The 576,716-nt window shown below is 41.2% G+C and overlaps 29 protein-coding genes and 1 long non-coding RNA gene across 84 annotated transcripts in view; 16 read left to right on the forward strand and 14 right to left on the reverse strand.

Annotated features, from left to right (window-relative positions):
* The window catches only part of LOC117477803 (homeobox protein NOBOX), a 3,600-nt gene extending 1,486 nt beyond the window's left edge, over nucleotides 1–2,114 (reverse strand). For both annotated transcript variants that reach the window (XM_034124552.1, XM_034124551.1), the window contains exons 1-3: nucleotides 2,021–2,114; nucleotides 1,070–1,314; nucleotides 1–179 (exon numbers count right to left, since the gene is read on the reverse strand). The exon at nucleotides 1–179 is cut by the window's left edge and continues 138 nt beyond it. In XM_034124552.1, the coding sequence (XP_033980443.1) occupies nucleotides 1–179; nucleotides 1,070–1,296 (406 nt within the window). In that variant the 5' untranslated portion in view covers nucleotides 1,297–1,314; nucleotides 2,021–2,114. The remainder of the gene's footprint in view (nucleotides 180–1,069; nucleotides 1,315–2,020) is intronic.
* A 12,947-nt stretch (nucleotides 2,115–15,061) lies between these two features.
* Nucleotides 15,062–49,726, reverse strand: sdc3 (syndecan 3). Its single transcript, XM_034124553.1, has 5 exons — nucleotides 49,163–49,726; nucleotides 24,131–24,224; nucleotides 20,815–21,656; nucleotides 19,638–19,827; nucleotides 15,062–17,354 (listed from the first exon to the last, which is right to left on the reverse strand). The coding sequence occupies exons 1-5, from the start codon at nucleotides 49,214–49,216 to the stop codon at nucleotides 17,188–17,190; spliced, it is 1,347 nt and encodes a 448-aa protein (XP_033980444.1). The 5' UTR covers nucleotides 49,217–49,726; the 3' UTR covers nucleotides 15,062–17,187.
* Nucleotides 49,727–52,460: 2,734 nt separating this feature from the next.
* On the reverse strand, nucleotides 52,461–79,411 carry pum1 (pumilio RNA-binding family member 1). 8 transcript variants are annotated; one of them, XM_034125183.1, is made up of 24 exons: nucleotides 79,263–79,411; nucleotides 71,528–71,700; nucleotides 71,197–71,250; nucleotides 69,904–70,026; nucleotides 69,178–69,246; nucleotides 68,169–68,271; nucleotides 66,589–66,740; nucleotides 66,104–66,276; nucleotides 65,736–66,000; nucleotides 65,312–65,408; nucleotides 64,537–64,635; nucleotides 64,248–64,390; nucleotides 63,673–63,811; nucleotides 63,325–63,459; nucleotides 62,490–62,786; nucleotides 62,053–62,295; nucleotides 60,377–60,647; nucleotides 58,417–58,546; nucleotides 58,034–58,168; nucleotides 57,184–57,321; nucleotides 56,234–56,359; nucleotides 55,947–56,068; nucleotides 55,314–55,506; nucleotides 52,461–54,322 (listed from the first exon to the last, which is right to left on the reverse strand). In XM_034125183.1, the coding sequence occupies exons 2-24, from the start codon at nucleotides 71,687–71,689 to the stop codon at nucleotides 54,191–54,193; spliced, it is 3,501 nt and encodes a 1,166-aa protein (XP_033981074.1). In that variant the 5' UTR covers nucleotides 71,690–71,700; nucleotides 79,263–79,411; the 3' UTR covers nucleotides 52,461–54,190. The 8 variants fall into 8 exon arrangements, with proteins under 8 accessions (XP_033981074.1, XP_033981077.1, XP_033981072.1 ...); XM_034125186.1 differs by having other exon boundaries at nucleotides 65,312–65,405; nucleotides 66,589–66,782; XM_034125181.1 differs by having other exon boundaries at nucleotides 66,589–66,782.
* Nucleotides 79,412–80,827: 1,416 nt separating this feature from the next.
* On the reverse strand, nucleotides 80,828–88,454 carry nkain1 (sodium/potassium transporting ATPase interacting 1). Its single transcript, XM_034125187.1, has 8 exons — nucleotides 88,117–88,454; nucleotides 87,553–87,922; nucleotides 86,620–86,757; nucleotides 86,437–86,517; nucleotides 85,849–86,046; nucleotides 84,976–85,036; nucleotides 83,740–83,821; nucleotides 80,828–82,869 (listed from the first exon to the last, which is right to left on the reverse strand). Exons 2-8 carry the CDS (start codon nucleotides 87,628–87,630, stop codon nucleotides 82,860–82,862), a joined length of 648 nt encoding a protein of 215 aa, XP_033981078.1. The 5' UTR covers nucleotides 87,631–87,922; nucleotides 88,117–88,454; the 3' UTR covers nucleotides 80,828–82,859.
* Nucleotides 88,455–89,575: 1,121 nt separating this feature from the next.
* snrnp40 (small nuclear ribonucleoprotein 40 (U5)) lies at nucleotides 89,576–95,017 on the reverse strand. Its single transcript, XM_034125189.1, has 10 exons — nucleotides 94,789–95,017; nucleotides 93,685–93,814; nucleotides 93,487–93,580; nucleotides 92,959–93,124; nucleotides 92,666–92,788; nucleotides 92,344–92,464; nucleotides 92,158–92,240; nucleotides 91,258–91,319; nucleotides 90,723–90,826; nucleotides 89,576–89,884 (listed from the first exon to the last, which is right to left on the reverse strand). Exons 1-10 carry the CDS (start codon nucleotides 94,897–94,899, stop codon nucleotides 89,835–89,837), a joined length of 1,044 nt encoding a protein of 347 aa, XP_033981080.1. The 5' UTR covers nucleotides 94,900–95,017; the 3' UTR covers nucleotides 89,576–89,834.
* A 67-nt stretch (nucleotides 95,018–95,084) lies between these two features.
* zcchc17 (zinc finger, CCHC domain containing 17) lies at nucleotides 95,085–99,281 on the forward strand. Of its 2 annotated transcripts, none has more exons than XM_034125190.1 (7): nucleotides 95,085–95,140; nucleotides 95,925–96,103; nucleotides 97,016–97,116; nucleotides 97,201–97,292; nucleotides 97,380–97,480; nucleotides 97,570–97,721; nucleotides 98,443–99,281. In XM_034125190.1, exons 2-7 carry the CDS (start codon nucleotides 95,965–95,967, stop codon nucleotides 98,608–98,610), a joined length of 753 nt encoding a protein of 250 aa, XP_033981081.1. In that variant the 5' UTR covers nucleotides 95,085–95,140; nucleotides 95,925–95,964; the 3' UTR covers nucleotides 98,611–99,281. The 2 variants fall into 2 exon arrangements, with proteins under 2 accessions (XP_033981081.1, XP_033981082.1); XM_034125191.1 differs by having other exon boundaries at nucleotides 95,114–95,145.
* Nucleotides 99,282–101,056: 1,775 nt separating this feature from the next.
* fabp3 (fatty acid binding protein 3, muscle and heart) lies at nucleotides 101,057–104,636 on the reverse strand. The gene is made up of 4 exons (XM_034125299.1): nucleotides 104,424–104,636; nucleotides 102,505–102,677; nucleotides 101,604–101,705; nucleotides 101,057–101,513 (listed from the first exon to the last, which is right to left on the reverse strand). Exons 1-4 carry the CDS (start codon nucleotides 104,494–104,496, stop codon nucleotides 101,460–101,462), a joined length of 402 nt encoding a protein of 133 aa, XP_033981190.1. The 5' UTR covers nucleotides 104,497–104,636; the 3' UTR covers nucleotides 101,057–101,459.
* Nucleotides 104,637–114,903: 10,267 nt separating this feature from the next.
* dclk3 (doublecortin-like kinase 3) lies at nucleotides 114,904–121,806 on the forward strand. The gene is made up of 7 exons (XM_034124805.1): nucleotides 114,904–115,026; nucleotides 116,444–116,649; nucleotides 118,028–118,159; nucleotides 118,705–119,925; nucleotides 120,258–120,390; nucleotides 120,553–120,720; nucleotides 120,825–121,806. Exons 1-7 carry the CDS (start codon nucleotides 114,960–114,962, stop codon nucleotides 121,664–121,666), a joined length of 2,769 nt encoding a protein of 922 aa, XP_033980696.1. The 5' UTR covers nucleotides 114,904–114,959; the 3' UTR covers nucleotides 121,667–121,806.
* A 1,254-nt stretch (nucleotides 121,807–123,060) lies between these two features.
* On the forward strand, nucleotides 123,061–135,570 carry cyhr1 (cysteine/histidine-rich 1). 2 transcript variants are annotated; one of them, XM_034124806.1, is made up of 7 exons: nucleotides 123,061–123,565; nucleotides 123,803–124,129; nucleotides 125,220–125,314; nucleotides 126,695–126,838; nucleotides 129,771–129,982; nucleotides 131,867–132,072; nucleotides 133,113–135,570. In XM_034124806.1, exons 2-7 carry the CDS (start codon nucleotides 123,848–123,850, stop codon nucleotides 133,323–133,325), a joined length of 1,152 nt encoding a protein of 383 aa, XP_033980697.1. In that variant the 5' UTR covers nucleotides 123,061–123,565; nucleotides 123,803–123,847; the 3' UTR covers nucleotides 133,326–135,570. The 2 variants fall into 2 exon arrangements, with proteins under 2 accessions (XP_033980697.1, XP_033980698.1); XM_034124807.1 differs by having other exon boundaries at nucleotides 123,061–124,129; nucleotides 131,894–132,072.
* A 1,949-nt stretch (nucleotides 135,571–137,519) lies between these two features.
* On the reverse strand, nucleotides 137,520–154,292 carry arpp21 (cAMP-regulated phosphoprotein, 21). Its single transcript, XM_034125255.1, has 20 exons — nucleotides 154,165–154,292; nucleotides 148,933–149,093; nucleotides 148,612–148,777; nucleotides 148,464–148,502; nucleotides 148,305–148,370; nucleotides 147,381–147,492; nucleotides 146,938–147,076; nucleotides 145,274–145,411; nucleotides 145,087–145,186; nucleotides 144,876–144,971; nucleotides 144,745–144,782; nucleotides 144,588–144,647; nucleotides 142,960–143,156; nucleotides 140,685–140,825; nucleotides 140,414–140,523; nucleotides 140,057–140,131; nucleotides 139,779–139,934; nucleotides 139,195–139,297; nucleotides 138,212–138,318; nucleotides 137,520–138,092 (listed from the first exon to the last, which is right to left on the reverse strand). Exons 3-20 carry the CDS (start codon nucleotides 148,771–148,773, stop codon nucleotides 137,946–137,948), a joined length of 1,986 nt encoding a protein of 661 aa, XP_033981146.1. The 5' UTR covers nucleotides 148,774–148,777; nucleotides 148,933–149,093; nucleotides 154,165–154,292; the 3' UTR covers nucleotides 137,520–137,945.
* Nucleotides 154,293–167,117: 12,825 nt separating this feature from the next.
* pdcd6ip (programmed cell death 6 interacting protein) lies at nucleotides 167,118–183,796 on the reverse strand. 2 transcript variants are annotated; one of them, XM_034125275.1, is made up of 18 exons: nucleotides 183,488–183,796; nucleotides 180,241–180,295; nucleotides 180,084–180,153; nucleotides 178,802–178,929; nucleotides 177,838–177,991; nucleotides 176,909–177,009; nucleotides 175,608–175,724; nucleotides 175,254–175,476; nucleotides 174,459–174,582; nucleotides 173,239–173,416; nucleotides 172,117–172,228; nucleotides 170,934–171,103; nucleotides 170,242–170,490; nucleotides 169,713–169,847; nucleotides 169,427–169,521; nucleotides 169,123–169,240; nucleotides 168,822–169,021; nucleotides 167,118–168,242 (listed from the first exon to the last, which is right to left on the reverse strand). In XM_034125275.1, the coding sequence occupies exons 1-18, from the start codon at nucleotides 183,691–183,693 to the stop codon at nucleotides 168,017–168,019; spliced, it is 2,661 nt and encodes an 886-aa protein (XP_033981166.1). In that variant the 5' UTR covers nucleotides 183,694–183,796; the 3' UTR covers nucleotides 167,118–168,016. The 2 variants fall into 2 exon arrangements, with proteins under 2 accessions (XP_033981166.1, XP_033981165.1); XM_034125274.1 differs by having other exon boundaries at nucleotides 175,608–175,739.
* A 1,531-nt stretch (nucleotides 183,797–185,327) lies between these two features.
* Nucleotides 185,328–199,811, reverse strand: ubp1 (upstream binding protein 1). Of its 6 annotated transcripts, none has more exons than XM_034125277.1 (17): nucleotides 199,532–199,810; nucleotides 197,792–198,837; nucleotides 194,463–194,614; nucleotides 193,256–193,332; nucleotides 193,057–193,162; nucleotides 192,853–192,959; nucleotides 192,583–192,735; nucleotides 192,365–192,475; nucleotides 190,701–190,808; nucleotides 190,297–190,403; nucleotides 189,543–189,654; nucleotides 189,282–189,372; nucleotides 189,101–189,191; nucleotides 188,871–188,989; nucleotides 188,400–188,542; nucleotides 187,656–187,707; nucleotides 185,328–187,537 (listed from the first exon to the last, which is right to left on the reverse strand). In XM_034125277.1, the coding sequence occupies exons 2-17, from the start codon at nucleotides 197,905–197,907 to the stop codon at nucleotides 187,500–187,502; spliced, it is 1,683 nt and encodes a 560-aa protein (XP_033981168.1). In that variant the 5' UTR covers nucleotides 197,908–198,837; nucleotides 199,532–199,810; the 3' UTR covers nucleotides 185,328–187,499. The 6 variants fall into 6 exon arrangements, with proteins under 6 accessions (XP_033981168.1, XP_033981167.1, XP_033981170.1 ...); XM_034125276.1 differs by having other exon boundaries at nucleotides 189,282–189,375; nucleotides 199,532–199,809; XM_034125279.1 differs by having other exon boundaries at nucleotides 189,282–189,375; nucleotides 189,543–189,639; nucleotides 199,532–199,807.
* Nucleotides 199,812–201,254: 1,443 nt separating this feature from the next.
* Nucleotides 201,255–269,376, reverse strand: clasp2 (cytoplasmic linker associated protein 2). 10 transcript variants are annotated; one of them, XM_034125074.1, is made up of 47 exons: nucleotides 268,936–269,376; nucleotides 268,485–268,833; nucleotides 263,214–263,292; nucleotides 260,015–260,118; nucleotides 259,132–259,223; nucleotides 256,693–256,768; nucleotides 253,543–253,640; nucleotides 249,188–249,258; nucleotides 239,582–239,716; nucleotides 235,164–235,240; nucleotides 233,957–234,049; nucleotides 233,698–233,843; nucleotides 231,552–231,687; nucleotides 231,360–231,430; nucleotides 231,143–231,202; nucleotides 230,918–230,995; nucleotides 230,251–230,418; nucleotides 229,025–229,065; nucleotides 228,350–228,502; nucleotides 227,140–227,163; nucleotides 226,186–226,203; nucleotides 225,182–225,283; nucleotides 224,921–224,947; nucleotides 222,895–222,921; nucleotides 221,464–221,637; nucleotides 221,250–221,294; nucleotides 219,547–219,654; nucleotides 219,161–219,223; nucleotides 218,496–218,602; nucleotides 218,315–218,338; nucleotides 218,001–218,153; nucleotides 216,848–216,939; nucleotides 215,327–215,390; nucleotides 214,622–214,681; nucleotides 214,303–214,305; nucleotides 212,665–212,828; nucleotides 211,979–212,057; nucleotides 209,907–210,050; nucleotides 209,438–209,581; nucleotides 209,221–209,327; nucleotides 208,384–208,522; nucleotides 205,562–205,739; nucleotides 204,901–205,094; nucleotides 204,664–204,792; nucleotides 203,901–204,107; nucleotides 203,445–203,561; nucleotides 201,255–202,717 (listed from the first exon to the last, which is right to left on the reverse strand). In XM_034125074.1, exons 2-47 carry the CDS (start codon nucleotides 268,680–268,682, stop codon nucleotides 202,640–202,642), a joined length of 4,647 nt encoding a protein of 1,548 aa, XP_033980965.1. In that variant the 5' UTR covers nucleotides 268,683–268,833; nucleotides 268,936–269,376; the 3' UTR covers nucleotides 201,255–202,639. The 10 variants fall into 10 exon arrangements, with proteins under 10 accessions (XP_033980965.1, XP_033980967.1, XP_033980966.1 ...); XM_034125076.1 differs by lacking the exon at nucleotides 214,622–214,681 and having other exon boundaries at nucleotides 268,485–269,376; XM_034125075.1 differs by lacking the exons at nucleotides 218,315–218,338; nucleotides 227,140–227,163 and having other exon boundaries at nucleotides 218,001–218,156; nucleotides 268,485–269,376.
* A 2,541-nt stretch (nucleotides 269,377–271,917) lies between these two features.
* fbxl2 (F-box and leucine-rich repeat protein 2) lies at nucleotides 271,918–290,307 on the reverse strand. Its single transcript, XM_034125085.1, has 14 exons — nucleotides 289,792–290,307; nucleotides 282,740–282,801; nucleotides 279,314–279,368; nucleotides 278,328–278,402; nucleotides 277,988–278,082; nucleotides 277,300–277,464; nucleotides 277,014–277,140; nucleotides 276,067–276,141; nucleotides 275,824–275,951; nucleotides 275,324–275,384; nucleotides 275,174–275,218; nucleotides 274,854–274,910; nucleotides 274,555–274,767; nucleotides 271,918–274,048 (listed from the first exon to the last, which is right to left on the reverse strand). The coding sequence occupies exons 1-14, from the start codon at nucleotides 289,819–289,821 to the stop codon at nucleotides 273,941–273,943; spliced, it is 1,296 nt and encodes a 431-aa protein (XP_033980976.1). The 5' UTR covers nucleotides 289,822–290,307; the 3' UTR covers nucleotides 271,918–273,940.
* Nucleotides 290,308–297,892: 7,585 nt separating this feature from the next.
* susd5 (sushi domain containing 5) lies at nucleotides 297,893–308,059 on the forward strand. The gene is made up of 6 exons (XM_034125444.1): nucleotides 297,893–297,980; nucleotides 299,153–299,330; nucleotides 304,019–304,128; nucleotides 305,144–305,332; nucleotides 306,119–306,923; nucleotides 307,074–308,059. Exons 1-6 carry the CDS (start codon nucleotides 297,893–297,895, stop codon nucleotides 308,002–308,004), a joined length of 2,301 nt encoding a protein of 766 aa, XP_033981335.1. The 3' UTR covers nucleotides 308,005–308,059.
* A 4,861-nt stretch (nucleotides 308,060–312,920) lies between these two features.
* crtap (cartilage associated protein) lies at nucleotides 312,921–317,566 on the reverse strand. Its single transcript, XM_034124205.1, has 7 exons — nucleotides 316,971–317,566; nucleotides 315,990–316,139; nucleotides 315,425–315,596; nucleotides 315,088–315,216; nucleotides 314,850–314,995; nucleotides 313,833–313,916; nucleotides 312,921–313,309 (listed from the first exon to the last, which is right to left on the reverse strand). Exons 1-7 carry the CDS (start codon nucleotides 317,430–317,432, stop codon nucleotides 313,232–313,234), a joined length of 1,221 nt encoding a protein of 406 aa, XP_033980096.1. The 5' UTR covers nucleotides 317,433–317,566; the 3' UTR covers nucleotides 312,921–313,231.
* Nucleotides 317,567–318,387: 821 nt separating this feature from the next.
* fkbp9 (FKBP prolyl isomerase 9) lies at nucleotides 318,388–328,861 on the forward strand. The gene is made up of 10 exons (XM_034124528.1): nucleotides 318,388–318,715; nucleotides 319,766–319,911; nucleotides 322,002–322,191; nucleotides 322,279–322,424; nucleotides 323,467–323,656; nucleotides 324,623–324,768; nucleotides 324,883–325,072; nucleotides 326,540–326,685; nucleotides 327,420–327,583; nucleotides 327,698–328,861. Exons 1-10 carry the CDS (start codon nucleotides 318,513–318,515, stop codon nucleotides 327,872–327,874), a joined length of 1,698 nt encoding a protein of 565 aa, XP_033980419.1. The 5' UTR covers nucleotides 318,388–318,512; the 3' UTR covers nucleotides 327,875–328,861.
* An 8,961-nt stretch (nucleotides 328,862–337,822) lies between these two features.
* Nucleotides 337,823–379,558, forward strand: LOC117477789. 6 transcript variants are annotated; one of them, XM_034124529.1, is made up of 51 exons: nucleotides 337,823–338,099; nucleotides 340,249–340,317; nucleotides 340,990–341,014; nucleotides 343,073–343,090; nucleotides 343,340–343,405; nucleotides 344,999–345,126; nucleotides 345,210–345,326; nucleotides 345,474–345,531; nucleotides 345,624–345,671; nucleotides 345,952–346,020; nucleotides 346,190–346,329; nucleotides 346,468–346,599; nucleotides 346,685–346,742; nucleotides 346,814–346,894; nucleotides 350,088–350,168; nucleotides 350,721–350,801; nucleotides 350,907–350,941; nucleotides 351,061–351,129; nucleotides 351,221–351,245; nucleotides 351,328–351,351; nucleotides 351,658–351,726; nucleotides 351,806–351,945; nucleotides 352,171–352,290; nucleotides 354,806–354,863; nucleotides 354,980–355,024; nucleotides 355,115–355,171; nucleotides 355,257–355,405; nucleotides 357,057–357,158; nucleotides 357,258–357,306; nucleotides 357,393–357,473; nucleotides 357,805–358,386; nucleotides 358,468–358,542; nucleotides 358,722–358,858; nucleotides 360,792–360,893; nucleotides 361,040–361,097; nucleotides 361,247–361,389; nucleotides 361,541–362,021; nucleotides 362,103–362,177; nucleotides 362,357–362,493; nucleotides 363,813–363,914; nucleotides 364,061–364,118; nucleotides 364,268–364,410; nucleotides 364,557–365,328; nucleotides 366,591–366,713; nucleotides 373,833–374,066; nucleotides 374,966–375,031; nucleotides 375,131–375,264; nucleotides 375,346–375,477; nucleotides 375,637–375,694; nucleotides 375,789–375,863; nucleotides 377,494–379,558. In XM_034124529.1, exons 1-51 carry the CDS (start codon nucleotides 338,073–338,075, stop codon nucleotides 379,197–379,199), a joined length of 7,614 nt encoding a protein of 2,537 aa, XP_033980420.1. In that variant the 5' UTR covers nucleotides 337,823–338,072; the 3' UTR covers nucleotides 379,200–379,558. The 6 variants fall into 6 exon arrangements, with proteins under 6 accessions (XP_033980420.1, XP_033980421.1, XP_033980424.1 ...); XM_034124530.1 differs by having other exon boundaries at nucleotides 373,836–374,066; XM_034124533.1 differs by having other exon boundaries at nucleotides 361,541–361,997.
* A 3,312-nt stretch (nucleotides 379,559–382,870) lies between these two features.
* On the forward strand, nucleotides 382,871–384,011 carry LOC117478315. The gene is made up of 2 exons (XR_004555408.1): nucleotides 382,871–383,048; nucleotides 383,414–384,011. It is a non-coding gene; the product is annotated as an uncharacterized LOC117478315 (long non-coding RNA).
* Nucleotides 384,012–388,855: 4,844 nt separating this feature from the next.
* On the forward strand, nucleotides 388,856–398,956 carry LOC117477821. 2 transcript variants are annotated; one of them, XM_034124585.1, is made up of 12 exons: nucleotides 388,857–388,995; nucleotides 390,707–390,753; nucleotides 390,835–390,912; nucleotides 391,351–391,493; nucleotides 391,576–391,698; nucleotides 391,789–391,846; nucleotides 392,020–392,301; nucleotides 393,239–393,375; nucleotides 393,476–393,592; nucleotides 395,315–395,372; nucleotides 396,288–396,353; nucleotides 396,452–398,956. In XM_034124585.1, the coding sequence occupies exons 2-12, from the start codon at nucleotides 390,729–390,731 to the stop codon at nucleotides 397,678–397,680; spliced, it is 2,316 nt and encodes a 771-aa protein (XP_033980476.1). In that variant the 5' UTR covers nucleotides 388,857–388,995; nucleotides 390,707–390,728; the 3' UTR covers nucleotides 397,681–398,956. The 2 variants fall into 2 exon arrangements, with proteins under 2 accessions (XP_033980474.1, XP_033980476.1); XM_034124583.1 differs by having other exon boundaries at nucleotides 388,856–388,995; nucleotides 391,576–391,846.
* A 252-nt stretch (nucleotides 398,957–399,208) lies between these two features.
* LOC117477822 (regulation of nuclear pre-mRNA domain-containing protein 1A-like) lies at nucleotides 399,209–407,136 on the forward strand. Of its 2 annotated transcripts, none has more exons than XM_034124586.1 (7): nucleotides 399,209–399,592; nucleotides 402,164–402,293; nucleotides 402,510–402,616; nucleotides 402,783–402,877; nucleotides 403,125–403,251; nucleotides 403,855–404,030; nucleotides 406,094–407,136. In XM_034124586.1, the coding sequence occupies exons 1-7, from the start codon at nucleotides 399,442–399,444 to the stop codon at nucleotides 406,166–406,168; spliced, it is 861 nt and encodes a 286-aa protein (XP_033980477.1). In that variant the 5' UTR covers nucleotides 399,209–399,441; the 3' UTR covers nucleotides 406,169–407,136. The 2 variants fall into 2 exon arrangements, with proteins under 2 accessions (XP_033980477.1, XP_033980478.1); XM_034124587.1 differs by lacking the exon at nucleotides 406,094–407,136 and adding an exon at nucleotides 404,850–404,943.
* A 546-nt stretch (nucleotides 407,137–407,682) lies between these two features.
* si:ch211-13c6.2 (uncharacterized protein LOC100000125 homolog) lies at nucleotides 407,683–417,598 on the forward strand. 2 transcript variants are annotated; one of them, XM_034125419.1, is made up of 13 exons: nucleotides 407,683–407,977; nucleotides 408,908–408,976; nucleotides 410,833–410,857; nucleotides 413,172–413,258; nucleotides 413,353–413,495; nucleotides 413,593–413,712; nucleotides 413,806–413,851; nucleotides 414,980–415,925; nucleotides 416,066–416,168; nucleotides 416,428–416,493; nucleotides 416,598–416,699; nucleotides 416,816–417,074; nucleotides 417,259–417,598. In XM_034125419.1, the coding sequence occupies exons 1-13, from the start codon at nucleotides 407,924–407,926 to the stop codon at nucleotides 417,513–417,515; spliced, it is 2,277 nt and encodes a 758-aa protein (XP_033981310.1). In that variant the 5' UTR covers nucleotides 407,683–407,923; the 3' UTR covers nucleotides 417,516–417,598. The 2 variants fall into 2 exon arrangements, with proteins under 2 accessions (XP_033981310.1, XP_033981312.1); XM_034125421.1 differs by lacking the exons at nucleotides 407,683–407,977; nucleotides 410,833–410,857 and having other exon boundaries at nucleotides 408,916–408,976.
* A 390-nt stretch (nucleotides 417,599–417,988) lies between these two features.
* On the forward strand, nucleotides 417,989–438,984 carry nfyc (nuclear transcription factor Y, gamma). Of its 21 annotated transcripts, none has more exons than XM_034125422.1 (12): nucleotides 417,989–418,105; nucleotides 428,997–429,106; nucleotides 429,481–429,552; nucleotides 430,836–430,949; nucleotides 432,786–432,881; nucleotides 433,848–434,018; nucleotides 434,666–434,707; nucleotides 435,680–435,748; nucleotides 436,551–436,700; nucleotides 437,014–437,118; nucleotides 437,227–437,283; nucleotides 437,873–438,984. In XM_034125422.1, the coding sequence occupies exons 2-12, from the start codon at nucleotides 429,008–429,010 to the stop codon at nucleotides 437,990–437,992; spliced, it is 1,095 nt and encodes a 364-aa protein (XP_033981313.1). In that variant the 5' UTR covers nucleotides 417,989–418,105; nucleotides 428,997–429,007; the 3' UTR covers nucleotides 437,993–438,984. The 21 variants fall into 21 exon arrangements, with proteins under 21 accessions (XP_033981313.1, XP_033981328.1, XP_033981321.1 ...); XM_034125437.1 differs by having other exon boundaries at nucleotides 435,680–435,721; XM_034125430.1 differs by having other exon boundaries at nucleotides 429,484–429,552.
* A 7,605-nt stretch (nucleotides 438,985–446,589) lies between these two features.
* Nucleotides 446,590–495,643, forward strand: LOC117477559 (potassium voltage-gated channel subfamily KQT member 4). The gene is made up of 14 exons (XM_034124245.1): nucleotides 446,590–446,891; nucleotides 475,876–475,966; nucleotides 477,188–477,314; nucleotides 477,499–477,674; nucleotides 478,747–478,872; nucleotides 479,655–479,765; nucleotides 479,871–479,966; nucleotides 480,079–480,167; nucleotides 481,507–481,632; nucleotides 484,446–484,675; nucleotides 484,760–484,859; nucleotides 491,013–491,144; nucleotides 491,391–491,529; nucleotides 492,374–495,643. The coding sequence occupies exons 1-14, from the start codon at nucleotides 446,590–446,592 to the stop codon at nucleotides 492,560–492,562; spliced, it is 2,034 nt and encodes a 677-aa protein (XP_033980136.1). The 3' UTR covers nucleotides 492,563–495,643.
* Nucleotides 495,644–496,464: 821 nt separating this feature from the next.
* Nucleotides 496,465–498,812, reverse strand: cfap300 (cilia and flagella associated protein 300). The gene is made up of 7 exons (XM_034125254.1): nucleotides 498,684–498,812; nucleotides 498,493–498,574; nucleotides 497,801–497,870; nucleotides 497,499–497,656; nucleotides 497,241–497,413; nucleotides 497,051–497,117; nucleotides 496,465–496,778 (listed from the first exon to the last, which is right to left on the reverse strand). Exons 1-7 carry the CDS (start codon nucleotides 498,791–498,793, stop codon nucleotides 496,647–496,649), a joined length of 792 nt encoding a protein of 263 aa, XP_033981145.1. The 5' UTR covers nucleotides 498,794–498,812; the 3' UTR covers nucleotides 496,465–496,646.
* Nucleotides 498,813–517,649: 18,837 nt separating this feature from the next.
* On the forward strand, nucleotides 517,650–540,634 carry tinagl1 (tubulointerstitial nephritis antigen-like 1). The gene is made up of 12 exons (XM_034124888.1): nucleotides 517,650–517,795; nucleotides 521,044–521,354; nucleotides 523,453–523,519; nucleotides 529,515–529,607; nucleotides 529,728–529,842; nucleotides 531,684–531,810; nucleotides 532,071–532,221; nucleotides 532,334–532,520; nucleotides 533,994–534,039; nucleotides 534,877–535,000; nucleotides 537,728–537,773; nucleotides 537,980–540,634. Exons 2-12 carry the CDS (start codon nucleotides 521,051–521,053, stop codon nucleotides 538,145–538,147), a joined length of 1,428 nt encoding a protein of 475 aa, XP_033980779.1. The 5' UTR covers nucleotides 517,650–517,795; nucleotides 521,044–521,050; the 3' UTR covers nucleotides 538,148–540,634.
* Nucleotides 540,635–543,514: 2,880 nt separating this feature from the next.
* Nucleotides 543,515–545,906, reverse strand: LOC117478031 (lens fiber membrane intrinsic protein-like). Its single transcript, XM_034124891.1, has 4 exons — nucleotides 545,732–545,906; nucleotides 544,271–544,420; nucleotides 544,052–544,186; nucleotides 543,515–543,749 (listed from the first exon to the last, which is right to left on the reverse strand). Exons 1-4 carry the CDS (start codon nucleotides 545,904–545,906, stop codon nucleotides 543,688–543,690), a joined length of 522 nt encoding a protein of 173 aa, XP_033980782.1. The 3' UTR covers nucleotides 543,515–543,687.
* A 5,835-nt stretch (nucleotides 545,907–551,741) lies between these two features.
* LOC117478029 (ubiquilin-4-like) lies at nucleotides 551,742–558,499 on the forward strand. The gene is made up of 11 exons (XM_034124889.1): nucleotides 551,742–551,936; nucleotides 553,495–553,646; nucleotides 553,803–553,951; nucleotides 554,038–554,300; nucleotides 554,465–554,623; nucleotides 554,794–555,016; nucleotides 555,112–555,251; nucleotides 555,799–555,882; nucleotides 556,156–556,271; nucleotides 556,348–556,792; nucleotides 556,912–558,499. Exons 1-11 carry the CDS (start codon nucleotides 551,742–551,744, stop codon nucleotides 557,062–557,064), a joined length of 2,079 nt encoding a protein of 692 aa, XP_033980780.1. The 3' UTR covers nucleotides 557,065–558,499.
* A 697-nt stretch (nucleotides 558,500–559,196) lies between these two features.
* LOC117478030 (ras-related protein Rab-25-like) lies at nucleotides 559,197–562,445 on the forward strand. The gene is made up of 5 exons (XM_034124890.1): nucleotides 559,197–559,538; nucleotides 560,060–560,255; nucleotides 560,486–560,679; nucleotides 560,825–560,905; nucleotides 560,991–562,445. The coding sequence occupies exons 1-5, from the start codon at nucleotides 559,502–559,504 to the stop codon at nucleotides 561,116–561,118; spliced, it is 636 nt and encodes a 211-aa protein (XP_033980781.1). The 5' UTR covers nucleotides 559,197–559,501; the 3' UTR covers nucleotides 561,119–562,445.
* A 4,414-nt stretch (nucleotides 562,446–566,859) lies between these two features.
* The window catches only part of LOC117478032 (zinc finger protein 385D-like), a 13,124-nt gene continuing 3,267 nt past the window's right edge, over nucleotides 566,860–576,716 (forward strand). For both annotated transcript variants that reach the window (XM_034124892.1, XM_034124894.1), the window contains exons 1-4: nucleotides 566,860–566,989; nucleotides 569,337–569,455; nucleotides 574,852–574,956; nucleotides 575,295–575,463. In XM_034124892.1, coding sequence (XP_033980783.1) covers nucleotides 566,980–566,989; nucleotides 569,337–569,455; nucleotides 574,852–574,956; nucleotides 575,295–575,463 — 403 coding nt within the window. In that variant the 5' untranslated portion in view covers nucleotides 566,860–566,979. The remainder of the gene's footprint in view (nucleotides 566,990–569,336; nucleotides 569,456–574,851; nucleotides 574,957–575,294; nucleotides 575,464–576,716) is intronic.

Raw genomic sequence — 576,716 nt, forward strand, 5'->3', positions numbered from 1 at the left:
CTGGAGGGTTGGGGGTAAGGTAGGGGGAGGGGGTGAGGTAGGCCATGCGGGACAGAGATGCCTGAGGTTGGTGCTGGAGCTGAGTGGAGGGGTAGGAGGTCTGGAGCTGGTAGGAGAGTGGGTTGTTCTGCTGGCCTGAGGTCAGGTAGTCCAGTTTATCCCCAAAGTCAAATAGAGAACTGCGGACAAAACAAAGAACGATTTAGTCAAAACAACATCTTCAAATATATACGATGTGTAACTGCAGGGACGTTATATATATATTATGCTCAGATACTTCCATATGTCTTTATATCGATCTCACCCAAAGTGTAGAAAGGGCCCAATAAAATACTTTGGGAACCTTTGCAAATGTCATGATTATTTTGTCACTCAAATCAGCTAGCTGTCATGACAGCACCCTTTTAAACACAACAGGAGAATATGTCTTATGGTTCACACATAAGGACTCAAAAGCAGAGACAGCGATAATCTGCAATTCAGTGTGAATGGAACCTGCCGCCACAGCCCGCCACAGCCCACCACCGCCCGCTGAGCTACAGAGAATGAAAAGGCATCCAGCGACACTACAGGGGGGAAATAAGGGTACCACTGTTTTAAAAACACAGGTATCATAAAAAAACAAAAACACTTAATCTGTACTCCCAAAACAAATAAGAGTATATGGCAAATAAGGCAGAAAACAACCAGCCATTTGGAGAAGAGTAAGTAAATCTGGTGCTCAGGGAGCTAAACATGTATTAAAATTCATTGCTATTATTCCGTTTTATATTGCCTAGAATTAGGGGATTTATTTACGAGCTGTGATAAATAGTAGTTGTCAAAGACATATAATTTTCTACAGAGCAATTCCTAACTGTTATTTCTCCCAGCAGGATTTCTCAAGTATTTCAGAGAGCAAGCTGAAATCGACTCCCCTCTACAGGCGCTGTCTGCAGCATCATTATATCAGTAATTCACAGGATCCCTGCTCCTGTCTGCAGCCTGTCCTCCTGTCATCTGTACTACTCATCCCTGTTCAAATCATCGTCTAGTATTCATGTCACAGTCTGCTGCGAACCGAGCTGACCTGGTGTCAGTCTGCAGAGCCTGGGAGGAGCCACACTCCAGAGCATCGAGGAACAGAGGTGGGTTGTGAGCCAGGGTGTTAAGGAGAGGTGGAGCTGGGTTGGCAGCGTTGTAGGTCGTTGTGAAAAGGGGTAGACTGGCTCTCCGCAGAGGGGGGGGGGCTGTGCATGGGACGGGGGTGATACTCTGCCAACCCCCCCTGAGATGAAAGCTGGTGCTGGCCCACATCTCTCCCTCTGGATTGACCTTGGAGATGAAACAGAGAGATTAAACACTGAGATTAAAAGAGACATTGTAGTTTGGTTTCTGGGGAATTGTACTATCTCAACATGCAGGGGGAAGCCTCACCGAGTTTAAATGTAGTGCATAGTAAGTGCTAGTGTTCCACTGGTTAGTTTTTTATGGGTGTTCAAGTCAGCTTTTGGGCCAAGACGTAGGAAACAGCTGGCTCCGTCCCCACTAGTTCCTTGATGTTGGATTGAATCGTTACCTCTGTGTGTCTACTCAGAGCACCATTACGCCACAATATCTTAACATGGCAAATAGTTGTTAGCTGCTATATTAGTGTTCTGAATGTCCAATATACACTCTTTTTGTGGGAGAATGGGCATTTGACCTTGCCTGAGGTCTGCACACTCCAAGAACTCTGAGGCTTTTGTTCTGTACTTTGTGTAATGTTGATCTCTTGCACACATGTATAATTTATGTAGCATTCTATTTTTACATGTTAGTATAGTAGTTTGTTGTTTTAGGTGGGAGAGAAACTCCCTCTGGTGTGAACTTTGGGATTTTAGCCTTTGCAGACCATTTACATGCACACAAACATATATAACACACTACAGGAAAAGGGAAAACACAAAAAGCACAGTGGGGCCTCTTCTCTTAAGTAGTATTTGTGGGGACCTAATCATGAGCGGTGCTTTTGATTCATTGTGAATGAGGGTTACAGCACCTGGGCTGTTGAGGCTGGCCATCAGGTTGCTGTAGGAGGGCGGAGTCTGGTTGGAGATGGCGGAGAAAGAAGGCGCTGCAGGGGCAAGCTGGGGCATCTTTGTGGCAAAGTGATTTGAAAAACAGGGAACTCCCTTACTGAAAAGAGAATAAACATAAATTACAATCAATCATATATAAAATAACGACTAATCAAAAGTAGCTTGGACCATTTGAGAACAAGAAAAACTACCGACACAGAGGGATATAGTGTAGCACCTGTTGGGTGCCAGGCTGGGATTGATTGGGTGATGCAGGGGGCTGCTGCTGCCAGCTCGGCTCTGTCTGTGTTCACCCCTCGCTGTGATGGAGCGCTCCACTTTCCTCCACTTAGCCCTGCGGTTCTGAAACCAGACCTGGTTCACAGCGTCATGCAGACAAGACAATAACATTGATCAGTAAAAAGGACTGAGGATGGTGACGAGACAATAAAAGATGGGAGGTGAAAGAAGGCAGTCGCTTTTGAGGCAGGAAGGAAAACTTTTCCCTGTTTGGTATCCCTCAATTATTGGAGAACTCATTTAAGGGCAAATAAAAGGGATAATTGCCCCCGTTTTTTTGTTGATTGACACCAAGAACTTAGGTTTCGACCAAAAGCCAAAATAAAACTGAGGTGCACTTAACTTAATTCCTAGTTTGACAATGATTCTCTCTTAGAGGAGGTAAATCACCAAATAAGAAATGTAAAAGAGTCGGAAAACTTCTAACCATAATTCTTTGAGGCGTGACACCAACTGAGGCGGCGATGACTTTCCTCTTCTCTGCGTCGGGATAGTGGTCCTCCTGGAACAAGGCCTCTAAATACTCTAACTGATCTGCACACACACACACACACACAATGAAGTGTTTGCATAACCAAATCTGAACACACCAGAGGCCTGTACTACGAAGCCGGATTTTCCTAACCTGGATATGTTTGAGTTAGCCGGTTGGCCCAATCCAAAACATACGCGCTCTGGCTAAACTGTACTACGACGCTGGTTATCAAGTGGATCGCTCAAGCCAGCCGTGTCCTATCTAGTTAGGTGCGCGTTCACATGAAAGTGGTGGTATTTGGAGCATTCGACCAATCACAAACATGGACAAGCGTACTGACAGCGCAGCGAGTCATACTTCCTGAATGAAAAGTGAACTTTAATATTAGTCAAATATGAAGAAGTTAAACATCCATGACTTAAACCCTTTATCCAGGATAAAAGCCACATAGTTGCACCTGCAAGGTGAATACAGCTGGTAAAAGAAAAAGCGTTTGAATGCGTACATTAACAGGTTTATGAAATCACTGCCCCGTCTAAGACACGAGTGGATCTGACTTTAATTACATTTGACTCGAGTGTTTCGTCAACTTAATGTGTTGCTTAAAATAATACTTCTGCATACAGTATGTGACACTGTGAGTGTTGCACGGCCAGATACGGCTCAAGAAGCTGACTCAAATAAGGAAATATATGATACATTATGATATGATATGAATGATAATGGGACACATCGACGTCTGCACTCACAGTGCCGCGGACTGTACTTAATGTTACTCTGATCCGGTTACTTATGTTGTGGCAGATATTTAAGTAAGCTTTCTTAACGCTAATGTTATAATAGTCAGATTGCTCTGAAGATGGGAGGGGATATTCTATTAATTTTCACGTTCACACAGTCAGTTGATTTTTGCCGGCCGTCTTTCCTGCAACGGCAGTTTTTCTGTATCCTCTATCCTGTAATATGACTTGATAGCTTTAAACTCCGCACACGGAGCTCTGATTGGTCAGCAGGCGGTGCTTTCACTGAGTTGATCTCTTAGCCTGCAACCTAACCTCCTCCCGAGGAGGTTAGCCGCTCAGCATAAGTTACCATGGAGATCTAGCCCGCTAAAAAGAGAACCAGCGTCGTAGGACCGGAAAGCCCGAGTTTTCCCTGAAGTCAGCCGGCTAAGCGAAAATCCAGCTTCGTAGTACAGGCCTCTGGACAGAAAGACAGTTTGGTTACCGGTACTGTAGAGAGTTCTGGTTTTCTTCTTGGGTGGAGGTGGAAGCAGGCCGTTGTCAACGACCTCTACCCCCGGCAACAGAGGTAGGCTGAGGCCTCGACCCCTGCTGCGGATGGAGTGTCGGGTGGAGTAGGCCTGGTTTATCTCCATCTGTCATCAATAAGAAAAACATCAACATCATCTCTTCTCCGTCACAAAAGCCAACAGGGAAGTTTGTCTAAAAATAAGTTGAGGGTCACCAGGAAGTGCACTGTGGAACCTTTCAGCCCACAGAAAGCAACAACATGTATGATTTGTTGAATTTATTCATTAATCTGCCATTTTGTTCTGAATTGATTATTTGTTTCGTCTATTAAATGCCAGATAATATAAAAAAGGTTAATTGTTCTGATTTTAAGATTGAAGTTTGTGTTCCTGGTTAATTTTGAGTGCAGTTCTGGCCATATATTAGGAACATTCAACATCTTGCTATTGCGCTACATATTTTCATTCTTTATTTATTAATAATAATGCATACTTCTGGGTTTTGAGCAGTTATTCTTCAAGCTACAGATGACTTCATGGTGTAGGTACAACTGGCAAAAGACGATCAAATGTGATACATATTTCCACAGTGAGATGAAATGATTTGACACAGTTTGACATCATCAAATTCTCCATTTGCTTGTCGCAATGCTTCAATTAAGCTCTTTCGCCTACTGATATCACACCACACCGCACACTGAGCCAAATATTAAAGCCCAGGATGTTATTTCCACAGCTGCATCATTAATATTGCAGAAGGTTGTAGGTGTGCATCATTTCACACATATTACACCGTAATTATACAAGACAAGAGTTATTATTAGACACCTGGAGATCTTCACTAGAACATGCAAATGTGCCTGTTGGGCTGCAGAGGTTTAACCTCATGCACCGCCAAGCAATACTCAAACCACAGGAAGTGTATTTAAAGTCCTGCAAACAAACCACAGGTTGCAAAGATCTGAAAAGTGTCAGGCTACATTTGGGGAAAGATGTCTAAAATGAAGACATAGAAAAATATAAATTAATAAATATTATATAACCACCCTAAAGATTCAATGAAGAGCTTGTACTACTACAAGGTGATGCAAATTCACTCAGTAATACCGTCTTATGTGATCCAATGCAACTGTTCCTTTATTATACCCATGTTATATTTTTATAGAGGTGTTAATTTAATGATATGTTTAATCCCTGAAGTCATAGTTAGCGGTGTTATTTTACTTGACTGCACAAGGTCATAAAAACTCAACATTATTAACTTTGTAAAATGTAGAATTTATGGCAGAGCTGTTGCATTTAATTGCAATTGATTATATATTGCATCTAAAGAGGGTAGAATACACAGTATATAGTGTCACAGTCTCTGATAAGATTTATCCAGTCGTAAAGCCTAAAGGAGAGCTCACCAATTAAGCACATCACAGGCTTCAATAAACACCCGAGTCTGAACTAACTGGCAGCGGTCATGTTGCATAATTGGTAATAAAGGCACCAGGTTTTGAATATGTGGTAAAAGAAAGACAATATCTCTGGTTTTACTCCTCGGTCAATGTTATACGAGTGCATGATGAATCAGTGGAGAACTATTTTAAGTGGAGATCATTTTGGTTATAGGTGCAACTTTTAGTCAATTGACAGAAAAATGATTGCCATCTATTTTAATAATCATTGATCAATTGAGTCATTTCACCTGCAAAAATGTCAGAAATGACAGTTTTAGCCTCAAATCTGGAGATTTCCTGCATTTCTCTGTTGTACATCAAAGTAAAACTGAACACTTTCAGCTTGGATTTTGAGAAAAAAAGATGGACAGTTTTCACTATTTTCTGATATTCTACAGGGAAACGATGACTTGATGAATCTAAATGTTATAATCTGCAGATGAATCAATGAGAATAAGTGTTAGTGGAAACCCTGAGGGGGAACGGTGTTTGGGAATTCAGGGAATCAAATGTTGTTCAGCATACTGTATATGTTCACATTTCCTGCAGTGATTGATAAACAGTGACGGTGTAGTCTCACCTCGTGAGGCCGTGGGCCCTGCAGGGAGTGACTGTAAAGTACAGAGGGGCTGCGGGGTCTTTTTTTCCCGTGAGGTAGAGGAGGTGCAGGTTGGATGGGTGCAGGTTGGATGGGGACAGGAGGCTGTGAGGAGTACAGCAGGGGGAGAGGAGCAGGAGGAGGGCAGTACAGGCCAGCCCCCCCACAGCCCAGCAAGACGGGGTCAGACAGGTCGCAGCTGTTCATCAGACCGATGGGAGGCTCGGCCGGAGCAGAGCTCTCCTCTGAACTCATCGCTGACGCCTCCTGGATCTGACTCTCCTCCTCATAGCACTCGCTGACATCTTTATAACCTCTCCTGTTTCTCACTCGCTCACTAAGCTTCCTACCGCGCCTCTTCCTACCCTTTTTCTTCTCATTTTTCTCTTCTAGACTTTTCGTTTCTTTGGCCTCCTGCTGTGCCTCCTCCGCTCCCAGCCTGCTCTCTGGCCTCACCTGCTCCTCTTCTTCTGTCGCCATCAGTTCATTTTCTAAATCAACATCTTTCCTTTTTCTCTCTTCCTCCCCCTCCTCGTGTTCTTGGCCTGTCTCCTCTCCTGCCTCGTCCTCCTCTGTCTGATTAAACACCCTCTCCTCTCCTTCCCTCCTCCTTGTCCCTTGGTGGTTCTTTGTTTCCAAATCCTCCAGCTCCTCGCACAGAAGGCTCGGACAGTCTGCAAAAGAGTGAGGGAGAGGTTTTTTTGACTTTTGTCCAAAGTCTGTAAAGCCTAGATAAGTAACATGAGGCAGTCGGCAAGCAGAGTAAGCAAGATATTCAAAATTATGCAACACAAATATCCAGCCAAATGTGGCGAAACCCTTTTGCAATGAAAGTACCGAGATCTAAATCTACTGAGTCGGCTCGTCCCTCAGTCCAGCCTCTAAAGACACTCCCCTAAATGTATCACTAAAGTCTAAACAACAATCACGGATTTTGTTCTGAGCAATTAAGTTAGCAGCTTGGGCAAGAACTCAATACATGTAGAACGAGCAGGTAAACAGTAAGGTCGGCAGTGGAATCATTTAATTTAATTCAAAAGACACGATGGAACGACTGATTACAGTCCTGCGACAGCCACCAGATTTTCTTGTCTATCTCAAAGCATTTCACTTATTGATTTCTTTCAAGATAAGTATTTCAGCAAATAACAAACAGTATTTTTTTTAAACAGCTTTAATCAAAACACGAACTGGAGAAACCTCTACATAATCCTAAAACTACTGCTGGAGCCAGATTTCTAACGTGGAGTAGTAAAAGAAAACTCATTACACCTTGAACCACCAAATCAGTTTCTCGTACTCTAAACTACTTTCTTGATCTACTTGGCCTTGCTTCACCATAAGTTGAGAAAGCTTAAATGATATATCATCTGTGTCTCTTATTGATGCTTTACCGAGACTCACTGCAACATTCAGTAAGACTGTCTGTAGTTTTTATATCCCACTTACTGGAATAGACTCCCTGCAGACTCCAATTACTTTAAAAAGCATTCTCAAAAGATGTATTTTTCTGTTGCCTTCTCTATGATCTGTACTACATCCTTTTTTATTTATTCATATGTGTTTTCGTCTGTGCTTGTTGTAAACGTCTATTATTAATATCACGTAGTGGTATTGTCTTTCGGCTTTTTTAAAATATGTTTCCAGCTTATTTGTTTGCATCTTAATCTTTATGTGAAGGATATTGAGTTTTTCCAATAGGCAATTTATTTAATACTTAACAAATTGATTAAACTTGTGATAAGGTTTGTGGTTTCAAACCTTATCCTATGATGGCTCTCCAGGTACACACCAGCTCACACTGAGTCCCTGTTGACATATGTTGCTTTCTTTAAAATATGAAATAATATGAAATGCATTTTGGTACGGGCCATCTGACACAGTGGTATTCTCATCCAGGACCTTGGCTGTCCCTGAGGTCCTGTCTTCTGTATCTGTGGCAGGTTTAGGGGGAATATATAATGGGTAAATGATTGGCTGATTGCATCAATTTTATTTTTTAATTTGGATTTGTATTCCAATCAAAGAAATATGTTAAGTTTACCATCACAGAATACTAAAAAGTCCAGCCAATTCACGTTTAAGAATTTGAAACAAATGATTTTCGGGCATATGCTTTAAAGATATACAAAAAAGATTTAAAAATAATCATTTGGTGTCATGTGTTACAGGAGATATGGGCTCATTCATTTACTTACTGTTTATCTAAAGTTTGAACAAAAAGAAAATGTAAGATAATATATATGTAGGCCTATATATTATGTGTGTACTACTTTATATAAGCTAATAGGCTCCTAGAGTTTATTATTATTTAATCTCAAAATAATATTTAATTTAAATTATTATATTGTGTTTATAAAAAATTGTCATAGTCTCTACAGCAGGGGTGTGTGTCCAAACTGTTTTCACCGAGGACCACATACAGAAAAATATACGAAGGGCTGGGCCACTCAGTGGGGTATATTGCATCATAAGTTCAATTATAAATAAGCAAAATCAACCAAATGTAGGTAAATGATGCTCTCCATTTACATTATTACAAAAAGTGGTTAGCTCATTCCTTAAAACAGAAGCCTCAGATTGATTATAATAAGGGGAAACAGGAAGCGTAGGCCTATACGTCAAGCTTGTTATGTAAATAAGTTATTGGGCTTTTTTATTATCAACTTAGATTTGTTAGAAAATGTTTCCAACTTTCATTGACTGAATTTATTTGAAAAGTGGGCTTATTAAAGGTGGGGTAGGTAAGTTTGAGAAACCGGCTCGAGATACACTTTTTGTTATATTCCATGGAATGCTCTTAACATCCCGATAGCAATGAATATCTTAAGTGCTTTGACAAAAAATCCATAACAAAATTTCATTGAAGCCGTAATACTGTAAAAAGCACGACCAATCATTTTAGCCGGCCCGGCTAAAATAACTGGATGGCCTACCTGCCTGTCAGCCTCCCATCGGGGCACAAACTTATCTCGTGCGCGTTCGTGTGTGTTGGAGGAGGGGCTCTGTAAGGAAGTGGCAGATTTTCTCCGGTTGTGTATTTTCAAATTCTAGCGATCTCGAGCCGGTTTCTCAAATGTACCTACCCCACCTTTAACACATGAATACTACTGTGCATAGCTAATCCTAGTTTGGGCACCCATGCACAGTGTAAGAACTAACTTGAAATGGTTGGAGCTCTTACTTTCCTATTTCATGAGTCATGAGGCCTGCAGGTTGAAAACAACCCTAATAAACGTCATCCCCGCGAGGAGCTGCAGTGACTTAATTAGTGTCCCAGGTGTGCAGCGTCTCCTGCCACCTCACCTGACCGCTAATTAACTCTGAACAGCTAGCTGCAGCTGAACTAGCTAACCCGCTGTCCCCATGTACAAACACCGGGTCGCGAATGTTAATAGCTGAGTTTTAAAATCTTAAATTGTCTCTGTGGAGCTGAGCAGCTCTGGAAGCTGAGTCTCACAGGAAAGATAAAGAGCTTTAGTTTAAATACACCCGCAAAGTCTTTCAAAGTTTACAAAATGACACAAAAGTTGAGCTAGGAAATGGTCGCCGAGTGAAAAGCGAACCAATAAACCAATAAAACAATTAAATGTCATCCTAGTCGTCCTTACCTAAATCACAGTGTTCCTCCATGTTGAAGTCTAAACTAATAATCAATTAAGCATGGTTACGAGGTGAATTGCTCCAGCACTGCAGGCTAATGAGGTTGATTGATTAATTACCTTCAGCAGTGTGATGGAGAAGTATCACGTGAAGGTGAAACTGATCCAGCCAATCAGTGACCAGGACCGGTAACACACGTGATCAGGTGCACCCTTAAAGGTGGGGTAGGTAATTTGGAGAAACAGCCGGAAAAAATCTGCCACTTCCTTACAGAGCCACTCCTCCAACACACACGAACGCGCACATGACCATTGAGGGCACGAGATAAGTGTGTGCACAGATGGAAGGCTAACGGGCCGTCTCCACGGCAGCGTTAAAAAATCTTGAAACGCTTCTGCCCATTCACTTTGAATGGGGTGACGTCACTTTTTTTCGCTTTCGCCGAAATGCATTGTGGGCAGGCGAGCGGAGATTCTCAGGATTTTCAAGATCCAAAGTTGAACAATGTTCAACTTTTGAAGCTGAGGAGGAAGCGTCAGCCAATCAAATCCCGTGTACGCAAATCTGACAGTTCAAGCTCTAGCCAATCAAACGGCGTGTATGCTGGGAGAGACAGACCGCAGGTCATTTCCTCATATTCCAAAACATGGAGGAGAAATTAGCGGTAGCGAATCAATCACCCGGTGCTTTATGACCAGACCTACCGGGATATAAACCGGAGGAGCCAGGCATGGAGGGAGGTGGCAGAGACAGTGGTATGTTTTCGCCTGTTTTGGGGAGTTTATATCCAGTTTACTTCGGGCTTTTTGGCTTCATATGTCTCGGGCGGGAGATTCATGTGATTGGTTGATCGCAAAAAAATCCCCAAGCCTCAGATACGCCCACCTCCAAGATTTTTTTAACGCTGCCGTGGAGACGGCCCGTAACAGGCAGGTAGGCCATCCAGTTATTTTAGCCGGGCCGGCTAAAATGATTGGTCGTGCTTTTTACAGTACTACGGCTTCCACAGATGACATTTCTTTATGGATTTTTTGTCAAAGCACTTAAGATATTCATTGCTATCGGGATGTTAAGAGCATTCCATGGAATATAACAAGTGTATCTCGAGCCGGTTTCTCAAACTTACCTACCCCACCTTTAAGTGACATCATCTAAGAAAACTTTATTGATCTCATTCAGTGAATATAAATGGGCTGGTTTCCTAAAACAATATATTGTTGTTTATGAATCAACATTAACAAGTTTACTGAGTTGATTTATATGTTAAACAAGGTGCCTATATTTTATCTTGAGTTTAATGTTGGCAAAGCAACAAAAACTCTTAAAACATTAAACACTTCCAAGCTTTAAAAGGTTGATATTTTTCTTAGCTAATTCTCTTTCCCTTGGTGTGTTAGTTGTAAACACAAGATATATTGTATTCTACCTAATTTATAGGTTTACAGTGTGTTGATTTAAGGAATACATATTATGTTTTTATCACAATCATTGGAATCAACGAGGTATGTTTACTCAAGTACTGCATTTACAAATGGAAAGCATTTCCATTTTATGCTTCCTTATACCTGTACATTATAACTTTTGAAAGGGACATTTTGCCATTTTTTGCCTTTGTTGGCATTACTAAAAATGAGTTTTTATGATTTCAGATGTCTATGAGTAGTGAACAGTTCAACTAAAGTTTCAAAATGCTGGTAATTTTACTTTATTTCACAAAGGCTTAAAGTGGGCCAAGGTCTTTGTAAAATAAAGTGCTCATATATCATATCACTTTCTATTATTATATTGGAAGGATGCCAAACAAACATTTGCATGTCAGTTGTAAAGATGCTGGGATAAAATCGGGTTAAAATCAGGGTACATTCAGGTTAAAATCAGGGTACATTCAGGTTAAAATCAGGATACATTCAGGATAAAATCAGTTTAAATCAAGTTTCCTAGTTTCAGTTGTTCCACTGTTACCCACCAGATGGGGTACTGCCTGGACCCCAGGCTCTTACTCTGTCTACCCCAACTCCCCTGTTCAGCCTCCTCTGCTCTACTCCTCCCAAACAGAGAAGGGCTCCCATAAAACCCCCCTCATGCTCTGTGAAAGGCACATTTCCATATAAGCAGCCCACCATAGCCAAGGCCAGGACAGCTTGTTGTCTCCTCTGGATCCAGGGAAAGGCCATCTGCACACTCCCTCCTCCACATCAGGTGACCTTGGTTTCATCTGGTCTGATGCAAAGAATGTAAACTGAAGGCCCATTTAGATTCACTTCCTTTCCTGCGTGCTTGCAAATGACCCAGGACATTTTATCTAATCACTTCATAATTTGTATGCAATGACTTACATTAGCAACATCTCTGGGTGTTTCTCCCATGACGGTTCCCAGAGTTCAGCAAGTGTAAATAGCTTGTTAAGAGGCTGCCATCACACATATAAATATATACAGAATTCGGTCAGATGTAGCGTTGAGTCATATGGGCTGCGTGTAAAGTTACGAGGTCAGAAATGGTATGAAGGCCAGGCTAATGCTGGTGTGTGAGAACACCAGAGGGAGACTTTGTGTCTGCATGAGAGTTCTCTTGAATGTGTGTTACTAAAATATATTCTCATTCAGAGCAGCCACTGCTGAGTCCTGAGTGACGAGCAAATCCTCGGCCTCAAGTTCAATCCAGCACCGGGGGGGGGTTTAGTCACAGCCAAGACCAAAGGAAAAGGTTCAGCTCACCCAAATTACAAAATGTTTTTCACTCACAATTGTTTTTCTTTCCCAAAATATTGAGATATCTGTCTCTGAGATTTATTCCTCCAGCCCAGCAAGTGGAGACAAATGGAATTTCATTTGTAACGCTCACAGCATTGGAAATTCACTTTTAAATAATTCAACAGTAGTGTGTCTTTCCAGCAACAATGCCCTGGTTGCTTCGTTCTTTAATCCAAACCACACTGAGAACATTTTTCACACAAACTGCAGTTAGAGAAATCGTAATGTTGATACTTTCTGTTCTCTGGATTAGAGAAGAGGATTGGGAATTAGGAATAGATGTGTTGCTGTTTCTGAAAAATGATACTTGATGTGAGCACCACACAATGCATTAAAGTGGAAGCAGAAATATCAGAGACAGATAATAGGCACATATTTATGAAAGATGACATACAACTAATGGTTTTATAAAAGAAAAAGGTGTTTATTTACAATTTGGGAAGTCATGTTAATCAAGTTAGACATTTGACAAACTGCAGCTTTATTTAGTGGATGTGGGAAGTACTAATGAAGATGTCAATGATAATGGGAATTTAATTGAACGTTACTCCAGTTGAATCTGGATTAGTTGTGTAGAAACCTCTAAGTAAAGCTTACTTTAGCAGCTCTTCTGGAAGCTACCCAACAAATCAGGTGCATTTAGAGGTAATACAAATGCAAACAAGGCATTATTACAATATTGAATTGATTTAATTTAATTCATCTCTTTATTGTTCTCAACCATAGCCACAATCTTTTTGATTTCACAGAATTGCTTTTTGTCACAGTATGAGTAGCGGGGGCTTCCTAAAACATACTATTCTTGTGATTTATTATGTATTGTATTAAATAAAGTCATGTAATACATTCACCCAGCAAAGTCGCAGGAGGCCACAGCCTGTCCCAGCTGACATTGAGTGAGGTTGGTACAGGTCGTAATTATATTAATGAACAACGATGGATTACTTTGACCCCTAGAGCCTCCAAAAACTCCCAGGTTCACTGCATGTTAATTGGTTTTGGTACTTTAATTAATGGTGCATTTGTTAGGAAATTAGCATACAATCAAGTAAAGTGGGTCTGGTATTGTTTCCGTATCTATTAGCCAAAAACAACTGTCAATTCAAATCAATATAATTTCCATTTATATTTATCTCATTTACCACGCATATATATTTATTAACCAGACTAATACCGACTACAGAGAATACGTTCCTAAAAAAAAACAGCCTTCACAGCAAAAGTCTAACTAATTACCTCTCAAAACTTAGATAGAAATGAAATTAATGTGATCTGGAAACATTTTATATATATTTTTTAATGGAAGGTTACATATAATTTGCAAATGAGGATATCTGTCTGCTGCTGCACACAGTGACCCCCATCCCCCCAAATAGTTTGTACTTTAAATTTAAACTAGTTATCTAATAAAACTGCATGGGTGGAATTGAGTGCCTTGAAAGGAGTTATTTAAATTTAAAAGCACTATTTAAAACAAAAACAGACAATGATATGAAGTCACTAGGAACAAAATGATTGACAGTTATGATTAATTGGGTTAATAAAATAAAGCACCTGTCAACTGAATACAACAATCAGTATACCTTAAGTGTCTGTGCAGACCCTAATTGGTAGAATTATGATTATTAAAATATGCAAATTGACCTCCAACAAATCTTGAACCATGTTTTATTTTTCAGGACAGGTACAGATTGGTTTCAAGGTTTTCTCGGCAATTTTTAAAGCTGCAATGCGTTGTCTGGTATGTGCACTGTACTTCAAAGTAGAAAAATAACTTTTTGCAAAATGCAAAGTAGTGAGATCAGAAGATTGATACCAGCTACAGTAAGCAATCTGTTAGCTTAGCATAACGCCTGGAAAAGGGAGGATAAGTCTACCTACTTGCACCTCATGTATTATTTAAAGCTGACTAGACACAAACAGCAGAGTGAAAAATCACAGGTGCATTGATTTATCCACTTCAATAAAACACAAAAAAGACAAGAGAGGACAGATTTACCCAACCAGGTTTTTTTATTTGGAACAGAGTGGCAGATTAGTGACAGGGCGGTGAGTGGAGGATCCGCCTCCTCTCGCTCACTCAGCCAATGACAGAAACTCAGCCTTAAAAAAATGCAAATGTATAAAAACAGGAATGGGAACAGCAAACATAGAGTAGTGTAGCCTCCGTTGGGCTTCACACACACTTACACCCATACACATTCATACCTACACTCACACACGTACAAATTCACCCTCTCTTTCTCACTCACGCACACACACGTCTTATTTGGCTACGCAGGCTTAGATGGGTACAAACACTCACTTTTTGTTTACGCTGACGGTCACTTTATAAAAGACAGTACGTGTTAAGATCATTCCTGCCTGTGAGAAAGTGGCGTGTTGTCTGTCCGTCTGCTGCAGAGAGACAGGCAGACAGACAGACAGTGAAAAGACACAGTCAGTGTGTGTGAAAGCCGCTGTGAGGGACCAGCTGCCCCTCGTTCAGCAGTGAACAGGAACACTCGCAGACACACACACACGTCGACAGGCTAGTCAGTGTACACAAGAGTCTGCTGTGAAATACCAAGGTGAAGCACTCACAGACACACACACACACACGGGTGGCGCGTATAGATGAGGTGAAGACACACACACACACTCACGCTGGCGAGGGGGCAGGCGACATACACACACACACGAGTGGTGGAGGTGTGTTACCTGTCTGTGGAAGAGCGTGAGAACTGCTGGAGTAGGTAAACACACACTCGGCCACAGTACATTCCAACTTTAACTCACCCCTCTTTTCCTTTCAAACGCACAAAAACACACACACAAGCATACACACACACACACACACACCCAGACTAGTTTAGTTTTGACTCCCATGCATTTTTGTTCTACAGTACTGAGTATAATAGAAGCTACTAGCCCAGTCGCACTGGTGTGGTTATTGTTACAATCTCTTAGATAGAAGCACAGCCCTCCTGTCTCCTCCTCACATTCCCCAAACCAAACCCCTTCCCCCTCCCCAAAACGAGTCCACAACAGGTTCAAGTTGACCCCATCAACACCGATTCAGAGTTCCTCCTCATAACCAAAGCTTTAATGACAGAAGTTATGATTTTGAATGAATTAGTGCATGCATGGAGCAACTTCCTGTGCGGATTCACACTTTCGGTTTCTCATTAAAGCCCCTCTCGCTTCCCAGAGGCCCCACCCATTCCCAAACAGAGAGCCAATGATGGAAGAAAAAGAAAGTGAGCCACGCAAAAGGTGCGTCTGGGAGTGGTGGTGATGGGGGGGGGGGAGATATCAGATGAGGTGATGACTGGACATGTAGTTGTGCTTTTACACAAACAGAGCAAACTTTAAACCAACCGGCAACTGATAACTAATCAATAACATATTGAAACCACCTGATCTCGCTCGTTTCACAAGTGATGACGATCACAATGACGATGGGTTTGATTAAGCGTTTGAATGATATGATGAAAAGTATACTTAAAAAGTCTGTGTGGTGTAATTAAATGCACAGCAAGTTATATGTCTGTATGTGTGTGTGTGTAAGTGTGTGTGTGTGTGCATACATGTGTGTGTGTGTGTGTGTGTGTGTGTGGCTGACGAGAGCACAGCTCATCTAAAGTGATGACGGATGTGATGAATAAAGACTCTTCATGATCATGCAGATGGTTAGTGATGCCAGAAAGGATACGCTGATATTTACATATAAACTTCTTTTTTTTAATTGCTAAATACACATCCTCCTGTTTTGGTATTATTATTATTATAATGGTATTATTATTATCATTATTATCATTATTATTTGTCACCGTCCAGCCCAAAACATTGATATATTATTGGTTATTATTACTATCCGTAACTAGTCTTTGTACAGCTTAGAGGAGCAGAGCGGCCTCTATGCCACCAGCCAAAGTTTCCACAGCGGCTCCTTGACGTTGTGAAACACACCGAGGGTTGAGCATTGTTTTCTGGTTGGCCGAGCACAGAGAGAGGTCAGAACCACCAATCGAGCAGATACACGTGTGTGTGTGTGTGTGTGTGTGTGTGCATGTGTATGTCTGTAACCATGTGTTTATGTGGCTGTAGGGGTGTGTTTGCGTCTTTGAGCACCAGAGGGATGGAAGGTACACAAGAGACCTTTCCTCTCACCTTTGACCCTGGGCTCTGTGCGGCCAACCAGACGCTCTGTGTGTTTTTCGGGGGTGAGCGGCAGAGTCGAGGCCATCGCTCGTCTTTTTCTTTTGTGTCTCGCTCAACTCGCCTCGCCCCCTCTCCTCTTTCTTTCAAGCTTCCTCATTTGCTCCATAAAAACCGAGGAAGATTTTTTTGTGTGCTGGAAAACACAGGATAAGAGCTTGTGTTTTGTTTTGTTTGTTTTTCTTACAAAATAATCATATCATTACATACAGAACAAGAGAATCTGTAGAATATTAATAACAACATTTACTTTAAAAACATCTTGTGTGTATGTGTGTTATTTTTTCAGAATATATTTGGATTTTTTTTTTTTTTTTTTTCGTCCCCTTTTTCATTTTCATTGAAAAGAAAGTTCCGAGTCCGCAGAGAGAGAGAGAGGCGCTCTCAAGTGTTTCGGAGACGAGAGGAGAGAGGGATGAGGGGGAGGCAACGAAGAAGAGGCGGAGGACGGGGGCTTAGAGTATCTTTCCCTCTTCTCTCTCTCTCTCTCTCTCTCGCTCTTGTCTCTCTGCCGTACGAGTGTTATGCGTAAAACTCCTCCTGCTTGTCTGGTTTCTGGTAGGTGACGGTGGCTTGTTTGGGCTCCTCCAGCGTGTAGCTGCCCTCGTCCTTCTTCTTCATCCTGTACACCAGCAGCATCACCAGGAAAGCGGCAAACAAGGCGCCCACTACTCCTCCCACTATCACCGCTGGAGAGAAAGAGAAAGAAAGGGTTGCAAATCTTAGAAAACCTTTCCAGAACATCACAAATCCTACAACACAGAAACACACATACACAAACACATAAATGCCATTAGAGGCACTGCTACATCCTGCAGCAGACTACATCCCTACAGACTGCATCAAACACTCCTAGTCTGAAAGCAGAGCTACCACAGCATCACGATCACCTAGCCGCTAAGTGAAGACTGATGATCCTGAATGTGCCAACATACGTCCTGGGCTGCCAACAGCTTTGTGCTAAATTGCAGCCCTGCAGTGCTACATAGTAGTTTGTTTCCCGACGGGCCCGTGTAACCAATCGCAGCAGCTGCAGTTAACCACCTTCCTCTGCGCACATCGCTAATGACCTCTTGCTGCGTGTGATAAATTCATGTGTGGTTATCAAATGAGAAGAAAAAAAGCGTTCCCTCGTTAAACTAATTGGTATTGATGCCAAAATGGAGAACATTCTCCATACTGGTGTTGAATGCTTTGTTCCCGTTCATTGTGTGGGAGGTGTTGTCTTTGTTTATGCCATTATTGCTAATATCAGAGTACAAAGGCTGGGGTATTTAAGATAACATCACGTCTCACCACTGCTTTGTGACTGCAAAAGTATTCACCACTCTTGACGTTTCACACACTCGTAGTTAAATCGAATTATATTTTACATTTGTAAGATCAGGTTTAAGTTTTATGGTGCATAAATATTTAGGAAGACAATTGTTAGTGGACATTTTAATTGTTAGTTTAGACATTTTAATTGCAACGTTTCAAGTGCACCAACGCTTATTCTCTAAGTTGACATTGGGCGAGGGGCAGGGTGCAGCTTGGATCGGTCGCCATGCAATCACAGGGCTGACACAAAGAGAGAGCGATTTACACCTACGGGCGATCCAGGGTCAACGACTAAACTAACCTGCATGTTATTAGACTGTGGGAGGGAGCTGGAGGGTGCAGAGAGAACTCACGCTAACATGGGAAGAACATGCAAACCCCACAAAGAGAGCCCAATTTAGTGCGGTTAGACTTTTTGCTTTGGAAAATTACTACTTTAGTGAAATTACAGAGAAGTAAAGAGAAGAGAACGTGGCAGCTGGTCAAATTCTGTAAACGCTAAGAAATATGGTGCAATGCTTCCTTTCTTCTACATGACAATCCCTACAAAAGGAAAAGCAATTATGTTGTCCCACAGTTCCTTGCAGCAGCAGCATCATTTAGAGAGCCACGTCAATAATCTGCCATCGCTTTATAATCATGAAGCCTAATGTAAGTGCAGTTGGATTCCTTTCCTACGTCCTAATGAGTTCCCCTTTACCCTTTTCTCATGACCTAATGACATTTCAATTAAATAGAAAGACATTAGAAAGACTGGAGCCATCGCTATGGGAAAATGTTAACGCTCTGCCACAGTTCTGTGAAACATATAGATTTAGGCCGAGTGAAAGGCATAATTGCAATAGTTTTCAATACAAATCTTTAAAGAGGAAAGACAAAAAGATTAATTTAATCAGAAGTATTTGGTTTGGGCAAAAATATTATCCTGATCCTGAATGTTATTTCATTTATCAAAACTTAAAGCTATTGCAGAATTGCTATTTCCCCTTAATGTAGAGATCAACTCTGTCATAACTAAAAGATAAGTATTCTAAAGCCGTGTGTGAAAAGTCAAAGATGGTGAAATACCTGCACATCACTGTGTATATATATGATGTTCTTTTAAGTGAAAGGGAATACAGTGTTGATACATGTCCAGCACTCTACATGCATATGTATGAGTCAGACATGTACAGATGTATTTCATAAAGACAGTCTAGTCTAAAGTCTGATGCCTCCTGTTCTTTACCGATGACCAAGAAATCAGCGAAAACCACCGCCATCAATCCACCAATCAGAAGAGCTGAAGGAAAGACAGAGAGCCAGTCAGGTCAGGCAAGTTGGCCGCTGCCTCACTTTCTACAACAGCTCTTTGGGATGAGGAGAGGGGGCACTTGAAAAGGAATTGGTTTTACCCAGAAGCAAAATGATGGGAAAAAGAGGGGAGAGAGGAGGGGTTGGATAACCCAAGAAGGGGATTGCTTGTTCTCAACGGGTCAAACAGGGCTAAGTAGCACATTCACTCATCGGGATGAATCTGTACTACTTGAACGTGAGCTAATGCCAGTTTATCTTAGCGGCTCCCAGAAGGCAGAGGAAACATACGGGAGGCAACAGGGAAATGTGATCTGTTGATCTAAGAGGTGGCTACCAAGAGGATCAGAAGCTCCTACCTATCAAGACCTCTTTTCTCTCCAGGATGTTCTTCTGAGGCAGCTGGGCGGCAGAGCTTCCTCCGTCCACCGTGTTCCCGCTCAGATCAGCATCCACTGGAAACAAACCTCGACCCAGATCATTACGACGATCATCAGAGATCTCAAAGTCTCCACTGGTTCCTGCAGCACCCGCCTCGTTGTTAGTCTCCTGGGGCACAGAGGAAGAAAAGTGAGACTGACGACAGGGAATTTACATTTGATGTAATCACATTTGTTCCACGGAGCAGGAACGTATCCAAACCGACACAAATGGAGAACTTTCCATGGCACACGTTGGCCTCTGAAACAATGAGCCTCTGTATGTCTGTTTGGTGGAAAGTGGTATATTGTCCAATGCATATACGCGCTTCATAAAATCTGGCAGCTTAATTACAATGTTGAAAACCAAACACATCTAAATGCATCATGCTTTAATGCAGAACGGCTGCAATAAACATAAGCACACCAATCAGAGAATTGACTCTGGTCTGTAAATAATTAAGCTGCCAGCGTTACGCAGGAAGGCTTTGGTATCAAACCTAAATAGTTTATTGGTTCTGACCAAAATGAGTGCATTAGTACCAGACAGTAGTGGAAAAAGGATTCAAATATTTGACCTCAGTAACCACACTGTGGAAATCTACTTCTCTATACAAGTAGAAATGCTATTCAAATGTTATTTAGAAAGTAAAAAGTATTAAAATCTCTATAATAATAGTAATAATCTAACACATTGTAATGGCTTATTACAGAATAATAAATAAGTATTATCAAAGCAGGCGTATAAATTAGCAGAAAATGAGAATACTCAAGTAAAGTGAAAGTACCTCCAATGTGTACTTAAAGAGGCCCTATTATGTAGTGTTATATAGGTTTCTGTGCATGTCAATGGTCTGCAAAGGCTAAAATCCCAAAGTTCCTTCCAGAGGGTGTTTCTCTCCTACACACCCCAGCCCTGAAATCCCCCGATTGGACAGTTTTCTTCTGTAACATAATGACATCACTATGTAATGGTCAGACTTCTATTGGCTAGCGCTCCAACACATTGTACGTAATAGGCTAAGGGGCGGGACATCTCTAAGTGGTTGACCAGCCACAACAGAGCCTGCCAGCTAACCCATCAGAGCAGACGGATGTCAGTTTCCTATGGTCTCACCTGTGTAGATGTGGGCTGCTGTGGGCGGGTCGTACTCTCTGACGGCGCCGCCTGTGTTGCTGTCGTCATGGGAACCCTGGGCCCGATGGACACCCTGGTCCTGACGGTGGTGGGTGCTGCGGTGGTGGTGGGGGGGGTTGCGGCGGTGGTCTGCTCTGTGGTCGTCTCTGCAGTGGTGGACGCGTCTTCCTCTGTGGTGGTCTCCATGTCGAAGCCGGGGAAAAACGCTGTGGGTTCAGGTGACAGGTAGACGTCCTCCTCTTCTTCTGTGGTGCTCAGGTCATCCGAGCCTGCAGAGGGCGCCGCGCTCTCAGCAGGGAAGGTTGTCAGCTCGGTGGTAACCACGGGGACGGCGGTGGTCTGGGCAGCGGCGGCGGCTCTGATTCGCTCCAGCTCTCTCTCTCTTTCAAGCTCACGCTCTATCTGCCTCTCTCTCTCTTTCTCTCGCTCTCTCTCACGCTCCATCTCTCGCTCGCGCTCCCTCTCCTTCTCCAGCTCTCGGACCCGCTCCCTCTCTCGTTCCCTCTCTCTCTCCCTCTCCAGCTGTCTCTCCCTTTCTTTCTCCTTCTCCAGTTCCCTCTGCATCTCTTGCTCCTTCTCTCTCTCCATCTCCAACTCTCTCTCCTTCTCCAGCTCTTTCTCTCTGTCCCAGAATGCACCACTCTCTCCCTCGGCCTCAGTGGGCAGTGGGGTGGCGATGGGGTCCTCCGGGTTGGGGCTGGGCTCGGCGGCGGGTGAGGCGGAGGGGGCGGGGCCTGTTGCCTGGGTGGTGGAGAGGAGGAGGGTCTCCTCGGTGGTGAAGGTCACGCCCGCCGACGTCGGCCTCAGTCTGATGTCAGGAACTGGAGATGAGAAGAGATGACTTTGAATTAAATAATGACTTAATCAAAAAACAACAAACAGAGGAGTCAACACATTAAAAATGCACACATCACACACACACACACACACACACACACACACACACACACACACACACAGTAAATCAGAAACCGAGACTGCGGCTGAGTTTGAAATCAATCCCTTAGACGCTCATTTACTACTCCCTGTATACAAACACTCAATAATTTACTCTCTGCTGAGCTGTAAATTGAGATTTCAGACACTTACAAGTCACCTTCAGTAGCAGGTGCAGTGTTGCACGACCGTATTTTGGGGGGGATCTATAAAATGTGAGGCATTCAACTGTGTTAACAGAAGGTATGAACATGCCACCGATGCTGCCTTTTCATTTCTTATTGTGGGGATTTTTGAGAACACAAACAATTAGTTTGTTATGCATAGATTTAACACTGTAAATAAAGTGGATGCAACAAACTGTTTTCATTTTAAGATTATAGTCTATTTTTGCCACAGGACTTGAGTGCGGAAGATGGGGGCAGACAAGATCCCTGCCTGGAATCAAACTATGGATGTTACCCTTACACGGACGAATGTCACATATACAACAAGCCCTACATGATGCTACTCCTTCCCCCTGTTTTTGACTTGTATCCACACATATGTCGTTATTTGTCTCCAAAATGGAAATTATATTGGCCCTCTGAAGAGAATAAATACAAACACACCTGCCTTGTGTTTAAATATGAGAAGGGAAAATCAAGCTTTTGTAAAGCGATGCTGTAAGCCTGGTCGAGGGCTCTGTAAAGTTCGAGGAGGCAGTCGAGCATTTTAGTATGTTGGAGGATTCACATTGCACAGGCTAAAAAAAACTATGGACTAAATCTGTTGAGCAGGGGCCGGGATATCATGAGTTTTAATCACTTATATGAGTCAAGATCTAAAACTGCTGGGAACAACATTGCTCCCATAATGCACCAATATTGCAATTTTTCACGAGGGACCTTTCTGTGTAAAATCAGAACGGTGCTCCGTGAAGAAGATAACCGTCTGTCCCGTCTTTGTGATTAAAAGTCAGTACAGCCAATCACACAGCAGAGCTCTGTTTATTTGTCAAATGACTTCGGGATCATAAAGTAATGGTTTTATTGACAACGGCAGCGCAGCAATCAGAGATGCAATCAAATCGCTATTTTCTGCTTGTTTAGCTGTCTGACAACACAAACAGAATAATATGTAAATTAGAACAACTACCGTTAATTATGAGTTCGGCTGAATTAAAACATGGAGAGCTGAACAGAGATTTAACCAACTGAGACCAGGCTGTCTGTGCCTCTCCTCTCCAGATGTCGGTTTTGATGTGTAGCTTAAGTGTTGAACGACTGAAGAGGAGAAGAACTGCTTACTTTTTGCTACTGCGTTATGGAGTGATTTCTGCAGCAAATGACCTGAAAAAAGTGGATGTTCGTAAACAGGGCTGTCAAATTGAGCTGGCTTAGTGTGGACACGTCGTATAGAGAAGAGAAGAGAACAAAGGAAAAGACACGATGATCCTTTCTCCTCTTGAATCTCATAATAGTATTATACCACCTTTCATTTTGTTATAGCAGTGAAGCTCCCTGGGTTGAAAGAGAAACAAATTGAATTTACAGGTACAAAGACATGAAGGCTGACAGTGGAGCTAGAGAGGATATCAAAATATGAACTCGAACAATGCAGCTACTGTAAAACTTATCAGAAACCTCAAAATGCCACATTCTAACGCAGCAGCGACTCAAAATGCACATCCATCTGTTTTAAATGAGATTTTCCTTTGGAGTAAGACGGCTCTGTATCACAGTTTGAGATAAAGCAATTTGCCGGGTTGCTGTTTCAAACACAGGGGGTGCCTCTCCTGCTCTGAATTGTAATTTATTTTCAGCGCGCTCGCTACTAGCGCAGTGTCTGAACCGAGGGCAGCCCTCAATGAGTCATGCTTAATAAGGAGGGCCATGCTCAGGCTTCAATAGCAAGATCACGGAAAAATCAGGCTGAATTGCACTAACGTGATTTACGTTAAGTAGGTAATTCCTGAACACGCAGACGGCCAGCTCGCTCAAACACTGACCTGCTCGCACATAGGTGCACACAATTTGCTAATCTGTTTGGACTGTAATCTGATTAGCGCAAATAAAACATGAGGGAATCGAGTTCAGGCTGTCCATTTGTTTGCAAAGGCGTGTCTTTGTTTAAAGGTTCAATAAATCTGCACCAAAACTGTGAGTTGGGCCAAATGGTTTGTATTGTGCGGTTGTGTGTGCGTTGGCTCAATGCGTGTGAGTCTGGCGACCAGAGTGACCATAACTCGAGGACACAGAAGGGGGGGGTGGGGTCTTCAGGGTCAGCAGATTGAAACATAGCAGCTGTCGAGTTTGAAAGAACCAGGGCGTGAGTGCGTAGCATTCACACACACAAACACACACACACACACACTTACAGCCAGAGCCGGAGCCTGAGTAGAGATCGTCATCCTCGTAGATGTCGTCTCTCGCCGAGCCGTCGTCATCGGGAGGGGGCGACCAAGTCTGTGCCTGTGAGAGACACCGAGAACACAGAGATTATTCATCATGTTTGTCATTACATTTGAATAGAGAAACCACTTTGTCAGATTACATGCACACACACACGCACGCACACACACACGCACACGCACACAGCTGAGTTGCAGGCAGCTTTATGGTGGACAGGCTAACATCTGTCTGACTGTGGCTCCATGGAGGAGCATAGTTAATGAGTCGATCTAAAGCTGGGATTTTGGCAGAGGAACATCAAAGCCTTTAAGGAGAGAGGGGCTTCATTCAGCCTCTGCCTACGTGTCAGTTATAAGTGATGCCCAGCCTGTAAAGTAGTACAGAGCACTGAGAGGCAGTTAGCTTTTGAACTAAAGCTGCTACTCACAATATTCTTTTTGATTTATCAAATGTCGGACTATAAAATGTTATAAAATAGTGAATAAATCCTTGTAGCACATTTCCAAAGCTGAAATAATTTGTTAAATGTCTTATTTTGTCCGATAAACAGCATAAACCACAAATATTTTAAGTGTCCAATGATATCAAACTGAAAAATGCAGCAAATCCCACATTTGGCATTTGTGATTCCAAAACGATGGCCTTATTTCCTTGGTAAACAATCCATGAATTGTCCGTAAGAGAACAGTGAACTCTTTGTGAGCTCATGCTAATTTGTGCTCAAAATAACGTAAAGGTAAGGCTGACGGTAAATGGTAAATGGACTGTATTTATATAGCGCTTTGTCCAGTGTTTACAACTCCTCAAAGTGCTTTTACATATACAAGTCATCATTCATCCATTCACACCCTAATTAATAAAGAGGCAGGGGCTGCAATACAAGGTGCTTCCTGATGGAAATGTAAGGTTTAAATATATATAAATCAAACTGGCTAGTGTGGCTAAAAATGTCACAATTTCAAGTACAAAAGCAGAAAAACCTCATGTTTGAGCAGCTGTTAAAATGGCTTAAAGAAAATCTATGATCGAAATGGTTTCTGGTAAATAATTTCAGTACTATTTTGAACTTTGTGTGGGATAGAATCAGTGTCTCTTATGAACAACATCTACAGCACATTTGACTAATAAACGGGACTCTTCCTGACTGATATAGTCTCCCATGGATCCTCACACAGCCTCCTCGCTGCTAATCTGTGCACCTTCACCCGGGCTGGTTTCATGTTGATGTGAGGGGGAAGCAGGACCTCTGTCGGGGTCAGGTATGAGAGATTAGTCGTGGATCGTTCAGGGTTGAACCTCTGAAGTGAGTGACCTCAGCCTCCGGTCACTTTGAGTGTGATCCCTCCACTCTTCATTCATCTCTTTCTCTTTCTCTTGACCTCAATCCCACATCCCTGAGATGCTTAAACACACACTTTAGTGCTCACCATCACACAGGCTCAACTCACTGCTGCTTTCAAATGCATACACTTCAGAGACACCGGCCGTACTGCAGGGCAAAGATACAAAGACATGCAGCCCACTGTGATTCAAGACATGTTTCAATCCGTTACTGTACTTGTAATATGCATTCTTTCAAGTATTTTAGGCAAATACATTTCCTGTAGATGATCATTTCTTTAAACAACTGTTCTTATCTAATGATTTTTACCAGTATTTTAAATGTTTTATCTTAACTTTAACCAATTGAAGTACATTAACTTAAGTTCAGTACTGTACAATCAAGAAGTCCCTGTACTTTATTTGTATATTTTCCAGTTGTACTTCATAATTTCACTCATATACATTTATCTGACAGCTATAGTTTCTGGTAATGTTACAGATTAAGATGCTACACACAGAAGATGCAACCTTTGACTAGGATTAAATAACCTAACAGTATACAGAATAAGTGATTGAGATCATCCACCCCTGCTGACAAAATCAATGTTTTAAAAACATTATTAAGAATGATTCATATTTTATATCAAGTACTAACACTCTGGAAGGAGCCATTATGCATAATGGGTACTTTTATTTCGATACCTCATCAGGTTAAATATTTTGTACTTTCCATAATGTAAAATGTGAAATGCCTACTTGTGTAACTTGTAATATGTTATTTCCAGTGTGTTGCTGCTACTTCTATTGAAGTAAAAGAGCTGAAAAGTTCTTCCATGCTGCATTTTTTGCCTAGATTCCTCTCAGTACATGCTAAGTGGTTCAATGTTGCGATCTTAAGAACAAAGGGCTGAGTTTTGCTCCAGGTATCGGAAAACAGCCGGTCCACTGCTGAAAATTTGGCCAAATCAAACTTATCTCCTCAGCAATCTAAAGCCCATCCTGAGGCCCTATAGAGCTTTGCTTTGCTAGCCTGTGTGATGCTAATTGTGTACACACACACAAACACACACACACACACACACACACACCCACACACATAAGCAGAGGCTCCTCCCCGGCTCCAGACAGAGGAAACCTGATGCCTTTAAAAGCCAATAAAAGCATAATGGAATCTAGCAACCCGAGCACCGCAGTCCATCACATCTCAGCATGAGGTGGAGTTGAAACGCTATATGTTCCTCCTGAAAACAAAATTGACTTATAGTTGTTTGGAGCCTCGACACACTGAGGATATGGCCCTCACAAAGCGGAAGGATGAGATTGTGTGTGTGCGTCACGCTTAATGTGTGTGTGAAAGAGTGTGCCAGTTTCTGTGTGAAGGCCTGGTGATCTCCAACCCAGAAAAGTGTCCGAAAAGTACTGAAAAGACGTTTCAGTGCAAGCATGGTGAGAATGTGTGTGTGTGTGTGTGTGTGTGTGTGTGTGTGTGTGTGTGTGTGTGTGTGTGTGTGTGTGTGTGTGTGTGTGTGTGTGTGTGTTGTATTCCCAGTTTTACAATGAGGGCTGTTGCTATGGGCAACCTTTGCCTTTCACAGAAATTCCCATCTCCCTGTGAGGAGCTAACACACACACACACACACACTGTCAAACACACACCCACAAGTAAATGAGCTCTGGCTACATAAGCAAAGGTGTTATGTAACGTCAAATAAACAACCCTTAAAACTAACATCCAAACAGTCTGCTCCTCCAGCTCCCCTTATCTCCCTGTCCCTCCCTCTCTGCCTCCCCCCACCGTCTTCCCCCTCTGGATCCACAAACTCTCAGTATATCCCCGTCCTCGCCCCATTTTCCTTTCATCTTGAAATACAGTTTCTTATCTCGAGGCGAGCCCACATAAGTTGAGCGTGACCCCGAAAAACACACTCACCAACTTAAATAAACACACACCCCGCCCCCAGAGCCTGGCCCAGGGGCCCCTTCCCTAAAGTCCCCTATGCACACAACACCCTCCACATAAACTATATGCTGTGGCTGCTGTTTGCCCATTTTCTGTCTTTAAAAGTGCATCATCTATATTTATCCTAACCTTTAACAGTAATATGTAATCACCCTCATGTCTCGACATGTTTAATTTATGAGGCGATATTATACATGTGAATTCATGGTATGGCGGGCAGTTGTGCGTCACTGTGGGTAATTACAGCGTGTGTGTGTGTCTGTGGGTATAATCATAGGGTTGAGTTGTGTGTACATGCACACAGAAATGCCCCTCAGACCGATCTGTGTGGGTTTGTTTTTACGTGATTTTGGGAGAGTTGAAAATGGCCATCTTTGCATTTTGCCTCAGTTTTTAGGAGCTATAAACAGCTGCCTGCGCCACATAGCTGCCTAACCACAACGAGACACAACTAGCTCCCCTCCACCACGCGCATAACCTGGGGCCAAAACCGTCTGTATGTTGCCCTCAATTTCCCTCCACCACTGTATTTTGTTCCCATTCGGTATAAAAGGAAACTGTAGGATGACAGCCATATTCCACTGCATCTGCGGAGTGAATGCAATCCTGGTTCTTGGCAACGTATGAAGTACTGCCATTGTAAGACATGTGGTGCCAGTCGGAGTCATTTCTATACAATCTGGGAGCGTTGGGATGTATAATTATGTATACAAGGAGACTGGGGGAAACATAAAATTGAAGGACAGAGTCTGAGAAAGAATCTGTTTGTCGGGTCATGTCATGTTCTGACAAAGCGAACATAGGTGCGTCCTCTGAGCGGTGTTGCAACATTTGCAGTGACTCAGGTAGAAATCTGATCCATAGCTGACATCAGGTATTGCACCATATATTTGATCCTGTTCTCTATAGTTGCTCTGTCAGTGTGCGTGTGCGTGTGTGTGCGCGTGTGTGTGTGAGCTCATTTTACAGCGGCAATAACCTGGATTTTATACCTGAGCTGACAACTCCGCGGTTTCACAGAAATTAACGTTCCACAGGAGCCGATTTGTTCCACATTTTAATTTAGGATCATAAATAAATAAATGAAGGATTGTAATTGTGTGAAATTAAAATAGCAAGACTATAGCAACCTGGTGATGAAAAGGTGTGTGTCTGTGATGTGTCTGTGTGAAGGTTATATGACGATTGCAGGAGAGATAAAGCCAACGGTGTGTGTTTTGTAGAAACAATGGGCGTATGCAGCTCAGCTAACAAACTAAGATGCAGGAAGTCAGATAACAATAGGATCCAGAGTTAGTTATATAGACACGCTAATCACCAAATCAGGTTTCACGCAGAAACACACTGCTGGTTGATGTATGTGACCTAATGATTTTTTTTTGGGTTGATTTTCTGACTGCTTTGGTTCAGTTCAGATATCCCCTTCAGGGCTAGCTGGGCAGATAGAGAGCTTCATTGTGATTGACTTCAAATGCATTCCTCAGTAACCCGAGAGGTGGAGGCTGCTGCTGCACAATGCCTGGCACACACACACACATACATGCACACGCATTTTAAGCTCCTGTTACAGTAGATGCAGCGCTGCTCTGCTTTGGAGAAATAATCGTTAATTGCGCTTTTTAATATGTGAGATTTTATCAGAGCGAATGTTCTTTGGTGCTGCTGCAGCATCTCTAAGCTCTGAAACTGTGAAGAATCATTTGAATACTCCCTCTGCTTTCTGGCACCATCTGTGAGTCCCACTCCTCTAGCCAGCCCTCCATTAACTGCATCCACAATATGAGGGGGATATATTAGAAATACAATGCATTCAGGTCAAGAGCATTGTATTTTTAGCATGTCCATTTGCACACAATACACATGTAGGAAGGGAATACAATCACTCCAATCTTTTCTCAAGGTGCATTACAGATATTATGGCAAAAGGGTGGATTACAGTCTAAACCTCAGCACGCTGCGCGCAGACCTGCCCATCTGAATATTGTCATTACATCATGGACTAAAACAGTGATTCCCGACCTTTTTGTTTTATAACCCCGGAAAAATGATGCCGTGTCTGCTTGCGTTACAGGTTGTATGACTCGCTATTTATCTTGTTCACTAATTATGTGTTTTTCAAACTCTGTCTGGTTCAAGCTTGCTCATATTTGCTCCTGAACTTGAACAGAGTCACATCCCCAAACAAAATGTGTATCATTTTTGCAATGACTGGCTTAAACTACAATGTGGGTGTCCTGCCTTAACTAAAATACTAGACATCAAACGTGATAACCGTGCACTTATAAACATCACGACAGTTCTGCCTAAAACACAAAATCATCCGGCAGAAAATTGAAGGCCCAGATCAGCCCTTAAACGAGGTAAAATGATCTTTATGGGCCACATTAGTAAACCTCCCTGCAGTTTAATTCAATGTAGGTGGAGTGCCCACGCTTCATAAAGCAGCAGCTGATTCACAGTCGTCTGCGTGTCGGCTGCTCTCCGGGGCAGACCTCCTCTGATAAGAGGTGCAGAGTTTGAGCCATGCTGCTGTCTGACCGTTGATAACTCTTTATCTGGAAACGGTCAGATTGCCAGGCTCAGGCCCTCAGACTACTCGCACACTTACAGGAAGAACTGCAGCCTGCAATACTGATTTTTTTTTCTCTCCACACCCATCTTTCTTTCCAAAGTGGATCCCCGGACCTGTCAGCAGTGACCTCTAATCTCCCTCCATTTTCAGCTTTGCCACCTCGCCTCACACCGCGCACTGCTTTTCGTCTCCTACATGCTGGGCAGCAGAGGTTGAAGAAGTACTCAGATCTTGTACTTAAGTAAAAGTACAAGTACAAGTGTGCAGGAAAAATCTGCTACAAGTAAAAGTCCTGCATTAAAAATGTGACTCAAGTAAAAGTATAGGTAATGTATTAGCATCAAAATATATTTAAATTACCAAAAGTATAGGTATTCATTATTCAGATCGGCCCATTTGAGAATCATATAAATCAAATGTTTTGATTATGATTATTAATGCATCACAGGGATATCAAAACTGGTAAAGGTGCAGCTAATTGTAATTACTTTGTATACTGCAGGGTGAGCTTGTGACGCTGTGAGATGTGAGAGAGATAGAGGGCAGTGTGTGTGTGTGTGTGTGTGTGTGTGTGTGTGTGTGTGTGTGTGTGTGTGTGTGTGTGTGTGTGTGTGTGTGTGTGTGTGTGTGTGTGTGTGTGTGTGTGTGTAGGTTAGCAGGTGATGGCCTACCTGCCACCATCAGCAGAGATTAGCATAGAGCCTTTGCACAGTCACACTGCTCACACACTTGCTGACACCTTATAGCACACACACACACAGTGGGGGGGGGGGGGGGGGGGTGTCGGATGTCGGGACAGTATCTTATAACGGTGATGTCAGACGCCCTCCTTTGAACCTTAAAACAGCGAACACCTGCACGCTACAGCCAAGGGGGTCAAAGAAAACCTGTACAAGTATTTCTAGGAGGTAAAATCCTGAAATATACTCCTTTGATCACAGACTGATAGTGAGCCAATTGGCCCCAGGGCACAGACACACGAGGGGCCCCTTACTGCTACAGCACCCCTGTACATTCTGGGTGGATCTGTAGGTTTTACTGTCGTTTTCTACAGGTTAAATATGTAATGTAGTTTTCAACTATTTTGTTCATGCTTTACATGAAGAGAAGCCGGCTCAATTCTCTCCAAACCTTCCAGACAAAACAGATCAACACTAGCCAAGTTTACATCCAAATGTAACGCACATTTTTACAGCATTTTCGGAGAATCAGTGGAAGGTATTGCAAATTAATTGATGTTTCTAATCACTTACGTATTATGATTACTAGGAGTTGGTTCATCACGATAAACTATTTGACAAAAAAACTGATTATCTCAGATCCAATGTTTTTGACACAGTTGACATTTAAGTCATATGTTTCAAATAATATCATGATTTATTCTCTATGTAGCAATCTGGGAGTTACGCTTTCCAAAAATACAATAGCATGTACACACAACATTTTAGTAAACTATCAAAGGAAACCTGGGATGCAATGTATATCTCTTAAAGCACTGACAAATATATTCAGACCTTCAATTTTAAAGCTAGGAACAGACTGTCCTAAAGATGCATTGAGCAGCAGTATTTAAAAATATATGACAAAAGTATAATGGAAATCTATATCAGAACAGAATTAGTATTCACCGTTGATGTTAAGGTTTAAAAGGAATTATGATATGTATACATTTATATCATATTTATGTCCCTCATAACTTCATAATGCATTCATTTTTTTAAGTGTTTAACTGTGCCTCTTAATCACAAAATGTCCTCCCAGCTCACTGTGCAGGCTTTTATACTGTGACGCTATTAGGGCAATATCTTAAAATTCAGGGATGGTGCCATTAAAAAAGAATAAGGGAAGAACGCTCACACAATACCCGATATATAATTAATCTTCAAACTGTAGGTAAAAACCATTGAGCGTCCATTTCAGTGATTTCCATGCTCTATTTGTATCACACGCTTTTACTGTCATAGCTTTAATGTCTGTGATGAATGTCTCCTCCTGTGAAATAATAAGTATTTTCAGCCCCCCAAGCCTCGTTTGTCAGCAGTGAGCCTAGTGAAATAGCTGCAGATTTTTAAGTTAAATTATCATACAGTGTCGAGAGATGCTCTGCAGTTACAGCTGCAGCGGGGGGTCATAAGCAGGCATCGCTTTGTGTTCGCGAGAAGGAACCCGCAGAGCAATTTAACACTGATTAGCTGCTGAAAAGATGGGAAGTGGTTATGGGTGTCTTGGATTAAATAAGACTACATGGGGATGAATACGAAAAGACGTCAGATTTCGGGTTGATTTGGGGTATTAAAAAGAGCTGCTTATGTTATTATTAAATGATGTAAAAAGGCTATTCAACAGAAATAAGATCTGTGTGGACATGCTGCTTTAAGTGCACTGAGTGGGAAGGTAGAAAACATTGATTTATTTCCCTGCCAAACACATTTCTGATCTTTTCCGGCATGTTTGTCCTTTCTTTTTCACACTAGAGTGCTCCCTGTGACTAATGAATGTGAACTACCGAGAGGACCTGTAAACATGCGAGTGTACGACAGCCAGGAAATGGGTGAAACACTTTTTCTCCCTTGTTAGTCTTTTATGCCGATCAAATTCCTGAGAGCTACAGTGACGGATCCGAATCGCAGCCACGTTGGCCGTATTAATTCCCCGTACAAAACCTGTGGGAGGATGGCATTACATCGGCTCTGGTTTGTTATTCCAGCTCGCTCTGGCCCTAAAGCTGTCTCAGTGCAGCACCAAACCAACGCTGAACAGCATCCAAGCAGTGATATTATCTTTCTAATATTATCCTACTAAGGACAAAGATGATATATGTGATTAATGCCCTTATGGAAAGTCACACACTTGCTAAATATGGTACATTGTTCAGTGAGGGGCTCGGTCTGAGAGCTGTGGGGATAGAACAGGTGCACAGTGGAGAGAGAAAATCATGCATCTGCATCACTGAAGGGCAATTTAAATTCATTTTCATGCAGAAACACTTTCAATATTTATCTCGTATATCTGTTACTAAACAATAGACCCAGATCCATTCATGACAATGTTCAGTGTACCCGCTTCATTAATTCATATCAGTCAGAGGCTTCTGCATTTGGTTCATTGTTAACAAGACGATTAATCCTCATTAGGTGGAAGGATGCCTGCCCTCCCTCTGTTATAAAATTGATCATGGAGGTCATGATGCGTATAAAGATTGAGAAACCAAGGTTCACGTTAAATAAATCACTTGACAAATAGGATAAAAATCTGGTTTCACTTCATTGATTATGTGGAGAATCTGTCCTTTCTAGCAGCCTGATTGCTGATGTCGTTAACAGGCAGACATTTCTCATTCTTCTTGCCAACAAAATAGGATATACAGTTTTAAGCGCAATAAAGGAGGGTATGTTTTCGTCTTGGTTTGTTAGTTTGTCAGAAAAAAACGACTGGCTCGATTTTCATCAGACTTTGTGAAATGGTGAAGCAGGGTCGTAGCCTTCATGTTGTTTCCACATTACGACTTCAAGCTAATGAACACAGAAGTTCAAAGAACGACTTCCACAATAGGACCATCTGAGGAGAGTGTAAATGCAACGTTGGCCTTGGCGGAGGTCTGCGCTCTGAATGCCATTTTAACTCTGCTCTGTTTTTCTGTAATGATATGTCTGTATGTTGATGTTTTTAATGGAATTGGCAGAGAGTGACTTTTACAGCATGGGATTCAAATTGCCTATATCCGCACTAGGGATTTACTGAAAACAATGTTTGCATGTAAACCAGTGTTATGTCATCCTATCTCATTAATATCAGCCTCATTTTCCTGCAGTCATATCAAAGCTGTATTAGGTTACAACTAATGCAGACTGAACGCTTTATACTGTTGCTGCTTCCCAATAAATGTAAAGGGGTTGCTGACAAAACTAACTTGTTACCAAGGTTAGGGCGTATTGCAATTGCTTAAGATATAAGCATTATTTGGGGGATATTTTTGCCACCATAAAAATGGCAGATGACGATTTTTGCTGACATATTTTCTAAAACAACTTGAGTTTGTTTGGCTGCTCTGTAAACACTGCACCAGCTGCTCCTCTGTTGTATTTCTGAGCTCAAGGCGTGTTTGCAGTAGTTTTAAACTATGCTTACCATCACCACAGTAACCATATAGTGACGTCAAATTAGCCACGATTAAAATATTAATAATTACAACTGAACAATTAATAAATGAACACTGCAGAATGTATTTAACCTGTAATGTCTCAGGATCTCTGAAAAAACCAGCAGGTGATACTAAAACTCATAAGAGGTCACGTGACTGACTGTGTAGTGACACATCAGCTGGCCCGAAACCGTGTAATGGACTGGAGCTGTGATGCATACACACAACACACACACACACTAATGCATACTGTGGATCATCTCTGGGCATATAGGGGAGCAGAGATGGAAGGGGGGGTGATACAGAGACAGAGAGATGTATATCTGTATGTAGGACCCAGCTGTTACACTAATCTGACAATCCAACAGGATTAAAGACCACACACACACATAAACACACATACACAGTACACACACATGCACACAGGCCTCTCTGCGTGGAATCCTTTTCCATTATATATGACCTTATGAAACATGCATCTCCGAGATAGTGTGTGTGTGTATGTGTATGTGTGTGTGTGTGTGTATATGTGTGTGTGTGACTGTCCTGCTGCCAGAAATGCCTTGAGATTCCAACACAACTGCTGCACCCACACTGCAGAAAGGGCACCGTGTTTTTGTGTGCATATGAGGCTGTGCGTTAGAAGATCTGTCCATCGTGTTCAGGGAGTGTGTGTGTGTGTGTGTGTGTGTGTGTGTGTGTGTGTGTGTGTGTGTGTGTGTGTGTGTGTGTGTCAGAGTTCCCGTTAGCCGGTAATTACCGGACAATGACCGGTAAAATATGCTGAAGTCCGGCAAATCTAAATCTCTCCGGTCAAAATGTCCGGTCAAAATAATTTTCCCTTAGCGCAATACCGCATCAGTTGCGCCACTTATGTGACAGACAAGAATAGTATGTGACAGACAAAAGAGTATGTGACAGACAAAAATTGTCAATTCTAATGTCTAACACTTAATGTGGAGAAAGAGATGTCCTGTATGGGTTGATTGTGCGTTGATCTGTTGGTAATGCCTCGGGGTTCCGGTGGGCATGTAAACAAATGCATAATGCTGCGCTATACTTTGTGGCCTCATCCGGTTGCATAGCGACGCTTATTGTTTAGGTGTCTTTTAACAAGCAGGTAGTCATATCATTAGCTAGAACTAGCTAGATCTGATCGATATGGACATAAATGCGAGTAAAGTCTAATCTGACAGGAGAGAGAGATCGGCTGCTGCTGACGAGTCGACACGCAGCTCTGCATGATCCCCTGCAGCGGCGAGCAGAGCAAAACACACTTCAGGTTAGAAAATCACACGTAGCTATTTTAATTACCTCTCAAACTACCTAAACTAGTTATAGATATGTTTAGTTTTACTGTCGGGTCACTCATTACTGGATCCGCGAGCTGCATGATACTGACGGGCTGTCAGGAGAAGGAGAGAGCGCTCCGTTTATTATTCCCGCGTTTTTGTAAATTACTGTACACTTTTGAATAATGTAGTTAATCTACTATAATTAGTTTGTTTAATGTCGAATCATATCAATTTGTTTTAAAGCTCAATAAATAACAAAGAAGACCTTTAACCGGCACTTATCTAATTTTGTCCGGAAGATTTCAACTTTAACGGACATGTTGACCGGCAAAAAAATATTCTAACGGGAACTCTGGTGTGTGTATTGATGTTTGGTTGCAGAAATGTTGCAGTGAGCAGTGAATGCTTCTGGTTGGCTGGTGAGTCAATAACTGTGTTTTTGTGGCTGCTTCTATGAAGTGCCGGAGAGAGAGAGAGAGAGAGAGGAGAAGGAGCTAGGCTGAATGCCGATTTATACCCATATGTTTGTGTGTGTCTCTGTGTGTGTGTGTGTTTGTGTGTGATTACAGGCTGGCTCAATGGGCCTATTTCTGCAAGGCCAGTGGGAGGGCGTGGCGCCTGTGGCTGGAACTTTTCTCGTGTTTCTAAGGAACTTTTCAAAGGGGGCTTAGAAATGTGGCTGCGTGAGAGAGAGAGAGAGCGCCCCACGGACCATGATGTCTTTGTGAAGCAGAGGGCGAGCGAGAGAGGGGCACTCAAGAGTACACTCAAAAACGGTAATCAATGGTCTCTTCTCAGCACAAATCGAAAACCCTAACACACACACACACGAGAAAATCGGACGATGATGAGAATCACATTTCTGTCTGTGTACAGTGATGGGAATCATGAGGCAGCTTCATACAATTACAGCTTGTGTGATCAGGCTAATGGCAATCATGAGACTTTACAGAGCCCAAGGAAGGAGTGACAAGGAGGAAAAGGCAGAAATTGATGCACAAAAGTCAGAGTTTTAGAAAGAAAAAGGTGCAAATAGAGAATACTTTGAGACAGAGAGGACAAAGCAGGTAGGATAGAGTGGATGGACCCAGAGGCAGGTTGGGGGGGGTGGAGAACGAAAGAGGAGTGCTTTTGTCTTTGATGCAGGGGAGAAAAAATCCAATCAGCTCTGTGTAATTCAATCTGGAATGGAAAGATGCACCTTTGCGAGTGTGTGTGTGTGTGTGTGTGTGTGTGTGTGTGTGTGTGTGTGTGTGTGTGTGTGTGTGTGTGTGTGTGTGTGCAGGGGGCATGATGCATATTATTATCATGCCATACCTCCATTTTTCTCTCTCACACACACACAGGAGGTAAACAAATTGCTGCTCAGGGGGGGGCAAACAGCTGACCTTGCTGAGCTCTCTTGGCTCCATCCCATTGGGCGACTGACACTCGCTAACTGGCAGCCGACTGGAACTGCCGGAGCCCGAAGGCCAAGGGACCGCCGGCCAAGTCAGGAAGTTCGATTGATTGTTTATGTATCATAGCGGCTCTTTACATCGAACACTAATTACGTAGGTTGTGCGATGTGCCGGCGGATAAAGAGAGAAGCATATGGTCTCTTTTTAATGGGCCTCACAGACTGGGTGCTTGTGACCTAATCAGATGTTTATCATGAGATACTAATTATCCCTAACGAATCAATGTCAGAAGACTTCAGCAAATCATGAGCCAACATTAGAGACTCGTAAAGGAAATAAGCCATTTGCTTTGTCCGGATTTGTTTCCATGAATGGCTCATGTGTTTTCTCTGAAGATGTTATTTGGCAGTCTTCATCATCTGACATTTGACCGGCAGCATGATCCAGAGAAGACTCAAAAGTGTGTTTATTATATTAATCCAGATTTTCTCTACAGTTTCCCCTTTTCCTTGTAAATATTAGATACATCTTCAGGCTTCAAAATGTTCGAATGAAATCATTTGAGAAGGGAAAATCTCTCGCTTTAGTTGAAAGACTCGGGGGATTTCATTTTTAAAAGAAATATCTTTTGTGAAATAAGTAAAGGCACGATTATAAGGAGAATAAACGACCCACCATATCTGGCAACCCCTGCTGCAGCACTGGGATAAACTGTGGTTCATCAATAAATAACTCCAACACGTTACTCCCCCTCAAACCACAAATTGTCGACTTTACAAATGCATGAAGCAGGTAGGTGTAAGCAAGCCGATAATGAGGATTAATGGGTAGAATGTGCAGAACAGGAGTTCCCTGTTGCAACACAGACAGACAGTGTTATCTTCCTTCAGCCCCTGTTAAATCACCTTATCTGAAAAATAAATATTACCCCAAGCTTCAGGTGCGAGCGTGTTCAGCCGTCTCTGATTGTTTTTCAGCCGTACATTCAAAGCTTCATCCCTCTGTAGGCAACATTACTCACTGACTAATTAATTAAGAGGTGGATTTAAGAAACTAATGGCTGGAGAATGGTTGTCTAACACATAGATTAGCAGCTTGGTATAACAATTGGTGATCATGAATGCCTTGATACTCGCTTTTAATTAAAGTGAAGCTCGTGAGTGGCGACGGTTGTTAGTGTTGCAGTTAACCAGTGGAAACGTGTAACTGGACGACAGGGAGATATATGGGTTATGATACTATCTTGCCCTCCTCTCTCTTCCGTCTCTGTAATCCTGTCCAGGTTGTTCCCTCTATGCAATCCGTCTCAGCTGCTAAGCTCTTTACAGGCCGGCCTTAACCACAGTGTCTCTCTCTCTTTGCTGCTACCAATCCGTCTCCCTTTAATTTTCCTTTTTCTTCCTCGTCAGCTTCTCCGCTCTTTCATCATTTCTACCTAAAGCCCTCCCTTTTCATCTCAAACTATTTTTTTCTGATGAGCTACTCATATCCTTTTAGCACTTTTACATATTTCACAAATTATTTTATGTCTCGCCTCCTTTTCTTCTCCATGTCTGCTGTGTTTTATTCTTCAATTCAATCTGCTGTTTCTATTCCTCTGCTGCACTGTAGCCACCACCCCTCCTTTAATATCAGTCTGTCTGTGATTGCCTCTGACCTTATTCCCCCCCCGTCATTCCCTTCAAATCTCCCCTCCCTCCGTCTCCACACAAAATCTAATCACCTTCAAATCTGTCGCCACACCTTTTCTGCTTTGTTCATTTTTGGGGGGAAGATTAGATTAGAACAATTTCCAAAAGCTGTCAAGTGTAAAGGTACCATTTATTTTCTCCATGATTGCGAAGCAAAATATTTCTTATACTGATTAAGGTTGGGTACTGAACCTCAAGACTGGGGCGCAAGAGGATAGAAAAGGGGAATGATGTGCACCAACAACAAAAAATAATAAAACCGGGGTCACAGGCTGTAGTGTGCCTCTTTACCGCTGGGATACCATGATGCCAAAACCTCAATACTATTTTGATACTGTAGCACCAAGAGAGGAAAAACTGCTCTGATTTCAAAAGACAAACTAAAGGACTGGAGACGAGTCAGGATAAATTCATCCTTAAATCTTCTTGGATCTAAACATATTTAACCTCAGCACATGTTGGTTTTGACTGAATCATAAGTCAGCCTTAAGTACTTGAACAGCATAAAACCGACAACTATTTTCTTCTTTGTTATTAGTTTACTTAACAGTGACAGTGCACGATATAAAGTATTGCTGTAAATGCGCCAGAGCTAGCCAAAGCAATACTTTTTCTATGTAGAAAAACGATGAATCTTTTGTCATTTATAAATCATCTCATCGTTTCATCTCATCAATTATGAGGATTTTCGGGACATTACCATGGGGACTTAGAAATGGTAATTACTATTTTATAGAATAACTAATAGATTATTTGTTAAAAAAGTATATATTCATCATAAGTTTCAGCCCAATTGTATTTTATTCAGGCAAAAATATAGTACGAGTGCTTCTTGGTTTAAGCAGAAATTAATATTTGAGCTTCTTTTGGGGGTTTTTATTTCCAAAAGTAAGGTTCTGAAAAAAGTATCAGATTGGTGAAAAAACGGCTTTGTGTCTTTTCTTAACAATATAAACTGAGGATGTTTATTTTTGAGACAGAAAAGCAAGACATATTTTCACACTCTTGGACTCTTGGGCATTTATTACACTTTGTGATTAAACCCTTCATCAAGAAAATAATTAGAAGATTAATCAATACTTAAAATCATCATTAGCCGCCCTAAATGCGAACCGTAACGCAAGTTAATACAACTTACAACTCACATTTAGTGTGAGTGACAGTTGGAAAAGGTCAAAAGAAGTCAAGCCTTTCCTCCATCAACACCTCCTCCTGTTTTCTCTAATGTTTCATTGTTGTGCGACCTGTCAGTCTGCCACACTCATATCATGTCCTGTCAGACAAACACTGCAACACAGGAAACAATTATCATGTCACACATACGGCTTAATAAACAATACACTCGAGGACACACACACTCTCTCAGTGTCAGTCAGCCTTTCAGACCTGGGTCTCTGCTGGCTAAGATTAGAGCTAATCCACAACTGTTGGAATTAAAGATTATAAGGAATCACCTGCTGCCGCAGACGTGTGCGAGTGTGTGTGTGTGTGTGTGTGTGTGTTGTTTGGAGGAGTTTATAGAAATACCCTATGGGAAAGAGAAGCTGCAGAAACCACCAAGCAATATTACAGAATCCCTACCCTCCCAACCAACCACACACACTTTTCCCCTCTTCTACTCACACGCACACACAGCTCATTAGCTTCAAGGGCTCATTCAAACTGCAAAGGTCTTTGAAAGAGCCCTTTAAAGCACTGAGGTTCAAAGGTTTACTTGAAAGTCCACACAAACACACGCACGCACACACACACACACTCACACAGCGGGTTTCAGTGTCTGCATTTAATTGGATCGATGTTCTTCCCCCATGACTTTCCCATAATTGACGGGACATGACTAACATGTGGGAAGCCTTTTGTTAGTAAGTTCCTGTTTATTACGACCGGCAGAATAAAAGGGGGGCTCTGCAGTGACGGAGCAGGAGGAGGAGGAAGAGGAGGAGGAGGAGGAGTGCTGGTGGTGGAGGGTGTAGAGATGGATTGATGGAGAGAGGAAAAACGTTGCAGCAATGAGCTTCTGACCTCGTTCACTCCTCTGTCGGGACGTTGGGCTAAATAATTCAAACGCACACATACACAGTCACATGCCTTTCGCACACAGTGTTTCTCGTTCCTCTCTTTCGCACAAGTGGCCTCCCTGTGCTCCTCCTTCGCCTCCTCTGCCTCCAGTCCAACATGTAAACATGTAAAAAACACACACCTATAAAAAAAAGTTCCCCCTTCTGTGCACCACTCAGGAAGCTCCCTCCTGATTTGGAGCTTGAAGGCCGGATCTATAAATACTCACTTCCCGTGTCCATCCTATTAAAAGTGAGCAGCCGGTGACCACTTAGGCAAAATACACACGTTGTACACATCAGTATGCAAACAAGTACACGTCTGCCACAGTGTGAATCCTGACGAAATGATGATGAAATGCCCACAGATAAGACCAAGTTAATATCAAAAATAAAACTGTAATTAATTATATTTCTGCCTTGATGCAATACATCAGAAATTGATATCTGTGAATCAAATCGTTATCAGAGGAAAAGATGACATGAAGATCGGGTTGGAAAATAGAAACTGTGGCGCTGACGGATCAAAGACAAGGCAAATTGAGAAGCTGACAAATTAGATGACAAAACATTTATATACGCAATCATGTGCATGGATGCATCTTGGAACATCTGACTGTGATTCACTGGCTGTTGTACCTAAGCTGCTGGCCTGAGCCTCTTTTACTGCAACCACCAACACCCCTGGAGACCCAGAGCTGTGAAGTAAAGTACTTTCACAAATGTATCACCATAAACCATTTACATTTTAACGCATATAAAATCTCTGCTATTTACATTTGGCTTGACGTTGCTCCTATTTTACTTAATCTTTACCTCTTCCTGCAGGACCTTGGAGAAATCCCCCAGGACAACGCCTCTCTATCTCCCACTGTGTCTTCATTTACAGGCACTCTCTACCAGCATTAAGTGCAAACAAACTTAGCTGGCTTTCAGTGGCCATTTTCAAAGATGGGCTCCCAGAGGAACAGTGATAGCTTTTCCAGCCAGAGGCAGTCGAAAACGTCTCCACACCAATGACATGCGGCCGAGGAAACAAGTTCCTTGAACAGATTTCATGTTGTTAGTGGCCGACTGGAGCAAAAGCTACAGCCTTGCTCCAAGGCTTTTATCATTTGTAATATATATATCACAGAAAAGCAGCCCAGCTGAACATAAATGAAATTATTTTATGGCCAAATCAATATCTGTCAAGTGTCCATGGATGATTAGTTTATAAATTGTGAAAAATAGTCAATACAAGTTCCCATAGCCCCAAAGTGACAATTTACAAAGATATAAATCAGATAAGAGCAATACATCATAAATAAGCTGCTAGCAGAGAATGGTTGGATCTTTTTTGGCCTTTTGTTATGGTTTTATTATTAAGTAAGTGATGACAGCAGTCATACTGGGGACACTACAAGTGTATTGACACCTTAAAAGTCCTTCACCAGGGTTCATATGTTTGACAAACTTCGCAAAAATATGAATATGTTAAACAATTAGTTGACTATCAAAATTCTTGGTGATTTACATTCTTTGACAAAAACAATCTTGGTCTGCAAATAATGATCAATCTGATGATTATCTTTCTTATATTGGTTTAGTCCAGAAGGTGTAATTTGTAAAACAAAAATGCCTAGATGTAGTATTCACATATTGTGTTTTTTTTTAAAGAGTATGAAAACCAGCAAAAACACCCATTTTAGAAGAAGGAACCAGAGGATGAGTAGCATTTTCTCTTTCAAAATGACTTCCATCTCAATGACAACCAGCGAGACCTCTGCAGATGAAAACCATGTGATATGAATAAATGCTTGGGAGAATGTCATAGACCTTTGTCCAACCACTATCTCCATCATCAAGAAGGCACATTCATGAATAACGTTGTGATGACCAACTCAAAAACAGTTATAACACAGACTTTTCACATTGAACTAGCCCACAAAAAGGTTCAATAAAAGTTCAAGTGACAGAACGGAGTAACTGAACACTTGCTGACGTAATTACTGTTAAAAAACAAACAGGGCAACAGATGGAGAGGGAGATGGAGATGCTGCCTCACAGCGACAACACCCGGGGTCCGATCAGGAGTGTGAAGGCCGGCTCTTATCAGCCCCCTGACAGGAAATACATTCCAGCTGTCCCATTGGACCCCACTGGGTTTCAGATCTGCATGACCCGCCCATCCGGCCCTTCGTTAAGCGAAATACACCATCGTTAGGGAAATGTGTGAGGAACATAGAGGTGGGAGAAGTACTCAGATCAGCTTAGGTAAAAGTAGAAGTACCACAGTGTAGGAATACTCTTATTTGAGTGTTGATTATATTTCACATCATTAATCCAACTCTGCAAAGTAACTAAATGTATTAAATAAATGTACGCAAATAAATAGTGGGGTAGAAGTACAAAGTAGTCAAACAAGTAAGGTACAAGTCTCTCAAAATTGTAGTTCAGTTCTATACTTGAGTAAATCTACTTAGTTACTTTACACCACTGGAGGAACGTGAGTACCAATGCATACATTAAATGTGTGTAAAATGAGTGGGAAGTGACAACACCATTTTAGCAGCGTTTAAATGCTGGTGTACTGCTTCTGTGATTCTTATTTTGACACACACACACACACACACACACACACACACACACACACACACACACACACACACACACACACACACACACACACACACACACACACACACACACACACACACACACACACACACACACACACACACACACACACACACACACACACACACGTTTGTTAGTGGGAAGGAGGCGCCCTGTTTTTTAGGTTTTCATTTATAGCGAAAAAGCTCTGACACACAGAAATCCCAGAATGCTTTGTGGTTTTTGAAGCCAGTGCTGCTTTTATGCTCTCTAATTTAGAGTCCTGCGTTTCAACAAACACACACACACACACTGCTGTAAAAGTTAAACACAACTGCCGTCTCTCTACTTCTATATTTTGTGCATTTATTGTAGTGGAACAGACGGAGAAGAGGGGATGAAAGAAGGAAAAGAGCAGCATCAAATTGAGACAATGAGAATGAGAGGAAAAGAGAATGAGAGAAAATGTATGAATGAGAGGAGCAATAGAGGTTACTTGAAAAGAAAACCTGAGACGAAACAGAATGAAAGAGAAAAAGACAGAAAAAAGGGGGAAGTATGGAGGGAGGGAGGGAGGGGGGAAACGGGCGATAAAGCTGTGACAGCGGCAGCCATGCTGGTTGTCATGGCGACGGCAGCGGAAAGCAGGTAGAGCTCGGTCTCCTGGGAATGAGCAGCACACGCCTCCCTCCCCCACCCTTTCTAACTCGACATCCCTCCCTCCATCCCGGCTCTGTCTGCGTCCCTCAATCTCCATCTTTCTTCTGGCGTTCGCTCCACCCTAATCATCCGGCCCCCATTCCCTCCCTCGTTCTCCGTCTCCACGTCCCAATACATCTTCCCCCCCCCCCCTCATACCTCCCACTCATGGTCCCGTCCTCCCCTTGGCTTCCCCTTTTTTTTTTTTTTTGATCACTCATCTGTTTCCATCTCGTCTTTCCTCCACTTCTGCTATCTAGCATCCCCATCACCTTTTTCCATCCTTACCTCTCTCCATTTTATTTCCTCCACTCCTTCTCATTATCATGTGGTCTGCACAACTCCCTTTTTCCATTCCTCTCCTCTCCTCTCCTCTCCTCTCCCTCCCTCCCTCCTCTTCTCTCTACATTCATCTAACCCCCCTCTCTAGAGAATATGTATGCAAGTATGTCTGCACAGCGCTGCCCAATTACTGCGAGGGAGACACGAGCTGAGTTTCCAGCCTGTTTTGACCTACCTAAAACACCTCCAGCGTTCTCCGTCTCCCTCTGAATCAACAAAACTGCTGCAGAACAGCGCGACTATTCACACTGCGAGTGTGTGTAAGATATTCAGGACTTTAATGTTAATGTGCATCGGTGCATATATGTGAGCAAAGCAAGTCTGCACTTGTGTGTGTGTTACGGGTCGTGATGTGAGGAGCCAGAGTTTCCAGCTGGATGAATTCAGGCTATATCTGAATTATTTTCTAATACGTGGGATGACTGGAGCAAATTCCACAGGGAAAGTTTAGAGTTGCACAATGTTGTGGAGCCAAGTGATTGAAGAAAAGCAGGTACTTTCTAAACTGCGACTGGCAGTGTGAACTGAGATTCACACAGACTAGAAAGTACAACAATGTTGCACCTCAGCCAACAAACTGTTATATGGCACCTTTCCAGGTTGAAAGAAACATTCAGCACCTTTATCCATGTAAAGGTACCAAAACTACAAGGTAAAAACACTCTTTTAACAATTAAAATAGCTATATTTACAATCCTTATTTAAAGTTAAGAAGTATCATCATCTCAATGGTTTCTTACCAACTGCCTAAAGAAACTGCCTAAAGAAATAATAGTTCCTGTCTGGATTGCTTGTCAGCGGGATTATAGAAAAACGACTGGCCTGATTTTCATTCATCTTGGTCGAATGGTGAGGTTTGGGCCAGGGGTCTGGATCGGAATCAACGGGCAGACTATATTTAACTTTTGTAAACATTGCAAGATATGCGCTGCATTCATGTTTGGTCGAATACCCCCTCAAGTCAAAACAAGACTTGAAAAACAGCAACATCCACATGTTGTTTAAACGCTTTGCATAAAATACAACATGTCTTTTAGCCTCAATTTCTTTCTACATGACGACTTTAAACTCACAGGACTTGAAAGAACAAACTCCCAGCTCAGGAAGTTGGACCATCCCAGGAGCGCTTCAATGAACATGTGGCCTTCTAGGCTCTAAAGGTTCTGCAGTAAAATGGTCACTGTGACATTTATCATAGCATTTCAGTCTTTTAGCTGCTGAAGGGGGGGCTATTTTCAACTAATTTCATATCAGGCCCTGTCAATTATCACAAGAGAGGACATAACAAATAGATAAAGTTCTAGTTCACAAATTGGCTTTAAGTTTTTAACTATTTACTATAACCCTTAAACTATTTACTGAGTATTTCCAAACTTTTGGACAAAGTTGAATATCTAGTGGACTTCACATTACTGTGTGGCTTCACCATGTAGTGCCTTACACTTAATGACTAAAATAACTGCAATGGTAGCCAGGGGCGAGAGGCCAACACTGGCTAATGAGCTGCCTGCACTTTGTCTTTGGAGGCAGACAGACTACCTCATTTTGAAGCTTCTGCAAACAAGCTGCAGCGCCAAAGCTAAGCAAGGAATATAAGAAATGACAATAATATAGTCTATAAAACATGGACTAATGTCTTAGCATAACATGAAAGATGTCTGACCTCAGGAATAATGTAACGCCTAACTGTGACACCTAATTTATCAGTATGCAGTTTGACATTAGATGTTAAAGGTTACAGGGACTGCTGCAAGGTCTTTGAGATCCCTCTGGGGCAAAGTATGATGGCCTCTGTTTTATCCTCACTCAAATTGATGGTTTTCTATCCATGGCTGAGCTTTTAGTTAGAGAGTGAATGCTGAGCTCCCAAAAGCAGGACACAGAAATAAACGGTATTGTGAAGTCAGGTTTTCTCTGTCCATACACGCTGTTATCAGTCTAATAGTAAATGGGAAATTCCATTGCTTTGTCGAGTTGATTCGGACTGTAAAACTTTTTCCATGAGAAAGAAAAACTCATTTCTGTCAAATGCGCCACGCCGGTCCTTCCAATGTGATAAGAAAATGCTTTCAGATTTGAGCGAGCAGCATGTGTACACTTCCACCACACACACACAAACACCCAAAAGGGAGGAGAAAAGGGTGCAGGGATGTTATTTCTCATTGAAGGCTATCATTATTCTCTCCGTCTACGCTCACTTCCAGACGTCGACCTTTTGAATGCAGCTCCGGATATGAACCTAGATCCTTTTCATTTCCTCCGTCCACTGGAAGGTGACCCTCACCCATCCTTTCACACACACACACCTGAAATACCTCCTCCACACCAGGAGTGCTTTCTACCTGCTAGCTGGTGTGTGTGTGTGTGTGTGAGGGGACTTTGTCCTCCAGGAGGGTGAGAAGGACCCACTTCCTGTGTCAAATTGCCTCTCACATTCCTCACTCTCCCTCAATCCGCCTCGCTCGGGCTATTTTTTCCTCTTTCTTGCTCCTTCTCTCTTTCTTCGTCTCTCTATGGGGGGCTTTGTCAGCTATTGGAGGCACAACACACTGATTCATTGCATGAGTTGAACATGATCCGCGAGAACACAACGCTTTTCCGCCACACACACACACACTCACACACTTTTCAAGGAGCGAAGGCTGGCGAGAACAAGTTTTTGGCAGTGAAGATTCACTATTTTTGAGCCCACACACAGACAGATGGACAGTCAGGCTCTCATGAAGGCAGATGGATGCAAACACACACACACACACACACACACACACATACACTAGCTATCTATGGGACACAACAGATGTCTGTGGGAAAATTGGTCTCCCATGTAAAATATAGTCGCCCGGATATGATGTCACAACTCTGATAACAGGATATACCCCCGCCGACACGACACCAGGGATCAGTCATCAGAGGAAACACACACACAAACACACACACGCACAAGTCTGCTGGATTCGAGCCAAGAGGCATCTAAAGAAAGATTTTGTCAGCAAATGCATGTGACCCTGTGTGTGTGTGTGTGTGTGTGTGTGTGTGTGTGTGTGTGTGTTCAAGCCGCGGGTTTCTTGAGGTTAGTCTTGCAATTATTAGACTGTTGACCTGTGTGTGTGTTACCAAGGTGAGCACAACCTGAATCCCTCTGTGCACTCCTAACCAGCTGTATTTGTGAGTGTGTGTTTGTGTGTGTGCATGTGTATATATGTGTCACACCTGGCACCGTTCACACACTTAAAGACAGATTAGGCACAGATCTCTGGCAGAGATTGTAACAGACTGACCCGGTAATAATCTGTGTGTGTGAAGTGTTGAAAACCCCTGACAAAACCAGAGGGCATCAGAGAGCAGAAGAAGCAGCACAAAGGAACTCGAAGATGTTGACAATACAAACATTGTGTCAAGGCAGAAGAATGAAGACGAGGCTAAATAAATAAGGGGGCGACTCAATCAACTGGCCTGAGGCAACCGACCTCGAGGGCACATTAAGGTTCACTGCAAGTAGATTGGATTTGTTCTTGAAGTTATTCAAACACCATTAACAACCAAATCAACCACGGGGTGCTGCATTTTTATGTGATTGTGTCCATGTCCTGTTTCAAAATCTAGTTTGATTTAACTCCTGCTGTGCTGACATGGTGCATATTCCTGAAAAAGTTATGTTTGGGGAGGAGATTCAGTAGATAAGGTGGGGGGGGGGGGGGCTGTTACCTTGGTTGGTTATTGGCTAATTACACAAGCCAAAAAATCGTCATGACATCATAAAGTGACCAAAATCTGATCAGCTCATTTTCAGACATGTTTATGTATAAAAGACATGAAAAAGTGGATTTTGCATGATAGGTCCCCTTTAAAGCAAAGCTATTTTTGGAGCTTGCTTCCTTTTCTCTCAATGATTCAATGAGCTTCCACCCTCCTCCTCCTCCTCCTCCTCATGGGATAAATCTGGATTCATCGGTAACGGAAGGTGTGGGCGTGTTATAAGGGGGGTGCGAGTGAAGCTCGGCGTTGATGGTGCCAGGGAAGAGGTGTGTGTGTGTGTGTGTGTGTGTGTGTGTGTGTGTGTGTGTGTGTGTGTGTGTGTGTGTGTGTGTGTGATCAGCTTCCCTCTTCGCGATTCCCGATGACATCATTCAAACCAAGCCTTCGTTCGCACACCGCATCGCCGTTAACGTCCTCGTTACCCCACCCACTTTTCACCACAAACTGCTGCACACACACACAAAAACTCACACACACATTACAGCGGGGAGGATGCCCCTGGTCGGATACTGTCATCCGGACAATGAGGCCGCAGTTAAGGGAGCGTGCACTTTACAGGTTGGAGATCGGACATCACACACCCCCCCCCCCCTCCCAGACACACACACACACACACACGTCCTACAGTGCGACCATACCCGGTAATAAAGTCGTTTAAGCCGCAGTAGGACTGGAGCCCCCCAAATTAACGGCAGGATGTGAGCTGGTGACAGACACCACATACCGAAGCATCGCACAAAGACCCGCAATCAAGCTCAATTAGAGATAACCCGCTAATTACAGACACACACCACCCGACTCAAGGGGACACATTAAACCCCAACACTGAGACACAAAGACGTGTGTGTGTGTGTGTGTGTGTGTGTGTGTGTGTGTGTGTGGTGTGTGTGTGTGTGTGTGAGATCTGGGGGTGGGGGTGCAGCCGGGAGTCACGGTCGCCACCATGGGCTGATAAGTAGGTCGAGTGCAGGATTTCCTACCGATCACCCGCCGTCACCGTCTCACTGGAGATAGCGCAGCGCAGCGCAGCGCGCAGCGCACCCCACACACACACACACACACACACACACACGCGCGCGCGCACACACACATAAGCATGTACAAAAATGCTCCTGTGTACGCACGGGCTCCCCGGTTAACAAAGGATTTGACGCTCGTGCTTACCGTGGCGGTGTGAGCGAGCAGAGCCGCGAGCGGCAGTAGCCAGGGCAGCTTCATGATGGGGTGCGCGGGCACAGCCTCGCGGTGCCGCTGCTGCCTTCACGGGGTTCGGGGAGGTGGGGGGGAGGAAAAGCTGCTGTCGATGTCTCGGTAGTCTGTCCAACTTCAGAGCGCGCAGCCCGTCCGCGCGACCATCCTTCCTTCTAGTCGGGGGATTTATTCCAAGGCTTCACGTGCAGCTGCTGCAGGTAACCAGGAGAGCATGCAGATATCCGCGAGGCGTCTTCTCCCTGTTCTCTTTCTGTTCCTGTGAGTTTTTGTGCTCGAGACCTGATAGATTTACTACCAGGAGACGCCAGAGCTCCTCTCTCTCTCTCTCTCTCTTCTCTCTTTCTCTCTCTCTCTCTCAACACACACACACACAGCCTCTCTCTCCCTGTCCCTGTTCTCACACTCAGCTCTCTCTCTCTCTCTCTCTCTCTCTCCTCCCCCTCTCCGTTGAGGGCAGGATGTTCCGTATGGCGACGCTGCTTGGCCTGGGAGTCTGGCAGAAGGAGGGGTGTGTGTGTTTGAGAGAGAGAAAGAGCGCATAAATGTGTGTGTGTGTGTGTGTGTGTGTGTGTGTGTATTGAGATAAATAGGGGATCTCCGCCAGCCAGGACGAGGATGCCCCCTGCAGCTCATTTCGGCACCCGCAGCCCCATCTCTCTCACACACACACACACACACACACACACACACACACACACACACACACACACACACACACACACACACACACACACACACACACACACACACACACACACACACACACACACACACACACACACACACACACACACACACACACACACAGGTGTTTCGCGCTCAGGTGCTTCCGGTTGGCTGCCCGCCGTCTTTACACACCTTTACGGCTCAGCTCCGGTGCTTCGCTGTGATTGGCTGAGTCACGGTCAATGCGTTTGAAAACACTCCCAGATGAGCTCACACCTGTCGTACTAACAATAATTAATATTTATAGGCACTGTAGCCTACTTGTGTCGCCTAGCAACCGTGCAGTTAAGCTCAGGGACAGTTTAGGAATATCAGCCTTGAGTAAAAAATAAATAAAAACAAATTGCCCAACACCTCATTTTTGTAATAGCCCACTGTAGATCATACCTAACCTAACCTACTCATTTGAAGAGGACATGTATTTTTTTCGCTGCCATTTATCTGGCAACATTGGGTTTTGTTAGAATATTATAAGAACCTGCATATGAAAGGTTCTGAAAAATCCCACATCTTGAACTTGTATTTCCTGCTTCCTCTTTCTCCCTGTACTCAATTGGTTCCCTCATTCAACCTGTCCTCACTCCTCTACTTGTGTTTTATTTATGTTTGTTTTTTATTTTGTTTAGTCTTCCTGCATCTTTCCTCCTGTCTCACTAGTGCCAGTCTATTGCAGTAGATTACTCAGGATTAGTTAGAGGTAGGTTAAGAGGACAAGGCTAAACTTAGAGTTAACAGCTAGCAAAAACACCTAGCAAAGCCAGATAGTGCATGAGCATTTTGCTGGAGGGTTAGGTTAGGGTTCTGAACATATAAATAGTTTGGAAACCACTAATGTAGAGCCAACACCATTGTTCTCTATTGCAATGTTGTTCATTTTCACCATTAGCAAAGCTTTTTAGCTCTGTGCTAATTCCCCCAAACCATGCCTGACAAATTAAAAACCACCAAAAATAGACAACACTCTATTTTTTACTGATTTCGTGCAGTAGTACATCATATTCAGGTCCCATCAAAGGGTTGGGTGCTGCTACACAAGCTATTGTATGTTATGACCTTAAGAAGAAAACCAGCAAAAGCTTATAAATCGTTTTCCTCACCTCATGGCTGCAGGGTCAACTTCCTGTTTAATGTTTGCCCCGCACACATAGTGATTTCAGACCAATGGAGGCTTTTTAAAAAGTGTGGTTTCAAAGCTAGGGCTTAGCAAAAAAAGAAAATAAACTCTGTTTAGTTATGTTTTATTTGACCCTCAATTCCCTACTGCTCAAGGACAGTTACAAGGGAAAACAATAGCATGTAATCATTGTTTAAAGGCACCATCTGTAATTGAAAAGGTTCCAATCAAAATCGAAGCATTTAAACTAAAACCTGATAACTTAAATTGATGGACATATGTTAGCTAATTCAACAACTGACACGCTACAACTGCTTTTTAATTGAGCTTGAAAGTTATCTTTTATCGTCTGTTTGACTTGTATTGACACCCTGTTTCACACTAATATATATAGGAATTTGCATCATGTTAAAAAAGACAAGAGCAGTAATAACCCAGGATAAGGTTGTGTTTACTTTGCAATGAATCAAAGTGCCACAAACATAATTACAAACACAGGCGTCGGGGGTCACTGAGGGTCAGAGCCCGGGGGTAGTCACAGCTGTTTTAACAGGTTTGGTAATCCATAAAACAGCAGCTTGAGTTTAGTTTCAGGGTTTAAAATCACTGCAGGTAATGCACCCTCAGTCCTCACATCCTGAAGGGTTTATTATTGTTATCCTCTTTAAGAAATCAACAAAGCCATGGGATTACTGCTATCATCACACCCAAACTGCCCTGTTTTCAAAGTAACATCCTGGCTGTTCCCACCTATGCTCCAAACAAAAGCTGGACAAGTGAGGGCAGGATTTGTTTTGTCCTCATGTTTCTTTAGAATATACAATTAGAAAACCACATGAGGGATGGTATGATTTAAAAAACACCCGACCCCACCCTGCAGTAAAGTCTGGGAATCCTTTATTTGGATCCCCATTAGCTTCCTGGCATACAAAAGACCTGTACAAATGTAAACATTTAGACACAAGAAATAGTTAGTGTTCAGTTTAACATCAGTGTTTTTAGGCTTTTAAAGCATGTCTTATATTTTTCCAGGGTTCATTAGTAACTTGTTCCACATTTTGATGGTTCAAAACATTACAGTTCTGCATCTTTTCTAAGTTTTGTTTGACTAAATAATCCCTAGTAGCTTTATTGGTAGTGTGAATGTTGGAATCATAAATATTTGGTTTGTTTACTACAGATATATAAAGCAACTCATTTTACTGCATGCCAACCTATCCTCTACTTAAGAGCAGAGAGCGACTGGCATGCATATTGCTGTGCTCTGCCTCATGCCTAATCTCTTTTTAGGGTCATTACTCATGTCAGAAGTATAATTATCATAGTACACTTACATTTGCTGCTTGCCATGCTAAGATGCCAGGCCTATTAATCAGTCACATTTATGAAGAAACTAGAGCAAGCTCTGACTCACGCTGTGTGTTGCAGTCTTATCAGTGCGAACACATTTATTCAGATGGCTGGAAGAGAAACTGTGGCACAGATCCCGATCCTCTTTCATAAAACAGACACTTAAAATAAGAAAAACAGCAATCTGCAGCTCTGTCCCTTCACCCTGTGTGAGCGTCACAAACAAACAATAAAAGACACTTGAGACGGTTACATTTTCAAAGATTTTTTTGTTCAGTTTGGTTTCAAAATAAAGATCACACAATTGTTTAGAGACAATCTACAACAGGAGTTACAAAAAATAGTTGCCCAGGCAATAAGCATACACAGGTTCTGTTAACTATACACATATGGTTACAGGTGTGCTCGTAGTAAATATACACAAGGCTGCTCCAAATGTACACCGCACTGTGGCGGACTGCCTCTCTCACCCAAAAGGACATGGACAGTATGATACAGCACTTACAGCACTAGAGAAATGCCAAAAAACACAAGAATCTCCTCTGTACAATCCATGGGTTTACCCCTCTGAAAAGTCATGGGTAATCGAGGGGTTTGGGGTTAAATGAGTAAAAGTTATTTCTCCCAACCAGCCAGCATACACATGACACTTTTCATGGGGTAAAGCATTCCTATAAAAAGATCTTAAAAAAAGGTCAAAAACAAAAAAACCTTCAACATAAAGCAGAAGACACACTAAGTCTAACAGAACGTGTCCAATTGGGAGTCAGTGGGAGAACGACGTCTTAAGTTAAGCAGTGACAAGATAAAGATAAAACCAAGCGTGGCGAATCTTTGTACAAGTACTACGCTGTATAGAAAGGGCTTTTCAAAACAAAAATTTGATATTACAATTTACAATATACAACAACTCATATGTCACAACCAAGGAGGTGAGAATATACACTGAAATGCACAGGGTTTTTTTTCTAAGATTTCTTTTTCTGAGTGAGCTTTTTTATCTTTTTTCTTCTCATACCAAAAAGGGTGGTAAAGCACTTTTACATTACAAGGGTTTACAAATGTACAATTATACAGTCAGAAGTATGTGGTCACTACTAGGATACATTATAGATACAGATTCAACATCAAAAACCAGAAAAACTACAAAGTTTTATATATATATTTATATATATATGCAAAGGTCTACACCAAGTATACACGTTATATTTATAGAAGCAAGACCAGAAAACGAATCTCCCATGCTAAATGATCTGTCTGCTGGTTAGCTGATGGCGTGTGTGTCTATGATTCTGTGACGTCTGACAAATTAAATACTCGTCCATCTCATAGTGGTAAATATCTAGGATGGGGGGAGAAGGGGGACACTAGGATTGTGTGTGCAGCAGTAGCAAAAAGTGAAATGATTTTTAGAGTTGATCAGAAACGAGGAAATGAAAGGAAACAGAAAAAAAAGGAGGGAGTGGAGCAGCCTCTCCTCTCTTTCTTTCCACTCCCTGCCCTCCTTCCCCCAGTTCAGTGGGCCTGGGCTCAGGTGGGGGAGGGGCGACAAAATCTGACAAAAACTAAGGCTGCCCGTAGCAACAGGCTCCTCCCGAGAGGTTGTCATGGAAACAAAAGGTAAGAAGAAGGGTACTCAACGTCCTCTGTGAACGGGATTTGGAGGGGGAGAGTGGGCATGATGCCCTCTGAGGGGTCAGGAGACATGAGAGCTTTTAACAAGGGCTAAGGGGAGAGGGAGGGGGTGACAGACATGACTTCAGGCCGGAGGGGAGGGAGGGGGAGTCAGTTTACATGATGCCGTTGGGCGGGCCGCAGAGAGGACCCAGGTCCACTCCGTTCTTCATGTAGTACTTCTCCAGCTTGGCCAGGATGTGTTTTCCATACGTGTATTTCCTCAGGGTGGAGATGTGGGGCCGTATCTGCACACACACAAACGCACACCATGTTCAAACTGGATCTGTGCACTCCCATCACCCCCTGTTCTGGTGTTTGCCCTTCTGTTGTGCAGGCGTCACAACCACAACACCAACAACCCACTATTCTGGAAATCAATGATGTGCTGTGCGTATGCTGTTGCCTAGGGAACCCTCGACACAAGAGACCTGATTTATTGACGGGCAGGAAATGAAGGGTGGGGTTGACGGCCCGACAGAGAAACATGCTTTTTGTCCCCCCAAGGGAAGAGGTTGATGTTTATCAAAACAAGATTTATAAGATATAACTTGGACAATAGTTTGTGGTTTTCCGATCTGCACATTTCCGGCCAGTCAATTCGGTATCATTTGTCAAAATGTATAATTCCTAAGATATCACTGCAGCTTTGTAGCTCCAAATATGGAATTATTTTGCAGAACAAGAGCATTTGTACTTGAAATAGTTTAACATAACTTCTACAACTTCATAAAAGCAATCGATAAGGGCTGCAGCCAATAACCCTAAACAATCAATTAATCCAGTTACTGTATATAAATATTTTTGCTTTATTAAAAGATCTTAAATGCAAAAAAAGATTAACAAAGATAATAAAAATGATACATATCCCGTAGGATACTCAAGGTAGTATAATTTAAACTGATCTAATGTGTAAGAATTAAACATTTATATTACTCAACATATTTTCAGGTATCCTCCTCCCTACGTTCTCCTCCTGCAGTCTGCATCGTCTCCTCTCTGCCGCGCTGCTTGACTAAAGCTGAGCTCTGAGACGGCAGACTGGCTGACAGCTCCTCTCCTCACTAAACTGTATTTTAAAAAGGCTGACCAAAGCTGTCAATCATGTTAATAGAGCATCACCCAGCGTGTCACATCTGCCAAGTGCAAGATTTCCGATGATACCACCAGAATAATGTTTCTGAAGGGATTAGGAACAACCTTATCTTATTATGATGGGACCTTTTTGTTCCCACGTACCTTGTGCATAACGATCTTGCGCTGGGTGGGCTCGGCCACGTCGATCATCTTCTGCACCACGTAGTTGGCGTACTGGTCCTTCATCATGGTGTATAAGGCACTGTGGGGGCCCTCAGTCAGGCTGCACACCTCGTCTATCAGCACTGCCCGCTCCGCCCGGGACGCGTGGGTCACACACTTCTCCACCACGTTACTAACGAGAGGAAGGGAGTTGTGAGCATAAATGTATATTAAAATCAGACTCCCTTTATTTGTCCCGCAACTGGGAAATATACACTATTACAACAGCAGAAGTATAGTGCAGATAAAGTTAAGAGAATAGACTTACTACTTACTTTATACTTAAAAAAACAACAAAGTAGGCACAAGTTATTAATAAAAAACACAATAAGTAAAAAACAATAGCAGATAAGTACACCATGGTAAAAAAGTTAACAGTATATATATATATTTTTATATTTTAAGAGGAAGCTGGTACTATTTACAGATTGTAAATAAAAGCGTGAATTGCACGAGAAAAGAAAAGAAAGAAAAAGAGTTTCATTTGTGGAGAAACTAAAGAAACCAATTGTTTTAGGAAGGGAGGGGGGCGGCGGTCATATCCAAACCTTGTGTGTCAGATGTGGAATTTACCTGGCAAACTTGTGCTGGCTGAGTCCCAGGACATTTCCTCTGATCTCAGCCACTATCTTGCTCTTATCCTCAGCTCGGCCGTGCTCCAAAACATGCTGAATCACATAGTTGCCGTACTGGTCCTAAATCAAACAAACCACAGAGACACATTGAATAAACACGTGAGGACACCAGCTGGTGCTGCTGACGGCACGTCAAATACGCAGCTCGCTTCAAAAATCTGGACTGAGAGATGCTTTATTTACTCATCACTATGCTGAAAAACGTAACTTGTGTGTGTGTGTTACCTGCACCAGCTGCTCTGTGTGTTGATGGAGCTCCTCCAGTATAGGCAGCGTCTGTTCAGGAAGGCAGTGTTCGAGAATGCGCTGGATGACTCGGCAGCCATAAGGGTGAGTGGAGAGGGCAAAGACCTGAGAGGCACACATAATTACACATGTTTACTTAGACATACTTTCACACATCCTGCCCACCCCTGCTGCGAAGGTGAAGACACATTCCTGACATGCTTTCAGCTACACAAACAAACGTGAGCCATCGTGTAGAAAACATGCAGCAGCAACAAATGCAAATGTGTTGGCGGCAAAACACTCACACATCACTGACATTTACAATCGCAGCAATAAGAGTGAAACCGAAACCTCTCGCTGTTATCTAACATAAGAACGCAATACTTCCTTCAACACTTTATGAATCTGTGTGTAGGTGTGTGTTATTAAATATGTATATAGCCTACGACTAGATGTATGTCTGGTAAGGTATATTCATCGACATCCGCTACTGTGACCCTCTTTGCGTAAGCCTGCCTTAATAACGCAGCACCTTACGACCTCTCATACACCGTGCTTTGTTGTTTCACATGTACTCACTGCTGTATTGCCATTATAGTCTATATCTCTACTTTTTAAATAATACCCACAAATCTGATCACAGAAACCAGTTTATGCTAATGTAACATTTAGCTGGCGGATACAAGATGGCGGTCGCCGACGGGCTGAGGTTTCTGTTGCCATGGTAACGTAACCTGTCCCTGGAAAAGACTGATCAAAGTGTGTCTTTGTAGTTTGGCGGTGACAATATGCTCCTGCCTGAAGGTAGCGGCGGTGTGTGTGTGTGTGTGTGTGTGTGTGTGTGTGTGTGTGTGTGTGTGTGTGTGTGTGTGTGGATGTCAGCCAAGCACAAGCAGGCTGCTGTGATTGAAAGTGGAAATGTTTGTACGCTCGCAGAGGGGACCCACCTGTCCCTTGAAGGCGTCGATGATGAAGTGCAGCGCGTGAGGCTGGACACACTCGATACACTTCTGCACCACGTGGTTACCGTTCTGGTCCTTCACACACTTCAGCACATGGCCGTCCAGCTCGCGCACCATCTCACTCTGCAGGGAGGACGGAGAGGAGGGAGAATGTGAAGAGGGACATGTAATTGTTTGTGGGAAATCAAATATTGCCCGAAAGCATTTTGCAAACTCGCCATTTTTCACACAGCCCAACCAATAACAGTGGGCTTTAATAGCTGCCCTGGAGAAATCTATTGAGGTCCATTAAGGAGAGATGGATCCCTTTCTCTCTCAAACACACAACCTGTCCCCGAAACCACTGAATTTAAGCACAATTATTTCCTGTTGATATTCAGTGGCATTTATCTCAACACCTGCAGTGTAGCATTTGCATATAAACTGTAATATCATTAGCCTTATTCATTGTTGATGACAGAATGCCTACAAGGATCCTGCTGCCACAAGAGGCAGCTCTTACATAAAACCCATAATGTAAATGGGAAATGCCATTTTAGCGTGAAGAGCGCACCTATTGATGCAGTGTTCTGCTATATAGAGAGAGAAATGAGTGATCCATTAGCAGTAGTATACCCTCATTCAAGGCTGAATGATGAGCACATGGATAGTAAAATACTTTACAATTGAGACACAAAGATATTTGGAATTTCTTCTACAAGTAGAAAGCCGGAATTACAGCAGGGCTATGTCAGGAAGGGTGAATTAAAGGTTGTTTTACTAATAAAATAAAAAGGCACTGTCACCTTCGCACATTGTTACTTTCACACAGAGCAAAGAGAACTAGTGTACTTACAATGACCTGCTGGTCGGAGGGGATGAACTCCAGAGCTTTCTGAATGACCCTGCAGCCGTACATCTGCAGAGCCAGAGACAGCACATGACCTCTGATCCGCTCTGCCAGAGCCAGCTTCTGGTCCAAGCTGCCAAACTGAAAAAACACCAAACAAAAGCTTGTAAATCCTGTAATCCATTTGATAATACACCCCACAATTACATGTACATTACACCGGCTACAAAGCACCTAGAAATCAGGTGTAGTTCCAGAGATGTCCCAATTCATTCAAATCAAGCGCGTTGTACAAGTTAACTCAGACTTTTCCCACTGCAAACTAAAACTCACATTTGTAATCAACCTAATAAATAACAAGGATAACTACATGGAATTAAAGCACATACCTCAAAGAACTTCTGGATGACATAATTTCCAAAGACGTCCACCATAAGCTGGTAGGCGGCCTGCAGGATCTCGCTGAAGACGAGCTGGCGCTCCGCTGAACTGGCTCGCTCCAATTTCAACTGGATAAACCTGTTAAGAGACAGAGGATAAGCCTTATATTAACCTCATATACCTTGCTATGTTATTCATTTCCGTTAGCTTTAGCAATGTATAAAAGCCTCCTGAGAAAGTATGCTTTCTGAAACCCTATCAGTTTGTTGAGTGGATTCTCAAAGTTTGGATGAACTTGAAGACGGGGACAAATGAGAACATCAGACAGTGACAGAGCTTTAAAGTGAAACAGATGTACAGGCAGAGAGAGATCTGCTCATATATCTTCAACCTGAGGGAACAGGCAGACACAAGGAGATGAAAGTCAGAGTGGAGAAAAGACAAGAACAAGCAGCCTGTGAGGTGAAGTGACGGATGCCAGGCAAAAAGCAGAGATAAAAAGTTCAGTGATGTTGACGAGACTGAGGAACGAAAACATCTGGAATGTGCAGACTGGACGTCATGGTGTATTAATAGATCCTTTCAGTGGAAAAGTGCCCCTGCCCTCAAATTGCCCTCTGGATTGTACCACACATAGCGGTATAGATTGTAACATTTGAATGACATGTTTGTTCTGTTTTTAATTCTAATACTGAGAATATCAATCCTGAAGAAGCAATACGACAGACCAAACTGTGTATATGTATACCAGTATATATCGAGCATGAACCTGGAAAATATACAGTATGGTCGTATATTAAGTCTGAGGGCTGTAACGTGGAAACATTAACAAATCCAGCCAGCTCACAGTCCATGTTGAGCATAACAAGCATGAACTTTGATCCAGTTCTCAACTTTGAACTTCACAAATTGTTGAAGAAATGTGGTGAATCTTTGTTGCCAACTCAAACAGTATTTTAGTGTCTGGCCAATATTTTGACTGACAGATATTTAAAGGGGTCCTTCGCCGGGTTTAACACATGACCGTCAGTGTATTAAATGAGATTTGGATCGCTCAGCATTTAAAAAAACATTCATGATGTCTCCTGTGACTGTCAGAGAAAAACAACTTCATGTTTGAGAGGACAATTTGAAAGAACAGCTTGCTTTGAAAACAAAAACACATGCTCTGCGAAACTAGTAACATCAGGTTTGAAAGCTTGAAGAAGAAAACGTTTGAGGATCTAATAAAAAGCACTTGAGTAGCATTATTGCAATGATAGGAGAATTTATCTTACACATTCTGACACAGATTGCACTTAAGATCTTCTTAGACCTTGGCACTGTGTGACACGCACTGAACCTGCAAGATCACTGTTATTCCACGGTGAATAGGAGCCTTTAGTCATCTTCAGGGTTCATACACTTTTCCCCCAATGATTATCAATGACTTCTCCATGACCTTTACCTAATTTTCCATGACCAAAAACATTACTCTTTTTCAGCGGTACCACTGAAAATGGTTTATTTTAACATGGAACAGGAAAATAAGGTCTGCATATGAAACATGTTGTGCCGATCTAAAACAAATCAAATAGTAGGCTTACTAGCTTCTACAGGCTAAAGCCACTAAAATCTCTCACCAGCAAAATGCCATTTTATTACTATACAGTATTTATTATCGTTATAGTATTACTATTTTGGCGATTAGATAAAATATAAATTATATTTAATGCCACGTTAGTTACATTTCCATGACTTTTCCAAAACTTTGGGAAAAATATTGTTTTCCATAACTTTTCCAGGGCCTGGAATTAGCATTTTGAATTTCCATGACTTTTCCAGGTTTTTAATGACCGTAAGAACCCTGCATCTTATTTTATTGGCATGTAGATTTACATCCAAGATGAAAGACTAGGTGGTCTAATTGGGATATAGTTGCTTTTTCTCTACTTTGTATTTCCAGTGAACTCTACTTTGCCTGTGTACCTGCTGCCGTGCTGGTCCTGGCTGAACTCCATGATATGGCCAGCGATGTCTCTGAGCTGCAGGTTGGGGTAGCGGTTGTTCCTGAAGTCCTCCAGCAGGCGGCTGCGGCCTGACGGCATCACGTCTGACATGCCATAGCGTAGCCGTGACGACGGGAACAGCTGGCTGCTGGGTGAGAAGAGGGAGGAGCCTGAGCTGGCGGCGCTGCGGTACTTGGCCTCTGCCCCTGGAGCTGCAGAGATGAAACGCCCGCTGCCATTAGTCAGGCCTCCTGTGGAGCGGGAGAGAATAGGGAGGTGTTTGTTAGAGCTGGCACTGACACTCATAGCCCAAACGCTCCTAGATCTCAAAAAAGGACAGAATACAAAGACAATGCTTATTTTTAAACAGAATGAAATCTTTTTTTTTCTAATATACATCATCAAACTGTGACATGTATATATTATAGTGGCAAAAACATGCAATGCGTGGGAGTTCTATTTACATGTATATAAACTTTTTGCACTACTTTTTATTTTGTATTTTATTATATATGTTGCATTGTTGGAGGAGGTCAGAAGAATTTCATTGCCATTTCTACACGGTAGCTTTGTGCATATGACAATAAAACCTTTGAATTTCAAATTAACTTTGTTCCATGGTTTGTCAATTTTTTTTAAACTGGGGGGAAAAATCTTTTACATAATTTTACATCATTTGAAACGCTGCCGCAATGATTACTTGCATGGCTTTACAGATATTCATTTTTTTTAAATTGATGACACCAGTACTAAAATGTTAAAATCATGAAAATTACATTAAAGCTTTGCAGCACGGAAACATAGCATTGGAGGGAAGCACTGCCTCATGTTCGTTAATGTATTCAGCTGCATTAGATAGTGTTGTATAATGAAATTGAGTCTAACACATGATAGTAAAAGTGTTTAAAAGTAAATGCGCGCAAGACAAATCAAATTAAGTGATCTTAAATATCTTTTGTCCCATGTGGTAACAACACGTCCTAGAAATTGTTGCAGAGTGCGGTGCATAATTTTTTTCCTGGTGATGTAAACAAATACTCCAGTAAAGTCTGTACACCAAGTAGTTGAGAGTATCAGAGCAAGGTTTCCTGCCTTTCAAGCGCTTCCATTTCCTTTAGCTTGAATCTGTATAGTATAACATCTCCAATGACTTTGCTTTGCCAAAGCAGGAAATCAATATCACAAGTCATCATTAAGCCTCAACTTGGCTGTGTCAGTTTGTTTGATTATTGTTTTGTGACACTTGAAAGTTTGTATTACATTTCAGTCTGTCAACTGTTTACCAAGGGAAAAACCAAATGTAATTATATTACAAAATAGATGTAGATGTGTCAACAACCAATTAATTGGCTATGATACCTCAGCAGGGCATCAACAGTAAAGTCCTTTTTATGCGTGGTACTCAGATATGAATCATATGCTGTTTATCAAGACCGATTTAGAAAATCCAGGTCCATGTGCTGAACCTCAATAAACGTATTCTGCCGTGGAGGCAACAGCACCCGTGTTAAACATCCTCACAACTAAGAGGTGCAGTAGATAAGTCAAATGAATACCCACAGTGGGTATATTCTGGCACATAAAGCTGGCTTTGTGTTCCATAAAGTCACAAAAATGTAATTAAATCAATTCAGTCACTTGATCAAAGACACTTACCGAGGTTGAGGTTGGACGAGGAGCTGTGATTGGACAGGGAAGGTGGGGGTGTGAGTGAATGCGAAGGGCCCTGGTTGGGGAGGGGCATGCCCACGGGGCCCGGGGAAGGACTGAAGCCCAAGGTGCCGTTATAGAAACCTCCATGGCCAATCGGGGTGAGGCTGGAGGGGTTGCGTTTGTACAGCTCATTGTTGCCTGTCAGAGAGTCCCGCCTGGAACCGCTGCCACCACTCGAGTTGGCCACTAGAGGGAGACAAATATACAAGTTAGATTATCAGAACTAACAGTGGAATGCTGAGCTACTGTTCATTTTATTGGAACAGCTTTATTAAGTAAAAGCTTATTATTTAATCTAAAGCTATGAAATAAAACAAAAAAACATGTCGACCACTGTTATAGACTCCAGCAGAATACTGTTTAGTAAAGGTGATTCCTACCTGCAGTGCCGAAGCCTCCCAGCGTGGCCCCCAGTGAGGCCCCGAGTGAGGATGAGGCCTGCTGGCTGAAGCCCAACGATGCAGAACCTGGACCGGGTTGGCCAGAGCCTTGTGAGAAAAGGGAGGAACTCTGGGAGGAGGAGCTGAGGGAGGAGGAGCCGTAGAAGGAGCTTCCTCCCAGAGCGCCGCCCGGGCCGCCCTGCTGCTGAGCCTGTTGGGACTGCATGGCACGAAACGGACCGTTGGACCCGCCCAGACCCCCGTTGGCACCACCTGCAGAGGCTGCTGCTGCTGCAACTGGAGGGAGAGACAAAGGAATAAGTGATTCCATTCTGGACCAGCAGTGTGTGCTTTTTAACAACTTTGAGTAAAAAAAGTCATACTAGATTAGTGTTTTATAAGTAGCACAAAGAGCATGGCAGTCAGGTTCTCCAGGGTTAAGATTACTTTAATGCTCACGCCTTACAGGCCACAAAATCAGACGGACCGACCGGAATTAAAATAACATATTTCTCGTTTAGAATTTTAGTGCGTAGAGATAATAGTGCAATAACAACATCGTTATTTGAACGGGGAAAAGTATCATCTTGTAGATTTAACGTAAAGCTGCATTCCCCCTTTACTAAATTACTCTCAACAGCACTGACTCATGGGAACTCCTTGTAAAAACCTAAAGCTAAACTTGAAGGTATAGTCTCATAATCTCTAAATTGCATGTGCTGGATGATTGGGTCTTTCTGGACATGTTTTTAAAGACCACAATGGGCCATCTGTTGTTTTGTGTGCACAACATCCTGCTTTGTCCTGCAGACCTTTACATACACGGCTGTCTTACCTGCTTGTGCTGCGGAAGGAGATATGATGACGGAGCCGGGGGCCATGAGGCGGACCGGGCCGTTCCTGCCTCCAGTGTTGACCACCAGGGCCCCTGTCTGATCATAGTAGGCTGCAGGGGCCAGGACTGGGTAGCCTGAGAGAGAGAGACCAAAACAGGAATATTTAAAATGTAGCTTCACTGATTTTAGCTTGTCCTTGTTACATGTGGCATTATGAGTGTTACACATATGAGTGTATGTGACTAAACAGTTGTACAAGTAAGCTATCTGAAAATGTTGCTGCAATACCAAAGCAATGGCCGTTTTTCCAGAGTAATAAAACCGGTTTTGCAGAGTTTCTTTCTTACCTGGGACTCCCGCTGCTAACCCCTGCCCAAAGGCGAGGGCTGAGTTGACCGCTGCTGCTGCAACCAGCTGGTCATTCTGCTGATTCTGTTGACCTTGGCTGGGGGTCAAAGGCCGCTGGTTGCCCCCACCACGCATTACCTTTATAAAAGAAAGAAAAACAAAAAAGCATATTAATTGTCATCACAAATATGCAAATGAATATAAAACCAGTGCTCCAAAATCAGTTTCAAAGCAGAGAACCTGTGGTGTGCAGTAGACATAGGTTTCCATCATGGTCACATTCAACTCTAGTTAATGTCTTAAACAGTGTGCTCACACAGAGAGATAAATGAGCCAGAAAAGGAGACGATCCTTTTTATTAGCATATGAGCAAAGAAGGAGTAAATAAGCAGTTGTATGAAATATTTCCGGCTGAGTAGTTTATAATCTAAAAACAGGCTGCAACGAGTTCTCAGCTTTTAGATCCGAGCAGAAGTAAGACTCAGTGCACATTTCATTTGGCACATCAGGAGGCAGATACATCTTGAGCCACTGGCAATCAGCATGCCAGTTTTTTGGCGAGCAGCCGACTGACCTGCTGTTGGTTCTGCTGGTTCTGGTTTGCCGCCTGCTGATTGGCCGAGTTGTTGGCTGCTGCAGCCTGCTGCTGGAAAAGGCTGGCAGGATAGACCCCCCAGGGAGTCACACCATAGTACTGAGGAGGCATCACTGCCGGACCTAGTCGCAAATAAATATGTATAATACAGTAAGGATAGGACAACTGTGTTTATGTATGCAATAACTGTAGCAAATAAATTCACAGGAGTGTTTCTAAATGTTTTCAATAGAATCTTAATGGCCTCGGGGTCCATTTCAAAACATACCGAGTGTAGCTGCTGCTGCCAGTCCGGCTGCGTAGGGGTCTGTCCCTGGAGGGGCCGCACTGATGATGTAAGGGTTGGGCACAAACGCTGGGGCCAGACCTGAGAACACATGGAGGGGAAAGGAGAACCAGGCGCCAAAGGTTTTACATAACTCATGGAAGAAATTAACAGAGGTTCCTACAAAGAAAGCTTCAAAAGACAAGATGACCACTTCAGGGCTTACGCCATCAACACTGTCATTAAGATTCTAGATACTAATCAAAGTGAGGTTCTCCAGATTCTTTAAATTAGCACATGATGCTACAAATTCTAAAAGATCTTTTAGGCATGGTAACAATTGCTTGCAATGTAAGAAATATCTACCCAGCATTAATGAGTTACTATGCGACTCACAAAACGTTATTATATGCAACCTATATTTTTCCTTAATGAAAAAACAAAAAATTGCATCAACCACTGAGGCCCTGTTGGGTCACTGCTAGAAACCTAAAAACGTTAAGGATATCAGGATTGATGATGAATGACTAATTTCAAAGATACGCATGGGGTCATCTCTTGCATGACGAGATTTAAAGTGTTGCTTTAGCGAGATTCTTTGAGGAGATATTCCCTTGTTGCTTATTTGTTGATTTAGTCAACAAAAAAGTTCTTAGGTGAAGGACATCCATAGGGGTATGTAGTTAACCATTAGACCAGTGCTGTAAAAAAAAAAACGTTTAACTTATGTCAGTTCCTAACCTGCTGACAGTGAACACACACACACACACACTCTTACCAATGTGAGACTGCTGAGCGGCTGCCAAGGCGTACTGCTGCTGCTGGGCTGCTGTTAACTGCTGCACTGCGAGGGCGTTGTTTCTCTGAAACAGCTGCTAACACACAACAACAGGTGAACCCCATTTTAGAAATATTTTTATACCAAGGTTATAAAAGTTCCGAATTTTACATTTGTTAAACTTAATTTAATTTGGACTTTTCTAAATTTGTTTCACAAGTACATTTTTGCAGTTTGTTTAGTTTTCTAGAAAAGTTTAGTTTTTAAACAACTATGTAGGAATGGCTATACTTTTAAATCCTTTAATTTAAGAATCAACCTGAATACTCTTTAACTAACACACTTGTCACCTGAAATGTTGACCTGCAAGCTCCACTGAGTTGATTAACCATGTTATACTCTACTTTCTGTGTGTTACTCTCACCTGCTGCTGGCTGGCGTAGTCAAATAAGCCCACGGTGGGTTGGGAGTCCATGGGCATCTGGGAGTTGTAGTCAAACTGAAGCGGCTCCATCACAGACTCCATTTGGTCCATGTTGACGCCCCCTTGTTCCACGCCAGAGAAGTCCTCCTGGGGCTTGGGGCCTCCTCCACCTCCCATCTGGGTCATGCCATCGGCCCCTAAACCCCCGGGGCCTCCGAGATGGTCTCCCTCAGGACCAGGGACCGGCATGTTGCCTTGGGGACGACTGCAGGAGTGGGATAAGGGGAGTTAAGTTACATGTAAAAGGCTATTTGTAGGACAAGAGCTATTTCAGGTTGTGTGTGTGCCTGGGTGACGCCGAGTCGTACCAAAACTCTTTGACGTTGACGTCCAGGCCATTCTGCACGGGCATCCCGTTGGGGTTGATGACGTCGTTGATGACATCAACTTCAACTTCTGTCAGCTCTTTCAGTTTCTCTGCTTCAAATGTTGCTTTTGGCTTCTCCCTTTTCTCCTCCTCCACCTCTCCATCCCTCTGCCCCTGTGTGATGGAGAGAGACAAGAAGTAAAAGTGATTAAAACTGAATTATAGAGGTGCAAATGATCTGGCAGCGGCAGATGGCAAACGCACAAAAGGTAAGGAGTGGGAAGGACAGAGCTACATGGACGTGGGGAAAGATCTGTTCTTATTTTAAATCTGACAGAGGGCAGACAGTAAAAAGAAAATGACAGAAGGGTCTGACAAGGTGTAATGCTGAAATAGTTAAGATTAGATAAATAGTGTCCTGGAAGAGAAAGAAAATAGATTATAGGAGATGATAATGTTTATTAGAGAACACACTCGAAGACTTACATAGGGTCCTTTTCGGAGACAGGAGTCCAGTTTGTCAGCGGGTGAGGAGGAGAGGACGTACTCCACCATGCTGACTCCCAGCCCCCCACTCTCAGAGCGCGGGGACATCACCGAGCCCACCCCGACTTCACCGCCGCCATGGAAACCTTGCCCTGGATGACGGGACACCATGATTGGTTGAGACACGGAGTGATCTAACATGAGGATTGGGGACTGTTAAATAAAATTGATGCACGGGGGAAAGCAACTTCATAGACTTATAAACCACGAAAGTGATGGCTTCCAACACATAGGCATTATTAACAAGATCATCTGCAGGCAGCAATAATTGGTTGATAGGCATCTCAAATATGGAGATGTACTTATTTTCCCAGTTTTAGTCCTTAATAAACTTTATGTTTGTGTTATTTGGACTGAAAAAATAAGACAGACAAGATTGCGTAATTAAGATAATCATTTGTCACCCTTTTCTGTTCTGTCAAATAATTTGGAAAATAATCTGCAGATTAGTCAATAACAACAAAATATTTAAAATTAATGAACGTTACATCCCTAAATATATTTAAAGGTGTTCTTTTTCATTTGAATTACAAATATGTTTTAAAATTATCACACAGCCCCATTTTCCACTTTAACTGTAGTAAATGTTACCCACCCAACAAGTCACTATATTTGCTGAGAAAGTCTATATTTCCTCACATCAGATGTTTCTTTAGATTGTGACATCAGTAACCCAACAGCTCTGTGTACAAGCACTGCAGATGTGTAGCTATAACTTGTGATGCAAGTTTATTTGACTGGATGTCTTTAATTGGATTTTAATAGTCAGTGTTATTATAATCCCATTGATCAGTTATAGTGCCCCGGGGTCTTGAATTCCTTTAAACTGTTACAATCTTCAGTCTATTTTTGTAATTGCTTTTCTTGCCCACAGCTGCATCTAAGTTGTTTAATTAAGGCTGCCTACATTTTTTTATGTTGTGTAATATTTTTGTAGTAGTCTTGTTATGCTGTATTTCTATGTGGCTCTTCAAAAGCTGTCCAAAGAAATAAATATGAACAAGACTAGTTTTCTTAAACATTGGGAAGCCAGTCTGTTTCAGAATTTCAGGGATATCTCTTTAGTGCTCATCCAGAAATAACAGTTAACTTTATAAGAAATATCAAATCTTAAATCATCTGAAGAAAATCAGAATATAAAGATTCTTTAATAATCCCAGGGGGAAATTGGTTTTCGTGACAGTTACTCCATTATAGAATAAATAAAATAAAATATAAATACAATATATTATATAATATAAGTAATAACAATGTGCAATACAAGATAACATAAGACATATAAACATAATAATTAAAGTAATATTTATAATAAAAAAACTAAAAGTCAAGTGCCAGTGCCTGAGTTTAACAGTCTGATGGCCACATTAGTGTGATTAAACTTTGACATCCGCTTGTGAATCTGACAGGAATCCAAATATATGTTTTCTAAAACAAGATGGGGGTTGTTCTGGTGGTTTCTTGATGCTTCTTGCTGCGTTATCACAGCCACTGTATCAAACATAAGCCAGACTGTTGGATACCTGAGGCCCCCCATGCACTGTCCCTCCACTGGTCCAGAAAGATCCCTTTTGGTCCATCCTTCCCAGAGTCATCCGTCTCCCAGAACTTCTTACCAGGTAGCATCTGCTACAGAGGAAAAGAGGCGGGAAGTAAAGACAAGGTCAAAATGGATGCACAGATACTTTTAACACACATAGAAGACTGTCCAAAATAAAATAAAAAGTGTATACACAAGTGGATCGTTTGTAAAACTGGACATCGGAGCAGAACAGTTGTCAAATCTTACAAAGAGGAAAACCTTCAGAATGTGTGGTGCTTTAATTTTGGTGTTAAGCTGCCAGTCCTGCATTGAATATCTGTCTAAGGCACCTTGACCCCCTGACTGCACCCCAAACAAACCAGCACTGGATGAGAAAAGAGGAAGCAAAACAAAACACTACCACAATTGAAGCCTGTGTCTAAGAGAAACCATGAAACAATCTCTCTCTGCAGTTTCTATTAGAGTCGGTTAGTCTGCTACATTCATGTTTTAAAAATATCCATGTTCCTGTAACGTGATCGGGGACTGATGACGTGATATGTTTGTGAACAGAATTGTCATTTCTTGGATATTTTCGTAAAAGGTTAATACATCTCATTACAGATGCATTAGAGTCCATAGCAGCCAAACAATATCCGCCCATGAGATACAAACAAACGTACTATGTTTTACAAGGCTACAACATTGCTGACACGCCAGAGCCCAAATGCATATCATTACATGTCACTTGTTAGACGCTTTTATCCAAAGCGACTTACATACTCAATACTGTGGACAATCACCACAGGAGCAATTTGGGGTGAAGTGTCTTGCCCAGGGACACAACGACATGCTGACTGCAGTGGGGTTTGAACCTGTGACCCCCCTGATCCGAACACATATGCACTAGACCACTACGCCACACGCCTCCCAGATGAGATATAATGGCCATGCGTGTACGTAAGTCACCGTCTCTCTAGACCCAACACGACCCCCCTCTGATGCCTCACCTCTCCCATGGCGAGTCCCTCCAGAGCCAGAGCCTGAAAGTCATGGTTCAGCTCGTCCATGGACCGCACCTGAATAAACACAAACCCAGCTTTATTTACAGAGGTTACATAGTGATTAACTACATAACATATTTGCAGATGATAATAGTTTGCAGGGGAGCGGCTGGAAAACCTTAAAGCTCCAATCGATGTGACCAACTACTTGAACATTTGCCGACTCATGCTGTGTGCAGAATAAAATCAGATCACGTTTTGCTCAGAGAATGAGGGACAAAAGGTTAGTTACTGTCTGACCTCAAGAAAAGTTTGTTTAGCTTCTACAAGTATTCTGGCACCTGTAGTTTTAAACATCATTTGTTTTTACCACCAGTAAAAAGGGGTGTAACCTTAAAAGAAAAAGGATTTAAACTTAAAAAGCTAAACGAATTGAACTTTGAGCCTGTTTTTTTTTTTTAAATAAATGGCCATTGATGCTTGCGTTTTTTACCTTACAACTGAAACTATGAAAGATTTAGTTTCCCTCAATCCCTTACACATGACCATGTTAGCATCAACAGTGTATTGCACACAGAGTCGAAGGCAATGTTTAATGGTTACATAAGAATGACGTTTTCTGTGTAGAAATGTTTCTGTAAACTTTTTACAAGCAAACAGAAGTACAAGATAAAACAACAGAACCAGTGCTAAAATACTTTGCTCCTACTTCACACACACACCAACACACACCTGGCTGTCATGGATGTTGTCTCCAGTGGGCCAGCGATGTTTCCCGGGCTGTTCACCGTGCTGCCGCTGGAAGAAATAATCTACCATGGCATCATCCTGGGAACGTCCAGCACCCGCCACACCCTGGGAGACACACAGACACACACACAGGTGCACATTATCCTGAAATTACTGACAACAGTAACAAGCAGACAATTGTAGACATGCAGCCAGGACTGTGAGTATTTACCTTCATCATTTTTTATTATAAATATAAAACTTGAGCATGCCAACAGTCAAATACACAAGAAAACGTAATCTTAATATAATGCAATAAAATAGCCAAATACATGTCAAATATAGAGTAGAAATATCATAAACCAAGGTTTCAAAGTAAGAAAAGAGCAAATTAATCAAATAACAACCCTACAACTATATTGAATTGTCTATTTTTTTTTCTTCAGGATGAGTACTCTAAAGTATCTCCAAAGGAATGTATCTGCTTGACATTTTTAAAACAACGACATTCAATCCCACAAGGAAATAATTGTACATTCATAATTATTATCAAAACAGCTCCATTGGTTGAGGCATTTAGGCCAAATACTTTCTTCTAAAAATCAAATGCACCCAATAAGAGGCTGCATTTCCTTTTTACTGGCAAACGTAAGCTGACTTCCTCTCTTACTCATTTTGAGGGTAAACATAAAAGTTTTCCACAGAACAACACGTCGTCAGAGACTCAGTCATCTCGTTCGGCAAACAGCTGGGCTCGGCCATTTGCTATACACACAAGGCGTGCAGCAGAACAAGTTACCAAAAGCCTTTTAAATCAGACTAAATTGCTACTTATCAGACTGGACTGTTTTTTCCAGGATTAGTCATGAAACATTTTAACTTTGTTTTTAAGGAGACACTTTATTGCCCTCACACATTACAGTTCACTTAAACCGAGACATGACATTGTTCACTACTGATTCATTTCAGAGGAGACTTCAGATCATATTTATTACATATTTTAAAAATAATTCAGTTAGCCTTTCATAGTTACTGCTTGTCAGACAGGCTAACAGCATTACTACATGACATTAAAACAAACCCTACATACATTTAACTAATTGGTGTTCCTCTTAACAAACTACAGCTATGAAAACAATTTATATTCATGTATCTATTAGTTATGACCATCATAAACACCAGAGCCCAAGGTTATGACTTCCACCATCTCAAGCATGTTACATGTAATGTTGCCCAAATTCAGTTGAACAATATGTACACAGGTCCCGTCTGAATAACAGCCTCCTCCAGCTCTACCTTATGATACGCAGTAGCCATACTGTTGATGCTATGAGTTGCTATTGTTGTGATCTGCAGAAAATGACAAGTATAGGTGCTAATAGTTAATGAACAAAGTTGATAACGAGACATTTAACCCTTCACAGACTATTACTGTATATACAAATGTAACAATTATTAGCTGTTTAATTACATTTTGTGATGAAAAAGTGGATAAATGTAGTGATTGTGAGCTGGCTTGCAGGAGAGGGACAATAAGCAATGGTCCATTTTGGAGCCTTGAAGGCTTTAGTACTAGACAGTTGTCTGTCCATCAATGAACGAGATATGTCAAGGTGGTGGGCTTTACCTGCTGGCTGGGGGGCGGGGCCTGAGGGGTCTGCCCAGTTGGAGGGGCATGTCCTCCGCTGCTCAGCACTACGGGCATGCTGGGAGATGTAGTTCTATGGTGGGGGCTGAATGAATCCTGCCAGAGCACTGCTTTCCTCTTCAACACACACACACTGCTCATTCCACCACAGCCTGTCCAGAGAGAAAACACTGGGTCAATGCATTGAACAACCTTTAAGATAAGATCAAATAAGACGCTTTCATTTAAATAAATGTCTGACAAGTCACTATCCATAACCAAATAAGGTGTTGGTGATTGAGCCAATGCCACCCTGATGAACATAATTGTAATATTGATGTATTTACAGTATTATGAACGCGCTGTCTGTGGCGAAATTCCTGGAAAAAATTGCCGCATTCAGTTACTGCTAATTCCATCTGGACATTTCATATTGCTGCAGCTTTATGTTACAAAACAAGACAATAGGCATTTTTGACAGCCGAGTTTGAAATATTGCAGGAACTACTGTAGCACGGTGACGTGTCAGGCGAAGAGCTGCAGGTGACAGGTTGCAAACCTCCAACTTCTAAGCCACATAACCAACTACTTTTACTTTCCCTGTTTGAGGTCTCATGTGTTCAATAATATTACATCAGAAAATGGATTATCATTTTGCGCAAGTTAAGATGTAACTTATAAACCGGTAAATGAGTCTAATTTTAAGCAAACAAATCTGTTGCAACATAAATCCAGTCAGAAGCAGGCAAGCAAGTCAGACTTATCTTAGTAACTATGTCACAATAACTTCGTCCTCGTGCCATTTTATACTGTCTTGCAACAAACACAATATATGATCCATGTTTTACAACCCTACTGACAGAAGACAAAAACATGTAGCATAACAAATGGGTCATGTAATCCAAAAGTGGTCCAGTCAGTGTTGCTGTTACAGTCCCAACATCAGTCCTTCATGAATGAAAAAAGTAAGCAGTGTCATCTCATGTAAATAGATAAGGGCTGCACAATACCTAATTTCAGCATCTGCATCACCGGACGCACAATGTAAACAAAAACAACTTATTTTGCAAAGGAAAACTTGCTACGCTCTCATTTTGCACGACTTATCTACAACAAGAGTTTATTACTGCTTGAGTGACATGCAGGCACTGTATGCAGTGAACCACCAATAACAGTAATTCCTGCTCTATTTATCAAATAACCAAAGCAGACCCCACTAGTTGTCAACCACTACCTGAAATTAAGAAAGAACAGGTGGAAAGAAACAAATATAGGAATATTTTTTGCACAAAATGCTAACAGGTACTTTGTTTTCATCAGCTGTACTGAGTTTATACAGGACAGTGCACCATATTGAGTAATGTAAATTGTTGGACCCCAAAAGTGCTTTTGAAGAATACAGATATTTTTTTACCCTAGACCACATGTGTCAAACTCAAGGCCCGGGGCCAAATCAGGCCCTTGGTGGATTTAATTTCGGCCCGCAGGATAATTTCTAATTACTATTAAATCTGGCCCGCCGGTATATTGCACGCACACCTTCACTCAATCCTGAGGATTTCCTCAGCTCAGAGCCTGACCCCAAACATTGATGAACTTGCACCCAAGATGAGATGCCAAGTATCTGGCTTGAACTAGCATCACAGAGCAAACTGAGTTAAAATGGATGTTTCCTTTTGCACTTTTTTTCTTGCGACAACAGGGCATGTTTGTTTTTTTCTTTGAGAGAAATTGTTTTTTTTAAGCGGTTTAAAATGTAATCATAAGAAATGACTCTGGAAAATCTGCAGATAGAGCCATAAGAAATTAATGCAACTGATTATTTAATGTTTAATGTTGTTTTTATAGGCAATCATTTAAGCTTTGTTAGTTCCAGGTTTAATATGTGCACTAAGTTCATTTCAATAAGTTTTGCAATAAACATTGAATTAGTCCGGCCCTCGACTAGTACCCATTTTTTTATTTTGGCCCACTGTGTATTTGAGTTTCACACCCCTGCCCTAGACAAAACATTACAGCAGTTCACGCTATAATAACAGTTCTTATTTGGTTGAAAATGTAGTTATCTTAGGCAACTGATGTAATGTCCATTTTGAATGTAGACCTGCATATAACTCTGAATATAATTAATGTAAAGTAAATAATCAAATTAGTTTAGTTTAATTGCTTCATTAGGTTTATAGGTTGCAGCCACGTAAGAGAGAGCACTAAAATGAATCATACAGTAATGGCGCATTTCCACCATGGCGCGGAGCGCGGTTTAAGCGTGCCGTGTCGTGCCCGTTTTTGGTTGCGCTTCCACTAGGCCTAGTTCCGGCCCGGCCCGGCCCGGCCCGGCGCCACTTTTTCACCTCTTTTCTGGCCCGACAAAATTGTGGTTCTATCGGGGCCAACAAACAGGGCTGAGTCGGGCTGAGTATGCTAAACTAGAGAGAGGATCGCTGGCAAGGGGGCTACAACTACAACAAGATGGACATATTTGACCGTGATTTAATTGTAATACACGTTTCAAAATGATGCCGAAGTAACAACATACTGATACCGGTTAGTAAAAACCATGAATTAATGCTTTGGCAAGTTTGCAGACAGACGGCAGGCGAAAAACCTTTTAAAATGCGTGTTTTCTAGATGGAGATTGGCTAAGCTAACGCAGTATATGCTCCGACCGTCCACACTCACAACAACGGCCTATACAGACATAAATAAAGCAGCGACTGTATTCACCATGACACAGGCAGTCTGTGGTGTGTACTTGTTTAACTTTTGTCGAGTCTCTGAACATATATAAGGAGCTGTGAGCTCTGAGTGCTAACAGCTAACGGCTGTGTTGTTTTTCTGGGGTTCTCATTGAAGATGACGTCACGGCCCCGCCTACACTGCGTTACTATAGTAACTACCCCAGTTCCTAAACTGTAATGGAAGCGCAGCATGAAGTGAGCCAGCCCTGTTAAGGCCCAACGCGGCCAAGCAGTACCGAGCGTGGCCGAGGCCGACCGTGTGGTGGAAATGCGCCATAAGTCTTACATTCTTCAGACAAAGAGGCAATTTACCATTAAAGCTACTTAATTGCTGATAATTACAACAAGAGTGCTGGGATCAACAGATACAGATATAAACCCAGGACTCACTTTACAAGCCGGCCCAGGAGGCAGGTTTATTAACGGCCAACATGCCCGTCTGCAGTCAGCACGACATACTGTAAACTTTACTAAATTGCTGTATGTGGCGGGACCCATAACACAATGACAACATTTTTTTTTTTTTACACAAGAATTTAATTGAAAGTCAAGTTCCAGCAAAACTGCAAATACAATTTTCTTTTCTGCTTTTAAAAGATGTTGTATTGGTTCATCTTTCTTTCTCTGCTACATGCAAACTTTACTTGTATTCATTTTAACAAGGCGTGACCTGTTTTTAAATGTAAAGCCTGTTCAGCTGCATGTCTTGTATGAAAGGTTCAATTTTGTTACCCTTCTCTGGTTCAAGGTCTTCTATCCACAGCAAGTTGGTCATTATGTAAACCAAAGCTGCATGGCTTTAGGTGAGACAGGGCTGCAGATTAATGTTTATAGTAGAAGTTCACAATGTTACAGCAGATATTTAAGACTACCACAGGTGCATATACTCAGTATCCCTTTCATCAAGAACAAAACCGAATGCATAAGCACCACAAACATCTTTCAAAATTATAAAGTTGAACTCAACACCCCTCTTAAGAATTACTTAACATTAGTTGGGATACATTTACCTGAACAACTGGCAGCTAAGTGTATTGAGTAAATGAGAACTCTTCAGTCGGTTTCACACAAGAGAGATTACTGACTTTATTTGCCAAGAAATTGAGACAAACTTGAGGAGAAGGTCAGAGGGGCCCTGTCATTTAACCTGGGTAAAGGCTGTTAGACAGATCGTTGTTAACTGAGCAATGACAGATCGTTGTTACCTGAGCAATGAGAAACCAAAGAAATATGTTATGTGGATGCAGGGGCCTCACAGTTTGGTGGTTATTTTACAACCACTCCTTATCCAACAAACTCTAATCTCTGTTAAAATGAGAAGTTTCACATTAGTGTCCCTACAGGCCATGACCAAATTACAAGCACTTCTTCTCACACCGAGCCTGACAGTGAATCATCGAAGCATGCAGCTTTCTCTGGAGTCTGCTGAAACCACTGTGCAACATACACTACCTCCAGAAAGACAACAACCAGAGGCCTGTACGACGAAGCTGGTTCAACATAACCTGGATATGTTCGAGTTACCTGGTTTACCTAATCCAAAACAAACTCGCTCTCGCTAAACGGTCCTACGACGCTGGTTATCAACTCGTTAACTCAAGCCAGCTTTGCCCTATCTAGTTAGGTGTGCGTTCACATGAAAGGGGTGGTATTTGGAGCATTCAACCAATCACAAACATGGACAAGCGTACTGACAGCGCAGCGCGTCATACTTCCTGAATGAAAAGTCAACTATAATTAGACAAATATGAAGACGTTAAACTTTAAACATCCATGACTTAAACCCTTTATCCAGGATAAAAGCCACATAGTTGCACCTGCAAGGTGAATACAGCTGGTAAAAGAAAAAGTGTTTGAATGCGTACATTAACAGGTTTATGATATCACTGCCCCGTCTAAGACACGAGTGGATCTGACTTTAATTACATTTGACTCGAGTGTTTCGTCAACTTAATGTGTTGCTTAAAATGATACTTCTGCATACAGTATGTGACACTGTGAGTGTTGCACGGCCAGATACGGCTCAAGAAGCTGACTCAAATAAGGAAATATATGATACATTATGATGTGATATGATATGAATGATAATGGGACACACCGACGTCTGCACTCACAGTGCCGCGGACTGTACTTAATGTTACTTTGATCCGGTTACTTATGTTGTGGCAGATATTTAAGTAAGCTTTCTTAACGCTAATGTTATATTAGTCAGATTGCTCTGAAGATGGGAGGTGATATTCTATTAATTTTCACGTTCACACAGTCAGTTGAATTTTGCCGACTGTCTTTCCTGCAACGGCAGTTTTTCTGTATTTCCTTTCTCCTGTAATATGACTTGATCACTTTAAACTCCGCACACTGAGCTCTGATTGGTCAGCAGGTGGTGCTTTCACCGAGTTGATCTCTTATCCTGGAACCAAACCTGCTCCGGAGCAGGGGCCTATACTACGAATCTAGTTCAACATATCCTGGATATGTTTTGAGTTATCCGGTTGACTAAATCCAAAAAGAAAACGCTCTCGCTAAACTGTCCTACGACGCTGGCTATCAACTCGATCGCTCAAGCCAGCCGTGTCCTATCTAGTTAGGTGCGCGTTCACATAAAATGGGTGGTATCTGGAGCAATCGACCAATCACAAACATGGACAAGCCGCGTACTGACAGCGTAGCGCGTCATACTTCCTGAATGAAAAGTCAACTATAATATTAGACATATGAAGAAGTTAAACTTTAAACATCCATGACTTAAACACTTTATCCAGGATAAAAGCCACATAGCTGCACCTGCAAGGTGAATACAGCTGGTAAAATAAAAAGTGTTTGAATGCGTACATCAACAGGTTTATGATATCACTGCCCCGTCTAAGACACGAGTGGATCTGACTTTAATTACATTTGACTCGAGTGTTTTGTCAACTTAATGTGTTGCTTAAAATAATACTTCTGCATACAGTATGTGACACTGTAAGTGTTGCACGGCCAGATACGGCTCAAGAAGCTGACTCAGATAAGGAAATATATGATAGGCCTACATTATGATGTGATATGAATGATAATGGGACACATCGACGTCTGCACTCAGTGCCGCGGACCGTAGGCTACGTAATGTTACTCTGATCCGGTTACTTATGTTGTGGCAGATATTTAAGTAAGCTTTCTTAACGCTAATGTTATAATAGTCAGATTGCTCTGAAGATGGGAGGTGATATTCTATTAATTTTCACGTTCACACAGTCGGTGATTTTGGCCGGCCGTCTTTCCTGCAACGGCAGTTTAAACTGTATTTCCTTTCTCCTGTCATATGAATTGATCGCTTTAAACTCCGCACACTGAGCTCTGATTGGTCAGCAGGCAGTGCTTTTATCCTGGAACCTATCCTGCTCCGGAGGCTAGCCGTTCAGAATAAGTTATCTAGCCCGCTAAGAAGTGAACCAGCGTCGTAGGACCGGAAATCCAGGAAGTTAGCTTGCTAAACAAAAATCCTGCTTCGTAGTATAGGCCCCAGGTTAGCCATTTGTTACCATGGAGATCTAGCCCGGTAAGAAGTGTACCAGCGTCGTAGGACCGGAAACCCAGAGTTTTCCCTTTACATTACCTTTAGTTAGCTCGCTAAGCTAAAATCCAGCTTCGTAGTACAGGCCTCTGGAGCTGACCAGTCTCAAAACATAAAACAAACCAGCCTGCCAAGTGATCATTCACATAGGTACTCATGCTTTTTTTGTAGCTCCACTTTTCATTGAGAAACAAGGAAATGTTAGCTCTGTATTCCTCTGCTGCAAGTGGTGTAAAGTAACTAAGTAGATGTACTCAAGTACTGCACTTAAGTAGAATTTGGGTGGACTTGTACTTTACTTGAGTATTTCAATGTTTTGCCAATTTGTAACTACCCCACTACAATCCAGAGGTAAATCGTGTACTTTTACTCCACTATATTTATTTAGTACCTTTGTTACTTTGCAGATTTTGTTAAATGATGTGAAATATAATCAACACTTAAATTAGACTTGAGTTACACCTGGAGTAAATCCACAACCCAACCTAACCTGCAGTATACAAAGTAGTTCAAATGAATAAAGTATTTTGATGTCAATACTTTTGTACTATTTGTATTTGCAATACAGGCCTTTTATTTATAACAGTATTCCTAGACTGTGGTATATCTACTTTTACTTTAGTACAAAATATGAGTACTTCTTCCACCTCTGTCAGCTACAGCTTGAGATCAGAACACCCGGAAATCCACAACACTGCCTTTTCCTCAAAGCGCACACGGCTTGTAAAGCTACAAGTTTTAACTTAGCACACCGAAGCATGCACGGTGTTCCACAGTCTAACTGGGTTAATCATTATTCAATACCGGGGATCAATCCACCGCATACCGGGCACAGACAGGGGTGTGACAATACGAGTAGGCAACCTGCAGCTAGCAGCAGATAACGTGAGGTGTCTCAGACTAAACATTTCCCTCCTGACAGACATGACACATCCAAATATAAAAGCATACTTAATAAAGGTTTCTTCACGGTTACCGGAGTTTCCTTTTCATGCATCTGCGCCCCCTTACCCACAGTCTCAGGACCTGTTATGAAGGGTTCAATGCCCATGTCTACCAACAATAACACGGCCTCCCGAAACAAGCTCGAACCGGTGACCAAACACGGGCTCTATACAATGTTTTCAACGTCGGCATTGGTGCCCTTACATCCCCGTGTTGTTTTTAATAGACACCCGGGGATGTCTACCTGTCTGCCGAGCCTGCAGCCCCACAGGTCCCCCGTGACGCGGATGCTAACAAAGGCCCGAGAGCTGCTGTCTGGAGCGGAAGACCGACACAACGGGAGGAAGGAGGCAGGCAGCAGAAAGAGAGGCAGCCGCTACTCCCGCACCAAATACTACTTTTTACCCCCTCCCTGAACCACCATTGCAACAATACCGGCACCGATGCGTGGATAAGTAATCCCCCTATGTATCGCGACCGGGTAACAGGGGGTACTCACCGGCGGAGAGGGAGGATGGACGCGGATTTCGGCCCCAGTTTCTCTCTTACACCCCAGGCTTTCACTCCGACAACATGGCGGCTCAACGGAGGAGCAGGCGAGAGCGCTGCATGACGGGAAGGGATGAGAGAGAGCGTGCGGTTCATTGCGCCAACCGGGAGGGGAGGGAGGGCCATACCGGGACCGGTCCTTTGTTATGTTCTGTGTTTATTTTGCATTTTGGTTTTACTCCATTCATATTTTTATAAATACACAAAAAAAGAGCATTTGCCACACATTCGTCTGTGTGATTGGTCACTAAAATAAACTACAAAAATAACAAAAACATGTTATTATTATATGTATATTACCATAGTGTGTTAGTGGTTCTTACGGTAAATAGAAATGCTAATATCCACTTTTACATGTGGATATTATGTTATTTTATTATCGGGGGTTGGACTGTACACAGTGTACCGGGGTCTCTACGGTAACGGGGAGCTTGGCAGCCATGGCAACGTGCTGCGCCACACGATCAGCAGTGTGCGGCTGCAGGATGCTCTGCTGCACCTGCGGAATGTGAGAGGATGGTGTGTGGCCTAAATAACAACAAAATACCCTTTTTTGGGTCTTTGGTAAGGTGCCACTAACAACCCCGAGTCTGCAGACTGGGGTAAATAAGACTGCCCTAAACCGGTAAGTGGGTGACGTAATGCAAAAAGATGATAGCAGCCCAGTACAAAATAATCTATGGTAATCATATGGAAATATTAAGGGTAGGCTGATGAAAAATACTTATGTGGTCCAGTCATACTGGATTGAATAGCCTGAAGTGTAGTTCGACAATAAAGTTAAAGTTATAAAGTCCTACATTTTTTTTGTCTTGCACCTCACAACTCACAACAACAAAATCACCTATCTGCCCAATGCCACTTACACAGGCTCATTGTTTTAGTTTTATGTTGTGGTTGATTTGTTTTGTTTATTAAATAAAAAATAGTTTAAGCAAATTAAACTTGAATTACCACAGTCATCTGTAGTAAAGTACTTACTGTAAAGGATTGCACTTTTTATAGCTACAGGGCCTTGTATAATCATAAACCAAGAAGAAAACAATACAATAATGATCTTTCTTTGAAATGATTAGGAACATAACATCTACATTTCTAGCATTTAATTATTACCATTTAAGAGGAACTTAAATGAAAGAGCCACGGTGAGCTCACTTTTTATCACTGCAGGAATAAACTAAATCCCTTTATGAAATCAAAGTGCTATTTTCTAATGTGGGTCTTTTAGGTTTATGTTACACTGTGCTGCAAAACCAATTTCCCTTAGGGCCTATGTGGACAAATTAAGATGAAAGTTGATTTTTTTTAAAGTCGAAAAACGCATCAATATATTACAACATATCAAATCCTCATTATACAATATCAGTTTATAGCAGTTTTTTATAAATAATCTTCCAAACTAATCCGGCAAAAATGTCATTCTGTGCACCTTAATCCAAATATAAAAATAATGTAATCAAAATTAGGAATAAAAGCATTTATAATGCGTGTCGACAGATGACAACAAAAGTCATATTTAACGTAGAAAGTGTATTTTTATTATTTCAAACTTCTCCCTACACCAAATAAGGTCTTCACCTCATACCTGTCCCCATGTTCTCCTTTGTGTGTTCAATTAGAATTACAATAACACTTGACCATGACGTTATGTTTCTCTCTGGTCTACTTTATGGCCTTTCTTCTGTGGAAATCAGTGAATGAGTTGCAGAGGTGAATGTCGTTTTTGAAAAAGATTGAGAGAATTTGCTGCAGTCGGGTTCAAAGAGGGAAGCATGACGTTATCAAAAAAGGGGGAACAAGAGAAACAGGTATGAAGACAAAACTTTTATGTGTACCAATCTTCCCCAAGACCTACCCGCCCCTAATGCAACCCCCCCTTTCTAAATGTAACCAACAAAACAATCATTGGCTGGTTATTTACATGCACAGTATCCCCACTGCTCCCCCCCAAATAGACACACTAATGCCTGATCCCAAAGCCATCTGCATCCCTTAGCATCAGCATTACATGTACAGTAGGCTGAGTTTATTTTCCTGAAAACTAAATATCCTGGCAAAGGACATTTGACTGGATTTTTTGCTGAACTTTAAAGGATAAGTCTGGTGATATTCTGTGTTTATCTCATTGTCAACAAATCGCATTAAAACACCAAAACCAACCATGAAATTATCCCATTGACTAGAAGTCAGAGCCTGATATATCTCATTCCTCTGTGATCCATTGTTGTAACATAACTTTAAAAAAATAATATTTAAAATTACATCAATGAGCCACACTGTTGCACTCGGTGATATGTTCCTTCATTCTGATGAATCTAGGCACTGTAGTTTATTTTTGAAATGATCCCACAAACTGAGTCCTGCAGCTGTAAATAGTACCAAACAAATGCGCGCTTAAATCGGGATCCACGATATTATGACTTCACGATAATAATAATAACTTGATAACAATATTATGGCTATATCCAACAAACAAACACATAATAGTGTCTATGACTTTGTTTATTGTGCGTTTTCTCTTTTTTGGCGAATAAATTACTTCCTTAAAAAAGGAAGGCGGAGAAAGTTTGTGCGTACAAAAACGATATAACTAGTACACTAATAAATAACTAAAAGGCAACCAGATTAACTGATAAATAAAAAAATCAACAACGCTTCAACACTTCCTCCAAGAACAAGAGCTTGGTCCCAAGAGCCACAAGCTGAGAACGTTTTAAAAGTTTTGAGAGAGTGATGAACGGATCTGTTGGTTTTGGTCAATAATAAAATGTATGAAATATCACCAGCCTGATCCTTTAAGCAGTTTATCCTCTCGGCTCCACCTGCTCTGTTTCACTTCCGCAGCAGACAAGTAATGTTAAAATCTTGAGTGTTATCAGTGGTTTTAACAACACGTAACAACAACAGCCAGGTAAAGATGGCTTTGGGAATGGGAATCGTAAGACTGCTCTAGTTCGACATCACCACGTTCTAATACGACAACAGGTACGAGCCGTGCCTCTTTTTATTATGTGACCCCACCCACATACCCGCCCAACCCCCCCTTCACACACACACACACACAAATAAGGACCCAAAAAAAAAAAGTCACAGGGACACCGAGTGGTAAGAGTCCAGGGTGCAACCACAAAGTACCAGCTAGTCCTGTGGTGTTACACAATCACACACAAACATACACACAGTTGTGAGAGTGTTGAGAGCTGGCAGTTTAGTGAAGTGTGTCCTCGGTGAATTGACAGAGGTTTCCCCAGCTCTTGTTATCTGTACCTCCTCCTCCTCCTCCTCCTCTTCTTCCTCCTCCTTCATCTTATCACACCACCTGGCATGCTGGTTCTTCCCTGAGTTCTGTACATTCTATTCAGGGCTGTATTTCTCTTTCTCTGACACAAGCACACATGCATTCACGCACAGATGTCTCTCCCTCCGAGTGGGGTAAGTCCATTCTTCCAGTAAACTGTGACACACAGAGTGAGTGTATTGAGGCACCGCCGCTTTCAATCCACAGTGACACCGTCAGGGTAAGGCCTGAAGGGGGCGCTACCAACGGTTAACCAGCCCTGGGATGCAGAGAGGATGAGATCAGTGAGAGACACAGTGTTACAAATCAATGTAACGTATACTGTACTTTGATATATGTGCAGGAAAGGGGCATTCCACTGATTTTACACAATAAAGTTTGATTTACTCGTCAGGAGAAAAACATAAGGCTTCTGTGGATCTGGAGGGAGTTTTTTGCAGTGTTCTTGGCCTAGGCTGTAACATTTATTTTCCCATAATATTGCAGTTAAGTGTTTTAACTACGTATGAATTGGTTCGTTAACATCTGTTTGTCTTGAAGACAAGACCTGACTGCAAGGGGTGGTTAGCATCAGTTCTAAAGCTTAATACTGAGCAAGGCAAGAGAAATAATATAATATCAACAAAGACCCAACACATATTAATAACTACTGTAAGCTGCAGATATCAGAAATTCATTTGAAATCGTCTATACGCAAGACAAAAAGGCGGATGTTTGGTTTGGTACAAAAGCCGATTGTATAATAGAAATGAAATTCCCTTTTATATAGACTGGTAAATATCCGTTTGACCTTTAACCCTTTGACCTGTGTTAGATACTCTTTCTCCAAATCCCTGTGTATGTATGTATACTATTTTTTGGTGTATTTCTGTTTCTTGTCTGGAATTGCCCCTTAAGGAACAAATACAGTATTTTAAACTTCATTGAAATACAAACCTGATCTAATCTAGGGACTAAAAGTCTGTACATATCTTGGTTTAAGCTACAGTGGTTTTTAATCTTAGTGAGGGACTCAAACACTAAACATTTAGAGTAACACAGAGCTGTAACAATAAGATCAAAAAGAAGGAGAACAAGGTATATTACAACAAAGTATATTAAAATAGAGCATGTTATATCTGTAACTCACGTGTAAAGAGGCTGCAGTTGCAGATGGGAAGACTTCTGAGGAGGCTGGTAGCCGTACGAGTCAAAGCCACCGATGAAATCAACTAAAAAAAGAGAAAGAAATGACATCATTACACTTTCACTTAAATATGTATTTGTTTTTTGACCAGGTGTTGGTTTCACAGATCAGATTCTATTTTGACCGGAAAACCTATTGATGAACAACACCTTTATATCACTGTAATACACTCTGACATCAGAATCTGCACAGATACCGTCTCACTGCTTCTATGTCACTGATACATTGTTCTAATCTTTCCCGATCAATGTGGAAGGAACAAATATATGTGGCGGCAGCTCAAAGAGAAAATTGTCCCAGATTTTCTGCATCAGTGGAGATTTAGACCATAAGTGAGTGATCTGGTTTGTGATGCGTGATGTGACATTTTAATAATAATATTAATCCTGTGATGTTTTTGTATAGTTGTCATTGCTTCAAAATGTTGAAGAAAGAATGTTCTGAGTTTATGAAGCAGAACACCATTTTTTTTTAAGAAAACAATCCAAAGGGCTGCTTTTCCTAAAACTGTGTTTATGTTATGGTTAATATAACTGTTTTCCTATCTGTGTGTTATTTTTTAATGTATTTCTTAGTTAAAAATGTGAAAAACATAAAATTACAACATTTCTATATAGAACTATTAAATACTATGTGTGTGTGAACTTCAAGAATCCAGCATCAGCCGTTACATTGCATGCTCTTATCATCATCTTTTCCCATCAGCACTTTGTTTTCACGTGCATATTATTCTGATAAAGCGTGCTGTTTGGACATGACAGGCTGGCATAGCATGACACTTCCTTTTACAGGAAATGCATATGGCGTATTGTAACTAAAGGACCTAATTTACTTCATTAAGTGAAACATCGATGTGAGCACCAGGAGGAGATTAAGCATTCAGACACACAGATGGCAGAGACAAGCACATACCAGCAGACAGACTCCTTGAATCTTCCGACAGATATCTCTAATATTCCCACAGATAAAGCGGTCAGATCCCCGAGAGGGAATTCTCTGCGGTGATTTAGCTCAGCATGAGCCGGCAGGAGAAGACAATGAGCTAACAGCACTCACATCCAAAGTTGTGTATCGTTAACACAAACCCCCCTCCAGAGAATGACACAAGTAAACCTGATCGGCTGAACAAGGCGCTGGAAGAGGATCAACAAGCTTTTAGGAGAAGATAAGAGCACTCACAGCTGTCCTCGTCATCCTGGAAGACTTTGCTCACGTAGCAGGCGTAGACAAAGCCAAAGAGCTGTTAGAGAAGAGAGAGGCTGAAATTAAATGACTGCTGCTGTACAGACTGAGTCACTGCTGACTAAAGTGTGTGTCAATAAAGGGTCAGCAAACATAAATACTGTTAAACAATGTTTAGAAAATGTAGTATTTTTACAGGGTCGGTAAAGCTTCTTAAGAGCATTTTTCAACCAATTTCAAGGTACTTTTTTTTTTTTAAATATACTTTTATTGTCATTACACAGTAGGCCTACTTACTATGTAACAAAATGGTTTCTCTGCATTTGACCCATCCTAGTGTTAGGAGCAGTGGGCTGCCATTATGACCTAAACCATTGATGGAACTTTGGTCATCACATCTCAAATGAATACATAAAAGCTATTGCAAAAATAAAAGTCTAGTAGGTTTGATTTAATTGAGTCATCAGGTGCAGGATGCTAGCAAAATATTTTTGCTTTACATGAGTGATTGTGAGGATGCAAAAATCCAGCATTTCTGTAGGACAGCATTCAAATTCAAACATTTTCCTATCCTTGGACAAACATAACGTTTTAAATGAAACATTTTGAAAACTTCCAAGACTTTGTATGAACCCTGTGTGTGTGTGTGTGTGTGTGTGTGTGTGTGTGTGTGTGTGTGTGTGTGTGTGTGTGTGTGTGTGTGTGTGTGTGTGTGTGTGTGTGTGTGTGTGTGTGTGTGTGTGTGTGTGTGTGTGTGTGTGTGTGGTGTGTGTGTGTGTGTGTGTGTGTGTGTGTGTGTGTGTGTGTGTGTGTGTGTGTGTGTGTGTGTGTGTGTGTGTGAGTGAGTGAGTGAGTGAGTGAGATACGTACAGCCAATAGGACCTGAAAGGCTGAACTCAACACCTCTATGTATTGGTAGTCGAGGAGACACCCGGACACAGTGATGACATGGTGGTCGTCAGGGGCCATGTTGGAGTCCAGCACGGGCGTCACCAGGCAACCAGGACCATGCTCCATCCACCACGAGCGATGAAGGGATGTGTTGAACGTCATGAGAAAGTCCCTGTCCTGAACATGTGCACACATACATACACATATATAAAAACATGGCTACAGATAAGGGTTATTCTCATGGTTGAGTGATTAACTAATTAGGGCTCTCAAATATGGATATATTTTAACAGTGTATTTATATTTCTTCTTTACTCTGTTTAATATCATATTAAACTGAATATCTCTGGATTTTTTGTACAAACAAAACACAACTTTTTCAAACATTGAAAGACCTAGGACTTTGAGAAACTGGGATGGAATTTGTTGAGTATTTTCTGATATTTCTAAGTCTTCCAAATTGTATCTCTTGACCACGAAAATAATCTGTAACTAAGTAATAATCTAACTCTAGACAGATGGAATAAAGCAAATATTGCGTTACACAATCAGAACGACTGAACTCACATGTGACAGGTTTCCAACCTCCAGGTAGAAACAGATAATGAACGAGTTCCAGCCCACCCAAAGGACCAGCCATACTGCATACTGCCAATCAGATACAGGGATCACTTTCTGCACACTCATGCAATATCAATTTAAAGTAAACAATAGCTGTGTGCATCTTTGGAAGGGGGGGGAAATACTCACAAAGATAAGGTATCTGAAGCGAAACTGCACGGTGCCGAACATGCCCAGGATGACGGCCATAATGTGCAGGAAGTTGGCCAGGATGGGGGCCCATTGATAGCCCATAAAATCAAACACCTGCCTCTGAAGGGCTGCCACCTATGGGACAGTGGGAGGGGTCACGCACACATTAGAGAAAAGACATTACACACACAAGCGAGGATATATGCAAATTAAACACACGGTGAAACACACACACACAGTGACAGGGACACACATACACAGGTCTGCCGCAGTTGTTTCCATGGTAACTGCCTGGAGCACCAGCCAGTCCAGTGACTGTAAAAGAGGAGCAACCCCCTAAAAGCTCCCCCAAACTAATGAGGATCTATGGGCCGAGTAAATCCCCCTGCCTCCCCACAACTCATCAGCACAGCAAACAATAGCCGGGATAACTAGCCCTCACACTGCTGCGCTCCATCATTCTCACTACAGAAATAGCTGATACCATCTCACATTACACACTTATTATGTTTTAGAGGGATAGTCAAGCTATTTGTAGCCACAAGACATAGCTAACTTTAACTCCAGAATGGAGGCCAGATGGGGCCTCCTTGTCCCATCTCAACATTCACATGTTTTTTTGCCAGAATGGGGCTATCACCCCTCTCTCTACTACAGACATACAAACATGCCCTGATACCAAAGCACCCCCCCACCGTACTTCAAAGACACACACACACCCTCTCCTGTAATGTGGCATGACACCCCTGCAGCTGCAACTCTAAGCTTTTTTAATGTGACTGTACACACAGGCTGGACAGAAATTGATTACAATGTGCGTGTGTCTGTAGCACGCTGCTCCAATTATATCATCATGGTGAGTGAGTGATTAGAGAGGCAGCTTTGACAAACAAACAAACACACACACAATATATGTATACACACACTCACCAACTGCAGTGAACATATCACCAGCAGCGTGCATCGTCCGTTGCACTTCCCCATCTTGGAGGGCTCGGGACGCGGCATGGAGCCCCGGAGGCTCCGGGGGAAGGACGGGTCGCCGGTCAGATCCAGACTGCCTGGCGGTCTCAGCTCACAACATTCCCGGCTGAATAGACCTGCCTAAGGCCGCCGCCTCCTCCTGTAGCGTCGGTGTGGCCCTTCTTCTCACAGCGAGTGACCCATCTTGGCAGCTGTTTTTGTTGTCAGTAAATATACCAATTACGAGCAGAGAGGAAGAGGAGGGGGGGCGTCACTTCACACCGGCCTGCTGCGGTCCGACCACCACCGACAACCGAATCACCTCGGCCACACCTTCCTGAGAGGGGACACACAAAGACACAAAGAGAGACGGAAAGCTGTCATAATCTGCCCCGGGGTATAGACAGAAATTAGCATCATATGATACCGGATCACACGGGGGGGGCGGTGGGGAGGAGGGGACCGACCCCGCGATGTTACTATACGGCTAGCGTGGGCTACACGGACACAAAGCAGCCCGTTGTGACTCACGGTTTTCTAGGAGAGGAAGAGTCCTTGTGCCCCCTTTAAACCCCGTCGTCCCGACCTCCGTCTCCTGTAACTGGAACTAGTTACCGGGCGGATCTGTTCACCAGCACCGGGCACCGAGCTCCGTCTCGCAGCGTCTTTTGTCAACAATCGGTGCCGGGGCGGGCGCTGGAGAAGCCGGGGGGAGAGAGAGAGACGAGGGGGTGAGAGAGAGAGAGACGAGGGGGTGGGGGCTCTCAGTCACCGCGACCCCCTCGAGGAGGAGCTGCATGGATTCTGCAGACCCGCGTGCGTGACTGCGCGTGGCCGAGCAGAGTAGCAGCCCAGCGAGGCGTTCGGAAAAAAACGGAACACAAAAGAAACGGGAGCTCGTGGCGGTGGATCAGACAGCCGAAAATAACGAAGTCTGTGATCGCCTCCCACTCCCGTCCGAGGCTCCGAGCAGAGAGAGCAGCCCGCCGCTCGTCTCCTCGGGCAGCGGTTATTCAGAGCGGAAGAAACATAATTAACAGCCGTGTTTAATCCCAGCTACTTAACATGAGAGGCGAGCAGTGCGATAGTCTTACAAAGTTAAGATATGCAGTCAGATAATGACCGCTAAGTCGGTTATCACAAGGCCATATGACAATCAATGGAAAACGAGTTATCACATTTTCGTTTACTTATGCATAAGGCTTTCTCAAATAAAAACGAGTAAGCAGTTAAAACATGTTGTCCTTTCTCTGCACTGTAACTACTTCTCATTTTGTTTGAGTTAAATATTGTAACGGTTAATTTATCCACCCTATGTAGCTCAAAGCACTGTGAACTGCCTGTGTTCAAAAGGTGCTAAACAAACTTGCCCTTGCCCCTTTCTGAAGTGACCCACACATTTAAAGCCCTACTTAGTTGAGTAAACCCATGTTCATTGTGCAATTAAACAGCTGTCACATGCCAGAAATTCTACACAGTGCTAATTAAACTGACCTAATACATTACAACTAGATAAATATTTTAAAACCGTTACGTTCCACATGAAGTAGTCTATTACAGTTTATTACATAATGCCTCTGTTAATAGCAAAGTGTAAAGTCTTGTAAATATCAGTTACCTGTAAGAAGTGCACCATATCCTGCTGCATTTCAACTCGTTTTTTTACCAAACAACTTATTTATAAGCCCTCACTGTCAAAGTATTTAATTATTACCACTGTCAAGTAATTGTAATATAGTCAGAGCAAAGGCACAATGCTTTCTTTAGAAGTAGAATGGGATGAATTATTTTAAATAACATTTTCTATATATGTATCTCTACATTTTTGCTAATGTTGGCCCATGCTTTGACAACAGCAATCAGGCAAGGATTTGTTTGTATTCTGCCGACAAACAAATAAACCACACACACAATTCATAAACTCCTTGGTGGAGAAAAAACGATGTTACCGCAGGAATGCCCCACAATGACAAATTAATCCCACAAACAGTTTTTACAGAATACTCAAGTTTATTAAAAAGAAACAATTCAGAATAAAAAAAACAAGTCACTGTGGAGGTTGTTTTGACCAATGATCAACTTCAAACACACGTCCTGAGGTTGTTCTTTGACAAGTTGAAGCACATGAAATTACAGAGACTCCAAACCCACTGTCGGACACCACCCATCCACTTCTTAGGCAGGACACACACACACACACACAGACACACACTCATCCAGGTGAACAAACTCCCACACTCACACACTCCCTACTGAATTTCTCCCATGTAGAGCCTTTTATCACTGGCGCCAGACAGCACTGTGAATAGAGACAAAGAGAAAAAGATGATTAAACTTTTATTGTCAGTTGTGTTCTGAAACTAAGCCTTAGGTGAACAAATAAACACATACAAAATAAGTGTTGGGTGAAAACCACATTTTAGCTAAACCACAAGAATATTAAAATATGACTCCCTTTAGATCCCCTGACTATCCTCTTAAGACAACTGCACAAAGTCTTTCAACATCTCTATTCCACATTAGGAACTGTGTTTTATTTTTTTAAATGCATAATCTTTGCTTTGTTTAGACCTAGTGTCCACAAATATCTTGCATTTTCGTAACCCTGAAACAGAGACGACTGAAAACGCTGATAAACACGTTTTAGTTTGAAAACTTCAGTACTACGTTGGATGGGCTGAAACTGAGACTTTTGAAAATAATGATGCAGAAACTCGCTCGCTGCCGGACTGAACTTATTGGTCACAACGTTTGCTTTCCAGATTCGATAGCTGACATAACATGACCTTTTTTCCTGAAGAAAACTAACAACATTACCATCGACTACATGTTGTCAATTCAACATGTATTATTAATTACCGGAGTTGTCCACCTTGTTGACTATTCTAGCAGTCGTTGTGAAAGTCTGGATTATGTAGTGCTACTACAGCCTACATGTGCAAGAGGAAAAACTATTATTCTAACGCACATGCCCAGTGTAACAAAATGGTCATGTGATTCTAAGTTTTTAGGCATGTTAGTCCGGAAAGAGATTATAAATGAAGCGGTGCTAAAAAACTCACCTGGATAAATATAGTTTGCATTTGAAAAGGAAAATGTGTTGTTGTCAATGCATCCTAAAGTAGTGACTGACTCACCTATAGGCTCCTCTGGGTGAAAGGCGACTTCGTTGACGGAGCCGGCATGTCCCGGCAGCTTGTACAGGATTCTGCGTGATGTGGTGTCCCAGATGTACACAAATCTATAAACACAGACAAGAAAAACAGCTGGAATGACTCCTAACGTAAGACAGCTGAGACATTGGACACTGAAGGATTTTCATATTTTTGTTACAATACATCATGTGCTATGTTGTTGTATCAAGTTGTGCTGTTGAAGGTGGATTAAAAGAAGTTGAAAGAGTCAAATTGCATCGAGAACATTACAGCTTGCCAGCAATCTAAGATGGATACTAAGCTAGGAAGAGAGACCCAAATCAAATTGTCCTTAAGTAATTATAAGTCTGCACATTTACACAAGTGAGTTTAGTGCATGCTAATGTCTTATCTTGAAGTTAGTTTAATAGAAGCGCAACCTCTAGAAATACATGTAAATGTACTCAAAAAAACGAATAATGACGATTATACAAATGTCTATGTGTATGGGAGTTTGTTTGTTTGTGTTGCCTCTCACCTGTCAGCTGAGCCGGCAGCTATCTTACTGCCGTCAGTAGACCAGGAGCACCTCAGCAAATTCTGAAAGACAGGAACAGATGTTAGAAACAGCATTGTTATAAGAAGGACAAGAGCATCATGTGCTGTTTATTGCAAGTAAAAAAGTGACATATTTCGATGCCTTTTAGGGAAAAATAATTGTTGCTAGGTGAAAAAAAAAGATTTGTTATTCAAGTATTTTCCTCAATATATATACCCCCCGGATGGTATAACGGAGCGTCCACACAGCAGCGTTAAAAAAAATCTTGGAGGTGGGCGTATCTGAAGCTTGGGGATTTTTTGCGAGCAACGCGACCAACAACCAATCACATGAATCTCCCGCCCCCGACATACAAAGCAAAAAAGCCCGAAGTAAACTGGATATAAACTCCCCAAACAGGCGAAAACCTACCACTGTCTCTGCCACCTCCCTCCATGCCTGGCTCGTCCGGGTGGTATCCCGGTAGGTAAATAGGGACTGGTCATAAAGCACCGGGTGATTCCCTACCGCTATAATTAATTTCTCCTCCATTTTTTGGAATATGAGGAAATGAACTGCGGTATGTCACTCCCAGCTTACACGCGGTTTGATTCGCTAGCGCTTGAACTGTCAGATTTGCATAAACGGGATTTGATTGGCTGACGCTTTCACCTCAGCTTCAAAAGTTGAACATTGCTCAACTTTTGAATCCTGAGATGCCTGGAAATCTCCGCTCTGCTTCCCACAATGCAGTTCGGCGAAAAGTGAGGCAAAGTGACGTCACCCCATTCAAAGTGAATGGGCAGAAGCGTTGGAAGATTTTTTTAACGCTACTGTGTGGACGGGCCGTAACAGTGGAAGAACATGTCAGTACATACAGGTCAGAGTTATTGATGTTACCTTCTCAAAGTTGTGAACGTTGCCCTGGAAAATCTTCACACATCTCTCCTTGGGTGCAAATGGTCGAACATCCCAAATACGCACTACACAGAGGAATTAAAGAAAGCAAAATGAAGCATCTGGCCATTGCAATGACACTCTTATAAGCTTAAGAAAATTATTTTGTTATACAAATAAACATCTTACCTGTGTTATCCATGGAGTTTGAGAGAAGGTATGATCCCTCAGAGCTCAGGCTGAGTCCAGTCACTGAGTCACCGTGGCCATGCATATTGTAGATCAGCTTGTTCTGCCTCAGGTCCCACACCTGCACAACATAGAAACAGCTGATGACGGAGTTCAAGCCACAGGACATACAGATTACAGGTCTATATGTAAAGAACAAAGATAATAACCAATTTTCCTTATTGAGGTTCAAATCCAGGGGCAAGTGGAAAAACTAAAACATTTTCTTATAGCACATGAAATTGCAATTCCCAGGTTTTCTGTGTATGCTGTAGGCCAGTACCTTGATGTCATTGTCGATGCCTCCTGAAAGGATCTGATCACTGGTGTCATTGAATGTCGCAGCGAGCACCTGGTAGGTGTTCTGGAAAGTGTGGATCGCCCCTTTCTTACGGATGTCCCACAGCTACAACAGTGACAAACACATGTAGGAAGATTAACAGGAACCTGATCAAATGGACTGGAGTACTTTAGATAAATTAAAGACCACATAATAATGGTCTGTTAATGAGACTTGTGAGAGAGGATATCAAAATGAAATTAAATATCATCCAATTCAACAATTTATTATTATACCTTGACGGTCCCGTCATCACTGCCGGTACAGACGAGTTGGGGCCCTCGACGGGCTGGATAACAGGTGTTAACGAAGGAGGTGTGGCCCTTCAGGCGCTTGATTCTCTCTCCAGTTTCACTGTCCCACACTCCTACAGTCTTGTCTGTGCTCGCTGAAAACAGCATGCTGAAATAAAGAGCAAGAAAACACAGTTTGACACATTTATCCACCTTATTGACCATGAATTAGGAAGCATGGGTTTGACACATCTCTTGCCAGTAACCTAAGCCAAGTGATACATTTAACAAATGGACAGTGTGTAATCACATCCAATTGTTTACAAGAACTAGATTAAATAGTTAATTTAGCTTTGAAGGTGGTTTTGCAAGGTAAGGAGTAAGTTGACTTGTATTGAATTAAATCCCCCCTTGAACTATAGTGTTTATTCTGACAACCGTCATTCAAAAAAGTTTCAAGGTTTGTGTGTTACTTTGTTTTGTGCTTTAGAATATATCTTAGAATTGCACTTAATCTGTGATCGTTCCTACCTGCCATCTGTGTTGTAGTGCAGCTCCATCACTGCTCCACTGTGGCCCTTCATCGTGGCATAATTGTCACAATCTCCGTACACATTCCACATCACTGCAGCAGAGAAAGACAGTTTACAACACGTTATTCACAGTAACTGAAATATGTTTGTAAGTTTAACCAAGGACGTGTGAGCCTCAGGATTTTAAATATCTTACAAATGAGCCTATCAAATCCCGAGGAGGCGAGCGTGGATCCGTTGGGGTGAAACTTGCAGCAGTAGACCTCGCCCTCGTGACCAGACATCAGCATAATGGGAGCCTGCAGGCTGGAGGACCGTGGAGGACCCTATGGGAGATTAATTAAAGGTCAATATATATGATTAATTTAACATCAGCATTACAGCCCAATAATAAATTAACAGTTGTAAATGTTTTCAGCATAAAATGTGTCAACTAATGAGTAACCACACATTTCAGTACAGAAAAAAACAAAGATATATTTGAAGCTATTCAAAAACAGTTTTGTCTTACATAGACTTTCCAGGCCAGTTGTGTAACAAAACAAATAGGACATGTGTCATAGGCTTTTGTTTTAGCTAATACTATGTATTTTGACCCCAAAGATTCATAATTGGCTGTGTTATGTTGAGCATCAATAGTTTTCCATAATATGTAATTGGTTAAGTTGTACAGTTGATGTTTATTGCAGTGGATTTAAGGTAAACACGAGTTTTAGTGGCTTTTGTCTTGAAGCTGTCTAAAGTAGTTTCAACTTAGATAAACATTATAACCTTCACAAATGTAGGATGTAATGCAAGGGTATTGTATTAGACTGCATTCGTTTAAGCAAGATATCGCTAATAAACTGTCTATTTAGTGTACATTACATTTACTAGAATAATTTCTTTCTACATGATTATTATAACTAATAATTTGTTGTTCAAATGTTACATTTATGTTTATCACAGTAGAGTGCAAACTGCATTTTAGAGACTTGCAGATTAATTGATTCGAAATGTGACCGGGTAACTAATCTGTCATCTAAAAAACAAAAGATATTAACAATAAAGACATTTTAAGTCCATTTCGATTTTTTCCAGGCCTTGTTTCTGAACATTAAAAACACATCACAGTGATGTTATTTTATTTTCCTGCGTAGGGGTTTAGCTAGCCACATAGTTCCATTTATGCACCTAAAAGCAATTCTTAGTGCACTTAAGACGACATGTAGTTCATAAATGTAGACTTAATTATGTGTTTCAGTGTTGTTGGCCTCTGATAGATATAAATGAGGACTTTGATTGTAGTTACTCTACGCACCATGGCCACGAGTTGCTGGGACTGCGCCGCCGCCACCAGCTCCGTCCGGGGCCGCTTCACGGCGGCTGGAACCATCGCCATGTCCGCCGGTCTCTTCTTGGGTTCAATCATCCTGAGATAGTCAACAAGAAAAGGCAAAAGCGTTGGAGTTATTGCTAGAGTTTATAAAAAATGAATGGCCGTCTTTTTCGGAGGGACGTCGAGCGACAACGAAGAAGAACAGGAAACTACTTCCGGTGCATATGATGCATTTGATTGGTGGAAGCCTGTACCGACTGCACTGATTGGTTCACATGGCTTGTTGGTAAACTGACCTGCCCCGGATGTTAATCTGAACCAGTTTTGCTAAAACGTAAGGTAACACTATTTTATTTGTATGTTTTCTGCTAAATTAGAAATACATTGTACACTATTTATGCAATTATCGATTGGAATTTATACATCGCGTACGGACCGATTATCCTATTGTTGGTTCTCGGGATAATCATGTTAGCGAAAACAATGCTTTAATCTAGCGAGCTAACGTTAGCCTCATTGCTACTTTTCAAGCTAAGCTATTATGTTACAGCAGATGTAAAGTTAAGCATGTGTACTGTAGTCTTTTAATATATCCGAAGTGCGTCTGCTTATTATGTATCCCAATTTAAGAGAATTTAGCAGAACATTTTTTCTAATGCTAAATAAGAAAGAGGGATATTTGGTAACTACACAACATTGTATATTTTAAACTCAAATTATAATGTCTTTATATTAATGTGTTAAAATAACTCTTAAACAATTTTAACCATGTTATTTTATGCAATTGAATATACTTTTTGTTTAGCCATTTATAAATATTAGCCCACAGGTATACAATACTTTATAATAAAGTACAGTGTCCCTATTACACAGCTTGATTTACACACCATATTAAAGGCCATTATTGTGTATTAGTTCGAAATAATGGAGTAGTTTAAAAGATGCACTGGAATAGTGTCTTATCTATATCAATAAAATGAGTGTTTTCTGTAACTCTTGCTCCAAAATACTTGATTTGGATTCTTGTATAGGACTTTATATGGACTAAAACAACCTCATCTTCAAAGTATATTTTTGACACCGCAAGTAATTCAATTATTCAACTCTCAATCTTCTAGATCTGCTGATTGATCCCTGTTGTCCCCGTCTGCTGAGAACATGTCCGACAGTGATGGCCAGGCACACGAGCCTGCTGGACTGGAGGGTCTGCCACCATTACACAGCATTTCCAAAGGAGAGGTGGTCTCTGTGCAGACATACGGAGCCTTTGTAAGACTGCCAGGCTACAAGAAGGAAGGTGGGCAAAAGTTATTGACTTTTAATACAAACATTTAAAAATCTCAGAAGGGGAAAAGTCACATGTACACAGTTGCATTCACAATTGGAAGAGAACGTGCTGTAAAAAGGTTAAACACCACCAAATACAGAGGAGTGAGTAGCAGACAACAAAAATAAGAATATTAAACCTTTAGGGGAATATTGTAAAGCTTGCAATGGGTGAAAGCAGAACTATAATGAGAAACAAAACTAAGAAACATGATGTGGCAGATACACGATAATAAATCAACACCTGCATCCGCTGCCAGGTAAAACCACTGCATCATGGGACTTTGGCCAGGGCCAAAACCAATGCAGTTAGTAGAAAGAACACAGGAAGCAATAAGCAGCCCTCTTTGCAAAGTGCCTGTCAGTGATTGATGGAGCTGTCTCAGCAATAGTTAGCAAAAGAGGCTGCAAGGCACCTAAGCTACATGTTGCTACTAGATTGGGATTTCAACATTATTTCAAAACTCCTCCTCCGATTGCACTATGGATATTCAGTTCTGCTTTGTTTTGTATAAAACAAAGAGGCTGTAAAGTGTCCTGCAATATGTGGATATGTTACATAGAGCAAGCATTATTGTATAATGTCTTATGTTAGCATAGTGACACAGTGGGAACATGGACTTCTTCAGTAAAGGGTTAGAGTGTTTGCCGTTGGTAAGGGTTGCTAAGAAGTTGAACACATTGATGAATCAAGATGTCATTCATATGTTCTATTTTCACCCTTTACTTAATTTTTTATTATGATTTGCATGGGCACAATTGTCCTTGACCTGCATGTCATACTAAATACCTGCTGTTCGTTTCCACCACTGGAGGGCGATATGAGCAATGTTTACTGTGAAAAATCCATCATCCAAACCATTATTTTGCATTGCACATACAGGCCTGGTACATGTGAGTGAGATGTCAGCATCGAGGGTTGAGAATGCCTCAGAGATTGTCGATATGGGGGAAAAGATTTGGATTAAAGTCATTGGGAGAGAGGTAAGAAGACACACACAGACACACACACCATTCTGTGTCAGTGAAGTGAGCAGAAAGACTGATATCTTGTGCCCCATCTCCCAGATTCAAGGCGACAAGGTGAAGTTGTCCTTCTCAATGAAAGCTGTCAATCAGGGAACAGGACAGGACTTGGACCCAAACAATGTTAACGGAGAGTAAGTGCTCTTGGTTTTATACTATCTGCAAGTTTGTGTCTCAACATGGGTGCACAGACTTGTAACATTGTCTGTTTGTGGTTGCAGCCAAGATCAGAGGCGACGTAGGAAATTCAGAGATCACACAGGCAACAGGATCACACTGGAAGCTGTTCTCAACACAACATGCTCAAAGTGCGGCTGCAAAGGTACTACAGTCATATCACTTTTCTACCGTGATATTTGCTTGAAATCACTTTTAAATGTGCGTAGTATAAAGGAAATCGTTACTCTACAGGTCACTTCACAAAGGACTGTTTCTCCACTCCGGGCTTGCAGTACGCTCTGGTGCCTGAAGAGGACGATGCAGCGTCACGGCAACAACAACCACTGCTGACCCCAGCTGTTGCACCACAGCTAGACTCAGACAAAAAGAAAAAGAAAAAGAAGGTAAAATCATGACAGTTACTGTCTTGCATCACTTCCTTTTTCCCCCCCGAACTTTCCTTTCATTTTGTATTTCTCGGTTGTGAGTCATCTGACACAACAACCCACATGTCTCCGTTTGGCAATGCATGACTGTAAGAGACGGCTTCTTGAGAATTGACAAAAATGTTGTCTCTGTGGGGGCTTTTCTGCTGATATAATGAAAAGTAAATGTTTTATGACTGAGTTTTGAGGAATTGAAACGGTTGCTTATAATCTCTGCATGGTCGATGCTCAAAATCCTTTTGTTGCCACATAATAAGAGGAAAATAAAACGACACCCACCCCTTATCCGACTAAGATGAAGCACCTTAGCTACAGATTATCACATTTACTGAAGAAAACATCTTCGAAATGAGATCTGTGCAAAAATCCTTTGATCAGAGACCTTCAAGGCAAGAACAGATATCAAGTGAATGCAGCAGTACAAACATAATTTGATTGGCCCTAATGCAGAACACGTGTCAATCAGTTGAACCTGTTGGCCAAAAAATAAAGGGAATTGTAGTCATGGGTATGATTGAATAAAAGGCCCTCTATAAAGAAAGGTAAAGGAAGACCCAAAACCCATTGAATATACACAATTGGCAATATGTACAACCAGAGAGAATATACAACAATAGAGATGCATTATGCTTCCGATATAACACAAATCTTATATTCTCCTTGTATTTATATCCTCCAGGAGAAGAAAATGAAGAAGAAGAGGAAGAGGGAGAGGAAGGAGTCAGGGAGCGACAGCAGCAACAGCACCAGTGACGAATGCAAATCCAAGAAGAGACGCCACGAGCACGACAAAGAGGACAAGAAGAAGAAGAAACACAAGAAACACAGATCACACAAACACAGCTGAGACAGCCGCACATACATACGCAACATACATATCTTTAGTCACACACACTGCAGCTATCACACAGACGCAGAAGAGGAAGTGGTTGGCATCAGAATGCCAGATATGTATCTTTTTTTTTTTTTTTTTAAATCCCTCCACTTACAGCTCAATATAGATATATTCGACCATATAGGTTAACCCATCTTATTTAAAGCTTGCAGACTTCCTATCAAATTTCCAAACTAATTATGTCCAGAGGGTAAAGGGTTGCAAAATCACGAGCCCCGCTTGTCCTAAAGTAACCTCTGGCTCCCACTCAGAGGGAGGAGTGTACTCATACTGTATGTAACAGGATAAGTGAAACCAATATGGCTGCAAGCGGCTTCCCGCATGGAATCTAGATATTGTTTTACATCAGACTTAGATTTAAAATCCTTAAAGTAACCCCCTCAGAGAAATCCACACACAAACAGGAAGTAGTACAGACAAACAGGACGTGTAATACCGCACATGTGAGCGTGACAGGATCTTCAGGTTGTGATGATATCCTGGAGCTGTATTCATTCATTGACCATTAGCATACGTGTGTCTTTGTATAGCTTTGCCTCCAGGGGATGCTTTCAACACTCACAGCCGTTTTCCTGCATGTCAACTGTTAACTCCATTAAAGTTGTTTTTATTTGTAAACAGAATTAATGCCTATTGAAGTCTTTGTTCTCTGCCCTTGAACTCATAATGTTGCTGTTTTTAAGTAAGCCCATGTGGGACCAAAACACACACACGCACGCAAACATGATAATTGAAGTTGTGTCTGTTCCACCCTGGGGTCAAATACTGTCAGGTCATGACTGAGCTGATGGTTTGACACTTGTCCAACAAGGTCAAAGGCACAAAGTTGACATGGCAGTGTTTGTTTTTCTTTCAAAAGATAACCCCCTGTCAGTGAAAGACAAGATAAGGCGATGTTAAAGGTGGGGTAGGTAAGTTTGAGAAACCGGCTCGAGATCGCTAGAATTTGAAAATACACAACCGGAGAAAATCTGCCACTTCCTTACAGAGCCCCTCCTCCAACACACACGAACGCGCACATGACCAATGAGGGCACGAGATAAGTTTGTGCACAGATGGAAGGCTGACAGGCAGGTAGGCCATCCAGGTATTTTAGCCGGGCCGGCTAAAATGATTGGTCGTGCTTTTTACAGTATTACGGCTTCCACAGATGACATTTTTTTATGGATTTTTTGTCAAAGCACTTAAGATATTCATTGCTATCGGGATGTTAAGAGCATTCCATGGAATATAACAAGTGTATCTCGAGCCGGTTTCTCAAACTTACCTACCCCACCTCTTTTGACCTTGTCTCAAAAATCCCTCTTGGAGGATTGTGGAGAAAAGATTGTTTCCAGCTGCAGTGATTTGACACAACTCCAGTTCATTCTTCAGTCTAAAAACTTCTCCTTTCTGCCAAACAGATGTACAAATTGAATGTAATGTGGCCAGTCACCAGAATTGTATTGCACATAATTACATGATAAATGTAAACCAACACAAGACTTTAGAAATAAGAAACTACTTTGCATATTTGTTTAACTTGTATTACAATGTTTGATTTGACCTGGGGGACACTTGGGTAAGAGGAACATTGAAATAGTTTTGTTTTGGGGTGAACTTTTCCCTTTTAGCAGGGTAAAGAGGTTGAGGCAGAAAGGGACATGGATCACCCTGCAACCTTTCAACCTTCTGCTAGCTGGCAGTCAGTCGCTAACTCATGACATCAATGTACTGAGGGAGGGAATGAGCCGAATTTAGAAAGCACACACACTCACACACCTAGAGTACAAGCACAGGACTCAACACTGTCCTTGCCCCTAGTGCCAGTGAAGGACATTTGGTGTATATGTAATTTTGGGGTCACTTTTAAAATAGTTGGATTTGATGTGAAATGTGCCCAGATTCAACTGCATATAGAGTAATCACAGCCTTGTGCCAACACCAGTGAATGAAAAACTTAAACTAGTTAATATATTTACCAAAATGTTGGGGGTAATATTTTTTGATCCAAGGTTTCTGATAAGTCTTGGCCCCCTCTTCATTTCTGACACTGCTTGATGCAAGATTTAACAACTTTCCCCTTACGTAGTCAGGGAGAGGACAAGATACTCTCTCACACACACACACACACAGGAGCTGCTGGGGAGCTATAATTAACTGAGTCCCTGTAAAAAAAGCTTTGATGGAAACTCTGGTCACATTCTGTAGATATACTTGTACAGTTGTGTTGCCCTACAGATTTTTTTACAGTCACATTAGACTTCAGACTGAACACTCAAGTTCAGCACTGAATTACGACAGTGCCTAATCCTTTTCTGTTATCATCTATTGATCTCAACTGTAGTCAGTAGATTTACTTAACTTTTCTGTAATGCCATGTGCAAACACTAAACACCTCAAACACAACCAGGAGCCGTTTGATTGTTTTAACAGTTTTTCCAACAGTGTAGACACTTTATTTGTTGTTCACCTTGCAATAGACAACCGTTGAAATTCAAACACTTAACCAAGTTTATCATAGGCACCATACAGAAAACATTTTCTAAAAAAAATTATCATCCAAAACTGGATCTTTAGAGAGCAAAACAACAAATCATCAGAAATTATTCAGTGTTTCTTGCAGTATAGGGACCACAGTATAAAGACAATGATAGGGAAAGAAGGGATGTTACAGTCAGCAGTGATGTTAATACTGAGCACAGTGTGAGGGGAATCTGCGGCAGCCATACAAGGTTTTATTGTTCTGGGTTGGAGTTTTGGGGTCGCAGGGGCTTTAGCTGTGGCAAGAAGATGCTGGAGGGATGTTTCAGTGCTGGGATTTACTCTGCCTTAACGTAGCGACGTATGGATTCAACATCATCCATTTTTAGTGTCTGTGATGGAGAGAAAAAGACGGTTTGAATACAACAAACACACACATTTTATTTATTTTTTTATTGTATGCATTTGGTGTGACCACTGACCAGTGTGAGGCTGTTGCCGTTGACTTCCCTGACCAGGCTGGTCTCTTTGCCGTCCCACTTCTGGGTGTGCACCAACTTCCCACCATCAACTGTTACAAAGGACTACAGCAAACAGGAACAAGGAGAAGGGAGATTATTACATGTAGATACAAGATAATGGCCCGTTTAATGTAAAAAAAGCATTTAAATAGAATTTTGAAGTCTTTGCTTAGCTGAGGGTTATATTTCATGATGCTATTTAATATTTATATTTCAGTAATTATCAGAAACAAGCACTTTACTTTTTAGTCAACTACATTTATTGGACAGCCTACCTTGCAGATTTCACATTTGTATAGGTACAACTATATGACTAGCTATAACAGAGGATAAATGTGACTTACTACTGTGATATCTATCAAAAGTAGTTTATAATCCATATATATTTGTAATATAATGTTGGCTAACATAACCAACATAAGTTCATTGGGGTTTTTTACGTCTTGTAAAAGCAAGAATGTATGATTTATTTCTCTCTAAATGTAAATAGTGTCACTCTCGAGTCAGTAATAATGTGCCAATAATTTATTAATAATCCAACACTCAAATGGGGTATACACTTTCACTTTTGATACTTAAATACTGGTTATTGTTGCCTCTGCCCTGCCTCATTTTGGGAATTAAAGTTCTGGCAGATTATAAAAAAGATGTGATTTACAATGAGCCACAAATAAGGATTTCTCTAGTCCTTTCTTATATGAAGCATTCTAATGACTGATTATCCTTGTCATATATTTATGGATACAGTATTTTATTAACATATATGGGTTTCATAGAGTCACTTAATGACTCTTTTTAGAAGGTTACACATTGATAAAGTAGGTTTCGCTCTTGATTTGCTGATGTGCCTTTGACCTCTCACCTTGACTTTCCTGTCATCAGCGGTGGTCTCATCGAACTCCTCATCCAGCTTGAAGGAGAGCTCTGTGTTCTTGATGGCGCTCTGCGTCTTCAACGTCACCTTGTCTCCCTCCACTGAGATGATGGTGGTGGGCTTGGTCACGTTCCCGACCTGGCGTGTAGCGAAGCCAACACCTGTAGAAAACAAAGACACATGGGTAAATGAAATATTCTGGGGAAGGATATTAAGGATAGTGTAGCTTTGATGCGCAGAAAAGAATAAACAAAGCCAAGCACCGATCAAATAAACGGGCAACGCCTTGCCTCACCTGCCAATGAGCTGGTTAAACGCCAACAAAAGCACTGTACTGTGCTACAATTAGCAGGAAACCAAACGTCTTTTGTAATAAAGTAAAGTACATGACCACTAGATCAGAGTGAAGTCATCATACTACAATTGTATTTGTTTTTTAAATACGTCTTTTGGTTTTATGTGTTTGTTTTATTTTTTGAAAGTATGAATACAAATTATAATAGTTGATAATAATTTTAAAAAAGCAGTAGCCATGTATGTGTCCTTTGGCTCTCCTTCACGCTCTAATCTCTGTTTGTCTTCTGTCCAACCTTGCAGCACGTTCTTCAAACAGTCATGGTCCCACTGACCTGTCTGGGCATGCATTTGTGCAAATCATTACTCCTGTTTCTTTTAGGGTGCGTGTGTGTGCGATAGATCAAGAGAGCATTCGATTGAATAATAGTGACTCACACATTTAATAGAAGAGAAAATCAGGTCTCTTTTTTTAGCTGACGATCCAGTTTATCTCTAAGAGCTGAAACAGCTTCTTTCCCAGGTGTGTGTGTCATCACTCAGGAGGATTAGGATGAAAGGTTGAAGGGTTTCTGTGTTGAGTAGAGCAGACAGGTCGTCGCTCATATGGCTCTGAGGTCAGCGGGCATGAATCTCTCACTCGCAAAGTCAAACAGTGCGGTGTCATTCTTCATGGTAGTAAAATTCAGAGCACCTGCCCCCATCACACACACATGCCAAACTATGCGTGAGATATTTGGGTCCCCAAGTTATCCTTACATACAATGTCGTCCCATTAGCTCCTGAGCATTGGGACCACCTTAATATTCAACTCCTCCCATGGCCTGACACAATGAACGGCTTTCAGCGAAGGTCACCCACATTATGCTCAAGTGTGTGAATGCCAGCTTGTTGCCATTCAGCGTTTCTCACAGTGGGGGTTGGTGAGGGGGGTTCTCCACTAAAGGAAGGCCCCTCCCTTATTCAAGCTGCACCATGTGGTCAACCACTCTTCCTCTTATCCCTCCCCCTCTGGTTCCCATCCTCTCCTGTTTCTTTCTCTCTTCTCTGTTCAAAGATTCAAAGGATTTATTGTCAAATGCACAGTAGCTACAGTGTAGTTACGGCAATGAAAATCTGAAGTCCCTTGCTCCTCTAACAATGCCACATAAATGTAAGACATAACCAGTAAAAAATGTAATTAAAACAGTAAAAATAGTGCAAGAAGAAACAGAGTTGAAATCAAGATTATGTTGTAACACCAATGTGGAAGTAATAAGATAAGATAGAACTAAGGAGTAGTAAACCATATACAAGTCAACTATGATTCAATATGCCAGAAAATGATGTAGGTGACCAAGTGAATGCAGGAGTCTATATACATATGAATAGAATTAGATAAATATGGACACCTAGTTTTTTTGTCTCCATTCTCAATCTTGGTTCCACCCTTGTTTAGCCCTTCTCCTTTTATCTTCCATATCCATGGCTGTTTAAACAGGTTTACCACAAAACACTCCTTATTATCGTAGCTCATTTTTACATGTGCTCGCATGCAGCACTGACTGGCAGCCGTGCATCCTCCCTCGGCTGCCCATCACACATGCGCAAACACACCCTAAACACATGCTTACCCAGCTTCTTCATGTACTCATCAAACTTCTCACTATCCTTCAGGTTCCAGGTGCCAACGAAAACATCGACCATGTTTGCAGCGGAGTGGAGAGATAGAGAGACTGTGTGAGGGTGTGAGAGGCAAAGCGAGGAGGGAGAGACAGACTGTGGAGAGGGTAAGAGGCACCGGGAGTATAGTCAGCACCACGCTCTGCGCTGCAATCCTACTGGCTGGTTTACCCCGGCTGTTCGTGACGTCATCAGGCTGTGCAGAAGGGAGGAGGGAGGGAGACGGAGACAAAAGAGAGAGAGAGGCCCAATCCCAAACCACGCCCTACCCCTACAATACCCCTTCGTGACGGAGTGAACTCCGTGGAGTGACACCCGCAGCTCAACGAGGCTCCCTCCTGTCAGATGGAGGGAGTAAATACAGCGGCAAGCTTTGGGACAAACTCCCCTCTCTCCGGCAGAAACAGGAAATTCCGTAACTGTATGTAACAACGGTTTCAAATCAGCATCTCTTGGACAAAAAATAAAATTAATAACTAAAATAAAACTCCAAACATCTTTAATTGTGTTATAATGCTCTTTTAGTTTTAAACCTGATGTTTATAAGCTTCTTCATTTTTGCAACAGTCTGTAAATATACACAACTTTATAATAAAATGCACACATTTACCTTTTCTAGACTAAACACAGGTATGATCCTAAGTAGTTATGAGGTTGTTAACATCACAATTTATCAGTGGATGTTTGCTGGAACTACTTGCACACAGCGTTGAGTCCGGTCAGGTAGAGACCGGTCTCCAGTCAGCACCGATGCAGACTCGCTGTTTGAGGGCTTGATATCCCACACTCGTTGGTTTGGAAGAGCACTTAATGTGGCGGACCCTCTGCACGAACGCGCAAACGGAGGGGTAGGGTGTAGGGGGCGGTTTGGGATTGGGCCAGAGAGAGGAGCAGGGAGTGCAAAGCAAAATTGAAGATCTACAAGTAATTTTTACCTTGGAAAAAATACCAATACCAATTGTACATCTGCTTCAAGTAAAAGTCCCGCATTTAAAATCTTGCTTAAGTAAAAGTACACAAGTAATGTCATCACTAACTTGACCATCACTTACTTTATTGATCCCAATTTGGGATTTTTTTCTCCGTTACAGCAAGATGTAAACAAGGCATTGCACATTATGTGAAAATTAAAAAGACTAGAAAATAAACCAAGATAAACATACAATGGAAAAATCTCCAAATACAAAATAACAATAGAACTATAAAGTAAAATATACTCATATTGACAGTGAAAATTACATATCTGTAGATATTGACAGTGAAAGGTACTATATATCTATAGTACCAAAAGAGAAAATAATGTGTTATTAGTAATGGCCTATTTCATAATAATATATATACACTATATTATGATTATTGATGCCTTAAATCACAGTTTGTAAAAGTGGAGCACATATATATTACTTTGCTGCTCGACATCTCAATGTTTATTTTTATATTCTGAAAGGTTACCGGTAACTAAAGCTTTTCCTAAATGTAGTCGAGCAGAAGTAAAACGTATAAAATTACTTTAAAAGTACTTAGAAGTACTAAAATTGTACATAAGTATAATAAGTGTACTTCACAGCACTCCACCACTGGCAACATGTTAGTTCGTTAGTGAGAGTGTCATATTTGTTTTTGCAAAAATAGCTGACACGTAAAACAAGTATATTTAACTGAGAATTAGAGTATCTTATGTTTTGGCTGTATTCAGTTATTAGTGTTATAAGTGGTATTGTGTACAGGAAGGCTAGCCATAGCGTCATTTTGGCGATTAAGTATTAATTCTCAGGCTCCTCCAACAATGCAACATAAAATGTATTTAACGTAAAAATAACTAAGTCATAACTTAGTGCAATAGACTCCATCTCCATCATCTTAAACTTTAAACGTGTGATACTTGTTCTTACAACAATGTCTACCATGCAAAACAAGTATATTTGAATGAGAGTTGGAATGTTTTAGGTTTCGTTTGCATTCATTTGTTAGTAGTCTATATGTGGAAAGGAATGTATTCCCCTACATTCTCAATGTTAACGCATACAATGTAAGACTTGTTAAAGGAATGCCATTGGCAATGCTGTACTCATTCATGACCATGCTAACAAAGGGAATTTAAATGTTTTAAAGGGCCCATGTCATGGCCATTTCCACTGATCATAATTCCATTGTTGAGGTCTACTAGAATAGATTTATATTGTGCAATTTTCCAAACTCACATTGGTTTCTCATACAGCATCTCTGTAAACTACGTGTATTCACTGAATTTCACTCTCTGCCTTTAACGGCTCGGAGCTCCAATAGCTCCAGCCCCCACCCTCCCTGTGAGCACAGTGTGCTCTGATTGGTCGGGACGTTGTGAATCGCGCTGAGCTCCGTGGAGGTGTGGTTTCCTTGTTAGCGATACACAGCGAAACACAGCCAAACTCATCCTGAGCACACACAAAGTCACAGCCGAAGTAAAAACAATAAGTGTGACTTGATATTGAGTAAGAAAAAGGTTGATAAACGCTGTGAGAATGGGTCTGCAGAGAGAATTTCGCCACGATCCCAACTGTTATCAGCCTGCAGCCAGGGAGGAGAAATCAGCAGAGCTGCCTGCACTGAGTGTGTGTGTGAGGAAGTCCGTGGATTGGTCAATTTGGACCAATCAGCGGGGGCTTAACGTAACGGCTCCACGGATTGGTCCATTTGGTTCCGGGTACCGCATGACCGTATCGCGTCATAGCTTTGGGCGTGGCTACTGGGTATCCAGACGTCACGATGCCCAGGAAGAACATGAGAAATCTCCAACGAGGCGTTTTGGGGAGGTCTTTTCTGTGTTAGAGTTTTACTCCCTACAGGGTGTACTTTGAGGGTTTTTGACTCTGCAGACCGTTGACATGCATAAAAACCTTCATAACACACAAGGGGACGGGTAATAACCGGAAAAGCATGACATGCGACCTTTAACACTTGATTAATAGAGAGAAGGATAGCAACAGTAAATACACCAAAGCTGAAAGGAATAAAGGCAGAGTCAAGAGAGGGGGAGGAAGAACAATCCCCCACTGTCAGAGAGACGAGAAGAAAAACAGATTGAGTCTGGGGGGAGGGAGGGGGCTAGTGATTGATTTTTTTAAAAAGGGGTGGGGGGGTTGAGGTTTGTAACGTATGTTAAGTTAGTCCTCTCTGCCCCCTCTACATGCTTCACTACGTTTCTCCTCTGTGACCCTTCTTCCTCTGGTTTTCCACTTGCTTTTGTTATTGTTTGACTTCTAATGACCTCCGTCTAGCCTGCCTGAGCACAGAGGGGGGTGTGTGTGTGTGTGTGTGTGTGTGTGTGTTTACACGTGACGGAAGATAGAGCTGGAGTCATGAGTGTCAAAAAAATAAGGGTGTAATGTTTATGTAGCATAACAGCATTTTTATAATTCCTGACAATAACTAATAATGGTATTGAACTTAATGGAACTTTTGTATATACAAATAACACTTTTCTGATTTGTGTTGTTAGGAAGGAAAGGCCATAAACCATGAAGCTACATCTTGCAGTTGAAAGGCTTAAAAGAGGGATAAACAGCTTGTCGGATCAGTCAAAGGTTACAACAAAACTTAAGCTCGATAACTAACATATGACATCTCTGTTATAGGTTGCAACCAGTGGCGTCCACTGGCCTGGGCATCCGGGGCTTATCCGGGTATTATCAAAATATAGTTAAAGTACCAAAAGTAAAAGTATTCATTCTGCAGATTGGTCCATTTCAGAATAATATATATGATAAGTTTTATAATTATTGATCATTAAAGTGTTATCAAAGCTGGTAAAGGTGCAGCTAGTTTTAATGACTTTGTATACTGCAGGGTAGCTTGTGAATTTACTCCAGGTGGAACTAAAGTCTGATTTAACACTTGAGTATATTTCACATCATTAATCCAGATCTGTAAAGTAACTAAAGGTATTCAATACATGTAGTGGAGTAAAAGTACACCATTTACCTCTGAACTGTAGTGGAGTAGAAGTACAAAGTAGCATCAAAGTCAAGTAAAGTACAAATATCTCAAAATTGTACTGAAGTACAGTACTTGAATAAGTGTACTTAGTAACTTCCCACATCTGAAATCAGATATGACTTCAAGTCATGTGATAATTTCTTAGTATTTGATCCTTCAACTTGGCCTCAGGAAATGCAAGGACTTCACAGTTTTGGCAACAAGTTTTGGAGAAAGCAAATCGGAGGCTTAAAAAGAGAAAGGGAGGTGCATCTTCATCATCTAGCATGCAAGAAGTGTAAATAGAGGACAGTGAAGGAGACACTGAGGAGGACCACGCTTCGTGTGGGTTGAGTACCATACGCTGTCTCCTGGTACTCATCTGAGTAACTCACTAAAAAAGTTATGCACCCCTGAATATAATACATTAACCGTGCTTTACCTAAACCTCATCATGACACTAGAGAGGACGGCAGGATTGTAATTTCCCGTGTTCATTGAATGCAATTATTATGTAAAAGACTATTTCCAAGGCACACCTTCATATGATCATTATAGTTATAAAAATAAAAAAGAGAATAAATGAAAAACAGTTATGAAATACTATATGACAGTAAAACAAGAATACAGTTTAAAAGGAGAGTGATTTGTAAAATATCCATAAAGAAAAAGAAAATCAGTTTTCAGTTCTGTGTCATATGGGTGTTGAGAGATGTATCCATAGATCTCTTAATGTTGCTCTGAAAGTGCACCAGGTTGATGCATTTAACTTCAATATTAAAAAAAAAATCTTCCCGGGGGAGCATGCCCCCGGACCCCCCTAGGATGTTGGGTCCACTCCCCACTTATAAAAATAGCACTTTACCCCTGCTTACACCTATATGCCGCGAGCTGATTATCGAGCCTTCATTGTAACAGTCGCGGGTGTACTGTGTATGTGCGTGTGGGGAGTGTTGCAGTAGAAAATTCCACTGTAGCGCCCGGTACCTTAATGGAAAACCCTACATGTTTGAGCACCCTGTGTGAAAGGTCAAGCCACCCCACAGCACCCCCAAAAGAAAATCTCTGGCGCCACCACTGTGGGCTAAGCCCCTAATGTTTCCAGGTCCAGGAAACGCCCCTGGTTGCAACCAAAATATGAAACTTAACGAGTTGAAATGTTATAAAGAGCATATTTAACTAAACATGAATACACCTAAAACAAACGTTGAGAGTCAGTTACTGGGGTATGGGTGTGTGAAAATATGCAACAGACGAACCAGCAGCTGTGTCCCAAAGAACAGTGAGCTGAACTGAGGGCCGGTGTTGGGCTTTTTATCCAAACCGACCTGGATCACCTGAAAGACAAACAAATAGCCAGCGAGGAAAGAACACAGATAGAGTCCCCTAGTGGAGTGGAGGGGGTTGTTACAATTTAATTAGATTCATTTAAAACTCAAGTTCTAAAATGTCTTGTCGTTTACGGTATTAGGTATGTTTTCATGGCCAGGCCCAGTGACGTTCCAGTCCTTGAATTAATGATCAAACAAAGCAAATACGTTTAGTTCCCAAAATGTCAAATTGTTCTTTTAAAACCAATACCAAAGTCATAATGCCAAGTGCCCCTCAAAGATGCAAATAAAGATGTGACATTTGCACACAGCAGCATTGATCAACAGTACAAACAGCTACTTATCATCTGATGAAATTCCCCCATCTGCAGATGGTCTGATGATCTCTGGAAGTTGTGTAATAACACACACACACATTAACACACACACACATTAACACACACACACATTAACACACACACACACACACACACACACACACAGCAGGGATTGAGGGGTAAAGTCAATATCTATTGCTGTCATCACATCACACGATGTTCCACACCCTGTCCCACTGCCCTTTTCTCCAGTTACCGCCCTTCTCTCTTTTCCAATGATGTACTGTGTCTAAACGGGCACATGTGTCTGTGACAAATCAGTAAAGCGCAAGGGTATGACATTTGCCTCTAACAGGTGTGTCTGTATGCGTGAGAGAGAGAGAGAGGAGGTGAAAGGTTGAAATCGTTCTGCTCTGGCCTAAAATACGTCCACATGCTGTCTATGGGTTGAGTTTTCCATGTGTGTGTCTGATGTGTAATCCTGAGATAGTGTTCTGGGATGCCACTAAGGCCATAACTCACATTGACTTGGATTTTTTTACAGCAGTTACATGCAAGACATTCCCTACTTCATAACGGCTTCTAACATGTGCAAAGCTTAAGCTGCAGGGAAATGTGCACTCATACACTAAATAAGTGCAAATGAATGAACATAAATGGCCACATGTATTAGCAGCGCGTCTATTTGTTTTTTGCAGAATCTTAGCTTCTATTGAGATGAACTTGTCTGATCTTGTGTACATAACACAATCAATCTTTCAGGCCAGACTGCTGCTGAGGTTGATGACCCAAGACAAGATAACAACCCCTATACTGTCCAGGCACCCTGCACTGCTTGTGTTTGGCATTACACACACTGCATGCATTTGTGAGCGTATCAAAGCATGCGTGTCTAAATACATTGAGCTGACATGTGCAGAAAGCTGGAAGCGTGGGATAAAATGCTTGAACAAATTAAGGAGGAGTGGGAGTGTCATACCGAGAAATATTGATTCTTCTTCCAGCGTTCATGCAGCTGTCCTGTGCATGACTGTGTGTATAATACAGTTAAATAAACATCTGGACATGTCACTCCCTGCTCTAACACACAACTGTTTGTTGAGTAATTCATTCTGCGGCCGCTCCTTTGAATATTTCTCGCTACGCTCATCTGAATACTTTCTCACTGCCTTGTTCAAATGGAGCCCGAGTGCCAAGATAGAAAGTTAATTACATGAATGGAGGGGTGAAAGCTTCAGCGTCAGGTCTCTGCATGACTGGTTTCAGAAGGAATTGTAGACCTTTAAACATACATTACTGTTGGGTACCATGCAGAGACACATTTTTTATAAACTATAAGTATATACCCTGTAGCTAATGGTTACATTAATGTTTAATGGATACAACTCATTAAAACTGCAATTCTTAATGAGAGATTTTTAGAAATGGTGAATTATTCTGATTTTCAGCAGCTCTTTTCCACAAGCAGTGGTGGTAATTTACACAACTGTTGTACTTTAAACCTCAGGTAATTGTAACTATAGTAGTATTTACATGAAAGGCTACAGCTACATTTTTGTTGATAACCTTAGGCATCTCACTGAGTAACTAAACTACGATTTATAAAATATAAATACAAAATGAATTATGATTTATTATTATGGATAAGCTATCTCACCAGTATGATAAGTCAACCCCTTAGCAAATATCACTAAATGAGACATACTGCATAATAAATACTTTTATACATCGAGGCTGGCAACCGGGTGCCTCATTAGGGGCTTTTGGCATACATTGAACTGCAATGGGGTGTGTGTGTGTGTGTGTGTGTGTGTGTGTGTGTGTGTGTGTGTGTGTGTGTGTGTGTGTGTGTGTGTGTGTGTGTGTGTGTGTGTGTGTGTGTGTGTGTGTGTGTGTGTGTGTGTGGTGTGTGTGTGTGGTGTGTGTGTGTGTGTGTGTGTGTGTGTGTGTGTGTGTGTGTGTGTGTGTGTGTGTAACCTATGCAGATGGGCCTGAGACTGCATTCCTTGAGTTGTTCTGCGAATCCTCTGGTGAGCCAGCCGCAACCTAAAAAAGAGGAAGAAACAGTCCGTTAGTTTTTCAAGGATGCAACATGTATTCAGTATTTCAGATTACCCTGTTTCTTGGAATTCATTTGGTGGAAAGAAAGTTGTGAGAATCAAACCTGAATAATACCACTGCATGCCACGATAGGATTCTACATTTGTATCCTAAAACATAATCTTGATGTAATTACAAGATGAATTGTCTCTTGTTTATCTAGCTGGGTAGTTCTTCCAGGGAAACACTCCACATGCCTGTTATGTGGGCAGCTGCTGTGGCTGCTGGGACACACCGCAGACACACTCCTCCCTCTGCTGGAAACATACTAGTGGTGCATCATTAGTGTATTTCCCTTGTGGTCAAACCTTTATATATACAGTCTATGGGTCAAACCACCACTCATAAAATGTGAACTAAAATATAATTGGGTCAAGATTATGAGCCAAAAACGAAATGTGTGCTATTATGAGACTCTTAGTCCTGTGGAATAACAAGATGACCATCAATCTCTTCATAAAATAAATAAGTAATAATCAATTTTATAGTAATCCACCCGGAGAACTCCTCGTTTTCACCAGAATCTTGAAATTATGAAAACACGTGTTCCTCTGGTGGCCTATGGGGTTAAGATCCTGGCTATATAATCACAATTTCCTCTGTTTAAATCCAGCTGCAGACATGTTGCATGTCATCTACCATGGTCACATGGGAACTGGTCATAGTTTAAGCTATTTTGTTTCCTTAGCATATATTCTTTCAGACTAAGAGAACATTGAAAAAACCTGTTAATATATGTTTAAACTACACTTTGTCTATTAACATCTGTATATTTAAATGTACTAAAAAGGTAAGCATAAAATTAATCTTATTTCTACATGTTGAAAACCTGACATTTCAAAAAACGTTGACGTCTAACATAATACAACAACTAATTGCTTCCATATAATTAATCAGATATGTTTTCGAAACAGAAGACAGAACACTTATAATAATATGGGGAAAATAAATGGATGGTTTTGGATAATCACTATTTGGCACTTTTATTGTTGAGACACACTGTTGGTTCTCGGTGAGTCCAGGATGCAAAGCCGGAATAGGATTAGTTGCTGACAGATTCAACAGTAACAGTATCCTTGGAGACAAAGCCATGGGGGGCAGCGTATTAAAAGATCAACCGGACACTGAGTGTGAATGTGTTTGTGTAGGTGTGTGAGGCTGAGTATTGTATTCCTTCAGTGAAACTATGGTAACTCCCCCCCCCCCCCCCCCTCTCTGTCAGTGTGATTTTACACCATCACGTCTTTTCAGTCCCAAAAAGGCTTTGTATGATAATGTGGTTTTTGCATCCATCACTAACTCTCCAGTTAACACAGAGACAGGTTTTCACATGGCAGATGCTACCATTAGGGAAATATAAGGGAAGTCCATGAATTTGCAGGTTGTACATCTGAGCAAGAGTTTACTTTCTAAAAGTACACACTATACTAGGCTAAGTTGTGGGTTTCTGTAAGCCTTTTTCTAAGTAATTAGAGGCATTATACTTCTATTATATAGTGAATGTAGAGCAGACATTAAATGAAGGCAGAGAAAGACGGATGGCCATGGTTAGCATAGGCCTTTAATCCCTAAGGCCAGTAGTTACTAAGCTTTTGTGCTAGGGACCATGCTAACTTGCACCCTCATGCATATGTCTGACTCATTCAGTTAAACAAACGAATGATTTTTCCTGATTGAAATAAGAAAAAGGATGATCCCGTATTTAACAAGAAAAAAGATTCCAGGAAATTCTATGCAACAGAAACTTGTTTTTTCTCTTTTTCTGATATCTATCACATCAAGGCCTCAAATTCATTCCCAACCCCTTGTGAGGGTCCTGAATCTCAGGTGAGGAACCAGTGCAACAGGTGGCTCTTCCAGATTCGTTATTATATTTAAAGCTTTTTCTTAAATTTGACTGTTTAGGTTTAAAGATATAATCAAAGAAATTAGGATAATACTAAAAGGTCAATTGATTGATCTTTGTGAACCACCTGGCAAAACTGCATTTTAATCATTTTATCTTAGGCTGCTGTACACCTTTCCCCAGTATAATTGGGCATGTTGTAATAGTGGAACTCCTTGTATTTGACATCGATTAATTATTATTTTCTGTAAAAATGATTATGTTGGAACAATTATACAAATTCAACAGCTGTAACTCAACAAATCAGGGAGATAAAGGTGCTGAGACAATAGGTTTTACAACCATGACCGTTGATGGCCGGATGGCTAAAACAACCCAGATAGCCTCACATCACTTACAGGCCTGGAGTTAAAACATGTAGTTCAATTAAATTCCTTTTTTATTTTACAAAACCTTTGACAGTGATGTATTCATTTTCAGGTGGTTAGTTGCCATAATAAATAATATAACATGAACAAAAGTACAAAACGGTACAGTTCCGGTCAGAACTTTCAAAATAAAACGACGTTGATGATCCAACCATCTACAAGCATAACGTAGCCTACATACATTGATAAGAACAATTGTGGCTTTACTTAGATTTTTATATAAATGACAACCACATGTTTATTTAAAAGTATGCTGCTCTGTAGATAGGCCCACGACATCACAATATTAACTTCAAAATATATTATTTTGACGGCGAAATCGCCCCACTTCCGCTATTTTCTATTTTCCAGCCGTTCAACTTGACGAGTAACCATGGTAAACAGTAGCTATACACCATGTCCGTTGATCTCACAGAGTGAATCGTTACTTTAAACAGCCGGGGATTTATGGGGGAATAAAAACGAATGAAAAATAAAGTAGATTCAGTTAGATGTTTTGTTATTGAGAGTCATGATGCCCTCACAGAGAGCTCGCTATGGATGCGAAGCAGCTCGAAACACTAAATGGAGAATGGCAGGTGAGTCGATACCCGGATTGAAATTATTTAGTTAAAATATTTAAAATCTTCTAAGGAGTCTGAGGGATAGCATTGTATTACATAATCATACAAATTATAGCTAAATTAAGATATTTGTCCAATAAGTTATTATTTATGTGAGGGATGGTCATAGGCTACTTATTAAAGATATATAATAACATTAATAATACCAATGTAATGTATTTTCTATACATCAATACTTTAGAATGTGTGAAGAGATAAAGCATGTTCAGGAAATTAGAGCATATTACATTTACCATTTTAAGCCTGTAATTAATTATATAATATCAATATGATCATATGCCATTTAACATGGGTATGTATTTTTAGTTGAATTGTTATTCTGGTTTTCCTTACCGTTTGTAATGTTGGTCTGTGTAATATTGACATTTTACATAAGAAATATAAAGTGACTTATTAATTTGTCAAAACTTGAGTTACAAATATGAATCTTCAAAGTATTTAAGCTGGAAAGAAGGAAATTATCTGTAACCATCTGCGAAATTGGCTACTATGACCATGATATTTTAAAAGAGTAAAAGGCTGTGACCCACATTGCACTCCATTTAATTTAGCTGTGAGGTATGAAAATGTAAACTATGACTTGAGACATGTGATTTTACTTTTACTTACTATTGAAGTGTCCTGCTGTAATAATATACAACCACACAAACACAAATAATGAGCCTCTGACTGCCAAGAAAATCCTTTGTCAGTCTTCCTTGATGACCACAGCTGGCTCTTTATAAGATGTTTAGTTTTTTTCTTTGTGTCCTAACTTTAATTGTCAAGACTTTGTGTGATTGTTTGTGCCCTCACTCTCAGGGGGGCAATGGTGTCTAGTTAAAAGTGGGGTCACTGGTCAATTAGAAGTATACGGGTCTTGTGTTTCTGTCTGTTGTTCTGCATCTCAAAACAAAACAAAAAACAAACCCCCACTGGCTGGACAGATAGCATCTCTCCGCCTCCCTCGGTGCCAGAAAGTGAAACGTCAAAGATGCTGTGTGTGTCTCTAATGCTTCATCAATGATGCATATTCAGCTGAGCCCTAACCAGGTCAGGCAAGCTTTTGTGTAGTTGTGTGTGTGGGTGTGCATGACTTAAGGAAACCTAAATAATTCAGCCAGGTGTTTGAAGAATCTCAAATGGCCCATGCACTCTGTGTGATGGAAAACACTAAAATCTGATCAGCCGGATTTGTTTTCCCACACGCGCACACACACACACTAACACGATGACGAACTGGTGTTGTGTTACTTATGAGTTTTCCTTTGTATAAAAGTCTTAAAGAAACAATATGATGACATCAGTGCTATTGAGCGCACTTTCAATAATCCCACTCTTGCTTTCTGTCTTTGTGCTGTCACCCTTATCCTCCATTTCTACCCGTGTTCAGTTCCTCCTGTCCCTTTGTTGAAGCGTGCTGGTGGGGCACCCCAACCTTGGCCCATTCAGCTCCACCTTGCGGCACATGTCCACAGGTCCCACTTCCCCCCTCCTCCTCCCCTCCCTCTCTTCCACACCCGCCATGCAGAAGAGAGCGCAGAGAGGCCCCATCTGGTCACCATCATACGGCCCTGTGGTCAAAGTACTCTGCGCAAGGTGAGATTTAGCTATTTGAAAAAGGGAATTAAAATATAATTATATTCAACGTTTATAGATTGTAACCAATAGTTTAATTAATGGTTAATTAATAGATGACTAATGTAACATAGAACATTTAAGGTGTAATTTGACTCATGTTTGGCTTGAAATGTTGGGTGGTTATCATTTCAATTTGGTAATAGTAATAAATGTTTGTAACATGATCATTCTGAATGGGTTTTACACTTGTTAATAAGCCACCAAGCCTGACGTTATAAACATTAAAGGACACCTATTATGCAAAATCCACTTTTTCGGCATGTCTTTTATACATAAACATGTGTCCTCTCTGTGTTAAGAGATTCTGAAAATTTCAGGAAAAAATATTTGATCTCTTTTTGTCCTGATCCATTTATATAAAAACCTGTCTGAAAATGAACTGATCAGATTTTGGCCACTTTTTGATGTCATAACGATTTTTTGGCTTGTGTAACAATAGAGTGCCACAGTGACGCGCGTCCTAAAACCCAGAAGTAAGTTAGCATTTTACCACTTCCGGTTCCTTCGACAAAAACCAATGCAATTTCTCAATGGGATTTTGGAAAATAGCTCGAAATAAGGTCTGTGGTTGACACAAATTGAAGAGACAGATCACGTTTTGTTCAGCCGGATAATATCCACATGTCTACCCTACTTTTATAATTTTCGAATCATAAATCTAATCGATAGATTTATGATCGATAGATTTATGATCATAAATCTAATCTATACATTTATGATCGATAGATTTATGATTCGAAAAATTATAAAACCGGATTTTAGGACGCGTCACTGTGGCACTCTATTACCAACCAAGGTAACCCCACCCCCACCTTATCACCTGAATCTCCTCCTAGCCGCGTTCACACCGGAGTACTTTTCACCGTACTTTTCACGTTTAGTTCCGTTAGTACCCCTTATGTCGCGTTCACACCAAAAAGAGCACTTAATCTCTGGAACTTTTACCCCCATTTTTAGTGCCTGCTGAGAGATGGTACTTTCCTGGGGGAAAAAAGTGCCCCAGTTCTGATTGGCTTAAGGCTTCAAGAATACTGCTGTGTAACAAAAACTCAGGAACTTAGTACTTTTTGGAGCGTCACAGATAGCGCCTCCGTTTATTTCTCGTCGAGTCACACCACACTCTCCTTCACCACTCCAGGACAGACTGCGCATGCTCACAACACATGACCTCTCAACCCAATGCTTACATTAGTGGTGTTGCTTTGCAGCATTGTGGTCAATCTGTGGGGGTTTCCTGATCAACAAAAAATACCCAAATGCATGCAGAGGGTTAGGGGTTAATTTACATGGGTAAGGATTTCATAATTTAAACATGATTTTTGTCTCTGTTTTCAAGGTAACAGTCCTGTTGAACCGCAGAGGTGTGGTGTCCTTCGAGCAACTGCTATTGGATATCTCTGAGGCGTTGGGGTTTCCTCGTTGGCACAGAGCCAGAGTCACACGCCTTTACACAACCCACGCACGAGAGGTGAAGCTCAATCAGACGTAATACACAGAAGGGCTGCTTATAATAATTTCAACATTCTTCCTGCATGCTCTGCAGTTTGAACCTTCCCCTCAGTTTGGCTGTGCAGTACTAGTTATGTGACACGTGCGCATTAATGCAAAAATAATGTCTTGAAACTAGATGACAGAGACCCTCTTTTCGCAGTTGGTAATCCAGACTTGACTTAACAAGCATGATATTCACTTGGCAGCTTCCGATTGTGCGAGACAGATTTAACTTTAAAGACAGTTCTCAAAATCTAATTACCCAGGGGTTCCACGCTGGGCTAGGCTAGGTTGATCTATTCTGTAGGAGCACCACTTGCAAGGAGAAAAACTCCAATACATTTGATCTATATCCACTCTAAGGCACAGACATATTGCTCAGTGGCTTTCTGCTATCATACTGACCGGCATTTTTAGAGAAATTATGCCTCTTGTGATTGTGCCCCTCAAGAAAAGCATCGCTCTCTACCTCTAGGTCACATTAAACTAACAAAAACACAATTTCTTTATTCTTTTCCATAGGTGAAAGGTATATGTGATTTCTTCCGAGGCGAAGTGGCTTTTCTGGCCCTAGGGAAGGTTCGTCCAGAGCTAAGCGGTGTGCAGGAGGCTCTGGAGGAATTGTTTCCAGAACAATCTCATTACCGGGCTGACGCACTACGGGCCTGGGAGAAAAGACTTCGACCAGCGCCAGATAAAGCTGCTAAAGCCGACAGTGGATACAGTGAAGGGACAGACAGCAGTGAGACACACACTGACCAAGAGGCACACCAGGACACAGATGCACATCATGTCAAAAATCACAATAACACACACACAAGTACACAGCATATAGATGCACACCAGCTCGCCAATTACAACCCAGACGTTCAGAAGTGTCACAAAAAGAATTCATGCAGAAAACCTTCTCACCTGCCAAACCACCTGCAGAGACTGCGCGTGAGGGGCGAGTCCAGAGAGCGGCTGACGTCTGTCATTGGTCCCTTTAAACACGATGAGGCTCTTAGAGAAGAAGAGATACCTTTTCCTACTCTATGTGAAGAATGCTTAACAAGAAGAGCTAAACGTCAGGGTCCAGAGCGGCTCACTCCCCTGTCAGGGAGGGTCCCACTTCCTCCTGTGTTGAGGAAGCAAAAAGGAAGTTCTTATGCAGATCAGGAAGTTAGAAAGTTGAATGTTCACAACAGCCCTCCGCCTCCTCAGCCAATCAGCAGAGAAGAGGAGAAGAGCGTTGCCCAATTAGTCTCAAATCAACTCCCAGATGAGGATCAAATACACAAGGACATACAGAGGAGGCCGACCTTTGACCTTTCATCAGACGGAAGTGATGTCACTCTGGCAGATATCGAGCGTTGCTATGAAATTGGACGTGCCGTTGGAGATGGTAACTTCGCTGTAGTGCGAGAGTGCCGCCGCCGTGACAATGGACAAATCCTTGCTGTGAAGATTGTTGAACGCTCTAAGCTGATTGGTCGAGAGCACATGATGCAGAACGAGCTGAGCCTTCTGGGTAGCCTCCGTCACCCTCGCATAGTACGGCTGTTTGCGCACCACCACACGCACACTCACTCGTACCTGTTGATGGAGATGGTGAGCGGGGGGGATCTGTTTGAGGCCATCAGTGAGAGGGGGACATTTCCAGAGGCCGAAACAGGACTGATGGTGTCAGACGTGAGCGGAGCACTGAACTACATCCACTGCAAGAGCATCGTCCACCGAGACCTCAAACCAGAAAACCTTCTGGTGAGTGTCAGTGGGATTTGAGAACTTCATGTCAATTTGTATGGGATTAACATGAAAATTACTTAAACTTAAAACACTAAAACCATCTTTATTGTAGGCAACAGTTCACATATCAGACTGTTCCACATTGTGATGCTGTAATACCAGTACAATTCATAGTATCTAACTTAATCTGGAGTTAAAGTGGTGACACAAACTATCAACATTTTGCAAAAAACAAAAAAAAAGTGTCTGTAACAACCACGTATCCTGAAGGAATTGAATTTAAAAAAGAAAGTGTCAACACCTCCATGTCTCAATCTGTTTGTTGTTGTTTTTTTGTTCCGTTTCAGATAGAGCGTGTGGCTTCTGGCATCTGTAGGCTGAAGCTGGGAGACTTTGGTCTCGCCATGGTTGTGACTGAACCAGTGTTCACCATATGTGGCACACCCACGTATGTAGCCCCAGAGATCCTCTGTGAGACAGGTTGGTGCCGTTAGTTTTATAAATCACTTCCTTAAGTTGATTTTTACTTTAAATCTGTATATGCATCACTAAAAAACAAGGTTTCTTGTTTTAAAGCTCTTCCGAACACTTTCATCTGATTTTAGGGGTATTTTACAAACTAAATGTGGTTTGACCCCACAGGTTATGGTGTTGCAGTGGATGTTTGGGCTCTGGGTGTTATCCTCTACGTCCTGCTGTGTGGATTTCCCCCATTTCGCAGTCGGGATCGAGACCAGGAAGAGTTGTTCCAGCTGATAAAACAGGGACAACTCCACTTCCTGCCCCCCTACTGGGACCCCATCTCAGAAGGTGAGAAGTACAGACAAATAAAGTGTGCTGCTACAAATGCATATACACACAAACATAAACAAACTATTGGTTTCTTATTCTCGTGTGTGTGTATCTGTGTGCAGAAGCCAAAGGCCTTGTCCGAGCTCTGCTTCAGCCAGACCCCGCAGTGAGGCTGACAGCCGAGCAGACCCTGCTGCACCCCTGGGTGAAGGCTATGGCTTCAGGTTGCAGGCAGAGGGCGCTCGTAGACAAAACTCAGAGGGACACAACAGATGCTGGAGCAGAACCAGACAAGCCCAGACAAGTCCAGAGACAAGCCCAGACCAATGCAGCAGAAACAATGACACCGAGAGGACACATCAGCAGCGGGGGAGAAGCCACACATACAGAGTTCAGCAGGCATGATGATAAACAAACAGAGATAAGATTGGGAGGAGGCCTTGAAGACAAAACACCACGGCAACCATCAAAAAAGACAAGTACAGTTTGCACCATATCTCCACAGATACAAGCGCACACACTTCCAGAGGCCACACCTGGTGAACAGAAACCAGACTCTGGCTCTTCTAGCACACCAGAAACACAGGATCCATCAGAATCTCTGTCTCCAGTTAGCACCAGTGTTGACTTAAACCAGCTCGATGCCCCCCGAGCCCAAGATAAGCTTTCATCCCATATAAAGACACCCTCTAAACAAAAACAACAGTATTCACCTCCATGTTCACCACCTTCCACCAAAACAGCTCAACAAACTCCCACCGGTCTTTCAACCCATCCCCACCCATCCTCCGATCCAGCAGCGGTGTCTCACTCTCTACATCAGCAGAACTTCACCTCTTCAATGCACAACCCCACCACAGCCAGCGCACACCACCCAGCTGAAAACTACGACAAACCGATTGTTCGCACCACCAACACCCAGCCAGCCGCGCAGTCTGGGCCTCAATGTCAATCTCCTGCTTAACCATGTGATTAGATCAGGATCATCACTTTCATTGTGCCGGACAATACCGCTGATTTCCTGGCAGCTGAATCCTTGAATGACCTGCAGATGATGTGATTTACTCTGCTGGGATTGATGAGGGTCTGATTGACGAGGCTAGATAAACGTTATAAATGTGTGTCCTGCAATCATAGACGATGAAACTTTGTTTGATCTTTGATTTAAAACATTTGCAGTTTGTCATTGTTTCTAAAGTTGTGTTGTAACCATGAACCTACTTGGTAGTACATGTCTGTAGTGTTTGTGTTTTGGTTGTTACATTTAACCTTCCTGAAAGCCATGTTTAACTTTGAGGATCTGATATGTTATCCTGTCTGCCAGTCCTAGTGGAAGCTATTTTTAAATTGCTTGTGTTTGGACACTAACCCATCCCCTTCAAGTCAATTCCTAGAAATCTGTGATGGGATAGTTTATCTAGCAACATTTATTTACTATACCATCATAAACTAAAAGTATTTGTATAGAAAACTTTTCATTTTAGTCCTGGTAAAAGTTTGCCATATTTACTAATCTCATAAATGCCATCTTTCTGACAGTGTTTATTTTTCGTGTTTTGTACTGGTTCGTTTGACAACAAACTGATCTGAATGGATATTCCTAGCACTGTAACCATGTGATGATTAACAGCCAGTAAATTAGCAAGCTTTGGCAATATGTTGACAAATGTGTGGTAAGATCCAGTGTGCGATAACATCTAGAGGCTGAACTGCATGCATAGCTGAGGGTGGTATAGCTCCACAGCCAAATAAGGCTTATCTGTCTGTCCAATGGGAGTGGTTAGTCTTGTCCCTCCCAAATGTAGACAGCTGACACTTTGACATCCTGCCCCACCTAAGGACTAACCCAAAGGACACACACACAGCCCCCCACCCTGTACACAAATGTGCCCCTCCCAGTCCCTGAGGCTGCTAAGCCACATATCTGTGGCACTAAAGGGATGAATAAGCTTATAAATGTTTCTGACCTAGTATCAGTTGCCAAGGTTTTTCTTTTATCACCCTGTTTTTCTGGCTGAATTATTAATGCTTCTTTAACACACACAAACACAGGGCCCCTTACAACCAGTTGAACCACTTTTGATAGATTGCTGCCACGTACAGAGCTATACACATGCAGCAGAGACAAGGTGTTTTGTTGTTGTGAAGTTTTGTTAGAAATCCCATTAAGTGTTATAATGTGTACGTCTATAAATAGTACATAAAATATGCTTCCTCTGATGGAGGGGCCTACTTTTGTCGCATATCAGGTTTTGATCACCTTTCACGTATTGCCATACACACTGACCCGCAGGTGCTTTCTACGCATGCGCGTTTAAAAACTCTTTAAATACCCCAAGTCATCTGCCATAATAAACATTCCGCTGTCAGCCAAACACACGGCTGTGCTGAAGTAGTCACTGCCACATAGGCTACAGGCCGTTGGAGACACAGCATATTGAACTTGTAATGACATTATTTATTAGCCACCATCGAGAACCTGCCTGAGTAATAACGAATTTGACCCGCAGTCGTTAAGGCTGTGCAGGGTGAAGTCGGGGGAGACGGACAGGAAGAAAAAAAACAAAGATGGCTGTGTAACCAGAGAGACGAGTCCCAGCAGAACTGTCTCTACCCTCGGCTTTAATCATCGACAGGTCCAGTGGGTCCTCTGCGGACAGTCAGTCGGTATCGGAGCAGGGAGGGTAGATGAGGAGCCGAGCTGGGCCACCGGTGTACATCGTTGTAATCTGCTGTCAGGGCGAATAACGGCGTCGAGAGCAACAACAGCTGAGAGCCGAGCTGAGTTGTTTTTGTTCTGCAGAGGGAGAGGACTGCTGTGTTTTTGTCAACGTAGCTAGCCGCATAGTCTGCTAGTCTCACTGTAAGTCAACACAACTAGTCTAATTAAGTTGTTATTATGCACATGATCTCGTTATAACACATTGGCTTGTTACATTTTAAGTGGCGGGTGGCATTGATAATAATAATAAGTTAGTCTGCATTCCTCTCTGACAGCCTGCTGCCGGAGCGTTAGCCTAGCCGACGTTAGCTAGCTGTCAGCTGACCGTTAGCCTGACAGGTTGTACGCTAGCACTGAGCTAACCTGCTAATATTTCAGGCTCAGCGGCAGGTACACCTCAGAAATATCTAGACAGCCGTCGTCATGTCTTCACTGGAAGAGAGAGACGGTGTGGCCGCCCCTGGCTCCTCCTCGGCCGGCATGGGGGTCGGGGCCGTGGGGGCAGCGGTTGAGGCTGTCGCCGGGGTCGCAGCCATGCAGGAGGAGGTCGGGATCCGGAGAGAAGGGCCCGAGCCTGACCCAGACGAGCCACCCAAGAAGAGGGTGAGAGTGCCCGATGGAGAGTCAGGAAAGCTGGAGGAGAGGCTGTACTCAGTGCTGTGCTGCACCGTGTGCATAGACTTGCCCAAGGCGTCTGTATATCAGGTAAACACGGTGTCAATCACAAACCTACGGTCCCTCACAATAATCCTAAAAAAAAACACTGTCAAACAGCAAGCAAGCTGGACCTCATACTAGAGACACCCCAAAGTGTGCTAACTGCTGATCCCCAACCTGTTGAATGTGTTGGCCAGCTCCGTTTTTACTGATACTAGATACAACACAGGCCCCAGTGCTGCAAGCTGAGCCATGAGAGCAGACACACCCAGGCCCAGGGCCTGCCAGACACACCCAGGGCCAGCTGTATGACATTATACTATGAATTATCCCCAAATAACCCTCAGCAAAGCCACATCCCCAACCACCACATAAAACTCAAACATCCAGCACTTAACCAAAACTTTAATTTTATTCAACCTTTGCCCTTTGACCGACCCAAACATTCTCCATGACCTCAAAGTGCTCTCTTCAATGTCAAGTGAACACAGTGGTAATAAATAATTGTTTAGTTCGTCCTAAACATTTACGTGGCATTCACACATTAAAACAGTCATTTACCATTTGTTAACAATACTGTGTTAACACAAGATGACATTCTCTCCTTACAATATTCTGCCCTTAAAATGTGTTGATTAAGAGAAGCACAACAAGTAGTCCACATATCTTACATATATCCCTATTTTATTTCACATAGAAAAGTATACAACTCCAGTTATATCCGCTCTACAGAAATACTTCTGTTCCTTCTGCTTTTCTGCTACTCAAATGATTTTAGCGGCTTTAAGCAATCCTGTTTTATGACTTAAATTAAGAAAGACTAGCATTAACCGAACAAATTATGCGTTTTGATTGAAATATAAATAAAATGTCCAAGATTAGTATCCCGTTTCTTCAAAAATACTTAACCAAAATATAATATTCAAGATGTCCCAATTAATACTGTTTAAATGAATCCTAGTTGTAAACAAAATATAGGTTTACATTTAAGTAACAAGAGAAAGTTTAGATTGCACTACTATAAACATTTTCCCTCCGTCTCTTCCCACTTAGGATCCAGATTAATGAATATAATAATTGTTTAACTTTCCTTAAACACTTAGTTTGATTGTGCCCTCGTCTTTTTTCCCCACCACAGTGTTCCAATGGACACCTGATGTGTGCAGGCTGTTTCATCCACCTTCTGGCCGATTCTCGTCTCAAGGAGGAACAGGCCACGTGTCCCAACTGCAGGTACTTCGAGCGGGATGGGAGGAAGCCGGATAACTCATTTTCAAACCACATACAATATGTACAAATCCCAGAAGTGTGTCACAATGAGAAAAAAAAGTGTACCTTCAATTTTAAGAAAATGTCTAAACTATTGCATGACTGGTGCTAATATCCGCCCTGATGCAGGTGGAAAGTTATTTTTAAATATTTACTCAATCTAGATTTCATCAAAAAAAATCAACTTCAATCAGAAGAGTCAAGACAGCAAACACAGCTCAAAAGTGCCTAGTTTCTGGCTGTCAATATCTGCTAGCATGAGGTTTGTATTAAGTGGAGGAAGGATCAAAATGCCCTGTTTTTACAGTGACCTACCTGTATCAGGTAGGGGCCAAAGCAGGCCAGGGACAGTTGAGGCGATATTTGTTGTAAAGTTCACCAAAGTTGAACTCTACTCAAAGCCCCTTTGCTCTCATGGAATGGAATTGAACTGAGGAAGGGGAGCACAGGTGTGACTGTGCCTTTAAGCCCCAAAGAAAGGGCGTGGTCACACCCTGATTGGCCAGGAGGGGCAATACATCAAGCTGCTGTCAATTCTTAATCAGCAGCTTGTCCCCACACCCTGTGCAACAGGTGTTCTGAATTACCCTCCAATCAACTCAGGGGGACGTGACATTCAGCTTAACACAAGTTGGGGGGGGGGGGAAGGGAAATGAGAAGTACTATAGAATAAGGGACTGTTAAATAATTAAATTAATGATACTAGATCATTTTGTATGGTTTAAATATTACATTTTGGTTATAAGCATTCTCATATGTTCCCATACTGCTGTTTGAAAACAGTTATACTGTACACAGACACTAAGTAGAGAATAACTACTTTTCTGGCCAAATAATGTAGACAATATATATAATTTTATCCAATAATACATGATCCAAAAACCTGATTTGTTTGTCTCGAAGTTCTCAGTCAGGGAGTATGTGATGTTAGCTAATACCAACTGGAGTTGAAAAAAACCCATATTTAATTGAGCTAATGCAAGGTAAGAATGATGTCAAACAGCAGAACAACATTATTACAGTAATGACTGTAAGATGCCTTCAAAAGCTAGTTAAATTCATTAAGTTCTCAGAATCAAAATGCATTGCATACTCTTACATTCATCATCACTACTGCATGGTCACAGGAAGAGATAACTTGTTTTGGTTTTGCACGTTGACAGTAATTTCACACATCTGCAGTATGATGAAATAACCACCAACTGTTGCCAAAGCATAACGTAACTAGCAATTCATCACTGTGCATTGTTCAAGAACTTGTACAAACATTCTTTACATACCACAAATGTTATACTGTACTGAGGGGTGACATGTGGCTTCCTGTGTGTGTGTGTGTGTGTGTAGGTGTGAGATCAGCAAGAACCTGTGCTGCAGGAACCTGGCCGTGGAGAAGGCTGTCAGCGAGCTGCCGACAGAGTGCGCCTACTGCACAAAACAGTTCCCCCGCTCCAGCCTAGAGAGACACCAGAAAGAGGATTGCCAAGACAGGTATACAGCACACACACACACTCACACACACACACACTCACCTTTTCCCCACACAGGCTCTAATACATCTTGGAGAAGTTGTGGTTCGCAAATTGGTAACTATACCCACATATTTTGGACATGCCCTAAATTAGAAACATTTTGGGAAGAGATGTCAAGACCCTTAAGGAAAGGTTCGGCCAAAATTTCAAAAATAGCTCCAAAGATGGCACTGAGGGGGTGATACTGAGAGACATTGAAGGAAGAGTTGAGATAGTTATTTCTCCATTAAAACAAATATTGCTAACAGCAGTCATTAAATGAACCACAAAACAAATGAATAACAGACTTCTAAAACATATATATTTATAAAAATGCTCGGCCATTACTTGGTTTATAAAATCTATATTGTCCTACACATTCTGATATAAATCACAAATGTACCTTTTTCCTTTTATCTTAACTAGCTACACCCACATACCCCCCCCCCCTCTTTTATCGAGCTTGAATTCATATTCCAAGCTGGAGTGAAGGTATTTAAAAAAAAAATAAGATGCTGAAAGTTAAAGAAAAGGGAAACATTAAAATAAAAGCTGAGTGCATACCACCACACAAAATTGCCAGTAGAGTGTGTGTGTGTGTGTGTGTGTGTGTGTGTGTGTGTGTGTGTGTGTGTGTGTGTGTGTGTGTGTGTGTGTGTGTGTGTGTGTGTGTGTGTGTGTGTGTGTGTGTGTGTGTGTGTGTGTGTGTGTGTGTGTGTGTGTGTGTGTGTGTGTGTGTGTGTGTGTGTGTGTGTGTGTGTGTGTGTGTGTGTGCTTGGATTTTTTCTTGCCGGTCAAATGTCCGGACAGAATATATTTTACCGGACAAATTTGAAACTTACCGGTCATGTTTCAATAATAATAATATGAATTGTGTAGCAGAGTTTCCGTTAGCAGGTAATTACCGGACTATGACCGGATATGCTGATGTTTAAAACTCAGTTAATGGGAGTTATTTTTATATTGCTTCAGTTTATAATCGTAACAGATCGAAAAATTCAGATTCATTTTTCAATAAATGATTCAACAAACAACATAATTATTACATTCAAACAAACTGCTTGTCGTAGATGAAGTACATTATTCAAAAGTTTACATTAACTTTGAATAATAACACGGGAGAAACGGATCCTCTCTTTTCCCCTCTCCCTCCCCCTCTCTCTCTCTCTCTCTCCTGACAGCCCGTCAGTAACTCATGCAGCTCGCTAAACAGAGGGCGGAGCTTCAGGTGATTATGCAGAGCTGCGTGCCTCCGTCAGACTCCGCAACTGATCTGATCTCTCTCTCGCGTCCGGTTATACTTCACTCGCGTTTATGTCCATATCGATCTGATCCAGCTCTCCTGATCAGCCTTTATAGCACCGATCAAACTATTAAGAGTGAATATCGGCCGATAATGACCGGCGGCCGATCGATCGGAGCATCCCTAATTATTACCGGACATTTTGACCGGCAGGTTTTGAATTTACCGGTTTTGAATACATTTTACCAGAGCTAAAAACCGGTAATTACCGGCTAACGGAAACCCTGGTGTGTGTGTGTGTGTGTGTGTGTGTGTGTGTGTGTGTGTGTGTGTGTGTGTGTGTGTGTGTGTGTGTGTGTGTGTGTGTGTGTGTGTGTGTGTGTGTGTGTGTGTGTGTGTGTGTGTGTGTGTGTGTGTGTGTGTGTGTGTGTGTGTGTGTGTGTGTGTGTGTGTGTGTGTGTGTGTGTGTGGTATCACATCACACAGAGTTAATTTGGGGAAGATGGCGGAGCATGTGACCAGCTGCTAACTCTGAGGAAGGAAAGCAGCTGATGTGATCCACTGCGTGTGTGTTTGCTTATGAGTTTGTGTGACGTTCAGGCTGGTTGAGCTATAATGCATGAAATCCTATGGGCTTGTTGCTATAGCAACAGGTGACCCTGCTCAGGACAGCTGTGCCTGTGCTAATGTTGCCACGACAACGTCCAAGGCAGTCACCAGGTTTCTGCTCGGGTCAGACGGAAAAATGTGAGGCGAGGATCCGACTGCTTCCTTATTACAGATGACGCTGTTCTCCTTTATTAATGCCACTGTTACTTTTCATTTAGGGATGCTTTTCATTCAACCTTTAGTTACACTCATACGATCATTTATTTAATAACAAAAAGAAGGAAAGTGTAATGAAAAAAGTATGTATATGTATTACAAAGCAGCCAATAGCATTCTCAAATAATAAAATACATTACAATTTCCAAACAAGGAAAATGATGTGTAAAATAAATTGGGATGAATAAGATGTCAAATAAATAACATTTTTACTTTATTTTTTTGTTTATTAGACAGGGATAGTGCACAATAATACATCTTCCTACTGAGTTAGCCATTGTTGTACCTGTAGTCCCTGCACAGATGTTATAAAGTCACAGTGAAAACTAATTTCTAAATCAGTCATTGTCATGTAGTGATAAAAGGTATTTTTAAGTTATTTCTCAAAGTAGTGAGTCCAAACTACTAAACCTCTTAAAGCTACTTGGTTATATGTATGAGACAAAAGTTGCAGGTAACAGGAAGTGAGTTACGTAAGTGTGGTTTTAGTTATTCTTGGTTCACTTCAGAGGCTAACCATTACTGTACACATTATTATTACCTCACTTTTAAACTGAGTACGTAACAGGTATTCATTAAGAATGAAAGGATGTAATTGATATCAATCGAAGAGTTTCTTTCTTGAGGTTGGCTCTCTGCACAAATGTATTATTTGTCCAGTACAATTAGCCTCAGTTCAACACCTAAGTTAATAGCCTCCTTTCGGTATTATTATACCTTCCACTCACTGCGGGGTAAGGACATGTATTTGTCAAAAAGCTCCTCTGTAAATATCTTTCTAATATTTAATATAAAATATACAAAGTTTGTCTTTTAACTCACCCTCACCATTATTATTCCCCAGGGTGACGCAGTGTAAATACAAGAGGATCGGCTGCCCCTGGAAGGGTCCGTTCCAAGAGCTGCCGGCCCACGAGAGCGAGTGCTCCCACCCCACCAAGACTGGGACGGAGCTGATGGGCATTCTGGGAGATATGGACCAGAGCCACCGCAGAGACATGCAGCTCTACAACAGCATCTTCGGCCTGCTCTGCTACGAGAAGATCGGCTTTACAGGTACTTTCAAGAATTAAAAGGGAAATTATGATAGTGTGGGGAAAAATCTTAATGGTCACCTATCCACTTGTTCATGTCTTTTACACATCAACATGTGTCCCCCCCTCTGTGTAAAGAGATTCTGAAAGTTTCAGGAACAAAGATTTACTCACTTTTTGTCCTGATCCATTTATATAAAAACCTGTCTGAAAATGAGCTGATCAGGTTTTGGCCACTTTGTGATGTCATAACGATTTTTTGGCTTGTGTAACATTAGCCAATAACCACTGAATCTCCTCCTAGAGCACCATTGTGTTCTTTTTAACCAAATATCTCACAGAGGGGAGTGGCTCCTTATTTTCATCTAAAGTAAAAGACAGAGAATCAGCACTTTTAAAACAGAGCTGAAACAGAGGGGATTATGGGATGCTACAATGAACCTTTAAAGGGTAACTTTTTAATGCACATTTTTGTATGTTTTTGTATTGACCAATAGGCGCTTTCACACCGGAGTACTTTTCCCAGGAATAGTTCCGATGGTTCCTGGGATTTTGCGTTCACACCAAAAAGATCTGGAACTAGAACTTTTTTTCGGGAACCTTTTCACCCCTTTTTAGTCCCTGCTAGAGAGCAGGTACTTTCCTGGGAGAAAAAGGTTCCAATTTCTGATTGGCTGGGCGAATTGCAAACCACGCCCCGTAAAACTCCGAAAAGTTTTGTGAAGCCGCCATTTTATTTACTCGCATTAGCATTATCAGCATTAGCATTAGCCCAGCGCACCAATGGAGAGGGACTAACTTATGGCAACACAAAAAAAAACATGGGAGCGGTGGAGTGATGAGGAGGTGTCTGCGTTCTGCCGATTTACTCGAAAGGCTGGGAGTCCCAGCAGCTTCTACCGAAGCCAGTCCCCAACTCCGGGGACTTCCGGCCGGGGACTTCGGGTGACAGTATACGCCGTGAGGTTGTTTGCGGCTGTCATTACCCGATCCGCATCCCTACCCGATCTGCATTGCGCGAGATGGTCCGCCATATTTGACAACTACATACGGCAACTCAAATAGGACACTTGACACAGTGGCGTTTGGCAAAGCAGAAAAAGAAAACAAAAAAAACTCGACAATATTAATCTGAACGAGAGAGATGAGTTATTGTTATTACAACGTGACTTCACTATTATTTAACAACTCCTTTTATTGGGTTAAGTACATTGTCAGAATAAGTGAGAAATGGATGTAGCTTCTGTTAGACAGCTATCATACTGAAGAAATATTGACTGTGAATGTATGCAATATGTATGGCATTCATAATTTATATCTAATTACATTAACTGTGAATATCCTTCATTTTATTTCAAATAAAATAAAATAACAAAATATTTTTGTATAGATATTTGAGACGTTTATGACTCGCGCATGCACGATGCAAATCGGGCAGCCGTCTAGACGTCAAATGTCCTATTTGAGTTGCCGTATGGAGTTGCCCAATATGGCGGACCATCTCGCACATGCGCAGTGCGGATCGGGTAGGGATGCGGATCGGGTAGTGACAGCGGCCTGCCAGTAAACCCAAAGCAGAAGAAGAAGTGACGTCAGCGGCTTCATTTGCCTAATCCTCCCTCAGGGACTTATTCCGGTGTGAACGCGATTTACTAGATAGTTCCAGGAAATAAAAGTTCCAGGAAATAAAAGTTCCGGGAACTATTCCTGGGAAAAGTACTTGGTGTGAAAGCGCCTAATGAGGGCAGAACAATATAAATTGGTCGAGTATTGAGCTAGATCACTGCATGCGCACAAAGGACTGCAATGTTATCCTTAAATCCACTACAGTTATGTTGGGGTTGAATGTGGTTCAGGTTGGAAAATACAGAAGTTACCCTTTAAGAACATCCTTTCCTCACATTAGATAAACTGGTTGCTCTGCTCCATCCAGAGGTGCAGTTCAGGCCGTACCGCACGGACGACTTCATCACCCGCCTGTACTACGAGACGCCGCGCTTCACCGTGCTCAACCAGACGTGGGTGCTGAAAGCCCGTGTTAACGACTCCGAGCGCAACCCCAACCTGTCGTGCAAACGCACCCTCTCCTTCCAGCTGATCCTCAAAAGCAAGGTACGCACACTAACGTCTGTCCGTGTTTATTTTTAAAGTTCGTTAGCGTACTTATTTTCAGAGCGAGGTGTTAAGAACATGACCTGGAAGTGTTAGACAAGTGAGAAGCACTTTTTTTGCTGCCATCTAAGTTGCTATTTTCTGATTAGAATTGAATATGAATAGCATTTGAATTTAGCACATCTGCTTTGGTGTGATTGGGTAAAAGACTATAGTTATATCTTCCTGCTCTATCAACTGAGTGTGATTTTTGTTATCGTTCTCTCATTCATGTCCATTTCATTTGTAAAGCCCCAAATAAAAAATGAGGTTACAACCCTTATGTTTCACCCTCAATTTAAATCAAGCAACCCTTTAATTTGACATAAGGAAGTTAAGTGCCTTTAGTCCTGGACAGTAGCATCTACTTGAGTGTAATGACTCGAATAAATCCTGAGAGGAGTTTGTGTCGAGTTTAACAGCTGACAATTGAGTTGTAATAAAACATATAGACCACTGCACTGAGCTTTTAAAAGTATCAAATCAAAATGGTAAAACAAAGAAAAAGTCCCCTTTGAGTGGAAATACTTCTCTAAATGAATACAATTGAGTGAATGTATTGTGTACTCGATATACCAATACCATATATAGGGTCTAATGGAATAAAATAAGGAAGTGATGACATTTTGGACGGACGTAAATGATGTGTATGTGCCAGAAATATTAGTTTTTATTTAAGATTTACAGGATTCTTATCAAAAGTATTTATATATTTAAAAAGAAAATGGGTGCATAGCTAGGCAGCAAATGTTATGGCTGATACAATAACGTGTGTGTGTGTTTGTGTGTGTGTGTGTGTGTGTGTGTGTGTGTGTGTGTGTGTGTGTGTGTGTGTGGTGTGTGTGTGTGTGTGTGTGTGTGTGTGTGTGTGTGTGTGTGTGTGTGTGTGTGTGTGTGTGTGTGTGGTGTGTGTGTGTGTGTGTGTGTGTGTGTGTGTGTGTGTGTGTGTGTGTGTGTGTGTGTGTGTGTGTGTGTGTGTGTGTGTGTGTGTGTGCGTGTAGGTGAACTCTGCCCTGGAGTGCTCCTTCCTGCTGCTGAAGGGTCCGTACGACGACGTGCGGATCAAGCCGGTCATCCACCACCACTCCTTCTGCAACGACGCCAACGAGACCGAGTACGTCCCGCTGCCCATCTCCGACTCGGTGGAGTGCAACAAACTGCTGGCCGCCAAAAACATCAACCTGCGCCTGTTCATCTTCCAAGTCCAAAAATAAAGAGTGAAGGAGGAAGAGGAGGGGGAAGAGGAGGGGGATGAAGATGACAAGGACGAAAGAGAAGAAGAAGAAGAAGGGTGAAGGAGGGCGAGGGGCTGATGAAGATTAAAGAGGGACACCACTGAACCACTGATACCTCTTAACACTTACACACACTCTCACACACTCACGCAGGGTACACACACACACACACACACACACACACACACACACACACACACACCACTAATTACACTTACCTCCTTTTACAAGATAGTGAGACCCCTTGCGCGAGGGGCAGCTGTGAGTCGCTGTGGAGACGGGTGGGCATTGTTATGGGATGGAGGGGTGAAACCTCCGAAAGGCCCAGGCGGGGGTGATGGGGTGAGGGAGGCGGCTCTGGTGTGTACCTGTGGGGGTCTCTGAGGTCAGGTGATGTTTGACCTTTCACCCCTGACACCTGCAGCCAAAGGTAGCACACACACCAAACAAAGTGTGGTGTATTTGTTGCGTGTGTGTGTGTGTGTGTGGAAGTGTGTGTGTGTGAGGGAGAGAAAGGGGAGAAAGAGAGTAAAGTGACGGACCCTTGAGTGTGGCCCCAAACTCTCTGATTGATGTTGAAATGTCCCAAAGACGTGATAATGTGAAAATAGAGCGACTGACTCTACGGAGCAGTTCTTTGGACATGTGAATGAATGAGTGTGTGTGTGTGTGTGTGTGTGTGTGTGTGTGTGTTTTCCCTTCCCTCCTACACTTAATGCCTGAGTCTTTTCAACGATGTCTTTCTGTTTTGAAAAAAGGGTGTCCATTTTGCGTCGCAAGCTTTGCCAGAACAGGAGAAAGACTGTGTTCCCCCCGATGAGCCCCTTTCCCCTTCAAACACAGGAGAGACGGCTGCGTTCATGTTTTAGTTCTTCGACTTCTTTCTCCATCTGTGGTTATATATATATAACCTCCAACACTAATATCCCTTTTTATTTCTCTGCATATTTAAATACCTGTGAACTTTTTATTTTTTATTTTGGGTTTTAGCGTGTGACTGACTGCCTTTGTGTGCGTGCGTGCGTGCGTGCGTGCGTGCGTGTGTGTGTAAACGGATCACAACTGTTGTTCTTGTGAAATTGTCCCGATATGAAATCAATCCCTGAGGACAGGACTGAGTTACAAACAGACTTCAGGTCCGATGTGTGTCAGCTGCTTTTTGGTAATATGATTAACAGCAAATGTATTTGGATCCTGTGTAACTACTTTATTTTGATCTTTATAATTTTATTTTATATCATACTTTTATTTAACAGTTTATTTAGTTCCAATATGATCTTGATTTAAAGGCGGTAGTTAGATACATATTTATAGATTAACCAGGGTGATATATTAGCCATTTCTATTGCAGTTATATTGGTATTAGCGTATATGTTGGACAATTTGAAAAATGAAATTCAAAAGCTAGTTTGAGGTAATCTAGAAACAATCATCTATCTATAGTTTTAACACCAGAAAGTACATTTATTTATTTTATAAAGGGCCGTAAGAAAATTAAATGGTTATGTTATGTTTTAATCAAGAAAAAAATGCTGTTTCCTACATCAGTAAAATCTCCACCAATTTTTCCAATCACTTTGTCATTTCCTGTCAGTAGCGGAGAAAGACTGATTTTATTTGAGTGTATGAGCGTTGATCATCTTCAAGGTGTCAGTAGAAAAACAACACCATCTTCAGTCAAATGTGTGATTATCATGTTTTAGCAGTTTTCCTCCATCAAAATACTACAAAGTAACTGATACACAGAGAACCAGAGCCAGGTTGTTTTCCAGAATGAGACCGGTTGGACTTTTAGTGTCTTTGAGCAAATATAAAAGGAAGATGCCCTCGATAGTGTGAGATCGATGTGTGCACTGCGTGTGACGGATGAACTCTGCGGAGTCAGAAACCAGACTGGGAGCTTCTTCATCTGCTCCGAGCTTCACGGGGAGATTTCTCTGGAAGATCAGACTCTGAGTGGTGATGGATGATGTGTGTGTGTGAGTGTGTGTGTGGGGACGGGGGCGACAGGGGGAGTTTTACCTTACCACAGTGACATATTAGTGTTAGACTTACTTGAACGAGAACGAGAAGATGTTTCTTAAGTAGACTGTAAAGCGGATAGATCTCTCTCCTCTCTACTTCCTGTATTTCTGTGTTTTAATGCTTCGTCTCTATGCCAGTGGACTCACTCATCTCACTATGGCTGTACATGTGCCTTTTATTAAAGATCATGGAACCTGCACGGCTGATTTCTTTGTGTGTGTTTGAATGTAGGAAGGACAGAAATAGAGCTGGCTTTCTGAAAACCGTTGTATAAATATTGCATTCAGTACCGCAGTAATGAAATCTAAATTTAATTTTAAAGCCGTGTGCGGATGATGGATATGTTTCATTGAATTTGTTGGGGGGGGGGGGGGGGGGGGATATGAATAATTTTCTCAGCAAAATGAATTACCCAGCAGCATCTGAACAATAACACACATTGGCTGATCTGTTATTGCTTGTAGGACAATTTTTACAGGAGAAGCTGGAAGAGTTAAAACAGAGAGCATTTTATAATGTGATTATTCAGTATACGTGTGGAGAGTAATTTAGTTTGGTATTGATCTGTATGTTTGAACAGTTTTCACCTGTCAGCAGGAAAATCACAGGTGTGTGTAATTAAATTAATGACGGCTGAATTCCCCTTTTAATAGAGCCATCGTTAATGTGATTAGTAACACCTGGGCTTTGCTAACGAGTCACAAAGTAATAACTTACTTAATTTCCCTATAGGTAGAAATAAAATCTAAATAATTAGTTGTAAGTCTATCAAAATGTAATTAATTGGCAAGCATAGCAGTGAATTGCCCAGGCCGAATTTAACTAATTTCCGTTTTAAATGTTGAAATATTATACATGATTGCTAGATATGCTAGTGTTAGAAAGACTTGTGTTGTGTAACGTGAGGAGTGCACTGAGAGTCTCTGAGCAGCAGGGGGTGCTCATGCCTCGGAGTGAGACTCCTTCAGATGAACATGGTAACTGACAATGTTGTTTAAGTAATTTGCATCAATTTTCCACATTGACTTGTTTTTATTAGAGTGAAAACGTCAATATTATTGCTCGACTGTACGAAGAATCCCATCGTGTGAGCATTATAGTGATTAGTAACACGATTCCTAAAGACTAAATGCCCTTAATGTTCAAACATGTTAATGGTAAATCTTCCTCTTGCTCATTAGTTATTCAGACATTAAGGCAATTACCTTCATCTCCTATTTATGAACTCAGTAGCAGGTCAACAACGCATATCTCTGCTTTCCCTCAGTGCACACATCATTTTGATTATCATGTGATACTAACAGTAGATAAAGGCTTTAAATTAAAGGTCCCCTATTATACTGTTTTTCATCAATATATTATAGGTCTCAGATATATACAAAACATGTCTCTGAAGTGTTTGGCTCCTAATACAGATCATTGCAGCATCCCATAATCCCCTCTGTTTCAGCCCTGTTTCAAAAGTGCTGATTCTGGGTCTGTTACATTAGATGAAAATAAGGAGCCACTCCCCACGCCCCTCTGAGAGATATTTGGTTAAAAAGAACACAATGTGCTCTCGGAGGAAATGCAGGTGATAAGGTGGGGGGGGGGGGGTTACCTTGGTTGGTTATTGGCTAATGGTTACACAAGCCAAAAAACCATTATGACATCACAAAGTGGCCAAAATCTGATCAGCTCATTTTCAGACAGGTTTTTATATAAATGGATCAGGACAAAAAGAGAGCAAATATGTTTTCCTGAAACTTTCAGCATCTCTTTACACAGAGGGGACACATGGTTATGTAGAAAAGACATGAGAAAGTGGATTTTGCATAATAGGTGACCTTTAATATTTGGCCTTTGCTAGAAATTAACATTAAACTTGTCACCTAAGAACAAATTGTTCTTATTTCTGGCAGCGAATGGGTAAGCATTGTATTTTATGTCTGCATCTGCCAGTGGGCCACGACAATTGAAGTAGACGTAAAAATATGTTAATTCCCCTAGAGGAGAGACTTGATGTAGTCTGTAATTATGTGCACAAAAATATGCATTGTGCACCGCATGCATGTCTTCGTATAATGTACTTTCTTCTGTGGTGTATGTATCTCACCACGCCAGCATTAGCATCTGCTCACCAACATCAGAGGAAACAAGGAGTCAGGATGATATAGAAATGTGACATCGTCAATCCAGCCACAGCACTTTATTCTATTCACACAGTGCATTTTCTTGGAACACAATATATAATTTAATATCAATATAAAACTCCATTTGTGAATATAAATTATGCATTCAATACAGCAGCTCTGATATATACTATTAAGCTTTGGTACAGTGGTACATTTCTGTCTGTGAGGGGGTTTATGTGTGTGTGTGTGTGTGTGTGTGTGTGTGTGTGTGTGTGTGTGTGTGTGTGTGTGTGTGTGCGCATGCTTGTTATGAGTGAGAAAGGTGTACCCTGTGGGCATCGTAAGAAGTAAGGCGGGTGTTTGGGGGGAGGGGGGGTGGAAAAAGGTGTTTGTGTTAAGAAACTACGCATGTGAGTTCACGAGGAACTCAGCGATCATGGCTCCGTCCGCCGAGGCTTCATCAGTACTGAGCGCCCCAGGCCGGGGCACCGAGGGGGGGGCAGCTGGGAGGGTGGCAGCTGCCCAGGTGGGGGGGTGGGGGCACCACGCAGCAGTAACCCCCCTCCCTGGCAACTTTACTTTGGGGATAGGACACTGAAACGCCTCCCTGCAGAGAAAGAGAAAGTAAAGTAGGAGTGAAGAACTTGCAAACACCAGCACTTTGTGAAGTGTTCTTCTGGGGGCTGTTTGGGGCCCAACGAGACCTTCGGGGGGCTCGTTGTTTACCTGAGCTATGCTACGCTGATGAGGGGCCATTGCTGTGTAGGACCCCAGCACAGCCTGGGGCGGGGGGTGAGAGGGCTGCTGCACCCCCACAGCAGGGCCGTAAGCGGCTGCAAACACAGTTATGTAAAAGATTATTAACAACATATTTCAACGCTGCAGTTTGTTCAAGAAAAGGGTTCATGCTCAGAAGAGCTCTCCAGCTGTTTGAGGACAATACAACGATTTAATACAGCATTCAAATGAAGAAAATAAATAAAAGTGTATGCCAAAATGATTCATTATTCTCTCGATGTGTAAGAACTCTCTGTTTTCAGGTTCTTGAAATAAATAACAGAAGATTCGACAGGCAGGGAACTTCTTTTGGCCATTTCTTTTCAAAATAACTTCGATTAATCGATATTGAAAATATTTGGCAATTACTTTTCTGACGCTGCGACTAATCGCTGCAGCTCTAGTTGGAAACATTTATATTCATCAATTCAGTCTGAACAATGTAATCTTCACTGGCAATATGAAATAATAACAGCAACAAAAACACTGCTTGGGAGACACATTTACATTTGTCCATCATTAGTGCAGTCCGGCTGATTCATTTGCATTTCTGTGTTGGGACGCTGAGTCTTTATTATAAACATACATTTGAGTTTTTTGAACAGCCGCTGATGCCTAGAAGGTGTTGACGGACACTTCGCAGCTGTTTCAGATACAGTCGCTCATTAAGACTTTCTATATTCGAATAAAGAGCCGGGTTTAAACGTGTCTCCTCGCTCTCTGTCGATGCGTTGAATAGAAGCAGCAGGAAAAGAGACCGGTTCACTGTGAGACCCTCAGACTACATCTCTGACAGTGTAACGGCCCCCTCCTCTACTGCCACGGGCTGCGTCTGTCACACACACACACACACACACACACACACACACACACACACACACACACACACACACACACACACACACACACACACACACGCAGTTGGGTAGTACCTGTCGGTGGGGCTGCTTGGCTGAGGATGTGTTGGCTCGGGGAGACGGGCCTGCATTGGTGCTGAGCTGAGGTAGGGTACTGGCCGTAGTAATACACAGGTAACTATGGGAAATAAAAATGAAAAATATTATTATTAACCATACATTTATCCTTTACATTTAACTTAATGACTGTATAAGCAACATTTGAGTTTATTAATCCAGAATGCATACATGTTGTTTTCCTAAAACAGCAATATTGAATACATTATAGTTTACTAAGTATAAGAATACATGACAATCTTACATACAATGATCATTTCATGTACATAATCAAAAACATACGAAAGGGCATTAGGGCCAGTCATGAGACAACATTATCAGAATTTTTATTATTTCCTTTTGTATTTTGAGAATAAACGTCTAACTTTTGAGAATAAAACAAACCACTAGCAAAATAGAGTGGAAGTCTGCCCTATTCTTAACATTTAAACCTCTTGGAGTGGAAATAAAAACAACTCTTTATCCTCTCAGTAAGTTCCCAATATGCGTAGTTGCTTCAATGAAAAAGGACATAAAGAATTAAAAGTGCAGGCGCTTCGTACCGGAGGTGAGGGCTGGCAGTAGATGGGTGGGTTTGGAGGGGGAGGAGGGGGGGGAGGCGCTGCATAGATGTAACCCTGGGTGGGAGGGTAGAGGGGCGGGGCTTCACCCGTCGATTGACAGCTCACATGAGCAAACTGCGAGGAGAGGTCTTCAATCTGTCGGTCAAGAGAAAGACGGTCAAAAACATGCACAAAGATGCCCGTAAACACACATGCATACTGAAAACACACGTGTGTGTGTGTGTGTGTCAGAGTTCAGACTGTGTATTGATACATACGGTGGTGTATGGCTGTGAAGCAGTGACAGGCAACATCTGCGGAGCCGTGTACGAGACAGATGAGTACTGAAGCACCTGAGAGATACATGTGGGACAGAAATAAGACACAAACAGCCACATGTACAGGTATGTTGGTCTGAACATGTCTTGCATGTCAAACACTGCTGTATGTGTGTTAATGTGTGTGTGTGTGTGTGTGTGTGTGTGTGTGTGTGTGTGCGTGCGTGTGTGTGTGTGTGTGTGTGTGTGTGTGTGTGTGTGTGTGTGTGTGTGTGTGTGTGTGCGTGTGTGTGTGTGTGTGTGTGTGTGTGTGTGTGGTGCGTGTGTGTGTGTGTTGTGTGTGTGTGTGTGTGTTACCTGCTGCTGAGACGGAGTGCCTTGCAGCTGAGTCTGGCTCCTGATTGGCTGCTGACTGTCCGGAGGGTTGTAGACAGCAGGTGTTCCATCAGGGTTCAGGAAAGGCTGCCCTGAAAGGTCAAAGGTTTGAGTATGATGAATGTGTTGTGCATGTAATATACTGGTGTGGGTGTGGGTGTGTGTGTGTGGTGTGTGTGTGTGTGTGTGTGTGTGTGTGTGTGTGTGTGTGTGTGTGTGTGTGTGTGTGTGTGTGTGTGTGTGTGTTATGTACCAGTATGTGGGTTCACAAGTATGCTTCCCGGCGGGATCCCGTTCTCTATGATGTAGGCAGAGTTAGGAGCCGGCTCGTCTATGATGGGGGGGGTGGAGGGGTGAGGGTGAGTGGATGGCAGTCTGAAAAGAGAGATGGAGCCTGAGAGAGAGGAAGAGCTTTATTATCAAAGTCACATGTCAACATCTTAAAGCAGCAATACTCTCCACTGAAGGCCGGCAGCAAAGAGCTAATGGTTGTCTGAGCGAGACGTAACCTAAAGCTAGTCGCCTCAATGACCAGCAGGGCAGGAAAAGTAGAGAAGCATCAAAGCTGCCATTGAACAAGCCTCTCGAGCCCAACTGAACCAAGTGAACCTCCCGCTGAATAAGGGTATTAGGGTATTAGGGTAAGAAATACAATTAAAAAATGAATTGGTCTAAAAGGTGCCGGATGACGTCATATGCTCATTTGCATATGTTCTGCAACAACTTCAAACATCACTGATGATTAATTACATTTGTTTATAAAACGGACAAGTCAAATCAAGCAATCTGATTGGTTCTTAGCCGTGATATAATGAGCGTATATCACGGGTAGAATTGTAGTTACTTTTCACAAGTCATGTATCCCTCCGCGTCTGAGAAAAAACTACAACCGTTACAGCTGTTACATTACGTCCGTTACGAAACTAACTAACTAACAAAGCTTAAGATGGAAACATTTAAGGTTAACTTCGACCTCCGCGGTGGCCTTACTATGGAGGAGTGGATTGAGCAGTGCCTATCTCCAGAAAGCACCTAAACGACGACATGCAGAGCTACGTGAAGAGCAGGTAGACCAACTGGAAAAGTACCCCCATTCAAAAGTTTTCTGATGCGGGTCTTGAAACAAAGCAGAGAAATTATGACCGTTAGTGGCCACAGGTGCGAAAGCTCTCTCCACTATAAAGTGGAGCAATATTCTCGCCACGCCAAGCAACAGCCGAGTACAACCTCAACCTATACAAGTAACCACGTAACCACGCCCCTTAGCTGTGATATAACACAGAGAACCAACAAATACATTATTTATCAAACTAAAAACACTAAAACTACAAGACCTGGTTGACTATAAAACTATTCAAATTATGTTCAAAGCCGCAAATCAACAATTACCTCATGATATCCAGGGACTTTTCACACAGAGAGAAAACATACACATGTTGAGAGGAAACTGCATTTTCAAAAAACCACCCGTACGAACAAATGCCAAACTACATTGCATCACAACAAAAGGTGTTAGTCTGTGGAATAACTGTAATGATGCACTGACATATTGTACAAGTCTATCTAAACTGAAAGTATTATTTAGGAGCCAAATCATGAATGGTTATGAACAGGACCTGTACAATCCCATTTGTTATTTCTTGTAATTGAAAAAGTAATTTCTTTCTGATTGTTTTCCAAAAAACAAAAAACAAATTAACAAGACAAACATGTCGCTGATGACGATGACCTAATATTTTATTTATAAAGAAAATGTATGCTCGAGGGGGTAGGACCAGAAACGTTTTTTTTAAGCTTCTTCTTGCCCCTGTTGAACATGACAGAGACTATTTGAGAATTTATTTGTATTTATTATTTTTTTGTACGTTGTTATAATTATTATTATGAGTGAGAAAAGAAAAAAAAAAATAATATATATATATATATAATGAGCATATACCACGGCCTGTCGTGAGCTATTGCTTAAATATATGACATTTATAATTATTGCTTTTTATCATAATGGTTTGATTAAGCCACTACACGTGTGGCTAGTAGAGTCTGTGAACAATCTGGAAAGTGATCTGGTTGTCTTTTGCCACACGTTAAATATAATACCACTTGAAAATGACTTGGGGGGGAAAGTTGTCTCATGCCACTTGAATCTGATAACTTAAAACGTCCCCTCTGCCTGTGCTAAAAACATACTGTGTGCAGCGTCTTAGCAAATGACGTGTTTTTCTTGAATATGTGAAAAAGGCAGGAGGTGTTGTGTGAAAACGTACAGCTATGGTGTGAAGGTTCATGGATTGAGTTACATTTTCACGCCAGAAGAACCTCCACAGATTTGGTGTTAATTAGCTGCTGCTGAATCAAGATCAGACATCATTTATAAACAGTGATATTCCCCGAGTGTGGTGAGGTGATGAAATCTGCTGAAAAGTTTGCTTGCACATAGGTACGAGAGGAGAGAAGTTTCTCACCCCCGTGTGACAGCCAAGTGTTACCAAAGGTTATTCTGACACAAGGTGAGAGGAGAGGAGACACACCTGAGGCACGTGCGGCGTCCCAGCTGTGGTTCGCAGCTTGGCGAGGTATCATGGCGGGACTCGTCCATTGGTAGGAAGAATCTGAGGAGTCTGTGCTGCTCCAAGGTCGGAGTTCGTTGCTATAGCGACAGTCAGTCTCAGTGCTACTTTGCCTGCTGCTGCCCGTCCAGCTGGAGCCGGAGCTGTCGCGGCTCCCCCTGTGAGGACATGAGCATTATCCTACAGCAATATCACTGCATAACATGCAAAGTGGTACGTGTGCAAATGGTATATCGGTTCAATGCTCTGATATACTCTCTGTTAACCCTTAGATGCACGAGTGACTGGACCCTACACTCTTCCATAAGTGGGTCAAAAAGGACCCGTATTAGAATAATATGTGTTTTTATGCCATTTTTGTTAAGAAAAATCCCTTGTATGATATTTTGTATTATATTTTGGTTCACACAATAAATATTTTATATTTAATCTTTCAATATTTATAATTTTAGACATTATTTTTACATTTTGAAAAAAAGCGTTTTGAACATATTGATGCAAAGATCTCCGCTATTCTGAGACCCTCACAGTATTCCAGTCCCTTTTCAAAACTCATCTCTTCTCCTCTGTCTCATAACCCACCCCCCATCAATCCATGCCGGTTGATCAAGTTTGATAGTCCTATACCCCCCACCCTAACCTTCCCTTATATTGTAAAGCGATTTTGAGTCCTTGAAAAGCCCTATAAAAATATAATGTATTATTATTATTATTATTATGATTATACTGACAGGTATCAGATCTTGCTGTGTAAAATAATCTCCCTGAGAGGTGTCACAGTGAATGTATTCCTGACAGCCACAGGTGATAAGAATCAAAGGTTCCCATAGGATTCCATAGAAAATGCATGCGGGTCATTTTTGACCCACTTATGGAAGCTTGGGGTAGTAATACAAAAACTACAATTTCTTAAAATGTAAATTTAAAATGTGAATGGCATGATATCCAAAACATGTTTTTTGAGGAATAGCTGGAATATGAAATGATAAAAAAATGTAATTACAAAGATACTCTAAGAAAACCACCTCACCGGGTCAAAAAAGACCCACTTATGCATCTAAGGGTTAAGTAAAATATGGATACATATCATCATCTCTGCCTTCTTTAAAATGGCTTTCAACTCAAAAGAAAATGTTTTTGTCATTGAATTGTGTGGAAGAGCTCAGAAATAAACATGTCAAATCATATTTTACTTGCGTTTCCTGAGTTGATATAAATGTAACTGTTGGATGAGAATATGATTTCATATCGATCGCAGGCTCCTGAATTTACTCTAATCGCATCGTGGCTTGTGAGTTTCTGATATCAGCAAATACCAAAGAGTAGTCCAGGTAATAACTATGATATGGTTTTGTGATGAAAGTTTTGACTTTGAAGAATTGGCCACACGTAATAAATGCCATGATTACATTCACTGACATAAATTGTGTGGTTCAGAATGTGCTGATTTCCAACAATCCTAAACCCTGACACGAAAAAACGAAATCTAGGTCTTCATTTTGTCTCCACTGCAGATTGTGAGCAGCTCTGTTGCTGACCAGATTAAGATGATAAATGACTTAGTGTGTGTGCAGCAGACAGAGCTCTACCTGAAGAGCTGCCTTCTCCTCTGGGTCTCAGCATATGGATTGTACTCCTCCGCAGCAGCCCTGCACACAGCACACACACAGACATATATTAATGTCCTCATCTAAATATAAAAAGCTGAAAAGGCAAATGGAGAGAATGTACTGCGGGCAAGGTTACCTGGTTTCTGCATGAGCGCTCTCCTGGGTGCAGACCGGCTGCAAAAGCAAGGAGAAATGAGTGAGTCTCCTATATGTCTCCACTGTATGTCATATCTGCCCGTCTACCTGCTCTCCCTCTCCCTGTCTCACCTCTTGGCTGAAGATTCGGTCTCTCGCTCGTTGGTACTCCTCCTCTCTCTCCTCCATCGACTTGCTCTGCTTCTCCCGTAAGGGGTGAAGTCGGTTCTATCGGAAAAGACAAACAAGGACAGGTCAAAACTCTGATAGGATACGATCAATGTCAATTATAGAGGAAGCTCCACAGAGACAGGCAGCTATAGGGATATGAGCACGGACAGACCTGGTCGTCTGAGCTGTTGTCTCTCTTCAGAATGATTTTCCACCGGTGGATCTCTTCTGTCTTGTCCTTATGCACCTGGTCCAAAAACCTCTGCTCTGGTCTTGAAGACAAACAAGCAACAACCGCTGTTACTTCACAGTTGCCTCTCAACAAAATGAAGTGCAGAGACATTTTTGTGCGTGCTTACATGCGAGTGCTGCTGGTCCTGTTGATGATGACAGATTTGCCCGTCTGGTCTACATTGTGCTCCATGCCAAAGTAGGCCGCCACCCGATGGACCAGCATACGGTGGTAGGACGACATGTGAGGAAACTTCTTAAAGGGACTGAGGCGTAGGAAGACAGAGACAGGTTGAGGAGAAATAAGAGAACGGGGGATAGAAGGAAGGAGGCAGGGGGGGTGGCTCAAACACACACACCCTAACGTAACTGGCTCAATATATTGATCAGTACACTAAATAAGCTGTATGGACAAAATTATAATAAATGAGCTGGAATGATATCTTAAAGGGACAGTTCCTTCAGCAAGTTGATAAGGTTTAGGGTGTTTGGTAGAAAGAAAATCGTTCCCACATGAAACTGCTTACAACAAGCTCTGTGGATTTTATAAAGTACCTCAAAGCAAAACAATCTAACTTGACAGATAGCATTACAGGTAAGGGAAACAAATATGTACTTTTGATTATGGGTTTAACTGTCCCTTTAAATAATTAAAAACCATATTCGGGACAGGACTTAGAATGCATACAAGTTTTATTTCAGCATGTTTGAACGGGTGCCAGACTCAGCTGCAAGGCACTCCGTCTCAGCAGCAGATAACACACACACACACACACACACACACACACACACACACACACACACACACACACACACACACACACACACACACACACACACACACACACACACACACACACACACACACACACACACACACACACACACACACACACACACACACACACACACACACACACACACACACACACACACACACACACACACACAATTTCCCCTTAGCAAAATACCGCATCAGTTGCGCCACTTATGTGACAAACAAAAGAGTATGTGACAGACAAGAATAGTCAATTCTAATGTCTAACACTTAATGTGGAGAAAGAGTGTCCTGTATGATTGTGGGTTGATCTGTTGGTAATGCCTCGGGGTTCCGGTGGGCATGTAAACAAATGCATAATGCTGCGCTATACTTTGTGGCCTCTACCGGTTGCATAGCGACGCTTATTGTTTAGGTGTCTTTTGATAAGCAGGTAGTCATATCATTAGCTAGAACTATCTGGATCTGATCGATATGGACATAAACGCGAGTGAAGTCTAATCTGACGGGAGAGAGAGATCAGCTGCTGCTGACGAGTCGACACGCAGCTCTGCATGATCACCTGCAGCGGCGAGCAGAGCAAAACACACTTCAGGTTAGAACATCACACGTAGCTATTTTAATTACCTCTCAAACTACCTAAACTAGTTATAGATATGTTTAGTTTTACTGTCGGGTCACTCATTACTGGATCCGCGAGCTGCATGATACTGGCGGGCTGTCAGGAGAGGGAGAGAGTGCTCCGTTTATTATTCCCGTGTTATTGTAAGTTACTGTACACTTTTGAATAATGTAGTTAATCTACTATAATTTGTTTGTTTAATGTCGAATCATATCAATTTGTTTTAAAGCTCAATAAAACACACACACACACACACACACACACACACACACACACACACACACACACACACACACACACACACACACACACACACACACACACACACACACACACACACACACACACACACACACACACACACACACACACACACACACACACACACACACCTATTGCTGGTGATGAAGTCCACCATGTCCTGCTCCAGCTTCAGCAGCATCATGCGGTCTCTGGGGTTGCTGTTCAGGGTGTTGACGATAAACTGGTGCAGGTCTATGCCGGTGGAGTCGGTGTATTCCACGCTGGACTCTGAGAGTATTACGATACAATAAAAATAATAAGTACAAAAAGCGCACTGCAATGTTAAACTACCCAAGAGAACTCATTCTAAATATCGGCACTGAATCTCATTTTTATTACATTTTATTTGCATTCTCTTGTCTTTCTTTATGAGTTACCACACACACACACACACACACACACACACACACACACACACACACACACACACACACACACACACACACACACACACACACACACACACACACACACACACACACACACACACACACACACACACACACACACACACACACACACACACACAAACCTTTGGACAGTGAATGTTTCTTTGGATCTGCGCTGATCTCCTCGTCTTCCTCCTTACAGGAAGTCCTCTCGTTGTCATGGCAGCTAGATGAGATGTTTGCGTCTGGAGATGCCTGAGAGGAAAGAAATGAAAAAAAGTAAATTCAGTAGGGTGATGATGATCTGGCTAAGTGTGTGTGTGTGTGTGTGTGTGTGTGTGTGTGTGTGTGTGTGTGTGTGTGTGTGTGTGTGTGTGTGTGTGTGTGTGTGTGTGTGTGTGTTTGAATTGTGCCACGAATTACACATATGATGTCAATTTAAAAGATAATTTTGCATGCCAAAAAAATAAGAATGTGTCGTAAAACTGTGAAGTAACACTTTTTTTGGTGTGAAACCACTCAATGAACTACATCTCCTGCCTCGCACCACACACCAAGACGGCCATCACGTTGGCACATTTCACTTCTTTCTGTCAGAATGAGGCGAAAAGTATTAAAAGAGGTGAAAATCCCTACAAGTCTGGGCGTGTTGAGAGCTGTACATACACACAAGGGGAGTTAGTCGGTTCCGTAAGAGCCAGCATGCGGGACCGGGATTCTGGGATTTGTATTCTTTCTAGTTGCGTATTTTTCATAGTCTTATATTTCAACAGTTTTACGACAAACTGTGACTTTTTTGACATTTTTTAAATTGACAAACATCATATGTGTAATTCGTGGCACAATTCAAATGGGATTGAAAGATAATCTTTCTCTCTCCATTGACTTCAATACATAATTTTTCCGAAATAAGGTCCCATGGGTCGGAAGTAGATGGGCGGGACTTGGCCTCTCTATATACATTAACCTAAAATGTGGTGTTCTGAATAATGAGTAGTTACATTTTAAAGTATATTTAGATGCCAATTCATTATACTTTGGATTTCTTATTCCACCACTAGTGTTACCTCGGTTTCTTCAAATGGTGCGGACTCCTCGCAGACAGCCACACTGCGCACTAACTTCCCTTTGGCCTGAAAAACACGCACAAATGGGCCATATTACAAATGATACAACAGATGTCTCAGTAGGAATGAATAATGAGAGGCAGAATTATCTTAGCTTACCTTCACTTTTTTCTTTGGTTGCACCTGATTACAGTTTTTCTGCAATGAGGACACAATTTGTCATTAGGAGATCCCGCAAGTAGTTGGAGTGTGCATAATTTTAACGTGGTACATTATTAATGTGAAAACCATATTTTGTGTCGCTCACCTGCTGCTCCGGCTTCTTATTTTCATGGTGACAATCCTCGTCCTCCATCTGATTGCAGGGGGACAGACATGGTGGTGGGGAGGGGCAACTGATGACATCACAAGATGTCGCATCGCAGGTTTTCAGGAGGACCTCTGCTCTTGCTACAGCTGCTTCAGTCATCCTTCTAAACAACGTAAAACATGAAGTCATGTCCTTTTGCGTGTTCGTCCACATACAATCCATATTTGTATATTTTACTGCTTTTAAAGATATATTTGCCTGCATTTGCATGAGTCTGTGTGTGTGTGTGTGTGTGTGTGTGTGTGTGTGTGTTCATACCTATCTGGAGTTGTTTACTGGAGAGCCTCACAGGTGAATGATGAGGTCATATATCCCATGTTCCCACAGGGCAGACAGAAATGCAATTATCCTCTCCGCCGTGCTCGCCTTCTCTACTGTTGCTCTCTCTGCCGGCTCTTTACTGGTCAATGGAAAATAGCCTGAAGATATCGAAAAAAACACAGGAGAGAAAACAGTGTTAGCGGTCATTGTACGATAGAAACACCACTACAATGTTTCACACAATCACCCCCCAACACACACACTCATATCAAACAGTTGCCAGGGCATTAAAGCATAGCTGCTGGAAATGACATCAAGTAGCTTGTGTGTCTGCGTATGTGTTAGTGTTAACCTTTGTCTCTGCTTGCCAAATGCTCTCCTGGCTTGACAGTTAATTGCTGATAAAATATAGTCCTGTGCTCGGATGTGGTATTTGCTTGTATATTTACATGTGTGTTCATGTGGACACATGTCTGGTGAGTGTGTGTGCGTGAGTGTGTCCTCAAGCTTTTCTTAGAAACAGCAGCTGTGGAGAGTATCATCCGATCCACCAGCACTAATATTCCCAGAATGCCAAGCTGAGTCTCTGATCCCAGTGGTGAGAATATTGCCAACACCAAAGAGATACATATACTGTACACACACACACACACACACACACACACACACACACACACACACACACACACACACACACACACACACACACACACACACACACACACACACACACACACACACACACACACACACACACACACACACACACACACACACACACACACACACACACACACACACACACACACACACACACACACACACACACACACACACACACACACACACACACACACACACACACACACACACACACACACACACACACACACACACACACACACACACACACGGAGGAAGTTGCATTCCACCATATTTTACCGAAGGGCCAACTGCACTCAGTGGGGACACATACCGCTGTTACACAGAGCTCAAGGGGACACTTATTCCTGTAACGCCTGGGACAGAATAACGAGCTCAGAGGATGCTGAGTCCCTTAACATGGTTATTTAACACCTGACTGGAGATAATAGCGCTTTTTTAAAAAGTCCACTATCGCTCCATGTGCCAGCAAAGTGGTGTTTACTTCCCATTCCGCCTCAATGAAACACAGTACATGTCAGCCGTGATTCCACCCAGCAAAAATATTCTTGGTATGGAAAAGATGCCCCTATTAGTAGAATGATCAATCAACAGTCAATCAGTCATAGTTCAATAATTATATTGCCTTCTTTCCAGCTTTTCATATGTAAAGAGTTGCATTTTGGAATCTTGATCAGAGCAAATTACCAATTTTAAAATGTGACAATGGGTTCAAAAAATCCTTTTTCACAATTTTCTTTAATTTCACCGACAAAATGAGTAATAATTTTCGATAAAATTAATCGAGAAAATAATCTGCAATGTATTAGAGCAGAAATGTTGCAGAAATGTATCACTGTTTTGCTTGGTGGACTTCTTACTGCCTAGGGAAGACACCTACTGTAAACACACTATAGGACATAATGACTTGGGAGAGTCCCTAATGTGCTGTTGCTGAGTTCTTGCCGAGCTGTCCTTTAGCCAAACTCCACGTCTGCTGCACTATAAACTGACCCTGACCCCATACCTCAGAGATGGGTGGGCAAAGGAAAAAAACAACACATCTTCCATCATTAAAATCACAGAAAAAGACTGTATAAACTAAGAGAAGCCATGCTGGTATTGAGTGTATAAGAGCTGTAAGATGAGAGCAATACCAGCGAAGAGTAGGATGACATAAATGGGACAGAGAGGGAAAAGAATGATGTGGAGCAGATGCACTACAGAGCACACAAGATGAATGGGAGGCAAGGGAAGCCGGGGATGAAGAGGGATGAGGAAAAAGTCTGCAGGGACTTTAAAGGTGAAGAGGGGTGAAAGGAGGCAATAGAGAAAGAGGGGAGCAAAGAATTTGTGAAAGAGAGGCTTGCAGCACCACAGTCTGTCTCCGGGCTTTTCAGCCGACGGCCGTGAAGAGGGGATTTGAGTTGAGCTACCAGTTTTTGAGCTGAGCGCTGCAGAAGCGGCCGGCCGCCCGGGGAGAAGGTGTGACACGATCATTAGCGCGTGACGGATGGCGGCGGGAAGCAGGGAGCGCCAGTACCCACTACATCATCATCCATCTGCTGCTCTCCCGAAGCCTGCAGCCTCAGAGCCACCTACTCACCAGGACACCTCTTTTCTCCAGCCAAAAGCTGCCTGGCTCATCTACACTGACACACAGGCAGCTTGGTGAGAACATACCAAAAGGTGCTTTAGATGGCCATTGTCAGCGTCACCAAGTCAAACTAAGCCCAGTACAATCCTGTTTGTAATTAAGACCACAGAAACGATATATATTTAAATTCCAGGACTATATTAACCAGTGGCTTAGCATAGTTTCACAATTGAGTCTAACATTGCCTTTCTTATGCTTGGTTCTTATTATGCCTTACTGGTAGACATCCACCATACATTTGTTCATCTCCAAAGACATTCTGCACTAATGTATTTGTTTTTGTTGCACCCTTCCATTGCTTAAAAAAACCAACAAAAAAATAGAAATCATCGCTGCCTATGGTCATATAAGCTGATCGTGTTGTGTCTGCAGGTTGCAGCTGAATTTAAAAGGGGATTTCATGTTTTCTCCCTCAGCTCGGAGCTCATTAGGAAATCTTTCAGCGAGAGAACAAGAGAGCAGGTCTCTTGTATAAAATAATCACTGAGAAATTTGAGGCAAACTCATAGCATTCAGCTCTTTGTTTATCCATAATCTGTAGGCTTTGCTCGGGAGTCGGTAATTGGGCTGCTTACTTTTTTTAATATTTTGAGTTTTCACTTAGATGTATATATATAAATATATATATATATGTGTATATATTTTTTGCATCTTTTGGGCCTGCATTTTTAACATTTGCAGCTGAATTCTCTCCCTTCTGAGCAGGTTTTATTTTTCCTCCTTGCTTATTTAAGTCAAATAAAACAGGGCATGCATTTTTCACTCGCCACTTTAAGACAAGTAAAAAACTGAAAGCAGGCTACACATTAGAACAAATGTAGGTTACATTGTCCTTTGAGTCATCAGCACCTGAGCAGACACCGCAGCTTTATTACCAAAGTGACTTGTGGGTGCGACAGCTGTGCCGCTCTGCAGCTGAACTAAAACCTCATGGTGGGAAAAAAAAACACCCCCCTGCATATACAAGACAGCACAGCAGCAAGTGCTGGTGTTAAAGGGCTTCTTCACACAATATGAGGCTTCGCAACTCTACAACTGATGCCATCTTGACTGCAGTGGTGTAAAGTTAATTTACTCAAGTACTGTACTTAAGTACAATTTCGAGTTACTAGTACTTTACTTGAGTATTTCAATTTGTTGCTACTCTGTACTTCTACCCCATTACAATTCAGAGGTACATCTTGTACTTTAACTCCTATACATTTCTTTATACCTTTAGTTTATTTGCAGATTTGGATTAATGATATGAAATATAATTGACACTTAAATAGGATTTTAGTTGGAGTAACATCCGCAAGCTACCCTGCAGAATACAAAGGAATCAAAATGAGCTGCACATTAACCAGCTTTGATAAACACATTAATGGATCAATAATTATAATCAAAAGATATAATTTAAGTTATTAGAAAACCGGCAAATCTGCAAATAGACTACTTTTACTTTTGGTACTTTAAGTATATGTCGATGCTAATACCTTTGTAGATTTTCAATGCAGTACTTTTACCTGTAACAGAGTATTACTAGACTGTGGCATTTCTACTTTTACCTAAGTACAAAAATGAGTACTTCTTCCACCTCTTGCACCTGCTTGACTGTGCCACACATGTTAAACGGTGGATGCGGTAAGAAGGAAAAGACAAAACAGGTGTCACCTTCAAACACTTCAGTGTCATCCTGTTGACCCACATAACAGGAAGAACAGATAACGGAGCAAGATCGGGTTTTTGTGATCTACTCTCTCGGGGTGGGGTGGGACCACTTGGAGGGCTAAAAGCACAAAACCGTGTGTCGCATTACCGTCCGTGACCCATGCTAAAGCTGACACACCGGGCTATTTTTACACCCGGGCAGGGAGTGGACCTCCTGCTCCGGGACCTCACCGGGCTGTCAGCTGCATGAGGAGCCGGAGGACGAAGGGTACACAGCAGGAGGACTGTCAACATGAACTCAGTATTATAGCTCACAGAAAAATACTTTTTTTCAGACAGGGGTGAACTGGCAACTTACAATACCCTTAACCCTCCTGTCGTGTTCATGTCTCCCCCTTGCTTTGGTGTTCGCGGTCAAATTTGACTGGTCTGTTTTAACTGCTCTTACATTAACATAAAAACCAATGCCGTCGGCTACTGGTTTACATGATTTACTGCAGTCAATATACAAAGAAGAGAACTCTAGATGTAATCCAAAATTAACATGTTGTCGATTTGTGGCTGTGTACTGACTGATGGATGAACATCGCTAGCTACCCATTCATTTCTTATGGCGGTCATTTTTGGCCATGATTGAACACCATACAAAGTTGACATGGGCAATCAAAATTAAATTAAAGTGGTGACCATCAATGTAATATGTTCAAATACCTTCTGTGGAGGATTTCATAACGGCTTTGAGGCAGTCAAATGTCAAACACTACATGTATGTTTGATGAAAACTAGTACATCGGTCAGATTTGAGCTGAACACGACAGGAGGGTTAAAAACTCACATTTGTAGCCCACACTCAAGGCACGCGAGCAACAGGAACATTAAAGAGTAGACGGAAAATATATAAATAATCTCTTTATCTAAGTAACGCTAAACACAGTTACATTCAGCAAAAAATACATCATATAAACACATTTACTGTCTCTGAAATCATTTTTCATTCAGCGGTGTCGCTTCACTTACAGCCCCGGGGGAGATGCGACTGATAGCTGCGCCCCGGGGCAGTAAGCTAGTTAATTTAACGGTAATTTTCGACTAAAGCATAACTATTTTCTTACCCAGTTTTGTTCTTTTATCACCCTACTTCATGATCTGATGTTAGTACTATCTTTAAAAGTACAAACAAGAGGAGGGCAGCATCAACAGAGCGCGAGGAGCGTCGATGCCAAGCAGCCGTTAGTTAAGCTAGTCGAGGAGATGTCCTCGCGGGGTGTCCGTTAGCTTACCGTTATGTCTTTCGTTCCTCCGTTCCTTCTACCGACTCCACTGCCGTACACCCAGCGTTGAGCGTCTGTTGACTGTGAGGTCCGTCGCTCCTCCTCCGCCTTTTGCCTGTCTAAGTCGGAGCAGAGGGGGGGAGGAGTGGGGGAGAGTTGGGAGGAGGAGACAGATCTGAACCCTGAGCCACGCGCCCACACACACGCGAAGAATGCACGAGAGCCATCAGCCCACTCATCTCTATCTCTGTCCCTGTCTCGCGCTCTCATACTGTCCGTCTCTCTTTGTTTTACATTAATCTCAATTCTATTTTCTTTACTACGGCAAGTTTACGGCAAAAACTGACATCAGGAAGAAATACTCCCTTTAAAAATTAGTATTCCTCCTTGCATCGGTATGTGTAGCCTAGCCTGATTCACTACTTCAGTTGACTATACATTTGTTTTATGATATAGTTATAACATTTTGAGTTGTATACTCCTTTCAGAGGTTTTGTTTAAGAGTTATAGACAACATTTATTAATTTGCCATTTCTTCATCGGATTTAATAACATACATAGTAATAACATACCTACATGGCCTGTATACTAAATCCCATGGATATTAAATATCACAGCAGCATATACACATGTGCATCTTATGTTATTCTACTGTATGTTGGTGAGGCTGCTTGCTTTACTGTGTCCTATTATGTTTGATGGCTGTCGGTGCAGGTGTGTGGTGTGTGGTGTGTGTGTGTGTGTGTGTGTGCGTGCGTGTGTGTGTGTGTGTGTGGACTAGTGTGGACAATCTGTATACTGTGTGTATGCATTGTGTTTTTATTTATTTATACACTAACTAAATAATACCACAAAGGATACATGTCATATATACATCAAATTATATTAATTCATTTGTATAATCAATTTGATAGGGTGGAACTCTTAAGCACAAGGTTATTGTAAAAAAAAAGGCCCCATATTTTCATGTAAAAGTCTTATACTCATCAGCTTATAGTAATATTTCATAGGAGTACATTTTGTCAACTTCGATTATTTGCCAGCTATATTGTTAAACCTTCACACACTGATTTTTACCCACTTAACCTACACTGTTGTAGATTGAACTACCCAACATTATATAAGCTTGTTCAAATTGAGCATCCCCTTGCAAAACGCAGCCACACATTATAACATAATAGCACAGTGTCACTCACAAGGGCCATTTTATGCATCAAGTACTTCTACTCACCCATACTTTAAGAATATCTTGCTAATAATACCTAAGTGACATCTTCAATGCAGGCTTTTACCTGCATTTTTAAAGGATTGCTATTTTTTACTTCAAAGGATGTGACTAAATCCTCTACTGATGCTGTTGAAGAAATAGGAAGTTCCCATGGTCAAATGAAGCCATAATGAATCAACAAAAACGGTAACCTTTGACGGCATATTAAAGCACAGCCTCATAAAGTTCGATACGAGTTGACAGCCTCTCATCTGTTCCCTGGAGACCTAACATTTATCTTTGAGATTGAGAACTGTATTTAGATTTCATTTTATAGTATTTGTTCTCTTTTTTCAAAAGATTGTAAATGTCACTTCATCTCAGATCCTACTTTAATAAGAGCGCTACTATCAAGACATTGTAAAATGTAATTACTCTATAGTTAAAAGAGGCAAAACCATTGCAAAATATAGACTCGTCAACTTTATAATATAATAGTATTCTTCCAACGGTATTACAGATTACCTCAGTGTCCTCAGTGTTAGAGGCAGGGCAGGTGCAGACGAGGGTATTCTTTACCCACATGTCTGTTTGCCCTCACCAAAGAGCCCGTCTAAAGCTGAATCATCAAGCCTCCTCTATCTTTGGTTACACCACAGCAGACACAAGTAATAAGAGATCGTTTTACGTCAATGGCATCCTGTTGAATGCTACCAAGCTTTATATCTGTACTGCAGCCAGGTTGATTTAAAAAATACTGTGGTCATATGTCCAAGTACAGTGATAGCTAGAGTCCCGATCGCACCCATCTTTTATAAATAAAAGTAATTGGGGGCATGGCTGGATTAACCCAGGGTCCCTTGGCAAATAATGGCTGTCAACCTTTACAGTTTTTGGTTGTATAACAACTTATACAATGATTTCTCACAGTGTAGAGACACAATTCAATGAATTTAGTTTGGTTTCAAGAGAAACACTTCCTCAAATGACGTCTTCAGGTTAATGCAAATCAATTTCTGCTTCTTCACACAGAATCAGAATAAGGTTTATTGCATAATAGGTATTCACTTAAACGGAATTTGCCTTGCTGTTTGGTGCACACAATAAACATATTAACAAGAAAAACAAATGCAGGCAAAGTACTACAGAGGTAAAAGGGTTGAATTAACTGGAAATGCAGATCTATGATGAGATATGAGCATTAAGTTCAAGGCAGCTTCATTCATCTTCCATTAATTCTCGTCTCATTCAGTTCAAAGTCGTTCACAGAGTCCATTATTCAAAGACAAAATTACACTAGATATAATCCAAGATCTTTCTGATATGTGATAAATGTAGCCTGTAGGAGGCATACAGACTTCATAGTCTCACTTCTTGTCCCAAGACAGAGAACTACTGCTCAAAAACTTTCTGGAGCAGCTCATATCAATATTGAACTAACCACTGTTTTAATAGTGCAGGGAATCACTTCATTGAGAGAGACATCAACAGATTCTGTCTCATCATTGCTAAACATATTCCTCTTATGTACTGCACAAAAGGGAAGTTCCCAAGGTTGAATGTATTCATTAAATAACACTGTACACCTCGAAAGGAATATGGCTGTTGTTAAAGGAGATACTTTGAGAGTAAAAATATATATTATTCAATTTAAGAAATATCTTTCTATTTTTGTGTTGATGCAGCATGTCTTTACAACAGGCAATTCATAATGTACATATATTACCCTTAAGGGGGACTGAAAAGATCAATGTTATAACCACAAACTAGAGAGATGACTGAGTGCAGGCCTGAGGATGTGCGTCATCGAAAAAGCCAGCAGACATTGCTATGTGTGTGTATCACTGCTCTCTCTCTCTCAACATAAACACACACACAGGTTTGAATGACACTTCACAAGAGAATTCAGAGCGCGCGAAACACAAATACAATCAAATTGAAGTAATCCAGAAAAATGGATGTACATATAATGTAAAGTATATCACACACACAACACAGACACAACACACACACACACACACACACACACACACACACACACACACACACACACACACACACACACACACACACACACACACACACACACACACACACACACACACACACACACACACACACGAACACACACAAACACCTGTTGTCTACTGGTTCTGGCACTATGGCTGGCATGTGTGCACACAGGACAGAGACTCGGTGGCGCTCGTTTCCTGTTGCTCGTGCACGGAAATACCGCTACTGTTGTGGCTTGTTATATAAACACACCTCATTAGAAAGTCCACAGCTGACAGTGTGTTTGTATGCGTGTGTGTGTGCATGTGTGTGTGTTTGTGTGTGTGTGTGTGTGTGTGTGTCATACTGTTACATCAGTTCCAGAGCCTCACCTAGGTTCAGCAATGTCTGTTTAAAGACCTTACTGGAACTGGTATTAGAGTGGCCCTCTTTTCAGGAAGGCAATGAAGAGTAAACTCAACATCACTTCTGGTAGACACAGAAAGTAAGTCCATATACTATCAAATATTTATCCATTAACACATTACTCTGACAAATATGCTGTCAGTGTTACATTGCTTTGCAGAATGAGCGCGTGCCTGTGTTAGCTAATAGTTAGTTCATTTTATACCATAAAAAGCAGTAAGCTATTTAAAGGGAGCAGAGAAACTGTAACCGAGGGAAACAGTTTAAAAACTAGAAAAGTATAGAAGTTTAATCTGCAGATTCCCTGGTTCAAAATGAAGCCAAACATTTATGTAACTTTTTAAGCAACGACAATGGCTTAAATGTGGCCTGTAACGCACTAGATGAGGCATATTTTAGTATAGCCTAGCCTAGCCTAGCCTAGGCTCCTCAGAGCACCTATACAGCTCACTAACTAACAAGCTAAAACTTATCTATTTAATCCATGTGTAAGTGAAGTGTAAACACTAGCATGTGCCATTTTACAGGATGTGTTTGACTTTTTCCTAGCCAGGAGCAGTTCACTTTCTTGAATTTCCCCCCATTGCCTGGACATAACCTCATGTAATATGCTAAATTGCTGCTTACATGCTTGATTTTTTTTTTTAAACAAATAAATAACATGACATGTTCATTAGTAATCTTTAAAAACGCTTAAATGCGAGCCAGGCTATAACATGTTCCTCATATGCAAACAAGCAAATAGGCATATTTACCCAAAATGTCAAACTATTCTCGTACTACTTATTTACTAAACAGTTAGTCGTTTTATTGATGTTGTTCTATAGCCACAGTTTGTATTTACCATTGCCTCAGAGCCCAAGAGTAACTCACACCGTGGCTTATGAATGTGCCCGGGTAGACATAGCTATCACCTTTGATCATCAGTGTGTGTAAATGTCTGTGTGCATGTGTGTACAAGAGATCGAGTGACACCTCAACAAGTGAAGCTCATAAATATTAATAGGGGCCTCATGCATATTCAGAGGGCAGGCTATGAATATTTAAACTATGATGGAGCATGTGGCAGGGTGACTAGACAGCCACGGACAAGAATCAGACAAATAGACCTCCTCCTTTACTTCTTAACCCCAGTGAGACGCAGCGGCACAGCCTTTCTTTTGGGCAACATTAATTCTAATTAAGAATACATCATTTTTATGATTTTGTTTTCATGTGAACTATGGCTCAGGAGAAGAATAATGGTCCTCATGTTGTTTTGCAACAGACTTCCAGTGTCTCTATTTAAATGAGGAAAACCTGCTGAGTGGAGGCTTCCTAATTCTAATGCTGCACACTGTCCAAAACAAGAGGATCATATTTAAATACACATAGAAGTTTAAAATTGTAGTCCTAGTAAAAATACTGTACATTTCAATGTTATCTTTATTTGTACATCCCATTATCTATAGGCCTACATGTTACTGACTGTGTTTAATGATATATGTTACACAGGTGTTTTCTGTTTTTAACAACCAGACTCATTATACGATATCTAATATTGACTGGTTTAGTAATATAGTTGCTAACTCATAGCTGCATTCATTCACATTGTGCATTTTTCATATTCTCTATTTATTTGCTGCTCTGCTTTTGCATTTTAATTCAGATATATTGTGTACAGATATTTAAATATTTCTATCATTATTTCCCTCTATTATTTATCTTTTTTTCTTGATTTTGAAAACACTGCTTTTATTTTAACTATTTTGTTCTTACTGTGTTTATGTTATTCTCCAAGACACCATTTTCTTTTACGTGATTCTGAGTGTATTAAAGCTACATTTCATTTTTGCTGAAATGGTACTTACTGTGTGCAATGTCCACAAGATCCATCTACTCTAATCACATTTTTATGTAAAATATCTTTGATCATATATTATGTATGAAAGAAAATTTGAATCCCTATGATAAAGCTTCTGTAATGCTTGTGTCAGAAAACCTATTACTCTCAAATGACTCAAAAGTAATAAAACCATCATAATTTAAATCTAATGGATTTCAGAATGCTATCACTATTGATAATATCCTTACAGAAGCTCATTTTACGTTGTAAACAGTAAGCGAAAGATCTTCTGAAAAAAGGTTACATCTTAAAATAGAGTAAGATCTACCCAGAGTCACAATTCTGCATCACAACAGCGTTTACATTAGTAACACAGACATCGCAGCTCTCATTGGTAGAAAGCAGGCAGATGTCACTGCTGTTTGTGCTTGCAAATGTATCTTAAGTTGTTGAAATTGTTAATGGAATCACTGTGGAGACTAAAGAAGGAGTAAACTATAGGAGAAGAGATCGTAATGTAGGGTGCAGGATATAGGAGAGAACCATTGAGAAGGTTTCAATTCACTGATTTCATGAGGATTCACTAATTAGAGGTATCATTTGGTGCGTTCATTTCCCAGCCCACATTAGACAGAAATAACCTAATTTGATGGGACTCATATGGTCTAAACTGTACCTTTGTCTGTGGGTACATGAGGTAAAAAAACACAAAGCCCTGATGTAACCCCCGAGGGAAATGGGATGATGAATTTAGATGCAGTGCGTCAGCAGTCAGAATTACAGAACTATGAGCACAGTGAGGAATAATACGGGTTCAAACGTGGGTTGGGCTGAGAGTGCACACTCACATTGTGCGAGCACAGAGCAGAATCTCAGGATAGCGTCGAAGGGAGCATCAGTGTGAAGAATCGTCCTGGCTGGTTTTCTTTTCTGATCAATGATAGTGACTCACTGTGGATGCATGGAAACAGTCCAAGAAGGGTTTGTGCTCTGTGGACATCTCCATGTGCGTAAATGTGGCCACCTACACACACATATATATATGCTTTATGTACAAGGAGATGTGTGTGAAGGTGAGAGAAGTGCACCTGTTAAGAGATAAACCTCGGCTGTGCGATGGCTGTGTGGGTTTGTGGTCTATAACGGATGTTTGACAGGCTGATGAGCCCTGGCTCTCACACACTGCTTCCTCCACACTTTCTCCCCTCCTCTGCCTGTCTTCTCATCTCTTTAGGCGGTGGGCGTAAACTCCCTCCTTTTCTTCCTAAACGCCGTCTTTCCATCTCCACTCTTTTTTCCCTTCGCTCTTCCAATCCTTTCTATGCATGTTGTTTTCGCTGATTGCGAGTTTGACAGGTCTTCAGAGAGAGAAATGCAGAGGGAGATGAATCAAACAATCTCCTCAATTAGACAGCCCACACAGACGTGCTTCTGAACTCTATACCATCTTCATCAGTTGTCGCAGTTTTTATCTTTCAGTCGCAGACACCTTTGTTCCCGAGTTGAAAACACACTGTTCACAACAAAGGCAGAGGGAACCATTTAGCTTTGAAGAACAGAAAGCCTCGACGAGCATTCAAGGTTTATTTGCATCGAGAGGAGGGAGTCTCTCTGCTTTCTGCCTTAATTGACCAGTTTGCCTGAACATTTAGCAAAAGGCTACTCAGCGGCCACTGATGTGAGGGCATTCAAACTGCAAATGGGTTTCTGACTGATTGTATTCTAAGATTTAATATAATCTCACATTAAAAAGTGCCACATTTCAGCAGTTTAAATGCAATTCACGAGGAAAGTGGAGACGAGGAAGATGCTCTAATGCTCCAGTGTCGTGCAATACTTACGCCTATTAATAAAAAAAGAAAGAAGAGATTTAGGATGTAAGAAATAATACGATTCCACGTTTGAACAGAAACCAGGAGATCACACGGCCTCATTGGTCTTATGTAACACTTTCAGCTGTCAATTAGAGCTGATGCCTAAATGTCAAACAAAACACACACAATGTAAGGGTGTTGCTTCACTCTCTCACACACACATACTTTAAAGTGTGCTACACTAGAAGAGAAAGAGAAAGTAAAAAAACAGGAAGTGTGAGACACATGAAGCCCATATTGGACCTCCGGATGGACACAATGGGATGAGTCAATACTGTAGTAATACAGTGGTGTAATACTGTGGTGCACTGCAGCATACCTGGAGGGGCTCAGACCTGTTGATGCATTCAGCGGTGGATGTGTTGAGTTTTTCTCTTTGCTTCCATCTGTCTCCCCTCCACTTGGCTGTCAACCTCTCTCACAGCCCCCACTCCCATCTTTCCTCCCACAACTCCTGCCGTCCTCTCCTATTTCCTCTCCTCGCTCATTATGTCTGTCGCTGGGAGAAAATAAAACGCCGGTTCTGCAAAAGTCAGTTCTTGGAATAATAAAAAAAAGTATAATTCAGCGTTATTTCCACAAGTCATTCACACCATCTCATTATGTTATTTTAGTCATGCTTTCTTTTGGGAATCCATCTTCATCTTGATTCTGTCTCTTCATTGTAAAGCACACTGCCACTGCATGATTTTTAATTTCAACATTTATTGCTAAGAACTTGGCGTCATGAAGCTCCCTTATCCAATTTTAGTTCAAGTATGAAAACAAACAGGTTGACATTTGGGAGATTTTCATCAGACAACAGTGAATCCTTCCCTCATCTGTCTTGCTTTCCCACACACACATCCTCCTCCTGTTTCTCCCTTCCTCAGGAACTCAATCTTCCCTTCCTTTCTTTTCAAACCTTCTTCACTTCTTATTTCCTTCTAATTCTCTTACTGTAAATCATTTCCTCCATTTACCACCCCCCTCTTTCTCCGCATCCTTACTCTCATCCTGTATCGTTGACCTGGAAGCCTCTCAGTCTTTTCTCTCAGCCGTGGGCATCATGACCATAAGCTGAGTCGCAGGGCTATTTATATTTGTTCCTAATGAGGTGAGATTTCTCTCCGCCATAGCAACGGTCTCTATGGATACCCTGCACTTGGATACCAGATCCTGTTTTAAATGTCTTATTATGGGCTGCGCCTTCCCCCGTGTATGGTAGCCTAATTAATTCTGAATGATCACCCTTCTCTGTGTGAACATTGCAGAAAGGCCCTCAAATTACCACCAAAGCTGACGGCATCAGCAAGTTTACATCAACAGTAGAGATCAGAGTTGTACTGGTCAATTTGCAGCATCAAGAAGATCAATATTAAAGCACTTAGGCATGCAACCTGATGCACAGCTCAGTATTTTCAGATGTTCAACTTCTCCAACACTTATAAGAGTATAGATCACCACAGGTGCTCTCATTATTTGATCTGAAACACAGGAGGAGTATCGGTCCTCTCTGCAATGCCACAGTCTGATGTGTGTGCTATTGATGAGGTCTCAAAACAAGTGAGGAGCCAGTTGGAGCTCAAGACCCGAGCAGCCGAGCTCAGACCATTAGAGGAGCTCTTGGCGGCTGGGGTCACATATCTCTTTATACAACCACGGGTCACACAAGTGTTGAGACCCGCCATCTCATTTCCTGCCACAAAGCGAGACAACCAATCAATAGAGCAACTTGTGGAGAAAGCCACAGCGGTGAGACTCAGCGCGCGCACACGCACACACACACACACACACACACACACACACACGCGCAACACACACACACACACACACACACACACACACACACACACACACACACACACACACACACACACACACACACACACACACACACACACACACACACACACACACACACACACACACACACACACACACACAGTCTTGGTGCCTTTGTATTTACAGTAAGACTAGGAAATATTCCCTCCTTTCTCCTAATGACAGACACTCTAAGACAGCTGCATGCGCATATACTCACACAGGTACACACACAGACACACACGCCATGACAGGTGCTGCATTGTTATGGCATGTCCAACTCTGGCAGCTTGTTTTCCCTCAGACCTCTCACCCTGTGTGATGATTCACAGATGGAAAGATGAAAGGAGAGGCAGGGACATGGGGGAGGAGAGGAGTGGTGCACTTTGGCGGCAGGGGATGGCAGCCTGAGATAGTTTGAGCGTAAGAAGGTTAAGTAAATCATATCATTAATGCTATGTTAAGAGATTGCTTTGACCTGCCGCTTGGCTGTCTGCATATGAAAGTGTGTGTGTATGTGTCTGGCCTTTGTCCCACCAAAGCAGGTGGCAGCAATGACGTCCGTCTTCTTCCGAGCAGCAACACACACACTCAAACTCACACACTTTCTCTCTTGCGATGTGTGCTCTCCGGTGTCAGTCCCACTAGATTCTATCGTGCTTGAAATTCACTCATCATATCGGGTGGCCTCACTGTGTCGCTTGCTGACACAAGTGTGTGCACGCATGCAAAAGACACCCACACACACAAAACACACGCCTGCAGGAACACAGTGCAGTGGACTGAATTGATTATACAAGCGGAGCAGCTCAACCTGACAGAGGAACAAGCACCAAAGAGGAAACACGAAAAGAATATAAAAGGCTTATTTGCCCGCGTTGTATAAGCATGTTTCATCTTCCCACTCTCGCCTACCCTCACCCACACAGGTTAGATCCAATAGCTAGTGCCAGGACTCTCTATCTAGCAACACAAACATCTCCCTGTGAAGCAATATTGCAGTCGATTTATTTGTCATAATCCCTTCCCTCAACACCCACACATGCCCATCGTGAGGGGGTGAGAGGGAGATGGGGGTAAAAAGTAGAGCTGGTGAAGGAAAATGAAAAGAGAAGAGGTGAGAGGGGGCGAAGAGGAAGGGAGATATAGAGAGATAGAGAGAGGGAGAGCTCATGAGAGCCAGGAGGTAGTTGTTATAGTAACTGAGTCTCTATACCTGTCAATCAGAGCTATTTCAGGCATCTCGCTTCTATGGAAAAAAGCGAAAAAAACAACATACCAGGGCCAGAGAGCTGTTTCGTTCAGGCGAAATTATCTGCCAACGCACATGCACTGATACTGGCAACTTCAGTTACTAGACTGATCAAATTAACACCACGAAGATATTTCAGCACCATGGCATTCTTACTCTTTTTTCCTTCTTTTCACAGATTACATTTGTACTTCATCCTGTGCTTTGTGAAAGGAGAAGAGTGAAAAATAAGTGCTAAAGCCAGAGCATCTGCACACTCCTGCTGCACCACAGACGGGTTATCAGAATCATTGCTTTAAATTAAACCCCAAGTCATTACAAACATATTACAGCAGAGCTTCCCAACCCTTTTGTCTGCCCAATCAACTTTAATTTGTTCATTTCAATTGATTTGAATCTCTATTTAAAAAAAAATTCAATGAATGGAAGTGGATTAAACATTATTTTATACAAATTATTATTCAATATTGTGTTTGATTTGATCTGCGTTTGTTGTAAAGCCATTTGTTCCTACAGTTGAGCCGTTATCTTTAGCTAACTATTTAAACCGTTTATTTGTTACGTTTAATTCTTAAAACTGCTTGTCCTTTCTTTTCGCTGTTACTTTTGGCTAACCATTCCCATTGTTTATCTTTTCCTTTAGCTAACCTTCCCAACTGTAAATATTTTAATGTATCTTCCGAACAGTTTATCCTTAGATTTTAGCTCAATATTCCAACTAATTGTCTGTTACTTTAAGCACATTATTCCAGCCATTTATTCATTACTTTAAGCAAATTAAATCAACCGTTTATCAGTTAATTTAAGCTAAATATTCCAAACATCTATCTGTTACGTTGAGCTATTTATTCCAATCATTTACTTTAAGCCAACTATTCCAACATCCATCCATTTTGTTGTGTTTTAGCCTATCTATGTCAACCATTTATCTGTTACTTTTAGCTTAACTATTCCAACTGTTTGTTATTTCTTCCTAATTATTTGAACTGTTTACCTTATTTTTAGCTAACTGTTTAGACCCTACACCTACAGCATGCTTGATAATGAGTTTCATTCTCATCTTAGCACCTTGTGTTTAGGTGTTACAGCTTCCTATCATTTTTTTAATTATTGAGCTTCTTCACAATTTTAACAGATACCCCTTGGCATAGGCTGAAGTAGCTCCTAATTTGGAATAATAATTATTATATTATTAGAGAATTCACAACTTTAATTGGGTATTTTTGTGATAATCAACATCATAGCAAATGAAACACAGGATTCAGCCCTATTGCGGTCGAACACATGGTAAGGAGGAGAGAAAAGCGATGAGAGGAAAGAGTGGGGGTGTAAGAATAGTGTGAGCACCAATATGGCTGAGTGCGTATAGTTTGGGAGCCATTAGGCAGAAGGTAATTAATACCTGTCACCGCAGTGCTCTGTTCACTGCCTTTATTCTGTTTCAGACCAATTAAAATATGACACTCCTCTGGTGGAGAACGTCTTGTTAAAATTAAGCGCTTGAGACGCACAGACACCTTTGATAAACACACCCAGAGCTACAATTGGCTTTGGCAGCAACGGCATGCTGTATAGATAGAAAGGGAGAGAGAGAGAGAGGGACATGATTGTGTGCATGTGTTGTGCCACTTCCAGTAGGAGATGTGAGCTGTTAGATCTGATTAAAAGTATGTATCCTTCCTTATGAGTTTCACTCTCTCAAACACACACATACACTCTGGAGACTGACGTGATGTTATGAGACGTTCATGAGCCAAGAGATACTGACCAGTGAAGACAACTCACTGCCAACGATTTGCAGTTTGGACAGACAAATGGTAAGCAAAAACAGATGAGCCAGGGGAGAGGGGAAATAAATGGAGGAGAGCGCAGCTCTCTCAGCTGAGGATATAAAAAGCCAGGTGGTTTTTAAAAGAAGCTTAGAAGCAAAGGAACATATGATGAAGAGAGTGTGAGGAAGGAAAACAAAGGATGGGAGAGCGCTGGGGGAAAGTGAAATATGGTGTTTTTTTTTTTTTTTTTTAAAGAGTCGAGCAGATAGGAACTCTAGAAGATAGATTAGACGAAGAGAAGAGAGGAGAAAATGGAGAGAAGTGGAGTGATGGATGCAGGCAGGGAACCAGCAGCTCTCTGCCAACATCTCCATGCATCCTTCCAGACACCACACTGCGCTGCGCTGCCATCTGCCTCCCTGCCACACACACACACACACACACACACACACACACACACATACTCATAAGCAGGAGATATGTGAAATCATTAGCGTCTCCTGACACTGAATAAATATCTGGGGATGAAATCTGTCTGTGGAGAAATCACCTGCGGGGAAATATGATTGGATGAGATCATAACCTCACTGGAACGTAATTTGCATGTCATCTAAATGGGATCTGCCCCCAATGTTCGGAGGTCAAAAGGGGTACGATTAGTAGGATGGCACAACTCACTCTGCGATTGGCTAAGAGGAGAGATAACTGGTGAACCTCTGCTCAGCTGCTACTCTCTCAGTGAGCTGCAGTACTGCCCTCTTCTGGCTGCTTTACAAATGTCCACAGTTTGATGCAAAAGAACAAAACACAGTTAAAGATATTCTGGCTGGCAGTTGGTGTTTTTAATCACATTAGAGCTGAGGAATAAAAATAAACACAAAGAGCATGAGAGTGCAGCACAAAGAGTGTATTGGTTAACCACATACAGAGTCTTATTTATACATATATTTATATAATAGAGCTATTTCTCCCACTTGTATAGCGTCTGATTGTAACACAGAAATATACCAACATTCCCTGGGTGAAAGCGAAAAGAGCAAAAGAGCAAAACTCTCAACAGTCATTTCCTACATTAGAAAACCTACAGGCCATTCGTTTTTATAGGTTTATACATCAGCGAGGCATTGGTATTCATTACAAAAATAGGAATATAGTTGATATAGAAGCACTGGGGGTTGATTGAGTGGGTGGGGGTTGCGGGTGACGCTGTGCCCTCCTATCAGATGACCACCCACCCGCCCACCCAACACATAAACCCTAACCAGAAAACAAAGAATTCTGTGCGCCTCCACGAGTGTTTTACAGCAGTCCAGCCCAGGCAAAGAGTCAGTTATCAATGGACACCAGTTAGGGTTTGATTTAAACAATTAACAAAACCATTAGAAAATGAGTACTTAAAAAATAACCATACAGGCAAAACAGGGGGTTAGTGCATTGTTAAAAGGCTGAAAATAATTTAGAAAAAAGAACCCAAAATCATGAACTAGGGTAGAAAACAGAGGGCAGGAGGGAAAAGAGAATAAGATGTAGAAAAGGAAGTGCAGAGCAGCTCTGAGATCGCACCTAACTTGAGTTTCTATAGCTGCTGTTAGTGAGAGAAAACAAAAGATGAGAGGGGAGCTAATGGAGATAACTTGTTATTGCTGGGGTTATTTTTTATTTGGTGTTAACTGGTGAGAAGAGGGATGAGGGGGTGAGGGGAGTGTGGAGTTATTGCTGAGGGTAGTAGGGCTGCTGTTGAGGGGGTTGCTGGGGGTAACCAGGGTAGGGCTGTCCGCCAGGAGGGGCTGCTGGGTAGCCTCCCTGACCTGGAGTCTGCTGGTACGGCATGTACGGCATGTTGGGCATGTTGGGCATGCTGGGCATGTTGGGCATGTTGGGCATGTTGTACTGGCCATAAGCGTATGGATTGTAGCCCATAGGCATCTGATAGTACCTGCATGACACAGCAACAGAGAAAACACACGTCAGCATTTAAGTTATATTTCAACATCTTGGGAAATATGGGAATATAATATGAGAAATCCTTTATGACAACATGATAAGATCATCAATATATATTTTTTAAAACATGCCTGGATACATTCTTGATGTACGGTTTTAACATTTAAATGTTCTAAATAAACTTTTTTTTTTAAACATAAAGATCGGACGCCTGTTCTAAGTTTCATATTCAGGTTATATCGAAAGGCTTAGACAAGCTGGTACATTTCCAACTGTTGCCACATAGCCAGTGAAACATTTTAGAACCATATATAGCAAACATTTGCTGGAATAATTCAATAAATCTGCATTGCTGTCTTTGTTACTTTGGAAATAGTTATCTGAGGTTGTTACCAGGCAGTCACTGACTAGGGATACACCTGTGTTATCTTGTTTGGTTCAATTTGAAAAGAGAAAGACTGCATACGGGTCAGGTAACCCTGGCCCAACCCTGGTCATTCTTGTTAAAGAGGAATGACTTCTGTGGATACTTTAGTACTCAGAAGAATCTGTATGTAGTGATGTGACTCACCCTGGGTAGCTGGCGTAAGGGGGTCCCTGGGCCTGGGATGGGGGGGCCAAAGGTGGTGGGTTGCTGTTGGGAGGGCCAGTGGGAGTTGCGGCGGGATTGGGGGAGGCTGCCTGAGGGTTGAAGCTCGGTGGAGGAGGCCTGGCTGGGGGATTGGGCTTCATCACGGAGGGCTGCTGCTGGGCCTGCTGAGGCTGTCCGGTCTACAAGGGAATGGAAAAGAAGACAGACGGATCAATATCCAACCATCAGCCTCACATCTGCTGCAAAGGTATTGAACGTTTGACTTTGAGTGGCTGCTTACAAAGACGGTTCTCGGTGCAGGAGTCGGGCCTCCAGCGGGGGCTGCTGGGGCGCTCTGATAGGCCGGGACGTTGAAGGATGGAGCGCTGGGCTCTCGGGCGATGCTCTGCTGCAGGTCCCTGAAACAAGAATTCTAGCATCACAAACAGGGACTGTGCTGCTGTGTTCCTTTATCTACATGCATCAGCTCTCACTCTTATACTGCATCCAACTTAGAGCTTAAGGCTTATTTTATTCCCTGGCCAGCCCATAAGACTTTAGTAACACAAGCCTATCTAGTAGCCAAAAAGCAGGAAAGTACATACTTAAGTAGTTCATCCCGCTCTGTCTTGCGAGCGAAAACGATGTCACTGCATTTATTCTGGAACTTAAGCAGGATTTCTGTCAAGTCGTTGTAGAACTAAAAAGGGAAGAACAAAAAAGGAACATACATAAATCACCGGCCCTGCAAAAACACCTTGACTCACAAAAAATAAACAAAGAAAACAAGTTTGCCATAAGATATATATATATATATATATCCTTTATTTAACCAGGTAAAAAGTGCATCACTGCAGTATAGTGGTGCGGCGCGTTGTGCTGAGTGAGTACCTTGGTGCCTTCGCGCAGGTTGTTGCTGATCTCAACGTAGCTGTCATGGGCTGAAGCCAGCTTCTTCAGGACCTCCTCCCTCTGGTTGGCCTCCGTGTTGGACTGCTTCAGACTGCTGAACTCCTGGTGGGACGTCTGGAAGAAGATCACAGGTCAACAAAAAGATTAACCGCCTCTCAGAGCGCAAGTTTATTTATGCACAGTAAACTATAAATTACTTCTTCACACATAGCTTTGCAACTGAGAGGGTTTTATTCACTCTTTGGATGTTATCTGAACCCTTGTGATACTTGCATGTGTTTTTTGTTTGATATAGGTCAAATGCTTCACTGATTTTAGTAAGAAAAGTGACTTTTTTTGTTTGGTGTAATACAGAAGAAGGTCAAATATTAGCTCACTCTTTAAGTTGGTGGAAAGCTTCTGCCACGTGACCCAGTTAAGAAACATTCTCCATTATTTAGGCCACTTTCTGCTCACTATTTTGCTTCTGACAAATGATATTCCTCCCAAACGGTGTGTTAGAGTTTACCTGAACTTGTCCCAGCAGCTCTTCCTGTGTGCGGAGCGTGGCCTGCACCCTCTGGTTGTAGGCGCCGTACAACTGGTCGAGCTTGGAGAGTGACATCTGCTCCTCGCTGATGGCCCCGTCCTGGGCGAGCGAAGTCAGGAAGACGGCGGACATGTCAAAGGTCACAGCTTTGATCTCTCCCTCCAGGGTCTCTCTCTCCCGCTTCATCTCGTCCAGCTGGGCGAGCTGGGAGCGCAGCACGTTCACAACCTGCGTGTTAAGGAGGACGATGGAGATAATGAACAAAAGGAGAGGTTCAGTTTTACACTAATCAGTGCTCTAATCAGGCCTCTCGCACTTATGATGCCTCCACTATACAGTTGTTTGTCCTCTTAAGTACGAATAAAGTGTAGCTGTGGAGAGACATAGACTTCTCTCTTGCGCTTTCCCAGTTCTGCTTGCTTAGTTATTTAAGTTCCCAAGAGACACACAATGCCAAGTCAGCAAATAAAATGAAAAATGTAGCTAGTGTAGGAAGTAGGGACAGGGCCATAAAGCAAATAAAGTCCACTGGGTATTTCTGTACAGCAGGAGTCTATGTTTAAGTGACACACTAAATACCTTGGTAGGTGACACCGCTCAAGCTAAAAAACAACCTTTAAGAATAAAAAGGTTTTAGATTTTCTGGCTGTTCAAACAAACATAAAACAGACCTCGCTGCCCTGCAGTGTCTTGGTGGGGTTGGCGGACGGGATGGCAGCGTTGAGCTCGTTCTCTGGTTTACACAGCAGGGTGATCATGTCACAGTGGGCGTTGTAGCGGTCCCTCACCACCTGGTCCGCCTGGACAGCCTTGTCCAAGATGTTGCTGAAGTTAGATCCCTCTGGGGGAGAAAAGGGAGGGAAGATTAGAGGTGACATGAGAAGGAAGAGGAGGGAGGAAGAACTGGGAAGCTTTGACCGCAGTGGATGACATGCAGATAAACTTCAATAAAGCAAGGCAAAAAAAAAGGAAGACGTGTAAACTGTGTCTGTCTGTCTATGTGTGTCTGTCTATATGTCTGTGTCTATGTGTCTGTCTAAGTGTCTATGTGTCTGTCTATATGTCTGTGTCTATGTGTCTGTCTAAGTGTCTGTCTATGTGTCTGTCTATGTGTCTGTCTATGTGTCTGTCTATGTGTCTGTCTATGTGTCTGTCTAAGTGTCTATGTGTCTGTCTATTTGTCTGTCTATGTGTCTGTGTGTGTCTGTCTATGTGTCTGTCTTTGTGTCTGTGTGTGTCTGTCTATGTGTCTTTCTGTGTGTCTGTCTTTGTGTCTGTCTGTCTGTCTATGTGTCTGTCTGTCTAAATGTCTATGCGTCTGTCTATTTGTCAGTGTGTCTGTGTGTTTGTTTGTGTGTGTGTCTGTCTATGTGTCTGTCTATGTGTCTGTCTGTCTATCTGTCTATGTGTCTGTCTGTCTATGTGTCTGTCTGTCTGTCTATGTGTCTGTCTATCTGTCTATGTGTCTGTGTCTGTCTATGTGTCTGTCTGTCTATGTGTCTGTCTGTCTGTCTATGTGTCTGTCTGTCTGTCTATGTGTCTGTCTGTCTGTCTGTCTATGTGTCTGTCTGTCTATGTGTCTGTCTGTCTGTCTATGTGTCTGTCTGTCTGTCTATGTGTCTGTCTTTCTGTGTGTCTGTCTTTATATGTGTCTGTGTGTCTATGTTTCTATGCGTCTGTGTGTTTGTTTGTCTGTCTAAGTGTCTATGTGTCTGTCTTTCTGTCTAAGTGTCTATGTGTGTGTCTGTGTGTCTGACTATGTGTCTGTCTGTGTGTCTGTCTGTGTGTCTGTCTATGTGTCTGTCTATGTGTCTGTATGTCTATGTTTCTATATGCCTGTCAATGCGTGTTTACCTGCACGCAGGGGCTTGTAGAGGTCTCCAGAGGGGGTTCTGTTCCAGCGCTGGTTGAACTTGCTCCTCAGCTCGTTGTCTGTTGTTTCTTCATCGTTCAGCATCTTCAGAGCCTATAGACGAAAGAACAAGAAACAAACACACTCAGTGTCCTCCTAACACACACAGTAGATCCTCAGATGGTTACACCTTTATTGTTAATGTATTGTTTCTGGGCCATGTGTGAGAGTTATCTGACTTTGGAGAACTGTTTTTTCTTAAAGAATATAATTACTCAACTTTATCGCTAAAACCCATTTCATAATTTCATACAGGGCAGAAACCAACATTAACTTATTCATTTACCAATTAATCATTTTGTCTATAAAATGCATTTCAATTGAAAAAAAAAGGGTTCAGAGAGCTCAAAGAAATCTTCAAAATGCTAATCTACCTAACCAACAAATTGATTTGATTATCAACATTTCTGATAATTTCCTGTGTCTTTTCAATTTTCTTTCAATTAACTTGAATATATCTATTTTCTAACATGGTCTCAGTGCATACCCCAACCTTGCTAGATATAGTTTATAGTGTGAACCTTGTACATAATTTGCTTTTTGGCCAGCGGAAATGTTCTTTCTCTTTGTCTCTACTACTTTTTGGGGGGAAATCAGGACATTTTAGCATGGACTTTTCCATTCTGCCAACAGATTTGGAAGCAGTTTGTGTTTTATGTCTTTACTCCCGTCTGTCTGTTTATTTGTTTGTCATAAAGATGTCTAAAAAAACAAACAATGGGTTGGCTTGAGCTGGAGGACAGACAGTCCTTGGCCCAGAGATCAGTGGATTAGATTTCAGAGATGATGCTGATCTGGGATTCCCGCCATTAGGAACGATTAGGAGTTATTTTCATTCATGTGTTCTTCTGGTAGCAGAAAAGCTGCTAAACAGCATTACATAAATACACTTCTTTGTCAATAAAAAGCAAAGCCATATGACAAACAAGCTGTTCTAAAGGCTGTACTTCTGAAAGTGCCTGCTTTACTTTTTAAATACATTTGTGTTAACGGTCAGATCACTGGTTATGGGATCTACAAAGCATTAGCATATGATTAACTGAGTGTGTTTCTGTGTGTCTGACCTCGTCCAGGATCTCTCTGTTTCGGGTCAGGAGCTCAGGCAGATCTCGGATCAGCTGCTCGATGCTCTGCAGTCCTCCCAGCTGCACCACGGCTCGGGCCTTCTCAGCAATGGATTGTGGGATGGAGTCTCCTGAAAGGTCCTCCAGAGCAGCGGGCAGGTTTAAGGACGCCAACACACTGATGGACAGTTACAAAACATCCGTCAGTTACTATGGTTTCAAAACATTGAGTGCGCACCTTACTCTTTAGGAAAAATACTCTGACTATTAAAGCTTGGATAGGACAAGTTGCATCAATTGCAATATTTCATAATAACATATTGTAAGTAACTCAAGTGGACAGAGAGAAAACTAAACTTTCCCCTCTGGGTTCTGATCTCAGGCTTTAGAGAATCTACCCAGAAGACTTTGTCATATAGAGGTCATATCAGAGAGTATGATCCTGTAGATGAGCTAACATGTCTCTTCAAAAGGCGAAACACAGATTAAATATCCTGCAGGGAAAATGCTATTCCAGCACAGTCAACAACTGCTTACACTTCAAAGCAACCAATTACAGACAGATTGAAAAACAGAAAAACCCTGGAAATATCACATTTCAAAGATTAAGAGAATTCTGACATCCTTTAGCCAATAGCTCACAACTGCGGTAAATAAAAGGCTAAACTATAAGCAGCATTTCCCCTCCATCTCTCTAATATTAGGGCCTTTTTCATGAACCCACTGGACCAGACGGCTACGGTTAGACATTTGCTCTCTAGCTCAGAAAAGCTTTTCCTTAATCACAGCTTGTTAAAGCCTCAAATCACAGTTTATTATCTTACAGGGCTTTCCAGGCCAACAAGTTTGCAAAGAAAAAAGGACAGTAATTATCATAGAATAGCAGTGGGGTTACAATCATTGATCAGGATGATGTTGACCTCAAATTTAAATACGCTGAAAGGTATGAATTTATTTGCCCAACGATGCCAAAAACAAGCCCTCCCCAGCTTTAATGACTTAATAGTGTCATCAGATATAATGATACCTGCTACTAGGAACATTACACTAAGACACTTTATCAATATGTTAATGGTACTTTGTACAGCGATACATTAGGAGTTTCTAATAAATGAAAGCATGCATTGAGTCACAAGCAGCCATGGATATGTTCATAGGAAGACAATATCAACATGCAGCAGCACAGCAGCATTTGGTCAGAGAGTCGCAGGGCAGCGTACCCGTTGCAGAGGTTGGTGGCCTCCCTCATCGTGCCCACCAGTCTGTTCACAGTCTCAGCCTTCCTCTGGCCGTAATTGCTCATAGACTGCTGCACCGCCATGGGAACCATCTTCTCAAACAGGTCTGAAGAGATGGGAAACACACAAAACAAATAATTAAAAAACAAGCCAGACAGGGGTTAAGATCCCATTTGGAGTCATCCATTCCCTTTACAATAAGTTTGTGGTCATCATTTTACAGAGTTTATATGAGATTGTCATGCCACCTTTTATATTTAATGTGATTTGGCTTCAGAACGTCTCGTCCCACACTTCAGTTTTACAACAAACTGCATTAATGAGCTGTATAAATCCTAATGTTTACAGATATGACATTAAAGCAATAGTTTTTTTCTTTCTTGCCAAGAGTAAGATGAGAATAAGAATGAAACGTCCTGTTTTATAAGGTAGAGTTACCTGTCACTATCTTAGTTTAGCTTCAAAACTGGTAAAGAGAGAACAACTAGCCTGACTGAGCTGGACTTTTTCTTGACAATATGCAAAAACTAAATTGACACACACTAAAAAAAATGACAACACATTTGACTTTTTTACATGTACGAGTGGATTAAGTGTCAAAGCAATATATTTAGCAATCTTTTAGATTCAAACCCTGTAGAGTAAATGTAACTGGTGGTTCAAAGACGGAAAATGACACAGGGTTTTATCTGTTATATTCAGATTTAAAAGTATCTCCAAGTGTGTCAAACTCTCTCCCCTATAAAAGGAGCTGTGTTGAGTGTCTGGTTATCTTACCTGCGAATTTCTGGCTGAGTGGCGGTGTGATGGCGGTGGGTTTGACCAGCGCTGCCTTGCCGATGTGTTCCAGATCCTTGACCTCAGGCACGCGGTCGTGGTAAATAAAATCATTGTCTTTCTTTGCTGCGGTGAGCGCTCTATTGATTTTTTCTGTCAGGTCCTTAACGCTGACGTATTCATCGTGACTTGTTGCCACCGTCTTCACAAGCTCTGCTGCGTGCTGGAGAACCGAGCAAAAGAGAGGATGGAGGACAAACGTGCTTTATGAATATTTGTTCTAGTTTTTTTATATGAAACTTCAAGGCACCCAGTTTTTTTTTTTTTTATAAGAATGTATGTGAGGCCGTGTACCTGCAGGCGGGCGATCTCCTCTCCAAAGCGTTTCTTCTGCTTGGCCAGGATGCTCTGGTGCAGCTCAGCGTTTGCCTGCATGATGCAGTGCTTGGCCGCCAGCACCGGCAGCACTTCCTGAAAATAAAAATACTGACCAGGGAGAGGCAACCACAGAGCAACACGAAGGCACGCAAACAGGTATACACGCACGATGGCAAGGCAGAAAACAAAAATGGCAGACGCACACCAGCGAGGTCAAATCACAAATGGCATGACGAAAGCCAATCACAAACAGGCACAAGCAGTCAGAGGTGTGCAAACACAACATAAGCGTGCGCACACACGTACAATCAATGCCAACACCACCACCACCACCATCACGAGGGATGCAGGAAGAAAGGAAGACAACGAGAGAGAGAAACAGAACAGGCCATGAGTGTTTGATCTTTTAGCAAGAGCTGCTAAACCTTCATCCAACGTCACTGCACTCAGGAAGAACCCAGAAACAGTCATTTTCAGATTTTCAATTCACTTGGCCTTGTTTCATGTGTCCAAACTAAGCGATAACTTCATGAAAACATTGCTGATCACAGTTTCCCAGAAAACCAAAGGAAATATCTGAAGGTCCAAACAATCCAGAACCCACAAAGATTTTGGACACAGTGAGATCATGAAGAGAAAAAGACTGATGAATTTTCTTTTAGCTGATCATTTTATAATCATTTCAGGGATGTATTTCTATCCAAGTAGTGTGTAGTTAAACAGTGAAATGATATTTAATCATTTAGTCTGGAGTTCCTGACAGAGCATTTGTAATTTATGGTATAAAATGTTGTTGTTGAATTGTTTTGAATTTTTCCCCCAGTTTTTATCATTATTATGCTATATTTTTATCAAGTGTATCTTTTAACTAGACTGAATCTGAACTTACGAACAGCCTGTGCAAGATACATATTGCTGTTTTTGTTAACCTCATAATGTGTATCAGTCATAATATAAAGACAGACAGTAAGTACTTATGCCCGTGATCAGACGGTAAGGAACAGATCAAACGGCAGCTTAGTAGTAAAGTAATCAGAGTGAAAACAGGGTGGAAATGGACCAATGAGAAGAGAGAAGTTGTAAATTGGACAGTCCCACAACCTGAGTACCGCTCTTCAAGCATATTTTCCAGGAATACAGACATACAAAACAATACACACATTCAGACAGAAAACACACACCATACAGAATCCAAACTCTGTGTGCGTCTTCCCAACACTGTTGAGGTCAGTGTGCGCGAGTGTGTGTGTGTGTGTGTGTGTGTGTCCTTCACATACCTTGGGAAGGTTGTCTTTGTACTGGCACTGCTTGAAGGCGTCGCCGTAGTAATCTGCAGCCTGATTGGCCAACTTTGCGATGACAGCATCTTTCATCTTATCTATTTGGGAAACAAGCCATTTTTAAGAGTACATATCAAACAAACACTTAAGAAAACCCCAAATCACAAGCTGGCCAGAAGATCTGTGGTATGCTAACCAAATAATGATGAGTGGTTTTCAGAGTGGGGTCTTCAGCTGATGTCTGTTTTGATGAAATTCCAGAGTTTAAAAACTAATTAACAACAAAAACTCACTACTTTTGCAAGAAAAACAGGCTTCTTTTTTTTTTTTTTTTAGAGCTGATGTCATGATGTAACCTTTAAAACTATTCTCTAATGAGCAACTCTGTAGACAGAACTGGGACATGAGGCTGTGTGTAAACTGAGTAAAGACATGCAACTGATAACGCAATACATTAATCTTAAGGCAAACATGTGCATGACTAAAGGTTGTGTTTTTATTTTTGGTCTGTTTGTTTTCTTTCAGCAGGATTACAGAAAAAATAACTACATTAAAGTTATTTGAAGATCGTACCACGGGCCAAGAAAGAACCTCTTAAATGTTGGAGCGTATCCGAATCACGAAGCTTAAACACACATTATTTTTCACTTTCCTATAAGTGCCATATAGGGCTTTTGGTGTTGGCGGATATATGCGCTCTCAAAGTGCCCTTCTAGTTGGCGCATCCTTAACATGTCGCCCTGTATAAATGCAGGATATTCTATTTCTATGTCCTGCTGAATCTCCTTCAGAGCTTTCCTTAACCCCATGTCGTTTTCACTGAGGTTAAGGAAAAGTGTTTGGGAAAAGACAAAGGACCAGATATTTCTCACTATTCGACAGCAACCTGTGTGTGGGTTTGGAGCCCTTGATGTGTCCTTTGGTACCTGAAGCTGCTTTGAGGAAGAAGACCTCCTGGGCCTGGGCCAGCATGATGTTGCTCAGGGTGCCCACGGTCTCAGGGGAGATGTCCATGGTGGGCTCCCTGTTGAGAGCGGACAGTACCGTGTCCCTGATGTGGCCGAACGCTCCGCTGGCCAGCTGTGAAACACATAAACAGACTGTCAATGGTTGTTGCTCGTAAATCTCTTGTTATTTTCATACCTGCTTCACAAGTGTGTAGTTCATTTTAATAAGTACAATTTTTTTTAATTAACACAAGGGGAAACAATCCCATGTTGTACATTTTATAAAAAGCTGCCCCATTTTTACCAGAGGAGCTTTTTTGTGCATGAATGAATTGCATGAATGTATATGAATGGCAAGGTGAAAATATTGAGAGCTTTATTGGAACGTTATGGTTCAAAATCATAAAGGTTCACTATTCTAGACAGAGGAGGCACAAACTAAAAATTGAAAGGTATTTGGGGATAAAATGATTAAAACTGACTGTGAGAATATTGACTCACTGGAGGCTATAATAATTAGATATTTTTCTTTTGGGGCAAAAACTATTTCAATACAAATAATACATTTGGAATGGTATTGTACATAGAGGGAGACTAGTTATACCTCGCTTGTTTATGTCACATTGCATGGTTTCATACAAAATAAAAGATTAGATGGTGTGTTTTGTGCACTAATTCAGATGCGTAAAACACAGTAGTATCAGTTAACATACTAAATATAATGCACCATTGTCTTTAATTCTTATTCTTATAAAACACAGAACAATGTTGCCAATATAAAAGGTGAACAGACTCCTAAAATATGATTCAGGTGAAAATCTAAACCATGACAGAGTTCATCTGCATATATCTGACAAAACGTATAACTGTCGTAATTCATGCAGTAATCTTCCTCAGGTTTTCTATAATAAAGCAGTGTATGTTAATGTGGTAGTTTTCTCACCTGATAGAATTTGGCGGCAGTCTTCAGCCCCTCGTCGTTGTCCAGGTTCTGCTCTGAGGCGATCTGACTGGCCAGCGCTGCGGCGTTGAACAACACACACGTCTTCTCATAGCCAATACTGGCCAACGCTGCAACACACAAAAACACCAGAGTAAGAAATGATTTGTGAGAGCACTTTTTTGTTGTCGCCATCTGAATCTTAAAAGGCATTATTATGGTTTTTTTTTAAGCAACAACTTGAACTAGAAAATCCTTCACTTTCATGACATACTGGTTAATTTCTGCTGATTCTGTGACATATTACATTACATTACATGTTACTTGTTAGACCCTTTTATCCAAAGCGACTTACATACTCAATACTGTGGGCAATCCCCACAGGAGCAATTTGGGGTGAAGTGTCTTGCCCAGGGACACAACGACATGCTGACTGCAGTGGGGTTTGAACCTGTGACCCCCTGATCCGAACACCTACGGACAACCCACTACGCCACACGCCCCCCATAAAGACTGATACCTTCCCTCAGCTAGAAAGTGATGAATAGGACTAGCTATGAGAGTGAAGTGACATCTATCTTTGATCGCTTCAATCAATCCTAAGATATTGACAGCTTTCGTTTTGAGGGGGGGGGGTCAGCATTTTGTCCAACCAACACTTTCTACTGCTTTATTCTCAATCTGTCTCGGTCAGAAAAGAATCCCTCAGTCATGAGTTCAAAAAGATTCAAGCGTGAACAGTATAAATTGTAAAGGCTGAACACAACAAAAAGCCCTCTTATGAATATTTTTTTTTTTCATTATATTTTATTTATTATTTGTATTTATTGCCGTCTGTATCTTTTAACACCTCTGACCCTGGCACAGGCATGCATACTTCAAGTCATGTTTTTCTCTTTATTACACAAATACTTCAGTGGGAATTCTTTCTTCAGACAAAGCTCCATATAAGGCAACTTGTCAGGCCTGTTTCTTGACAAAAAATCCATTGAGTTCACCTTTTAAGTGTCAGAACCCTTTGATTGTCATTGGGTGTGTGTGAGAGATAAACACACAAAGTGATAGGGAGTTAAACACACCATGACAGATTTTTTATCCTGAGGGCAAAGTCCAACGACGGCTTAAACTCATTTTAACACGCAGCTAACTCCATCTGTGTACACACTAGAGGTGTAACGATTCTCTAGAGATTCCAAAGTTGTGTTTGTTCCTCCTGGGTTTCTTTCAATGGCAGTTACACAGTGACATGCACAGGTATCCTTCGTTGGACACAAATTGAACTCACCGAGCTTGACTGAGCCACTGAACAGCGATCCTTTATCAAAGGCATCCTTCCATGTGAAGGTTAAGCAGAGCTGAGGAAACAGAGAGACACTTTGTTTTAAGTTGTTTTTGTTTGGGAGCTAGTCCAGGCTAGTGTGTGCTGCAGTGTGATCAGTTACCTGGTTTTCAGAGAAGGGAAACTTGGGCTCGACAGAACACAGTTGGTCATAGTATCTGGAGAGAGAAGGAAATGGTAGGATTAAAGAATGTTTTTTATGCATGTAAAAACCCAAACATACTTGCTCGTATTGCAAGTTTTTAAAGTTCATAAGTCATTTGAAATTCATGCTTACTGCTAGTTAAGTTTGAAAAAAGGGAGATGAAAGACATTGCAACAGAAACTCAGTGAGAGGGTAGCGGATACGATGACATAACAGCAGATCTGAGTAAGCTCTGCCATTTCAGAAACACTCAACAATGAGTCAGGAAAAAATATCTGGCACGTTACTTGTCTACTATTTGTCGGTATCTTTCCATGTGATGTGAACTGTCTATTATTAGAAATGACAACATGCAGTTAGGGAATCCCCTTTTACCAGTTCAAATACCCTACTCTCCACTGCCAGTAGAAATGGGAGTGCAAACATCAAACATAAACAAACAAACGTTATATATAGAACTACAAACACTTAAAGTTTGTTATCCTTCGCTTTCAGAAGACCAAACACATGAACAGAGGAAACATGAGATGAGATGAGTCTACCGGTTAACTAAAGAAACCTGCCTGGTCAAAACAATGGTTACCATGGTGACATAATGGCTGTGTGTCAACGCAGCTTTGAAAAGGATAGGGCCGGTCGCCCTGGCTACCTGAAACATGGCCGACAAGACGACATGTGTGCAGAAAGCCAAGGAGAGGCGATACCAGCAGACAGAAATGGACACGGCAAAATGGAGGTGGAGCTTGCATTAATCGTTCAGATCCTGTGATTTTCAAGCAGCACTAATCACATAATTTTAGAGCTTCTGATTTTATTTCTCGTGGTACGACATGAAAATTGTATTTCAGGATGAGTGTGATTCAAAATCATATCCGAGAAATCATCAAAATATGCATAAAACTCTTCAAATAGCAGTAAAACATACTTGAATAACTTCGGTTTACATTTAGTTAGGATAATAATAGTTGCATTGCTTCACAGATAGGACAAATCTCTTTAGGGAACATACTTTTTCAGTGACAGACAATCTTAAATAAGGTAATCCAGCTAATGGAAATTCTCCAAACATATTTTGTGTTTTTATCACAGTCCCATCATCCCATGACAACAATTTGTCTCCAAATGCAAATGTTGATACCTCAAATCAGGTTGATAGGTTCTCCCTTTTCCCCCTAAATTTAGATTTGGTATTAGGATCATTTCTATGTATGGGTAACATGAGTTCAGAGATGGTAATGACGATTCAAACAATATATCTTTTGGCATTGTGGATCAGTGCATCCCATATAAACATGAACTGGGTGAAACTTAGATTAGAAGCATTTATTAGAATCTGAAGCTGATCACGAGACATTGACCACTAATCCATGACGTCACAAGTAGAGCATCTCAGGAAAGCTATACAAAGTCACATGAGTAAAAAACAACCTCTTTGTGTTAAAGGGTAAGTGGATGTCCTGCTTTCGTCCAGTTAGCTGCACTATTGGCCTTTTTGACACTCAGCACCTCGTGAGTATCATTTTAATATCTAAAGAGCCTCAATCTTGGCACTTGCTTGACAGTTCCACTTTGTACTGCGGCTTGAAACGGCTCACAGGGGAGAAAAAAATTGAAGACCATCAACCTTCAAATGCATAGCTAGCTGACGTAATCTGGGCAAACCCTGTGCATTAAATAACTCATGAGTCATAGAGAACAAAGACTGACATGGGAGAGAGTAAAGTCTGCATTTATATGTTACCTAGGAAATCAGTATGTTGGTTACTTTAGCAATAGTGCAGAGTCATAACTTTTTTATATGTCCTAATAATTGCATTAGAGAAATGTGGCAGTCAACAACAGCCAGGCAGGGTTAATGGAGCTTGGACATTGAGGCACTTTGTTTATTTAACATAAATCCTGTTTCTGACCAGGTTCCTCTATGCAAAGTGGTTGTCACTGTGACATTTTACAGCCAGGGTAGGCCTTCTCTATGGATCACTTCTCCATGAGTTTCCTTACTTCGGAGTCACTCACACACCCCCGCTTTATCTTATTAATGTATGTTTGCTGATATGAAAAGCTATTCTTCTATTTTTATTCTTCTAACACCCTTAATGTCTGATCATGTGGCTACCAGTAAACTGAAGGCCTTGACCTAATGTGGCCCGATTGTGACTGACGTCTGACAGAGGAGCCGGTTGTGAATGTCTCCCTGGTGCTGTGTGGATACATACTATAACCAAGATCACAATGGAAATGAGTCCTGTGTTATCCTTGATGGTCAATTAACAAAACTAAAATCGTAAACCTTGTGTCGTAAGTTTCAGCATGTGTTTTATACATTTCATTTCAAGAACTTTATATTGACTATGTTCTTATATTACATAATTGCACACTATGCTAACAATATCTTGTTTATATTAAATTAATTGTACTGTCAGTCCTGCACAACTACTTCACATCTTTTATTTTATTATTCTCAGTATTTTGACTTAATATACTGTATATAGTTTTTTGGTATATCTATATTTCATGTAAATATGTATCTGTATTTAAATGTTATACTCGTTTTTTTTTTTTTAAATAATTGTTATAATTGTTTTTTATCGTTTTTCTTACAGTTTATCTGGTCTTTAACTGTGGTTATGTATGTCCATATACACACCAAGGCCAATGCCTACTTGGCAATAAACCTGTTTCTGATTCTGTTGCTCTTAGTGTCTTTCATTTTTGTAAAGCTTCTTGAATTGCCTTGTGTTGAAATGTTCTATATAAATACACTTTCCTTGCTATTGAAGTTTCTGTGAGTTCTTTGTTTCACAATGAGTTTAAATAAAGTTGAACTTTGAAGCTAATTATAATGCTAAAGTAAACCAGGTACACTTTACTTGGAGTCACCTCAAGACCGAGCTTAACTAGCTCGGCTAACATGGCTTATTATTATTTCAAAAGTAACTGACAGTTCAGTTTAAGACGTAAAAAAACTGTCTCGGTGAGCCTCCTAAGGAAACTTGGCATGAATATCACATGAGTCAGTCATTATGGTGAGAAATGCTTCCTAGCATTTAGCTTGACTAAGTTTAGCTCCCAGCTTAGCAACTAAATGCTAACACATCTGGGTGCGGCAATGACTTGGCTTTCTCACCGCGACAGGTGAGCCGGTTGCTATGGGTGAATATAATAATGGTATCTATGTCAGTTTTGATATAAACCATGTCTTTACCTTAGCAGGATCTCCAGGGAGCTCTCATGTTTGTCCAGCGGCCTTCCCAGGGCGCTCTTGCGGAGCTTGTTCAACTCCTCCACGGAGCGCAGATACTCCGCCTGCTCTTCGCCAGCTGGATATGTGGCTGTGACAAACTTCGACAGAGGTTTCACCAGCTCCACCTCAGAGGACTTTTTTAACGGGACTGAAATAAAAGTCGCCATTTCGCCCCCGTGAAAGCGCTGTATTAAATCAGAAAAACAGAGACGACTAGCGACCAACGAACACAAACAACAGCGAACGACCCACTTCCTGGTTTCTGACAGGGAACGTCAGATTACGTCATGGGAAACGGAGAGGTGCCCCGCGCAGAATCAGTATAGCTTTAATGAGAAATGGACTACAATGAAGGAAAATTAACTGTATCTCCTCACAGACACAATCTTTTTATTCCCACGGAATTGTCCCGATTCACCAATTAAGGGGTCCATGTGTAGAAAAAGATTGTAGGGCCCTATAAACTCCCTGTTCCTTTCAATGTTCAGAATCATATTCAGAATGCCTTCATTAGTCCCACAGAGGGGACATTTACATTGTTACAGCAAAGTAAAGAGGCAAAATAGCAAAATAAGAGGCATGCATAAAATATTAGAGATAGAAATGACACAAATTACAATTTACAAAAGTACCCATCCAGGTGGACAACAATAAGTACAGTAACAGCAGCCTGTCACTGAAGGAGCTGCACAGTGTTTGTGTAATTTGTACAGCATACCATGCCAGAATATGACATGACCCCTGGTTTGCAGCGAAGATATCTGACTGAACACACATCATTTAGCAATATATAGGCACTACCATACAGTATAGGCAGATGTAACGTGAACCTTGGGCCTGGAGTCTCGGGCAGTTGCCTACTTTGCCAAGTTAGGGACCAAGCAATATGCACCATATAAGCACAGCATTTGTTCAATGAATATTAAACCAGATGTACAATTAAAAAGGCTATTAACTGGATGAGCTGTGAAACAGTATACTGTATACACTCAATGGTAAGCCCTTTGAGAAATTCAGGTAACACTAACTACTTTACAGATCATTTTCAATTTTTCTGTCATGTCTGATAATTGATTTCTTTCACAGCGGTTTACACTTTTCACCCCAGATGTGATTTACCCTCTGGGACAAATGCTGAAGTGAAAATGTGCATGATTCAGGGTCTTTAATATCTGTTTTGGGAGACATTTGGCAGGTTATTATGGTGCTCTCAATCTGTTCGACACACTATGCGAATCATTTTGCTGGCATATAATTGTCCTGCAACAAAAGAAAACTGTCAGCAATACCAAAACAGCCATTGTTAAGACCAAATATGAGTTTCCTAAATAGCCAACAAATGCCTTTATGGCTCATTAAGAACAAAGATATAGGTCCTTTAGAATCACAAAGGCCATAAAGTGTACTTGGATTATATTTTAAGATGTTCTTGTCAAATGAGCACTCACATTTCCCAGGGTGCTACTTGGCCTGTGAAGACAGTAGTATAATGTCCCTCGTGGCTTTTAAGGAGCTCTCCAAATCTGAGAAAGTATGAACAGGGTTTTTTGCACTTGTCGTGGGATGTAGCCAAGTCCATTTACTCATGTACTGTACTTTAGTACAACAGTAAGGTAATTGTACTTTTACATAATGCTACTTGATGCTTTTACTCCACTACATTTTGTAGGCACAATTTATTTTTACTTCACTACATTTATTTGACAGATTTAATTACTAACCCTACCATCTTGAATCAAAAACAACTATGCTAAAGTTTAAAATATTCAAACCGAGGAATAGAATACACTAGGACACCAGAGAAAGTTATGAAATCATTTATTCCCAGCACATGTGGTTGTGTACATCTCCAGCATACGATACTGTGCACATGAGAAGCATCATCATTGACATTAGGCTGTACATGAACAGTGGTCACCTCTCCTGCTCACTCTCACACACACTCAGTCACACACACAGACAGACAGACGACTGGTCAGGACTTAAGGGGACCAAAACTGCTCACCAGAGTCTTTCCTGACTTGGTATCACATCTGCTCTGTTTCTGAACACAGTTTACTGTGCTGTGGTACTTGTGTCCTTGTAAACACCACAAGAGCTACAGTCCTGGCTCTGGCGCACGGTTAGACAAAAACACAGATGCTTGACATTCTTCTTTTTTTTGTTCTCCTTCTTATAGGCAGGTAAGAAACGGGTGTGGCTGTTGGACTACTGACTACACATCGAGCTTGAGTTTATTAATTTCTCAGTGCAGACTTGGTCTCTAACATATGGAAAAACAAGGAGGTGTTCCACTCAACAAGGACCGAATTATCCCTCCCACCCTCCTTTCCCCGTCTTCAACATGCTCTTTTACTAAACAGCAAGCTAAACACAGTTTCATCATACCAACTGGAAAAAGTTTATGACAACTACCGACATAATTCAGTTATCTTTGCAAGAACGAAAAAAATGATACACATGCAGACACGCACATTCTGACACTAAGAGGCGTGCAAACGGTATGAACTTCCAACACGGCCGGCGACTGTACCAAAATTAAAAAGGGGTCAACTAAACCAACGGCGACTAGGAGGACCTGTGTGAAATGTAATGTCACGAAGGGCACGCGTGACTTGTACTTTCTGTGTGCAGCTACATTTGAAAACACTTTTTTAGGATTTGTAAAGGACGTGTAGCTGCCATGATTTTCTAGTCTACAAGATAAGACCAAAAAACCAGGCTGCGGCGGCTGTGATACATTTCTACCAGCCTGCTGTGGTGGGTTGTTTCTCGCTAAGCAGACCCTCAAATGGAGGGTTTATTACTATGAATACAAAAGAGCCTCTGATGACCAGGATGTACAGAGCCAATGAGGCTTTTCAAAATAACTACATGACTACAAATCTGAAACCCGTTTGGTCCACATTATAGAAGTTGTTGGATTGGTGTTAATGCTCCACATGTCAATCTTCTATAAAAAAAAAAAAAGTGTGTTACTTTTTTTCAGCATATTATGGCCAAAATCCCAAAAGGCGTTACCCGCACTCCTCCTAACCAGTGTTTTTAAAGTCAGCACAGAAAGCAGACGAGACGAGGTGCACCTGCACTGTGTTTGTGAAAGTGAGCAAAAGGTAGAGCTAAAAAAAAAGCCAATATGGCACCGGATCCATAAATAAAGCATCAACTAAAAACAGTAAAAGCGCAGGCCGAGCTGGACGTACATGAAGAGAGTCGAGCTGAGTGTGACGTCAACACAGAGATATGGCTGGAGGTCTAAAATCACAAAAGGATTACTCTATGTGACAAGAGTTTATCCATATGACAAAGTCCAAGAAACATGACAAAAAAATAAGTTGTGTCAACGTCCACAGGTGACGCCAATATTTCAGGGGTTCCCAAGCTCAGCTGATCAATAAATTGTTTATTAAGACAACCCCGTGGAGAATGTTAAACAAGCAGATTTTGGGATTCTCATTAAAGCAGGTTAGTACATTGAGATTGCATGCTGTTCAGCAGTACAGGTTATCAAATACTGGCCTAGTGCTGGTTGTGCGCGTTGTGCAAGAGGGGCAACGAGCAATAAGGAAACTCTGCTTTCTTTCCTTCTCCCGCCAGCCAGAACGTCTCTCCCCTCTCTGCTGAAGCCCCCCCTCCCTTTAGCCCGCAGAAACCATATAAAAAGACAAAAAATAAAATAATAAAATCAAAATACATACATCATTATCACCCCCCTCACCCTGTATCCCCCCCAGTCTCTCGTCTTAACTAATCTCCTCAGTTAATAGTGTTTTCAATATGAAACAGTGGACACACCCATGTCAGATTCTAACATTTACATGGCTTTAAGCGCAGTCTGCTTCCCAACGAGCGATTGTTTGGAGAGACCGGGAGGAAGTACGAGGAAAGAGTAGAGGCAGGCAGAGAGGGACAGAGGGAGACTTCTGCTCCAAAACAGAGGGTGGAGTATTAGTGATGCCATCTGTCCTCTCCACTACTTCAGGATTAGATGGAGTCCTTCGCCCAATTCATCTGGAGAGGAAAGAATAAGTGCATTAAATCCTTTTCAAATAAGCAATCTATTAGGGCTTGTTACATACAGGCCCAATTATAATGAAGAGACAAGGTGAATGATGCATTATGAGCTCACCTTTGACAGTGCTGATCAAAAAACAGCTTTCGTCAGGCAAGTTGTAAACCATCTGGAAAAGACAAAAAAAATAATTAGTAAAATGTGGTTGATCATCAAATGTCCCCACCACGGTATAAATGAATACATAGTGTTTACTTGTGTGAGTGGTGACTGACAGAGTTAGGAGAGGCTGTCATAAAAGAAGGAGCGATAAAGTAGACTGACAGTGTGTGTGTGTGTGTGTGTGTGTGTGTGTGTGTGTGTGTGTGTGTGTGTGTGTGTGGATGTAAATGACATGCAAATATCTTATCTCTGTCTCTGTACAGAACCTCCCATCGTAGTCCTGCCATTTACTCTTGCTAATCTTTTACTTTGCCCCTTCTCATTTGTAAATCTATTTGCCTTCATTGGATTTCAGCATGTTGAGGGCCAACCATGGTTTGTATTGCAAGTTTGCAAGTTTAAGAAAACATTCACAGGAAGTGTAGTGCAGTTAAATTATATCATATCATTATATTTGCATCATTTTTGCAGTTTGGCATAGATAGCAGCTGCACGAAATGCATCTCAAAAGCTGAGCTAGCAGGGTGTCGATAAGTATCCATCCATGTTTTGAGTGTATCCCAGAGTTTAGATTTTTTATTAAAACATCCCTCTTGATAAAGAGCTCTGTACAGCTGAGAGTGGTACTCTACGTTTTATAAAGTGTTATTGGAGAGGAACAGTGTGAGTGTGAGTGTGAGTGTGTGTGTGTGTGTGTACCTGGTCACTGAGCAGGATGTGTATGCCTGTAGGACCCTGTCTGTACACCTGGTTGATGGTTCCCAGTGGAAGGCTGCACACACACGCCATCTTGCGGATCAGTTCTGCAGCAGTGAGCTCCTCTAGATACAGAGCATGATAAACTGTACAGAAACAGAGCAGATAAAGACAACATGTTAATAATATTCACACACTGCAACACTCCATAGACTAATACTATCAGCTGCAATGACTAGTTTGATAAACAATAGTTCAAGTAAAATGTTTTAAAAAATGTGGAGATTTCCTGCTTTTCTGTGTTTGGACTGACGATACATCATTTTAGGCTTGGATGAACATTTTGTACTATTTTCTGAGATCTTTTAGACCAAACAATTCCTCAAGAAAATCACAAGCAGATTGTAAATATTGAAAAGGATCTATGCCCTACTTATAGGAGTGGTACTGCAGTCAAACACAGGGCTTGTTTACCGTGTAAACTAGAGGAAATGCTGTGATCTCCATTTTCATTGGTTGCATGTCTCTCCAGCAGGGGGCTCTCCTGGAGGGACTCCTGACAGACGTACACTGTCAACCTGGGACGCACTGACCTACACACACACACACACATCATAATTTATGCAATGAAACACAGTGACAACTTCATAATGGTCATAGAAGTGTACACAAGAACAACAACCGACACACACTTAATTACACACCTGGATTTAAGTGCATTGAAGAGTCTGATCCCATCTGCTGGCCCACAAATCTGGACCAGGTCGTCCCGGGTTAGCTTCAACAAATCAGAACCTGAGCAACAAGTAAGAGGAGCGGTCACTTCCCTGCAGCTGATACAACATCACACACATGTTTTGGTGTTTTTTGACAGAGTGTGTGTACCTGAGAAGTGTGAGAAGAGCCGTGTGTAGGAGTTGAAGCGATTTTTCAGCAGCCACTTCTGTGCGTCCTGTATGGAGGCGGTGGGGCTCAACTGCTGCAGGACAACACACACACAGTGTCAACACACTTTAACACCAGGACCTGAAGTTATACTGAACACACTCATTCAGACCCACTAAGAAATAATACAGTACTGTACAGTTTATAATGTTTGACTTTTTTAGGGATACTACATTCTACAGTGAATGTATTTTTATTTACCTTTTCCACCAATTCAAACAGTTGAGTAGGGTGGAGAATAACCTCCGAGTTGCCATGGCTACCAGGGTCTGCCTGGTGATTGGGTGAGGACGATTCACTAGAACACAAGAAACTACAATTAATGGCACCAACCCACTACACTGCTTAAGTCTTCAGATTGCTGTACTGATCACACTAGCTTACTGACTTGAGAGAGAGAGAGAGAGAGAGAGAGAGAGAGAGAGCAAGAGAGAGATAGAGAGAGAGAGAGAGAGAGAGAGAGAGTGAATGGTGTGAATCCAAACCCCAGTTCTAAACTCCTGCAATATTTGTTTTTCCCTTTATGAATTACTAATACAGACTACTGTGGCCTGCTGTTATTCCTAATCATTTCCTCTCACACAGGTGCAGATATTAAATGACTGTTTGCTCTAGGGTGTGGTCTTTGTTCAAGTGCGACTTTTTGGCCAAGACACAGGCAACATGAGGCTATGCGTCAGCCTGCTCCATCGAAACGAGTTAATTGATGTTGGTTTGGTGTGTCAGGGCCTTTATAACGAGGTATCTTGGAGTCTTGTGGTTTGACAAGAAAAATAGTGGGATTCAAAATAATGCATCATTGGCGATTTCTTACTTTATCAGATCCTTTTCTTTTTTAAATCATAACAAGTAAGCGCCAATTTGCCAATCTGGAGCTTTTGACAGCAAATGAAATATCTGGGCTAAACTGTGTGGTGTGAACTCATTAAAAGGCTACGCACAAACATACACTTACCTGTCTGGTACTGAGGACGTTGTGTAGGTGGACAGTGGGGTGGAGGTGAAGGAGGGAGTAGCTGCCTGGTTGGGGCTGACGTAGGCATTGTCTGGCCACGGGGAGCACTGAGAGGAGACAGATGTATTTAAATACACAATTAATCTCACTTACTGGGTTAATTAACACTGCAAGCCAACTCTAAATATCCCAAAAGAAAAGGCATAAAGGTTGAGGAAAAGTCAAGGGTGGATAGGGAATTTAGCTTTGCACCATCTCCACCCCGCCTACTAATGTCAAATACATGGCATTAAAACATCTCCTTCCCTGCAGCTGGTCTACACGCTCCAGACTACAGCCATGTGTCTACAGGGGGGCCGACTGATGGAGTGATGGGGAGGAGGAGAGGGGAGCAGGGTGCTTACACTGCCTCTCTTGGCCAAGGAGTCGCCACAGTCAGCGGGAAGTGTCCGCTTGCTGGACTTTTTCAGCTCGTGGTCACCCGCATCCTCTATGATGGGCTCAAGCCTCGTCTACGTACAGACACACAGCAGAGGTTAGCCAGCCGGCGACCAACACACAAACACAACCAATAACCTGAGGGAAGTCTTAGTGTGACAAACAAGTGTAGAAAAAGTTAAATTACTGCTTTCTACCCCCCAATAAAAGCTGTGATAACACATCTGAGACACAGAAAACCTTATGTTTAAAGTAAAAATCTAGTGTTTTGATGTGGGGCTGAATGAGGCAATTATACATGGACAGGAGTATGGGCACAGGAGCAATGTACAATAATGGAGCAGTAACCAAATATATTTTAACCACTTTCAAATAATCAGTTCTAGGGTATACTTGCTGTCAGACAGAGACATGTCTTTCCTTTGCTCTTTCTTAAGCCACCAGACTTCATTGAGAAAAACTGTGATTTTACTTTACAGAACACCGAGGTTGCTGGTTGACCGCTGTCCTTCGCTTACTTCTGATTCACCAAAGTCACACACACTAAGAAACCGGTTGAGGCAGCGGTGTGTTCTGCAAATTAAGTGAGTCTGGTGGCTTTGAAAAGAGGAAACGTAACAGCTTTCTCGTCTGAAAATGATGTTTCGTGGCAAGGCAGTTAAAATATTCTGAATAGAACATACACTTCAAATGTAATACTTTTAAGGTGGCGAAAGTATGTTTAACTGCTGTCCCCGTTCAGTACATTTCTCAGCTTCCATTTCCATACTCCCGTCTGCTTCTCTAAACTGGGCTCTCACCTTCATCTATAAGTACCTCATACAACCCAATCAAAAGGAACCTTGTTTTGTATATTTTAAGCCATTTCTACAAACTATGCAGAGTTTTTCTTTATTCTGAGTGTGTCACCTCATCTGACAAAAGACCAACTTTTAACATGATATGAAGGAGTGTGTGTTTAAACTGTCTTCTACAAACTAAATTAGATCATGAGACGAGATGCGTCAGGATCCAGGTGGCTGAACACCTCAGCTAAACACTAAACAGTACTTGGGGAAACCCTGTTGTGCATTTTAACATAACTGCCAAAACCACTTTCTAAAGCATACCAGATGCAGTGCTGTCGTCCAAGCGACCATTAACAGATTTATCCTCAAGTATTCAAATACGTGAGGAGACTTGGAACCTCCTGAGAGAGGTAATCCATCACACCTGTCACTTTGACTGTTCTGTCAAGATATATCATCATCACATTGTGGTGCATTGCAGGTCAAGAGCAGGTTGCTGTGGTGGTTTATTAATGTTTATCACGAGCAGAATTTTAATTCAGGAGATACAAGGGGTACATTTAAGCTGGATCTTATGAATTTAGTAGTAGTTTTTTGCATAAAATAACTGCTGTTTGGTTTTTTCATAAGTCTCAAGCATCCAGAACATGATTGAGAAAATGGTTGGCAGTGATCTAGAGCACCCTTTACCTCGAATTTAGCCACACAGTAGGCCACTCTGCAGAAACACATTTCTACATGGATAACCCCCCCAAATAAAAGCTGAAACTGGGCACTTGCTAGTACTTCATTTGCACTAAAGCCAGATATTTGTTTTAGGCCTGACTGTCCATAGCACTAACCTCTGACAGGATAGTGGTATCATAAGAAGACTGGTACTTCTCCTTCTCATGGGGTGAGCGTTTCTCCATCTTCTCCCTGTCCGTCTTTTGCTTACGGTCCGCCCCCTTTGGCTAAAGAGGAAGCAGAAAAGATCAGAAAAAGGGAGCGATATTTGATTTGCTGTAAGTTCCCAGGTGATGTACAAATGTCCCCCACACATAAGATAATGAGTGTGTACCTTAAAGACTTTGATTTGGCAGGAGGCAGAGTGGAGGTGCTCTATGTACTCTCCCCCCTCTCCCTGGGCGAACGTGTCAAACTGGATCCTGAAGGGGACGCCTTTCTCTCCCCCGTGCTTCCTGGGAGTGAACTCTGTGCTGATGCAGTGCACCTGCAGCACAAACATGTGATTCATGTGGAAATTTAGAGGCAACAGATGGCACAAAAGACAGCTGAAAGTGTGAGTGTTTGTGTGGTTTGTATGAGACACGACGCGAGTGTGTGTTACCTGCACAAAAACAGAAGCTCTCTTGTTCAAGTCCCACAGGAACTCTGCTGCGTTGAGCTGCGAGGGGTGAGTCTTCGGCTCCACAATGCCCACTGACATGGGGATATCTGTCTCACACACACAGACACACAGATATTTGACCTCCGAATCACACACACACAGATTGGACGGTTTGAGTAAACATTTCACGCCAGGCTTCATTACCGATGTCAAGGAGACGGTCGCCAGGACGATTCCACTTCCAGCCCTCCAGTTGCTGGTGCTCGGTGTACTGCAGCCGGCGGTCATGAAACACCACCCGCACTATGCTCTGCACACACACACACACAGCATGTTAGATATGAAGAGAATCTAACGTGAGAATTAAATATTTGTCCCCCTCCAGCTGCAATGACCCTCTCACCTTCACCATCTTGTTGTTGATCTCAGGTAACTCGTCCTGCTTCCTGTTGTCCAACATACGCACCTCGTAAGACTGGCCTGAGAGAGAGAGAGGAGGGGAACAGATCATCAGAAGAAATAAAATAACACATGATGGGTAGGGTCAGAAACATTGGATCTTCTTCAACTATTTAATGTCCTTATTGTCTCTGTAAAGTGTTATGCTCATTTTATGTTGCGTTGCTCATTATTTGTTATGACAATTACTGATTATAAAATATTTTAATGTCTAAACGAAAGCAGCCTTTATTGTAGCGCTTGAGACTATTGCAAATTCAATTTGCCCTCACATCTTGACCAGCTTAACTGTTATTATTCTTGTTTTATTATTGAAGTAAGTGACAGTAAAATGCAAAAAAAACGTGTTGTTTCAATGTGTTTTGAAAATAGAAGAGCGGTGGAGTTGATGCCTTATCACTGCTTGCATCTGTTTTAGTATCCTTTAAATTGTAGAGCAGCAGGTGTTCATTGCACCATCTGACATATCTGGTGTTCATATAGGCTGGGTACTTGACTATGCATGACACAAAAATAAATACTACCAATAACTCGAAGTTTGCACTAAAAAGGTAAGAACAAATATATATACCCATGTTGTTAAGCTTTCATTGTTGAAATACCATCAAGGTTTTGAAGGGAAAACATGTCATCAGAAGTATTTTATATTTTCACACCATCTCAATGCTAAATGCTGGAACCACAGAATTACTCCCCTCTCCCTTAGATCTTGACTACACGATAAATTGTCAAAGTGGGCACTTAGCCCACAACATGCTTATTGATTATTTCCCAGTGAAGCACATCATGACCTAAGGCCATGGATGACCAGACCATCTTTAAACAGCCTATTCTGCAGTTAATACATTTGTTTGCATCAGCAAACAATAGACCTAGAGTTGCAATTTAGCTACCCTAGCAATTCGGTGTCATTCCATATATGGAAAATCAATTTTTATATGAATTAGGAAAAATCCATGAAAGCTGGGCACAATAATTGATAGCTTTTGTCTTGCAGTAAAGCAGAGAAAAACTCTTTAGGGAACTTTGGGATGTTAACCTTTGCAGAACATTTACATGCACAAAAACTATATAACACACTGCAGGAAGGAAAGCCAAAATGGGGTGATTTATAAAGGCTTGACTAGTTGTATTGTGTTTGTGTGTCTCACCTTGGTTCAGGTATGTGAGCGTCTCGTCGTGCAGCTTGATGGCAGGCGAGGTGGCGGCGCACAGCACATACTGGAATGGGGGGTTTTTGGTCTCACTTTCAGGAGGAAGGCTGGAGTCCTCCTGCTTGAAGATGGGCAGAGCCAGCACATCGCTGAGAAAGAGAAAAAAAACAAGAGAAACAAACAGGAAGTCAGCACAGATCCGATTCGCGAGAAAACCATTAAGAAAGAAAGCAGCTTTAAAGTTTGCATGAGCTGTTTTATTTGGCCTTCAGAAGTTGTTAATTGGCTTCAAACATTAATTTAAAGTTCTACGCTGTTTTAAACTTCAATGGCATCTTGATGAAAACACACACAATAACTGTGACCAACAAAGCAAAGCATGCCTTTATTCCTCAGGTTTCCCCACTTTTGAAATTATCTCTAAAACACATAAGCTAAGTTTCTAAACTGTTGCATGCTCCACTTTTGGCAAGACAATACTTCCTCATAGTGTGGAATTATTAACTGGTTTGGCTTATTTTAGAAGGGGTGACGAAGGCTCTCCATCGATCAAATGGCTCTTATTATATATGCATGAGACCGCGGGAGCATGATAAATGAACAAAAACACCCAGAGATAGACTGAGCCGCTGACACACACTATCTCTCACACTTTGCAGCCACTCCAGACAACCAACCCGTCCTCGACTCACCCTGACAAATGCTGCAACCGTGTCAACCGGTGCACAGTGAACTGTCTGCGGGCGTGCACTGGTCCTATCCAAGCTAAGAGATTCAGACCATGGCATCTCATTACCTTGAAAACCTTTTTGGCAAGTCACTGTGCCGCCCTAGACCGAGGCACAACAACATGACATTCCTGCAGCACCTTCCTCCCAAAAACAACACCTTAAAAAAACAGCCACCTGCTAGATTATGAAGTCTCAAATCACTTCTCTCTAGGGCTGCACGATTTTAAAACAATTAACTATTTTTTTGCACCAATATTGCATGTTAAGATTAAGGAGGGAATTATCTTTACTGCATGATCAATCTGATCATCATTGTAAAAAAAAGATCATGGTGTGAGTTTTTGTGAAGTCCGTCGAACATTATTTGTAGTCAGGGATATCGCTGCAGCTCCATGATACTTAAAGGTGGGGTAGGTAATTTTGGAGAAATCCGCTCGAGTGCGCTAGAATTTGAAAATACACAACCGGAAAAAATCTGCCACTTCCTTACAGAGCCCCTCCTCCAACACATACGAACGTGCACATGACCAATGAGGGCACGAGATAAGTTAGTGCACAGATTGAAGGCTGACAGGCAGGTAGGCCATCCAGTTATTTTAGCCGGGCTGGCTCAGATGATTGGTCGTGCTTTTTACAGTACTACGGCTTCCACAGATGAATTTTTTTTTATGGATTTGTTGTCAAAGCACTTAAGATATTCATTGCTATCGGGATGTTAAGAGCATTCCATGGAATATAACAAAAAGTGTATCTCGAGCCGGTTTCTCAAACTTACCTACCCCACCTTTAATTCAAATTATATTATGTTGTAATACATATGTAGCCATTAACAATTAACGTGCATCCTTCAATTTGCATATTACACTAGTCTATTTGGCAATTTGGATCGAAGTTCTTATATCTCTTAATCTCTTGCAGCTATCTGTGTTTTCTCTGCAGTGGGTGCCCTGTCAGAGCCACCCTGGGTGCCACGGCCCTGCTACCCAGGAAAACTACAACTACTTCCTGAAATGTGAGGAGCTGGTCCCCCTAAAACACATCGAGACATTCTGTTCCTACCAGCTGCTGACTCCAAACATGCAACCCAGCCCAATACCACAGATAGCACTACTGCTGGACCTGCTGACACCACACACACGCTATGTTTTCACTAACTCGCTTACATGCAACACATCACCAGAGTATTGGTAAACCTGCTTACACTCATAAGAGACTGACCCTCACTTACGTCACTTGGATACATGCAGGCTAAAAACGCAGATGGCCGAGGAAGCAGCTGATAAGAAACACGAGGGTCCTGGGAGTTTCTTTCTGTAGTCACATAAGTGTCATCACCTCCTGTAAACTATATAATTCAGTACAAATGTAGAGATACTAATCAAATGTGTGACACAAGTTATAAAGAGGAACTTAAGAGGGCTGCATGTATTTAATTTGGGCATAGTGACAAATACTGTGTGGCTACTAGAGCTGGGAATAAAGTTAAAAATGTTCATTAGACTTTGTACCAATAAAATATTTTCACCGTCAATGGTAATACCATAACAACCTTTTTCCAGTAAGATAGTTACGGTTTTAAATTGAAATTTGAGCATCTAAAAATCAACTGACAGAGTTTGTTTCTGAGGAAGATTGTGGGAACAAATTAAAAGCTTTAAATCAGCAAAAAACGTAACCATGAATCTTTTGATGAGTTTGTTTTGTTCAATGTTAAAGAATCTAGTCAAGCATTCAAAACCAACTCTTGCGCCAAAGTGTCAAAGTTGGTAGTTAATGCTTGGGCAGATTGTCTTTGATCAGACATTTCCACATATAAAATCAGGAAGCTGTTGTTATTATAGACGTATCCTAAAGAAAAAAAATCGTATTTAACCTATTGCATTATGCAGTTTGGCATATTGTGTTAGCAGTTAGAAAAGCCAACAGAACTTAAACCCAACTGAAATGTGACAACCATAGATCACCTAGTGCGGCTTAAACTATTACTGTAGAAGGAAATAAATCAAGAAAAATACCTCCTATCATTTCCAAAAATTGAGTCAGGTGCTTCTTAAGATATATGAGAAAGGAATAAGTGCTGAAGCTCCTGCCACTTATACCTCCAAGTCAAATAACTCCTGTAGAGCTTTCCTTAACAACAATATTTAAATGACTCCCATCTCCTTGTGCATAATTCACAACCCTTTGTTTCGACGTCACTAGAAACAAAGCTATAGACATTTTCTGATAACTATACCACTAGTGTGAGGGGCCACAACAAGCCCTTCCTGCAGCCTTCCTCTGTGTTATCTTACACGCAGTTTATGTCTCTTTTGACAATAGCATTAACGTATATAATGTCCCTCAAAGTATACCACATGTCCTTCCTTTGCTTTGCTTAGGTTTAGAGAAATTAATCTTTGGCCCTGATCCTAGCACCCTGCAATGACTGCCCTACTCTAAATCCCAAAACAAAGAGAAGCCACAGTACAAAGGGGAGAACACACACTGGTATGGGGGTGTAAATGTTAACACTTCAGAAAGGCAGGTTGTATTTTGTCGACCCAATACTATGTTAGGTAGCCGGGGAAAGGCATGTTGTCTTCGGTGTCTAACCTCATGCTGTAGGCTCCAGCCCCCAGCTCCTGCCCGATGCCGGACAGGCTGGCATCGAAGTCGTGCACCAGCCCCGACTCGATGGATGCGTCGTCCATCTTCAGCACCCAGGCCATCGGCCCCAGCTCCTTGTCCTCGGCTTCTACTCGGAGGGACGCCAGCTTGCTTCAGGTACGAGAGGTCGGCTAGCGAAGAAGCTGGCTGTGCAGCTGCAGGGACACCGTGAGAGGAAAGTTATGCTGCTAGCCCGTTAGCCGCTCCTTGGCAGGCTGGGCAGGCGGTAGCTTTCCACAGAGACTGGGTGTATCGCCATATCTCCACTCGGGTTATTTTTTTCCTCTTTTGTCACAAAACACGGTGCTCCACGACCGTCTGAAAGTAACAATAAGTTAGAGTTCACTCAGCTAGCGAATGTTAGTCGTGACTGAAGATGCGAGCTGGTTGTCAGCATGCTAACGTTAGCTAACAGCTAGCGAGCTCTACAATGGTAACTAAAGCAAGCTAGCATGAATCCAGCAGCCCCGCTGTTACGCTAAAGTCTTAAAGCAGGCTAATTATGGTTTGCCCAACACAATGCAACAGGCAGAGGATAATTGTGTGTTTAGTCCACACGCCGCATCCCACGCAGCGTCCGCACAGCTGTTGCTACCTAGCTACCAGGCTAACTAGCATCAACTTCACTTGCTTTGAATCGACCGTTGATGTCCGGTGATCCTAGGAAGAGCAGCTCTCCTCTGGCGCTCCCTGTACCATCCCAACCCGCTCTCCTCTTCTCATCGCGGTGCAGGAACAACCGCTAAGGCTCCCGCTTCTTGAGACGCAGTCCTTTAACCATCCAAAGTGCAGCGATTGACACAAAACCAGGCATCAACATGGCTCCCCTCAGCATACGGACATTCGCTCTGTGAAGCCTGCAGCGCTGCCACCGACAGCTTCAGGAAGGATGCCAACAGCCAATCAGAGGCCGCAGTCTGTGCCCAGCGCATGGGGGTTAGCCAATCAGCGGCCTCCAAACTTCCGTCATTGTGTCCAACTGTACTTGCGCTCTGCCGCCTCCCACAAAGTAAATGAAAGAGTCTATAAAGTCATAACTGTCAACAAAGATACACACTTTAATAGTGTGAACATTTGCCACCCTGCATGACACAGAGAAATATATAGAATGCACACACACAGTAACAGAACTAATTTGTTCGCAAGTGAAAAGAAGCAAAAACCACATAGTTATTCTTTAACTTTTCTATAACTATAACTCTTCCGCCAGTGTGAATTAAATACAACATCCTGTGAGTCATTATAATGACACACCGTGCCAAAAATAATAACTTGATATCCCTATTTCACTCATCATTTTGTGAAATATTCTTGTTATTTTGAATTACTAAGTAGTTTTATTTGGTTATACTTGGTCATATTTTTTTAATATTATTTTACTAATTGCAATACTTTAATTTAGTATTTAAGTATATTTTGAGATAAAATGTCTTTCTCTTGAGATATCATCATTGTATTAACACAAGTCATTATTTTTGAGATACTAAATAATTATTTTGAAATACTTGTTTTGATATTTTGATATAAGGGTTTGTCATTATAATAAACACATTTGCATTTTTTATTATGTAAAGGCTAAGTTTTCACCTTGTTTTTTATTTGACTGGTGGAAATTACTTCAGTTACAGAGATCTCAGACATGTCTGGGACTGGGACCATAAACAAAATAAACACTGTTGTCCGTACCGTGTGTAGCTGCTGCCGTCGAGTCTCTGCACTGGGGCTCGGAAGTTTTCAGTGTATTGCTGCCAGAACAACATCGTGTCTGTCCCACAAACAGCTGTTGTTTCACTCCAAATAAACACTCAGCCCGGTGCCGAGGAGGTCCAGACAGCAGCTCATGTATGTCTCATGTCCTCGTTGAATAATCTGCTCCTCAGAAGTCTGTTGCATGCATGCATCAGGTTTATTGTCTAGTCAATAATTATCCCCCGGTCGGACCCTGGCCGTCGGTTAAGTCTCTGGGTGGCAACGTTTTTTTTTCCGGGCAGGGTACAAGCGCTATTTTGGCCCATCTGAGGGAAGACCCGCCTTAAGATTTAATAACTGTCCCTCTGTTGGTCAATTCAGGACATGGACATCACACAGCATTCAGACACAGTCAAAACAAAGTTGGCCAACAATCTACCTGCTGAGTGACTAATTTCAGTAACGCATTATAACATAGATCATATTATTGGATTGTTATTACTGTTAATTTAATAACTAACATGTTTTGTTGTTGAAGCTGATCTAAGTGGAGGTAATAGCTTACTTTAAATATTGGGTAGTGCATTTTTATTTTGCAATGCAGCCGCTTTCTGAAGCTTGCTTGCCACCTTCGCACACATCATCAAATATGTATTTATCTATTTATTCTTGATAAAGCCAAAACCTTACATTGTTCTCTAGTTACTAAGGCTACTAGCTGCATTCTGGTTTTTATGTTAATATGTTTGAATGTCTCCTGTTTGCATGTTGTATGTGTTTACACTTTGTAATAGCAAATAATGCACAAGCAAGCCAGACACATTTCTGCCTTTTGCATTCAACCGGGTAAATATTTAAATATTTTCCATTATATTGTTTTATTTCTTCCTGTAATATACTGAAGTAAAGATATAAAGTCAAATAAAAGCACATTTTCAAAGTAGAAATATCGTTAAACTGTATTTAGGGAACATTTTTAGCACATTCACTGCATGTCCTTGGCACTTACTGCAGGCTGTTTCTGTATCAGAGATCCTCATTAGCTGCTCCTAAATGTACAGCCCAGAGCACACATGAAATTCAGCACTTCTCAAATAGCTATGTTGCATAAGTCATGTGTGTTGCGTTTTACACCATGTCTACTTTATTACCCGTTTTGCACATCCTGCAGAATTTGAAAAGATGGGCATTTTCACCTATTTTTGGAATTGTATAGACCAAATGATTCAGAATTCATTAAAATGAACCACTTGTGATCCCTCATCACATATTACAGTTTCATTTGAAGGATTTTTAGATGCCCTAAGAGGAATAGTATTCAGAAGACCTCATACAAAATAATGCACAATTCCATCCAAGATATTTATTTTCTTTCAAAGATATCCCTTTTATCATCAGCTTTGATGTTAAAGAACACTTATTCCAAAAAGGGCAGAGGCATTGTTGCAGTTTTGAGCGTTTCTGGAGTAACTAATGATACATGTTTTACATTTTAGGATCTCTTAATTTAAAGGTACAATTTGGGGATGGTTTACCACCACTGATGCTGGGTTAGTAAGACAAAGAAGAATAGTTTATATAATAATAGTTTTCAGTCTTTAGTGTTGCGAACAGTCAACATGGTTGGTAAATCCCTTCTGCTGTAAACATTTCTATCCACCTGTTATCCCAGGACTTTTTTCCACTGCAAAAAAACACAAAAAAAGAGATAAGCTTATCATGATCTGTACAAGTTCTTTATTGTAATGTAAGCACAGCTTTGTAAATGTACGGAGGAAACACAACAGTGAAAACTAGAATGTTACAAGAAGAGGGAAAGAAAGACACAATGAAGAGGGGGAGAGAAAAGGGTGACATGACAATTCTTTTTTCAGAGCTGTAAATAATACATTTCTACAGATTTCTCAGCAGAGAAAAAATAAGTGTGAGTTCGAAAGAGAGATACTACGGGTAGAGCAACAAAGAGAAAAAAAAACCCGGTGGGCACAGGTGCGCGTGTGCACTCCCCGGGTACATTTCTAAATGACAGTTAATGGATATTTAATTTGAATATCATATATAGATACATATCCACTATGTGATAATAAGCCATGTCCTGTCATACTTCATGTAGTAAGCACCACGCACCCGTTTCCCCCCCCCCCCATGTCGCCCAGAAGTGGACCGATCCAAGATGAGCTGGGAGAAATGGAGACCATGAATTCTTCTGAAAGGGGCGGACATTGTTCACATTAATTTAAAACATTTCTGACTGTCGACAGACCTTCAATAAAACCTTTTTAAATGTAGTCTCATGCATAGCCAAGCACATTACACCTTCTACACTTTGGAATCTGTTCTGTAGTCGCTGTGAGCAGGCCGTCCCGCTGTGACTCGCGTTAGTGCTGTGTGCGGTTGTTTGGTCGTACCTTTTAGGCTAAGCAGCACCTTTTTGAAAAAAGAGAAAGTGTGTGTTTATGTGAAAACTCCGGACATTAAAAACCGCTGCAGTAAAACCTCATTGCGTAAAATAAATCAAAAAATATGACAATGTAAATTTACATTCCTGTCTACCTGGCCCCGCTGTTCAAGAAAGACACAAGACGGCGCCTTCGTCTCAGGCCAGCTCTATGAACCACACCCCCCCCCCTTTAAAATGAGACGCACCACTTCCTGTTGACATTGACGTGTTATTCAGAGGGGACGCTGTGGTGCTCAGGATAGAGGACGGACATTTAGTATCTTGATCCTTTGAGAGATTAGTGACAAACCTGGGTGTGACTGAATGTGTATTATCTGTTTGTGTGAGGGTTCAGTTCAGTCTGAGATCAGGGAGCGTCCTCAGCGATGGTTGGGAGAACAACAACACTCCTCTTCTGCACCACAACTCCCATCTGGTAGAGGGAGAGGAAATGTATGTGGACTGTGTATACCTGTGTGTGTACCTCTGTGTGTGTGTGTCACTTTGCAAGCGTACGTGTGGATGTATGCGGTTGGCTCCTGTGAAATCTGTTAGGATGTGTGTTTGTTCTCGGCCTGTGTGGGTGTGAGCTCGTGAACTGATGTTTGTGTTTGGTGGGCAGAGCTGCAGTTCTGTGGTTGCCCTGTGGGAGGGCGGCGGGTCTCCTATAGGCAGTCAGACGGGGGCTCACCACCACTGGAGCCGGACTGTGCGCGCTTGATATACAGATTCAACAGCTTCAGCTGCAGACAGAAGAACAGAGGAGGACAAATATGTAAATGTGGTCAACCTCTAGGGTCAAACAACGTGCATTACTGATGGGAAAAACAAGCCATTTCTATTCCATTTAAAAAAAACTAGAGACATTTTTGCAATGGGATAACAATAGCAATGAATTGGACCACACACATCTTCGAACACAAGCCTTAATTTAACTACAAATGTGTAAAGACGTCAAATTGAGCCAGGGGCGAATCATTTGGCCAGCCCCATCTTTACTCACAGCCTTTTTGTCTATGATCTCAACTACACATCTGTCAAGTGTCCTGTTTATGTTCTGCACTGTTGAGACGCTATGCCTTTGCACCCACATACCAACAGAAAAATAAACTCTGGGGTGTTTCGTTTGTGGTTTGTCTTGAATTGTAATGCTCTACTGCAGTTTCATTTCTTTCAGTAAGTAAGAAACATAAAAAAGAAAGAGATTGGGAAGACTGAAAGAAAATATGCTACATCATTCTGTGTTATTTCTATGTAAATATTTCAACAATAAAATAATAAAAGAAAATATATTAAATACGACAAAAAGACCACACTTGTACCCCTCTGGATCATGAAAAAGGAGCATTCTCAATAAGCCAGATTTCAACCAAAGACAGAAAGAGCTTGGTAGCATGGATGACAACATACATTTTGTCAGTTTACAAGTTGTGCTTAGTCCATGTCTAATATGCTTCGAGGTCAGGTTACCTTGCTGCCGGAGAGCTGGTTGAGGTGTGGTTTTAGGTCCTCTCCGATCACTGCGTAAATGGCAACCAAGCAGAACACACAGGCTTTCCTTACACTGCTCTCAGAGTTGTCGTAACCCTGTAAAACCAGATAAAAATAGATCAAAAACCTGCAGAAAATGTGGTTCAAAATAAAGGATGCAGAGAAAGAATTCATGAATGAATGTGTGTGAGAAAAAGAGGTACATTAGTTAACAAACGATTGAAATAAATAAGAGAATAGCCCCTTAAGTCCAAGCTATAACAAGTATCTAGAGTTTTTTTAAATAGTAACACTCTACAGTAAAAGATGGAAATAACACTTCCTCTTACTTTTAATAATAATAAACCCAGCAGACTTCAAATAGTGCTTGATTGTGATTTTCAGCATTATATCTATTGGCGTGTTTAAAACAAATCATCTCTGTAGGCGTGTTACCTGTATGAGTCCTGGCACTATCTCTGGCAGCAGGCTCATCAGGCCCTCGCGGGGAACCCTCTCCACCACCTTGGTCTGCATCTTGATGGCAGCCAGGTTGATGGGGTAGTCAGCTGACTGGATGATGGGACACAACACTTTGACACACTGGTCTGGACTGATGGACAACGCCAACATGGCAGCCGTCTCCTCTGCTGCTCGCACCACCTGCAGGAAGATACACAAACTTGATCAGATGCTGTGAAACAAGAAATATTGTAGCAGATGTGTGCACGTTTTTAATCCTTCTCATCACTTTCATCATCCATATATTAACTAAAAAACAACCTATACCATCTCTTTAAGCTCACACAAGTCTTCAAAATACATTTGTTTTCAAGTGAACTAATTAAAATGGTTCCCATACCTTCTCAAGCATCACATTTAAGAACTTTGAAGCACAAGTTGTTTAAATTCAAGATAGCATACTTTGAGACGTGATCATGGTTAATTACTGTTACGAGCAGAATTTCAAAATTACAACTAGCAGGCTTTCTTGCTGCTCTCTTGCAATGAGACACACATCTGAACGTAGAATATTCACTATTGTTAAGGGAAAAGGATATCAAAAGGACTTCTATTCTTTCAAAAACATAAATTCAAGAACTTTCAATGACCCATGACTATTTTTACTACTTTCACAGCCTTAGTTTTTCCCTCATATTTACAAACTTCCAAGGGCTTCAAGGACCGTATGAACTATCATGTGTGTGTTATCTCGTACCTCCTTGTGGGGGTCTTTGTGAGCCTCCAGGGCCTTCATGATGGTGAGCTCTGCATAGTTTTTAAACCTCCAGGGCTGCTTCCCCAGAATCTCTCTCAGCACCCGCAGAGCCAGCGTTCGGATCACATGCTGGGGGGAGAATCAGAAGGATTATAGAAGTTTGAAGGAAAGGAGTTTAACTTGGCATATTTGCACAGTGTCATCCCAGAAGTGTGTTTCCAGTGTGTGTGTGTGTACCTCTCTGTCTCCCATGGTTTCCAGCAGGAGCAACAGGATGGTCTTGAAGTGCTCGTCCCAAACCAGCAGCGTGTTCTCGCGGATCAGCTTCAGCAGCTCGCACAGCGCTGTCTTCCTCTCCTCGATGCGCTCGTTGTGATTGGACAACTCTTTCAGCAGCTCAGCCACAAGCTCCGATTGGTCCAGGCTGCTTTCTGTTAAGAAACAATAGATAAGAAACTGTAGAATTTCAATCGCATTCTTACAATTATACTACAGGCTAATATCTCCATACCTTACTTTATAAGATAGATTTTATTTATACACAATTGGGCATTTATTTCGTCATGTTTAAACACGGCATTGCACATAATGTGAAAATATGATATATATATAGATATATATCTCAAATATAAGGCCTGTAAAATAATGTACTGTTTTTTGATATTTTATTTTGAATAGTTGTTTTAATTTAGTTACTCTCTTTTTAGGTGAGTTTTTCTTATATAAGCCCATGATTAGTTTCTTTTTCACCTGCACATGTATGTTACCTCTATTTACTTTTCTCTGTCCAACCTTTATTTAAAAAAGAGGTGCAAATAAAACAAGAAAAAACCATGCACAATTATAAAAAAAACTTGTTTCCTGTGTCTGTGTTTTCTGTCAGAATGTGTTTGTGTACCATCTGTGAGCTGCTCCGAGTCGTCCATGCTAGTGTCTTTGCGGCCGTGTTTGAAGGGAGAGTCTAAGAAATCTCGGGCCCCTCGGGGGCTGGAGGACAGCAGGGGGGTGTTGAGGAGGGACGTCTTGTTGTCCAGAGCCATGCGGCCTCCGTCCACAAAGTCTGTCCCGCCGTCTCCCTGGAGAAATGCAATAAAAAAAAGTTAAAGAAAAACATGGCAGGTCATTGCAGCTGCATTTTTGTTTATCGTCGTCTTTTATTTCCAACAAAACAAACAAGTGGTGTTAAATTGAATGAAAGGTAATTCATTCATCAGAGAAACCTCACGACTGTCATTCTGCATAATCAGCACTTTGTACCCATTGAGGAGAAAAACAAGCATTTGATGGACAGCACGTCATGCTGCTCCTCATGTTTATTTTCTGAGTTGTCAAAAAGACTTCACAAGTTAATTTATTATCAGCACTACAGGCCAGACTGCAACTTGACCTCAACTGTCAAAAATAAGACAGGAGGCCAAAAAAGAGGCCTCTTGAAACCGGACCATGACACAGCTGTTGAGGCAGTGTCAGTCCAGTTGTTCAGTCTGTAGCAGAGCTCAAATTCAAGTTTTTGCACCAGGATGAATAAACAGGTTAAGGGCAAAAACATCCTGTGAAGCTGACAATTGAGCGGCCCGACCAAGCAAGGAGGCAGAGGCACAACGTCCCAAATACAACCCGGTGTGGGCATTAATTAAAATCATAGACACAGGACTCACAGCCTCAATCCTGTTGTTCTCCCTGAACATATCCTGCAGCCACAAGGATCTCACCCACCACAAACAGGAAACACAGAGCCTAAATACCCACAGACTAATCAATCAACAAGACACAGGTGAGGGGGGAGGAGACAACACAGGGCACCAGGTGAACACAATCAGCAACAACAGACATGGGGGAAGGGGAACATTTTTCAGAATAAAACAAGAAATAGAGACAGACAAACTAAAACATAGACAGATCGTGACAAATAGATGCATAAATTACATGTATATTCACATTCTTCCTGTGCCATGTTTTAGTGTAGAACAGAATATACTTCGCCAAATATGAAGCTATATTATCCGTAACGGAGGCCGAGATCTATGGCACCAGAGATCACCTCCGTAACACATCCCTAAATGCTGAGCAGTATGTTGTGTCAGCAGGTATAGATACTGGTGTAAACAAAGGAAACATAAACCCATAGTTTTACTTTCCAGATTCACTCATCTGGATTAATTGAAGGAACTCGACCAGGACTACCTGGAGGACATTTCCTTTGTTGACAGCATGTGGTTCTCTAGTTGTAATAAAAACAACCCGATGTTGGGACTGGAGAAGGAGAACCAGCAGGTGAGTAATGCAGCGGGGTTAAGCTGCTCGTGTTTCTGTGTATTTTGCACACATACTACTAAAGGGGAGGTGGTTTAATGAGTCAGCTGCGCTGTGATTGGCAGGCTGCCGACATGTGGGCTGATCATATTTCAGATGCTTGACATGGGTAAAATGTCAAGAGGTCACACCTCTGTACTAGAGTACATCGTGTCCTTAAAAAGGGCCGGGGTTGTCGAGTATCCAGATAAAAGGGGAGTTTCTTGTTGAGAAAATGTTCTTGGTGTCGTTTACACCCATTGGGGATCATAACAAACAATACACGTGATTTTATCAGAGGCTGAGGAGGATTAAGTTCACAGTCGAGCGTTCATCAACAGCTAATGTATGCCTCTGGGTTCCCACGCTGCAGGGGGAGTGGTGGAGGGATCAGATGGCAGGGTCACATACAGTTAATATAGCTAGCTATGTGTGTGCGTGTGTGTGTGTCTGTGTCTGTGTGCTTGTGTATTTAGACCTTTGCAAGACTTTACATTTAAATCTGAACTTTGACAATATTGAACCACTGTGGGACATGCCTTATGGTTGCATGCGTCAAGACAGTACTAATGGGTAACTTAGTTATTTGTTAACCTGTTAGCCTGCAGCCTGGGCTACAATGTAATACTTTCAGGCAATTGCATTAATTTACGTCTAATAAAAGGGCTTTATTTTTCCACAGACATTTTTTAAAAGGACCCTACAGAGGAATAAACATGTATTCTTTACCTTTCAAGTGATCTGGGCTACTTGTTAAGGAGTCTAACAACGCTCACTGTAGGAAAAGTCTTCTTAAGTCTTGCTACTGTTGAGTGCAGAAAGCATGGTTTATTGTTACAAATAAAACTGTTTCCCACAACAGGGAATTAAAGTTAATTGTGTTTCTGAAGAATGCGGGAACTGATGAACATTAAAACCTGATTAAACAATAAATGCATTCAAGCTTTTTCTCTTTTTTGCTACCACTATCCCCAAAACCTCAACTATTTTTATTTGCAGCAGTATTTTGCTTCACTTTCATTAAATATTGTCTCTCTGCAACGATTAGCTTCTTTACAACAAGCCAAATAGATGAGTTATGGCACTCATTTTGTGTAAGAATTCCTAAAAGATGGCAGCTTTTTCATTTTTACACCACTCATCTTGGCTGGTCATCTTTCACAATAACGTCTGTAAATTATTCACCTTTGTTCTGATTCAAAGTCATGTCATCATGCCTGAGTAAGAAAATGTCACACCAAACCAACCAGAAGTGTTGCCAACAATTACAGGAAGAAAAATCCTTCACAAGTATATTTTGATATATATTTGACATATATATTTGACATATATCCAGGCTTGATATCAGCCTGGATATATGGTGAGGTACACACTGTACATTAGCATCAACAAAGGAAACTTGTATGCTCCTCCTCCTCCTCCACTGACCTCCTCTCCCTGCCGGTGGATGGGTTCGTTCATGTCCTCCTGGCTGCGGACGCTGAAGTTCTGGATGGCCTCAGTGACGCCTTTCAGAGAGCTGTAGATGTCCTCCGAGTTCATGTTCTCTGTGTCGTAGTCAAATGCACTACACAAACAACAAGAGAAAGGTTTACAGCTCAATTGAGTCATTAAACTGCCCTGCTAAATATCACTTTGTATGTGATATAAACATTTAACATGGAATAAAACATTTTTCTTCTTCTAGAATCAATGTGATTGAGATTCATGTGAACCCAGAGGGTTTTACTACAAAAATGTTTTTTAAATTGTGAACTAGAGACATAAAGAAGAAGAAGGAAGCAGTGCACTGAGTCATGAACGTTGTTTCCATTCAATATCTCAAGCTAATTTGAAATGAACCTCCCATTCACAGTGGCAACAGCTGAGCAGGCATGTGGTTAAATGTTCGCTACGTATTTGGCAACAGTGTTTTCATTTCCCGTTAAGCACATGCACTTTTTCAACAGGGCAAAAAACCCATACACACTATTTGCACAATTGAGGATGTTTTATCAAATCTTGTTTGTTTCATATCGCTTCTCAAATGTACTACTTCGATATGTGCATACCATTTTTTTTTAATGGAAAAACAGCTACTGTCTCTTACTGCTGTGGTTTGATTCATACAGACATTTGCAAACTTTTTACTCTTTTCGACCGTGTAGATGTCGGTCTGTATAAACACTTATTTGTCAATGATTGTTAGACTTTCCAGTGTGTGTGTGTGTGTGTGTGTGTGTGTGTGTGTGTGTGTGTGTGTGTGTGTGTGTGTGTGTGTGTTACCTTGGTGAGGGGGTGTTCTGGGAGGTGTTGGTGGGCGATGTGACCGGGCTGGACCAGTTTGCAGGAGACCGGGGGGTGTGGCGCGTCAGAGGGCTGCCCATTGGTGCCTGAGGAAGTGACACACAACCAACCAAGTTAATTTGAGCTAACCGAAGTAAGCCATTAATGTTATAGTGTAATGATTAACTTCACGTGTCTGTAACCCTCCCTTTGTTACCTGCGCAGCGTTGCCAGTGTTCTTCAGATGGTTTTGAAGCAGCTTGGTGGCTCCGTCCTGAAAGGTCTTGGGCAGGGCTGCCAGCAGCATGGTGAACTCCGGAGTATTGAGCTGGAAGAGCGAGATTAACACCGACTGGGCTGCCTGTTACACACAGAAAGGAAAGATCTGTCAGCTAGAAATCTTACCGTGTTGAGGATTAAAATTCCTATACTTTTACATCTCAGTTATACAAAGATAAGAGAGTAAAATCATTTGGTTTTGGATCCTCTACATTGGAGCAATACCGGTTATAAAAACAAACAATATAAAGATTTTACTATGCAATACAATAATAACATAAACAATGGGCATATGCTAACATATTTATATTTATGTTTATTCTTGAGCTGGAAAGTGTGGCAATTCTTTCCAATAACATGATAATGAACCGTTGGAATAATATCTTGTTTTGTCTGTGAGTCCGCACCTTTCTGACGTCAGAGCTCTTGGGTTCGGTCGTCCAGGTGATGATGCGGGAGATGGCCAGTCGAGTCTCGCTGGAGTTCACAAAGTCTGGAGCCTCCATCTGTAACGTCAACGTGTCGATGTACTTCAGAATCGCCACCTTCACCTGCAAGACAGAAATGAGCATTCATACATATCATTAGATAGCCGACTGATAACAAGGAAAAAGCATGGCCCTAAGTCACCTGCAAAAACAAAAATACAGCAATATCAAACACAGGCGTGAAAGAGTGAGCACGAATGTTCAGTCAGCGACAGCTTCTCTTGCAGGTCTGAAAAAATCAAATAATCTGATGAATCAGTGAGAAGAGCAAATGTGCATAATGGTCATGCTTTATCACGTGGGAAAACAAATCAATGAAATTAAAGCGATGACCAAACAAAGGATTCAATAAATGCAAAAATTCACTGCATGATCTGAAACGCATCAACTGACTCCTGAGTTTCCTCCATCTCTCTCCTTATGCACCTCAAGGGCCAGAAACTTCGTCCAAATCACTTAGCAGCAAAGTGCGCGCCATATAATTGCTCCCCCCGGAGCGCACTGACCTGGGAGGACTGGCTCCAGGCTGCAGCCTGCTCGTCTAGAGAGCAGGCGTGGCGCCGCGCTCTGGGGGGGGAACAATCTAACCTCGGCCCCTCCCCTGCCTCGCCCTCGCCCGCAACACGAGCTCCGCACACGCTTCAGAGAGAAAGAGGAGAAGCACCGCGTCAATCAACGGAGAGAGAAAGGGAGACGAGGACAAGGGAGGGGGAGACAAGAGAGGGAGGGAAGTGTAGGGAGGGAGGAGGGAGGGAGGATGCAGAGAGTAAATACGATTGGAAAGTAGGCTATATTGAAATTGTATCATCTGAAAATCCGGCAAAACACAATTTCATTGTTTAGGCCACATGATGGCAGTAAAGCGCTGTGATGCCAATTTAAAAAACACAACCGGCGACTTCATGCATCAGTTTATGAGATGGATAATGACTGCTGTGCTGCTGAAACATTATATTATATTAACATGATCGCACTGCATGATGCGTGCACATTTATCAGAGTTGCAAGGAAAGACACCTCAGGCAGTATGTTTATGTTTAACGTTCCTTTTTGTATTTATATTGTGCAATAGTCATATATATTTTTCTGGAAATTCTATTGAAGAACTGCCCAGTGAACAGTGAATTGCATCACGTAGGAAAAACCCCGGAAAATCCAAGATTGCCACATTGATTTGCAAAACCTTCAAAGCTATTTCTAACGTCTCACTGCATATGTCTTCATATTACCCCGCCTAGTCAGATTTTGTTAGCTGTAAGGTCACGTCATGACCCGTTGGAGAATTTAGGAGTGTGAGAACAATGTTTATTTAACTATAGAGTTTATTCAGGCCAAAGAATAGGACCATAACTGTGCTTTAAGTTGTTTTTACTGCATTACATTTGTCACTACAAAAACAACAGCTGACAAATGAGAAATGAGAAACATCATGCTACCTCTTGAATGACAGGAGTAAAAATATGCTAAGTCAAATAAAGGTTTAGTTTATCATATGTTTCAGTGAATTGTGAGGCTTATAATATCTTTCATTGCTCACGTTTAGTTGGATGACAAAGGGAAGAGATACTTAAAAGGAATAAAAAAGGTTGTGAGAAGGGGTTTAATATCAGGCAGGAACGGATGGGAGGGGCCACAGCAACAGAGAGATAAAAGGTGATGACAGCGGGGAAAGTAGAAGTAGCACATCTTGAGGGGTAGGTAAGGAGATGGGGCAAAGGGGAGGGTTAGTGAGGAAACAAGGAGTTAGAGGAGGGAAGCTTGAAGGGAGTGTCCGCACTGAAGCAGAGCACAAGCCAGCCAGGAGAGGCCAGAGAAATCCAATCACAGCCGGGACTCAGGGGTTCAGTCAGTGAGGTCATATCAGTACAGCAGTTACCATGGTTACACATAGTCCCTGAGGTCCTCTCACCCCTCCCTGACTCAAACCTTCACACACTCATCTCTCTCTCATCATAACGCAGACACACAGAGTAAATGAACATGTGATCTACCTTGAGGTTTGGCGTCTGTGTCTGGTCCACAGTGAACCTCATGAGAATAGTGAACTGGAGGTCATTGGGGAACGAATCTCTGAAACAGGGGGAAAACAAATCCACATTAAATCAGCACACACACAAACACATCTCAAGAGTAAAGGACCTTTGACTATTTTAGCAACACAGTAAAATATAATAACCTGGAGAGACACTTTGAGTTAAATAATGTGTATGTTATAATTTCTCTTTATGTATGTGTAACAACAGTGGACAGAGTGGATCCTCACATTTCCTTTTATATGTGTAACAAATTATCAAGTGCAAGAAGCTTTTTCTGAGCTTTCAACTGCACCTTTTTTGTGATAAAAAAGTATGTTAGTAAGGCTGCAATTAAAGGTGAACCCCCAGATATTTTGTTGCGATGAATCTATTGAACACTTGGTCTCTAAATAGTGAAAAATGTCCATCCTAGTCAAGTCCAAGACCAAGGTGATGTTTATAAATGTTGTGATTTGTCAGTTCAAAACCTAACGATCTTAATATTAATGTGATTTAAAACTGAAATCTACATATTTGAGAGACTGAAAGGAGGGGCGGAACCTCCATGTTTAAATACCATTTTATTCTATACATAAAACGTATGTTACCCATGGGTCTACTCCTGTTTTCTCATGTCAGTCGTCACTCAGTGTTTCACCCACCGTGTGATGTCCAGCGCTCTCTGGACTTTGCCCTGAACAGAACCCAGCAGGTCCGCTCCCATCTTCTTCAGAAGCTGTGTGAGCAGGACGAACAGCCAGTCCTGCAGATCCTCCTTATGAACCAGGATGAAATCTACCAGTGTCTCCAGGAACATACTGAAGACCTAAAAACCGGACACACAACAGTTTGGGTCACACAGCGACTCACATACTCATTAATTCACATGTTTCATGCAAGTCATTACAGGACACAGGAGGGTTATGCTTAGAAAGTATCATGTGAGAGTAGCATTAGTTCCTGTAGTGTAGTTAGTGGTTATTCACTCATTATTGCAGCACGACTTGATCCCACAATCACCAATTAGTATTTAAAAAAATAAAGGAATACTTCATCCCTAAATAGTTTGTTTATCAATTACCAACCTCCTCCATGGTAAATTAATAATGTGATGCATAAAAAAAATAATACATAAAAACAGCAAAACTATATCAAGCATTCTCAGTCTCACTATAGAAGCATGGGACTGTTTATGGAAAGTGTAAAGGGATGTTTTGATTAGGGCTGCACGATATATCGTGTGGTGACGATAATCGCGATATGCGCATGCGCGATATTCACATTGCAGGACGTGCGATTTTTCAAAATATTCTTTTTAATTTTCTTTCTTTTAGGACGTGCGATATTAAGTAGGCAAATTAACTCAAACACGTCATGTTACAATTATTTTGCTGCTTGCAAAGGAAAACTTGCACGGCTCATGTCAGGGGTACTTGAGTGAGTGACATGTGGGCTCTGCATGCACAGCAAACCACCAATCACAATCAAATCTCCAAAGCAAACGGACCCGGTGAAAAAAGGTAAAAACACTGAATAAAGTAGTTTAATGTGTTTCTCCAGGGCAGTTCGGCGCTGCTAACTGAGCTAGCTCAGCTTGTTGCTCTGATAACTTAAGATCCAGACGTCCGTGACTAAAATCCTTCATTCGGTTAAATATAGTTAGAAAAATACCAATTGTATAGCGTTAAAGTTCAAGAAAGGATGGTTTGCGGATAAAAAAAAACTGTCTGTTCTTCAATTCCTGTATGTTTTCATATCGCTATATATATATATATATATATATATATATATATATATATAATATATATATATATAGATATATATATATATATATATATATATATATATATATATATATATATATATCGCAGGGGAAAAAAATCGCAATGTCAGTTTTTTCCAATATCGTGCAGCCCTAGTTTTGATATAATTTTGTTATGAAACGTTCCATCCATTTACTTAAATTCATCAAGAGTTTATTGTTTTGGGATTCTTCATTCACTGCAGAGGCATGTGTTGAAGTAACATTTTGGTAGCACGATGCGAGTAGTTATTGAAAATAGTCATTTTGGGGTGAAGTATTCCCTTTTAATCACCCAAATGATTAACAATATTAATAATATTAGAAAATATTAGACTTGACAAGGATTTTCCGATCTGACCATGTTGTCACCATGGCTACATGCCAGTGGTTGATTTCAGACAGTGAAGTTACAGGCAACCTTTAGTGAGGTAGGTTAGTGAGTGAGCTTTCATCCAAACAAACTAAAAACACAGGAACACTGATCGGACAAACTTACTCTCTACAGAGAGTTCCAGAGGGAGGAGGCATGGGGGAGAGAGAGACACATCTGTTAGCATCAGATACCTGAATAAACTCAGAGAGAGTGTGTGTGTGTGTGTGTACGCTCAACATCCTGACTTTCTGTTGAACATTTGCTACATGGAAAAAGAGTCAAAAAAACATGAGCAACATCATTTAAAAAAAAGAAAGTGATGTTTTGTGCACACTTGAAAAGAATATTGAACAATGTTGAAAAACGATGGAGATGAGAGAGAAGGAAAGGTGTTGGATGGATAGATGAAGGCATGAGAGGGCTCCATGGTGAGATGCAGTACCTTGAAGGAGGCTGAGCTTATACCGGATTCTGCCGTGCCGTACACTCTGCCGGAGTCTCGCTGAAATTCATCAAATCGTCAAACGTCAAATGAGCGGGTAGCTGAGGGGCTCACACACCTTACGACATGTGTGGCACTCAATAACGCCGGGAGAAACGTGGCAGTGTTAGAGAGGGCGAAACGCAGCTGGTTAGTGAGAGAGGAGAGCCGGCAGCCCACAAATCTGCTCGTCTGAGTGTGTGTGCGGTCAGTGTCGTCACTTCAGATTGCAGCGAGGGGGGACAGTGAATGCAGTGAGCACAGCCGACGCTGCTGGACAGTGACAGAGCAATCCCACAGGGCGGCGGAGAGTGAGGTCACACGCAAACTCAGGCGTGGCATGCCGTTAGAAAACAGTCCGTCGCACACTCTGCATGCCTTTCATTATGTTTGAGTGTGAAGGTGTGTGTGCAGCTGAGAATACTCTTTAACCTGATTATCCTGTTTTTATCTTATCCTGAATACTTTGTTTATAATTTATGAGTGCTAAAGCGTGTCTGTTTACAACATGTCTTTGTGTTTGTTTTGGCAGAATCCGGTACAGTGAAGGATGGTGGGGAAAACAAAATGTTTGGAACCAAAGTAAAATAAAAGTGAGTGAATGATGAATGTGTTTGGCATGTTATGTAAATGAGTGAATGGTGTGTACGCTGGTTGCACTCATACCTTACTGTGGGGGTCTGCAAACATCCTGGTGAAGATTTCACACAGCCTCTTCAACTCTACCCGACTGCAGATTAGAGAAAACAAACACAGTTGATTTTGATTTACTCTTCCTCTTTAAAAAAAAAGAAGAAATCACAAGTCTTTAACCAGTTAAGCCCTGAGCCTGTTTTTCAGGTCTCAGGCTCGAAAATGACATTTCCAGAACAATTGACTATATCTTCACTTCTAAAAGGGGTAAATTAATAATCTTTCTTCTCAAAGCAATGATAAACCTGTGAGTTGGATGTAGAAAAGTCAGAATCAATATAGATGTTTTTATTTTAAAGTAAATTCAGATTGAACATAGTAAAAAAAAAAGTAAATTATTGTGTCCGTCCAAAAAAAAAACATTACTTATAGTGAAAACCACCTTTGAATGATGGGATAGTAGACTAAAAGCTTTAGGAATCCAAACTATAACATATAATAAGTACCCTGTATCAAGATTGATGCAAAACAAGTGACATTTGACCTTTTTGAGAGGTTTAGAAAAAAAAACCCACTTCTGGGGTCATTTGGGTGGATTTTCCATATCCCTGGAACCCATCGGTCGATTTTGGTGATTGACACCTGTTTTGAACCGTTAGAGCCATAGAATCGAGGGGAAGTTCCTAAATCCATCTAAACATTACCAATTGGTGAATGAGAGTGATGCGCAGCCAGCATGCCCAAAACCAGAAGCTCTCATACACTCTCGTAACTCTCATAGCAACTATATATGAAAACTACTCTTATTGACATAAATGTTATGATGGATTATCAGTAATCATTTCAAAGTGACACAGAGACATTGGATTAAGCTTCAGCAGCGTTTATATGCGTTTTAATGCCATTGAACACAACTTTTGATCAGAAAACAGCAAAGGTACGACGTATTTGCCGTTTTGGCCACGTAAAGTGAAGTTGTGTGTTGTCTTTGCTTGCCTCCGCGAGTTTTGGTCGCACAGTGATGATACTTATACCATTGGAATCTGTGGAATCTCAGCTTTCATATGATATCTTGTTTGTGCAGATCCGATGAAGTATAACATATTTCTACCGTGAGTTATGTGCTAAGTGCGTTAGCAGTCTTTCGCTTAGTGCTATTTCAGAGGCTCGGCGTTAGACTTGTGTTTTGTTTCGGTAAAAATTGTTCATATCGTCAGGTAGCTGAGTTTCTTCCCGTTAAGTGGGTATGACACATTCATAGTTTCTTAAATGTTAAGAAGCCCTCACACGCTGTTTCTTGCAAGATGTTGCGGGAGCCCCCCCCCCCCTAATGCTTAATGCAGTAGGCAGTTCTATTTAACTTCTACTATAATGGACATTAATGTAAATAAAGTACATACTGTACTTACTGTCTAAACCTAACCCATTTTCCCATTATCTGTTAAACTCATCTTCTTTAACTCCCAGAGAATAGGTATTTATTTACTTCACAAGTATTTCTGAACTATTAATCCCTTTATTGTTTGAAAACACATCTGCTGTTCTGTGTCTGACCTGAGGGTGCGCTGGTTCTTCAGCAGCGCCTGGAGGCCCAACAGCCCCTCCTTCCTCTCCGACCAGTTAGCACTGGCACAACGGTTCAACACCTGTAAAGAGACACACAATTGACACGCACACACACACAGACTGGTAAGACTTTTATACAGGCACAAAGCAAATGATGATATAAAAATATATTGAGCCTGATAACCAACTGACATGGCTTTACATTAGCCGCTTTCACACCAAGTACTTTGCCGTACTTAGTTCCCAGTACTTAGTCCCGCCGAACTCTTTAGTCCTGGAACTAGTAAATCGCGTTCACACCGGAATAAATCCCTGAGGGAGGATTCGGCAAATGAAGCCGCTGACGTCACTTCTTCTTCTTCTGCTTTGGGTTTACTGGCAGGCCGCAAACAACTTCACGGCGTATACTGCCACCCGAAGTCCCGGAGTCCGGGACTTTGGGTGGCAGTAAATCGCCACCCGAAGCGCTGACACCTCCTCATCACTCCACCGATCCCACGTTTTATTTTGTGTTGCCATAAGTTAGTCTCTCTCCGTTGGTGCGCTGGGCTAATGCTAATAAAGCAAATAAAATGGCGGCTTCACAAAAACTTAAAAAGGTGAAAAGGTTCCCGAAACAAAAGTTCTAGTTCCAGATCTTTTTGGCGTGAACGCAAAATCCAAGGGAACTATCGGAACTATTCCTGGGAAAAGTAATCCGGTGTGAAAGTGCCTAATGTAACTCTAATGGCACTAATTTGCTTACTGAAACGACAGCAATTCAAATTACACTGAACACAGCTAAATTATTGCAAACATGTCTATAGTGAGAACCAGCACATCAGTCGACTTGAATGACAATATGCTGAAACGTTATTATGGAGTGTTTGCCCAATGGTGCTCCAAGAAGTGTGCATACCCTCGCTTTAACAGTACTGAAATATGTTGTGTAACACAATTAACTTTAGTAAAGCATTTTTTTTACGTGCCTTTGGAAGAAAGAACTACTAAGCAGAGTTGCCTGGATTAAGGACAAGATGGACTATGTATTTAATTTAGAAATGTGTGCACAGCTGTCTGGAAGAGTGTCTTCTTGTTACATGGCCTACTGACTTCACTCTTTTAAGGATTGTTTTTCTGCTGTCCCGCTGTTGCTACTCACCTCAGCTACGTCTTCTGTCTGCCTCATGTAGGTGGGGATGGCTCCTCCGTTCCTGGAGCTGTAGGAGCGCTCTGAGCAGGCGCTGGACGCGTCGCTGTTAGCGTCGTCGTCAGAGTACATGCTGTAGTTCTCATACCGCCGTCGTGCTGGCTTCTTCTGCGGGTGGAGGACAGAAATCCAAAGGAGATGAAATTAAACTGGAAGAGAAAATGCACTAATACCGCTAAGACATGCACTCGCACACCAGCTGAATTGAGTAGAAACACAACTAAACACACACAACACACAGGTAAGAGGCAGGAGAAGGAGCTGACCTTAGACCGCATGTCTCCCAACAGCTGACAGCATTAAACAAAGGTAGAACCAGGGGTTAGTTAACACACACACACACAAACACACACTGCAAGAGGCTGCACATGGTGACAGTTTACTGGATCGTGTAAGATTTACAAAGGTATTTAGTGTTTATTTTGATGTTTTTATGCGTTTTAATACCAATGCATCTGCGAGAGCCTCTTCGACGTCTGAGCCTGGGTTGAGGACCCTCATGGCGCTGACTGAAGAAGAGAGGCGACTGGACTGACTGATACCAAAACCTGATCCTGGAGAGAGTCAGAGAGAAAGAGTGGAGGATGAAACATTTTAGAATTTATAGACCTTATATAGATTTCTCTCACTCATCAAACAGTCTCGCACTCGTCCTCTGATGATCAACCACTCTCCGCATCACCATCCATCCTCTGACATTTACTCATCCCAGCCACACTACATTTCCCATGAGCCAACCCTGTAAGTTGATGTTATGACTTGTTAGGTGACATTGCAGGTGCTGCTGGGGGAGAAAGTATGATGACAGAAAACATGGAAGATTTGTTGGTGTCCTTGTAGAAAAGAGGCAGGGCTAAATAAACAAATGAAACAATGGTAAAACCGGCAGAAACATGCATTTCCACTGGAAGGTACGACATCCTGGGGGGGAATAAAAAAAAAATGAACAAAAAACATGGAGGCTGATGAAAAAGGAAAGAAAAAAGGTTGACAAAATTGTAGGAGAAGATGCTTGGCACTAAAGAAAACAAAAAGAAGAACGGGTGAGCGAACACAAATCAAGGCGACGTGGGTGGGTGAGGTACGGAGAGGAAGAAGTACTCAGCCTTCACCTGCAGCACCAAAAACGTCAGGTGCATGGAGCGCTCCGGTGGAGCGAGAGTAGCTCCGCGTTGCTGCAACCAAGATTAAAACACACATACAGAGTTTAACTCACGCACCCACACACGCGAGACAAAGAAACACACAACCCTAACACAGGGTGTGAGAGTAGAAAGAAAGGCTGAAAAACATGCAAGTGATTTTTCTCTTTCTTTCCTTTTTTAATCACCCTCAAAATGTTGAGGTTTTTATAAGTTTGGTCAAATCAGACACCATTAATATAGAAGTTGCTTAATTCTGAGCTTACTTAAAAGAAAGCTTTCTCTCCTGCTTTGATTTCCTATCTGTGATTTCACTAGTAATCCCTCCTGGGTGTCTGTCTGCGGCTGCTACTCACCGAGGGGCGTGAAGGAGCGTACGGGGCTGGTGTCCCGGCTGCTCTCCCTGCTGGCCTCTCTGCTGCAGCCCTGACTCATACTGGGCCGAGGGATACGACTGCCCCGAGCTAACGCCACCGGGTAACAACACCGCGACGCAGCAGAGGGAAAGGTGAGGGGAAACAAGGGAAGGAAGAGCAGCAAAGGGAAGAAAAGCAGTAGTAAGAACACAAAGGACAAAGGGAAGGGACATACGTAAGACAACCAAAGGACAAAGAAGAAAGACAAACATGAGTTGTGATATAAGACAGATGACGATACATAGATAAAGACGTATCTTATATACGTCTTTGTCTATGTACACAGAACATGCAAAAGTGAAAAACTGACGGATACAAGAGAGAATACGAGCTGCTGACTCAAAGGAGCACTTATGATTGACAAGATGTTTAATTTTCAAAACAGCGGCAGATTACGTTTCTGTGGATGGATTGGCAATTTCAGTTTGTCTATAAAATATCTGCAAATACTGCAAGCTCTCTTCAAAAGATCACCAAATCACAACAAAAGGTGATGTTTTGAAGATGGTTAAATCTTTTGGACCAACAGTCATATATTATAACTGGGTTCACAATTGTAATTTACAAGTTAACGATTCAATAATCATGACATTTTAATTTCAGAACCAGCAAATATTGGGACTTAATTGATTTATTGATTCTCAAAGCTGCAAATTATTTTCTTGGTTGACTAATTAGTTCAGCTCTAGATGAGAATCACCCATAGAAGCACAGGACTGCTGGACTCAATTTGAAATGAAACAAAACCTTTGATAATCACATGCAATCACCCATCTCACACACAAACACACAAAATAGAAAAGGAAGTGATTATGTAAGAAGGAATTAAGCGAACGAGGGATGGGCGAGGGGAGGATGTGCGCTTTCATCCAATAGCATCGCAATCAACTTGTCCGTTCATTGCTCTGTTCGTCAGCTGCAGCATCTACAGCCAATCAGGGTTAATCACAGCCTGAAGCCCTGATCAAGCTGCGCTGATCCTGCCAGAGGGTTGGTTCACCAGCCAATGGCAACAGGTTAGTAAAGAGGGGAGGAGGCGTTCATAATGCTGGACATCTGTTGATCATGGGCACCCATCACCATAACAACACAGCCATAATTCAGAGACAGGTTAGAGACTGGGAAGATGGGAGAAATCGCGAGATTTATAGTGATGGATGATCATAAACAATGAGGGATGATTTTAAGATCATGATGATACATATACATGTATATATTTACATTATATACAAGGGCTGTACCAAATAGTTTCGAAGCTTCAATCAAAACCTTGAATTCCTTTTCTTTTTACACATTTACTTATTCAGTTTCAGCATGGTACTTATGCTCTGTTGAAGCTAAAGATTATGCGACACTAATATTATTAGTATAATGCTGATTGATAAATTGATTTCACTCTTGGCTGCTTACAATTGTACTTCCATCCATATGTTTGCGATAAGCCTTTCAAAAACATAATGACTGCTGATCGTTTCCCCAAATAGATTTTTACACAAATTATTTTGTCTCGGTTCATTACAGGCATCCCTAGCTTAATTCAAAAACCTGAATAAAAGCTTTAAAAACATTGGGTACAGCCCTGACAGACAGATGGAGGTTAAGAGATGGATGGTAGGATGGTCTGGTCGAGGGCGGAGCCTTACCTCCTCTGGCCGCTCCGTTGTAGATGGAGCTAATGCTGGAAGGAGCTAGAGGATAGAAGCACCAGGGGCGGGAAGAAAAGATAGGAAGACGGGAAAAAGTTGAGATCCAAGGACAACTGTGTGCGCTGCTCGTAAAGTAACTCTGAGTATCAAAACCATCATCAAACATTTGTTACAGAAGTCAAATATGAAATAACAGATAGCGTGTCCTTACCGACAGACAGGCGTGTGGGGGAGGAGTCTCTGGAGCAGCCCTGGCTGCGGGGGATGCGGCTGCGTCTGTTTTTGTCCCCGCTGGAGCCGGCCAGCACCCTGTGGGCCCCGGAGCTCATGGTGCTCAGGGCCGTGGTCGTCAGCACTCGACCCGGGGAGCCGCTCCGACTGCCAGCTGCAGAGAGACGCAGAGAGAGGAGGACGAAACACAAAGACAAGGAGGAAGTCAAATAAAAGCCTTACTCGTGCAAACAAGGGGAATTCAACAGTTGAAGCTGCAAAGAAACGTAACCGATCCCCCTTTAATGTGAGGATCCTATTTCTAAAAGGGTTCTTAGATATGTACACAAACAACTGAAAAAGACAGATACTACTGCTTTTTTTTTACTTAGTTTCCAAACCCTTTAGTGTTGAAACATACATTACTTATATTAATAGCGAACTTAAAAGGGTTTGATGTCATTGGAAAGAGGATAAGTTACATTTTAATAACAAGAAGATGTTATCGGACAGCTATTCAGTCTTTTTTCCAGAACTATTACATACATTATAATAACACAGGTCTTAATTTCTCCTCCCAATAACATCCTGTCTCCAAATGCAATGCTAACGGTTTGTCTTATTCTACAATGAATAACATGCCTTTCAACCTTAAGACAAACAAAGGACAACTTTCTCTTAAATGGTGAATATGAGGTGTGGAGACAGACTTTTGGGCTCAACACATGAAGCTAGACCTACTAGAAATGAGCACACAGGACAGACTCACTCTTTCACTCTCGCATTGACACACACACACACTCAACCAATGAAAAGTCTATGTTCTAGCAGCTAGTGACACAGAGCTAAAACACATCTACATCACAGGGAAGAGGCTAAATAGAGTTGTTGCTGTTTTCTTCTTAGTTTTTATTTTGGTTTAGCGAGTTATTGTCTTATTGTTTATTTTCCAGTCGCCTCACTAAATTCTATCGTCTCTTTACATTAAAAGATAAACAAAGTAAAAGTGGATTCTATAAATGCACGTTAGCATAACAATATCAACACATGTTCAACTGTTGATAAGATTGTAAACTATGTAGACGTTTTAATTACACAAAACTAAAAAATTTTGCCTGGCTTCTAAAAATGCTTATTTTGGACACCTGAATTCCAGTAGGGAAAGGTTTGTCATTTATACAGGGATACAAAAATAAATGTTCAATCCAAGCACACATTAGAGTGCAGAAACACCAGGGTCCCAAAGCAGTGTATTCAGCATGATCATAGAACAGCCATGTTAACAGTCTGTGACTACAAATCCCAGCATGCCAGGGTGGGAGAAGCTTTAAGTGACCTTTCTGGGAGCGTGTGAAGGGGGAGGAAGTCAGGGAAACAGAGGAATGGCAGTAAAGATAAAGAAAGCGGAGAAGAAGTAGCGTTGTAATCTTACCACCGACAGGGGTAGCAGACTGAGATCCTGGGCCAATAAGCCCATTGGTTGGGAGGAGGGGGGGGGAAGCAGAGGCGAGGGGGAAGGAACAGCAGATTAAACCAGATGCATTATGGGAGTTAACACAAAATAAGCGGCATGGGAGTTAGAACACAGAGTACGATGGGAGCGCATCCCGGTGTTCTATATCAAGGATGGAGGCCAAACTGAAGCACTTTGATTAAAAAAATCCATTTAATAAAAAGGGAAAACATTGAAGATGTGTTGCTTAAACAAACACACACACTAACACTGAACCAGCTGCAGATGATAGCCTGGGAAAAGCAGTGCATGTTGGGACAGCTGGATATGTAGCAAAGCCTGTTCACAATGAGGAAAAGAAAAGGCCTCAAAGTAAATATGCCCAGAAATACCCACACACTCTCAGACACACAGAAATGTTTCTTAGCCTCTGTTCGGCTGCCATTTCCCCTGTCAGTCTGAGATCATTCTGTCTCTCACTTTCCAGATCTGATTGTTGCAGTGGGCTGTGGTCCAATCAATCAACTACTAAAATAGTAGAACCACAGCCACGTATAAGAAGCGGAAAGCAGGTACAAACATTAGCTTTAGGCAGGGTTCGCACAGCTTTTTAAGATTTAAAGCCATTTCACAATTCCTAAACCAAAAGTTGCCATAATCTCAAACACTTTATTATCACATTTAGATTGTTATGAATGCAATCCCAAAAAATAAGTTCACAGTATTTCTAAATAACCACAGCAATCATTGAATATTTTCATTTTGTAAAGTAAGTCGATCTCGCTTCAAATTTCCCATCTGTGGGACGAATAAAGGTATTCTGATTCTGAAGGTTGGCATTACCGTTCCTTCCAGTGGCTCCTCTCCGAAGACATCTACTTTGTATTTTCATTACTCAGTTGTAGGGCAGTGCAATTAATCGTATTTTAATCGCAATTACGATTTTGGCCTGCCACAATTACGAAAACAACATAATCGAAAAAAACGATTATTTTGCTTTGCTAGGTTGTGACAGTGCAACATATTTGATCTAATTTATTTTAGTCTAATTTATTTTTATTTATCATATTTATATATGTTTAGTAGCTTGTGGAGGTGCGCTCCAAAATATTTGTTGATCTTGTTTATTGGTATTTATTATTTTTGATATTATTTATTTAAATTTAAAAATAAATGTATCATTTATTTTTGTATTGGTTTTTCAGTTGAATTATACGTTCAGGGTAATCAACAGTTAAAAAGATACTGTTCAAATTATTATTTGTTTTAAAGTTCAATAAATGGATGTTTTTTTAAAGTCAATGAATAATCGTATTTAATAATCGTGATATCAATTATTGACCAAAATAATCGTGATTATGATTTTTGCCATAATCGCACAGCCCTACTCAGTTGTTATTAAGACGTCAGCCTGGCATGCTGCTTATGCTTAAGTTGTTACCTAGTAGCTGATGAGCAGGTACATAAGTTAACTAGCTACCTTCAATGTGCATGCACTCACACGCCATAAGTCGCGCGCATTGAGAGCAGAACGAACTCATGACACGGGGTTCATTTAAAAAAGAATTTAAATAAATATTGTTGGTTTACATGTAGTTGTAACAGATTAGGTTTTTTTAAGGGCTATATTTGAGTACAAACCATGAAGATATAACGTTTAAAAAAAGGCTATTTCAAACGTTCAGGACTTTGTACGAACCCTGTTTATGTGTAGCAATAGAAGCTGGATCAGAGGCTTGTGTTCCTTCACGTCTGTTGAAATATTCCTAATAACCTAAATGACAGCCAAAGCCAGGCTAGAGCAGCAGTAAGAAACCGTCCACCACACCATCCTCAGTGATGAGACACAGCATGCACAGAAGAACGCACATTAAAAACACACAAACTTCTCTGTACACGAAACACCTTGATCAGAATGAGAGCGATAGCAGGTGGTGCCACCATTCCCACTGTGGTGCACAGAGACACACACACGCACACTAACTCTGACACACAAACAGAATACCTGGCGTGCAATCGGATTCTTCGGAACCTGAAGGCACAAAAACATTTACACAGAGCTTATCGTCACCGCGAAGGCAACAGGTAATGACACACTCCACATAAGACTCTGAGAAACACACACTCAGAGAAGCTCACACACACTATTCCTGTTGTGTGTGTGTTTGTGTGTTTATTTGAGGTGGTATGTCCACTTCATACCCAGAACTTTTCACTCACAGCTGGGTTTAAGTCATGGAGTGTGTGTGGTGGGAGGGGTACATACGTTGTGACTGGGACACCATCTTGGTGCGGCTGCGTCCTCTGGAGTCCACCTGGCTGGACATGCTGCTGGCGGTGGACAGCGGCTGCTTGGTACGTAAACGGCCTGGATGTGTGGAGGGAAAAATACTTAAAAACAAAATACACTGTGCTACACATCTATCCACGACTAGTTTGCAGCTGCATTAAGCCCAGAACCTAGGAAGCACTACAGCTAACGAAAAGCCATTACTGCCAGAGGATGCTTTACTAATGTCAGATCCTCAACTAAACAGATTCAGTCGCACAGATACACACAGGGATGCTTCAGCGGATTAGGAACAATTGTCACTAAGTACGTACTTCAAATCTGACAACTTCAACAGCCCATTCACTTCAGCGCCTGCAGTGCATCATCTGTTTACGTAAAGCCATTCTTCTATTTACCCTTATGCATCCCTTTAAAAGTTGCTCTGATGTCTTAAGAGGACAAAAAAAGTCTCAGAAAATGCCATGAAATTATGCTTAAATATTATTTTTCACTTTCACTGATTTAAATATTTCATTCACCTTTAGTCCAGATCCTCCAAATTACAAACATTATAATATGTTCAGAGTTTAAACCCTTAAAAGGCAGGTTGTTTTCATAATAAAAATAAAAATGTAAATTATTTTGTTTATACTTCAGGCCATGAGGTTTGTTATTATAGTCTGGGAAATGTAAAATGGCAAAATGTATAAAATATTCAAATAAACAGCCAAAATGATCCACGCATTTAACGTTAAAAAGCCCAAAACAATGCCCTGTCCCCATCGGTGATGCATAAGGCTCAAATACTTGTTTCAAGCACTACTAATGTTAGATCTGTCTTCTTATTTTCAGATTTCGATCACATGTAAGGCTACCAGAGTTCAAATTCTTTATAAATCGATTCCTGGTGATTCTTCTACAGGCAGCAACTAATAGCATCTAGACAATTCCCTTAAACATGCCCACACACACACACATCAACCTAACCACGATCTTACCATTGTCTGACCTCGTCCCTACAGACAGACAAAGAAGGAGCAGGGTATAAATATTACATTTCCCCTGCGCAGGTTCAATACTGTTCATACTGTGTGTCTAGCTTTCTCTTTCTGTTTATTCTATATTCCACACAAACAAAGTTTATTATAAATATAACTACTGCATTACTCTGCATTAAACTAAACTGCATTTTGTCTTCTCAGTTCCTGTACTATACATAATGACAATAAAGTAAAATCTAATACTGATTTGTGTTTAATAACACCCTAAGTATCCTGATGAAGCCTCAGTTGTTTAATGCAGGTGTTGTTGGATTAGCCCTTGTTAAAAATTAGATTAAAGGTGGGGTAGGTAATTTTGGAGAAACCAGCTCGAGTGTGCTAGAATTTGAAAATACACAACCGGACAAAATCTGCCACTTCCTTACAGAGCCCCTCCTCCAACACACACGAACGTGCACATGACCAATGAGGGCACGAGATAAGTTTGTGCACAGATGGAAGGCTGACAGGCAGGTAGGCCATCCAGTTATTTTAGCCGGGCCGGCTAAAATGATTGGTCGTGCTTTTTACAGTACTACAGCTTCCACAGATGACATTTTTTTATGGATTTTTTGTCAAAGCACTTAAGATATTCATTGCTATCGGGATGTTAAGAGCATTCCATGGAATATAACAAAAAGTGTATCTCGAGCCGGTTTCTCAAACTTACCTACCCCTACCTTTAAACTGTAGCAAAGCAGAACATGATCTTAGATGTGTTATTCATTGAAATCATGGTGTTATGAGTAGGATGGATGTGGATGTCTGCCAGCAGGGGGCACTGTGGCCACACACTGCAACAAAAGGAGCTGATATGGACTGGTGGACTGGAATGAAGTGAGGAAAGGGAAATAAAGGACCAGAATAAGATGAGTCAATTGTCGCTGGTGAAGCAGAGTGAGATGATCTTACCATCCGTTTTATCAGAGGCATCATCTTTAGTGGCAAAGAGAGAGAGGGTGGAAGAAACGAGGGACACAAAACGTAAAAGGATGGACACAAAACGATTGTTAAAAGTAAGACACAAAAGGAAAAGGAAAACAAGGAAAGTCAAATGAAAATTGAACAGTAAATGTCAATAAAAAAAGAAACACAAAAGAATGAGAAAGAATACATAATGACGGACAAAAACGAGGGACAAGAGAGGGGAGAGAAGAGAGGAGTCTGTTTTAGTTACAGAACATCTGTTTAACAGAACCATGCAGAGGTCATCGAGGCACGGAGGAACAACACAGAGGACGATCCACAGCAGTGGTTCCCAACCTTCTGTTAGCAAGGGGCCCCTGGCACTGAAGAAATCTGACTAAGTGACATATTTGATGGATATTTCATATTGTATTTGGTAATATAGCCCAATCTGTGACCACAAAACTGCCTGAAGTATTTGTTTAAAAAAAAGCAACTTGGAAGAGTGGATTATTTCCTGTGAGTATTGAATCAGTTTACTCCTTACCTTTATTAATATAATACATATTACACATACAGCTCAGTCTGTAGTATGTATGTTTTTTAAAACATACTTAAAAGGCTTTTTTTGTCTTTTCTTCTACCGGCTATAGTTCTATTAGCTCTTTAGTTGTTTAACTGTGTACTTTTCTGATGCTAGATGAGGCTGTTTATCACAGCGGGAAGTCTATGTGAATATAGCAGCTTATGTTCAGGTCTTTGTGTTTTAATCTGTCTTTTCCAAGATAAAAATATAAACTTAAAAAAATACAAACTTCATTTTTTTCCTTCACAGAAATAAATGAAAACCTGAGATAAAAGCGAACTGTATTTAAAAAAACAAACTTTGGAGAATCCTAGTGGGGTTTTGGACCCTCAGGTTGGGAACCAGTGATATGATGAAGCACACAGAAAATATTTATACATAGCACACATACAGGACACATTAACAGGCAATGAGGAGGCAGGAGAGGAGAGTGGAAAGGCCAGTCCGAGCACTGAGCTGTGTGAGTGGGCAGGTCCTTATTATGGCGAGCTTTCATAGGATGACTTTGACTCTTTACTTCAGCATTATTCTGATCTGATCTGACTCCTCGGGGGTCTCCATGACTGCCTGACGTCCTGCTAGCTGATGTCTGTCTGGTGAGTCATATAACTGGCTTGACGGGGCCCTTACCCAGAGAGGAGTAGGAGCCAGGGGTCAGACGCCCGGCTCCCCTGGCCTGTCCGACCTGCCGGTGCTTAGCGACTGCTGCTGCGTTTACATCCACGTCGCTACGGGAACGCTGCAGGGAGGCCGCCGACAGCCCACCCTTTGAAACCGTAGGGACTGGTGGGAGGTGATGAGGAGGAGGAGGAGGAGGAGCGTGTTGGAGAAGGGATGGGAGGTGATGAGGGGACATATACAAACACATGCAGGCACCACAATACCAAAATACTGAAACAATACAGAAGTACACGAACAGCCAGACACATACACGCACTTGTGTGTGCGCACATGTGTGTAGTGACATAAAAACAACGTAACAGGATGTGGCTGTACGGACACAGGCAGATGTAAATGAGGATGATGGGAGATGGCTCTGTATAGGAGCTGATGTTCGTCGCCGTGTATGTGTGTGTTTTCACAGGAGCGAGTGAGCATGAGGTCATGTGTTCGAGAGAGGTGTAGCCGCCGCTGGCTGTGTGTGTGTGTGTGTGTGTGTGTGTGTGTGTGTGTGTGTGTGTGTGTGTGTGTGTGTGTGTGTGTGTGTGTGTGTGTGTGTGTGTGTGTGTGTGTGTGTGTGTGTGTGTGTGTGTGTGTGTGTGTGTGTGGTGTGTGTGTGTGTGTGTGTGTGTGTGTTTGACTCACCTCGCCCAGGAGCTGCTGACCATTTAGAAGTCGGAGGCCGACTGCAAGGGAAAGAGAAAAGTAGGTCAGTCCACAACAACAAACAAACACAATTCTTCCTTAGTGGTGGGCATTTCTTTAAATAAAAGCTTCAATATCTTTCAATGAAGAAGTGGTATTTCACAGCTTTGACCCCAAAAGAGGTTCAGTCCCTTCAACACAAATCTGAACAGATTTACAGTAAAGTGTAATTTGAGGGACCCAAGTGGAAATAAGCTTTAGGGCTTTATTATGTTATCCTGACTTTTCCTGTTATGTAAGCACTCACTGCCCTGGGATTCTTTAAATCAATGGTTCAAAGAATCAATCAGAGAGTGCAGAAAGAGTGCAAAGGGTGATCCAATTAGTGTGCCCTATTTCAACCAAAAAACACTATTTTTGTTTTGACATAAAACACATCTTTTTGAAGTCAGTAGTTTGAACAATATTTTGATCATTTCTGGAAACTCAAACGGTCAGAGGAAAATGTTTACATTTGTTCCACACACAGTTAATTCTTCTGATCAATAATCAAGTTATCTTTTTTAAATGATTTTCCCACTAACATTACATCTTATAGTAATGGAGTTAAATACAAATTGAGAGTAGAAGATATCACCTTAAATATGCTCACAGCATTATAACATTGTGTAAGCAGCACTGAAAGGTTGCTTAGTCTCTGAGGCTCAGTCACTGGGTTCAAACTATATTCTTCCACACTGACAACAAGTACATAATATAAAGCACTGTAGCAGGAAGGCATGTCTTTCTACTTTGATTACATTTCAGCTTACTCTGGCATTAAGTTTCCCAGTGAAATAGAAAGCAGAGGCAAACAAATGAGAATCCAAAAAGGCCGGGTTAGACTGTAATGCTCTGAATTACCTTCTTAAAATGTCTTTGTTCCACCTCTGCAAAGCTTCAACAAAAGTGGATGAAGTTTCTAGAGGCTTTCTAAAGAACAGCAGGAAGTCCACTTTGATTCATCAGAATTATTTTCTTTTACTGATGCATGCAGCAGAAAAGCTGACATTACGAGGTGGGAGGAGAAAGTAAACTAAGGAAATTTGATCCATGTGCAGTGGGGGTGTGCAGGTCTACAGATTGGGTCTTTTGAAACATTCAAAAGACTCAAAAGAAGTATATCTAGAGGTCTATGTGTACTAAAGCGTCTAAACAGTGGAAGACAATGGCTGAGTGTTTATTACTTGAGGCTCTCCTGAGAGGAGGACGAGGAGCGGTCGCTCTGGGGAAGTGAGGCCACGCTGCCGGAGCTCTTCAGGCAGGACTGCAGAGTCTTCTGGTACGACGGCTCCAAGGAGTTGTAGAGAGCGTCACACTCCGATGGGAAATGGTTCCTCAGACCCCAATACGCCCTGAGAGAGGCAGCAGGGAAGATGGTAACAGATGGAGGTGGACACAGAAAAGGAGGAAGAATCAAAAAGGAGGACAGTGAGATATAGATAGAATAGAATAGAATTGGGAGGGATGAAACCCTCTTTAAGGGTCACACATGCAGAGCACACAGCACACAGTGACATTTGTTCTCTGCTTTTAACCCATCCTAGTACCAGGAGTCTAGTACTAGGAGCAGTGGGCAGCTATTGTACAGCGCCCGGGGAGCAATGGGAGTGAAGGGGGAAGGGGGGTGTCCGGTGCCTTGCTCAAGGGCACCACGGCAGGGCAGGAGGTGAACTAGGACCTCTCCAAGTAGCAGTCCACACTCCATATTTAGGTCTGGTCGGGGACTTGAACCGGCGACCCTACAGCTCCCAGTCCAAGCCCCAACTGACTGAGCCACTGCCGGACACGAGTAGATATTTCACACTACTCGTGTTTCATATGATTTCATTTTCCTGAATGCTTGCTTCTTACTTGCGAGCCTCCACTCTGGCCTCTGAGTCTGCATCTCGAAGTCCCTTCTTGATGCTCTCAACCAGCACTGCTGTGTGCCTGCAAGGAAAAGATGCAGGGTTTTAAATGTATGTCAACCTTGCAGGATCAAAACATGTTTTCTTCGTTGTCAATCACACTTATGAGAATCTTGCAAAGTAGAATTTAGCATGGTTTGCTCTGAGCCATGTCAGAATAAATCCTCACCTCTCCAAAGAGTGGGTTTGCCATTCCTGTAGCAGAAGGTCCAGGAAGTCATAACAGCGCCTGGAGATGACACAGTTTATGATTCTCATTATCACAAAACACATTATCTTTACAACATCATCATCAGCACCATCATTTTAGGATCTAATAGTTGTTTGAGACCTGCTGATAGCACAATTAGGCTTTTTATCACTGTTAACATCCATGGTAATCTCACCTTCTGACCGACACAGACTTGGATGCGCAGTGACTGGCTATCAGGGGGATGAGTCTGGGGACGTGAGTGTGCTGCAGAGAGAAAGCAGAGCATGAAAAAGATATGAAAGGGATAATAATCCAACAATCAGTCTATAAAAGTAACAACGAAGAACCTCAACGAGACTGTAAGAAGCTCAGTTGCAAGACTTACCCGTATGATGATGCGGATAGCTGCCACGCCGGAGGAGGCCATGACTTTGGCGCAGTTTGGGACGAGGTTGAACAGGACGGGAACGATACCTTCTGCTCCGTGGTCAAATTTATTCCCCAGCAATGTTGAAAGGTGGCTGCAAGAATCCACAACAAACACATGTTGGAAACACAGAGCAAAATCTAAAATGTGAAAAGTGTCATAAAAAGATGTGTTGGGATGGGAGTGCCATCTCATCGACGGTGACTGTGTCCAGAATCCCACAAATATTGACTTTATAATGCAATAGTCAGCTGGTGGTAGGGATGGGTACCGAGTCCCGGTATTAAACGGGCCTCGGGGCTGAATTATTAAGACCGTGGTACCGTTAAGCTCCGACGTTATCGGTCTTTTTATCGGTACTGGAGACATGTAAAAAATATATGTCATATGTATTATTGCTACACAAACATTATATTGCAGTTTTAGTGTCACCAACTCAGTTTCTAATATGCAAAAAGACTGCAAAATGCGTCTATGATTATTTTTAGTATTTTCGATCTTTCCAATCCAGACGAGAGATCTTTCTCGCCTGCCTGCTTGCGAGGGGGCGGGGCAGTTTACACACACGCAGCTGCTACATGCAGCAACACACACACACGGAGGAGATGGCGGAGAGAACGCGCTCCGAGGTGTGGTTAAACTTTACCCGTCTCGATGTGGACAATGCTCGTTACCAAAAGTGCAATAAGAGTTTAGCATGTAAGGGCGGAGCAATTTGTCAAAACATCTTGCAAAAGTGCACCACATTCAGACGGATAAAAGTAGTAGTACCGTTAAAACCTTAACGATACCCATCCCTTGCTGGTGGGGTTTGGACTGTGAAGAGTTTGGCAGTAAAAGCCAAACATTTAGTGGCCATAATTGACACTGATCTTAAAGGAGAGGTGTCATGGCCATTTCCACTGATCATAATTCCATTGTTGAGGTCTACTAAAATAGATTTATATTGTGCATTTTTCCAAACTCACATTGGTTTCTCATACAGCATCTCTGTAAACTACGTGTATTCACTGAATTTCACTCTCTGCCTTTAACGGCTCGTTGTAGCTCCAATAGCTCCAGCCCCCACCCTCCCTGTGAACACAGTGTGCTCTGATTGGTCGGGACGTTGTGAATCGCGCTGAGCTCCGTGGAGGTGTTGTTTCCTTGGTAGCGATACACAGCGAAACACAGCCAAACTCACAGCCGAAGTAAAAACAATAAGTGTGGCTTGATATCGAGTAAGAAAAAGGTTGATAAACGCTGTGAGAATGGGTCTGCAGAGAGAATTTCGCCGCGATCCCAACTGTCTGTTATCAGCCTGCAGCCAGGGAGGAGAAATCAGCTGAGCTGCCTGCACTGAGTGTGTGTGTGTGAGGAAGTCCGTGGATTGGTCAATTTGGACCAATCAGCGGGGGCTTAACGTAACGGCTCCGCGGACGTAACGTAACGGCTCCACGGATTGGTCCATTTCGTTCCGGGTACGGCTTGACATCATGCCGTCCCGGAAGAATCAAATGGACAATGACGTATCTCCAACGAGGCGTTTTGGGGAGGTATTTTCTGTGTTAGAGTTTTACTCGCTACAGGGTGTACTTTGAGGGTTTTGACTCTGCACACCGTTTACATGCATACAAACCTTCATAACACACAAGGGGACGGGTAATAACCGGAAAAGCATGACACCTCTCCTTTAATTAATGCATATTGAAATAAGTTTGCCTCCCTGATTTTATATATGTAGTTAATGACTATTGTAAAGGAGAAATAGGCTTATTTTCTGTTTTACCCCACAGTCAGTATAAAGAAAGTATTCTTTAAAGCTACTTCTATTCCTGATAGGCCTGTTACTTCGACAACATTGCCTCTTTAAGTGTGTTTGCGATGCATCCTAAAAAATTCTGCTTTAAAAAGATCAATGTAAATAAAGTGTAAATTAGTGTTCTCTTAAGTAGACCCTCTTATGAGGATGTCTCCTGTCTGTGCAATCAATTATGCAGTTCTTAATGTGTTTTTTCATCAAGTTTATTGCTTATATTTGTAAGACCTTGAACGGTACTCTCCTCTCTCTACTGGTTCGGACACTGCCTCTGAGCTGAGTGGTATCTATCTAATCATCACTCACGCCACAGTGATGCAGGCCTCTCGGACCACTTGTGAGCGCAGGTCTTTAGCCGACAGTTTGAAGGCTCCATCCAGTAGCCGGAGGTGCTGGAAGAAACAGTCGTAGGTGGTAGCGCCCGCCACCAACAGTGAGCGGATCTTCTTCATCTGTAAAAAAAAAACAGACATTAAAAACACTGATTATGACCAAAGAAAGCAGTGTCAAAAAAGGTAATAACTTAAATAAACTGAAAAAGGAAAGTGAAGTTGAAAATACTGACAGCAGCGGCTCTCTGGTCCCATTCGTGTTTGTCGTCGGAGCAGATCTCACGGATCTTGTTCAGGTTGTCTTCGAGATCCCTCGCCGAGTAAATCTGCAGAGAGACATTTGAAAGAGAGTTAAAAAAAGACATTTCGACCTTGATAGCCTGTCTCATTTAATGCATAAGATAAGGTGTGAGACTTTATGTAAGGCCTAGGCTCCACGGGAACGAAAACGGGTTGTATCCGCATATTTCTCTTGCGTATAGCCCTTTAAGCTCGACGACGCCGTAACGGAACGGTAGAAACGGACCCTGCAAACGACAACGGGTCCAAAGGTGGATAGATCTGGGAACGGAGCGCTCTGGGGGGTCCAACGGGGCCGTGTGGTAGCCTATACGGTCATCCGTTTCTGATAATGACGACGCAATAGCTCCGCCTCTCCCCGCCTCTGCTGCTCACCCCCGCAAAAGTACACTGCACACTGAATTCAGATTATTTATCTTTATCTCGATATGGACATAAACGCGAGTGAAGTCTAATCTGACAGGACGGAGACACGCAGCTCCTCCCGCTGTGATGCAGCGGGAGCAAAACACACACTTCAAGTCAGATCATCGCCCTTAGCTATTTTAATTACCTCTCAAACTACCTAAACTAGTTATAAATATGTTTATTTTTACTGTCGAGTCATCATTACTGGATCAGCTGCTGCATGAGACAGACACTGACGCTGTGAGAAGAGAGGAAAAAGAGACAGCCTCCGTGTATTTTATGATTATATATCATTATATCGTCGTTATTCATTTGTTTTAAAGCTCAATAAATAACAATGAAGACCTTTGACCGGCACTTTTATAATTTTGTCCGGAAGATTTAAACTTTAACACACGCTGACCGGCGAAAAACTCTGCCTGGTTCCCTCGGCCCCCACCGCGGAGAATAAACGTGCAGCCATGACAACCATTCTTCTTCGCTGCTTTTGTGGAGGAAGTTGCTACTTTTGTGGAGGAAGTTACAGCGCCACGTACAGGTTCGGCATATGTACTGCAGCTTTTCCAGCGGTTGGATGTAAACGGAGCTGTCTCGTGTAGCTTGACACAATCCGGTGTATATTGCGTGTGGGCGGAAGGTTTTTGGCGTTTGCGTTTGCGTTACTCCGATGCGTTTTGCCGTATGCGTTCCCGTGGAGCCCTGGGCCTAAGTCTGCCTCTGGGTGTAATGTACCTGGACAGTAGGGACATCTGTGAAGGCTCTGATGAAGTCCTCTTCATCCATTCCGCCGCAGGCACTTTCCTTGGATACTAGAAAATCAGAGAAGAGGCGAGGAAGAAAGAGGTGGGGGGGCCGGGAGCAACAACACACCACAGCACACACACACACACACACACACACACACACACACACACACACACACACACACACACACACACACACACACACACACACACACACACACACACACACACACACACACACACACACACACACACACACACACACACACACACACACACACCACACACACACACACCACACACACACACACACACACACACACACACACACACACACACACACACACACACACACACACCACACACACCCACACACACACACACACACACACACACACACACACACACACACACACACACACACACACACACACACACACACACACACACACGTCAATCATATTTCTCTGGGGGCTGGAAGCTCTGCGGACCACATGTCTAACATCTCCTAACTCAAGAGGCAGTGAATAGAGAAGGGGAGGAAAAGACGAGACAAAGAAAGCAAGAAAAAAAAGAAAGCAGACGACAAAGGCGGAGCTGAGAGGAGAGTAATTCACTGGGATGAGAATATAACATTCAGAGGAGAGAGACTTCTCGAGTCACTCTCTTCCTCCAGCTAGTTCAGAGTGCAGCAGCTGGGCTCCGTGCTCCATTTAGAATAGATTTTAGGATTTTACTGATCACTTTTCTGGGTCCGGCCCCAAGCTACTTAGCAGAAACATGTGCCAGTTCACAGCCTTAGATTCTCCATGTGGACCTTCTCTCCGCTCCAAAGTCGAGGCTTAAACCTAAAGACGACTAAAGGCTCGCAGAATCAGTGACCTCCTTTAAATCCCTTCTGACGGCCCGTCCACACGGCGGCGTGCGCTGATGCTTCAACGCTTCTGCCCATTCACTTTGAATGGGGTGAGTTGAGCAATGTTCAACTTTTGAAGCTTCGACGGAAGCGTCAGCCAATCAAATCATATGCCAGTACAAGCTCTAGCCAATCAAACTGCGTGTGTCCGGGGCGGGAGATTCATGTGATTGGTTGTTGGTCGAGTTTCAGACACGCCCACCGGCAAGCTTCAACGCACGCTGCTGTGTGGACGCTGCGTTAAACTGAAACTCTTATTTTTAAAGAGTTGCTTTTGATTTTTTTGTTAATTGGCGTTTTAAAAAAATATATAATATTTATTCTGTCCTATTTTTTTTGTCATTTGACGTTTTTTTCTTTTCTTAATTTTGTCTCACTTTGGTTTGAATTTTGTTATTTTTAACCTTTCCTTGGTTACGTTGCCCTTTGCTTTCACTTTGCTTTGTAAGTCACTTTGTAATATCTGTTTTTAAGATATTACTACATTAGAACTTTAAGTGGCAAAGTTCAGAGAGAAGGGAAGGGAAGTTGTCAACATGGTGGAGGAGGGTCAGCATAAACAGAGGGAAAGGCAGAAGATATATATATCCCTTCCTCCTTTTCCCCGGGGTTGGCTTTCATATCATGTTATATGAAATCTCGACATGTACATAGCCCTCAGAGAGCTGGGGACATTGATGTGGCCAGCTGTAGGCAATATGCTCTGTTATTCTCACTGAGTAACATGGCAGCAGTCTGGGCATAACATTCACCTACCAGCCCTTCATCATCATTTTCAATTATCTTTATTACCAGCTTTATGGAGTGGAAATATTCATGGCATGTTATCAGGCTGAGCTGTTATGGCTGCAATAAAAATCATAATTATGTTGAACGTTTGTGCTGAAAATGTACTTTGATAAGAACAACAACTATTTAATCAAGGCAAGTGTGTAGGCTGAATAAAATGTACTACTTAACATTTAAACCAACCAAGTATTTAGTTACTGCTGACTTAAAACAACCATCTTGACCTTTAAGCAAAGTCATGCCCCATTTGTCCTTCCTTTTAGATATGGTTTTAGACTTTTTATCAAGGTCTAGACTTATTCTTCTTTTTTAAATTGAAATATCTGTACTGTGAGTTTTGCTGTCAGGTATTGCCACAGTGTGTGGGCGTACGGTCATCTAAATGCAAATGCAGACAAAAAAGCTTCCCACTATCACAATCATGGAAGCTAATCTGAAATAACCGAGTAAAAGCCAGACGAATTAATACCCTAAAATAAAAAAGTCAGACAGCCGCTTCCATTTAGAAACAATAGATTGAATATCCCAAATCTGTGAAAGGGGTCAACTCAGGTATTTTCCTTTCTGATCACATTAAACTTAACAAGATCAAAGCTTTAGAGCAGTCCTGTGTGTAAAATACCCAGCATGCCCTTGACTTAACAGCAGCTCCTCGATCAATAAGACTGTAAAGATCTAAGTGACAAAAGACCACAGTCTTGTGTTTCCAACAGAGTCACGTAGAAGACAGAATGCCTGCTTGTAAAACACACACACCCACGAGCATATGTGTGCATGTATATGTGAGATTGCTGACACAGATACATCAGCATGCAGCAGGAAATTCACTGCATGGTCGTGGGAACATAGATTTCTTCCGATAGAGAGATAGAGGAGGACGGGGAAAATCAATACAGGCAAATACGAAGCAAACACAACACTCCAGCCATGAAGAGATGGAGGAAGACTGAAGAGAGAGAAGGCTTTCTCAACGGAAAAGGTATATACGATATAACAAATGTATATTTCTGCAGGCCTGAGTCGACCACACGTAAGAACATAAGGTTCAGATTTCTAAGGACATACAAAGGGGGTGTCTTTTTACCCCTAATAGTATCTACTTTTATGTGCGCTAGGGGTGTTGAAAATAATCGTTTCTACGATGCATTGCGATGCGGACGTGGACGATTCGGTATCGATGCAGTGACGGAAGATAATCGATTATAGCGTAGTAACGTTGCTTCCTGATTTTCCGGCCGCGGCTTTACTATAACGTTTTTTTTTCTGTCACTTTAATATCAAATCGGTCGGTGACGCAGAGATCAGGGAACAGACGTGACAGCGGCACAGCAACACCAAACACGGAGCAGTGTGCTTTATCCACCAACACAAGAACACCAGTCCAGAACCAACAGCAGAAGGACCCGCTCTGAATCACTCCGTGTCGCTGCGGCTGCTTATGTTTTTCAAAAATAATCGCGTTACAATCATGTCAGGTTTTTGGTGAATTTAATTAAGTCTTGGATTGCAGAGTATGAATGTCCTCTAGCTATTTTCAGACGATATATACGTGTGTAAAGTTTGTGAAGGCAGGAGGAAAAAAGCTTCCGCGATCACCGTCTCCTCCGTTCCTCCAAACCCTGCCCCCTCCCTGAAAATAATGAGTGACAGGCTGATAGTGACCCGATAGAAACTTTATTATTCACTTAATCACTGATTGAGATATAATGAAGCTAACTTAATCTCATACATTCATGGGATTTATGTAACAGTAAGACAGAGAATGTAAGTGTGCACCCACATGCAGTATTTTTGTTTGTATATGCTATTGTAAATACTCCTGTTGTCTGCTGTGTTCAGACTCAAGTCCTGTGTGTGATGCCACATTCAAGACATTCAGTGTCCTTTTTTTAACAGAAGACCGTTGCTAGAAGCTGCAGCTAGACTGCAGAAGCATTAGTTTTTTGTTTTTGAGGATGGAACAACTTCACACACAGATATAGGTAGGCTAGACCTATACAATTTATTTAGACATTTATGTTATTGATTTCTGAAGCACTTTCTAAATAATAAAAAGAGAGTTCATATGTATTTACTGCATGTATGCATTGATGAAAAATAAGCCATGTGCAGTAATATAGAAAATTGAGGATGCAACGCATTGGTATGAATCGTGATGCATCGGGATATCGAATTGAATCGAATCGTTGACAGGATAATCGTAATCGAATCGAATCGTGAGACCAGTGAAGATGCACAGCCCTAATGTGTGCAGCAGTAATCTCTGCCAGAGAACCTTCACCCACCTCCAGGCAAAACCTATACTGAAATATCTGAGGGGCTTTAAGATTAGCTAGGGATATTTTGTTAATCTTTCCAGTTAAATAATATTTACCTAAAGTGTTGCACTTGCATTTAGGCCAAAAGGGAGAGCTAAGGATTCTGGTAAAAAAATAATGATGCTTTATGGCCTTGAGATCTTTGTCAAGTATTTATGCATTCAAAAAGCTCTGATTTATCCAATTCTGATGGAGAGACATGTGACACACACTGGAAAACAAGTATTGGTGACACATAAGTAAAGCTCGCCAGGTCGGTATTTCGCCGCTAGCCTAGAAGAGGCACAAGTCTACTGTTATGACATACGCTGTCTCATTATAGGGATGTTTCTTGCAGACAATCTTAGCTGTGTGTGTTAAATACTGTGTGAGTAAGTTAAATACCGAGCTTGCCACCGGTTGCGCTGGGCCTGCGTGCGGCGGAGGAGGGCTCCGGCTTCTTGGGAACTTTTGGGACCTTGAAGGCCTGGGCTGAAGAACGATTCCCATCCACACTGTCATCATCTTCAAAACTACGATCTGGAAGGAGAGAGAAGAGAGAGGAGTGTTACCATCTGCACTGTGGGCAAGGAGAAGTCTCAGTAAACAATGGCATTGAGTAAAGTCCAGAGTGAACATGGGAAAGATTATTATGGATCTAATACGATATTGCAAATCATAATTCTCAAATACAGATCATCATTAGACCAAAAATAAGAACAATTATTATATTTTTTCACAATCTGCAAATACAGAAACACAACTGACGATTGTCCAGGACAGAAAGGTCAATTTCCACACGATATATCTCCTATGCAATACAAATGCGTGTCATTTGCTAAATACAAACATGCGCAAAAGTTTACAGTCTCTTGACAAACTGAATGCTAAAATAATAATAAGTAAAGATGATAAGGAAAGGATCTGCCCTTTTCTTATCGTCTTCTAGAGTTGTTTTCTAAAAAGAGAGCTTTGTCAGGACTCTCAAAATCAATACTCATTACACCAATGGTTTAAGAGAAAAAGCAAACACACACACATCTACAGTAAGAGCCCAAAACACAGCCAACGATCAAGATGTCTACCCAAGCAAACAGTGACTGGCAGAACTCTCTTTGGCCCGAATACTCAATCTGCATGCTAGCAGAACTCAAGCTAGCCAGGAAGCTAGCAATAAAACTTGAGAAACCCTTGCAACAACAGTGCAGTATTTTGAATGTGCATCTAGCAGCAAAACACACAAGGAAGACAATTATGTGAGCAACACACACACACACACACAGGAGTGGACTGTGGAGATGAAACTGTGGGCAGAGGAATGCAGTTGCGCTCCAGTCGCTCTGACAACCAGCCATTCATGAAATGCGCCATAGCCACCACCCCACACCTTGAATCATACGTCAAACTTACCTACACACACAGCCCATGTGCAAAATCAATTGACAGGCCTGCGTGTGTGTATATACAAGCGACATGTTCACAGTGAATGCACAGCCTATCATGTCATGCTCAGTAAATGTTTGAAAAAAGACGTATACATCTTTTGCAATGAAATAGCATTTAGCACACATACAGTCATCGACACACTCACAGTCACAGATCTTCTGGCAGATAAGTCTCCTCATGCTCCTGGGAGGGCGTGGTATCGCGGTCCCCCCTCTTCTCTAAACCGAACCCAAAGACGCATACACACACCTTACACACATTTCATAGCCGGGCTAAAGCTGCACACACACACTCCTCACACCGCTGTCCGTATACTCCTCAACATATACAAGTGCCGGCATTTTCTTTCACTCTCTCTCCTTCTATCTTCTATCCCTCCCTTCCTCTCCCAGCATCTCTCCTCCTTCCCTCAGCAGCCTCACAGCCAATCGGGCGAGAGGTGACATCATATTGTTGCAGCCAGTGTGGAGGCAGGACTGAGTGTGTGTGGGATGGGAGAGAAAGGGAGCGACCCAGACCCACACACACACACACTGACACCCCAGGAATATTAACAGGGCTTCTTGGTGTCCCTGCCAGACCTGTTAACCTAAGCTCATTACTATTGACAACACACACTCTCCAGCTTCTTACACTCTCGTTCTCTCTCTCACACAAAATATCAACAACCTTTTAACACAGATTTGATGATACTGCATCAACCTGAGAAACATATCTATCCATATAATCTCTACCCCTTCCTGTTCAAAAGAACAAAAGGGTGATGGAGCAATGATCAAAGGAGGTCGAAGGGGAGGGGAGGGTGGGGGAAGACCACTCCCCTCCATCTGAGGCCTTCTCCCCCCTCTCTCACACAGACACACCCACATATACTTAACACACAAAAACAGTGCAGAGATTGAGAATCTGTAGACAGTTAAATGATGGTGGTTGTTTTGCCCATGTTCACCTTTAATTTGAGGATGATTGAACGTTGAAGAAATGGTATCCCATTCAATATAAATGTTCCACTATCATATACATCTTTTCAGCCAATTCTTAAAATAGATATTTGGTATTGTGCCTTGCCAATCTTCAGTTCTGGCTTTTTTGGGGGATTTTTGCATTCATTTGCATCAATGTCAACTGAATGTATTTTTGACATTACTTCAGACGAATGACAGTGCTATAAATTAAAAAAAAGGGCCATCATGTCGACAAAACTGTATGGATGTAAACAACCCCAAATATTCTTATAGCTTAAAGTGAACTTCAACAAAATCATTGTTTAATTTCAAATCTAATAAATATATTAATACATATGTTGTATGACATTTTAAAGATGTTTGGCCCTCAAATGTTTTTTTCCCAATTGGCATTATAGCTGTAACAATTACTTTATTGACAGAAAAAAGCAAAATTGTAATTCATGGCAAAAATAATAGTAAAAGCTTTTTCACGAGATGTCCGGCTTTTTCCTATTTCACATCATATTCTGAATATCTGTGGGTTTTGGAGTGAGAAAACAAAACTTAAATTAATTAAGATGTTCTGACATTCTATATACCAAAAGATTCATAGATAATGAATGTTATGCTAACACTAATTAGCACGTAACGTTAGCATTGCAAACCTGGGTTCTAAGTAAGTGCTATGGATCAGAATCAGGGTCGAGAAGACTACAAGACCACCTTTTCATAAAAAAACACACATTTTTGAAAATACAATGATACGGTTATATTTAAGTAAAGGACATGAGTGTGCAGATCAGATATCTGTTGAATCAGTTTAATTGTTTTCAAACAAGAGCCACGACTCCATTAGCAATACTCGGTCATGCTTTGAGGGTCTAAGCATTGATTAGCATCACTGTTAGCAGGATTTGCATCTCTTGCTTCTGTCTAGTCAGATCCCAAGGGAGAAAAATGTCTCTGGGTGAAGGGCGGAGAGAGAGAGAGCAGACTGCACATATGCTGTTGCCATGGCAACTTGTGCAGATCAGTTTCTCAAATGAATAGAGTGGCAAACAGAAACAAAGATGTTCAGAAAGCTCACCATCACACATACACATATCCAATTTAGTTTGAATCAACAGTTGGATTTATTGTTTATCCGCTGACTTAATGTGACTTTATTAAATTAGGATGGACTCTGGATTTATGGGGAGGAAACCGGCCGCTGCCTCCAAGGATACACCACGCTGCCAAATAATATGTAACAACAATCAAATACATGTCTACGCACATACACACAAACAAACAGACACAGTGTGAAATATCAGCTCCACCATGTACCAGGCAGCGTTGCCATGGAAACTCCAATACCCTCTTCCCATTTCAGAAGAAGAGTCAAAATGAGGAGCAAAACGACTGGCTTAAATATGCAGATCTGATAGTTGCATGGGAATAATCAGAGGTGAATTTAAAGCAGGGATCAAGACTAACTTCTAAAAAATCTGTCCCACTTTCTCATTTGGTTGCACTAATACATGATTTAGTTACAGCATTGTTTTATTCAATGGCACTGGCTCAGTTGGTCTCTTCTCGTCTAAAATGTCATCATCATCTCTCATTTAATTTGTATTGAATAATCAGCTATAAATTGGTTCATTTTTGACACACAGTTAGAGATAAATTGATCGTTTTAACACCGCTGTGTACGCATGCATAGCACACTCTATGGAGCGCCCTAATGATATATATCATGCACTTGCATGATTGAATGTAACCAACAAACTTTTCACACACCTTTTGTTGGAAGCCCTGAATTTGTTCAAACATGATCTGCCTAAACATGCACAAACACAATAATAAGCTCTTTCCAGATCACAGTCTTGCAAAAGTCATTTAGGGATTAAATCAAAGATCTGTAAACACAAAGAAATATTCAATTGTGACCACAGGGTGGCAGCACTGACTCTGTTCTAAACAAACAAATAAGGCAACAGAAATCAACACAGAGAGAGGAACACTGAGACCAACTGAAACATAGACAGAAAAGAGAACCAAGGACAGAAAGAGAGTATTTTTGGCTCAACTATAAATACACAGAATACAATAGACAACTTGAATATCCACTGACTCAATGTTAACACTTAAATTCATGAGATTAAGTTTGTATTTAAGGGAGAATGTTTATGACAAACTATTATCCTGGACTACTACTAGTAGTGTTACTACTAGTGCTACTACTACTACTACTACTACTACTGATAATAATAATAATAATAATAGTTATAATAACTGTAATAATAATAATAATAATACACAGTGCATCTGTTAGTGTAAACATTATCATTATTGGATGCAAGCCTTGCTTCACTCCAGTAACAGAAAATAAGGAAAGTGAACACATATTTAAGCTGTAAATCTCAACATGCGACTAAGAGTATAACCAGATATCTCTTGAGGAATTAGACTCATACACAGAGAGCCTGTGTTTGTGCTGATCTGTAGTAATCTGCAGGGGAACGGGCAATGTCACATATTCTCACTCAGAGCCATGTGACAGTGTGCAGAGTCCCATGAAAATATGACACGCATAGAGAACACGAGTAAGACTGCAGGAACTGGGACAAAAGCTGTCACAGAGCTCATGACTGCCCCAGATCCAAAGTGAACTACAAGAGGTTTGTGTGTCAACGGAAAACTACAATTTGTACAATTCGCCATGTAAAATAATAATGCACTTTTACTATCTGTGTTCTAACAGTGATGATTAGTGGAGAAATGTTGTCTGCAGCAGAAGCTATAGAGTGGTGCAGTGACGCGTCCTAAAACCCGGAAGTAAGCTGCGCACGGGTTCCCTCAACAAAAAAGCAATGGGATTTCTCCATAGGATTTTGGAAAATAGCTCGAAATAAGGTCTGTGGAAAACGAACCTGTTAGATAAATGGACGTTTTGTTCAGCCGGATAATATTTGATCGACAGATAAATATAGAAGATAACACCACAGAGAATTTAATTGCTTAGTTATTATGGAACAAGACAGAAGAAATAAATGAAGCAAAAATGTGTCTGTTAAATGTTGTATTGATGTGAACAGATGTTTCAGTCTCAGCCGTCCAGTTGTTTCTGGAACGGGGGTCTCTACGAGCGACAGACCGCTCCATTTCCAGCCAGGATCAGGAATTAATAAGTTTAAATGAAAACACACACATTAACATAAACATGCTAACATACGCACACACACACACACACACAGGCATACACACACCCAAAGGCACATACACACAGGTATAATTTGAGTTCCAAATTCCACGGCGGGAAGATGGGATAAACCATAATATTCAGAGGAAAGCTTTGCCATGGCAACCAGCCTAGCCTGGAAACGGGGTCACGGTTTCCTTTGCCGAGCCGAAGATGCACTGGAGCGGAATGAGCATGTCTGCGAGAGAGGGTGAGGGTGAGGGTGTGTGTGTGTGTGTGTGTGTGTGTGTGTGTGTGTGTGTGTGTGTGTGTGTGTGTATATATATATATGTGTCAGTCCCTGTCAACACTGACTGAGCTATGCAAGCAATGAAAGCTGCAACTGATAGTCAGTCTGCAAAGCAGCACATATCTCCTGGCTTGTGTATGTAGGTTTGTGTTTTTGTGTTCAAACAAGCACAGTTTCAGACAGGACCAAATAACATTCAGTAAGGTGCCAGCAGCACTGACATGTTCTAATTTCTTACACAGAAACGCCAGACACAAGCTTCATTGCTCTACACACAATGTAGAGAATGTACAAATTAATTATCAGTTCGATGTTAACCAGGTTTAGTTTACTAAAAGTCTGTGTCGCAGCTCAATTATTTTCTCTTGATAGAAGTTTCAGTAACACGTACTGTATGCTTTTTCATGCTTGTTTAATGTTATTATAAGTATTCCTATTTGTTTTTATATGTGTGACCTGAAAATGTATTAAACCAATAAATGTATCTTGTTAATTCATTTGGAATGGGCTTAATCATCTGCGTTATATGAAAATGAATACCAACTATGTTACTATTATTAGATTGCAAATATTGAGGTTATATCATTTGATCTGTTTATAACTGGACTAGGAAGAGTTATTTTCAAAACAGACAGAAAGAAGCAAAACAAAAGTCTATCAGTTACGTAAATTATGTTCTATTGCATTTTCTTTTCTCACAATCAGGTAGATATGTTGGTCTAATGTGGGAGGAAAACCACTCTTTAATACTGGAGTCAAGACAAGCAGAGTGAGCTATAATAGACCTTATCTTAACGTGATGATTTGTTCATCATCAATCATCTGTCCACTGGATTATTTAAAAATAAACGTTGGCCAGTTTAAGAAACAGTAGAGTTGCCAACACACACTTGACCCAATACTGCTGCAACAGGAAAGAGTTGAAGTGGGAGAAAAAGGGCAGACATCAAGAGGCTACTTCACAGTGTTATTCTCTCTTCAGGTCACTTCAAAAATGTCACTGACTAGCAAGAAACGACCTGATGGAGAGGTATAGGACACCACAGTTTCCCTCACACACACATGCAGACGTAGCCTATTTGAGCCAGAGCATTTGGGGTTAAAGTGCTTGGAGATTAAGCTGATTTCAATCTATAACCATATGTGGACAAGCCTTTGTCTCCGTGCCAGCATCCATATCCAGATGAGATTATATATATATATATATATATATATATATATATATATATATATACACACACACACACACACACACACACACACACACACACACAGTAACTTCCTGTTTGTTTGTCTGTTTTGGCTCCCCTTCCTCTGTTATCTTCTTTGTTTTCTGCTCGATCTTCTTTCCTCTAATGCAGGGGTACTCAAACTTTTTTATTAAAGGTCCACTTGTGAATTGTATACAAGGTCACTGGTCCGGATCAATGCCAGTAAAGTCACACACACACATTCAATACATACATACGGTATGGTGGCTTGAACTAGTGTGAGAAATGGCACCGTTTGTCTGTAGTCAATGCCTTGAACCTCGGCAAAAAAGGCATTAGAAAGTCAAGGTGAACTTGCGGTCTGCAATGCGTGACACAAGAAAATATACATTAATTTACATCAGAATCAGAAAGTTTTTATTTTTTTATTTTGTATAATTTTTACAATGGGACACAGGGTTCGGTCCGGATTGATTTGCAGTTCGGTCCGGAGTTTGAGAAGCCCTGCTCTAATGTATTCAATCCCTCTCCCTCTCTCTCTCTCTCTCTCTCTCTGTCATGATGAATCAGGGAGAGGCAGTGATAGGCACAGCGCTGTGACTCGCCTACTGCGAGAGATCTCCGTCTGCATCCTCCCTCAATCCCCCCGCCTCCCATCCTCTCTCCTGTTCTCTCAGCAACAGCTGCCTAAAACCCTCCACAGCAAATACAAAGAGCTGGCCTAAATTAGATGTGGGGCAAGGGCGAGGACGAGCAAATGTCTGTGTGCAGATGTGTGTTTTAGTGTAAGGTGCATGTTTGCATCTTCTTAGTAGCTAATGTGTCCCCCTTTTCTTTTTTGATTTTCTCACCAAAAAAGGTTCACTGAGCATTTGGCTGATCTGTGTGACTTGTTGAGTGCCAAACATGAGTTCAGAAGTCAGGATCAAGTTGGGGAAACTAACACACTCAAACAGTATTTGCTTCTTCAAGAGAAGGTTTCAAATGAGCTGAGAGTCAATTTCATTTTTATAGAAAATCATTTGTCATGAAACTAATCTGCAGATTGATCCTTTACGAATAATAATTGGACTTAAATAGACAGGAATGAGAATGCAATGACAATTTAAATGTGTGTGACTCAACAAAAAGCAGCATGATGAAACGAAACAAGCAGAAGTACACTTGAGGTGTCAGCCAAGGGCAAACAGCAAGGCAGCCAAAGTTCCCCTGTAGAGCATCTGCTGACACTTTCATCTCACGCTTACTCAGGGAGTAGAAAATGTGGTCAACACATTACGTCAGATAGGGAGAGTTTTCAAAAGCAGCTACCTAAAGAGGCACCAACCATGGATTAGCAGTCCAATTAAGGTATGGTTGTAAAGGGGTTTGAGAACTGCTTTTTTAGGCTGTTACAGGCAAGCAGGGAGGGTGCTGAGTTTTCTGTGTCTAAGGTATGAAGGTGTGTTTCAAGAAGCCCTACTATGTGTTGCAATATTTACTACATTATCTGCCTGCCATCATTGTAACAAAAATGAAATATTTCCAAAATGTCTATCTGGTTAATCACAAGCAGTGCTTTCATGCCCAGTCAAGCACATGACAGAAAGCATCAACACAAGAGTTAAAAGAAGAAGTCACAAAATCATTTGATCATAACAAATTCATTATTATGGACCGAATGACAAAACTTGCTCTAAACCCTAGGGGGGTGGGAGATAAAAGTAGCTCTCCCTCCATCTCTCTGCTGACACCAGAGACAGCATCATGGCAACGACACCAACTAGCCGCCCTGAGCCACGTCTCGTTTCTTCTCTTTCAAAGTAAACAAACTGCAACAGCGGACCAGGCACCGACCGCTGCTGTCCCATTGAGACTGACAGACTGTGACAGGCCGTCTGAAGGTAGCAAGGCCAATGTCAGGATCCTCGACAACAACAACAACAGACATAACTGACCTCACAGTGGAGATGTTTCAATAACTTTTTTCCAATTAAATGGTACAGCCATATATCCTTACAATAAGCTATCATGCCTCTCTATCATTTCTCTTGAGGTTTCATCAACTGTAAGTTTGGATCCCATAGAAATTGACAAGTTTTTGTTGATGCTCAAAGCGTTAATGAGCTGACAAAATATATGATAATGTGATCAGCGTATAAACTCCCGTACTTGCCAATACCTGTCCCTGCATTTCAGACTTTATTGAAATCATTTCTGATACGTTTATCGGTATCGTAAAACAACTCTACCTCACAAACAATCCAACTATTTCTATTTTTAGTACCAATTGCCATCCTTCTGCTCATACCAGCTTTTGGAATTACTTTCATAGGCAAACATCGGGGCCAGGAGTCGCTGTAGCACTGACAACTGATTCTGCATATCAGACTGTTAGATCCCATAACACAATGTATGCGTTGGTGGAAACAGCACAATAACGCTAGCAGCTTTTCTTTCCAACTATCAAAGAGACTTCATTGTTATTCAGTGAATAATTGAAAAATCTAATTGTTTAAGAGCTATTGTACCAACTGTTATACTCTGAGGGTAAAAATACAAAGTGAAACATTGCTGTAGGGGGTGTCGTCAATACCACCATAACCTTCTGTATTTTAACAACAATGGTTGAGCCTGAGGATCCCAGAGACACACACACAGCATACACTCAGCTTCAGCCTTCAGCTCAGGTCTGACCGGCAACAAACACACACAAATGCACCCAAACACACACGGATTAAACCATTAATCCTGTTAGGTCCTCTTACAGGAGCTCATGGCAACAAACATTACCACAAAAGCACATGCAGATAGACAAGTACAAGCACACACACACACACTTGTGTAACACACAGCCAATACCTGACAGCAGCAGAATCTTCTTGACAACAGGGCTAAACTATGTGGCTCTCAGAGCGCAACACAACTGTGACAAAATAAAAGGGAGAAGGCACTCACCGTGACTCGGGCTGAGAGCCATGTTGCCTGAACTCAAGGCTTCATCAAAACGAGAGAATAACGTCTGTAACCTAGAGAGAGAGAGAGAGAGAAGAACTGTTAGAGCAAAAGATACCGACATAGCTCATCAAAAACTATAATTGCAGAATTGTAATAGGGCTGGGTAGTATGGCTAAAAGCTTCTATACCGATATAGGTCATCTCGATAACAATATATATATCGCATATAGTATGTTTTGTGGTAATTAAATAAACAAATAGTTGAATGACCATGTGCTTAAACTCTTGTACTCTTGTGAATTAAATCCTTGAAAAGTACTGGGTAGTTTCTCATTTACTGTGAACTTTAATGCAAAATGAACATAACAGATTCACGTAGAATGTAAGTAAAAATATATATTCCCAGCTATACATTGACTGTTTCACATGCATGCACATAAATACGGAGTACTAAGATTAGGACAATAATGAGATTAACCCGGATTCCGGCTTGAATCCGGGTTCAAGCACTGAACTGCAATATTGTGATGATCTAACAATCTAATTTCCTAACACATTTGTAGTTAATATATGAACTTATAATCTATATAGGGTGTAATTGTGTATAACTATATATCAATATAGGAATTAATTGCAATAGAATTACATTGAAAGCTGATAAATCATCATCATTGAATAATCCCTCAGCCTGAATTGGATAATCACAATGATACTGAGTAATAAAACCCTACACAATCATCTCAAGTCAGAGTCATGACAAGGAAGCACACACAGATGGATGCACGCACACACACACACATTTTTGATCTAGACACAGACAGGCATGTGCTGTGAATTTCAAGTGAAAGTATGATCAGCAGTAACATGTGGACTGCCCGCCCGCCCGCCCGTCTGTCTGTCTGTCAATCTGTCTGTCTGTCTATCTATCTGAGGGTGGGTGTGTCTACATCACACACATGAGGCTTCAGCAGCAACACGACACGAGTCCTTTCAACATCCTGCTCAGCACTAAACACATAAAAACAAACGCAATGCCGAGCCATGTCTGCTCAGTCATGTGCGACACAGGTAAGATTCTCTGCATCACAGTCCAGCAAATATCAAATAATAGCACAAATAATAACCTCAAACCTTTCCAGCACATTGCGCAGCTTTGATCACGTATAAATGAATGGTATGACAATAACACAGACACAACGCCAAGTAACATGCCCTCATGTCTCCTTGTTAAAGGTTAGCCATGGATGTCAGCACACAGGAATAAGCGTCATACACACCGTCCTCTTTCTGTCTGTTTGTCTTTTGCTGTCTCGGTGCAGGTCCACAACTAAAAGACAGCTTAACAGCTCAAGATAAGTGACAATTAACGTTGCGAGGTGCTCCTCTGATGTGTAGTCCTCTCACGTGGGTCCTTTTCTTTCATTAGTATGTCTATTCAGTTCAGAAATAGCCCAGCCTTAAGTCTTCAATACTCATTTGCCTCAGTATTTCCCAGAGGACTATTTAATAGGTTGCTGCGCAACGCAGCGTTAGCTCCCATGCTAGTGACACACTCTGGTCCTCGACTTCCCTCAGCTCTTTGTATCCAACATGGTGCAGTGGCTCCGAGAGGGGAGGGAGGGTGGAAGACGGGAGGAGGGAGCGACGGCGTGAGAGAGAGAGAAAAGGAGCCAAAAAAAGGAAAGAGCAAAGCATGCTATGGGCATAGGACAAAGCACCACCTACTGAGAAATGTCCACAGCGGTACAAAAGGTTAAATCTCAGACGGGGTCTCTGCGTGCATGTGTGTGTCAGAGAGACAAACAGGCCAGTTTATGTGACAGGCAGGGAAGAGATTCAGTTACCCTTTACATAACCTCCCTCCCATACCCAGACACGCACACATATACACACTCGTCAGAGGGGGAGGGGCTGCACAGCTAGCGGCAGATAGAAAGCGGTGCTTATCCTCCCCCCTCCATGTCTCTCCTTCTCCAACCCTTGCCTTCCCTCCCTCCTTCCTTTCTATTTATCTGTTTTACTTAAACCTCCCTCCACACATCTTTTGATTCCAGCATCCCATCTTCACACTGCTGCACCTTTTACACTGAAACAGGTCATCTGTCATTAAAAAGCTTCCAGTCGAATCAAGCAGACTTCAGAACACCTGTCAGGTAGATCATTTCACTCTCGAACAAGAAATATGCGTGAAGCAGGTCTATGGAATAATCATTGATCAATCAGCATCGGACCTACTAATAGGAGACAGCTTTCCAAGGTTATTCCCATGTAGTGTACCATTAACAATGGACTCAAATCTAGAATAGGACTTCCATACGAATCACTGCTAGTTACATTTTAGTACGTTTCGTCACCTGTAACAGAAACATGCACAAAGAAATCCAGGTAATGTCTGACCTACATTCAAAGCAGGACAGAAGCAGCTGGGTCAGATAATACTTGCTGACCCATTCAGGCTGACAGCCAGAGCAGGGTTAACCCGAGTCACTGTCAGTCTAAGAGGAGTAATCAGGTTCACTGTTGGACGAGTGATCTCATCCGAGGTGCAGAACACTGACCAGATGAACTGACCTGAATGATTAAATCAAACTCTCAACAATCCTGTTCTTAACAGTCTGGGACCTGAATTAGGGAAGAAGCTAATTTGGGGTAAAACCATTCCTTGATTTTGATTGTAAACTACATCTTAAACCTTTATTACCAGGCATTACAAATCAGGATCATCCAGGCAGAACAACCCACACATACTATAGACCAATAACAATAACAAAAAAAAGGTACAACTCTTAATGGGACATTAAAAGAGACATGAGTGGCCCCTTAAGCACTGCTAAAAGAGCTTGGTGCATTCAATGTAGAGCAACTCTGACTGCCAGTCACAATGTTATTCATATAGGTCCAACAGGAATAAATTGCCATTGCTTTTACTTATGAATTGATTAATCTTTGTATCTTGCCTATAGCCTATGCCAGAATATACCAGATAGTGAACCCTGCAAGCTGACAGCCAAAGGGTAAAAAAAGCATGGAGGGTGTTTTGGGGGTCAGTGTAGATTACTACATTACTGGAAGACATAAAAAACACTTCTTAAAAAAAAGCTTTCTGACAATGTGGATTGACCTTAAGGTTGTCCTGCAGTGCATTACAAAATGTTTCTTTTTTACAATTATTTGGGTTAGTGTAAACATATTTTCATTTAAATAAAACAAATACATTATGCATGTCATTTAGGGCTGTAGGCTTGGATACAAAGGGGGGCTCTTTTTCTAATTAAAGGGCATAACAAAGAGATACTTAAACCAAAAATGTCCCATCAATAATGCATGTGACACAAACTGCTATAAGCCACACACATCAAGGATTTCATGCGGGCTAACCTTGTGTTGGGAAACAGGGCATATCTCTTGTCATTTGCTACTTTTATCCATTCTGCCTTCTCCAATGCGCTTTCCAACTTTCAACCTCTTGTCACAACTTCCACTTTCTCTCCATTATCTAATAACAGCTCTGCAGAGTTGATATGTGATCTGGTTGGCAAGACCCTGGCTGCAGACCTTAATTAAACCCTGCAACCATGTACCTACAAACAGTGCTCTGATACTAATAGTGAATACAGTAACAAGAAATACATGTGGGCTAACCCTAATTAAAGCTAAAATCAATGCATATTTGTAATGTTTTAATGTTAACGGTACACTTCCACAGAAGAGGTATTGGTGTCAAACTGTAATCTGCACATCTGTGAGACCTCAACATAACAGACACACAGCAGGCTGTATGAATCCCATATGAACAGAAGGCGTGTTTATACTGGAGACAAACAGGCTTAATATGCACAACACATGACACATGGCCACAGCCAGCATTCACAGACGCAAGACTCATACTGAGCAGTCAGCACACAACCCTGGCTGCTGATCAGGTCTCACACAGGGGGAGAGAGAGAGAGAGGGGGGAGAGAGAAGGGGTCACTGTGTGCTTAGAATAACCCTCAAACCAGCACATGTAACCAGGACGACCAAAGAAGGACGAAACCTCTCAATGGACCTTAACACACACAGACTTTCTGCAATTTTTCACAAATTCTGTTACTCCACCCAACGCCTTTGTGCCCCATCTGCCCACTCCCACCCTCCTCCCCCGGTCAGTCAGCATTGTGCTCTGGATGAAAGTGTCTCTCTGTGTGTGTGAAGGGCAGAGTGGTGCATGGTGTGGCCTGGAACAGAGTGAGTGCCAGGGCCACGGGACCCACAGACCCTCCACACAACTCCCCCCCCCAAACAAACAAGTAGAAAAACGGGTGCTCACAATGCAGGAGCTTATCTATATAGCTGACATGTTCAAAATAACTCACCTTGCAGCGGGCAGTCCTCTCTTTCCCAGGTCTGCTCGGACCCTCTCTCCAACGTGACGATAAACATCCACCAGTGCTGCTATGGAGGCCTCGCGTACCTACAGACAGCAGACGTTATGCAATTTAAAAGACCTACAAAAAGATGTGCAACCGTGGGAAGCGTAACTGCTACAAGCATTTTATTTGTTCCCCTTTACATCTCCCTCTCCGGATGCATATAGAATTGTGTTATGTCCTGAGGGATTTTACTTCAGGTACAAGATATTATCTACTCCTTTTCCTGTCATGAAAATGTATTTGTTTTTTCATTCCTTTCTTATTGCTAGTTTATCCTTTTGTATTGCCTGCGGTTGTAATAACAATGCATTGAAAACTTGCACTAGTATACCATCTAAAATGTTGTGTTTCTTGCAAATATGGTCAAATTGCATACAGATTACCCTCGTGCTTTACTCTTTGGGGTTACACACACAAAAGAGAGATTACAAAAGAGATTAAAAAACAAAACCTTAAGGGCCTGCACTAATCCCCCTAATGGGAGACATCGGATTTGCTAGTTATTTTGTGAGCACTGTAGTGGTTTGGTGCTGGGATGCTGTAAAAGGGATACTCTGCAACTGAGGGTGGGCGAAGACTGCTGAAGATTTTGATTGGTCGGGACAGAATGTGGGTAGATAATCATTGGGTAGAGGAGAAGAGCAGATTTCAGTTTTGGGGTGCAACTCCACAGGAGATATAAAACCAACCCCTCACTCTCCCTCACACACATATTCAGCAAGTACTCTCTGTGTGAGTGTGTGAGTGTGAGTGTGTGTGTGTTAATGGTTGGGTGTTAGTGCTCTACAGAGCCCATCTCCTCTAATAACAGTAATAATCACACTCTGGAGGCTGAGAGCTAAACCACAAGCTTAGCTACGGACTGGTACAAGGAAGAAACATTTCTCTAACCATTCGATAAAGTAAAAGCAGATTATATATTATAATTATGGGTGTAATGGTATACGTATCGAAAATATTCGGTATGGGCCCTTCGGTTCGTTACACGTGTGTACCGAAGTGTAAGAAACATTTCTATAACCATTCGATAAAGTACAAGCAGATATGTAAGCAGATTATATATTATAATTAGGGGTGTAATGGTATACGTATCGAAAATATTCGGTATGGGCCCTTCGGTTCGTTACACGTGTGTACCGAAGTGTACCGAACGAATATAACGTTAAACGTAAAAAATTGAGAACGTGAACAACTTTTATAATTTGCTCACATTGGGTTCAACGAGTCATAGAGCGACCAAGTCATTTAATTGGACGAGAGGCATACTATGAGAGCTGGTCACAGGGATGTGTTCAAATGTAGTCAGTAATTTGAGGAACTGGCGAAATGGCGAACGCAGATGAAGTTGAGCTTGAAAATCCTCCAGCATCATTGAAGTCTCCGGTTTGGGAAAATGTTGGTTTCGCAGTTACGTACAAGGATGACGGACAAAGACAGGTGGACCGAACCAAAGCTTTTTGTCGGCATTGTTCAACTAACATTGGTTACACGGCTGGCAATACATCAAACTTGCACACTCATTTGAAAAGGCATCACCCGAACGTGACTATCACCGGTACCAAAAGAAAAATGACTGAAGTGCAAACCCAACTCCCACTAGCATTTAAGCCTCCACCACTCGCAAAAAGTTCAGACCAAGCCAAAGCTATTACAAACGCCAAATATCCTTATGTTGCCATGTTAGCAAAGCGCTACCTGGCTGTATCTGCTACCTCTGTCCCTAGCGAGAGGGTGTTCAACACAGCAGGAGACATTGTTACTGCCAGCAGATCTGCCCTTTCGGCAAGCAATGTGGACAAGTTCATTTTTCTTTAAGAAAACATGAAAATACAATGACAAGCAAGCAAGTCCTAATGTCAAGCTGGCTGCTTAGGTGAGTACTAGTACAGTACAGATTATTTCAGTTCATCGAAATGCTGCACCTTAATGTTTATTTTATTATATTTCGTATTTATTTGAGTGAATATTCACAGTTTAATAATAACGTACCGAACCGAAATGTTTGTGAAGCGTTACACCCAGTGGCGTCGCCTGGCCTGGGCATCCGGGGCTTTAGCCCCGAATGTTTTTTCTGTAGCCCCGGACAATTCTCCCTCAATAATATAATACATTAACCGTGCTTTACGTGAACCTCATCATGACACAAGAGAGGACGGCAGCACTGTAATTTCCCGTGTTCAGTGAATGCAACAGAGGCATGACACCAGACCAATCAGAGAGTTGCATAGAAATAAACGTGTGCTTGTGTCATTCAAGCTCGGCTCTGTGTGTGTGTGGCAATAGCGCATTTTTAGTGTGATAGAGAGAGAGGGAGAGAGGGGGAGGGAGGGACCGTGCCAGCATGGACCGTGTTGTTAGCATCTGGTTAGCTAGCTGCACTAACGGACATAAGGAGCTGTTTGTTCCACAAGAAGCTGGAGGAGAGTCCTCTCCTCTCAGACTGAGAGACTCAGGTGAGCTAAAGGACTCTCTGAGTGTTTAGATAGTTAACTTTAGTTTAAGTTATCTCAGTGGGTCTCAAACGGTTTGGTCACAAATTATTCAAAAGATTATTTCCGCGGCACACCTTCATATGATCATTATAGTTATACAAAAAATAAGAGAATAAATGAAAAACAGTTATGAAATACTATATGGCAGTAAAACAAGAATAGAGTTTAAAAGGGGAGTGATTAGTAAAATATCCATAAAGAAAAAGTACATCTGTTTACAGTTCTGCTTCATATGGGTGTTGAGAGAGGTATCCATAGATCTCTTCATTTTGCTCTCAAAGTGCACCAGATTGATGCATTTAACTTCAATATTTAAAAAAAAATCTTCCCGGGGGAGCATCCCCCCGGACCCCCCTAGAGGAGGTGAGGTCCGCCCCCCACTCATAAAAAATACCACTTTACCCCTGCCTATATGCCGTGAGCTGATTATCGAGCCTCCATTGTAACAGTCGCGGGTGTACTGTGCGTGTGGGGAGTGTTGCAGTAAAAAATGCCACTGTAGTGCCGCCGCCACTGTGGGCTAAGCCCCGAATGTTTTCAGGTCCAGGCGACGCCCCTGGTTACACCCCTAATTATAATGCTGAAGTGATGCGTCTCTTACCTGTGGGTTCTGATCTCCAGACAACGTGCAGAGATGAGGAACCAGTTTACTGAGGCTCAATGGCTGGGCTCCATACCTGAGAGGGAGACAAGGACATGAAAATAATTATATTTATTCATGAAGCAAGGCTGAAATACCTGATGTATTAAAGCTTGCACATCATTTATTTCACATTTACAGGAATATGGAATTGCTTTTATTCTCAAGAGGGAGGCTGCATTTTAGAAAGCGTGAATAGAATGTATGACCTCTGGGATAAATCGAGCAGACAGCTGTTTATATTTTACTTTTTTCTAACAATTTGTATTTATTTATGGTAGCTGAGAGGTTAAAGCCCTGCAACCTGAGATAACACGAGCCAATTAACAGTATCTTCATCACTTAACAAATAAATCACAACAATACGAAAGGAATTTAGAGCAAATTAAGCAAGCGACTAAAATATACATATATCATTTTTTCTTTTACAGAATGCAGGTCGTTAGGGTGTACACACTGCCCAAAAACAACTAACCATGTGACATTAATAACGACCATTTCAAAGTCATGATGTATTAGAAGAAATTATTCATCTTGGAAACATTTTTGTGTAGATTAACCAACAAGCCAATTTTAATTAGTCTTTTTTTATTTATCTTCGAGGATGTGATTTATTTAACCTCCTGTGACTTGTGGAAAAACATCTCATATTAAGCTGGGATATTTTCTTTGGAACATAGCAGTGAGATACAGTCCTGTACAAATTAAATGTAGAGAAGAGAGTCCTCCATCAGGCCTGACAGCTGAGCGTGTAAGAGTTCAGGCCGGGGTGAATTGAAACCAGATTTTTTTAAATCTCTGAAAACGACTATGAGGTGACTTTAAGGTTGTTAACGTCACATGACAAAACACGTGGGCCACCTCTTCAGTCCTCAAACAGTTAAAGGTCCCATGTCATGCTTTTCCGGTTATTACCCGTCCCATTGTGTGTTATGAAGGTTTTTTCTGCATGTAAATGGTCTGCAGAGTCAAAAACCCTCAAAGTAGACCCTGTAGCGAGTAAAACTCTAACACAGAAAAGACCTGTCTATGCTGCCCCAGAACGCCTCGTTGGAGATTTCTCTTTTTCCATTGTAATCTTCCTGGGTACAGTGATGTGCCCATACCCAAATGGACCAATCCGTGGAGCTCCTCACACACACACACACACTCTCTCTCAGCGGTGAAACTGTGACGCGCTGGGGGGGGGGGGGGGTACTAGTGGAGCCTCGCAGTGGCGAAACTGTGGCGCGCTTACACTGTAGGTGCGCCGCGTTTGGGGGTGCGGGTGCTAGTGGAGCCTCGTAGGTGGGGGTGCTGCAGCCCCCCCACCCCCCTTCCCGCGTCCATTCGCGATGTCTCGCAGACCCCACGCACCAAGCAGGAAATGAACCCAGCTCACACTGTCCGCTCCTCGCAGCAGCAAACCGCGCAGCAAACCGTGCAACGTCCCACCAACACGGCACGCAGCATTCTCATCTGTTTGTCCTTACTGGTGTCATTTTCTGGTTGCTAACGCCATTGTAACACATAATCACTGATGTTCCGCTGTAACGGTGATGGACTCATCAGAACAGAGTGGGCGAGCTGAACAATCAGAGCACAGTGGGCTCACGGGGGGGGGGGGGGGGGCAGGAGCTCCAACAAGCCATGTAGGACAGAGAGTGAATACACATACTATACAGAGATGCTGTATGAGAAACCAATGTGAGTTTGGAAATTTGCACAATATAAATCTATTCTATTATACCTCAACAATGGAATTATGATCAGTAGAAATGGCCATGACATGGGACCTTTAAGAAGATTATTCCTGGAGACAGACTGCGTGTGTTCCTTTAACAAACAAATAAGGCATGCTCATGGAGAGTAGTAATAAAAAACACATAGAAAAAAAGAGTTAATTCAAACTGAAGAAGTATGGCATCAGTACAGCAAGGCACTAAAGGTAGCCGTGTGTGAGCACTAAAGCCTAATGGAGGTGCACGATCAGGAAAGCAAAATATCTATTTGATTTTTATAATGTGATCAGTACGTTCTCAATGCATTATATAACTGATGGGTCTCTGCAGATCCTTTGTTTTATATAAAAATGTTTAACTTTGCAACATTTTTCTTTAAGGATTAGTAATTTAGGCTTTTCCACAAGTAAAACACATGATGGGTGTTTTTCAATCATTTTTCTATTAGGCATTAAAAGATTATTGGTCAATCCTGAGTATAGGATTAAGATAGCAAACTCTCTGTCATAAAATACCTTCAGTATATCATTAATAAATCAATGAGTTGGTTTAGACTAATGTGTGAGCTGCCCACCAGATAAGAATAAATATGCATACATTTAATAGCTTTAAAATGTCCAGTGTTTTCTTTCACATTTCACCCTGGAAGTGATACGGTGGCGACGGGGAAGTTACTCACGTGTTGAGCGTGGCAATGAGACAGAGGCAGATTCCTTCTCGACTGCGGAAGTTCTTGTGTTTAAAACCAGGAAGTAGCCTTTCCCAAACGAACTGAAGGAGAGAGAGAAAAAGGGAGAGATGAGGTAGAGTGACTGAAAGAACGAGAAGAGGAAGCTTCTGCCAGGCAGCTCGTCAGGGGGTAGAGCAGATTTCGCAGCTAGTGTGCTCTGTGTAGCTAACACAGAGCTGAGTGGAGATGTAGAAGTGTAATTCCTTTAACACCCAGGTGAGGGAGCCCAAATACAGAGCTCCTCTCAGCTGAAGTGAACATTTAATGATGTGGAGGTGGCTGTGATTTGTCTGCTGTCTGTTTTTCGTCTCAATAGTGCATTCTTCCTGAAAACTGGAATAACTAGAGTTTATCTGAAGCTTAAATGTTGTAGAGATAACTCCTTATTTCGACTTCCAAAATCAGCTGCATAATATAATGCTTACATAAGCATCAGCAGGAACACGCAGAAACGAACATTAGTCAAAAAAATATATTATTATAGTTTTTGAACCTATGTTTTTTTTTTTAAAGGAATATATAAATACCATTTGTGGCCAATTTTGACAGTCCTTTAACAGTAAACAGCCGAACACAATGCAATACGGTTTTTAACATTTACTAATCACCGTCTGTCAGTCGCTGAACTTGAAACACATCAAAAGTCCTGAGACTTTTTAAGGATCAACATCTACATTTCTCCTAAGTTGTGTCCATAAAATATTATATTTGTTGATATAACGTAAACATTTGTGAGTGAGTGAGTGAGTGAGTGTGTGTGTGTGAGTGAGTGAGTGAGTGTGAGTGAGTGAGTGAGTGAGTGTGAGTGAGTGAGTGAGTGTGTGTTTCTCACCATGGGCGAGGCACTCTGCTCCATACAGCGCAGGATAAGAGCTTGGCTGTTCTCCCTGACCTGGTCCTTCCCATCGCCCAGCCGGTCCACCAGAGCTGGAAGAACTACAGGCAGAAAAAGAGATGGACAACGGGAAGGGTTAATAAAAGTTAATAAATGAAAATTGCAGTTTAAAAAGTGTACTATTTACATGAAGTACAGGGAACATGAGGCCACACATGAAACTGAGACAAGAAAAGACAAAGGACAACAAATAGACACTGCCCCCATGTGGAGTACTCTTAAAACATGTTAATACACAAACATACTGTATGTGTTTATCATTAGCTACAGTATGCGATTGTGTGAAAGATGACATAAAAAACATTGAAATGTAAAGACTTGAGCAATACCAACATCAACACCAAAGCTCTGATAAAACCAGAGCAAAGAGTATAGGAAATGGACCGTGACTAAAATAGTATCATATCATCAAATGCTCTCGTGTCACTTCCACTTTATCTAACACACAACTGCTCCAGTAGCACGGTCTATGTAACGCAGTGACGTGCGCTGTACAGAATTAAGAGTAAGAGCCTTTAGATGCTGGCACTGAAATGTACAGATTTTGGCAATAACACAAATGTTTCAGATGGTTACTATAATCCTCTGTGCAATTTCAAACTGAGCTGGCAGAGAGCCCTCAGCTTGTTGTTTTTTTTAGCTTTAATATGTGATAAACAGCTATTCTACAGTTTTTAATCTGAAGATCACATTAAGGTGAACATTATAAATATAATATTAAGTGAAGACTGTTGGAAGTCTGTTTTTATGAAAGTATGGTGATATTAAGTATTTCCCATTAGCAAAACATTCCATAAAATCATGAAAATCAACTATTTGTTCCTATAAATAATGTCAATATCCTCAGATAGACCTTATACATCTTATTCCTCTCTGCCATACACTGACATCGAGGTCCAAAAGCTATTAAATTAGCCAGGCTTATTATTATTTAATTCAAAAAGTCTAAAATGAACGACATACAACAGGTTGTCCTTTTCCATAACCCTGTTTGAAAATCTAAAATGTCAAATCTGGTGAATCTTTTCCTTTTTTATCAAATGCCAAAACGTTCTGAGTTACATCAAACTCAAAACCTCCCTTTGACATCAGCGCCATGAATGAGATAATAGCAATACACCAAGAAGGGCATGACCACCCACCCACACACACACACAACCAATCCTAGTCGGAAACTTCAGCGTAGGGAGTGATGTCACCTCTCCTTTCCTGCGATGTGTGTGTGCGCGTACATTATGTTACCATCACAGCTGGTTGCGTTGGCAACAAGGACAATACCCTCAAACATAAAACATGACAGGGGGGCATTGTTGCACACAACATCATCTGCTGTAGTAAGCATGAAAACACACACACACACACACACACACACACACACACACACACAGCGAACACAATTTGCTGGTGTGTGGCAAGTTGCTTAATCTTTTTCCAACAGGGCGATCAAAGTGGCCCACAGCTGCCGGACCCCTTACGTCACTTTGTTTTGATTCATCACTTAGAAACAAGACATTCTTGTGAAGTGAAAAGCACATCTTTTTGTGATATGAGTATTTCACTTTTCTCAGGGCTGTAGCAAATAGTTCAGAGCTTTATCCATGACGTTAACATTAAGATTTGAAATCTATTTATATTTATTATGTTTAAACTCATGGTTCTGCACAGTTGCAGATAAAGGATACACACATTATATTAGTGTTATACTTTGAATTGTAGAGACAGAGTCCCAGGAGAATCTACTTCTACAAATAGATTGTAACTCACATTTCTAATAAAGTCAAAAAATCTAAATCTATTGAAAAAAATAGGTCAAATTTGTATTTAAATGCATGTGTTATCCAACACATCTTTGGGGGTTTAGCCTTTCAAAAATAAATTGTTTGATAAAAAATAAAAACAGACTTACATATTTAATCAGATGAATCCCTGTATTGAAATTGAGGATTTAGATTAATTTTTTTTATTAATACAACACGAGGACAGAAAAGTAAATCCTCATTCAAAGATCTTAGAAGCATCAAACGTTAAAAAGAATCACACTTGGTACAGCCCGACAGCACAGTGCCAAAGTGAACACATACGGTGTAATGGCAGCAGCCCTGACTCAGTCCTGTAGATCAATACGATCGCTCAGTGTCAATGATCTCATCCTCCTACCCTCCGAGTGTGTGTGGGAGTGTGTGAGGAGGGTGGCTGAGTGCAGGGGGAAGGAGAGAGAGCACAGGAAAGGAGAGATGGAAGTCAGATGGAGGGAGGGAGATTCCAGAGGCAGCAGTGGCTCAGAGATGTTTTTACCATCAATCTGAAACACACACACTTCTATAACACACTCACACAGGGCTTCGGTAAAGACAGTGAGCCAAATAGAGTGTGTCTTTGTGTGTGTGTGTTGGCAGACTTTTTCTCTGTGTGACAGGTCCAGTCATCTCAGAGGTGATCTGCAGGATTGAGTGTGTTTGACAAGATCCAGTCTGCCTGACAAAGACAGCTGGGGACACCTTCAGAGGGCACACACAAGGGCTGGCACAGACAGACACGCACAAATACAGACACAGACACAGACACACACACTCACACTCACTCACAGAGAGAGAGAGCATGAAATTGGATACAAGATTCAGTGTATGAGGTCATATAAATGTGAGGTGTGGTTTTGGTGTGTAATAGACTGAGCTACAGCATGGCAGACAATTTAGAGCCTAAATATAGAGAGCAGAGGATGTACTGTATGGCAGAGAGGAGGTGGTGCCAGGCTTTAGAGCCGCCGCTGCTGCTGCTGGTCTGTCTCAGAGGAACCACAAAGGGGAAGTGAAAGACAAAATGGTAGGTCAAATGCTGAAGAGTCTTTGAAACAATACAATAACCTTGAGCTTGATTATTTATTAAATGAATCGCCATCTACTTATTGGTTTGAGAATTATCAGATTCGAACACTTTGAATGTGAATATTTTCTTGTTTCTTTACCTGTCTGGAACGACTGAATATATTTTATGTTTGAGAAATTAAGCCGCAGAGGTATTTGAAGGAAAAACGTGTGTATCTTGTGTGCATACATGCGCAAAGCTCAGTTAAAAAACAAATACAGAGACATGATGAATAGTTTCATTCAGGGTGGGAGTGGGATAGATGTCTCACCTGTGCACAGGTATCCTCTGAACCGCTCTCCCAGCCGGTCCACAAACGCACCGCAGATGTCTATTCCCAGCAGCGCCACCTACACAACAGAGTGGAACAAAGACAAATGTTATAGTAAGCCTCACACAATAATATTTAACATGTCAACAAACAAAAAAATATTTCGACCTGAGTCAGTGTCTGCCTACACATTCACCCTAGTGGCAGCAGTCAAATTAAGACAAATTGGCTGAAAATAAAATAAGGCTCTCATGCAGAGGTTTAAACAACATTTAAAGTCTTCATGTTTCAGTGTCCAATATTCAAAGATTATTTATATTCATTGTAAAACACAATGCAGGTAAAGTTCCAAGTTATTTAACAAGAAAAACAAAAAAGGAGACAAAACTGCTTTTGTAGTTTGAAGGATGAGATAAGAGTCTCAGTCTGAGGAAAGAATGTGCTCTATAATCTGGAGTTATGACAGCGGATACTTCTGTATCTCTTGGCACCTTATATAGATACAAAGAAATGCTGAATCAAACTTTCTCCTGAGGTTTGCTGACTCAAACAGCAGAGTCTGAGAGAATGTTCATGCTGTCATGTTTAAGGAATCAAGTCTCTCCTTGTCTCCTTTTTAAGATGTAGGCCGGTCAGTCTGCAGACAGCTTTTTGAAAAAAGATTTCAGCCCCCAAATCTCAGATATCTGGAGCCTTGTAGCGTGAGAAACTAGTACTGTACCCATCAGAGAATGGCAACAGTGAATTCTATTTCTTTCTTTAACGGGAACTGTACCAGGAATTTGTACCAAGACTGTGCACAGTGTAATATTTTTGTAAACATTGAAGTGTACAAAGTCTTACATTGTATTCACAGAGTATACATTATACAGTGAGTGTACAATATTTACATTGAGCAACTCCATCCACCGTGTAAGTGGAAATGAAATGCCAAAAATAAAATACAAAAACATACCCTCCAAAGACCATCCCTTAACGGTTAACCCCTCCATCTGCCACAATATACTGTACAACCACTTTTTATCACAATATTTACAAGTGCAGATACCCGAGCCAGCTCAAATCACAGTGGATTTCTCAGTTCAGGTTTTTCATACCAACGTTCTGAAGTATTGCACTTAACTGAGGTTTAATATGTGTTTATGGATAAAGTGATAGTACTTTTTTTTTTTTTTTAAAGGTGTAAAACAGGCAATTAGATGTAACACCGAAATGTTTGACATTTGGTTTGGGGGAATTTTACCATTATCTCCACTTTCTCAGAGTCATAAACGTAGTCATTTCTTATGGCAGACCCCTTTTTAAAGTATCTGGAGCAGTCGGAGGTTTTATCAAACAGTAATATATATCTTGGCTCAATTGTTGAGTGCCTATGGGATCAAATAACATAATCATGATCCCAAAGGCATCCAGGAATTGAGCAAATCCAAGTAAGTAAACTAGGGGGGTTTGAGGGGGCGCCTTTTTTCCAAGCTTTGTCTGAGAGGAGGCCCACAGAGTTAGACAACGGTTGCTCTAAATAACAACCAAACAAAACCGATCAGAAACTAACATAATGTCTTATTACTTAAGCAACTGTAGACTGTAGAATACATAAATAATGCATGAAGACCCTTACTCAAGACACTTAATCATCTCTCCTGTCTATCACCACTGGCTTATGATATGATTTTTAGGGGGAAGGTACACTGGATTTTTGTCTTGTGGTAAAGCTGAGTTTTCCACTGTGTTTCTGATTAGGATCACATCCCACACTGCGCTGTGCTCCTGGAATGCTTGTGTTGGCAGCGCTGCAGCAAAACTGAGCAGTCCAAAAAGAAAATCCATTAAACATTTCTCTCCAGACTCCTCTTCCATAAGTCGGGAGTAAGGCTGCAGTTTTTTCCCTATTTTAGTCAAAGGGAAGACTGAAGAGCAAAGCCAGGAGGTAACCACAAAAACAAAAGGGGGGAGGATGGGGGCAATGAGGAAGAAATGCAGGGACGAAGGCCAAGCAATACCACAGAAAACAAAAATCACCTGGAGAAGAAACATGAGCTCCAGGTCACTATGATGACTCTGTAATCCTGACCTAATTTAGGGGGAGGGAGGAGAAACAGTGCAGGCAGGAAGCAGCCCTGCGGCCTCCCCTCCTCCCCTCAGCACCCCAACAAGCTTGGCGCCCACAACCATATGGCATCTTCCCTCGGAGAGAGACAGAGGAGGAAATAGAAGAGGCTGTGCAAGTTCTCTACCTTTGACAGGAAGACATGGATCAGCATCAAAAGAGACTGAGGGGGAAGATTTTTCCTGCAAAATATGACTACAGTTGAGGAGGGAATTATGGAGGAAAGAAGAGGTGGGAGGCAAAATAAGCACTTGGGCATCACCCCAAATATTTCAAACATAGGGCACGTGGAGGTGGCTGGGTCTACCTAACCAAAGCATCTTTAGAGGGCAATCTTCAAAACATCAGTGTGACTGAGGTATGCTCAGGAAAAAAGGGTAAATATTTAGTCCAGTATGAATGGTTCTTTGTGAAGACTAAGGTTGGAGCGTATGTTGGCTTAGCCGGCTAATTCACATACCATGTTCAGGTTTACTCTGGATTCTAGACAAGCTTTAAGTGATTTAAAAGGTCCAAAGTTCTCACAGCAAGATTTAGGAGTGCACAAAATGTGCTGGATGGATATCGATGCTCAAAACAACTAGAAAGACAATTGAGGAGTGAAGACCTCTGCCATGGCAGCAAAATGCTCTCATTATGATGCAAAGGTGAAAAACTAGATTTGTCCTGTTGGTTGGACTTAATAAGTTATTTGGGGATGTAACCATAAGCTCTGTGATTAATCATAACAACAAAACAACTAAATTCATGAAGAAATAACTATTATTTTTTGTTTTTATAGATCCGATATGTGTCAAAAAATATGTGAATAGAGTGAATGGAAGCCTTTCTTAGTTCAAATCCCTGCTTAAACTGTGGGACTGTGGAGTTGGTAAATCGATGTTAGAACATATTTTCATGCTACAAAGCAATGGCAAAATGCCCCTTTGTTTTGTGTAGTGCCAGATTAAATATTAGGACATTTTATTGCCATATTAACCAAGTTACATTTGAATTATAATAAACACAACTCTCCACAAAGAGTGGTGCCCAACATTACTGAGGGTTATTACCTCAGCAGAATGTGAAAGACAAATAAAGCTGGACTTTGTCTTTTAACTATTATTCTACTGATAATAAAGCAAACAAAAACATCTAAAAATCAGCAATCAAGTATCTTCACTCGAAGGTTTATACAGTGAAACATCTGCAGGGAGAGTTGAGTTTACAGGAAAAGCAGGCTAACATAAAAATAGATTCATTGATTGAAAGAGAAATAACAATATGTTATCACTGCGGTGAATATATTTAATCTTTAAATACTGAAATAAGACTTGAGCCTGTGTGTATTGTACCGTAAAGCCTGCACTGTGATAAATACTGTATCAAAAGTTGAGTTAAACATTATGAAGCATATTTTATACTCTTTATTTGAGCAAAATCACAAGGATCAGAGTGTTTCGTCAAGCCAGCCTGGTAGCAGTATCAACCCTCGATCAATAAAGTCAGTGTTCAGTCATCTCTGCCGCCCATAAATGCAGCATGCAATATTAATGCCCTCTGTTTACGTCCCTCACAGGAGCGCTGAGGCCTCTGTGATGCTGTGAGAGCTGAGCGTATGAGTGGAATCTACAGTTCTATCTATTGATTGAGGAAAGAAAGGATAAGGTGTAATGGATCCATTGTTAAAAAAAGACCCAGACAAGGACACACAAGTGAAACAGGGCCATGGGATGATTTGTATCCATACCCAAAAGAGGAACTTGGATGCGACAGTCGCCTTCTACGAACATTGAATCTATTTAAGAGTCCTGACTGGTGTTTTCCTTTGCCCCATTTAGCCCTCAATTTCTGGGTTCTCCCCTCTAACTCTTTGATTCTCCCCCACATTTCAACTCTGCATCATCTCTCCATTAATCCCTCTCTCTGTGCTGACTCAGCATCTTGCTTATAGCCAACTCTTCTGTCCTTCTGGCTGACAGGGTGCCAATAAGCATCACTAAAAGCCCGCTGTGTGAGGGACTCTGGGGATCACAACTCACTTGCTCATCACTGCCAGACATGAGCTCAAGTAAAGGAGCAAATCTGAACAAAGGGATGCTTTGGCTTGTTACAGCTAGAGATGAAACCCTTGGTAGGCAGATGTAAGAGGTGGCAAAGGTTCACATCACACATGGTGGATAGGAATGGGTAACAAGTTCAATTTAAAAGGCGTATGTCAACATAAGGACAAACAAGTTTAAGGAACATTTTTATACCCCTGGAAAGAGACTTAAAGAGGATGCTTCTGTAACGCAACATTTCCACACTCTTCGAGTCTTACTGATTCCTGCATGTCAGTGCATATCATTTAATCAAAGCAAAACGAGATTTAAAAGTCAAATTTCAGCACGCTTTGAAAAAGGATTTCAGACTGTTTTGACTGGCTGTCTGGATCTTTGTGATACCTTGGCAAAAATGTCACATTCCTGCATTTCTGAGATATGGCAAAGCGTGTAGACAAGGCTGTCACACACAAACAGAGCATGAAACAGCAATATGAAAAAATATGAAACGGCAAAAAGGGAGATTGAGAATATGTGTCTGTAAGAGAGAGAGAGAGAGAGAGCAAAGGATGGAGAGAAAGCATCGGGTACAACAATGAGTCTGCTGACCCCTCCCCCATCCAGGGCTACAGTAGTCTACAGTCCTGACAATGGGTCCTCAACACAGACACAGTCTCAGCCAATACAACCATATAAACTCCGACAAACCACAGGAATGCCCTGCAAACGTCCAACTCTGTCACTGGGGTTGCATTTAAATATGTCTGCCTATTGTGATCCAGAAATACTACTAGGGTGACACAGATAAACACAAAGCCTTACGTTTTTATAGATGTTCTAAGATTATACACCAAATACAAAAAATGAAATTAATATGTGTATCCTCTGTCTTGGCTGATAAGAAAAAGTGGCAACCCGTTTAAAATATCTGAATTGTAATTAAATATCCATCTTTATACCATTAGGTGATGACAGCCCGTTTGAAATCCCTTATCTCTGCTAGAGTTTGTAACATCTTAACAAACCTTTTTGCAGCTCACAAGCTAAACTAGTGGACAAGTATTAATAAACAACACGAGGGGCTGGCTGCTGCAGTGACACTGCAATACCCTGATGTGTTGACAGGCCAAGATTTCTCACCTTGAAATTGCTGGAGTTCACCCATCCTGCCAGCTCGTCGATGGTTTTATCAAGCCGGGGTTTGTCCTGCTCCACGTCCGAGGAGCGGTCCGGATCATTCAGGTAGTCAATGAGGTCCTGACCCACCTGCAACCTGCGGCTAACATCTTTCTGCACTAACTGCTGGTAGAAATAGTCCATATTGTCATGGTCCTCCATTGGGCACTCAGGTCCGTGTGGCCAGCCACTGAAGCCGGCCGAAGACAGAAGACAGTAGTCGGTGGGACGGGGTGTAAAGGACAGTGGAGGAGCAGAGAGACTGTGCGGTCTGGATTGTGTTTAATTTATGGTTGAGGATCAGCATGCAATCCTTAAAAAAAAACGAAGAGAGATTATTTAATCCCACAAATCATCTCTGCCAAAAAAACTATACTTTGTATGACAAAGACGTTACGTTAGCTCGCTAGCTTACTTATTGTGCAACATTAGCTGCGAAGGTTCATTTAAAACTTAGAGAAAGTTCCAGAAATGTGTAATTGTAGTTGCACACAGCAGGTTTCTTCAATATGCCAACATCAAAACAAGCCTGGCTAATTGTTATGCTAACAAAGATAGCACGTAGCCAGTTAGCACAGCGACCCAAACAAGGGTAGAGCTTCCCATCCGCTAGCCGGGCAGCTAACGTTATGATCCGCAGGCCGGACGCCTGGCTCCGCTCTTTAGTCCATGACCACGGGCTAAAGAGTCTTCAGAGCGGTCTGTTGTGTACTCTTTTAGCGGTAAAGTTGCACCAAACTTCAACAATAGTGGCTCAACTCCAGTCCCGCAGTACTGCTTTCTCTTTAGTCCAGGAATAATCGCTGCTGCCGCTAAACCCGTTAAGTGGCGCTGAAAGCTCGCGGCTACCGGTGACTGCAACCGATCAACGATCAGAGGGGTCTTCAGGCACCGCACAGCTAGCCAGTAACATGCCTGATCAAAAATGAAGAATTATGAAGAGTACTGTGGACTGCAATGTGCTTAAACAGTAAGAAGATACTCATACTAAGTCAAATTATATGTTTTCAATAGTTATTGCTAGATGTTTAATGTTTTCTCTAATAAAATCATGAATGAGACAGACCGCACTGTGTGTGGGTGTGTCTGCAGTCTACACGGACCCTGGGTGACATCTAGCGGCTCAGCGGTGCTGTGGTCTGTATTCAGTTTGCCGCAGTTTACTATAAAGTACTCTTAGATTAAGACAGTGGTGGGAAGTAACTAAGTAAAAATAAAGAACATTTTGAGTTGTTACATTTTCTGCTACAATATACATCTACTCCAGAGGCTAATATTTGACTTCTTAATTTAGTGGGAATGCTGATAGATACAGCATTCCAACTATATGTTATTCTACGGACAAAATTGTTATTATTCCGCCGGAATTTTGCACCTCTTCTCCTCCTGCATTCAACATCGCAGAAACTCCGTTCAAACATCAAAACGTTCAGCTCGGTCGGGAATCGATGGCTATCATTTGGATTATTCATAACTTTCAGAATTCCAGAGATACATCCCATAATTCATCACATTTTTAACCATTGAAGTCAATGGAGAAAATCTTCAGACTTGAACAATCTTCATGCGACTTCAACTGCTCACTGTTCATTCATACTTTCACTCAGAAACCTCATTCCAACTTTAAAATGTTACACATCTTTCTGACATTATTCGTGTAACACAACTTTTAAATCTGATTCTTACTTTTAGAGATATTAAACATTGTTCAGACCTTGGTAAAGAGGCTTTCTTCAGATTTTAACATTAACTAGAGTGCGTGATGTCACAGCTAGAGGGTAGGAAATCTTGAAATTTGCCTTCATATTTTAAACTGCCATAATTCCCAAACCCTACATTCCTGAGACATCATTTTTCATGACAAACGTAGGAAAACATCTCGTAGCTTGAAAAATGACAAATAATTAAGCAAAAAATAATTAAACAAAATGCCTCTTGAGGGCATGAAGTGACAAAAACTTTCAACATGTCTCCATTAAAACCCATTGTAATTTCAGGCTGATATTTCCTCACAGCAGCAGCCGCACACCTTTAGTTAAACTGCCAAAAAGGCCACATTATTAACCCGAAAGTACACAAAAATTACACTTCAGATACTCAACTTCCTTGCTTCACATTTTGAAATTTCACAGATATCTGTTATGATTCTTCCACAAAACGTTCACATGTAAGAGGTTTCTCTCTCTCTCTCTCTCTCTCTCTCTCTCTCTCTCTCTCTCTCTCTCTCTCTTCTATAGCTCTCCTCTCCTATCTCTCTCCTCTCTCTCTCTCTCTCTCTCTCTCTCTCTCTCTCTCTCTCTCTCTCTCTCTCTCTCTCACAATGTTCCAAATGGCTCAAAACTTCACAGGTTTGGTAACAATGCAGCCATCAACGCATCTAAGCGAAAAGTGCTCAAAATTCACATGTGTGCTAACAGTCCAGCCGTGAAGACATCTACGAGACAGTTTGTCTCGCCATGAAACACGGTTTTCTCATAACTTCAGTGAAAATGCTTCAAACGGCCCAAAACTTCACAGGTTTGGTAACGATGCAGCCATCAACGCATCTAAGCGTATTATGGGGTGTCATCAAATGCCGTTGCCATGGCGACAGACCACTCACCATGAAGCATGATGTCGCTGTAAGTCCAATGGAAACGGTCCGATCGTCCCCCAAACTTCGCTTGTATATCACCGGTCCAGCCCTCAACAGCTCTACGTTAATTATGGGGTTTCTTCAAATGCCGTTGCCATGGCAACACAATGCTCGCCATGAAACACGGTTTTCTCATAACTTCAGTGAAAATGTTCCAAACGGCCCAAAACTTCACAGGTTTGGTAACGATGCAGCCATCAACGCATCTAATCGTATTATGGGGTGTCATCAAATGCCGTTGCCATGGCGACAGATCATTCATCATCAAGTTAGTTCAAAAGTTTGCAGTTCAAATATTCTGCTGCTTTTCCAAGCCTTTTTACTTTCTTTTCTTCACTCATCACACATTCAAGCCCCCAGTATGTATCATTTCAATCTAAATTCTTCACTTTCTTCTTACACATTACATTTCAGCATAGCAGTTTAGCGTCAGCTTTTCAGCATAAAGCATTCCCACTAGCAATTTCTTCAGGAATTGCATTCTCTAGTTAACTACATGTATTTGAACTTGCTTTAGTTAGCCTATTTTCTATATCAAAACATAATCAACATATCTGTTATATTATTGATGTATAAAAAAAGTATTGTGATCCCAAGATACATTTACAAACTAACAAGACACCTTTTAATTAATATATTTTAAAAAATGTGCGTAAATAAATTTAAATAGGCCCCAGATTTACCAGCTGTAAAACCAAAGTGAATGTAACCCAGCAACCACTGGGTTATAGGAGAAAATAATCTCACACTAGAGAGACAAAGCACATTTACTTAGTCACTTTTATTTATTCAGTTGTTTATTTTTTTGAATGTATTTCTTTATTTTCTTAAACATAAAACTGTTAAACAGCTGTCAGAGAGAGGGCATTAGTATCACAGCCAGTAAAGTCAGCTTTGTATCCATCTGAGTCTTTTTTCAATCTTTCTGTCTGCTCTCCTTAATTCCTCTCCATTGTCCTGCCAATCTCCCCAGTTTTTGAGCACTTGGCCCCACACAGCAGTTGCCAGTCTCAACATTGCGAGCTGCTTCTGTTGTGTTTTATTTTCATTGCTTTGTGTATGTGGCATGACATTTCCCATAGACACGTTATTCTGCATGGCAAAACAGATCATGTTGAGGTTCTGAACGAGTGCTTGTTTAGAGTCTCTTAACCTGTTACCTGTTGGTTCTGGAGCTGCATATCACATCCCTCTTGTCAAGTGTTTTGTAGGATTCGACCAGTTGATTGCTGATCAATTTAATGCATTAGATTTGCCAAGTGCTATTTATGAACCATTTCTCATGTGCTTCTTTATTAAGCAACACATTATTATATCCTACCTATCATCAGTAAATTGCCAATTACACAACACTTAGACTAAAATAACTTTCAAATACACAAATTCCTGTGATTGTCAAAAAGTTGAAGTGCCTTTGCTCACATTCTCTAAACTATAATCTCAGTTTTAGGCAAATTTCCATTTTATTTTAAAGCAAAATTGCACAAAGGTGAGCCCTGATTTATCTCCTAGTGTAGACAGCAATACATTTGATTCATGGACGTCACAGTCCAGTCAACAACAGTGGGTTAACCCCAATTATATAAGTGTACTAAACTCACTCTGAATAGTAGGGAGATTGGACATCCACCGATGTAAACATGTTTGTCTGTGGTGCTAACCTAATCCAGGTTGTAAACAAATGCTTAAGTGGTCAAGTAGGAGCTAGCGCACAGGGCTAATGACAGGATTGGATCAGGGCCTACGAGCCAACAGAACCACGCAGAACACAGGAGAGGCCACACATCGCAGAGGCATACACAGTCAACATAACGCTTTTAGACGCTGAGGGTCTGAATCATAGGTCCTTTTTTTGTTAAACAGCAACAGTTGCTTCTTTTCCATTTTAAAAAGAATGACGAACATATATCTTCCTCTCTGGATAAACAGGCATGGACAATTACAATAAGCATTTTAAAAAAGGAACTCATTTCCCCCCCAATCTTTAGTGAATTGCCATAAGTGTGTAACTTTTTTTTCCATTGCAAAACATTCTCTGTACAAACAGAATCTAAATCTCAACAAAAAGTTTCTCAGATGCACAAATGTCACATGTCCCATTATGTACTTCCTGCTTTCTCTCAACTCTTCCACACTACAGAGTTTAGTTGAATGTGCTGATCTTCTTATATCCAGAAAACCTGCCTTTCCCCCACCCCAGTGCTGCTCCCCCTCCATGCTGCGTGTTTTTGTTCAAAGCATAATGAATCACAGGATGGTCACATAGAGGCGTCATGTGATTGTTGAGATGATACTCCGCAGAGAGCAAACTGTATTCCAAGATGACATTTTCGTCTTTTTTTCATTTTCAGTTTGAACATGATGCATGTAGTTCCACTTTTCAGACCCCGTCCAACACCATCTCCAGATGCAGTCCTTTTTTCAGGGGTCTGAGGAGTAGGATGGAGTGGAGAACTTGTTTTTGTCTTTACAGTGAGAGAGAGAAAGAGAGATAAAGAGAGAGAAAGAGAGAGTCCATCCATCCATGTTCTCTCCACACACCCCCATGCCCAAACCCCGGGCTGCTGCAATCCTTATCGGTGAGCACGAGGAGAGAGGAGGGGCGGGTTCAACTGATCAGGGGCGATCAGTCTATGTATTGATCAGTGATCAGGAGCAGTGAGTGGGTCCAGCCCCTCCTCTCCCCTACACCTACCCCAGTCATCCCCCTTCCCCCATCCCATTTCCGCTCGTATCAGAGCAGCAGGACCTGCAGACAGAGGTGGCCCCCTCTGGCCCTCCACTGTCAGAGGATGATGCAGCAGCGACACAGACGCTGGCCACCTCCGTGTACAGAGGGAGGGGGTGTCACTGGGGCAAAGTAGGCGTGGACCTTGATCTCTGGAAGGTGGGCCTGTGTAGGTAGGACAGAGGAGTGTTAACACAAGGGAATAAAAACAAGAAAAAGGCACTAAAAAAGCACATAATCTGGATTTGCTTGTTGCTTAATAGTTTGGATGTAAATGTCCAGAGTAATAGAGAAGATCAGTACCACTCTGTACCAACCTCTCATCCTTTGCCAAGATGTTAAACTATATATCTTTCACTCAAATAAAAACTACTAATAACTCATATTTAATCTCTTTAAGTGTTTCAACATTTACAGTTAGTTATCCATTTATGTATAAACGTTGCTCCTCTTTGTTAATAGCTGTCTCACTCTCTGATTTTACTGCAATTGAGAAATTGGTTTGGGCGGGGAGCTGGCACTATATCTATATATAAATTAATTACCACTGATCTAAGGTGTATGATTTTTAGATAAAATAAGGAACTCCCTGATCCAATCTCCAACGACAACTAATCATGTGTGATCAAAAAGCCTTTCATTTTAAATATTTGCCCATGATCTCCACTGACCCGGATGCGTTTGATGCCAGCCCTGGTGACCTGCTGACAGTCGTAGAGCTCGATGCGCTCCAGACGATGGCAGCTCTTCAGGTGCTCCAGAGTCACATCAGTGATGAGGGGGCAGTTGTCCAGCTCCACCACAGTGAGGCGCTCTTGGCCACAGGTACTGCTGCTCAGAGCTCTGATGCCATCGTCTGTGATCAGCTCGCAGTGGGACAGGGACTGTATGGGACACAGAAAACATGGTTGTAGACACACATAGATGGATTAAAGCTCCAGAAGCTGGTACTGCAGGTGTGAGTGTTTACCAGAGCTTGGAGGTGAGGGCAGTGAATAGACAGCTGAACCAGGGTGTTATCGGTCACCTGAGGAGAGGAGAGGGTTGATCAACAAACTGTTGACACATGTCTGGACAGTTAAGAGTCTTAAATCACAGTTTTATGGAAACATTATTGTGTCTTCTTTTGTATCCCACTTAAATGTTTCTACCTTGTCAAACCTGGAAGAAAAAAAGGGTTTTAATATATAGTTTTATTATTAAAACATACATTAAATTGATAAAAAGCAAAAATTAATCCAGGTTCAACATAGATAATGACAGTAAATAAGAAACCATAAATCATCTTACCAAAATACATTCTTCTAAGTCCATTTTTTCAAGCTCATGACAGTTCTGTGAAGAGAAATATGAATCATCCAATGATACTTTAATCAAATATCAATGTGATAGGGAAGATTAAAACAGAGGGTCACAGAAAAGAAAACAAAAGAGACTCACCCTGGCCAGCACGGTGAACCCAGCGTCCGTAACGTGTGAGCATCGTGCAGCTTCAAGGATCCTGAGGACACACAGTCGCACACAAAAACATGAAAAGGCTACTTGAAGTTTATGGTTCAGTATGTTGTGGTAATCAAAATCTTAACCAGCAGAGGGGGATTTGTTTGAACCAGACCCAAGATCCTTATCAGATTGTAACCTTGTCTGTTCAATAAAATAAATAAAAAAGCTTTTGACAATGTGTGGGACCTTTTTTCCTTGGTTTCCCCAAAGTGGTTGCTCTAATGAATCTATTTAATTGTAACAAACATATGGAAGTCCTGGTGCAAAGGAGACTTTCTGTTAATTATGGCATATTCAAAAAGCTAAAATTATAAATATTTATGTTGATCTTGTCTGTTTTGGAGAATAAAACTGAGAAGGATATTTTGTGGATATTGATATTGAGCTGTTGGTGTCCTTGTGAAGATTGGCGGGACAGCTTTTGTGTGTTTTCTCACTTGAGTCGGGGACAGTTGAGTCCCATTGCAGTGAGGGAGGCGTCAGTGATGTTACTGCAGCCAGACACACAAAGGATCTGTAGCTTGTGGCATCCTCGGCACAGACTGACCAGGCCTTCATCCGTTATCTGCTAGAGGCAACAGACGAAGAAAACTAATTACAAAAACAAGGAGGCATACAAAAACATTCCTCATGCTTTATTATCTCCCTGCCCCCATCCCACAACCAAAGCTTTCTCTGACCGTGCAGGACTGCATGTTGATGGTGGTGAGTTCTGGGCAGTATTTCTGAAGGTGTTTCAATGCTCCGTCTTCCAGCTGGGTTAAAACAATTAAAGCATATTATTGGTAATCAAACACCTGGATCAATATTTGTTGTATGTTTCTGGGTTTTTGTGTGTTGTTAGGGAAACATTTCCTATATTAGGCCCTTGTTTTAAAATGTGATAAGCCCATTGACATGTCACACTGTTATTTGTGAGCCCCAAAAGACAATTCAAGGAGGTTTCACAATATATATTTCTCAGGCAAGAACGATTTATGTTATTCCTTATCTAGTTTGCCCTGGATATTTTGGATTATCAGATTCAAGGGAAGTGCACAGACATCTCCCCTTTTTGAGGAATGTGAATACACCTCTCCAGTGATTTTTACTAGATCTTCACGTAATCTGGTAAATTAAAGTTATTTGTTTTTAATTTTTTGTAGGTTTACAATGTGTTTTACAAATGGAGAAGCATAATGTGAGCTCTCTTCACCACCAGAGGACCCTGTTTACAGTACATTTCGATGAATCACTGTGCTCTGGTAGCAGGTAACACAACAGCATGTTGATACAAGGGATAATGTCTTAATCATCTAAACAAATACTAACAAATATTGGTATTTTATGGTTAACAATTGGTCAATTTTCATTTGATGTGATTGATTTGATAGAGTCGTGTATGGAGAAGACTGAGGAAGAAAGGTAGAACAGTGTTGGATTACATATTAAAAAGAGGTAGGACTTTATAAGTATTCACTTCTTTCTACTCCTTTATGAGCATTACATACTTACTTATTTTGTTTTTGAGTTTCCTGTAGATGCTTGTTAAGTATTCTTGTTATGTTTTTTTACTTCTTTTTTTTCAATGTTGGAAATAAAATAAAAATCTAATATAAATACCCACTGAAAGAATAAATAACCGTACCTGTGTGCAGCCTCTGAGGAACAGTGCTCGTAAACCATTGCAGCCTCTAGCCAGAGCCTCAATGCCGTCACGTGTGATCTGGTCACACCAAGACAGGTTCAACATCTCCAGCATTCTGCAGCCATCACTGAGCATATGAAGAAAGAGACCAAAGAAACAGGACGTGTGAACCAAATGAAAATGACCATATTGTTACATTTATTGTGGGAAGGCGTATGCAGAGAACATAGTGGTTTTGAGATATGGGTTTGGTTAACCAGGGTGATACAAAGTGTGCGGGTGCTACCTGAGGGCCTTGAGGGAGTGGTTGCTGATGGAAACACAGGAAGTGAGATCTAGCTGTTTGAGTTTGTAGCAGAACTTGCTCAGGCTGAGACAGGTGCTGTCTGTGATCTTGGTGCAGCCGTTGAGGTTCAACACTTCAATGTTTCTGCAGTTTTGCGCAAATGTCCTGAGAGACAGTGGTAGAGAGGGAGAAAGGGAATTACACAAGAGTTGCTTCATTGATTAAATAAGAACTGTGATGCTGGGAGCTGCTCAGGAGCCAATTAACAGAGTCATCTTCAGGCCCTTGGCAGGTTGCTGTTCAGCTACTGTATGTTTATTTTTCACCGAAGAACAAAAGACTTGTACTTATGGTACTGTAATGTATATCGTCAAGTGAAACCAAGTAAAACAAGAGGTTCTACGGTGTCATGTAAAAATATTAGACCCCCATTGTTATTCTTTTGTTTAGTTCTTGTGTGTACAAAGTGAAGTGAGATTAAACGGAAGCAGAAAATAGAGTTTCCCCTGGGACCGAAGCAGCCCAAGCTGCTTAAACGTTAAATAATCACACTTAACACATTAACATAGTTACATTAAACAACAATAGCAATAAATCAAACTAATGAGACAATGATATTCTGGTACATGTCAAAGCAGAAGCACACTTGTTTCATCACATTGAATGCCAGTGACAATGACAATCTCACTTCATGGAGGCATCTCCCACGCTCAGGCAGCCCCTGAGGCTCAGCTGCCTCAGGAAGCCTCCGCAACGCTTCGAAATGTTCTCCACCACCCGACCCTGAGAGAGAGAGAGATGGAGCGGGTAATGAGAGAGAGAGAGTGATATGACTTGGTCCACAGGACAGAGGATCAGCTGTTACGTCACAGTCGGCACCAAAGCCTACCGACCCCGAGTTAAGCCTTGGGCTGGATAAAGCTACTCAACAAGCACACACGTGTAGCACGTATACACACATACGCAAACACAGTTCATTGACCCACTTCACGCTTCCTTTTATTCCCTCATAAAAAACACCCCCACACCTCAATGTCCGTCTGGAAGTTGAACAGGTCAATCTTCTGCCAGTTACTGCCGTCGAGGGCCAGGACATTCCACGCCTGAGAGGGTGACAGACAGATTGTGGACAGAGTCCGACATGTGGGTCAGACAGAGGTGGGGGGAGGTGAATGGTGATCATAATATGCAGGAGAGATGAATAAACATAGTGAGTCAACCCCTATAGTTTACTCTGTCTAAATATTAACTATGACCACTTTCTGGGGCTGCGAAATGTATTGTTTCTATTGTCATCGCAATGTCAACCTGATTTTTTGTTCTTGTATTTTAGCATTACACTGAAAGCAAAATAAATCAAAAGAAAGATTATTTTAACTTCCGTTTAATTGTTGCAAGTATTATTATTCAGTATTATTAAATATGGAATATTTTCTTCATACAGTGCAGCCTTAACACGTTCTGTTTTTGTTGGTAATGGAGAAAGTGTACGAGTTGCTGTTTTCACTCCTATATCCATCTGTCTAATCTAAAGGTGTTTTCTCTGATGTATATCATCGTTACCTGGAAATTATTTGATTTTGGAATGTTGGTCGGACAACAACAGAGTCTTGGAAACATGCCCTTTGGCTCCAAGAAATTACAATGGGTTTTTTCCCCAGGTGTCTGATATATTGTATTCACAGTAATGTAGCTTTGTCACAGGCGGAGAGAAGTAACATTTTCCCAATAGAAATAAATGAGAAGCAGCCACCATAGCTCTGCATTCACATCACAGCCCAAATGCCAAGCCCTGAAACCTCAATCATAAAAAACGTTGAGCTGCAGTGCACTACGAACAGGGGCCCATTTACAACTAACCAGCAGATGGCACTACAGTATGTTATAGACATTTCTAAAGAATTTGGTAATGGTAATCCGGTTTCAATTTCCATCATTCCATCAATTAGAATCACAAAATGCAATACTTTAAGGAGGATGTAAGGAGGTTTTGAATGTGGGAGGAAGTGCTTACCTTTGATACTTGGGCACACCTACACAGTGTAACCACATCTAGATAGGAGAATATTCTAAAAAGAAAGACAAAAAAAGCACATGAGTTTTTCACAATCACCCTCCCTTAGTTTGTAACTAAGCTTTATATCTGAACATCTTTTATTCTGTGTAATTGTATATGTGTGTGTAGGAAACAGAACAATCCCCTGTGGTGTTGGTTGGTAGCAGGAGAGCCCCACAGACGGGCAGTGTTTGAGCTTTGGGGCGGTTGTCCACAAAGGGCTTCATGCAGCCGGCTACTGGGTCAGCTCAATCCATTAATCTGCCAATGAGTAATCTCTGGCACTCAGACAAGCAAGGCCACGGACAGACAAACTTACTTACATATACAGAAGGACCCATGAAACCAAACATGTATGCATGGTCTGAGTTCCTGGTGATTAAAAGGTTACTGCTCAAAACGTGCCTTATCTATGGAAAATGTGAGGTATTCAGAGAATTGTCATGGTGCCAAAGCTTTGAGTGCAGCTGGGGTCTGAATGTCCTTTTAACCCTAGGAAACAGGAGCTGGCCATTGTCTCCTTCATATAGAGGCAGACAAAGGCTGTGTGTTTTGATGTGTGTCAGGTCAGGGCATGTTGGGACATGTTCCTATAATTTGTACTGGAGTCTTGCATCAGGGAGTACATGCACACAATTGACAAAGCAATGCATAGACAAACGGAAAGTAACGCACACTCACACATTGCACACAAAGTCCTTGAAGTGATTGCGGGGAACCAGAGAAGCTGACCAATCAAGCAGGCGCTTATCGATCACCCTTCTAACAACTGGTTAATGGCTGTGACGCTGACCATTGATTGACTGTCTGTTTAAATCAAACAGCATCTGACTTTCCATTATGAGCGAGAGAGCGGCCTTTTACTGACCACCGAAGTATTCAGTTAATCATATTCAGAGGGAAGCGATCCGTCAGTCTGAGTCCTGTTTGGAGTTCTGTTAACCCTATTTGACATTTGCTCTTGATCACTATAAGGGCCAAATGCCTTGGCTAGTGCAATCAGAATTGTTTGTGAAGGTGATATCAAATGTGTGTATCGACCCAGGGATTTAGAACAGGTCCAACATTTATTGGGTTCTTCCATGGCCCATTTTACCGCCCATTAGATAAAGTTTCCTTAAAAAAACAAAAGGACCTCCTTAGTGGAAGTAATACAAGGATAATTGTTGAGAAAAGCCCTGATGTTTAAGATAAATATGGATTGTTGTAATCAAATGCATTATAGATGTATCAATTACTTTTTTCACAACCAAGGATTTACAACAATAAGGCCAAATCAGAGATAAAACATCAAGATTGTTTACCTTACTTAAAACAAGAAAGCCCCAATGTTGCCTCTCACCAGAGGCAGAACAGAAAACAAGCTTTAGATTACTTCGTGAAATCCTGCCTATTTTTTCTGAAATGGTACGTAATGGGATTTTAATGGAGCGTACTTCCATTTGTGGACATAATGTAGGCCTACACCTGGCTCTTCAAGCACGACGAGATAAGAGAGTCAAGTCTTCGCTGCGAGTCTCATGCTGGTTGTCATAGTAACTCCAGTCAGACATAAATTTGGGAGGTGGTGGCGGTGGTGGGGGTTGCTGAGTCAGTGCTTCTGGTTAAGAGTACCCAGAACCACTCTGAAGTCTCCGAGCATCGTCTATCAGACAAGGATCTTCTATAATAGCGCGGCACTGTTTACAGTTTAAATCCATGCTGCACTGGCCTAGATAACAGCTGTGTACAATACACCGCCTGAAAGGCAGATACAATGTGAAAACAAGTCAGGTACCCGGGTTGGCTCACATTAAACATAAACAGTAATGCTAATAACAACGTTAATTAAACAAATTAACAGGCTAATTAGCAAGTATTTTCCTACAGCAATGTACCTGCCAATGCATACCAAACAGGTGATCTGCTCCAGTGGTTTCAAACCTGTTTTTGGCAGGCGACATCTCAAAGGAAGCTGTGTCTGTTGGCAACTCTTTACAGGTCACTTATGTGAATGAATTACTAGCAAGCCGCAACTATCAACCACATGATTTATAAACATTTCCCTGGTGAGTTTATGTTCTTATTTGTGTCGTGTTTGAATCAAAAACACTCTAGCTTCTCTAATGTTCTCGATGTTACGCTTATCTTTGTCACATCTACATATTTATTTATTTGTCTTGCAACCTCTTAGAAGTGGTATAAACTAATCTCCTATTTATGACTTTGTTTCCAAATGTCTAAACACAGATGCATCCTTGCATTATATAATGCACCAGGGACAACATAACGTCACTCCCTTTGTACCATGGTGACAGGGCATAAGAAAATGATAAAGAACGAAAACAAATGGCTTCAGTCAACCCACTTTCCATGGTTTGAAAACAAGATGAACTGCCATAACAATGAGTCTTCCTCACATCTGATGTTCTGCAAGTGCCTCAAAACAGCACATGTGACACTAAGTAATGTGTTGTAGCTAGAGAGTGCAGTGAGACTGTGATTTTCTGTCCACCAGTGAAAGTAGTGCGGGTTGTAATGGGTGTACTGGTAGTCTCTGTAGAGCACAGCTGGAGCAGCAGCACTGCGGAATTCCCCACCAGCTAAGACAAGCTATTTTTAGAACACACACACACACACACACACACACACACACACACACACACACACACACACACACACACACACACACACACACACACACACACACACACACACACACACACACACACACACACACACACACACACACACACACACACACACACACACACACACACCACACACCACACACACACACACACACACACACCACACACACACACACACACACACACACACACACACACCACACACACACACACACACACACACACACACACACCACACACACACACACACACACACACACACACACACACACACACACACACACACACACACACACACACACACACACACACACACACACACACCCCCAGGAGTGTTTCAAACACAAACATGCAGATCTCAGAAATAAGCAGTCCACATCATGTGTCTGCAGAGCTACATGCAGGTGCATCCTTTTCACACACACATATCCATATATAAATCACTGTGGAACATGAACATGTGTGTGTGAGTGTGTGATTTGTGTCAGATGTATTGGTCATGTGTAGCAGCTGCCGCGGGACAACAATATTGGCCTGTAGGTCACATAGTTGGTTAAACCTCATTTCATGACTAATGACCAACATACGTCATTCAAAAAACACACAGACACCCACACACACACGCAACTGTTGTACAGCTTATGAGTAACCCTGACCTCAGCCCAGGGTATTTTGTATTTTGTGTTTTAGTGTGTTTTAGTGTGTGTGTGTGTGTGTGTGTGTGTAGGGGGATGTTGATTATTAATAATCTTACCTAAGAAGAAGCTCTTTGGGGAGCTTCTTGTTAATGGGGGCTTCATCGCTGTTTGAGAACACCTGCAAAGACACACAAGATAAACAATGAATGAGTGTGTGTGTGTGTGTGTGTGTGTGTGTGTGTGTGTGTGTGTGTGTGTGTGTGTGTTTAAGGTGGTCAAAATCAGGGACACAGAAAGAAGACACAAGCTGTAAGAGGGACAAAAGAGATCTAAATAAAAAGCATATTACCATAAAACAAAAATAAGGGATCTTTATCTTTATAAATATATATACAATAATTTTTCTAGCTGTAATGGAAAAGAGGAATAATTAATCGAAACCATCAACACTTTGAATGTGTAGGAGTATGACAACATTTAATAATATGAACCATTCCTTAAAGGAAACCTATCATGCTATATTTAAATGATATATTGTAGTGCCATACCTATATAAAGGTATATTTATACGTTTCTGTTTTCAAAATACCAAACAGATCATGCATTTTAGCCATGCCTCATTTCGCCCTATGTGCTGTTTGCTGTCTACGGGTCTGATTCTGCTGACCACGCCCCCCTGCAGGAGAGGTGAGCCGTGCTCTGATCAGCTGCTGGGCTGTCAGAAGAGGGGGAGAAAAAGAGATCTCAGTCCTCCGTGTTTTATTATATAGAGTCGTTATTCATTTGTTTTAAAGCTCAATAAATAACAAAGACCACCTTTGACCGGCACTTTTCAAATTTTGTCCGGAAGATTTAAACTTTAACGGACATCTTGACCGGCGAAAGAAACTGAAACTGAAACTCTGCCGCACGGTCCCCTCGTTCCTTGGAAGAGGCGGAGAGGTGGGTGTTTGTCATCTGCTGGTGGACTAACCGGAGAGAATTACAGTGCTTGCCTCGACGGGGAGGGATTGCATTGAATTACAGCAGCGGGAGCAAACGCTTGCCTCGGGGAGGGAGAAAAAAAGCCACAGCGGAGAATAAACAGAAGGGTAACCATGGTAACCAAGTCTTCTTCGCTGCTTTTGTGGCAGACTACAGCGTCACTTACAGGCCTGGCATATGTACTACAGCGTCTCCAGCGCTTTCGAGTGGCAATGGCCGGCCGTGGCCCAACCCCACATTCCCCTGATAGGTGGAGAGTTGGCCCAATAGCCGTAGCGCCACTTTCCTGACGTCAGTAAAGTGTTCAAATCTGGATCAGTTTTTATCATATCCGTTGCAGCCCCTTTTTTAGAGATTTGGGTATGGAGGAAAATAGAGAGGGTTGTGTTTTCTGACACTTGGTGAGTTCCCTGGAACACCGGGGACACATATGCATGTATAAAAGACGTACAAAAGTGCATTTTGCATGATAGGTCCCCTTTAAATAAAAACATACATTATCAATATCTTTACTATTTCTAATGAGGAAATAATACAATTTATTTAAGCATCAGTAATAAAAAAAGACAAAGCTTCAGTTGGCTTTCCACGTCCCCTCCTTACGAGCTTATAATTCAGTTAGCCTGGTCAGCTTGTTGGCATGCTTATCTCAATTAGTCTACTCACTGAATGTCTGGCCATCTGCTTAGTGTCACACACACACACACACACACACACACACACACACACACACACACCACACACACACACACACACACGCACACACACACACACACACACACACACACACAACACACACACACACACACACACTACACACACACACAGCACACACACACACACCACACACACACCACACACACACACACACACACACACACACACACACACACCACACACACACCACACACACACACACACCACACACACACACACACACACACACACACACACACACACACACACACACACACACACACCACACACACACACACACAACACACACACACACACACACACCCACACACACACCACACACACACCAACACACACACACACACACACAAACACACACACACACACACACACCACACACACACACACACACACAACACACACACACACACACACCACACACACACACACACACACACACACAGAGTCAGACCTCTGTGTGAAGAACAGAGGCAGACAATTCTCGATCAGGGTTGTATTCAGCCATGAATTTAAATTACGTCAAACACCCACATTCGCTGTGCCTCTGCAGACACGCATCCTGCCAGTGATACACTTGTATCCTCAAAGACTCAGAAACCGTATCTAATGAGGGGGAACTCCCTTCTGTTTCACAGCCAAACACAAACGCTGAAATGTAAAAACACAAAAGGGGAGCGAGGGGAAAGGCACAGGAGGCGTAAAGGTTGAGTCTGAAAACGTCTCAGATCCAGCTACCTCCATGACAGATGCAGGTTTCTCGAAGGAGAACGTAATAAAGAAGAGAGAAGATGGGAGAAAAGGGAAGGAAGGGGGGAGCAGGAGGACGTAGGAGACGCAGGCAAACAAAGAAATGTTGCGACAATAAGGAGAAAAATATGTACAAAAGTCATTATTGAATTGGAAGGAAGTAAAGGCCATTTGAGAGGAAATGGGGCTTTAAGACAAAAAGAGGGAGTTGTCCAGTCAAGGTCCGGCAAAAAATTAACTAAACTGGTTTATATTTGAATCTATGCTCAGGTAACAACACAGCAGACAAAGAGCTTTGAAAGAGATCCATTAACTACATCCAAAGATAGCTCTAGGTTAAAGTCAAAACCTTTCCATTATTGGTTCCCACATACCCCTGTATTAAAAACCACAGTGTGGCCAACAACCTAATGCAGGCTCACCACAATCTCTGAATAAACGCTTTACAATAAAGCTTTTATCTTCATGATGTGACTTTCAGTTTCAGTTATATTTCGAACCGTATCAATTGATTTACCTGAGAGTAAATTGACCTTAATTGAACAATACTCTGCGTAAGAGACAAAGCCTGCAGTGTATTGACTCAGTGTCTCTCTAAAGCCGCAGGATTTAGGACTAAATTTAGACTTAATTCCAAACCACCTCTGTAACACATCACTCACCTTTGACCTTTCCTTAAACAGACAGACAAACTGAAACCTGGTGGGCTTCATATAAGGTACATACAATGGTTTGATCTTGCAAAAAGGAAACAATAATTGTTACTTTGTAATGCCTTCTAGTCATTTACTAATCAGATTTACATTCAGACATTTCAGATTACTGCTCAAACGGTCATTGAAGTCATTTCTCAGGAAAAAATACAAAATATTTGCTGGTTCAAACCCGGCTACTATTTCCTGTTTAACCTGATTAAGGGCTGCCACTGACAATTGTTTCAATACAAATGAATCTGATGATGTGCTTAATTAATAGAGCTCATCAAATATCCTGTTTGATGAAGTCCCAAACCTAAGATATTCAGTTCCCTTTGAAATGAGAAAAGAAAAAACAGCAAATTCTCACAAATTTGGAAAGCCTTGGCAGCCAAATAGTTATAATAGAGTTCATGGAACATGGCCCCAACATTGCTAGTTTAATTCAAAACCAAGGACTTTTTTAACATCATACTTCCCTTTCTCTCCCCCATTACCTATCTGCCTTTTCCCTGTTAACTGTCCAATAAGAATAAACTTGAATGAAAAACAGATGATAACCAGTGGTCTAATAAACTAATCATTGCAGCGCTAAATGTAAAATGATATGGTTTTTGACTGCTGTCATAGATAACTTTCATTATTATTTATAGACTTAACCAGTAATACATTTTAAAGATCTATAAGTAGATAATACAAATAATCTTTACTGACAGCCCTATTTCATATACATCTTATTTCTATGCCAACGGGCAGTGAGTCAAATAGTTGTGTAACCTAATCCCCGATGGAGAAGTAGTGTAGTGGAACGGCATGAACAAAGTATTTGGTGTGTGATCTCAGCCACAGTTATGACATTATGACACCAGGGTTCATCTCTCGTACGTGTGCTTCATTAAAAGTTATCACCTCAGGATGCTGGTGCCCTCGTTCCCTGTGCCAGGGGAGCAGCATTCCCAAGCAGGGAGTTCCTCTCTAAAGTCATACTCCTATTCCTAGACGGTGTACAACCGGGTGGAAATTTGGTTTCTGAACTTGCATGTCTCAGGTTTAAAGTTGCCACATGAAAGCAACTATAAATAAATGAGATATGGGCCATGTTTTCAATCTGTGGCCTTCATAACAACAACACCAATGGGCTTGTTCTTGGTGTTTTTTTAACATCATCTCAGGTGTGCATGGTCAACCCACCAACCTTTACTCATCTAACAAACAAAACAACACCCCACACTGATTTTTAACTGCGTCTAAGAAGCTTACATCTCTGTGGAGAAATCCACTGGCAACACACATCAGCGCCACTACCGCCTTCTGTTCTCATTCAGTCACACGTAGACACGTACGCTCATGCTACTGACAAGCTTACAGCGAGCTGAACACCTGACGGAGAAAAGTAAAGTACCATCAAGTCAAACCCGAAAACATCTCAACAATGTGTGTACAAAATGTCAGATAACCAATGCTCACAGCTCAGGCGACCCATAACCAGTGGGAGATGATTTGAGGCTTGTACACCAATTACGAGGGTAATGGTTATTATTTTACTACAGGTACTTTTCATAAATCAATGCAAATTAGCTCAAATGCCATTCAAAGCCATCTGTAAAACAGCATGCAGTAGTAGAAAGTAACCTAGTAGCTTACTCAAACACTGTGGTACATGTACTTTACATGAGTGATTCAGGTTCTTGATACAATACATTTCAGAGACAAATATTGTACTTTTCACTGCACCGCTATCATTTGACAGCTGTTGTCACTGGTCACTTTGAAAGGCAACATTTTAAACACAAAGCAGATAACCATCTTTTTAAATATAAAACCACAAACCACATATAAAATACTATTATCTTTTACCTCAACCTGGAACAACAGAAGATGCTACATACACAATAATGCGGATCATTCTGCCTGCATTTTGACAATGATTTTGTAACGTAAAAATTATGTAACATTTGGAATGCAAGAATTGTCCTTACTTGTAGTACAGTGATTTCAGCTTCCTAAGTAAACGATCTAAATAATGTCTTACCCTTGCAGTTGAGTAGTGAGTTTTAACACAAAACACAATGTACAAAAGAGTGTGCACCACTGTCTGGTAGAATCATCTTGGGAAATGGAAAGGTTGTGTAAGGACACATGGCCAGTCATAGGTCTCATGTAATACACTATAACATCACTGATTATTGAAAAACAAAAGCACCATCTGTAGTTTGCCAGTGACTCTCAGAAAGCCCCTCAAAACCTCCTGAGACGCCTGTCATTCACAGGTACCAGGGGGTGTCACATCAGCGTTACCTGCCAAGCCCAAGTGATAACTAATTTAGTGGGAATGCTGATACAGCATTCCAACTACTTGTTATGCTACGCACGAAATTCTTTATTATTCCGCCGGGTTATTTTGCACCTCTTCTTCTCCCACATTCCACATCGCAGAAACTCTGTTCAAACATCAAAACGTTCAGCTCGGTCGGGAATCGATGGCTATTACTTTTCTTATTCATAACTTTCATAATTCCAGAGATACATCCCATAATTCATCAAATTTTTAACATGGAAGTCAATGGAGAAACTCTTCAGACTTGAACAATCTTCATGCAACTTCAACTTCTACCTGCTCCAGCAGACTTCAGATAATGGTTAATGGTCCTGCCCTCAACAGCTCTACGTCAATTATGGGGTGTCATCATATGCCGTTTTAAATGGAAACGCATCCCTCGCCATAAAACACGATGTCGCTGTAACTCCAATGGACACGGTCCGATCGTCCCCCAAACTTCGCTTGTATATCACCGGTCCATGCCTCAACAGCTTTACGCCAAATCTGAGATCTCACCATAGGCTGTTGCCATGGAAACGCATCCCTCGCCATAAAACACGATGTCGCTGTAGCTCCAATGGACACGGTCCGGTCGTCCCACAATCTTCACCTGTATATCACCTCTCCATGCCTCAACAGCTCTACGTCAAATCTGACATCTCACCATATGCCGTTTCCATGGAAACACATCCCTCGCCATAAAACATAATGTTGTCCTAACGCCTATGAAAAGGGTCAAAACAGCACCACACTTCAGATAATGGTTAACGGTCCAGCCCTCAACAGCTCTACGTCAATTATGGGGTTTCATCATATGCCGTTTCCATGGAAACGCATCCCTCGGCATAAAAGACGATGTCGCTATAACTCCTATGAAAATGTTCAAAAAGTGCTCAAACTTCACATGTGTGCTAACAGTCCAGCCGTGAAGACATCTACGGGACAGTTTTGAGATTTCTTCAAATGCCGTTGCCATGGCAACACAATGCTCGCCATGAAACACGGTTTTCTCATAACTTCAGTGAAAATGCTTCAAACCGCCCAAAACTTCACAGGTTTGGTAACGATGCAGCCATCAACGCATCTAAGCGTATTATGGGATGTCATCAAATGCCGTTGGCATGGCGACAGATCATTCGCCATCAAGTTAGTTCAAAAGTTTGCAGTTCAAATATTCTGCTGCTTTTCCAAGCCTTTTTACTTTCTTCTCTTCTCTCATCACACATTCAAGCCCCCAGTGTTCATGTATCATTTCAATCTAAATTCTTCACTTTCTTCTTAAACATTACATTTCAGCATAAAGCATTCCCACTAGCAATTTCTTCAGGAATTGCATTCTCTAGTTGAAAGCTGTTACACTGCTTTTTATGTACAACATGCCTCTCCTATCTGCAGCCCCCCTGGTGAAAGCATGTAACCTCAGGTGACTCAGTGCCAGCAGCAGCCAGCCTCGGCCCTGATATATCGACTATCCTCGGCCACAGCCCTCCTGTCCCGCAGTCCTCAGCTCCATGTTGTCGCTGTCTGCTGGTGCGGCAGGACAACAACAGGATTTCGGATTACCCTTGACCAGCAAAACGGCTCCTGACTGACTGCATGTAAAATTAGGAGCACAGTCGACCACACACATACACACACTTTGCTTATACAAGACTCCCACGTCTAGTAGAAACAAACAGTTAGTGGTCCACTCCCTCTGTCATACCTCGAACCGGCCCTTGGTGATACCGTTCATGTCTGCGGCGGCACGTCCCTGCTACAACCCGCAGACAACCAGTCGTTTGACGAATATTGTTTTTGTCGCCGTTTTATTTTTGGTCGGTCGGGGAGTGTAGGGAGCCGAGCTGGAGCTGGAGCTGGGTCCTCACACCCTCCCTCCCCCCAGCCGTCTCCTGTCTCCGGGTCAGTGCGGAGGTAGTGAGGGTGTTGTCGGTTCGGCGGCCCGGTCTGCGGTAACGTTAACGGTCGTTGTCTCGGAGACCAACGGCTCCCAAGCCCGTCTCATCACAGGGCTAACCAAAATAACAATAATAACATGGACGGTCTGTCAAGTGACTTCACTTCCGCCTCTCCCTTCATCGAGTCAGCTGGCCCCAAATCCCTTAACTTTGCTAAAAACACACGGGAAACGCTGCGTTAATGTCCGCCTTTCTCTTTCTCAGTTTGTTCCCCGCAGCAGACGCTCGTGCAGCGGCTGACATGAACGTATTCCTCTTTTTTTCTGTTTACTTGAGGGGATAAGGGGGCGGGCTTACGTGACGTCATTGCTGCGGGAAAAGCACGCGTGGTCGATTTGTTTTGATTGTGGGGTCTTGCGGAGATTTAGGGAAAATTACGATATTTTTTGGACTCGTTCACCGTGGTGGTCACGGGAAATACAACACAGAGAGGAGTGACCTGCCATGAACCCGTGGGTCCGATTAAAGGAAGGAAACACTCTCGTCTGTGAGGACGCCAGATCCAGGAGCCAAGTGTGTGTCTCCATTAGAGATGTTTAACACTGTCACACGAAGGCTTTCACCTGCAGACACACACATACCCAAACAACAGAGATTGACTTCTCTGTCCCACCTGCATTATGTAAACTGAGCATACTTAACAGTTCTTAACAGCAACACAATATGTCACTAATAATGGTATGCAAATGACAGTCCTGCATTTGATCTGCATTTTAAAACCACATTAATTGCATAACAAATTTGCATTCCTGCATTTACAAATATAGAACAATGGTGTATGAGTGAGTAAGCAAACGTTAACTCCGTTTTTAAGTAGGCTACAATTGCAATTTCCTTAAGGATTCCCTTTTAATGCTATACTTCAGTACAATTGAGATCAAATCATATAGGCCTAGTAGCCTACTGTTTAGTGCTCTACATTTATTTGAGAGCTACATTGCAGGTTCTTTTTCAAGTAAAATATTAAATTAGACAGCAATGATGCATAATAAATATTGTGCACACATACACATATATACCACTTACATTTTCCAATTAGCACAACAAGTACTTACTTTTGATACTAGTACGTTTTTGTATAACACGTGAACATGCTACCATTACTTTATAGTTATTGCAGACCTGTGTTACAGACAAAAATATACAAAATATCTTAATTTCGTTGTCAGCATTGACAGCTAGAGGGCGATCTAATGCAACTATGTTCATCCTGCACTGTTGCAATAAGGGGATGATCATTTAATTTGTATTGTTGTATACATACCTCAGAAGAAATAGGGTATGACCGTATGACATGCAGTACATAGCCTTTTCTGGGATTTTTTACAACATATAAAAGGGAAATATTGTGCTTTGAACTTCACTAAATGTATCTTATACCTTTAGTTTCATTTCAGATAACACTTTTCATAGCATTCCTGTCCAGTGGTAGAATAGGTAGAATGTAAGTACAATTACCTCTGCCTTCAGTTTCAGAGGTGGTGCATCCTGATTCAATGTCATCCTGACTTAAAGGGACAATTTAATATAGCAGAGCCATTGTTAATGTGATTAGTAACAGCTGTGGTTTTCCTGCTAAGCCAAAATGCCTGCTGTGAAAAAGGCCTATAAGGAAAAAGTGTATTTGTCCCACTTTAAGAAGTTCTTAAAGGAAAGTGAGGCGGATGTCTGTCAAGCTCAATTTATGTTCACCCACACATTACTGAGGAGAGGTGTAATTAGGCAAAGTATGTTAAAACACCTGTATGTGTGTGTGTGTGTGTGGTGTGTGTGTGTGTGTGTGTGTGTGTGTGTGTGTGTGTGTGTGTGTGTGTGTGTGTGTGTGTGTGTGTGTGTGTACTTGTGAAGGGCCTTAACGGGGAGACACTATAGGGGAACAGGGTAAACAACTTAAGTAATAAATATTACCACATATCTTCCCTAGTAGATGACTTACATAAGAGACCATTTTTATGTCATGTTCAGATATGCAAATGTGACATAATTTTATGCTAACTATTGGTTAATTTAGGAGAAATAAACAGAAGCGAATGGATAAAGTTGGTATAATAAAGACCTTAATTTATCATAAGAACTTAGTTATTGAAGCAAAATATTGACCAGTGCATGAAAACACTTTTTTGTCTGTTTCAGTTTTCTGCAAAAACAGTAAAGTAGTTATATTTATTATAAACTGTATTATTCTGTAAAATAAATACAGCTCAGAGGCGGATCAGACAAAGTTGTGTGTGTGCGTTTTGGCAGCAACACAAACATTTTCTGATGCTTGTGCTAAATCCCTATCATCTGCATGCCACACAATTTCAATCTCACTGCATTGCATGGTAATTAACAGTCTCTCATCGAAAGTCAAATTCATTAACTCAGCTCTTTGAATAGCTCCTGCTCTTCTCGCCCTGATTCTGCTGTGGCTGGCAGCTCCGTGTTGAATGTGTCCCGAGGATCGCAGGGACTCCGCTGATGTCAGCCAGGGACATCTCTGTTTAATACTGTTTCTATAGACGTATTCTAATGATGTAGGGGTTTACTGTTAACAGGTGTACTTTACTATCTTTAAAGACTTATTTGTATTAGCGTATTAGGACTTTTTGTCATCATCTGTATTTAATGGCTAATCCATTTTTGTAATGTGAACCTTTTTTTGTTTATTTTATTTCTGTTTGATTACAGTGTGTTGCATTTACTGTATCCATCCATGATTATTTGTTTTATTCTGGGTCGCTGTGTGTTATTTAAGGTGCTATAGATATTAAAATACTTGTATACTGTAGCTTAAACACACATTTATCTGCAGGTCCAGAAGCACACACACATACATTATTGTTACAGCACAGTGAAAACCCAATGTAAACTCTAATAGTTTTACAGTTTTTCTCGATTGCTAACACACTCAAATTATACATAAAGCACAATTATTTTAACTGACACTCAAAGAGCAAAACATCAGCTCAAATCTCCAAAACTCTAAACACGTTTTCAGCTTTTCACACAATTTGCAAATCAACATGGCACTTTGCAAACCACTGCACACGTTTCTCCACCTAAGACACAGGAATCTGACATAAAGTCACGTGTTAGCTGGTTTAAAACACTGATATTCAAAATGCCTCACACATGGACCAATGATCAAGAAACACGTTCCACCTGACCAAACACCTGATTGCATAATTGTTGGCTCATCAATCAGGATGTTAGCACTATAAAAAGACCACAGGTGAGTACTTTCTTACAGCAACAATGGAAGCCAACATGGAAGCAAGAGCAAGAGCAAGAGGAAGAGGAAGAGGAAGAGGAAGAGGAAGAGCTGGGCTGAGAGTGAGAGGAGGAGGAAGATGTGGGTGAGAGTGAGAGGAGGAAGAATGAGAGGTAGAGGTAGAGCTGGAGGGAGAGGACGTGGACAAAGAAGAGTACTCTCTAATGAAATGAAATGTTATCAACCATGGTGTGACGATGAGAGAGGCTGGACAGAGGGTTCAGAGGCTGGACAGAGGGTTCAGCCTAATCTAAGCCGATGTACTGTTGCCTCTGTAATCCGGACACTTAGACTTGAAAACAGGTTAGCAGTTTTTATCTCTGCATAATTCATGATATATCAGTGCTTATATCTGTTGTGTGAAACGTATTTACTTCATTACTGTAATTGAATTGTTGGCATGTTGCATACTATAACTGTACACAAATCCTGCACAATTGACTGTGGTAAACTTGCTTTTATGCAACACAGACACTGACCAACCACTATATCTTTGTTGTTTATCTGAAGGACTGAGAAACAAAGAGGTGCAGGTGGAAAGCTAAGGATTTTCAATGAGGCACAGGTAGCAGCAGTTACAAACTGGGTTTTGGCAAACAATGCCATCACACTTAGAGAGATCCGAAGCATAGTAACTATGTGCTGAGATGCATGTTGCACAATGTTATTTTTGAATAAAATATGATTTTTTTCAACAACTAATTTGTATTTCTTCATTTACTGTATTTCTGTATAAGCAAGCAATCTTTCTCTGCAGAAACCTCTATGTACAGAGCATAGCCCATAAAAGATGAAAGTGCTTTAGATTATGCTCAGCAGTGTGGTCAAACAATCTAGTATTACATTACTTTACATTACATGTCATTTGTTAGACGCTTTTATCCAAAGCCACATACATGCATTCGGTACTGTGGACAATCCCCACAGGAGCAATTTGGGGTGAAGTGTCTTGCCCAGGGACACAACGACATGCTGACTGCAGTGGGACTCGAACTTGCTATCCCCTGATTCGAAGTCCAGAACACTACACACACACACACACACACTCACACACTCACACGCAAACATTCCTCATCAATCATCTCTTTTAAATCAAACATTTTTCAGCTTCAGCCTTTTTCTTTCCAAGCTCATTCTGTTTCATCCGGACCCTCACTTCTCATGGAGGCTGTTGCCATGGAGACAAAACCATACCCTCCCCTCTGTCCCCGGGCTGCACCAGTATGACCAATGATTTCCTCTGAGTCAGTCACACACACCTGCACTACACCTCATTCTGACAGGACATGCCTCACATGGGAAGTCTCCGGTCTCACACATACTCAGAGCAATCTTGTGGCGTGTGTGTGTGTGTGTGTGTGTGTGTGTGTGTGTGTGTGTGTGTGTGTGTGTGTGTGTGTGTGTGTGTGTGTGTGTGTGTGTGTCTGTGTGTGTGTGTGTGTGTGTGTGTGTGTGTGTGTGTGTGTGTGTGTGTGTGTGTTTACTTCCAGATTGTCTGATGGGTAATGGAAGTCCTGTGAGATTACACATCTGTGTGAAGGACACCTGCAGCAAACATAATTCTCACCAGCCCTTCTGAGACGGTGCAGGTGTGAATCACTGTCTCTCTCCTTTTCGCCATCACTCTCTTCTCTTCTCCTCTACGACCCCACCTCTCCAGAAATAGCCCCCTTTGCATGAGTCAGGATCCCAGCCCACCCTAAACTCCCTCATCCATACCCTTTTAACAGGAGGTGAAACTATTTAGAGGTGCATTAAAGGAGGTTGAAAAAAGGTAACAGAGAACATAAAGAAGACTGACTGCAATGAAAAGAACATCAGTACGATGCAGAAGCATGGGTTATTCCATTGGGGCAGAGTGAAAGCGCAGAATTATAAAAAAGGAAAGGGGGGGGGGGGTGAAATAATGTAATGGAGAGAGATATGTAAGTGTGAATCCTTAACAAAGGTGTCACTCCTTAAGGAATTTACACACACACACACACACACACACACACACACACACACACACACACACACACACACACACACACACACACACACACACACACACACACACACACACACACACACACACACACACACACACATACTGTTCCTGTCCACTGGTAGTTTTCTCTTTTTCGAAAGCACAGAATTACCATTGCAGCGAGCAGGAGAAGTCCTTTTGTACAAATGTTTTCATTTCGTCATCTTCTCTCCTTTTTTCCTTTTCCACCTCTTTGGATTTAACAGGGACACAGAATAGAAGAACTATTTAAAATACAAAAGTGATTCCCCCATAAACACCAACACGTACCCAACATGAAAAAACATTTTATAAGACTTGAATGCATGCGATAAAATAAGATTAGAAATTGACCGAAGGTTAATACAATTGATCAAGAAATTCAGAAAATTAATCAATAATGAAAATGATTAATCAATCACTGTTTCCAAGTTCAAGAATGAACTCTCAGCTTTAAAATATTCAATTTTTGTGGCTTGTAAAATCATAGTTATTCCCAAAAAAATCACTTAGAGGACGAAAAGTCTATAATACTATCCTCTTGTATATGATGTGTTATACAAGGTGTTTGACAGAAAGCCATATTCATATACCACAGTACCATCCTTGAAAAACACAATTTCTTGAGCTTTGACAATTTTAAGTCTTTTAAAAGTATGTGCTTTATTTATAAATGTTTACATGGACTGGCCCCACCTCTCTTAGGGGAATTCATCCACAAAAAGACACTGGACGCTGCACTAGGTCAGAAACCAGAGGAGACTGTGAATTCCACCGCAGACGGACCACTTTTGGACAAAATGTCCTCTCCAATAAAGGCAGCTCATTCTGGAATAGCCTCCCAACTGAGATACGGGATTGTCCCACTCTCAATAGCTTCAAAGGTCAACTCAAAGAATGGTTGAGAAACAAACATCCGTGCAATCACCGCTAAATGCACTTTAATACAATCTCCTCTTGCACTTTAGGTAGCTCTTGTATCTCCTCTTGCACTTGATATGTCGTTGCTGCTATATTGTATTACCATGTCATAAATACTTGTGTATGCTGCTCTTGCTCTTTTGCACCTTTTGAATATCATGTATTTTGTTTTTGCTATGTTTGTAAAATGTAAACTTCTTAAATGTTTTATGTGAGGGACTGCGGATGGAAATTAGCTCAAAGCTAAATCTGGCACTGTTACGCTTGACACATTTTTATGTTTTAAGTGTTCATTACTAGAAAAGTGCATTTATTCATTTATAAAAAGCGCATGTGCTCACTGAGATAACTTTAATTGTCGATGTATAATGTTATATTTATAGATTGCTTTAGGTTTTACAATGTGGATCCTGTATGTACTCGACTATTTGGCTGGTGGTTATCTTCACCTGCAGATTCACTTAAACAATGGCTGCATGCTCCAAATTAAGCTCTTAACAGCCATGGTCATGTGTCTTTATCTCTCTCACCATATAGGACACACACAACACACAACACACACACACACACACACACACACACACACACACACACACACACACACACACACACACACACACACACACACACACACACACACACACACACACACACACACACACACACACACACACACACACACAGGGGACAATCCACTTTTATTAAGGTGTTTTGCTCTATGGCACAGCAGAATTTGTCTTTCCTGAACCTTATTATATTACCTCGTACCAGGTGTTCAATTCAAAACACACTGCACACACTTCTTTGCATTTATAACAATAAAACAACTCAATTTACAACAATTAATAACGATCTCTCTCTCTGTCTCTCCCTTAGTGCAAAAAAAAATGAATTTGGGCAACCAGTCTTGCCAACATTCATTTTTGCTGTAATTGGAGAGGTTAGTTTCTTTATTATTGACAAATGCACTAGAATTTATATTCCATACATCTGTATTTTGATCTGTTTTACAATAATTATTAGTGTGATATATGCACTAGGACATGTTTGTTGATTGTTGTGTTTGTACCTGCCCAGGGACTGCAGATGGAAATGAGCTTTTAGCTATATTCTGGCTATAGTCATCACTTGTCTTTTTGAGATTAATGTATTTCTATGCAAGGTCCTTATTCAATAAAGACATCTAATAATAATAATAATAATAAAAACTCTCAAATTCAAATTCAAAGAAGCTTTATTAACATGACCACATCACAAACACAGTACGTTGTACAAGGTGGTACTCTCTCTTTCTCTCTCTCTCTTTCCCTCACTTTTCCTCTGTAAAGGAGCAGTCCGGCAGTCTCTCTCTCTCACCGCCCTTTGCCCAACCTCAAGATTTTGAGCCGTGACGTATTTACTGACAGGGACACGCGAGTTTTCACACCGGTGCTCCATCTGCTTGCGAGGGCGAGTATTTGGGGGAGATATACTGCGCCTCGCTCTTGAGACGCTCTCACCGTTTTCTTTCCGTTATCACCCGGACCTGTCAACAAGCATACCTGCCGCTCGGTCCACCGCAGGACTCTCCACCGGCTCTCTGACCTGCAGGACTGTGCACACACAAGTCGTGTGGAAGTTTTTTGGACACGTTTTCCAACATAAAAAAGTGAGATTGTGCCAAAAGATGTTGGATCGTTGTAACAAAACTCTTCTACCTTTGTTCTTTGGATGCCTGGCTTGTCTTGTGGGGACATCTGTTGTAAATGCAGACGGTAAGTTCATATTTTATTCCTTTTTAATAGAAAAAGAAAATAATTACATATTGTTTTATCCGTGTGACGACAAGCCATGACTTCATTACACATTCAAATTGTATTCCCACTCATAATAATGAGTTTTTATAGCAATATCCAGGTGGTTTCCAACACAAAAGTTAGATTATGGTGCAGCAGCAGCAGCACTAACCGTTACTTATAATTGGCACATGCCCAAGTTATCAGTATTTTCCCTCTCAGCATTAGCAATAATGTCCAAATAGTTAGATTTAAGATGTTAAATATAAAAGCACATTTCTTTGTGATCCTGAAAACCAGCTAATGATGTGACAATGAGGTGATAATGATGCTCCTGTGATGCAGTAAAGTGACCACATCTGTAGCCAATACACATACATCAATCAAACTTTATGAAGCACATTTTCATGTTATGTCTCCAAAATATAGTTTCTATTATGTTGTGAAATGAATTTGGAGCAATCATGTCATGGGATGATATGCTGAAACCTTAATTACCAAAGCAATGTCTTGATAAATTGATGATTTACTATAGTGGTATTCAATGCAAATCTGCGTCATTGCACACTTAATTAAGCTATATATTTCAATATAATTGTCTAAATCCATACGTGTGTGTTGCTGCCTCAAAGTATCCTTTCACATGAAATAAAACAGACAACCTGCTTTACTTTGAGCAACCTCAACAATGTATGCCCAATAAATGTAAGCCCAACATTGTGCAATATAATAATAACAATTATATTAATAGATAATTCATCATTAGTTCTTTATTGCTTTAGAATAAAGCAAATGAGACATAGAATGAACATTAAAAGGGTATAGAAGAAAAATGAATGGGCAATAGGATGGAAAATAAAACACACTTGGGAATAATAGTTACATTTAAGATACAAAAATAAAGCAAGATAAAATAAGATGAAATAGAAAACTGTAAAAATTGGAAAATAAAACCGATTGAATAATAACAATTTGTTTTTTAATCCAGATTTGCAGCATGCACATACACACAAGAGAACACAACAACAAAAGCTCTATAGTCTCTTCTACTCTGTTTTAAACCTTTTATATTGGGATAAATATTTGAATATAAGGTTTATCATATTGTATAAGAAGTTTTAGAGGTTTTTCTCCTGCTTTTTTCTCCTCAGGTCGAGTGTTCGTGTTGGACCTGAGGAACTCCTCCGGCCTGCAGGGCTTCAGAGATGCCGAGGGGGCTTGTGCCGCCCGACATGCCCGCCTGGCCTCAGCAGAGGAGCTGCATCACGCCGTGGAGGAGTGCTTCTTCTCCCCGTGCACCCGCGGGTGGCTCTACGGAGGCACAGTGGGGTAAGAAAATAAGTTTGTGCCTGAGGGACTTCATTGTTTCAAGGGACATGTAGGGAGACTTGAGATTTCTCAAGATGTCAAAGGTCATATTGCTGTGTGCGCTCTTGTGTGTGTTTGTGCGGCGGTTGAAGGAACAGATGAAAGAGAGAGGAAGCAAAGGCAGCAGCGGCAGTTAAAGAGAGAGTGGGAAGATAGAAGAAGAGAGTGACACATTTCAGGAGGGAAAGAGAAAAAGGGAGAGAGGAAGAGCGGGAGAAAGACTCCTCTGTTCCTTCCTGGTGAGGGAGGGAATTCTGAGCCGGGGTGTCATGTCGACAACTGCCTCCATTTACACCTCTCATCTCCACGGTAACATGAGACACAGCTTTCAGCACCCAGAGACAGAAGCAGACAGACAGGCAGAGAGACAGGCCGGGAGTAGGAAGACACACTGTTAGTTTATAGTGAGGTGATTGACAGTATGTTTATGCTGTTCTCTTGTGGCGATGAGAGGATTCATGATTGGTCTGTGGGGTTGATTTCAGGTGATTTCAGGTACATGGTGCTGACGTTACAAAGATGGTGGTGGGTTGATTGTGTTGTGTTCAAAAACTGCCTTGGATTCTTCAAAATCGATGTATTGGCAGAGGACTAACCTACTTTAAGCCCCCAATTGATTGTTAAACACATTCTCTAGGACCACATTTCCAAATAAGGGAGAAAAAACAACATGACCGAAAGGAGAAAGAACAACATGAGTAAAAAGTAAAGTCTCTGTTTCCGCCATTGTGAAGCTCAAACTGAGTGGCTCAGGCGAAGGCCATCTTGGTACCTACCCCATTGTCTAACTCCTGGATAAAACAAAAATGGGCATCATTGGTTGAGTTGAGGCGGGCCAAGGGGACACAGAGAGCTAGTGGCTAACATCCTGAGAAGGCACCCACCTGTCACTCAAAGCGACAACGCCCAAATAATGCTTTTACTGAACCCTTAGTATATTAACGGTACAAATCACCCAAATATTCATGAATAGGGAAATAAGCTCTTATACTCTGACACCAATACTTTATGACAATTCTGTGTAAAGTCGGGCTTTTAACATGGCAGTATATAGAGATTTACTCCCTTTTAGAGCAAGCCTCATGTGGTCATTGAATGATGACCTGCAGTTTTGTGCACTTCCTCAAATACGTCATTGCTTTGTAATGACCCACATCAATATTTAGCTTAGTCTCACTTATCAATGCTTGCAATTGTTAAAATGTAATGTGTCCAGGATTATAATTTCTAAGATGTTGTATTTAAATTAGTTTGGACAGGATACTCATATCTATAGTATCATCCCATGCCTACTCAAAGTGCCTCTTCAAGTGCCTAAAGAAACAGAAAATGGGCTGAATTAGGTATTGCAACCTAATAATGGCTTATAATGCAAAGACTTGGACAAGATATGAAACTGAACCTGATCCAAATTGGGTCCAAGAATGACGAATGTCTTGTCGGAGGAAAAGCTGACACATTTATTCTTCCGTTACACTCCGTGCTCTCTTGGTGTTGGCCAGTGGACATCAGCTTTCACACCCTCTTACCATGTTTCACAGTGTATCACCCATCTATTGGTGTCTGTCTATAAGCCGAGGGTATCCTTTTAACCCAGACCTTCTTCTCTCTCTGTCTTGATCTTGTGACCCACCCCAAATCTCAATTTTATTTTTTGGATGAAATCATGCGCCAAGACCATGGTGGTGCACATATTTGAGCTCATAACATTTCATCAGCTCCTTGGATGTACCCTTTTTATTTTGAAGCTGAATACAGAGTTCAAATGTTTTCACAGACGAAAAAAACGTCACTTAAAAGATCATCCTTGCATAACCTTTTTCCCCTATTCTCTATTCTTAAGTCATCAGAGAATAAAGATCTTTTTTTTCTCACTTGCCTCTTATGGCTTCCACAAGTAACACTGTGGTGTTAGTGCCAGTAAACCTGCAGTCCTTGAAATGTTTAGGTCTATTGCATAATACAAAATGCTTCTCAGATGGACTCCCCTACCTTAACGTCTTCCTCTTACCTGTCAATCACAGATCTACTTCCCGGCAACCAAACACAAAATACCAGCCGACTCATCTACACACACATATCTGAGTTTTCCCTTTAAATACATTAAATTACCCTACATTGCATTTGGCTGACACTTTTATCCAAAGCGACCTTTGTTGTTAAAGGGGCCCTTTTTTTTGTGGGTTTTTTACTTTCCTGTAATGTGTTATATAGGTCTTTGAGCATGTTAATGTTCCGGAAAGGCTCAAATCCTAACGTTCTCTTCAAAGACGTTATTGAACATCATATCTGAAACCGGAAAATTAGCATAATAAGGCCCCTTTATCTATGATAATACACATACAAAAAGAAGCCTGGAGCAAGTTAATGTTAAAACAGTCTGTTTTTTGTCTCTCTCTAAATGTTTTCTTGGCGATTTCTGTCTTGCTGCCCGTTTCTCTCTCAGTTTTTTGTCCTTATAAGCTCAAGTTAGCATGGCACAAGCATGCAGCATGACTCACACCACTTCTCACAAACTCACTGCTCTGCCAGTCAAATTCTTTCCAATTACTGACGCTTTGATTAACTTAATTACTGCAAACACCCACTCAAACCCACACAAGTATCCCTTTAATGATGCTTGATTAGTAATATCACCATGCAATATTATATGAAAAGTGTAATAAGTCTAACTTTTAATGATGTTTCGGAACTTTGAATTTACTTTCCACATGACGGTGATATGGGAACTAATTTTGATCCGACTGGAAAGTAAAGCCCCGGCCACACAAGGACGATAACGGTCGTATCTGCTACAGTTCACTATCAGATAGACGGTTCGGCCACACGAGGCCGACATGGAAACGCAGAAAACGATAATGATAACGGGTCCCAAGGTGGGTAGATCTGCAAACAAAACGCTCTGGGGGGGCAAACGGCTCCGTGTTTATGCCTATACGATCATGTCCTGATAACGATGACGCAATAGCCCCGCCTCTCCTGCTCAGAGATCAGCTGCTGGGCTGTCAGAAGAGGGGGAGGAAAAGAGAGGCTCCGTTTTTTATTATTATATAGAGTCGTTATTCATTTGTTTTAAAGCTCAATAAATAACAAAGAAGACCTTTGACCGGCACTTTTCTAATTTTGTCCGGAAGATTTCAACTTTAACGGACATGTTGACCGGCGAAAGAAAATCTACCTGAAACTCTGCCGCACGTTCCCCTCGTCCCTTGGACGACGCTTGCCTCGGGGAGGGAGAAAAAGAGCCAGAGCGTCCACAGCGGAGAATAAACAGAAGGGCAACCATGGCAACCATGCGCAGGAAGTCTTCTTCGCTGCTTTTGTGGCAGGACTACAGCGCCACTTACAGGCTTGGCATATGTACTACAGCGTCTCCAGTGCTTGCCAACCAGTTTTTCCACTCTCACATTTGTGAGCCTGTTGCGAACCTTTGTGTGGTCTCAATAGCCATGCAGTAAGCAGTGTGCTATGGCATGGATATTCAAGTGTACTTGAATGGCATCTGTTTGTTTTAGTCAAGATTATGCTAAAATATACTTTCCCCAACTATATTTAAGTTCCCTATGAAGAGCCAACCTTCAATTTGGAAAATTCCCAGTTTATTCCCATAAATTCCCATTTATTCCCATGGAAGGTTTCCATCTTTGAAAATTCCCGGAATTTTGCAACCCTAGTCTTATCTGGTGCTTTTGGATGACAAATAGGCTAATGATGCCATAAACGTTTTTTTGCCACTACATTTTGTAGGCATTACTCATTTTGTCTGGTGAATGTGTTATATTAAGTCGCTAATGTTGTGATTGTGCTATTTGAATTTGGGTGTAACTGAAGGCTCCTACATGGGAACATCTATTAATGACCATAGTGTGATAATATTGTGCCAGAGGCTACAGCTGCTGATACTGCAGCATGTCTGAGCCATGATGTGTGTTTCTGGACACTGATGTCATTCTGTAATAATATTTGAATAAGCAACAAAGAGCAGCACGTATATCTGTTTGCGCATGTCGTCAGATTACCCGTATAATATATAAACCGAAGCTGCAGCTTTACGTGTGATACTGATCCGTGTGCAGAGATCTCACTTAAATGTTATCAGTGGTGTAATGTTATAATAATATATGACATTATCCGACTGATAATACTGCACATTTGTCAGTAAGCAGCATGTAACTGTTGTAGTTGCTTAGGGGGAGGCTAGTTTGAACTACTTTTTGCTAAAGGTATTTAATCTAGTGGTTCCCAACCTGTGGGTCAGTGCCATTCAGTGATTAATGAAAGAAAAATAAAACAGTTATGATACATTATGCTGCCTAATACTTAAAACTTACTAAAGAAATCAACAATCTGACACAAAATATTGATTTAAAATGATTTTCTGTTACTTTACCTGGTCCTCCAGAGTCTACCATCAGAATTGTATCTAGCAGTTGTCTGCTATAGGGAAATAACAGACTGGTGTATTCTGTAATTGACCAATCAGATCAGCAACGCTGTCTAAAAATGTATTGCTCTTATTGTGTGTTTTTAATGCGATGTTAATCTTAATCTAAAAAATTCTTCCATCCTTAATTAAATGCTTGGCTGTTCGGCTATATGCACCCATATCACATTGGAATTAATGAGTGTTTTTATCTCTATCTATCTAGGATGACGGTGTGTAACGTTGTGGGCAGTGCACTGAAAGCAGTGGATGTGAGAACAGAAAACGCCACCGAGGACTCTGAAAACCTGGACGCCTTCTGTATCAAAGACAGGGGTCAGTAAACACACCATACATACACACACATCATTTATATTTGTGTGTGTGTACGTGTGTGTATGTGGATCTTTCCTGAGATATTTACTGAGGTGTGAAAGAGTGTGTGTTCCTGCGTTCCTTCCATCTTCTACTTTCAACACTCTCCATCCTGCCAGTGTGTGTGTGTGTGTGTGTGTGTGTGTGTGTGTGTGTGTTTGCCAGTTCTATGTTTCTACTCAAATCTGTTGTCAAATACCAAACTTTCTGCCTCCTCGTGAATATCTGTGTGTCTGAATGTGTGTGAAGGTATTACCTGATCCATGAATGTACGTAAGGCCAGACATAGCATTTCACACACTGGCCTGGATTTAAGAGGGGGGGGGGGGCAGTCAGTCGTTAGTTTTGGATCAGACTATTTCCTCACAGCAGAGTGTGTGTGTTTGATACACAACACACACACTCTGCTGTGAGGAAATTTGGACAGTACAGATCAACACTGATTTACAGGCAACATTGTGCTTATATCGTTATAGTTATGAAGTATAAAGTGATATATTAGCCCAATTCTAAAATGAAGATGTTAAAATGTCCACTTTAGGGCGCTTTAAATATAATAATAAATAATGATTTTTTTTTTTAACAGGGCATTATTTTACATTTGGAAAAACATGAAATAGAATAACAGAAATAACAAAAAGAAAAGAAACGTCAAGAACATGTTAATATTTTTCAGATTAACTGTGTTGCCTTTTTATAATTACCATACATAATAAGACCAGAGTCAAGACAATACACAGCCTTTATCTCTTCCCAGTGGCATTGTTTGTGGTTTTGTTTGTCAAAATTACATCCACATTTACCACAAAGCTCTTGCTTACCGCCCCTTGCGTCATTCTAATCTCTTTCTGTTTACAAATTGGATAGTCATGCTGTAAAACTGGATAATAATTACCATGAGTCATGTTTCATTAACCGTGCTGTTTAATCCTGAATATGGACTTTTTGTGTGTTGATTTGTTTTTGTTGTTGACAGATGTGCCGTGTGGTGACCCTCCATCCTTTCCTAACGCTCATCTCCAGGAGCACTCTGGGTATGAGATGGGAGACGAGCTGCTGTACACATGTTTGCCCGGTCATGTCATGCCCAGTGGACGCAGTGCGTTCAGTCTACTGTGCGACAGCTGTGGAGAGTGGTACGGATTAGTGGAGATTTGTGTCAAAGGTAAGAAGGTGTTTAAACAGTTTATCTTGCAGGAGCGGGAAAGAAATAGAAAGAGGCAGAAAACAGAAAGCCCCCCTTTTGTTCGTCTTCTTCAAAGCTTTGAGCTTTGACCGAGACGTACAGGAGAGCACTCTGAGGTCTACCTTCTCACTTCTTGCTTGTTAGCTCCCAGTGTTGTGAGGTGATCGGGCGGTGACTCTGAGCTTTTCTTGGAAAATAGATTCTCAGTTGTGAGTTGGAAATGGCTGCGATGACACCTCAGTGTGACATGCCATCGTGTGGACCGGTTCAGAGGAAGAAGAAGAAGAGGGCAAGAGTTGTCCATGAAAGCAAAAGGCCAGGCTTGTGTCCACAGTTAGCTCACAGCGTCGTTGTCATGTTTGTGCGCTACAGCAGGAGTTCCTAAACAGTCCTAAAATAGTGTCACGGTGATCGAATGTTTTACTTCGTCACAATCCCTTGAAAAAGATTATATTTAATACAAATTGCAATACCACCGTGACAGATTGACATGAAATTGCAGGTTTAACAAGATAAGATATTTTTATGAAAAAGATAAATATAAAAAGGCTAGTATACTAAGAGAGTGACTGTAGTAAACACTTACAATAATACAAAAAGCTAAATAATGTGTCTTATTTTGGCTGCTGTCCGTCTTGACAAATGCAACCTAAGAGATTTTTTTTTATCTCAAGGAGTCTTTTATTCTCCTTGAGATTAAACAAATAAACATTATATTTGATGTAGACTCATCACCTGATCAAGTGTTTCATTGTGTTTCTGCAGATGAGACTGAAAGTCACGTAGACTACGAGGACAAGTTTCCAGATTCCTATGGAGAGGCAGAGCACCATAGCGAGAGGCCAGAGGAGGCTCAGGGTCAGGTGTACGGGGAGGTGCACGGAGCTGAATACCCACAAGGGGAAAGGCGTCAGGTTCAACAAGAGACGAGCTTCAATGTCGAAGTAGAGGAGGAGCATCAAGACCAACATGGAGTGCCTGAAGTGGAAGAGGAGGTCATCGATACAACATTTGTGGTAGCAGGAGGGGAGAAAGCTACAGAAGCACCTGTGTCTCTTCTCTCCCAGAAACACCTCTTCTGGTTCCCCTCTGAGGCCTTCCAGGATGAGGGACGTCCCGCCTCCACCAATCCAGTCACACAGACCACACAGAGAGCTTCAGGCGCCCAATCAGAGGAGAGCAAAGAGCAGGACAGCCAAGAAACGCACCACCACCAGCGTCCAGTTGATGTTGACGACCAAGGTCACGACGACCATGACAACCATGATGACGGTGAACAGAGTCACCAGGAGGAAGACGACGGAGATGATCATGTGAAGCATTATATTCCAGCTAAAGTTGATGACCAGGACAGGCGGGACCGGCACAAAGATACAGACGATCATGACGACCATTATGACATGGGTGAACACGAAGACGACCGGGATCGTGTTCGCTACGGAGGTCAAGAGTACGACGATACTTACGATGAACATGAAAGCTACGAAGAGCATGAAGATGTGACTGACGATCGAGAAGACATTGATCGAGAACGTCCTGACGAATCTAAAGAACATCCTGACCCCGATGACAGTGATGACCGTGAGGAGCCTTATGATCCTGAGGAGGAAGATATTGATCGTAACACTGACCACGATGACCACGATGACCACGATGTCCACGATGACCACGATGACCACGATGACCACGATGTCCACGATGACCACGATGACCTCGATGTCCACGATGTCCACGATGACCACGATGACCCCGATAACCACGATGACCATGAACCCGACGACCATGAACACGATGTCCACGACCACAATGACCATGAACATGATGACCATAACCACGATGACCATGAGAGCTACGAAGATGACAATGACAGTCACCAGCGTGTGATCTTTTCCCAAGAGACGGATATAAAACAGAATGTTACAGCAGAAGAAGAAGCCCCCACAGACGACACCTGGCTGGACGGCTACCCTGTCGTCCTGGAGGAAACAGAGAAAGGGGACTCCACAACAGAAAGGGTTAGACCAGAGGATACAGCGAGGGGGACAGTTGTGAGGACAACTGACAGACCTAATGAGGTGGAAGTTGGTAGACCCGTCCCTTACACCAGCCTACCAGAAGTACTTGCGTCTTCCACAACAGAACCTGCTTTAGCTCAGGGGGGAGCGGAGGAAATGTTGCCGGGCTTCATCCCCACCGCTGCTCCCTCACAGCCCTCCGACTCCCCCTCACACTCCGACACCTTGGACTACGACACCCAACAGGCAGCTCCCACCCACTCCTGGCAGGACGACCTCTCTCAGCACCCCTTCCTGGATCATGGCCCAGTTCCCCCGATGCAGGACACCGACAGCGGAGTTACAGAAGAGCACACTGTACACATCCTTCCAGGGGAGACCGGCGAGAGGGGTGAGGTGGAGGGAGAGTTGGGGGAGGCAATCTGTACCGGTGAGAACTGCCCTCCGAGCTCCTCCAGCCAAGGTCCCACTGTTGCCGCCATAATCGTGGCGGTGTGCGCTATCGCCACGGCGGTGATCGTTGGGGTGTGGTGCTACTGCCACAAACAGAAGAAGAGCTCAATGTACAAGATGAACGGGAAGGGCCAGAGTCAGAGCAGACAGGGCCAACAGATAGAGATGCAGCAAAAAGTGTAAGGGCGACCAATGATGGAGGGCAGAGACATTTGGGAGGGAGGGGAAAATTCAGAGAAATTTGAGAGGGAACCACAGCCCTTCATCTTGCTAGAAACTCATCAATAACTGAAGATTTTGGATAGGTATGAAGAGATGGGCCCTGTTTTGAAGAGCAAAATGTGGTGAAAATAAAATTGAGCAAAGCAGTAAGAACTGATGTTTAACACAGTGAAACAAGATCGTTTTTAAGGATTTTTACCTATCTATGATGTACCTACCCAATATTTCCAAAGCTCTGACATCTAGCTGGATAAGTGGAGAGGGGCTGGACTCAACTCCAGGAACTGAAAAAGGATATTATAAGGGAATAACCATGTAGGAAAACCACAAGAAGGCATGCCTGCCCGCCTGAATATATGAACTGAGACTTCAGCCTCTTGGACATTGTGGTTAAAGATTCTCTGTGTTCAATTTGTGTTGACTTCATTGATGTTTATTGCTTATTCAGTTGTGTGTTTCCTGATTTTTCCAAATCCCAATCTCTCTCTGATTGCCTGAGAACTGTGTTGGAAAAAATAACAACTTTATTCCACTTGTTATTCAACGGCAAGAGTGCTGAAGACTTGGGCAGGTTGTCCCAAATGTAGACAAGGTTATTTTGTTATCAGTAAGAACAAAAAGGAGGATGATAGTTAAAAATATGAGAGGTTCGAGTGAGCGGTATGGAGGGAAAGGTGTGAGAAAGAAGGATGGCAGGTGAAACATTTTAAGATCTTCCTGCCTCTGTTGGTTTTGACGAGGGGCTGCTGAAGGATGAACAGCAGCAGGCCATCCAGACTTCAGAGTTATCCCCATGGTGTGTGTGTGTGTGTGTGTGTGTGTGTGTGTGTGTGTGTGTGTGTGTGTGTGTGTGTGTGTGTGTGTGTGTGTGTGTGTGTGTGTGTGTGTGTGTGTGCCTGTTTGTGCCTGTATGTGTGTGTCTCAGGTGCGTGCAATCTGCCAATCAGCGGTACGTCGTGTTTGCTGACGGCAAAACAGAGATAAAACATCATGGTGCCTCCATGGTAACATTTCATTTTCTTTAAGAACAAGTGTATAGGATTTAGTGCCATCTAATGCTGAGGTTGAAGATTGCAACTAAATATCCCTCTGTTCACCCTTCCCATTTCCAAGAAAGTTGGAGAACTTAAAGTGAAAGGCACTCTCTAGAGCTGGAATTTGGTTTGTCCCTTCTAGGCTACTGTAGAAACATGATGGTGCAACTTGGCAGATTGCGTTGTAGAGGTACGGCTCCCTATCTCGGAGGGAACAAGCCCCCAGGAAGTGCGCCGGCCGTTAAAGCAAATGTTCGCAGTGGCTGAACAGTGGTACTACACTGCTGTATATTCTGTGACGTCAATTTGGCTGCAATAGACTTTTTCTCATTGATTTTCACATTGGAAAAGAGACATCTGTAAATGACTGAACCTTTTATTTTAGCTAAATAAACTACCCAGTACTACAGAGTATACTTTCAGGGCCCTTATATAGATCATGAGGGTCTAAAAGTAGTAAAATGTGCTAAATCCGATCCAGTGTTATTTTCTCTTTCCATTCATTTGACTGAGCGGATAGCAGAGTAAAGAGGCGGGGCTTAGGGGGAAACTCAAGTGCGCATGCTCTATGGGCCTAAGTGCCAGGACAATGCGGCTACTTTTTGAATTTACCCTTGCTCCATTTTTGGCTTCATGTGCATATCATTTCATGCACATGAACTCACTGTTCCTTTTAAGGTTAGTAGCCTACACTTTCTGATGGTTTTGTGAAAATGTGTACATTTGTTGAGTATATGTAGGTTGGCCTGACTTTGGATTAATATGGGTTAATAACAGGCGCATGTAATATCTTTCATATGGTATTCAATATTTTGAATTACATCAATGTAATTTACTTTCATACTCGTGCTCTGTTATGTTTGTCAAGATAAAAAACCAGAATGAAAGGTTTAAGAGGGTTTTCTCGACTGGACTTTTAATAACCGCTGTTTTATTTAAAATGTTTGGGACATCAGAAAATGTGCGCTGTTAGCAAATTTAGTTTGGTTAGAATTTCACAATGTTTATACATGTGGTTAACTCTCCAGTCGTAGTTCAGACTTTCACAGTGTACTATAGCTGCATCATCAGTGATATTCTTTCTCGCTGTCTTCGTACTGTGCCAAACACTTAAGAGCAAAGGTAAAATGTAAAAATAGGATAGCTGATAAAAAGTTGCAAATGTAAATACATTAAAGGTGGGGTAGGTAATTTTGGAGAAACCAGCTCGAGTGCGCTAGAATTTGAAAATACACAGCCGGAAAAAATCTGCCACTTCCTTACAGAGCCCCTCCTCCAACACGCACGAATGCGCACATGACCAATGAGGGCACGAGATAAGTTTGTGCACAGATGGAAGGCTGACAGGCAGGTAGGCCATCCAGTTATTTTAGCCGGCCCGGCTAAAATGATTGGTCGTGCTTTTTACAGTACTACGGCTTCCACAGATGACATTTTTTTATGGATTTTTTGTCAAAGCACTTAAGATATTCATTGCTATCAGGATGTTAAGAGCATTCCATGGAATATTACAAAAAGTGTATCTCGAGCCGGTTTCTCAAACTTACCTACCCCACCTTTAAATAGCATTAGGAGGGTTTGAACTTAGATATTAGAGTTTGTATTTCGGTGATGTATAAAGACTACACAAATAATTACTTGGCAATACCTTAAATAGGAGATGCTTTACTTGTAATAAATGTCAAACCTAGGTGACAAAGCACTTCTTGGTGTCATCAGTCATGAATAATCATCAATGTTCCACCATTGTCTCACCTGATTTCTAAAAAGCTGTTTTAAAATGGTATTATTTAGTAACATGTTTAGTTATAAAATAAGGATTTGTTTGTTTGAGGAAGTGAATACCCACTATTGTTGATTTCATAACAAATATTTCTTACTTTTTTAAATTTCTGTATTTTGGTATCTGAATCGATTTAGTAATGTCCTAATGTTGCGATGGCAAGGGGAATAAATTACCTACTGTCTTTATGTTTCTGTAAATATGAATCCCTACTAAAATAACCTTCTAAACACTACTTCAGTTTGTCATTTCTTCAAAAAGACAGTCAAGCACAGTTGACTTTAGACATTACAACGTATGTCGTTTTCTTTGCTACAGTCAAACTTTTATTAGATTTTTTCAAGTGCATCATGATTTTAAAGTACTTTTAAAAAATGATGTAATACATGCCCCTGGGTAGTGAAATAGTTGTAGATGATGGTAGACATTTTTGAATTGTCATCGGTGGATTACTACTACTAGTAAACTCCAATATAAATGTCCATACTTTACTGCCCTTTATCTCACCTAGATAAAGCTGTTAAAACACAAGTGTTGTCCTCGCAATATCATGGACTGTAGATTATTTAGCAATGAACTGTCTGGTCACACATTTTGCATATGTTCAATTAGACTAATAGTGGTCATCAAGAAGATGGAGAGTTGTGATGCAAAAATCACAAATTTGATAGTAAGTAAAGTGCGTTTCTGTCATTCACATGATGCTAATATTTCTCCATGTCTGTTTCTTCTTCATCTCAAACAGCCTGATGTGTGTGATGTCAGGATGAAATGTGTACTGTATACGTGTTCTCCCAATAAACTCCTAAACATGTGGTTTGAACTTTGGTGTCTAATTAAATTTTTGCAAGGTCAGCTTGTAGATCTCAAATAGCATGGCCTATTGTTCATTGTTTGACATACGTTTTTTATGGGAAAGTGACTGACTTTGTCGTATAAAGGTGTAACTTTGACCTTTGACCTTTACCCCTGCCATCAGCCTTTAATGTTATGTTTCAGACAAGTGTCCTCTTCTCGCCATATACGCCGATTTCTTTGTGATATGTTCAAGAAATGTTCAGAATTTGTTTTAGTATGTTTCAAGAGAAGAAGGCAGCTAATAGGAAGTCATTGGTAAATGACAAGAGCCGGTAATAAAAGAGACGGGTGGATACAGGCAGCAGAGGAACGCAGAGTCACAGAGGGATACAGTAATACAGCGAGAATGTTCCCCTGTGGGTTTTTAACATCAATGTGTGACAAACTGCACAGAGACTCCATGTTCAAACATTATTAAACAACTCAGTGTTTTCTCTGCATGCCGCTCTGCTCAGCAGGAGGACGCTTGCAAACATCCTGCTGTATTAAGACTCCAGTCAAAAATGATTGGACTGTAACGGTATTATTCACTTGATGAATTGAGCAATCAACTCTCTCTCAAGCAAAAGTTTTTTTTAAATCCCCTTTTCAACCTCTAAATTGTGATGATTTGCTGCTTTTTCGTCTTTTGTGATATTATATTGTAAATGGATGGTTGATTATTAAAAGAAAAAAGGTTGAACACATTTAATTGACCCAACAATTAACCTATAAAGTGGACAGCCAGAGAATAAAACAGTGTTAAAGGGGCCCTATTATGCAAATGTTCAGGTTTCATAATTGTATTTTATTTGGCTAATGTTCAAAAAGGTCTTTATTTTTCTCATACTTCCTGTGCTGCAGCAACTCTTTTCACCCTGTGTCTGAAACCAGAGCCCAGTCTGCTCTGATTGGTTAGCTGGCTGCTCAGAGATGTTCTACTCCTTAGCCTATCACGTACAAATGTTGGAGCGCTAGCCAACAGAAGCGGTAGTGATGTCACTTTGTTACAGAAGTAAACAAAGGAGTCCAATGGAGGTGTTTCAGGCAGGGGGGACAGAAACTCCCTCTGGAGGGAACTTTCAGACCATTTACATGCACAAAAACCTAACATTCTACAGGAGAGGGAAAACCCCAAAAATAATAATAGGGACCCTTTAATTTTTACAATTGACCACACCGTGAAAACCAGCATGTGTAGTATAACAACAAAAAGACTGATGTTTGGCAAGTTATATTATCCTTTTATTGTAAAAATGACCATTTTTGACAGACAACATACATGATTCACAGTGGAGGAACGTATCCATAAAACAGTGAGTTAAAATATTAATATCTCTATTATTATCATTGTCTTTAAATCATGTAGCCATTGTCCATAACCACTGAACTGGAGGTTTAGTGCATAAAAAAGGAAATAGGAAAAAAAACTCAGGATGTGGATCTACAGGTTAACACACAGTGGTCAGTCAGAGACTCTAGCAAAACAAAATAAATACAAACTTGCGGGTGTGGTTTTGTTTTGTTGTTTGTTTCAGATTTTAGGCGGAGTTTCCAGTTTGGGTTCTTCCACAACTTCCAGGAACTGATCTATAAACTCAAACACCTCTCCCTGCAGACACACACATAAGAAAGAAATAAAGAAAATCCACTCAGGAGGGTCTGTTTGAAGTACATTAGCATAAATCCTCCCTCACACAGTTCTCATACCTGGCATTACTAAAGAGATTACAGTGAATAACTGAATAGTGTTTAACGCATAAAGCATGTAATCCTGGTTTATGTGGGGTTGCCCTAATTACCACAGTCCTTGTGCTGCATCATAATAGTTTAAAGAAGAGCCAGTGTCATGCTGCCACCTCATGGCCGTCTGTAACACTGTAGCCTGATAAACACAGTGTCCACATTGTACTGCAGGGTGTCATGTGACCACACAGGAGGTTCCCAGGTTTTTACATAAGTTACATGAGGACAGAGCCTCATCCAAACTATAAATGATGTCACGTGAATCATGCAGGTATTTTTTTCAAGCTGTGTCCCTTTCAGTGTAATACAGATAACCTAATTACTGGCTAAAGGTCTCCTGATGTGGTGCACTAACACATACAAATATGCAGCTGAACAAAGGCACTCACCTCATCGTCGCTCACCAGGCGCTGTTTGGAGAACTCCAACATCCCTAACTGCATAGAGGTCTGATTGTGGTACCGCAGCGCCTCCTGTAGCACACACACAGGAGCACAGCAGACAAAATGTGAGTTATAGTGAACCAAAGGCATAACAATGAGAAATAATTTAAGAAGGTTCCCCAGGCATGTGTGTCTCTTAATATAAACTAATAACGTGAAGCAGCCAGATAGCTTAGCTGATTAAAAAGACTGTAAAGTGCTACACTGTTTCTCTCACATCGTCTCTGCGCCTGGCCGAGAAGTATGCACATAACCCCAGGGACAACAACAGTTGCAGTTCTCACACTTCTGTTTTAGTACAGATTAATGAAACAAAATAATGTTAATTAGTGAGCTTAGAAACAATTTCCCCCCCTCCAGACGGAGCCAGGCTACAATTTGTTTCTCTGTTTACATTTGTAAACAAGATTTACTGTACAATGTTCTCATCTAACTGCCTTAAATACTAAGATAACCTTTTAAAAAACGTTTGACCTATTTAAATCAGTACGCTTCTTTGCTTTCTTGACACGAGTTACTGTGAACGGGAAGATTGTTGCATGGACACGGAAAGACCCCAACACCTCTCCTATAGGATCTACAGACACAAACCCCATGTTGTAGTCTTTTTTGTTTTGTTTGTGGATGATTTGCCCCTTAATTTAGTCGCTATGTATTGCCTTGCAGTTGCTTTGTGTCTATTTGTATTAATTTTAAGGCTGTTTGTATCTTTTTATAGTTGTTGTTTCTTTGAGGTCATGCAAATCTCTTCCTGGTTAGTACGTGTCTCATTGACTGACATTTGTGGGAGAAAGCCTGGGGGGTCCCTTACATAGGGCCCCTAGGCTTGGTCTGTTCAGTAGTTGATCCATGCTGAAAGCTCACTAATTAGCAGGTATATCTTGTTTGATTAATCTGTGTGTAGCAAACTAGGGACCTATGGAACTGGAGAAAAAAAGATTTGAAGTCATTCATATTTCTTACTGTTCTGGGGAGGAAGTCCTCCTCTGTCAGGTCCCACGGTTTCTTGTGATACTGGTAATAGGCAACGTTATTCTTCATCACTTCATCCTTGGGGTCAAAGAGCATGTAGCTGGCTGCACATGGTACTGCGTTCTTCAGGTCCTTCACTAAAAACACAACAATTATAGAGCTTAAATCAGGGCTTCTCATCACAAGTCATAAAACAGAAGTTTATCTTAGGAAACAACATGCTACTCACATTTGTAATAGGCGAACTGAAGGTAGTGGTACATGGTGGCCACAAAATTATCAACGACGAAACCCCCGACGACAGGCGTCAGGTCACTTTCACACCTCACCTTCCTCTCGAGGACCTCAATGTAGTGATCTGTAGAGAGATTAGTAACAACATGAGAAACAAGATGCTAAGAAATAAAGATTAAACTTAGACATAGCAGAAAACCTGTTGAAGAAAGGATGAATTCTATAACAAAAAGAAGACAGATGCAAAATGGGGCATTTATCTAGAAGTAAAAGAGAAACACGCTAATAGATGGACAGAGCAGGAGGATCGAAGGCCCTGCAGGTGAACTGACCAGCTATAGAGGGGTAGAAGTCTTTAAAGTCTTTGACGTCTCTGGGACCCTCGGACGCAGCCAGACACTCGTCGTAGACCTTGAAGAAGTCCCGCAGAGCCAGCTCCATGTCTGACACCGAAGTACGGTAGTTTTCCCCATTATACGCCCGCACCGCACGCACAAATAGTGTCTGCAATAACACACAGAATGGAATTCATGTTTATTTTGTGTATCATAAAAAAATACATTTGAAGCTGTGACTGTGAGAGACTGATTAGGGCTACTGTACTTTGGAACCAACCGCCTGCAGAAATTAGGCTTGCAAAATAAGTTTAATCTTTTAAATCCTTTCCAAAAAACACACCATGTTGACTGGCTTTTAAGTGAATCGCTCTCAATCCATTTTGAAAAGTTTTGCAAAGGTTCTTTATCGCTGTTTGTTGTGTGTTGCATCTTTTAACTCATAAATACATGTCATGTTGTTATTGTTGCTGTTCTTCAGTTCAATTGTAAAGCCATTTGTTAACCTTGTTGTCAGCTATTTAGAAAAGTTAAATACAAATGAAAGATGTTGTTATTATACCTCATAGGATTTGGTCTCCAGGTCTTTGAGGTGTTCCTCGGATCCGGGCATACTCTTGTAGTAGGCCATGTTCCTCTGCATCATCTCATCATCGGGGTGTTTCAGCAGGAAGGTGTGAGCAGCAGACACCGCCTTGGGCAGGTTGTCAGACTGGAAGTAATAAAACAAACACACATTGTAAAACCGCTATTTTATGTTTTGCTCATCAGTACAGGTTGATGAGGGTCGATGTGTTTCTTCTCTAGAAATTAATGACTTTATGGCAATTATCAGGTCATATCAAGTCAAATATTCAGGTTTTAAGATAGATAAAAACAGGGACATTACATCTACTCAAGAGTCAAAAAAGTAATTGATTGACAAATAAAAAAAGAAACGAGACAAAAACAAAGAAATAGCACAGTAATATACACTATTTACATTTTTCAGCCTATATAACCTTTCCTGTTAATTTGTCAAACCTTTGTATATAATCTGTACGTACAAATAAGACAACTGACACAAGAATCTAAGTCTTAATGTGAGCCAACGTTGGACTCTAAATAAACTGTGATTCATAACCTAATCTTAAATCTGAACTACTTGAAGTATTTATGTATTTCTTTGACTGTACAGGCCTTAGTGACTAATGTCTATGAAGGGTGCAATATCAAAATAACTGTGTTTGCTGGCTAGATCCCTTGTTGGGTTGATGATGATCATTTAAATGTCTTTATTAGGGTTTGTTTACTTCCTAATAGGAATGACAAGAAAACACAATCATTCACATGTGAAAGATCAGGACCTCCCCCTCTTGCAGAGCAGACCCCCTGTGTATCCGTGGCACGTAAGTGACGTCAGAACACGTTTCAGGAAAAAACAAAGTGACGTTAAAATAGAAAGTGTGGATGCACTGAAAGCCATCATCACCATGGTTGACAAACAGTCACACAAGTGCCATGTTTAAAGCCCCTTGACCCCACATTCAAGACATTTCCTTACTTTGAAGTAGGCGAACTGCAGGTATTTGTACGGCTCCCTCCTCTCAAACTCTTCTATGGTGTCCCGGCTGGGCATGGTCTGTCTGAAAGCGGGCAGTCCCTGTTTGCATCGCTTCAGGCACTGCGCCCTCTTCATAACGTTCCCAAACGCCCGCAGCTCTGCAAACTCCGCAAACTTCTGCTCGTCGTCCAGCCTGACGGAGCTGCAGTTGAGGTTGCAGAAGGCCTCGCTGTCCCGCAGCAGTCGATAGAGCCGCAGAGACACCTCCATGTACTCCACCGTCTCCTTCCACTTCTCTCCCGTGTACTGGTCCAGTGCGTATTTGTAAGCGGACTCGAGGGGCATCAGCTCGTGTCTGGGGAAACTCCTGAAGCTGTACTTTTCATACTGAGAGTTCACCACAGAGAGGAAAAATGCGAGTAAAAGCGCCGAGAAGACTTGGGAAGAAGTGGAGGGTGCCATTTTTAACTTTGGAAGCGTAAATGGTGGGCTGGGATGAATCAGGAGAGGGTGCGTGGGTCTCTAGGACCGCCTCAAGTTCCACCACGTATCCGGACACAGCCTCCCCACCCCCGGGCGCAGGGCTGCTGGAGCTGCCCCTCCCACTATATCACAAGTAAATCACTGCTGTTGTTCTTTCCTGTTACATTAAGTAAAAACCTGACAGTGTAGAGCTTTTATGCAATAAAATCACAACTAATGGAGAAGTTCCTGCACTTTTTAGACAAAGACCAAAGTTATACTGCATTTATTTTTAATTTATGACTGACAAAGAGCATATAATCCAATGAAATACAGCTCTTTAAAGTATAAATATAATTGAACCCCCGGTGGGTGCAGCCCCTCCCACTGCCACGTAGAGACATTCCTGCCTGCTCTGCACCCCCTTTAAATTCCTGAACCCCAGCAACACAACAAAATGAAACATATCAAAACCAACTAAAGGCAAACTTTGTGTTCTGCTCATTGTTACAGTTTAACTGCATTCAAGAGGCTTGTCCAGATGTGTTCGTTATTGTGGATTCAGAGGGGGGTTGTGTCTGCAACTGTATATGGAGACCCCTTCGTTACCACGTTGACATATATCAGAGGCTGCACTGCGCAAGAGCAATACGTGGTGCCCAAAAACTATCCCATTCAATCCTAAATGCATCAAGTCAGCCCGAAAGAAGCAGGGTGTGACAGGAACGACACAGTGCCATTTCAAAATAAAAGCTTTTAATATTTGTCTAAGAAATTATTGTACGTTTGTGTCTTACGCAGACATATGGTCATATATTGAACAGCCCTTTAAACTTGAAATGTATTTACAAAACATGGTGTTAAGGCGACCAGTAGACGTTTTTACCTTTAAGGCTTAACCGGATGTTGTGCAGTTTGTCTAGCTTGACACGTGATTATTCCTGAGCTGGGACCGGGGGCAGGACTTCTGTCCAAGTCGGAGTAGAGGAAGCCAAAGTACCGGGGAACACGGAGGCAGATTACTCACACAGGCCGTACCCGCAGTTATCTCCATCGTATGAGAGTTAGTCAGCTGTGAAAATGATCCAGTGTTTGCATGCAATGCTGTTTCTGTCGGTTCTGGTGGCCTTCGCCGCCTGCGACGCACCTCCGGTACCGTTAGACGACATCCTCATTGAGAAAACATTCGTGCCAGAGCAGTGTGTGCGCGCAGTCAAAGTAGGCGACTATGTCAGGTATCACTACAACGGCATGTTTCCGGACGGTAAAAAGTTCGACTCGAGGTGAGTATCACGACTATAATGTTTTTTTTCTCACTTTTAGTTTCACGGTGCAGAGCAGACCGGGCTGCACGGTGCAAACAGCGTGCGCGTGATGCGTAAAAGTGCGCGTTGAGTGTTTCGCCCCTGTGAGCCACGCAGGCAGGCTGTGCTCTGAATCCATGGATGCTTAAACCAAGGGCTCTAAAAAGATTTTTTCATTCCCAGAGATTACACTGAAGGCCCCAAATGTAACTCATAGATTTTTTTCATTATTTAACTCATGAATTATGACTGTTAGCCCTAGAGAGTACACTCGATTAATTGAAACCTGTCGGTCAAATCTTATTTCTTATGTTGACCCTCCTTCACCTCAAAAGGTCGTTGGACTTCCATTTGGGAACCACCAAGCTTTTAAACTGTAATAACAGCATACCACTCCAAGTGGTCTTCTGCCCAGGGCCCCTGGTCCCCCATGGGCCCCAAAAGCTCCAGATTCACTTAAATGTTGGTCATTTAATTAATTGCACATTTTTAGTTAAGGTTATTAACTGTATTGATATCATGCACCCTGGACACAATTAAAATAATCTAAAAAAATGATTTGTACCAGATTTAGAGATTTACCATCTGTAGTCCCTGGGCCGGTGAAAGAAAAAAACACATCCTTATTTTAGAGAAGGTCCTGTGCTCACATATATTCATATAAAGTTAATTATTTCACATTTGTATCTGCGGTTACATCGATGATACATCTCAATCACAGGATGTAAAGATGCTGAAACTAAATTATGAAACTCAAGTCCAGGCACAAATTGACATGTAAAAAAAAGAGAATTGTCACCAGACATTGAAACAAGATCCTGGCCAGACATCTTGTGAAAAGTTTTGCCAAAGTACATTTTTTTCTGAATGAGATGAGGGATTTAGGATTTAGTTTTTCCATAACAAAAGTTAATGGGGTCACAACAACAACAACAGTATGTTTGGAATTCAAGCAAGGAACCAAATGAATGTAATGCAGCCATTCATGTTCTCACAGTTATATTAAAGTAATGCGTTTATGTGTTTCAGTTACGACCGTGGCACCACCTACAACGTGTTTGTTGGGAAGAAGCAGCTGATCGCAGGGATGGACAAAGCTCTGGTGGGGTTGTGTGTCAACGAGAGAGTCCTGGTCAAGATCCCACCTCACCTCGCTTATGGCAAACAGGGATACGGTATGTTTTAAACTTCCTGTCTTACAGCACTATCCTTGTTTATTTTTATGAATGAGGTGAGATCAAGAATAAAAAGTGACCCACTTGAGAGAGGGCTAGTTTAATCCTCTTGGGAGTTATTATTAATACATGAGAGAGCACCCAGCTGGCACTGCTCATCAGAACAATACGAGAATTTGGTCAGGCATTGGCAGGAGAATAAGGGACAACATTTACAGTCTTCTCAATACACACCAAAATGTGTGTTGTATTCAGCCGAATCAGAAAGTGGGCTGCTCCCAAGGAGTCCATGTTGGATGATGTCAGAGAGGCATCACAAACCAGGAAGCAGTTCAGAGGAGGGAGAGGAATATTTGTAGCTGAGATTAACTGTAATACAGATGATACAGCATCAGCAGCAGGCAGATAACATGTCTAAATCTTGATAATATATAATCATATATATATATATATATATATATATAATAATCATAAGTAACAAGGAGGTCACAGTACACCATAGAGAGTGTTTGTGTCAGAATATGTCGCATTGACTGCATTTGATTTTAGTGATGAGAAGAAGAATGTGAAGGCTCTGTTTACAGAGTGGGGTGAGTCGGTGTATGTTTTTCATGTGTGTGTATGAAATAGTTAGATAATGGGAGAGAGAGTGGGGGACATGTGTGGACAGGTAAAAGCTGAGGCAGAGTGGAGTCTGTATCAGAGGGAACATCAGGAAGAGAGAAGAAAATTGGGGGGAGGTAGAAAGGGATTAAAACCGGAAAGAGGCCTGACAGCTAATAAGCAGTAAAGATTAAATTGCTTATTTACATCATTGGTGGGTAGAGTAAACAACAATGGTACTTAAGGAAAAGTATTGTTTTCCTTGGTAATGATTTAAATAATATAGGAAGAAAATATAACTACTTGAATAAGAATAAAAAAATACTCAAGTAAGAAAGTAACTTCTTTAGATGGAATTTATCACATCAATGTTTCCTGGTTCAACAGGTCCAATACAGGTAATAAGAAATACACATGTTAGTACATGTTAATCATTTTAAAGTGCAAGAACCAAAACAATTAAATGCAAATGTACGTTTAGAGTTAAAATATAATGTGTAAAATATATTCTGTAAAGGTTCATTAGTTCTAATTAGCGTAAACGTTTTTTAAGGCAGATGCTATTTGCACCCGGGTGACTATAGTCAACAATGCTATTTTCACCCGGGTGCAAATAGTCAACAATGCTATGTACATTGTCTATTTACACCCTGGGTGTATATCATGGCAGAGAAACATGCACCCAGGTATCTGTAGTAGACAGTGCTATTTACACCCGGCATACATTTGATTATGTTTTGAATATATAGGTTAATTGGAAATGTCATCGTCATTGATAAGTAATTGTTAAAGTGGCAGTAAGGTTATAATTGTTCCCACAAGATGGCTACCTTTGACCAGCAGGTTCTCTGAAAGGCAATGGTATTCAGGGGTTAAAATGGGATTTGTTATGTGGTTAAATGATTACCAGAGTACATCCCATAGAGTTAATGTGTCAATAACCTACATTTTCTCCCTCGCATAGCAATCTTTGCTGCTCTGCAAGTTGTCTTGCTCAGATATATTTTAGACTTAAATAATGGACTGTTTTAAGGCAAAATTAAGAACATAATGTCATAGCCAATATTATAGTTTATAATTTATTTGACCTTTTGGGTGAATTCAAAATCTGACATTTTCACACAAACAATAACTTGTTTTGTGGTACGCTTGGTAATGGTCACACAGACTTGCTAATTTTGAGGTTACATTTCCCAACTTTCATAACTAAAATGTTTTTACATAAATGGACACGTTTTAAGTGCAGAATTTTGGATTTATATTCAAAACATAAAACATTTCAAAATGCCTTCGGTCTTTGGACGTCTAATCACTCACTAACTGACCTACACGCGATAAGATAAAAGAAACACTGATGTACATTTGTATTTCTATTACAGTTTCCCAACCATGCCAAAAGCATTCATTCTCTTTCACCAAGCACATTGGTACTTCCTGCTGAACATTACTTGACTTGACAAGTGATTGACTTGTTTTTCTCCCCTCAGGTGAAATCATCCCTGCCGACGCAATCCTCCATTTTGACGTCCTGCTGCTCGACGTGTGGAACCCGGAGGATGGCGTCCAGATCAAAACCTACCACACCCCCTCCCCCTGCTCCAGGAAGGTGGAGGTGTCCGACTACATTCGCTACCACTACAATGGCACCCTGCTGGACGGGACCCTCTTTGATTCCAGGTTTGTTTTGTAAAATAATCCCCAATTTAAAAGAAAAATGCACCCAAACACATATATGTAACCTCTCTCCTCCCCCCCTCCCTGTAGCCACACCCGTATGCGCACCTATGACACTTACGTTGGGATCGGGTGGCTGATTGCCGGTATGGATCAGGGGCTTCTGGGAATGTGTGTTGGAGAGAAACGCATCATCACTATGCCCCCGTCACTGGGATATGGAGAGAATGGAGATGGTGAGTGTTTACACATTCTTTAATATGACTTATGTCTTTGAGTCTGTTTTTTAATAACTTTATTTAAGATGTGAGGTACCATTTTGACATACAACCAGGGCACATAGGAACAAAACCCACAAAAGAAAAGGATACATAACAACTGCAATGATTAAAAAAAGACTAAGACGGTTACGAGTATTATATAAAGAATTATAAAACTAAGTACAATATCCAAACATCATCATCCACCCATTTAACTTCAATTACCCACAATGACTCATCCATTTACACATTCAAATTTGTTATTCTCACTCTTTCTCACACTTCTGAGTCTGATTTTATTGCTGTGATTGATTTTTGAGAAAAAGAAGAGATTGATAATCACAGTAAAAATCAAAAGATGCTGTAGTTGCACAGTTTAAGCACTAGATGGCAGTAAATCAGACACAAATGCAGTTCAACTACATTCATCTGGTTTTACCCTCTTAGTCTAGTCAGAGATGAATAATAGTACAAACGTATAAATATAATTTATGATGCATTATATTATATTAAATAATATATTATAAGACTACATTTGTCTTCATTTTACAGCCAACAATATTGGAAAAAAATGTATAACAGTTTTTGTATTTTTAATCTTTATTTATTCATTCTACTTTGTTCTTGTGAATATCATCTTTAATACAAATGAACTGCCTTTTTCATACGTGAAGGAAACAATTAAAACCTAATGAAAAAGAGCAAAATAGAATCACTTCCAGTATGAGAGGTAATATCTATTTATCCAACTTTCAAATTAGGCTTTCACTTTATGTAACAATACCAGATATATTATAAATACATGTTCCTTTATTGCTTCAAGCTTCTCCGAAGGTTACCATGCTGTGAGGTTAACATCACATTTTCATGGTTTAAAGTTCACCTTGGAAAAGATAGTTTGACAAAATAACAATTTAAAATATATTCATCAATAGAAGAAGAATTAGTGTTTCTGGAGTTCCTGTAGTGCCTTGTTTCTCGTCTTTAACCTTTCCTCTTCTTCTTCTTGGCTCTCCAGGTAGCGACATCCCGGGTCAGGCATCTCTGGTGTTTGACGTCGTGCTTCTGGACCTCCACAACCCCAAAGATGGGATCACAGTGACCAATCAGGTGGTGCCCGAGTCCTGCACCAGGAAGACCGTCACTGGAGACTTTGTGCGCTACCACTACAATGGCAGCCTCCTCGATGGAACATTTTTTGATTCCAGGTATGTGTCAGTGTTTAATATTCATCATATTAGCCACACAGAAAGGCTCATAGTAAATATAACATTTAATTTAAATGATAGTTAGATAGGTCGTTTTCACACTACCATGAGCTATATAAAACCATTACTGTAACTTAATAGGAATATAAATAATACATAAAATATAAAATAAGGGACAAAGCAAGATAAATAATAACAAAGACTGTCGTAATTATACCTTTTAAATTCATAAACCATTCAAATACATTTTACACGCTGTTTCTGAAATTAATATTTCATGTCTGTTGTTCCTCAAGTGGCCAGAGGGTGGCAGCATTTCTCTGCACTGAAGCCACATTGAGAGAAGAAACGAAACTTAAAAAGCATCAGTGGAAATGTTCTGTTTGATTTACAAAATACTGCTACTTATCAAAACAGAAGATTACTTCCTGTTTGGTAACCTTTGACAAAGACTGATCGACTGACAGAAAGAAAGTGTCTTTACATACTAAAAGTCTAAAAAAGATTGAAATAAAACTAAAAATAATGTTCTTTAAGACTATTATTCCATATTTCTTCTTTCATGTATAATGCTGTCAATATATTGTGTTATATATTGCATATATGCAAAAAGAATGCATACATAAACCCATGCAAGGAATTTGAAGTTATTTTCTAAAATGCCATCTTACCTTGGCTTTTTTTCATGGCAAGAAAAAACACAAATGTAACCTCCAAAACAAAGAGCTGAAAGCAACTCATGCACACAGTGGCTTTAGCCTTTTATTTTCTCTGCCCCTGTTCCCCGCGACAGAATAATTGTATGTCCTATAGTCACTTTATTATAGGTGTTATTCAGTTGTGCACTTCCTACAACCTCTGTATGTGATTAACTCACTATATAGGCCTACTATAAGAAAGTTCATTGTGACTGATTTTTGTAACTGGTAGTTTAACAATACTTTTGTTAATATTTCTCTTCCACAGCTACTCTCGTAATCATACCTATGACACCTATGTGGGCAAAGGCTACGTGATCGCCGGCATGGACGAGGGTCTGATTGGAGTCTGTGTCGGAGAGAAACGCACCGTCATCATCCCCCCACATCTCGGCTATGGAGAGGAGGGCACAGGTGTGTGCAATGCTCTAATACCTTAAACTGTTACACAAAATGTCTCCATTTACTCTTCTTTGTCTGCAGCTTTTAATATTGTTTTCTTTTTTTCCCTTACCATGTCCCTCTCAGGCTCTAAGATCCCTGGTTCAGCTGTGCTGGTGTTTGACATCGACATCATCGACTTCCACAACCCGACAGACAACGCTGTGATGACCACCATCCACAAGCCAGAGGAGTGTGATAAACAAACCAAGAAGGGAGACTTTATCAAATATCACTACAACGCCTCTCTGATGGACGGCACATCCATCGACTCTACGTGAGTAAACCTTAGTGAGACACTTTAAGGCCTCCTGGGAAAGCAGAACATCTTAACTCGCTTCAACACATCGAGTCTTTCCCTAAAATGTTCATGTTTCTCCTACATTTCATGAGGGGAAATCTGTACCACTGATTTCCCACTTTAAGACTTTTTAACATTTTATAGAAATTAAATGTACAGCTGTATTGTGAATGAAAGAATAACATTGCAGGGACAAGCACGTAAAGGGTTACTTCCGTCAAAAGAAAGTCTCCTTTTTTAAAGGAGATTCTTTAAAAAATATCCTTTAGGTCCAATTTGAATAAAAGAATCTCCACTTTAAATAGCTAAAGCGTTATTCCATTACAAAGAAAGAAACTTTCATACGGCATTTTTCAAGACAGAAATGTTCCCTGGATGTAGTGCATGTGAGAATATTGAATCTCACTATCAATTTGTGAAAGAAATCCTTAAAAAAATATATTGAAGAGAGAATCTCCACTTTAAATCCATTCCACTTATTCAGCAGAGTTGATAATGGATTGCATTCATGCTGGCATTGAGAAAATGACCTGACCTCTGAGCTGATCTTGAGGGCAAGGGCGTTTAAACAATCTGTTGTCTGTGAAGACCAAATGGTGGGGAGACTGACAAAAGGACAGGATGTGACAAATTGCATCTCAGTGGAAAGGATCAAAGGAGGGCATTTGGTAGAGCTGTGTTACTGCAAGCCCCTCTTTGGATGGTCAAATGTGTTTCAACAGGATCACAAAACCAAACAAGGCAAGGATTTCATTGTAAAACAGAGTTAACTGTCAAACAGTAGGATAGGAATATCATGGAGAGATTTTAAAATGTTTTCTACACACGCCTGAAAGGTTATCCCTGGGCTGTAGACAGTGCAAAATAGACAGGTGTAACAAAAGTATTTGGATTCATCATATGGGGAGCAAAAATGTCCAATGTTCAATATTTCTTAGCAATGCATCCACTATTTCTTAAGATATTTCACACCAAACTGACCGACCAACAGACTCATGCCACTAGCATGTCTAAAAATCTTAACGAAATTTGAAATCAGTTTCATACTGTTGTAGTGTTAAATGTATAACCATGTGTACACACGTTTTTTGGATGATGATAATGATAAAAACAAATTAAAGTAGAAAAATATCATAAATATAAAAGATAAGATAATCTTTCACGAATGACTTGAAGACTTGCTCTGTCACGAGATAACCTTCAAAACGTATCTATTTTGTGGATTCAAGACTAGCTTTGGCCTTTCCCCCACTGAAACACAACTGAACGTTGACCTCCTGCCACACATTATCATCCTGACTTTGGATATTTTCACACATATAATGTATATATATCATAAATAATTGAAGAATACTGTTAGAAGTAACATACTATGTGTGATGTTAAGAGTGATGACCGAGATAGTTATTTTGTGTTCTCTGTTTTTTTTACGATTTGTTTCAGGCATAACTATGGAAAGACATACAACATTGTTTTGGGAGCCAACCAGGTAGTGCCAGGGATGGAGGACGGACTCATGGAGATGTGTGTTGGAGAGAAAAGACATCTTGTCATTCCTCCTCACTTGGGCTATGGGGAGAGAGGAGTCGGTAAGTACTTCACAAAACTCTATCAGCAGAAATAACAGAGAATATATAAGATGGTGGTCTTTCTGATGAGTAAGATTCAGATTTTCATGCATGTACCTTTGAGTCAGACTAGCTGTGTCAGTCTTTATGCTGAGCTAAGTTAAGCTAAAAGAGTGGCATTTATCTTCTTATGAAAGTCAATTCATTTATCAAACAAACTGTCACAGTGAAGATCCAGCTTATAGTTTGTGTTCTAATTATATATTTTTTACACATAGGCACTTTAAGACATCTTATCTATGATATTCTAAAAACATATATACAGTACCACCATTTCATTGCAATCTTTTAGCAACAGTGGTTAACATTATTCACTCATTCTCTAGGTCTCTATAGAAGACTCTTACCCTGTTTAGTCAGTTTATTACAGTTTGAGTACACATGCTCAGTCAAGAGATAAAAGACCCATGATTTTGTCAAAGGGTGCTAACTGAGAGGTCATGTGGTCATTTGTGACTGGTCATCTACAAAAGGGATGATATCTTAACTCCATTAATCTACTCTCTTCTGGTATGTAAGGCTCTCACAGTAACTAAAAGCATTAGTTGAGGTAACATTTAAAGGACAAACAGCAGAGGTGTGGAGGAGATGAGTTTATTTAGCTGGTGACTATAAATACATTTTCTTTCCTTCAGCAGCACTAAGTCTGAACTCTACCACTAATGCTGTTTGTGTGTGTTTGTATGTGTGTGTAGCTGATGAGGTTCCCGGGAGCGCTGTGCTGGTGTTTGACATCGAGCTGGTGGAGCTGGAGGAGGGACTTCCTGAGGGCTACATGTTCATCTGGAACGACGACGTGTCCCCCGACCTCTTCACTGAGATGGACACTGACAAGAACGCGGAAGTAGAGCCCTCTGAGGTACGTGACACTAACCTGCTGTTGCTGTAATATTTGTAACATCTGATACCTTCTCACTATTACAGTCTGGGTGTCCTTAACTTAACATATTCGACTCCACGTTTGTTTCCACAGTTCACTGACTACATCATGCGTCAGGTGAGCGAGGGCAAAGGCCGCCTGGCTCCTGGCTTCGATCCTAACCGCATCATCGACAACATGTTCTCCAACCAGGACCGTGATGGAGACGGAAAGATCACAGAGGCAGAGTTCAGACTGAAAGCAGATGAAGCCCCTCACGACGAGCTATAACGGGATTGAGGGTGAAACTCAGATCAGGGTGTAGGCTGAAGGGTCAGACAGCGGGAGTGTAAAACACATGTGGGTAGTAGAGTAGAAAGAAAATGGGGTTGTGTGTGTAAAGTAAGCGAGTGCGAGTCGAGAAATGTGCTGCAAGACTGTTTTTTGTTATATTTTTAGATAGTGTTCAAAGGGCATCTTGTTTCGTAAGTGCCAAATGAGAAGAAAGAGGAAGGATTATTTTTAAGCTTTAAAATCGAAAGAAAACACCTCATTTTAAGTCTGTGATGACGATGAATCTTTTTTTTTTACCTCCTTTCCCATCAAGTTCTTGTCTTGTTTCATGTGACTCTATTTTTATTTTTATATTGAAGGGTACAAAAGCACTCGTGTGTGAAAGAACAAAACAATGCCTCACTCCTATATCTCTACATACAACAATCCTTCCCGACTTTTATTGTCGTTAATATCTTGTGTTTGTGTGTGCATTTTCTTTTCACTGGGTATCAACTTGTCTTTGAAATATCTGACAGTCTTCCAGGAGCAATGCGTCGGCAATAAGTGATAATTGAGAATTGTATGTAAGAATATTTGTTTTATACATAGTTTGCAGCTGACACCTTTCACTGTTTTACCTTTAAATGTCAGGATGCCTTCTATGTTTTCTGCTGTTAAATTTTCCAAAATAACGCTGAAAGGTCAAAAACCCTAAAATGTTGTCGGGGGATTTACAGTCTTTCAATCAGGTTTGGTTGGTCAACTCGTTTTTTCACCTGTTCTGTTCTTCATTATAATGTCAACACCTGGTTGCAATGTAAGACTTTGTGTGTATGTGTGTGTGTGTGTGTGTGTGTGTGTGTGTGTGTGTGCTTGAGTATGTGTGCGAGTGTGTCAGTGTTTTTCTTAGTAAGAAATACAGAGAAAAGTGTGTATGACTGTTGCTGTTTTGCTTGATGATGACAATGTCGACACAAAGTTTGATTTTATTAAATAACCTGACCTAAATATTTTGTCTGCCTTTTTATGCTCAAAGTGATATGTTTGCTTTAGAAAGTTGAACTGCTCGACTGACTGCATAGCCAGTCAAAAACACAAATTATATATTCTTAATTATGGATAACTACACTACATTTAAAAGTATAGAGCAAATACAAATAATATACCTTACCTAACAGTGAAAAAAAACAAGTTGAGAAATAATGGAATTAAAGAATTTGTGAATAGAATAGGAAAATAAATAATGATAATATTAAAGTGCTCTCGGTTAGCTGTTATATAATAAATGAATACCCTTCCATTGTGTATTAACAGAAAGAGTCCAGCAAAGAGAAAGCAAAGTAGTTACCATTCAAATATCGTTTGAACTTTCACTAAATGTACAGTATTTCTACACGTAAACAAAAAAAAGACATCACACAGACAATGGGGTCAGGTTCCCTTCTGTTCTGTCCCACTGAACCATAACCTCAACATTTACATAAGCAGGTATGTGTACCAGTGGGGAAAAAGGCCCCCTTTTCAAGCCTCAAGGATCCTTCTTAGGACATTCTGCCACCAACATCAACACCTTATTTTATGTATAGTCAATTATTTATTTTTAATACAACTGATATTGTAGAATCTGTTTTATATATGTGGTGGAAATCTGTCAATGAAGGGAACAAACAAATGAGACTTGTCTATGTAAGTTTATTAGGCTTCTGTGCAGAAGGATCAAACTCAGCAAGCAACAGCAAGTCACTGCCAAAGAAATCGATGCCGAGCACACTTTCATCAGGGTTTTTATATGTATTAGTACAAAGGATCAACAGTTTCAAAGATGAAATCCTATAAAAGGGAACAATTAACAAGTACAGTCGTAAGAAAGGCCAACAGTACTTGCTTTAAGGAGCTTTCCAAAAAACAAAGGCACACTCTTGTCATAGTACACAGGAAAATAAATTAATGACATCCTGGGTTATACTTCTGCCTACATCGTACGCCTGTGACGATTAGTCATGCCCAATTATGTATCGTCTGGGCCACAAGTTGAAACAGAGGACAAGTACATCCTTGTTGTCATGAGTTAAACCAGAGGACAAGTTAATCCACAATGTCATACACAAGACTATAAGTAACAATTATAAAAGACCCCCATCACCCCAGCCACAAACTGTTCTGTCTGCTGCCGTCTGGCAGGCGGTACCGCAGCATCCGGACTAAAACCACCAGACTCAGGGACAGTTTCATCCCACAGGCCAGAAGACTATTAAACACCTGAACTTTTGAAACAACATCCATAACATTCATCTGGCGGGAACTTACAAATTATTGATTCTAATATATCATATTCCAATCACTTGTATATAGACTCTTATTGCACTATTTCACTTTTTACTATTTTTTCTGTTTTTCTGTTTTATTGTGTTGCACTGTTGGTGGAGCCTGGGACCTAAGATTTTCATCGTCATAACTACACTGTAGCTATTGTTGACAGTTCTGCTGTTTAAGTGGCCGTGTCAGACCTGACCTTTACCTCACTTACCTCTAATAAGCTTACCATTGATAAAACGATGCTAAATTGGCTGTAAATAGAAAGGATGTATGTTTCCATCATGTATTTTCAGACATGTGAAACCAGGCATGTGAAACTAGATAGAACATTCTGAACTTTTGACCTATGCGCATTACGCATTCTAGATGGGGCAATAAAAGCGTAAAAGTTCCAGCCACAATTCTGAGATGGCGCTTGTGGTTCTATTTCGTCCCTACTGACAGGGCCGGCTCTAGACAATTTGCAGCCCTAGGCGAGATTTTAGCTGGCGCCCCCAGCCAGAGAATCGTACAGTAGAAAAGATAAAGATCAATAGAGTATCCAAGGAATACACAATAAAGTAAAATGTTATGACAGGCCTGGTTATCACAATATGCCCCCCCTTGCTATCTTACAAAATAAAAGTGTCACATTCATGAAACTTGCTCCATTCATTGGTACTAGTCCTACAACTATACCCTGAAAAATGCTTGAGGGTGGGATTAATACAAACATCTTTTTGGGTGGGGTGCATTTTATGACAGGCCTGGTTATCACAATATGCCCCCCCTTAATATCTAACAAAATAAAAGTGTCACATTCATGAAACTTGCTCCATTCATTGGTACTAGTCCTACAACTATACCCTGAAAAATGCTTGAGGGTGGGAATAATAGAAACATCTTTTTGGGTGGGGTGCATTTTATGACAGGCCTGGTTATCACAATATGCCCCCCCTTGCTAGCTTACAAAATAAAAGTGTCACATTCATGAAACTTGCTCCATTAATTGGTACTAGTCCTACAACTATACCCTGAAAAATGCTTGAGGGTGGGATTAATACAAACATCTTTTTGGGTGGGGTGCATTTTATGACAGGCCTGGTTTATCATCCGAGTCAGAAATAAAACAAATATGGAGTGAGGGCTAGTCCTGGAATTGTCCAACACATTTACATACACACAGTAATTAATAATACATGTTGAATGAAATAAAGAAATAAAGTGACATATTATCCACACTAAAATTGTGTATATTATCACACATAAAATAAACATTCATTTTGAAGATTAGAGTCCAGTGACATGCTTGCCTCGACGGGGAGGGATTGCTGCTGCTGTAATTCAATGCAATCCCTCCCCGTCGAGGCAAGCACTGTAATTCTCTCCGGTTAGTCCACCAGCAGATGACAAACACCCACCTCTCCGCCTCTTCCAAGGAACGAGGGGACCGTGCGGCAGAGTTTCAGTTAGGTTTTCTTTCGCAGGTCAAGATGTCCGTTAAAGTTTAAATCTTCCGGACAAAATTAGAAAAGTGCCCGTCAAAGGTCTTCTTTGTTATTTATTGAGCTTTAAAACAAATGAATTACGACTCTATATAATAAAACACGGAGGACGGAGATCTATTTTTCTCCCCCTCTTCTGACTTGATCAGAGCACGCTCCCCTCTCCTGCAGGGGGGCGTGGTCAGCTGCAGCTCACAGAATCAGCCCCCTGCAAAAACAGGGCTGGAGAACAGCAAATAGAGCGAAATGAGGCATGGCTAAAATGCATGATCTGTTTGGTGTTTTGAAAACAGAAACGTATAAATATACCTTATATAGGTATGGCCCTACAATATATCATTTAAATATAGCATGATAGGTGTCCTTTAACTAACACACAACATCACATGTTCTGCCTCTGAATGCTATACTTGTATGTTCCAGATGTCGAAAGTTTACTTATCTCATGACATCCTTTAGGAGTAGTCAACTAACAAAGGTTAACTGTTTTTATAACCTGAGGCCTTCTCTGAACTTCCTCTGACATAGGCCTCTCCAAATCGGTGTGACTTAACTCGACAACAGACTTAGTATAGATTATCATGTGATCTTAATAAATAAGCCAGAAATACGCTGTAATAAAGATTCTGCCATAACATGTACTTTTACCCCAAGTAAATAGTGTACTTTAAAGGTGGGGTAGGTAATTTTGGAGAAACCAGCTCGAGTGCGCTAGAATTTGAAAATACACAGCCGGAAGAAATCTGCTACTTCCTTACAGAGCCCCTCCTCCAACACACACGAACGCGCACACGACCAATGAGGGCACGAGATAAGTTTGTGCACAGATGGAAGGCTGACAGGCAGGTAGGCCATCCAGTTATTTTAGCTGGGCCGGCTAAAATGATTGGTCGTGCTTTTTACAGTACTACGGCTTCCACAGATGACATTTTTTTATGAATTTTTTGTCAAAGCACTTAAGATATTCATTGCTATCGGGATGTTAAGAGCATTCCATGGAATATAACAAAAAGTGTATCTCGAGCCGGTTTCTCAAACTTACCTACCCCACCTTTAACTCCACTCCATTTATAATATACTTAATTACTTTGCGCATTTTGATTAATTATGTGAAATATAAACAACAAGACTTAAAGGTGGGGTAGGTAATTTTCGAGAAACCAGCTCGAGTGCGCTAGAATTTGCCGGAAAAAATCTGCCACTTCCTTACAGAGCCCCTCCTCCAACACACACGAACGCGCACATGACCAATGAGGGCACGAGATAAGTTTGTGCACAGATGGAAGGCTGACAGGCAGGTAGACCATCGTACTTTTTACAGTATTACGGCTTCCACAGATTTTTTTATGGATTTTTTGTCAAAGCACTTAAGATATTCATTGCTATCGGGATGTTAAGAGCATTCGATGGAATATAACAAAAAGTGTATCTCGAGCCGGTTTCTCAAACTTACCTACCCCACCTTTAAGTAAGACTTTAGATAGACCTGGAGTAACATTCCAGCTACCCTGCAACCTACAAAGTAATTAAAACTAGCTGCACATTTACCATCTGTTATGACCCGGCTCAAAAGGCCACAACAAAGAGGAGACACACCATGTCAACGTTTATCAAAAGATGTTTATTTAGAACAAACAATTCAAATCAAGTGGAATTTGTTATACTCAACAGAGTATAACAAAGTGCCTGCAGGGAAAAACAGAGAGAGAACAGAGAGGAGCAGAGAGGCTTTAAATAGCTGCAGGGCACCAGACCCAGGTGCCCTTTACGAATAAACGCAAGATGGAGACTGAGAAGCTTACATTATATGGAAAGCCGATGAATGAAGTCAATGAATTTAAATATCTGGGGCTATGGTTAGATAGTAAATGTACATGGAAAACTCATATTAAACAATTGGAAACAAAATCCAAAAAAGTGTTGAACCTATTAAGAGCAGTGGCTGGATGGGGGTTCAGACAAACAGGCATTAATCGACATCTATAGGGCAATTATGAGGACAACTCTGGATTACGGGTGTATAATATATGCAGTAGCAGCAAAAACGTCATTACTAAAAATTGATAGGTTACAATATAAAGCGTTACGGTTGTGTATAGGTGCAATTAAGTCAACCCCTACTAATGCAATATTAGTTGAAGCAGGAGAAACAAGTTTGTACCTCAGGAGTAATTATCACAATTACCTCAAAATATACACAGATGGTTCTAAGAACAAGGAAGAGTGTGTCGGAATTGGTATATATATCCCAGAATTTAAAATATCGATATCAAAAAGAGCGTCAGACCAACTTTCAGTGTATACAGCAGAAATGCTGGCAGTAGTAATAGGATTACAGTGGGTGGAAGAGGTCAGACCAGATAGGGTGGTGATATGCACAGATTCATTATCCAGTCTACAAAGCATACAGTCAACAACTGCCAGAGAAGACATACTCATAGAAATCAATCACAGCCTGTTAAGACTTCACAGAAGCGGCATAGATCTGCAGTTCTGCTGGGTGCCTGCTCATGGGGGGGTGAAAGGGAACGAGTGTGCTGATAGATTAGCAAAAAGTGCAATACAAAAGGAAATCACATTACCAGTTAAACTTGGAAAAGGAGAAGGAAAAGCAGTAATTAAGAAGAAAGAGATGGAGATCTGGCAGAAAAGGTGGGAGAAAGACCAGAAAGGCAAAGAGTATCATCAAGTGCAAAAGACAATTACAATTAATATTTATAAAGAAAGAAACGGAAGGGAGGAAATCATGATTGCTAGGCTCAGACTAAATCACACTGCATTGAATGGTACGCTGTATGTCATGGGGAAAAGTGACAGTGACAAATGTGGGAACTGTGGAGTTAGGGAAAATGTGGAACATATTTTATTACATTGTGTCACCTATAGAGTTGAAAGAGGAACATTAAGGGATAAAGTTTTAGAGGCAGAGAGGGAGTGGAATGTAGCTGGTATTCTGGGAACAGAAGGAGAAGGAGTAAGAGATACCAGAAAGACACTGTTCACCTTTTTGAGGGAAACTGGGATAGGGAAAATAATCGAACAGTAGGTTAGAATAGATCATGGATGATTTGTTTTTTGTTTTGTTTTATGGTTTCTTAGTTTATGTTTTTCGATATGCTGGTTTATTAGAGGGATGACATGATGATACGCACTCGTGTACAGTAGGTGGCGGTATGCAACCAAAAGCTGTTTGCGATCCGCCATTAAAAAGAGAAGAGCACAGACAGCACAGCCACACCCTCTCCAATGATGAACCCACAGGGGCATCACACCATCTTTGATAAACACATTAATGCATCAATAATCAAAATATATCATATATATTATTTTTAAATGGGCCAATCTGCATAATAAGTACCTAATTTTCATTTTTGGTAAGTATATATCTAGATGCTAATACTTGTCTACAAAATTACTTGAGTATCATTTTGAATGCAGGACTTTAACTTACAGCAGAGTATTCATACACTCTTGTACTTCTTCTTTTACTTAAGTACACGACCTGACTGAGTACTTCTCCCACCTCTGGTAAATTGTATGGACAATAAATCAGGGTTGCCAACTTTGGGTACCTGGCTGGAGTGAGATTTTGATATCATGGGTTTAATTCGGTTTAATTACACATATGCGCACGAAATGACTGCTATCGTGTCAGCAGCGGGACCTTAGCATATATATAGGATATATATACAATATATACAAATACACAATAATGGACACAGACTATAAAGGGCACACAGTTTCATTCACTAATGAAAGTCAAACATGTTTGTTTCCACTGTTTTATTGTATGCCTGTCGCGATAAGCAATTTAATTGACTTATCGTACGATAAATAAAAATGAACTCGATAACTTTTCTGACCTCGATACATTTCCATTTACATGAGGATGTGACTAGCAGTTTGAAAGGATGTACTTGAATTATTATTATATATTATCATTATGTCAGTGGTCTAAAATGGTCATACAACGGTGCCGACAATATTATCGTTCATCGCAATAATTTCCGGGAAAATGTATCCAACAAAATTAATTATCGTGAGAGGCCTATACATGAAACACACACACACAAACAAATCTACAGACTTACTCCAAACTGCCAAATATATTAATTAACACACTCTCACTCTCATATACTCTTTGACTCTATTTTGGCCTAGTAGAACAATAAGCAGCAGACTTTTACTTTTTTATCATTTCTACTGGATCTTAGATCTGCGCATGCGCTCTAGAGTATTTTTGTTGGGTAATCTATGGTAGGGCTAACCCATACAGTGGTGGGGCTCAAGTCAGTATTTGCAATGTAATTACATACACGCTCCCCCCGACAGTGAAACGCCACGCGTGAGGTTTAGATTATTTCCCTGTCTCAATCCAAATTGAACTGTATGAAATAAAAAGGCACATTTGTCTTGTAGTAAATAAAAAGGGCGACCTGGAGCCAATCCTGCAATTTCCCCACAGGTGAAAGAGTTGACCTGCTGAAAACCCAACCCCTGCAGGGGGGTCTGGGGGATTCTCCCCCAGGAGATTTTTTGAAATACTAACATAAAATACACATTCTGGTACTCTCTTGAGAAGAAAAATAAATAAATCTATTACTACACATTTAAAAAAATGAATGCCATATTAGTTTTTTGTTACTTTGTTCTGAAAGCTGAACCTGCTGCAGCAGTGCTGCTCCTCACAGAGAGAAGAGGGAAGAGGCTGTGTGAATTACTTTACATTGTGGATAAGGGTGGATAGCCCCCATTGTTCTGTGTGTCAAAATGAAAGACAGCCCACACACCTATCAATCATCAAACCGTGGGGTCTTATTTCATTACGTGTTGATTTCTATCAACACGTAATGTTGTATCGATGTAAAGAGATGTACTACCGCAAAAGTATTCTCCGTCGGGACTTCCTGCAACAACACCACGCCGTTATCGTGATTCTGATTGGCCAGAAGACATTATCAAAGATGTTCTATAGAGTGGCGAAGTCCCTCCCACTTACTTCCGGGGTATGGGACCTTATTTCGGAAAAATTATGCATTGAAGTCAATGGGGAGAGAAAACTTATCTTTCGATCCCGTTTGAATTGTGCCATGAATTACACATATGATGTTTGTCAAACTTAAAAAATCATTTCCATGTCAAAAAAGTCACAGTTTGTCGTAAAACTGTTGAAATATAAGACTATGAAAAATACGTAACTAGAAAGACTACAAATCCCAGAGTCGCGTAAGTGATGTCACAATTGTTTACCTCCACCATTCAGATACCTAAGATCAGCGCAATATAGATATAATCTATCTATATGGCGCTGGCTAAGATAAGATAACTTTAACAAGATGCCTGTGTGCTTAGTACCAGGTTGTTATTATACCAGCAATGGGTCTTGCTCGTTATTTTGCTTCCCGTCTGATGAAACGACCAGGAGTGGCTTGATCAAGTTAGCTACCTAGCTAGTAGCTAGCACGTTAGTTAGCATTACAGCCTTGTCATTTTTATTAGCCTTAACATGAAGTAACATTAAGTAACCCAAAATGTTAAACAGTAAGAGTAGTAGTCATATTTCGTGAACCCTTTGAATAGTACTGTCACCGGTGTGATCATTCTATAATACACCATTTAATTCCGGGGGGAGAAATGCTAACGCTAACGTTAGCATCGGCGATCTTTTCTACTTCATGCTATCTGCACAAATGGTTGACATTAAACATTAAAACGACCAGGCAGTTCAGAGAGAATCAAAGGAAGGCAGGCAGGCAGCTTTGCATGACATTCTTCAGGACGTGTTTCATTGTGGTGATAGTCAATCGTTTGTTGACAAGACAGTAGTGACGGCCATCTTGGTGACGTGTGTGGTTGACCAGAGATGTAGTTCATTTAGCGTTTCACACAAACAAATGTGTTACTTCACAGTTTTACGGCACATTTTATTTTTTTTGACTTGCAAAATTATCTTTTAAATTGACAAACATCATATGTGTAATTCGTGGCACAATTCAAACGGGATCGAAAGATAATCTTTCTCTCTCCATTGACTTCAATGCATAACTTTTCCGAAATAAGGTCCCATGGGGCTCAACCGGAAGGGGAGGGACTTCGCCACTCTATAAATGATTCTGAAACGGATCTTGGTGACCCTAAACTCAGGAAACCGTTTCTCGGAGGAGGAGGAGGAGGAGTCTCTAATCACCACAGCTGCCAGTGCTTCCTTCCCGCGGCAGAAGCATTGCCGCGCACATGAAGCAGCAAAATGGAAACTGCGCAACTGACTCAAACAAACATACCTTTTTACGGATAATTTCCACTTTCAAACTTTTCTCAAAGCTCGGTGTCGACGTTGATGTTGAACTTCTCCAAATTACATCCTAAAATGAATTTCCTGCCTGAGAAGTTGTACTAGTTAGCTAACTTTCATCATGGACCATCTGAACCTGGGATGTCAGGTAAGCTTTTTTTAATGCACCACAGTCAGTGATATGGAGGTAATATTTCGACATGACATACTGTCTCTGTGCTTCAAAGATTAAGTGCTTAGGCTGTTATCTGTATGTTAGCATTGCAACAGTGGGAGTAATATCAACCATGTGCAACACAGTTAACAGATGCAACGGTCGACATGATATGAGGACAGCCAGGGGCGTAGCACAAAACTCCGGGCCGGGGCCCTATACATAAACTGTCTCTGGGCCCCTTTTAGTACACATTTACTGACACAAACATTTGTATCATCTGTTGTAGACTCAAATAAATAAAATCAAATAAGAACTCATTCTCAAAAAAGATAAACGCCATTCTTAAAATGTATAAACGAACAATAGTTTGATTAATATTGATTAGAGTGCACAATAGAAATAAAATAATTCAGAGAAGAAAAAGAGATATGTTATCTATCAAAACCCAGTTAGATTAACATTCATTAGATTGCACACTTAGTTTGTTTGTGTGGATATGTAGCAAATTAACATTTTAAATAGCACTTAATGACTGACTGAATGGAAATGACAATAAATGAAAATGTAAAACGAAAAAAGCGATCATGAAAATGTTTCCAATAAATGAATAAAATGATTTTTGACCACTTTGTTGTTCAGATATATCACATATTTGTAACTAAATGATACATTAATTGAAACAAAACACGGTATAAACTGAGGAGTGAGTCCCGTGAGTTTCATGTGTTTTCTTCACTCCGCTGGGAAACTGCTCTCATGTCAAGAAGCATCAGATCATTGCATGCGCTGCATCGTCCAATCAGTGAGCGATACACAGTAAGGGGGCGGGGAGAGTATCTGAGGATTTCATTGAAGGATGGTCTGGAGGTTCCTTGATTATAGCTCCTCCATTATCGGTCCTCGGTCCTCAGGCAAAAATAAGGCCATTGGGACGCTACTCAAGATGGCACAGACAAATCAACTTCCGGTGAGACCGAGGAGCGAGGAAATGAAAAATAAGAGAAGTGAAACGCAGCCCTGGTGACCTGCCGCTGCTCCACTCTCTGTGGCTCTTTCTGAAACTAAGGGCTAAAAAAAGATTGCAAACAAAAAACAAAAATAGGTGAATTCCATGCATTTCAAGGGCCCTCTCCCCATCTGGGCCCTGGGTAGTCAGTCCCACTTGTCCCCCCACTACGACGCCCCTTGAGGACAGCAGAGATGAACAGAACAGTGCTAGTGGATCGCTGGAGCATGCTTATTGTAGTTGTAAGTGCAATGCCTTGCGGCCTGTAGCACCACCCTTGATGGAGCATATATGTGTGGGCTGGACCACAGGAGTGAGCAGAGGGTAGAGACTAGTTGTCGATTCTTGTTCTGTTTTCTGTGACTATCTTCCTCACCATGCTGAACACCCTCTCAGACTTTCAGTTGCACGCGCTACTAAAGAGACGCGCTACCATTGTGTGTGTGTGTGTGTGTGTGTGTGTGTGTGTGTGTGTGTGTGTGTGTGTGTGTGTGTGTGTGTGTGTGTGTGTGTGTGTGTGTGTGTGTGTGTGTGTGTGTGTGTGTGTGTGTGTGTGTGTGTGTGTGTGTGTGTGTGTGTGTGTGTGTGTGTGTGTGTGTGTGTGTGTGTGTGTGTGTGTGTGTGTGTGTGTGTGTGTGTGATGTGTGTGTGTGTGTGTGTGTGTGTGTGTGTGTGTGTGTGTGTGTGTGTGTGTGTGTGGTGTGTGGTTGTTGTGTGTAGTAGGTGTGTGTGTGTGTGTGTGTGTTGTGGTGTGGTGGGTGTTGTGTGTGAGTGTGTGTGTCGTGTGTGTGTGTGTTTGGTGTTGTGTAGTAGTGTGTGGTGTGTGTGTAGTGTAGTGTAGATGTGTGTGTGATGTGATGTTGTTGTGTGTGATGTGTGGTGTGTGATCGTTGTGTGTGTGTGTGTGTGTGTGTGTGTGTGTGTGTGTGTGTGTGTGTGTGTGTGTGTGTGTGTGTGTGTGTGGGTGGCCTTCCACCAAACTCCCTCTATCCTCATCTGTTGCCCGATGTTTCACTGGAAAAATATTAATAGATAAGAATCAAAGTTGAACTGTTGAAGGTTTCCTGTTGTCCCGTACAAAACTCTGTCCCTTCTTCTATTTCATGTTGATGATGCAGCTTCTTCTTCTTCTAGGTCTGCCTCACCAAATCTAACTACTTGTTTGATATGAAGACCCATATTCACTCACATGGACATGTACAGGTGGGCATTACACTTTAGGAACACCTTCACCTGGTTGATTCCCATTCTGTACCATTAACCAATACACTTAACTAGGAGATAATGCAGTTTTCGTGTTGGCAAAAAAAAGTCTGTTTTGTGTCTGCCCTGGCTGCTTTGCAATGTACACAGAGGAACGTGCGTGCGTGTGAGTGAGAGAGGGTGAAAGGTCATACAGAGATCAATCTGCATGGTTAGTGTGTATTTACGAGCGATGGGGGGGGGGGGGTTAGAGGCTGTGAAGTGAGACTCTTAGGATTGAATTATGTGAGTCGCAAATTGTAAAACTTTAAGGATGGGAGAGGATGCATTTTGGTCATTTTTTCTTACGTGGGGGATGGGATTTACTCTCAAATCTTCTACTGGTCCACATGCACCGTTCCACTTCTGATGGCATATGCAGAGGCAATTTAAATTATCATTGTTTTGCCTATACTGCATTAAAGCTGACAAGCATATAAGCATTTTACCATAATAATTTCCACAACACAAGAAAGGGCAAAGAGTGCAAACACCCTTAAAAGTGTTTATCTGTCTCATGAACAGCATTAATATGTGGGTCCTATTTTAGATTTGTGTTACTGCAGTTTTCCATATTCCTGTTTCTATGTGCTTTTATAAACCTCTGCATGTTTCTTTGTTCTTTACCAACAGACAATGATTGATGTCTTCCAGCAAGGTATTTCCTTTTTCTTTTGTTGGGAAAACGTATGTTCTGAGTGCACGTCTTGTGTGCACTCTTGTAAAAATGCAGAACAAAAAGTAATGATATTTGTTTGGAAATGAGACTTGAGTTTGAGCTTGCATGGGATCATTGTAATGCTAAAGCTTGGAAAACTGGACAAACTAGCTGAATAATAAAAGCAAACGATATAAGATCAGTTTATTTAAAGGGGACCTATCATGCAAAATGCACTTTTGTACGTCTTTTATACATGAATATGTGTCCCCGGTGTTCCAGGGAACTCACCAATGGCGCGTTTCCACTACAGCGCGGAGCACGGTTTAAGAGGGCTGTGACGTCAGCGGCCCGTCTTTGGTTGCGTTTCCACTTGGCCTAGTACCGGCCGGCGGGTCCTAATTCACAGTTTTTCTGGCCTCATAAAATCGTGGGTCTAGGGCCAGAGACAACGAGGCTGAGTCGGGCTGAGTATGCTAAACTAGAGAGAGCATCGCTGGCAAGGGGGCTACAACTACAACAAGATGGACATATTTGACCGTGATTTAATTGTAATACACGTTTCAAAATGATGCCGAAGTAACAACATACTGATACCGGTTAGTAAAAACCATGAATTAATGCTTTGACAAGTCTGCAGACAGACGGCAGGCGAAAAACCTTTTAAAATGCGTGTTTTCTAAATGGAGATTGGCTAAGCTAACGCAGTATATGCTCCGAACGTCCACACTCACAACAACGGCCTATACAGACATAAATAAAGCAGCGACTGTACTCGCCATGACACAGGCAGTCTGTGGTTTGTACTTGTTTAACTTTTGTCTAGTTTCTGAACAGATATGAGGAGCTGTGAGTTCTGAGTGCTAACAGCTAACGGCTGTGTTGTTTTTCTGGGGTTCTCATTGAAGATGATGTCACGGCTCCGCCTACACTGCGTTACTATAGATACTACCCCAGTTCCTAAACTGTAATGGAAATGCGCCATAAAGTGAGCCAGTCCTAACGAGGCCTAGCCATACCGAGCGGGGCCGAGCGAGGCCGTGTAGTGGAAACGCGCCACAAGTGTCAGAAAACACAACCCTCTCTATTTTCCTCCATACCCAAATCTCTAAAAAAGGGGCTGCAACGGATCTGATAAAAACTGATCCAGATTTGAACACTGTCCTGACGTCAGGACGGTGGCACTACGGCTATTGGGCCAACTCCACCAATCAGGAGGAGACAGCCACGACCATTGCCGTATGAAAGCGCTGGAGACGCTGTAGTACATATGCCAGGCCAGTAGATGGTGCTGTTCTCACAGAATCTGCCCTTGCTAAAACAGATCTAAAAAATGTCAAATTGAGCAAAATGAGGCATGGCTAAAATGCATGATCTGTTTGGTATTTTGAAAAAAAAAAAAGTATAAATATGCCTTATATAGGTATGGTCCTACACTATATTATTCAAATATAGCATGATAGGTCCACTTTAATGCATGTCAATGTCAGGTATAAAAGCATATAGAATTGGCATCTATTGATACAAGATACTACTTAGTCAATCTTAAATGTGAATTTATTTTAGCATTAGCTTTATTTCTAGTATACTGTTTTGCTATTCATTTGATAATTTATCAGCAGTCCAGTAAAAGTTATTTGAAAATCTGCAGCGAAGTCTGGACGCAGTGGAAAAAAAATAGCACTTAATGGTTTGGCTTAATTGAAGAAAATGGTATCAGCATTTTTGTTGTTTATATCTTAGTGTTTTATTGCACGTATGGTAATTTGCTTTGGATAAAAGATAAACTAAATGAAATGTAATGAAAAAATGTAAAGTTTTAAGTTACAAAAGAGTTGAGGTCTCCAGTAAATTATTCTTGGGGTTAGGTTAAAGATTAGCTTAAAGAAACAATAATGTAACGGTTTACTAACTTACCCAATTAGATATGCAATGCACTGCCCCCAGGTCAAATGGCTGTTGAGGGGTCCCTTTTCTTGTAACCTGCTTTAGAGAATGTGTCGCTCAGATTTTCTGTGCAGTAGATTAACATTTTTTTTCTTGTTAACTTCTTTTTAGATATGTTCAAGGGTCATGGTAAGGCTTTTTTTCTTTCTTCCTTTTTGTAAATAAATTGTGTAAGCATACTGAAACCTTGAGCTGATTTTGTTTTATTGACTTATAGAATAACGTAAAACACAGATTTATTAAAAATATTTCAATGTCACTGCCAATTAACTTCAATCACTATCTGTTTATTTTACTTTTTGAATTTAAGTTATGTTGGCTTTCATAAAAAGCTAAAGTCTAATCCTCTTTTCTTCCATTGTAATGTTTACTCTACAGGCATCTTTCCCTGCATTGAGTTGATCAAGTCGCAAGTCAGAGGTGAAATCACATGGCCCATCACAGGTTAGTAAAGTATCTCTAAGTTGGTTTGTAATTACATTTTTAAGCAGGAACGACCTGCCCCCCCATGTCAAATTGTCGCCCACTCTTCAAGCTTTTAAGTCCCGCCTAAAGACCCACCTCTTTTCCCTCGCTTTCGAGTCAGTCTGAGCTATGCACTACCTATTTGTATGCTTTTATTGTGTGTCCATAGTCTTTATGTGCCTTGTATTTATTCTTATGTGTGCCTTTTAGAAATAAAGTGGATTGGATTGGATTAACATTTTCTCTCATACATCCCAACATTAGACAAACCAGGCCTTTATTGCAGCAGAGTTGGAATGAGTGATGGCAATATGATGAGAAACAACGCACATGAATTACATGTTGTAACATTTCCGTTTATTATTTTAAGTCTCACTAAATGTTGCATTTTATATAAAACAAATTGATTTTGCATTCTACCTAAGAGCAGAGTCTTTATAACTAATGCTGACACAGGTATGGCAAGCCGATTTAGCTTTTATTCATTTCTGGAGGATATCAAAAATTCAATTCTTACTAGTAAGAATGCAAATTCTTGATATCAAAAATTGAATTTTAACTAGTTAGAATGCAAATTCTTGATATCAAAAATTCAATTGTAACTAGTTGTAATGTGTATTTCTGATATCAGAAATGCAATTTTATCTAGTGAGATTCGCATCGTTTTTCTCATTCATTTAAATGGGAGTTGGAATTTGAACTAGTTCAAATGCCAATTTCTGATATCAGTAATTCAATTGTTACTAGTTGCAATTACATTTGAACTAGTAAAAATACCAATTTCTGATATCAAGAATTCAATTTCAACTAGTCGAAATGCCAATTGTTGATATCAGAAATACAATTCGAACTAGTTCAAAATCCTTTTTTGATATCAGGAATTCAATTGTAATTAGTTATAATTAAATTTTTATTTATAACTAGTTACAATTGAATTACTGATATCAGAAATTGGCATTTGAACTAGTTAAAATTCTATTTTTTATATCAGAAATAAACATTATTACTAGTAAGAATTGCATTTTTGATATCAAGAATTCGCATTCTTACTAGTAAGAATAGATTTGTTGATATCCTCCAGAAATGAATAAAAGCTAAATCTGCTTGCTATACACAGGATTGTATACCTTAACATAGTTGAAGTCGATAAAGGACGCTATTTATTTTCCATGTTTGTGTTTATGCCAATATTTATAAAAAAATGTATCCCAAAAAGTATATTATTTGTTGCTGAACATCTGAGAGACAAGAGGCTAAGGTCTGACTGTCTGGAAAACAAAAATAGACTGTCTTGACCGTTTAACCTTTTTAAAAGAGGAAATAAAAACAGACCGCTACAGAGGAAAACAAAAGTTCAGCTAAAGGCTAAGTGGAGGAAAACACAAGTTCAGTTAGAGGTTACCGAAAGGGTAGAAATTCGAACCCCAAGATGTAGCGTCTATCGCTATCTCACCATCTTCCTACGCCTGTCTACACAGCGCTCCACTTGAATAAAAAAATCAGCTGCAGAAAACACAGATATAATAATTTCTATCAGAGTAATTGTTCAGTTTTAAATGTGCTTTTTTCCAGGCATATCGTTGTGTTTCAGTCGAGTGTCAAAAACATATTTTTACATGTGCCATGTCTGTGAGGAAAAGTTTCTACCAATGAGGATTTTATCGCACCTCACTTCAATGGACCACCACAGAAACTACTTTGTAAGTGCGGATCATCATTAAAAAAAATATGCAAATATGTTTAGAATTTGGACGCATACATTTAATTGTATTTTGTATTTCAGAGCTACATAAACCCCAACGCACTGAGTTTCTCCTGGATGCCTAAAAATAAATACTTCCTGAGGTCTGAGTTGAGAGATAGTGGAAACGATGAGGAAAGCACGACTGGAGACCTACAGGTCTGTAGCTTAAGGCCTGCAATCATATAACTAAATGCATTTTTTAATATTTAAGCAGCAAGTAACTCGATAACTTCAAAGATATTTTGCGTCAAGATTTCTTTAATTGACGTCATGTTTGATTGATTTGACATTTTCTCTTTGCAGCTGTTGGAATTGCCTGGAAAACTGTTTAAAAAAGTGGAAAAAAGCAATTACTCTGAGGGTATATGATTGTTTGATGTCTTATAATTATATCATATTTGAAAAATCTATTGAATTGTACATTATTGAAATTGATCTGATCCTACTCTCCAGTGGCTTGCACGCTCAGTAAAATTGAGAAGCTTCCCAAGATGCATGAAGGTGTGTATGCACATTTATTCTTGGGACTCTATTATTAAAATGAAGCAATGCGTTGTCATTCTGTTATACGTAATCAAAGCAGCAGACATTTGTTTGTTTTACCTGTAATAATCACTCAATCTTTATAATATGTATAATGGTGACACATTTTGTAGCTTTTCTGGATATAGTTTAGTTCTGATATCTCAATATACTGAATATTTGCATCTGTTTGTACTGTGTGTATTTACTCCAGCTTTCCATTATTCTTTATCACTGAAATATCTTCCTCTCCCCCCAGTTTTCAAGAAAGAGAGGATGACAATACAAACATACCTAAAAGACAGCAAAAGGGAACATCCACTTCTTGGTCAGTAAATGTTTCAGAGAAATTCCACTGTTAACTTCCTTAATGGAAAAAGGTAGTCTCTTTACAGCTGTCGTATGCAGTCTTCTAGAATCAAATTACTACTCTAATCCATAAGGTAAAATTCACACTTGTTCCCCTTTTTTTTTGTTTTCTGATCATTGTCTTTTAGGCATGCAGCACCTGATTGAGTGCATTTGTGTCGGGCAAACGGAGAAGAGATACTACCTCTGCACGCTCTGCAACATAACTTTGGCCCCCCAAGGGATCATCAAACACGTCCTGAGCTTTGACCACATCTTTTCTTACTTTGTAAGTGCCTCTGACGCAAAGTTAATATACATGAAATAATTGCTGATGTTTAATTTGGCAAAAGAACATGGTAGTTGTGAATCCATCATTATTGTTTGTCTTCTTGGGAGGCATTCATTAAAGTTTTATTCTCTGCAGAAAGCGTGGCACCCTTCAACTTTGTCGTCAAAGCATTCTTTCAACACTTACACAAAAGACTTTGGCTCCCTGATGCTTAATTTTGCAAAGCAGTCAGAGGAAATTCATGGTACTGCAAACATGGATATGAAGGTAATGAAGTTGATTGTCTTGTTCATATTTCCAAACGGATGCTTTTGTTCATATTCGTGTGAAACTTTATGACTTCCTGTTACAGCAAGTGATCCTGGAGCCTGCCAAATTCTCATCAGTGAATTTCACCTCTTATGAAGAAGGTTGGTATTTTTAAATTTTTTTTAGTGGAACCCATAATGTTTTATTAATTGTGCCTGTGGTTGTTTTGTAGCTTTAAAGGAGTTGGAATCGATCACAAAGGAAAACAACGGGAGCAGCTTGATGACGATTGTCAAACCAGGGAAGAAGCTGGGTATGTATTGAAGTGAAATCTATATTGTCGTCCCTTTGCTGTCCTACAATAGCTAAACTATTACAACATTTTCTCAACATCTCTGTTTAATGGTTTTTAGCGTGGTGTATAATAGAGTGGTGCAGGAACGAGTCCTAAAACCCGGAAGTGAGTCAGCATTTCACCACTTCCCTCCTCTCAGAGTCAATGGGATCTCTCCATAGGATTTTGGAAAATAGCTGGAAATAAGGTCTGTGGTTGTCACAAATTTAAGAGACGGATCACGTTTTGTTCTACGACATTAAATGCATCAGCAGTGACCCCACTGGTGATTTTTGAAGAGCTTATGTGTCTGAAAAACGATGGTTGTTAACAAGTGGCGGATTAGGACTATAGAAGTTGTGGAGACCGTTGTACGTCATTACGCCGAACACGTAAACACTCCCGCTAAGTTTGTTTGCCCCTGTTCTGCTTGAAAGCATGTACCTGCAGCTCTTGCAAACTGTTAAAACAAACGCTTCAACTTGTACAATTTAGAATCTGTATTTTTGAATATGGATCTTAAGTTGGCGTGACGTTGAAGTCGTGCGACCCTGCTGTAGTTCGTTTATAGCATGACGTTAGCATTTTGCTTCTGGCGATTAGATTTATGATTCGAAAATTATAAAAGTAGGGTAGACATGTGGAGATTATCCGGCTGAACAAAACGTGCATTTATCTAACAGGTTCGTTTTCCACAGACCTTATTTCGAGCTCTTTTCCAAAATCCTATGGAGAAATCCCATTGCTTTTTTGTCGAGGGAACCCATGCGCAGCTTACTCCCGGGTAAATACGTCATCTCTGCACCACTCTATAGCTATATAAGATACAGATACCCAGTGTTGATAGACAACGGATAACAGCTGTTCTACTCCCCCATATCTGGGTTTCAAACGTTCCCAGCATCTACATGCAAGATGAATCGGGCACAGAATCCAGCGTGGCCTTCAACACCAGCCGAGTCATTCCTGCATTCGGTGCCATTTCAGCTAGGTTAATCAAAAACATAATTTTCCATGTTTTTTTTAATTTAATCTGAATGATGGCTTGTTAAAGTATAAGAAAAATATTTTGGTCAAGCTCAGGATATTATGTTTAAAACATTTATTTTTTAACATCCCCAGTTACTGTGTGTCCACCCTGTTAATGTGAAAAATAGTGACAGGGTGGACATTTTATGATAAACTTGGCTATTGCTACATGTGTGATGATAATCAAGCTAGCACTTGGTGACAACAGAAACATATGATAGATATATTCCACATATTTTCCAAATGTAAAACTAATGATAATTTTCCACTAAAATTAATATAACAGTGTGGACATGTTATGCTTTACCGCAACAGTTAAGTTCTTTTAAAAACGTTGAAGGAAGAATGTGTTTTATGGCTCACCAACCTTAAATGTTAACACAGAGAGAGATCAATAAAACACAAACACAGACATGGTTGAGATTAATTATTATTCAGTTGCGCAACAACAATAATAATCTGGAGTACATCACCTCCTGCCACAGCAGCCAATCGTGGAAATGCCCCCCAGACCAGAAAGATCTCATGTGCTTTATACATGTAAAACACACACGAACATACACTTGAAACAGCATACGTGGCAGAGAGGTTCAAGCCTTATACAGTCATATATGTTGCATCCTCTGAGTTTGACATGATCCCAGATTTCATGACTTTATTTAGCAGCTACCACACATGCTAATGTATACAACTGTTAAGACTAAATGTATACACATAGTTTTAACCTAAGCATCGGGCCCCTTTTTCCTGTGTGACCTTAGTGAATAACGAAACATGACTTCTTGAGTCATACAAATAGTAGAATGGTAAAGGGGCGTGTCCAGAGGGATTCAAATCAGAGTAACAGGGGGGACATTCAAACAGGGGACACACACTTTTTTTTAAACTTTAAACAATAAAAATGAATTAATAACAAAAATCAAATTTGGTGAGGAATATTAGCAAAAGGGTTATACAACAGTGACAACAATGTAGAATTTCTTTGTATTTCTTTGATTTCTTTTTTTATATCTGTTACAGAAGTTGAGCAAACATGATTTGGGACACAGCAATTTGGCCTACTTGTGCTAAAATCAGAGTAATTATTTAGAATTTTGAATATCCTGGGTAAATAACATTGTTGTTTTATGATAGAGGAGGATAAACATTTAAAACCAAGCTTTTAAAAAAATAAGCATTAGACATTTTAAATACAAAATATATGATATAATGGCACCGAATGCTAGGAATGACCCAGCTGCCGTTTTATGACCTTTATCAGGCATTTAAAATCTCTAATGTTTGACTGCCAATGTGTATTCAGTAGGGGGTCGGTGGACTGGTCAAACTGCACGGTGGTAAAAACAGTCCTGCTCCTAGAGGAAACCTGTAGTGCTAAGGAATCTCTTCATTTTTTAAAGGTCCCATGTCATGGCCATTTCTACTGATCATAATTCCATTGTTGAGGTATACTAGAATATATTTATATTGTGCAATTATCCAAACTCACATTGGTTTCTCATACAGCATCTCTGTATATGTGTATTCACTCTCTGTCCTAAACGGCTTGTTGGAGCTCCTGCCCCCCCCCTCCCCTCCCCTCCCCTCCCTGTGAGCCCAGTGGCCGTCTGCGAGACTCCGCGGAACTCAGCCTGGGCACACGCACACCCGCAGCCTGGCTGGGAGTTTGTGTGTGTGCCGACGTTACGTCACTATACCCGAAATACGTCACTATACCCAAGAAGTAAACAATGGAAAAAGATAAATCTCCAACGAGGCGTTCTGGGGCAGCATAGACAGGTCTTTTCTGTGTTAGAGTTTTACTCGCTACAGGGTGTACTTTGAGGGTTTGTGACTCTGCAGACTGTTTACATATACATTAAAAAGCTACATAACACACAAGGGGACGGGTAATAACCAGAAAAGCATGACATGGGACCTTTAAGATCAGCTTCAGATCCCGGTTCTTAAACCCCATTCATTCAAATAGCCAATTTAAAAATCTAACACCTTATGATATCAAACCTACACAATCTAGTTCTGGTGTCACAAAGCAAAGCTTTAACCCTTAACACCTTAACTACTACTGTTACCAAGGTAGGTTTTTATTTGTATTTTTCAGAAGACAGAATGTTTTACTAATAGTGCCTATGGTTGCTTGTAGTTTTAAAGGCTTTGGAATCCACTCCAAAGGAGAAAGATGACTGCAGCTCGATGACAATTGTCAATCAAGAGAAGATGCCAGGTATGTATGCCCAGTGTTAATTAGACACAGCTGTTCTACTCCCCTTGAACTTGCTTTGAAACTTTCTTAAAATCTACATGCAAGACCGTCTTAGTCTGGTTAGGGAAGTAAATCCAGCGTTGCCTATAACACCAGCTGCCGTTGGATCACCTATTTCAGGCACTGAAACCTCTTGTGTTTGACTGCCAGACATCACCACAATGTGTATTCAGTTGGTGTCGGTGGACTGGTCGAAACTGCAGCAGTGTTTTTTTTCTTTTCTTTAAGGCAGCCTCAGAGGTCAGTCCCTAAACCCCGTTAATTTAGGGTGCCTTGACACAATCTAGTTCTAGTGTCAGAAACCAAACAAGAAAAGTACATCAAACAGAACATCAAGCAAAACCAAGCCAACCAGAATGACCAAATGATGTCCAAGGGAATCTCACAGCATTAACCTTAGAATTTACTCTTGCTTCATCATAGAAATGTCTATCCAAATTGTTACTAAGGTTTGTTTTTATTTTTCAGTGGAACCCAGTGTGTTTTACTTACTATGCCTGTGGTTTCTTGTAGCTTCAAAAGAGTTCGAATCCATCACAAAGGAGAATGATGAGAGCAGCGTGATGACAGTTGTCAATCCAGAGAAGAAGCCGGGTATCTATTATTTCAATGTGAACTAGTGTTTGATAGATTCCAGAAAAAAGGATTATGTTTTCAATTATCATAAAAACTAAATTATTCTTATGTTTTTCTTTGCAGAGGAACCTATTGCATCATACAAATTACACTGTCAGGTAACAAAATATCACAATAACACATTTCATTACTGTATCCTGGAAGTTATTACTGTACCTCATGGAAAACATAAAATTAAACTAAGCTTTGTTTCACATTTGTGTCTCACTTTTGACAGAACTGCGGTTGGGGCTTTAACTCCCTCTCTAAATACTGCAAACACGTGTCGTCATGGAAACACCGAGGGGTAAATCGACATTTTCAAAGCTTCCTACAGAAGGTCTTATGCTACGGAAACGTACATACTATAATATCTGTCTCTCATGTTCCTTTTCTAGATGGTGAATAAAATCATTGGCGGAGGTACCATTTCACTTTCCTCTTATTTTTAATAATATGATGTATTGTTCAATAAGATATGATAATATTCTTCCTTTTCTTACAGGTGCTGATTGTTATGGCCAACAGGGTAAACGTTATTCTTTCTGTTACAACATGCTGCAACACTCATTTAAAAATTAAAACAATATTCGGAAAAGGTCGGAAAAAAAGTAGATCCAAATCTAAACCGAATCACACCCTATATACATTTTCCTTCCTTTTTCTTGACAATGATTAATGTTATCAGTTTCCTAAAATATGCCTTTGTCCATTTTGGAAACTCATTACACTAAAGGAACAAAGATTGAGTTGATTTTAACATGTGTTTTTATTCATGTAAAACTATTATATTATTTTAAGCTTTTCCTCCTAACCTCTTCCTTTGAAACATTAGGATGGGTTCCTGAACTGGGCCTCTACTATATCCACAACGAGAGCTTGAAGCTAAAACAACCCCATATTGGTGAGCGCTTTAACATACGTTTTGTTAGGTGTGAAACTGAAATCTATATAATTTCTTAATGTGTTGTTTGTTTGTGTAGGTGTTTCCCTGGTTATGACGTTTGTCTGCACTCGGGTTGAGAGGGAACCTTTTTACATTTGCTTCGCTTGTGAGGAGTGTTTCTCTGAGTCCTCTCTCAGACAACACTTACACTCTACACAACATCTCGTACACACGTTGGTGAGCATTGAGTCGTTTATATGGTTGGTGTGTATTATAGTGACTCCTGTTCTCATTGAAAATGTGTATTACTTTTCTCCGCCACACTCATTTTTGCCTATCAACAGTAAACAAGGAAATGTACATACTATCTATTTGAAAATGATACTTTTTTTTTAATAAGTTCAACTTAAGATACAGTACCTTTTTGTTTTAAAATGATCAGCTTTTGTCTTGAATTCTCAGCTGTACCAGAACCCGTGGCGGCTTACTTTTGCTTGGAAGAGTTCCCTTGATCTTTCTTTTTTGAGATCAATGGCATGGGAAGAGGAGAAGGAAAGAGGAACAAACCAGAGGAAGCTGAAGGTAAAATGCCCAATAACTCGGAACAGAGCTGTGAAAACTGTGAAGATATTCAAAAGCTTATTTGCATTGAAAAGGAATCTAACTTTGATATAACCGCGTATATCTAAGTCGTCTCCGATAGCGAGCTCCGATGCTGATAAGGCACCGGAAAACGGCTGTTCTATCTTTAACTAACCCCCCAAAATCTACACACAAGATCAACGTAATCTGTTTAGGGAGGCAACTACCAGCGTGGCTTCTAACACCAGCTTCCCGTCGTATCACTTATTTCAGGCACTAAAACGTTGCTTGTCCGACCGCCAGGATATCAAACTGAGTGTGTAGTGCAGTAGGTGTTGGTGGGCTGGTAGAACCCCAGAGCAGGATCTCAACCTGGAGGAGAAACCCTAGGCTCGTCTCAATTGAATATTTCACCTCCTCCTTTCCCTCACTCGCGTCCCTTCCTTGCGTCTTAGCTCCGCCTCCGTAAGATGCGAGTGAGAGACACGAGGAGGAGACGCGAGAACAGAGGAGTCCTCGGGTATTAATTGGGATGTCCTCGTTCACTCAAACGTCACTTTTAAACGACGTCTGTTAATGATGACATGTGCACAGCTGTATCCCCTCTCATCGGGCTTAACTGAATAACCCTTTAGAACCGGCCCATTTGTTGTTAAATATTTAAATGAATGAATCTTTCTCTTGTTAGTCAAGGAATTCAATGTATGATGGTTGGTCCTGCTTTTGTGTTCCGTTGTGGTGCAAAATGTAGCCTACATTTAAATACAAATATAATTATAGTAATGTGAAAGCCTTTACTCTGAACATGTGTGTCCTGTAGATCCCCACATTCACCACAAACCCACATTCAGGACTGTGAATTTTAAATAATTTAACTACTGAATATCTTAACACAAAAGTAACTATAAAATAATTGTTATTTATCAAGATCTAGCCATTTATGAAATAGCTTTCTTAATAGCTATGTTTTAGTGACGTTCAAGATCATTAAACATGACTTAAATTGTTAGTATAACCTTAAGAAATTAATTGCACATAATAATTCCCACGGAGCTGTGAGCACTTAGATTTATGTGACGCTTTTCCACTCATTCTTCCAGTTCTCCGTTTTCCTGTGTTGAAATCGACCAGCTGTGAAGGTGAGGGCGGGGCTTTTATACGCGAGTAGTGAAAACACTTCCCGCGTAGTCTGCTCTCGTGTATCCTCCCTTTCGTCTCCTCCCTCACCCCTCCTCCCTCACCCCTCCTCGACTCCTCCGTGTGCATTTCAAGTATTGGGACGTCCTTCAACATGGCGTGTCTTGATCGATTTCCGGGTCAAGTCCCGGAAGAGGGGAAGAGAGGAGTCGAGGAGGGGTATTGAGATGAACCTCCTGTGTCGTTGGGAGACTCCCTGGTTTAGGGCAGCTTCAGGACCCACAATCCCTAACCCCCTCTTTTGAACCCTAATTATGCCAATTATAATAATGCAAATGTAAAATCAAGCATAGCCAGAGTCAAACACTGATATCACAGCTGTGATATTGCAACACAAGCAAAGCACATGTCATATTTCAGCATAAATCAAAACCACATCAACCACAGTCACCAATATGAAACTACAGCTTAACCTTAGCAGGGTTTCTATTTCCCTTGAACAATTTGAAGTCCAAATTATCAAACTACTGTCAGCCTTTTCCAAGGAAGGGTGTCCTTACCTTACTCTAAGACCAAGCAGATACCTTCAGAGACCACCAGAGAGACCAGGAATTGGGTCGAAGTGTACAAAGTACAAACCGGTTTTATTGGGTTTTTACACAAATAGAGGATTACAAGATCCAAAAATGCAAAAGAAAAATGTAAAAGTTTTACAAAGACACAAGGTCAAAGTACGAAAGCATAGGCTCCCAAGATAACCCTGAAAAATCTCCAACCTAAGGCCCAGGGCCCAAAAGCCAAGACTCAAAAAGCCTCCCCCAAAAAGCCTTAAACAAACTTAACAAAACTGTCTCTATTGTCTCTAAGATTGGTTGGTCCAGGATGTTGGTTAAAGTCTTTACGCAGTTCACCTGCATCCTGTGCGCATTGTCTTGGTCAACCGTTCTCAAGGTGTCAAAAACCACAAGGCCGTCCTAGAATTGTGGTGGAAACTTTATGCTTTGCTTCCACATTCTAAAATGCACAATCAGCATAGGTCAAACGTTCAAGATGTTCTCTCTGGTTTCATATGTCTAGTAAGACATTATTGAGAAATGCTTCCTTTCCATCAAAACAAACAAAAGCCAATTTAGCATTTTTTTTTATCAATGGTAAGTTTAATAGGGGTAGTAGAGGTAGGTGAGGTCTGTCACGGCCATTTAAACAGCAGATCTGTCAACAGCATAAAAACAAAAAATGAAGTCCAAAAGGCAATAAATAACCTCAATAAAGTTAAGCTATGTAATAGAAGAAAACAAAACTACCTCTCTGCAATCACCTTGTGTGGAAGAATGTTTCCTTAAGCCCTCACTTATTAGAAAAATGTTTACTTTCACAGGTTTTTGATGTACCATACTGGATATTTGAGGGCCTCGACCAGCTAAATTACGTACAAGGTAGGAAATGGTATTACATTAAACAATTTAAAGAAAGCTCTTCTTCCTCTCTGCATTTAAGATCTTGTTTTTATCAAGTACATGTTGTGACATCTCATTCTTAAATTTGTCTGCAGTGATGGAGAAACTTAGTCTGTATCAAACTGTCTTAAGGATCGACGGTGAGTGATAAAATAACATCTTAGTCTTTAATAATAATGCATTGAATTCATTACTTTAATGTAATTTAATTTGTATTTATGTCTGTGCAGTTCCTGAGCGTGAGACATACAGCAAACTCAAACGAAACGAGACATTTCCTCTGCTCGGTGAGTAATACAGAAGAGATTAAGTCTTGCCATGAATAAGAAGTGCAATCTGTGTTTCTGATGTTTCTTTACCTCATCTTTGCAGGCAGTCACTTCCTGGTCATTTACCCCAGCTGTGCCAAAGAGCTTTCTCTCACAAGAAAGGGATATGTGTGTCTGCTTTGTGAGAGGAGGTTGTTCGGCGATGAATGTTACGCTCATGTGTTCAGTTTTGACCATGTGGCGAAATTTCTAGTAAGTATCTTTCGTCAAACTTCTTCCTGCATTATTTGTCTTAATGTTGATTGCTTGGTGCTCTTATCGTTGCCAAGTACTTGCAATTATTCGGGTCGATAGGCAAAGTCATCTCGGGTCAAATCCAAGCATTGTGTCTGCAACCTGTTCAATTGTTAAAGGGGACCTATCATGCAAAATGCACTTTTTGATGTCTTTTTATACATAAATATGTGTCCCCGGTGTGTCGGGGGAACTCACGCAGCGTCAGAAAATAAAACCCTTTCTCTTTTCCTCCGTACCCAAATCTTTTAAAAACGGGGGTACAGCGAGCAGATGCAGATTTGCTACCGATATGACGTCAAATCGGCGGCGGATCCACAGAGTGTTGCTATCAGAAACAATGCCTGACGTGTTTTGGACGTAATCTCGTCTTTGTTTACATTAGCAAGCCTCGCTAACACTCAGAGCTAACCTGTACTGGAGAGCACATGTGTTTAAAAAGCAGGAAATAAAAAAAGGAACTCACCTTGTGATAAACCCGCAAGAGAAAAAGCATTTGAGCTCCATACTGTTTCAGAAATAATCCTTGATGTGGTTTAGAACAGGATGGCGTTTTATCACAGCAGAATTTAACTTTATCTCCGGTAGAATTCTGATCAGGCATTAGCCTACTCTTCTTTCTTTTTTTTCAAGCTAAGGACCCAAATTCCGCGTTTCTCTAACAGGGCTGCAAAAGAGGGGTTTGAGCAGTATGAGGCATGGCTACAATGGGTGATCTGTTTGGTATTTGAAGCAAAAAACTTCAGACATGTTTTTTATAGGTATGGTCCTACAATATATTTTTCCAATATAGCATAATAGGTCCACTTTAAAGGGGACCTATCATGCAAAATGCACTTTTGTACGTCTTTTATACATGAATATGTGTCCCCGGTGTTCCAGGGAACTCACCAAGTGTCAGAAAACACAACCCTCTCTATTTTCCTCCATACCCAAATCTGTAAAAAAGGGGCTGCAACGGATCTGATAAAAACTGATCCAGATTTGAACACTGTCCTGACGTCAGGACAGTGGCGCTACGGCTATTGGGCCAACTCCACCAATCAGGAGGAGACAACCACGGCATTGTCATTCGAAAGCGCTGGAGACGTTGTAGTACATATGCCAGGCCTCTAGATGGTGCTGTTCTCACAGAATCAGCCCTTGCTAAAACAGATCTAAAAAATGTCAAATTGAGCAAAATGAGGCATGGCTAAAATGCATGATCTGTTTGGTATTTTGAAGGAAAAAAAAGTATAAATATGCCTTATATAGGTATGGTCCTACACTATATTATTCAAATATAGCATAATAGGTCCACTTTAAACTATGCTTTTCTTTTTTTTGTGGCATTTTTGTTTTTGTTTTGATTGTTTAAATTGGGGTTTGCCATACAACAACAACCATGCTGGAAACATTTTTTTAATTTCATGCGCTGTAAACCACTCAGCTACCGAGGGGTCAATCATTCCATTCTGCCTCATCCAGACCACATCATAAACAAAAAGATAATCTAAATATAAGATAAATTACTAGTGTGTCCACATTTACATGTTGTCAAGCATGTGTAGCAAGAGAATGACTAAACTAAACATGTGTGTATATGCACATTGTGTGTCTGTTTGTGTAGGAGAGTTTCCATCCAGGCTCCACGGATTCGAGCACTGATGCAGAGACGTTGGTGGACTTTGCAAAACAGGCGGGGCGCATTCACCCCATATCACGTGTACAGGTAGTCTATACAGGAAATGTAATTTCTGTATCATCTGCGTGAAGCACTACTCTAGCCTTTCACTTATTCTCTTGTTTCCATATTCTCTGACTTTTAAAGGTTATACATATGGAGAGGCCAATCTGGGATCCGTGCTCTTACTCTACCAGTGAGTATTTTTAGTGCAAACTATGTTGCAAATTGGCATCTGTGACTGTGATTTATTTTAACTAATATTACTCTATTTTATTCCAGCATTAAAACTCCTGGCAGGTAGAAAGTGGACCATTTGTCAAGCAGTGCTTACAGCCCCAATTATACCTGGAAAGAAGCTGAGTAAGTCTAGCCAAATAAAAATGTTGAGAGTCATGGCACTGTTTTGAGTTCAATATCACCCTAGTATCAGTAGCGTTATGGAAACATTATCTTTGCAGTATTTGAGGTCTGGGTTCCGATGTTTTTTTTTTTCATATTTTATTGGTTAGAGTTGAAAAATAAATCTTGAGACCATTTTGCTTCTTAGAAAACTGCCAATAATAATCTTTTCACCTCATTCACTTTTTTTTTATTTGACAGTTTATAGTCATATAGAGTGGATACTGGATAAAAACAAAGTCAATAATTATAATCAAATGCATACTTGATGTCATGTATGTTTGTTTTTAAGTCCCCAGAGAAACTCTGAAAGCTGTGCCCACAAAACAAGTGACAGACAGCAGCCAGAAGAATGGAAGGATGATGGGGTGTTGTGAGAACACAAGTCAAAAGTCTACAGACCAGAGTGAGACGACCCTGAAAACGATCCCAGTAGAAGTTGGTGCTGAAATCACCAATACACAATTTGCAAAAAGTGGACAAAGTGTGGAAAAGGGAAACAAGGAGATTCCTACACCAAGTGAAAAAGAATCAGAGAAGAGAAAAGAGTTTTCAAGAGATGGTTTGGAGGAGATAAAGACTGACGGTAGTGAGACATGCCAGAAACCAAGTAGGGAGACCCCAGAAACCTGCAACAAAAAGGATGAAACGGAGAGGGTAAAAGAGAGGAACAAAAGTGGCAAAGAAATCCTGAAACAGAAGAGGATAATCTCACAGGAGGACCCTTGTCCTGTTCAGGATGTGAAGCAAGTAAAGAAACAGACAAAAGGAATCGTCTCCTCCAAAAAAGACTCATCAGAATCTCAAATGCAGGTTACTGCCACAAACCGGGGAGAAAGTGGCAAACCAGGTCAGGAGCCAGCAAAGGATGAAAGTATGTTAATGCTGTATTTTGGTTTGTGTAAGATTTGCCTCAGTGTTTTTAATCAAATATCTCGGTCCGTGGTTGTTACAGGGTCTTCAAACGTGAACTGCCAAAAAAAACAGCTGTGGCAGTTTCTCAAAAAGAAGACTCGACACCCTGTGATTGGTCAGTGCCTTTTTAAAAACATTTAAAGAGATTGCTTTTTAATGATGGAGGAAATGGAGAGAGAAAGAAAAGAGAAAGCACTTTTAACTATATACTTTTTGATTGCTCATGCCATTTGTTTACATTTAGCTGATCATTCAATAAGAACATATGTTAAAGGTGAACAATGTGTCTTCTAGGCCTGAGTGGACTTGTTGAACTCCAATGTGATGAGCATGACCGCATCTACCTGTGTGAGTGCTGCTCTCTGAAGATCCCCGAGAAGGACATCATCAGCCATGTTTCTGGAATCTACCACCAGAAGTTGTATCTGATGGTGAGTAAATGTTTAAACACTTTATGGGTCTGTCTTGTCTTGTATGCTATGTGCAGGGCTCGACATTAACGACTGCCCGATGGCCCGAGGCAATCTAGTATTTAGCTCGGGCAATGAGGCCTCACCTACTGGTTGCCCGATCGGGCAATCTATTATGGCAATTGTGGAGACGTGTCAGTGCCTGACAGCAGTCAAATCGGTTGGAAAACGATGAAAAAGTTGCCAAAAGTCGGTCAACCCGTCTTTCTTCATGGACGTCGCCCAGAGTTCCCGTTAGAATATTTTTTCGGCGGTCCGTTAAAGTTAAATCTTCCGGACAAAATTAGAAAAGTGCCGGTCAAAGGTCTTCTTTGTTATTTATTGAGCTTTAAAACAAATTGATATGATTCGATATTAAACAAACTAATTATAGTAGATTAACTACATTATTCAAAAGTGTACAGTAACTTACAATAACACGGGAATAATAAACGGAGCGCTCTCTCCCTCTCCTGACAGCCCGCCAGTATCATGCAGCTCGCGGATCCAGTAATGAGTGACCCAACAGTCAAACTAAACATATCTATAACTAGTTTAGGTAGTTTGAGAGGTAATTAAAATAGCTACGTGTGATGTTCTAACCTGAAGTGTGTTTTGCTCTGCTCGCCGCTGCAGGTGATCATGCAGAGCTGCGTGTCGACTCGTCAGCAGCAGCTGATCTCTCTCTCCCGTCAGATTAGACTTCACTCGCGTTTATGTCCATATCGATCAGATCTAGCTAGTTCTAGCTAATGATATGACTACCTGCTTATTAAAAGACACCTAAACAATAAGTGTCGCTATGCAACCGGGTGAGGCCACAAAGTATAGCGCAGCATTATGCATTTGTTTACATGCCCACCGGAACCCCGAGGCATTACCAACAGATCAACGCACAATCAACCCATACAGTCTCCCAGACTAACAGTAGATAACATTACAAACATTTTTAACAGGGGCCATAATAGTGTAAATGTTTGTTTTGGCAGTTATAACTGAATGTAATGTTTTCTACTTTTTTACATCTGGGAAGGCATTTGCCTTCATCAGATGGAAAGTGTCTTGAACAACAACTTAAGTATTTCTTATAGCTATGCAGGGCATGCAAGTGAGCAAACACAAACAAGAACTCATGCAAACAAACAAGTGAAATGAAGAATAAAATTGAAATTGTACAATATAATATTGTGGTGGTTCATCTTATAATTCAGTCTAGAGAATGCACCAGACAGCATCTAAGACCTGCAAAAATCTAAATTTTCTAGGGGGAGGCCCCCCAAACCCTTCGTGCGTCATTTCGTCCACGTGCATTTTTCAGGGCAATCTCTTGGGCTCAGGGCCATCTGTAAATTAGCTTAGATGGCCCACAGGGCCATCTCCCAAAATCCTTAATTTCATGCACTGTATGTGTCATTCTTAAAATCCAGTCAGTCAAATTCTCATGATGTACATAAATGCATACAAAGTTAGATTAATTGATTGGGCACTTCCAGAGGCTAGTTATTCTCCCTCAGGGTTTCACCTTTTCCTAATATCAGTTTTTTTATATGTACATATACCATGTGAATATTGCTCTAAGATTGACTTGATCCTGACCTATTCCCTTAGGACACAGCTTCACATTTACAATAAATGCCGGACATCATTTCAGTCATTGAAGTCTTCATTTTACCCCTTCAGCTGCTAGATACACAATTTATATGATTGAATACATACTTTTAAAAAGTCTTAAAATGAATATCATAGCAGCTCACATTGCAGGCTACTTACTCATAGCTATTAATAGTAACTAAACATCTTCATTACCTCTCAGAAACCTTTCTTTTAGAATGTATTTCTACCATATTTTATACACAAGAACTGATATCTGTTTTGTTGTAAAAATGCTTTTCCATTTGTGTGTTTTTGACTTTAGAAGTTCCAGAAACTCCCGCCTCTACCAGAGATGCAACAGGTGAAGGCAATCAGAGATGTGGCTGCTTTGTTTGAACAACAGAATGGATATGGAGAGGCTCAGGTTTGGTCATTATTATTATATTTGTGGACATTGTAATAATGGTTACTTATTGAACCAAAGAAAGTATTAAATGTGGCCATAGTTGAAAGATTCAAACAGAATTAAATAACAAGTTTTACTTATTGTTGTTCATATCTGGACTCCAGGTTGTGTATCTGGAGAAAGAGATTTACGATGAAATCTTGGTACAAAACTTTAAATCAGGTGAGTCTACATCCATCCCTTATTTTGAGATTGTATGTTGTTAGTAGTTTTGGTTGAAGCTCATATCATTCAATTAACATATGATTTTAAAAGTCTAGAGAGCTTCTACTGTAAAGTATTCCTTCTGTATTTTCTATCATCTGAAAAAGCCGTAAAGACGGTTAAGGAACTTCAGGATCAAATGAACATCAGAAGGTATGAAAGACCTTCTACCTCAGCTCCGTCTAGTGTTCAACCTGTGGACACATCGGCTGCTCAACATCAGCTCGGTTCTGTGAAGGACGACTACCAGGTCAGTCTGTTTAACATCAATCGGGTCTAAATGCATGCTGAGCTGATGAAACTGATGTAGCATGAAATGCAGCTGTTTTGATTTGTGGCTTTTTGGCAGCTGCACAACTGAGCAGTCTACAAAATATTGTTTTGTTCATTTCATTTCAAAGGAGGTGAATATGGAGGTTGTTGAGGATTCAGTAAAAGTTGGTGCTGAAATCACCAATACACAATTTGCAAAAAGTGGACAAAGTGTGGAAAAGGGAAACAAGGAGATGCCTACACCAAGTGAAAAAGAATCAGAGAAGAGAAAAGAGTTTTCAAGAGATGGTTTGGAGGAGATAAAGACTGACGGTAGTGAGACATGCCAGAAACCAAGTAGGGAGACCCCAGAAACCTGCAACAAAAAGGATGAAACGGATGAAACGGAGAGGGTAAAAGAGAGGAACAAAAGTGGCAAAGAAATCCTGAAACAGAAGAGGATAATCTCACAGGAGGACCCTTGTCCTGTTCAGGATGTGAAGCAAGTAAAGAAACAGACAAAAGGAATCGTCTCCTCCAAAAAAGACTCATCAGAATCTCAAATGCAGGTTACTGCCACAAACCGGGGAGAAAGTGGCAAACCAGGTCAGGAGCCAGCAAAGGATGAAAGTATGTTAATGCTGTATTTTGGTTTGTGTAAGATTTGCCTCAGTGTTTTTAATCAAATATCTCGGTCCGTGGTTGTTACAGGGTCTTCAAACGTGAACTGCCAAAAAAACCAGCTGTGGCAGTTTCTCAAAAAGAAGACTCGACACCCTGTGATTGGTCAGTGCCTTTTTAAAAACATTTAAAGAGATTGCTTTTTAATGATGGAGGAAATGGAGAGAGAAAGAAAAGAGAAAGCACTTTTAACTATATACTTTTTGATTGCTCATGCCATTTGTTTACATTTAGCTGATCATTCAATAAGAACATATGTTAAAGGTGAACAATGTGTCTTCTAGGCCTGAGTGGACTTGTTGAACTCCAATGTGATGAGCGTGACCCCATCTACCTGTGTGAGTGCTGCTCTCTGAAGATCCCCGAGAAGGACATCATCAGCCATGTTTCTGGAATCTACCACCAGAAGTTGTATCTGATGGTGAGTAAATGTTTAAACACTTTATGGGTCTGTCTTGTCTTGTATGCTATGTGTCATTCTTAAAATCCAGTCAGTCAAATTCTCATGATGTACATAAATCCATACAAAGTTAGATTAATTGATTGGGCACTTCCAGAGGCTAGTTCTTTTCCCTCAGGGTTTCACCTTTTCCTAATATCAGTTTTTTTATATGTACATATACCATGTGAATATTGCTCTAAGATGGACTTGATCCTGACCTATTCCCTTAGGACACAGCTTCACATTTACAATAAATGCCGGACATCATTTCAGTCATTGAAGTCTTCATTTTACCCCTTCAGCTGCTAGATACACAACTTATATGATTGAATACTGTTGTAGCAAACACCGTGGTGGTGGCTTAAAGCCCACCTCCGCTACGCGCCGTTCGTTAGATGAGCCTAGTTATATTTAATAAAAGGAGGAGTTCAAAACACCGGAATAAAGGTTATAACAATAATCTGATTTTACTGGTAAAAAACACTTATACAAGTTTACAGAGTACTCTGGACTTCCAGTTCTACTGCCGTGCATTACAGGTATCGGGACCAGCCAGTCAGAAACAGGAAGCATTTTGCATGAATAAACAACAGTATTCATAAACATTTGTGGGGCGGAGATGTGTTGAGCTGCTCACTCCCCCAGGTGTTTTTACTGGTTGGATTCACTTCTGGTCGGGTCCAATACAGCGAATCAGAGTTCTGGGAAAAAAGTATGTTTCTTCTGAACAGAGCGTGAGATTCGGAAGTACACAAGGACAGAGTCAATCTTTATCTCTGCACCTGTATTCACTCCTTTACTTTCCCAAGGAATATTTCACACAAACTATTCTTTCCCAGACAACCAAACATTGTACACAGATATATTGATGCCCAGAAAGGACCTTGAAAAGAATATGTGTGTGTGCTGGTGGGAGGAGGTGTATGTGTGTGTAGCAGGATATCTGGGTCAGTGAGTGTAAGTGAGAAGAGAATATATATATATATATAGGATTACTTAAAACAGTTCAAACTATACATGTTCACTAAAATACAGTTCAAAATAATACATGTTTACTTCAATACAGTTTAGAACCATATCTGTTAACTTTAATACATACTTTTAAAAAGTCTTAAAATGAATATCATAGCAGCTCACATTGCAGGCTACTTACTCATAGCTATTAATAGTAACTAAACATCTTCATTACCTCTCAGAAACCTTTCTTTTAGAATGTATTTCTACCATATTTTATACACAAGAACTGATATCTGTTTTGTTGTAAAAATGCTTTTCCATTTGTGTGTTTTTGACTTTAGAAGTTCCAGAAACTCCCGCCTCTACCAGAGATGCAACAGGTGAAGGCAATCAGAGATGTGGCTGCTTTGTTTGAACAACAGAATGGATATGGAGAGGCTCAGGTTTGGTCATTATTATTATATTTGTGGACATTGTAATAATGGTTACTTATTGAACCAAAGAAAGTATTAAATGTGGCCATAGTTGAAAGATTCAAACAGAATTAAATAACAAGTTTTACTTATTGTTGTTCATATCTGGACTCCAGGTTGTGTATCTGGAGAAAGAGATTTACGATGAAATCTTGGTACAAAACTTTAAATCAGGTGAGTCTACATCCATCCCTTATTTTGAGATTGTATGTTGTTAGTAGTTTTGGTTGAAGCTCATATCATTCAATTAACATATGATTTTAAAAGTCTAGAGAGCTTCTACTGTAAAGTATTCCTTCTGTATTTTCTATCATCTGAAAAAGCCGTAAAGACGGTTAAGGAACTTCAGGATCAAATGAACATCAGAAGGTATGAAAGACCTTCTACCTCAGCTCCGTCTAGTGTTCAACCTGTGGACACATCGGCTGCTCAACATCAGCTCGGTTCTGTGAAGGACGACTACCAGGTCAGTCTGTTTAACATCAATCGGGTCTAAATGCATGCTGAGCTGATGAAACTGATGTAGCATGAAATGCAGCTGTTTTGATTTGTGGCTTTTTGGCAGCTGCACAACTGAGCAGTCTACAAAATATTGTTTTGTTCATTTCAAAGAAGGTGAATATGGAGGTTGATGAGGATTCAGAAGACTCCTGCCTGACTGTTTCCAAAAGCAGCGTGGACAAAGCTGAAATCTTTTCAAACAAAACGTTTGCACCTTTTAAAATAGCTGCCATTTCCCAAAAAGAGGGGACATGCAAAACTGCACCAACTTCATGTTTTAATGAAACCACGCCAAAGACTTCCATGCCAGCCAAATCAACAGCAGCCAGCTCCATATCCACCATGGGAGAAACTGCCAATGGACGTAGAGCAACTCTCTCTATCTCTACTGCCACCACCTCTGAACCAGCAGCAACCACCACCACCTCAACTGCATCCATCTCAAGTACGATGTCAACAACTAAATCTGCAACATTGCCCAAACCTCTGGAAAATATTACTGGAGCTGCAGCCAATGTTACAGCTAAGACTTCATATAAAGCTGCCACAGCTTCTAACAAAGAGTCCATGGTAGTGCATGAAGCCACCTCCAAAACTGCACCTGCTTCCAAAAAGGAAAACGCCTCCAGAAACTCTGAAAATGTCTCTACAGCTTTGTTCCCGTCTCAAACCCATCCCGTAACATCTGTAGCCGATATTAAAATGGCAGTGAAATGTGATAATACTGAAGCCTTTGTAGAGACTGCAGCTATGAAGAATTCAGTGGCTTCAACAGCTGATGTTGCACCAAATGTTCAAAAGAGTAAAGCGCCAAAAGCTCCTAAACTGAACACGCACACAAATCCATCAGAGCCATCACGTAACTCCACAACTCCTAAAGTTGGTAAGTATTCTTTTTTTATAGAGTGTAAAACAGTGTGTTTTGCTATTGATATTATTTTAGAACCGGTAAATGCATAATCATATTCATAAATCAATCACACTCAATTTAAAAATAAAACGTTGGTCAGGGTTTAAGGCTTGCTTTATAAATTTTTTTTAACTAGTTTAATTTCCTTATTTTACCCCTTAAACACATTTAAGTTGACACTTGTATAAATAATAAAACCGTAATCATGTTCTACTCTGGGATCTGTGTATTATATCATCCCCATTGTCCAGTGAGTTGGGATCTTCCTGCTTTTAAAGCATGAAGATATAACGCACCAAAACAAGTGTAGAAAAGGATCGATTATGTTTGAATTCATTATAGAGATGTTTGAATTCATTATAATTGATCATATGAATGTAATGATTTATAAATGTGCTTATAAGTTTACTAATTGTAGAAATAGTGGTGAAAAAGTACAATAAGTGAAAGTTAAGTAAGTTTAGTATAATGGCTGCAGAGTTCAGAGCCTGGGTTACCTTGATGAAGAGATGTAGGGGAAGCGGAAGAGGAAACCCTCTCCACACACACACAATACACACCAGCTGTCATGAAGTAACTGACACACACACACTGTCACAAGACTATGTCATGTGTGGTTTAAAAGCATGAGTTTAGAACAAGGGGGATCTTCTCCCCACACTGATCTTCAAACCAGTTTGGTTTGCTCCTATGGACGAACTACATCACAGGATGACCTTGCCTGACTTCCTTCTTCATATGAGAATGTGTAAGGGAGCATCTGAAACTGTGATAGAGAACACACTGCATCGAACATCGGGAGGATTAATCATTTACCAACCAGTTGTGGGTTACGATTTGGATTATCAAAAATCTTTTGCTTCCAAGACTTTAAAAGACTTTGCATAAGATCACAGGATTTTCTACACGCTCTTCAGTTCAGCAGGAAAGGGAGAAATTGCTAGCCCGGGTTATCTCTGATATAATCTTAACATTTAAATAGAAAGGGCTTTATGGCTTTTTATTCTGGTGCTTATCAGTGTGAGCCACGTAGGCGTATCTCCTTGCCACCAGCTGGAACAGTTTCTTTCCGTTAACTCTGAGTGGTGCCATTAGGGCTGAGAACCGGACCCTTTCAACAGAGAGCAGGTCCAGTACCACCTGAACAGGGGTAACCTGGGATCTAACACAGACTGTTTGATACAGTACTGTATGGTCTTTGTCTTGACTGTCTCTCTCTTTATTCTTCGCTGTAGGAATTCAGAAGGCTTTATTAAGAACAAGAGACGTGCATGTCTCCTCAACCTCTACAACACACACTGCAGAGGTTTTAAGACAGAACGTTACCTACACCAGTCCAGCCTCAAGACAAGATGACGGTAAGTTAAAGGGTCTTTTTTTCTGAGCACCATGTTTGAAATATATGCATATTTTGTATCTACATACAAATACATAACAATGTTAAACTTGTACTTTTTTTTTTATTATTCAAATATTTTTATTGATTTACCACATATAACAAACAGCAGCACTCAACATTAAAAAATACAGCACACACAGAAAGTATACAAAATATCAATTGACATCCAGAAGAGATACAAAATATGTATATAGAAAGTAAACATACACATAAATTATTAAATGAAAAGCTACATGGTTAAATAACCAAAAGTAAAAATGAAAACATAATTGAATAAAAAACAATGTGGAGGGGGTTGGCTACGTTATTTTAATGTTAGAGAATTCGTTCTCAAAGTAGGACAGAAATGGTTGCCAGACCTTATAGTACTTTGTGATAGAGCCCCGGGTAGTGTGCTTTAGCTGCTCAAGTTTAAGATGGGACATTACTTCCTCTACCCAGCGCTTGTGAGACGGCGGTGCAGCCTTCTTCCAACTAAAGAGTATCAGACGTCTAGCAAGTAGGGTAGAGAATGCCACAGCCTCAGCCTGATCAGTTGTTATTCGTGTCTCCTGTGTGACCACGCCAAATAATGCAGTCAATGGGTTAGCATCCACAGCCGTGTTACACGTGTACGAAAAGGTTTTAAATATACCAGTCCAAAAAGGGGCCAGTTTTGGACAGAGCCAAAACATGTGACTTAGGCTGGCCGGGTCCCGACTGCACCTGATGCAGGTTGGGTCTAGACCTGGGTAAAATCTGGCCAGTTTACTTGCAGATAGATGTAACTTATGCAAAACCTTAAATTGTAGCAGCCCATGTCTAATGCACATTGAGGATGAGTGGACAAACCGAATTGCTGCCTGCCAAATAGTATCTGATATAGTTATTCCCAGCTCTTCCTCCCATTGCCTCATTAAGTGATTAAGCGACGGAGCGGCGACCCTCTGAATATTGTCATATAATACAGACACCAGACCCCTGTCACAGGGATCCATATTTAAACAGTCATCAATCCAGGTACTCTGTGGGGCTGCTAGAGAGAAGTGGGTCCTGACATAACTACGTATCTGCAAATATCTGAAGAAACATGACTGTGGGATATTGAAATCCTTCTTTAACTGCTCAAAAGAAATAAAGTGTACATTTTTAAAAAGATCTTTAACACACCTAATCCCTCTCCCATGCCATAACCGAAAAGATGGATCAGTGAGAGATGGAGAAAAATTTACATTTGCCAGAATTGAGGAAGCAATAAGTGCCCGTTTGTGTTTGAAATGAATTCTAAACTGAGTCCATATCTTTAGAGAGCCTTGGATGACTGGGTTATTCGTCCAGTAGTTTTTACTCAAGGGTAGTGAAGCGCAAATTAAAGAGCAAAGTGACACTGGATTACTTGAATGCTGCTCCATTATAGACCAAACTGGGGATTCGTCCGTCACATCAACCCAAAACATCAGCTTGTGGATGTTGGCAGCCCAATAATAATACAAATAATTGGGTAAGGACAAACCACCCTCCCCCTTTGGCCTTTCCAAATACTCTTTCCTAATTCGAGGTACAGCTTTATTCCAAATAAAAGTGGAAGTGTATTTATTTAATTCCCTAAAGAAGGATTTAGGGATGAAGATTGGGATTGCCTGAAACAGAAATAAGAACCTGGGCATGATCGTCATTTTAACAGAATTAACCCTGCCAGCTAGTGACAGGGGGAGAGTCGACCATCTCTCCATGTCCAGTTTAGCCTTATCAAGCACTTTTAAAATTATTGTCCATCAGATCTTTGTATTTGTAAGTGACACAGACACCTAGGTATGTAAAGCTGTCCTTACACACAGTGAAAGGGAAGTTCTGATGTGACATTTGACGTGCTTTATCATTTATGGGGAATAGAACACTTTTACTCAGGTTCAATTTATAGCCCGACACCCGGCCAAACTCGGCGATAAGTTCCAAGGCAATGGGTATAGTGGCATGGGGATCCGAAAGAAGATGATCATCCGCATAGAGCGACAATTTATGCAATTCTCCCCCCCTTTGCACTCCAATTAGACTAGCGGTCTCTCTTAACATTATTGCCAGGGGCTCTATAGCAATATCGAATATCTGGGGGCTCAGTGGACAACCCTGTCGTGTCCCACGGAAAAGTGGGAAATAATGAGACATTATCCCATTAGTTTGAATTGAAGCTTTAGGCGCTGTATAAAGGATCTTGATCAGCCAACAAAGAGTAGGGCCGAAGCCGAACTTCTCGAGCGCAGTGAACAGGTAATTGTATTCAATCCTATCAAATGCCTTCTGTGCATCCAAGGATATAATAAGTTCAGGTTCGACATTGTTGGGCTGGTAGATAACATTGAACACACGGCGGAGGTTGCTTGAAAGTTGTCTACCCACAATGAAACCAGTCTGATCTGGATGTATCAATTTAGGCATAATTTTCTCAAGCCTCCCTGCTAGGACCTTGGTTAGAATTTTATAGTCGCAACATAAAAGACTAATGGGGCGATATGATTCACACAACGGATCTTTATTCTTTTTGAGTAATAGTGAGATAGAGGCCTGCGTCATAGTTGGGGGAAGAGCCTTCCTAACCAGGACCTCCTCGAATACCTTTACTAATAGCGGCAGTAGTTTAGGGGCAAACATTTTGTTTTAATTGCGTTGTCAATCTCTGTTAAAGTTATATTTCTCTCCAGTCCAGATTTGTCTGATTCATCCAAGGAGGGCATTTCAATTTTACTAAATAAGTCATCTACTAATTCCTTGCTACTTGCCCCCGAGGTGTACAGATTCTCATAGAAAGACTGGAACTGGGCATTAATGTTTTTTTGGTCTGTGACAATATTACCTTCCTCATCTTTTATTGCAGATATAAAACCTGCTGCTGCTGACTGTTTAAGTTGATGGCACAAAAGCTTGCTTGCACGCTCCCCATGTTCGTAGATATTAAAGCGTGATTTTAAGTGAAGATCTACAGCGTCCCCATTGGACAGAGAATCAAATTCTGTCTGAAGCGAAATTCTCTCCTTGTAAAGATTCTCCGAAGGCGATACTGAATGTAATCGGTCAATCACTTTAATCCTATCAATCAATTCTGTAGCTTTGAATTTCCTTTTAGTTTCACCAGCGTTATAAGATATCACTTGCCCCTTTACATATGCTTTCATGGTTTCCCATAGTGTGAAATAACTTATCTCTGGGGACTCATTGGTTTCGAGAAAGAAATCTATTTGTGTGTTTATAAAGTCAACAAAGTTTTTTTCCGCAAGCAGCCTAGGATTAAGGCGCCATACGCGTTGGCGGAGTATATTTTCTGGAAAACGGAGCTTCAAAAGTACTGGGCAATGGTCTGATATGACTATACTGTTGTATTCCACCTGTGTAGTTATGGGCAATAGTTTTTGGTCTATTAAAAAACAATCAATTCTAGAGTACGTTTGGTGTACTGGGGAGAAAAAAGAGAACTGTTTGGAATTCGGGTATTTACATCTCCAGGGGTCAACCACTCCGTAGGCTTGAAGGAATGTATTTATGCAGCTTGCTGATTTATTAGGTGTGGTGACCTTACTGCCAGAACGATCTAGCACAGAGTCTAGGACACAATTTAGGTCCCCCCCTAATATTAATTCATGCGAGTCTAGGCCTGGCAACAGTGAGAAAAGATTCCTGAAGAAATCAACGTCATCCCAATTTGGGGCATACACATTCGCAAGCACTACTGGCTTATTGAACAGTTTACCTTGAATAATTATGTAACGACCATTTTTGTCCCTTATGGATTTTGACTCTTCAAACTGCACATCTCTGTGCAGGAGAATAGCTACCCCCCTGCTCTTGCTATTAAAATCGGAGTGGAAAACCTGTGTAAATCCTGCTCTTTGAAGCATTAGCTGGTCTTTATTTAATAAATGAGTTTCCTGTAAATATGCTATTTCAGTTTTGAATTTGTTTAGATGAGAAAACACCTTGCTTTGCTTAACCGGGTGATTCAATCCCCTTACATTCCAACTCACCATCGTGGTGTCCGCCCTGCCTATACCTTTATCTACAGACGCCATCGATATGGTCCTTCAAATTATGATACTGCATTGGGGAGTCCCTGAGTTTGGTAAAAGGGTTGTAGCCAAAAAACAAAAACAAAACAAAAAAGGGTGGGAAGGGGAGGATGAGCACTTGTACACATACATTTTCACAAACATAAAACACAATGACAACACGACAAACGTTATGCTTGTCTCCCGCATGGAGACTGCTTGCACTTCCAGCAAACCTCTTCTCCTAAACTGCTTACCATGCGAGCCCCCCATGAGAACTGAACAATTAACTCAATATAGCTCCTTCTCTTCAGCTGACCAGGCAATGCTGAATATAGCGACATCCTAGTTTGAAATATCAGCTAGGTAATGTAACAGCCCTGAACATGTTATGGCTCAATAAAAATAAAACGTTAATGTCCCATATGGTTACACAATGATATTATTGTCCGTGGCGTGGCTTGCCTCAAATTTTTTCCCAGCAAGAACAATAAAGAAAAAAGAAACGTTATCAAATGGGAAATCCTGAGAATTCTAGATATGGAGAACAAAAAAAATATCTCCCAAACATAACCACATATATTGTCCGGCCGAGTTGTTTCTCGTCTCCATCTACAGCAGGGGTCGGCAACAGGCGGACCGCGGTCCGGACCCAGACGCCGACCTATACGGACCCGGACCTATAATCAATACCAGTGGCGAGCTGTGACTTTTATACCTAGGTCCTCTGACCCCCCCCCCCTTCCCTCGAAAAAAAAGAAGAGTTATTACGTCACAGCGTATACTTCAGCGGAATATCAAAACAACGGCCCGGGGTGCAAAACGCATCAATGACAGCGACCCTCTACCACACAAAAGAACAACATTTATATAAACACCTATCATAACAGGGCACCCACAGCCAAGTAACAATTAAAAATGAATTAAGTCGGCACGGCCGCCCACATTGAAAATTACTTAGTCCTACCTTTGATGATCATATCACTTAAACACAAAGTCCATCCTGCTGTCCTTTTGGATGAAGCACTTGATGGCGGGTCATGCAGCTGATCCTTTGCCACTCCAATTTATCATTGTAACTCAATCTTGAAAATGACTCGGTGATGACATCATTGCGAAATTATTAACCATCAACATGAGCCATCATGAACGAACTTATGCTAATCATAAATCTATCGATCATAAATCTATCGATTAGATTTATGATTCGAAAATAATAAAAGTAAGGTAGACATGTGGATATTATCTGGCTGAACAAAACGTGCATTTATCTAACAGGTTTGTTTTCCACAGACCTTATTTCGAGCTATTACATCCATGAGAAATCCCATTGCTTTTCTGTCGAGGGAACCCGAGCGCAGCTTACTTCCGGGTTTTAGGACGCGTCACTGCACCACTTGCATAAACCTCACAGCGGGCGGAACTTGTCATAAAGTCCGCGAAAATAAAGCCCACCCACTTAGAGGGAAGATATGATTGGTCAATTGTACTGTCATTTGACATTACTCTCTCGTTGAGTTACTATAGCGGGCCCTCTGTGAATGTACAGAGGGACCAACAAGCTCTCCCGTCTTCACAGTAACTCGCAGAGACGGCATTTAACCCTTCACATTCCAACAGAAACTAAACAGGCAGATTCGAAGTATTTATTTCTTTGGAAATGTTATTTTAAATACAATTAAATCAAGTTATTTTGGTAAAACTAATGAAAAATGTAACAAAAAAAATATATAAAAAATGTTTTTTTTTAATGTTTTCAAATATTATTTTTTAGAATATCTTAGGCCCTCACAGGCTCACCACTGATCAATACATTAATAGGGGATTTCAATTTTGACGGGGTGATTCTATTTTAACCGCCGCCGACAGGGGGCGAAAGAGACGAGTGAGCGATACAGGGAGAGAAACACAGAAGAGATGAGAGCGCGGCGGAGAGGAAAGTGAGTAAAGAGAATAATTAGCGATACAGGCAGAGAAGACGGAGAGGACAGTGAACAGGTGTGTTAGCGGCAGACAGGGAGAGACAAATAATTACACATGGCGCTCTCCAAGAAGAGGAAAGTGGACAGTGAGAACAGAGCTTTTAACCCTGAGTGGACGGACTCATTCATGTTCATCCTGCCCACTGGGAGCACAGAACCAGTGTGTCTCATTTGTTCAGAGACCGTGGCGCTCAAGCAGAATACAAAAATCAAGTAACTATATTCAGCTCGCGTTATATTTGAAAAACGAGTAATCTGATTACAGTTACTTTCGTAAACCTGAAGTGAATACATTTTGGAATACTTATTGGAATTATTGGTGGAAAAGTTTCCTCATAAAATGTAATATTCATTACCAGCAGAACTGTGTGCACACTGCACAGCGCTGCAGCATGTCTGTGAGCGAGAGAGACAGATACAGCCCGCCCCCGCACGCAGATCAGAGAGAGAGATCTCTTTTAAAATATATTGAAAGTTAGAAACGGAGATGGTTCGATAAAATGTGCAAAATAACGTTAATGTTGCATTTCATAACGGGATCAAATCAAAGTGAATGGCCTGCTGCTGCTGAATGCATGGGGCAAGTGACTGGAAACAGTTTTAAAAGTTATTACGTCGTTTCAGATAATAAATAATAATGATAATTCATTCTATTTAGGGGCGCCTTTCAAAGCACCCAAGGACACCTGACAATTCATAACATATTCTAAGGAAAGGTTTATTACAAATAATGCAGTCCGGGTGATGTTTTTTATGTGGGGTGCAGATGAGAGGGAGCTGTCCAGAATGACACAAAGATGTTGTGTTTGAGTTGTGCTCTTGATAAGCCATTAAAACAGTAAAATAAGTGTCTCCTGTTCACCAAAACATACCCATCTGTTATGGAAAAATAAAGTATTCTAAAAGTAATCTGAATACGTTACTTTTTTAAGACACGTAATCATTGATATGTTAGGTATTGTTTTTGTGCAAAATAAATTGAGTGCAGACTATGCTGTGTATACATTTTAATTATGCAGTGTATGACGTATATTTGTGTAATTTACACAAATATCCACAATTTCTCATTCTTACCTCCAGCAGTCAATATAGGGAAACATCAGGATTATCAGCCTCCTCTTGCCACTGGCGCTGCAGGCAGATTCACCGACAGCCCAGATACATGCCAAGAGACCCGCAACACTAAACAGCAGCAGGAGAGAAGAGATCCGGAGTTAGAGGACTCGAGCGGGGAACAGCAGAACCAACCAAGTACCAGCCAGAGGGCAGAACATGTGTCGACACACTCGCAAGCACTCGCAATGTTTTTAACAGGTAGGTGTTAAAGGTTGACCTGCGTTATTTGCTGTCTTTTTAAAAACAACATTAGTTGTGCCAAGTTTGGAAAGTACCGTGCCACAGAAGCTAGTCAATTTGAGTGGCAGTGTTACTTTGTTGAGCTTGGCGTCGGCCAATCTTCTGCAATCTTTTGGCATTTTCTTTTTCTTGTTCTCTCATCCAAAATACAAGTTTGGGGCAATAAGGTTTTGGGCATGGATGTATAATAAGAACTGGATACAGCGTCAGAGGCGGGGTCTCGTTCTTTCCTATGAGAGCTGCTCATTGGCGCATGAGGACAAAATGGCCCAACCTTCGAGAGAGCGAAACGTCACAGATTACGCGTCATGCCTGGCTGTCAGAGCAGAAGACCCCGTATGTGTGCTCACAGAGCATGCGCCCCTTAAGCCCCGCCCCCCGAGCTCCCACTCTCGGCTCACTAGAATGAATGGAGACAGAAAATAAATCTAGATTCGGCTTTTAGTGCATTTTACAACTTTAAGGACCTAATGATTATAATAAGGGCTATAAAATAATTCATACTGGGTAGTTTATTTAGTTTTAAAAAAAAATATCCGCTGATTTACAGACGTCTCTTTCCCAATGTTAGTCAATGGGAAAAAGTATTTCTGGGCCCAGTGACGTCACGGACTGATACGGAAATTGTAGTACCGCCGTTTGGACACAACGAATATTTTCCTCAGAGTCCGGCGCACTTCCTGGGGGCTTGGTTTTGAGGCTTAAGCAAATGTACTTGATCAAAACGTACTTGTATAAGGAACACTGCTTGTAAGCTACAGTATCGTATACATCTTTGAAATTATTTTCCATCATCATTAAAGTCTTGAGTGTTTTTTGCCATTTATTGTGCTAATGTGTTGTTATGGTTGTCACAGGGAAAAGCAGTCATTTGTCCACCTACTTGAAGGTACAGGGAACTGAGCGTGGTGGATCAATCATAGGTGGGTTCAACCTTGCACAGCAAACTTTTTTCACTTTTTTTCATTCAATTTTATATGTCAAGAGCATACGATATGTTAAAGCCAGCGTGTCACCCCCAGGTCTGGGCTTTGTGTGGGAGTGTCAGGGGATTTCTGTGAGCCCGTTTTACCTGTGTGAGAGCTGCAAGGAAATTATCATCCACTATAACATCTGTGAACACATGAGGAGCTATGATCACCAGTTACAATACATTGTGAGTGAAAAATGGATTCAAAATATCTTTAAGATGAAAGTGTTGCCCCCACATTTTAATATGATATGCATGTGTTTTCAGTGGATGCAGCACCCAAAATTTCTATACTTCTGGGATCTTGATTTTCTTCTTGAAGAGATGAAACAGGACATTGTAGAGGACATCGCCATGATGCTCTCTAAACGGGAGCGTTACTACAAGGTGGATGCACAGGTAACCAGTTCATGTTTCATGCATGTTATCTACATATCCATGCGGTAATACGGTCAAGATCCGGTGTAATTTATGATGGACAAGATATGTCACCATTGTGCTTCACTAGTCTAATGAAACAAGTTAATATACGAAGTGTTTGTGTCTTCTCTCACAAAGTGCATACTGCTGAGACCGGGGGCATTTGAACATGTTAAGAGTCTTTCGTTCAGTGAAGGTAACAGAAACAGTCAATTTGCAACGTCTACAGAGTGTATGGTACATGGGAGTATGCTGTGTTAGGTATCAACTGTGCCTTTTGCTTTTTGCAGCTTTAAAACTGGTTAAAGACCTCAAGAAAGATCCTAAACTGGACTGGCAAACCAGCTTTACTGCACAACAAAAGGGTGAGTCCCATTAGCCAAGTTCAAGGTCTTTTTTTTCTCTTTCTAATACACAGCTTAACTAAAATGACAACCAATCAAAATGTTATATATGACTTTTGTCACCAGCTAACTAGAACCTGGTATAACTTGAATAGTACTTGTAGGTTTTTCATGGTATCTGTCTCTTGTACATTTGAAAGTGTTTATTCACATTTGCAGGTGCTTTAAAATGTTTGTAGCATTTATAAACATTTTTATGAAGTCAAACAGTAGTTATTCTTGTCTGAAATTGAATAGGGCTCTGATGCTGACAATAAGCCAGGGCCCACATGAGGTAGGTCAAATAATAATTTAACCACCACCACTAAATATTTGTGTTAACCTGTTAAGCCCGAGAGACCCCGGTACCGGGGCACTGCCGCAACATCTTGCAGGAAACAGTGTGAGGGCATGTTCATTTAATAAACTATGAATGTTTTATATCCATGTAACGGGAAGAAACTCATCTAACTGATCTTTTTTTCTTTTCTTTTTTTAAAGAAAACCCACAATGCTAACACTGAGCCTCTGAATTAGCAACGAGCGAAAAATGCTAACACCTTACTGCACCGAAAATCACTCACAAAACCTTATTATTTATCTCTTCTCTACATCCATGACATCGTTTCACATCGTGAGGTGACACAGAATCGATGGGTACCCACATTATCACTGAATTATACGAATTCGCGACGTTATAAGCAAAAACGGACATCAAAACAGTGACGCTAGGTAGCTAAAAATGCTAACATTTTTACCTTGGCTCTGTAGTCTCTCCAAAGTGGTCTTCAATGGCATTAACATGATAAAAACCCTGCTGAAGTTAATCCATAGGTTAATCCAATGTGTCTGTGTCCCTTTGAAATGATTTCTGATAATCCATAAGCAATAAAAACTGCTTTTCCGTTTCCAGATGTCAAAGCTAGAGATAGGTTCACTCTGATGCAAAACTGCATGCGCGAAGCCCCCACCTTTTCTCTTCACAATGAGTGTGTGTGGGGGACTCCCCCTTCGATTCTATTGGCTCTAACGGTCAGAAAGAGGTGTCAACCATCAAAATCGAGCAAGGGGGGCCAGAGATATGGAAAATCCACCCAAATGACCCCAGAAGTGGTTGTTTTTTGCTAAATCTCTCTAAAAAGGTCAAATGTCACTTGTTTTGCATCAATCTTGATACAGGGTACTTATATGTTGTACTTTGGATTCCTAAAGCTTTTAGTCTACCTTACCATCATCCAAGGGTAGTTTTCACTATAAGTAAAAAAGAATTATTGGACGGACACTATAATTTACAGTTTTTTACTATGTAAAATCTGAATTTTCTTTAAAATAAAAAACATCTATATTGATTCTGACTTTTCTACATCCAACTCACAGGTTTATCATTACTTTGAGAAAAAAGATTATTAATTTAACCCTTTTAGAAGGGAAGATATGGTCATTTGTTCTGGGAATGTCATTTTCGAGCCTGAGACCTGAAAAACATTCTCAGGGCTTAACAGGTTAATTACAATCCCAAAGTGGCCTTTTTCATTATTTTCTCTAAGCTGTACAAGAGCTAAGCTTTTTAAACTGTTTTCTGTTATTTCTTCTCCCCTGTCTCCTTCTGTAGAAACAAGACAAGAAACAGAGGAATATCATTCCGAAAACACTGTTGGATATTTGGATGGGGTCCAACAAAGAAGAGTCTCGAGTCCTCTGAATGTGAAAAGCAGTTCCCCGAATGCTGATTTTCTTGTCCCTCCCATCTCATCTCTTAGTCCCCAAGAAAAGCCAGGACCCCCAGACTTTCAGCACCAGACGCCTATCACAGAATACCAAGTAAAACAGGCTGAGGTGCATCTAGAATCCCAATCTTCCGCTATTGTTGGTTCTAAAACCAGTCAAACCCTGTCACTGTCTCCCACAGATAAATGCCCTCCAACCAGAAAAAGACCAGCTGATGAACCAGTTGAAACTCTGGACAGATATAGCACAAGTAACCCCCAATTTGAGGATCCTTTGCCAGAATATTACAAACCAACATGCAGTCAGCCCAGCTCAGAATCAGCCTCTGAGTCCTCTTTAGTCAACCCTGCTGCAACCCCCCCCCTCCTGTCTCCATTGGACCAGGACGCAGGACCTGAATCTTATGAACTAGACGAACTTGACGAGTACACGATGCATTTTGATCGCCTATTGGCTCTGGTGAGAAAGACTAAGTTAAATGTTTCCCCTGGCAAATCACCTCCTTCGAATAATGAGAATGCAACCTCCTGCACTTACGATTCATCTCAAAGGGTTGTGAAAAGCAGTTGGGATCAAAAGCATGTGCAGATAATGTCTAACATGCCCCCAAAAGAAACAACAGGGGATTTAAAGCATGTTAATGTGACTCAAGATCCAGCCTCCGGCTACTCATTTGAGGAGATGTCTCTAACGTCTGCAGCTCCTGTGGGCCATGAGAAGCAACTCGTCGCCCCTCATGCAAACTGGGCTCTCTCCGCAAACAACTCATCTCTTATGGGCTCGACTTCAACGAGAGGCAACCTTTTATTCGGAGGGACTGAAGCCCAAACAGTCAGTACAGTGTTAGCTTCTGCCAGCGCTGTGGACCCAAGCGACCCACAACACCAGATAAGTGTCAAAGATCAGAGAAACCCTAGTCTCTTCTGTGATCCCCCAACGATAACCCAGAGACTGTCCATTGAGACCATCATAACTGCCAGGCCTAACGATCTGTTTATGAGCAGCTATAACCGAGAGGCGCTCACTGAGATGAACCAGGGGGGTCGGGCTGCTCACACGCTAGCTGCACCAATGCGCCCCAGCAAAGCTTCAGGAGGCCTATACGTCTTGAACGGACAGCAAGTGTTTATTTCTCCTGCCGCTGTTGGAAGTTACACAACACCAGACCACATCCCTGCATACACAACAAGGGGGGTCTTCCCAAGTCAGATTTACCCAAAGCAGGAAGCAGGGCGCTTCAGTATGCAATCATTTGGACACATATCAGCAAGTCCTCTGCCCCCAGACTTGGTGATGCTGGGACGGCAGCAGCAGTGGCTCTTACAGCAGCAGCAGCTCTTACAGCAGCAGCAGCAGCTCTTACAGCAGCAGCAGCAGTACTCCTCATGGACGATGGCTGCAGCTCCAGCCATCTATAGGATTGATCAAACACAGAGTTCTTCTCAGGTTTACATGCAACCTCTGTTCAATCACTATCCTCCTGCAGCCGATAATGGAATCGTATCCCAGGAATCAGCTAACTCATTTATGGCCACTGGCACAGGGTTGTTTACTCCAGGTCCCCATATGACCGATAACCCTCCTCAATGAAGACTACCTGTTAAACCATGTACAAGGTATTTTTGCAGTACACCCGTTAAATACTGCTGATTGTATTAGATATTTTTTGTGAACACAAGGAAGTTTAGATACATGGCCTACAAATCCCCAGTCTTTGTTCTTTGTTACATTTCAAATAAGGTGTAAATTGTTCATTGCCATCTTGTTTTTTGATATATTTGTGTGTTACACAAATACACATATGAAGGATATGTTTGTAAACATTTTCAGACGGGATATTAAGCTACTGTAGATATTTTTAGTTTTTACATTTTCAGCAGTGTACTTTGATTTATAATGTTTGTTTTAATAAAATTCCTTTATATGCAGACTTTCTGTTGAACATGAAATATTTGTTTATTTTTTTTAATTTGAAAAGGGGGATGGGGATAGTGAAAAACTGTCGCTCCAAAAACAAGGATTGGGTTAATATGAATGATATTGGATTCATTGTAAACTTCTGTCCATCAAATGTTGTACCCCAGTCGATACCACATCTAAAGTTACAGATTGAATTGGTTATGAAGTCTCACAAATTGGTCACATTTTCTTTCCCACAACCAACATCTCTTAGTAGGACAATGTTTAAATGTACAGTTCCTCATTCGACTGCAACATTAAAGTTAGTTAGTTAGTTAGTTAGTTAGTAGTTTTATATAAACCTGATGACTCCTAACATTGCAATTCTTTAAAGTGCTGTATGAAATGTATCTGTCAACATAACTCCAAATATCCAGGGTATTTCACAGATAAGAGCATGTATCACTGTATCCTTGAGCTGCAATTAGTCCAGGCTTTCAACCGTATAAAGTGGTATAAGAAATACTCTAAGATTATTATTCAATACGTGTCACAGTGTACAAGCCCATGAGCATTTTAACTCAACCATTTCCAGAATAGAGCCTATAGGTGACCCTGACCATGCTGTCGGTCTATCATTGGGATTTTTTTACAATCCCTTTTCGTGTTCTGGTATGACCCCAGCTGTGAAAACAAGACATAAAACAGCATTATCAGATAAAGTAAATAATGTTCCCGGTAAACCCAGTCGGGTGGTCATACTCTCCTGTCATATTAAATGGGTTTTATAGCGTCAATGTGTGAGAAACTCAAAACTCTTTCCTGAGTTTGAACATCCCTGTATGTAAAACAACTTTGGTCCTTCTTGCGCAAGATTAAAGTGGCCACTTGTTCGACTCTGAAGACGATGTCGGCTGTGAATAATTGTTCTATCATTGACACACTTTTTAAAACATATTAATCGTTACTTATTGGTTAATTTTATGGGTACAGTGCAACTTAATGGATATCAGTAGAAATAAACATAATATAAAAATGCAGGCAAAAACACTAATATACATCCGTCGTTCCCAGACGGGTAATCTGGTAACAAAAGATGAGACGAGAGGCAGAACTGAAGAGTGCAGCCCGGCCGGGTTTTAGTTGTATTTCAGTGTCAAATATGGTACAAGGCAACAATACCAAAAGCCCTCATCATTATACAAATATCACACGTATATATTCTGCTTTTCCCAAACCACCTGGCATATGTAATTTAGTACGATTAGTTACATGACATGCCAAGTTTTGTCATAACAAGAACATCCAAATGACAAAATAAACTCTCCTGACCTTCTATTCTTCGAGATGATTCCCTCGGGTCTTAGTTTGAAACCATTCCCAGCATAGGAATATAGGCTATAAAACGTACATTTTCTCTGTTACGGGACCAATCTTTGTTCCTTCTGAATCTCATGTCACGCTGACCTGTTCTTATTGGCCACGGGAATGCATTTCTAAGAATTCCATTAAACAAACCATCTCGCTGATGGTCCTTCCCGCCAAAGCAACCACCTTGTTGGTATGGAGTGAACCCGTCTTTACTTGTGACTAAAAGCTAAACAAAACAATGTAATGTGAACATTTTTAACCATACACTATAAGAGTTCACTTTAAAGATCATGACAAAACATAGCTGAGTATTGTTGGAGTAGAATACCTCTGCTACGCGCCGTTCGTTGGATGAGGCTGGATCTCTATTAAATTAAGAAAGGAATTGAAAACACCGGAATCAAAGTTATAACAAATTATCTGAGTTTACTTCTAGTAGGAAACCAAACACATATACAAGTTATACAGAGTACTCGAGCACTCCGGGCTTCAGGCGTGTGATGCGGTTTTACAGGTAGACAGACCAGCTTTCAGAAAACGAGAAGTATGGACTCCAGGTTTGTGATGCGGTTTACCGTCTTCTAGCACCAGCTTTCAACAGACCAGAAGCATTTTTACATACAAAACCAACCGTATACATATCCCTATTTTGGGGCGGAGATGTGTTGAATTCTTCCTTCCCACTTTTCTCCCAAGCGAATTAGAGAACCCCTGGGGAGGAGCTGTTTAAACTGACCACCTCCCCCAAGTGCCCTGACTGGCTGGATTCGCTTCTGGCCGGGTTCAATAGTTCTCACCAGGACTTGAAATTCCAAAGTCCCCTAAGGTCAAAAGTCAATTCTTATCTCCGTCCCGATCTCCCCTCCCTACCTTTTCCAGGGGAGTTATCTCATAAACTTTTCTTTTTAAAACAATTAAACCTTTAGTGCCCCCATAAAAAGAGACCCAAATCTACCTTAAAAACAACATCTGGTGTGTTGAGGTGAAAGGGACAGGGTGTGTATATGACCCAGGAGTGTGATTACTTAAAACAGTTCAAACATGTTCACTAAAATACAATTCAAAATAATACATCTTTACTTCAATACAGTTTAGAATCATATCTTCTTACTTCAGTATAGACTGACCTCTAACTGATTACATTTTAAAAGTAAAATATATGACATTCATACAATGACCCTCTAAATCAGTGGTTCTCAAATGGGGGTACGCGGACCCCTAGGGGTACGTTGGAGTACTGCAGGGGGTACGTGAGATGTATTTTATGTTAATGAAAAAACAACATAAGTAATGCATTTAAACAAACTACTAATAGTAGATTAACTACTTTATTCAAAAGTTTACAGTAATTCTGGATAATAAAATGGGAAAAATAAACGGGGTGCTCTCTTTTCCTCTCTCTCTCTTTCCCTCTCCTGACAGCCCGTCAGTCTCGTGCAGCTCGCTGAACCTGTACTAAGTGACCCGACAGTAAAGAATACATATATTTATAACTAGTTTAGCTAGTTCCAGAGTAGATAAACTAGCTAAGTGTGTTAGGTCTAACTCTTAGTGTATTTTGCTCCGCTCACAGCGGGGGAGCTGTGATCCGGAAGACCTGCGTGTTCTCCGTTATGATCTGATCTCTCTCTCGCGTCCGGTTATACTTCACTCGCGTTTATGTCCAAATCTATCAGATCTAGCTACTTCTAGTTAATAATATGACTGCCTGCTTATCAAAAGGACCTAAACAATAAGCGATGCTTGGCAACGGCGTGTGGCCGCAAAGTATAGCCAGGGATGCAAACTCATCAGGTATGAAAAAGGTGACAAGGATCCGAGCCCCCCAACCCCACGGAATATCGGCTTTAAAATGAGGAATAACAGAGGATTTTAGCAGTCAGAACAACTAAAGCAGTTAATAATAACAGAAACGCCAAACCAATACATCCAATACATGCTTGATTGATTGATTGAAAAGTTTATTAACAGCTTGTATATTGGGTAGGGGAGACCAGGGACAGTTGGAACACGGGTTGGTTGTAACACCTTCAATATCTCCAATCACAAACAAGCTAGAGTGATGACACTCACTCTGCACATGCGCAGTTAGATGGTGAGATCGATGAGAAAAAACGGAGCCACGTTTGAATTTCTCGCGTAAGATATCGGCAAAAGTGTGTTTCTGAGGTAAAATATTAACTAAAATGATATGATGTATTTTTTGGATACTGTCTTGAGTTCAAATGTCTAGGAATCCAAACTAGTATTATTAGAATCACTGTTTTGTAAGCTACAAATATAACTAGCTAAATATGGGTCAAGCTAGCAATCAGGCAGGTTCACAGGGGGTGAAAGCAAGACTGGTGGTCCTGGGACGGTTGTAACGGGACGGTTGTAACATGGCACATTTACAATGATGGCTCATTTGCTTGAATTATCAATTGTTCATTCAAGCATACAGTTGTATTGTTGATTGGTGTGCATTGTCCCTGTAAAAATAAACAGAATAAAACACTGTACAGTAGGCCTAAAGTGTGTGTGTGTGTTTACAGTATGTCAAATGTCAGAAAGAGGAAGACAGACAGGGGAGTGCCACTTGCTCTGCTGCAGATGGGCTCAAATTAAGTTCAGGAGGGCAAATCATTCAGGGAAGTGGCAAAGTCCCTGGATATATGCCATGTCACCCTGTACCGGTTCCATAAGAAGAGGCTGAGGTTGGAGAGTCAGACAAACCCAACAAGAAGCAGAAGATACAGGACTCATCTGATGAAGATGAGGCCCAATACTGCATTGTGTGCCTGGAGAGCTACTCCAGGTCCAAGGAGATCTGGCTGCAGTGTTGCTCCTGTAAAGCCTGGGCACACAAGGACTGCACAGATGGAAGTGCCTTTTACACCTGCCACAACTGTGAATCTGATTAATTCTGGTGTTCTGTTTTAAGTTCTGTTCAAGTTCTGTTAATTGTTCATTGTTTGTTGGAGGATGTGTGAAACCCCATTTAAAATCTTGTTGCCTTAGAATTTGACTGCTTTCCCTATTTTTTGTCATGTAGTGTGAAAAAAGGTAACCGTTATTAACATGTTACAACCGTGCCTGGCATGTGCTACAACTGTCCCTGTACACAAGGACAGTTGTAACAGTTGAGTTTTTTTTTTAAAATACATTTTCCAACCTGTACTTGTTTCATAAAAACATCTTAAATACATTGTTTCAGTAGCTGACATATTGATAATGTATAATATAGCAAAATGGCTATCCTATTGTAAATGGTTTTTTACTTATTGGGGAAAAACCCAAAAAGTGTTGCAACTATCCCTGGTCTCCCCTACAGTACAGTACAGCTCAAAACATACAATTGTTAAGGGGATGCAGACCAGAGAAAGACTTTCGTCTTGTTTACATCAGGGTCCCCCATTTCCAATTCATCATAATTGCAGGTTGTAAGGCTGCTATCAGACTGCTGTCCTGAGCACATATTTAACAGGTGACATGTAAAATGTATACACACAGAATAACAAGTTACATAACATAAGGAGTTCTGAGATATGCTAGATATGTAGTGTAGGCCTACTTGTGTCTGGAACTGTTGTTACACATATTCACGGCCATGGAAATAACATGACAAACGGTCTGCTCAGTATTTTTCTGTCACTCAACTTTACTCAACACAACTCTGTCAATTATCAGGGTGTGTCTGGTTCCAGGTTTAAGGTATGTGGTGGAATTTCACCGAAATAAACTAACAAATATTATAAAATGGTGAGGAAACCTTGTTATACTGAAATGAAGATACTTGAAATAAGACAGGCTTTTAAGGAGTTTAGTCTTGATAAAAGGTAATGTTTGTGCAATTCAGCACTCACAACAGGAAAGAATGAAACCAAGAGGAAGCAATAAAACACAAATACAGATATAGTTGATCAATTATTATTTCGTTGTACAACAATCAATAATAATGAGGAAACATTACCTTTGCTCTCAAGCAGTCATATAGTAATGCTCCACAGACTATAAAGATCTTGTGTGCTTTATACATGTAAAACACACACGAACATACACTTGAACATACAGCTAACACACAAACATCACAATGTATTCAACTAATGCAATACTTAGGTTTCTAAATGACGCACACTCAGTGGCGACTGGTCATTAGGGGCAGGTGGGGCACCACCCCACCTAGTGTCAGCAGAAAGTATTACAAATAATGATTACAAAAAATGCAAAAAAAATATATAAAATATATTTAAAGATCATGGTTAATCATCTGATTCGTCTGTACATTGCTGTTTTAGTCTGTGTTCTTCTAATTAGTGTCTACAGTGTGTGCCTATTGAGCTGTTTAGAGCCATGGGGGACAAAACCTGATCATGCCCCTCCCTCTCACTGTCTAAGTGAACGGTGACTGTAAAAACTACACTGCGCATGCTCAGAGTATTTTCCTATTTAATGTGTGTGGCAAAAAAATAATGACCATAGGGGCACTGAGCTGCCATCCCCACCATACGTCATCTCACATAATTCAGAGCTGATTGGCTGTAAGTACGTGTGCCGCGAAAAGTGTGGTGTGTGAAGAGGAGACGAGAGAAGGTGCAGTGACGCGTCCTAAAACCCGGAAGTAAGCTGCGCATGGCTTCCCTCGACAAAAAAGCAAGGAGATTTCTCCATAGGATTTTAGAAAATAGCTCGAAATAAGATCTGTGGGAAACGTACCTAGATAAATGCACGTTTTGTTCAGCCGGATAATATCCACATTTTATAATTTTTGAATCATAAATCTATCGATTAGATTTATGATAGACTTTTGAAACTACAAGAAGATAAGGAGGACTTTTACAAAAAAGTAATAGACATTTTTGTCCAGAAGGATAGACAAATGGACTTCATCTTCAAGTCAAGGTAAGACTGCAATTTTAGTGAAAATGGGATCTTACTAAGAGAGAACAATTCAATATTTAAATGATAAAATTACATTTTTTGGGTATCCTTTTGTTGAACTGTCTGTTTAAAATTAATCGAAGCATCAGACAAAAAAAGCTTTTGAAAATAATATTATATTTTGGTTTAGGTCAAAATATAATATTTGTAAACCTGAAGAGTCAGTGCCAGTGCCTCACCAGCCATGAACCTCACTGCACGTCACTGCAGAAGCTTATATATAGACATCTAAGTTTTTTGTGCCCCACCACTTTTGTACATATAAAAACGCCACTGCGCACACTCATTTCCCCTAACCATGTTTAACGCACGAACATTAGAACAACATGCAGCCAACCACACGAACATAGATTAGTTGATATGTTAATATGTTCCAGATGTGGAAAGACCATTATCTCATGACCTCTTTAGGAGTAATTCATATCTTGTCAGGATATGAACCACCTAACTAACTAACTAACTGTATTATCTGAGCAGGGCCTCTTTGCACTTCCTTGGCGTCAGCTCACTTAAAGTGAATAATTAGCAAAGAGACAATGGGCATCTCTAAATCTGGAAACTGTAATTCAATAACATACCTAGTTATATTGAGAAGGTCCCAGCCTGATATAACAGTAACAACGTTACAGAGTGTCGAGCAGTCTGCAGCGAAGTACAAAAAGCAGGATATCCGCAGAGGGTCTTATCTTCACATTTTCAGACAAAAAATAGAAGAGGAGGGGCTATAGGATTATTTTTTAATAAACCTGCAACAGGAGAGACAACATGTCTACATTCCTTAAAAGGAGAAGGCAACCAACCTTACAATAATGAATCAATCCGACATTATTTATGACTCATGTAGGTTAGGACATATTTACTGCTACATGTCAACCATTGTATTAGAAACCGCTTGAGAAGAAGAACACGTGGTACACTTACAATGCTCACTTAGAATGATAACATTTCCCATTACACTTATTCCTCCTGTAGGTCTCCAAAGTTTGAAGTCCACAACGCATTGATTTGTGTTCATTGTATTCCTATCAGATATTTGATTGTCAAGACTTGAATCTTCATGTGTGAAAATTGCAACTTTACAGTGTTACAGTACTTTAAAAGAAGCAACAAATCCTGAAGGACAGACAAAACGGGCCAGACAGCATTGTGTAGCCGACCTGATCCACATTATATGGGGAGAAAGAGAGTAGCAGACAGCAGTTTGATACAAATATTTGGAAAGCAGGAAACATTTCACTAAGTATTGATCTTTCATTTCAAACATATATATTTTTTAGAAAAATCCTACTTGTCTAGTCTCTAATCTCATGTGATGACCTGTTGTAGTAACTATCTCTTGGATTTCTTATCCCCTTGTTGACGGATCTGCTGTTTAAGTGGCCGTGACAGACCTCACCTACAAATCCTGCCTCTATGAAATGTACAATTTTTACTAAATGTATAATTGGGTTAGGGTACGGGTACAACAGCAGTGGAGCCAGTGGCCAAAGAACAATGTGCACAGGAAGAGAGTGAACTCTTATTATTTTAGCCTTAACATCAGGAGGCATCAGAACTTAGTAACACTTAACATTTATAATACGTTTCTTACTGTTCAAAATTAAAGTTTTGAACAGTAAGAAAGTTTTTTTGTTTTCAATTGAGTTAAAAGAAGTTGAATTCCATATGACATTGTTTAAGTATTCTGCTTTCATATATATTATTTTATTCACTTTTGTTAAAATGTAATATAATTTCAATAATCTTTATTTGTTTAATTTAGATTTTATATTTGTAATTGTTAATTAGTAAAAGCTGAAACTATGTAACCTCCATATTACCTATAGACAGCAAGGGGAAACCACCTGATGAAGTCCAATTTTTACAACAGTTAAGGCGGCTTCCCTTGATAAAAACTGTCTAGTCTCAACAGTTTACTCAAACAGACTTTGTGTCCTGACCACACTTTTCCAGGAAGCTTTGGTAATATTTGTAGCAGTCTTGGGAACAATCAAGCAAAATCTCACCTGGAATAACATAGTGGTATAGGGATTCAAAAGGCTAGTTTATATCTAATGGTAAGAAATGTGTTATGGCTCAAGTTGCCAGACAGAAACAGTTTTTCACAGAACAGCACAGCACATCCTCAAGGTCCCTCTTATCTTACCTCCCTCACAAAGTTGGCTACGTGTGAAGGCCATTCTGACCCTTTGTGTTACAGACAAAACAAAACAAAATTCTTCCATATTTGTATGCCACTTTTCTACATCATGCAATTTAAATTACTTTAAATAACTCAGAAAGGCTTCATAGGATAATGGAGATACAAGAAACACAAATCAATATATAAAGACATACATATAAAAGGGTTTTAAAAAGAATAATAGAAATAAAATACAGGATAAATATAAGCTCAAATGAAATAAGTCAAACCAAACAGTAGAACAATTATTATAATGCAGTTGCAGTGGCAATTCCAGAAGTCAAATTAATTAATGGTCATCTATTGACCTTTACTTAACTAGTGGTGGTAAGTTAAGTAATACTGTAAGTGCATTTACTCAAGTACTGTACTACTTATTTACAATTGCAAGGTAATTCACTACAATTCAGATAAATAATACAAAATGTAATCTACAAATATATTTTTTACATTATTATAAATTAAAATACCTTGTTGATCCCAGGGTATATGATGCAAAAGAGTGTAGCCTACCATCTGAAATGGGCATTCTACATAACGTGTAGGCTACTTTAACCTTTGCACTTTAAGTAGAGGATAATAGTTTAACTTTTACTTCAGTAAAATGTTAAAGGATTAGGCTACTGTTTATTAACAAAGTTATTCTAAACTAATATCTGAGTAGCTTCTACTTCAATCACTGTCAAACTGACCTTAACTATCACAACAAAATGCCTAATAGGCCACACCCTAACATTATTTTAACCCTCAGAAAGACACACGCACGCGCGCACGCGCACGCGCGCACACACACACACACACACACACACACACACACACACACACACACACACACACAAGGCTGAAGGTGTTGATTTGATTGGCCAACGTAAAGACGTCATTTTCGCAATCTTGAATCGGTACAACCTAAAGATAAACCTGACAAACGGTGGATATGATCCCCAACGTTAATCACTATGTCGCTTAATTGTTGATTCTAGATCTACAAGAGAGACCGATACTAACTTTCTAGCGGTAAGTGAACCTACAGTAGGAAGTCAGCGTCTTTCACTTAATCCTGTTAACAAGTAAGTTTCAGTTGTATTGTTTCGATGGGACGTCGGACTTTAGCTTGTTAGTTGTTTGGTTGCTCAGATAACAGAAATGTTTGTTTATTTTCCATCTGTTGGGTGAACAAACATCAATATTTCTGACCTTACGTTTAGTCAAGTTACGTCGTTAATACGTTTTATTGATAACACACATGTTTACTAACTTATTCTTAAAACACGTGTAACGTGAGTTTACGTTAATTGACAACGGTTAACGGTAGTGAACAGCCGTTAAGTATTTTATTTAACTCTACGGGGAAACGTAGGTAAGTTAGCTGAAATTAGCTAGAAGTTTCACACGAGTGTCGTTACCTAACTGGTCAATATTCTTCTTATGTACAACTTACCACTCTTCTTTTATGAAACTGTAGTGTAAAACAACAACACCAAAAATAACGAACGAAGCTTTTTAAGTTGTCCCTGCTAAACAGCCTGCTTACGCTGGTTTGATTTACAGTGGTGCAAAAAGTACATTTACTCAGGTAGGCTACTGTACTACTTTTAAAAACAAATACTTTTGATTCAACTTGAACTTTTAGGTACTTTTCAGAAATGTAATGCATCTCTAAAAAATAAATGTGTGGATTAACAGTTTATGGTACAAAATAGTAAAATTATACGAAATATTACAAAAGTCAATACTTTGAGTAGAATGCTGTAAACATTATCTAATGATGTCTTATAGTAAATCACACATGAAGTACATTGTACTGATAATACTTCTGTAGTTTTACTTGAGTAAGGTTTTGAATGCAGGAGTTTAATTGTAATGGAGTATAAAATCATGAATGTATTGGTACTATTACTAAAGTAAAGACTGAATAGTTCTTCCTGTTGATCTATCAGTTTATCAGAGTGACAGCAGTACAAGACTTCCTGTGTCTTGTGTAACCCCATTTCCTGCTGCTATGATTCACTTTGAAATGTCTACATACCTCTGTATATGGACTACAAACTTATTGAACGTTGGCATTCATTCTTTGCAGAAGGCTACAATAATTACATCGTTGAGTTAAATATGATTCAGTTTATTTCTTTATAATTAAAAACGTTTACATTTTATTTCAAACTTTTGAAAAGTCACAATCCTGTTTGAACAATGTGTTGATATTGCGCGCCATCTTGTGGCTAGTTTGTAAAAAGGCACAGTTTTATTATTTTCTATGGTCATTTTATTAGTATAACAAATCTAAAATTCAGATACAAGCAGGATATGACATATACTGTCTTTGGATTAGACGTGTACACAACTTTTACAAAACGAAATATGTCAAAAATGACTTGAAGAATTAGTTGTAATTGTGTTAATTCACCATCTAAAGGCACAGGGTATTGCACATTTTCCTGAAAATTGTGGTGAAACAAATATAGCCGGACCCTAATACTTTGTTTCACCATGTAGAGTGAAGGTTTGTAAACTTGGTGAGGGTAACAGAAACTTTACATGACATTAAAATTAATTTTCCTCTACATGGGGACTGCTGTTTTAGGTAGAGTTTATAGTTTTATGATAACGATGGTCAGAGGTCGATCATGGCTGACCCTAATTTACTTTTTTAATAACTGAAACAGTTCAGGCACAAACAAAGGCAAATTAAGTAATAACTCTAATCTCCAACCTTAACTGTATGCAGGTGGTGATTCTACAAAGGCAGCATGCAGCCGGTTGAAGCACAAAAAGGTATGTCTTTCTTTCACAGGTCTGCCATGCCTACACTATTTTTCTGTTATTAAGTGTTGTTGATGCATTCTCTGTTTGTAGGTGTTTCTACCAAAAGCCAGCTGTTGGATTCTCTGAAGGTTTATCTGAACAACAAGAGCAGATTACAACCCATCATCGGTCTGTAGAAAAAAATACTTATTTTGTGTATGTTGTGTATCCTGTTGGGCTGTAGCAAATGTTTTCCTCTTGTTGTGTCTGTCATCACATTTTACAGCATCATATCCCTAAGAAAAAGGAAATCCTCTATCCGACAAATAGATTTGTTGGAGTTAAGGAGTTAGTCTTTTTTACTAAATAAAATTGCTTTAATGAATATAGCTTGTCAGTCACATGAGTCCCGTGTGTGTGCAGCAAGCAGGAGAGCAACACATCTTTTACTGCATTGATGTTATAATAATAATATTTATCTGCAACTATGCAGAAATACCATTAATACGAATAAATAGACAAGCAAAAAAACGCTGCTCAGCAATAGTATGTTTAATGAAGTATCTTAAACCCAACGTTATTAATGAAGTTGTAATTGAAATAACCTGTCACTTCATGTACATTCAGGCCTGGGCAGCATTATAGAATGTGTGAAGGCCGGTACACGCAACAAAGAAATATTTTTCCTGTGTGAGGTATGTGTGTGTCAACTTAATAAAGCTGACATGCGAAACCACATCATGGGAAGTCTCCACAGATACAACTACATTGTAAGTAGTACTGTAGAAGAAGTCACGATAAGAGTTCATGTGCTGACTTGGATCTTAGGTAATTAAGTGTTATGTTTCACAGAAAGCCTGGCACCCCCACTTAGTGTCTGAATGGAAGGAAAAGTCTGACCTGTCTAAGCTGGCCTGGCCACTCATGGAGATGGCTAAGACACTTGAGGGGAAGGAAGGGCCCGGAGACGTCCAGGTATGTTGTTTAACTGTGTACGTTGTGGATGCAAACAGATGCATGTTTGGATATGAGCCCTCACATCTTTGTGTGTACATTCATATAAAGTGGTTAGAGCTCGAAGATGCTGTATACCAGAGGATAGCAACAAACAGCGAGAATGACGGTCAGTGAGTTGTAACACAAGTCTCAAACCCTCTCCACCCCTTCAATTCCACCTCTTCTTCTAATTTGTTTTATTTCTTTATTATGTGTCTTTTTTTTCCTATATATGCATGTCCCACTTTTATTTTATATTTTTTACTCCACATCAGTCTCTTTTTCTTTTTAACACCACAGCAGTAACTCTGATAACTATCTTGAGAGACCAGCAGGGTGAAACTGCAAGCCTTTCAGAGAGCACATCTACGCAGCCGGAGCAAGATTCCCCCCAATCTCAGAGGATTGTATTACTTTCCAAAAACCGACAAGGACAGATCTCCGAAGTGCCAGAGACAAATGTAACAATAGATGTAATCAAGTCCACACGGCGATTAGAGAACACTTCACCTGAACCCTCCCTGCCATCAGAGAACCGCAGCAGCTCTCTGGATGGCTACATGGGAACCGAGCCTCTTATTGGTGAGCAGAAACAAATATATAAAGGTCTTCCTATTGTAGCTCGTCTAAATACAATTTACTAGCATATTCACAAGCCATGTTTCAAGCTCATGTTATTCTTTAAACTTGGCTATACATGCAAAGAGGGCATCCTTAAATACACATTGCTGTCTGTAGTTACATAGAGAGCCGAAGTCCCTCCCTTTCCGGGGGACCTATATGGGACCTTATTTCGGAAAAAGTATGTATTGAAGTCAATGGGGAGAGAAAGATTATCTTTCGATCCCGTTTGAATTGTGCCACGAATTACACATATGATGTTTGTCAATTTAAAAGATAATTTTGCAAGTAAAAAAAATAAAAATGTGAAGTAACACTTTTTTTTGTGTGAAACCACTCAATGAACTACATCTCCTGCCTCGCACCACACACCAAGACGGCCGTCACGTTGGCACATTTCACTTCTTTCTTTCAGAATGAGGCGAAATGTATTAAACGAGGTGAAAATCACTACAAGTCTGGGCATGTTGAGAGCTGTACATACACAAAAGGGGAGTTAGTCGGTTCCGTAAGAGCTAGCATGCGGGACCGGGATTCTGGGATTTGTAGTCTTTCTAGTTGCGTATTTTTCATAGTCTTATATTTCAACAGTTTTACAACTTTTTTGACATGGAAATTATTTTTTAAGATTGACAAACATATGTGTAATTCGTGGCACAATTCAAACGGGATCGAAAGATAATCTTTCTCTCCCCATTGACTTCAATACATAATTTTTCCGAAATAAGGTCCCATGGGTCGGAAATATATGGGCGGGACTTCGCCTCTCTATTACTACTAATAAGTCCTGAGATAGGTAATGATGTTATCTATCTTGTTGCAAGAAAGCAAATCAGTTACATTTCCAAAATGTCAAACTCCTGCTTTAACAGAAGCTGCTTCCATGTGTTTGCCACAGGTCTTCTCCGCGTTGTTGAATGCAGAGGTGAAGATGGCCGCACATACTGTTTCTTATGTCACTGCTGCCGCGTCAGAGCCAACGAGAATGACATCATTGATCACCTAACCAGAACTTCCCATCTCATCAACTACTTGGTATGTTTGTTGTGGAACAATGATTGAAATGAACAAGAGCATAAATACTACATCCAAAGGCTATATAGAAAATGCTAAGTAAAACTTTTGTTTTGTGTAGATGGAAACTCATCCTGAGCAGGTTGAGGTAATTCTGGCAGATATTAATGACGACTATCAGCTTCTCGTATCACTGGCCATGGAGGTGGAGAAAGAAGAGGGCAGAGGGGAGATGAAGGTAATATATATTTCTTTTACTCAGGGTGCGTACGGGTGCTGGAAATACTTGAAAATGCTTGAAATTGTACGAGGTGTTTTCAAGGTTTGAAAAGTGCTTGAATTTTGGGAATGGTGCTTGAATTTGGGATAAAGTGCTTGAAATTGTAAATGCTTTACTTCGCTTTTTAGATTAAAAGAAAATAAAGAAGTCGGAGCGCGCTTAATTGCCTCGCTTTTACATAAAACAGCTCCGCTCCGGCCTTCCCGCGCAATGCGCGTGACCGACAAGTGTTTTTGTTACGTGTGTGACCTGGGCATTCTGATGAGAGTGATAGATGACAGTATGCCAGGAGGTTGCCGTTTCAACGAGCGTTGGCTAGCAGAAGACAAATACAAGCCATGGCTAAGACGAGGGTCAAGCGAAGCCCAAGAGTAGCCTCCTGCAAAGTGTGCAACAATAACGATGCGAGAGTCTGCGCTGACGCCATACACCACACGAAAGGTACGCCAGAGTAGAGCATTTTAGATTAGGCTATCGTTGCATGTAAAATACATGACACTTTTCTCTGTGCGCGGCAAAACAAGCTCGCCAAAATGGCTTCACTAGTCTGGCAGTATTTTAAGTGTCCGAAAATGACAATAAAATAGTGGTATGCAACGTGTGTGTGAAGCAGAAATCCTGCAGCTCCACCCGCTGTGACGGACCGGTGAGCGGAGCAGAACACACATTAAGAGTTAGACCTAACACACTTAGCTATTTGATCTACCTCTGGAACAAGCTAAACTAGTTATAAATATATTTATTCTTCACTGTCGGGTCGCTCATTACTGGATCAGTGAGCTGCAGGAGATACTGACGGGCTGTCAGGGGAGAGAGAGAGGGGGAGAGAGGAAAAGAGAGCGATATCGGTATCGGCCGATACTGATTCCGGCGATCGGCCCCAAAATTGGCGATCGGAGCATCCCTAATAATTGTATATGATATGTTTTATAATGATTGATCATGAAAGTGTTATCAAAGCTGGTAAAGTTGCAGCTAGTTTGAATGACTTTGTATACTGCAGGGTAGCTTGTGAATTTACTCCAGGTGGAACTAAAGTCTGATTTAACACTTGATTATATTTCACATCATTCATCCACATCTGTAAAGTAACTAAAGGTATTAAATACATGTAGTGGAGTCAAAGTACACCATTTACCTCTGACTTGTGTTTACTGCCAACCTAAAAGTACCTCAAAAATAGTAATCAACAATATATTGAAAAGTTATTTGGCTGATTGTTTTATATTGGCTCAGCCAGGTTATATGGGATGCCCAGTCTACGTACAGATGGGTCACTCATTTTGAAATATTATTAGTTAGTTTTCTTTTCTAACATTTTTAATTTTTCATCCTCATGTAGAATGCTATTATGAAATACACATTTGGTTGTTTATAGCATAAAGAACATCTGATTTAATGTGAGGTAGGGAAATAATCATTTGAGTATAAGTATGTGTATATAAATATGTAATTTACAACAGCTGTAAGATGCTTGAAAAGCTTGAAAATGCACCTTGAAAATGCTTGAAAAGTGCTTGAATTTGACTTTGGAAAAGGTGTAAGAACCCTGTTTACTGTATTTACAGATTATCCTGCCTTGGGAATGCTAACCTATTTGTTCATTTATTTACGATAAAGGTTTAGAGTTCACTTGTACTCATTTTCCATCGAAATGTTTAAACATGTGATTTTTCCCAGGTGATCAAGACACCAGAATCACTCGGTATTCAACTGACTGGCAAAAGTTACCACTGGTGTAAGTACAGATGCATGCCCATCCTCTTTTGTCTTTTTAGCCCTTAAACTATTCACCTCAGATTAATTTCTTTAAAACGGGTGGTGTATTCCTTCTAGTTTGAAAACTCAACTTCCTCCAGGCTTGGCTTTAAAAAAATATATAGAATGCATGCAGTAATCCCCATGAAACCAAGGTGACCCCAAGCCTCAGTTCTTCATGAAATGAGATAAAAAGTAGAACCTTTCAGCCCTTGTGGAAGATACCCTTAGTGAGCAGAGTGGAAACCAAAGAAACCAGCTGGAGCTTCACTTGAAGTTTATTAAAACTTGTACAAGGAAAACAGGGTGAGCCATATAAGTGAATACCTATCAATTCTGGAGCACAGCCTTTCCCTAGGGATATTAAACATACATAGGATCAGATGGATTGGGTTGGAGGCTCCTCGGATTTAAATAAAACAGCCGTAATCTCTTATTTTGATGTTTACTCTGAGACTGCTTGTGACCTTGCATGCCAAAGACAAAAGAGCAGTCACAACTCTTATCTCTTATGCAGCTGTAGACCAACAGCCCTAGCTTTTTGTTGACAAGAGAATGACCTGACATGGTGCGAGCCATAACAGGACACTGGGACCCAAGACCCACTGTAGTGTTGAAATGAATGTGCATTACTAAAAAGGCAGGGATGACATCACAACTCCCTTCAGCAACATTTGTAAAAGGATAAGGAGAGTAGTTCATAAACTGTTTTCCTTCTTTATTCTTGTTATTCTCTTAATGTTCATTAAGCCTTAACTTTTACCAGTGTTCAACAAGTGTTTATTTACCTGCATTTAATCAACTATTTGCCTTTTCTTTTACCCATTGGATTTTTAGTGCAGATGCTTGTGTACATATGTTTGTATACCCCCTGTATTGTTTTCCTCTTTTCCAGGTGTAAAGATGATGAGTAATGGGGGGAAACATCCAGACATCCAAAAGCCAAAAAGAACCAATAAAGGTGTGCGTCTATTGAAGCAACATTTTACTTGTTATGTAATTTCCTGTTGCTCATTGAATGAATTTACACTTTTTTGTGATGTGTGAACAACCCTTCAGATCAAGGCATGCCAGAGAAATGTGCCGTGGTGCCGTCGCAATGGCCAAAGAGTAGGAGCGCAAAGCGGAAAATGAGGGGAGTGACAAATCCTGTGTTTAAGGTAAGCCTGCCTCTAACCAAAGGTTCTCTGCTGCTGAAGAGGAGTCCGTTCATCATGGACAGCCTTCCTGTGTCCTCTGCATTCCCCCATTCACCGGACTCAGATCTTCCAGAGTCGCCAGAGTTCCACTCAGAGGATCGTGAGGTGGACTATGACACTGAATCATTTGCAATAAATCCAGCTGAACAATCCGTTCAACATCAGCAAGATCGCCACAGTGGAGAAGGACAGGCTGGTCCATTCATGGAACCAGAAAGAAACGTCACAGTGACTCCGTATCAACAGATGGATGGACATTATAATGGCAATGAATACTTTAACCCTTCAAAAGACATAACCAGAACAACATATCAAAAGGTTTATGGGGGAAATAATTACAACACACAGCAAGGTTCTCACGTAAAATCAAAGAAGAGGGTTTACGAAGAGTGGCCAAATGAAGGCCAACAGACTCAGAATGATTGGTCGACGCCTGCTGTGTCCCACACTCAGGACTGGCCATCCCATAACTCGGCCTACAGATATGAGGCGGGTTCCACCGAGCAGTGGTACAATCCAACTCCACAAAGTGCAGTTGGCCCAAGAATTGAGAGATGCCAAGAGGTTAGCTTTGATGCTACTCAACATTATTACCAGCAACAACCGCCAACTCAGTACATGGCACAAAATCATCAAAGTCTTCAGATAGGCAGTGCGGGACAGCACTGTTGGTCTGGTGATACGGCTGCTCATACAGATGCTGCTAGGGTCCAAATGCATCTTCACTTAGGAGATACCCATGCACAATATGGCAGTAATGCACCAGTGCCTGGAGCACAGTTTGAACCGAGACAAGTGCAAACATACATGGAGTTTTCCGTTGGTCATGTCCAGTCAGCTTCACAAAATGATGCGACACAACCTACGGCCCATCAAGGCATCCAAGCAGGCTATGGGATGCAGTCTTTCCCCAACTACAATGCTGGACCTTGGACAAACCCTTACCAACACTTACCTCATGAAAACAGCGGTGGAGATGGTGTTGGATGGGGGGGGTCTCAGTCAAATGCTTACATGCCACCTCAGCAAGCTCAGTGGTATTATGGAGCCCAGTCTGCGGTTAATTACCGAGCAGCTGGTTTGATTTGACGATTTCAGGAAGTACAGATAAAACAACTTCATGTATGTTAGCATTTCCAATTTTTAACTATGCAAATTTGGCAAACCCCCACTGACACCAAGTTTCTATTGAAGGAGACATTTTTCTAGCACCATTTAATGAAAACGCACTCGGATGCGCCGGCTTAGTTTCTATTGGTGCTGTGGCATTTTTCTTTCTTCTTACATTTTTTTCCCTAGTCTCTGTCAGAAATGGGAATCTCCTAATGGAGGGATGTTATGCCTTTTCATTTTGAATATTATTTAAAATGACCACATTTTTTTTTCTTTACATTAAACAGAATTTCTTCTATTCTTTAATCAAAATCTAAAACAAATCTAATTGTGGACCATTGCGCTGAAATGTGCCTAGATAGTGACATATTTCCTTTGACAGTGTAGGTGTTATAAGTAAAAGTGTATTTGTTGTATCATCTGGTTACAGAAAAGTTTTTCTGTGATTTATAAATTGTATTGGTTCAGAGCAACTGCTGATAAGTTATAAAGTTTCAAATCAGACTAAAGCTCAATTTAATAAAAACATTTGTTTTAAAAGATCAACGAACTGAAAAAAGGTAAGGTTGAGAGCTAGCTAGTTCCCCTTAATAAAAAAAACAACAACACTGAAATGCTTATGCAATGTACAAAAAACAAATTATCCTTATGGTCCAGGAGCTGGCTAAAAGTTAGCATTGTTGTTGTGTTTTCATATTTTTTCCAACTCTTAGCTGAAAAAGTTTATTTAAAATGACAATTCTTTTTCTTTACATTTAAAACAGAATTTCTTCTATTCTTTAATCTAAAACCAAATCTGATTGTGGACCATTGCGCTGAAATGTGCCTAGATAGTGACATATTATTTCCTTTGACACTGTAGGTGTTATAAGTAAAAGTGTATTTGTTGTATCATCTGGTTATAGAAAAGTTTTTCGGTGATTTATAAATTGTATTGGTTCAAAGCAACCGCTGATAAGTTATAAAGTTTCAAATCAGACTAAAGCTCAGTTTTTTTTTTTTAAAAGGGACCAATTTTACTTTGTATGTTATGTTCAATATGTGCCTAGATAACTCTAAATAAGTATTACATTTACAATTAAAGTAAAGACCTACTTAAGGTTTGTGCCAACATTTATTTACTCTGTTTTTGAAAGACCTCTTTTTGCCTGTTTTGTGAACCACTAAAGATAGTATGTCGACAATGGTGTTCTCGGTTGGAACCAGTGTAACAATTATGTTCTGTTCAAAATAAATGCTTACTAAAACCTTTTTTTACTGTAGTTCTTCATTTTAGAGAGTTTCATTCAGAATAATTAACTATATACATGTCAAATAAAATAAATAAGCTAAATGTTGCAGCTATTGTTGTAACTGATCAAGTAAATCAGAAGTCTATATACATGTAAAATAGAATAAGATAAACATAGTTGATATGATAGTGTTTTTTTTAATGCTCATTATGGTACATATACTGTACAACCATATATGTAAATTCCCTCTGATTTGAACGCAACACAGCTGCCGTGCGGAAGCAGCTCCTGCAGGCTGCTGTGGTTTAGCCCCGAGCTAACCAGCAGGCAGCCAGCCTACACTACTGGGAGCACGGCTGCAGCTAGCTATCATTTATAACCAGTCTTTACGTATAACATGCAATCTGTAGGGCTTAAATTCCTAACGCAACTGGCTAACTTGCAGTAGATAACACATCTGGGAGAACCCTGAAGGCTGCCTCGTACTCCCTACGACCGTGTCAAAATGTCAGCTTTCTCTGAGGCAGCTTTAGAAAAGAAACTGTCCGAGCTCAGCAACTCACAACAAAGTGTGCAGACGCTGTCGTTGTGGCTCATTCATCATAGAAAACACTCAAGGACCATTGTCAGTGTTTGGATCAACGAACTGAAAAAAGGTAAGGTCGACAAGAGCTAGCTAGTTCCCCTTAATAAAAAAACAACACTGAAATGCTTATGCAATGTACAAACAACTAATTATCCATATAGTGCAGGAGCTGGCTAAAAGTTAGCATTGTTGTTGTGTTTTCATATTTTTTCCAACTATCTTAGCTAAAAAAGTTATGAGGGACCGCGTCGCTGTTAGCCCAGAAAGGCTAGCTAACTTTCCTGCAGAAACGTTAGCCTGCATTGGCTAACCGTCACGTTGAAGTCTTGCACCACGCTATTGTTATTTATCTAACATTAGTCTGGTTATGTGTTGGACACGTTAGGTCTAATACAGTTAATGGTAATATGTGCATTGACGCTGTGGCCTTTTAAAGCTATGTTTAGCCCTTGCAAACAACAATAAAGGCAGTCATACTATGCCTCACGATCATTTCAAAATGACCCCTTACACTACAGTCTGTGGGCGACCCTCCCACTGCAGATATGCACTACGCTAGGGTTAAATGGTAGCAAAGGGCAGACTTTGAAAGTTAGCAACACATTTGTATTTGCAGTAGAACATTTAGCACTTGATGAGACAAATTGGTTCCCCAAGGAGATGGTGGAGACCAAAAGAGCATTCAGGTGACCAGAATGAGGACTACAAATGAATGTTGCGCGACATCTTTGGGATACTACCCAAAGTTAACGCAAATACCAGCTTTAAAGCAGCTGTATTTGATAATTTATCATTTAGAAAAATCAAATGACAGTGCAAAATCAATAATACAAGTGAACAGTTGGTTTTTGCAGCATTTATTGCTTTAGAATTATGTTTAAAATAACTTTACATTTATGTTCTCGTTATAGATTGCTGAACAGTTAATTTATTTCATTACATTACATGTTACTTGTTAGACGCTTTTATCCAAAGCGACTTACACACTCAATACTGTGGGCAATCCCCACAGGAGCAATTTGGGGTGAAGTGTCTTGCCCAGGGGCACAACGACATGCTGACTGCAGTGGGGTTTGAACCTGTGCTCCCTTGATCCGAACACCAACGCTCTATCCACTGCTCCACACGCCTCCTATTTCACATTTTTGTTCCAGTGATTTCGTACTTCCATAACTGTTCTGTTAAAGACACTTAAACATGTCAATCAATAACGCAGTTCACTAATACTCTAGCTACTGTTGTTGTTAGCTGATGGGATTGACCTGCTTTTTTTTGTAGTTTGTGAGACAACTCAAGCTAGACCAAGGTTCATTTATGAATTTTTTTTTTTTATGAATTAACCCTCTCTTCTTATGCAAATATCCACAAAGGTGACTTTAATTTAAATGATATCTTTAAAACACACCAACTTCAGATGTTCAACACAAACTATAAGTTCGCAAGACATAATCAAGTGTCGGACAATATAATGCTGAAGGATTATCCAGGAGATAACCTGAGAAAAAAGAAGTTACATGAGTATTGTTGTACATTATTGTGTATTGAAGTTGACCGATGTCATATCCATATGATCATTTCGTTTTCTTGTAAATGCTTAACTCCATCGAGCATTTATGCGGCACCATGACATTTTAAAAAACTTTTTTTTGTGAGACTGCATATTTAACACCTTTTTAATTTGCAATGTCAACTTAATATTCAAAAAAGCCATGGTGCAATGTTTGAAAAAGTGTAACTGCACAAACAAAATACTGAATGTGTTAAACATAGTTGTCAGTGTTAGTGCAATTCCATTTTAAGACTGTAAGAAATTGTAACCACATTGAATCACAAAAGTACAATTTAGTGGGTTCACTCAATGTATTGACTAAATTAGGTTACAGTACAAACAGATTGAGTTGTTAATATTGTTTTGAATTAGATTGAAAAAGCCTGTTGTATGAATGTCTGATATATCTGTAGTTGTAGCTTATTCTCTACTACTGGCACGGTTTTCCTGAGACTGCTAGTTAACAGCCTAATGATATCTCAAGAGGCTGTTGTATTTTAGGAGCGTGTCTGAGGACTGAAAGCAGTGTGCAATGGGGACAGAGATAACACATTTCTCTGGAGAATGCACCATCACTTGTATGATGTAACTGTGCCATTAATAGAAGACATACAAAACAAGCCATGCGAAAATATAGTACAAAATAACCCAAAGAAAGGAAATTGTTAAACACTGAACACCAGCCAGATGGTTTGCTGGGTGAAAAGGAAGTAATCCGCGAAAATATTTTTTTCTTCGAATGTAAATAAAGAGCCAGCTTTCTATCGCTGCCCTAACCCCTCTCTAAGGCCCTATGTGTTGCTACAACGAAGTATAAACTGTGTGAGTAAATTGCCATTAATGGATTGTGATTTATAATTTGCTGTGGTTGATACTCAGAACATAGTTACTTCAGTACATAATGTTCTTGCTTGGTTGGGAACATTTACATTTTTTTCCATTGAAATCATTTCTCGGATAAAGACTTAAATAAACTAAAATATGTAGTTTTAGAAGGTTAATTTAACTACTAAGCTAAAACTTCACTCAAATAAGTTATTACAGAATGCCTCACTGTAATATATGTATGTGTGTATATTTGAATTTTTGCAGCTCCATTATCACGCAAGCTGACCTTCCTTTACTTGGCCAATGACGTCATTCAGAACAGCAAGAAGAAAGGACCAGAGTTCACTCAGGACTTTGCTCCGGTCATCGTTGAGGCATTCAAACATGTAAACAGGTATATATATATTTACATTTGTTTAAATGTTTTATCTTTATGAAAATCCTACTTACTGTGCCTTTTTTAGGTTTGATTTACATCACTACCTGATGGGACGTACCTAAACATATTGATATACATTCTACTGAAGAGTTAATAACATTGTATTCATGTATTGTCCAGACCTTCCATCAGAGTTTTTTAAAGTTGGTTAATCTGTATGTCCCGCTCCAGAGATGGAGAGGAGGGCTGTAAGAAACAGTTGGGTCGGGTCTTGTCCATCTGGCAGGAGCGAGCTGTGTACGAGAACATCCTGCTGGATCAGCTCTCACAAGTCCTCTGTAAGTTAACACGACTTACAATAAGCTAATGTGACCAAATAACTATTGTGGACTACGTCGTTCACGTTTAATTTTGCATCATACTATTTCAGAATTGGTTTCCAGTTTCAAAGATTGTTTCCGACTCGTTTGATCCAAACATTTCCAATAACGCTGTAATTCCTAGATGGCGCGAAGAAGGCTAAGAAGAGGTCGTATGAGGAGATCCGACCCGCTGATGAGGACTTTGCTTCTCAGAGTTCCCCCACCGAGCCCCCACAGGTGATTTACTCAACACACAATGCAGCCATAAATACAGGGTATAGCGTAACCACATAGCGGTCCTTTAATAATGATACAGTTGCCTCTGCAAGAAATGTATCATAATACTTCCTTTCTCTGCCGCCTCTCTAATATTGTTTATGTTTGTTATACTAATGTCAACTGCAACTTAATTATTTCTTAATTTCTCTCCTCCCTTTGCTCCCCCAACCTTCCCTCCTTGCCTCTGATCCTCCCTCCACCTCAGACAGCAGAGTTAATCCGAGCCCTGCAGGAGCTGGAAAATGCAGCCTCTGGCGACTCCGTGCTGCGTCAGCGAATCTCCTCCCTTCCTGCTGAGGTGCACGACACGTCGCTACTTCACAGTATAACAGGTAGGAGGCGGGACACAGAACACTATCCTATACTCTGTTTACACACACAAGTCAGTTCCATGGCTCATTAACACACGTGCAATATGTATAGATGTTTTCACTTTCGATCAATGATTTTCTATCATTGAATCGTTTTATCGATCCAAATCGTTACCTCTCTAGTACTTAGTAAATCAACTGCTAATAGTTAAAGACGGACCTCCTCTATGTGTGTCATCTAAGAGTTTTGATAATCTATTATACAAGGGAATGGCAGTGTAATAAAAATGGCTATGAACTAGAGGTCAAGTCAGTGCGTGAAGAACCATCCCTTAATGAATGTATTCACTCTGACATACTGTACATTAAAAGGCTATGAAGCAAAGCACCCTTGCTTAAACTTAAACAAACAAACTGAAGTGTCTTGGAGCATAACACTGAAACTAGAAAAATCTAAATGGGCTAAAATGCCTCAGTGTTCCATAGGAAACAATGATTGATTATACAGCAGCTATTTACATTGCACCAGTATTGATGGATAACTGAATGACCCCCAGTTGAGCCCTCTAGGCTGATAATGTTTAAACATGGTGCCCTGCTCTGTGTGTGCTTCCTGTGCTTTAGATAAGGAGTCAGGAGAGCGGCTCTCCCGGCTGGTGGAGGAGGCCTGCATGCTGCTAGCAGACTACAGCGGCCGCCTGGCTGCAGAGATTGATGACAGGAGGCAGCTCACAAGCACACTAACGGTCTTCCTTCAAAGCCAGAAGGACGGCCTGACCCAGAACGAGCAGAAACTTGAAGTGCGTAAATCACTTTTTTTCTTCTAAATACTGTATGAGTTGTCTACCTCACCTCAGAGTCCTGCACGAGTCCAGTTATGCAAACCTGCACCCCCAGGGTTCAGCACTGAACTGACTTGTGACCCAAAATTATCATCATGTGAAATCTGGATCCTGACATGTTAATAAAACACACTGACGCTTGATTGAACACAGTCACTAACTTTCGGAATCCTTTTTTTCACATTAAAAACAAAAACAATAGCTTTGACTTGCATGTTGAAAATACTGCATCATTATTTACATTTGATTATTTCCTATTTTTCCAGAGAAAACAACAAATATATTTTTACCTGGTGCAGCCTGCATTTTATTGTAACCCCCGCCCCTATATAACATATAAACATATAAATGTATGTTTTAACCCAGTATCCGACCCAGTGCAGGACTCTGCCTCACTTTTGTCTCATGATGTTATTGATTATTTTTGTTCATTTGTCCCATGTAGCTGTTTACTGAGACTTCCTATGAATTAACATTTGTTTTCATGTATTTCAGCATGTTGCATAGTTCTGCAATGACATTGTATGTCTGCTTCAGCAACACAGGCAGACTGTAGATTTAAATTGATGGTCAGGTGTGCTGGCATTAGAAAAACCTGATAAGATACGCTTGAAATCAATGATTCCTGTTCTTTTAACCTTAAAGTCAGTTCGATGTTAACTCAGTGCATGCCTACTTCCCAAAAGGTAAGTATCGACCAAAATTGAAGAATTGGCTACAGAGTTTCTTGTTTTCTCATTGTTCTGGTGAGAATAACTGTCCAGCCTTTATCCACAGGTGGCCGAGAGGATGAAGTATTTCAAATTTGTATCTTCAACCAGTCAACTCTATGTAATAAAAAAACCAAAATGAAAATAAAAAACAAAACTGATTTGTGAGTGCTTTTATTTTGCTGTAACACATGCAGATTCTGGTGGTAAATGCATTGTACACAATTTGAAAGATGGTCTTTAATACCAGAATTATTTTCTTTATGTAGTATTGACACACAGTAAATGCTACCTACACACTCATTGTTACATTTAATTGAGATTAATTCATTAGAATTGGTAGAGCTCAAATATAGGAAAACTCTTATTACAGGTCCAACTTAGAATAGAGGCAAGGTTTTTATGAATTCTGGTACAAAGCAGGATTATATAGCCTGGTATTGTTAGTATATATAACATAATGTAAATTGATGGATTTTTGCACCACATCAACATGCATCAGCTGTTAGGCAAACAAATACATTTGATTTTAGTGACACTCCATGTTACTGGGTCTTTTTAAGGAATATAAATTAGTGCATATATTTGTCTTACAGTCTATTGTGCCACTAGTATTGAATAGAATTGGGAGGGATGAAACCCTCTTTAATGGTCACACATGCAGAGCACACAGCACACACAGTGAAATTTGGCCTCTGCTTTTAACCCATCCTAGTACCAGGAGTCTAGTAGGAGCTACAGTGTGTGTAGGTTGTCTTTAGTACAGACAGTAAAATAAATGTAAGACTTGAACCCACTTTGCTTTTTTGTAATAAAAAAATCAATTATTAAACATTTTTATTTTGATCTTCCCTTTTTTTTTTTAAGATGGAAGTGAACTTGCAGTCAGTCATGGAGCTGTGGCAAAAGTAGTGATACATTTTTGTCATTGAGTTTAAATGGTTTTAAAGCGTAATAACCAAAACATATATATTACATTTTTTCACCAAACCTAATTCATATATGTGTTGGTTTTCAAATAACATTTTAATGTGAGGGATAACTCAGCATATTGTTTTTTCGACGAAAACTCCACACTTCCATTCGAATTCAGTTAGACCATTAGGTAACATCACATTGTATAATGCAAGATGCAATATAATCTTATCACATGAATGATATATCATTTCTATTTTTATCGTATCTTTTTGCCATACATTGTTTTAAAAAATAGCTTTTGAGGTTGAGAGAACATTTAAAAATACCAATGTCATTCAAATTACAAAATATCTGAGCTCTGATGGACTTTTTTTTTGCTGTTGACTTTTTCAGGAATACAAACGCAAACTGGCGAGGGTGACCCAGGTTCGGAAGGAGCTGCGATCGCGTCTGAACAATCTTCCATGACGACTCCACATCTCTTAGACTGACTGAAGTTTCTCCTCCTGGCCGCATACTGGTGGCCTCCTGCTACTGAAACATCTCACCTAACTCCTAAATATTTGACTCTGACATAATCCTCTGTTCTTATTTTTGGAAAGTGTGGTGAAAGAGGGTTTTCCCCATTATGTCTTTAACACATTATTTATCCACATGGCTTCAAATAACAGAGATGTCTTATTTTCTGTGAGCTCATCTCTTTGTGCCGTATTTTATCAGTACATTTTGATTCATTGTCATCAGGCCCTTCATGCTTTGGCCCCTACATTTCACAGCTTTAAAGTGGCATGGGTGACGCTGGTGTGATATTTTTGTATTTATAGTGACTGAAGATAATGCACCAGAGAATATCCCTTTAGTGTGTTCCTTTATAATCATTACTGATCTTTTGGATAACTGTCATCATTTTCTTTTACTATATCTGTAAATGCATCTGTCTTTCTCTTGGTTATAGATCGGTGTTTTATGGAGTGCGATAAAAGAAAAGTGTACTTGTTAAATCATTAGGAAACCATATTGTGAAGCTGAGTAGTAAGCCATGTCCCTGAAAACAAACCAAATTGTTTAATTATCATTTACATGATGCTTCTTTGTGACAAGAATCATTTTTGGATCAGTGTACAAATTCACATTGGCATTTCAATGATGGGAGTTATACCTGTAAGTGATGGTGAAATGGTCATCAAAATACATTACTGACGTTTCTCTCTTTACATCTTTATTGTTGCTCAGACCTCCATTGTCCTGAAAGAAGGAGTCTGTTGTCTTGTTTACTGTATCATACTGCTTGATATATGTATCCTTAAGTCCACACTGAATGCTGTGCAGATGCCTCACACAGCTTGATAGGTGCCCAAAGCCAGACTTAAGCTGTTTGTTTTTGTACATATGAAGCAAATTCTTCTTAGAACCAAATAAACAGAAAATGTAAAATCTTTGCAGCTCTGTCCTCTTTATGTGATTGCATGTTATTATCATTTCAAGGGGGAAACAGAGGTGTGTGAAAAGGCATTCATCAACAGTCATCCACTTTTGTTTACTACTAACAATGCTGATATGTAGCCTACTCAACATAATGGTATGGAGAAATATTAAATCAAACATAATTATAAATAGAATAAACGATCCTATATTAAATCAAATTGTAATAAAAGGAAATGTAATGAAACAAAGGTAAAAATACTCAATACCTTTATATATACAGTCTATGCTCAATACACACAATAATGTCAGTTATACAGTTCCACGTTGTAGTGTAACTGAGTGTACATAACTGTCAAGTAAATAAGTTAGATATTCTTGTAAATCAATATAAATCAAATTGATTGGTTTTTACTATCTGACACTTGAGATACATATTTATTTTATAATGCATATTTGTTGCATATTGTTTAACGTGTCAATGTGTAAGGCTGGGAACTAAACACCTTGTCCGGTGTTTCCTACGGCGAAATGTGCACAAACACACAGGAAGTAGTAATAACAGTTAGCCATCGTAGCATTTTTCCCACATCTGTAAACCTGATTGAATAGAAGAATTATAAACTACAGAAACTCTCATTCGTTACTTTTCGCAAAATTACCACCGGCAGCTCCACATTAAAGTAAAAAGTAACGATAGCGTGGTTGCGTCCGCTAGCCACTAAAGCTAATCGTTAGCTAACCTAGGAACTCTCGGTTTTCTTGTGAATTCAGGTAACGCAAGTGTAACACAATAAGACAATGGACCACTTCGAAACACCATACGAAGAGGAGGCTAACTTTATTGAGTGCAAGGTGAGATAGCTCAAGTGAGCTTACACGAGCTTCGGTTTTGAAATGAATGCAGCGTGTTTTAGTGAGTGTACAACATGCTATTATTATCGAGGCTGTAGTTTGAGTTGATGTTGACTGGTACTGTGTTATACGTAGAGATGTATTGCATATGTTATACGTGGTGTAATGTAACTAAGTACATTTACTCAAGTAATGTACTTTTCTGAGGTTGTACTTTATTTAAGTATTTCCATGTTATGCTACTTTGTAATTCTACTCTACTACAATTCAGAGGCAAATATTATACTTTTACTTATTGAAATGGGTCAATCTGCATCGCGAGTTTTTTTATTTTTGCGACTTATATTTAGATGACAACATTTCTGTACTTTCACTTTCAGTAACATTTTGAATGCAGGACTTTTACTTGTAACAGAGTATTCCTACACTCTGGTATTTCTACTTTTGATTAAAGGTGGGGTAGGTAAGTTTGAGAAACCGGCTCGAGATACACTTGTTGTTATATTCCATGGAATGCTCTTAACATCCCGATAGCAATGAATATCTTAAGTGCTTTGACAACAAATCCATAAAAAAATGTCATCTGTGGAAGCCGTAATACTGTAAAAAGCACGACCAATCATTTTAGCCGGCCCGGCTAAAATAACTGGATGGCCTGTCAGCCTTCCATCTGTGCACAAACTTATCTCGTGCCCTCATTGGTCATGTGCGCGTTCGTGTGTGTTGGAGGAGGGGCTCTATAAGGAAGTGGCAGATTTTCTCCGGTTGTGTATTTTCAAATTCTAGCGATCTCGAGCCGGTTTCTCCAAAATTACCTACCCCACCTTTAAGTACAAGATCAAGTACTTCATCTAAAGAATCTAAATCTAAATCATTACAATCGTAAAAAGCTGTGATACTGACGGTTTTATGTTTTCTCTTTGAAACCAGGTCTGTGAAAAATCCATAAGGGGTGATACCTTGTACAAGATACACCTGACTGTACCAACACATATAAAGGTACAAAACACAACTAATTGTTTCAGAAAGATATGCAGTCTGTAAAATGTGTGTCTATACTTATGTAGCTAATACGACCATGAGTACAAGTCACTTTACTTTACTTTGTTTTTGCCATGTCTTCTTTTTTAACAATCACAGGTCTTCCACAGGATATGTATGTTGTATACTCTTCCACAGAATATAAAAATTCACAGCAGGAAATAAGCAGCAGCGATATGTGAAATTTCACCATCTTTCCAAGCTCACAACACTGCCACCACTACGTTGCCCGCTGTGTATCATGTTACCTTACTTGCTTTTGTTCTGCCAGCCAAACACCATGCATTTTGTGGTACAAAGTTATACCAGAGACCCTCTTGCGATGGTATCATATTGGACCAGGGATGCAAAGTGGGTGACGAAAATAGGCCCTTACAACTTCCAACCCCCCCCCCCCCATCGCCAAAATTCATCTTTTTTCTATCCCAATTACACACCTGTTGTGTGACGCCATATTGGGTCAGGGGTGTTAAGTGGGAGATGCAATGACCCCCTCGCCCTTCCTGCTTGGACCACATCTATTAGGAATCGACCCTCATTTCTCAACTACATCAACTTTACCTTCTTAACAAAAAACAGATACATTAACACCTCGTCCTCAAAAAGTACTCAAAAAATGCGTCACTGTCACAGCTGGTAATCATCTTGTGGTACCAGATCAGTGACAACATGCAAGGTTTTCCTCATTTCTTCTGTTATTCTATCATAAAGACTTTGTCCTGGTGATTTTGGAGGGGTGCCATGTCTTTGAAGAGTGCAACTTGCAGTAAGTTTGTGGCACATGAAGACGCCATACTATCACATTTAGGTTGGGCTTTGATTCTGCTTTCTTGAAGACATCATCTTAAGCTCAACCTACATTTTTCTATTTCCACGTCTGTCAAGTATTGAGACTCAAGGCAACAAAAACACAGCTTAAAACTATGGATACCACACCATTGGAACAGTTATTTTCTTGGTGTCACATGGAGGTTATCCTTAGACCTGTCTCACATGCACTTCGAAAAATATTTCCGACTCCTTTTCGAAAACTTGCCAGCTCAGGGACTTATACAGATTTTTGCAAATCTTCTTCTTTGGCTTTTATCCGATCAAAAGCTGCAGCACTCCGAGGCAAGGCGCAAAGGGAGTCTGCACATTCCTGTTTTTGTGGGAAGTTTCGACTGCTGTCCTGAGACGCAAGACTACACATGGATGGTTCTTCGAGAGCTAAGAATTATAGTTGATAACAAATTGTCCACAATGGGGAGCTACATAAGCTCTTCAGCATCTTCAGTCCATCCTCAGTGTCTACACTTGATGCATACAGAGTGACACAGTACTGATGTGTGGTCAGTCGCGTTTTGAAAGATTATACTGCCCAATACACAATCACTCTTGTTATGCGCTGTTAAGCAAAAGGATTTGAACATTGGTCCAAAAAAACAGGATACTGCTTCTCTACATAACAATAATTTAATTTATTTTTAATTTATTTTTGTTGAGATTACCGAGAATCGGACCGGGAATTATTTGCTCACCATGTGGTATGCGCCGTAACCTTTCGGCTAACGGGTCAACCACCACAATATCATTTTCAATTAAATGTGTTTTTAAACAGTTAACATTCTCCCACGAAGAAAGACTAAAATATTCAATTATGTTTCAAACCAATTGAGGATATATACCTTTACCACACCTCAAGTGAGCTGTGTTTAGAAGAATGTGTTTCCATGATATAACCCCTTCTCTGTTTGAAGCAGTGGTGAACCATTATCCTGTTTACCCACCACTGATTGACTTAACTTTTATTGCTCTCTTTTCGTTCCTGGCAGAAAGAGGATGACCTCATTGCTTCGGGTAAGTAAACTTTCTCTCCAGCCTTGAAATGTTGTCCTATTCAGGCCTTGAGTATATTTGCTGTCTATTTTGGCACGTAATTGAGTCCACACACGAAGGTAAGCAAGGTCTGGTTTTAATGGTCATCATTTATGTCTAGATTCATCAACTGTCAAAAAATGGTATGAAGTCAAAGGACTATTACAAATCTATGCCAGCATCTTATATACACCTTCTAGCGTATGTCTAAACACCTTAATGTGATTTTTGTCTGGGTCTGTTTTCATGCTTTGGCTGAGGCACCTTACTTCCAGTTGAGAGGAGTTTTGAATTACCTGCACAGAGGCCTGACATAACCGCACTGAACTCCTTTGAGATGAATGGGAACACCGTCTACCCGGGCCTTTTTGCCCCAAAACAGCGACGAACCTCACTAGTCCTCTTGTGGCTGAATTGGAAAAAATGTTCTGTACCAAGGTTCCAAAATCGGCTGGGGGGCCTTTCCCTACAAGATGTAATGTGCTTTTGTCTATATTCATGCTATATATTGTATGTTGGACAGTTATTCAGCACATGTTCCAAGTAGCCAAAACGCCTCACAGCAGTAATAATCGAGGATGTGTGATTGCCAGCCAAAGCCACCCAGAGTGCAGCTAACTGGAGCTGATCGTCAGTCCAAACATCCACATGCACGGCCTTTTTTTGATGGTGGATAACTGACATTCCCCTCTATTTTGTGCAGCGAGATGATTGCTCCGTGTAGTTAAATCATGCTGGCGCCCTGTGAGCTTGGCTAGGAAGACACTTCCTTGGCTGTCTGGCCTGGTGTGTTGGTTCGGACACCGTAGGCAAGACTGGTTGGCTCTGAGAATGCTCCTCTTGGTCTCAATGATATGGTTAGCTAGCTAAATTAGCTACGTTTTCTTCTTAGGAGTTTACCTTGAGATCCGCTGTTGCCACCAGCTGAGGGTGTATCTTCTTCTGGTGGCTTTGAGTCAACAGAAATGTATTCACCCATCATTACAGTGGGTTGCACTTGCAAACATTTTGGTGGCACAGTAAGTTTCAACATGGCTGTCCCATAACTTACTATAGCTACATTCGGTGGCTTCACAAATCATTGTGGTGCAGAAGCATCAGTGAGTGCACCAACATGTCTGTGGTTCAACTGACAGAAGGATGTTCGGGGTAACTGTAAGACGATAGACTTGCAGAGGAGCCGATGCACTAACTGAGTGACAACAATGGTGGTCGTGCAACCATGCACATAAAACAAGCTGACTGTTCAGTCCAACTTTCTGTTGGAAGGTGGTTTCAAACTGAAGAAAAAAACTGCTCACGCTCAAGCTGCGTCATGCTCTTAGTAAACATTGCTTTTTTGTGACGATTTTTTGGGGATGGTACTTTTGGTAATGTGGATTAAGCGTTACACAGCTTTTGTCTTTGAGTTGCGACAGGAGGCCTAGGCAGTTTTGCCTCTCCCCAGTCATCAATTTTTTACTTGCAATGTACTTGTTTATACACCATAAAATCAGATTAGTCAACATTTCTGAACCTGGGGACATTTGCACGGCAACACCAAAGAGTCATGAGATACAGAAGATATGCACCACATGTGAAACAATCTCCCTGCTGATGTAAGTAGAGCAGGATTTGTGGACTGAAGTGAAATGTTCAAAGAAGAAACGTTGAAGATCATGCCTATTAGCATGTGTGGAGGTTCTTTTTTTGAAGAAACTAGATTTCAGATGTCAGAATATGATGTCAAAAACAAAATGTTTGTTACTTCAGCTAACGGTCTTTGCTTATCCCTTACGCAGCATCCACACGGCGGCGTGCGTTGAAGCTTGCCGGCGGGCGTGTCTGAAAATCGACCAACAACCAATCGCATGAATCTCCCGCCCCGGACACACAAGCACGCGGTTTGATTGGCTAGAGCTTGTACTGGCATATGATTTGATTGGCTGACGCTTCCGTCGAAGCTTCAAAAGTTGAACATTGCTCAACTTTTGAAGCGAGCAACGTGAGCAACGCGAGCAACGCGACGCTCCCACAATGCAGTTCGGCAAAGCTTGACGTCACCCCATTCAAAGTGAATGGGCAGAAGCTTTGAAGCTTCAACGCACACCGCCGTGTGGACGGGCCGTTAGTCTATTTCTCTATCTGAACATCTATCTCTCCCTCTCTCATTATCTCTAAATCCATATACAATGATGCAGTGTGGTATAACTAAAACTAAAACAAATTATTTACAATGCATTATTAACTCTCTATTGCAAAGCTTCCCTATCCTCGCTATTATCTCTTGCTAACCACCAGTGTTTGGGTTTCTCAGGGCTTGCCGTCAGACGCAACTTCGTACCAGTATTTGAGGACATATTCCAATTTCTGGATTACTTAAAGCTTGATGAGGCCATCATTGGTGAATAACTTAATACACTTCTTTTACTTCTAATACTTTTCTATGTTCATTTGATCCATATTTAACTTTTTTCTGCTTTGTTTCTTTTTTTTAGGTTTGGACTACTTAGAGGAGCTGTCTTGGAGTGACCCACAATCAGGCCCCAGATACTCTTGTACGCTTTGCAGTCATCAGATTTCACACCTACAGGTTATAGTCCTTCATGTGATTGGACGTAAACACCGGCTGAAATATATGGTAAAGCGTTGTGAACATCTTCAGAAAACTAGTGTCTTCTCATGCCTTTTAGGACAAAAAACAATGTAAGAATGCCATACTTGTATGATTTATTTAGGAAACGAAGAGGCCTGAGTTGCTGACCCGGAATAAACAGTTCACATTGACCCAGAGTGGTAAGGCTATACGAGCCAGAGCAGAGATAATCGAGAGACAGGATGGACGAGGAACTCCAGTGGTGGGACATATAGATTTCAGTAACCGCACATGTTGAATATTATAATGTAACATGTTATTTTCAAATCATAATAATAACTTTTTTGTCTTTCAGATAATTGGGAAAAAGGGGATGGAGAGAAAATTAAACATATCGAGAGGTACAGTCCTACTGTGAATTCTGTGTAATAATGAACTGAAGAAGATATTGGCAGGGTTACATACAATATATCCTATGCCCTCCATTAATGTATAATGTATAGAAATCTAAACAAGTAAGAGTTTGACTAGACATTTTAAGAGGGACTTTAGAGGGTTTCTGATGATTATTGCCTATACAACAGATTTGTGGGGCTGATATTGATAATAAATATCAGCCAATAGTCATTTTATGTCCCCTTCTTTTAAAAGTATGTTTTTAATTTTTGAAGGTGTTTTTTAACTATATTTGTACTAAACAAGACATTTTAGAGTATTTTCCTGGAAACAATGCTGAACTGTCTGACTTAAGTTGCACAGTTAAGCACTGGTCTCTTCTGATACACTTCTGTAAATGTTTTAGTATAACCCAGCTGGATAATTTTCAACTCCAGTCTGTTAGTGAGATGTTTTGAAACCGATGAGGTGTTGGTTAAAATGTACAGACGGAAGACCAAGAAACACCATAAAGACAGGAACAGTAACATATTGAGCTTCTCAAGTCACAAGTGATGCAGAGCAGCAGGAAGTATTAGTACAGCAATATGTCAACAATGTCCACTATTCAGTCCATGTAGCCTAGCAACAAGTAACACAAAGCAACACAACAAAGCTAAGGAATCTAATATCTAATATATATCATTCCAATAACTTGTATATAGACTCGTGCTGCACTATTCCACATCATCACTTTATTTTATAACTATTTTTCTTTTTGTATTGCTCTTGCTATCTGTATTGTTATTATGTTGCATTGTTGGAGAAGCCTGTGACATAAGAATTTCAACTACATAATTACTCTGTAGCTATGTCAGATTGACAATAAAGAACCTTGAACCTTGAATAATAGCCTTTTTTCACACATGCAAAAATGCAAAGAAGCATAAGCATGTGAATAAAATACAGCCGTTATGATGGAGTTCTTGTTAGAAAAGGATTGAAAGATGTCGTAACAAGTTAGCAAGTTAGGCATACGTCCTTAAAAGGGATACTTTAAAGTCATCACATTTATATAAAAAAAAAAAGAAGCTTATATGAGTGATTATGAGTACGTTATATTTTCTGTTCTAACATTTATTTTTGTTCCCTAGTTCCCCAAAGGCAAGAGCATAACAGGGACCAAACCACCTCACAGAGTTCAATGCAGCTAGATGTGCCGTCACACCGCCCAGGACTGAAGGACCATCAGGACTCTCACACACAGAGGCCTCCTGCAGGTTACTCAAACTCACCCCCGTTCCATCCAGGAGACCCTCACATATCGAACAGAGACAGACCGATGTACCAGGAGGAGTACTCTCTCAGACATGGCCGCATGGACGAGGAGCTGCAGAGGACAGATTACAGGCAAAGTGAAATGCACAGACGAGAGTATCTGGACCCTGACTTTTGTGCGGAGTATGAAAATACTTATGTTGAAGATCCACCAAGAAGAGGCGCACCTGAGCCCGTTGGTGGTTTAAGGTATGATTCAATGGAGCAGATGCCCCATCACCAGAATGTAGAGCATTACGCAGAAGAGCCCCCTCCTTACAGAAGAAATCCCCAAGAAAAAGATCAACTGAAGGAGTTCTACACTGATGAAGTCGGGCGTAGCCAAGGTCATGCCGAGTACCAACCCTTGCAGCAGGTGTACCAAGAAGGCCATGAACAGCGAGGGTCTCTAGAAAGGGAATCTTGTGGAAATAACGGTATGAATAGAGCAGGCAGGGAAGGATCCTGGGAACCAGAGACCAAGAGGAGAGTCCAACCCACACCTATGGAGAGCGGCCAGTCGCATGACCATTTGTTTAACACAATCATAGATTATTGTCATGAAATGGGAGAACCACATCAAGTGCAGGCCGGAGGGCACAGCAGAACCGGACCTGATACCTCCCAGAGGGGAGTCGAACCTGCCGTAGCCTTTTCTGAAATCCCTGAGCCGTTCAAGCGTTTCCTGGCGGGGGCGGCTAATGATGAGGGCCACGATAGAAGAAAAAGAAAGAGTCGCTTCACTGATGCCACTGCCGAGGAGTTTGAAACGACAAATGAGATGTGAGTGATAATGAACCTGGTTTAGATTTCTATCCCTGTTACTGGCTGGCTGATATCTTTTAAAAATGTTGAAATTAAATTATTCTACTGAATGCTTTCGGTTTTAATCTTCCTAATTTAATTGTGCTTTCTGAATTAAGGTTCAACGATGAGTATAGACCTCCAAATCCAAAGTTTGGTGGTCATCCTAGACATGTTAGACCGGAAATCCATCAACTTCCTGACAACAACATCGAATCACAGGTGGTTGATTAGAAAGTTACACATTTTTCAAGTAATCTTCTAATATGTCATTCATGATGAAATGCAAAATCAAAATCAACATTTGAATAATTTAGTGGGCTACACTAATATTAAAAGTATTATCCTTTTTGTAAAGTTAGATTCCAGTTGTGGCTGTGTAGGATTGATTTTGATTTGTGTGATCCAAACATTTCCAATAAGTCAAGAGCATTAAGAGGTATTATTATTTAAGTGACGTCAAACCTATTGTTTTTTTTAGAGCCTACAATATACTGAAGGCTATCAAAGAGGTGGCCCAGAGTCAAGCGATGTCTTTGATATGATGGTAAGATTGCACATTTTTGTATTTATAACACATGAAGCAGCAATGTGTTAGTTGTGTAGCCTTTCTTTAAGGGCATCATAACTGTCTTTTTCCCTTTTCATCAGAAAAACATTGAAATTGAAAATGCTGAAGAGGCTCACTTCCTGAAAAACAAACTCTGCAACCTTCTGAAAGACTTCAAGAACAAAAAATCTGCGAAAGTTGTGGTATGTGTCACCCCGCATAGGGTCAGTCTTTCTACCTGAACATATCGTTTTATTCTCTGCTTCTTTGCAAAGCAGAATAAATTAATTTATAAGGAAACATGTTTTGGTTGCTATAGCAAAATAGCCAAGGCAGAGGATCCACTTCCCAAGACTACAACAGCCTTAGCCCAGGCCGAGAGTTGTCTCCAAGACACCAGTATGAGACTACCTTCAGAGAAGATTCAGACCGGAGGCGACCAGACGACCTCTTCTTTCAAGAAGATCACAGAGGAAGAGACTGGCAGCAGCATGAGCTTATCCCTGACGTGCGGACTCAAGAATACCACCATCCTGTACGCAGGGAACCGAGGCGGTCAAACAGAAGCCGCTATGAAGGTACAGTTTATAATATGTGATTTATATAACGTATATAATAAAGGATTTTCTATTCACTGAATCATGCATTTGGGGTAAGTTAACACTCATCATTTGGACAATTTATTCTATATTAAGAATGATCTCATGTCCTGTTTTCCCTGTGCACTTCATTTAGGGTTTTTTCATATTTTTTGTCTTTCAGAGGTCTTTGGATTGCCCGGGCAATCTCGGACACTTCATGCTAACCATCCAGATGAGCCAGCACGCTATCCTGAAAGGTTTCAAGAACCCATGAACCCTCATGATTACTTACCTGCCGGCCAGACATTTTTGGACCCCTACAACTCTGCTCCTCCACTCCACATGGAGCGAGAACCTAGGATGGACAGGGGCCCTCGGTACTCCAACAGCCTAGACAAAATCACCTCTACCCTTCTGGAACTGGTGGCAAGGAAATAAATTCCATAACAATCCTGTAAACTAAACATCTATGTGTTCATTGGGATACTTTGATTTGAAAACATGTTCTGATGTTAAATGTCTTTCTTGCATTGTTTTTTTTTTTACTTATTGAGGTATTAGATTTCACTTAATGAACATTACTGATGTTTTGGGACTATTTTCTGCAGACATTTCTTTATAATGTGGTACAGTCCAAGAGTTTATTGAAAAATAAAAACATTAGGCCATTAAATCAGTCTCATCAGTCATCTCATCCTATGTTTTATTAGCGACAGTGGCATTGCATTGAGATATTTTACTACAATTGGACATTGCTGTGTGTTTTAGTCATTGTATTTTTTACTAGTGCAATCTGCTTCACAATGACTAATAACACTTTGTCCTTAACATATTAATCTCTCAATTTGGTGAATTTTATAAAAAGAGCCTCCTCTCCTGCTGTTGCTCGGGTAACGTAACGACTACGTCATCACGTTTGTGCATATAACTATTTCCGGTTCGAGCGGCAGCCATCTTGTTTCCTCTTGCTAGCTAAATAAAATAAATAATACGCTGAGCCGGACTTCACTTCGAACCCGTTAAACAAAGTGAGTAAGAAACTAAAAGTCGTTTGTGTGTGTAACGTCTACGAGAAAGTAGCATTTGCTGTGTGGAAGTATGAGCAATTACATCACCTATTTTCATTTGCTGTTCTTGACCAATAGACGATTGTTTTGGAAGATGAACATAGGCGCCATTTCCCTCCCCGCTCTCTGAGGCGCTTATTGGTGGCCCGCTGAAGGGATCACGGGCGGTCAGGAAACTGGTGTTCCGTGTCCACCATGTTGGCTCTAGCCGTAATGATTGCCAGACTGCCTGGCCATTTCTACTGGAGCCCGAATGGCGTCAGTTGCAGAACGAAGTTAGCCCTAAAAACCTTGATTGGTGGAATCTAGTCCGAGGTTTGATTGGTCTGAAGGACAGATCCAAACGTAGTCTTTATTGGTTAGACTGCTTCTTCCTAGCTCGGGAAAGCTTTGCAAAGTTTCACTTGAAGGCAGGACACGTTGTTCAGTGGTGATTAAATGATAAACACTGCGGATTTTCGTTTGTGCTGTTCAACGGTCTCCAGTGTGCATCTCCAACATGCTAACATTTACTCCACTTACGTTAGCACGGTCAACAGTATCATAACGTTAGCTTGTAGTGCTAATTGTGGTTTACAGCCGTCATGACACCAATAAGAACTACTGTGTGTTTTTAAAATTCTAGTTTATATTGGCAACATTACTTTAACATTGAATTAAATTCTGTATTCCGTCGGCTAACGTTAACCGTGATGTGACATTGGTTTATCCTGCTAGCTGCTTTGTTCTTTCTAACTGGTTTATGCTGTATCCACCTAGTTAAAGTGCAACATCGTGTTAAAGACTAACGCGTTTAAGAGCAAAGTTGCCTTACTGCCAAATGCGTTTGCTCTTTATATTAAATGTGTCTTTGTTTCCTTGCGGAGGTCAGTGAAAGCAACACTCTTGATTCAATTTAATGCACATCATTTTTATTTAATGTACGCAATATCAGTAATAGGCTTAAGTGCATCACAGAAATTCTATCATATATTTAATATAAATATGTATAAAAGACACAATCTCTCTGCTATATCCCTGCTGCAAGGTGATATATCCATTAACGGCAGTGGAGACGAATACTGTGTATAGTTCACAATCTTTCAACCTTGTTAAGCTATAAGAGGTATATTACATGTTTTATTTCGTTGTTACCTTTTAATCTAGCAGAGTGTAATTAAAATGACTCTATGAAGGCTGTGCTACTTTAGCAAAGGTACTCTGACTAACATATACAAACAAGTCATTGACCATTTATTTATGCAGGTGTGTGCATTAGCTTTTTTCACATTTTGTGGGTGAATGCATAAATTGGCCCGGCTACCATGAGGGTGCCGTGTGTTTATGAAACCCATAGTGTGGCTGGTGTATGTTTTATCTCTAAACAGCATCAGTGAGAGCAAACATGTCCCTGATACGGGCAGCACAGGTCACAGGAAGGTCTCATTTGTATGGTGACCTTGCCAGGTGTCGTTACTGAGGCATTTTGGGTAGCCAGAATACATGTAAGGAGAAAATTGCTGCAGAGATTAATTTGTGCAGCTCCACTCTAATCATTAACTGGATAGATGTAGTACCTGCTCTAGTCCCCATGCTCCTCACTAAAATAGAAAAGGGAACATTTAGCTTTGTTTCTCTTGAGTCTCTGTCTCTTTCTACCCCTCCCATCCTGTAAAAACTCTCCTCTCTGTCCTTCTCCATCCTTCCGGTTCCCCTCCCCCTCTAAGTTTTTAATTGATGGGGCAGGTTTGCTCTCCTTCTCTCTCTTATGCTTTTTGTGTTCCTCACTACAGTCGGGATTTGCAGAAATATGCAGCCCTTAACCTTCAGGTCAAACTGCCGTCCTTTGAACAAGTATCAGTTAAAGGCAATTCTGGCTTAAATGTGATCACCATCACTCCTTCAATTTTTGTCCCTTCTTATAACACTTTATTGTCTAAGCTGTACATGTCTTCATCAGTTTGCTTATTATATTTTAATTACTAATTCAGTCAATGGGTTATTAACACACAATGTGTGGTGCACATGAGCAGTGTCATGCTATGGTTGCTCTGAATGGAAGGTTACTGTGTATAAAGTATGTCCATCAAACATTGGTGAGCCAACAAGAAGGGCATTGTATGACATTGCTGACGTGGTTATTTGATGACGTTTTAACCGTGGAAGTTGCTGTGAGCGTAGTTTTTTTGGATCAAGACAACAATGTCTTTGTTTACACACTTTCACCCATATCTCTTATGTCTTGTTTATCCACAAATAGGACGAGAGTTAAATGCATTTCCCCCCTTTTCCACGGCTGTTAACCAGTCAGAGGATTCTTCTTCATTTTGTACAAAGGCTCTTCAATGAAATTTGCATTTATTCCTTTTAGTTAACATTTGATTGACACCATAAATAAGGGTTCTTTGGATTAATGTTGTTGAGGTAAATTGCATAACTATTTGCTCCCATAAAATTGTTAAATAAACCCATCTGATTCATATTCTAATTGAATGTATACTTTTTCCTCTGCTAGCATAACACTAACAGTGTAATCAATCTTGTTATAACAAGTAGGCTGGTTAGAGGCTAGATGTTCGCGGTTTGTCCCTGTGAGTGTGGGCAAGGATGAATGAGAAAGCAAGGGCAAAGTGTGTGTGTGCGGACGTGCATGTACCTGTGCACACGTATGAGACAGCGAGTCTGCCTATTATGCTTTTGTACTTTAAATCATGTGGATGCAACATGCGGCATCCATTCTGCCACTTGTTTCAGCCAGTGAGAGCCAGCGTGGCTGCCTGCATCACGGTGCTGTCAGCCTGTAGCTGCAGAGAGGAGGCGGGGCAGAGAGAGACATTTAGTTTGACATTGTAAATAAGCAGAGAGCAGTTGTCAGAGAGCAGCCCGTGGAACCTTTCTCATCCGTCAAGCAGCAGGGGAGGCAGGGACCGCCCGAGGACAAACAATGCAGAGGCAAGCCACCACTAGCACACCCTCACACACTCCCTGTAGAGCTTTCCACAACTTTATTTACTCTTTTTCAACAATTCTCTCTACTCTTGCTTCCTCTTTTCCTTCCCTGACCCCTATCCTGCAGCTCAAGGTAACTTAGAGCAGGAAGTTGGCTTTCGGTAGAAGGGGGTTGGGCTGAGGAAAGAGGAGGAGCAGGGGATGTGTCACAGCTGACGGGTGTGTGCAGTATCCAATAGCATAAGAGGACCTTGTCTTCTCATTGGTTGTGAGTGTCAGAGCGAGGCGGGAGCAGGGATCCAGGCGGGGTTTGAGTATCATGTAGCCTGCTAGATTGATTACTCTTGAATGTTAAAGGGGAAGGAGGCTAGAGATTTTTGTCTGATAGTCAGGAGTGCCGCTGTACTGTTTGCCTGCCGCTGCGCTGACTTTCTATTCCCTCTCGCCCTCCTCTCTGCGCCGGGCCAGGGGTCAGCTCAAAGACAAACGCACGGGTCACTGGTTAGGGAGAGGGAGAGGGGTGAGAGAGTTAAAAAAACAGAGAAAGACAGAAGGTCAGTGAGTTTAGGGGACTTGGTCAGAATAAACAGGAGAGACGGGGTTGTATGTTTAGGCAGGAGGAGTACGTTGGGGGGGCTGCTGAAGGAGACGGGGCAATGTGTAAAGGGAGAGTGGAAGAGAGAAGGGGGAGGGGTAGAAGAAGGGGGGCTTGCTCTTCCTTGGCCGGGCTGAGAGCTTTTTTAGAGCCGTCCAGTGGAGCCAGAGTGCCTTTTTGTCTGTTGATACGATCAGAGGACTGGAGGAAGTGAAGGCGCTTGAGAGAGTTTTTCTGTCAACCTCTGTGCCTCTTCTTCCTGCTGCTGCTGCTGCCGCTGCTCTCAAGGAGATTTGAACAGGGCTATCTTTTTCCCTCTATTCTGCTCCAGCAGGGCACACCATTCACCATGAAGGGCACAGGGGTAAGTCAGACCGCCTCAAACATGCACAAAGAGAGAATAACTGTCAAGTTGGTTAGGCTTTATAAATACATATGCTGCACAGTTTCTGAATAAATTGTTTACTTTCTCTCTCCATCATGCTCTGCAGTGATGAGACAGTGTCTGTCCTTTAAAGCCATCCTCAACCCCCCTCCCTCTCCTGCCCTGTAGTACTCTCCTTGGAAGATTGGACTTTTGTGTGAGTGTGTGTGTGTGTGTGTGTGTGTGTTTGTGAGTGTGTGTGTGTGTGTGTGTCTCTCTCTCTCATACATGTCCTTCAGATGTCACATCAGTACATAAATGATGCTTTTTGTCAGAGTGGACTTTACAGGAACAAAAAAACGTGTTTTCTTTTTAATATAGTAATGATTCAGTCAATCTGCCTTTTGGCTTTCACTAGTTTTGACTTTGGACCACCATGCTTACGCACGTCAACACTTACCCACTGTTATCGACTGCATGTAAGTGCATAGCTGCCAGACTCTGCTTGGATGTTCTTCACTTTAATGTCCTGGGGGCCGCAGTGTCTCCCGGTGCTGTTCCAAATCCCGTTTTTTTTTCCCTCCCAGTCGTCCTTGTTTACACACAAGCGCCAGACTGTGACGCAGAGCTGAAAGGCAAAGATGGTATCCATGTTGAAATTAGATTTGTTTTAGTTTATACTGAGGACTTTGAGAGCATATCTCTCAGTGTTGTTGTTGCTGTTGGTGTCATGGGTCCCCAGGGGTTGAGGTGCAGCTGGTCGCAGTGACCTCAGGACCCCTTAGGCCCCCTCCCCGATAGTGCCAGATGCCCAGATGGGACAGACTGTCAGCCTGTCAGCTTCATGGACAGAGGAGGCTAATAGTTTGATCTGATCTGTTCTGATGGAATCTTTAGAGGGGGCCTCATCTCTCTTGCCTCTGACTGCCTTGCTCTTCCCTCTCTTGCTCCCTAATTGAAAGTTTCCATTGGTGCCTTTGACAAAACAATGTCTCGATGGGGAAAGAGAGAGAGAGAGTGCAAGAGATCGAGAGAGGAAACTAAAAATAACTCTTAAGTTGAAGCCCTTACTGCCAAATCCCAGGGTTGGCTGCTGTCTGCATGAGATTTCAAATATAATTTCTGCCCCATACTGTAACATCGGCTCAGGGGCTCAAGGAAAAAGTAAACCCAAACCGGCCTTCAGCTTATCACTAAGGTGACCACCACTGCTGTGCATTCACTCTTTTGCCCTTGCCCCGCACCCTCCCCCCCCCATTTTTTTTACATGTGTACACTGTCACTAAAGACAGCATGCGCAGGGGGAGTCCAGCGTGTAACACGCAGGTAGCTTTAGCCCTGCCTACTTTGACGGCAGAGACTGGGCCTTGCTTTGGATGAAGGTCACAGGAATGTGAGCTAGGCTCCTGCAGTCTCTCTGTCAGCAATGAGAAGGACATATGTAGAAGGAGATGAGACGAAGCGGAACCCAAAGGCAGATACAGAACATGGATAACATGTACAGTAAGAGTTGTTTTTATTAAGATTCCTTGAAAGTACACAGTCCGAACCACTGGGGTCACCTAAGTGCTGCAGTGAAAGTTGAAAAACCTGTCCTTTCCTATCCTCCCCCTCTCCCTCCCCTTCTCTTTTTCATCTATCTCTCTCTCCCTCTCTCTCTCTCTCTCCCTCCCTCTCTGGTTTCTCTCTCTCCTCTGTTGAATGACCTTGGGAGATCAGTGACTAGCACTTCCTGGAGTTGGCTTGAAGCAGAACCAAGGGCAAAGTTTGCAGGGCGGTTTGGTTGGCTGGCTCCATCCAACCATGCACAAAGTGATGTTACACCGCAGGTCACAGCGTGCACGTCCGTCATTATATCCCTGCGTCTGTTGTTTTTTAATCACAACACATTTGCACAAACATCTGTGAAATAGTTGTGTGTGTCCCAGTAGTTAATCTGTAATTCCTGCCTGGGAACTTCTTGTTTTTTTAGTTTTGCCTGAGTAGATCATTTACCCTGCATGCTGTAACTGTGCCAGTTTGTTTCTGTTCTGTTATATGTGATTGGGGTTCATCAAGTTGAACGCTGTGATAGTTCAAGATTTGTAAATACAAGGCCCCTTTGATATATTGCCGTCATTTAAAATGAACGTTTCAGTATAAGAATTATTCCCTTGGCTGTACTTATTCCATCTATTCAGGAAGAGTAAATCATAATAAAACTGACATGTTAAACATTAGGTTAAGATTCTCAGTGGCCCTATTAAAATATATATATAATATAATATTATAACAAATGTTGCGTTGCATTTATTTGTTCTGCTTAGGGGTCCAGTTAAAACATAACAGACTTTGACCTTTAGTGACTTTCCTGCAGAACGGCCCATTCTGCATTATTTACAGTTTCACACAGCAGCAAGTGGAAAATTGACCTCTTGCTAGATATGTCAGCAGATTGAAGGCGGCAATAAATACATATTCAGTACAACAATGACTGAGGTTCAAAAACTCACTTATTGCAGATAATCAGACTTGCCTCACAAAGTAATTTGGCGTATGCTTCTTTATTTCTGTGTGGGTCAGATCATCTCACTGCACATACGTTTCAATAAGAAGTGTCAGTTCTTCCCCGGGAACATTTGGGATGAGATGAGCTCTTTTTAAGCCCAATGACAATGTGACTGTGATACACCTCAGGGAAACGTTCAAAGCAGAGCCTCAAATAGGCCTTCAGTTTGTCCGACACTGCACTCAACGACACTCAGCACATTTTAAATCTCAATGTACACCATCAGGTCATTCAGGGGGCATTTAGATTTCCCCTTAAGGCCACTTTATCATCTTGCTCAACTCTACTGGCTTATTAACAACACTTATTTGTATTGGTGCCTGAGTTTGATGCTGCAAACCGTTTCTTGAGGCAAAAGTGATACTACAGTGATGTTTCTTGCTAGTCTCCTGCCTACACTGCTATCAAGTTTATTTGGACAGGAATTGAAGTCTCATGTAAAGTGGTGTGATGTCAGAGTTGGAGCGAGTGGCTGACGCTGCTGTGAGTGGCCACTCGATGTGACGCTCGAGGAGGGAGGGATGAGACGGAGCGGTGCAGGACTGGGCTGGCAGGACAACATTAGCGCTGATTCAGCTGGAGCAGCATTGACTTTCCCAGAGTAGTCGCAAAGAAGAGGGATCAGGTGAAAGTAAGTAAGACAGAGCCAGGGAGAAATGCACACCCACGAGTGACAGAGAGAGATGGGAAGTACCGGGGAAGAGACAGGAAGAGAGATGTAGAGCCGCTGAAGGAGGAAGAGCAAGTTGCTGTGGTGGACAATGTCGACAAAAGCACAGACATCACATTTGTCCTCAAAGACAAACGCACACAGCAGAGTTGGTAAGAAACCCAACACCGCCATCTCTCCGTCTCAATGACCTGATGAAGGACAACAGAGCCGCAGGGAAGAGGAGAGCAGAGATGCACAGCGCAAAAAGACACAATGTACCCTAATATAGCATAGAGAGGCAGCTTAGAACAACACAGCAGAGATGAGCTTGGTTCAGCTGCTTCATTACAACAGTGTTATCCGCAATAACAAGCTGACATCAATGTACAAAACATTGAAGACACTTTATTTAGGGCGACCTAGAACCATGATTATTGAGGAGTGAACTGAACTAACAAGCCTTACACACATTTAAAGTACAGATTGGCATGAAGGGAGCACTTCAAGCCTTACTGTAGATTAGAGACCTGAAATACAGTAGCAAGGACCACTTATCACTGCAGATAAAAGCACAATCTTGACACTGGCTTCCGCTAATTGTCTGCATCAACCTCTCGACTTTTTACAACTTGTATAACGTTGACATTTATTAGCTTTTGGGGAGTTTCAAAATTGATTGCAGCTGATAGCCCCACTGAGAGTGTTTGTTTGATCAGACTAGCCCATAGAAGACCATAGAAGGTGTTGCAGAAGTCAGCAGGAGACGTTATGTCAGCGGACCGGGCTCCCACGCAAACTTTCCATTGATGCAAAGCTTTGGAAAATATGGTAATATTAGTGAACTGCAGGTAGTGCACACTGAATAGTTGCAGGAGCAATGTTCAATGTTTTAACCCCTCTCTTCTTACTCGCATGCTTTTGGGTTTCTTTTTTCCGCTCTTGTGCTTCAGCCTGACTCTAGTCACACTTGCTTTCTCATATTCACATTTTGACTTCCCCTGCCCCCACTCCCCCTGTTGCTGTGCTTAGTGCGTGTGTGTATTTAGATTGAAGGTCACAAGGTCAAAGAGAGGGGGTTGGGTTGTATGTGTGATTTAATTTAATAAAAGCTTTCTCCCCCTCTCTCCCCGAAAAGGCAAATGTTTAAGAGAAGTGTGATGTGTGATGGCCTACATGTTTTTACTTTAATCTATTGAATAATTTCCTATTTTAATTTCTTTGTTTCCTCTGGGCCCCTGCATTATCATGGTAATTAGCCTTATGGTTTTCTGTAGTGCCTATTTGTTTCTTATCAGGCTGCAAGTGGCAGAGCACCACACAAGCTGGCAGACAGAACACAGACACACAAGGTTGTCTTGTTCAAACTTATCACAAGATCGAGTGTTGATACGGGACGGGTAGTCAAATGCTGTTTGCAGCTCTTATTTCCCCCCCCGTATTTGCATAGTCATGATGCTGCATTGAAACACAGAGGCCTTGAAAAGACCTGGCACATGTCACTTTACGCATCAGGCAGAGGAAGGAAAACTACAATTCCCATCAGTCATTTTTGCCCCATGGAATGCTGGGATTGTTCTAGTGACTGCAGGATTTCAATCAACCTTCAAACGCAACTGGACACTGGAGCGTCAGACAGAGAAGGGGAGACACTGTCAAGGTCAATCACTAGCCTGGCATGCAATGGCTACAAGCCGCCTGATTGATTTATATAAACCCCCCCTCCCTCCCCCCGCTGCCATTCTATCTCATTGATTTAGGCTACTCTCCGTCCAAAACTGAATGACAGGACAGGATGCAGCAGTGCTTCTCCTGTATTATTCAGTATTTCCCACAACTGCACATGAAACGCTGTGACATTTTTATCTCATGGCAAAAATAATTGCGATTCACCATATTATCCTGATTAACATTCAGATATGCTTAAAACCCTCCAAATGGCACTGAAATCCCTTTGTCCTACATTCTGGTATGAAACAAGGCATCCTAAATGGGACACATCGTTTACAGTGAACACCCTTTTAAGTGAAAAAAATATCTTCAATAAAGTAATCACATGCAACCCCTCCCCTCATACATACAAGGAAAACATTATACTTCTCAACTATGATAGCTTTTTCAAATCACTTGCAAGAATAGTTATGATTGCAGAGAACTTCATCAACTTATTGGGAGTGTTTTGTGATAACATTGTTCTTCTTCCTTTTACTTCTACCCACAACTGTCAGAGAAACAAAACAAATCAAGGATTCCCATTAAACGATTCCTTTTGAGTGATTTATCGGTGTAAAATATTTACAACTGCACTTAAAACACATGAAGAGAGGAGCTGGCGTGGACCCAGAGTCCAAACAATCCCCTACCACAGCGCCGCTGTAACAGGGAGACACTAGATGGAGTGCTTGAAAAGCTGTCTTTTGTTTTGTATTGGTCTGTCAGCCGGACGTCAGCTGGACCAGAGCTGGAGCCATTCATGCTTGTTGGCCCAGAGTGAGAAAAGAAGGAGAAGATAAAGAGGAGACCCCCCCCTTCTCCTAACACTGTGTTTTTCTTTGTTCCGTCATGTCTTTCTTTTCCCCTCTTTACCGTCTCTCTCTTTCTGTCCTGTTTGACCCATATAGCTGGTTTGCACAGCAGTCTGACTGCGGCCCGTTCGTCTCTTACCTCCCCCTGTTAAAGCCTTTGGCACTTTGTCTTAGTGCTGGATTAATACTGAACTGGACAAGGCACTACCCCTCCCTCAGCAACACACACAAACACACCCCGTCTCTCTTGAGTAGCTCCACACACTCATCTCTTGTTCGGTCCCCCCGTGTTTTTTTCCTTCTCCCTTCTGGCAAATCTTTTCACAGAGGGAGGGAGAAAAGGGAGAGTGAAAGAGTGCGATCCAGACACTCCAAGCTCTGCATGCTCAGACAGGCCGGCCAATATTCCTCCAGCATTCCTGGCATGCCATAGTAACCTGCTGGATCCTCTTTCCAACCGTCCGACCCCTTGTAGAAGCACTGGCTTTTACAGTATGTCGACATGCTTGTGTGTAACAGTTGTTCTATTTCACATTACAAGTCATGGTTAGTATTTGTGAGCAACATGTGCCTGTGCAGGAGATTGTTTCACTATGAGACACACACTTCTGCGTCTCCTAGGTGTTTGGCTTCAGCATTGTCCTCAGTGTGTGGGGTCACCAGCAGTGTTTGACTCGCACATGACATGCTTTGTTTGCAGAGGAGCTGCAGCTATGTGCGGAAGGTGAGCCATTCATAATCAGGGATTGTGCAGCCAGCTGGGTGATGGGTTCTTCGGCATGTCAACATGTCAACATCCCGCTCCAGGACAAGAATAGAAGCCCGTTGGTGCTCTAATTTAGATTTCACTGTATTATAATTATAGGCCATGATAGGATATGTGATTCTGACACATGGGGAGAGCTCAGGGCAGCACAGGCCTGGACTGACACTGTGATTTGGCGGCTAGTGTCCTTAGCTAACTACCCGGCTTTAGTGTCTAAATCATCACATTTTGTCTTTGTTTTTGCGTTTTCTGATAACTAATAAAGCTGAAGCGATTGGTTGACTGACAAAATATATATTTGCCTGCTATTTTGATAATTGATGAACCACTAACATTTTATGATATATGCCATCACATGTCATGATATTTCTGACATTTTTCGAACCAAGCGATTAATCGTTTCATTGCTAATTAAAAACCTTAATGATTAACCATTTTGTCTCCACCTTTCTCCTCCCCTGTTATTCTTTGAATCAGCAGATTAGAAGATGTCCGCAGATGCGTTCGGAGCCGGAGGCAGCGATGCCCAGCAAACCCTGCAGTCCTTCTGGCCTCGTGTCATGGAGGAGATCAGGAACCTGACTGTGGTACGCTGTCCACTGAAACAAGCAGTCACACATACACCCTAAATTAACACTAAGATGCGATGGTTTTGTATGCTGTCAAACATACTCATGCAAAGACTAAGACCCCCTTTACACGAGAACGAAACGGCTTGTATCTGCATAGTTTCTCTTGCGTATAGCCCTATTATTTACACAAGGCCGTAACAAACGGACCCCACAAACGATAACGGGTCCCAAGGTGGATAGTTACGTTAAACGAAACGAATGCATGTGAGCGTTTGAAAAACGCATACTGTGCATAAACGCAAACGTTCCTGTGTAAAGGCAGCCTAAAGCACAACACCCTAGTGCTCTATTCTGTGTCTTCAACTGATCACCGATTAATTTTTTTCCAGAAGGATTTCCGTGTGCAGGAGTTGCCACTGGCCCGGATAAAAAAAATCATGAAGCTGGATGAAGACGTCAAGGTAAAAGGACAGCCTAAATAATTTACAATTTTGAGGAAATAATTGTTATTGAGTATAATTATTTTCATGCCTTAAAAGCCTGACTGAATGTTCTCTAATTTGGTGTCTGTATTCTATCAGTTTCTTGTTTTGTGGTCTGTTGTGCTCAGACCACTCGGTTGGACTTATTTCATAATGGAACAAATATTATCAGCTCGTGTCCATTCAGCGGCGTCTGTTGATAAGAAGTCCATTATTTATATCAATGGATTAACATCAAAGCAGTGTGTACAAAGCATCATAATGACAACAATTATTGTGTACATATTTTGTGAGGCACTTGCATTGTATTTTTCAAAAGTAACTTTCATGAAGCTGACATTAGTCGTCTGATGTGGCTCAGAGTTTTTAAAACATGATCCACTCTCCTGCAAGTTGTGGTTCATGTCAAACCTCCACTGTGTAAAATAATCTAACGATCTGAATTGTATTGGGTTTATTATAATTTAAAGTAATCACTTAAAGTACATTTCGATACCAATACGGATCTCTCTGATTGACTAAGCATGTAGCGCTACAAGCTAAAGGAACCTACCCATCTAACATTTGTCACTTGCATTGAACTTGACAGTCAAGGCTCAAACAGTGATTATTTGACCCCCATTACACAAGATGATCAGCCACGACTGTCCATAGCCTCTAAAGAGAAAGCTCAGGATCCTGTGTGCGCAAATGTTTCGTGTCGAGATCAGTATCTCGTTGGTTAAGCTGTAGCTTAAAGAGTTAAGGAGGCCAGTAACATATCTGTAGACCGGACCCTTCTGTCCATCGTGACACAGCAGCTTTCACTGCCTGCGCACATGTGAGCGGTGTTATTACAGTCCCATCTTGTACATTTATGTCCATTTACTTAACCACTTACCGTGTGGCTTTGTCTGAGCGTACAATGCAACTCGATATGAAAAAGTGGAGTGTGAAGCTAAGTAATTTGCCACTAGAGAGAGGCCTGCAGACTTTTACAACTGTTGTGGACAAACAAAGGGTTAAAGGAATATAAATGATAGAAATGTTTAAGCTTTTTTTGTGTGAATAATGATGAAGTTATGTTGAAGTAGTTGTGTAGTCGAGTTGACACCTATCAATTTGATATGGTAATTTTATACAAATGAATGTTTTGCAGCACCTGTGAATGTGATGCAGCTATTTGGCACTCAGGTCCTGAGTGATTCATAGCTGATATGTGTTTGATGTAAAATACTCTGTGGGTGTATTAAAGCAGGTGTAACTCCACCTCCTCTGTACAGATGATCAGTGCAGAGGCTCCTGTCCTGTTTGCCAAGGCAGCACAGATCTTCATCACAGAGCTCACTCTCAGAGCATGGATCCACACCGAGGACAACAAGAGACGCACGCTACAGGTCAGACACGCTAATGGAGATGAATTAACTACTTATCCTTTATGTTCTCCCGTTATGACACACGGTTTACCTCCATCAGATCAGGCTTCAGTTAAGGAAACCAACTCATCTGGCAATTTCTTCCTCTTTATCTTCCTACTCTCTTTTTTATTGGGATTGTTAAAACCATCTATTGTAATTTTATTATCTCTTGTACAGTTCTTCCACCTTTTTCCATTCAACTCGTCAAACACCTTTACATCATTTGGTTGTCTTGCTTTCTATTCACTGAATGTCTGGGTGCGTATAAAAGGCCCCATACCAGCGCCGCCTTGAGCACCTCTGTTTAGTTCCGTCTCCCTCCATTGGCTTTGAAAGCATACCCAGGCGGGTGCCGGTGACCCACTTTCCCTCTGGTGCCATTTTGCCTGCTCTGCTGTCCCAAAGTGAAATAAGATGGTGGGGGGGGGGGCGTTAAGAGAGGGAAACCGTGAGAGCGTTTCTGGGAACAGTTTGGGAAAATCAGACGAGAGTCTCACCTGGATGTCAAGGGGGGGAAAACTGTGAAGCAGAACATGAAAGCCCTTAAGTCCACTTTATCCATTCACATACCTCTGTGAGATTAGCAGCCCATGGATATGTGTGTGTCTGCCAGAGCAGGTAGGAAAAAAAAGACAGTGTATCATAGATGGAGAAGTCTTAAATTGAAGACCTACTTTGGACATGTGTTCACTTTGCTGTTTTCTGTGCTTATCCAAAAGCCTTTTTAACAATAAACTCTCAGGTTTAAGAACTCTACACTGCATGCATTAAATAGAAACTGAATTTACTGTGGAGGTTTAAATGTTCTCTACATTTAACAGCACAGATGTAGCATTAAGTACGTGTGAAGGTTGAACGTCATAGATGTGATATTTCCGTGTGTCTAAGTGAGAAAAACGGCATCCTTTTCCCCCCACATGTTCACACACACACACACACACACACACACACACACACACACACACACACACACACACACACACACAGAGCACGGGTCCTATTGTGAAGAGGGCACGCCAATTAAGGTCACCATAGCAACACTCATCAATAGAACAAGTGTAGATGTGACCTGGTGTTACGAGATATTAATCAAGCTACTATAAATAGCCTCTTGTGCAGGGAGGGCCACAATGGGGGGTCCTGACAGCCAATATCCTGTGGAAAATTCCACAGAGACAGCACACTGCTGTGGATATAGGAAGGGGAGTAGAAACGGAGTGTGTGCTCATGAACGCAGGAAAGTGTCAATCCTGTTGGTCACACATACGCAGGATGGGATTTCTTTTTTGTTTTACTAGTCCCCTTTTCTATAATGGCAAATGGTTAAAAGCAAAGTTGTTGAACAAGTCAAAGAAAGGTCAAAGGCCTCTTCTTCCAAAATGTTAAAAATACTTTAATCAGATTTTATTTCATGGTAAAATTCTTAAAACCTAGACAATGCTGGTGATGCAGTTAAGGAAAAGCTTGGTTACACCCAAACATAGCCTCACAATCTGTTTGTTTGTGGCGCACCCTATTGACCCTTCTGAGCTGCTTTTCTTTTTTGAACACATTTTGATTTGAAAAGCTGTAACAAGCAAATGTTGTATATTGTTTATTGAAATACTCACTAGTCGACTTGGTTCTGAATGAATCCTTTTGATCTCAGTTGTCAACGCTAACACTACTAGGAACTTTATTTCCATTCCCCAGCAGCCCCTTGTGAGGCTATTTTGGGGAAGTTGACCTCAGGCCCTGAGGCATGTTTAAATATAGGCTGGCAAGTGGCAAAGTCTGACCTCATCACTTGACCCTCTGTGTCTGTTATGTTCACAGAGGAATGACATTGCCATGGCGATAACAAAGTTTGACCAGTTCGACTTCTTGATTGACATTGTGCCCCGGGACGACCTGAAGCCACCTAAAAGACAGGTAGGTAATCACACGCTCAACAGTTATAGGGCAAACGGCAGATCTCTCCAAAGGTACTGGATTATAATGTTCTTCCACATCAAAGAGGGTCTCGGGTGCTTTTCCATTGTTGGCAACCTGGAGGTGCTGTAAACATCCTTGACTGGAAGCTGGGGTTAGACAGCGTGGGCTTTCAGTCGGATGTTTGCAGCATCTTATTGCCTCTGACAGCCAACACAAACTCCAGTGATGACGCTAATTTCTACAATTAGTAAGAGGGAAGCACAACTTAATCGAGCATGAAAATAAGTCCTCATCAGGGAACAATACAGTACAATACAGTTTAGTGCCTCCTTACAGAAAAACAAGATACCGATTTAAGTTTTGCTCAAGCAAGAGATTGGTGTAATGGATCCAAATGTATGCTAACAGATGGAGGAGTGAGATATGTTAATCCGTTGTCAAATATACTGTCTCCAGGCATGTAAACATCCTACACTCTCAGCTGTGTTGTCATGGAGCTGGGAGAAGGGTGTTTACCCTCCTGGTGATGGAGAAACCTCAATTAGGACACAGTCGGTTTTACTGACAATTTAATTTGGGATTATTGATTGGCCTCGGGTTGAAGCCCTTATGCCAGCAAGCAAATAACATGCTGAGTAAACTAAATACCAACAAGCTCTGGCCTAGAATTTAAGGGCTGACCCAGAAAGAGGATGGGCAGAGTATACCTATCTTACAGTAAAGTCACAAATGTTTGATACTGCTTTGCCTAAAAATGCTGAAGCCACAAGGCCTTCTGTATGGTATGGACCAGTATGGTGTTAGTAATAGATCCTATGTCCAGATTACATTACCCATCCCCGGCCACATCCCATCAGTTATTTATCAGACCTACCCTCCTCTACCGTTACACCTGCAAAAAATAATTAATGTAGATGTAATGGACTGATAGGCCTTCGATGTGTGTGTGTGTGTGCTCTACAGGAGGAGATGCGTCAGTCAGTAGCTCCTGCAGAGCCGGTGCAGTACTACTTCACTCTGGCGCAGCAGCCTGGAGCCGTGCAGGTTCAGGGAGCTCAGCAGGGCCAGCAGCCCGGGGGACAAACCACCATCCAGCCCGGACAGATCATCATCGCTCAGCCACAGCAAGGACAGGTACGACTGACACCTTGTTAGAAGAACTTCCAACAGGGTTTACAACAAAGGACACGCATCACATTTTTTAAAGAAGCAACAAGGAAATAAAACCACAACTGGATATGAGAATTAAAGCCAACAACACCTTATACCACTACAGCTTAGAGACTGACCTGCTCCCACAGTCACATACATTACTAGCTACTGAAGCCTGCACTGAACACAACACACATATTCTATTATTTGAGTAGTTTATTTATCACACACATACAATCAACCCTGTCATGGAAATCAAGCTGCTGTTCCTCAAGTCAGCACACTTTATTGGTATTAGTCTTAGCTCACATCCAGTAGCTGACCACTCTCCCACCAGCAGGAATCAATAAATGAAAGTGAAATTAAATGTCTATAAACACACACATGTATTATTCATTATTCATTTAATAGTTGATAACCAATCCATTAACCCATGAATCTTTGCAGCTCTAAGTGACTCACACAAAAATGTGTATATGTAAATGCATTTCATCCTTTCTTCCAAGAAATGAGCTGAAAGACACAAAAACAATCAATTGCTGTTTCTTAATGGTCCCTATCACTATTGGCCAGACTGCATTTCTTCCACATCTGGATCACATTTTCTTATTGTATTTTGTCGGGACTAGATGCTGCAGGGTGCCACCATGCAGCAGTTGCAGCAAGTGCAGGTGCAGATACACCCAGGGACACTTTTCAAATGACACTCTCTAATTTTCTCACTTCTTCTGCCTCTGCGCACTCTCTCTTTCCAGCTTGGTCTTTGCATGTCACTCAGCCATGGTCCTGGGCTGCTGTGCTGCTTCATGCTGCTTCAGCAGGCTGCCTTTAGCTGAGCTGTCAGACCCGTTTAGACCTGGCCTGATGCACTTGCACCGTTACTGCTGCAGTCCCTGTTTAGAGCAGGAAGGTCACAGTTTGACACTCATCTTACATAGACTCCTTAGTGGGCAAATTACAAGGGATTACTTTTAAAAGCAAGGCCTTGAGAGATTATGTGAAAGTAAAAAATGTGACTCTTAAAAGATGGTTTGTTGAAGTGCTTTTGAGATTAACCCTATGAAGCTTCATCTTAACTGTCATTGCTTATTTTAATTGATTTCCCCCAGTTTTATGTTCATCCTACAGGATATCTGTTTCAGTGTCTACTAGCTCATGCCATGTTTGGTACAATTATAGAGTAAAGTATAAGCAGGACACATTTTAGAATGGAGAGAGTGGATAGGAAAGGATGATGGGCAGAGATCACAATTTATACTGTTTATTTATTAATCTGGGTGCAGAGTTTTAGTGTCGCGAGTTGTCACTGTCTCTCTCCTCTCAAGTGCTTATGAAACCCCAGCTGACATTACTTAAGCAGCTTAAATGTCACTATGATGTACCTGCTTTTTTAAATCCCGTCAAAACTCCAACAAAATGTCTTCTTTTACCCGTTATTGACATTTCACCTCTGCCTATTTAACATTCATAAACACATCATTAAATGTCATTTTATCTGCCACTGTTTGCTGCCCTAACCTTTTTTGCTTTCTACGCCCACACTCCACACCTGCTTACATTCACGTGTTCAGTTGTTGCAATCGCTGCTTTCTCACTTGTGTGTCTTTCTCTAATTTTCTCATTCAATTCTGTCGGGCCGTCAGATGCTGCAAGGTGCCACCATGCAACAGTTACAGCAAGTGCAGGTGCAGTCACAAGGCACACCCATCACGGTAAACACACATGTAAATGTATGTGTACAACACACACACACACACAGAGGCCTCAGCCCTGGAGGTGACTGCTGCCTACACACAGGGTGTTTCTCAATGTCGAGGACGCTTGCTTGGTAGCACATGTCTTCCGAGTCACTTCCTTCAGAAGCCATGCAAGAATCCTTCCTGGCATTCGGAAAACGAAGAGTGGAACAGGCGAGCAAGTGTTCAGGTGTGCGTCATATGCGAGGCCCCGCCTTACATTTTCCGCCACAGATTTTGTGAAATTGGTCCGTGCGCAAAGCATTGTGGGGATTTTAAGACCGCGGAGTCCACACATGTGCAGCTTCGACATTTCTCGCTTCGAAGTACGCCGGCCTCGGTAGAATTCCAAGTATGCTGGACATTGGAACAGTTCTTCGGCGGCACTCGATGACGTAGTATGCTTGAAATAGTGGCTCTGGAGCAGCCTTCCTCGACATTGAGAAACACCCACACTGTCCTGCTCAGGTGACGGAGGCCTGCAGGGGCGACCGCAGAGATCAGGTGGCCTCTGCTAGATAGTGTGACCGCAGAAAACAAAGGGCGGTCTGGAAACCGGCCTCATCTTCTGTGCCTTTCTGCTGATCTTTAACAGACATTTACAATTTAAGAATACATTGGTTTACATTTTATTCCAGGGAAGTTAGCGATTTCCTGGTTCTTTGCTTTGTGTCAGTCATAAGCTACATGCTGGTGAAAGTAGTTCAACGACTAATACTGTGTTGCTTCTCTCTGTCTTCTTTTCTGTTTCTGTCTCTCTTTCCTTTTACTATATAAGAGTGCGCCTGTAGCCATGCAGGTGGGTGAGGGCCAACAGCTACAGATTGTCCAAGCCCAGGGTCAAGCTCAGCAAGGCCAAGGCCAGGGCCAAACCATGCAGGTCATGCAGCAGATCATCACCAACACAGGAGAGATCCAGCAAATTCCGGTAAGAATTAACGTCAAAATGAGAACAGAAAATAAATGAGTAGTGAGAAAATTAGTAAAGAAGTCTGTGTTTGCTGCATATTTGACATGGCTTTGTAGACATGAACAAACATGGTGTCCTAGTGAATTATCTATCATTCACTTCTTGATGGGAATCGTTAAACCTAAGTTTTAGAGAGTTAACAAATCACCAGAGGAAAGTGAATGATTCTCATTGCTGTTGTCCAGAGCAGGAAAATGGCTGTGACCTCTGGGTTTCAATGACCTCTGCTCACAACCAAAATATGTCTCCCCCTTGTGTTGGCTGAGTGTAGGTGCAACTAAACACAGGCCAGCTGCAATACATCCGTCTAGCCCAGCCTGTGTCCGGAGCGCAAGTGGTTCAAGGACAGATTCAGACTCTCGCCAATGCCCAGCAGGTAAGCACGAAAGCAACAAAAATAGCATTCATAAAACAAATTATATTGTAGCCTGGTTTTTTTTATCTTATGTTTGTTTCTTTAATTCAACATTTCTTTTCTTTTCAGCTCACACAGGCAGATGTACAAGGACAGCAGCAATTCAATCAGTTCACTGATGGACAGGTAACAAAGGCAAAACATTTAATGAGTTACAGCTGTAACAATGACAGGGGCATTTTCAGCTTAATGTTGAATTGATCATCTTTTAATTTGAGTCGGTGTCCTTATTTCTGGCTTGTTAGCATTGTTTTCTCATATATTTGAGAAATATATAATATATTATAAATATTTATTTTGTATGAGAAACATTCTCATACTTTTATTATCATTCAAAAGCTAAGGATGATTACGTGTAACTTAGAAATTGATAAAATGGACACCACTTCGCCAGATCACATTTAACTAGTGCAGAAAATGCTGTTGATTTAACCTCCAGTTAACCAGGCAAGCCTTATTGAGGTTACAAATGCAATCTTTAAGACTGCACTTGCCAAGAAAACCAGTAATTACGGTATATTACAATTAAATGACATCAGACAGAAAACCCAACTTCTCTAAAAAATATGAATGGAACAGAATACCATTTTTCTTTTTTAAACAACAAAGTCAGCTGAAATATTTATTTGGAGAAAAAAACTACAACGCAACCAGTAACAACTCTGTCCTAAACCATGTAGTCACACAGCCTCTCTCCCTTCTCTCTGTTCTACAGCAGTTGTATCAGATCCAGCAGGTGACAATGCCGGCAGGACAGGAGCTGAGCCAGCCGATGTTCATCCAGTCCGCCAACCAGACAGTCGACGCTCAGGTCACGCAGGTCAGCACAGACTGAGCTCAACCAGGAACCTTTTCTCCACACACACAACATGCATACCAGACCATGTGATGCCGCCAGATGACACCAACTTGGACAAAGGACACTTTAAAATTTCAAGCACTGCTCTTGTAGAAGAGGGACATGAAACTTTCTTTGCTTTTGTAATACATTTAGGATTAAAACACACAAAAGGGATGGCTAGACACAGGTGTACATTCACCTACATCTGTAGATAAAATAAGCATCCACTGCCACAGAAAAAGTCTCTACACGGATCTATCACCTATTCTTCCTCTTATCTCATGTCCAAACCTCAAAGACAACCTGCTCCAGGCATCACTGTGGGATTCTTCTTTCCTTCTGGGAAACCACCACGAGTAATACTTTCTTTGTTTTCCATGTAGTTGACGGATACATTGACGCCATTTACCTCAGATATCACTTTCTACAACAGTCAATCCAAGAGATCTTGAGAAGAGGTTATAAGGTTCAATGATACATTTAGTTGCTCTTTTGTGTTGTACTCCTCATTGACGATGAAGCAAGACTTTATGTTTTAAGGGCTTCAATCCGTGGTTAATTTAGTATTTGTGCTTTTATTTCAAGAAGCCAAACAGGCATCATTACTCATCTGTGGGGAATCTCTTCTCTGCCTCTACGCAGTTTCACACAACCTTCTCTGCCCGGCTGGTTGTAAAGTCTTGTTTAAGTCTCATGTACAAACACATGACTCCGCCTGGAGCCAAAAACCTTTTTATAAAACCTTTTTTTCTTTACAATTATTTTTCTTTTGGTTTTGAGATGATGTTTTGTCTCATATCTTCCCCCTATTATTTTTTGTACAGTAATGATTATTATGAGTGTTCTTATAATTGTTGTTTTCGCATGTAGTTCAAACTGCCAGCATGACATGCAATAGATGGGTACAATATTTTTTTTGATGTTCCTTTTTGTAAGCAAAATTTGTTTGTGAGAAAAAAAAAATAAAAAACATAACTTGTCTAAGAGTAATGAGTTGGTGTCATCGTATACTAACCCGTGTTTTCATTGTTTTATTTTAGGTGGTTTAAGCACCTTACTAGTGAGTGGACTGTAGACAGGGAGACAGGAGAGAAATGCAACAGCACAGCAAGAGATAAACTGGAACCAACCCAGTCAGCATCCTACTGTATGTTCAGGTAGACGCAACCCACCACCAGAACAAGAAATATCATTGAATTACTGCTTTTATAGTTGCATTTATCTTATGGGTGATAAAATAGTATTAAATGATCAACACTCATAGTTATCGGCACAATATTGGTGGTTTAAAACATGTTGGTTTGAGGCTTGTGTAGTTTTCACAAATGGCCATAGGAGGGCAGCACTGATCTAACAACTAAATGCCACTGAGATCCTGTATCGGGGGCACCTGATATATTGCTGAACTCGGGGTTAACATTTTTCACCAGGAGCATTGTTTAACTAGCATAGACACTGGCAAAAATGTGCAATCAATAAGTGCCCACGTTGCACCCAAACCAGACTAAATAAACGCAACTAATCGTGTTTCTGCTGCCCTCCTCGAGCACAAAGGACAAGCGGTTAACAATAGAGTCACGAGTTATTGTGCTGGAGACTGCTCAGCTCCTGTGAGATCAGACTGCATTCCTTATCCGACCTAAATCTTAAGAGGTACTTATGGTGGAACAGAAACTTAGGTAGGCAGACAGATGCAGGGGTCTCATATTGTCACACTTACACCAAGTAAAAGGTCTCGAAAAGTTGCACTTATCACTTAGCGGTGTTTTTTCCAACTCACATTGACCGCTAACTACACAACTGTCGGGTTAAGCCCACGGTGGTCAGAGCCACAAGTTGACATTACACAATCTGGAGGTCCCTTTCCTAATCGACTTAATCACTGTACAATAACAGAATTAATGAGTGCAGCCTCATGCTCGGCTCTTTCTAATAAGTGAAGCAGCGGATTGTGAGAATGTCTGAGCCTAAGTCAAGCATGAAAAGGATTGTCTGCTGGTATTTTTCTTGGCCGGCTCATCTGGTCAGATCAAGGCAACCTCGGCCAGATGAGTTTGGTCTCACCAAGTTAGAGACTAACCCTTAATAAGAATGGACGTCCACTCTGTGTTTGATCCTCTCTTCTCTCTCGCTGAGGTGTCTGCAGAGTTTCTTTCAATCACCATCAAAGTAAAACGTAAGCTTTTCCCAGGTCCCGGCACTTCAGGGTTGTGTAAGCATAAGGTGTCGATTCAATAATCTACAAAGTGAAATTCTATCATCGCTTATCTCTCTTAACAAGGCATGGCAACAGAGCTGTGAAATAGTTTCACAACAAGTGTATCCATGGTACAGTGCCAACAATTATGGGGAAATAATCAAAATAGTAAATGTATGTCTGTGTATTTACTCAGTCAGTCTCGTGATAACAGGCTCAAAATGAAACAAAACAAACTATATTCTTTGCACGATTATTAACACTACAGCTGCTGACATGGAGCCTTTAATGTGAGTCCAACTTTTCAATGATGGCAAAAGAGAACAATACTGTCGTGTATACTTAACTATAAATCACAAATGTGTTGGGTATTCTCAGAAAACAGGGACAAAACTGGATAAACAGGATGGCAATCAAGGCACTTCAATATATAAAAGAACAAATAACAGAGAGGAAGGAAATACCCTTAAAAAAACACGTTTCTAGCACTATAGGTCTTTGTCATTGTCCACTTAATACACACGAATGGCGTGACAACAACAATACCCAAATCATTTCCCGGAGACACTCTTTTATAATCTCTCTTCTTCAGATTCATATCAGGCACTTTTAGTTTACTTTACCTCAAGAATACTGAATCATGTCAAAAAGACTGAATACTTCCGTGGACCAGGGAAGAAGAGAAGAGGTGAAAGAACTTGAAAAACACAAAAGGTAATGTGAGGAATAAATATTTTATCTTTTGTTTCGTTTTGACTGTTTAAGCAGAGTGCTACTTGGTTACTTTGGCCCATAGTTAGTCGCTTTTTAAATACATAGAGTCAATGACAATTATTCCCATTATGGGCGTTTAGAAAGTCTATTCAGGTGTTAGGAAATAACCAACAATATCATTTGGACAAATACCGTTTTTTCAAGTGCTTGTGTCGGCATCAAGACAAATGGCATACATTCATATTAAATCTTAATCTAGTTAGCCCTTTTTGTGAGGCTTTGAATTGTAAGTATTGGTTAGTGTTATATATATGTGACAGAAGTGCTCAGTGAATAAAGGTTTTGTGCATAAATGCTAATCACGCTTGCTGTTTGTGTTAGAATGTTAGACGTTATAATGTGGCTTAGATGCTACACTATGTTTTGGTTGGGGTTCACCAGCAGCAGCTTTATTATAAATATTATTTAACAGAAAATGGTCACATGTAATCCTCTTGTCTCTTCAGATGCACTTTTTAAAATTTGAATCCCACCACTGGAAATCCTGGACCACGTGCAGCACCTTCCACTGATGCAGAATCAAGCGCTCCTCCACCCTGCCTCTCTGACAAGAACAGCAACGCAGCATCAGGCTCTCCTGTCTCCTATCATGTCACTTGTTTTGTTAATATTGTTTTTATAATAAAACGATATTAAAGACATAACGGTATGCTGTTTCTGTGTGAGTGTCTTAACACAATGAAGGGTGGGGGAATTGGCTAAAATGCAGTAGGTACCAGCTGAACATTTACCGAGGGCACCATGTTGGTCAGGGCCAGCTCTACATGAGAGAATTGTATCGAAGTGGCAATTGCTGATAAAACACAAACAGAAACACAGGCAACCAAATAAAAAGCAATTAAATCTATCGCAAACAGCAGAAATTCAGGTCAAACATCTAAAAAACCTACACACTTTAGAGGTTCACAATCAACCACCTGCATACTTTTGATCTCACCTAACCTCTGTATGTTTAGAAATGAGCCTGGATATAGCACCTTTCAATACTGCTACTTATGTGTGTCTTCACAATCTTTTTATAGCTCTGCTTGTATTGGTGAGAGTTGTTTTTGCCTGAAGGAAATGAGGTAGTGTCTTCACTACAGTCTCCTCCACCCTTCTTAATGTTTTTGAGTAACATGTGCACAGTCTTAGTCACTGCTGTACATGTACTTACAGTGGTTGTCAGATACAAAGGACCTTTTGACTGGTTATGAATGGGCTTCTGAGTGAACTAATTTACTGACCCAGTCACTAGGTATAGTGGTTCACACTTACATATTCATGCCGCAGATTGATGAACGCAGGAAAACTGCTTCACGTCAGTTGACATTTTAACAGTGGCTACATGATGTTTGGAGTGTGTTGTTCAGCGGGGGTTCTTTCTTTAAACACAGCACTGTTTGACACAATGTCACTTCACGTCTCCTGAGACTAAAACCAGACCTATCACAACAACATTAACCCAACACAACAGACACTATATCAACAAGTCAGCCCTCCTCTCTTTTCTCTCCTCTCCGTCTGATGTTCAACATTTAGAAAAATCTGTTGAAGGGAAGGAAACAGATCAAAAGTGATCAAATAAAAACAAACAAGAGTGCAGTCTGGGAAAGCCATTGAGTGGCGTAAATAATTGTCCAAGTGCTCAGCGGAAATAAAAGGTTGGTGGGGGTCGGACCCAGCAAGTTTGCACTGTACTCTGTGTAGCGTACAATTGCTGATGTGAGTATTTTTAAGTTCCCATAGATTCCCTGAGTGGCTGTCGACTCCCGTGGCTCAGCGGGCTCTTCGGGGCGTGAGTGAATGCTTGGAGTGAGTAACGAGTGGAAAAACAACAGCGAGGAGAGAGGTGGGCGTGAAGAGAACAGCCGCCTCTTAACACTGGGCCCCTGTAGTCCACTGTGGGTCATCCCCGACTGTAATTCCACCCTGACTGCATCCAAATCTGTGTATATGAATGGTTTACCCTGCCTTATTTGTATACTTTTATATATTCAACCACACTTTCCACATTTACATTTTACAGTCTTGACTTTGCTCAGCTGTTGTGTGTCACAAAGCAGCTTTTATCCCAGAGGCCACGGTGGATACCCTGCCCAGCTCTAAGTGTTGATTACTGGGTGAAAGAAACACCAGAGCAGGGCTGGCACTGTAATAGAAGGAGGGGTTGCGGGGTTCTGCCGTGGTATAACTTTGATGTAAATCCCTGCGGGGACGACCAGGGCTGGCATGTCCGTCGACACCTTCCCCCTTAACCCCCCCTTTTGGTCTGCTTTGGACTGCATAGAGGAGGAGAGGAAGCCAGGCTCACAGAGAGAGGGTTGTAGTGGGAGATTCCCCGTGCGGGATGCCGTCGTGTTGATGTTTAGATAGTTACTTCTCCTTGCATCATGGGGTGGTTGTGCTCCACAAGGCTCTACTATTAGATGACCTTCATCCCAAATTAGATTCCCTGTCCTTTATCGTTCTGTCATTTGCATTTATATTCTAAGCAGGCAGAAATATCCTTTGCTTAAAGGCCCCATGTTTAATGTATTTATTTAATATCAGCCGTTTATGTGACTCACCTGATTATAATACAATATTCTACAAACAGCATCAGAAATGGAGTGAGCTGCATTTAGTTGTTGTCTAGAAGGAACCAACAATCAATTAGAGTGATATCTGGTTTGATTGTTGTCAGTTCAGTATTGGTGTTGCGGCAACATATCCTGATAACCAGACATAATTGTCATTGTGTTGTTTCATAAACAGAGATGTGGGCAGCAATTTAGACGTATGTAAACATGATAGGGCCGGGGGGATACTTTTGTGAAACTAGGCCATAAATTGTGCCTTTCAATTGGTTATCTATACAATTGACACTCAGGACTAAAGCGTACTCCGCTTCCTGCTAAATTTGTCAAATATAATAAACGGAAACAATGATGTGATTGATCTATTTGTCACCAATTTCATAAACATACTGTAAAAATGTGTCGTAGTATATGTGGCCACTGTCGTTTTGCTGCTTTTCTCTGATTGAAGTCATACCATCTTTGTTTTTGTTTTTTACAGTTGATCTTACTAAACAAGATATTTGAAAACGTTTAGCTTATCTTATTCTAAATTAACTAAATGATAGGCCAATAGTTAGAAAAAAATCTATGTCATGAAAATGAAAATAAGTTGATGCTTAAGTCCTTACAAATAATGCTGTTTTTAAAAACAAACATTCGAACAGGTTACATAGATAAGTTATTTCACAACACCATATCTATTTTGGGTATATTTGGCCTCACATTTTCAGACAAATCTGTCATGTTAACCAGTCTGTATTAATACAATGCTGTTAGAGGTACATCTGTCAACAGTTGAATCAATTTTATAGCTGCCAGTGAGTCCATTGGTCTGTGTGTGTGAAGCTAAGTAAAGAGTTAAGGATTAGTGATGTTACGTTATGTAATGGGAGCGGACCCTGGGAATAATGTCTAGATTTGTGACTTGTGAGAGACTACAGCTGCATTCCCACACGTCACTTCACAGACCTGCATGTTCCATAAACTGCAGCAGCCACACCGGACAGGAACACACATAGTTAAAGTGAGAGACCTGCCTCTGCTGTTGTTGTGGAACAATGTAAAACTTTCACAGTGCTCAACGCGTGTCTATTGCAGATGCTCAGGTTCTCGGTTTGATGCAGGCAACAGGGCCAATAATAGATTTTGACATGGCCAAAAGAATGAATGAGAACGATATTTTTGCAAAAACTATAGAAAATAAAACTATTACTAATGCTATCAGTCAATTAATCCTTAATTTTGTGTTTTTATTTGGCAAATTGATGTGGCAGGAGCTTTAATGGAGAAAAAAAAACGAGAATGGAAAGACATCAAGATTATTTAGGTGCTGTTTACAGGATGTTATCATATGTGTATTATTTAAAAGAGATACATATTACAATGTTTTTAATATCATGGTTATCGTAAAAAACATATCGTGATCTTTTAGCAGGCAGTGGTGTGACTTTTTTACATTTGATTTACATTAGTGTTGTAATTGAACAATGGTTCATGTGAGACATGAGAGAGAGTGGAGTTGTTCCTCCAAAATCCTCCTCTTTTCTTCTTCAGGAATTTAACTTCCGGTAGATCCAGATTTACATTTTGTGCTTCTGTTTTATCTGAATATAGACGCAATCCCAAAGTCATACATGAATTTGAATGATCTTTGTATTTGTTGTTGTCACTTTTGGTTGTAAGAAGATACAATGAGGCGAGCATGAGTTTGGGGACCACCTCTATAATTAATTCCTGGGAGGCCCCCTGACAGGTGATCTCTCTACAGGGTGCTGTGATTCATAACCCTATCATATGTGTCAGAACCACAAGCCTATGTATGTGTCACAGTCATAAAGCTCTGTACACTGAGGTGCTGTCGCCGTGTCCCCCTGCACCTGTCTCTGCTGGCCCAAACGCCTGTAGCCATGGATTCAAGCCCCCTAACACAATAAACCCAAGTGACATTTTCATTTCAGGGTGAAGACAAAAAGGAATTTTTAAAACTACAAATCCCTGAAAAATTGTAAATGTTTTTGTAATGTTCAGAGAAGGCACATCAATCCTTTCTTTAACTTCCTGGATCATTTAGAACAGTTATATATTTAGGTTGATATGCATATAGGCAGTAGCCTATTTCTTATCAAAAGTAATACAATCTCCAATAATTGCTCATTCTTCCGGGACAGCTTCATAACTTAACAACTATCACTGTCCGGTCATCCTCTTCTCTCACTGCGTGCATCCTGCGTGCATCCCACGCGCATACCTATCCAGGCTTCGCCTCTCGCGCTTCTTTTCTGAACAATAACACACCAGAGAGGTGTTTTTCTACTTTTACGCGTTTACAAACCAGATTTAAACACCGACAAGCGTTTATTTGGCCTTTTATCCAGAGTTTTAGAGTTGGTCGTCTGCGATTCTTGTCATCATGATGATCTTCACTTATGCGCGCGCCACCCCGCCTGCAGGAGCGCTGGACCACAGAGAGACGCACGAGGAGGGGAGAACAGTCTGCTGTGGCGAGCCTCACATTGACAATTCATTCTGCTTAGACGGACTTAGACAGAGTTGGAGAGAGTTGGTCTGGAGGATCCTCTGCATGCGCATTCCGCTTGCTTCCTCTGTAGCCTTGTTTTCTTATTTGTGACTGCACGTTTAAGAAGCATTTATGGTAATATGCTCAGTTGATTGAGGTCAGTCGGGGCTTTTTCTGCAAAGTGCTGGCAGGTCTTTGACTGTTCTTGGAGTTAGTGCATGTGTGAGATCTTCTGTGCACCCCGCTGATTACTTCTCACATATGATCTGACTCTTAACAATGATCGCTGAAGGTCACGTTTCAGTGCGTCGCACAACTATTGTGCATCTTTTCTTTTGCGACCGTGACTTGATTTACAGATAACTTTTTAAATCGTAAGTAACTAAACCGTGTGTGACAAACAGCAGGGATGATATTTACACCTGTGTTTTGACCGGTAGACTAGTTTTAGTCCACTTTATACCCACTATGACTTGGTCAAAACTTTGCTGTGCGCTCCTGCAGACGATCTAGTAACAGTGTCAAATCATATGTAGCCTAGTTAAATCGTGCCAGTCTGAAGATGTTAGGAAGTCCGTCAAACAACGGCGGCATCAGAATGCTGGTGCCCCCGGATCCGAACGAAGACAGGCGGGTAGAGTTTGTGGCTCTCACCGCTGTCCACACGGAGAGAAGCGAGCCCTCCAGCCCGGAGCGCGGACACCCGTCCCACCGCACCGGTCTGCTGGGGACCCCGCGGCCCGGGCCCCCCGGACACCGGGGCAACTCGTCCTCTCCAAACAAACGCTTCAGAAAGTTGCAGAACTGCATGTACAACGTGCTGGAAAGACCAAGAGGATGGGCATTCATCTACCATGCCTTCATGTAAGTGTATCATCATTACCTTTGTTTTTGTTTTTATTGGCAAGTAACCTAAATGAAGCACATTTAAAACTTTGTAAAACAACTTTTTAAAGTGTCATAAAGTTAGTGAGCAAATCAACTCACATGCTGCGTAATGCAACGTTAGACTTTCCATGATGATTTCCAATCATGTGTTTTGATCAGTATACGCCAGCATTCATTTGATTAATTCTCCAATTTACCAAGCAGAGTTGCTTATTCGGCAATTAGCATGGTCGTTTACATACATCATCTCAACATGGGGTCTTCTGTTCAATTTCCTCTTGCCTCTGTCTGATTAAATCATCTGTAAGACCCTTGATCAATTGAATTTGTTCAAATCCACAGGGGTTAATTGTCATAATATCCTTGTGAACATTTGTAATGCCTGCTCATACTTTTAAATGAATTACTCTGCAGTATGTTTCTTATGTTTGTTGTTGGCATGCCTCACCAATGGTGTCCAAAATGTAGAGGTGTGCATTATGTAATGGAAAGGTTTTAATGACAGTGAGTGAAAAATAACATCAGTGTTTTCGTTTGGGGGGAAGGGGGGGAGTCTTGGGTTAGTGGCTTAAAAACTTGATTGAGCCTGAACCTGTTTGTTGCAGCATTTTTCTAAGAGGTGAAGTAAATAATACATTAGTAAAAGGCTTGACCCCATTCTGAACCAGTTACGTGACAGCTTTTTAAGCAGATGAAGAAATATCTCACCAATTAAACACATGCAGTAAACAAAGAGCTCAAACTGAGGCGACCCCCCTTATTGTAGAAGGTATTCTGTCTTTAAAGTACCCATGTGCCATATGCTCTATAATGTATACAACATATAAACACTGGAAAAGAATGAACTCACTGATGGCGATGGCTGTTCCCAACAGCTCAGGACTAAAATGTAAAACACTTAGCACACATACAAAACAAACTGTCCTGAACTGTCATTTGTTTGAATGAGCATGCAATTCAGATTTAACATCTTAAATAACCAAATTGCAACGCTTGTTTTGAAGGCGTCAAAGTGCCAATTAAAAGTCAAAGTTCACTCAGTCAATGTTCACTGTTTTCAGTGTTAGTCACTGTCTTTTTCAGTCGAACCCAGGACAGTTGTACCCCAGCAGCTGTCCTCCAGCTGTGTCTGGCACATAGTGGACAGAGCATTATGTGTGGGAGCCAGTGGCGTAACGATCGACGGTGCAGCAGAGCCCAGAGCCGGCCACGGGCCCATGCCGGCCACGGGCCCATCCATTTTTTTTTTTGGGGCCCCAATGGCCGGTGTGAACGCGCCCAATGGGCGCGTTCACACTGGAGTACTTTTCCCACAATAGTTAATCAGAACTCAGATATATTTGCGTTCACACCAAAAAGCCCCCTGAACTAAATTAGTTCATCAGAACCATTTTTACCCCCTTTTCAGTCCCTGCTAGAGAGCAGGAACTTTCGTGGGAGAAAAAGGTTCCTATGTCTGAGCGGAAAGCAAACCACGCCCCGTAAAACTCCCAAAAAGTTTTGTGAAGCCGCCATTTTATTATCCTCGCATTAGCATTATTAGCATTAGCATTAGCCCAGCGCACAAACGCAGAGAGACTAACTTATAGCAACACAAAATAAAACATGGGAGCGGTGGAGATGAGGAGGTGTCGGCGTTCTGGCGATTTACTCAGAAGGCTTCAGTAGAAGCTGCTGGGAGTCCCAGCTGCTTCTACTGAAGCCAGTCCCCAACTCCGGGGACTTCCGGCCGGGGACTTCGGGCGGTAGTATACGCCGTGAAGTTGTTTGTGGCCTGCCAGTAAACCCAAAGCAGAAGAAGAAGAAGTGACGTCAGCGGCTTCATTTGCCTAATCCACCCCCAGGAACTCATTGCGGTGTGAACGCGATCTGCTTTAGTTCATCAGAACTAAAAGAGTTCTCATGAACTGAGTTCTCATGAACTATTGTGGGAAAAGAACTTGGTGTGAACGCCCCAATTGACCGGTTCACGCAGTCTTCAAAGTAACCAAGCAACCTAAATTAATTTGTCATTTGTCTGTCCAATGACCTTGCTCCCTTTCATGTCATGTGATACCTTGCGTGACGAGGAAACCGTTTAATCAACCTGCACTGTACTGTAGCTAGCAGCAGCAAGTTCGGCAGCATTATAAAAAATGTAATAGCTTGCATTTATAATGTACAGCAAACCAAAGCACAAGAGTGGCGCTCAAAAGAGAAAGGACATGAGAAAGTGTATCAGCGTGCGGCACGTTTGGGGCCCAAAACAATATTTGCACCGGGGCCAATCACAACCTTGTTACGCCACTGGTGGGAGCTCCTTGGACCGGGCTGGGCTTTCCGTGTCGTTGTTTAGAAAAGTGCAGCCGTCTCCCTGCCAATGCCATCATGTGTTTACAACAGAGGGAAATCCCACTGCAGAGCTTTTCATATGTGTTCTTATCAAATGCCATTAGCCCATTAGTGTGTGTAGGTCAGCAAGTCTCACTTTGTCCTTCAGCTCTTTCACTTCCCCCTATTTGTTGCTGCCTTTTCTGTTCTCATGGGACCACAAACATGTCTTTGCAGCACACACAGAACCAACATGTGTTGTACAGCCTCCAACCTGTGTGTTTCTCATTAAGAGCAATGGCCTTTACAGGATATTGCGGATGACATTCTCTCTGACATTACTGGGTGTCGTAGATGATGGCATGGCCATCGTTGTTATTTCTCTGTCAAAGAGGCAGAGCAGGCGCTCTGAGGTGCCCAGATTATGTTTCAGATGCCACGGCCTCAAAGACTCAGCATGACGGACTTTGTAAGTGAGCCGTCTCTGTGATAACCTCTTTTATATCGCCATCTTAAAGGACCCACAAAATTACCATTTGTACATTAATTACTCACCCTGTGTGACCTTGAAATATAGATTTTTCTCTCACATGCCTGTACGTTAAACGAAGAATAAAAAAACTGTTAAGTATTGATGTATTGAAGTATATTGGGGCCATGTTTAACAACAGAAAAACTATATACAAATTGTGTTAACAAACTCTCCCACAACTTGTGTCATTTATTTATGTTTATGCTAATTACTTCCAAATTCAATTTTGCTTAAACCCTACATTTTTTGCCTAGAATCCTTCCTTCTTTGAACAGATTACAAATTGTACCTGGGACTAAAATCTTTTTTTAATATCCATGACATGGCATATTTGAATGCACATATGTCTGAGTGCATAATTCCCATGTTACTGCATCACCCTGAGATGTGCATTTGTTATGAATAATTACATGTGAAGTGCTCCCTATTCTGAGAGCTGCGCCATGTGTGAGGAAAATTCTTTGTATGATGTAGCTCAATTAAGGAGGCGTTGATCTATTGTAATTACATTGAGCCAAATACCGCTGTGTTGGGCTCTGTGCTAACTTCCCTTGATCCTTGAATTAGTCCTGCATTGTAATGGTGGACGCTGAAACATATGTGTTGCTTTTAGAGAGCGTCTTGTCACATGTGTGTGTCGAAGCATGTATGGGAAAGGGGTGAAGTAGCTCTCCGCTGTAATGTCTCTCCACGGGCACCCCCTTAAGTCCCTCCACACTCCTCATCCGCCCTTGGTGTTGTCACAGCTGCACATAAGATCCATCCTCTTAGGTGCTGTTTACACGAGAACGCAAACGGTTGTATCCGCTACTTTTCTCTTTCGTATAGCCCGTTCGTTCACACGAGGCCGTAACGGAAACGCGGAAACAGACCCCGCGAACGATAACGGGTCCCAAGGTGGATATATCTGCAAACGGAACGCTCTGGGGGGCCAAATGGCTCAGTGTGTACGCCCTATACAATAATTTTCCGGATAACGATGAAGCCATAGCCCCACCCCTCCCCATCTCTGCTGCTACTGACCATGCTACAGATGTTAGTGCAAAATCTACAGCTCCTCTACCACAACCATCAGCTACAAGTGGACATGGAGAATTACAGGAACTACATGTTGCTAAATCCACCGCGGGGCATAAACAGAAGGGCAACCATGGCAACCATGCTCTGGGGTCTTCTTCGCTGCTTTTGGTGTATTTTGTGGCGCCACTTACAGGCCCGGCATATGTACTACAGCGTCTCCAGCGCTCCCGAGCGGTCTCGTGCGGAAGTACAGTGCCACTTACAGGCCCGGCATATGTAGGCTACTACGCGTCTCCAGCGCTTTCGAGCGGTCTCGTGTGAACGGAATACTTTTTTGATATCGTATCCGGTTCGTTTGGGTTTCGTATGCGTTTGCGTTTGCGTTTGCGTGTAAATGGGGTCTTAGACACAGATTCACCCCCTAGATAAAGGTCTTGAGTATCTTTATCGTTGTGTCTTTTTAACAGTTCAAGTTACATTATTGTACACTGTTTTACACAGTGCTTGAATTGGGCCGGTACTCACCGGTACGCAGTACCGGGACTTCTGATTTTTACCCATCTGCGTACCGTTACTTCTTACTGTGTACCGGCACCTCATGACGCATCTAGGTACGCTGCGCATATTTGTTGTGTTTATGCTTAGTTGCAACTCCCACCCAGTACGTGGCTCTGTAGACTGCGATAGACTAGAGCAGGCACAGGAGAGAAGGAAAGCAGAAAAGACATAACGTTAGCTACCATTTCGAAAAAAACAAACTTTTCCTTGTCTGTTAAAGTTTTTTTGTGTTTCTTTGTAATTACTGAATCAAAGATATGAGGATAAGGATAGAGGGAGTCGTATGTTGTACAGATTGTAAAGAAATTCTTGTTATTGGGCTGTACAAATAAAATTGACTTGAAACAGTTGCTGATTTAGAGTACTGGCACCTTTTTTATTCCAATTCAAGCACTCGTTTTACATCCGGATGTTCTTCAAACACTCACTGTGTTACAGCTGTATGCTAATTCAGTTCTTCCTCTCCTCTCTTCTCCTGTCTTCTCAGGCGCCGTTTACACGAGGAGAAAACTGCTTGTATCTGCATAGTTTCGCGTGCGTATAGCCCTATTATTTACACGAGGCCGATAGAAACTGACCCCACAAACAATAACGGGTCCCAAGGTGGATAGATTTGCAAACGAAACGCTCTGGGGGGTCAACCGAGTCCGTTTAATCACCTCGATACGAATATTTCCTGAAAAAATAACGATAGCCCCGCCTCTCCCCACCTCTCCTGCTCACTGCTGTAGCAACTATCAAAAATAGCTGTGTTAATTAAACGCACAAGGGGTTCTTGAATGAAATAATATTATAAAAGGCAAACCAGAATTGTTAACGCCCAATATACTCCTTAAACAAAATAAACAGAGTCAGATTTCATGCATTGATCCATTATATTGACAAAGGTGCATCTCACCCGGTGTTTGTAGAGAATATCTCTCTTTCTGAGCCGTCCTCTCCACAGAGACGTGCTTCTTGGTTTCTTTCAGTTAACTTCCCCGTTGCATTTATCCATATGCTGAGGAAATTACTATATCCCGCTGAATACCAGCAATCGCCACACACTTCCTCCTGTCAGTAGCTACTGCTAGTGCTACTGCTACTGACCATGCTACAGATATTAGTGCAAAATCTACAGCTCCTCTACCACAACCATCAGCAACAAGTGGACATGGAGAATTACATGAATTACATGTTGCTAAATACACCGCGGGGATTAAACAGAAGGGTAGCCATGGCAACATTGTGGCGGGGCTGCTGGGCTGCTCTTCTTCGCGGCTTTTGGTGTATTTTGGCGGAAGTTACAGCGCCACTTACAGTCCCGGCATATGTACTACAGCGTTTCCAGCGGCCTCGTTTGAACAGACACGTTAAATGAAACAAATGCATGTGAACGGAAGACTTTTTTGAATACGCATACTGTGCATAAACGCAAACGGTCCCGTGTGAGCGGGGCCTTAGTTCCTCTCCAGCAATAGTCAGGTGAACAGACTCTACTAAAAGCCTTGTTTTCTATTCTACCAAGGAAAGGGACGGAGGTGGTTGTAAAGACGCAAAAAGTTGTTAAAAAGGACAAAAGTGTTCTCGGAAACTTTTGAGGATCTGTAAAAAAAGAATTCCTCTGTCCACCAACCCGATCGGTTGCTCAGACGACGCAGCAGGTTCTTGCGTGTGCAAAGCCTCTGGTTAAAATGATGCGTTTAGGAAATGTTAAGTGCCGCTTGTCTAGGTTTTGTCCCTTCACTCAAGCTCAAGACCTTTTTTGTCACCTTTGAATCCCTTCTTTTTGTTACACGTGCTGTTAAACTACCAGCGGGAGGGTCAGTCTGCTTGTCTGAACTTGTTAAGTGAGCTTGTTAAGTCTGTTAAAGTTTGTACAAACACCAGCAGCCCAGCAACAACATTTGTTTCTGTATAGTTTAGACAAATACCTCATTATATTGTACTTATGATTATCTGTGTGTATTTTGGAAGAGCTATTGGTAATGACTGCAACCAATGATTAATTTTCATTATTGATTACTCTGTCATATTATATTCTTGATTCATTGTTCAGTGTCATAAAAGTAAAAGAAAATTGTGCAAATCACAAACACATTTCCCCAAAAGACAGGCTGACATTTCAAATATTTACTTTTGTCAGACCTGCAGTTGGAAACCCAACGATATTAAGCACGCATTTACAACCTTGGTAAAGTTTGTTTTGGTTGGTGTGAACTCCTAACTCAAACTCTTGGACGGACCAAACAATCGCTCTCTGTTCAGGGGACAATTGAACTTTAAAGCCAAAACCGTTCTAACCAATCATAGGAAGCATGTTATTTGAGTTTCATTGAATCACAACACATCTTGACCAGCAGACAAATCACAAGCTTTCTAAAATTGGCTTTCTGTGATAAAACAGTTGGATAGCAGAGTGTCTTCCTCAAAATACCTGCATTATTAATGTATATAATATACGCTCTCTTCACATGAACAGTCCTTTAGATTCTGCTGATACGCGCTCCAGATCAGCACCAAAATGAAGAGAACGGTGCTCCATGATGTCTGTCCAGGTAGTAATTGTTAACTGTAATTACCTTTGTTCAAATGTCTAGACCGTTTGAGTTTAGTAATATGTTCTGTTGGTCCTTTCATCTGTAAACCTTCATATGAGCTTGGTAGATGGGCGACAACATTCAAAGGTATCGGTTTCAGTGTTTACCCTCACCTCTGACCGCTTACCCATTTCCACCATAGGCAGCGCCACATATAGACATCACATGAGGCCGCATGTTTTTGCCCATAGTAATTCATCCCAGCAGGAGGTCCTTTGGGGCTGTTGAACTCCAGTCTAAAACTATCAGTCTCTATTACCAGCACTGTGGAAACCCAACAAACCATGTCATGTCTTGATCTTGGCTTTGCCTGCCATACTCTGTCTGAGTCTCTGGCTCGGTATATAAATTCACTGGACCCCAGCCTGAATATACAGTAACAGTATGTGGACGGACAGGAAAAGCAGTGAAGACAGAGCACTGACCAGCCAAAGTGATTAATTGTGATTAATAATATACCGGTCATATATTATTGATGTCTTACAGAGCTAAAGAGCAGAGATGTGGAGGGAAATTATAACATGGAGTTCTTGGACTTGAGCTCAGGTTTCTTCACTATTAGTGGATTAAAGAGAAATGTCTTTTCAAGTATTTGTTTTACATTTATATTTATTTATTTAAGAAGGGACTGTGCACATTAAATATCATGAGCATTTGAGTCCGTCCATAATTGTGCTGGATTTAGGCCAATTTTAGTCCGCAATATGTTTCATGAGTCACCCAACTTCATGCAAATTCAATTCTTAATCACTTGATTGACACTTTAAGATGTTTTTCTCACAAGCTGCACATTTTGGATGTACATTTAAACAAATGCACATCACTATCGAGTAATTTAATGTACGAGAGAACACTTTAGTGCTTGTAAATCTTTTTTTCTGTCAGACACAGGCTTCTTTATTTTCTTTACTTTATTTCTTTACTTCTCATTTCGTATAAATCTTTGCCAGATAAAGTCCCCATGGCGTGTGGGAATCCCTTCACTTTAACCTTTTATGGCAGAAGCACACATGATGGCTTCTGTTTATGAAAGCTTGCGCCTAAAGCCACATTATTTATAGATGCCGAGGGAGATACCCACAACAGGACTCACAGCCTAATGCTCTCAATAACCTCTCCACTGATAGTTTGGTCAAAGTGGCTTTGAAATATTGACTGTCTGCATGGCTATGGTTAATTCTTCACAAGTCTTTTGTGTGAACATTGCTGCACACAGAATGCAAGCTTTTCAATAAAGGTGAATTGCCTTTGTGGCATTATTAAACTCATTTAGCCCAGACAGCTTGTTGATTGAATGTGTTCCCTCTATCCTTGCAGTGTTCCCTCCCTCTGCACCCGCTCTGAGCTAATCTACTTTCTCACCTGGGTCATGGAAACAGTCTGGTCTGCTTTTCCAGGTCTTCAACCACGCGACACAAAATCCACTAAAATTGCCACTCCGCCGTTTGGCATCCTTGAAAAAAACACTGACGCGTTTGGTGTTTTTTTATTTATTGATGGTCTAAGTAGCGTCAGAAAATAGCTTTTTGTTTTGTTGTTTGCTTGTTAAGTCAGTGCCTGAATGTGTTTTTATTGATGACTAAGTAAGAGAGAAAGAAGAGTGGAGTAGCACCATAAAGGGTGAAGGGAGAAAGCCACTTTGTGTGAGGTTTTTAACCTGCAAAGGACTGCAGATTGGATGCTTGTTGTTCATTTGCTCATGCTGTTTTTTTATCTGTTCACCTCAGCAGGATGTGTAAATTCTGCTCCATTAAGAATCCTTTATGGCCCAAATGCCTTTTCTTCTCCCGTCAGTCTCTCTCTCTTCCATCATTCCCTCCTTCTCTTTCCTCCTGAGTGGGAATATAATCTCTCATTTGCGATACTGCCCTGCCTAATTGACTTCCCCTCCCTCACTGCCCCTCTATCTTTTCCCCCTCCGTCCTCTCAGTCCTGCAAGGCTGGTCATGTCTTCTCTTAAAGGGCTATATTTGCGTTTAAGCATATGCAAGATGTGAATAATGCGAAGGATAAAGACCATAATGTAATGATGGTCACATAAACGGGGTGGTGCTGTTTCCTGTGACTACATTAAATAAAAACCACATAAGTTAAAACACGCATAAGTGTCATTCCAAAGAGCCTTGTCTTCCAAGTTGAAAATACGCTAAAGATGAATTGCTTTTCTGTTTTATTTAGAACGTTTTTGTAAAAAAAAACAAGCAATACCTTAATAATAAAGGTTAGTTTGAAAGACATTTAAAAAAAGGATTATTTCCAAATGTAACACCAGATATAGATGCCTTTATGTTCAAAATGTTAAGGTCTTTCCACTTGTCTTACACCTGCTGAGTGTCACAGTCCACCTGCAGGTCTCATGTTTCCTGACGTCTCTTTCAGTGGCTTGTCACATTCTGCAGCCACTGCTTTAACCTCCTTGCCTGCCCCACTGTAGATTTATTTTAACAGAAGTGGTCTGCTACCCACTTACACAAGTATGTGACACAGAGGACAAGAAGCAATAAGAGGGAGCTTGATTTTGGATGCTAAGTATACATGATAATAACGTGATCGATCTCTGAAAACTCTATTTCAATTGGCCCCTATCAAAACAGCAGCCCTGCAGCTGGAAGGGATCCCGTGTCTTGCTCAAGGGCAATTCATCCGGGCAGATGCTGGATTTTTGGGGAAATAAGGGATCGTATTAATAACAACAGGGAGATAAAAAGACCGGAGGATATGTCAAGAGCATACAGTATGTCCTAAAACAAAATGTGAAAAAAACATCTGTTTTTGAGATGTTCATAGCATTGTCGTCCTTCAAAGGAGGGAAGGAGTTATAATCAAACAAATGATTTGTGAGTGCATGAAGGGGAAAGGTAAGAAGAGAATAATAAGAGTGAGATGGAGAGTCGAGGTTAGTCGGTGTATTAATTTCTCCGTTCGGGGCAAAACGTGTCTCCCTTGGGAGGGGACTGTCTGTTCTGAGATGGCCAGGAATCAGGTTTCCCCCCCCCCCCCCCAATATCCAGCCCTGCTCTCTGCTCACTTTCACCAGGGAACAGGACCTGCACACACACATATCCACACATACATTTTTCAATAGATTGGAAAACAAACTACTGTTGTTTGACTACTTGACAGTGCAGATGTAAAAAGGCTGAAAGGGAAATTCTGTCTATGTACAAAAACACACATGCTCGACCGAGACCTTGAGCCACAGACGATCGTCCAGTTTCATTTTCCTGAAGATGGTTGATCAGGAGGGGTGTTGACACCTGCTAATCTGCAGTAATCTGTGTTTATGTAATGTTATTGTGGTGGAGGCGGGCCAGGAATACTGTGGCATTTAGTCGGGAGGGTCAAAGGGAAATTAGTTTATTTTTAATTGTCAAGACAGTCCAGATCTGCTTTCAGAGCCAGGAAAATCCAGAGGCAGTCTCCCTTACACTGTATATCTTATTATTACATCTCTCTGTCTCTCTGCAATATATAGCATCTGCGAATTTCTGCAGAGGTGGCGAGACTGCTCAAGTAGAAGCACTACAGGGGCCGCAAATACTGACAGATTTTTGTGTCATTTTCTTGTAGCAGTCATACATTTAAACAAAATACCTCAGGTGGGGGATTTTGTAAATTTTCTGGGAGTTTTGCCAGTGTATCCTCAGTGCGTTCTCATGAGACTATATTGTTTAAACTACACGTGTTTCCTAGCTGCTGACACATTTCTGTGTATACAGTGATGATGATGAGGTTGGATAACTTTACTTTTGAGGATAGCAATTAGAAACTAATACAAACATTTGTGCTGCAATAGATCATGTACTCTTGTGTTTTTAACATAACAAACAACTCTTTTCTAAATGCGTGGTCCTTATTCATAATTAGTTTTCTCCATAATTGTATTGATTGATCAACATTTCCTTCCATCTATTTTCGCTGCAAAATATCACCCAACACCTCTCTGCCTGGCTGTTCTGGGAGCTTTCTCATTTTACTTTGCGGCCACCGCTTTGAGTCTCACACTGGCCTACTTTAAAGGGGACCTATCATGCAAAATGCACTTTTTGATGTCTTTTATACATAAATATGTGTCCCCGGTGTTTCAGGGAACTCACGCAGCATCATAAAATAAAACCCTCTCTCTTTTCCTCCGCACCCAAATCTCTAAAAACGGGGCTACAATGGAGCTGATCCAGATTTGCGGCCGATATGACGTCATATTGGCGGCGGACCCACAACACTATCAGAAACGTTGCTATCAGAAACAATGCCCGACTGTTTTGGACGTAATATGGTCGGTGTTTACATTAGCATCGCTAACACTCAGAGCTAACCTGTACTGCACAGAGCATGTGTGTGAAGAAGCAGGAAATAAAAAGGAACTCACCTTGTGGTATAACCGGCAAGAGAGAAAGCCTTTGAGCTCCATACTGTTTCAGAGATAATCCTTGATAATCCATGATATGGTGTTTCATCACCGCAGTCGGATAGAATCTCCCGCATGAGCAAGCATAAGCTCCGCCCCTCTTTTTTATCAAGTATTTTCTTCTTTTAAAGCTTTATACATAAAATCAGCACTTTTGAAATTTGAAGTGAAATAGAGGGATATGAGGCATGGCTAGAATGGGTGATCTGTTTGGTATTTTGAGCAAAACACTTCATAGACATGTTTTTAATATATTTTTATATATCTGAGACCTATGCTATTGCCTAAAAATAGCATGATAGGTGCACTTTAAATCAACGTTACACTGGACTGTCAAAACCCTGCAACCCAGCTGTTGGGTGAAACAGGACAATTAGGACGGCAATTCCAGTGAAGTCTGACTCTTGACTGGAAGTGTGTTGTGTCACAAGCCATGGGAAGGCTGCTCTCTAACGTCACTCTCTGTAAATGTTGCACGGTTGCCCCGTCAGTGAGTACACCTCTATTAAAGACGTCTGTATACAAAGGCAGATAACTGTCCTCAGCTTGGCCACACTGTCACCTTTTGTACAGTTACCATCCCAACAGTATCCACACAACATTAGGGATGGTTTTCCCACATGCAGTTGCGATGGCCCACGGCTTTTACTTTTATTTTCAAGAGGTATCAAGACTATTTTTCTCATGCACTGTTTATACTCACACATAGAAAAAAGTAATCCTATACGGAGCCAGAATGTGCAGGGCTGCTTCTAAAGTGACGTTGTATAAAGTTTGATAAAGTCTATCTAATGAGGAGAGTCAGGCTTTTGGATTTTACAAAAAGTAATTGATACATTGCAGGACTTAAGAAGGTTGTTTTTGTGTCAAGGTGTTCAGGATGAGTTAGAGTGATAAAGTGCTTAGGAAGGTTCTGTGTGTCGCCAGCGTCTGTGTAGACCATAACCACAGGCAGAAATAAATCAATAGCTTTAGCCTTGCCATTATTTCTCAACAGCACACTTAAGGCCTGACCCTAATGGGTGGTTGCACCTGCAGCCCGCCGATTACAGATGCTGAATAATGTGGAAGCTAACTGTAGCTAAGTGCTGATAAGGAATGAACATGATAGTTAATCTAAATGTGGTAAAGCTTGCTCCCTATTAAGGCCTTCAATGCTCCATATGACAACTACTCTGTGGCATCATTAGTTATCATAAATTAAAAGATAATGAGTTTAGCTACTGAGGCAAGACAGAGATAGAAATCTAAATATAATCAAAAGGTAATGCTGTAAAGAAGGCTCCAGAGACCATATCAGGTTCAAGTAGGTGGTATTGTAGCAACATGTTCATCAGAAAGAGTGATGGATGAAATGGGTGTATGGTATTTCATATCAGATATCATATGCTGCAAACTGAGGTATTATAAACTTTATGGAAAATCAATTGAGAAATTGTTTGTCTGTTTTTTTTACCAGTTCAGCAAAAAAACATCTGACAAATCATACAAATCCAATATTGTCATAAATAAGTCCTGCTCATTGACTTGCCACATATACATACAAGGCAAGGCAAGTTTATTTATATAGCACCTTTCAACACAAGGCAATTCAAAGTGCTTTACAAAAAATGAAAGACATTAAGAAAATACAAAGGGCTAATATACCAATATGTTTTAAATCTAGAGCTATAGGATGCATGTTTAAAGCTCGTTATAAGCTCCAAGCTATATAAAAGATGATCATCATCTGTATGTGGTGGGTTTAGGTCTCAAACACTTTTGTACATCAACCTGTATTTTTCTGTTTTTAGATTTATTCTCGGAGCACGTGTTCGTAACTTTACCCCATCTGGCACGTGAGCGCTGTGCATATAGTTTTCATGGTGAGAAGGCTGCATGACTGTGCAGGCAAATGTGCATGGTTGCAGAGGCACACAAAAACTACCCCTGACATCCTCAGGTTTTTAGGATACCTTTGTCAAGAGCTGCTTTAAATCTAACTTGTAGTTTGTAGCAAACCAAGATTTTCTCTCTCTTTCAATCTTCTTCCTGCTCTCTCTGCTCGTTGTCTGTCTCTTGTCTGTCTAGATCCCGGGATAGCCCAGGTCTCTGTGTCTTTCTCCTGTTGTCCCTGCCTGGCTGCACCCGCATGCAAGGCCCATCTTAAGTGTTGTTAAGATCATTTTAATTTATAACGGCAGTCACTATAAACATGTGAGGAAGCAGCACCATGGAGACAGAGCTCAAACAAAATCACAATGTGGGACCGTATTTATAAGGTCTGCCTGGCCTGCAGAAAGCGCTTTGCGATGTGTGTGTATATACGCGTGTGTCTGTGTGTGTCATTGCTCATGTGGCTGAGTGTGCATGCTGTCAGGAAAAGGTCTTGATTGGCGTCTGCACAGTTGCAAAATGTGTGTGCATTCATCCATGTGTAGGTTTATGGAGATTGTCGGTGTGTTAAAGCCTGGCCAATTGCATTGTGGGCAGAGCATAACAATAATCAAATGTTAACGACGAGGCCTTAATTACGCAGGCTGCCCGCCACTCTTGTGAGATTGTTTTTCAATGCATTCGGTCCCCTCCTGCTATAAACGCTTATTACATCACTCGAGCGCAGTGTAATTTCCTATTCCTGTGCGACGGTTACTGTTTCAGTTCCTTTTAGTGTTAAGTGTTTTTTGCCTTTCTGCACTCTTTCCTCAGTCTATTTCCATTAGAACTTACTACACTTTTTTGTTCCAGCTGCATCTCTTCTGTTTCTCTTTTTAATCCTCCTCTCTCTATCTTGATTGCATGAAGTCAACAGGCTTCTCTAGGAGAGGAGGAGGGGGAGAAACTTTGTTCAAAGGTCATCTTACCCCTATCTCCAAAGTCTTCTACATCTGCTTCAGCTTCTGTTGCTGCTCTGGCCACACTTTACACTACTTCATCCACAGTTTGCAAGAAAGATTTATTATGATGAAGGGTTATTGATGATAAAAATGTGTCAGTTGATTTCAAAATATGTTTTCTTTTAGCGTAAAAATGTACAACACTGTTTATGGCTAAGTGTAAAATACAAACATCAACATAAACCGGCCACATCAAACTTCCTTCTCTTCACCGGAGTCCTGTCCGACTTTTCTTTCATACTTTTCTCCCTTTGAAATAAAAAACACGCACGCACACGCACGGACGCGCGCGCACACACACACACACACACACACACACACACACACACACACACACACACACACACACACACACACACACACACACACACACACACACACACACACACACACACACACACACACACACACACACACACACACACACACAAATAAACACAAATAAACACAGTAAATATGTTCTTACTTGCCAGCATAATTGTTTACCATGCACACAACATGTGAGTGTGTTTGTACGGGTGTGTTTGACTTCTCTTGGCCCTGAGATTAAAGCAATGTCAGCAAGTGTGTGATGAGACCTCACAGACGATACTTCATCTCTCCCTCTCTTTTCCATTCTGGCTCTCTTCGTCTCACTGTCCCCTCGTCTGTCCAATACATTATTCAACCAGCTCTTCCTGTCTCTTGCCCACCATTTTCTCATTATCCATGTCGATGTCTGATACCTACTGACTTCTTGTGTTAATATGAATCCCTCTCTTTTTCTCTCTCTCTGCTACTTTATAGAGCTTCCAAATCAATAATTTGGGATTTTGGCCAGACCATGTAGTGTTTTGTCTTAGTGTAAACAATTAACCGCTGAATTAGAATGCAGTTTAGGACAACAGAAAGCTGACATGTGATAGCGACTCATCAATCAAGGTAGCGACATGTGGACCACAAACTTGTCAGTACAGTGTTTTGTGCGGTAATACATTAATTCATACATTGGGTCATTTTCTCAGAGATCTCTATAGAATACAAGATTTTTTAACTTTTTGTAGAATTGAATGTGTCTCAGTAATACCATGATTTTAAGAAAGTACATAGTCTAAGGGAGAGGCAAGTGAGAGACAGGATTGACAATAGGGAATAGTAAGAAGAGAAGAAGATGTTAGCGGTCTGGGCAAAGTCAGAAAGAACAGGAACATGGGGTAGAGGGGGTTAGGTGGGATGAATAATTCAGAAGAGTATTATCTCTTCTACGCCTCCCTAGCCTGTCACTTAATTGGTTCTAAGAAGTTAAAGAGTGGAGAGGGTGTGACTGAGAGGCCCACAAGTGGTACACTCTGATTTGGCTCTGCTTCAGATACACCAAATAACAGAGGAGATGAAGGAGAGGAGACAAGGGTCGGAAAAGGAGAGAAGTTAGGGTGGGAATTAGGAAATGGGTTTACTAAAGGAAACATGTAAGAGTGAAAATTGTGGCTGAATATGTTCGACCGTGAATAAGACAGGACAATGACATGACTGTAGTGACATAATTAAACACTCACTGTAACTCTAACAACACGCAGTAGTGTTGACGAAAAAGAAGACAAAAAAAGCTTTATCGAAATCTCATTTTATTTTCGTTGACATAAAACAGAAGACAAAATATCAAAGACTGTTTTATTTTTCTTCAATGCAGCTGTTCTGTGTCCTGTGCTGTGCTGCCATATCAGGACTACAGTCAGGATGACTCCATAACTTACTTTCTTAAGGTTAAATGACAGCAACAGGGCTTTGTTAAAAGGAAACCAGGGTCACTCTTTGGCTGGACTAGATCGACTGCTTTGTTAAATAAAATCTGATGACTAAAAAATGACCAAACATTTAATTTATTGAATAAAACCCTATTACAACAGTTACGGTTTTCTTTGATTCAGATAAGACTAAAATGCCCAGACCTTGAGTCATTGGAAAAAACAGGACGAGGTAGACTAAATATAATGAAAACTAACAAGGACATATGACACAGTACAAGACTTAATATAAAAAAACGAACAAAATAAACAGTAAACTGATGGACATTAATCAATATTCAACTTTAGTTAGTCATAAACTCCACATAATCAGTTTGTTGTGATGAAAAGATCCTAAAAGTGAATGTTGATGTCTGCAGTCTTGTGTGGGAGGCACTGACTTATGTTTTGAGTATCCAGTCCAGCAAAATAAAGGAGGGACTTGTGTAACCTTAATGAATGCTCTTTATCCTGCTTCATGTTTTTGTTTGGCCGCAAGGTATGTGTGTCATAGGGGAAAAAAATAACACCACACTGCACATAGATGAGATATTTATGACCTAAACTGTAGGCAAATAAAAGGCCAAGTCCAAGCGTTAAAACATACTTCCTGTGCTATATTCAGTTAGAAAACAAGGGCCAAAAGAGTGATAAAATGGTGCAGTTTGCATTCAATAAAAACGTTGCTGTGAACTGTAACAGATGCAGTAGTACATGAGGAGCAGCACCCTTTAGCTTACACAAAAATGTAAGCTGTGCTCTTTTGCCCCCTCTTAGATTAGAACCTAGAATTCTCAGTTGTAACAATATTCGTCTTTGGCTATAATGCAGCTGAAAAAGTTATTGTGAAAAATAGCAAAGTCGCGACGCGGGTGTGGTATGTTTGTGTGGAAAGTGGTGGTGTTTGCAGGGCTTCACTGGAAGATGATATAAGCTTTTGAAACATGGCTCTGGACTCTTTCTCAAAATTACTCATAACATAAAGATACAGTTACACAAAGACACAGAGACAGACACTCAAACATTTAGTCTGACAGGGAGGGATAGCAGCGCTCACACTGGACTGAGGAGTAACACAGTGCAGCCCCTTCATGTGATGTGACCCCAGTACCAGTGTTTGACTGTAATCACAGCAGAACGGACAGATAACGGGGCAGACTACGGGTCCTTTAGAAGAGAAGTCACCACCACTGTAGCTACTGCATATCTGTCCCATACCGACTGACGGTTCACCATCAAAGAAGGAACACCAGCGTTAGGGTCGTGGGGTCGCTTCTTTGGCGGACTGTTCTTAGTGAAAGGAGTCTGCGGCAGCATCAAGCTCCCATACCGACCCGTCTTAAAACACAGACCCCATATCATCTACCATGCTATGAAGGGGTGACTTTTCTGCCTTGTCATCACCTTTCATATCTATACAACCAATGAGTTTATGATTGTTTACTAGAGAACAAAGTTCTTCATAGATCTATCCCTCTCTGCTCTAAAAGTCCACCAGATCGATGCATCTTACAAATATGAGAAATGTTCTTGCTAATTCCAAAGTTTATGAATGATCTCAAAATAACAAAATAATCTTGATTATGAATTTTGCCATAGGAAGCCATGTTATATAATGCTCTACCCTCAATCGCTTTACCTGGCAGAAAGCACCAAAGGGAACCAAAACCAAAGCTGTTATCTATGTTCTCTTTAAAGCCACCAGGCTCCTCTGACAAAAATCAGTAATTGTACCTGCACAATACAAAAGTCTACCACTACCTTGAATGGTTAGTTAGTTTGTGTTAATGTGTGACTTTTATTAGTTTGGATTTACTAACTGACTGATAAACTGCCTAGCCAATATATCAGCAGATATTCACTTTAATACTTGAACACTGTTTCCACAGTGCTCTGGGTGTCTGGGACATGTGCAATGTGAATGCAATGTTCATAGTTCATAATTATTCTCTATCAAATGTCTAAAAACAAACGAAGAAAGTAAGGGGCTTAATTATAGAGATTTTGAAATGGTGTCACGAATACGAATTTTATTAGCCCTCAAATACTTAACTCTGAACAATATACTTAACATAATTCTTTCAAATAATAGACCTTCGAGGCAGTATCTGCATCATACATCCAATATTTATCAGTCTTTTTTCATTTTTTACAGGACATCATGACACTATACAGATTGGTTCATCGATGGTTTTTTCACACCATGCTTTGAATGCCTTCTAACCCTCTGTATTATTAACGGTGTCCTTGACATAACTCTGTAAATCCTGTCAGCTTTTCCTCGAGATCCGTTGACCACCGGGGTTGTGGTGGTGACCGGCTCACTTTCTCACACCCTGTGCCTCAAACTGCTGATCCCAAATCCATTAACCCAGGTTCAACAGTAACAGTCACCACTTTCCTTTTGTTGTTTCTCAATCCTCAAGAGATGCCCCTGACCTTCTGTAATCCATCACTGTAGATCCCTGCTGCCGTGGTAACAAGATTAGACCTGTCACAGAGTAATGATGATTTGCCTGAAGTTCAGACGAAGCCCCGCTCAAGGAGTAGGGTAACGCTGTGTAGGGTCTACGTGTGTTTTGGGTCATGGGGGGTTTCACTACTAATAGAGCTCCTGCAAGTCACATGGTTTGGCCTGCTGGCATGTCTTTGAGTTTAAGCTTTTAAAGAAGTGCAAAATACGTCAATAGAGATAACACATTTGAATCAAAAGTACCAAGAGTTGTCTCTGCTTCCCATTTGGTTTCAACAAAAGACCCTTCCCCAACCTCCAGCCCTGCTGATCCAAGCTGTGAGAAGGTTAGCTCACTCTCTGGTTCAATGGTGAAATGTCAGCGTTATACAAGCACTACTGGTGTGTGAAGTAGCGTCCCACACTCGTACTAAAGGCTCTGTAGACTCTGTTCTAATTGGCTAGCTGGTGCTAACAATACCACAGCTAAATGTCAGAGCTCTCTCAGCACTTCCACCCCGGTCGCACCTCCGAGCTCTGTACAGTTCAATGACAGAATGTCCATAAGTAGCAAAGAACAGGGAATAAAAAAAGCTTCAGAAACAATGGAGTGCATCTGGATTGGCGTGTTTTGGGAGGTTGTGCGTTTGTGCTTGTTTGTGTGTATGCTTGTGTGTGTGGGTCCGTGCTTACGCCTGATTATAAGCTCATTTAGGTCTTTACGATTGTCACCATTTCTTCCAGCTTAGTGGAAAAATAAATCACATAGCTTCATTTTCCCCGTCTCTTTTTCTTTAATTGCATTCATTTTTCTTAATTGATGTGGACAATTTCACACCTAATTGTCCTGATGTAATAAACTGCACCCATATGATATTCCCACCAGGCCAGGGCAACACCAATCACCAAAGAAATTGTGTATAATAATAACTATTGTGGATATACTTTTATATCACTCAATTTAGTGGTTAGATATGTGGCTACAGTTTACATATTTACTCAGTCTCTAACCATCTAAACCTCATATTTGCACAGAGTCACAGCGTCACGTACATTCTTTCTTACAATGAGTACTATGAGAATCTATCTACTGATACAAAATTGGATGGCATGTGTCTCGAGCAACAATGACCTGCTGCATAATTGTGATGAGTTAATAATTTTGCCTTTTAAATAAAGGCTGATAATATCCAAGATCTGAGCCAGTCCTTTCTAAAAACAAGTGAAAAGAAAATGTATCTAGTTAGCAGTATACAACAGCTCTTCTTGTGGACTGATGCAGTGCATTCCAAGATAACTTGCTTGTTTCCAGAAGTAAAACAGCAGTCAGAGCTGTAATTTCTCCTGAGGATGCCAAGGTCATGTCCTCCTTATTTTATCTGTGTACAACTTTAGGGTACAGCCTGACACTGACTGTATTTTAATGGCAGACACTGATGTTTAGGATAGAAAAACAAGGACATGTTGGCTAATTGTTACATACATACAGATTTTTTTTTGTGACGGTTTTTCTTGAAGCAAATATCAGCTGTTTTATCGTTCTAGTAGATTTTTTAGTCTAACTCTACTCTACATTGTAGCATATTTTTACGAAAACTTTTTCTTAGAGAATAATTTTCTCAGGCTTCCTTCTGTCTACTCTCTTTCCAATAATTGGGTAGCTTTTGCATGTCTTTGTAGTTTCAATGGGATTCAGTTCAAGTTCAAACCCAACGTTCTATTTTGTTTCAGAAAGTGTTATTGGTTAGAACTGTCTCACTTGATTATTTTTGCCATTGACATACATCGAAATGTATATTTCATACTGATGAATATCCAAAGTAGATAGGTTGTGGGCTTAAACTTTGGGTTTCAAAATTAAATGAACGGCTAATGGCTGACTGGTAAAAAAACTGAAACAGTTTTCACTTGTTTCGTGAATATTGCACTCTATAGTTAAAACAGCATGTTATACAGTGTAAAGAAAATTAACCAGTCATCCAGTGTTTTCTGTGTGCCTGTGTTGTGGTCTAATGTTCCAAATGAATGCGTTTGGAATAATGCCTTGAAAAATCACCAAAAGCCTTCATTTTGCAGCACTGCATCCTTAATCCATTGTGGGTGATTCTCCACTAACACAGTGGGCAGGGATCGGAAACAAACAGGAAGAAGCCTTCTGCCTGCCTGGTGTTTTATGCTACGACAGAATTAGTTTCAATTAATCAAAAGTAGGGACCAAAGGGCTCAATTATAATGTGATGTAACATTGGCTGAGTGGAAGTGAAGGTGTGTGTGTGTGTGTGTGTGTGTGTGTGTGTGTGTGTGTGTGTGTGTGTGTGTGTGTGTGTGGTGTGTGTGTGTGTGTGTGTGTGTGTGTGTGTGTGTGTGTGTGTGTGTGTGTGTGTGTGTGTGTGTGTGTGTGTGTGTGTGTGTGTGTGTGTGTGTGTGTGTGTGTGTGTGTGTGTGGAGGACAGGGTGACGATGGCAGATACTTTCATGGCTGCTGTGACTGGTAGTGACATTCTCCAGTAAGGAAAATGTATCAGTCTAATTGGCACTTTGTTTGAAATGTATCATCTGTAGACAGACAGTGGAACAGCATGGCAGTCTGTGGCTCTTTGGTGAGTGTGTGAGTGTATGTGTCTATGTGTGTGTGTGTGTGTGTGTGAGAGATCATCTGGCTCAACAGTAGTAGTGTGACTGCGATGGAGGCGAGCGTGTGGCACTTTGGTGGCGTGTGAAAAGTCTGTATGTAATAAAGCAAACAAAGTGTCCGCTGGTGCTGTTTGTGATGCAAACTGCCAAGGCTGCATCTTTGTGACACAACGCTGTTCCTCTCAGTTATGTAAATAACAGAGGAAAACAAACACATTCCTGTTGTTTTTACACAACACACTTATGTCAGGTTTTCTCTCCCTTCCTTTCTCTCTTTCTGGGGGCTTGCGCTGTACTGGAGTCTCTGAAACGCTCACTCAGCTTCTTTACTCGTGAAAAAGCACTTTTCATCGGTTATTTGTTTGTGTGTTGGGGTTTTGTCCCTGCGTTGAAAAGTTTGCTGTCCCAGAACAAGAAGAGGGAAGAGGGGGTAACTAACGGGCCGGGAGACTGGCATGTTCCGAGCCGTGCTGTGATTTGCTCTGCAGCTATCTGCGCACATTTTGCCTGCAGTCGCTATTTAAGGAAAGGGAAATGCTATTAATATCTTTCTACTGTTTCCACCTTTCTCCTCTCTTTCTCCTCTCCCTCCCTTTTATTTCTCTGCTTTCGACACTGTACTCCTCTCCGGACAAGGCTCGATACTTCCTCTCTTTGTTATTTGTTAGCTGCTGTTAGCATTGTGTATGTGTTGCACTTTTGTAAACACAGTAAAAGTGCTGCATTTTCAAGGTGACATTAAACATAGTTTAGTTAAAGCATATATGCCTAAATCTAATGTTCTAATTGAGCTTTTCTTTTGTGCCTTTGTTTAAGCAGGTCTATTTGTTTTGAATGTCCTTGTGGAAGGTGTCACTGGAAGTGTGTGTTCAATAATTCGACTGTGTGCATGTTTTGTTTTTTTGAGTGTTTGTGCAACTGCAGCGTGTGTACAGACTATGGGTGAATTTCTGAAAGCCGTCGTCAGGGTCTCATTGATCAGGGCTGGCGCCACACATACACATCCACGTAAATGTACAAGTTAAGTGACATGACCCCAGGGCCACTTTCACTTTACGTCAGGCGTCAGCCTTCACCTGCTGCTTCCTTCCTGTTCCTCTAGATTACCCTTTCAATGGCATCCTTCTTTCTTTCTTTTTGAATCCTCAACCATCTGTCTTCACATGTTTCCACCTCAGTTTCATCTGTTTCTCTGCAACTTCCCTCTCAGTCTTTTTCGTCGCCCTCTCCTCTCCCTACGCCTCTTCTGTTGTGTGTAACTGAGAGCGGCTTTATCATCCAGTGGTGATTGAATCAAAGGTGCACTCTCCCACAGTCCAGCTTCCACCGGCAGGCACGCTGACTGCCATGGAGCGGAGAGTGCAAGCCTCTTAAACGCACACTGTGTAATGCAGCAATGCACAATATCATATTTGTTTATTAGCACTGGTTATATCTCACTAAAAATATTTTCACAGTCCAGTCAAAGTAATGTGAGATCTCCTTTTTCACTTATGCTTACAACAGCCGTTAAAGCACCCAGCCTAGCTTCCATTAAAAGCAATCTGGATGCCCTGTATAGGCTGCTGTACATGTATTTCTTGTCTGATGCCTTCTTACATCATGCAGAGGCTCATGGTGTGTGATCGGTTAGAGTTTCAGGGATAGATACTGTTCAAAGGATGTGAATGAATGATAATTATATTATGAAGAGTTATGTGTATTCTTTCTTTCTTTCTTTCTTTCTTTCTTTCTTTCTTTCTATCTTTTTCTGTATCACTGTGCTTGCATTTTTCCTGATTCTCCAGTGTGTCCATGAGACAAATTACACTGGGCCAGCGTTTTGGAGGAAAGTCAGATATCCGGTGTATATAGCAGAGCATGCATTATTCTTTCTACAAGTTTGTGGAGCAATTACTAATGCAGACTGCCTTACAGTTAACCTCTTGAGCAGCTGTCTCTCGGCCTCTTTGAATTGCTACACATGAGATGCATCTGTAACTTAACATAACTTGAATACGTATGATGAGACAGGCTTTTACGTTAAACAGCTCTTCTTTGTTTTTTGTATTGTCTCGGGCCTGGCCATGCTGCAATATTAATGCTGATATTTACATTCTCTTGTCTCCAAATCCTTAATATGATTTCCAGATATCTTTATTTTCAATATCATATCATATTTTTGTTGAGGTATGTCAGTGAAGCACATTTCTCCCTTATGCCCCCATGAGACCAACCTTGCTGATTTTGGGGATTTCGACTGATGCTTTTCTTTTAATTGACATTTCCCTGAAAAGACGGAGGGCTGGTGGGACTGGGGGGAAAGTCTGCACTCAGCAGAAATATGACTCCCTCTGGACATGCATCTTGCATTTGCCTGAATGTCTCCTCATCATTTTCATTTATGTATTTATTTATTAATGCGTTCGTTAATGTGTACAGTAATCTTGGCAGACGTTCCCAGGTCATGAAGAACGATTGTTGATTTCCATTCACAAATGATGTAGAGGTCAGTATAAATGAGTCCTTACAACAGGTTTTAATATAAGCTCAGAAGATGTTTTACTAAATGTTGGTAGCAACCAATGGGCATAGTGCTGATAGATACCACAAGTAAGCCCCACATTACTGCGTACCCTGCGTTATGGTCTATTTTACTCTAAATGGGACATTATTTACGAGGTGGACATCATACTGTTTTTAAGAAGACTTTGCGGCCAAAGAAATTATCAGGAAAACATTTACTGAGATGATTAATCAAGGTATTTTTCTCATAGATAACCAGTGGAGTCTTGTCCTGCTGGCAGGGTGCGTACGGGTGCTGGAAATCCTTGAAAATGCTTGAAATTGTACGAGGTGTTTTCAAGGTTTGAAAAGTGCTTGAATTTTGGGAATGGTGCTTGAATTTGGGATAAAGTGCTTAAAATTGTAAATGCTTTACTTCGCTTTTTAGATTAAAAGAAAATAAAGAAGTCGGAGCGCGCTTAATTGCTTCGCTTTTACATAAAACAGCTCCGCTCCGGCCTTCCCGCGCAATGCGCGTGACCGGCAAGTGTTTTTGTTACGTGTGTGACCTGGACATTCTGATGAGAGTGATAGATGACAGTATGCCAGGAGGTTGCCGTTTCAACGAGCGTTGGCTAGCAGAAGACAAATACAAGCCATGGCTAAGACGAGGGTCAAGCGAAGCCCAAGAGTAGCCTCCTGCAAAGTGTGCAACAATAACGATGCGAGAGTCTGCGCTGACGAGCCACACACCACACGAAAGGTACGCCATAGTAGAGCATTTTAGATTAGGCTATCGTTGCATGTAAAATACATGACACTTTTCTCTGTGCGCGGCAAAACAAGCTCGCCAAAATGGCTTCACTAGTCTGGCAGTATTTTAAGTGTCCGAAAGTGACAATAAAATAGCGGTATGCAACGTGTGTGTGAAGCAGAAATCCTGCAGCTCCACCCGCTGTGACGGACCGGTGAGCGAAGCAGAACACACATTAAGAGTTAGACCTAACACACTTAGCTATTTTATCTACCTCTGGAACAAGCTGATTCCGGCGATCGGCCCCAAAATTGGCGATCGGAGCATCCCTAATAATTGTATATGATATGTTTTATAATGATTGATCATTAAAGTGTTCTCAAAGCTGGTAAAGGTGCAGCTAGTTGTAATGACTTTGTATACTGCAGGGTAGCTTGTGAATTTACTCCAGGTGGAACTAAAGTCTGATTTAAGACTTGATTATATTTCACATCATTCATCCAGATCTGTAAAGTAACTAAAGGTATTCAATACATGTAGTGGAGTAAAAGTAAACCATTTACCTCTGACTTATGTTTACTGCCAACCTAAAAGTACCTCAAAAATAGTAATCAATAATGTATTGAAAAGTTATTTGGCTGATTGTTTTATATTGGCTCAGCCAGATTATATGGGATGCCCAGTCTACGTACAGATGGGTCTCATTTTGAAATATTAAACTTAGTTTTCTTTTCTAAAAATTTAAATGTTTCATCCTCATGTAGAATGCTATTATGAAATACACATTTGGTTGTTTATAGCATAAAGAACATCTGATTTAATGTGAGGTAGGGAAATAATCATTTGAGTATAAGTATGTGTATATAAATATGTAATTTACAACAGCTGTAAGATGCTTGAAAAGCTTGAAAATGCACCTTGAAAATGCTTGAAAAGTGCTTGAATTTGACTTTGGAAAAGGTGTAAGAACCCTGTGCTGGATATTAGAGAAAAAGCTTTTTGAGGCACTGGTGCATTGGTTTTACTATTTGACCCGGAGGCGCTGCTTGAGTAACATAACAGTAATAATACAAAATATTGAATGACCAGCCTTAGTACCTAAGTGTACCATAGTTCTCATCAGTAGTCTTTGGTATGTTCTCAGTGTCTCTTTAAGCAACACAGGACACTCTCAGATGCTTGGTTTAAGGGCTTCAACATAGATGATGTAAATAGTATTTGGCAGCCGTATGTGAGTTTAAGAGTTATTGGGATTTGAGGCCTGTCTGTGGCTTGAGGTCTGAATGAGATGAGGTTGGAGTGGTTTGCCACACAACACCCAGTACAATTCTACATTGTGATTAAAAATGACTGCATAAACAAATATGGTTAACCGTGTTGGCAGTTACTCACTGCGGTGTCTTAGTGTTACTGTATGTAAGTGATAGCATTACATTCAGGTAAATGCAGAGTTGCTTACTTTACTTATTTTTAGACAGAAATGTTGCAGTGCATCGTGTAAAAAAAGCCAAGCTGTCAATCAGGATCTCTGTGGTGTGACTTGTTTCCTGTCATAAAGCACAAGTCAATGAAAGGAAACCACCTAAGATGTTGCCCCAACTAATCTGCTATGGAAATGCACACAGCGTTAAATCGAGGGGAAAATGACAGGAAGTTTAGTCAGCACGATACTCAGTTGATGAATGACTAAAATGCGTTGTATGCAGATAGTCTGATTGTGTTTTTGTAAATGAACTCTGCCTTGACTGAAGCACAAACAGTGCATGCATCACTGCACTGTGGAATATACAGTACATAATAGTTTAGAGGGGGGTCAGTTTATAGTGTCTTTCTAGCTGTCAAAGATCTACATCTCACCATCTAAAAGCTGTGTACGGCCAAATATACCAAACAACCTTTTCAGAAGTTGCTCGTTCACTTTCTCCTCGCACATGTTTTTCTATAACACTCCTTTTATACGCGGTTTTAGATAAGGAAAAAATAAGTTTGAATTAAGGCTTTTCAGATTGACCGTATCAACCTCTATTGGTTGTGTATAAGTTTTGCTTTTGCAGTAAGATATTGGCAAGTTGCCAATACCTAAGTTGGCCCTCAGGGTTTAAGTCAGAGAGGAAATGTGTCGTTCTTATCTTTTCCACTTCTGCTAAATGCACTTCTTACTATCTCTGTCCCTTTTAGATACTTGTCTGTGGTACTGTGTCGATGGAATCAATAATCATAAATAAAAGATTAAATAACGTCCAATTTCTGTTTGTTTCTCCGCAGCAACTGCCGACTGCTTTTTTGTTTTCTGACTTGCACCAGTTTTAAGCAGCTTTCCAATGTGAGCGCCTAAAATGCATTTAATTTCAAACACCTTGGCCTGATGAGAGACCAGTTGATCGCATTACTAATCGGAGAGAAAGGACACCATTGTGCGAGACCTTGAGAATTGGTCTAGTGTCGAACAAGTGTTGTAACTTTGTGCTCTGACATCTACACCAGCTGGACCAGCAGCTGCCACCTGCTAATCCTGATCACTGATGGATATTCACATGGCACAGAGTGCAGTGCTCCTGTGTGTTTGTGTGCAACTCACTACTCTCTTTACCTAACATGTTGGCATACAATAATGATTAGATCCCAGTTATTGTTAGGGTGCTTTGGTTCTTCTATCTGAGCTGCAGTAACAGTTAGTCAGCCACTGTTGACCAGCTATATTCTGACTTAACTATAAAATAATTTAAAGTTGTATACAACTTACAGAACCTACTTATACAGAATGATATATTAGCTGCCATTAGCTTACCTTTTAAAGCTTTATTATGTGGCGTGTTACATGACACCTTTTTTTTAATTCTTATTTTTGTTATATCCTTGCTGACTTATATTGTTTCTTGAATTCTGGTTATGTTGTGTTTACAGGTCTCTCTTGACCCTAATAAGAGGGCCTGATTAAATAAATGTACTGTGACGTTTAGAGGAATGTTAAGAAAAACATTGATTTAATTTGTTCCCTAATTAGCCCAAGTGTTTTGCACCAGCCTGCCCTCAGTTATCTTTATTTGGTGTTCACCCCTTCCCAACAACTTCCAAACATCATCTTGTTTTATTCTCACAAAATGAAAGGGATGAAAACCAGGAAACACCCTGGATAAAAGTAAAAATAAAGACATACAATGATTGACACATAATGATAGTACGAAATGGGTGTAATATCCTAACCTTATCTGAAAACAAATTCCACCTCTCTGCTGTCTGGTAGTACTGTTCGTACTTTTAATCGTGCTGTCGACAGTTCCTCTGAAACATCTAACAATAACTTTTTCCACTGGTTAAGTGGGACATAGTGTGGCGGTTGCTACATAAGTGGCAACATTTTTCTTGTCAGCAGCACACTATTTCAAACATAAATGTTTTTACTTTGAAGTTAAACTTAATGTATCATCCTGAGTTTACTTAAGGCAGTTTGTAACCTGTTCCTAAAAAGATTTTACAACATATGCAGTCTCTTTATTATTATTATTCTTGACTTCAAACTCTTAAGGATGTAATAACTGCATGTGAAAAATGATCTATAAACTATAAAAGTATAATTATAGTTTTTTAAATTAAAAGAGATGTTGGACAGAAGTGAAAACGATGTTGCTCATCTCCCTCTCGTCTCTTCTTCCAGTGAAGACTTCTCCTGTGTTTATAGTCACATAAAAGGGCCTCGAACATAAAACACAATTTAACAGAATTTATGTTGTGTTTTATAAACGAGTAGTTCTTATGCTGAAGTGGCCATAACTTGTATTTTTTTGTCTTCCTGTGAAAGAAGTGGTACAGTACTTGTCATCAGACAGTACAGTACACTTTTCAGACATGCTGCTTAAAACTTCACTGGCCAAAGTAAAATACTCCAGTACTCTTAAATTACTAAGATTAGGGATAATCTTGGGGCTACACATGCTTTAAACATTGAACTATTCACAACGTCCTCCGTGTAAACAGCTCACACTTCATACAAAGTTTCTCTTAGTTTTCGTCACGTGACTTTAGGTCTCAGCCAAGTCATTCATCGCTTCCCAGTTGTGCCAGTTGTTATAAACTTGAGTATTTTTACTTTTCCTGACTTTCGTCACACATGATTCCTTCACAGACCGTTGGAAATTAGAAAATCCTCCAGGCAGATAATAATTTCCTTTTAAAAAAAAAAAAAAAAATTTCTTCTGTTTTTCTGGTATGATAATTGGTGTAATTTGGGCTGTTTTCTTTTAATGCAAACATCTCATTCATACCCCCTCGGTTTTGTAGGGTTCAAAGGGTTAAAGCACTTAAGTGCAGTTGGCATGAAACCAATAAAAGTAAGTACATATTCAGCTACAATTAATGTATACAGGCTTGCTGTGCTTGTGTTGCGTTATGGATCAACAAATCCCCTCTTGCTTGTGTGCAGTTTTGTTTTTCTCTGTTGGTTAATCACTCAGAGAGTAAACAAAGCATATTTGTATGAGTTTCATTTAGTGCATTTGTTTTCCCCCTTCAGCGCTAAGAGTGTTTTTATTTCAGTATTGTCAGTGTATTGTAAAGTATTTACACTGACCTGTGTGTGAATCTGTGTTTCAGTTTCCTGCTGGTGTTCAGCTGTTTGGTGCTGTCGGTATTCTCCACCATCCCAGAACACCAGAAGTTCGCCAACCAAGGCCTCTTCATCCTGGTAAGACCTTCTTTGTTACACAAACACACACATATGACTACTTCAGCATCCGTTTTCAAAGTCTGTCCTTTTCACACACACGTGCCATCTCACCTACTTAGGTGTATCGGTATTTGCTTGCGTACGTGTTGCTTTGTTTGCCGGTGGAGGCACAGACAGCGGTGTAAGCAGCTGGGAGGATTCAGGTGTTGTTGACTGCGCAGGAAATCATAGACATGATCCACTAATCCTAATAGCTATCCCATAATCCCCCCTTTTTCCTCTGTGCTTCAGCTGCTTTAGTGAAAGGTAATGGACACTCGCTTTCTCCTTATTACCTGACTCCTACGCTTTCCAGCCCCCTCCTCCCCTCTACAACCTTGCTCATCTTTACGTGTTACTTAATGGTCGGACTCTTGACTTTCCCATTGACTCTTTGGATCAATCACCCGGCCATTAGCAGGCAATCAGCCATTAGTGGACTTTACTTACATGAGCATTGGCTGTAATGACTGATTGGTTCAGGGCACCTTTAACTGCCCTTAGAGTCCAGACACCTGAAAATAAGAAAGACAAAGTGATACAGAGAAGACTGACAGAGGGGCTTGTTAATAGGCTATAACTGTTTTAATATACTTTTAATTATTTAGCATTTAAGTTAATGTTTTATTGAATAAAACGTGACAACATTTGTGTTAAACATACAGTTCTGGCTACTTTTTTACCTGCCAGGTCATTAAAATGTCACTCTGTTTGTATGGTGCCATATTCGTATTAATGATGCTATGAAAAAATCAAAGACTTGGACGTATCGTTTTCAGGGTAACTAAACAAAATAACAAAAGGTGAATCAAGAGAAAATGCTAATTATAACATACACACAGATATTGCAGAGAATTCTGAATAAAACAGATTATGCTAACAGTATTTAAAGTAATATAACATTTGTTAGATAAGGACGCAATCTATTAACTCATATATATATCATAACAACATTTAATAATGTGTTACAGCAGTCCTGAAAAATGCCACGGACCTCACTTTGAGAATCACTGAGTTTAGATGACACTTTTCTTATATAGCCTCACGCTATACATCTTATACATTGAGTACATTAGAACATGCCCTGGGTGTGTGGGAGTTCATTTGTTTGGGTGATCTGTAAAACACTAAGCTCACTTGTCTGCTGTATGTCACTGACCTGTGTGTGTATGCGTGTGTGTATGTGTGTGTGTTTTGTAGGAGTTTGTGATGATCGTGGTGTTTGGGTTGGAGTACTTCATCAGGGTCTGGGCGGCTGGCTGTTGCAGCAGATACCGTGGATGGCAGGGACGGCTGAGATTTGCCAGGAAGCCCTTCTGTGTCATAGGTTAGTGCGTGTGTGTGTGTATTTTTTTGTGTGTGTATATGTCTCTGTGTGTGTGTGTACAGGACACAAACCCACATCAAAATCCTGTGTGTGTACAGGGTTTATGCAACAATTGTTGTCTTATCTCCTCTTAATGATTTCTTCACTACTTTTCTTTGTGTATTTTTTCTGTACGTCATCGCAGATTTCATAGTATTTGTGGCATCGCTGGCGGTGATAGCAGCGGGGACCCAGGGCAACATCTTTGCAACGTCAGCCCTACGCAGCATGCGCTTCCTGCAGATTTTGCGTATGGTCCGTATCGACCGCCGGGGAGGCACCTGGAAACTACTGGGCTCAGTGGTTTACGCTCACAGCAAGGTGGGAATGACAGCCCGCTAAATATAGTCCTGCTTTTACACATGCTTTACTACAAAACACGATCTCTGGTTTTTATGAATGACCTGCATTTATACACTGGTTATAAATAAACCAGAGACAATGCCCATATTTAATTAAATACTTTGTTTACGTCTGATCACACATGCACATACTGTACTATGTCAGCTCCTCAACTGATAGACAGCATAGCTGAAGGAGTTATTGTAGTATTTAAAGTATTAATTTGAAGTTGGTTTACACTAGTTGGTAACTAATTTGGGTTTAAGGCTTACATTTAGCTTTATTTATTGGAGTTGTATTTTTTTATACTGGAATTGAATTAATTTAATTTACCTTTGACAGATTTTTCCTGCATTCAAATATTTAATCTTAAATTGTAATTATTGGTAATTTCAAGTTGCTTGTGCACAATGTATTATTTTTATTAAAAAATATCAATTCAATAAAACTACAAGTTAGGACATCAATATATGAACTACGGCACTTCCACACAGTGAGACTTACAGCTTAACAATGATCAGCCAATACCCAAAGCACTCGGAGTGAAAACGTAATATCAGAGCATCCCCATCAGTTGTGCTGATATTCAAAATGAAGTGTATACAAATGCGTGTTTCAGCTTTATGGATTAATATAAGAGCAGGAATGAGCTAGTTATTAAAAGACTGGGGATGATGGTTACTAATGGGATGAATAACTTAATAACTCTCAGCGTTGAGGAATATGTGGTGAGTCTACTGACCAGCTGTAACGGGTTGATTACACTCGCTGCCCTCAACATAAAACTTCCCTATCGCTGCTCAATTTGAGCAATTAGTTGTTTTTATGCTGACCCAAACATCTGACACCCACCGGTGGCCGATGGCGATGATGAGTTGATGCATCAGCTGTCTAAGCAGAACTGTGCGGCCAAGTCACCAAATATGATGATGAGGGGGATTTATCCGATAATGATGATAGTGATACGGTAATGACAGCAGGGATTATGATGCTGGAGATGCTGCTGTGTTTCTGACAGGTGAGATTGATTCCTCCTCTCTGTCCCTCTCAGGAGTTGATTACAGCTTGGTACATAGGTTTCCTGGTCCTGATCTTCGCCTCCTTCCTCGTCTACCTGGCAGAGAAAGACATCAACTCAGACTTCAACACCTACGCAGACTCCCTCTGGTGGGGGACTGTGAGTACAACATAACACACTCAGGCACACAGTATCTCTGTCGCTGAAGAGAAAATATATCACTTTTGTCGTGAAAATGTTCTTATAATAAAAATAAAACAAATAACAAACAAGAGGGTGACGGACAATACAAACATAAAGTGAAATGTAATAAGCATAAGACATCTGAGAATATCACAACGAAATTTGTGTTTTTATTTGTATCTTAATGTGTGTATATGTAAATGTGTCTGTTGACTGTGTATATAGGATATACAAATGTTATACATATCTGTATAATTTTACATTCGGGATTGTTGGAAACGTCATTTCGATCTCTCTGTCTGTAAACACAAACTGAGTAAGATTGACATTAAAGTTGACTTTGAATTTGAAACAATAACAGCATTCATCATAAGTACATTACATATATAATCATTGAGAACTATTGAAATATTGCCAGGCATCAACTGAATTTTGTTAAGATTTAACGACAAGCTTTCCCGATCAATTTCATATTATTTATCAAGCAAAGTGATAATCTTTTGGACATTTTTAACTTGATTTGCTTATGTTAGTAAAAATACAGACAGATAAACCCATTTAAGTTCAAGGTTAAAACATTTTTGTTATGGTGGAGTATGAAGGGTGAATTGAGGAGTCTCTCCCTCAAAGCTTGATCAAATAGAGTCAAAATTACACAAATTAAACATGGAAAACATTTGTAGTTTCACACAAAATACATGTTATATGAACTTCCAAGATCTATGTGTGTGATCATGTATATTTTTCCTCCCATCCAGATTACTCTAACCACTATAGGCTACGGTGACAAAACCCCTCGTACCTGGCAGGGCCGGCTCCTGGCTGCTGGCTTCGCTCTTCTGGGAGTCTCCTTCTTTGCCCTGCCTGCTGTAAGTCTCCTGTATATGCACTATTCTTTATTTACTAAAACCCTCTCAGTGGTTCAGCCTGGTCAGAAATTATTTGCTGACTTTGATTTAACCTCTGACCCTCAGGGCATTCTGGGGTCCGGCTTTGCCTTGAAGGTTCAGGAGCAGCACCGGCAGAAGCACTTTGAGAAGAGGAGGATGCCTGCTGCCAACCTGATACAGGTAAGAGTCACAGGGAGAGTCATTCACGCTGCTTTTATATCATGTGTTCATTCATAGATTAACATTAGTTAACTTTCACTGTTTGTTTCTGTGTTTTTGTATCTTTCTCCAGGCCGCATGGCGTCTCTACTCAACAGATGCCAAACACTCCTATCTGACAGCCACATGGTACTTCTATGACAGCATGTTGCCATCGTTCAGGTAAGTTCCCCATATGTGTGAATGCTCAGCGCTGAGTGGAGTCAACAGGCATAAATCTGTGGTTGTGTTTGTTTGGAGTGTTGTCATAAAAGCAGACAGAGATTTGAGAGTTCCATCACGAAAGAGTGAATTATGTACAATAGTTAGCGTTGTTTTGACCCTGCTCATACACATCGTTATGAAAACACACAGCACAAATCAGAAATTATTGAACTTTTTCTCCATCATCAACGCCATTCAGTTACATTTGTGCAGTGGTGGTTTAAAGTGGACCTATCATGCTATATCTGAATAATATAGTGTAGGACCATACCTATATAAGGCATATTTATACCTTTTTTTTTTTCAAAACACCAAACAGATCATGCATTTTAGCCATGCCTCATTTCGCTCAATTTGAACATTTTTAGCTCTGTTTTTGCAAGGGTTGATTCTGTGAGCAACAGCACCATCTACTGGCCTGGCATATGTACTACAGCGTCTCCAGGGCTTTCGAACGGCAATGGCCGTGGCTGTCTCCTCCTGATTGGTGGAGTTGGCCCAATAGCCGTAGCGCCACCGTCCTGACGTCAGGACAGTGTTCAAATCTGGATCAGTTTTTATCAGATCCGTTGCAGCCCCTTTTTTAGAGATTTGGGTATAGAGGAAAATAGAGAGGGTTATGTTTTCTGACACTTGGTGAGTTCCCTGGAACACCGGGGACACATATTCATGTATAAAAGACGTACAAAAGTGCATTTTGCATGATAGGTCCCCTTTAAGTAAAAAGGGATGTTGTTTCCTGTCATTTTAATATAATAAAAATGTAATTCAAACCCAAAAATGCTTCTGCCACCACTGTTACATTTATTATTTTTGTTCTACGCAGTGGTTTCTTATATTTTTCGCTTTTCTGTATTAATTTGACTAATTTGTATTTACTTAAAAGGAAGGGAACATGAGAAACTCAAATAGAAACATATCATAAAACAAAACATTCATATTGCAATATTTTAAAGGCACAATGAGTAGGATTCTTTTGAAAAAAACAACCATATACTATAGATGGCCAACACAGATCCATGTCCATCATCAAGACGTTTATTGGCTTCAACCTCTACACAAAGGTAGAGTTTATTAAAAATGGCAAAACAAGTGAGGCATACTGCAACCGACAAATCCTATTCATTGTGCCTTTAAATTCAAACTTTTACGTATCATCTATCCTCTCAAGTATCCCTCTTCTTTTGAGTGTTTGGACCATTGGTTTGGCCTTTTTGTGATTTTTTCCATATTTTGTTGTTTTTTTGTTCATTTGTCATGTGTTTTTTTTGTTCATTTGTGCACGTGGGGGTGTCAGAGAACTGACGCTACTGTTCAGTCACCTCCAGCGGCAGAGTAAGACCAAGAAGGTTCTCCAGAACTCCTACCACACGCTGCTGTCTGGGCTGCGGCCCTACAGCCCCCCCCACCTGTCAGGGGACAGGTACGCACCCGCCACCTCTCACAGCCTCACATCCAGACAGGTGGCCAAAAGTCTGCCTACACTCATGCTCACACACACACACACACACACACACACACACACACACACACACACACACACACACACACACACACACACACACACACACACACACACACACACACACACACACACCATTAAAAACAGTAACAACAGGGACTTACAGGAGCATACATTCAACAGGTGTACAAAGAACACGCACTGCTTCCGGGGTTTTTCTGCTTGGATGTGTTGTGTTTCTAATGATGTGTCACTAATGCTGATTTGAGACCACTGTGTTGCAGGCCCCCACTGTGCTTCTCTGCATCTTTGTCTGCTTAGCTCATACTTTTGACATCCACTCCGCCTCCCGCTGTTCACTCACTGGTTGCCTCTTCCTGTCTTCCTCTTTTCTTTCCCTTCTATGTCCATCATGTCTTTTCCATCCTCCATCCTTCATCTGTTCTCAGGAAGGCAGAAGTCCCATGCAGGTTTGTTCTCCAAGTCATGCGCTGTGCTTGTGGGTTGAAGGGTGTTTATAGCAAATGTGCTGCATTAGTTTCATAACATGTTAAGGTTAAAAATAACAAAGCTAGGGCTGATAATGTGAAATGTCGGAATTATGCATGCATTTGATGAAAGAAGCACCAAAATAATTCAAATTGTGCTGGAAGAAATGTTTTGGATTTGAGGAGCTGCTGTCAAACCATGATGTTTAATGGGCTGTGTTGATGAATATACTCGGGTGAAACACTAACCCACTACCTTTGCATGATCCACCCCCGCCTACCGGTTTAAACCCGCCTCCTCACTTCTCACTAACGCTGTCTCCATAATCCAAAACGGCCCCTCAGAAGTTAATCTTCCAGGTTTAGGTAAGGCAGCAAGATGAGGAAGGGAAAGGGCTCTTTGGAATATTGAGATCTCACTCCTCACCCCTCCATCTCACCCTCTCTCCCCTTTGCTACGTTGTCCTAACGGGTTAACAATGTACCCAGGTTTTGTCCCAGAACTTCTCCTTCTCCTTCATCCCGTGTGCTACTCCTCTTCCTCTCACCATCTCTCCCTCTGCCTTGTGTGTCTCCTCAGTCAACTCCTTTCTAAAAAACGGGGTCTCTTCCGGATTCACGCTGGCCGCAAGCAGAGGTATCCGTGGCAACAAGCCTGTGCACGGGGCATACTCCTAAAACACGCACACCTTGCCTGAAACACTCATATTTGTGGACCGGTGCATTGTTTTTGTTTTTTTAACCAAATCCTGCACTTACCAATTGAGTACTTTAATCAGGCATTACTCTGGTCCACAAATACTTGAGTGAGTACTTGACTATGAAGAATTGCTGTGTTCCTCTTTCCTCAAAGGATGTTTCTCCAGCTCAATCTTTCCTGCTGGAGAAACAAGTTCAGATTTTTACTTGCTTTTGCTTGAAAATCAGGATAAACCGTGTGTTGAAAAAACATCAGTCCCGTTTTCCAATTTGCTTACATCTAACATCTCTAAAGAAACAAGAAAATAAAATATTCCACTGAAAAAATAAGCAAACAACTTTACCCAAAATGGAGCTGAAGTCAAAATAATTGCCCTGCTCTTGACTTTACATTTTAAACTCAGTTGTTTGGCTCATAGTGTTTTCTTGGAGTGAAGGTTTAAATGATTCAGCATGTTTTCCTATTTTATATTAGTCATGTAACCTTTCAACAAAATCAGCATGTTAGTGCTGTGTTTTTAAAAGGCTTTTTAAGTGTTTCTGTTTGCATGCGATATCGTTCTAATGCTTTGGAAAGATTCAGTGAAGTGAACCTGAATGCTTTCAAATAATTTACTTACCAAACAGCATGCAATGCCCTTTCACTCTATCTCCCCCATTTCCTCCATTTGACCTGAAGCATTTCAGCTAGCCTCTATGAAATGCAGTTTCCACTAACCTCCCTTAACTATTTAAATTTTGATTTAAATGGCTGGCCGTAACACACGCACAACAAAGAGTATATCATCGTAAATACGCGGGGGTGAACGACTGGGCTGGAATTGCTCTGTGGTGCATGATATTTGCATTGCCTTATGGATCCGTGACAGTGTGTGAGAGAGAGTGGCTGCAGAGAAGGAGTGCTCTCAAGAGCATGTTAATACCGCATGGTTCATGGTAGGAGTCAATCTGTTGGAGAGAATGGTCGCCAAATAGCTTTCCTCCTGTAAAAAGATGACCTCACACTAGCGGCCTGTGTGGGTTGTTGTGAGTGCTATAGAGTTATTAATCAGACACCTTTTGTATGGCTGCGCTTTGAAGCCGATATTTTGATGCTTATTCACTCTGTGATGGGATTAGGGAAGCGTGCCTTTCCGCCTGCCCAGCACTCCTGCAAGTCTTGAATCAGGTTTCAGTCTTTTTTTGCTGAATCAGGTGCTATGATAGGCAAATTAAATAAGCAAATCCTCAGGGCAGAATACGTTTTTTAGCAATGTTGAGGGGTCAAACTGCCTCCCTGACAAGTCAGCTAGACACAATCTAAATGTCTGTTTGTGGCCCTGTTTTGTCTGTTTGTCAAGTCTTTCTGATGATTGTCCTGAAAGTCCCAAGCCATATTTTGTCGTGTCACTTTTACTAACTAACTCTTTTCTAACAAGCTCAGGCTGCCGTTCTGCTGCTCCGCTAAACTCCCAGGATAACACAGCTTAGATTTCTGTTAAGGTCAAAGGCATGGACAGTGTGGTCATTGAGAAAAGAAAACCTTTTAGGATCCAAGAAACCCCCACTGTGCCTAGAGATGTTTAAATATTTTACCTTCACTTTCAGCAGTAAAATGGGCTTCCGGGATCGTATAAGGATGAATAATGCCCGATCATCCCAGTCCATTAAGAACAAGGGGTCTCAGATGCCCACGGGCTCCGGGGTCCGCCGCTCCCCCAGCCAGGAGAACGTCCCCGAGGCCACGAGCCCAGGGAAGGTCCAGAAGAGCTGGAGCTTTAATGATCGCACACGCTTTCGCACCTCCCTTCGCCTCAAACCCCGTCCACCTGTTGATGGTAGGCACCACAAATGTCAAAACACCTTTATTACATCCATAAGCACCATTTCTGTTTAATAATGTGTCCTCTGTCTTGGCTCAGTGGATGGGCTCGGGGAGGACAGTGTGGAAGACAAACCTTATTGTGACGTGGCCATGGAGGACGTAATACCAGCAGTGAAGACACTCATACGGGCTGTCAGGTGAGTCCTGACATTAACAATATTCAATTTTTTTTTTTTTACATATCTGTACATATATGGTGGTCCTTCTTCAACATTGTAATTGTCGCACCCAGTTAAAAGCATTTGTTTGTTCCTTTGAGCACTGAATGAATTTTCAGTTGCTACAACCGATAATATGTTCGGTCTGAGTTTCGGGGCTGTTTTCTAACCAGATAATGAATACAAAAAGGTAATATAAAGTTAGAAAAACCTAAAATATTTCGTAATTTGAGACGTTATAATATTTATTTTATATATTTTTCGACCTTACCTGATTCCGGTTAGATCTAGAAATGGCTCACCCATGTTGAGTTAAATCAATGAAAATATGAAACCCTTAGGCTGAGGGCTTTTTGTGCTCTAAAAGCTCATGTTTCCAGTCTTACTAGGCCAACGCTCCTGAAGGTGCAAGCAGGCGCTGCTGTGCCGCTGCTCATTGATAGAATAAGGTCACTGTGTTCAGAAGAAAAAACCCATGCATGTATTCAGACATGGGCACTTCTCATGGTATTTGACAGCATGCATTAGTCGGTGAACATGCTGCTCCTCAATTTAGGCACTGGTGTGCGCAGATTCAGCTGACGGAGTAGAAATGTCCCCACAGAAGAGGAAACTGAGCCCTTTTGAGGCGGGGTTAGTTACCTCGCGTGACCTTGTCGCTGAACAAGCCCAGCTCATTTCGGCCGGCCATGTGTTGTGACAGGGTGGCCTATTAGAGAGTACACACACACAGCTGAGATAGAATCACAGGATATTGAACTGTAATGCTGTCAGCTTTGATGTGATGTATGTGAGTGATAGATGTCATGGAAAATGTGTGCTTAGACACTCTGAATGAATAGATACGACGTCCTTTAGATTATAGTGATGAGGAAAGCAAAAACTAAAAATGGAGATTAGTATGAAGGTAGATATGGTGCAAAATGCGAGAGCGTGTAAAACCTGATGTGAGCACTTGCAGAAAAAAAATCTGAGCTTGTGTGCATACATTTACACTTGTATAAAATATCCACGTATCTGTGAACCAAATTTGAAGTCACAGAAGAAGAAAAAAAAGTTTTGTAGCTTGTAGAAAAAAAATGAACTTAGTGATGAAATGTTCACTTGCAGAATTTCTTTTATTTTTTAAATATATTTTCCATTACAACTGCAACTTGGTTATTACAACATCTCAAATCAGTCATTACAACTTCACGAATCTGCTCTGTGGCAGTATAAATCGACGAATCTGCGGCCTTGACTTTTGCTACACTTCTTGCGATGAATGTGTCGCTAAAGTAATTTTCACCTGTAGATGTGGGGGGAGGGAGGGGGGTTGGAGCGAATGGGCGGAGCTATCACAACGACGAGGCGCAAGCTCAGGTCAGTCACACACAAGTGACTACTGTTGCCCCTTTCACAGTTCACACCAACGCAGCTCCCGTTCTAGCTCCGTGCTTCGCTCACAACAACAACAACAATAATAATAATGGGGGACTGCGTCGGGTCGATGATCGTGTTACTTTTAATCATACGAAGCCAGATTAAATTAAATAACTACTTCTCCAATCTTATACTTTTCTCCAGAGTGCCGTGGTTCATTGTTTATTAATGTGTTACAGCGGCATTTACCGACCGCTGCAGTGCTGCTCGTCCACTGGAGTTTATTCTCCCGTTAACTCACAGCAGCGGCCGCTGTAAAGTAGGCCTATTCACTGTCTGACTGTCACACAAGCAGCTGATAAATATCCCCAATTCCCCATAAGTGAATGTGTTTCAGTCTGAATTGACGCTGTTTGGCATCACAACGCTGTTATGAAAGTTTCTCTGGTATAAAATGGGTGATGTTAGCATAGCAACCGAAGCTAAACTGACTATAAGTGTAGCAAAAGTCAAGGCCGCAGATTCGTCGATTTATACTGCCACAGAGCAGATTCCTGAAGTTGTAATGACTGAAAATATATATTTTTCTGCAAGTGAACATTTCATCACTAAGTTCATTTTTTTTCTACAAGCTACAAAACTTTTTTTTTTCTTCTGTGACTTCAAATTTGGTTCACAGATAAGTGGATATTTTATACAAGTGTAAATGTATGCACACAAGCTCAGATTTTTTTTCTGCAAGTGCTCACATCAGGTTTTACACGCTCTCGCATTTTGCACCATATCTACCTTCATAACTCATAAATCATGGACTGTGTGTGTGTGTGTGTGTGTGTGTGTGTGTGTGTGTGTGTGTGTGTGTGTGTGTGTGTGTGTGTGTGTGTGTGTGTGTGTGTGTGTGTGTGTGTGTGTGTGTCGAGAAATGCTTTGCTGGCAAATCTATACAACAGTTATAATAATTACTTACTCATGTATTAAATACAAGAATACATAACCTTCTGTTTGGAAATGTGCAGATATCCCACAGGGTTACCAACAATATCCTGAATACACACACACACACACACACACAGACACACACAGACACACACACACACACACACACACACACACACACACACACACACACACACACACACACACACACACACACATACCATTAAAAACAGTAACACTCACACTAACAGCGTAGAGTTTTTCACTGATGGTGGCAGAAAAAGACTGCTCGCAGACATCTGGTGTTGGGGCCAGGCCCGTCTCCAGAGAGGTTTGATGAGAGCGCATTAGATCGACTCTCTTTCGGTCAGCGCTGTTCCCTCACAGCATTTCTCAGGGTAGCGTGACGTTGCCTGTGTGGTTGCACATGCACTCTGTGAAGCTCTGGAAGAACGTACTGTAGGTATGTGCCTTGAAATAAACGCCATGTTGTGCACCCATCTGAACTATTATTATTGATCCATCAAGTAAAATCAAATTGTCAACAGTGTTGTGGTAAATGCTTCTGTCTATTGTGTAAGAGAGTCTAGATATGTCATCATCTTTACTACATTTTGGATTGATCCATCCTGGTAATGATGATTACAATATTACACAAAGAAGTAACTAGTCTATTTTAGTAAAACAACTTTTGCTGTCTGAACCTGATGTGTGCTAACACTTAATGGGATAGTTTGAATGTTATCGAGTGTGGCTGTTTGAGGTACTTATCCAATTAATTGTAAATGTAGCTTTTGTAGATGGCGGCCGGTTACACACATTATCACAAACCAACTTCCTGATAAACCAATATTTAATGATTACTGATTTTGTCAAAGGAGTCTGGTTGCTTTGAAGAAAGCATAGATAACAGCTCTCCCTGTCGGAAAGGGCTGTCTGACAGCGAGGTAAAGTATTGAAAATATTCAAAATATAGCATACAGTTAAACTGATATTGATTATTTGAGACGGCCTGGCTTTAGCCGGCTAAAATCCGTAAAGAAATACGTTCCTCTTAAAAACATCGAAGCTCTCCTGTTATATTGGAGGTTTCTTCTTAGTAAAAACACTACCGCTAGATATTCTCCAGCCGGATGCAACATGATAATTTTAGTTTGATATCACTTTGCCACTGATACGGTATAATATGACCCCTCCTCAATTTGCACCAGACTCAGCAGATAGCTCTGACCTCAGCTCTGCGCTGTACATAATAGAAGAGAGGGAGTTCCTATTGAGAGTGCAGGTGTGCAATCAGCAGGTGCTTCACTGTGTTCACACACACACACACACACACCACACACACACACACACACACACACACACACACACACACACACACACACACACACACACACACACACACACACACACACACACACACACACACACACACACACAGCAGCCTTGCCGAGCTTCATGATTGATGTTTGTGAAACACAGAATTACGCAGCAGGCCTTAGTGCTGAGCCTTCACTTTAGAGAGGCACATGTGGTTTATCAGTGCCCGGCTGCTCGGATAAATGAGTACAGTGTTCTGTTTATGTACGGAGGGGAAGGCAACGGGAGCAAGAGGGGAAGAAGAGGAAGAAGACAAAGAAAAGGAGTATGGAAAAACAAGGCTTGATATTTTTTCTGTGCTCTCTTCCTGTGACTCCAAAAATGGTTTGCTTTTTAGCTACTTTATTAAGTAAAGAGTTGCTTATGATTTCTAACGATTGATCTCTGGTCATCCTCATCAGTTTTCAGCTGTTATATTTTCAAAGTCATATAGTGTTTATGCACAATATTTGTGATTGAATCCACATACTGTACCTGCACTAGTTTTGTTCACCGAGCAGGTAGATATTCTTATCTTTTGGAGAGTCAGATTCTCCCTGCAGAGGCTCACACTTGTTGCCCCACCCTGGATTCTTGTCAGCATAACAGTCATTTTTAAGTCACAGATTAAACCTTGCCATTGGAGACTATCATGGATCCCCCTTTGCTGAATTGCAGAAATATTTGCACTAGCTATGCAAGCATTTCAGGGCACAGATGACATTTCCTGTCCCTCCAATCATCGCCGCGTGGTAACGTCTCAACTTCCTTACATTAGGAAGATATAATATCTTTCAGTGAGCTGTGCCAGTAAATGTTGCATTGTAGGAGAACGTTTTCTGGGGGGGAGAGGGGGCCACACTCAGACCTGACCATGTATTATAAAAGCTATTTTATCAACTAAGAAAGAGTCAGCATTTTGAAGAAACCTAGGATCTAAATCAAACCCCCCCACCACAAAGCTTTTCTTTTTCACACACCTGAGACCCACCCTGGCAAAAGAAATTCTGCATCTACCTGCAAAATAAGAAAAGTCCGCATGCAAAAATACCCAAAGCACAGGAGTCATCAAGAAACAGTGCTGCATGAGGGGGAGAGCGCACTTACAGCTGTAGGCCACCTCTCCTCCTCCTCCTCCTCCTCCTCCTCCTCTCGCTCTTCTTCTCCTTCCCTCAGACCTTCTCTCCCCCTGTGTTGCAGCGCCGGTCACTACACAAAACTGTCGCTGCATGTGGCTGCTGTAATGCAAGCGCTGCAGAGCTCAACAAAGGTTATTTTCAGAAACTGACCCCTCTCTGAAGTTCAGATTTCACTTGCTTCTGCTAAGCCCACGTGTGTGTGTGTGTGTGTGTGTGTGTGTGTGTGTGTGTGTGTGTGTGTGTGTGTGTGTGTGTGTGTGTGTGTGTGTGTGTGTGTGTGTGTGTGTGTGTGTGTGTGTGTGTGTGTGTGTGTGTGTGTGTGTGTGTGTGTGTGTGTGTGTGTGTGTGTGTGTGTGTGTGTGTGTGTGTGTGTGTGTGGGTGCAGTTGTGTGTGTGTGACGTTTTCTCAGGACAGCTGTTTCTGATCCCCTGCTTCCTCTGACCTTTTTAGCGATTTATTTTCTTCGTCCTGTGATGCAAGTTGGAGTATTACAGTGGACTTAGTCGCCTGCGTGTGTGAGATAGGGTTTCCTTTAAAAAAAAAAAATGCCCTTCTTCCTTTCCCTCACACTCTTTTCCACTCCTCCGTTTCACCCGGCTTGACTTGTGCCATCACAGGGCGAGATGACAGCTTGAGTGTGTGTGTTTTGTCTCGCTTACATTTGGTGTTTCCGGGCCTTCTGCAGAGCCAGCATCTCAGAGCCGCCTATCCTGTGAGTGATAAGATGTGAAATGAGTGACCCACCCAAAACAGAGAGCCAGGCACACACACACATGCTTAAACTTCCCTTCACTCCCTCCCAATTATCTCTTGCACATCCTCCACTCCCTCCATCGTGACGTCCAAAAATACCGACTCTGTTATGTTGTCAGTGATACGTTGGCAGTGCTGGGCCAACATTCCTCTGTGTGATTCCCCCACATCGGGATGTGTGTGAGGGGGAGCAGCTGTGGTCCAGCATGCTGACAAAAGAGCAGGAACAGCAGGAAGCTCCGATAGAGATGTTTGTGTGTGTTACTATGTTAGGGTTGATGCTAATTGCTGAAACAGCATTTGCCGATAAGCAAAGGTCTCTGGGAGATGTTGTCATCATCACAATATATCCACACGGTTAAACTCTGCTCTCTTTATGGGGCTGTTTGTGAACGATAAGGTCACTCTGACTGTAATAAATCTTGGTATTCTCAGGGTCTCACGCACCGTTTGATAGTTTTCCTGCCTGTGCATATTTCCAAAGGTTTACTGTATGTCCATATATGTGTGTGTGTGTGCAGTTTGGGGTTCTTTACAGTTGCTCAGAGGAATGATAACAGCGAGTCTGGTGTGTTTGTGCAGGATCTTAAAATTTCTTGTGGCCAAGAGGAAGTTTAAGGAGACGCTGCGTCCGTACGATGTGAAGGACGTCATCGAGCAGTACTCTGCAGGACACCTGGATATGCTGGGCCGTATCAAGAGCCTGCAGATGAGGTACATGTCATACCTTTAACAACAAATACATCTCAAATACTTTGTTTAGTACAAATTCAAAGTATTATTTCAGCTTTCTTTCTTGTGTGCCTTTGAACTCGATCAATTCCACTTTGCATGTCTGAGCTTTAAATATGAAGCTATGGTCAGCAGCATGTTCATTAGCGTCAAGTAACAGGAATGGAAACAGATTTAGTCCCATGAATCTTTGTGTTTATGGTCATTTGTTTGTGTTTGTGTAAAAAGGGTGGACCAGATAATTGGACGAGGAGCCGTCCAGACCGATAAGAAAATGCGCTCTGAAAAGGGAGAGAAAACACCGCCAGAACTGGACCCACTGGATGAGCTAAGCATGATGGGACGTGTTGTAAAAGTGGAGAAACAGGTAACAGCGGAAGAGTTTCATTTATAAACAATCATCTGTACCAACATGTGTGTCATGATCACAATGGTTCGCTTTCATTCAGTATTGTAGGCTGGCATTGAAAGTGCAGGAAGAAACTTAGAGCCCGAAGTCATGTTAGCATTTAAGAGCTGAAGTCCCTGTTCAACTAACAAAGTGGGCTTTCTTCTGGTAGCCTTCGTTTCTGCAGCTCACAAGATGCAAGACAAGGAACAGACATACAGTCCAACTAGAATGAAACATGCAGAACCAAAAGAAAATAGAAGGCCAATGGTGCTTTCATGTGCTCCTTAGATCAACCCCTACTCTTTCGACTTCAATGTAATTAAGAGCTATAAGTCGTCATGTGGAAACAACACGGTTGATTGTTTTAATAACACGCCAATATCTCTACAAATTGACGAGGCGTTCATTTGAATTTGTCCCTTTAATGAACACATTTTACCGAACATCCAGGAGCCTCGTGAATGCAGCACCAATATCTTGCCCTATATCTCAGAGTTCACCAAAATGATACATAATGTGACTTTCCACCCTGTGATATCACCGTGATATGAATCTTATTCATATTTTCATGAGTTTTTCTTTGCACCCTTTAACCATGTTTCATGGCGATCCAGTAGTTTTCCTGTAATTCCATTTCCTCCTTAGTAACAGAGGTAGTAACATACATTTAGTGTAATAAAAGACAACTGTAAGTACAAGTAATGTAAATATAAATACAGGCATTGGAAATACATTTAAAGTGCAATAAACAACAGTAAAAAAGGAAATTGAATGAATTAGAAAGTCACATTTGGACACATCTATGTGTGTGTGTGTTCAGGTACAGTCCATAGAGAACAAGCTGGACCTCCTGCTCAGCTTCTACTCTCAGAAAGGCTCGTCCCACTTCACCCTGTCCACGCTCCTGGACCCCGACCTGACATCTGACTACCAGAGCCCCATGGACCAAAAAGACCTCTTCCCCTCCGCCAACACGCTCAACATCTCCGAGAGCAGCAACCTGGACTGACAGTGAGCCGAGTCGTCCCAACACAGACTCACAAACCCTTTACAGAATGTCTTCCTGCGGCTGGGTCCTCACCTTAATGTCTTCCATCATTTCATATCTGTCTGGGATGATTTCTACCCTTTCATCTCAAACCTCCACCCTCCCCCTTTTTCCTGAAGTGAATGTGTTTCCAGAGCAGATCCAGACGGAGGCCAGCAGATGGCTCCACCTGAACACCCACTACATGAGGATGGAGATGAAGAGAAGGCACATGAACAAATATGACTTGAATACTGAACCACTTTCACTCACCTCATGCTATATATCTATGCCTCTTTTAAAGCTTTTAACTGTAGATAGTCAGACTATGAATTGTTGTATATTTGGAGAAATCTTGTCTTTTTTCCCCTCTCATCATCCCATTTCTTTTTTCATGGCTGCTTGAATCAACTGACTGAGAGTTTGCTGACGTAAATAGTGCTGCAAGTGCCATGCCAGTCATTTGTTCTGTACCATAGCATGGCTGTGATGAATGTAATGGGTCCGACCTACACATTTCCCAGCACCAGACAAACAGTAAAGCACTAAAGGAGCCTTTGACACTAAAATAATTTGACCCTTGGACCTGGCTCGATAGCCCCCTCGCCAAAGCACCAAACCTCCGCGGTACACCTTCCTAACCAACAGTGGAGATTTTAAATGTGTAAATCCTGCTTTGATTGCCCATAATGTTGAGTCGGAGTGACTGATGTGTACTGTACATTGTTGTTTGTTTTCATATTCATTCCCTCTCCCAGATGTTACGTCTCTATCAAGCCCACTTGCAAAAAAAAATTCCCTAGGCATTATTCCCTGTTTGGCTGGCATTCAAGTGAGGAATGTTCCTACGTAGTTAAGATTTTATAGAGCCAACATGTCCTTTAACTGGTCTGAAGTCCCCTCTTTCCAATGTCCCCTTGTCTTTTTATCATGCCCTTTAACTCTCTCTGTCTTGCAGCCCGTCCCCCAGACATGCATGTTACTGTAGATGAAACCTCCCTGACCCTCGGTCTGAATTTAGACATTTATAAAAAAATGTCTGCACTTCTCCTCATCAATCACATCTAGCCTCAGGTCAGGTTTACCATTTCATCCTCTTCTACTAAAGGAGGGTGAGTCTCCCTCCTACAGTCATCAGACGGCATGTGATCTCTGGCCAGTTTTAAACAAAGAACCACCTGTAAGGCGTCCAGGTCTAACGCATGAATTCCAGGCCATTATCCTCATGAATGCACGTGTCTTAGGAAATGGTTCCAGCCTTACAGCTTCACTACAAACAGACAGGGTGCAGGTTAGCACCCATAGGTGTTACTGGCTGTTTACTCTCTTCTGTCTTTTCTGTTTTCTTTCTTGGACATGTTAGATGCACAGTTAACGTTCTGTGCTTGTGGACAAAACTGGAGAGTGCACACACGCACAAACATACAAACACGCACACACAGACGCAAAGAAAGCAATTCCTTTACTTAAATACTTTGGCACTTGATGAATATAACACCTTTTTGTCTTTTTATCTTTGTGTTTGATTTCTTTACTGTAATTATGTTCATGCACTCGATTTTGTGTAACCCATATGGCAAAGTGTTATGTTTTTTTTTAAATGATTTTGGTTGTTAAAGTGAATGTAGGATTTAAATTAATATATTTAATTAAGTTAGATACGATCGTCAAATAAATGTAGCATTTTTCCGTCAAATTGAATCATGGATGACACAACTGTAACTAAACACAGCTGATCAGGTTCACACTCACCAATCGCAGAGCTCATAATGTATATTTTTTTAAACGTCATCAGATAATTGCTGCCAGCTTCGACTAAGAAAATATTTACCATATTGTATTTGGCCAGTGGACACAGTTCTTCTGTCCCTTCATGTATTTATTCCAGTCAAACCAGTTGACTCAGGTGCTCCACTTTTCCATCCAAGCTAAGCTCAGACTTCAAACAGTGAATGTATTTCATTGGTCTAATGGCGCTTCAGAGCTTACAGTATGCATCATACACATTTTGCATTCATTTTGTAGAAAAATACCAGGTTGCTTCGTTCTTTGGCCTAAACTATAGTAAGGAATTATTAGGGGCATTAAAAGTGCTTTCACTTCATTGTCACCTGGAGTGTTGAGCTTCATGAAAATGTGAGATCACTGTATTGCATGTTGTTGTTCGTGGTGGCCCCAGTATTAGAAAAAGAAGAAACAATAAGGATGTCTCCTGTTAAGTCATGAGTCAAGACATAAAAAGGAAGTGTGACCTGTGCCTTCTATGTCCTTGTTCTGTAACTGAGCGGCTTTCTGTTTCAAATGTAAACATAGATGCTGCTTTAACCAAGTATTTTACATAATAGATTTTCTTCGCAAAACCTTGACCTATTTAAAGAAATTAAAATTGTTCTTAATATGTACTTTTTAGGGTATTAGTCTCTTATGACTGCTGCAACCTTTGATATTTTCTGAGTATATTACTGTGCGTTTAGCATATCATTGTAACTCCAGCAGAGCCTCCGAGCATCGAGTCCCTTACTGTATGTTAACAGCAGTCAGACCTGCAGGCATGGACATTTGTATGGTCACAGGAGACTCTGCAGGCATGATCCGTCCATAAGCATGTCACATAGAGAAGTATGGCTTCCACACAACTACCTCTGAGGCCACTAGGGGGCGCTAGTCTAGGAAACCAAGTATGAGAAACAGTGGAGATTTTCCAGCTGACTGAATGCTATGCATGACTCAATCTGCACGTGCTCTTCTTCATGATGTGCGACCATCCATCTTTCACTGACTTGCTGCCATTTGACATTCCAGCTCGCTGCCCTTTAACTGCTCTCTTAGGAATTGGAAGTGTTGTTAAAATGAAACAGATCAAAGCAATAAGCAAATACGCTGAAGCCAACAAAGTCTACCGATTCAAATTGATGTAGCTACTGGTTGATGAAATATGGCGCTTTTCTTATTTTTTAATCTAGTGCACACTTATATTAGATCTTTTTAAGAGATACAAAAAGTGTATCTGCTGAGGATAAATTAGCTCACTTGACTAACTTATTAATTTATTTGTTTCAATAAAGCTCTTTGGACTGTATGTTGACTTGTCTCTTTTTTGTCTGAATTATTCGTATTATTAATAAATTATCTACTGTGTGATGGTTGACACTTACGGAATGGCTTTTATTGCAGGGGGTTGAAATCAGGTTGAAATGTGTAAAGTATTTGGTAATACCAAATCCTTTATGTTTTTACAAGAATGTAGCATTATTAAAAACTTCCTAATCATAATTTGAATTGGATTATGGACCAAAATCATGATATTATTTTATGTTAAAGGTCACCTATTATGCAAAATCCACTTTTTCTTGTATTTTATACATAAACATGTGTCCCCTCTGTGTAAAGAAATTCGCTCACTTTTTGTCCTGATCCTTTTATAGAAAAACCTGTCGAAAATGAGCTGATCAGATTTTGGCCACTTTATGTCATAACGATGTTTTGGCTTGTGTAACCATTAGCCAATCACCAACCAAGGTAACCCCCCCCCCACACCTTATCACCTGAATCTCCTCCTAGAGCACCACTGTGTTCAATTGAACCAAATATCTCTCAGAGGGGCGTTGGGAGTGGCACCTTATTTTCATCTAAAGTAACAGACCCAGAATCAGCACTTTGGAAACAGGGCTGAAACAGAGGGGATTATGTTTGGTATTTGGAGCCAAACACTTCAGAGACATGTTTTGTATATATATCTGAGACCTATAATATATTGATGAAAAACCGTATAATAGGGAACCTTTAAGTTGTTGCACTGCCATGTTGAGTTCAACAACATTTAGAGCAGGATGTTAACTGCTGATTATTATTAGACCACAAAAAAAGGGTTCATCAGGGCTGTTTAAAAATGATTTATTGACAAAGTTTAATTGAACAAAATAATGAATCCTTCTCCTTTGTTACTGAAACAAATAATTTAACAGATATCCAGGTTGAGCTTCCAGTATTAGCTCACATGTTTCTGCATACAGACGTCCACCAGGAGTGAATAAAGCTTTACAGGACAGCTTCCAGTGTTTTGCTGTCACAAAGTGAAGGTTCCTACACCGTAGCTGTGGTAGAACAAAGTCACATGACGCTTGAAGGGGTCGACAATCAAATAGGCAAACGTCTGATCCTCCTCTCGTCTTCCGGGGTAACATCGCCCAGATTCATCCTGCAGAAGATGTATAATACAATATATGTGTGAAATGTGCAATTCAAGTTAAAACTGCACCTGTGCCACTCTTAATCAAGTCATTTTTTGAACGTTTTTGGGTTGCAGAGTCTGTAATATTGCATGATGTGGTACCACACTGTTAAACACTTGTTGAAAGTAAAGTAAATTAGTTAAAATACTAATTAGCCACTTCATGACTTTCAATCATCAGTCAATTCGAATGTTTGTGCACATGTATGCATGTAAACAGACATTAACCAGTCACTTACATAGGCGCAGACTTTGAGGACTGTGGAGACAACACTGATCTTCTTAGTCTCTGGATCCTTCTGAACACTACAGAGTAATGGGTAGAATTAAAGTGTTATTATTAAATCAGCATGTATCGAATAACCTCACTAAGTGTTTATATTGTTGGACAGTATGTATTCAGATAGAAGATGGTCAGATGTTGCCCACCTGATCAGGTCTCTGTAGATTTTCTTTGTGGTGCTGATGTAGGGCTCGATGGTGTCTTCGTACTGACAGAGCTCTCCTCCAACACAAAGGTGCTTGAAAAGGCGAAACAGAAGCTCCGCTCGCTCCTCTCTCCCAAACACACGGTACTGCTCAGAGTCCTCCTCCTGCAACATCTGGAGAAACAGAGACTTGGACTGACTCCATGCTGAACAATATATTTAGATTCAGACAGATGTGTGGATGAGAAAAGAGAGTAACCTGTCTGAGTTCATCATAGTCAGGGTAGACATCATGAAGGCATTTCACTAAATGTCCAGAAGGCCTCAGGATCCCACAAGAGTAGATCGGGTCAAACAGCTCCATCGAAACCTTGGTGCACGGCACAGGCTCCACAGCAACAGACACTATGGGTTTGTCTACAACACACACACACACACACAAACACACAGAAGTCAAAGACATTCCTCCGGGGTTTGACTGCAAATATTGTACAGCAGCAGATGAGATTAATTTCCTACTATTAGTGATGAAAGGATTTCTTTCTAGGGGACATGACATACCAAGAGGCACCCAGGCTCCGGCCTCCGTCTTTCTCAGACTGGATACCACATTGGGATCTCTGAAGAAACTCTGTGTAACAAAGAGTGGCATCAAGAGCGATTACATGTGATTGAACACATGGAGACATTTTATCAGAACAGACAGCCAGGGATTGTTAAACTGATTGGGAATGATTAAGCATCACTTTCAGTTTCAAATTGTTTCTAGAAGTTTTGGAACAAGCATATTTACTGAAATACTGTACTAGAGAATAATTTAAGATACGTGTCATTACGTTGTACATGAGTATTTTCATTTTCTGCTACTTCATACTTACTCTAGTAAGGCAAATATTGCACATTTGACTACACAACATGTCATTACGTCAGTTGCTATGAAAACTGATCAGTTTTACAAAGCATTATCAACAAATAAATTATGCTGAAACATTAAAGCAATGTAAATATAAATGCTTCAATACTGCCGGTAATAATATTTAAAATAAAGCAATACATTATTCAGAAATGGGAAATTTTGCACAATATGTGGGCCTACTTTCCCTTTTTTGTTCTTGAACTAAGTACAAAGAGTATTCAATTTCTACACTGTGGTATATTTTAGTATCCATGTAGGGCACTTCTATCACCAATGTTCAGGTTTTACTGTAGCCTAATTTCAGACTCGTATCCTAACTTATCATGGTGGGTCTTACCAGTGCAAACTTGTCACTGCTGTAAGGGTAAAAGCACTGGTCAAAGCTGTAAGTCTGAGCTGAAACCCTCCCCAGCATGGACCTGAAAGTAAAACACACATCCATTAGGCAAGCATACACCCTGAAAACTGAAGCGATAGAGGATGGAGATAACCTGGGGAGATTTCAGTTGGCTAAATGTCATACTTCACCATTTCATAAACAGTTCTAACGTCTCTCGGTCCTGTAGGAAGGAGAACTTCTTGGAGGGAAGAGGACAGAAGGAAAAAGTTTGTTCAAAGTCGCATTTATCTCCTGCCATGTTGTTAGTCTTTCTTTGGTTGTTGTTAGCTAAGCTTACAAAAAGCAATGACGTCCTACTCGTATTCATCAACAAGTGGCAGAGTTGTAGGCGTTACTAACCAATCAGCAGCACGACTGCTTACTAACAGCCAATCAGCGTGTAGTATGGACAGTTTGTTCCAGGTACGTAGGATTACAACAGAGTGGCTCGTCTCACTTTTTCAACCCATCTCTGAAGATTCGTGTTCTTGTTACCTAGGAAACGGTCGTACGTAACGTTACTCTCCTAAAAGCTAAACTAGCATTACAATTAATTTTACTGACACGTTTTATTTTTGGAAGCCAGTGTCGTCTTCCTGACCTTATACGTTTACTTAACTCACTGTCAATGAATGATCGACTTCAGGGGGTAATACACCTTAACCCGCAAGGGGGCAGGCGACATGTCTTTACAGCCACCAGAGAGCATCCTTGTCCTGCTTTAGGAACACTATGCTGGCTCAGGCTGTATTGTATTTAATCTCATGTGTTGTTGTCACTCTTTCTTCTTTTGTAAAGAAGTTGGAAAAAGTACTCATATATTTTACTTAACTAAAAGCAGTACCACATAATAGGAATACTCTGTTACAAGTAAAAGTCCTGCATTCAAAATGATACTCGAGTAAGGGTAGCCTACTCATTATGCAGATTGGCCCTTTGCAAATTAATATATATCATTACATATCATTCAGCTGACGCTTTTATCCAAAGCGACATACAATAAGTGCAAAAACCATAAAGAATCAAACTCGGAAAGTGGAGATATATTCACTTCAAGCAAGATCATACCATAGTAGGTGCTGGTGAATCAGATACAAGCCCTAAATTAAATCAACAAGTGCTTTTTAATATATTTTATGTCTTGAATATAATTATTGAAACATCAATGTGTTATCAAAGCTGGTAAAGGTGCAGCTAGTTTTTCATTTCTCTGTATAGCCTACTGCAGGGTAGCTTGCATTTTGTGAATTTTAATCCAGGTGTAACTAAAGTTTTATTTGAGTGTTGATTATATTTCACATCATTTATCCAAATCTTCAAAGTAACCAAAGGAATTAAATAACTGGAGTAAAAGTACACAATTTAGCTCTGATTTGTAGTGGGTAAAAGTACAAAGTACCAACAAAAACGTTGCTTTACTCAAGTAAAGTACAAGTCTCTCAAAATTGTACCTAACAGTACTTGAATAGATGTACTTAGTTACTTCACACCACTGTTTAAACAGCAGGGTTTGTTAGTCATAGTCAAGTCAGTAATCTCAGGTAACGTCATAGCGAGACAAATAAACTGCTCTGCTAGATCACATTTTCATTCTTGATATTAGAAGCAATCTCAACTCAAAGGAAACTTCATCCCTTGTCCGGGATGTTACGTTTTTTTATTGATATATTATTTTGTTAAAATAAATAGTATAGGTTTTCATTTATTTACTATAAATGAGCGACGTTTTCTTGTGATTGAGCATGTCCATCTTTATCCGATCAGACAGCATTGCCTTCTCACATTTACTTTTTTCTTACAACATCCTCTCCTGGGTACACTCCTTAAGATTAAAGATTTAAAAAAAACTTTCATATGATTGTGTATCAGTAAAATGTGTACCAGCGCTATGAAGCGAAACAGATGTATCTCCAGATGTTTTTATCATCCCCTTGCCTTATTCTCTCTTGTAAATGTTGTTCAATTTGACAGAAACACCTGAGCTTCAGAGACTAAAAGAGCAAGGTTTATTTTACCATCAACCTTTTATTTATAGATCTCAGTTTTTTTTACATAACATTGAAAGGGTACTGCTTTCCACCAGTAAAGGGTATACCGCTGCAAATGCTTCGGTGCTTGTATGTTTTTTATAAACATAGGATTTTCCTTCCTCCAACTAGTCCTTGTAACTCCCTCCATATCCGTACAAATATTTGTATTCATCCTGGCTCAAATACTAATTTAATTCTCAACATTCCTGGTTGGTGGAGGATGTGGTATCTTTTTGATCTACATTCCAGTATGGGACGTCCAGACCCCGATATTCCCAATAAGGAGAGACAAGCATGTCCTTCATGGTCACCCTGAAGTCATGATAACGTAATGTCTCTTTAATTGTTGTGATTTTAAAGTCCTTTAGGTTATTAAAATGTCCATCTTTTGCCTGAAATGCATCATGAGGTAAGTCTTACAAGCATTGTTTAAACTCCTTAGCCATTTATAATCAGACCATCCTCAAAACATTGATGATAATTTGAGTAATAAACTGAAATGTATTTAAACATTATATTCTCAGAAAACAGGATAATTTAGTTTGTCTAGACTAGGGAGAAAGCTGATGCTGAGAATATTTGATGGACCGAAAATTGGGCCCATGCAGCTGTTAAAACCCCAGAAATTGATTGACAAAGACAATTGTGCCAAATTGATGTTTTCATACCGTACAGCCAGGCTATAACCTGACATAATTGAGTCAAGTCATTAAAGCAAAAGTGTTATTCCTCATTGTCTGCTGATTGCTATGTTGTAATTGCACTTGATTTATGCTCATTAGATGAAAACTGAAAAACGTGGCGGGCAGGAATAAGGCGGGGCAGGTGAGAAGATGTAACAGCTGAGGAATGTTTGCCGTCTGTGATCAAATGTTTCCATGACAGTTTTACAGATTCAATAGCAGATATTGCATCTTATCCAAATGCTATGTCACTCGTTGATGAATGATAACAATTGCATAATGGAAACCTTGCCTGCCTCGTGTCCAGAGAACATCCGAAGTAATTCCCACAACCAGTGTAGAAGAATCAGCTTAAGCAGGACACTGAGGTTATGACCTCTGTTTTTTTAAGTCATTTGGAGATTTTAGGGACCTTTTTGGGGGTTGATTAAAAGGTGTTTCTACCATTTCGTTAAGCCTATACATTTTAGCCCACGAGATAAAAGATTTAAATGTATTATTTCCATACCGAAATTGTATTTTTGGCCATAAAACAAAATGATGACCTTTATTTAATTTGCATACAATATGACTAGAGTCCTGCCTACGACCCTAAGCTTGAGATTTGTAGTTTTATTAACATTACATTCAATATATAATGCATCATTAAAACACAATTACTAATTGTTGTACATGTTGACATTCTTACTATTGCTAAGCTAATGTTTGCATAAAAATTGGTCTGGTCATTGTATTATAAAAGCATAACCAGTCAAAACAATTATGTCACGTATGGAGAGGAAAATGATAAAACATACAGAAAAAGGTAATTAAAAGATAAACAAAGCTCCTGACGCTGTTAGAGGATGCTCTAAATTCCTGCCCAATAATTATCTTCAGCAACATTGCTTGTGTATACGCCTAAGTGACTGGACTGAAAGCTCTTCTCCTATCTCTATCACTCCAGTCCACACATATTAACACAGATGAACATGATGTGTGGTTTGTATTAACAGTGGTAAATTAGAAAAATAAGTGTGGACAATTAAAGACAAGGCCAGGTTCTCTGAGTGATAACACTATTTGGTGTAACAACTCTCAGATTGAGAAGGCCTGGAGCAGAAGAGGTGACTCCTTAAGTGCTTCTGAATTGATCGTGTTTCTAGGCCCAATGACATTATCTGACCTGGACCTATGAGTGCAGACTGTGTCTTCTATTCCCAAATGTCAATCAAATAATTAAGGGGACTAACAGGCTCCAGTAAAAACTCCACACACAGAATTCTCCAGGAGGACCATCTCAGGCCATGTCATCATCTTCATGGGGTCAACCTTTAGTAGGCCTATTTGTTAATTCCCTTTATCTTCTGGCTTCATATTTTCCTGTCAAAAAGAGAACATGCAGCACAAAGTCGTGTTGGCAGCCACTTCAGTAATAGCTTAATTTAGCAGAAATGTTTCAGCTAAAATTAAGAAATGATGCAAAAAATAATAATAAACTTTTACAGAGAGAAATGTCAATTTGAAAAACATTTTTCAAACATTTTATTAACAGCCTATAAGATATTTTTTAATAACGTGTAAGTAGCATACCTTTTACTAGTAAAATATTGTATACAAAGTCAAACAAAAGTCACATGAAAAAGTTAAAAAGGGTGGGGGGGGGGGCGGTCACTAGCGGCCAGCACAGTGACCCAAATCAAGTACACCTACGATGATGCACGTCATCAACAGGTGCACACTGTGTGTTGCTAATAGCTAACATGCTAACATGCTAGGGTTCTTTTGGTTTCATCCATGAGAGGATCCTCCAGCGGTTTACTTTATCTTCAGTGAGGTGTGTGAGGACTTTCTGCAGTTTGTGACCTGATGAGTTTGACTGCAGAGCTTCATTCAGCTCTAACGTTTTGGGAACATCGAGGAGCTCAGTGGGACAGAGAGGACTGTGAACTGAGACAGGGGCGGTTCTAGGGGGGGGGGGGGGCAGGAGGGGCCAGTGCCCCCCTAAAGGCCCTGACACACCAGGCAGTCACCAGAGAACTCGTCGACACCCGACACCGACAGTTCCATCGACGAGTTCTCCTGCGTCTTGGCCGTGTGTCGCACTGGAAATCACCGCAAAGACTTCAGCCGAGCACGTACGAACTGCGCATGCGTGAGTGGCAATAACTCTCCTTACCAGCAGGCGGCGGTAGTGTGTATTCGTCATTCAAAATAGGCAACAACCGGAAGACAGAGAAGAACAGACTGATATAAACAAACAAATAGCATGTGCGTTCCATTTTCACTCTCGTCCATCGAAAACATGTTTTAGAATATAAAAATACATGAATGATAAAATGAGCACATAAAGTGCAGACATACTATAAAATCACAGTTAATAGACCTGCATCTGATGATCGCAGTGTTCTGGCGGGTGTGTCGTTTATTGAGTCAGCAATGTAATAATGGCCACTCCTTGCTAAATTTACGATGAGATGAAAAACCGGACTTGACCAAACAAATCACGGAGCTCTCAGCAGAGGACAGCCGGGGACGCTCCCGCCGATATCAGAGATGTCCCTGCTATGTGTGGGAGGTAAGAGAGGACATTTAAGGGCTATGTTTGATGTCTTTAAAGCTCCCATGTCATGCTTTTCCGATTATTACCCGTCCCCTTGTGTGTTATGAAGGTTTTTATGCATGTAAACGGTGTGCAGAGTCAAAACCCTCAAAGTACACCCTGTAGCGAGTAAAACTCTAACACAGAAAATACCTCCCCAAAACGCCTCGTTGGAGATACGTCACTGCCCATTTGATTCTTCCGGGTACCGCCTGATGTCATGCGGTACCCGGAACGAAATGGACCAATCCCGAAGAGCTATGGCCACACCAGCAGCGGCGTGTTCCTCCAGAGGTTCGAAGAACCGGCATTTCACAGACGAAAGCTTCCAAAACATTGCCCAGTTTGAGGCCGGATATGCACAGCTTGTTTGGACCGTTTGGAGCAGGGGAAGATTCGGGTACACAACCTGTGAGTTTGCATTGTTATTTGTGTATTTATCAAACAAGGTAGCTACCACGACTGTTTAAATGTGTAAACATGTTTCGGACTGCCACACACACGGAATACTCATACAGTATACTCCGGGTGATTTACCGTACATTGTGACAGTACATGTATAGCTAACGAGGCTAGCTATGCATGTATAGCTAACGAGGCTAGCTATACATGCTAGCGGGAAACATTGTATGACCGAACGTAGCAGACTACCCGTAGAATAATGCAATTATAAACACGTTATTGCTAGCCTAATATGAACCACTAACTTTTGTTCATAGTAGTTTTATTACACTCCGTTCCTCCAAGCTAACGTTCATATCGTGTTAGCTACCAAGGTAAACAAAGCTAGGTTAGCATATTAGCAGGCAAGCTGTTCATTAGATATATCCACACTCCTACCACAACTACTACTAACGAATCTAAAACAACTAAGTTTCTCTAATATTTTGTGATTTGCATTTTATTTTGTCCAGACAGATCCTGCCGGACAATACATGACTGGACGACCACACTGAGGCATCGTCTCAAAAAGCCCCGGCTGCTATAGGCAAGATGCCGACAACAATATATGTATATTTACGTTCATTTTGTACATTTCTAAAAATAAAGTTTAATGGAAATACGTAGTAGGCCTATCCTTTCTTCCCTGAATTATTTGCACCTATAACATATCATTCATATATAGCAAACCATGATTTGATTTCTCATCAAACAGTAGTAGTTTATAACGGGTAAAAATAACTTACTCTTTGTTATGACCGGCTCGTAGGCCACAACGGAAAGACAAGGAGACATACACGAGTTTACAAAACCACGGCACATTATTGTGGTAAATGCAGAGATAGGTGGTTGAGCAGGATCGCAGAGTTCGTCTTCCTGCAGCCGCTTTGGAGAGAGACAGGGGCCGCCGTGTGACTCCGGGCAAGCTGGGCTTAATAGCACCTCGGCTCCGGAGGTGTCCCGTGATCGCGCTGATTAGCCTCTTCAGCTCCACCCCATCGTAAGACAAAGGCCCTGGGGGCCGTCACACTCTTCTATAACAACAGTTAAAAATATATATGTATATAAAATATACGGCTGTACCGACGCCATGATAAGACTGATGTTCCGCTGAGAGCAGCCGGGAAAAGCACTGAGACATGGGCGCAGCCTCTCTGGTGGTTGACTAATCAGAACAGAGTGGCCGAGCTGACCAATCGGAGCACACTAGGCTCACAGGGAGGGGGGGGCAAGAGCTCCAACGAGTCGTTTAGTGGAGAGAGTGAATACTGCTGAATACACATGCTTGACAGAGATGCTGTATGCGAAACCAATGTGAGTTTGGAAAATTGCACAGTATAAATCTATTTTAGTATACCTCAACAATGTAATTATGATCAGTGGAAATGGCCATGACATGGGCCCTTTAAGTATCACCTGCTGGTGTTTAGCTGCTGTCTTGTGCCTTAAATCGTTTGTTTACGTCCCTCACTTCCGTTTCGCTTCTCATTTGCTAGCTGAACAGCTGATCAGAGTGGTTTCTTGGCCCGATAGCTTGTGTCCGACACCCGGCCGATTCAACATGTTGAATCGGCCGGGTGTCGACCATGAAAGGCCAAATAAGGCGTGTCACGGCCGAGGGTTCGGGACACACCAAATTGACTTTGGGCGACAAGGAACCCGTTTTCGCCCAACAACGCAAGACGGCCGATATCGGCCTGTTGTGTAGGGGCCTTAACACTGACTTTGGACCCCCCTGTGGCCCCCCTGAAAATGAAAAAAAAAAAAAAAAAAGTTTATGATTAAACGATTTCTTGGCTGACGGAATAGGCGGAACTAACGATATTTGTCATTCTAGTCGGACCCATTAGAGCAGGGGTCTCCAACACGTCGATCGCGAGCTACCGGTATCTCGCAAGCCCTCAATAGCCCCCACTTTACAAATATGTTTTTTTTTTTTTTTTACAGAGAGCACACCTTCATCTATTTAATATAATTGTAAAAAATAAAGTAAGAAATCATTCCAATAGAGAACCGCAGTGACGCGTCCTAAAACCCGGAAGTAAGTTAGCATTTTTACCACTTCCGGTTCCTTCGACAAAAAACAATGCAATTTCTCCATAGGATTTTGGAAAATAGCTCCAAATAAGGTCTGTGGTTGGGCACACATTGAAGAGACAGATCACGTTTTGTTCTACGACATTAAATACATCAGCAGTGATCCCACTGGTGATTTTTGAAGAGTTTGCGAGTCTGAAAAACGATGGTTGTTAACATGTGGCTGAATAGGACTACAGAAGTTGTCGAGGCCGTTGTACGTCATTACACCGAAAACGTAAACACTCCCGCTAAGTTTGTTTGCCCTGTTCTGCTTGAAAGCAAGTACCTGCCTCCTGCAAACTGTTCAAACAAACGCTTCAACTTGTACCATTTAGAATCTGTAGTTTTGAATATGGATCTTAAGTTGGCGTGACGTTGAAGCAGCGACCCTGCTGTAGTTCGTTTATAGCATAACGTTAGCATTTTGCTTCTGGCGACTAGATTTATGATTAGAAAATTATAAAAGTAGGGTAGACATGTGGATATTATCCGGCTGAACAAAACGTGATCCGTCTCTTAAATGTGTGTCAACCACAGACCTTATTTCGAGCTATTTTCCAAAATTCTATGGAGAAATTGCACTGCGTTTTTGACGAAGGAACCGGAAGGAGTTTACTTCCGGGTTTTAGGACGCGTCACTGTGGTTCTCTATAGGACAGTAAAAATAAAAGAAAACAGTTTAAAAGGGGAGTGATTAGTAAAATATGCATGAATAAAAAGAAAGAATGCTAACTACAGTATAGGTAACATAAGATAAGAATAAACAAGTTTAAATTATTTGTTATTAATTAATTAATAACAATTGTGATCATATTCTAAAGATTTTTGAAAAGTATACAGCTCTCTTTCATATGAGTGTTGAGAGCTGTATCCATAAATTCATTTTGTGCTCAAAGTGCACCAGATTGATGCATTTAACTTCAACATTTAAAAAAAAATCTTCCCGGGGGAGCATGCCCCCGGACCCCCCTAGAGGAGGAGAGGTCCACCCCCAAATAAAGCAGGTTCAAATAATTAAATTGCATACATTTTCTTTTAGTAAACACTGAAAACGGGTCCCACAGACCCAAACAGCACACAAAGGTTAAAGGTACTGTAAGCATATCATAATGTGTAATGAAACGAATACCAATAACTATATTGCATTGTTTTCTTATGCGCAATTACTATCCTGCATTTATTGTGCCCCCCTCAGAAAATAACTGGCCCCAGCCTGCCCCCCCCAGTCAAATTGGTCTAGAACCGCCACTGAACTGAGATGAACCTGGAGCACACTGAGAGGATTCACAGGAGATTCACAGCATGACGTTCATACAGGTGAGTACAATGCAAACTGGCTTATTGTTGTGACTTGCGTGTGTGCGCGCGTGCGCAAAGTGATGTCTAGAAAATAAATGTAATGCTGATTTGGACATTATGGCTCTGCTAAGAGATACTTTCAAAGGAATACATTCATTATGTAGGCTAAAGTGTTTTTTTGTTTCCCTTTTTAAAAAACAAATCAGAAGCTGTTACACAAAATCCATTTTAACTGACTTACTTTCTTATTTTATCTGAGAACATTTTTTACACAAGGATTTATAGGAATACAATGTTCTTTACTGAAGATAAGTGGTTCACAGATACGATATGCTACTGCTATTTACAGAGACTCACCAAGGGAAAGAGTTGTGCCCAGACTTGGAGAACAATGGGAAACACTGCTGTAGTATTTTACTAATGAATCAGAAACTTTTCCTAATGATGTCATGGTGAGAGTGAATTTTGTTACTGAACTCTTTATTCTGCTCAGGGTCAGGCGGTGCACGCTGTGAGTCCCAAAGGGAGCTCGGTTATTCTCAGTCACTCTGCGCTCTGCCTCTGGTTGTATGGCATATTGTGATGTTTTAGATTGGATGAGGTCAAAATTAAATGCATTCTCCAGACGCAAACACATTTAACCTCTGGAAATTCAACAGGTAGGCATAACTGTGTTTGTGTGTTGGTCCACTTAGTGATGATGACAAGCCGTAATCAAAATATTTGCTTTCACAAGACGAGAGAATATCTGGGCGTGTGGCAAACATGTTAGAATAATAACTTTTTCCCTTTTCTCTTTCCTTCTTTTTTTCCAGTTTTATACTTTTATGATAATTTGTCTTGCATTATTTGTTTAACTGTGTTTATCTTTATTGTTTTTTAATGTGAGAAATGTCTGTTATACATATATAAAGCAGATATAGGCCACCAGTGATGGGCAGGTTAATGTGCTTAAGCACTTGAAAAGTAAGTTATCATTATTAGAGAAATATATTTGAGAAATAGTGCTGTTTTTCTCAAACTCCTTTGTTTTGCGACCCACAAAAAGATGCAGTGATATCCACGCCTCGTTACATTAGTTATGGCCATAGTGTGCACACAAAGACGTGTGTTCTTATTTCTATTGATTACAGTGACATCATTTTGTAAAGATACACCAACCTTTTCTGTGCTAACCCTGTAATCAGACTTGTTTCAGTACGTTAAAACTGCTATAGTCTGGTGCATGTTTGCAAATACAGGAGGCACATGAAATGAGAACATCAGAAAACAGATCTTGTTATGTCTTCCTCCCAGTACACTCTCTAATTGTTGTTTTTGCGTTGTGATACTGTTTCTAAGATATGCTGGGAATCCTGAGCAGAGTTGTGTAGGGACACGCCGAGGAAGAGAAACATGGAGAAAGGGGAATAGGTAGGAAAAGGTAGATAAGACCCTCTGTGTGGTTTTGTGTTTGATAATATCTGTGAGACTGTCTGCTCAGCGTCTCGCTGCCATACTGTGTCTCTTAACCTAATGCTGCCAGCAACTCAGCGTAAAAGGTATTGATGGATAACAGGTTGTTGTCCGAGAGTGATGGTCTTAGGGGATCAGTGTTGAAGGTCTAACAGGATTATTGTTGTGGTTAAACGGACAAAGAGGTTTCAGCTCTTCAAGGGTCAGAGGTCAGGAGTCAGGACCATTACATCTAGTGGCTGATGCATGGCTTCGGACTTATAGTTGTTTGTCAGATAAATGGTTTTCTTAAGTGTCCCACCAATATACAAACACATATTCTTTTCTCAAGGTTTTGTTGTCATTTGCTGAGGTTTGGAATGTTTATTTGCATACACCTCATTATGACAGAGATCAATGTTGTTTGCTTGGCGTTTCGTAACATGGCCAACAAATATATATAAATTCAACAACAGCTTCTCTTTAACATAAATATGGTTGATGTTTTAGCCTACATACATCATGTCATAACAAGCCCAGAGAACACTGCATGTGTGCCTTTAACAGTCACCACAAGATGATATGCTTTGTTTATGAGCACCATGGTTTCTGCTCTAGTGAGCAATACAATTGGTAGTTTCTGTTCACTAAAAAAAATGAATAGTGAGCTATCCAATATTTCTGAATAAAGAGCAGCATAACTACAGTTACATCTGCAAATCACCGAAGCTATGTATGGATACTGTTACCCCCTTTTTGGACTCCCTTTATTCACATTTTGAGGAATACATTTGTATGCTTTACAAAGGTGTCGACACACCTTTGGCAACATATTGTATCACAAAAATATATATACTTTTTAATAAATGAGCAACTTACTGAAGGAACCACTGTTTAATTACTATGTCAAATCAAATCAAATCAAGTTTTATTTATAAAGCACATTTATAAAGCACATTTAAAAGCGATTTTTGGTCGAGCCAAAGTGCTGTACATGTAATAAAAACACATTACTACAATCACAACAAAAGACAATAAATGACAACAGATATATAAAAAACACAGGGAAAAGTCAGGAGTCGTGCTCCGCTCTGACTAGAAGGCCAGGGAGAAGAAGTGTGTTGATTTAAAAACCCCTAGGGTCTGGGCCGACCTCACATGGAGGGGCAGAGTGTTCCAGAGCCTAGGGCCAGCTGCTGCGAAGCTGTCAGAGCTATTTCAAAAAAAATCTTCACACCAATAGGTTAAGTGATGTTCTTGTGTCTTATGATCCATAAGGGCACATATATATTTAAATGTTTAATTCCCTTTGGATAGAAGAATCTGCTGAGTAAAGGTCTTATGATTCGCCCCTGATGAAGAGAAGCAGAAAGAGACAAAGTGCTCTAGTTTGTAAACATGTGACGCATCTTACATTAAGTGCATTTCATATTAACAACACTTTCCATTTATATCATTTGGTCTCCGAGTCTATGACTCTCTCACACTCTTGACATTTGGGAGACAACCCAAAACACTCTCCTCGTCCCACTCCCGACAATTCTGTTTAGCCCATTTCCACCCTGGTCTCCGTGGTAACGGTCCGTGTACGGCTGCCTGATATGGAAAATGATGCTGGATTTTCCGCAGGCGTCCAGGAATGTAATCTCAAGTCTTTGCCAGCCTGTTTTGGCCTCTGAGGGAGACAAGCTCTGCTCCTGTGACACTGACTGGTAAACAACAAGGGGCGAGCTCACACAGCCCCCCCTGCAGCGCTGGACCTAACGCAGGGCCATTCAGAAACATATGCACTCCATAGATGAGAGTGGACGTAGTCACTGTGATGTCACCCATTAGTTTGTGTAATAAGGTTGTATCATTTTGGTTTCTAACTGTTGACATTTTGATTTTTAAAACCAGAAAGGACACAGGGGATGGAGCAACTAAATGCTGAAGAAGACATTTTTAGGAGATCAAAATGTTATAGTAACTTACCACACTGAAAGTTATCGTGAAAGGGTTTGAGTTGTAAGACAAAAAACACAGCGCATCCAGACTGGACACAAGCTAGCCCCGCCTTAAGGCATATTCAAGGTCAAGGTTCAAGGTTCTTTATTGTCAATCTGACATAGCTACAGAGTAATTATGCAGTTGAAAATCTTATGTCACAGGCTTCTCCAACAATGCAACATAATAACATAACATAATAACAATAAGAGCATGAGCAATACAAAAATAATAATAGTTATAAAAATGAAATAAAGTTATGATGTGGAATAGTGCAGTATGAGTCTATATACAAGTTATTGGAATGATATATATATATTAGGTATTAGATACATACTGCTGAGTAGCAGTTGAATGTTTGATGTTGTTTCAACAGTTCAATTTTTTAACAGTCTCACTGCCCGCGGGAAGAAACTGACATATAAGATACATAAGATACTGACATATCATTCTTTATCGTCAACTTTCCTCTAAATGGGTCCACAATTTACAAAATTAACATCATACTGAATTGAAGAACACCTTAAACTACTATTGACACCAAAATATTTAGAAAGTAGGGTCATTCCCTCATAGACCTTTATAGATTCAGACTTATTTTTTTTAGTTGCCCCCTGCTTTTGATTGGAAAGAAAAGTGTACATCTCTCCTGCATTGTTTTAACTTTCTTACCTGGAATTTGCCACCAGATGCTCACACACGCTTGTGATTGTTTGTTTGTTTGTGTATTGCACTCACACACACTTCCTGTAGCCACTGACACCCTCAATTGTCCCATTGTGTTTGAACAGAAACCACTGTGGCCAGAGTAAATGGCAAACAACTTGCTTGAGATAGACAAGGGACTAACATTATATTGGCCTTAAATAACAGCCAGCAAAGCCCTTTAAATCATATTAACCTACCAGTAAGAACAAACCAAATTGTTCCAAACCATAAGATGTTCCTTCAGTTTAAAATCGTTGTGGAGATCAGTGAAATGCTTGTGTAATAGTTGTTATATTGGATAAACAGATGATAAACACAGGAGAGGTGAGGAGCATGGTTAGGCTGCCCCCCCCCCCCCCCCCCCCCCTCAACATGCCTCTGATCTCCGGTCTGCTCCAAATAAAACAATAGGGCCAAACCTACCTCCGCTTATTATTTTGGAAAATATATGTTCCAAAAAATCAAGCATACGAGTCACGCTGCAATGAGTCATACAGTTTAACACTTGACAGTATTTCTAAAATAGAGTGTATATTTATAAAATGGCACTTTTAAACATGAAAAATACTGAACAGACTCATCCATTTTCAAAGTAGTCGGCAAATCTCTTTTGGTCGATTGACTCATCAATTAGCCGACTTGGCGTTGCAGCTCTAGATTTACCTTTGCAAGCAGATCCACAGATCCTCGAGATTGTATTGAAATTCATGGATTTTTCCATCAAATGTTACAGTTCAGTCAGACAACTCAAGTGTTTCTTTAACATGTTTATTAGAAGCAGCATATAGTTGAGTTTGGCGTCTAGGCTCGGGCCTCATCACTCCACATATATACATAGCACGATGAGTGATGATTAAATAACTAACCCCCCCGAGCCTACAGGTGGAAGCTGGGGTGGAAGCTGGGGTGGTGGTGTTTGGTGCTGTTTGGTTGGTTGTAGAGTGGCAAGGGGCGTTATGTATGAATGCAGCATAAGTGCTCGAGTTGACTGCCTGAACTAGCTTGCAGGCTTCGCCCCATTTGTGATTACTGGTGTGAGTATGACTTTTAAAGAGGCCAACACGGCCTGATGGATGTATTATGCTCCATTAGGAGAGGTGAGTACCTCCAGTGGATGGATGGATGGATTAATGGATGGATTATTGGATGGATGGGTGAGTGAGTGCAGGTTGACAGGTATTGAGCGAGAGTGTTGAGACCACCACAGCCGGCTCAGTCCCTGGTGGGATGGAGGGACGGGTGAATGGGCCTGGTGGCTTAAGCACCACCTGATGCCTCCTCCTCTCTTTTTGTTTAAAGTGAAGAAATGATATCATAGGCAACTAAGGGAAAGGGTGTGTAATGGTAGGAGTGTTTCCTTTTGCTCTTCAATGTCACATTACTCCCTTTGGAAGTCAAATAATTCCCTAAATGCAATCAATTGTCGTTTCAACCTGATATCTTCCATGGAAACACCTCTCACACAGCAGCGATGTGTATCTGCAGCTACAGAATACAAAAGAACAAAGCAACAAGCCTCTGCATGCCACACACAGTCACTGCTTCATGTGGCCACAACATGTTGGAGGTCTTTACTTCGTTATACAAAGAGGTACCTCAAGGGAAAGACTTTGTTTTATCTTTGGCACTGGCTGTGTGTGTTGTTTAATTTAAGTCATAAAATATCGATGACGATCTTTTTGATGATTGCACATGACTTATTATACAAGCACTTGTATTTTGCTGACTTAAATGAAATTCTGAGATTTTTAGCAATTCAGTTTTTCCTATCGCTGAATGATTCAAAATGTGTCACCTCTCAATCAGCAATAATCAATCTGCAAGTCAGTGGTTTCACAATCAATATGAATCTGAGACGTTGGTGTGACCTTTACTGCCACTCACATCCTGCCTTACACGCTGAGCAATCCATTTCTTCGTCACATGATGGTGAATGTGTGTTGATGTTGATTTAAACGATGATAGAGGGCTTTGTCTGGGTAAATATGCAGAATTGTATAATATAGCTAATAATTACTGGTGAATATTGCATTTATAAATAACTTACCACTGACACAGCAGATGTAAGGAATTTGCCTGGATTACATTTTAATATTTACATAATCAGAAAATAAAAGGCCGATAAATGTATCTGCCAAGTTTCAAAATGTTCACCCTGAACATGCCTGCAAAATGTTTAGTGACATTAAATATGCTTTCCTAATCATAAACAATATCCACTACTAACAACAACTGAAGGTATTGGTTAACTTCATGGAAAGATCATGTTCTTGGTTGAATAAAAAAAAACATGACATGACATGTTGACTTTAAAACCATTTACTAAAACCACAATCGTCCCCTAACCTTAACCAAAGTGTGTGTTTGTTGTCTATACATGCCAGAATACAGCAGCCCTCTGCTTTATACACAAACAAACAAACACATTAGTGGCATGTAGACGTAATTATCTACCACTCATCATCATTCTATTTGGGTATGAAAAAACAGTTCAATACACTCGTATTTAGCCAAACGCTTACTATTAAAAGCACTTTTGATTCCTCTTTCACCATAAAGGCATTGCTTTCTTTCACAATCGAACTGGATCACAGGGTGAGTATCACAATTGATCATTTTGTGGGTGAAGTATTCCTTCAACTCAGTCATTTCTAGGAATTAAACATCCTCTTAGTTCAGTTTCAAATCTTCTTACTTCTGCATCATGAAGATTTCGGCATCCATGCAGTCATGTTGAAAACAGGGACTTCCCTTTCCCTTGTCTTTGCTACACTGACTGTTGGACAGGTGTTTTGTCTTTGAGATATTTAGAACAAAGCAGAGGTAAATCCCCTCACAGGATTGAGACCTGTTTAACTCACCATGAGGAGTCATTTGAGCCTGAAACCTCAACAACAGCTTAATGGAGAGAAAGGAACTAGTAATAATGAATCTCATATTCGAGCCCGTGAAGTTGTTTCTGTACGGATTATTTAGTTTGAGGCATGTAACTTCGAAGACAAAAAGTACATTGACTGCTCTCAAAACAAAACTGTTGAGAACAAACAGTACAATTCTGACAGTCTCCCAAATGTCTGTGCTTCTCATCAACACTCTCTGTGGGGGTGTTTTTATTCACCTGCTGCTAACTGCGTCAGAAACATCTACAGTAGAAAGGTTGTTGATGCACGGGTGTGCCTCCAGCCCTTCGTTCTTGTTTACCATCAGCCGCACTCGTCCGGCATGTTCCTGGAACAGAAAATGCACCAGAGGGCTGGAGATGGACATGTGTCCACTCCTCCACAGGGTCAGCAGAGGAGACCTCCACACTGACAGGCTGCAGCTGGGACTCCCGGCCTTGCTGCGTAGCATCATTGTGATTTAATCATCGGGAGAAAGAGAGGGATTGTTCCTCAGGATGTGTGTGTCTGGCCCACGCAGTGTGACTGTCAAAGCCAATCTCAATGCTGGATTATTCTTCTTGTTGTTTCCTTATTTAACACATTTAAAGTTCATTGACACAAATGCATCTGTGAGTGGACACAACTGCCTTTTTGTGTGAGTGTGTTGCTTCTCCATAGGATGTGTTTGTAGGCTCTATTGGTACCATATGTCCTCCTCGGCCTCCGCTGTTGAGTCTATTTTCGGGGAAATGACCTCACAAACAGAAGCATTGCTAATCTGATATCTGGTTCCCTTTTTTCTTCAAATGCGTGATCAATGAAGTGTCACTTTCAAACATCTGGAGGGCTTGTGAAGGCCTGAGTCACCACAGGGTGGGTCGGGCCTATGGCTGTGTACATATTGAATGTACCATACATGAGTCTTACAACACAACGCCTACAGAAGTTGTGAAACAATTTTCTATCGGCCATCCGAGGTGATTCACTCTCCTCATCTCTCTGATGAAATGGAAATGAATCACAAACACTCCCTTGTCAGGTGACTTCCTTTTCTGAATCAGGGGTCATATCTGAGGGTTCTTGGACACACATACACACACATTCACCCAACCCTTACAGATGGCTACAATCAACCTCTTGTGCATTTACCGTCAATGAAGCATCACTGCCACACTTTTATACATCAGTCATGCATAATGGCATTCTTAACACGTTAGTACGACTGAATCAATCTTCATGGATTTCAGTCCAATACTGACTCAAATAGCTGAATCAGCTATTGTTACAATAAGCTAATCTGATATCAAACACCATTAATTCAATAGATTTACATCTTTGTTTGAGTTTTTTTGCATTATATTCTTACAAAGTTAGAAAACCAATGTTTAAATCAATCCTGACATAAAATAAACATCCTATTTACTTCCACACAAGGAGGCGAAAATACTAGTATCAGATCAGTACTCTTTATTGGCCAATACCATGAGCGATTTATTTTTTTTTAAATAAGATTGGTCAATACAGAAGACTTTAAAAGGCCAAATAGAAATTGTATTACCGGGCTATTCTTCATATTTCAAAAACGCTGCATCTAATATGGAATAAGTATTTCTTTACTCTAAAGGTTGCCCATCTGATATAGTTTGTGTTATAGTCAGTCAATCCAAGTTATTCTTTACCTTTTTTAAATTATGTATAAATTCAGGCTTTCGTGGGAAACCATTGGGTCACTTTTTTGTCTGATTCTGACCATTACGGAACGGCTGACCTGTGAGAAGAGGACACTGCCCATTTTCTGTAAATGTTCTACAAGTGCTTATTATGCTAAGAATGTTAAATGTGCTGACATTTTAAAAAACTTTGTGTAGGCAATGTTCTCTTTTGTCCTAAAAGGCTTTTTGGGGAGCCCTGCTCGCCCAACCTACACTGCCTCACAGTTATTGATTCAGCCTCTAGCTTATTGATCAACCCAACGGGGGGTCTAAGGCACAGCTGTGTCTTTACGGACCACCATGCCAGTCTCCTAATGACCGGTTAAGCACTCATTTGCAGAAAAAGACCAAAACAAGTCATACACAATTAAAGCAATAATGGTGCACATTGCTGTTTGTTTATAATGTCTTTAATTTGGCATCAGATATAAGAGCTGCATTCTTTCAGCAGACTGGATTTCTAAATTCATGAATGCTAAATAAATAAAAAAGCCTTGAAGTTCACTGACTTAATGTGATAAATACATTTCACAAAAAAGAAAAAAAAAAAACTCCCTAATGATTTGTGGTTGGAAAGTAGTAAATGTTACGAAATAGAGGTTGGTGATGTAAACAGATTCAAGACACATGGATCAGGCAGAAAGAAAACATCCGCAACATTTCGTACTTTCAGAGGACCTCTGAAAGGTGTTTTAGGACCGTTCAGAGGTCCTAAAACACCTGCCAAAACCTCACCTCCTGAGGCTGGTTTGTACGTTCCTAGAAGCTGGGAGGCCTTTCCAGAGCCTATCCCATAATTTCTTGGCAGCCTTAGGTGAAAATATGCAACCCGTGACCACTAGATGGGGAACAGGAGGTCAGCAGTGCCCACGCTGAGTCTACCACAGAGGGACTACTTGTAGATTTGACCCTGCTGGATAAAGCCACTGATAGTGAAGGGGGAACCGCTGCTGTTGGTGAAAGTGACAGTGGAAAGAAAACGGAAGAAGAGTGGAGAAAGATGAGTGTGAACCTTTTTACTAGACTAGAGGTTCCAGTGTGACGAGAGAGAGAGAGAGAGAGAGAGAGAGAAGAGAGAGAGAGAGAGAGAGAGAGAGGAGAGAGAGAGAGAGAGAGAGAGAGAGAGAAAGAGAGAGAGAGATGAGAGAAAAGAGAGACAGAGAGAAGAGACACGCTTTGAGGAGGAGGCACTGAAGCAGGGGACAAGGCCTGAGGTGGGGGGAAGGGGGGTGTCGGGGGGGAGTGGTTAGCCTCTATTACTGCCTGTATATAGAGAAGACAGGGGTCTGACGGAGCAGATCCAAGAGAGGTGAGAAACGGGCACAAGAGAGACTGACTTTTTACCTCTCTTCCAGTGGATGACTTCCTGAGCAACACTTTTTTATTTTATCGGATTACAAAACCAGGATTTCTCCCTCCACTAAAGGTAACAACACTTATCTTTCTTCCCATTCCACAGACTTCAGACAGGTGCAGGCTCAGTGCTTAGTTTATGCTGATCTCATGCTACTTTAAATAGCTTTTGATTTATGGAAACTTAAGCTCTTTTGATTTACATTTTTCTGAGATTAGAGCTAATCCCTGCCTGCTTTATTTAAAGAAAGGCACACAATTTAAGTAAGTCTTTATTGTGGCGACATGTTTACCTTCTGGGTGTATGATGTAGGACACAATATTGAAGTTATTAATAGGTTTAGAATATGAGCGGGAGACTTGCAAGGTATTTTTTCTTCCCATGAGGTTATTGAGTCCACTGTGTGTGGCGGATCCTGTTGTGTAATTCACAATCAAACTGATAACACAGATTGCAGTTATCCTCACACTCACCTGTTGTGGTGCCGGCTTCTTTAGACACCTGCACGCTGTTATAAATGCTCTCTGTTCTCCTTGACCTGGTGGCTGTTTTAAAAATAGAGCTGCAAAGATAATGGTCAAGGACTGTGTGACACTGGAGCTGAAAGGGCTTTTTATGCAGATATCCTAAAACAAAAAGCATGACTTATCTGTTGGGTGGTGCACTTTGTGTAGTATCAAAGTTCAGCTGTGTGAAGGAAAGTGAAACAGTGGGGTCATCATGAGATACAAAGTTACAAAGTGTAAGCAGGGATCATTAAAGGTTTACTTCTCACTGACCTCTCACAGCCATACAGGTTTTTAGTTGTTCATGATTTAAATGTGTCTCCTAATATTTCTGCCTCCACCCCAAATAAATGGGGAGGTGGACACATTTTGAATTGAGCTCACAGCATTGAAAAGTACATTCAAATTATTCAAACTTGTTAAAAGCTGTCATAAAGACAATTCCCCCCCCCCAACACATTTTCAAAGGTTAGTTCTTATATTATTTTTAGCAATTAGGCATATTCAAGACCTACCTGGACACTGGGAAGAGATGCTGTAGAAGATTGAACACAACCCTGTCAGCTTCTTTGAATTTGATAAGAAACGGGGGAAATAAAAACATTGCAAGATACCACAAGAGGTGAGGGAGATAATTTTTTCGGGGAAATGTTGGGTTAACTGATCCTTTTTAATTAATGTATCTGAAAATTATCATAGTTTCCGCTCAGTGTTTCTCAAGTTACTGTGAGGTTTAGGTTGTGAACATGGTCCTGAGGCTGAGACTGTGACAGGGCAGTTCTAATTTTACTGTGTAGTGTGTGTGTGTCTGTACATTAGGCATGTACAGTATGTCTGTGTGTGTATGTGTGTGTGTGTGTGTGTGTGTCACCCTTGTTGAGGGTTCATCTGTCCCGTGGCTGCAGTGTGGCATCAGTAGCTCGGCTACAGCTGTCTGCAGCACTGATGGACCATATGGCAGGTTCTGTAGGTTTCATTAGACTGAAAGGAGCTGAGATTATCAACTCAACTCAAATGTGTCTTCAGCTGAGAACTGTACAATTATATTTGCTTATAAATGAATTAAGGCACATTTTAGTTGCTCTACATTAAGAACTAGGTTGCTCTCTTATTGGAAGTTATTGATTAAGGTATTGTTAGCAGCCATCATTAGGAGCACTTGTGTTTGACAGTTTGACCTAAAGGCCTCAGCAGCAGCTCGTTCAGCAGACTGGTGGGTGTTTTATTGCACTGCTGCTCAGAGTCCGCCACAACAAAACACTTGTGTAAAGGAGGGGACCTGCCCATCCCATGCTGCCATATGCCCATTTGTGAGTGTGTGAGTGAGGTGTCTGTGTGTGTGACTAAAGGCCCAGTCATGCAGAAAACAGGACAGCAAATATATTTTCCAGAGCTCTGCTTTATGTGGAGAGTGTCCATTGTGCTGTGAGATCTGATTGGGTAATTAATGATGCTATTTATGTAAGCAGCGGGCCAACCCCTCGCCTTTGTCCTGCACCTCACCGACTCACACGCTCAGTAACCTGAGACCAATACACACACACATCCACACAAACAATCATACACATGGATGATTGTTTGACCTTTGTCTGGCCTGAGAGTGAGAGTTGTGGATTACTCGTGTACACACACGTACACACACGTACACACACACCCGGTCATTGAAGGTGTTGCACGTATGTGTACCAATACTTGAAAATAAATAGTGTGGCAGTTAAATTCAGTGGAATACCTGTATTACAGACACGGTGGCCAAAGGGAAATGTACCTATTTGCATCAAAGTAAAATCAAAAATCACGATCAGGTGACACAAATAGTGAAAGCACTTTTCATTTCTTAAATCACTCAATGTTTAGATTGTCTGAGTCACCAGCTAGGGCACAAGTGTGAGTCTATTAGCTTTTGTGACTTAATAAACAGACATGTACTGTATGTTTATAGTTTCCCTCTGCCTGCCTTGTTGCTGTGCCAGCATGACATTTGGATACATTTTATTATCCTTCATGTCCATTAAAACGTGTGGGCTGTTTCTGTTCACTCAGACAATTTCCTTGAGTGTGACGGATTAGCTTTGACAACAGGACATTACTTTATTTCCGGTACTAAGATAGCATGCTAATATCATACAGCAACAACCCCCTCCCTAATTGTAACTGCACTGACAAGTCCCTCTTAGATAAAGTACAAATAATAATAATTACAGGATTATAGTGCAGCTGGATTAACATGTAACAATGCTGCACTTGTGAAGTACTGACAGTTCAAGTAGGACTTTATCCCAGCACTAGGAGAGGAAATAAAGAAAATGAGGGAACCACATGAAGATCTGACAGTCCAAGAAGGTTGCTAAAGAACCTTTCACCTGCAGACCTGAAGTAATCCTATTGTATATCATTCAATGAGTTTAAATACCTCATCACATGCCTGTTTTCATATTTAGCTGCTGTTTGTCTTGGAAGCTTGAAGGGAACATGAGTATAAATAAGCAGATGATCTCCTGGAATCATGTGGGTTTGCTGCCAGCTTTGTTTAAATGTATCTTCTGTGTGTGTGTTTGTGTTCAAACCGAGTGCATGTGCATCAGTGTGTATGTGAATTACGCAGCGGGAGGTTGACAGTGTGTTGGCAGCAGTCATACTCCAATTATGCTGCTCACAGTGTGAACTCTCCACCTCTCTTCCTGTGGATTGTGAAGCATTTGGAGTGTCTCTTGTTAGGAAAAGCGGGCCAACGTTCACGCACATTTTTCTTTTATAGTATTACCTTTACCAAAACATCTTTATATCCTATTTCCTGTCTGCTCTTTCTCCCAGATTCATCATGAAGCTCTTCCTGTTGTCGGTGGCGGCGCTGCTCCTGGTGGTGGCAGAGAGCTCTGCAGAAAGAATCCTGTCCAGAAGAACCAAGAGGGATCTGGCCAACCCGCTGCATGTTGGGGGCATCAGGGACCCTCATGGCTCCTACTGCGAGAGGAGGGGGGGCTGCTGCCCCGGCAGAGACGACATCTGCACCGTTCCCTACCTGGACACCATCTGCTACTGCGACCTGTTCTGCAACCGCACCATCTCCGACTGCTGCCCCGACTTCTGGGGACATTGTCTGGGCATTCAGCCGCCTTTCATAGGTGAGTAAGGGTGCACAAGCCAGTGTGTAAATGTTTGTATCAGTGAGTTTGCAGATGTGTGTGGGCCTGTCGTAGATAGTTAGGTTCACAGAGAGCAACACAGAAACCCACTGACAGACTCAGCAGCATGAAACCTAAAAATGAAATACAATTACATACCTGCTTTTTTCAAATCACAAGAAAGAAACATGGTTCAAGTAATAATTTCGATTTAAGTAAAAGTCTGTTAAGTCATTATCTTTTAACAAATAGGTTACACAATGGTGATTGAGCCTATGACCCGCTGATGAAAGCTTTTGTATTTGCAGTTTTACAGACGGTTTGTCTCTGGGCGACACTGTATCGATTATAAACTTCAATAACTGCTTATCACCATTTGTTCGATTGTAACTTTAAATTAAGAAATGTACAAACATGATTGGACAGGCCATATTTGTTAGGCCTGTATAACTTGTTTTTTCAAATAAATACATATTAGAACTTGATGCTGAAATAAAATGTAAGTAAACAGATACATTCCTAAAAAAACATTTCCCTGCTCTCAAAAAAAAAAGTAAGATTATCGTCCTTTCAGCAAAGATTAAAATAACAATCCCCTCTCCCCTTCCTGCTCCTCTGTCCTCTTCTGGTCTTATTTTTTAACAGTCCCTTAGTAGAAAGGTTAAGATTTTAGCTAATTTAGTATTCTCTTTTCTTACTACTGTTGGATTCCCTACATAGTTTTACTAGCCTCCTCTTAGTGCAGAGGTGTAAAATGTGCTAGCGACAGCAGAGGTCTACCTGAGAACAGAGCAGGGAACAGTGGGCTTCTTATTAAGCCAGACAGAGGGGGGGTGGATGGAGGGATGAATGGAGGTCAGGAGAAAGAATGTGGGCTATGTGGCGGGAAGGAGGGACAGCGAGCGGGCGCAGGTATGTGTTCCCCGGACGACAAAGTAGCGGGATCATGATCTGGGACACAAAAATGAATGCATGTTTAAGACACACACACACACACACACACACACACACACACACACACACACACACACACACACACACACACACACACACACACACACACACACACACACACACACACACACACACACACACACACACACACACACACACACACACACACACACACACACTTCAAAAGGAAGGGGGTGATAGATTCTATTTTAAAGTGTGTCTCTCTTTTTTATCACAAGTTGATGTAATCCATGACTCAACATTCAACGCTATATTTAGCTCGATTTTTCTCATATTGTTGTAAAAGTTAGTGTCTAAGTATAATATTTGCTTACAGAAAAAAACGTCTCCATCACATCATAAAAAAAGAGTCACGCTAACTTATTACATGAAACCACATACTTTCAGTCCAACAGAATCCCCCTGATATAAAATCCTTCAATGCCAATGAGTAACTTGTCACACCGCTCTGCAGTAACTCAGTGCTGAGACAGCTGTGAGGGGGAAGATGGGTAACAGAGGGCCTCACTCATAAATCACACAATCAGCTCTGGGCCTCACACAAGAGGAAAGGAAACCTGCGCACATTGTAAATCTTCAGCCAGCTCATGCCTTAAATTCCACATAAAACTCACACTGACAGCATCTTCCACTGCTTTAGGAAAAACCTCCCTGTGAATCTGTCAACAAGTCAATATAGTTTTCACAACTTATAAGTAAGCAGGGTTTAAGTGTAATGGGTCAAAATAAATCAAAAGCACTGCTTATATTGTGTCATTGCAGAATTATAGCTGACAAATGTACAAATGTGTTGGTGTTTAATTATTGATGTACTAGACACTGGAGGTGGTGAGGTGGAGAATAATCAGTTTAAAGCGTGACGAGGGCCCAGGAAGCCTGGGAAGGCAGCAGAAAAGCTAACGCCACATTCCTACACTGGATTACTGGAGCTCAGAGCTGCTTAGTCTGCAAATATTCTGTATGTACACTCACATAGGAACACACACAGGGAGTTATGATAACACTTTTTATTGTGCTTGCAAGTGAAGGCATCATATTGTATTATATTAGGTGTGCCTGTACCTCTGTCTCCCAGTTGTGTATTATCATAAATATTAAACTGTGACTCTTTGTCTCCTCTCAGGCACCTGCGAAAGAAATGGAAACACATTCTTTTCAGGGCAAACATACAGAGAGAACTGCAATTTATGGTATGTAAACTCCTTTTTTCTCACTCTTTTAACCTATTAAATGCCCCATTTCGTAGCTTGGAAACTTCCTCTATGTTCACTTCATCTATATTCTCTGCACTACTTGTCACAAGACTTCATATCAACCACTAAATGAAAGATATATTCAAGCCCAATATGCCATGTTTTTATGGATGTGCTATAACAACAAAATGTAGATCTCTTGGGCATCACATTTCTCCACATTTCATACTGACGTTGAGTACTTGATATTCCTAAAACCTCTGGGATCTGGGGTAAAAAGTTGGGTGGGTTTACAAAATATGTTTGCACGCAGCATGTGTTTCTAATAATAAAGCCACTGGTGGGCGTAACATTCAGCTTTTCTATCTATATTTTTAGTGGAAGTCTTATGACAGGATCTTCATATCACACACACGTTGTCCCTTTCTACCTCCGTTTCCTCTACTGTCCCTCCTTGTTTATAACGGGATCATTCTTTATAAGTTGTTTTGACAGCAGGAAAAAGCACAGGTGTAAATTATACATTACTGATGGGTGGTTTACATTAACCGTAGCTGGTGCTAGTATTGTGCGCTCTACTCTGGCAGACTGTCACTGGAACGGACACTTGACAAGGACATAGCCATCATTTTTGTTATTTGTTACACCAGCTAGTGCTTTTCCTGCCTTGACAAGTTACAATGACTGTTTTGATATGGCCTAGTGCAGTATGAGAGTTATGAGATAGACAATAAAGAAATTCACACTTAAAGTTAAGGAAACAAGTGACTTTAGGTAGGTTTTAGATGCTACCAAGAACAATATGTATTACATCAGTTGAGTAGGTTCTATTTCCGGTTTGCTTTGTTTGTTGGTTTAGTTGTTAGTTTGTTTATTTTCATCAGCCAAGAAAAGCCGATGCAAATATGAATGTGGATACACAAATTATTTTTCACTTAAGTTGACATTGCAAACATAGGGTATGGCCTTGGGGGAGGAGTTAGTCTTGTTTTCAAATGTACTAGATTATTTATTAAAGGGCTAATGCTGATAAACCCTATTTGTTATTATTTATCCTAAAGCATTCACTGTTATGATCTTAAAAAAATGAAAAACAGCTCAGCAGTCTGTGTCTGTAACAGTATGTATAACTGAGAATACATAATAAAAAACAGGAAACTGGAAAATAAAGATACAAATGTGTTCCCTATGCTGGAAAATAAAACAAAGCCCGTGTATTCTTGTTTTCTTTCTTTGTTTAGATCTCCTTGACAAGGTTGCATATTGTTTCCAGTTCAGCTTTTAATGTTATGACCCTCAAATGATAAGAGTTTCTAAAAACAGTAGTTGAGATTAGCTCTCAGTGACGGCAAAGTGTCTTTTTTATCTCCTTGGCCTTCTGCACGCTGAGGGCAACATGAGTCTGTTGTCATTTTTCTGCGAGATATCGGCGGCAGTCAAGGAGAGGGAAAGCAGATCTTGAGAGAGGAAGGAGACAGATGAGGTCAAGTTAGTGAAGACAGGAGGAAGGGAAGTTAAATTCCTCACCTGTCCTCCACTGTGGTTTCTCACGGCTGTGTTATTTGATGTTCCTCAGAAACCCTGTGTACGTGCGTGAGCATGTACACAAATGTTGACCATTTGTACATCCTTATTATATTTATCCTAACGCAACAAGAACACGCTGTGGCTGTGTGTCACGACAAGTCTTACCCAAACTAGGCTGACCTCGCTGATCTGCACATCCTCTGCTTAAAACCTCGCAGCTGTTCGACTTCAGAAGCTGCGCTGCATCAATCTAAAAGGCCTGAAATATAACTTTTATCATGGCAGCTCAATTAGGTTCGACCTGAAGGGTCTGATGGTTGCGTAGATATGTGAAAAAGGCAGTTAATTGATGAATGGTGTGACAAGCTTTTCTTCTTGAGGAAAGACTTGGGGAGGTTGGTCTAAAAATAACCTCCAGTGTCCCAGTTGACTGGAAAAAAGCGTTTATGTGCTAACTCCCCCTTTCACCGTTAACAAAAGAGTCTTACACAAACGCTCTCACATGTGTTTGTAAAGGCAACACACATTGATGCTTGAAAAATTGCACCACCGCTTTGGTGCAGAGGGACACACACACTCCCTTTTCCTGCTCCCACTCTCTCCATTTATTAATTTCCCAAATGTGCGTCCTCCCGGCTCGGTCAGGGCTGCGGGGTGGAGGACAGACAGGGCTTCCTCTCTGAGTCAAAAGGCCGCTCTCCCTCTTTCCCTTCCAACGTCTCTCATTAGAAGAGGTCAAACTCTCACATGTTGTTATCTAACCTCCTACATGTCTTGACAAACCACTGGCTTAAGCAAACTAGAAAGCCACATATCAAAGATATAGTCCATACAAATCTGCTCTTTGACAATCAGTAGCACAATATGTTATAACTTTTAGTTTCAAATACTTCCTTGGCAGATTCAGTGCAAGACAGCACAGAGAGACAAGCTGACTGAGCATGAAGTATTAAAGCAATGAAGATGCACTGTGATGCATGGCACTGTGTTAATGGGATCCCAAGCTGAGACTTTTTCTTCCATGAGCCGTTGGCATCCTGAAGACTCTTTATCTGTCCCAAGTGATCTGAAACGCGGCGCTTCCTGCTCACACACAACCCAGGACGAGCAACTATCTCCTGATTTGGCAGCAGCTCTACGGTCTGAGTGCACTTTGGTTTGGACAACTGCCAATGCCAGCTTGTTTTGAAGTGGTTGCATAGTTCCTCAGATGAGGTAGACGCATCATATCTAAATGTACACAAACATGGCTCTGATTCCCCTGATCTGACAGGATTTGGCGAGGCAATGTACCGATTCAGGAAACCTTATTGTCTATGAAATATTGTTTAAAAAAGTGTCTTGGATGCTCACAAACATCATCATAAAATATACACACATGAAATGACTTAGACATAGAAATGTATTAAAACACAACATCATTTATTAAATAAATAAGAGTAGGTGTGTAAAACTGCTTTATAAGTAATACCATTATATTTGGCCTCGTTTAAAATGGATATTGCAGTTGGAACTTAAGAGTTTTGGTTAGTCCTCAGAGGTGGTCTTGGGCTGTTCCCCGATGGGAGTAGCTGGAGGACTGTGTAAAGCAGGGGTGTCAAACTCAAGGCCCGGGAGCCAAATCCGGCCCGCAACTTCATGTAATGTGGCCCGCAAGAGCATGCAAAGAATATAATACGTTTATTATACGGTTACATGCCACTTTACAGAGGCACGTTGCCCATAAACTACATGTCCCACAATGCATCTTGTTTTGTGACATGCGCACTGAAGAGACTTGCAATTATTTGCCCTAGACTTCTGCTTTCAGACGTAGTTAATTATGAAGTTATTACCCTATCCGATAATAATCCAATGCACAGGAAATTATGTATTATAATACATTATTATATATTATATATTTATATAGTCTTAAAGTCACAACCGGCCCTTTAAGTGCAACCATAATGCTGATGTGGCCCGGGATGAAATTGAGTTTGACACCCCTGGTGTAAAGGGTGTGTGAAGGGTCCTGAATGGAGTAGTTTGCCTTTATTTTAACTGCAGGACTGTAAATGTAAGTGATGCCGGAGTTGGTTGCGTTCTTGATACGTTTATTCTTTCGTTTCTGAGCCTCAAACAAACAAAAACAAACTCCAATCTGTGTACATGCATGATCTCAAGGGTGATTGGTGGTCTCTTTCTCTAAAAGACAGAGAATGTGAAAAATGGCCTCCCACTGTCCTCCGAGACATCATATTTCTTTTCTCAGGCACAGTCTGTCCCCCTGTCTCCATGAGTCTGTCATTACGCCTGTCCCAGTGTGTGCATCCTGTGCTATTACTGTGTGAATTTATTGTTGTATTTTACACACTGGCGCTGAGCTGCATGTACAGTGTGTATTCCTGATGAAGGGAGGGAGAGGTTAAATGTCACTGTCTCTCTCCTCTAATCAAAGCTATCAAAAGTGCCCGCTCTAAACTGTGTAAAAGTGTGTGTGTGAGTGATGAAAATGGTTTTGTTGATCAGATCTCAGAGACCCAGCAGGGAGGAGTCCAGTTTGAGAGGTGATACACACCGTGTGCGTGTGCGTGTGCGTGTGTGTGTGTGTGTGTGTGTGTGTGTGTGTGTGTGTGTGTGTGTGTGTGTGTGTGTGTGTGTGTGTGTGTGTGTGTGTCCTCCCGGGCAGGTTCCCCTCTCTGTAAACATGCTGTCTAATGTACAGTAGACTGTATGGTTGGAAGTCTATACAGGCCTGTGTGGGAAACATCCCTCATTCTTTCTCTCTCGCTAGCGAACTCATTTATTATGATATCCCCCGAACGCCGGCTGACCTTGCAGCTGTTATTTATGGTGACTTAGAAACTTTATTTAAGCAGGTACAGCGAGGGCCCTGAGAACGAAAATATTTACAGTCAGACTACCAAAAAAACATCTTTAAAATCTGCAAAAGGGGGTTAACCAATCTGTGGGATTAATTTAAATGAAACATAATACATGGATCTAGTCCCGACATTTAATAACGTTTCTATACATTAAAAGACCAACGTTGAGATACAGAGAGTAGAAATACTGATAAAGGGCGTTGTGATAGATTCATTTTATAATAATCGGACATTTTGGGAAGCATGCTTATTTGCTTCCTTGCTCAGAGTCAGATGAGAAGATTGATACCGCAGTGCTCTCAAATGAATATGTATAGGCAGCCATCAGCCAGTTAGCTTAGCATCAAGACTTAAACTAAATCCTGATTATTAAACACACAAGTTATGGTTACTTATAGCTAACAAAGAGATTAACTTATTTGTTATCTTTGAAGGTGCTTTCCTTTCCTTTCCAGTTTGTATAATAAGATAAGCTAACTAGCTGTTGGTGGTTTTCATATTTGCTGTACAGGCAGAAAGTTGTCACACTACTCTTGTAAAAAAGAAAGGAACATCATTACAGAAGGTCTCCAGATGTAGTTTATGACAAAGTAACATACTTTGGAGGAGAATGTAAAGTTTTAAAAGGACAGGACAGTTTTATTGTTTTGATTTAGTAAAGGATGAAATATACAGGATGAATGTCCTGTCAGAATGGAAAATCCATGATTACGGTTTTAAACAATGAATCAGACTGTTTAAATGGTTTAGCAAGAGCCAATCATTAACTTTGAAGTATGAGCGGAAGGTGAACTGAAGGCATCGTGACTCATCTGTGGCAGTAAGGCAAGCCGTATGTCTGGATCATTTTTGTCAAGCACAATTTTGAACTACATGTACTTAACTGAAGTGTTTCCATTTATGCTCCTCTGCATTTGAGAGAGAAATGTCAAACTGTTTACTACGCTTCAATTATTTCACCTGTTCATATTTTTGTTTGAAACATACAAGCTTATGATGCATTGTTATAGATGTATTACTATATCCCAATTATGTGTCCTTCTGAAAGGGTCAAACAGGACTTTCACTTTTAGAAGTCCGTAAATGGGTTTTTGTATTTGGTACTTTGACTTAAAGTGAAGGATTTTGATACTTTCCCAAAGCACACACACACACTTAAACACATACACAGTCCTCAAAAAGTACATAGTGCAAGTTATTTTTGAGCATCCCTAAAGAAAACATCCTCGTCATCATTAATATCCTGTTCCCTTATCCCTCCTGTCATCTTCTTCCTGGCTCCTTCTGTCCTTTCTTTGGATTTTGTGTCCCGCGGCCTTAAAAGGCTGAATGTTTCCTTTGACCTCTCCCTCTGTTTTCTCACTCCCTCATTCCTTCTATTTCCATTTAATGTGACTGACGTCCTTTTCATAATAATTGTCTTATTTAGGAATTCCTCTGAGCCCCTGCATATTTGTGTATGTCCCAGAAAGTCTTTCTATTTTAGCTGTGACTTCACTGGATTTAGCATAAATAAATAAATACAACTATTATAATGCAATTACAGTGGCTAATGCCTTTTAATGGACTCATGTCTTTGCCCTTCTGTCTCTCCTCTGTAGTACATGTGGGACCACGGGACGCTGGGAGTGTGACCAGAACGCCTGTCTGATGGACCAGGACATCATCTATTCTGTTAACAGAGGGAACTATGGGTAAATAAAACAAACACAGCCTCACATAAACACACACATACTCATATTAGGGTGGGTGTTCTAACCCTAACCTTATTATGTTTATTACAAACACATCCTCATTATTTGTTGTGCTTTCAGCTGGAAGGCAGGTAACTACAGTCAGCTCTACGGCATGACTCTGGACGAGGGTATCCGGTTCCGCCTGGGCACGCAGAGACCCTCCAGGACTATTATGAACATGAACGAAATCCAGGTACAGGACAGTCTTCTTCCTTGATACAAAGAAAATAAATACAGAAATAGAAACATGTGGGTGGTCAACTTCGTGAAGGCACAGGAATACAATTAAGTTTTGATATGCATATTCTCTGCTCAAGTGCCCTTCAGCAAGTCATGGAAACCTTTCCATCGTCAGTGTTTTGGAGATGACTTTTGACCTCTGACCTGGTGGCATGAGTGACTTTCCACGGAAGATGATCAAGTTACTTGTTGCTACTGGGTGTAACCTCTGTAACAGGGGGTTCCCCTTTAAATTCCTCTTATAAAATACCTGCAACTACATCACATATGTGTTGTTGCATATTTTCAGTGTTGGTCAAAAGGAGGAGAGCAGGAAGTTGTTGCGACATGTGAGAATGCAGAGAATTAGGGAATTGTTACAGTTTTTCCACTTATCACTTCTTCAAAAGCACCTGCATACTTCCTGTTGGTGATATGATGATATTATGATTTTGTGGTATGCACTTTTACAACACTTTACAACAAGGGGCCACTGATCAAAACGTTTCTCGCCTAATTACGGTGGTTTGTTGGTAAGTGATGGCGTCTCTGGCTGGAACCTCAGGCCTCTCTATTCCTCTCAGTCTTTGTTTACATTTCAGCCAGACAGATTACATAAGACGGAACCAAAACATCACACAGAGAAGAAGACGGGGGAGATGGTGGCTGCCTTGAGAATAAAGCCAATCTTCTCTTTAGTCTACACCTCCATCCACCCCCTTCATCCATCCATCCTCACTCCCCCCCCGTCTAGTTCTCCCAACATTCCCTGACACTTCCACCCTAAAAACACCCCCCCCCCCCCCCCTCCTTCCGCCATCAGCGTGTCCCTACCTGTGCAAGGAACCAGATCAGAGCCCATTCATAAATCTCTGTCGCTGTCTCCTCTCATGTCTGTCTGTAGGCTCAGGTGTAACGAATAGTGAATTCATTAAGACATAGTTTTGCAGTCTTTTCCTCTCTTTCATCATGCCTTTCGGTCAGGTGTCTGTTATTTTGGACTTTAACCTTCCACAACTACAAATCTCCGACCAGAAGCACATTCCTTAGTTATGTATCAGGTGCCCATTTGTGCTTTGAATACCTCCCTAGTAATCAGAGGAATGCTGCGCAGCCAGACAGAGAGAAGGCGGGACAGTTATACAGTAGTGTGTGTGTCTGTTATCACACATAACTCTGAGATTAAGAGAGGATCCAACCACGAGTGGAGACTAATAGATCGAGTATGTTTGGCATCTGGGATGCACCTTCGAGTAAATATGCGTTATCAGGAAAATACTTGCACTCCATCACTGACTTATCATCCTAATTAGGAGTTATCTCACAGTGGTATTGGTATTTTAAGATAGATGCCAAGAGTTCAGCTGGTACAAATGACTCATTGGATGAAACTATGCGGCCTCATGGTTTCATGGGGAGGACGGGGATCAGAGGTTCCTGTTTCATCTACAGCGTCAGAGATTGACACTGGGCCAAATGGTCCTAATCGCTTGTGAATAAATCCCTTCTACTGGAGGGTTGATTAGCAGGTTTACGTAATCTGCCTGTAATCTAAACTTGTTATACAAAGAGTCCACAAGTATTTCAATTGCAGTTGTTTTATTGTGGGCAAATAATAGCAACACAGTCCCACTGCTGCTGCTCTGATCTGAGTTTTAAACTGCTGTTTCTTGTATTTTACTCTAAATCCTGTTTTACATAATAGGCTGAATAATGGTTTACTCTAAATAGTAATGTTTCCTCAATCAATCAGTTCTGTGAGAGTGCAACCGTAATTAAGCTTTATTTACTTGACTCTGTTTTTCTTCCTGTCAGATGAACATGGATCCTCAGGCCGAGCGTCTTCCAAGCTACTTCAACTCAACAGAGAAGTGGCCCGGAAAGATTCACGAACCGCTGGACCAGGGCAACTGTGCTGCATCCTGGGCTTTCTCCACTGCAGGTAGAATAGATTACATGAAGGAAAAATGCAATGTTTATAAGATACAGGAAAGACAAAAAAAAAGAAGAAAAAGGGGACATAGGTTAAAAAAGAATTCCCCCAAATACTAAGGTCTTGTTCCAAACACTGTCATTTTACATACCATAAACATACTTACAGGACGATACAACCATTATTCTTACAATCATCCGTTTCAGTTTTTAAATAGTTTGTCAGTTTTTTGCATGACATGTTTTAATATTGTCCATCCTCTTCACTAGCTGTGGCATCAGACAGAATCTCTATCCAGTCCATGGGTCACATGACTCCTCAACTGTCACCACAAAATCTCATTTCCTGTGACACGCGCAACCAGGGAGGCTGTGCGGGGGGGCGCATCGACGGAGCCTGGTGGTACCTCCGGCGTAGAGGGTAAAGGTTTTATATAAATAGGAAACAAAAAAGGAAAGCAACATACAATCTGTTGGGTGATATCTGATGAAATAGTTGGCTCAATCTTTCCATCCCTCCTCTTCTCTCTCAGAGTGGTGACTGAGGACTGTTATCCATACCAATCCCCACTGGAAGCCCCCGCGGAGGTGGGCCGCTGCATGATGCAGAGTCGCTCAGTGGGCCGGGGGAAGAGGCAGGCCACCCAGCGCTGCCCCAACACACACAACTACCACAACAACATCTACCAGTCCACACCGCCCTACAGGCTCTCATCCAATGTAAGCAGTGCACAAACACTAAACAGTACATATGTGATGCATACAGTCACACTGACTCCCCTCACACGCTCATGTTAAACCTCCAGAGAAACACAACATGTTTTGAATCTCCAGTGAACATGCAGCTGTACATTTTTGGGATGTCCTCTTGCTACACTGGGCTGTTTCACAAGTGTTTATTACTGTATGTGTTTCTGCACATTTTCTCATGCATTCCTGAGTGCGTTGAGAATGAACATGGGAATGAACATGATCAAATGCTCAACAGCACTCTTCACTGAATCAGTGAAGGGCAAGGAGTTTCATTTTTATGAAATATAATACAACATTTATTCAATTCTAAATGTAGTTACATCAGCTTAAATTATACTGGATTTACTGGCCGGTGAGTGGATAAAAACAATTTACAGAATGCACTTTAGATATCCTTATTAATAATCATTATCTGTATTGCTGGAATTAGATTTCTGTGTTAACCTTCTTATATCAGGTTACTTGGTTCTTTCTGCAGACCAGAGGGCATATTGAGGTCGAAGAAGCAAAACAGAAACGGAGAAACAAAAGTGCTGCATATACATTTAAATGATATCTCCTAAAGCTTGAGACTTAAATACCTACATAACTATGAGCTCTAAATTGTTAATGTTGAAGGAAAAGTGTACAAAGTGTTTTGATCATGGGATCATACCTTTTCAGTTTGAGACCCCAAAAGACAACATTTGGTATCTCCACAGGACCTACACTTACACAAAGAAAGCATGAATACAAACAGCCCAGCACACATTATCTTAGATGAACAGACAAGTGTAATGAGGAAGAAAGCGATTCTTTAGGAAAATGAATCACAAAATCACATTTGAAAGCACTGTCATGCATTATACTCTGCCGATTAGTAACCCAATAAAAACGGGTCACGACCCATCTTGGGATCGCGACCCTCACTTCAGGAAAGACTGTTCTAAATCAGATCTTCTAGTAGTCCGCTTCATGGAGAAAGCACCTCTGCCCTCCTCCTTTAGCACAAAGTATCATGTGACACCCTCTAAACTGTTTCCAGAAGCCGTCTCTGCATGCAGCTTCGTGCATCTTGTTTGAAATTCAAAGTTGACCACTGAGCTGCAGCCGACCTGTGGTTTTATCGGCCAGCATCCATCTCCGCTAAATGGCGGCTAATGCCTCTCAAAACCTTAAGTGCCTGTTGTTTTTGTCTCACGATGGCCTGTGAAGTCAATAAGCCGGGCATTAAGGCCTGGGGCCCTGCTGGACTCAATCTTGTTATCTGACTTTTAACATCCAGGGGGTTTGTTTTCCTCCTCTCCATTTCACTGACATGTAATGATCTCTCTCTCTCTCTCTCTCTCCCTCTCTCTCTCTCTCTCTCTCTCTCTCTCTCTCTCTCTCTCTCTCTCTCTCTCTCTCTCTCTCTCTCTCTCTCTCTCTGCCTACAACATTTTCTTCTATCGTCTCTCTTAGGAAAAGGAGATCATGAAGGAGATTATGGATAATGGCCCCGTGCAAGGTAAGGCACACTTGAAACCAATATTTTAGCGTGAACATTTGCTGTGTGTTACATTTTAAAGTTAAAAACAACACAACACTCTCAAGAGACTCACAAATAAAAACACGTGCACCATGAAGCCTCGTGTTCGGTATCTGACTTGGGTGACGTCAGGGTTGACCTTGTCATCCTGATGGTTTTGTCCCAGGTTTCCACTTTGACCCCCAGTCACCTGGTCACAGATGATAGGCCTTCATGTCAGTGTGGTTAAAATTACCTTCATTTACTAGCCCGCCTCAATGTCTGGGGCCTCTGTGTGTGTGTGTGTGTGTGTGTGTGTGTGTGTGTGTGTGTGTGTGTGTGTGTGTGTGTGTGTGTGTGTGTGTGTGTGTGTGTGTGTGTGTGTGTGTGTGTGTGTGTGTGTGTGTGTGTGTGTGTGTGTGTGTGTGGGTGTGTGTGTGTGTGTGTGTGTGTGGGTGGGTGGGTGTGTGTGTGTGTGTGTGTGGAGGTCTACACACTGTTTTCAGACAGAGAACACTGGATTTGGGGCAGGTAACCCTCGATAAAGGGAATTTTTTTAGCATCCCGAGAATATTTTTCCAGTGAGCTGGAATAAGAAAAAATTACTCACGACTTCAAACACACACACACACACACACACACACACACACACACACACACACACACACACACACACACACACACATATTCAGGGGTGAAATTGGAATTTGTTTGTTTAAATTACATCATTACTTTTAGATTATGTGTTGTTTGAATAATATATATACACAATATTATGTGTGTGCTTGTGTGTGTTATATCCTTCTGTTAATTCACCATGCTTGTTTGTTCTTGCAGCTATTATGGAGGTCCACGAGGATTTCTTTGTCTATAAGAGTGGGATCTACAAACACACTGACGTCAGCTTCACCAAACCTCCACAATACCGCAAACACGGCACACACTCGATCAGAATCACCGGGTAAGTTGCCAGCATACAGTAGCAGTTCAAACAGTTTTAAGTGTTGTTGCCACTGTTCTGTGAACCAACAGTCTATTAGTCATGGCATAACTGTAAGTGGACATTTGCTCCGTGCACAAACACGATAAGACTCAATATAAACTTCTTTGAGGTTGTGCTTGTATTTTGTGCCTTTTGATGATAAAAGGTTTTGTTCAGTGGGAGTTATTGAAAGGAAAACCATGTACAATGTTCCACAAGTAGTGAATGGGGTCCGGACAAAAACATCAGCTTTCCTTCCTCTCGATCCAAGTCTGCTGGTTTCCTTGTTGCTACATGCTCCACAGATGCTGTTTCAGCAGAAAAAGTGTTTATTAAGGATGAATCGGGTTTTAATCTACGCAAATCTAATCTTCACCTGCACGTGTTGCACACTGCCGAGAATTTACGTGACAATAAGCTTCCCTCCCCGTCTGTTGCTCTTGGAGACACACCTTGGCTCCACTCCTCTGTCTGGCCCAGACGAGCGCCTCCTCCTCCCCCCTTTCTCCTCTATCTAGAAACTACGGCAACCACAAATATGCAGACGGGCAGACGGCTGACACACCTGGATTACCTGCCCCCACCCATCCGCCTCTTGTTATTCCCCCTCGCTTTCCTGCCCCGTCTCTTTGGTGTCTCCCTCATCACTCCTCAGCTGGCCATCACACTCACTCTTCCTCCTCCTTCTCTCCTCTCCTCGCCCAAGCCAAAACACTCTTATTATCATGTATCTGCACACGGACAGGTAGTGGTTTGCTGCTGTTTTGGTGTGTTGTTCGGAGGGCAGTGGGAGGTGTTTGACCTGTAAAAAGTCAGACACATCGTTCAAACATGTTAAATATTTGACAGGGCTTTTCTCTGCGCGTCCAGCAGGTGTTAAAGTGTGTCTGTCATCATGACAATGATAGGTTGCCGCTCACTATTCTCACTTTCCAAATTAGGAAAATTAGCATTTACCTCGTAATGGTTGTCTAACGGCTGCGGAGGAATGTATTGAATGTTTGGAAGCATTTGACTTTACTGTAGAACCTCAGCATCTGAGCTTTTTCATCAACATCATTTTCTCCAGGAATGACTTCACAGCGCTATGATAAAAGCAGTCTCTCTACTCTTATCTGATTGGCCTTTGGTGAAGACCCGTTTACAAGCAGCTTGTGATGTCCCTTTTGATGTGCGTGTATATTTGATCACATTTCCTTTCATGCTGCATATGGCCTGTATAGGCATGTGTATGATAAAACCCTCAGCCTCCAACCTGTACTTAACTTGTTTTTAAGTGTCTTCTTGAAAGCTATAGATGCACATGTATGTAAGACTTCGCTCTGTGGACAGTAATTACATCTATCAGCCTGTTTGTCATAAACTCTGGAGGTATGCAGGGTGTTAGATGATGCTGAAAATGACTCCTGCTCTTTGGTCCTTTGGTCCTCACCACTGACTGGGCGACTGGATGTGGATGTACCCGCGACATGGGTTTAGGGACGGATGGAGCGAAACGAAGAGTGAGGGGTCATGGTGGTTTGGGCTCCAACCTGCCAGCCACAGGCATCAGTGTGTTTACATAGGCCAAATCCCATAGCGATGCGTTCTTTTAAGCCCAGGGCCTGGGAAAGTTTGTGGAAAAAGCATTGAGGTCCACTGTGGTGGAAAGGGCATTGTCTGGGCCGCTGATCCTGACTGCAGCGGACAGAGAGCGGGGGATCAATCCTCGGAGAAGGGGTCAGGGGTGGGCCGAGGGGCGTTGGGGAAGGGCGGGGCATGTGGGCACAGCGGTATGCCCATCATTGTCCCGGAGTTAGCAAGTGAGCCGATTGGAGGCCAGATAAGAGATCAGCAGTGGTCCGACTCTGTCTGCCTCTGTCCATGCCAACAAATATGCAGCAAGGCAGGCATGCATGTGGGATCACACACACATATACAGGTGTGAATGCTCCCTTTCTCACACACACCGATCCCATCCTTTCTCCCGTCGGTTTTCTGATTGTATTGGGCATCTGTTGTTTACCCAGCTGTCTTTTAATGTGTCTGCTCCTGCTCTGTGTGACGTCTGACATGGGCTAATAAAGATGGTCGCTGATAGAGGGTTGGCACTATCTGCCAGTGTTGTGATGGGGGGCTTCTGAGTTTGGCAGAGTCTGATCAGAGCCACTCTTATTTCCCAGCATTCCTCTCCCTTCTAAAAAATAACAAGCGATTGGGCACTGGCAGTCTCTTGGGAAACAAAAGGCCTGGAGTGCAAAAACAGGATGGGAATTGGCTTTGAGAGACTGTTTTGATCATGACGAGCAGAAGCGGCGGGCGTCTAAAGGTTGGCAGTGGCAAGGCTAAGACCAAAGTGCAGGGCGTGATGGGAATGTATGGGCATTGGTCAAGGTGCCTGAGAACAAAGCTGCTGGAGAGGATGGAGGCAACTAGGCGGTGTCCAGATATAAATACTCTGTTTTCAGGATGTTGTTAACAAGATGAAAGAGTTTTTCCCCCACTTGAACACTACCTATGTCTTTTCCTGCCTTTCTTTATCAATAATGCCAAGCCTGTTCTAGGGAGACACATTCCTTTGAAGTGTTTACTTTGACAAGTTTTCCATAATTCAAAAATAGCTTCCCAACTCTGATACCGCTGTTTTGACATGTTCTGATATTTTGTTTTCCTGTTGTTTGACTCCAATGCATGTTGAGTAACGTTCTTCTCTGCTTCCTGAACCAGGTGGGGAGAGGAGAGAAACTATGATGAGTCATCAAAAAAATACTGGGTAAGTAATTTCAGTGTGTAAAACAAACCGAAAACCCTTTGCTCAAACATTGTGCTTTTTCTAATGAATAAAAAAATACATTTAATGAAGGTGTTGTCTTTTCTGCTTTTTGCCTTATGTTCATGATTATAACCAGATACTGTACATGCATTCTCAAATCAAAATCTGCATCATCTGTACTAAGTTTCATATAATTTCCTCTTCAGATTGCTGCCAACTCCTGGGGAAAGAACTGGGGAGAGAACGGCTTCTTCCGTATCGCCCGTGGGGACAATGAGTGTGAGATTGAAACGTTTGTGATCGGTGTGTGGGGAAGGATCACGATGGAAGACATGCACAAACATCATCACCAACATCGTCGCCGACACATTTAGAGACACAGCAGATGCTAAAACCCCACAGAGAACTTTGTTTTGAATCCAACATATAGATGTGTTTTACCCCAGACGAGAACCAGACTAAAAGTCTCAGAACTTCAGCACATCCCGTACCTGTCACAATGGCTGGGACAGACACAAAATTAACCCCAGAGCCCCTGAAACCCTCTCTTTTTATACCTTACATCACTCTGGGGGTCAATACACCCCCTTGTCTCCTCCATATTTACCCTATAAAGAGACTACCCCTCCCCTCTCCCTGTAACTCAAGGTTTTTGGCACAAAAAGTAACAAAGATAAACTCAACTAAGCTCTTAAAAATAGCCTTACAACCTCAGGTACCAATGATCCAAAGACCACACTTCCCAGAATCCTTAGTGTAACATCAAACCATGCTTATGTCAAAGTTTGGCGATGACAGGAGAAGAAGCTCAATCTTATTCTTCTTTGTCCTTCTTTGTCAACATAACCCTTTAGTCTTTTCTTAATCTAGGATCTAGTCAGACTCAATTTCAGAAGGACGGTTTGGAAAAGAAGAAATCTGAGAGCCAGATTATCAGACTTCAGAGAGACACACCCAGCAAAGTGTGTAACATGATAATGTCATATAAGGTCATATATGACCTTACTGACATTAACCTGTCAGCTATACAGACGCTCCACGTTCTCACACATTCCAGTGAAAACGTAAAATCTAAAACTGAAAACAGAAGATTTGATGTGGAGTATACTATTACAAAAACTCTGATTTTGTATTTTCTGAAGATACAGAGCCACAGACTATTACCTGCCATCAACATGAGTCCCAACACCACCAGTGAATCAGGCTTAATCGTCACCCTTCTTCTACATGTTTATACAGTGTTCATGCACAAAGTAAAATGTGTATAATTTTGCTGCAGGTGAAATAAATATTTTGTAGATAAAAGAGTCACAATTAACAATCAAATGTAAAAAGAAAAAAAAGCCATGCTGCCATTCTTGACTCCCAAATCTCATTAAAAAGATGAAATTGATGCGTAAAGAGGGTAGAAAGATTTTATTGCCTTAAAAACAGAGTTGTTTTGACCACTGCAAAGAAAGAAAGTTTGTGTATAGTAGTCTTAAATTGCTCCATTCTGTGTACACTGTTACAATTTGAGCAAACAAGTTATTTTTTTGTAGCTGTTATATTGTGAAGTTTTATTTTACTACGTGTTTTTCCGATGTACTGTATGTAGTAACTTTCATAGAACACACTCATCACTCACTCTGTTGCTTTTCTGCTACTGCATAATGAGGAGGAGGATGGGGGGGGGGGATACTGCTGCTGCTGAGGGCCACTCTGCTAAAAGTCGCTGCAGAATCTGTAGTTTTAAATGTAATAAAACCCCTTTTTAATAAGGGCAGAAACACCTTAAGACATTACGTTTGCAAATGAGCTGTTTGGCTTAATGTCATCCTTTTTATTAAGAAAGCATAACATGTTCAAACGTATCAGATGTGTGCCTCAGCCCTTTATGGTCTTTTTCAGATGTTCAGATCTTTTTGGAGCAAAGCCTCGCTTGGGAAAAATAAATCATGGTGTATTATTACCCATTACCTTAGATAACATCCCGGTGCACTTCAGCTGTAACTTCAAAAGCCTTTTTCATTTCTATATCATCTTGTGATCTTAAAGGTCCCTTTATCTCTCTCCTTCAGGCGTGATGAGCAGATAGGCATAAAAGCAAAGAGAAATGTCTGGATGGACAGGCAATGTGCAATGTGGTGGAGAGATAAGCAGCTTAGGCAAGTTTCTCATGCAGCGTCCTGGATCTTTGTTTTCATTCGTAAGTAAGTGAAGACACGGGAAGATGGCAAGCAGCCTATTAACACGCAATAAACCACAGATTTATAATAAATGACAACAAGGATGTATTCGAATCCGAGACATGATTTTGTCAGTGTCCATTTATTTAGCTTATAGTATGTTAGATTAACGGCCTTTACGGTTCATGTTACCTTGGAACGCTATATATGACACTTGATTATGTAGAAGAGGGGTTAAAAGAAAACAACCTCTGATATATAAGTATACTCTCAAGTAAATGTTCATGAACAATACGTGCCACATTCATTTAGATTATTTGTATTTCAGATGGGACCAATACTTTATCTTTATTACAAAAGGTGATCTGCAAAACCCAAATATATATTCCATAGCGACTTAACTAACATTCAGCAGCCGTTTTCCCCAACATCACAACCTCTCCTCCAAAACAAACAAACCGGGAGCTGCAGCAGACATCCACTCAGAAGTTGTGTATTTTATATAAAATGAACCACTCCATATTCAGTGATGTGTAGACTTTATTTATGACCAGATGTGTAAATTATATACTTTTATTCCTCGTTTGCCTGTGCAATGTTTTATTATCTTCCTGTCTCTTGTATTGTGTGCACTAAATGCAATACCACATTAGTGTTCACCTGTGCGGCACAATAAAGTCTTTCCCAAACGTAGTCTCATGGTGTCACGCCTATTGTCTCATATTTAAACAGGGGGATATGATCGGGGGGGAAACGCAGTATAAAGCTCACATGTATGTAGGTTAAATGGTTAAGAAGGAGTGATTTTTAGGAACATTAGGGATCAGGGAGTCACAATGGGAGGGACTGGGTGTGGGGGGGTCGGGGGAAAGCTCCATGGGACGAGGCCGGGTGGGATGAGGACAGTTTTTATAAGATCCTGCTGTGTCAGCATACTCTTCCGTCACTGAGGGCAATTACTCTGACCGTCAGTCAGTGGGAGACCAGGCCAAAGAGTTAGCATAATCCTTCATAAATATTACAGATAAAACAATTTTTTTAAATGTGGGGAATATATGCTTTGAATCATGTCATATTTTACCAACTAGAAGCCAAAGATCTAGAATCATAGAGAGCCTTCATGTTCACATATTCATGTGTAATGGTGAGATTTGGGGAAAGTGGAAAGAGTCCCTTTTTCTTTTATACAAACTTTCAAGATTTAAAAAGTATCATGTTTTCAATGAAATTACGTGGCAGGACCAAAAAGAAAACAGAAAGATAAATAAAATAATAGATATCAAGATAAACTTTTTTGTTTGTTTTTCCTCAGTATTTTCTAGCAAAAAGAAACAATTGTCAGTGATTTATGATCTTAGAAAATGGATATTGATTGTGAAAGTTGGTTTTAGACTCATTAACTTTTTATTCTGTGGATTGTAAATGTGTACACCAATCTAGATATGGCTTCCATTCATTTATGTTGTCAGCTTTGCTTGGTGTGAATGACTTAACAATAACACTGCTCAAACACACAGACATGCCCACTGCGGTGTCTCTTTCCTGCGTGCTTGTGTTTTGTTCAATAAGAAATTATTTATGTTTGCCTTTTAGCTAATTGTGTTACCACCCTATTTCTTTAATTACACAATCCACCTTTGAGTTTGTTTTGCTGTTCTTAGCATTTTTTAGCATGTTTGAGTCTCTGTATACCCCATAAACAGCTGGGGCAACATCTGCCTCGGAGACTAATTGCAGGTCTGTAAAATGAACCACATGTAGTCAATGTCATCCCACACAGAAGTTCAAGAGACACTTTGGCTAATAGAGGGGTGAGCAGACGCCTCGGAGGGTGACCTTCACCTTGCATTCCTGCATTTAAACCTCAACTATGAACTTTTGAATGACATTTATATACATTGGTCAAGTTAAACTTAACTTAAACTGAAAGCACATATTTGGTCTGGCCAGTTTCTGTTAGTATTATGTGAAATAAATGTCTGTTGTTGCAATTGTATATTCAATTTCAGTCTTAAAAATATATTCTAGAGATCTAGCCGTGTCCCTCTCAAATGCAACCACTACAAAGTATAGCTTTAAACTGTAAAGCAGAATAAGGAATTTTTAATGGCAATACTTAAAAAAAAGAATCTCATATTTTCCCCTTTTACACTATTGTGATGCAAATTGTGTATTTTGTTTTGCTTGAGGTCAAACATACAGAAAGTTAAAGTGTCTATGAGCAACCTGCTTACCTTGTTATGATAAAAAAAGATCATACAAATGTTAGGGCCTAAAATACTTTCCAATGCTTTTGAAGATAATTTTGCAATGTGATTTGATTTGATGAAGGCTTTGACCTGAAAAAAACTAATACTATAATAGAAAATGCACTTATATAAACTACATGAGTGTTAAATAAAGACATTATTTTAAGTAACTTTAGATTAATGAAATATCAGCACCATTCTTGTTTCCTCAATTTCTACGAATCTGGTGCTATAAAACCTCATATTATAGCCTCGCAAAAAGCCATTAAGACCTGGCCTGAGTGGAAGCTTGACAGCGGGGTTATGAAAGAATCCGCAGAGAAGCTCACAATATTACAGAGCTTATCTCTCCGCAGCAGCCACAGAGACCAAGTATGGAAACTTGGATCAAGGGATCTGTCCTGTGACTGTTTACATTTCTCTCATTGTTTCTACGTCACCAAGTAGCCGAAGCATTCATTACCCCGGCAGCTACTGCTCCTCTCCTCCCAGCTGATGGTGAAGTATGGACGAGTACCAAGAAAAAGGAGGAAGCCGTTATTAAAGACGGGGGCAGGGGAACAATCAGAGGCTGGAGACCCCACCCTGGCCCCCCCCCCAGTACAGGAAGGGGATCCTCTCCTCAGGTTGTGCTGTATGTACTCACATGCAGGCACAAACAACACTTTTCCATGAGCTGACTGTACTTTAGTGTACCCTGGGGAGAAAAACAAACATGTTGTGGAAGATCATGCTGGCTGCCACAAGCAAAGTTACCATTGAGGAAAAACGAATTAGAACAGACATAGTTTGGGGGAATCCTTGTTCGAAATAAGGAAACAGGAAGCAAATCAAATACCTTCAGGGGGAATCCTGAGACAGACAAATTGACTGTATAGCTTTGATGTATTGTTCTCTGCTGTGTAGACTAATATTTCCACATAGTATACTTCCCCACATATTAAGCACTCCCCAAGGGGAAACATTCCTTTAGTTGTCTGAATTTGCTCCAGTATAAAGAGAAGATTATGATTGTAGATACAGGATCAATGTTTCTCAACAGTCTGCACTTGTATCTGATATTTAATCCTGATTCAACCTGTAATGCAAGGCCCAATTCCCTCATCAAATCAAAATGCTCTGCTACTTTAAGTGGAGTGGTTCAGTGCTGCCATCTTCTGGCGGCCTTTCAGTTCATCAACAAAAATCGCACCAATATTTGAGGACCAGCTTTATTGAATTTGCCAAATTACAGAAAGATTTAAGAAAAAGGAAAGTTAAATAATACCATTGTTCATTTACAATCATTTGACACATGATTATGTTATGTTCCTCATGACTACTTCTAAAAAACAAATCCATATTACAAGAATATAACTTTAGAAAACATATCAAGCAGACCGTGAAAGGCCTCCAGCATCAGACGTCATCTCTTCAGTAGATCAGTCAACACTGTGCGGTGTCTGTCCTCGACTCAAAGTGGCATTGTCCTCTTTTAAACAAACTGTCTGTCGCCCTCTATCGAGGGCCGTTCCCTCTCCTGCACTCACACATCCTGTAGGCACATATGTAGAAAATACCTGCAACGGACAAGAGCAATGTGTTAAGTGATTTAGAGTATTTATGATCAAAACCTCACATTCAGTAGGTCTAATGAATTAATATGGTTCTGAATACATTTGAGTCAATGTAGGTCAGTTTTTGTGTGATTACACTGATGATTTTTCTGCTTGAAATCTCATTAGAACTATGTACAAATATATTTTAAGATTTGACTCATACTATGTCAATCAGACTAAATATAGTGTCAAAATACATTACAAAAAGGTCATTTTCTTCAATATTGGCCTTCATTTCTGGACAAAGCCTTGTCCTTTCTCACCTGCAAAGAAGTTCATGAGCATGGCCACCCAGCCCAGGATGTAGGACCAGGAGAAGCGCCAGTCCCCAAAGCGTCTCCCGAGGAAGTTGACTGTCACTCCAGTGTAAATGGCCATACCGAGCAGAACAAAGAAAGCTATGGGGAGAGGGATGTACATGTCAGTAAGGATTGATGTTTCATTTATGGTTTGCGTGTTGATTTAGAAGAAACCAGACTCACTGGAGACGAAAAACATGATTCCTGCAGCAAAGGAGCGGTTGAACCTTTCAAAAGAGGAGAAGTGAGCAAAAGACATGATGCCAGCTATGATGCCGGCAAAGCACGACATCCCTGAAAGGATCATGAAGGCCCGGGTGGCATTCCAGTAAGCTGGAAAGAAACAGGTAGAAATCAGCAGAGCATCATTATAAATAGCTTTACAAACAAGTCAATACCTTTAAAGGAGACATGCTTTTATTTAGGTTCATACATTCGATTTGGTCATCTACTAGAAAGTGTTTACATGCTTTAATGTGAAAAGAAAGAAAGAAAGATTATTATCGACATATTGTCTGTCTGGAAAGAACTGTATTTACCCTCTGTCTGTAACGTTGCATTTATGCAGAGTTCGAAGAAGTACTCAGACCCTTTACTTAGGTCAAAGTTAAATACGATGGTCTTAAAATACCCCATTACAAGTAAAAGTCATGAATTGATCATGCTACTTAAGTATAAGTACAGAAGCATTATCAGCATAATCTACTTCAAGTATCTAAAGTTAAGGTACTCAATATGCACAATGGCTCTTTTCACAGTATTTTTTTTATCATAGAATAGTATTTTATCCCGTTCGGATCAATAACAACTACATAGTCATATTATTTTTTACATTTATGTTTGTCAAAAATGAGCTAATTTAAGATACTTTTTGAAATACTGGGTAGATTATCGGTACAGTATCTGCTTTACGTCATATAAGGATATCATGCTTTTATATGTTCAAATTAGCTGAGTGGAGTAGAATTATATGTAGTATAAAATGGAAATACTTTAGTAAAGCAAAACAAGGTCAAAATAATCATTGCAATACTTAAATCAATTTAATTAGTTACATTTCATCAATGACATTTAGCACCTGTCTCTTTCAAACCCCCTTCAGAAAAGTCTCAGTCTCTTCCTTAATTACTGACATGCATTTTCACTTCCTCTGAATAGAACTACAATTATTGAGTTTTTTTCTTCTTTTCTTTTCACTTTAATGTTCACTTAATTACCTCCATGTATTGTTCTGTGAAAGGAACTTTAAATTCTTCCCATTATGATTTTAGTTTTTAGCTCAGGCACGCTCTAACCACTTCATCATTGGACAACTTAATAAAGCTATTCAACCGTTCAGCTTGAATTATTCTGAGAAATAATCTTGTTCTTTTCATACTCAACAAACTCAAACGCACATAATGAAGCTGTATATGGAAATCAGATGTGTGTTTCTTACACAACAAAATAAACATGTATAAGCATATAACAAGCCTAATCTGGTGCATACAGGAACTTAAATAAAAAGGATTAGCAAGGCGTTTAGGCTCAGAGATCACTGTCCAGACACGCAGCGGTATGACAAAACCTGCGTGGAAACAGAGCAACCCAACACCAATTCCTGATAGTCATCTTATCAGGGTTTGGCGCCCTGAGCGTCCTTACCTATGCTGTCAGTCTGCATGTAGCACTTGTTGGAGATGCAGTACCTCCACAGGCCCTGATGGGCATAGTTTCCAGAGAGACGGTACTGCATCCAGTAGTCCGTTGCAGTGGAGACCACCAAGAGGATATTACCAACTATGGCACAGAAAAGGCCCCCTCCCATAAAGCTGTACATCTTGAGCTGAGATAACGGGCCCGCTGCAGAGCAACTGTAACATAGGAAGGAAAATTATGGAAGTTAAGGATATTGTATAAAATCATGTACTGCGCACAAATGTTCACCCACATAATTTCAATGTTTCAAATCTTTAAGATATTTAAGAGATTTTGCACTGAAGACAAGGATCATTTTTTTGTCAATATGCAATAAAGGGGTTGCTCAACACAAGACCTGCAACCCCAAAGGCTGATTATACAATGCTCAAAAAGCACACTATGAACTAAAAATATGTTCCTGACATCATGGTAAAAAAATGCATTGGCACTCAGCATCTTCATACAAATTCTCCAAAAACTAAACAAATTATCCAATAAAAAAAAGGGATGTGAAATCAAATTGAACTTGATCATGCCTTTGAAGCTCTGTCTGAATAGCACACTTGATGCCAGCCAATCATACATCCATACCCAGATTAGGACAACCACAGAAATATGAAGCATATATCCAAATTGAAAATATGACTTCATAAATGAAAAATCCACAAGCACACTTATAGTTGCCCGAAAATACCTTATAACATATTGTACCAAACTTTTACTCAACCATATTTACCTCTGCTTTAGTGGAACCATCACTACTAGTTGAACTGATTAGAGGAATAGCTTTGATGTTGCAGTTTGTTGTTCCCCTTCCCAATCCTCACTGCTTGTTCGGCTGTAATGAGGTTTTATCTGATTCTGCCAGCCTCTGTCCAATCAAAATGTATTGCTGGGATGCACACACAAAAAGCACCCTGATATTTGATCCCTTACCTTGTTTCTGGAAATACACCCTCTCACTGCCCACCAGGTAAAGATAGAAGCGGGTGGAGGGGAAAAGAGAGAGAGATGCTGCTCACTTTGGGGAAAAGAGGGGGAGTCACAGACAACACTACAACCAACAAGTTGTCCCCTGGTTTTTCTGTCGATTAAAGCAAAATCCTTTGCAGCAATCACCCTCGCTGTGTGGGATGCACTTGAATGAGACACCACAGGGGCCACAGTGAATGTGACCTTGTACATTTGAGTGTGTGTCTGTGTGGGGTTTGTGGGGCCTCGGAAAAGGGGTGGTGACCCATGTTTCTTTTTTTTTTGTTTGTTTATAAATGGTGTGCTCTAGAACGGGGGATATGCATAGGTTTGCACTACTGTCTGCGTCAATGCAACATGCTGAAACACACACTTCTCTTTCAGTGCTGTCACTGTGGCGGTGTGGCGGGACACATATAGAGGCAGCGCTCGATACAGACAGTGTTTCTCTACCTGTAGTATCGGATCTATCATTTATTTTTATTAAATAATGAGATCTGTAGGTTATGGAGTAGACGGAATAAATGACTATACATCTTAATATTTAGCAACAAATGTGACTCGCAGAAACACAAATAATACATGTGCTTTTTAAGTGTCTATTCCTCTCTACACACACACTTTATTATTCTCCAAAAATTCAAGACAATACCGTATTTCAATATTTTTCAATCCAAGTATTGTTGTGTCTCGTCAAATGTGTTTGTTTTGTTTATGTATTTTGTCTGTCATTTCCTGTTTTATTTTGTATTTACCTCTTGTCTTTCATTTCAGGCCCTGTTTTCTTCCTCCCCCTGTGTGTTTTTCCCGCCATCATCAGTGTCTGCCCCGCCCCTGATTGTTTCCACCTGTTCCCACTCACCTCATGTTTAAATAGTCCTGTCTCTCCCCTGTCCTGTGTCAGTTCGTCTTGTTTGTTTCCCCGAATGGTCGTGCCAAGCCTCAGCTCAGAAAGGATCGCTTTTTCACTCATGTCAGGTTTTGTTGGCTTAAAGGGGACCTATCATGCAAAATGCACTTTTGTACGTCTTTTATACATGAATATGTGTCCCCGGTGTTCCAGGGAACTCACCAAGTGTCAGAAAACACAACCCTCTCTATTTTCCTCCATACCCAAATCTCTAAAAAAAAGGGGCTGCAACGGATCTGATAAAAACTGATCCAGATTTGAACACTGTCCTGATGTCAGGACGGTGGCGCTACGGCTATTGGGCCAACTCCACCAATCAGGAGGAGACAGCCACGGCCATTGCCGTTCGAAAGCGCTGGAGACGCTGTAGTACATATGCCAGGCCAGTAGATGGTGCTGTTCTCACTGAATCTGCCCCTGCACAAACAGAGCTAGAAATTGTCAAATTGAGCAAAATGAGGCATGGCTAAAATGCATGATCTGTTTGGTATTTTGAAGAAAAAAAAGTATAAATATGCCTTATATAGGTATGGTCCTACACTATATTATTCAAATATAGCATGATCGGTCCACTTTAAGTTTTTATTAAGTCCTCTTTTTGTTACGCTAGTTTTTTCCTCCTTGTGAGCGCCTTTTGTTATTTCGACCACCTACTCTGTTAAGAGGGATTACCTGAACTGAGAAAATAAATATACTTTGTCTCTGGGTCGTGCATTTGGCTTCATCAGTTTGTGTCGAGGTCCTGACAAGTATAATTCTATAACAACTGAGGTCAGGGATTATGACAGATTCTCTGATTTTCTGTTTGTCTGCATTTGTTTGGGTGTAAGAGAAACATTTTGTGTTGCAGCATCATAAAAAGACATGGCATTGTACAATAAAAATTAAAAGACAAGAAATAAACAAGAAAGTAGAAAATATACATGATGAATTTACAAATTAACAATAACAAGATATAAAGCAAGGTATTATATTTACATAAGTATGTGACAGATGGAATATTAGATATTAGACTGAATATAAATGTAAAATGTACAGTGAAGAGAAAAACTATGGAGCAGAGAGTTCTCTGCCAGCCAGAGGTGATTTGTTGTACAGTGTTATTGCAGTCGGCAGGAATGTTTTCCTGTATCTGTCCTTGTGACAGCGGAACTGCAGCAGTCTGTTGGAGAAGGAGCTCCGCTGTCCGTCCAGCTGCAGGTGGAGAGGATGGGTGGGGTTATCCATGATGGACAAAAGCCTGTTCAGTGTCCTCCTCTCCAACACAGCTTCAAAAGTGTCCAGCTTGATGACGATGATAGACCCAGCTTTCCTGGTCAGTTTATTGATTCTGCTGGTGTCACCGGCTCTGATGCTGCCCCCCCAGCAGACCGCAGCAAAGAAGAGTACACTGGCCACAACAGACTGTTAGAAGATCTCCAGCATCTTGCTGCACACGTTGAAGGATCTCAGCTTCTTCAGGAAATAGAGTCGGCTCATCCCCTTCTTGTACACAGCGTCAGTGTTGATCCTCCAGTTCAGACCGTTGTCTAAGTGCACTCCCAGGTATTTGTAGTCCTCCACAACAGCCACATCCTCTCCCAGAATGCACAGGGGCTGTGGAGACGTCCTCTTCCTCCTGAAATCAATGACCATCTCTCTGGTCTTGGCCACCTTCAGAAGCAGAGTCCACTCCACAAAATCACCCACCAGTGCTCTGTACTCCTCCTCCCGTCCATCCCTTATACACCCTACCACTGCAGAGTCATCCGAAAATGTCTGCAGATGACAAGACTCAGAGTTGTATTGAAAGTCTGAGGTGTATAAGGTGAACAGGAAAGGAGACAGCACACTGCCCAGCCGGACGTACTGTGGTCTGTCTGTGAGGTAGTTGGCAATTCAGGAGATGGTGGACAAGTTTACCCTCATAGCCTGCAGCTTGTCACTCAGTAGCCGTGGCTGGATCGTGTTGAATGCGCTAGAGAAATCAAAAAAGGTGATTCTCACAGTGCAACCCGATCCATCCAGGTATGAGTGAGCACGCTGCAGCAGGTAAATAATAGCATCGTCCACGCCCAGTTGAGGCTGGTAGGCAAATTGCAGAGGGTCTAGAAATGATCTCACCTGCGGTCTGAGATGGGCCAAGACCAGTCTCTCCAGCACCTTCATCACATGAGATGTGAGAGCTACTGGCCGATAGTCATTGAGCCCAGAAGGAGTCGTCTTTTTAGGGACAGGAACCACGCAGGACGTCTTCCATAGCACCGGTCTCGAGGTACAGGCTCAGGTTGAACAGGTGTTGAAGAACAGGAGACAGCTGGCTGAGAGGGTGTATGCATGGGGGAATGATTCAGTCTTTCAGTGTGAGAAAAAAAATAATAAGAAAGGGAAGGTACTGAAGAAAAGGGTGGCCCAAAGGTTTTTAGTGACATGGGTCACTGAAAACCGGAGATGTGACTAAAAAATAAGTAAGTGGTCAGTGAAAAAATATAATAGCATACCATTTCAGACTGTCCATAATGAACTGCTGCTGGCCCAAGCCAAGAGCAACAGCTAAATCCTTCCAAAGAACAGCCTGAATAACTATATTACTTCCTAGTTCTAGCTATATTATAGTATGACGTGATACAGAACCAGCTTCAGGCTCCACCAAGACTCTGGCCAGTTGCAGGTTGGATCTCCATTGGTGATCCTTCAGGGACTTTAAGATGTACTCATTACTAAAGAGGAACAAACTACAGGGTCCTCTATTTAAATAACATAAAAGACACTAACATCTGTGGTTACCATAGGTACATTTAATTGGTTGATCAAAACTAGCGAGAAGGCTGACATTTAAATGTGAAACAACTCAATTTTTAGGACACACTCAACAGATGCAGACACAAAAGACAAATACTTGCCATAGAGCCATTGATGATGTTATGATGTGATGATAACCTTTATCTTTCAGACGTGACGCTGCAATTGGATATTCAACCAGTTAAATAGTTATTACAGAATGCTTATTGCAATAATAAGCTTCAGATTCCTGAGTGCTGGAGCAGATATGATTTTAATCATTTCAATTCATTTTTATTTTAATAAAAGTAAATGATAAAGGCAAAGTACTTTGATCTACACTGTTGCCTATTACGAATCAAGGAGAGTGTTGTTTGCTGTACAGGTTGTAATAGTGGGCTATTCAGGCTGCCACTTATTATAATAATAATAAGGCGTGTGGTGCAGTGGGTTGTGTGTTGGTTTTCGAATCAGGTGGTCACTGGTTCAAACCCCACTGCAGTCAGCATGTCGTTGTGTCCCTGGGCAAGACACTTCACCCCAATTTGCTCCTGTGGTGATTGTCCACAGTATTGAGTATGTAAGTCACTGGATAAAAGCGTCTAACAAGTAACATGTAAAAAAACTGATTCTTTGTATTGTTGATCTAAATGTCAATATCATTCTTTCTTAAGTTGCACATAATTAAGCCAATGTCAGTACGTTTTGTAGTGTCCATAAAATATAAACCTGTTAACACTGTTATTGTCAATAGTAGTTTTTACAGCAACCTATTTTACGTATGTCTGTGTGTGTGTGTGTGTGTGTGTGTGTGTGTGTGTGTGTGTGTGTGTGTGTGTGTGTGTGTGTGTGTGTGTGTGTGTGTTTGTGTTTGTGTTTGTGTTTAATGTTTAATGTGCCCTGTTTGTATGATATTAAGACCAGTCAAAGGGGATTTTTCAAGAATGGTGACAAATAGATAATTAACTTCTTATCTGTCATGTCAGAGCACAACATTGTGTTTTGTTTTGTCAAAAAAAGTATGGCAATACCTCAATTTTTATAAAGAGTGATTTAAAATACAAACATGCTGCAAATCTTTTATTTCATTCAAATGACAACTGGTTCAGTGGATACATGTTCAAACAACTGTCCTGACACTACAGGCCAACTACAACCTAGAGAGACATGATCTAACAGGCCACTTCTTTATCAGACTTTAATTAAACCTGCATCAACAACGTACAATTCAAGGGGGAAACTTATTTCCAATCTTGGGATTTGAGCCGACGGACATCATGGATGAACAGGGGAACTTCATAAGCTTCTTTCTGGAAAAAGGTTTGACCTCTTATGACCCGGAAGCTGCCGCCAGACCCGAGCTGTTCCATCGGCGGAGTAAAGATGGCTGACCAAGGCGCCGCAGATCCTGGAAATAACAACAATAATAAACCTGAAGAAGCAGAGGGAACTATTATTAAGGTCACAGTGAAAACACCTAAAGACAAAGAAGAAATCGCCATCGCAGAAGATGCTTCTGTCACTCAGGTAAGTCGTTTCGCAGGTGGGAAGCTGCCTGCTCTAACGTCATGCCCACAACTTCAGCTAGGAAGCTAGCTAGCCCTGTTAGCAATTATCGTCACTCTTACCGGCTAACTGATAGTGTGTGAAACCAACGTGTTTGTGTGTGATGAAAGTACTACTGCTTTGGTGAACAACTGTGTGGTCTTATAAACGCCGTTGACATCCGATATGAGAGGTATAGCCACGTTAATAAAGGAAATGGCTAACCGGCTAACGAGCTAACGGTTAACAGTTAGCTAGTTCGCTAACTCAGCTTGCGAGCTAAGTCTACGTTAGCTAACTGTAGCCAAACAAGTGTCAGCTGACGGGCTGTACTGAAGCCACAGTGGCCTGATAAAACCATGGAAGTGATTTTGGATAAATGTTGTGATGAATTGCTTTCATTTCCCATTTTAGCTCAACAGCTTAGGGTTAGCTAAGGATTGCTATCACTCTAGTCTAGAACATTCTCACTGCTGCCACTGAGTCATTCGGCTTTCCAGGGAATAAACCTACTCTCAGAGCTACTGTTGGCTTGGCGACGTGTTACAGTGAAACCATAAGGCGACCCATGCAGCCACAGTGGTTTCTTTATCTTTGTTTCCCGTCTAGACAAGTTATTGTAATTACAGTGTGGTCAAGTAGCCTCTTTTATCTGGTTGTGTGTGTCTCATGTTCAACCATTGGACTTGGATCCCTCACTTCCAAGTGTGTGTTGTCATCCTTATCGACATGTGGCTTTAAATTGGATAATAGTAAGATTTTGAATTTTGTGTGACACATAATTTATATAATTTTTAAGTGCTTTGAAATAGTTAAAGCTGAGGAATTAATTGCATAACAGCATTCTTTGTTCTTCATTTTTTACTTAAATCCTCATCATCTACCACACAGTGGTTGCTAGTCTGCCAGGGTGTACACAAAACAATAATTAAGGTCATCTGCTTTTTAAAAACACACATTATCAAAGAAACTATACTCAGGGAGAAAAGAAAATGTCCAAAACAGCATCGACTATTACAAAAATAATGACACTATTTGCGCGATTCATCAGCTTTGTTTCAGTTTCTCTTGATCTTGTAGCTCTTGTTTCACCTTTAACATATCAGATCATTTGTGAATGTCAACATTTGAGTGTGTGGCCCCATCAGCACAATATAAAACTGACTGGGATGCTGTGATAAGATATGATCGCCCTTATTTACTGTTGAAGAAAACGTGTAATAGGAAAGCAGCTTTGTATTGGATAAGACTAATTTCTGTACAAATGACACTTTACACGGTAGTCAAAGAGTAACCGTGAATTGGCAGATTTTGTGGCGTGTTCAAACTGCTGCTAATAGGATAAGTACAAAGGTCTTTCTTGGAAACTGGAATTTAAGGCCTGAAGGTTGCAACAGAACAGAAAAAGGTTCTAACAGCCATACTGAGGTGTAACCATATTATTCTTGATATTATCCTTTTTTAATTTCCTGTTTCTTTCCCACCTTACTTTTTTTGTCCCATTTGATCTAATCTCTCTTCATTTCATGCTGTCTTTTAGTTTAAAGAAGAGATCTCAAGGCGGTTCAAAGCCAAACAGGACCAGTTGGTTTTGATTTTTGCAGGGAAGATCTTGAAGGATGGCGACAGCCTCAGCCAGCACGGCATCAAGGATGGCCTGACAGTTCACCTGGTCATAAAGACGGCACAGAAGTAAGGCTCCATTATTGTACAAAGCATGCTGGTTTGACCATCAATTTGTTGTAATAATGTTCAACATTTAATACAATCTTGGTTTGAAATTAAGTGAACTGCACTTTATTTAACTGAGTACTAATCTTGCCATACGCCTTGAAATTCTCTTTCTAGGGCAGGAGATGGCGGTAGCACCTCGGCCTCTAGCTCGACCTCCACTCAGGCAGGCAATTCCTCCGCCTCTAGTCCGGGTATCAACCCCTCCTCCTCAGCAGGCTCTACTGGCACTGACGCACCAAACACACAGACGCCCAACATACTGAGTGAGTCCAACTAAGTGTAACTATTTACATTGAAACAGCCATAATTATCTCTGTGAATTAGTTATTAACCATCCGACCTTCCTCAGCTGGCTTTGGTGACCTGGCCGGTCTGTCTGGAATGGGCATGGGCTCGGCTAACTTCATGGAGCTGCAGCAGCAGATGCAGAGGCAGCTCATGTCCAACCCAGAGATGCTGTCTCAGATCATGGAGAACCCGTTGGTACAGAACATGATGTCCAACCCAGACCTGATGAGACAGATGATCATGGCCAACCCTCAGATGCAAACGCTGATGGAACGCAACCCGGAGATCTCCCACATGCTCAACAACCCGGAGCTCATGAGACAGGTAAAGTATTTGAATATGGGCTGAATAGCACTTCGATAGTGAACACAGGCACAACTACAGTGGGTTCCTACTGCAGTTGGATCTGTATATTCAGGATTTTACTATCTTGGTTTAGAATTAACATTTACTTGACTTTCCCCCCTCTCATCATCTCTCACCATCAGACCATGGAGCTAGCCAGGAACCCAGCCATGATGCAAGAAATGATGCGAAACCAGGACCGGGCTCTGAGCAACTTGGAGAGCATCCCAGGGGGTTACAATGCGTTGCGGAGGATGTACACGGACATCCAGGAACCCATGTTTAGCGCTGCCAGGGAACAGGTACCTGGGAGTGATTATCCCTTGATCTATTTCCCTTTTATTTCCTTTGTCTATCCTTTTAGGCTAATGGTTCCACACATTCCACAGTATAACCTTTGTCTGGTTTAACTTGCCATTGTTGCCTGAATTACTAAATGTCCACTTTTGGTGTCATATCTCTTTTTCTATAGTTTGGCAACAATCCATTCTCAGCTCTAGGTGGGAACTCTGAGTCTGGTGCCCAGCCATCACGGACAGAGAACCGGGAGCCCCTGCCTAATCCATGGGGGCCACAAAATTCTTCTAACCCATCTGAGAGTGGAGGGGCCACCACAGGAAGCACTAGCACCCCTGGGGGCACCAATCCCAGTGTGTCCAACCCTCTGGGCATCAACGCTGGCAGCCTGGGCAATGGTAAGAACAGAGCAGACTAAGATTCTCAATACACCTTGTTTTCAAGTCATTTATTAAATTACAAACAAACACATTTCTTTTCCTGTGCGTTTCAGGGATGTTCAACAGCCCGGGCATGCAGAGTCTAATGCAGCAGATCTCGGAAAACCCTCAGCTGATGCAGAACATGCTCTCGGCTCCCTACATGCGCAGTATGATGCAGTCGCTCTCTCAAAACCCAGAGTTGGCCTCCCAGGTATGCAACAGCAAGATGTGAACAAGCAAACACAAACTGTACATACAAAACCCAGAGTGCAGAAAACAGGCACACGTCACATTACAGTGCAAGTCCCGGTTATTTAGATTGTGTTAAACCTCTTTGTTATTCACATTGCATACCACATAGGGAATCGATTGATTATGTTAAACTCTGCAGTTGGTAAGGAATTGTAAATAAAAGGATCTGGCTAAGCCTGTTGTGCATTAGGCCAGTGAGCCCAGCTAGTGACTTACTCAACAGAAGGGATGTCTGGTAATCTCCATCTGCATTTGCAGCAAATATTACAAAGCAAAACCAACACAGCCCTTATTAACTTGGTTTTAACAAACAATGCAGACTGTACGGAAAAGAAACTCACAGGGAGACTCCAGAGCTTTTATTTCTCTGATTGAACATTCTGCCAGCAAGAAAGTGCTAAACCAAACAGTATATCATTTTAAATGTTACTTTAGTGAGTGAGAAGCGTGGCCAGATGTTGAATGATGCATAAACTTGGTTCTCTTTCTTTCTCTCTCTGTACCAGGTGTTGATGAATAACCCGTTGTTTGCTGGAAACCCACAGCTGCAGGACCAGTTTAGATCTCAGTTACCCATCTTCCTGCAGCAGGTACCACACACACTTCAGTCAATAACCCAGTCCATTTTTCCTTAAAAACACAAACAGTGACACTGTAACAAGCTTTGATTCCAGTATTGTGTCTGGTCAGTCCCAAACACAAAGATGTTCCGTTTATTAATGTATAATACAATCCATATTTAATAGGCTAAACACGTAACTTTTTGCCATATTTACATATAAAATAATATTATTATAATATAGTTGGCCATTAATTCTCAGTTGATCAACTCGTGAACTGATTGTTACTCTCTCTGTCTGCAGATGCAGAACCCAGAAGCCATGGGAGTGATGACCAACCCCCGGGCCATGCAGGCTCTGATGCAGATCCAGCAGGGTCTACAGACGCTGCAGACAGAAGCTCCGGGCCTCATGCCCAGGTACGGATCACTCACACCTAAAACATGGTGCTTTATGTTGATGATTTAGTTTTTCTCAACTCCTCTGCTTGTGTAGTTTGATGACAGGTGGTGTTCCTGGTGGTGTTCCTGGTGGTGTTCCCGGTGGTGTTCCCGGTGGTGTTCCCGGTGGTGTTCCCGGTGGTGTTCCCGGTGGGATGCCTGGAATGATGCCTGGTATGATGCCTGGTATGATGCCCGGTATGATGCCCGGTATGATGCCCGGTATGATGCCTGGTATGATGCCCGGTATGATGCCTGGTATGATGCCTGGTGGGATTCCTGGCATACCCACAGGTGGGGGCCTGCCAACAGATAACCCGGCCTCCTCACCCGGCGGTGCAGGAACAAATGCCGCCCAGCAGCAGTTGATGCAACAGATGCTCCAGATGTTTGCTGGTGGAGGAGGAGGAGGAGGAGGAGGAGGAGGAGGAGGACTAGTAGGCGGACTAGGAGGAGGATTAGCAGGAGGACTAGCAGGAGGACTAGGAGGAAGTGCAACGGTACAACCACACACACATGCACCAATTTTGTATGAATGACTAATTGTAATCGCTTTGGATAAAAGCGTCAGCTAAATGTAATCATAATTTTTTTTATTCCATTTCTGTCCCCTCTGCAGCCCCAGACCCCCGAAGTGCGGTTCCAGTCCCAGCTGGATCAGCTGAGCTCCATGGGCTTCATCAACCCCGAGGCCAACCTGCAGGCCCTCATCGCTACTGGAGGAGACATCAACGCCGCTATCGAGAGACTGCTGGGCTCACAGCCCTCGTAAAGACATACAGTACATACTGATCCACAGACACGTGCATTCAGACATACCTAAATCATAAACACACCCAGCATCTACAGAGAACCAAGAGAAATTTAAGTGTATTGTCCCAAACTTTACAGAAGAAACTTGGGCAGGATCTGTCAGACCCTCATTCTACATCTGTTCTCAGATTATTTCCCTAGTCCCTATTCTTTTTGGCGTCGTCCAACCAGATCTCTGTCCCAGAGTGCTGCTGTAGAGCTGGACTGAACCAATCTCACCTTGAGGGGTGTTCTGGTGCAGAGAAAAGGAGCGAAAACCTCTCCTGAAAAGGGACTCCCAAGCATTTCTTCATTCATTGTTTTCTTCCCATTAAACTGGAGTCGAGTGTTGCAGACAAACATTTGCATAATACAGATTAAACCCATGTGATGTGATTGGCTGTTGGCTCTGTTTCACACACGGCCATTGTGTTGCAGTTTGTTAGCATTTATCTAGCTAATCAGTTCGTGAACATTTTTTCTGGTATAGAGACGGAAATCATGAACAAGAACAGGAAGATATCTTGTCCATACAGACGTTCAAACCCATTCCTCCCTCTTTCCCCGCTCTCGAGATTCTTCATAAATAGCTGTTTTTGCCCGATGACTTTCACTATTTATTGCAAGCGCTTAAGAAAATTAAGGCCTCCACACTTCCCTAAACTTGTAATTTGTCATTCCAAAAATAAAGTGCCCACTCACGGGTGTCTTTTCCTTCTGAGGCACCGCTGCTGTGCCTTCTGTCCCCCCCCTGCCCTATAAGAGCATTGTTGGCAAATGACACTCCCCCCTTCAGTGGGTCAATTAGACGCCCCTAATAAATCTCACACATGATCATCCGGGACCGTAACCATAACAAAATATCACTCTGTAGCAGCTCCGGAGGACGCTGTCAGGATGAATATGAATGAAACCAACTTTCTTTTTAATCTGATTCTTCTTTTTTTAATTATATCTTCTCTTTTTTTGGGGTGCAGTTAGTACCTAGAGATAATTGTGATTTGTCTCGCATACAAATAAACATTGAAATCGAGTAAAAAGTAAATGAATGGAAAAGCTTTACAAACATTTATGGTATGGTGGCACCATACATTTCTAAAATCAAGTTATAGGTTGTCTTATTTTTTTTCTTCCTTTTTGAAAATTTCAGCATTGTAGTTGTGGTAACCTTGGCAACTGCTTCTATAGCTTTGCTTTGTTTGTTGACCTCAGCTTAAAAAAAAAAAATCCATCTCACAATTGAACATGTTGAAACTAACTTTTAACAGTACTGTACTAAAAAAGAATAAAACATGGTCAAAATCAGTCTACGCCCTGTGTCAGGTGATTATAGCCTTGTGACGGTGTAGATAGGAGTGTGTAGCTTTTCATTCAAATGTCCTGCTCATGAAGTTCTTATAAAGTCATTACGTTTATGATCTGCTTCTGTTTGTTGTTTGATATGAAAATGTTCTACACTGAGATATCTGTTGGGTCATATTGAAAGGTAGTTTATGCACAGCTTGTTTGGGTGACACTTTATTTTACATATGCCAATAGAAAGCATCTTATATTTAACCCTCAATTTATAGAAAACTTTTCTTTAAAAAGATGACAAGTCAGTTTTATTTAAATAGCTTATTTGCCTACAAACGTTGTTTAATAATAATAGCGTTAAACTCAGAAATGTGAAATAATTTCTACATGAGAGCCTAAACTTTCCTAGGTTTCAAGTCATAACTAAACTAGTGAATTAATATTTACTTAGGTTTCAAATCAACTACTTTTTATTTGACTGAACGCAATTGCCTTTTGCAACCAGGAAACATTTAGAAATCTATTAAATAATGATGTATTGATCTGAAAAATTAAGCCTTACCCTCAATATTTTATTACGCAATCTTGTCATGGTATGAATGAGTCAAAGTATCCGTGACATAGTATTTTAACCTGAAAGAAAACGTTAAATATTACCAACGTTTTCAGCCTTTGTTCAAATGATTGGCAAAATGGCGTCGTGCACACAGATCCACCTGTCGGTCAGGTTTATTGTCCTACAAATGAAAGGATGGGTGGGGTCTGTGCCTAACAACTAGCTGCCAGTGGTTCTACCTGTTCCACCTGCTCTCCTCTCCCAGCGCTCCCTCGGGTGTCAGCTGATGAGGGATCGGCAGGCGACAGGACTCTTGCATGCCTGTCCTCAATCTGAAGCTGCCCCTATCCACAGATAAAGGAGGAAGCGGTGGAAGCAGCTAAACCTCTTCTCTTTTTCTTCATTTTCACCTTTTCTCTCTCTTGCTTTTCACATTGGAAGAAGAAGAGGAAACCGGAGATCATTTGTTTTTCTTTCTCTCTTTGTTTTCTCAAACTCTTCAAAAAATATTGCAAGTGGCTTCAGGATAGTTGCTAGGTGAAAGAGGAAAGCTACTAAATGCAGCATGGGGTCTGATGAGTCGTACAATTTCGTCTTCAAAGGTGAGTCGTGTTTATTTGAGCTGTGATGGTTTAAGAAGAGGTTAAAGTGAAATAGTGTGTGTTACTTCTGTACTAACAGAAGCTGGCAAGATGTCAGGTACAACCCTCCTTTGTAAGTTCCTGCTCTATATTCTGTGGAGGTGTTGTCTCACTGTCTTTTTGGCTGTAAACAATTTGACCTTTGACCTACTGAACAAACATCTGACATTTCCTGCTCCACCGAGAAGCTGTTATTTGGTTTGTATAATATTTATTTAAACGACCTAGGATTTTTTATTCCATTCATTCCAAAGTAAAGTCAGCCACTGAGGTGCCACATGTATGGGACGTCACAGGGTTTGGTGTCTCGTGAGGGTGACCGCAAGTATTAGATCAGATCAAGTTAATCTGATTTAAACCAGAAAGTTATAGTTTTGACCAATTAACAGTTCTATTTTTGAACTCCAACTAGTTCACGTGTTAATCAGCACGAGTATTACTAATGACTGATTTTCATCTTCTCCTGCCTGTGCTTGTTTCAGTGGTTTTAATAGGAGAGTCTGGCGTAGGAAAGAGCAACCTTCTGTCTCGCTTCACTAAGAATGAGTTTAATCACGAAAGTCGCACCACCATCGGCGTGGAGTTCAGCACGCGGACCGTTCAGCTGGAGAACTACACCATCAAAGCCCAAATCTGGGACACAGCCGGGCTGGAGCGCTACAGGGCCATCACCTCAGCGTGGGTTCACACACACACAAACACAAACACACTCTCACATGTATATACAAGTAATAAAGACACTATAAAGGAAGATACAATTCTCACATTTGGCGCACACATCTTTGTCAGTTTAAGTAACACTGCATACAATTATCAGTCACACTCTGGTCACACATTTTGCAATAAGCAGAGAGCTTCCAGTTTGAATAATTAAATATAACTCATGTTCTCTCACCTGGTGGACTCAGGTATTACAGGGGAGCAGTTGGAGCTCTGTTGGTTTACGACATTAGCAAGCACCTGACCTACGATAGCGCAGATCGATGGTTGAAAGAGCTGTTAGACCATGCGGACCCTCACATCGTGGTCATGCTGGTTGGGAACAAGAGAGACCTGGAGAACCTCAGGACGGTGCCCTCAGAGGAGGCCAAAGACTTTGCAGGTCTGTTGTATGATGAGGATTTTATGAAAGGTTTCCTGTGAAAATAAAATGTGTTTAAAGCTCAGTTGTGGTAACACTGCTCCTTGGAAACGACAGTGTTTGTTTATTGTGATTTTTGATTTCCTCCCCCCTTGGAACAACCCAGAGAAGAGAGGTCTCATGTACATGGAGACGTCAGCCTTGGACTCCACTAATGTCGAACATGCTTTCAATGAAGTCCTCACAGGTGTGTTCAGTCTCTCTGTCTATAGCATATCCTCTTTGAACGACCTACTGATGCAAACCTGCTGTCTTCCTTTCCTTTTTTCCAGCCATCCATAAGAAGGTGGCCAGCAGAGAGGTGACCCGTGGCTCCATCAGTGCTGTGACCCTGTCCAGCCCCATCGGACTCTCCGGGGACGGGCAGGAGGAGCGCAGAGGCTGCTGTAAGAGCTCCTAACAGACTGCTGTTAAGATCTGACCAACATGAACCCACAGAACGCTCGACTGCCTTTGAAGCTCGACATCATTCACAGCCCATTTGAAGAGTGAGGTACCTACGTGACACCGCTGTCAGTGTACAAACCTCTTAAATATACAAACTCTAAAGAATGTAACTCAAAACTAAATATTAAGATAAGCAAATATTGAGAAAATCTTTATTTTATACATACGATTTATACTTGTGGTGGCACGTTTTACTACAGATAGCTGTTCGATTATTTCCTATCAACATGTTTTTTAAAGAGGCTTTGTAAAGTTGTTTTGCTTTTATGAAGAAATGCACTGGGATTCCCTTGGAATACATTATTTATGTTATTCTGTCTGCATGTAATTACCACACAAAGATATTAGACACTTTATCTTAACTAGATGAGGGAATAGGAGAGAAGGCTGATGTGAGATAAAGACAAACTCAGAAGCTTTACTTTAATAAAAGTTGTGATTACCCAATGTCAAACAACTCTGTTACCAGTGAACGTCCTTCAAATTGTTACTTAGATAAGGGTTAAGAAGTTTTATCATCCAAATATAGTATATATGTAGTCAAAATATTGGCACAGGTTTTGTAAATTAACCCATTTACACTATTGTAATTATTACAGTGTATTATTGGGATGATATTATCAACACATTGGGATGTAAGCAAAGTTTAATGTAGGAGCTGGTCTGACAAACTTATATTCTGTTAGGTGGTTGAATCTATAAAAATGCATAATATTTCATGTTATGTTTTGTATTTAAAATGTGGACCAGCCACTGCAGATGAGATAATAGTGTTGTGGATTTTTTTGTTGTTGTCCTCCTTAATGTTCAGGAGTATGACTTCAACATGGTACCTAGTGTAAGAGCAATAGTAGTTGTTAAGATATGGAGTGTGAGTACATGAACAAGTAGAATATATATCACATAGAGTCAGTTTAGAGCAGTGGTTCTCAACCTGCTGATCGGGACCCCCGAAAGAGTCGTGCAATTATGTAACTGAGGTAGAAATAGTTAATAACACAATATTTTTTGTTCTTGTTGAAATGCAATTTTACATCTAAAGAACCTAAGAAGAATTCAGGTGAAACAGTCAAAGGAGAAACAAATCACTCTTTGATGAAAAGTCATACATCTAGTAGACATATCTTGTTGACGGTTGAAAGTAGATTAATATTAAGGGTAAACATATATATATATAAAAAGGTAGCACTGCTTATATAAATGAGTTGCAGGTGTGTGTCTCTCCTGCAGATGGCAGTGCTAATGTCGCATGTTAAATTAAAAGCATCAGTTCAGTGTAATGCATTTGTCCGCTCTTTATTAACTCCAGTCCGACTCACAGCATCATCTAATCCCCGGTTTATTCCATTAATGATCAGGATATTAAACTCATGATGCCCTGCAGGGTTGTCGCCATGGCAGCAGCCTCTGATGCCTATTTGACAAGCTAATCTGTGTGTGTGTGTGTGTGTGTGTGTGTGTGTGTGTGTGTGTGTGTGTGTGTGTGTGTGTGTGTGTGTGTGTGTGTGTGTGTGTGTGTGTGTGTGTGTGTGTGTGTGTGTGTGTGTGTGTGTGTGTGGTGTGTGTGTGTGTGTGTGTGTGTGTGTGTGTGTGTGTGTGTGTGTGTATGAGTGTGTGGATGATCTCCAGACTATGGATGTAATTGGACGGTCTCATATGGCATGACTGAGAGAATATAAATCTACAGCAGTGGTAGTTAATGACATTCTGGACAGATAGTGCTCTATCTCTGGCTCACAGATGTGCATAAGGAGTCTTTACGTCTGTGTGTGTGTGTGTGTGTGTGTGTGTGTGTGTGTGTGTGTGTGTGTGTGTGTGTGTGTGTGTGTGTGTGTGTGTGTGTGTGTGTGTGTGTGTTGTGTGTGTGTGTGTGTGTGTGTGTGTGTGTGTGTGTGTGTGTGTGTGTGTGTGTGTGTGTGTGGTGTGTGTGTGTGTGTGTGAGTTTGTGTGTGTCCCCAAGCAAGTCTTCTCTGCCAGAGATAATTTTGCTTCGGTGAACTGACCACAAATGCTTTTATTAAGTTTCTCTCCTGAAAATATGATGGGGACGGCTCAGCACCGGGCGGTAAATGTTTAATTATTTCCTGTGAATGAGGTTATTTTTATGGGCTGAGTAAAAGCATCTGGAGTAATAATCCAAGCGGGCGGAGCAGGTTGAAAGCCTGGTCATGATATCTGTCCCGAGCCTGGAGGTAAGGGTTATATTTATTAAAAAAAACATTAAATTAAAAAACTTACAAGCTCTTCTTTGTTCTTTCTTAAGTTAGTTAGATTTTCTTCCATCCCATTACAGATTCTTCCAAATTCCTCCTGGGTCTGTGACCTTGTCTTAAAGCTCTTGCAGTGGTTGGAAAGAATTGGTTTTAACACTTGCATGTGGAGGCTATTACCCACATGCTATTTGACATGTGTAGCCTGTAAGAAAAGTGTGTCTGAAAGCAGGACTCGTATAATATTCTAAAGTGATGAGTGGTATTGCACCTCTGACCCCAACATGAAGCTGTTTATCTCCCGTCTACGAGACCTTTTCCACCAGCACTTTGTGGAATCTTGTCCTCCTGCTATTTACAGTTGCAGCAGCACATCTGCATGCATATTATTGTGCCCTTTTAGTTCTTATGACCTTTGACCTCATGAAACAAGGATCTTTTCTAGAAAAAAACCCATACTTTCCATCCATCACTTCTTCTGCCTTGCTTTTTCTCTTCCCCTCTCCCACTGCTGATCTCCCAGATTCCTAATTTTTTCCGACATGGTGTCAGGCTTTCCGGAGCTCTTTTCCTGCTGTTTATTTCTGCCTCCTGCATCTGTTTGTTGACATGTTTGATTACCAGAGGCCCCACCAATCTTCCATTCGCATATACACAATATACAAAAAAACACGCATGCCCTTGCCTGTTTTTCTATTTGTGCATTCAACTCAATCTCTCAACCACAGAATACCACAGACAAACTAACAAAAAGGTAATTTCGCAAATGTATTTCTGTCTTGATAAAAACATGTATTTCCATGATGTCAATTTTTATGACCACAGAGAAGAAATCATGTTTTGTGTTCTGTAAAACTGTTTTGGATTACCAGAAGCCCCACACACTTCCATTAACATTTACACAACATTTCATAAAACATCCACGTTGAGCCTTTTATTTACCTGTTTTTCTATTTGTGAATTTAATGAAATCTCCCAACAAGTTATCCCACACAAACATAAAGGTGTATTTTGTGGCGTTTTTGCAAATCATTTCTGTCTTGAGACAAAATGTCAACATATAATCAAGCCTTTTTTGTAGCTTTGTGAAGTTAGAAGTATTTTTTCTTAATCTATGACGTAGGAATATTTATTCACCCATCATCCTATAACCAAATGTGGACATACGGCGGGTTTATTGGATAGCTATGATTCAGTATATCATTTAGTAATAAGACATGTTAAAATACAGGTGTTGAACATATCTCTGTATAACTGACAGCCAGATTTGTTACCATTGTGTCATATTATGTGATGTGTGGGTGTATAATATATAGTTGAGTGTGTGTGTGCGCATGCCTGCATAGTGTGCGCGCAAACAAAAGAACAAAAGTTCAAACACAAGAGTGTATGACAGCGTGCATGCCTGCGTCTGTCAGTGCATGTCAGCAGAGAGCACACACTTTTTAAATATCCGTCAACTGACATCATCACACTACTTAGAAAACCAAGTAAATGCACGCTGATTACCATGGTGATGTTGTTATGGCGAGCAATCAAAGGGAGAGGTGAACTAATGGGCGGTGAGAGAGAGACAGAGAGAGTGAGAGGTGAGAGGTGAGAGGTGAGAGGTGAGAGGTGAGAGAGGTGGAGGAGATTGCAGAGAAAATGTTAAGAGTGTGTTCATCACTTTGTGCTCTAAGACTGTAGTCTCAGCCCAGCTTGACATCAGATCATAAACTGTTTCCATAGCTGTGTGCCTTCCTGTGTGTGTGTGTGTGTGTGTGCGTGCGTGCGTGCGTGCGTGCGTGCGTGCGTGCGTGCCTGCCTGCCTGCCTGCGTGAACTATTATTTGACTGCTGCTTTTAGCCTCCTGAAACCTGAGACCGCAAACAATGCATGTCATTAACATTATCTCAAGTGTGGCAGGTGAGCTTTCCACTCAGTGTATATTTAAGTGATGACATCTGGAGAGGACACAGATGGGGTTTTAGTCAGTGAATGCCAATTATTTCAATCACTTAAGCTTAAATGAAGTCTTTTATCCACAGCCATGACACTTGACCTTTCACTAATCACTGACCGAAAATTAACCCAGAAAATTCTGTCCAAAATGGATACACACAGACAGTAATTAAAATATATAAAACACTGATCTTCCAAACTCTGTGTGCAACTTTTCAGCTTCTCCTTCTAGAGGTGGGAAAAATCTGAGGATACCACCCAGCCGCTAAAATGTGTTTTGCTCTTTCTCAGAAGAACACAAAACGTCTGGCAATACAGTAAGTGACAAAATGGGTGTTAAATTGACTTTATGAGTCGATATTTCCATGTGTGTATTTTTCTCCTGCTAAGCTTTTGTTCCATGTGGCTTGTGGATGGAGGTGCAGCCAGATGACAGGTTTAAGCCAGGAGCGAAGACACCATGGTCGTTTTTACAGATGCACTTCACTTCTTGTTCCACTGAATCATTTCAATGAGTGGAGCCTTTCTGTAGAGCAAGCTTATCATTCCATTTTATGGTTTTTGTTGTGTAGGTCCATGCAGTGAGGGCTCCACTTTTTAATCAGAAATGTGCAATCAAATGCTTCCTAGGCTCAAGAACTCAGAGTTCGTGTGTGTGCATTTTTAGGAGAACAGTTGTTGAGTTGACAGACTTCCAGTGCTAAATCTCACTGGAGTTGGATTGTGGGAAAACACATGTTGTTGTACACCGGGGGGGCGGGGGGGAGTAGGGGGAGACATGTCTGGGCTTAGGGGGACAAGAAAGTTGAGTTAAGGTCACCGCCAAGAGATACAAATCTTAACTCTCTGTGGAAGTGTGTGTGTGTGCAACACAAAATACAGATATATACACGCAGAGTCCTTTGCCGTGTGAGTGCATGCATATATGCATAAGCCTGTATAAAAGCGTGACAGCCTGTGATGTTTTTAGCTGTTGTTATGTATCGTGTGTAGTTTCTTCTCTAGCCAGTGAAAGCTCCGAGATGCATCTAAAAATATCACAGGCCCGAGAGGAAAGCAAGGATGGGAAAACATTTACTGAAGCAAAAGAAGAGCATGGAGCTCCTTCCAGAGACAGCCGCCCCGGAGGGAAGCCTGCAAACAGGATCAGAAAGGATTTCCCCTCATTCTTCCAAGCATGCAGGTTTGTTTTTGATATTACCTGAAAGAAACTGCATAAGCTGTTAAAGAATAGACACCCTGTTTTACTTTTATGTGGTGTTATATTGAGTGTGAATGAAAGCCAAGTGTGCTTCTTGCTCTGTTGGTATTGCAGGTTGCTCTCATCCAGGGTGGTACTGCAAACTCATTAAGGTCATTTCCGTCTGTTTACGGAATTAAAAACAGATTTCTGGGAGATGTAGATAGGAGCCGACTTGTACACGAATCGTGAAGAGATGAGGAGGAGGAGGTGGAGGAGGAGGAGGAGGAAGAGGAGTGGGCGGGTAGTAGGGAGGAGGAGGGAATCCAGATGGGAAGGAGCAGAATAGGCGCCGCAGGAGAGAGATAGAGAGGGGAGACAGACTGTGGAGGAGAAGACGCACAGCTTCATCTCTGCCTGGAGATGAGAAATACTTTGATCTTACACTGAGTGAACTGTCGGATTTCACCTGTTGCCGCCATGTATTTTGGTACGTAAACGATGCGTTTTCCTCTCAAGAGTTGTTGGTTAATATAACGCAGCGGAGTCACTTGTTGCTATGTTGAGATGGATGTGAGCTTTGTGAAGTCAGTCACCTGCACAGCGGAGCACACAGTGATCGTGCAGTTTACTCAATACAGATTTAAAAGACAACATTATGGTCTAGGTTTGTGTCATGAAGCGTTTTAGTGCGCTCAATAATCCTCATGATAAATAACAACAGTATAGAGACAGTTCTTCAAAACTAGTGAGACAGCATTTACATAATAGCAGGAAAGCTTGATATGAATTATTATGTTACATGCATGTTTGTTGAATGCCTAATATACATGTATGATGTGATTATAGGAAATAAGCTGTGCAAGAAGAAAGTAAGACTTTGCTTTTTAATATTAAAAGTTCTGGAAATAATATTTAATAATGACCGATCGCACTTTTAAGTTGTGGTTTTTAAAATCATAATGTGTTCGTTGATCATTATCGGTTTTGAGGAGGCAACACATCCCTTCAGATTGTGAGTAAACATTAAGCATGTAACTTCAAACAGTCTTATTAACTGAAGGAAACGTTTAAAACTAATTCGACAAAACAAACACGTGCAAAAAACTTACTGGCAGTGCATGGATCATCGGGATGACAAAAAAACATATACAAATACAAACATTTTACTTTAAGGAAAACTCTCCACATGCCAAAAAAGTCTGACTTGGAGGCCTGCTTAAAGTGGTTGAAAGTAGTGAGAGTTATTGTCCCACCCCTTGTTTTAAATATGATAAAGTATTATTTAGGATTCCACCCCTGTATCCAGCGAAGCCACAACTGCGTAAAAGCGCGTCTGGTTACGAAAGGACCAACAGTGTGTTTGGCCCAGATGAAGCCTAGCAGGAGCGCACCTGCGATCTGCACAGTGCAGCTTAAAGGGTCTGCATAGAAAAGGTCCTGACAGCTGCTGATTTTAAGGACAGAGAGGATTGACACCTTTTGTTTCTGAAACATAAAGCATCATTCATAACATGCTGAGCCAAACAGTGGGTGGAAACCAAAGCAGTATGAAGCTTTACGTTTATATTTTAAATCATTCTTTGCGGTTTTGGCCAAGCGTATTGTAATATTATTCCCGTGTAAAGTTGACAATTATAAACGGTATTGTGATACACGAGGGCAGTCCCCGCCCTTACTGAAAAGACGTTCTCTTGCAGTGGCGGTTCTAGACCAGTCTTACTGGGGGGGGGGGGCCGCGCTCGGACCAGCTGTTTTATGAGAGGGGCACATTTACTGTTGGACAAAAGATACAAATACAGTCTTCAATATTTTTTATTCAGTATAAAGTCATCATTGCCCACAAAAACACATAAAATACCATTTGTGTTTGTTTTAGCAACGTACATTAAGTACATGACTTACAGTTTTATTTTATTATAATATAAAGAAGCCAAACATTACTGTTATTTTCGAACCAAGTTACAACACAGTCTTTGCTGCAACACTTTCCAAAATTGTGTTATCATATATTTTTCTTTTGGAGAGGGGCTGCAGGGCCGTCCAAGATCAGTGTTACAGGGGCCCCTGTTGGCCTCCCCCAGAACTACACATCTTCCTGTGCAAATGCAAAAGCAAACACTTACAGTGTGACGTGCCCGCGCACGCGTTCACGTATGATTTGAGCTTGTTAACAGCAATCAGGCTAATGGCAGAGCGGATGGGTGTGTGTCCTGATTTTTATTATTATGATTGCACATGCAGGCTGGTCCTGAATCAAACTGTAATCAAGCTCAAAGTTCATGCTCAAACGAGAAAACAAAGCCATAATAAGGACTTAGCAACACAAACAAGGAGCTTATCACATGGCACTTGTGTGTGTGTGTGTGTGTGTATGTTTGTGTGCGTGTGAGAGTAAAGGCACATTCGGCCCAATGAGTAGATCTGAGACTGAGATTTTTCTCCTATAGCCGCCTGGACATTTCTGGCATATTTTCATTGTTTTCTATGTTAATATGCACATTCTCTGAGAAAAATAAACGAAAAAAATGCAAAATTACATTGACATTCAACTGTTAATGAGGTTCCGCTTGGTTAGCTGTCCTTCCACATATAAAGACTGACAAATAGACAACAAGCTTTACACAAAGTTTAATTGCAAAGACAATAAGAGAGGAAAAAACTGAGGGAAACACTTTGTTCTGCCAATCTTAAACAAACAATACAATCAGACAAGTTTCTGAGCACATCATCTCAAAGCGAAGAATGTCTTCATCTCGTTTTCTCTGGTGCACTCGCCTTCATCTTTGTACATTTCTATTGAGTCCTTCCCCCTTATGTTCCTGTCCCCTCCCCAGGTAGTGTGTGTCACAGCGCTCTGCTGCCGCTGGCCCGCCCCACGCTGGGCAGGACGCCGCACCCCTCCCCGGACCCGAAGCCCCTCTTCCCCTTCCACCTGCTGCCTCGATTCACCGACGTGAGTATACTGTCAGTAACCGCAGTTGTCACGGCAACAACACTCTCACAAACTGTGCCTTTAAAAAGATGAAAAATCTAATAAAAACAAATTGTTCACTTCATGATGCTGATTTCTGCTGCAAGTGGTTCAGTTTATTTCACGGCACAGTCTGTATTTTTCAACACACAGATGCATGAGCCAGCTGCCTACACCTTTCCAAATATATCACCTCTGATGCAGAGAGCTGTGACATTTCCACACAACCCGGGGGGGGGGGGGGGGGTGGGAGTGTATTCCTTGATGTTCCTCACACAGCGTCTCTTGGAGATGTCTGTCCCGGTGTTTGTGAAGGGTGAAAGAGAGGAGAAACAAAACCAAAGTTCAAGCCCCCGAAGAGAGGGTGGGCTGACGTTAACATGGAGATACTGCTTTATGACTCCATGTACTCCTGGCTGTATAATGCATGAAATAATATTCCAGCTCTGAATCAATGGTGTATAAGTAATCAGATTTACTAACAATACAAAATTAAATCTCGCACCTCTATTTGTTGCAAGAACATGCAGCCAAGAAAACATGATGTGTGTTTTTGTCCTCACACCTCGCTAATACCAAACCTATTACAAAACCTATTACAAAACCTAAACTTGACTTGATGTTGCTATGACTCATAGGCCCTTCACTGAGTCTAGCCAAATACTGAAGCAAAATGGACTTTTTGTGGCTCTGATGTTAACAAGGGAGATGTTAGAAAGACAAATTGAGTGTATAAAAGAAGAGAGGATGTTGTGGTAGTGAGGCTTCTAGTTTGCAGTTAATCTATTCTCTCCTTTGTCAAAAAGCCTTTCTGCCACCTAAGGAGGTTTGAGCTCCTTCCATTTGTCCTCTCTCTCCTGCCTTCGCATCCTTTCACTTTCTTGCATTTCTCTTGCTCTATCACCCTCTTCACTTCAGCACTTCAGAGTTTCAACCTCTCACCATCCTCTTTCCCACTTTCTCCACAATTTAAAATGTCTAAAATCACAAAAAGCCTACCCAGGTGCCCAATTTCTTAAAAAGTCTCACGCGACAATCTAACCGCTGACTCATAACCCCTCTCAGCAATTTATGACTCCCCTTTCTTTCACTTTGTTCCATTTCCACCTCCTCTCCCTCTCTGCATTTTCAAGAAAGAATTCTAAAAAAAGTGGCTAACATTTACAATGCTTGGAATAGAATTGGTTGCTTTTAACATAAGTTGGAAACGTATTGGCTGTGTCTATGACTGACATAAAGTGCAATGTTTAAATATACAGCGTGTCTCCTTTACAGAGGGCTGCAACCTTTATTCTGCTGACTTATTGTCTTGATTGGTTCATTAGAAAGTAGTGAAAATGAATATCGTCAATGAATTCCCACAGCCCAAATTATTGAATTTAATGTCAATCAGCCAAAACCACAACATAACATATTTATAACAATATATAACATATTTACTTGAACATTATACAGGACAAAGACAAGCAGTGTTGTTTTTGATTTATTAATATTTTGAAGGGCTCATTGCATGTGAGGAATGTTGACCTAAAAACATGTTAAAATGAAAATGTCCTTCAAAAATGATCCAAGACACACTGAATTGTTCTTTTATTTTACATGGCAATATGTTTTTGAAGGGATAAAGCGATGTGATTGACGCCAATCTCCATGAGGTAGATCCTCATAAATGTCATCTCAGTCCATCAATTGGCTAATTATTTCTGCTCCACTGTGTTTATTAAAGTACACCATTGACATTTTCCTCAGTTTCATTATTTAGATTTGAATATTGTTTCACGGAAACCAACATAAAGAAGCTTAATGTGGTTTATTCGGCGTACTGGTAAGCTTAGAATAATGTAAAGGGAACCTTCTCCCTGCTCTGCTTTGAACCTGTGGGTGTTCAGTAAGTGGGCACACAGCTGGACTCTGGCTGCCTGCCTTTCTCCTGGCATGTGTGTTTTTACATGTGTGTTGTGTGTGTGTCGCCCTCTGTTAAATGCTGCATTTGTTAAGTGCCCACATGGGTTGTCGTGGTTACAGGATTGCATGCATGTGTGTGTGTGTGGATGTTTGTCGTGAGCCAGTGATCCAAACTGGGACTGGCTAGTTGCCTTATAGTTTGACAGAATTGGAAACAAATAAGTGTTTTTGTTTCCAAGCAAATCATTTAAATAACAAAGAAGGAAAAGCAGCAGCTCGTTCATCATCAGCAGCCTGCCATTTTATCAGGCTTTGACGTCATGCTGTACACAGTGTAAATCCAGGAACATTCATCATTATGAATGTCGAGGCTCTTGACTGTGCTCCAGGTAAAAGTCTGCTTTACTTCACTCGACCATATGTTGCAGCAATAACTCAGTCCATGGAGCTGAGCTGGTGTGACGCGCCACCGCCTGATTAATACTGAAGCTTTGGTGAAAACAGGAAAACCAAGTCAGAAAGATACATAACTGCAGGGGGAGATGGGAGTTCTCCCCTAGATGGGAAGAATTTCCTACCTTTCTACACATTCTTAAACTTCTTTGTGTAACCCTCTGCTAAATTCCAAATTATAAAATGAACATGGAAATACAAAATATTAAAAGCAAGATTAATCTTAATAACATTTTAGTCTACTCCTTCCAGAATGTCCTATCTCCACATCCAAATCTAACATTAAGTGGGTTTGCTACAAAGTTATCTAACCTTGATTTGCAAATCCGGCATTTTTGAGAGAGTAAAATCCTACTTTTAGCTAATTTTGCTAAAGTTTGGCTGGTGACAAGAGGGCCAAGCAGGTTCATTTAACTTTTGCTAGTCTATATTTTCCTATATGTTTCGTTTTTAATCCAGCTAAGATAAAGGGCATGTTTCTTACCTTTATAAATAGTCAGTTTAAAATGTTTCGACTGAACCAAGGGTGATCCACATATCTGGTTTTTTGTTTTCAGTCAGTTGCTGAAAATAGTAAAATGATCATTGATATACGTTTTATAAATATAAGCATGTCGTTTTTTGTATAAAATTCAGTGTGGATGCATCAGCTCCACTTGCTCCATGGATCGAGCACCTAGGATGTGGTTAATTTCTTTATTTATATCATCCACTGAATGTACTGCTTATATTGCTTTTGATGTCACATCAAGCAGAGAGGGAATACAGAGAACGGAGACTGATCGTTTGGATGAAGTCAGGTGATGTAGTGTGTGTGTACAGAAGAAAGAAAAAAGAGGCAATGAGTAAGAAGGGCGAAATGACTTTGCCACAGGTGCAACTCCACCCCAGAGCGCGGAGTGGGAGTGAAGGGTAAGAGAGTGAGTCCTCTGGGAGGCAGGAAGGTGACTTTGATCAAACGGAGACGAGAGGGAGCAGCAGAGAGTTTAGAGGGGAACAGATGGAGGGGTGAAGTGAGGAATGTGTGGTGGAGGTCAGATGGTGCTACAGGAAGGAGCCTTACGGTCTGAGGAGGGAGGGAGACTTTCACTGATGTTATAATGTTCAGTTTCATTCAGAATAAACTACACTCTCATAACATGAATGTGGCCTTGTTGTTTTTCATGTGTGACATTGTATAATTCCATGTCATGGTCATCTAGTTAATTATTTCTTTCTTTTTATGATTTCATGGAGTGTATTTTCAATATAAGGATGCCCAAGAGAAATGAATGTGTTTGTTATGAGTGTGTTGCTTGAGTTTTACATAGACAAACAGCTGCAGGGAAGCAGAGCGAGAGATAAGAGAGCAGTGACTGCAGAGATGCATTCCAGTGTAGCAGAGTGATGATCAAAGGAAATGAACACACACACACACACACACACACACACACACACACACACACACACACACACACACACACACACACACACACACACACACACACACACACACACACACACACACACACACACACACACACTATACAAACTTCAAGAAAGATATTGTTGCATTTTGAAAGTTAGAAAAGAAAAGTAATTCATCTTGCCACAAAAGGAACAAGCGTAATCTCCAGTGCAGTGCTTCCGTAATATCAGGCCTTACAACAAAAGCTGGTTATGAAGCCTTTATCAACATATACATTTTTATGTCACCTTCAGCCAGATTTCCATAAAGTCTCCGTTGGTTGTGGCTGGTTATATGGCTCCCTACATTTCGTCACAAGTAATAGGTTTGTTTTGATCCACAAGGGCCAGTTGGGTTTTATTGCGTTGGGTACATGTTCACATTAAACCTCCCAGTAGGTAACGTCCAGAGGTGCACAGTGCTGTGTGGTCACACACACACACACACACACACACACACACACACAACACACACACACACACACACACACACACACACACACACACACACACACACACACACACACACACACACACACACACACACACACACACACACACACACACACACAGAGATATGGGAGGTTTACTTCCTGTTTACTCTCATACTGAAACCTAGTCTGGGGTGAAACGTCCATTATTTTCAAGTTAGTTGATTTTTGTGTGTTCATGTTACAGGATTACACAACACATGATTTTAAAACTATACTATTTATGTGAACTGTGACATGCTGTGTAGAAAGACCATCGGCAGGATCTGAGTATTTTCTTGGAAAAGATCTGGGTGAGGCTTTGGTTTCCAGCCTGAAGCACTCACCACCTGTAGGTTTGAAAGGTGCCTGTAAAATGTTTATAGTTTGTTCCATCATAGAGAGCAAAGGCCGTGGTCAGCTGGGATTCAGGGTGGTCAGGTTGGACATGTTTTTGTGTGGAAAATAAAATCATCAGAACCTTGAGCCTTTGACTATTTTTGCTGCTCATGCTCTGTGGTCTACTCAGTTTGCTGCATTTAGTTTTGTAAGTAGTAGTAGGTAGGCAATAAGTGAGCAAAGATAAAGTGGTTCTGACCAATGAAAGAATGGTTTGAATGGAGTTTGGAACATGTTGCAATGGTGGTTTGTCAGGTTTATGGTTTGTCATGTATTAAAATAAATTGGATATTCTTTGAATCCAAGCTAAATCCACGCTGATCAAAGCCTCATGTTCTGCACAATGGAGTAAACTACGAGTCTCTGACTGCCACCTTTCCCATAAACAGGTGTTTCACAGTCACTTTAAACCTGTTGGGGTGAGTCAAGGCCGAGCCTCAGTGCAGGGCGCGTCATTTACACACTCTGTTGTGTTCATGCGTGACTGGATGCTAGACAAGCTACTCCCTCATTCAGCTCCTTCTTACAACTCCCACCTCTAACCTGACATATTATAAATCTGTGTCTCTCTCGAAAGGGCGTACATGAACTTGCAGACAGCATGTCATTAACACCTCAAGTGGTCTATTTCACCTCCTAATAAGTCTTGCATTTCACAACCTTAAAGCAGTCATGACCCTGACGTTACGCTCTCCTTTGTTGCAGATGGATCACGTCCATAAAGTTCTGATTGGCCCCGGCTTCGGCCTAACATCGCCGCTGAAGAGGAAGCCCAGTCCCTGTGGAGTGTGTCGACTGTTCAACTCTGAGGTGGGCGTTGTCGTGTGGGAAACACTAACTTTGATTGTTTTTCTTTCAGGGTAATTTTATTTCTCACACACACCCTTACATGACAGTTGAACACTTACTAAGCCTGCCTTAGGTAAAACCGGCCCCATTTCATAACTGGGGGAGATGACACCTCTCACTTGTTTGACCTTTGCAATCATCACTCCTGTTTCTAATACAATACAAACTGATATAAAACACCTGTCAATCAAGAAGTTATAGCAGCTTCTACTTTGTGCTTGATCTACTGTAATGTTCTCATAGCTAAAACAATATCTGCAATGACTTTACACCTTCTTGTTTTGCTGTTGTGTGCACAGGCGCAGGCGTCTTCTCATTATGTTGGCACCAAGCACGCTAAAAGGCTGAAAACGATGGACGCCCCCGATTCAAAGATCAGGACCTCTGAACCAGTCGCCACGGAAACCACATTGCAAATTCTCCCATCAACCTGCTCGCAGCCCTCCAGCTCTGAAACAACATCAGGAGGTGTGTGTCTACATGCTCCTCCCCCGTGTGTGTGTGTGTGTGTGTGTGTGTGTGTGTGTGTGTGTGTGTGTGTGTGTGTGTGTGTGTGTGTGTGTGTGTGTGTGTGTGTGTGTGTGTGTGTGTGTGTGTGTTTGCAGGAATCAAATGTATGACAGCCTCGGATGTGGGGATGTAAAGCTCAAACCTCCTCTTCCCAGTCACGACTTTCATTCTTTGATGTGATAAAACCCCTGCTGCTTTTGGTATCACAGTGAACAGATTAAAGGTTGAGCATCATCCCGTGCTGCTTTTCCATATCTACATTTACTGACCTCTTGAATGGCCTCCAGAGATCGAAAAAACACATTCAATATTCTCACATGATGAGTGGGAACTCTATAGTGCATGTGAGGACATGTGTGCCAGGAAATGTGTTGATATTATGTGTGGAGGTGTGTCGAAGCAACATGTCTCTGTGTGCCAGTCCTGACTCCTGATGTGTTAGTCTTGCATGTGTGTGGGGGCGTTGCAGAAGGAAAATAATACATTTAGCTGCAAGCCGAAAAGCAAAACGACTGAAGAATTGTACTTGACATTACCCATGTGAGAGTGTATTTGAAGAGTGAGAGAATGAGTGATCATTTCCAGTTTGGATTTAGTTTCAGGGAGGTGGATGAGAAGGCATGCAAGCTTTTTGAAGAATACTCCAGCAAACTGCCTCTTCAAGTGGTGGGAGTCAATGGTAACAAACAGACACCCACTCAGGGAGGCAGAGCTAATCATTGTTATTAGCAAAGACTGAATCCTTAAATCAGCACGCATTCCTCCTGAGATTCTAACAAGTCAGTCTCACAAAAGATAATCGAGCCAAATCATTCCTATACAAAACTGTGAGTTTAAGTGCTGGCAGGCAGATCCTTGGGGAAATCATTGATTATTAGTGCGATTAGAGAGGTCGATAGAGCCCATAATCACCTGTAGCCTGGTGAGGTTTTATCTCTTTCTCTGAGCATGGCGTGAAATTGCTGCTTCTTATTGTAAGCAGTAAGAATACAAAAAAACGTTCAAGTTTGAATCATCAGACTTTCTCGTGCTCCACCTCGGTTTTTTTCATTCTCGTTCTCTTCTTTCTTTTTTATGCCATGGTTTATACCTGAGGCATTGGGTTTTATGGCTGTCTGTCGGTCTGTTTCTTCAAATTTGGCACAACATCCACTTTGACACAAAGATGAACTGATTCGATTTTTGTGTTTAAACAGGTTTTTGGCCACAAC

Source organism: Trematomus bernacchii, unplaced genomic scaffold (assembly GCF_902827165.1).
Source record: "Trematomus bernacchii unplaced genomic scaffold, fTreBer1.1, whole genome shotgun sequence".
Classification (NCBI taxonomy): Eukaryota; Metazoa; Chordata; class Actinopteri; order Perciformes; family Nototheniidae; genus Trematomus; species Trematomus bernacchii.

Coding starts and splice junctions, on each gene's coding strand:
- sdc3 (XM_034124553.1), bottom strand. CDS start 49,216: ATGAAGCTGCCCTGGCTACTGCCGCTCGCGGCTCTGCTCGCTCACACC. Junction 24,225..49,162: donor TGCTCGCTCACACCGCCACG/GTAAGCACGAGC, acceptor TGTCTCTCACAG/GCACAGACTTGGTCGCCCCC. Junction 21,657..24,130: donor CTCAGGCTCCGGCTCTGGCT/GTAAGTGTGTGT, acceptor TCTCATCTCCAG/TTCCTGACATCAGACTGAGG.
- pum1 (XM_034125179.1), bottom strand. CDS start 71,689: ATGAGCAGTGTGTGTGTGTTGAAGAGGAAAGCAGTGCTCTGGCAGGAT. Junction 69,247..69,903: donor ACAACATCCATGACAGCCAG/GTGTGTGTTGGT, acceptor GTGTTTATTCAG/GTGCGGTCCATGGACGAGCT. Junction 63,460..63,672: donor GTTAGCAGCGGGAGTCCCAG/GTAAGAAAGAAA, acceptor TCTCTCTCTCAG/GCTACCCAGTCCTGGCCCCT.
- nkain1 (XM_034125187.1), bottom strand. CDS start 87,630: ATGCCGCGTCCCGAGCCCTCCAAGATGGGGAAGTGCAACGGACGATGC. Junction 86,518..86,619: donor GCTTCAGATACCTTATCTTT/GTGAGTATTTCC, acceptor TCTGATTGGCAG/TATGCAGTATGGCTGGTCCT. Junction 85,037..85,848: donor CCTTTCAGGTCCTATTGGCT/GTACGTATCTCA, acceptor CTTCTCTAACAG/CTCTTTGGCTTTGTCTACGC.
- snrnp40 (XM_034125189.1), bottom strand. CDS start 94,899: ATGATTGAACCCAAGAAGAGACCGGCGGACATGGCGATGGTTCCAGCC. Junction 92,241..92,343: donor AAACTCCATGGATAACACAG/GTAAGATGTTTA, acceptor TCCTCTGTGTAG/TGCGTATTTGGGATGTTCGA. Junction 91,320..92,157: donor ACGTTCACAACTTTGAGAAG/GTAACATCAATA, acceptor CCTGTCTTTCAG/AATTTGCTGAGGTGCTCCTG.
- zcchc17 (XM_034125190.1), top strand. CDS start 95,965: ATGTCCGACAGTGATGGCCAGGCACACGAGCCTGCTGGACTGGAGGGT. Junction 96,104..97,015: donor GCCAGGCTACAAGAAGGAAG/GTGGGCAAAAGT, acceptor TTGCACATACAG/GCCTGGTACATGTGAGTGAG. Junction 97,117..97,200: donor TTAAAGTCATTGGGAGAGAG/GTAAGAAGACAC, acceptor CCCATCTCCCAG/ATTCAAGGCGACAAGGTGAA.
- fabp3 (XM_034125299.1), bottom strand. CDS start 104,496: ATGGTCGATGTTTTCGTTGGCACCTGGAACCTGAAGGATAGTGAGAAG. Junction 102,678..104,423: donor TGAGTACATGAAGAAGCTGG/GTAAGCATGTGT, acceptor TGTTTTCTACAG/GTGTTGGCTTCGCTACACGC. Junction 101,706..102,504: donor CTGATGACAGGAAAGTCAAG/GTGAGAGGTCAA, acceptor TGTTTGCTGTAG/TCCTTTGTAACAGTTGATGG.
- dclk3 (XM_034124805.1), top strand. CDS start 114,960: ATGATGCCCTCACAGAGAGCTCGCTATGGATGCGAAGCAGCTCGAAAC. Junction 115,027..116,443: donor CACTAAATGGAGAATGGCAG/GTGAGTCGATAC, acceptor ACCCGTGTTCAG/TTCCTCCTGTCCCTTTGTTG. Junction 120,391..120,552: donor AGAGATCCTCTGTGAGACAG/GTTGGTGCCGTT, acceptor TTGACCCCACAG/GTTATGGTGTTGCAGTGGAT.
- cyhr1 (XM_034124806.1), top strand. CDS start 123,848: ATGTCTTCACTGGAAGAGAGAGACGGTGTGGCCGCCCCTGGCTCCTCC. Junction 124,130..125,219: donor CCAAGGCGTCTGTATATCAG/GTAAACACGGTG, acceptor TCCCCACCACAG/TGTTCCAATGGACACCTGAT. Junction 129,983..131,866: donor CGAGAAGATCGGCTTTACAG/GTACTTTCAAGA, acceptor TCCTCACATTAG/ATAAACTGGTTGCTCTGCTC.
- arpp21 (XM_034125255.1), bottom strand. CDS start 148,773: ATGACTGAAGCAGCTGTAGCAAGAGCAGAGGTCCTCCTGAAAACCTGC. Junction 147,077..147,380: donor GAAACATTCACTGTCCAAAG/GTTTGTGTGTGT, acceptor TAATACTCTCAG/AGTCCAGCGTGGAATACACC. Junction 144,972..145,086: donor ACAACAGCTCAGACGACCAG/GTCTGTCCGTGC, acceptor CTTTTCCGATAG/AACCGACTTCACCCCTTACG.
- pdcd6ip (XM_034125274.1), bottom strand. CDS start 183,693: ATGGCGACTTTTATTTCAGTCCCGTTAAAAAAGTCCTCTGAGGTGGAG. Junction 169,022..169,122: donor CTGCACCGAGAACCGTCTTT/GTAAGCAGCCAC, acceptor ATTCCCTTGTAG/ACCGGACAGCCTCAGCAGGC. Junction 168,243..168,821: donor CCTTACGCCAGCTACCCAGG/GTGAGTCACATC, acceptor TGTGTCATGCAG/GTACTATCAGATGCCTATGG.
- ubp1 (XM_034125276.1), bottom strand. CDS start 197,907: ATGGCCTGGGTGCTGAAGATGGACGACGCATCCATCGAGTCGGGGCTG. Junction 190,404..190,700: donor CCTTGGCCAAGAGAGGCAGT/GTAAGCACCCTG, acceptor GTCTCCTCTCAG/TGCTCCCCGTGGCCAGACAA. Junction 189,192..189,281: donor GCTCTTCTCACACTTCTCAG/GTACACACACTC, acceptor CTTGTTGCTCAG/GTTCTGATTTGTTGAAGCTA.
- clasp2 (XM_034125074.1), bottom strand. CDS start 268,682: ATGGAGGACCATGACAATATGGACTATTTCTACCAGCAGTTAGTGCAG. Junction 218,154..218,314: donor TGGGAGACATGCGGTCTAAG/GTCAGCTCCTTC, acceptor CACCCGCAGAAG/AAGCCAGCACGACGGCGGTA. Junction 203,562..203,900: donor TAGTGCCAGGACTCATACAG/GTAACACGCCTA, acceptor CTGGTTTTACAG/GGTTACGACAACTCTGAGAG.
- fbxl2 (XM_034125085.1), bottom strand. CDS start 289,821: ATGAACGGTATCACCAAGGGCCGGTTCGAG. Junction 278,403..279,313: donor GGTGTGCCCAAGTATCAAAG/GTAAGCACTTCC, acceptor TCACCCTCTCAG/GCGTGGAATGTCCTGGCCCT. Junction 276,142..277,013: donor TCCTCAGAGGCTGCACACAG/GTACGGTTATTT, acceptor GTTTTAACCCAG/CTGGAAGACGGAGCATTGAA.
- susd5 (XM_034125444.1), top strand. CDS start 297,893: ATGTTGGATCGTTGTAACAAAACTCTTCTACCTTTGTTCTTTGGATGC. Junction 305,333..306,118: donor AGTGGAGATTTGTGTCAAAG/GTAAGAAGGTGT, acceptor GTGTTTCTGCAG/ATGAGACTGAAAGTCACGTA. Junction 306,924..307,073: donor GAACATCCTGACCCCGATGA/CAGTGATGACCG, acceptor TGACCTCGATGT/CCACGATGTCCACGATGACC.
- crtap (XM_034124205.1), bottom strand. CDS start 317,432: ATGGCACCCTCCACTTCTTCCCAAGTCTTCTCGGCGCTTTTACTCGCA. Junction 313,917..314,849: donor AGGACTTCCTCCCCAGAACA/GTAAGAAATATG, acceptor TGTGTGCTACAG/GAGGCGCTGCGGTACCACAA. Junction 313,310..313,832: donor GCCTGGTGAGCGACGATGAG/GTGAGTGCCTTT, acceptor GTGTGTCTGCAG/GGAGAGGTGTTTGAGTTTAT.
- fkbp9 (XM_034124528.1), top strand. CDS start 318,513: ATGATCCAGTGTTTGCATGCAATGCTGTTTCTGTCGGTTCTGGTGGCC. Junction 319,912..322,001: donor TTATGGCAAACAGGGATACG/GTATGTTTTAAA, acceptor TTCTCCCCTCAG/GTGAAATCATCCCTGCCGAC. Junction 324,769..324,882: donor CTATGGAGAGGAGGGCACAG/GTGTGTGCAATG, acceptor TGTCCCTCTCAG/GCTCTAAGATCCCTGGTTCA.
- LOC117477789 (XM_034124529.1), top strand. CDS start 338,073: ATGGACCATCTGAACCTGGGATGTCAG. Junction 351,946..352,170: donor AACATCTCGTACACACGTTG/GTGAGCATTGAG, acceptor TTGAATTCTCAG/CTGTACCAGAACCCGTGGCG. Junction 357,307..357,392: donor TCCGTGCTCTTACTCTACCA/GTGAGTATTTTT, acceptor ATTTTATTCCAG/CATTAAAACTCCTGGCAGGT.
- LOC117477821 (XM_034124583.1), top strand. CDS start 390,729: ATGCAGCCGGTTGAAGCACAAAAAG. Junction 391,494..391,575: donor TCCACAGATACAACTACATT/GTAAGTAGTACT, acceptor TATGTTTCACAG/AAAGCCTGGCACCCCCACTT. Junction 392,302..393,238: donor GGGAACCGAGCCTCTTATTG/GTGAGCAGAAAC, acceptor TGTTTGCCACAG/GTCTTCTCCGCGTTGTTGAA.
- LOC117477822 (XM_034124586.1), top strand. CDS start 399,442: ATGTCAGCTTTCTCTGAGGCAGCTTTAGAAAAGAAACTGTCCGAGCTC. Junction 399,593..402,163: donor GATCAACGAACTGAAAAAAG/GTAAGGTCGACA, acceptor GAATTTTTGCAG/CTCCATTATCACGCAAGCTG. Junction 403,252..403,854: donor GCTACTTCACAGTATAACAG/GTAGGAGGCGGG, acceptor CCTGTGCTTTAG/ATAAGGAGTCAGGAGAGCGG.
- si:ch211-13c6.2 (XM_034125419.1), top strand. CDS start 407,924: ATGGACCACTTCGAAACACCATACGAAGAGGAGGCTAACTTTATTGAG. Junction 410,858..413,171: donor GGATGACCTCATTGCTTCGG/GTAAGTAAACTT, acceptor TGGGTTTCTCAG/GGCTTGCCGTCAGACGCAAC. Junction 413,713..413,805: donor ATGGACGAGGAACTCCAGTG/GTGGGACATATA, acceptor TTTGTCTTTCAG/ATAATTGGGAAAAAGGGGAT.
- nfyc (XM_034125422.1), top strand. CDS start 429,008: ATGTCCGCAGATGCGTTCGGAGCCGGAGGCAGCGATGCCCAGCAAACC. Junction 430,950..432,785: donor ACAAGAGACGCACGCTACAG/GTCAGACACGCT, acceptor TTATGTTCACAG/AGGAATGACATTGCCATGGC. Junction 432,882..433,847: donor TGAAGCCACCTAAAAGACAG/GTAGGTAATCAC, acceptor TGTGCTCTACAG/GAGGAGATGCGTCAGTCAGT.
- LOC117477559 (XM_034124245.1), top strand. CDS start 446,590: ATGTTAGGAAGTCCGTCAAACAACGGCGGCATCAGAATGCTGGTGCCC. Junction 477,675..478,746: donor TGGTTTACGCTCACAGCAAG/GTGGGAATGACA, acceptor TGTCCCTCTCAG/GAGTTGATTACAGCTTGGTA. Junction 478,873..479,654: donor ACTCCCTCTGGTGGGGGACT/GTGAGTACAACA, acceptor CCTCCCATCCAG/ATTACTCTAACCACTATAGG.
- cfap300 (XM_034125254.1), bottom strand. CDS start 498,793: ATGGCAGGAGATAAATGCGACTTTGAACAAACTTTTTCCTTCTGTCCT. Junction 498,575..498,683: donor TTAGAACTGTTTATGAAATG/GTGAAGTATGAC, acceptor TTTTACTTTCAG/GTCCATGCTGGGGAGGGTTT. Junction 497,414..497,498: donor ACTATGATGAACTCAGACAG/GTTACTCTCTTT, acceptor CTGTTTCTCCAG/ATGTTGCAGGAGGAGGACTC.
- tinagl1 (XM_034124888.1), top strand. CDS start 521,051: ATGAAGCTCTTCCTGTTGTCGGTGGCGGCGCTGCTCCTGGTGGTGGCA. Junction 521,355..523,452: donor CATTCAGCCGCCTTTCATAG/GTGAGTAAGGGT, acceptor GTCTCCTCTCAG/GCACCTGCGAAAGAAATGGA. Junction 537,774..537,979: donor AGTCATCAAAAAAATACTGG/GTAAGTAATTTC, acceptor TTTCCTCTTCAG/ATTGCTGCCAACTCCTGGGG.
- LOC117478031 (XM_034124891.1), bottom strand. CDS start 545,906: ATGTACAGCTTTATGGGAGGGGGCCTTTTCTGTGCCATAGTTGGTAAT. Junction 544,187..544,270: donor AATCATGTTTTTCGTCTCCA/GTGAGTCTGGTT, acceptor CTCTCCCCATAG/CTTTCTTTGTTCTGCTCGGT. Junction 543,750..544,051: donor GCTCATGAACTTCTTTGCAG/GTGAGAAAGGAC, acceptor TGTCCGTTGCAG/GTATTTTCTACATATGTGCC.
- LOC117478029 (XM_034124889.1), top strand. CDS start 551,742: ATGACCCGGAAGCTGCCGCCAGACCCGAGCTGTTCCATCGGCGGAGTA. Junction 555,252..555,798: donor ACCCAGAGTTGGCCTCCCAG/GTATGCAACAGC, acceptor TCTCTGTACCAG/GTGTTGATGAATAACCCGTT. Junction 556,793..556,911: donor GACTAGGAGGAAGTGCAACG/GTACAACCACAC, acceptor TCCCCTCTGCAG/CCCCAGACCCCCGAAGTGCG.
- LOC117478030 (XM_034124890.1), top strand. CDS start 559,502: ATGGGGTCTGATGAGTCGTACAATTTCGTCTTCAAAG. Junction 559,539..560,059: donor GTACAATTTCGTCTTCAAAG/GTGAGTCGTGTT, acceptor TGCTTGTTTCAG/TGGTTTTAATAGGAGAGTCT. Junction 560,680..560,824: donor GGAGGCCAAAGACTTTGCAG/GTCTGTTGTATG, acceptor GGAACAACCCAG/AGAAGAGAGGTCTCATGTAC.